General features: G+C 38.1%; 9 protein-coding genes across 10 annotated transcripts; 6 read left to right on the top strand and 3 right to left on the bottom strand.

The window, feature by feature from the left end:
* Positions 1-480: 480 nt before the first annotated feature.
* Positions 481-18362, bottom strand: polr2a (RNA polymerase II subunit A). Its single transcript, XM_052102969.1, has 28 exons — positions 18046-18362; positions 17081-17213; positions 16812-16948; positions 16528-16701; positions 15113-15394; positions 14851-15012; positions 14331-14551; positions 12362-12494; positions 12160-12284; positions 11816-12026; positions 11516-11725; positions 11249-11417; positions 11053-11147; positions 10732-10935; positions 10392-10614; positions 10057-10240; positions 8362-8533; positions 7752-7857; positions 6895-7100; positions 5968-6439; positions 5725-5825; positions 5276-5380; positions 4988-5170; positions 4692-4895; positions 4233-4419; positions 4034-4147; positions 3772-3921; positions 481-3646 (listed from the first exon to the last, which is right to left on the bottom strand). The coding sequence occupies exons 1-28, from the start codon at positions 18130-18132 to the stop codon at positions 2499-2501; spliced, it is 5898 nt and encodes a 1965-aa protein (XP_051958929.1). The 5' UTR covers positions 18133-18362; the 3' UTR covers positions 481-2498.
* Positions 18363-37182: 18820 nt separating this feature from the next.
* LOC127626838 (zinc finger and BTB domain-containing protein 38-like) lies at positions 37183-49918 on the top strand. Its single transcript, XM_052102917.1, has 2 exons — positions 37183-37369; positions 40932-49918. Exon 2 carries the CDS (start codon positions 41307-41309, stop codon positions 46038-46040), a length of 4734 nt encoding a protein of 1577 aa, XP_051958877.1. The 5' UTR covers positions 37183-37369; positions 40932-41306; the 3' UTR covers positions 46041-49918.
* A 1635-nt stretch (positions 49919-51553) lies between these two features.
* Positions 51554-63657, top strand: LOC127627091 (uncharacterized). Its single transcript, XM_052103333.1, has 5 exons — positions 51554-51660; positions 59470-59627; positions 59758-59911; positions 60900-61199; positions 63388-63657. The coding sequence occupies exons 2-5, from the start codon at positions 59595-59597 to the stop codon at positions 63528-63530; spliced, it is 630 nt and encodes a 209-aa protein (XP_051959293.1). The 5' UTR covers positions 51554-51660; positions 59470-59594; the 3' UTR covers positions 63531-63657.
* A 970-nt stretch (positions 63658-64627) lies between these two features.
* On the top strand, positions 64628-105937 carry LOC127626796 (neuralized-like protein 4). The gene is given in 30 exon segments (XM_052102845.1): positions 64628-64805; positions 77544-78051; positions 80110-80175; positions 80278-80696; positions 80794-80905; positions 81074-81162; positions 81316-81388; positions 81503-81776; positions 82780-82961; positions 83088-83173; positions 84504-84666; positions 84767-84977; positions 85081-85157; positions 85666-85744; positions 85857-86026; positions 86136-86264; positions 94628-94773; positions 94858-95076; positions 95428-95526; positions 95611-95763; positions 95853-96017; positions 96338-96373; positions 96375-96497; positions 97887-98066; positions 98523-98616; positions 98702-98809; positions 99164-99308; positions 99408-99520; positions 101374-101536; positions 101868-105937. Coding segments are annotated over 30 exon segments (4752 nt in total). The 5' UTR covers positions 64628-64640; the 3' UTR covers positions 102073-105937.
* Positions 105936-135998, bottom strand: hdlbpb (high density lipoprotein binding protein b). The gene is made up of 28 exons (XM_052102846.1): positions 135937-135998; positions 134791-134868; positions 134117-134215; positions 133127-133275; positions 131531-131746; positions 130335-130541; positions 129484-129699; positions 129183-129389; positions 128973-129080; positions 127456-127560; positions 127131-127209; positions 126627-126766; positions 124310-124414; positions 123082-123195; positions 122759-122845; positions 122407-122538; positions 118631-118849; positions 118121-118342; positions 117799-118017; positions 116062-116200; positions 115838-115953; positions 115654-115758; positions 114884-115018; positions 114537-114680; positions 114192-114371; positions 107560-107676; positions 107316-107465; positions 105936-106928 (listed from the first exon to the last, which is right to left on the bottom strand). Exons 3-28 carry the CDS (start codon positions 134190-134192, stop codon positions 106836-106838), a joined length of 3780 nt encoding a protein of 1259 aa, XP_051958806.1. The 5' UTR covers positions 134193-134215; positions 134791-134868; positions 135937-135998; the 3' UTR covers positions 105936-106835.
* A 4035-nt stretch (positions 135999-140033) lies between these two features.
* Positions 140034-166816, top strand: LOC127626994 (rho guanine nucleotide exchange factor 15-like). The gene is made up of 16 exons (XM_052103177.1): positions 140034-140343; positions 144705-145201; positions 151747-152535; positions 153707-153758; positions 153877-153935; positions 154336-154592; positions 157392-157552; positions 157974-158126; positions 158271-158400; positions 159099-159173; positions 160128-160220; positions 160304-160458; positions 160916-161080; positions 162186-162271; positions 164387-164491; positions 165473-166816. The coding sequence occupies exons 2-16, from the start codon at positions 144781-144783 to the stop codon at positions 165637-165639; spliced, it is 2868 nt and encodes a 955-aa protein (XP_051959137.1). The 5' UTR covers positions 140034-140343; positions 144705-144780; the 3' UTR covers positions 165640-166816.
* A 161-nt stretch (positions 166817-166977) lies between these two features.
* LOC127627168 (vesicle-fusing ATPase-like) lies at positions 166978-202754 on the top strand. Its single transcript, XM_052103435.1, has 22 exons — positions 166978-167062; positions 169656-169741; positions 169841-169940; positions 171108-171147; positions 172113-172279; positions 172429-172536; positions 172696-172771; positions 173731-173886; positions 186125-186324; positions 188002-188167; positions 188321-188395; positions 188894-189081; positions 191297-191392; positions 191898-192054; positions 192625-192758; positions 192884-192950; positions 195054-195133; positions 196331-196465; positions 197193-197306; positions 199335-199390; positions 199482-199556; positions 200774-202754. Exons 1-21 carry the CDS (start codon positions 167051-167053, stop codon positions 199510-199512), a joined length of 2244 nt encoding a protein of 747 aa, XP_051959395.1. The 5' UTR covers positions 166978-167050; the 3' UTR covers positions 199513-199556; positions 200774-202754.
* A 5930-nt stretch (positions 202755-208684) lies between these two features.
* Positions 208685-248361, bottom strand: LOC127626820 (proto-oncogene Wnt-3). The gene is made up of 4 exons (XM_052102883.1): positions 248095-248361; positions 219254-219495; positions 215024-215289; positions 208685-211225 (listed from the first exon to the last, which is right to left on the bottom strand). Exons 1-4 carry the CDS (start codon positions 248172-248174, stop codon positions 210746-210748), a joined length of 1068 nt encoding a protein of 355 aa, XP_051958843.1. The 5' UTR covers positions 248175-248361; the 3' UTR covers positions 208685-210745.
* LOC127626821 (ORM1-like protein 3) lies at positions 248076-265428 on the top strand. 2 transcript variants are annotated; one of them, XM_052102884.1, is made up of 5 exons: positions 248076-248177; positions 248826-248927; positions 258103-258287; positions 258725-258876; positions 259789-265428. In XM_052102884.1, exons 2-5 carry the CDS (start codon positions 248888-248890, stop codon positions 259922-259924), a joined length of 513 nt encoding a protein of 170 aa, XP_051958844.1. In that variant the 5' UTR covers positions 248076-248177; positions 248826-248887; the 3' UTR covers positions 259925-265428. The 2 variants fall into 2 exon arrangements, with proteins under 2 accessions (XP_051958844.1, XP_051958845.1); XM_052102885.1 differs by lacking the exons at positions 248076-248177; positions 248826-248927 and adding an exon at positions 257656-257912.
* Positions 265429-422617: the final 157189 nt, after the last annotated feature.

The following is a 422617-nucleotide window of genomic DNA, read 5'->3' as shown; positions in this document are numbered from 1 at the left end:
AATTCTACCAGTGCTGAAGAAGTAATCCAAAGTATTTAGAATACATTACTGACCTTGAGTAATCTAACAGAATACATTACAAATTACAGCATGTATTCTGTAATGAATACATTTAAAAAGTAACCCTCCCAACACTGATCTTTACATAGGTAAGTTTAGCAAGCAAATTAACCACACTTAAACAGTGTTAAATCACATATGGTTCACATCTTGTGGTTATACTTTTGAAACGGCCTGTATTTCAAAGTTTATGGATGGACTGGGTGGTTCCTTTTACTTCTATTTTAAGTGCTTACTGAATCTGTGATTTTTGCTAAATGAGGGACAAGTTGAAATTGTTTTGTGGCAACCATGATTATGCCAAAAATACTTTCGATTAACCTTAACTTGTATTGAACCAGGAATATTCTTTTATTTATCTAATCTCTACACACACCCACAACACATTTTTTTTTTTAAAGAATCAAACAGGTGTAATCAAACTTTTTATTTTTCCAAGTCAAAAAACAAAACAAACAAACAAAAACATAATCAAATTGATTTCTTTAGTGGCAATTTCTCTTAATTTATATTGTTTCTCGTGAAAGCCCACCTAGAATTTAATCGGTTGCAAGAAAAACCTCAACAATTATGCCCTCATTCTCTCTCTCACACTCACACACAGAGCCTGGGTACAGAGTATTAACAAAACTAGTTTGAAACATCCATGAAATTTAAGGCAAGCAAGGGCATTGAGGAGACGCTGTCCAAACCGCTCTCCCCAATGCAATCTATTAGGCCTTAAATCTAAAGTTCTTTTCAGGTCAACAAAAACTCCTGTCACTAAACCAGCTTGACAGAACATCAGGCTTTTGTTTTTTCATATTTAAATACAACTCAGAAATGTATCCAAATGCAGTGTCAAGTCAGTCTCTATCGCCCTCTATCGTTCAAACAAAACATGACGAAATAATAGAAATGGGTACCTTCTAACAGGTATAGAGAATCCTCTGCGTGATTAGACAAGTTTAGGATAACAAATGACCACAAGGTCTAAGGGCACAATGACACTAGATATGAAACTGTGCATATTCAAAAAGGAAACAAGTCAAACTGCTCCTTTTTACAAGCACTTAATTCAAAGAGCAAGGCTGACTCAGACAACTATGAAGCCAGCACAAGAAAATGGTGTAAAATAAATGTTTTTCAGTTTTAGTAATTCACACAAGATAACAGCAAATGTACTTAAATAACTGGGAATAAATGATACAAATATCAGAAAAACAATTACACTTGTTAATTAGAGATTAAAGGATTGAGTGCCAAGAGAGGGATATCTCAGGTAAGACTTGAACCTAGTAGGTTTAAATATGTTAATGGTGCAGCTTGTAAAGCAGTGCACCTAGTCCTCTCCTGCAAAGCCCACTCTTCGGATAAAATAAAATCTAGAAAGTTAACAAATACACATGTCCTCTGTGTGCTCAGAGGTACAAGATTGCTGGTTCTCATTTCATATTTTGTTTTTGAAGTTTGTGAAATGGTAAATTACTGGGTAGATGTTGGTGAAGGATACAAGGCTTGCCTCTTTTGGGGACAGGAAAACAGCTGATTAGAAAGATGATGCCTTAAAACGAAGCATCCATTCTCTCTATCATTTATTACTATAAAAGTGGGCAATGTCTACACAACACTTTTACCCATAACATGGTCTAGCATACATACAGACTACAGTATTACAAGACCTTTTTAATCGGGAAAAAAGTGAATCACTTCATGTTTAAAAATGCTACTTTCTAATAAATATCAGCCACCAATCAGTTTCTTTAAAAAATAGCATTTTTCATGAGTGAAGTCAAATTAGACAACATTAATATTTAAACAGTTCTCTATTCTGACCTCCACATGTGTGAGGGGGAAAAATAACGGGCAAACAAGCGCTTATTTACATTGAGAAAAAAGAAATTCTGTAAAATGTGAAAGGTCTGCTTCCCCTTTCTATTTAAGCTATAGAGATTTTTCAAGGTTTCATTTTGAAACTTCGTAAGATACAATCCACTGTTTTCTGTTTGAAGGTTTTTGGCAATACTTCGAGATAACAGATTTCTTTTACATCCAACACTGAATTTAAGAGAAGGGAGATAGAAATAACTGGATGGAAAGGGGGAGAACAAGTAATCTTTTCCCTCCAAAAACAGTCAATATATCCAGCAACTTTCCATCACTTTTGAGTTAAGGTTCAGTAATCTCCCCCTTCAACTTAGAACAAAAACAGTCTATACAAAGGCAGCCTTGTTTGGCTTATAGTTCAAGCCTGTGACAACAGATGCAACCATTGAAAATCAACCTCTTTAGTGAGGCTATTTAAGAAGTCCAAAAGAGAAAATAAAGATTTGACATGTGGGATCCACAGCCTTCTCTGTAAAATCACAGCAACCCCAGCGGAGTGGTTTTCCTTCTGTCTTTTTCCCAGGGTCAGTGTGCCAATAAGGGAAGTAGGACAAACTTCGGCACAATCATCTTTAGTTATTTTCTTCATCACTGTCGTCAGGGCTGATGGCTGGGCTGTAGGTCGGAGAAGTGGGGCTGTAGCCAGGAGAAGTGGGACTGTAGGTTGAGCCCTTAGGGCTAGTTGGAGAGTAGGTAGGAGATGTTGGTGAGTATTTTGGAGAAGTTGGAGAGTAGGTTGGGGAAGTGGGTGAATATTTTGGGCTGGTTGGGGTGTAGGTTGGAGAAGTTGGAGAGTAAGTAGGGGAAGTAGGGCTGTACTTGGGTGTAGTTGGGGAGTAGGTTGGAGAGGTGGGGCTGTATTTGGGTGAGGTGGGTGAATACTTTGGGGAAGTGGGTGAATATTTAGGTGACGTTGGGGTATATTCTGGAGAACTAGGACTGTATGAGGGAGAGGTGGGAGTGTATTTGGGAGAGGTAGGGGAGTATGATGGGGAACTTGGGCTGTAGGAGGGCGAACTTGGGGTGTAGGTGGGAGACTGTGGGGTGAAGCGTGGACTGGAAGGCGAGTAGGATGGTGAGGTGGGGGAGTACGAAGGAGACGTGGGGGAATAATTGGGGCTGGTTGGGGTATAATTTGGAGAGGTGGGGGAATAGGATGGCGAGGTAGGGCTGTAAGAAGGAGAGGTTGGGGAGTAACTGGGCGAGGTGGGTGTGTAGTTGGGTGAAGTGGGGCTGTAGCTTGGGGAGGTTGGAGAGTAGCTTGGGGAGGTTGGAGAGTAGCTGGGAGAAGTAGGGGAGTAGGACGGTGAGGTGGGGGAATAAGACGGAGAAGTGGGAGAATAAGACGGGGATGTTGGGCTATAGCTTGGTGAGGTTGGGCTGTAGCTGGGTGACGTGGGGCTGTAGCTGGGTGACGTTGGTGAGTAGGACGGTGAGGTCGGGGAGTAAGAAGGTGAAGTCGGAGAGTAAGAGGGTGAGGTTGGTGAGTAGCTTGGAGATGTTGGAGAATAGGATGGAGATGTGGGAGAGTAGGAGGGTGATGTGGGAGAGTAGGACGGAGATGTGGGGCTGTAGTTTGGGCTGGTGGGTGAGTAAGACGGCGACGTTGGAGAGTATGATGGCGAGGTTGGAGAGTAGCCAGGGCTCTGAGGGGTGTAGCCACCAGGAGAACGAGGCTCGTAGGCAGGAGAGGTTGGAGAATAGTTGGGAGACAAGGCTCCTGAAAAGACCGTAGGAAAAGATTCATTAGTGACCCATTTGATTTGCAACATACAAATGCAACTAGGCAAGCAATGTGCCTTGTTCTAAGAAAGAGAACCAGGCTTAAATGTACAGTGCAGTAACCTGGTGAGGGGATATAAGGGCTGGCTGGCCCAGGTGATCCAGGTGAACCAGGAGTAGGAGACCAGGCAGGAGAGTAGCCGGGCGAAAAGCCACTAGCATCAGACGCAGCGCTGGGAGAGAAGCCTGCAGCACCGGGTGTCATTCCACTTCCTGCATGGAAAAAGGAAAAAGTAAACAGTCTACAATAAAGCACAAAGATAATGCTCTGTAAATAAGGGTTACCCAAAAACTTTTGTAACTGATTTCCGAATGATTCACATACCAACACTGGGGGACCAAGCACCATATGCAGGAGTGGCTCCTGTGTTCCAGGGAGTCATTGCAGGAGACATACCACTCATGGGGCTGGGGGCGGAGCCAAAGAACATACCCGTGGCTAGGAAAGAAGTATTAAAGTTACATTATTTGGCCTAAATGTTAAGACTTAAAAGGTTTCAAAATAGGAACTGCATTTCACTTACGTCCTGCAACACTGATGCCAGGGATGTTGGTAGGAATCTCCATGCCATACTTGCACTTCTCCGCATCCAACAACAGGTCAAAGCAGCCAGTCCCTGCAGGAGCCAGCTGTCCCAGCATGATGTTCTCAGAAACTCCTTTCATTGGGTCACTTTCACCATGAGATGAGGCTTCCATCAACACATCCACCTGAAGAAAATAGAAGTTTGTGTTCAGTTGATAAAATATTAAGAATTTGTTACTTATTTGGTATTGTATGTCCAGCTTATGTATGGATTTTATGTAAGCTTATTTGCTTAATGGCCAAGAAATAGTTCAGAAAAGTATCTTACATTTAAAAAACCCTAAAGCTATTTCCAGGTTTAAAATAAAATGTTTAATCCCAGATTTCCAATATAACCTTTTGAACCCCACTGTATGTCATTCAAATGTTCGGAGTGAATAACTTTGAATGATCTCACCGTTTCTTCAAAGGAGCACTTCATGAGTGGTCCAGTGTCCTGTCTGTTGATGCCGTGACGAGTAATGGCCATCAGGTGACCCCTACAAGTCATTGTGTCACACAGCAAGGCAAGGTGGCGGTAGTTGACATAAGAACCATCAAAAGAGATGACATGGTTCAACTCTCTCTCCAGAGCCTTTCGCACAGCCTCAATACCAAGAACCTGCAAGTGAAGTTCACATTTCATAAATTTGGTCTTGAAAATGGTGGCAATGAAGTCCTCAAAGTGCAAACTATTGAATTGATAATTCTTACAGTGAAAATCTCCACAATGTCATTGGAGGTGGTCCTGACAGGGTCCACATCCTTTTCACTGAGGACCCTCATGAGGCTGACGCCATCAGTTTCCAGAATCCACTCCTGAAGGGCTTTAAACTCTCCATCTTCTGTAATGATGATTTTCTTCTTGTTGTCCGTCTGTGGAAGATGCATGTAGACCTAGGGAACAGAGAGTAGGAGAAATTAATCATTTGGTGTCTTCATTGAACAAGTTAGATTGCTATAGCAAGACAAATTTATATACACTGTTGAGGAGAAAAATACCTTGCTGATTTGCTCGATGCCTTGCAGGGTCATGTCTGTTAGCATGTTGGATTCAATGCAGCGCAGGAAGACATCATCATCCATCTTATCCACTACCTCCTCATCCTGGAGATGAGATTAGACAATTAGAATATAAGATTGAGCAATGAGGTTATTTCAGGTTTCCCAAACTTTTTACTAATGAATTTCCATGACCTTTCCATTCATTTGTGATTACAGGATAAGCATTTTTAAAGCTCATTTTGATTCAGACCGATTCCTTAATAAACCACTCGGGCCGATTGGTGTACATGTTAAATTAAATATTTTAGAGCACATAACTAGGAAAATGTATATTCACTGTAGATATTTCAATGACTTCTCCAGTCCTTTAAAATGATCTGATATTTCCAGGTTTTTCCCAAGATGGTCAAAACCATGCCAAATAATGAAGATCAAAGAAAACAAACCTCTTGGAACTTATTCTCATCGCTATTCATGATACGAATTCGCAGCACCAGTTTCTCAGCATTGTCATCATTGAAGATGCAGTTTAGGTCATCACCAAATCCTAGAAGAGAGAGACAGGGATTACTGTTTGACATACTTTATGTACCACTCCCAGAAAAGCCTGTTGTTCCATAATTTAAAACATTGTATAAACATTTGTGTCCTTGATACAATGTTAGATATTCTCAGTTATTTACACTCACCAGCATTGATCTTTTCTGCTATCTGTTCCATGGTCAGTTTACGGTCAGTCATGTGTTTGCGGTCAAGTTCAATACGCAGCAGCCAGGGTGAAATGCGGGTCACATCAAAGTCGGGCATCTCGTAGTACACGTTCACCCACTCCTGATCCTCAGTCACCACGGTGTTCTGCGGGTTGGGGTCGTAATAAATGGCCGTGTTGGCAGTGACCTTGCGCAGGGTTGTGTGCTCCAGCCGACAGAGGATATCTTTGGCCCTCTCTGCATCCCGGGCCGCCTGGCCGAGGAGGAAGACTGTCAGAGAGGGAGTCTTGGGTCGCTTGGAGATGTTGATAAGCTCTTTGAGACGAGGCACACCAAGTGTGACGTTTTTGGCAGACACACCGGCATAGTGGAAAGTGTTCAGGGTCATCTGAGTGGCAGGCTCTCCCAGAGACTGGGCAGCCAGAGCACCTACCATCTCACCAGGGTGAGCCTGAGGAAGAGACAAAGCAAAATTCAAGGCAGAGTCCTTCCTTGGCCAATAAGCACACAATGTAAAATGTAAATTGGAGACTATTCTTAAAGGGATAGTTCACCCAAAAATTAATTGTCATTTACCTCAGCTTCATGTTGTTCAAAACACATATGAACACAAAAGCTGTTGCTAGGCAGTATGTTTGTCTCAGTCACAATAAACTTATATTGCATCTTTTTACCATACAATGAAAGTGAATGGTTACAGAGGCTGTCATTTAGCCTAACATCTGTGTTACACTAAAAAGACATGGAACAAAAATGAGTAAATGATAATTCTCATCTTTGAATTTGAACTAACCTTTTAATAGCTTAAGCCAAATTTCTTTAATTGATTTACATCTCAACTGTACAATTACAATTGTAGTTTCTATATACAAGTGCACAAGTTGCACAGCAAGCATTAATACTTACAATGGACTGGTTAAATTTGGTCTCAATCTCTCCCAGCAGCCAATCAAAAGCCTCTGCGCTAAGACGGAACTCCTCAGTCATTCGCTTAGAGGAGAGGGTTGAACGCAGGTGGATATTGAAGAGCAGAGTGGCATTCTCCTGTGCCTGCCTGCTTAACTGATCATCTCCATTTACGATTACCAGCTTCTTACTCAACTCCTGAACTCCTACACAACACACAAAATCACAACATACATTGTAATAGAACCAATGCACATTGTTGCAGAATCCTACTGTAGCTTACTCCAATAACACTATAAATGTGTGTTGCCACAATCATGACAAGGCAGAGTAACCAAACTTGCATTAAGGGGAACAAATGCAGAAAACAACTCCTATGAACTATTAAGTAGGCTCAGAAAAACGGTGTATGTTATCAAATTCAACTATTTGATTTGAGCAATGTCTTCCATAGACACACATATAAAACTGGTCTTTATAATCAGCTTGCACAGGTCTGCCACAAGACAGTGTAAGCTAAAGGGATCAGTCATCAGCAGGCTTTATTTAGCTTGCAGAAGCAATGAGTCTTAACTTAGCTTGGAGACCTGCTCAAACTGAAAGCCTTAAGACGGTTAAAGCAGTGCAGTAGTTCCCATGACTCAGGAGAATGGGGATACATTATCAGGCAGAGGGTAAATGTAATGCTTTCCAGTTGACAAAATACTTGTTTGGGCTGCCTTAAAATCCACCTGATTAATGCAAACTACTTCAGTTTGTATAGCTCTTTTCAAAATATACAATTCCAATTGAGGATGACAAAGATGTACAGCTGAACGGTTAAAACATGCCCCACCCAATTAGTTTGCATTTCCCACCTTCCACTACTCGCGCTGGATTGAGGTCAGTTGGAGTCCGAGGATTGATGCGGAAAATCTTCTGAGCATTCCAAATCATTCTGGCGAGATTGCACGGCAGTACAACCTAAGAAAAACATGCCAGTTTCCATTAACATTGGCTCCAAGGACCTTCTTTAATGTTGTTGTGTGGACACTGTCCAGTTATACTCATGCATGTTTGACTATTGTATAAGGCTGTTCACAACCAAAAAACAAATACATACACCACCGGTCAAAAGTTTTGAAACACTTATTCTTTATTATAATTTTCACATTTTTGAATAATAGTTAAGTCATCAAAACTATGGAATAACAAATGGAAATATGGGAAATAGGTTTTAAATCAAAACAGTGTTATATTTTAACATCTTCAAAGTAGTCACCCTTTGCCTAGAATTCGCAGACATGTACTTGCTTGCTGTGTGGTACAATTATATTTTTGTCTACAAAACTCATTTCAAACATTTAAGTATAAGCCATCAGACCAAAAGATTTAAGATCATGAGAAACATTCCAGTCAATTGTTTCAAAAGTTTTGACTGGCACTGTATGATTCTTAAATGTAGGATAATAACACTGTGGCACAGACCTTGCTGTCTCCTGTGGGGAAAATGGCTCTCAGGATCTCTCGGTCATCCCTCATCTTCTCAAACTCTCGCTCCAGTGCACTCTGGACATGAGCATTAGTCAACACATCTTTCACCACATCCTCCTGTAGAGTGCGACGGAGAGCTCGTTCGTTGCTGTAGTCAAACTTGAATCTATGCGAATAAAGACAGATGTGGAAAGTTTAATTAATAATGTTAGCATGTAATCAGCTGTGTCTGCTCTTTGCTCAGACAAAAGATCACCTGAAAACCAACAGTAAATTGCAAAAGGACCAATCACACTTATATTATATCCTTTTTGTTTTGGGTAAAGCCTTTAAGGAGCTAATTATAAAAAGCACAGAATTTATGAAGTGTAATTTGTTTGCTAAAACACTCATCCCAACATAATATGCAATGAAAACCAAGCAGATTTATAGGCTGATTTCTGCCAAAAAGTAAATAATGTGGCGCTAACAAAACACTGCTCTGTTTGAACATCCCAACCAGCCGGACATTGTGTTTTCGACTTCAATTTCACTTTGCCTTACAGATCGGTGAGATTTGCCTGTTGGAGTCAGGGGAGGGAACTGTGGTCACTTTGCGCATCCAGTTGTGAGCTGAACCTACATCAGTAAATGGCAGACTGCGCAATGTTTGCTTGCTTGCTTTATTGCAGAAGTGGAGGTGATATACCGGTAAATGAAGATTTACTGACACTTGAATTTTACATAACCAGAAACACTGTTCATTTGAATAGGTAACCTGCTGCTTAATACAGTGCCTGTGTGTACAATAACTATTTTAATACCAATAAATGATTCAATCATTTTAAATTGTTTTTATGAATAAACAAGATTAAGAATATGAAATTACAATTTTACTGTAAAAACAAAAACACAGAATTAACATGAAATGCACATTATCATTGTCATCTGAGTTTCTGGCCAATTCCGAATAAGCTGTGTTGTTAGAGCTTGTGCAGCCACTTTGGGGCGACTGCACCTGCTGAGCCAGGCATGTCAAAAATGACACAGCAGCAGTGCATTTATTTAATACCAGTAAAGGAGTCAGTATTTTTTATAATTTTGAATTGTTTTATGAATAAAAATTATTACTATAATAAACAATAAACTGTTATACAACAGTTATAAGTACTGTTATAAGAACACAGATTTGTGAGTTTAGCAGAACTGAAGGTGTCAATAAACACCTTGGTAATGGCATACTACTATACTTACTATTACTGCAATAGATTGCCATTGCTGTAGTAGTAATAGTAGTATGCCACTGCGAGCTCAGCCCATGAAACACACAAACAAACAAAATTGCCATTGTTATCGGTAAGTCCAGCCAATCGTGAATAAGTCATCGGAGCTTGTGCACCCACCGCTCTGGAGCAACTGCACCGGCTGAGCCAGGCAGCCTGTCACAAATTGCTCTTGCGGTATTTTGATGTCATATGTCAGTGACACAATGGTGGTGGCATCTAAATTTAGACAACATTTCTAATAGACAGGTACCGATCAGTCTGCACAGCGCTGCATGAAGTCGCACACGTAATTTTTGCAATTCCATTTGGCAACACAAGTGGCCCAGAAATTACACACTTCAGCTTTAATTTGTAGTTGGCCTAAACTGTTATTAGCTATATATTACACTAAACCAGTATGAGCACAAAAAGCATCTAAACTCACTTCTTCTCAAAGGCTTTGTTGGAGGGCTTAAGGGTGGCCATGTTCTGAAACTCAACAGATTCTGCTGCCAGCCCATCCTCTCCGTACCTCAGCTGGACAACCTGGTTAATGGAATTTCTGACTGTAGCATCATACTTCACCATAACTGACTCCATAGACTTGATCAGACGACGCTGAATATAACCTAAAAGAGCCGGAAAGAAATCCATCAAAAAAAATGAACTACCGAAAACAAAACTGCTAAACGGAAGTACAGATCAATTTCACATGACATCTTACTGCGAGACCAGAAAGTGCCATTGTAGCCCCCATTAAATCCTCAATCCATTAATTACCTGTCTCAGCTGTTTTGACAGCTGTGTCAATCAGACCCTCTCTTCCTCCCATGGCATGAAAGAAGAACTCCGTTGGTGTCAGACCGGCAAGATAAGAGTTTTCCACAAAGCCTCTACTCTCTGGACCATAGTCATCTTTAATAAAGTGAGGGAGAGTGCGGTGCTTGAAACCAAAAGGGATTCGCTTACCCTCAACGTTTTGCTGCCCCACCACAGCAATAACCTAGAGGGGTGAAGATGAAAAACAAATTGAATAAACCGTGTGAAACATTCATTGCTTTATTATTGACGTGAACCTTTGCAACTCATTTACACTAATCATTTGAAAACACCATCTCACCTGTGAAATGTTAATTTTTGAACCTTTGGAACCAGCCACCACCATGGATTTGAAATTGTTATACTCGGACAGTGATTTCTGAGCAGAGGATCCAGTTTTGTCACGGGCATCGTTCAGAATGCGGTTGACCTGGTTCTCAAAGGTCTGTCTCAGAGTGTTACCTGGTGTAGGCTCCAACTCATTATTGTGAGCTTTCTCAATGACCTGTGAGAAGAGAATACATACAGTTGTATGCATAAGAGCTTGAAGACATAAAATCCAGATGTTCAGCAATAGTAAATAATGCTTCAATCACATGTTTCTGACAAAAAATTCTCTCACCTCTATCACATCCTGTTTGGCTTTCTTAATAGTGTTCTGAATGTCCTGATATGTCGCCTTATCAGCAATGGAGTCTCCAATACCAATAGAGTGACCTGAAGCACACATGGGGAAAAAATGTGAATAAAAATGAAATATCTGATATCCAGGTTAATTCAAAGCAGGTGTACAACTACAAAACTGATATGTATTCTACCCTCAATGAGCAGCCAGTTGTTGACGACAGTCTGGATGTTAGAATAGAAGAGTCGTGTGATGTCGTGGCCCATCTCAAGGTACGAGATATGGACCAGAGAGCCCGCTGAAGTTCCTAGAGACTTCTTACACAGAATCCCCATGATCAGTTCACCGTTTTCCACAATTACCTAGAAAAGGCATTCAATTACATTCACTTAAGACAACCAAACTTGCATTTATAATGTTCAGATTATAATGTTCCCATATTTGGGAACTACAATTGTACCTTGGTATCTCCAGGGGAGATGTGCTTATAAGGACCACTGTCCTCTTCATCAGGGTGGGTGCTGTGTGTGCGTATGGCATTAATGTGCCCAGGAATGATCAAGCTGAAGATCTGTTTTCCTGTCCAGAGAGGCCGAGGCTTCAAGATAGCCGGTTGGGGGACTTTACCATCCCATGTTGAGAGAAACATCAGGAGGTTCATCACCTCACCCTAAAGCAAAGCAAACCGTTAAGAGACAAACTCTTCATTAGCATTAATCTCATACATCTGTATGATTTTTACATTCATTTGTAAACACACCCTCTCTAAGAAGACATCTCTCTTGGTGAACTTGCGCACAGCTGTGAGTGTGTCCTGCACAATACCCATGACGGGTCTGTTGGACTGTGGTGTGACAATCATACGGGGCACCATGGCCAGCTCTTGGATCTCAGCACGTGTCTCCAGAGACTGTGGTAAGTGCAGGTTCATCTCATCGCCGTCAAAGTCAGCATTGTACGGCGTTGTAACACTAGAGGTTGAGGGAACATTTCTTTTAGAATACACTTGCCCTCCAAAGATGCTTCTATTGGAATGTTGCTAAATCTGATCAGCATAAACTACAAACACTGTGACAGATTAAGTCTAATGGAAAACCAGAATACCTTAGGTTGAGTCGAAATGTAGACCAAGGCAAGATTCGTACTCTATGGCCCATCATAGACATTTTGTGCAGTGTGGGCTGTCTGTTGAACACAACAATGTCCCCATCACACATGTGTCGTTCGACCTGGTAAGAGAGCACAAGGATATTAAATCACCATTCTCACATTAAACTGTTCATGGAGACGGATGCTCAAAACTTACTTTGTATCCAATCTGAAGGTGAAGGTCACTTGGTTTAGGGTGGAAACGCAGGTCAATTCTGTCGCCGTTGTCACGGATGATATATTTGGCTCCAGGGTACTGACTGTTACCTCTCCTCACAAGTTCTTGAAGTCTGGAAAATTAAAGGAGAAAATAGCTCAAAAAAATAACTCAGTTGAAGCTGAACTTGACAATGAATAAATTTACATGTACGACAAAATGCTGAAAGGATCAAATCTGTTCATTGTGTACGTGCATGTATATGTGTGTGTGTGTATATATATGCATGTGTATATAATATATATATATATATATATATATATTTTTTGTGTTGTCATAATATATATATATATATATATATATATATATATATATATATATATATATATATATATATATATATATTTATATATATAATATATATATAAATATATATATTATATATATATATTAGTGTTGTCAAAAATACCGGTACTCCGGTACCAAGTCGGTACTCAAACAAATATATTTTTACGATACCAGAATTTCTGAAGGTACCAGAGTACCAAGTGTACCCGGTACCCATGCAGAGTCGAGAACTTTCGAACGCTCGCAACAAGCAAAAGATGACGATAAGCAAAGTAGCTGCTGCTGCGGAGTCTCAACTGAATCTTGTCAAAAAGAAAAGTGGAATCAGCCAGGTTTGGAAATTCTTTGAATTTGAGGCTGATGAAAAGGGAAACATTATAGATCATCAAAAACCTATTTGTAAACGGTGCTTCGCAATTTTCTGCCGAAAGAAGGAAACACATCAAACTTAATAAAGCACCTGAAAAGACAGACACCCGGATTAATTCAAGCAAATACAGCAGGTGAGTTTAAAAGCATATTATCGTTTGCATTAGGGCTGAAACGATTAGTCGACATTATCAACGGCGAAAATAAAAAACACACGAGAATTTTTTTTGTTGTCGAATAGTCATTTGATCTCATTTAACGTAACATGAAATCACACTAAACTGTAATGAAGCACGAGAGCAGCAATTCACGCCTAATGGAGGAGAGGAAGAATTACACAGATCAGTCCAGATGCACTCTAAACTTTCACAGCTTCATCTTATGTAGATCCCAAAGTATTAGGGAATTATATATAAAAAAATATATATATATTTAAAAAAAGGAAATTCAGAAGCACTCTCGTTGTGGAATAAGCGGAGCCGGAGCTCTTTAAAGGAAACATCCTGGTGTTATATCTTAAATGCAGTTATATTGAATGCGTTATAGCTTTATTATAGTTCAAATAATACATAAGCAGATCATGTTAATAACTATAACTCTGCCTCGGGGATGCTCATTCCTCAAGCGTGGGAGCTTAATGTAGCTAGATTAGAACACGATGGCTCGTGACTTATTTAATCATAATACAAGTCACTGCATTTCTTATCGTGAAGCAAAATGGCAATATGCAGCTTTATTAATATGAGAGCACTTTGCATATTAGTTTGGAAATTGTTTTTTATTCATTCTATTGTATGCTTGTTTTTTGTTTTGTACTTGGTAAAAACTTTAAAAATGTACTTGCTAAAATTTCCAAAAGTTGAAGCAAATCTTATATAAGTGTTCAAAAATACATTATACAGTTTTGATATAATTCAAAAAAATATATTTAAATTAAAGTGTTACTCAATGGCATATTTTTGATCTTAGTTCTGCTGCTAATGTTTTGTTACCTTAGTTTAGTAACCGTTTTTTGTGTTTTGCTTTGGTACCGAAAATGGTATAGAGTATCGGGAAATTTCAATGGTATTGGTACCGACTATTGAAATTTTGGTACCGTGGCAACACTAATATATATCTCTATATATATATATATATATATATATAGATATATATAAAAATAATAATAAAAAAATGCATGTCAATATAATCGGTTATTATGTGCATAAATTAGGGCTGTACAATAAAGAGATCTAAATTCTCCAAATATTACCTGTCAATGTTAAAGGGTGTGACGATCTCAGGGAAGGTCATGTTTGCAGCAATGGAACGGGGAACTCCGACCTGGTCGATATGCAGGTTGGGGTCAGGTGTGATGACAGTTCGGGCAGAGAAGTCTACACGCTTCCCCATCAGATTACCTCTGACACGTCCTTCCTTACCCTTTAGCCTCTGCTTGATGGATTTTAGCGGACGACCAGACTTTTGCATTGCCTGAAACAAAAACACGAGTGAAACGTTTTCATTAAAATCAATAAGAATGTTTGAATTGTACACCATCTCTAGCAAACCAGAATTTTCTGAACATGTGATGATTCAATTAAAGTGGCCACATAGTGCATAAGCAAGCATTATGGCTGTCATAATCAGACAGTTCATTCTAAAGGATCTACAGGATTTACGTAGCGTTTATGAACTACCCTATAATGTTGAACACATACAAGTGGCTCAAAAACAAATATCTAGCAGTTGCATGGATTCTTATATTCTATAGAATAATGCATTGAGTATACCCTTGGCAGGCCTGGCAGTTCATTGTCAACCATGGTGGCCACATGAAACTGAAGCAGCTTGACATCCTCTGCTATAACGTGAGCTGCGGCTCCACTCTGCTCATTTCGCCGCAGCTGGTTATTGATCTTTACAATGTCAGCCAACTTGTGTGTCAAATCATCCTAGAGGGAATAGGAGTGTAGAACTGAAATACAAGAATTCTAACAGCCATGAGTACTAAGGCTCTACAACAGACTTAATTGTTTTATAAGAAATGCTAACCTGATTTCTAGCAGATCCTTGCATGACCACAGCAGGTCTCACAGCAAGTGGAGGCACAGGCAAAACTGTGACAATCATCCACTCAGGGCGGGCATATTTGGGGTCCATGCCAAGGATCACGTCCTCCTCGTCTGAAATGCGTTTGAAGATCTCATGCACGCGTTCAGGGCTGAGAAGAATCTTCTTCTCTTGGGAGTCTTCATTCACGTGTTTCCACTCAGCATACAGCTCCAGGCCAGAGCGACGGATACGTGGTTGGTACCTGCCACAGCCTCCGTGTCCCTTGATATGCAAAAATTCAAAATCAGTTAAAATAGTTTGGTAAACATCAACACAAACATTTGCAAAACTACTAGAACTCTGAATGCAAAGGAACGCTTCTAAAATTGCCTTTTGCAGGGCTCCAGACTAAAAAATTACTTGGTAGCCATTGTCTCCTTAACCGAAACATCAAGGAGACAAATGCAAAATCACATAATTACAGAGGTTTAATAAACAGTATATATAGTTAAGATATGCAAGTTTGCATTCCCCATTCATAATTTACACAAACATATGAGACACTTTTTTTTTTATTATTATTTATTACTACTCTTCAGAATCTACATAAGCAGATTTTTTTACATAAAGCATAGTATTCATACAGTAATCTGTTGTCTAATTGAGCGTCAATAAATGTCTGCACCTTGTGTAATAGTTGTGAACAAGTCCCTCAATTGTAAGTGTCAAAAGCTGGATGGATTATATTTAAATATATCATGAGGGACTTTTAATTATAAAGAAGTCCTAAATACACATGGGTCTCTAATTTTTAAATGTCTGTGCTTCCAGTTGTGAACACGCTGATTCTGACAAATTGCTAACCTCAGCTCAAACCCTCACTTCATTTTGGGTGATTCGTGAAAAAGCTCTGGTTCAAATGTGTCATTTGATCATGACTCTCTCGCTCTGTATTTGTTGTTGCATGTGGTGCAGCGAGATTGTCAGAAACAGAACAGGTGAAAAGCGGGACGAGAGAAACTGGTGCGTGCTCTACAGCTGTATTCAATAGCTCACAAGATGTGTCACGAAACCGCATATTAACGCACACAACCTGACTGTCACCAATGGCGACTAGATTTAAAAGTGTTGCAATTAGTTGTGGAGTGGTGGTGGCGTAGTGGCTAAAGCACAGGGCTGTTAATCAGAAGCTCACAGGTTCTAACCCCACAGCCACCACCATTGGGTCCTTGAGCAAGGCACTTAACTCCAGGTTGCTCCGGGGGGATTGTCCCTGTAATAATTGCACTGTAAGTCGCTTTGGATAAAAGCGTCTGCCAAATGCATAAATGTAAATGTAAATGTAGTTGTCGTCACATTTGCAACCATTTTAGCTGCAGTCTGGAGCCCTGCTTTGTGATGATACTCTTTAGCACCTTCTCTTTGGTGATATCTTCTTCAGTCTCCTGCTGCTCCACTCCAAATTTGTTGTCCATCTCCTCTCCACCCTCACAGATGTTTTTGCCTTTGCAGAGGTCATATACGTGGGTCAGACGCTTTCGCGGTTGCCCCTTCGACTTGATCAAGATGTCTTTGATTTTCGGATTGCTCTGGGTAAAAACAAATTTTTTGAAAAGATTTAAATGTATTTTAAGAGATACATTTCAAAGAAACTGGATCAGAATTGAGTTCATAAATGATATCAAAATCTACTACATACAGCATCCACAAGCAGCTTAGAACAGAAGAAACAGACACAGCGGAGGACCTTCATGATCTTTGTGATGAAGCCAACATGAAAGACCGGCTTAGCCAGCTCAATGTGACCAAAATGACCAGGGCATTCTGTCATGTTACCTAAATGACAAAAAAACAAATAAGTGAAATTTCAGACATTTTCTTGCATATCACATAAAAAAAGAGGAGCTCTGGGTGTTTAAATAAAAATAAATAAAAAAAACCCAGGATAAAATCAGTGTACGAACATACCTGCACATGTCTGGCATTTGCCGGATCTTTCAATTACCCCTTGCCGGGGGTCCATGAGACCACCCAGTTTAGGGCGTCCACCCTCTGTTGTCTCGGAGTACTTAATGCCCCCTTCAGTGACCGACATCCGTTTCTGAAAATGATAATACAATGGCATTAAAAATATTCAAAGCTAACAAAACGATAAAAAAATATTGGCAATATTAATATTTTAAAAATAAAGTTTAAGAAAAATGGGGGGCAACAAAAGCCATATGACACAGAAATGTTATTTAAACCTTTGTTACAAATATGAAAAAAATCTATTGGATGTTTATGGTTTCACAACAATGAGATTAAATTACATTGAGAAAACAAGTGCTTAATTCATCTTTTAACTTCATCCAGCAGATAAAAGATTCAAAGTTTTAGAAAGGTTGATGTTATGAAATGGCCACTTTTAATTGCTCTAAAAATGCTTCACAGGTCAACACAGAAAAATGATTCATGTTTATTGTAAGATTCTCCTATCTATACATTTAAGGAATTAATGCATTTTCCTTCTTTAATAAAACGAAAGCATGCTAATAAAGGTTCATACATTTTATTGCCAATAAGGGAAACATTGGGAACAATGTGGAAACTTGGACTAACTTTGGCTCTGCCATGTGCCTCCAAAAATTGTCAAAAAACAAAAAGTATTGAATGAATAATAAATACAACTAGTATACAAATTATAGGAGTTATAACTAGGCTTTGTTGGTAACTGTTAAATTCAGACTTGTGTAGTGTTTGTTCAACTTTCTAACACATGCTCTTGCTAAAGGAAGCATTTGCTAGCCGGCTATCCATGTTAGCTAAACACAGGCTCACAGAAGACACTGTTATTTTCCATATTTAATATGATTTTAACACGATGAGGACTTGAGTAAAACAGTAATACTCAGAAAATTAAGAGAATACCCCTTTCCAAGAGCAAAACCTACAAGTTCATCAGGGCTGAGGACGCCGAATTGCACTCTCTTGATGAGGCGCAATGGGCATGCGCTGTCGCTGGAAGGCGGTCCGTGCATCCTGTCTATTCAAAGAGACGCGTCCTCCCTCGGCACGCCGCTTTGTAAGAAGGAACACTTCTGAAACGCCACCAAGACTCTCCTGGCACCCAATGGTGACCGGAACTTGTCCGATGGCGGTTTCCCAGTGACCACCGTGTCTTGCTACACAATGTGCTTTTAAATTTGTGTTTGTATACTAGCTATTGCCGCTTCCAGCAGTCCCCTTCCCTCTCCCCGATCTAAACTCCAGTGCGCACTAAGCGCATCTGAGAAAGCGCTGCTCTCACACGTGTTTATATAGACGGTAAGCTTTGCTACAGGTTTACACAGTCTGCTTGGCAGGGGCTGAACAGTCAGAAGGCGGATTATAGATCGATGTTTCTGAGCGCTTATTGGCTACGGGACGGCAGTTCATGAATAATATATTTAAATTGATGCACAGCCAATTATGTTGCGCGCTGTTGAGACCTGCAAATCCCATACAGTTGGAGGCGGGACATAGCATATGGAGAGATTCAGTAGGTCTATATAATCCGAGGGAGGGTCTTAAAACGTTGTATGTATGAATATTTAATAATATTTAATCAAATTAAACATTATTCGTCAAATATCTAGTTAATATTCATAAGCAGAGAGCAATTGACCAATTGTAACAAAAGACCAGCGGTTGTAAAATAACATTCGTACTGCCCGCCTTCTTCACGAGCATTGCCGATTTTACCCGACTGGTATTTTTTCACCCTCTGAGCAAAAATAAAAAAAACCTGTGCTGCTCCGTCCGTCTCGCTCTGGATCAGCTAAGAGTCCTGGTAAAGAAGCTCGTGCGAGAGGCCTACACCTACCATCGAGGATTAACACATACAAATTTGTTTTAAATATATAATTTTATATAATTCAAATTATTAATATGATTTTCTTTTGTATGTTTGTTAGTATCTGTAGACTTGTTTATTATGATTTTTATTTATTTATTTGTGTTCTTCGGGAAAATGCAAGAATCCACGAGGTCGAGTAAAAACAATGGATGGACGACACGCGCTTTTTTCGGTATGCTCCATTGGAAAGTCCGCTGAAAACCTATGGCTACGGGCAATCCATTTTTTATGGCAAAGTCATTCCAAAAATATTGTAAATGTTTTAAAGGTGCTGTTTTTGCAACGATTGTGAGCATTGATATATTACAGTTTTGTTTTTAAAGAAACAAAATAAGGTTACGTTTTAGGCCATTTTGTTCAACAGAAAGTCTCTAGCTGGCGTTTTATTGCTACCATGTTTATGGAAACTGATAGCAAACGGATGGTTCTTAAATATTTTAATATAATGTATTGTAACCATCCTCGTTAATATATATATATATATATATAATCAAGTTTAGTAATTTAGTATGTTAGCTAGCGACCGTAGTGAGCTTACGCCAGCTTGTTAGCCGCCATTCTTTGTGAAATAGGAACGTTAAGTCCATTTCTTTTCAATATAGCATAAAACCGATTTGTGTATGTATGTGTAATATATATATATATATATATATATATATATATATATATATATATATATATATGATACATTACTGTAAAGAACCAACGTTTTTGTTTCCTAGTCGGTGGCCAACTACATTCAGGAGATAAACATTGGTTACATTGTTGCCACAAGACTGTAAAAGTATAATGCTGAACGTCGTGTAGTTCAGATCATAATATTTTAAACTTGATTTGGTCTCTGTTACATATGGAGGACCAACTCTACCATATTTAAAAATAAATGCTCAATAAATAAATAAGCATGGTATAGTTGGTCCTCCATAGATGTGGTTGTTTAACCGAGCATGTTATATCACGTCCATGTTAGCCAGTTAGCTTTGAGGCTGAATGGTTACACATGTAACCAAATAGCCCATTTGTAAAAAAAAAAAAAAAATGATAATAAAGGTTCTCTGAGTTTCGCTCAAAACTAATCTAATAAATACATTGGTTGTTTGTGTTATTTTATAGTCTTTCATAATGGTAATCTTAACAAAGCTAATCGGATAATGGAGCTTGTATTGAGCTTGCCGCCCGACTCCTGTATCAACTCCAAATCGTTTAATTTTATCCGGAACATTAGGACCTAAAATGCGTTTGGGGAATTGTCTTAAACGGTTGCTTTATTTTTTGATATATATACATTTGTCTGTGTCTTCAGTGTTTAAAACTAGTTGTTGTCCCATTTTACAGTCTACAACGTCATTGTTTTTAACAGTACGTGTTGGGTTAAGTCAGAATTAGTTTTTAACGTAAAGCAGATATATTCGAGCTTAGAAATAACAGCGTTTAGGTAGACATTTTGTGTTTTTAAGAAGATCATTTCGCATATGGCGGGTACAGTGGTGGTGAGATGAACAAAAATGGAGTCTGGGTAGTTTTTATACTTGGGCGGGTGTACAAGACAGAAGGGAAGCATTGTTGCGTAACTCCGGACTGAAGTGAAACGAGATCGAGCTAACACACTCTGTATATTCACAAAACTGTATAAACATTCATCTCCTCCTCAAATGAAACTGGGGACATGTAGTGATCAAATGAGAGTGAATTGAATTGTTTCTGGAGCGAAAAGTACTTGATTGATCCTTTTCTCAATCCAAAAATAAATTCGATCTCTGATGGTCGTTTACTCGATCATGTCTCGCATGCTGCTGTGATCTTTTCTCGCATGCTGATGTTTTTCGTGATTCTGAAATGCTGGGAGGAGAATGTGTTTAATCTCCTTTTACTGTCACAAAGTTCACTGTCTTTGCACCCATTCAAACTTAAGGGTCTGAATGGGTGCGCTTTATCTGACATGGCCAGTCTCCACAAAATCAAATAATTTAAAGGAATAGTTCACCCAAAAATGAAAATTCTCACATAATTTGCTCACTTTAATGCCATCCCACATTTGAATGACTTTCTTTCTACTTCTAAACACAAAGATTTTTAGAAGATTTTGGCTCTATGGGTCCTTTCAAAGCAAGTGAATGGTGACCAGACCTTTTGAAGCTCCTAAAATCACAATGACATCATAAACGTAATCCATACGACACAAGTGGTTTAATATACATTTTCTGAAGAACGTATATTGGTTACATTGTAGCCACAAGACGTAAGAAAGTCATACAGATCTGGGATGGCATTAAAGTGAGTAAATGAGAATTTTAATTTTTGGGTGAACTTTCAGCTGAGAGGGCACATGTATCTTGGATAGCTCAATGAAAGCTGTATGCCTTAAAAGTTAGTGTAAGTATGAGATTTATTCTTGGTCATAATTGTAACTGGTGGGAAAATAAAGTGTGATTTTGCTCACTTGCTCAATAGTACCAATAGAAAATTGCAAACTATAAAGTAACACTTTAATATTTCTTTTTACTATCAAGCAGTTGTGGGGGAAAATGGGATGACAAATTAAGAACAACTGCATATTTATGTTTACTTTGTAAAATACATACTGTTTTTAGACCCTTTAAATTTCAAGATCAATTTGTTCACTATTGCATCTGATGGGATTATATGGGTTAAATCAGTTCATTAGGATTCCATTTGGGATTTCATTTTTGAATGGACACACAGACATGCTTTCACTTCCAGTCGCATATTTAACTATTTAAATTAAGTGGGTGTTGTTTTGGGTAAAATGGAAAGAAGATATCATCTGCATTTATCTCATTTGCCAAAGTCGCAGGCTTTTGTTACTTGGCTACAATTATATCACAACCTGAACTAGAACTAGGCTTTTCAATGTTCATGTATCATTTCTTGCGTGTATCTAAATAAACATCTGTTTGGATTAAAAATATTTGTTTCACTGTTGTTTCTTAAGCCTACTTTTGAGGCCAGATTCCTAACAAGAAAAAAGGCTAATGTATAAGGTGAATACTACACTGAAATGAGAGAGGCATGTTTAAGTTACATAGTTCAAGGACACTTTGCCTAATATTTTGTCTGCTTACTTGAGCCGTGCTTTTCAAACAAGTCATCTGCCCCACCTTGTGGCAGGCAAGGTGAATTCAATTGCGCTGCTCACACACCTAGATTCCCCCTTCTGGAATGAAGTGGCCAGAGCACAAGTTCATTGGATCTGCAGAAAGTGAACTTCATAGTTAGAAGAAAACTTAAAATTGACTTATATCACGCATTTGTCTAGTGTTACCAACGTCATGGAAAACCTGGAATATCAGGGAATTGTAAACTTCTGATTTCTAGGCCTGGAAAAGTAATAGATTTGTTTTTTAGTAGTTATGCTTGCTCTAAATATTTTTGGCTAAAAATTTGTTAGAAAATGCCCTTTATAGAGTGCATATATATATGTGTGTGTGTGTATTTATATATATATATATATATAATTTTTTAATTTTTTTCAATTCTTGTCCAATAATCACAAGCGACCGGAAAGTTGTGTAAATTCTTTGGTCAAAATGTGTTGGAAACCCTTTTCTATTTACATTTATGCATCTGGCAGGCATTTTCATCCAAAACAATTTAGTGCATTTAAGGTATACCTCCTTTAAGTTTTGTGTTTTCCCTGGGGATCAAACCCATTACCAGTTTAGCTACAGGAACTGTGAATATAAGGGTTGAATATATTACAAAAGTTATTTACCTGACAAAAAGGCAACATTGCAAACCTGTTTTGCAGAATTTGTTAACACGCTAGACCAAAATATAATATTTGTGAAGACTGTTATCTTTTTAAAAAATCCACCTATGTGAATGAACTTTACTATACAAAGTTTAGCTATATTCATAGTCCAAGGCAGTTTTTTTTTTTTTTTTTTTGGTCTTTTGAAGGGCAATTTTGAAAAATGTTATATAGTTACTTCAGAAAATGTAAGTGCAGACATTTAGCACAAAATTAACAATTTCAATATACAGTAAATAAAAAAATAAACAGGGCAGAATTAAACAAAAGACATATGAAATTTTTTTTTGATTCCATTATATTAATTATTAGGGCTATTCTAGAAACTACAGTAAAAATATCATCCCATTTAGAATGATACCAAACATGAAAGTATTGTATCACAGTTTGCACTCTCCCACGTGTTAATACATGAACTACTCTGGTCAAAATCAGACATTATATCCAGTATTTCATGACATATGCCATGAGACAGTTAGTCACTTCTGGTAGTAATGGATTAAAACATATTCATGCAATTTCCCTTGATGGTAGCTAAAAGGAACTGTCAAAGTCAATAGTTATATGGAGGAAATGGCTGCAACATTGTTACAGTGACGTGTAAATGCAGAAGGGATGCTGAGAACCTCTTCAAGCTACAGATCAGAGAAGACACATGACCACTAGATGGAGGCTTTGAGCACTCTACAGACACAACTGATCATTTGTTACTTTGCAAGTTTGTCTGGATCTTTCTCTTCCAAGCGGAAGCCACAATCATGCTAAAAACAGGCTGTGCTTTGATCACAGTCTCAAGGAATTCCTGATGTTCCAGTGTAGTAATCACAAGGCTCCACATAGAGTTGTTTGGTAAAAGAAAATGTGCATATTCTTACCAAGGAAATGTAAAATGTTTAAGATGTTAAAGAAAGTTCTTAGGCTATATGCAAAATCGAATTAATCTAATCTAGTGTTTCACACACATTTAACTCAATAAAGCTGGTTGATTAAACAAATTGTCCCTCCTCTAAATATTATTGGGTGTCTGTCCATCCATCCATCTATTTACTCCTATCTCCTACTTCTTTTTTCTGTATTTTCACAGCATTTTGTGTTTTGATCTGACATGCTGCCTTTCTTTCTTGTCCCTTCTTTTTTGGATGGTCCCTCCCTCTCATGTTGATATTTCAAGAGAGTTCTCATTATAGAGGCATTATGGCAAAGAGAAGACCAACGTTGCCTATGATCCTTTGCAAAGTATGGTGTATTAATGAGGAATTGTGTATGATATAATTGTGAAAATTGTAGACATTGGACATCCTTACACTTGCATCATTCTTTGCTTTTGAGACAAGTGAAAACAAGAATACTTGTAATCAGCTAATAACTTGGCGCCCCCAACTACCTTCTCCTCTGAATAGCTCACATACTCAACAATGCATTTACATAAATCCCTCTCAATCACCTGCATCAGCATGCACACATACAAACAAACACATTACCCCACTCACTTTTGGTTTCCTGGTACAGCATGCTCAAGTGGAAGCCAGGAGATGAAGAAACAACTGAATTTAATTTAGCCCTTGTTTCCCTGGTTGTGTAAATATAACGGGTCGTTACAGCTCTTCATTTCTTAAAACTTGCTAGGTTCATTTCCTTCATCAATTATCAGGATGATTAAAGTGATGTATAACAACCAAATGGAAGAGTATGGACCACTGGAAAATTTCAGAAACATTTGATTTAAAGAGGAATCCAAACAATATTTTCTATAAGTATTATACAAAGTATTAGAATACGAACTTTAAGAACGGTCTTAATGTTGAGGAAGCTGAACATAAACTTGCACTGTATGCAGATGGTATGACAACACAACCACACTAGCTGCTAAATATGTCTCCGCTATTCATATAATAAGAAATGGTTTCATTTTGTGTGTTTTTGTTCTATGTAATATTAATTAGGATTAAAATGTTTTACCTTTCATTTGAGTTCATTTTGATTATTACCTTCACTTATTGTATATAAAAAAAAATAATAAAAACATTATATATAATGTATAGATGTCATTAGGAGGATTAAAGAAATAGTTCACCCAAAAATGAAAATTCTCTCATCATTTTCTCACCCTCATGTCATCCCAAATGTGCATGACTTTGTTTCTTTTGCTGAACACAAACAAAGCTTTTAAGAAGAATATTTCAGCTCTGTAGGCCCTAACAAGTGAATGGGTACCATAATGTTGAAGCTCAAAAAGCACATAAATACAGCATAAATGTAATCCATACAAATCCATACACCATACAAAGCCTCTGGGTGAGAAACTATGGATGCCCTGAACCACAAGGTGAAAAAAAATTCTCTAGGTATTTTTTTAGGTCAATGACTTCCTGAGCATATATTCTTTTGAGAAAATAAAGGAAGGAACTAAGACACCTAAAAAACTAATAGATAAAAGAAATAGATCAATATTTAACTCCTTTTTCACTATCAGTCTCCACTTCCATTTTCACATTCTTCTTTTGTTTTTTGGTGATTCACATTCTTCATGCATATCATACCACCTACTGCGCAGAATTTCATGAGCATTTCATCACAGATTTTGGTGTAAACATGCCTTTATCCATATATAAACTAAATATGATAAAGATACATAAAACAGAAGCAATGGAACTAGGGGACCAGTTTTTAAGATGGATTGAATAAAAGTAAAATATTTGTGATTTCAGTATGGCAGGATTTTTCATGGTAGGGAATATTACCACCTACCAAAATAGAATTAAAATCCAAGAGGTTTAAGATTTGCAATACGCTCTTTGGGAAATGTATTTGCGATGAACAGAGAGTTAAACATTATATTTTAAAACATTATTACTATGCAGCACCAATAAGCCAATATTGGTAGTTCAAATAAATGTATTAAGATATATCAATTTTTGAAGTACACAACAAAAGTCAATAAAATTTGTCAATTTAAAAAAAGGAAATCTGATCATTCTAATTGGGAGACATACAACAATATAACTGACTAAGTAAGTTATAAAGAAGTGTTCCATACTACACAATCTCCATTCTGTTAGGAATATGCTTGGAAAATAATTATTTTATAACACCAGGAATCATCCAAGTGTAATACATTTTCTTTAAGGTGTTGGAAAGTGTGGTGAGAATACAGCCAATTACACTCATATTTGTGTTCATGTGAACATTTAAAAGATATTTTGAACAGGAGATACACACATAATATACACATAAGAACAAAACTAACAGATTTAAGATCCTAAAACCACAAAATGTAAATTGGGTATATGTCCTGTAATCTGAAATATTGATGATAAAACAAAGGAATAGCACTTTTAGAAATAACAAGAAATTGGAGAAAACATGGTGCTTTTAAGTTAACTGACTGGTTGGATGTATGTAGAATTAAAAGTTTAAAAAATCATTTTCATTTTTACAATATTAAAAATCTTAACAAATGTCTGAATAAACGCATGCAATAGATTACAGCAGGGGAGACTGGAGCTATTTGTCACACAAGGAAGTTACTATATGGTAACTAAGATTTTGTGTCAAAAGTCAAATTACACAAATGTGTTTTCTCTAGCAGAGCTTTTGTATGTTGGTTTCAAACATCTTGTTCAAAACCCTCTTAAATTAGAATAATATTTGTGAATTTTATCCTCCAAACTAAAATTCCAATATCAAGATACTTTTGCTATAGGGGAGTCACTTGATGCCATGCGAGGATCGGATGTGTGAATGGCGAGCGCTTTGCTAGTTTTAACACTTTTAATTACATAAACCTGTGAGATTCGATACATTCTGTTCCATAACTGTTCCAGGAGGACAACATGTCAAAGAATTCAAAGTCCTCAGGCTCTGGAGACTTTAAAAGACACTTACATGCTCATGTTGACACCCCCAAACAGGCCCCGAGCCAGGGAGTCGATTTGGTCGGAGAGTTGCAGGAATTGCGGCGAGAGATGTAGAACATGTCAGCGATGCTGACAAAGGTCGTTGCTGACTTGGAGGATCTTGCTGTGATATGTCGATCGATCACTGCCATGGAGACTAAATTCTCTGAGGTGGTTACAACAGTGGGGGATTTCGAGAATTGGATTGATTATCTGGAGTCATCGAAAAGGAAATTATCTGCTAATCCGCTAGTGACCAAGGAGGATTTGGAGAGTGTCTGGGAGAAGATCTGTAGCCGGCAAAATAACGTCTGCATTTTTGGAATTTCTGAGGCTGATGAGGGTCAGGATATGGTGAAATTCCTGGATGGGCTCTTTCTGAATCTGCTTGACATAGGCCATAATCTGGAAATCGACCGAGCTCACAGGGCTCCTTCTCGGTGAGTTGTGGAGGGAGGAAGGCCCCAATCAATTCTGGGCAAATTTCTGATATCATTCAAAAAACATCTTGTGTTACATGAGACGAGGAGTAAAGGAAGGCTTTCTTGGAAAAATACAGCATTTTCTTGTTCCCAGGCATTGCAAATTTGACAAGAGAGAAACGCGATCGATTCAAGGAATGCAAGAAACTTTTACATCAATGGAAGATCCCTTTTGCACTGATATTCCTGGCCAAATGAAGAATAGAGGCTAAGGATGGCCGTAAAACATTCACATACCCACAGCAAGTGATGTCCTTCATAAAGTCAATGTAGTAAGTTATCTTGTGGTACTCATGTTGCAGCCGAATGGACCGACTCACTGAAAATTCACTTGACTCTTAGAGCAAACTGAGTGCCTTTTTGTTTTATTTTTGTGCTGGTTCTGCCTAGTGGCTGGAGTTTGTTTTGTGGAGTAACACTCCTTCGGAAGAATTTTGTGGATGAATCTGCACGCTCTTTGTGCTTATGCCTCCTATTGGCCGGAGTTTGTTTTGTGGAGTTTTTCTTGCAAGACATTGGAGTGATTAGGTCTTTGGTTGCACTCATGTTGCTGCTGAGTGGGCCGGCTCACTGAACATTTGTTGGACTGTTCGAGGAAACTGAGTGCCTTTCTTTTTGTGCTGGTTCTGCTTAACGGCTGGAGATTGTTTTGTGGAGCAACACACCTTCGGGACAGTTTTGTTGATTATTAGTTTTATAGATTATCTTTTGTTGAGTAATTCTGTCTCACAAAATTGTATAGAAAAAATTAATAGAAACACTAGACTTGAGCAATCTGATGGCAATCACAGGGGTTCTCCTATGTGAACATGGGCTGTTTGAGTTTAAAGGGATGTTTAAAGGGATGAGTTGGCACTGATGTGCACGGGGTTAATGTGCACATGTTTTCTTTTTCTGTTTGTTTGGTTCTGGGGGAAGTTCAGGCATTGATTGTTGTACTAATGATGAAATGTGGTCTTTATAATTTTGTTTTTGACACACAATTGATTTTTTCTTATATGTCAAAATGTCAAATGTTAATGTGACTGGATAGTCTCTCTCCACATGGAATGTGAATGGGTTGAGGCATGCCATAATAAGAAGGAAAGTTATGTCTCTTCTTAAGCGTAAGAAATATTATAAAGTTTTTCTTCATGAAACACATCTTTGCTGCAGGAAGCTGAACATTTTGGGAAGATATTGGGTGGACATGCTTTCTTTAGTACTGGCTCAAGTAAGAGCAGGGGAGTCATTACATTGATAAGTAAATATCTACAATTCAAATGTCTCAAACAGATTAAAGATAAATTAGGTAATTATTGTGTTGATGAAATTCAGGGGCAAAGTATTATTTTGGCTAATATTTACAGACCTAACATTGATGATCAAGGCTTTATTATAGATCTTGAAGGGATGTTGCAAGCTGCTGGACCCCACATGGTATAATATAGGGAGGAGACTTTAATCTTTTGATGGACTCAGTCCTTGATCACAAAATGTGATCAAATGTGAGCAAGCCCCCTAAAGCAACATTGACGCTTCACAGGATGTGTAAAAATCTTGGCCTTACAGCTATTTGGAGACTTTTGAACCCATCTGGTAGGGACTATAATTTGTTTTTCATCAGTCCATAAGATTTCATCTAGAATAGATTTTGTTTTTTATATCAAAGTCCCTCATTTCACCTGTTGTTGATTGCTCAATTGGAAACATTTTAGTCTCAGATCACATCCTGGTGTGTTTAGAGGTGTTGCCACATATGGAGAAAAGGGAAACATATAGTTGGCACTTTTATGTATCCCTTTTGCAATATCCTGAATTCCAACAAATGCTAAAAGCTGAAATAAATGTTTATATGGAGACCAACTGGTTCTCAGTATCCTCTGTGGGCGTGGCTTGGGAAGCACTTATGGCAGTTCTTAGGAGCCGGACCATAAAGTATGCCTCATTCACCAAAAAAGAACTCATGAAATTGATAGAGAATATTAAAAGTGCCAAGGCAGAGCTGAATCACTGAATGTCATCTAATGGCCTCAGAGAATTGACCCAATTGAAATACAGATATAATACAATTTTATCGCGAAAGGTGGAGTTTTGGCTATTCAGGGCAAGACAGTCATACTTTGAGTTGGGGGTCAAGGCAGGAAAACTACTGGCTAGATATATAAACAGAGAGAGTATTTTTCTACCATTCCCTCAAAGAAATCTGCTGGTGGTGATATGTTTAGCAACTGATGAGGATATTAGAAACTTTGTGGAACCATTAGAACTTCCTAAACTGATGGCTGAGCAAACTAATTATCTTGATTCTGAGATAAACTTGGAGGAGCTTGGCGAGGTAATTAAGGCCTTCCCTACAGGAAAGGCTCCGGGGCCAGATGTCTTTGCCGCTGAGTTTTTTAGATCTTATGCTACAGAATTGGCTCCACTTTTGCTAGAAGTTCATATGGTATCATTAAAAAATAGAAAGCTCCGGATCAGTTCTTAAAAATGACAAAATCCAAGCGAGTGAAAGAGTTACCGTCCAATTTCCCTGATCCAGCTAGATGTTAAATATTGTAAAAAATTGTGGCTAACCAATTAAGTAAAGTTATGACATCACTATTATACATATAGATCAGATAGGTTGGCTTTAATGATGTCGCCCTCAAAGACTGTTTCCATTTTTGATTGAGTGATCCAATCTCATCTTTTATGCCTGGCGGTCGCAGTCCCCTCAATCTGGCTCAATATATCGACCTCGCCCTACAGATCATTGGTTCCATGTTCAATGTGGTGGAGGCGGATGCCGAGACAGCGTCCCACGTCATGGATGCCGAGCCAGCATCCCATGTCATAGACAATGATCCAGCGTCCCACGTCATGGTCGACAAGCCAATGCCCACGCCTGCCACGGCTAACGAGCCAACAGCCACACCTGCCATGGCCAACATTGTCAATCTCATCTGTCCCAGGACCAGCGTTGTCAATCTCGTCCGTCCCAGAGCCTCCACTGCCAACTTCGGCCTCCCGGAGGAGGAGAAAGACTTTTGTTTCCAAGTCTCTTCCCATGTAAACGACCACAGAGGTCGTTTCCAATTCTCTGCCAATGTCCACGACCACAGAGGTCGTCTCCGAGTCTCTGTCCATGTACACGACCACGGAGCTCGTTACAGAGTCTCTGCCCATGTACACGACCATGTAGGTCGTTTCCAGTCTCTGCCCATGTACACGACCATCGAGGTTGTTTCCCAGTCTCTGCCTATGTTCACAATATGTCTGAGTATTTAAACCCTCGTGTTTTCCATTGAAGGTTATCAGGTATTGTTATTGTAACTTAGTTCAAGTCAAGTCAAGTCTCAATTTATGTCAATTCTAGTTTATATGTCAAGTCAAGTTCATGTTTATGTTCACGTGTATAGTTAGGGTGTTTGATTTGTACATCTGTAAATAAAACTGCACTTGGGTTCAGCTTCACGTCATCGTCTTCATCATTGCATTCAGCTACGTTACAGTAGCTCTAATGATAACATTTCATCAATATCAGGTGGTCAGTAGTGAATGATAAGACTCCGGTCGCTGCCATCTCACTTGACGCCGAAAAGGCGTTTGATATGATAGAATGGGATTATCTTTTTAAGATTTGTGTGACCTGTATGAAAATGGAGCTTTGAGATCCTTTGAAAATATAATACAGCGGATTGGGATTACCAGATCTCAATTCTTTAGGTATTTACAGATGCGCAATCTACTCTGTACCACCTTTGGGTGTTGTATGCAGCACCCTAAAGTGGCAGACACTCTTGCTGCTTTTAGAAAAGGTCATGAAGCTTCACCGTACTATTCCTGGCTAATTCAGAGTCTAGGGGATGGGGTTTTAACATCTCTTAAGAAGTTATACGAGAGAGACTTGAATTTAGTACTGGAAGATGGAGAATGGGGTAGGATTTAAAAAAATGTCAAGTCTATACCTAGGGATGCAAGGGTGCGCCTCAATCAATTTAAGATTCTGCATAGTTTTTATTGGACTCCCTCTAGATTGTATAGGCTTGGACTTAAAGACACACCTACTTGATGGTGATGCCAGTTGGAGGATGGGGACATAGCCCATATTTTTGGTGCTGTACTAAAATTCAAGAGTTTTGGTCGAGGGTTCAGATTTTATCTGAGGTCTTGAGCATTTATTTTGCTCATAAATGATAAAAGTTGATTCCATGTATTCTTGTGCTGTTTGTTTAAATATGAGTATGGAATCAATAAAAAATTGTTAATGACAAAAAAAACAGATACTTTTGCTATAACTTGTGTAAACAAGTGAACACAATAAAACCACACTGGAATATTCAGGAAAGGGTCAACAATATATTAAAGTGAGATTTTATCGGAAAGATGTATTTGAAATTACTCATTGAAACTAAATATTCAAATTCATGCAATGAACAGAATGTGATAGTTTTCTGTTTCTGTTTCATGTTGAAAAAAAAATCAGATTATTTAGCATCTTTGTCCTTACGGTTTTTGATAAATATGAATAAAAAAGTATATGATAATCTCATGTTAACATTGATTATTTGTACTTTTAATGCACTCACACTGACAAAATAACTGCCCAGAGTCAGAAGTTAACTTGACATTTAATTAATCTGCTCACTGCCATATTTGTTATCCAGTCTTCCCATTTCAGGCACACATGTGACAGCTCCCTTTTCCCCAAAACTCACCAGGAGTCTGTGTGTGGCTTACTCCAGATGTCTCTTTTGTTACCGTGGCGATTCAGCTGGCCACTGCCCTCTCATTAGTGTCTGCTTATCCATATGTCATGTTAAAGATGGCCTTTGATCAGCACTGAGCAGGGAAACATTTGAGAAATTATTTTCACAGTAGACAAAGATTATAGGCTATGGAATGACAAATACAATAATTTGTAATATGACAAAGCTTGTTTGCAGTGTTGAATGGTTGATGGTGAACACTTTGTGAAGTCCACCATTCACTGTCTGGACTACTTTTGAATTAACTCCAGCAAAAGATAAGTAAAAATGTGATCATAAGGGATAGTTCAAAAATTATCTTATCATTTACTCACCATCATGGTATTCCAGATGTTCATGACTTTCTTTCTTTGGCTGAACACAAACGAAGATTTTTAGAAGAATATCTCTGTAGGTCAACAAAATGCAGGTGAATGGCATTCAGACATTTGAAGGTCCAAAAAGCATATAAAGTATAAAAGCAATCAACAAGACTCCTGTGGTTTAATTCATATCTTCAGAAGTGATATGATAGGTGAGGATGAGAAACAGATAAATATTTAAGTCCTTTTTTACTAGAAATATCCACTTTAACTTTCACATTCTTCTTTTGTTTTTGGCAATTCATATTCTTTGTGCATAGTAAAAAAGTTCATTTTAATGGAAAGTAAAGTATCACGTTACTTTTGCATTATTTTTGCATTACTTTTTTCTCACATACACTTTCTCTTCTGCTATGCAATGCATTCTATACAAAAAAGCCATGCATTGCACACAAGAGACATTACAGGTCATGGTAGCTACTGTGCAACACATGTCAAAACACAGTAAAAAAACAGATATTTAGTAGTAGGTCTTCACATCATATTTATGATAAAGAATCAATAATATGATTATTCATGATTTGTTTTTACATCAACATGTCAGTCAATATGAATAATGAAGAATAACCACTGTCTTACCTTAAGCAGCAAAGTCCAACACTTGAACCTGCACCATATACTCTACCGGTCAAAAGTTTTGAAACACTTACTCATTCTTTATTATAATTTTTTTCACATTTTAGAATAATAGTCAAGTCATCAAAACTATGGAATAACATAAACGGAACTATGGGAATTATGTTGTGAGTAAACAAAATCCAAAATAATATTTTAGCATCTCCAAAGTAGTCACCCTTTGCCTAGAATTTGCAGACATGTACTCTTGACATTTTCTCAACCAACTTCTTGAGGTATCACCCTGGGATGATTTTTAAACAGTATTGAAGGAGTTCCCATCTATGATGGGCACTAATTGGCTGATTTTCTTTATTATTTGATCCAAGTCATCAATTTCAAAAACGTTTTATTTAATACAATTTTAATTTTATAATTAAATAAATTTATATGGTGGCACAATTATATTTTGTCTACAAAACTAATTTCAAACATTTAAGCATACACCTTCAGATCAAAAGATTTTTAAGATCATGAGAAACATTTCAGTCATGTGTTTCAAAACTTTTGACCGGTAGTGTATGTCATCATGTGCTGTGCCCATCAACAACATCAGAGTCAACTTAAGAAGTTTTTCAGAAGTCAGGATAAAATTCAGTGGGGAATGCCAGCCTAACATGTAAAAGTAATGTGCCTGATAATAAAATAATATTTTTCAAACGGGTTGTATCATGAATTAAACTACTTGTTTATTATAAAACAAAAATGTAGAATCTGTTTAGAAACTAAGACATTTTCTTTCACAATCGATGAACGTTGCTAAGCCACTGATCCAGAGTAGGATTTTCTCATCCTATTCTCCCAGTTACGGGTAGCTGTAACAAAGAGAATTTTGGCTGCATAAGTCAGTGAATTGAGCAAGTATTTAACCCTGTGTATCATGTTGTGGCTAGTGGAAGATAAGTCTTATAATCCCTCTGCCTATATGCATTTACTGATTTATTAATGCAGTGTGTATTAACACAGAATCAATCATGTTTCACTCAACCGAATTTTGACCTCATATTACTCTAAAACACACAATTTTCCCGGCTTGTATAACTAATACGCATGCATGTTAGTGAGAGAGTTGATTGACAGGTGATGCCTGTATCTAAAAGGTGATTGGCTCTTTTACCTGCAAGGCAGGACTTCCTTTCTACATCCATTGACTATTGGGTGCTAGAGCTTCTTGGTTGGGTGTTCCAATTTCTCCCATTCATTTAAATAGAAGTGACTCATCTCTGCTAAATAGTCTCTGGCCTCACACTCTATAAAACTACAATGCCAATCATGCACTACGTCTCCTTCCTGAAGTTTACACACTTTTACTCCTGATTTCTCGCAATACAGGAAAAGTAGAGGTGTACAAAAGCAATGTGTTACTTTATTTAAAAAGCAACTCCGATATTATGGTCTAAAATAAATATTACAAATAAACAAATATTGCATTACTCGTTACTTTAAAAGTAATCTGATTACATAACACACATTACTTGTAATGTGTAACCCCAACACAGTTCATGACATGTGAAATATTCATGGATGAAACCTTTTGCTCACTTTTGCGATCAGTTCCAAGTGTTTTTAAGTGCTCCATCCTTAAATAACAGTTCCTTTGCTAAGCTTGAATCATATTATGACTGGTTCACAACAAATCTGCACTGATTTGAGCTGAAAAAACACAATCCACGCTGATGTGAGACGAAAAACCACACATTCATAGTCCAAAGCACAATGAAGACGCACATACATCCAGTATCGTTGTCCACTGAAGCCGAGAATGCATCAACACATCCAAAGATGTCCATCTACTGCAAGTTTACATACAACAACAATTAAATATAGTGCAGATGGGCAAAAGAACGCCTCCAGGACGAGTGCTAAAAACAGCAAGAGGCAGCAGCTAAATGAAACCGAATGGCTTCTCCTTTTCAGAGTAGTAATTTCACAACACATCTTTTAAAAGTGGCTTAAGATATGTATCAAGTGGTCAAAGATGTCTGAGTAGTGCTTGTTTATATACAAAAATAATTAGTACAGATGGAGCCCCTCAAATGTTCAGGTACAGTGAGGCCTGTCCGTCCTGCTTCGGTGTCAAAACTGAGCCCCAGTGGGAGGGTCCAAGGGTAAGATGATGTAATGTAGGCGTTGATGTATTTTGCTGTAGAGGTGGTCACGAATTAATGTACCCCTAGTGACATTGTGTAGTCACAGAAGTAGAGAACGAGGCATATTTGCAGCTTGGTTTCAATAAATGGTTTTATTGCATTGGGGATTAAGTTTTGATTTCTGACATTTACAGTATTTTTTTTATAGTAGAAAGACCTCTTATATGTCAAAACATCAAAGAAAATTTGATTCCTCATAAAATGACCCCTTTAAAGGGTTAGTTCATCCAAAAATGAACATTTGTTCATCATTTACCCTCATGTCATTCCAAACCTGTATGACTTTCTTTAGTGAAATACAAAAAGCAGAACGTTAGCGAACGACAGCCTCAGTGACCATTCACTTTCATTGTATGGAAAAAAGATGCAATGAAAGTGAATGGGGACTGAGGCTGTCAGTCCCTATCATTCTGCCTTTCATGTTGCTTTAAATAATATGATGGTGAATAAATTATGACAGAATTTTCATTTTTTGGTGAACTATCACTTTAAATGTCACTTTAACTCCTAAATCCTATCTCAAAGGTATCTCAAGTCAAATAGATACTCCCAGGACTTCCTTTTCAACACCAATGAATAAAAAAAAACTACATATCTTGACAAATATGTTTTCAGGCATCATACTATTAATGGTAAAATATCTTACAGCTTAGCATTTTGGTGGTACTTTTGTGTTGCTTATTTCAATAATCCAAATTCCCAAACAGATCATAACTAAAAAGTATAGTCACTTTCAGGTGAATCTTTTTGAATGGGTTATATGAACAGATTTTAAGTTCAGAATAGATGACATGCCAAGCGAGTATGACTTGTCTTGTACTTAATTGGGGTAGTTGTATATCAAACACAAATACGCAGACCAAAATGTTTTTAATCAGGCTCACAAAAAGCAGCACACAGAAAAACAGATTCAGAGAAAAGTGTGAGAAAAATGACAAAGTTCCACCAAGTCGGCGAGATCATAAGAACAACACCCCATCCAAAACCGAGTTCCCATGGAGACAAGCGGGCTGGCATACAAAAGAAGAGAAAAAGAAGTAGTGCAACGAGAAAGGAAAAATAGAGAGAAGGGCCAAGGGGCACAGGGGAAAGGAACGTAGAATGTGGGGTATAATAAGCTGTTCAGTTGAAATTTAAGCAAAAAAAATGAAAAAAAAAGAAGAGTAAAGCAAGAGAAAACTGTCAGTATGAACTTCAACTTGAAAGTCTTCAAAAGCATAGGCAACCTGTTACACTCTAGTTTGCTAATTAGCATAATATTGTTTAGAGGTTCAAACCATAGTCCTTCCCACAGAATGCTCTAAAACGTTTTACCAGTTGAAATACAGGTGGTTTGTGCACCTTTATGGAGCTATATATAGATTACTGATTGACAGTGAGTTGAATCCAGCAAATGCCAGACGGATTGATTTGGCTAATCAAAGTGGAGCAAAGTTAACATTTGTTTAAGACTTAAAAGTTATATTTCTCTGCTATGTGAAATAGTGAAAAGGCCAAATTTATCATAGGGACAGTCTGACAAGTCTTTGGCTTCTCTCTTGGCCAAAAACGTCAAATGTTTATTCATCTGTTCCATCGCTTCTCGCCATAAACACTCTCATCTTCAGTAAGGGCAGTAAAAAGAGGAGAAAATGGAAACCAACGTGCATGTCTAAGCGCTTTCCTTTGATCTCTCTCTTGGCTACCTCACTTATTTAAAGAGTTCACCCAAGTATTGTTTGCCCGCCCTCTCTCTAACTCGTTATCTCTTTTCCCTCTGTGTCTCTATGCCCATGATTTTTTTCTGTTGGCATGGCTCCTGTTTGTTTTCAGCCATTTTGGGGACTGGCAGTGCTCGTAACAAACTGCTTAAATGGCGTCCTCTCTCTCGCTCATTCTCTCCCTCACTCTTACTCTCCCTCCCTTCCTTGCAATCATCAGGCTTGTATATAGACTATAGAGTGTGCATGATGTAGTGTGTGTCTCTTTGCAATGAACCCAAATTTGAAATTTGCAAAATTGGAATTCAAATGAACTTGAGAATGGAAAGGGGGTGTGAGTAGTGAGGGGGTACAAGGCTTGTGGAGTTTAAAAAAATATGCAAAAACAAGACCAGAATCATATGTCAGTGGCAAACTGATGTGTGAGCGAGAGGGAAGGAGAGAAAGGGAGAAGGAGGGGGAGAGTCAGAGTGCGAGAGAGCCATTCCTGCCCTCTGTCTCTACATAGCGTTGCCCGTGTGCACGAGCGCGTCTTTCACTGTGTTCTCTCTCTCTCTCGCTCACACACGCACACAGGAACAAGCAGACGAGGACACACAGACCAAGGGAGGGAGAGTGAGAAAGTGAGAGAGAGAACACATCGCAGCAGAGATGCAGCACAAGGTTTTCCGAGGTACGTTTCTTGTTGTGTGCTTGCCTAGCAGAGAATGGGAGCAAGGAGACTTTTTCTCTCATTTATCTCTCTCTGTCTTCTCCTCTTCCTGGTTTTGTGTTTCTGTAGCACACTCATATCATATCGATGTTGTTTTGGTTCTATGTAGACACCAGAAATGAGAGTGTATGCGTGTGTGGGTTTGTGTGTACGCTAATCAAGGCCTGTCTCCCTTATCCTTGGCTGTTGTGGCTGAACCACGCACTTCTTTTACAGGGTTGAGTAGTTGCTCATACGAAAAAGCCTCATACTTTCTAGAGATTCTCTTATTGTAATATCTATCCTGTTGCATTTAGCTACTTTACATTGTGGCAGGTTTACATCTGGTAAAATTATATCAATAATGAAGAACTTGGTTTTAAGAGGTATCGCAGTGTATTTTGTACAACAAGAGCCAAGAGTTGGTTTTTAAAAGAGCATCCACACATTTTTTGTTTATGTAAGGTGGAAACATTATTAGGATACTTATGAAACATTCACTTTTAATTTTTTACAAGTCGTTAAGAGTTCAGATTTACAATATCTTTTCCTGGGTAGACCATACAGCCCATACAAGGCCATAGGGTCAGAGGTCGTAAAAAGCAAAATCAGCCAAGAATGGTCTTATATATAAGTTAGTTGTTTATTTGCCATGATCAAATTAAATTTCCTGTCACTGCTGAAGGCATCAAGTCAGATAGCCTGGCATATTTTCTGTTCAATCTCGAGATGGATAACACATTTGAGCACAAAGTTTTTAGAATACTGTAGCAAGAGAGGCATCCATGGAAACATGGCACAGCGGATTGTGCTGGAGTCTTCCAAACTAAATGAGCTAGAAACTCCACAGCGATATGGAAGCACGTTCAGGCATGATCTTGAAAAGTAACTTCAGCCAGGTCACCAACGGAGCATTCGTACTCTCTTTGTGATTGCAATTTTCTTCCAGTTTTTGCTTTACTCAGAATATTGTGCTTGATCATATTACAGCAACAGGTTGTCGAGTTTAAACTCAGCGGACCATGTCAAGCACAGCGTGTAACACAGGGAGACTCGCTAGAGCGTGGCCCGTCATGCCAAATCACAGATATATCATATATTTCTCAGGGGATAGAAAGGAGAGAGGAAATAAGGAGATCTGGGCATGGAAGAGGGCTGGAAGCTACCACGATCCCAACCTCGAACCATCCGCATCATCTCCCAACAACAGCCCTCTCCTCCTTTTGCTCTTTTCCCCTCCCTTCATCTCTCCTCTGACTGGCTAACCATGTTTTTTGGCCAAGGGTTGTGCAGAGTTCAGTATCAAGCGATATTCTCCTTTTCACAGTCCGCCTCACCCTGAAGGGCCCATCATGGCCACACGAAAACAGGCGCCCCTCACACATTAACCTTTTCCTTAACCTTTTCATTCAGTTCAGGCCACGGTCTCTTTCAGTTGCACGGCTAAATGCAAAACTTTTAGCATGTTACCCAGCTTCCTCTGAGATTCTTCTCAGTTCCTAACACACAGGTGACTGCAGTATAAAACATGTGGTCTAATTTTGCATAACATTAGAGTATATATATCTAGATATCTAGAATAAAAGCTGGCATGTTTCATTTAATGATGCCAATGTGCTGCTCTTTTCAATTTCCTCCATCTCATGTACGATGTGTGAACTTGTTGACTTTACAAGGAGACTTGTCCTAATATTTTGCTATATTTTTGAGGGGTGCAGCGCCTTTAAAGTGATAGTTCACCCAAAAATCGTCATGCTTTTCCAAACCCATTTGAATTTTTTTCTTCTGTGGAACACAACAGGAGATGTTAGTCTGAATGTTGTGTTTCACAGAAGAAGATGGGTTTAAAACAACATGAAGATGAATAAATGATGACAGAATTATCCCTTTAATATTACAGCTCTAACTATTTCAGTTGGTCGCATGTTTGAGTAGAGAGGGCAGACAGAGGTGGAGGCAAAGGCCCTGTCACGCTTGGCCAGCCTCTAAAGACAGGGACATTTGATGAGAGGCAGTGTGTGCGTCATACACGAAGAGAAGAGGAGGGTGAGAGGGAGAGATAAATAGGGACAGACATACAGAGAAAATGAGGGGGTGACAGATGTGTTGTCCATTCACTATTGCGATTGCCATGTAAAAGTTTTATTATTCTCAAGCTTAGTTGTGATTTTATGCCATACTCATAGCTAAGTTTAACCATAACCAGGGAAGGTTTAAATACATATTTTAATAGCTGCTACTACATCACTAAAACACTTATTTCTGGTCCTCTCAAAGTTCTTGACCAGGTTAAACTGTCCTCTCATATACTTCCTGTCATCTAAATGTACCCTTATGTAACATCTATTATTATACATGTCTTCTGGTATACTTCCTTTGTACACTCTCAGCAGCTGCATTTGTGGTGTGCTTGCTAAAGCTAGCTGTCAAGCCGCTTGTTTACAGTCAAACCAGTTCATATGTGACTGCATGCCTGCAGATGTGTTTGCATGTTGAGGGGAGTGTGCGTGGACATGCAGCTTGTTGACTGCCAGTCTGTGTGTGTGTGTGTTTGTGGCTGTTCCTGTCTCCAGGCCTGGATCTCTCTTTCTTCCCCACCACTCTCTGTCTCTCTCCATTGCGCTCCATGTCTTTCCCTCACTCAGTCTCTCCCTCCTCCTCTCTTTCTCTCTCTGCAGTAACAGTGCTAACCTAGTTTCAGTGTGTTCAGGGCTGCTTGTGGAATTTTACAGAGGCCTGCCTGCCTGCCTGGCTAAAACACAGGCAGAAAACCATGACTGGGGTTTTTGCTGGTGTCACATCATTACTGCTAACTAAGACTGCTTTCTCTCTTTGGTAGACTCTAGGAAAATGGGTAGAGGGAAGGAGTTGATCATTAAGTAAGCAATTTAGCAGGATTCATGAACACAACACCATTGTGGTCTATTCATTCTCAGACTGCAAAAGATAAACTCCATCACAGAATGAATTATACTGAATTCAGTTTTAAAATGGTATACAGTAAAGATAATATATTATCTCTATATCACATGTATGTACATGATGCCAAAAATCTGCATCAGAAACACAAGATTCTTTATTTCAAAAGGCCATTTATATTTTGCTACCTTTTCAGTCAAGGCACATTTGTAGCACTTTGACATAAATAGCACTCTGTTAGGGGAAATTTTAATTAAATCTTAGCAGTGTTCAATTAGGTGAAGGGAATGCTGTGACTCATTGGGATTGATTGCTTAGATTCTTTCCACATTTTCATATTTTATCATGCCAAATACGGAAACTGAGATGATTGCAGCCAACCTTGTCTGACTAAGTTGCATGTGTATAATTACCATATTGCCTTGCTTATTTTGTGCTAGCTTGCATTTTATAGGCAGTAAGTCTGTTTTTAATCAAAGCCAGCTGATTTGCCAGCATGCAATATATACACTTTTCACTTCCTTTTCTTGTATATAATACTAATACTTACTCTCTTGATGTGTTTGTCTAAAGTACAATATTGCATATGAATATTTCATAAAAACTATTTTCTGTTCTGTTGCAGGATTAGGATCAGGATCATGGTGTTGTGAGAGGACGGCTCTCCACACCTGCACTGCAATCTTGGAGCTAAATGTATAGTGCCATGCAACCCTGTCCTGTTTTATAACAAGATAATCAAAGGTGCACAATGTCACATACATCTGAGAGACATCGTCTCTGATCTTCACCTCCATGAACTGCCGTCTTGGCCTGACACTCTTATTCTTCACCATCTTTCAATCATCAACTTCTGTGGTGAACGCATATATAGAACTGACACTCTTTTAACAATTTTCCTGGACCTTGCTAGATTACAGCTAGAACTCTGAATTAGCTATCTTTTTTTAGGCTAATTATAGCCTTGGAGAGCATCTCAAAGGATTTTTACAAGGATCCAATGAAACACAGGAATAAACAGATGAGAGGAGACAGGATGGGAGAGGGCACAGATGAGGTGGACAGTGCCAATACTACGAGGATATCTCTCAGTTTTCCCATCAGTGCTGGACTGCCTGGGTTTTCTGCACAGAAGCTCTGCTCCTCATCCCACCCCAGTTCTTCTTCAGATGTTCTCAGAGATGGCTCAGATGGCACAGCATGGGTGGGGGAATCATTCAAAGACAAACAGTTATCCAAAACACCACCAAAAACTGAACGCCTGCATTGCTCTTCCTCCTCCTCCTCCTCCTCCTTCCCTGTTGATCTAACTGCTCCAGTCAGTAAGAAATGCAAGTCCTCTCTGTCCTTTTCTGTTGATGGTAGGGGTTCTCAATACCCAACATCTCCCTTACAACACTCTAATAAAATAGACCATTCAAAAGAGACAGCTGGGGTTAGTCTCAATAATGGGTACAAAGAGCATTCAACAACAGAAACAGCACACATCCTTTTCAACCTCAGTGCAAGAGCCTACCAGGACCAGGGTATAAAGGACCCAGAGTGTTCGAAAGGCAAAAAACGGAAGGCAAACAGCCTCCATGTCGAACTGAGCCTCCCTCTCCCTAGCATCGACCCTCACTCCTCTTCCTCAACCCCTCCTCCTTCCCCCTCGTCTGTCTCTCTGACTTCCTCCCCCTTGACTCTCCCCACTCCATCTTTCCATGACTCCTTTAGGCCAGTGCCGAAGCCAGAACTACTGTGCGGGGTGTGCCACCGTCTGTTCAGCACTGCCTCGTCCCTCACTGTCCACATGCGTCTCCATCGGGGGGGACGAGTACTCAGCTGCCACCACTGTGGCAAAGCCTTCATCCATAATAAAAGACTGCAATCCCATGAGGCCACCTGCAGGCAAGGGCTGCCAGCTTTTTCAGTTCAACCCAAAGAAGAGCCCCTGGAGGCGGGTGAAGTGGAGGGGGAGAGAGCACATGAGGGTGCAGAGCCAGAACAGCTTGGACAAGGAACAAGGCCTGGCCGACCCTTAAAGAAAGTACAAGATGTTAATGGCCTTCGTGCTGAAACACTGACTTGTCCGGATGGCCTGGGGGAAGACGATCACTTTGTAAAAGTGGTGGATGGACACATAATTTACTTTTGCTCCGTGTGTGAGCGCTCTTACATGACTTTGTCCAGTCTAAAACGACACTCCAATGTGCATTCGTGGCACAGAAAGTACCCCTGTCACTACTGTGACAAAGTTTTTGCTCTAGCTGAGTATCGTACCAAACATGAGGTGTGGCACACTGGTGAAAGGCGCTACCAGTGCATATTTTGCTGGGAGGCGTTTCCTACCTACTACAACCTTAAAACACACCAAAAGGCTTTTCATGGAATCAATCCTGGCTTAATCTCAAGTGAGAAAACAGTCAATGGTGGCTACAAGCAGAAGGTAAATGCTCTTAAATTGTACCGCCTGCTGCCCATGCGCTCTCTAAAGCGACCTTATAAAACATACAGTCAGCCAATGGCTGATGGGCTACTCACTTCTGATTCATCAGTTACTCTGCCTTTATCTCTGGATGGCAGTCTCCAACCACCTCTGGACACAAAGAAATTGGAGTCTTTCCTTAAAGATCTTCAAACCCCAGACATCAACACTGAACAAGAAGGAATCCCTATGAGAGTGGGTGTAGAGCAGGGTAAAAAACTAGATGCTGCACAAACAGACATGGCAGTAGAAGCCAGAGAGACAGAAGGGTCAGATGTACTTTCAGGCAGTAACAATGGCAAAGACAAAACTCCAAAGAGCCCAGAAGGATCTGTCTCTTCAGTAATTGCATTTGCACACAGCAAACCCTCAGTCATCATGCACAGTACTGCAGTTTCTTCTGTCATTGTTCATAGAAATAAGATGCCCACTGAGGAGAGGAAAAAAAATCAAGAGAATCACCCAATGATAAAGACAGCTCAAAAACAGATAAAGAAACATAGCCAGAGGGATCACATCGACACATACAGGGAGTGGGACACTGGCAATTTAGATAAAGAGGTCTCAAAAATCAGGCAGCCAACAGAGAAACTTCACAAGGGACGAAAAGCTCACAGTAAAACCGAGTCAACTAGGGCAATATCCACAACAGTGGGATCAGAGGTCAAAGGCAGTGGTCCACTTTGTCAGATTACTGTGCGTATAGGGGAGGAGGCCATTGTAAAGCGGAGCATTTCTGAAACAGACCTAATGAGGGTCAAAAGCCCTACACTCTGCAAAGCTAAAAAGAGTAACCTTTTACTGAAGGACCAGAGAGAACAACGGCACACCCATCATCACCAGCATAAACACCACAACTTTAGCCAGGAAGGAAAGGAGGGGGAGCGCAAAAGGAAAAACCCAAAACTGAAAAGAAAGGTGAGGAAATACTTATTCCGCCAGGAGGTCAGGGAAGATAGAAAAGACCATGATGTGGAGGACAACCTGTGGAGGCCTTACTATTCTTACAAACCCAAGCGAAAGACCCTTCATATGCAGGGGGCTAAAGCCTGGAAGCGCAAAATGCACTACAAACAGTCCCTGAGGCCTATGAAAAGAGCTGAGAGGCTCGTGAAAAATTTGAACAAAGAAGTTGATGGGGAAGATGCAGATGAGAGAGTGGGAGGGAGAAAGGAAGTGAATAAAGAGCAGAGAGAAGTTAGCAATCTACAGAAAGGTCAAGTCAAACAAACCCCACAAACTTTTCCTGTCCCTTCAAGAACAAAAAAGGAGAAAGAAAATGGAACTGAAGGAAAGCCTGATCTTCCTCTTCCTTTATCTGTCCCTCAGACTACACTCAGTCCTCAATACACAGTCTCCTCTATTATCAAGCAACGATGGTCAGAAGGTCAGGCTTCTGAGTGTGGGACATGTGGCCGTTGGTTCTCAAGCCAGAGGAAGCGAGACAAGCATGAGCTGACACATTTATTTGAGTTTGTGTGCATGATTTGCAGAGCTCCTTTCCCCTCACAGTCCAAGCTAGAGGAACATCAAAGAACTCAGCATCCCAAAAACAAGCCTCTGTCTGTCCCTACTTTCCCAACTTCCCAGACACTGAGAAATGAGCTGGAAATGAAAGCTGATGAGAATGGTGTGAATGGACGATCCATAGAAAAAGGCAGCCCAGTTCACTTAGGAAGGAGGCCTCTGATCAGATATACATGTTCACAATGTGATAAGGTCTGCAAAACCTCTGCTGCACTCAACTGCCACCTCAAGCGACATGAGTTAGGCAGTTTAACAGAGCTTAAAATCACAGAGCAAAAGCAGGACACTCCAAGTTGCACACTTTCTGCAGCAGAGACTGCAAAAAGCAAAGATTTAGACACAAATAGTGAGCAAGTGCAGCCTGTATCTGTCATATATTATTCAAAACCAGACAGTAAAATCACTGACAACCAACTGGATGAGAAGATGGATGAACACCAAAGAGTCAGCAATTGTGAAAGCCCAAAATTGGCAACCAATGACAACGTCAACAGTTTACTTTGTACACAGTTCTCCCAAGTTACGCACAGCTCCACTTTAGAAAGTTTTAAGACCATACCTTCTAACCTCCCTAGCGTACTAGTAAAGAATGGTGCAGAGAGCCTAGACTACAGGACACCAGAGAAACTAAATTTAGACACACAAGATCAGCAGAAAAGGAGTGCCACACCAAGCGATAGGCAAATCCAAGTTTCTCAAATACTTACAGACACTCAATTTAGAAGAGAAACAACTCCATCTGGGCCCATATCATTAAAAACAGGCAGAGGTTGTTTGTTTAGCCAAGGGATAGGAACAGCCACACAGAGAGAAGGTGGCATTATTCTAAATGAAGATAACTGTGATTCACAAGATGCTCAGGATTTAAGAACCTTTCCTCATTCCCATCAAGCCCAAGATTTATCCATGCCTAAAATAAAGAAAAAGAGGGAGCTTGATCAACAGATTACACTTCCATCCAACATCTTAAAGGAACAATCCCGTTATGAGGATGTGTCATTTCTTGTGCCCAAAGAGGAGCCACTCAGTCCAGTACCATCTCCTACATGCTCTGTCATTCAAACCACTCCGAAAAGACCATCTCAAAGGTATTCAACATCACCTTGTCACTCCCCAGGACCCTTAGACCTACAGTTGCGGCCTCAGCTGGAGCAAAGCCAATCACACAGAGGAAGGCACAATACAGAAAAACAGGGTCTCATGCTGCCAGCGAATTCAGCTGGGGTGAGTGATCCTCCTTCTTCCCACACCATGCTCCATCCTCAGGTGACCATGGAAGAGACTGAATCAAAGGACCACACCTCTTTCACCCATAAAGAATATCACAGGGGCTCAGGCTACCCTGTTCAAGAGCTTACACTTCCCCTGATCATACCAGGAGGGTACTGCTCTGGAAAGAATCAGGAGGAGCAAATCCTGATGTCTTATCCTACTGGACCCCTACCTTTTCCTCCACTCGGGAAGATGTTACCCTACTCTGACTCAACTAAACTGCCCTTTTACCCAGACCCTTATCACCTACTCTATGGCCCACAGCTACTGCCATACCCCTATAACCTTGCTGCCCTTCCAATGGCTCTAAATATGATGGCAGACAAAGAACCCTTGCCCTTCATGCCTTTTTTCAATTACGCCGCCACTGCTGCTCCTTTAACAGGCACAGTACCCCATCCTTTAGTGGTGAATCCCAACCTATTCAACAGTGGTGGCAGCAGTAGCACAAAGCAGGACAACTCATAAGTGAATACACAATGGAAGCAAGGGAAAATATCTAAAACAGCTGAGTAGGCCTTTCAGGGTGTATATGGGTTTTTTTTTCTGTTTGTTAACTGAAAACTATTGCACAGCTCTTCTCTTTTGTAAAGCAGCAAAAGCATAGGCATACATACATAGGAATCACATATGGCAGAAAAATGGAGGGGTGTCTTGACACTAGGTGAGAAGGATGAAAGGGGGTGAAGAACAGAAAATATACAACACCCCCTTTAGGCACTCCCAAGATGCACCTCCAACACACCACTTATTTGCCACTTCTGTAGTGTTGTTAGAGCTTGACTATCCATCCTCCCAGAGTAATTTATATTAGGTATAACATGTGAACAATAACAGCTAACATGTTGTGTTTTGCTAAATTAGTTCTGTCTGCTTCTCATAATAAGGAAAGTATAACAATAATGATGACAATAATAGTTTTTTAATTATACAGCTTACAGAAATAAAAGGGGGCTTTTTATTGAAAGCAAAATGTCATGCCTGAAGAGGCTTAACATACTCAACACACAGGAAAGGATAATGCAGTAGCAGATGTGTGTATGTATGTGTGTGTAGTGTGTGAATGTGTACAGAGATAATGCATGGAAAATATGGGGTAGCTCATAGTGTCATATCTTGCAACATCGGTACTTCCATCATGTGTTTTCAGTATTTTGGCTTATGTATGCCTGCAGGTTTGTGTACGTGTATTTGTGGGGTGTGTTGGGGGTGTAGGCATGCACACTTTAAGTCATTTGTGCTGCATCCGCCTTGGCCAGTTCCATAGAAGTTATCACATCACATATAAACATAATTCCTGAACAAGCTGTAATAATCTTAATAGGTCAGTAAATAGAAAAATTAGATGAAGCTCTTCTTTTGTCAGTCATAGCATAGCATCTTGATGGAGTAGCTAAATGTCATATGGATTAAATATATTGTTATGTGATGTCTTCACTAACCAGAATCATCATGACCATGTCAAATGTGTATGATTTAGAATCCATATTTGACCATGTGTTAAATAGAGACAGAGTAGTTTGGTTTTTAGGATGTGGGTATATTAATCCTTTTTGATGATCACTTGTCAAACATTTATGAAATAGGTCTGTGTACTTTCAGTATTTCTCCCAACTGATTCATCTCTTTCAACAATATACAACACAGTACAAGTCAACTTCATGTTTAGTGGCCTTCTCCTCCCCACTGCCCCCTGGTGGCCACCAAAGACACTCCATTCACTTGACTGAATTTGAGTGAGAATGGTAGTAGAGTGAATATAAGTGCAGCTGGGCAGTGTGTTCGCATGAACAGAGCTTCCATTATCATAGAATCATACTCTTGTGAGAGACGTAATTGGTGAATGTTAGTTTAGGAACACATGATCTAAAGAGATCCATTACAAGCAAGCCACCATTTTTGTTGGTCAGCAGATTTGCTCTCCTTTTCCTCCACAGCAGAAAAAGAGAGGAAGAGGACGTCAGTTAGTCCTGACGCCCCTGAAGGGCCTGCACTATGGGACTTATAGCACTGGAGTGGCTTGATCACTCCCTTGTACTTCCTTTTTATTTTATATCTTTTGTTTTTCACATAATTTTTTTGATTTACATTTTACATATTTTTCCATTTTGGTAGTGAGACAAAGATTGTACTTGAAGATTCTCATTCAATTACCCATGAAAATGAATGTAATTTAGTCATGAGTATGAAAAATACACAGACAGTATGGTAGATAATTTCTATACGCTGACTTGAAAATCACATGTAATACTGATCCGCTATGAGGTATTCATATATATATATATATGAATACCTCATAGCGGTTCAGTTTATATTAACAGTAGTCTTAGGGACATGTCAAGAAAGTTGGTTTCAATATTACCACAGCGCATGAGAAACAATTGCTTCTTCAGTATCTTCTGGTGTTGTCTCCGAACTCTCAGTTTTTCCTTCATAAGAGGTTCTTAATTTAAATTTTCTACTGTTTTTCTTTTCCATTGAGGAAAACTTTGTAACCCCTTACTATATACATTTTAAATCTAAAACCAAAAAGTGAAGCACGTATGTTGCCTTATTTAACACCCCCCCCCCAAACATTGCAGAAGCTTTCTGACTACCACACCTCAATCTCCACCACTTTCTCATCCCTACACACGCTCCCCTTCTATTCTCAATATATTACCTTCTCCTTTTGAAGTGAGTGTGTCTGAAACTGTGCAATGAAGTGAAAACTGCAGCACTGTTCATTTCCTGAGGGTAAAAAAAATTTGATGAACGGTTGTGGATCATGTATACTGTAGGTAGCTTCACTCGGGTGTGGGTACAAGCCTTAAGTTAGCATTAAAACAGTTTGTGTGTGAGAGAGAAAGGATGTGTGGTGGTAAAGGAAAAGGAAACCAAGAACAAGGTCTATCTCCCTTAATTATTACCATCAAACTTTGATTTTGGACCTCTTATTTGCTGTCTTTATTCCCCCATAACTTATAAATAAAAATGTAACAGTGACACTATACAATAAGGTTGTATTTCTTAACATTAGTTAACACAATAGAACTAAACATGAACTAACAATGAACAATAATTTTACAGCATTAATTAATCTTGGTTAATGTTAATTTCTATATATAGTGATAGTTAATGCAATATGAACATGAACAAGCATGTGAATTATACTATGAATAATAACAGTATTTTGATAAATTCACATTAACCATGATTAATAAATGCTATAAAAACATTGTTCTTTGGTAGTCTATGATACCTTATGCATTAATTAATAAATAGAACATTATTGTAAAGTGTCACAACTTAATTGAGTCAACTGCCTGTATTTGTGATTGGTAAAAAAAAGTTAAATGTTAAATTTGTGTATGTAAGAATCAAAACTGTATTTGTGCAACAGGTTTACATAAAAGTCTGAGTAATTCAAATAATTAATAACTTTGACTTTGTAAATTGAATGTATTTTATTTATCATTTCTTTTTGTCTCCAGGGAGTATTTAAGCCTCTGCCCAAATATCGACTGGTAAATTCTGAATCAGTAACTGGTTTAAAAAGACTAAATCCATATTTCAACAGCATATGTTTACATTCAAGATGCCTTTGCATTTTTTAATTTAAATAAGCTAATAATAATATGCAGATAATCTGAACGCACCTTACAAAACAATTTGTAAAACCATTTTCTATATAAAAAAAAAACATTCTATACAAAGGTGGAACTTTGAGGAACATCATAATGTGTTATGTTCTCATGTTACAGTTCCGTCCATCAGCAGACATTCAGACACTCAAGGAGATTTCAGTGGATAGTATGCTTGAAAGAGGTCACTTATGACTGTGTGGGCTCCTCAGCCTTAAATTAAAAAAATTATAATTTTTCAATCAACTTCTGTATAGACTACTGAATATTTGCACACAACTATACAAAAAGAAGAAAAAACAGGCAGATCTGACCAGAACATTTGGTTATGAACACTATCTTAACAAAAAACAGCATCATCTTGTTCCACCCAAAACAAGAATCCTCTAGAAGTTTTCAATCAAAGTGGCTAAAGTCTACCAGCTAGATATGTTCTGCACTTGGTCACAGTTGTAGGCATGTGACTAAATTGTTTGGTATTTTGTGAACATTTAATCTTGTGCCATTGTTTTGTGGTCCACATTATTTTTGGGCAGTTTCAAAAATGTGAAATGTTTGAAAAGTTTATTTGTGTCTTGTTGACTTTGTGATCATTTACTACAGAGGTTTGTTGGCACACATTGCCAAATTAAGTCCATAAACTACAGTTAAATTCTTTGCTCCTGTTCTTTTTACTCCCTCTGTCCATGCTACAACCATACAAATAAAGTATTAACCTGATGACGTGCAAAGCATCTTTGAATTCATATTTAATTTGCAATTTAAAGCAGAATTATTATAGAAATGTTGTCATTCAATATCTATGTACCCACTGTGGGAAGCAGGGGGAATACGGGTAAAGTGGGACACTTCTTTAATAATTTGTTGTTTAAAAAATCAGTTCCATATGACCTAAAAACAACACCATTTCAGTAGATAAGACCTCCGTACACTATACAGAGGGGAGGGAAAAAATAATTATTGGTAACACTTTTCAAGAAGGTTGTATTAACAATAGTCAACTAGTTAACATGAACTAACAATAAAACTATACTTTTACAGCTTTTATTAATCTTGGCTAATGTTAATTTTAACAGCTTTACCTCTAGCTTTACCTAAAGCAGAATTTCTCTTCTTTTTAGCACTAAACATGGATTCATTTGCAAAGCCAAACTGTTAATCTTTTTTTCTCTTGTAGTTTAAAAACTACACTGGTGCTGATGTTTTAGCATTTATTGTAAAATAATAACAAAAGAAAATAAAATCATCTCTGCACCAGTAAATATACATCAAGGTTTCACTGTACTGGGCGAGCAAACATCAGTCAACTTTCAAAGTTAATCTGTTATGCAATCAGACAAACTGTTGATTCCAGTATTGGGACAGGTGAAGTTTTAGCTCAATTCAAGTAACTCACCCATTGAAGAATAAAAAACATACACTAACTTTGCTAGAAATTATATTGTAATAATACAATAGACTCCTGTGTTCTCTGCCTGTGTTGATACAGTGCTGCCTCACAATTTCATCACAAGGGATGATACATATTTTGCATTTCGCTGAGCCTTTTATTAGGTACTGAAGGAAAATTGTCCAAATATGCCCAGTGTTCCCTCATTTTCTCACTGGAAAATATTCTTACTGACCTGAGCAATTACTATAATTTGGCTATTATTTAGTCAACTATAAGTAATTTTTTTTTACAATATGTATGCAAGGTAATTTATGCCTGAAAATCATCATTAGTCATAATCAAAGGGTCCCTAGGTGATTTTTTTTGTGGAAGTCTGGAAGTTCACAAAGGTGTCCTATCAGAGTAACCACAAGTGTAGTTCATCACATTAACTATGGAAATGTTCCACTACATTTGACAACCAGAAAGTTGCTATTGTCTTCATTTTAAACAGTTTGTCTATTGTTTTATCATTTTAAACCTTACATACTACTTTTTATTAAATGTTTTGCTTAAAAGTGTGCTTATTTCTTTAAAATCATGCCACATGGTTCAACATTTTGTTATCTAATATGACATTCATTAAGTGCGGCTGTAGAGCCAAAATACAGTTTAAACTGTAAAGTGTTGTGATTGAGCACTAGTGAAATAAATCACCTTGCCTACAAAGACCTCCAATGCTCAGACACTCACACTCAAACAAACAAGCACAGGATCAATATTTTCCAGTTCTGTGATGTCGACTTCCTTGGTCTCCGGTCCTTTGAGGAGACCAGAAACTACAGCTAGGAGTTCACTTTACACACACACACACACACAGAGAGAGAGAGAGAGAGAGAGAGAGAGAGAGAGGGATAGCCTGACAGCAGTCAGCTAAACCAAAGCCATATAGCTTTAGTTTTACTGCTGTCTCTGTCTATCTATCTGACTCCATCCCCTCTTCCAGAGGATTAATTATCTAAAGGAAGTGGTTGTTGCGCTACTGTTAGGACTGTACCTGATCCTGCTGGGCAAAGGAGTGTCATGTTGTCAGGTAAGTCTATCTATCGGCTTTTAACAACTTCCAAACTTGCCAGCAAGGCTTTGTCAATTTATACTAAAGATAATCTTTCCCTTTCTATTTATTTTGCAATCAAATTATACTATATTTCTACTTTTTGAGATATATTTATGTCTTACTGAACCAGTATGAACATGTTAAATTAAGTAACCATGGAAATAATTAGGCCTATGCATTAATGGCATAAATCCAAATTCAACATTGCAAATTCTGTTACAGATTACAAAACAGAACGACCTTACCAGGTACATATTATGAGCTGACTGTCTTGCCTGGAGGCAACTGTAGTTGACAAAGTAGTTGCATGGTTGGCATATTCAACCCTAATTCCACACTTGCTCAGGGCAGAAATATTTACACTGATTGCTTGCCTGGGATATTACAGACGCTTTTTTTACCTTATAGCCTTTACTGAGAGTACATTTTAAACCCTAAAAAGTTGACTACTTGATTGATGAAACTTGTTCGCTCAACTGAATTCAGTAATGGCGTCTTACTTAACTTGGTGTTTATATAGAATGGACTTAACTATTTAAGTTAATGTAATTAGATATAAGTAGATTTAACTCAGATTTGCTATTTAAATGTTGTTTCAATTTAACAATTTTAATTGATTGGACTCAAATTTAGGTCATGCAATAACAGCTTAATAATAATGAAGATTAAAACTTATTCTAGGTCAATTATAAATAAACTTATTTCTCCACAGAATTGCATATGTGCCTGCACTTCAGTTGCACATCCACCAGAAGAGTTTAAGTGTTAACAGGGTCCAACATGACCAAAAGGGACACAGACAAAGTCTTTTAAGCAAGTCATTCCACTCGGCGGCCATCATTGGAACGGTCCCGGCAGCTGTAAACAAGTGCCATACAAGTACAGTTCCTATCTACTTGAATAGGGAAAGACCAAAATCTCCAAACAGTTCGTCAAGGTTACGATCAAAGAACATATTTCAAATCAGCAGTAAAATCTGCCGACACTGGAATTATAAATTGTGCTTCTTTACCTCAGATTACACTAAAAAATAAAATGTTCCTGGCTTGAATAATTAATGTGAATGTGTGTTCTGAAATTGGTTGACAGGCGATGGCTGTATCTAAAAGGTGATTGGCTCTTTTACCTGTAAAGTGGGACTTCTTTCCTAAATCAGGCATTCCAAGTTCTTCCATTCATTTTAATAAAAGTGACCCATCTCTGTTAAATAGTCTCTGACACAGATCACCCTAATGGTGACATCACACAAATTTCCAACAAAACAACATAACTATTACTACAAAAGAGCTTAAACCTCTTTGAATTCTTAATAACAACTATTTAAACACCCCAAATGTTCCCTTTCACCAAGGAAACTAAATTAAATAATTCAAACGCAAGGCATTGTGGGTATTCCCTGTAGCCTATATTTTGTACTCAATAGTTTTTAACACTTAAGTCTATAGATTTTTAAGAAAAAAAGCTCAATGAACTTACCCTGGCAGCCAAAAGTTTGGAATAAAGTACAGTCTTCTGTTTCAGAAGGAAATTGGTACATTGACTCACCAAAGTGGCATTCAACTGATCACAAAGTATAGTCAGGACATTACTGATGTAAAATCTATTTGCTTTAGCCCACTACACCACCACCACTCCAAATTGCTAATTTGGTACTGGAAAATCACTTGCCATTATATCAAACACAGCTGAAAGCTATTTGGTTCATTAAATGAAGCTTAACATTGTCTTTGTGTTTTATGTTGAGTTGCCACTGTATGCAACAGACTGTCATGTCTTAAGGTCAATATTAGGTCAAAAATGTCAAAAAGAAATGGCTTTCTCTAGAAACTTATCAGTTAAACATTGTTTTGAGTAATGAAGGCTATGCAATGTTTGAAATGGCCAAAAAACTGAAGATTTCATACGAAGGTGTACACTACAGTCTTCAAAGACAAAGGACAACTGGCTCTAACAAGGACAGAAAGAGATGTGGAAGGCCAGATGTACAACTAAACAGGATAGTACATCAGAGTCTCTAGTTTGAGAAATAGACGCCTCAGATGTCCTCAGCTGACAGCTTCATTAAATTCTACCTGCTCAACACCAATTTCATGTACAACAGTAAGAAGTCTAAGGGGTGCTGGCCTTATGGGAAGAATTGCAAAGAAAACGCCACATTTGAAACAGAAAAATAAAAGGTTAGAGTGGTCAAAGAAACACAGACATTGGATTACAGATAAGTGGAAAAGAGTGTTATGGATCTTAAACCCATTGAGCTTTTGTGGGATCAGCTAAACTGTAAGGTGCGTGAGAAGTGCCCGACAAGACAGCCACGTCTATGGCAAATGCTACAGGAAGTGTGGGGTGAAATGTCACCTGAGTATCTGGAAAAACTGACAGCTAAGGATCTGAAAAGCTGTTAATGCTGCACGTGGAGGATTTTTTGATGAGAACACTTTGAAGAAGTTTAAGAAGTTCTGAATTTTGTTTTCAAATAATAATAGTAATTTTTACTTTTATTAATGTCCTTACACTACATTGTGATCAGAATGCAATTTCTTTCAGTAAGAGCAAAATCTGGTAATTATTCCAAACGTTTGGCCAGCAGTGTAGATATTTGAGTTATGAGCCCAAAACTTGACATTTCAAGGAGTGTTTAATTAAGACAACTTGATTTAAATTTATTTAAATAATGACAACATTACGGTTTACAGTGTATGAGAGATATGTCTGAATGTAACCTGAGTATGCTCGGTTTATTTATGAAGTCAAAACTATTCTTTGATTTTTGGGATTACTGTGACAGATATCTGGCAAGGGAGTCATCAGTCTTGCTCACAGAGAGTCCTCATGGACTCCCCTAATGCAGACAAGTGCAAATCTCAGTGAAATCACAAGGTGTATCAAATGATGTCTCTATGCTTAGCTGCAGTAGTCGTATAGTGGTGTGCCTCATTTAAACATACAAAACATCATAGTGGTAATTATAACCTCAATTACCAACTGTATGTCATGGCAGTTGCATTACAAAAAAGTACTGTGGTGGTACTATGGTACAATGATGGCATCAAATGGTAATGCCAATGTACTTTGACATATGTACCATGGTATTTAGTGCCAGTGACAGAAATACATTTTTACATTAAGAGGTAATAATTTCCCATGGGATTATATTTTTCTAGATGCATTTTTATCTATATGAGGGCGTATTTTTTCTAACAATTTAAAACATAAACTGTCTCATCCGTTTATATAGATCACTTCACTAATTGCAAAATGTCTTACCTCACCTTCATAGCATCAGATCTTTCTTTAAGTTCTGGACCCTTGATCCAGAAGGGCCATCTTCTACGGAGACACCAAGGATGGAAAGGACTGGTTTGTGCTTTCGTTGCGTGATGGCATACCTGAAATGCAGATTGGGAAAGCAGACATTTTAGTCAGTGTAAAGGAAGGTTGAAAACTCAATGATGGGTCCTGGCACTTGGTAAATTGGTGTTTATATTTATATATTATGTATCTTTCTGTATATTCTGGTAATTTCTCTGAAATCTGATTGCAATGTAAAGCAACAACTGCCTTTCTGTTGTATGTATTCCAACTAAATATTTTGTTCTGCTATCCGGCATCAACATTGCATCAACATTACCTTTTTGAGATTAGCCAATTAAAGGTATGTTTAGACAAACTGGTTAATCCGAACGTCTGCTAGCTGCCTTGAGACATCACACAGGTCACATAAACTACAACACATAGAGACTGTATCACCTAGATATCTCATAGAGACTGTGTCTGTTCCACGAACTACGAAACACAATACCCTCACTAAATCATTTAGAAAAAATTTGATTAAGGTCAAACTTGAACAAAACAAACAAATTAAAAATGTACATCATATAAAAATAGGGCTACTAAACATTAGATCTCTTTCTACCAAAGCACTAATTGTCAATGAAATGATTACAGATCATAGATTGGATGCGCTCTGTTTGACTGAAACCTGGCTTAAACCGGATGAATATATTAGTTTAAATGAATCTACTCCCCAGGTTATTGTTATAAACATGAGCCTCGTCTGAAGGGTCGAGGAGGAGGTGTTGCTACAATTTACAGTGAAGTTTTTGGTGTTACTCAGAGGACAGGATATAAATGTAAGTCTTTTGAACTAATAATGCTTAAGGTGACACCGTCAAATACAAATATAAATAAAAATTCTCTGTCGTCCTTTACCCTTGCTACAGTGTATAGATCACCCGGGCCTTATTCAGATTTCCTTAGTGAATTTGCAAATTTTTTTATCAGATCTTGTATTACTGTAGATAGAGCCTTAATTGTTGGTGACTTCAACATTCACATAGATAATGAAAATGATACATTGGGATTAGCATTTATCGATATTCTCAACTCTCTTGGAGTCAGACAAAATGTAACAGGACCAACTCATCACCATAATCATAGGCTAGATTTAAATATTTCATATGGCGTTGATGTTGATAATATAGAAATTCTGCAGCAGAGCGATGACATCTCGGATCATTACCTCGTCTCTTGCATGCTGCAATCAGCTAATGTTACTCAGTCTACACCACGCTATCGTTCAGGTAGAACTATTCTTTCGACCACTAAAGATAGCTTCACTAATACTCTTCCAGATCTATCTCATATACTCAATAAACCCCAAAGCCCAGAAGAACTTGATGAAATAACAAAAAATTTAAATGCAGTCTTCTCTAGCACCCTTGATGTTGTCGCCCACTTCGATTAAAGAAAATTAAAGAAATAAGCCCTGCACCATGGTACAATGATCACACTCATGCTCTCAAGAGAGCAGCTCGGAAAATGGAGTGCATGTGGAAAAATACAAAATTAGAAGTATTTCAGGGTGCATGGAAGGATAGTGTCTGTAGCTACAAACACGCACTCAAAGCTGCCAGGTCAGCATATTTTAGTAAACTCATAGAAAATAACCACAACAATCCTAGATGTTTATTCAGTACTGTGGCTAAATTGGTTAGGAATAAAGCCTCAGCCGAACCAGATATTACGTCACAGCTCAAGAGTAATGACTTCATGAATTTCTTTACAGATAAAATTTAAATAATCAGAAATAAAATTGGAATTATGCAATCATAGCACCTCAGAAAACAGTGTCGAATAATTTCCCTCATGTGCAACTTCAATCCTTCGCTATCATAGGTCATGAAGAGCTAACAAAACTTATCGAAACATCAAAAGCCACAACTTGTTTGTTAGATCCTATACCAACTAAGCTCTTAAAAGAGGTATCTCCTGTAATATCAGAACCTCTTCTTAACATCATTAACTCCTCGCTATGCTGAGGACATGTCCCAAGAAACTTTAAAATGGCAATTATCAAACCGCTAATTAAGAAGCCACAACTTAATCCTGGAGAACTTGCTAATTATAGACCGATTTCAAATCTCCCGTTTATGTCAGAAATACTAGAAAAGGTAGTATCCTCCCAAATATGTTCATTTCTACAGAGAAATAGTATATATGAAGAATTTCAATCAGGATTTAAGCCTCATCACAGTACAGAGACTGCACTTATCAGAGTTACAAATGACTTGCTCTTATCATCTGATCGCGGCTGCATTTCTCTTCTAGTGCTTTTAGATCTTAGTGCTGCATTCAACACGATAGATCACGACATTCTCTTGAATAGGCTAGAGAATTATGTTGGAATTTGTGGAGTGGCATTAGCATGGTTTAGGTCATATTTAGCAGACCGCTACCACTTTGAGGAATTGTCAAACCAAACAAAAGTAAAATATGGAGTGCCACAGGGATCAGTTTTAGGGCCTCTGCTTTTCTCCATGTATATGCTTCCCCTGGGGGATATTATCAGGAATCGTGGAATAAGTTTCCACTGCTATGCTGACGATACACAACTTTATATTTCTTCAAAACCTGATGAGATTTCACAATTCTCAAAATTAGCAGAGTGTATTAATGAAATAAAAGATTGGATGGCCAGAAATTTCCTTCTACTCAATTCTGACAAAACAGAGGTTCTAATTATTGGACCAAAAAACTCTAAAAATAAGCCACTAAAATTATAATTTGACTCTAGATGGATGTACTGTTACATCATCTTCAACAGCGAAGAACTTAGGTGTTATATTTGATACCAATCTGTCCTTTGAAAATCAAATTACAAATGTTTGTAGAACAGCATTCTTCCACCTAAGAAATATTGCTAAATTAAGACATATGCTCTCGGTTGCTGATGCCGAAAAAATAATTAATGCGTTCATGACCTCAAGACTAGATTATTGTAATGCATTACTGGGAGGATGTCCAGCAAGATCAATAAATAAACTTCAATTGGTTCAAAATGCAGCAGCCAGAGTGCTGACGAGAACCAAGAGATCATATTAGCCCCATTTTATCATCGTTACATTGGCTACCTGTTAAATTCCGTATTGATTTTAAAATTATGTTAACTACGTACAAAGCTTTGAATGGTCTAGCTCTGCAGTACTTAAGTGATCTTCTAACACGCTATATTCCAACACGTTCATTAAGATCGCAAAATTCTGGCCTATTAATAGTTCCTAGAATATCAAAATCCACTAAAGGAGGAAGATCCTTTTCATATTTGGCTCCTAAACTATGGAATAGTCTCCCAAACACTGTTCGAGATGCAGACACACTCTCTCAGTTTAAGTCTAGACTAAAGACTCATCTATTTAGCCAGGCATACACCTAATTTATCCTCCAAACCACAATTGGGTCTGCCAGAACCAGAAACCAGAAACATTGAGCATGATCTCTAACTCTGCAATAAATTAAATGGCATCTACGCTTACATCTTTTTATTTGTTTCCCTGTCTCAACCTCGGAACTCCTATCCTGAGGTCACCAGAACCGGCTGGATCCAGCACCATTCCTGCTTCATGTTGGACTCCACTGCTACATGTCGCAGAATGATGATGACTAAATGCAGCCGGTGCCAGCCAAACATCACTTCAATCTATTATGACGGACTTCAGAGGATGAAATGATACCAACTCCAACCTGCATCACCTCGGTCTATTTATGGACTACAATCTTGAAATGAAATGCTTAGACTAACTATTGCCAACAAAAGCCTTCATCAGCCAATTAACAAGGACAATTGCATCTATGTGAACTTCTGCAATTAATCAAGATGGACTTCAAAGACTTTGGTTATTAATCTTACAGTTCAAACACAATCGATGTTTAATCACTGACCCTTAACACTTAGTTTAATAATTTTAAACCATGATTTTACCTATCCGCGACCCTGTACACAGGATAAGCGGTTGACGATGGATGGATGGATGGATGGATTTTACCTATACATAATTAATATTTACATTACATTCATAATGTTAGCCAGAGGGGAACTGGCCCCCACAGTGAGTCTGGTTTCTCCCTAGGTTATTTTTACTCCATTAATCAACATCTTATGGAGTTTTGTGTTCCTTGCCACAGTCACCTTCGGCTTGCTCACTGTGGTTATTAATACAATTATCATTTAATTATTTTTAAACACTACTAAAAATCGTATTTTATCTAAATTACACAATGATGATTAATCGACTTTATAGACATTACAGTTTTATCATCTGTTAATGCTGATATTCTGTAAAGCTGCTTTGAAACGATGTGTGTTGTGAAAGACGCTATACAAATAAAATTGACTTGACTTGACTTGTTTAGGACAATGATAATCCCATAATTATCCATCTGTTTAGTGAAACAAAAAATCTTTCTTCAAATCAATCTTTTGAGCTTTCTCTGTTTATTTTTGGACAGCTGGAATTGCGCAGTGAGGGCAAATTTGTGGTGTTAGAGATAAACAACAATGTAGAGCTTGAAGTCTTCATTCTGAGCTAGCAGAGGGGGAATTAACAGGAAAGATACGACTGGGTCTTGGCGGCATGTTGGTGGACAAACAGAAGCTCTTCCATCCAGTAAGACTAGCTATGGCCCTTTTCCAATAATATGTTTATTACTAATTATCACTGATAATCATAATTCAACAATAAGTGTTGAAAAGTGTTCTCTAATATCTCTCTTTGTTTTGATTTCCTTTGGTTTCAGCCAGAAATGGATGCTTGTATAAGGGGAGGACAGTGGCTAAATCTCAGCACCCTCTGGGATACAAACCCAACATGGGAACGCCGGCCATGCTTCTCCGAGATCAAGAGAGGCAGCTACTTTCCAGGAACTGGGATAGCTATATTTAAAACATCTGGTAAGTCAAAATAAAAAAAGGGCCTTAAACTTGAAAATGAGACCTGTGAGGGATAGACTTACAGTCTCTTTAATAGGCTGTGCAGTTGTTTAAATTAGTGTTGATCGTCCAGCTTATGAAACATTGAAAATACATCTTTCCAAAAAAAATGTAAATAAAAAAATCCACTGAGAGGTGGACAGCTTTCCATCCAACAGGAAATATTCAGTCCTGAGATCTTGTATCCTGCCCAAATACTAAAACATTCACATCTTCTGCTGCAGCAAATACCGTAACTCAGACAGGCTTTAGTTTTCCCTTTTGTTTCTTTTAATAATTTATGGACTGGAGATATCCTCAGACGCAGCTAAGAGAGAGAGAGTTTTAACATAAGCTTATCTATTACATTGCATGATCACATCCCATAAAACTTGTTTACTTCATTCTGATTGGTTTTAAGCCTATTACTAAGCAAAAAGCCTATTTCAGAAGCAGATAACGTAAGAGAACAGTTTCTGTCTGAGATAGTCATAAGCATTAAAATGTCAGTATACAAAACAGCTACAAAACCAGTCTTAGTTGATCCTAGACCCTCTATTCACAATCGGGCTGCACGATATATCAAATTTATCGAAATATCGCAAATGAACATATTGATTTTCAAAGTGACACAGATTATAGAGAATAGATTGGGCAAAATAATCTCGGTTAATTTGGGTGGTGGAGGATTCCGATGTAATGCGTGCTCCAATAACTTCTTCATAGGATAGTCATATTGCATTTTCCAAAAATTCATGGCATATCACATCTTTCCTCCATATCGTGCAGCCCTAATTCACAACTATATAATTTTCCAGTCATTCTTACTTCATCTCAAAAAAGACATTCTGTTTTTATAAACATTTCCTGAAAACATACACATTTTCCAAAATTTCTATCACACAGTCAACACAACAAATTTGTGGAAAGTGTTTAACATGCATGCCATTTCATGCATATCTCATGACAGATCTACCTGAACTTAAAACAGAGGAGGCCTGTATCAAAATTGAGATCTTTGGATCTTGGACGGGGACAACGCTGAGTTTCCAAAGCACAGGATTCCAGTATGTTTTGAGACGAGAGGCTCAGTTGGGCCTAAAAGAGGGATCGGAAACCGCTTCACTTCCCCATGAACCTGCTCCCTTTACTGTCAACATACTGAAACATGCCTTTGTGGTAAACAGCAAAGCAGGGCTTGAAACGGAAAGTCTGGATTTTTTCTCCATGTGGAAAAAGGGGATGCTACTGGCTCTTGGAGGAGTGCCAGGTAAATTTGCAAGGTGGAAATGAGCAAGAATTTCCATGCGCAAGTACTCCTCCATTCACCAATGTCCTTACTCTTACGTGAAATGTTAAATTCTCAAAAAAAACATTACATTTCATCCATCAAGTCAACTGTGCTATATCACAGGGAGAATCTTTTTTTTAAAGAATAGTTCACCAAAAAAGGAAATTTCTGTCATTTACTCACCCTCATGTTGTTCCAAACTTATTTGACTTATTTTCCTCTGTGGAACACAAACATTAGACAGTAAGACAGCATTACTTTCATTGCATCATTTGTCCATACAAGTGAAAGGTAACTAAGGGTGACATTCTGCAAAACATCTTTTGTATTTCATGGAAGTAAGAAAGTCATTTGAAACAACAGGAGGGTAATTAGATTATGACAAAATTCCCATTTTGGGTGAACTATCCATTTAAATGGGTCATGTCTTTTACTTGAGGCTCACTTACAGTGTAATGTGATTAAAACTAATTTAACAGTCAAAGTAGTTTTTCATGGCCTTTTTCCACCCCGTCTCTGGCCCTCGGTCTGAAATGCTTGGTTTCTGTGTAATTTACCTTTAAGACAGACCAATTGTTATGACTGGCTAATGGGGCTTTTCCACTGCACGGTACAACTCGACTCAACTCGACTCGGCTCGCTTTTTTGGGGTTTTCCAATGTGGATAGTACCTGGTACCTGATACTTTTTTAGTACCACCTCGGTCGAGGTTCCAAGCGAGCCAAGCCAATACTATATGTGACGTCAAAATCCTGCAGATCACTGATTGGTCAGGGAGAATCGTCACTATCAACGTCACTGGATTTCCGACACGCGACATCAACCCGCTAGTTTTAAAGTTAGAAACAGCGATAGCAGTATAATTTGTTCACGAGATCTTCGAATTGTGAAAAAAGAAATGGCTGTATGCAAAACCATGCCATGGTCAATAAATGAGGTGCAGACGGTCCACTTGTTAGCGATGAGTGAAAAGATAAAGTCTCTCGGGAAGTGTCTCAGCTGTTGGCCTCACACGCCTACCACCGGACCTACCAACAGTGTAGGGAAAAGTTGAAAACACTTAAAAGTGACTACAGAACAATCAAGGAAAAGTGGAAGTGGTTCAACCAAATGGACGCTATCTAAATCGGCGAGCAATAGGAAGGAGAGTGCCCTGGACTGGCATTGATCCACGATGGAGGATGGTATGTTTTGTTATGTTAACTTTATACTCTGCTTGAAAGCTTCACTTTATTAGTTGACCAGCTACTGGAAGCTTGCTTCTAAAACTACCAGGCCAATTTAACTGTTACACTTGTGTAAAATCACCATGCAACAACTGCTTTATGCAGCACAATGAGCTAGTAGCTAACAGCTAGCAGTCGTGTTATTGATTTGGTCAGTTTGTGTCGTGCTTAAGATTATGTCACGGTAGTAGAGGTGGCACAACTATGACGATCAGCTTATAATCCCACCCATGTTGAGGGGCACTAAACTGCAGTGGAAATAAAAGCTCAGAAAAGTAAAGCGAGCAGAGTTGAGGCGAGTCGAACTGTAACGTGCCGTTGGAAACACGTAACACCTTTGTAGAGCAGAAGATTGTTAAATATGGGTCGAAGGGCGTCCAGGAACATCAGTTTCGGCCAAAATACAGGATGTATAGTGTAATAATACGAGACAGTTGAGACATACAGCTGGTCTGATGCAAATGCAGAGATGCAGTTTTTTCACAACCAGGAACACAACAACGTCTGGAATCCTTACTTGACATCTTAATCTTTTTTTTTGCTTAAAAGCAAACTACAGAAACAATAGTACCACTTCCAGTTTTGAAGCACCTTTTGAAGCCGCTCTCTCTTTCATCGTGGCAATTATGTATGTTGTGGTGGCAGGGCTATTCATTGAACACCACATTGTGACATCACAATGTGTCCAATTTAAACACAAGTCATTTTTGGGATGTGGACACAATAAATTCTCTTTTTTTGGGCTGTAGAGGAAGTTTTGATTTCTGAAATGTACAGTATGTTGTTATAGTACAATGACCTCATATATGTCAAAATATCAAGGAAAATTGGGTTTCTCATGACATTACCCCTTTTAAAAAATCCTTCTACTTTCAATCTTTCAATTCACAGTACCTAACTCTTTTATTTTATATTATTATTTTTGTATTTATTTTTTTCAGATGAGAGAGAGGCCACAAAAGTATACATCACCTGTGAGGATGTTTGGAGAAAATACTTGTCCAAGTCCAGGTCATTGATCTTGATCAGGCATTGTACAAACACTCATCAGTGTAATCTCACAGCTGTCCTGCAGAAGCAATGAATGAACTCACTTAATAGAGATTCATGTTAATCACCAAAGCAAGCTAAAGTATAAGATTTTCTTTGTGGTGCACTCATCTGTAATATGTAGACCTATTTACACAGCTACTCAATGTTCAGTTGACCCATGTCCTCCAAAAATTTTCTGATGGGCTGTCATGTTGCATTTTTATCATCACATTTTGAACAATAAAAACATCTGAAATGAAACTTCTTGACTTTTTAATACTATATTAACAATGTAAGATACACATTTAACTGAACAATGTTTACAAAGATATCTGAAATTACCTTTATTTTTTCCAGTGTTCACAAAATGAATCAGTATCAATAAATTAAATCAAAAAGCATATAGAGTAAATGTACATTAAGCCAGATGTTGAAAATAATTCGTTTTAGTATACTAATGCCTCTAAGGATCAACCCATCACATGTAATCAGATAGCAAAGATAATTGTAATGACTGACAGGAGTGAATGTTGGCATTCAATAATGAAACAGGTCATAAAGGTCTTATGTATTGGCTAGATAAATAGGCTTGTCTGTAATCCACTGCCACCTAGAGGAATTTTAAACAAACATGGTACGATGACCACAAATTAAACCACAACTTGATTACTGTAGTGATTATATTAGCAGTACATTCATTATTTTACTGTTTAAATAATTCTCAAAATTAATGTGCACCAAGGCATTGACCAGTTCCCAAAATCAGTTAATGACAGTGTTGTTAAAGTAATCGAAACACAGATTTGCTTCGCAGTTTAATTCATTAGTAATTTAATTTGTGTTGTTAAATATGGCATTGAGCATTCAATTGCTGCACTTATTTAGATATCACTGACCTTCTGATCATTTATCGTGTATTTATCAGAACTTGCTATTTTGCTCTAGTCGAATTTAATTTATATAGACGTATTAATTAATCTGTTTATGATCTAAAATGATCTAAATGTTAATTATGTAATTTAAGTTTAGTGTACAGTACACTCAGTTATCAATACTGTTGTTGAAAGCAATGAGTTTAGCTTTGATCACGAATTGCCTACAAGCATCTCTCAACTGTCGCAAAACGACGCTTGGTGTCGTGCACCGCGCCGCCCGTGCGAAGATGGCGGCTGAGCTGCATCCGCGCAGCGGAAAACTGATCGGTTTATCAAACTCTAACCGAACCGCTCAACGAAATCAGCCGGTACAGGAATTCAATCACGGCCTGGTCCTCAGTCGGGAACCGCTGAGGGACAGCGAAGTTTTTACTGTCCGCATTGACAAGAAGGTAAACAATCATGTCCCACCAGTCCCCGTAGATAGACAGAGATAGACAGAGAGATAGAGAGAGAGAGATCTAGAGATAGAGATAGAGATAGAGAGGTAGGTGGGTGGGTGGGTGAGAGTCTGTGTCAGATCGGCAGCAGTGGTTCATCATTTGGGTGCGCGGGGTCTGTCAGATCTTATTCATAGGTCATGTGTGGGTGTATGGATGTTTCAGGATGTCTGTGTGCTGCTGGTTTGCAGTGGGACCTGTCATGGTTTGTCAGTGCTGTTGATGTTTGTAGACTGTGCTTCTTGACTATTGCTGGACTGTCATTGTGGTTTAAAGAGTCGAATCCCGTTTTGGTCCAAACGGTCTGGCATACACAGCTTATTTTTGCGAAATACTGCGATATATGCTCTACCTTCCCATGTAAACATGAACACACGGGTGGTTCTCTCGAAACCTGTCAATGATGTGCTAGCCATATTTAACCACCAATCAATACAAAAAACACAAAGCCTTTTAACGCTATTAATATGTTTACATTGTGCCATTACTTTTAGGACTCAAAAACATATTTTAAAATGTGCATAGCATGCCATACAAATAATGTCACAATTTAAAAATTTAAATTGGCCTTAAAAATATAATTTCCTTTGTTTTCTTTTGGTTTTTGAGCCAAATAACATAAGGACTTAAGGTAGACCGAAATATTGGGTTTACATATTAATTGATCCACATTTTTATCTTCACTACATTTGTATTATTTTGATTAGATAATCAAGTGTTCTACAAGCGAAGGCCTTTTTCCATGATCTAAGTTATCGTATCTGCAAATTTCACTATCGGTCGACCTCTGATTAGGACATTTTCTCAACAGGTTTTGTGATAATCACTCACAAAGTTTGTTGCGCAATAAGCTGGTCATATTTCAGCTTTGAAGTTACCTCCCTACTCAATTACGATTTTGTGGCAACTGAGGACATTTCTAGAGGTCGACCGATAGTGGATTTTGCAGGTACCGATATACAAGGTGGTGGAAAAGTCTGATAACCCATTAATCGGCCGATAGTGTTTAAATCAATTTTTTTTTTTTTTTTATAGAATGATTAAACATTTATAAGTCTTTCCTTACTATGTTGGGCACAGAAATTGAGGCTACAAATGTATAAAATATTAAAATCAGTTTTTAAAATGAAAATATGGTGCAAAACGCTGGACTTTTAACTATAAACAAGCTCGAAAAACACTGGGGACATGGCTCTGTTACAATGCTCTATATGTTAGTAATTACCAAATGAAGCTTTTTATTGCCTATATATTCAACAGATGACTAGTTTTGTATCAGTATATACTGTTTAAGTATAAATATATTTCACAAGATGAGGCTTATTAATGAGGAATTAAAAAAATACAAAATCAGCAACTATCGGACCGATGGAGATTTTTGCAGATAACTGATAGTTTCAAAAAGCAACTATCGGCACCGATTAATCAGTAAAACCGAGATATCGGTCTTCTTCTAGAATTCTCTTTATCTTTTTAATGTCTTGAAATATTCTGTCATGTTCATTTGTGCTGGATGTAGATGCTCACCACATACTACTCTGTAGGGCTGGGGCTTTAAATGTTACTTACCATAATGCTAATTTTCACATTGTCACATTTCAGTGTAAAAAAGGCATAAACAACACCTACCGGTTCGGAGTGGAACTTCAATAGATTACCCTTTGAAGGACTCTTTCTGAGCGATGAAGTAAAGCAATTATTGTTAATTTACACTTTACAAATTGATTCTGTATTCATTTTATCTGACTCCAATTTTATATTAATCTGACTCCAATTTAAGTTGATCTCTAATTTAGATTAAAGCTCTAATTACTTTCTGATTATTCTTTTAATATAACATTTTTAAGTTATTGATTACTCTAAATCCTCTTCTATTCATTGTCCTTTTGATCAGTAATTCAAACAGAGTCTTTAAATGGCTTTCTCCGACATGGCTATATCCAGGGTGGTTTCTCCTATATTAAAGCTCCAGTATAGTTCTGTTCTAATGAAATTATAACTTAAATTCTTTAAATAGCTTCCTCCTATATTAAAGCTCCAGTAATGATATAAATGATTAACTGAGTTTCTTTAAATGGCTTTCTCCTACCCAGCTATATCCAGGGTGTTTACATAATTTACAAAATCAACCAAAGCCAAATTCACATATAATCAAACAAACATTCCTAAAAATAAAAGACAAGTCAAAGAAATATACCTGACAATGGAAAAACTATATGCAATAGTAAGGCAATGGGAGATCTGGCTACAGACCTCCTATATTAAAACTACACACATCAATTGTGTAGGATAATCCGACTACAGATTTCCGGTAATGAAAAACTACGTGCAATGGCAAAGCATGGGAGATCTGGCTACAAACTCCATGAACAATCTGTCACACTTCATTAAATACCCAAGCCATAAACAAAGGGAATTTTGGAAGTCCTGGGGTCATACCTCATTAACATACAGGCAAGGAGAGGGACAGACCTTTGCAAAGACATTATAACTTTTTTACCATTAGTTTTATCAACATGGGAAAGATACTATTATACCAGCTGCACTGAGACTTTTTGAATGATACCAGACACGTATGATCAGAAAAACCCTTTAAATTAATGAACAGGATAAGTCATAACTTTATGTCTTTAAAGTGAGGGGTTGAGAGATAGCGAGAGCGAGCGAGCGAGCGTGAGTGAGTTTTACGAGAACAGGCCTAAATGGGCCTGAGGTGAGATAGAGGTCAGATGTGAGATTTGTCTCAGGTGGAGGTGCTCATCTGTGTAAGAGTTTTATGATGTTGGTTCTCACAGAGTTCTTTTGCTTTTACTACATCCTGGTGCCAGCCTTACATCAGTCTATGTTGTTGAGCAATATCAGTGTAAACTTTCCTCAAGAAACTCAAGATCTTCCCATAATGCATAAATAAATGTAAATAAATTAAATAATGCATAAGGAAATATCGAAAAGCATGCTGAACCTGCGAGCACTTATGTGGAGATAGCACTTACGACATGCACATCAAACACATATGCACATGTCAGATGAAAGTATATTAAGCACTTATGAAGCGCCAAACACAAGATGATTTTCATTGAATGGCCACTGAAATTTTTTTTAATGCCATAAAACTCTGTTCATGTTTCATTCCTAAAAGGTCATAAAGGTGAAAATAATGAGAGTGTCGGAACATCAGTCTTTATGAAAAACTTTTATTCAAAAGTGTTTTTATTTCATTAAATGTTTTATATTTTTTAATCCTATTTGTATTACTCATTATGTGAGTCAGGTAGGTAGTACGTATACATAGTAGGCTCGGCAGTGGGGGTGGGGGGGGGGGGTTGACGATGTAATCAGATATCACAATTGTTTTTATACAAATATCTTGAAAATATTTCTTGCATATTGCCCAGCTCTACTAATATGTTCATGTTAACCCTATAGGTAACATGTTGAAAACAGCAGATACAGGTCTGTAATATCACCTTACAAGTGACAGCACATAAGAATGAAATTACACAAAAATGGTTGTAGACCGCAAGCATGTGTTTTCTTCACTTATGTTTACATTTACATTTATGCATTTGGCAGACACTTTTATCCAAAGTGACTTACAGTGCAATTATTACAGGGACAATCCCCTGGGGCAACCTGGAGTTAATTGCCTTGCTCAAGGACACAATGGTGGTGGCTGTGGTGATTGAACCAGCAACCTTCTGATTAACAGTTATGTGCTTTAGCCCACTACACCACCACCACTCCAACATGTGGTAACTTATGTGTTGTTACTATTATGTTTCCGGAGTTACTGTCTGAGATCTGGAGTGTATCGGTTCACATATTTGAGACTGTCAGCGGCTCCCATGTAAGTTTTACCTTTCCCCTCTAACTTGGGATATCCTACCTTCATCCCACTTAAGGTATTTCATTAGGAGGCTGAGCAGCTTTTTAGTTCATGTAGCTAGCCTGTGCTGGGTATGGATTTTTCATTATGAGTGACCTTGCACTCTACTACTAAGATTGCATATGGCTGTACAGCAGGAAATCTCTCTTCCACATTTGGCTCTTTGTAGTGCATGGATGTCTTAAAGAAGCTGTGATTTTAATAGTAAATCTGATAAAGCCAGGAGTTGTTTGATTATATTTCCAGATTATTCAAGGGCCCAAGAATCAATCACTTTGAGTTAGGTCAGAGATATCATCTCGTCCTCACTCATTATTAACCTTGACAATGGCTTTGACCACCAGAAAAGGATGGTTTTGCATTCTTCTTGCACAATGAGACAGTCTTGAACCGAGTGTTTATAAATAAAATGTCCTCACAATTTCAGAACAAGGTTAAGTCTGACTGCAAACAAATTAGATGTAGATCTTTTGTCCCCTCTTGATCAGACATGTTTTATCGTGTATCTTAATCCATAATGGTGTGCAATACACCATTTTTGCAAGTCTTTATATTTGGCAAGTGCCTTACAAAACTGAAGTGATGCATGAAAATTTGTAATTGCTTACATATATTTGGCTAATATTTACTCACCTAATGCTGATGATCGGTGCTTCTTTTATAGATCTTGAAGGGATGTTGCAAGTTGCTGGAAACCCTCATGACATAATATTGAGAGGAGACTTTAATCTATTGATGGACTCAGTCCTTGATCATTGTGAAGCAAAAGTGTGTAAGCCCCCTAGAGCAACATTGACTCTTCACAGGGTGTTAAAATCTTGGTCTTGCAGATATTTGGTGACTTTTGAACCCATCTGGTAGGGACTATACATTCTTTTCATCAGTCCATAAGATTTATTTGTATTTTTATTTTTATGTCTAAGTCCCTCATTTCATCTGTTGTTTTATTCAGTTGGAAACATCTTAGGCTCAGATCATGCTCTGGTGAGTTTAGAGGTTTTGCCACATATGGCGAAAAATAAATCATACAGCTGGCGCTTTAATGTATCCCTTTTGCAAAATCCTGATTTCCAACAAATGATAAAGACTGAATCAATGTCTTTATGGAGACCAACTGGTCCTCAGTATCTTCTGTGGATGTGGCTTGGGACACACTTAAGGTGGTTCTTACGGGTCGGATCATACAGTATGCCTCATTCATAAAAAAATACAAAGCAAAAGAACTCGTGGAGTTAGAAGGGAATAATAAACGTGCCGAGGCTGAGCTAAAGCGCCGAATGTCGTCTGATGGCCTCAGAGAATTGACCCAATTGAGATACAGATATAATACTATTATGTTGCTGAAAGTTGAGTTTTGGTTATTCAAGGCAAGACAGTCATACTTGGACTCATGGGTCAAAGCAGGGAAGCTTTTGGATAGATATATAAAGCAGATAGAGTTTTTTCTACCATTCCCTCAGTGAAATCTGCTGGTGGGGAAATTTTTTCCTCTGCCATTGATATTAATAATGGCTTTAAAGTAGAGATGCACCGGTTGCAATTTTCTTGGCCGATTCCGATTTCCAATTTTTTTGTAAGTGTGACCTGCCGATACCAATTTTTTCCGATTCCGATTTTCTTTCTAAGAACTATAACTGACCGCATATACAAACAAAATCTACCTTTCTCCAATGCAACATTTTATTTTCATAATAAAATAAATTATTAAACATTACAATTTCCTCCAAACTGCACTAAGTTACAGGATCTTCTCTCACTTAAACAACTCTCAAAATAAAGTGCTCTGTGACTAGAAAGAGGTAGAAATAACAATTAACTGCAGATGAGTTGCTTTATATAACAGATGTCATTTTCCACTATTTTTATAAAATCCAAAAGGTCCATACCTTTTTCTCTTTATTACTCGTCTAACAAAACAATTCCAAAGATCTGAAAAACTGAAGTGTCCAATACGCTCAACTTACGTTAGATGTACAAATATCAGTTGTAAAACTGAGCACTGCTTCGGGAACGGCTTGTAACCATATCTGTCAACACTCCTGTTTTTCCCAGGATTCTCCCGTTTTGTTATTTCTCCCAAAAAAACTCCCGTAATTTGTATGACCCAAACCATCTTATATGAATAATCACATCAATATATTATTCCAAGGTGGTCCAGTTGCCAGATTATGAATGAAACGCATCCTACTCACACAATCGACACATCAAACACATTACAAATCATTTATGACCTCAATCTGGCAACCTACAACCCATTTGCGCTGTTGATATCTGCGAAGGTAGTAGACGCGGGATGTTAAATCAAGCATCACTGGTAGAGGGGAGGAGAAGAATCAGCTGGTGCTCCGGTGAAAAAAACGAAATATACATGTACATTTAACAACAGCTGGATGGAAGAATTTAATTTCATATCCCGAAGCCATATCGACAATGCTGCGTGTGTGACATGACACGAGATTAAACAACTCGGGCAACGCAACGTCGGAAAGTACCTCATACTCCGTATCGAGGAAATGTATCAGATTTCTGAACCCTCTGTCCTCAACTATGGAGAACAGCTGGTCATCCAGGGCCATGAATTCCATAATTTTCCTCGTAATTGCTTTGGTCTTTTCGCTGCTCATACCAAGGAAAGATAGGAGAGGCTGCTGACTTGTGACTGGCTCTGAGCCCTGGCTAGCTTTAGCCGCTTTCCCTTTTTAGCTTATTTTTTAAAATGGGCATTTTCAGCTGGGTGATGGTGTTTTAAATGTCTAATTAGGTTTGTTGATCCTAAAGTTATTGTGGTGGTTCCCCCACGGTTTACTTTAGCCTTACAATTATTACACATTTCGAACTTTATGTATTCTTCTCTCACAGTGAAGATCTTCCACGCCAATGACATGTTTACATGCGGCTGTGATGTTATTGCCTGCGCTGGCAACAAAACGGACCGGCTTGGAATCGGAAAGACGTAAGGCTGACCGGCCGGTTACCGGTCCGGCCGAGCATGCGGAAAATCGGCTAATTCCGGTCCCTGGCCGGTCGATCGGTGCATCTCTACTTTAAAGTGTTCTATCTTGATCTTTATAGTTAAACGTCTTCATCTACTGATGAAGATATTAGACACTTTGTGGAACCATTAAAACTCCCTAAATTGACGACTGATTCCGAGATAAATTTGAAGGAACTTGACATGGTAATTAAGGTCCTACAGGCAAGGCTCCAGGGCCGAATGGTTTTGCTGCTGAATTTTTTCGATCTTATGTTACGGAACTGGCTCCACTTTTGTTAGAAGTTTATATGGAATCATTAAAGAATGGAAAGCTTCCGCCAACCATGACACAAGCCCGGATCAGTCTAATTCTTAAAAAGGACAAAGATCCAAGCAAGTGTAAGAGTTACCATCCAATTTCCCTGATCCAGCTAGATGTAAAAATTTTGTAAAAAATTCTGGCTAACCGATTAAGTAAAGTTAAGATATCTCTTATACCATACAGATCATGTGGGGTTTATTCTGGGCTGCAGCTCTTCTGATAACATTAGGCGTTTCATCAATATCATGTGGTCAGTGGCGAGAATATGGACCGACTGAAACCTTTTATTTATTTGTTTTATGCACATTATTTGAAAATGAAATTCAAATTTTTTAAATATTTAAGGTAAAAATTCAGATTTAGTTTCTCTGCTCTATTGACAACCCTAGTGGTTTTTAATGTTGTGTCTGATTAGTGTATACTCTTTGTGCATGATTATTCACATGATGTTGAATAATACATTTTTGTTTTATTAGGACCATGTTTTAGATTCCTATTATTTCTTCATTCCTGTTTCCTGTGTTTACCTTTTCAGTTTCTTGACAGATTACCGGTCACTTATGTAACCAGATTAGAGAAATGACTTTATCACATTCTATGCCACCTGTCCCTCTCCTTAGCCTGCTTAACCCAGATACACATGGCCCCGTTCCACTGACAGCCTACATTCAATTCACAGAAAGACATTTAAGGAATGCAGTGATGATGCAAAATCTATAGACAACATTCTGGCCTGAATTTCACAGAACAGTTTGAGATAGTGATCTGTTTAAAGGAATGCTTTGTGTTTAATACAACTTAAAGGAATAGTTCACCCAAAAATAATAATTATCTTATGCCTTCTCAAACCCAGATGACTTGATATTTTGATGGAGATATGATGTGAATATATCAATACAATGCAAGTCAGTGGGGCCCAACACTTACAAGCTCCAAAAAGGACATAAAGTTAATCCATACGACTTGCGAGGAAGTGTAATTGAGCTTCAAATCATGATCGCGCTTAGGAGACTGCAGATGGCATGATTAATAGTGATAAAGCAGGTCTGTAACATTTTTGTTTAGGGACATAGTCAAAAGTTTAGGGGCTCAATCAGAGGTCAGTTTTTTAAAGACTTTTACATGTAACATTTTAAGAATGACTACAGAATTCAGAAACTAAAGATCATTGATACATGACAAAGTACACCTTTTCTGATAAACCCGAGTTATTTTTTAAGTAAACCTTACAATCTGCACCAAACAACATCAGTCCACTCCTGACTGATCACCTTTATGAGCATCTAATAACTAAAAATATATTGTTGACACTTTATACTTTCATTTGCCAGTAACAAACATTACAGTGTATCAGAGGTTGCGCTAGAAAAAATCTTTATCCATCATTTTGACTGGCTGTGTTGTAAAATTTCTATTTTTACCCGTTAGAGTCTATAACATTCAGAGGCATAGAATCCATTATAATGGCATATACATGACAGTGGATAGGCTTAAATTATATTTTTTTGTTTTACCTGTCAATCAGCCACCACGCTAAAACAATATTTTTATACTATTCCGGTTATGTGCGGCATTAAAAGGAACTAAACATCCAAATGGAAAATTTGAAAATGCACATACATACATAAAATGTCACAGATGAGAACCACACACATCTCCGAGGCTCTGATGTAGGTACTTGACAAAAATAACTGACAAGTTTGCTCTAAATGTCATGTTTGTGCTTAAAATAAAAATTTAAGTTAGCAGAAACAATGTGGCGCTTTTTTTGCACTTTCATTTTGATATCATACTTTGCTCTTTATTATAATAAAATAAAACACTAATCATGCTGAAACACACTAATGTAAGGATTGATGTAGGCAGACATGAATTCAGAGAAGCTGTTCTCGATAATCCGAACACAGTTGGTCAAAAGAGACGCACATTGCAGATGTTAATGGTGATGATGCCTCTAAATGCACATCTTAATACCACTCACGTGTTTCATGTCATGTGATTTCCTGTTTCCTCATGTGTTCCTAGTCATGTGATATCCTGTTTCCCTCCATGCTCGTGTGTCTTGTTTTCATTGGTTTATTGTCTTGTTAACTTGTTATCAGTTGTAGTTTGTAATTGGTTTAAGTTTATTAGTCTTGTTATCTTGTTTATAGTTCTGTCTGTTTATTGGTTGTCTTGTTACACTTGCCCATGTATTTGTACCCTCATGTTTGCCATGGTCCTTTGTCAGGTGTTGTGTTTATGTAACATTGTTTGGTTGTCAAGTCGAGTCAAGTTATGTCATGCCAAGTCAAGTCAAGTCTAGTTTAGTTCATGTTTATGTTTACGTTCATGGTTTTTGGATTTCACATTTATGTATTTAAATGCACTTGGGTTCTTTACATCATCATCGTCTTTGTCTGCCTGTCATTGTCTGCCAGCCAGCCAAGGTTACATGAACATTGATTAGACCAAAGGGGAATGCAAACTTCTCAACTATATATGGTTTATTAAACCATCTATTAATGGGTTATTAGCTGACTTCCTTTTCTTCTGCTTTCCATCTTGTTCCTGGACAACAATCTAAATCAAGGGTCTTCCTCAAGGTGTCCGTGACCCCAAGGGGGTCCACGGTTGTACCGCAGTGGGGCCGCAAATTATTATTTTATCCATCATTGGCATTTGCAATAATCAATCACTCGCACAAGAGCGACAGCGAGAGAGAGGAGTATGAAATTTAGTCTATCCATATGTTGAAGCTGCATGCCAAACCTTAAAGTGTGACTAAACCGCGCTAGTCAGCAGAAATGTGCAGCCAGGAAAAACCCTTCACCCTCTTTACAAATTTTTACTCAATGAACCGTAATTTTGAAATATATGTATAAAATCAATAACTCCATTTTAGGAACCTTATAAAAGTAGTTTTATTCTGCATGTCTGTTTTTCTTTCTTTCTGTCTGTTTGTCTGTCTATCTATTTATCTTTCTTTTTCTTTCTCTTTGGATGAGGGTTGGCACAGGGATTAACAAGGAAAATTAAAAATGTCACTGCAGGGGTTAAAGACAGCGATTAAAGACATTCACTTCCACCCCTGGAGTCGCAAGTTCGAATCCAGGACGTGCTGAGTGTCTCTAGTCAGGTCTCCCTAGCAAACAAATTGGCTTGGTTGCTAGGGTGAGAAGAGTCACATGGGGTAACCTCCTTGTGGTCGCTATAATGTGGTTCTCGCTCTCGTTGGGGCACATGGTGAGTTGTGTGTTGATACCGTGGAGAATAGCGTGAAGCCTCCACCCACGCTATGTCTCCGTGTTAACATGCTGAACAAGCCATGTGATAAGATACACGGATTGACTGTCTCAGATGCGGAGGCAACTGAGATTTGTCAGCCAAAGCTGGTCAGTTAGCTGGTTTCAGAGGGGGTTTGAACACTTTTTAGCTGGTCAGACTGGGAGACCAGCTAGCCTCCAAGCTTAACCCAGGTTTACCAGCTAAGACCACTCTGACCAGCTAAGATCAGCATGACCAGCCTGATGAGCTAAGACCAGCCTCACCAGCTAAAAAAAAAAAATGTCAAACCCCTTTTAAAACCAGCCTGACCAGCTACTGTATGACCAGGTTGGGCAACCAGCTAAAACCAACCAACCAGCTTATGCTGGTTTTAGCTGGCCTTTTCAGCAGGGCAGCATTTCATTATGATTTCAATAATTTTGCAGTGTAAACATCATGTAAACATCATGTCAGGGCTGCACAATTAATCGAAATAAAATCGAAACCGAGATATGACGTTGTGCAAATTAAATGGCAAAGAGCTGTGATTTAATGAAATAAATTGTCTGCTCCCATCAGTTTATTTGCGCTGCTCAGTCCAGTCTATATTAAGTTAGAACATTGTTACAGTGTTTTCATAGCGGTTCTGTGCTCCACAACTCCCTCTCATGCTTAGAGTAACAGAAATGCTCTGAGTTGGGTTCAGTTTGCTGGACGTCAAAAACAGGACATTTGGTCACCCTAGATAGCAGCATCTCAGTCTCCGCAAGGCACAGGTATCATAATAATAACGCAGAATGTAAGATGGGGTATAATTAAATAAAACATCTTTATTAAATGATTGCTGGGCATTAAAAGTAACACCTGTAGACTCCAGAAACATTTCTTCTTTCTCCAGCTTGTCGCCCTTATTACACTCCCGCGGAAACAAGTGAAAGCGGAACTAATATTACAAACATCCAACAAAATGAAAAGGAAAGAACATACATATAATAAATCAAATATTGAGTTACTATAATATAATTAAATATAATAAAATAATGAATAAAAATAATTAAATGAAATGGTGACAAACTAACCAACATTTTCACTTTAAATTGAATTACACCAATGGGTTATCAGTTCAACTTCCGATTGACATTAAGCCTCATTCTTTAGGACTATCTTATATACAGTAAATAATAGTTTGTATAAGCCTACTAGTTTTTAAGGCTTAGAATAAAGAGTAAAATTTATATTTTGTGTATACTGAATTATTCAATCAACCAACATTATTTTTGACAGCAAAAACTAGGCAACAACTATGGTTTTACCAACAGGGAAATGTAGTTAACAGTGACATTGAGCAGAAAACTTACATATAACCAGTTTTGACAGCTGCTGATAAAAAGTGAAATGATCAGCATTGATTGATGAGATGAAAAGAAAATTGGAGATCAGTATCGGATGTTAAAATCCTGATTGGAGCATCCCTAATATTTAAGTTAACTATGTTTTAAAAACTAATGATGATGATTACTGGGCTGAGATCCTGTCACAAAATGGACAAAACTGGTACACGGTGGATGGTAACATTTGGATATGAAGAAGACTTTGTTTCACTGTTTATATATTTATTTGTTTGTGGTTGAACTGAAAAAAGGTCTCAGTTTGGTTCTTTTTAAGAGGGCTCAAGTGTGAAAATCCCAGTAGACTTTTTGCAGTTGAACATGTGGAAAACATTACCATCATAATCGCAGTTCAAATCGCAATCGCAATATTTTCCAAAATAATCGCAATATGACTTTTTGTCCAAATCGTGCAGCCCTACTCCGAAGTCATTTTTTTTTACTCTGGCGCCCTGCTTAATGCAAAATAACTAACACACCACTTTTAAAAGTACTTTGCATATGAGGTTAGAAGCATTAGTGAGGTTTTATTCTAATGGTCGGCTACCATGTAAGTTCATGAGTTCAGGTGTTAGATCAGCTGTCACTCGCATCAGTGAGCCCAAATAATTTTCCACAATTGCATGCAATAATTTTCACTCGGAAATGCCCTGTAAAAAGCCCAGCGAAGGATTTGCAAGCCTTTGACTATATAGTGTATCACAAGCACATTCATTAACCACTGCACCAGGGTTCTGACATTTGAGACATTTTTTGATATTCTATACAGGGAGAAAACAATGAAAATACCATGATACTGATACTTCATCAGTTAGAGCTAACAACCTGTAAGACATGCCTTTTCTTACTCCCATTTTGGTTCCGTTGTTTCCAGGTGAACTCGTGGAGTGGTTCTATAGAGATTGGTGTGACTGCGCTGGACCCAGCCGGTTTGGAATTTCCCAGCAGTGCCACAGGTCTGAAGGGGGGCTCGTGGATCGTGTCTGGCTGCTCCGTGTTGAAGGATGGCCGTTCAGTCCTGGAGGAGTACGGTCGTGACCTGGACCAGTTGGGGGAAGGGGACCGTGTGGGCATCCAGCGGAATGGGATAGGGGAGCTGCATCTGTGGGTAAACGGGCAGGACTGCGGCATGGCAGCCAGTGGACTTCCGTCCCGATTGTGGGCCGTGGTTGACCTCTATGGGAAGTGTACCCAAGTGACTGTGGTGAGCTGTGAACCTCCACCTGAAATGGAAGGGGATGAAGAAGAGGAGGTGGGGGATGAGATTGTGTCTACGCCAGCAGTGTCCATTATGGCAGATCGTAACCACGATGATAGTGCTGGAGATTTAGTGTTGTCTGTAGCTGGTGCTACAACAGCTCTGATGAATGGATCAGTGGAAGGTAAAACTAGCACATATTATAGGTCTGTGTGATATAGCTAAAGTGCTGATATAGCTTTTTGAAGATATTCAATATCTATCTTGTAGTTCCTTTGAAATGGCAAAGGGGTGGTTACTTTTTTGGCAAATAAACATTTAGATACATGTCTTCATGCTCTCGTAAGTCAAAACACAAGGATCACAAAATTAGTCTAGCGACATGATCTTAAGGAAACTTAATTCATAAAATCGATTAAAATGTGAATTAAAATCATATAAATTTTATTAGACATGTGCATTTATAAAAAAAAAAAAAAAAGTGTAATCGATTACTTGAAATGTAGAATTAAAGTTAGTAAATCAAGGGTTTCACACACACATGAAATGTATGCCCTATTGGGGTTTTCACAAATGTCCCACTTATAGCGGTTTCAAAATAAGCTTACTTCAACAACCTTTGAACCAGTTTTTATATATATATATATATATGTGTGTGTAAAAAAAGAGCATTATGCATAAACAACATTTTGATTAAAAAATCACAAAAATAATCTGCACTTACACAAAGAAACATGCATTCTGAATCTTCTGAAGTATTGTGATCACTTTAAAATTATGAAATATATAAAATAATATATACTTTTTAGTACTCGCCGATACTGATAACTGTTAATTTTTTTCTGAAATTCATATCAAAAGTTTATTTCAATTTTAGCATCGAAATTGTGTCTAAATAAATTAATATTATTACAACTTTTAATCAAATGAAAATAGAACAATTCATTTTCAACATAATATTGTATTATTGTTTTGTACTTTTAACACAATCCTGCACAATCCAAAATAGTATTTTGTTTTTAAAATTGCTGCATAACAGAGCATCATAGGTGTGAAATATTGCTTTAATATTATACAATTACTATTGATTTATTATTATTATTATTATTATTACTATTGTTAGAAGTAGTTGTATTGCAACTACAACTATACAGTTGTAATTTATTTCTGTGGTACTTTTTTCTAATTACCACATTTTTCACCTCCAGAAAAGCCGGTTGCTTCATGATTCAAAGTAAATATTAAACTGAAAATGGCTGCTATTTAATTAAATAAATATGTAGTCTGTGTTGTAGGATGGCCAGAGACAAAGGCAAGACAAATGATGCATGAGAGCTTAATTGTTTTTACGGAGATGCATACAGCACAGCCGGGTCTATGTCAAAGACAACTTAGTGGTTGCAAGCACAGACTTTTATAGCCATGAGACACAACCTGCAGAACATAAGGAAACCTTACAGAGAACATTATAGAAACGTACAGACGACAGCATATCAGAAATATGTGATTAGCATAATAGCAGAATCAGAAATAGCAATTGCTTTTTACTTTATGAAAAACAAGCATAGGATTATTCATTGAAGGACACTTTGGGGCAACAACACAAAGACGTCAAGTTAGTATCAGTTCCAGCCTCCCTTCTGTCGGCCCAGGCTTGCCCAATTCAAGGGCACAGGTGGCCTCAACAGGAAATGTGTGTGCAGAACACTGCTTGCTGTATAATGTGTTTATTGTCCCATAATAGCCTGTATGAAGTAAATTAGTGCTCTGCTAGCAGTAATCTGCAGCAAACGCAAGTGTGAGCTAAGCACAACACCGGCTCCACACGTACAAGTACATGAGTGCGGTATCCCTACTGCTGAATGAGACTTTCTATGAGCAGCTGGATTAGCTAATTAGAGATCTATATGAGGACCTGCAACATTACTGACTGCAGACCTGCAGAAACCCCTTGATGACAAAATTGGAATATGTTGCATTGTTTTACAAGCTGACACAATCAGAGAATAAAAGCGCCCACCAAAGTGGTGTATGACACTGCAAAATTAACCAGCCAAATAGAAAATTTACCTGCATTTGGCTCAATGCAAGTGAATGGGAACCAAAATTAGAATGATTAGTCAATTACACATGCACATCCCTACTTTTACATGGGCAGGGTAAAAGATAGAGAGGCCTTGATGTGCATTTGTAAGAAAAATTGCCATCCCAACTTATGTTCACTGTCTTCTTTTTCCATTAGTGCCTGAGGTTTCAAGGACGCACAATCGGCCAGACAAATTTCCAAACAACTTTGAGCCTGATAGTGGTAATGTGACATTAAAATTAGCCTCAATCAGTACTAATGTGTTGCATTGTGATGCTTCATAAATTTTCACTGTATCTTTTGCTCTTCCTGTTTGCCTTGCAGTTTTGACTGAGCATCAGTTATTTGATGTGTTCAACAATGCCATTGTCTCTCTGTATCGGTCTGAGGATGAAGGTGGAGAGGACTTGGGGGTGGGAGGTGGGAGCTTGGACTCCTCGAGGGGCTGTACAGGAAGTAGTGGTGGAGGAAGAGGAACAGGAAGTGACAGTGGAATTGGAGCTGCAGGTGGAGGCAGTAGCAGCAATACCAGCCCAGCCGGGAACTCTGGTGGGGCAACGGGCCTTGGAGTGACCCCAGGCAGCATGATGACCAACGACGCACTGCTGTTCCACGAGAAGTGTGGCACGCTGATCAAACTAAGCAACAACAATAAGACAGGAGAGAGGAGAAGACCGCTGGATGAGTTTAATAACGGAGTTGTCATGACCAACCGCCCACTCAGGCATAATGAAATGTTTGAGGTGTGAGCCTTTTCTTTGTGAATGTGTTATAGAATTATGATATTTCATTGATCTTTATTACTGCATACAGTAACATTGTTGCTTTTGTCATTTTCAGATTCGCATTGACAAACTGGTTGATAAATGGTCTGGTTCCATTGAAATTGGAGTGACAACCCACAACCCAAATAATCTTGACTACCCTGCAACAATGACCAATTTACGCTCAGGTGCACTCTTTATTTTTCAGGTTTCTGTCATATATGTGCATCAGTAATAAAATATTGAACTACACTACATTGAATTTACTATGCACATAGAAGGTAAAATACACACTTATATTAGTGTGGAGGTGGCTGATCTCTCCAACAGCTCTCTGAAACAAACTTGTCTTTAAGGCACAATCATGATGAGCGGCTGTGGGATTTTAACCAATGGGAAGGGGACCCGTCGAGAATACTGTGAATTCAGCCTGGATGAACTCCAGGTAAGTTGGCCACTGGATCTGTGAGTCTTAACCATTTTCTCATGCCATCTAATACTCAAGGTGATGCCCTTTATTTATTTATATACAGCATGTCTGCATTGCTCTCCATGTTGTTGTCATCATTATCAAATGTCACTTGCTATTGGCTAACAGGAAGGAGATCATATTGGGCTGATGAGGAAAGCCAGTGGAGCTCTACACTTCTATATTAATGGAATTGATCAAGGTGAGAACTTTGCTGTATTGTCTGATCTGGTCTGTCTTTGCAGATTTGTTAAAATACGCTTGCCTGTGGCATTTGCCTGTACATTGTGAAATGATTATGGATGATATTTCATAGGTGTTGCAGCCAACCAGACACCGGGTGTAGTGTATGGAGTGGTGGATCTCTATGGCATGGCAGTGAAGGTCACCATCGTCCACAACCATAATCACAGTGACCGTTTACGGCGCAATAATGCCATCATGAGGGCACTTTCGCCTGATGTGGGCCGCCCTCGGCCTGCTCTCTCAATGACTCCCGAGCCAGATATCCTGGACCGTTTGCTCTTCCATTCAAACTGTGGGCAGAAAGCTGCAATCATCAGCGATGGCAGGACTGCTTTACGGCCTCAGTGAGTTCATTTTTTTATTAATTGTTTTTTCCTTTTTTTTTTCATCCCAATTTGGCATGCCTAATTCCCAATGTGCTCTAAGTCCTCATGGTGGCATAGTGACTCGCCTCAAGCCGGGTGGTAGAGGACGAATCTCAGTTGCCTCTGAGACAGTCAATCCACGCATCTTAGCACGTGGCTTGTTGAGCGCATTACCACGGAGACCTAGTGCGTGTGGAGGCTCATGCTATTCTCCACAGCATCCACGCACAACACACCACATGCCCCACCGAGATCGAGAACCACAATATAGCGACCATGAGGAGTTTAACCAAATGTGACTCTACCCACTGTTGCAACCGGCCAATTGGTTGCTTAGGAAGCCTGACTGGAGTCACTCAGCACGCCCTGAATTCAAACTTGCGAATCCAGGTGTGGTAGTCGGTGTCTTTACTTGCTGAGCTACCCAGGCCCCCCACATCAATGAGTTCATTAAATTCAGAAATTACATTGAATACATTACATTTAAATCCAGAAATTGTGTTGTTTTCTACAACAAGCAATTTCTTTGTCCAGACAATATGTGCAACTGCTTTGTAACATGACACGATACAGCCAATCAGAAGATATTTGATGCTTAATGTGCAGTAATGAGAAGCAGGTGTTTGGACCAATTCTCATTGGTCCAAACACCTGCTTCTCATTTTACAGTGTGTGGGGCTACCAAGTGCTACTCCACAAACATACAAATCAAGAAATTGACAAAAGGAAGAACAAAAATTCTGATTTACATAGCAGAGCTTTTTTCACTTGTCACTAGTGATTAGCATAATAGCAGAATCAGAAATAGCAATTGCTTTTTACTTTATGAAAAACAAGCATAGGATTATTAGAGTTAGAGTTCTATAGAGTTAGGAAACAGTGCAAGCTTCACTGTTTACATTTGCTGTCAAATAAAAATTTCTGTGTGAGAACCAAGGTAGATTATTGAATTGTTTTCCTCATTCTTTGTTCTTTTACAAAGTGCAACGGATGACTTTAACCATGGCGTTGTGCTTAGCAACCGTCCGTTGCACTCCAATGAGGTTTTCCAAGTGCGCATCGACAAGATGGTGGACAAATGGGCAGGCTCTATAGAAATTGGTGTCACAACTCACAACCCTGCCTACCTTCAGCTACCTTCAACCATGACCAACCTTCGCTCGGGTAAGATCTGCACTCTGCCACAGTTTGCAGTGCTTGATTCAAGGCTGTGTCACATGTAGCATCAAATGTGTAATGCATGAGTGTTTATAGATCTAAGGCTAATCTAAGGCACTGTTATCTCCACAGGAACCTGGATGATGACAGGAAATGGCGTTATGCACAATGGAACTACGATTCTTGATGAATATGGGCACAACTTGGACCGCCTCAAAGTGAGTTTCAAGCCCAGTTTACCTTTTAAACAAATTAATTTTCAGCTACTATCAATTGTTAGCGACGATTCTCTGTACCCAGCTCACTTCATAAAGGAATCAGTTATATATGCGCATATGCTATTTATCTTGATGTAGTTAGTAGCGACAATGTCTGTCAAGCGAAAAAAAAAAAGAAAAACATAAAGCATTATAAAAGTAGTCCATACAACATATATGCTATATTCCATGTCTTCTGAAGCTATATGATAGCTTAGTGTGAGGAACAAAAGTTATTCTTATTAGTTAAGTTGTTATTCACTGAAAATCTTTACCTCCATGACAGCTCTCAAATGTCATTCTCCATGAAACATTTTTGAACTGTCAACAGGGTTGAGAAACAAAATTCGAATTTTTTGCTAAAATGTTACAAAATTCAAATTATGTTCTATTCAAATATTATATTAGAATTTTAAAGATATTATTTCAGGTAAGAGGGGAATCTAAAAGACATTTTAAGGCATAGTCAAGACAACTGTCAAAGACCTCCACCTCTCGGGGCCGTTCATTCTGAATGTGACCATATTTTTGAGCCTTGCATCATGTCTCTTTTTTTCAGCGTCTCATGCAGTAACATTCAGATACATTTTTTCGACACTGTATCATTTTAAAAGGAAATTCAACCCTTTGCAGCGTGTCTCGTGACATCCACGTTCTGTTTTATTCGTTGCACTTTGCCTGTTTTAGCCCAAGAATGTAAGTCATCATCAGTGATTTGCACACATCCAAACATTTTAATGCTCATATTTGGCATTCGAATGTGAATTTTTATATTTAATCAGATGAATATTGAAATTTTAACATGTTTTATTTGACAGCCTTAATCCAGATTTTGTTAAAACACACATGAGAACCAATGATGTTTGGCGTCAATGACATTAAATCTGGAACAGCGCATTTTATAAATTTATTTTTTTAGGCAGATGTGAATAAGATTCCAGAGAATGAGAGACTTCGAATATATCACACAAGTTGGATGTAAATGCTTTTATTGATTTATTTATTTCTTTTTTGGAGCTTTACAGATTATGTGGTCAACAATCATGATATAGAAAAAAGTTCTTCAAAAATTCTTCTTTTTACATTTGATATAAGAAAGTCATATGGGTTTTGAAACAGGTTGAGAAAATGGTTGAGGTTGAGAAAATGATAACAGAGTAAAGTATCCCTTTAATTTCACATTTTAATGTTCCAGGGTAATTTGTGTTAATGACTGTTATCAACTAAGATCAGGTGTACTAGAGGATTTTTTAAACATGCGGCATGTGGCTCATTGTGTCCATGTCTACAGGCTGGAGATACAGTGGGAGTTGTCCGAAAGGAAGATGGGAGTTTGCACTTCTTTGTGAACGGAGTGGCTCAGGGCCCCGCAGCCTGGAATGTTCCGACCAGTGTGTATGCAGTGGTGGATCTGTATGGACAGGCTGCCCAGGCCACCATCATGGATGACATGGGTGAGAGAGATTATAAGTATGGAGTGCAAATTAATGGACTGTAGAGAAAGTTTAGTGGAGACCAGTGGTTGTTGAAGGTTTGGTTCTGTCTCTCTTTTAGCTGATCTCCCCCCCTTACCTGATGACAGTTCTGAGGGTCCTACTGCCATGTCTCCTGGCAGCCCATGTTCAGTCTCAGGAGGTACAGCTGCCAACGACCTGCGCTTTCATCAGCTGAATGGCACAAATGCAGTTATTACGAATGGTGGCCGAACAGCCTTTAGGCAAAACTGCCGCAGCGAATTTAATGATGCCATCGTTATTTCAAACAGGTTACTTTTGTTTTAGTAAGAACTCTTAGATGCTTTCTGATCATACTGGCTGATCTTGATAGAACAATCATCCATTACAGAATGTTCTTATGCTTGTATGCAGGTGCCTTCGAGAAGGAGAGCTCTTTGAAATTGTGATTCAGAAAATGGTTGATCGCTGGTCAGGCTCAATAGAAGCAGGTCAGCTGATAATGATGAAATATAAATGTTTATCAAATCTTAAGCTAATAATAATAAGCTAAATGAGTGACAATCTTACTTATTATACAAGGGGATTAAATGGCCCAAAAAGTCAGTTGCCCTCAAGTCCACACAGGTGTCCTTACAGAGTAACCACAAGTGTAGTTTTAAATGTAATATTAATCGTTTCAAATATAGACAGATTACACTAATGTTAGAGACCAGTAAGTGACCATACTTTTTATCTATTTTTTTTACAATTTAAAACCTAACAAACATCTTTTTGTTAAATGTTTAGCTTGAAAAGTGTGCTTACGCTATCTTTATTTAAAAGAAACTCTACTTTATATTTTTTTACTTATGCAATGACATTTATAAATTTTAATTGTGCCTTAAGTGTCCCAATAGTTTTTGGGTCCACTGTATATCATATGATTCCCTTCTTGCTGTAATACCAATAATACAACTAATAGATGTTTGTGTTGAGACTGTTTGTATTTTTGTACAGGAGTGACAGCCATCAGACCAGAAGATCTGGAGTTCCCCAATACGATGACTGACATTGACTATGACACATGGATGCTGAGGTGAGCTTTTGCTTAATGTAGTTTTGTGCTTCACCAATTATAGAGCATTAAACAGCCCCTTTTCATCGTCATGACTAATCGCCTTACGTCTCTCTTTCTCTCTCTTCTGTAGTGGTACAGCGATCATGCAGGATGGAAATACCATGAGGAATAACTACGGCTGTGACCTTGACTCTCTGATTACGGGCTCCAGGATTGGGATGATGCGTACACCATCTGGAGATCTTCATTACTTCATAAATGGGGTTGACCAGGGTGTAGCATGTACTGGGCTGCCATCAGGTATTGGTCCAGTTTATGCAACTTTATATTATTCCAGGACCTGTGAACTCTGTATAATCATCTGTCCTCCTCATCTCCTTTCCTGTACTTTTTTTTTTTTTTTTTTTAGAAGTGTATGCTGTGGTTGATCTTTATGGTCAGTGTGTGCAAGTGTCAATTACAAGTACTTCTGGCCCACTGGATAACAGTTTCTGTACCAGTAACATCACAGAGAAGAGCTTCCCCATACACTCTCCAGGTATTGCATGATCACAGGTAGTGCCTTCTGATAGATACATTCAAGTGCAATATTGAGGGTAGAGGTCGACCGATAGTGGATTTTGCAGATAACTAATTTGGTGGAAAAGGCAGATAACTGATTAATCAGCTGATTGTTTTTAAGATTACTTAGTCATTTCTTACTATCACGGGCACAGAAATTGAGGCTGCAAGAGTCCAAAAATCCCAAAAGTAGTTTAAGGTGCAACCAAATTTCAATTAAAAGTGGAACTTTTAACTATAAGCAAGCCAGAAATAAATGTTACAATTCAAATGTTTAGTTTTAAATTATATAGGCTTGACTTTGTTAAAATGCTCCATATGCAAGTATTTATCAATTTAAGGTTTTTATAGCCTATATATTCACCAGATGAAGAGTGTTGTATACACATAGTATACAGTTTCACCAGATGAGGTTTATTGTTAAGGAATAAAAAATTGAGGAATAATTAAGTACCAGAAACTATAGGCCCCTTTTTTTTTTTTTTTTTGCAATGATAGTGTCCATCTGGCTTTCTCTTATTTCCTCACCCACTGCATGAAAAGAGCTGTATCCAAACCAGTAGACTCCTGTATAAACTGCTGTATTTCTGACATTTCAGAAAATCTACTGGCCCAAATTTTAGCCTCAAATTCTATAGGCCCATAATCATCTGATTATATACCATTTTGGATGTATAGTGACTGACAATTCCTTCTGTGTTATGGCCGTTTGTTGCCATAAGTTATCCCCTTAAGTTGTCTTTCAGGAGACTTTTTCAAACCTGAGTCACATTTGCATGTCTCATGACCTATTGGTCTCAAACTGGATTGGCTGTCCTTAAACTTAACCTACTCTTAAATATTTACAACTATTGTGTCACTGCATACACTGGCTTTCATTTTATTGGTTACAATTTATTTAGCACATCTCTAAATCTTGACACCTAATGGGCCACAGCATGCATTGGCTTTAATTTTATTGGTTAAACTTAAAATGTACCCCACCCAATCACAAAAATCATTTATCTCATGCCTCTTATTACAGGCCTTTAATCAATGTTGACAACATAAATGCTGGGACAATAATTGGGTTAAAGATCTTTATTTAAAAGGAAAATGTGAAATATTCCAACTATAAAAATAATAAAATATGCAACCATCTGAAACGCATTGTGAGGCTTCAATAAGAGTTCAGTAAATTAACTGGCATCTGACTCTGTCACTTGTCATCACATGGAAGTGATTAGTTCCCAGTATAGTGTAGGTCTCTTCTGTAGGTCCTGGAACAGATCTTCTCAAAGCTGCTGGTTTTACAACCCACACGGGCCACACATATTGTATACAACACCATGTTCTTCATCAGACATGTCCACGGAATACACAATACTCCTGTGTATGTCTCTGTTGACCTGGTTTCCTGCAAAATATGACAGTCATTTAACCACTGAAAACCCAGAAAGAACTCCTAACAACATATGCATTAAAATATACATCAAATTTTGAATAGATTTTAAACCGATTCTTCTCTCTCTTTGACACAATCTTGATTGAGTCTCTCAGCTCTGCCTTTTCCAGGATGAAAGTAGAAAAAAAAAACCATATTCCTCATATACCACAAAATATATTGTTAGTAACAGAAGACTGAATAGGTAAACCAACATAAATATGGATATTAAAATATTGCAACAGTTTGAATGTTACTTTTTATAATCTCAGAAGACGTGTTGAGTCTGGGCATTTGGGAAAAATATTCTGTGGAAAAGAGGAACCATTATGTGAGAGATTATAATGCAGTTAAAATCAGATGAAGGTAAAACAGTATAGGTTTGCATCTGTCTTGCATGGTTAGTGCATTATTTTAATGAAGATTCTTCTTTGAATATTGCAGTCTGACAGTCTGTCTGTAGCATCTGGTGTGTTTGAAATGGTGTTTGTGTTGGTTGGGGGTGGGGTCAGTCATGAATAGTCAACAATGGGAAACTTGTTTCTCCAGTTAATATTTCTCAGACTTATTTTTAAAGTTTTTTCTGTGAAAAAGACTGAAAGCCTTCCCAGCTGAAATAACCAGCATTGCTGGTCACCAGCTTATGTTGTGTTTTGGGTGCTGGTCAGCCAGCATGGGATGTTAGTGTGCTGGTGTCTGCACCAGACTTCAAATCAAATAAAATCCCTTTATTGTCACTCAACCATATACACAAGTGCAACAGTGGGTGAAAGTCTTGGGTGCAGCTCCGAGCATCCTGGCAGTGATAAGACATATACCAAATTACATCAGAGCTGTCAGTAGGTATGGCTCTCATAGACCCAAAAGCTTACACTTAAACCCTTTCCTCCTCTCACTGACAAAGATGCAGCGACCTGAATTTCCTACACCAACATGGCAGTTATAAACCACAATGTGAACAAGTTTTGTGAGGTTCATGTGGTAACATCTACATTTTTTAATCTGTATAAATTTACCTGACAAATTATGTTACACTAATCTCAGCCGTCTCACACATAACACATAGTAGCCTGCTTTAAAAGACAGGGGCACAACTTAACACCTACCTTTGAGCATGTTGTAGAGTTTGAGCAAACTGCAGACACCTCCCTCCTCTCTCAATGAAGTTGATGCAACTGCCTGACTTTCCTACACCAATATAGCAGTTATATACCAGGAGCTGATTAAAGCTATTAAGAATAGAGTACCATATTTAACACATACTGTATCTATTGGCCTGCTTGATGGGCAAAATTAACCGATCTGTTTGGCTACCTCACAAATATAATGTAAAGTATAACTTAAGACTCAGGTGCCGACATAAACAGCACTTACAGTGTGTGTTTTAAAGAAGGACGTTATTATCCTTAGTTTTTTTTCTGCAATACATGTCATATAATCCTGCCAGCCATTCAAGAGATGCCAATGAATGAGGAACGATGCATGAGCATTCAAAGCAAGTTAAAAATGAATGGTGCCCCGCTGATAACAGCGGTGATGTCCGGTGCGTGCAAGGGTTGTTTTGGCTCACGTAGTTTGTCTGTGATTGGATGGATTGTCGCTCAATCAGCCCAAAGTAACAAATCACAGAGAATTCAGAAACATACTGTATGCAAAACCACCCTTTTGTTTTGGAATTGTTTCAATATCTTGAAATCTGTGTGCATAAAGTACGGGGTACATCATCACACTTTTTAAATAGTAAGGGAGTTGTGTCCCCTACAAACATAATGTGCTTAAGCTAACAACACACATACAGTTATATTCTTTCATGTCTTTATTGAACACATCCCACTAAACATTCACAGTGCTGTGGAAAAAGTAAGTGAACCCTTGGATTTAATAACTATTTGATCCTACTTTGGCAGCAATAACAACCAAGCATTTCCGGTAGCTGCGGATTAGACCTCCTTAACGTTCCGAAGGAGATTTGGACCATTTTCCCGTACAGAACTGCTTCAGCTCAGCCATATTCTTAGGATGTGTGGTGTGAACAGCTCTCTTGAATTCATTCCACAGCATTTCTATTGGGTTAAAGTCGGGGCTCTGAATGGGCCACTCCAAAAGATAGATTTTCTTTTTTTGAAGCCATTCTGTAGAGGATTTACTTCATCATTTATGGTCATTGTCCTTCTGCATCAACAACTTCTACTGAGCTTCAGCTGGTGCACAGCCACGCTGACATTATCCTGTAGGATTTCTTGATTAACTTTGGAATGCATTTTTCCCTCGATGATTGCAAATGGTCCAGGCCGTGAAGCAGCAAAGCAGCCCCAAATCATGATGCTCCCTCCACCGTACTTCACCGTTGGGATGATGTTTTCACATTGGTACGTGGTGCCCTTTTTATGCCATATAGTGCTGCGTGTTCTTCCCAAACAATTCAGCCTTAGTTTCAGCATTCCACAAAACATTTTCTGAGTAGCATTCTGGAGTGTCAAGTTGGTCTTTGGCAAACTTCAGGCATGCAGCAATGTTTTTGCCATGGACACATGCCTGTTTAACATTTTCCATATAGTAGACTTATGAACAGAGATGTTAACCAGTTCCAATGATTCCTTAAAGTCTTTAGCTGTCTTTGTAGGGTTCTTTTTTTTTTTTTTTTTACTTCATTGAGCATTCTGCTGTGTGCCTTTTGAGTCATCTTGGCTGGACGGCCACTTGTAGATTAGAGATTAGCCACAGTACTAAGTCTCCATTTATAGACAATTTATGTAACTGTGGACAGATGAATATCTAAGCTCTTCAAGATAAAGAGAGCCTTAAAAAGCTTTTCTGGTAACATGTAACCTTTTCTAGCTTTATGCAAAGCTAGAAAAAAATATCTTCTGAGATATCTTTTTTTGTGAGGCATGGTCCATGTCAGCAGATGCTTCTTGTGAATAGCAGGTGTCTCTGGTTACACATGTGACCTCAGTCCCTGAGATAAAGGAGTGAGACATTGCCGTAAGCACTATGGGGAAAGTGTCCTTACACAACCTTGTTGAAACCCTAATACAATCACTTCAGTCCTCTGATTGGCAATTGTGTCTGAACCCCACCCCTTTAGGTGTGCATTAGGCCTATTCCATGTCCTCTCTGACTTTGATGATGTCAGAATGGAGGCGCACAGGGGGAAACACATACTTGCATTTCACCGGCCATTTATGAGTCAGCGTGTCCACCGCCAGCGGGGTATGGGACATGGGGTACCAAAGGGGACAGTGAACATTCTCCACGGAGGTGAATAGGTCGACTTCCACTTTTCCAAATGTTTCTCAAATCCTCATCACTGTTTGAGGATGAAGTCGCCATTCCCCTGGTAATGCTCCTGGCGTGACAACAGATCCACTCCGAAATCCAGTTGGCGCAGGACATGTGTTGCACACAATGAGAGGAGATGATGCCCGCTCCATTGGAGGGGGCAATGTGTCATGCTCATTAATTGTGGTGATCAGAGTCCGCCTTGGTGATTTATGTATGCTACTACTGTTGTGTTTTCCAAACGAACCAGCACATTGTGATTCACAATCTCGGAATTAAAAGCTTTCAATGCAAGAAAGACAGCCACTAGTTCTATGCGATTGATGTGCCATGCCCGTTTCGCACCTGTCCAGGTGCTGAAATTTGGGGGTCTATCGCACACTGTGCCCCAACCTGTGTTGGATGCATCTGTGGTCACCACTTCTGAAAATCTGACCCAGCATAATACTCTGTTGGTAGAAGGCTGGTGCTGTCCAAGGTGCTAGAGCAGCCAGACAGTGTCGAGACAACATGATGCGCATGTGCCCGAGGCTGGAGAGGTCTCATTTGTAACAGAACTAATGCTGCCACCATAAAACCCAGAAATCTCTGAAATAACTTCAGCTGCAATGTATTACCCCATTTGAACTGAGACACACCGAAGAATGGTCTATGGGCTCGTTTGTGAGGTGCGCAAGTCGTGAGTCAAGATGAACCCCTAAAAAGGAGATTTTCTGGCTGGGGAAAGTGTGCTTTTCACCCAGTTGACATTCAGACCCAGATTTTTCAAATGGCAATGCAGAAATTCTCTGTGTACGCTCAGTAGTGCCTTTGGGCTTGTAATAACCAATCATCAAGGTTATTCAAAACATGCAAACTGTACATTTTCAATGGGGTGAGCACTGCATCGTTACATTTCGTGAACGTGCGGGGAGCCGGAGACAGACCGAAAGGAAGGGCTTTGAATTGATACGCAGCTCCCTCAAATGTGAATCTCAAAAAAACGCTTCTGACATGGTGAAATTGTTTTTTTTGGTATATGCGTGTCCTTTAGATCTATTGACGCAAACCAGCCCTGAGGATGGATGTGCGATAAGACCTGTTTCTGAGTTAACATTTTTAATAGCCACTTCGAGAGTGCGCAATTCAATCGTCTCAGATCTAGAATGGGCCGAAGCCCACCGTCTTTCATAGAAAATAACATCTGTAAACCCCACTATGTTTGTCGCAGTCTGGGACAGTCCTCGTTTTTGCAAGGAGACTGTGAATCACTGCGCGCAACACTGGCGCATCCTGTAGTCGGACCACAGATTGCAGAATGCCAGTGAAGCGGGATGGCCGGCGTACAAACTGAGTCATATAACCGTGCTCAATCGTATTTAGCACCCAGTCTGACATGCCAGTGAGGGCTCGCCACGCATTCGTGCAGTGGGACTGCTGGTTAATATATGCACTTGCTATAGGCCATGGTCCTCAACCATTTTTAGGCCAAGGACCCCTTGGTGGGTAGAGAGTCGGAGCCAGGACCCCCGTTACATATTGTATAAAATTAAGTTTTGTGTTTTATTCCTATAAAAACATGTATGGTCGGCTACGATATTATTGTATGTACATACTTCATGATGTTTACATTGCAAAGCCTTTTAAATAATCATTAAATGCTGACCTGCTGAAAAGACCAGCTAAAACCAGCATAAACTGGTTGGCTGGTTTTAGCTGATCGCCAAGCCTGGTCATAGCTGGTTTTATAGGGGCTTTGAACACTTTTTCTTTAGCTTGTCAGGCTGGTCTTAGCTGGTCAGGCTGGTCATACTGATCTTAGCTGGTCAGGCTGAGGCTAGTCAGGGTGGTTTTAGTTGGTCTGGCTGGTCTTAGCTGGTCAGGCCGGGGGACTAGCTAAGAACAGCCTGACCTACTAAAAATTGTTCAAACCCCCTCTGACCAGTTAACCGACCAGCTAAAACCAGCTAGCCAGCTTGGGTCTGCAACATTTTTGACCTGAAGTGACATTTTTAATTTTCCTTGTTAATCCCTGTGCCAGACCTCCTCCTAAAAGAAAGAAAAAGATAGACATACAAACAGACAAAAAAAAACAGACAGACCCTGCCCCATGCAGAATAAAGCAACTTTTTTGAGTCTTCATCTCATGTGAATGATCGATTTTATACATACTGTATACAGTATTTCAAAATGACCAGTGCGGATGTCAATCAACATGGCTTGAAATGGTGGGTAGGGTGGGATTTCCATCCGATAGCAGTATTATGGCAGAGGTGAGCTGCAACCGCCTGTTCTACATGAGGAATTTTTGAATAGCCTCTTTTATCGGCGTGGTCCACTTTTGTGACCTGAATTCATGAAGAGTAAGGTACACACCAGGTCTTTGTGATCTCCGCATGGACCTCAGGGAAGAATGGTGTACTCCTCCGTACCACAGTCTGTTGACGACGAGTCATTTCTGGAGGGGGCCACTCAAGACCGAGCTCTCAACTGCCCTTGCGAAGATGCAAAGAAGCTCCTTGTCCGTGGCATGTTCACCCTCACTGGGGAAAGATGTGGCAACATCCTCTGTGAACCACTCGCCCAAAGCTGCGATTGACACAGCATCTTCCTCATCATCAGAGCCGTCAAACGTAATGAGGCCGTACGCTCCAATAGAGGGCCGGAGCTCATCACGTGCATATTGCACAAGCGAGGATGATAGATCGGAAGTTCAGGAGGCTCGCAGGGCTTGCGCCGGCATGAGATCCTCCTCTAAGACTTCCAGTTCAACCTCACTGCCCCGCGGTGCCTCCTCATGTGGTCCCTTGGGACTTAACACAGAAGAGGTGGGTGGGAGGGCACGAGAGGTTGGACCTTCCCTCAGAATGAAGTTGATCCTAGAGCATAACATACAGAGGTTCATGCCATCACGGTTAAGGCAGTCTGTCTCCAGAGAGAGAGAGGATACAGTAACTCCAGCCAGAGTGCTGTGGGAAGTAGGTAGAAGTCTTCGCTGAAGCTCTGCATTGATGAACGACAAGAACCTGTTCACCAAGAGCGTCTTCGACGACGATGAAGAACACTTCACTGGAACACACAGGGTAGCGGAAAGCCTCTCTGTGCTGGTGCAGAGCACAGTCGATGATTCTTCCTGTCCGTGTCTCGCTGAGGAGTTCTGTCTGCTGTAAGTGTATATCGATGGCGAAACAGAAAGTGTTCCAAGACGGAATTGGCAGTCTTGAAGGAAGAAAATTCTGAAGAAAGGGTGACTGAGTACCCGCTTATTAGTTAAAACAGATTGTGTTATTTCATTATTGAAACTTAGATGAAGCTCAAACCAGATTTTAAGACATTATTTATACATAAATGCAGGTAATTCCAAAGGGGTCACATACATTTTCTTCCCACTGTATCTATGTGACATCACCGTTTTGAGTTCTGTAAGTTACTGTATGTTTTCATAGTACATCAAGCTATTTTATCTAAATAATTTGATTCCCTGATATGAAAATGTGAAAAAGCAATGTTAAATGAGTGTTTATAACTGTACAGTATGTTATATTTTAGGTTTATATTTAGGTTTATTATGACCTGAGATAGTAGTGAAATGACATCTAGAAGTTGGTCCACTTGTTCACTCTCCCCTCTCTTGCATTATCTTTGTCACCCTCTAGTGGCAGGGGTTGCTCATCGCCTGCACAGCAAACATGGGAAAAACGTGGTGTTATTAGGAGATGGTTGCCAAGCATTGAGGGTAGGAGGATATGCCCATGGAATTGTCTTCAGCGCAAAGGAGCTCAAGACGGACGAGGTGTTTGAGGTGAGATGCTTTTATTTTCCACTGAAAAACTCGACTTAGAAAATATCAGTTTCTTATTTGGACCTATAATTGATGTCCCTCTAGGTGAAGATTAACAAGGTGGATGAGAGATGGTCTGGATCGCTCCATGTGGGTTTGACCACCCTGCAGCCCTCTGACCTTCCATCCTGCCCACTCAGCGGCCTCTCGCCTTCCCTTACCCAGCTGAGGTCAAAGGTCACCTGGGTCCTTGCAGGCTCTGAGGTCAGACGGAATGGAGTTCTGCAGAGACAAAACTATGGCTGCTCTCTTGACCGCCTCACGGTGAGAGATTAAGAGAGTCTATACAAGAGCAATTTCACACTAATTTATTAAAAGTATAAGGACACCCACTTCTAATTACCGGATTAACAATTACTGCTAGACCAATTAGGGACAGGTGCATAAAATCAAGCATACAGCCATAGAATTTACTTAGACAAACATTTTCAGCAAAATAGGGTATACTTATGACTTGCACTGACACAAGACACCACCAGTTAAATCGGTTACTAAAATGGATTTGTTTTCAGTTGTCAATATACTTTTGGCCATGTAATGAAACTCATAAACATGTCCAATTAGAGCCTGCTCATAAACACCTCCTAACACTTCCCTTTCTCCATTGTAATGTAGGTGGGAAATCGTGTTGGTGTGAAGAGATGCAGCGACGATACCATGCACATCCTCATTGATGGAGAAGACATGGGACCTGCAGCCACTGCTGTGGCAAAGGTGCCCATAACTTGCTAAATCTGATTTCTAATTAGTGAGTGAATAGGTTTACAGCCCGCTCACCCACTTTACTGCATGTTTCAGAATGTGTATGCAGTTTTGGACCTGTATGGAAAAGTGACGACCGTGTCCATTGTCAGCTCAACACTATTGGAGGATGCAGAGAGTGTGAAAGCTCCCTCGCTCTCCTCCGACAGCTGCAGTGAGGGAGAGGAAGACAGCACACCTGTCAGGGAGGTGCGGACACAACTGCGTAACTTGAATCTGTTTGATGGGTTGTGTTTTCATGTGGAACTTAATTTGTTAATTTCTTGTTAAACTCTCAGTGTGAGAACGAGCCTTCTGTGGTCCCCACGGTCATGACGTTTTTGGAAAATCATGGGAAAAATATACAACTGTCTAATCAGAACCTTACTGCGGCCCGAGTGTCCAGCTACAACCAGGGATTACTGGTCACAGCACAAGCTTTGCCCCGCCAACAACTTTTACAGGTGTGTATTTGTATGTTAGGGAATGGGTTACGTTGTGCAGAAAACCCTAATATGGAATTGGTTTGGGAATGTTTTATGCTAATTACTGTGGGCATGCGCTCATTTACAATAACCTGGTTTAATCAACATTAGATCGAAGGTAAGCCCAACTTTTCTGTGCATATGCACTTGTTTTGAATCTGGCAACATTTGTCTGCGCACATAAGTAAGAACAGTTGTACGCAATTATTAGTGATTGAGACCCAGTATCTGAGTGTGTGTGCTTGTGAGTACTGGACAGTTTTGTTAGCTGCTGATCCACCTCTCTACCTTTACCTTAGTTTCAGATAGACCGTTTGAATCCATTGTGGACGTCCATCTCTGTCACTGGGTGTGATTGGTCATTCACCAGACCGCCTCAACTTCCCTTCTACAGCTTGCTGCCTTAAACGCTCAGTCTGGCTACTGCAACGAGACTCTGTTTTCCACAACTCACTGAAGGTGACTTCACTTTCCTTATACAATGATGATATGATCCGCAAACAAATAATACTCATCTATTAATGAATTACCTTTTTAAGGGAAGCACAGATGTTTCGGCTCTTGTGCCTTCCTCAGTGGAATTGGTTATTCTGTAAATAGATCTTCATCAGACAAAGTGAAGTGACCTAACCTAATTTTTCAAATTTCCATACAGCCCTTGTTTCTTATTTTTAGTCTATAAAAATAAAAAAAAACAAGAAAGCCCAGAAGGCTGTTTCAGTGTTTAATGAATTGTAATATATGTTTACTGTATACTGTCTGTGCTGAGGGTCTGTGTATATGACATTAAATTGTCTTGTAATGTTATGAATGTTGTGAATGTTGAATAAAAACATGAAAAAGATCTAGAAGACAAGCAATTAGCATAAATACATTAGATTGAATAAGACACGATAAAATATGTTTACCTAACTGTTGCTGGTTCATGTTTAAGACAGGAGTGTAACTGAACTATGCCCAGACCGCTGAGGCTGTTGCACGTGTCACTGAGTGTTGTAAAAAGGATAGTTCACTATCATTCCTCACAAATCATTTCCTCACCCTCATGCCATCCTAGATATGTATGACTGACTTTCTTCTGCAGAACACATTTTTAGAAGAATATATCAGATCTGTAGGTCCTGGCAATGCAAGTGAATGTTGGCCAGAACTTTGGAGGTCCAAAAAGCACAAAGGCAGCAAAAAGTTATTAAGAAGTGATATGATAGGTATGGGTGTGAAAAATATCAATATTTAAGTTTTTTTTTTTTTTTTTACTATAAATTCTCCTCCTTACCCAGTAGGTGGTGATATGCGAGAAGACTGTAAATCACCAAAAACAAAAGAAGAATGTGAAAGTTGAGATTTATTATAAAAAAAAGGACTTAAATATTGATCTGTTTCTCACCCACATCTATCAAATCACTTTTGAAGCTATGGATTTAACCACTGGCATCATATGGATTACTTTTATGCTGCCTTTATGTGCTTATTTTAGCTTCAAAGTTCTGGCTACCATTAACTTGCATTGTATGGAGCTACAGAGCTGAGATATTATACTGAAAATCTTCATTTGTTTTCAGCAGAAGAAATAAAGTCATACATATCTGGGACAGCATGAGGATGAGTAAATGATGAGAGAATTTTCATTTTTCGGTGAACCATCACTTTATACTCACCGATGAGTTTTGCACAAAGAGTGCTTGGATGTTTCATACTGCATTGTGATTTGTGATCAGAATCAGTCGGAGAGCCAGATAAAAGTGATTAGTGGGCTGAATTTGGCCTGTGGGGCACCAGTTGACACCCTGCATTACATTATTAGTTGTGTCTGTATGTAACCTCATTCTCTCTTTTTCCTTTCATCAGATTTGTGAGAATTATGGTCCTAACCTGGACACCTGTCCTGAAGGGACAATTTTGGGGCTTTTGGTAGACAGCAGTGGCTGTCTTCACCTCTATGTTAACGGCATGGATCAGGGTGTGGCAGCTCAGGACATCCCCAGTCCCTGTTACGCACTTATCGACCTCTATGGCCAGTGTGAACAAGTCAGTACTTGTATTTGTAATGTCCTGTAACCGTAAAATCAATACCTCTTGTAACTGTAATATCTGTGCTACACACAGTATAGTATATATATTGATTGTCGTACATAGGCTATATGATATATGTTAATGTATTGATGTAAATACAGATATAACCAGAATTTAAAGTTTTGTTTTAGATGATGTGTGTAATTATGAGTTCACTAGCCACTAATTTCCCTCATCTTCTATTGGTCGAACAAACAATTGTCTCGGCATTGGCTGAGCCAACATTGTTATGTCAGGCTGATCAGGATGCTCAAACATACAGAGCAATTTATTGATAGTGCCACAGACTGTTACAGATAGAGCCACATTGTTACAAACTTCGGGGGATATCTCACAATCGTCTCCATATAAGTAGTCCTAGGTTATATTTGCACAGGAAGTGAGGGACTCTTGTTGATGTTGTATTTGCAGGTGACTATAGTGGCGAACCATGTGCCAGTAGTTGGTGGGGAGAGAGAAGACATGCGTTGTCAAGGAGACATGGAGAAGGCTGATATGGTAGATGGTGAGTCAGATTTTGACCTCATGTCTTGCAGTGGCTTCTGTGTCCCTCTGTTTACACACTGATGTTTTATCTCTGTTTGTAACAGGTATTAAGGAGAGTGTGTGCTGGACTCCTCCTCCCGAGGTTAATCCCAATAAGACGTGCGAGTATCAGGCGCTATGCTCCAGATTTAAAGACCTGCTCACGCTGCCTGGTACACATGCATTACACTTTATACACATAACAAGAAACTTTTGGAAATCGTAGCCTTGTTTAAACAAAAAGATAATGAATTGTGTTGTAAACTGGATCGTTTATTAGTAAGGCTGTCAGTAGATAAAAATATTTAATCTCAATTAATTTCAATTTTTTTTGTGTGTGTGATTTAATAAATTAAATTATTTTCAAGATAACAAAATTTGTTTTCAATGGCTTGTTCTTAAAAGGTCATGAAACCCTAAAACACTGTTTTTGAGATGTTAACAGATACTGTATGTACCCTTTAAATTAGTACATTCGGTCCCCCAATCCTGAATATCTCTCACCATTTTCCCACCGTCTTTCTCAGATGGTTACTTCAATGAGGATGCAAAGTATAATCTGTGTTACTGTGAGTCCTGTCACAAATTACGGGGTGATGAGGCCTATTACAAGCGAGGAGAGCCTCCAAGAGACTACGCTCTGCCCTTCGGCTGGTGCCGGTTTGCACTGCAGTCAGTCACTTTTATATTTTAATTTATTAACCAAGCTCTGATGTTATGCACATTATTGATTATTATAAATAGAGAGTGTTTGCTTTGGTGTTTGAACAGGATCAAGACCCACTGCGAAGTTTCCAATGCCTTCAAGAAGTGGCATATTGCATACCATGGCTCTAGTGTCGGCTCCCTTAGACGCATCCTGGACCACAACCAACTCTTGTCAGGTTAGCAGAAACTCAGCTAAATGTTTCACCCTATATCCTTTGAAAATAAATGTGAAAGAGGTAGTTTGACCAAAAATTTTGATTTTGTTATAATTTACTCATAATATTTCTTATGAAATCCCATTTCAACATAATTATTAGATACTAAGTCATGATTATGAGATATGTCATAACTGAGCTAAAAAGTCTTTATGTTGAAATTTAAAAAAACGAATCATGAGATATAAAGTAATATTTATGAGATTAAAATTATGAGATAAATCATAATTATGAGATTAAAAATGTAAAGTAGTATGAAGTCATAATGATGAAATGCAAATCATAATTATTATATATCATAATTATACTTTTAGTATTTTTTATTTGATAATTGTATGATAAAAAGTCATAATTTTGAGATAAAAAGTCATAATTATGAGCTAAATAGTCATGTTCAAATGAAAAGTCATAATTATGAGATATAAAGTCATATTTATGAGTCATTATTTTGAGATAAAAAGTCATAATTTTGGAATTTATGAGATATAAAAGTACATTTTTTTAGATAAAGTCAAAATTATGAGATTAAAAAAATCTGAATTATGAGATTAAAATTAATAATTATGACTTGGTATCTCATAATGATGACTTTTTAGTTTTTATCTCAAAATAATTACTTGGTATCTCATCATTTTGATAGTTTTTTTTCAATATGGCAGAAATGGGCTTCCATATGTTCTAAACTAGAGACCAATCTAGCAATTTTCATAATCAACTAGTAATTTTTTTTGTTTGTTTGTTTTCTTTTTGTTCAACTAGTCTGTGTTAAGGATAAGACTGTTTAATTTGGTTTTGTTATGTTCACGTGACCCCGATCTGTCGCATTTCAGAGGGAAATACGGACACTAAGTGCAGCACTGGTGCTGCATGGTAACAAACGGATATTCAACATCATATTGCACAAAACTGTGAAAGGAAAGACTCCAATAAAGAAGGGGACACAACACATGTTTTTAGGGGATGTGTTAAAATCCAAGAATTTGGTTGAGGTTTCATAGCTTTATGTGTGAGGTATTGGACACTTAATTTTCATTTTGCCCCAGACTCTATACCCTGGGTGATGGGAGGGTTGTCAACATTGGGGATAGATGTTTAAAAAGTTGGGTCCCAGCCGGAGTTATGTTTGGCAGGAAAGTCATCCTCAGGGGATTGAAGTCGGCTGGGGCACCCTCGTTTAGGGAGTGGTGCGGAGAGATGGGTGAGGTGGCGGCATTTGAAGAGGTGATTTTTATAAGGCTGGGGAAATGGGATGTGTTTGTCAGGAAGTGGGGGGATTATGTAGCTTTTTTGGAGGGGGAGGGGTTTAATGTGAATAATTGATTCCGTATTTTATTTTGTGTTTGTGTTTTATGATTTGAATCAATAAAAAATTGTTAATAACATAAAAAAATAAAGACTCCAATAAAGAGTGCCACGAAACCGCTTACACTTGTCCTGAATGCAGAATGACACACAACATAAATGGTGCCTTTAGTGTAATCCTCGCTTCGTATTCAAAAGTGCAGAACTCCAAGATAATATTGCTGGTATACATCGAGTTCATGACATCAAGCAGTTTAAACCTTTTTCCCTGCATCTATTTATAATAGCAACGACTGTTATACACTATCATCTGTGGAAGGTGATGTTAGGCAAATGGTTAGCCTCAGTCACCATTACCTTTTAATGTATGGAAAAATCGAACATGTTTTCTTAATGGCAAAAGAAAAAAGCATATGCTCTGATAATGATAGTGGAATGCATGAACGCGTGAATTTGGTTGCGTGAGATTAAGAAAGATATGTACTGCTGAACTTTTCTGTTTTCCCCATCAGCGGAATCGTCATCCATTTTCTCTTCATCCCCACTAAAGACAGAGGGTCAAGGTAGCTACGGGGAGCCAGAGGAGAACAGCGCCCCAGAGCGTGAGATTCCATGTGTGCAGCTTTCTCCAACCATGCGCTACTCTGGTCTGGAGGTCTTTGCCCCCAAAGTGCAGTAAGTCCTAAAACAGTAGCGCTCTGAGAGAAAAGGTGGCTTTTTTCAGACAAGCAGCAAACATCAGTTTAGTTGTTTGTAATCTGAACAGTAAAAAAATAAAAACACTCAAAATCACATTTTTACTAAGCTGATGTGGTTTGGAATCTGATTGGTCAGACTGGATTTCAAGTAGGTGAGTAATCAAATTATGCTATTTATTAACAATCGGCCAATGTCAATAGCCCAGATAATTGCTTTTATTGGCCGATACCGATGTTTTGCCGATACATTGATGTATTTTCTCTGAAATGTCATTTTAATATGCCTTCTCTGCTCTTCCTTTCTTCAGATTCCGAGACCCACGTTCCCTGCGCTGTCACCAGGCCCAAGTGGGCTTCCAGGTGTGTGTGCGGCCGGGCTCTTACAAAGTGGGGCCAACATCACTGGGAATCAGCGAGCCCCTGGACCCTCGATTCAGCAATGCAGAGATTGAATGGATCACCAAGGAGAAAGGAGGCACACTTCTCTATGGCCTGCTCATACGGGTGGAGTAAAATAGACACTCAATCGATGATATCGGCATCATCTTCCTCACTCCTCCAATATCAACCAAATTTCTGCGCAGCCCCTCTCGGACTCTCAGGATGCCTGAGGCGTTGATGATTTAGCAATGGGTTACTTCCCATGCTCAATCATCTCTGCATGTTGTTTCAGACAAACTTTGGTTTTTCTTTTCTTTTTGAAGAAGGGTGACATTAATCCCCAGAGACAAAGACACTGCCTGCACTTTATGTTTTGGACACTGGTGGGTGATTTCTCATTAAATCCACTCAGCAGGCTCTCAATTCACTTTTACCCTCTCTGCTCTGTCTCTCTCTCTACATCTTTAAATATGTGTATCACCCCTGTGTTTTTGCTTCTGACAGAAATAAAACTGGACTGAAGGAACACAAGACCACCTATTTATAGCACAGCCTCGGAATTTATATTTGTTTGTTTTCTTAAGACTTACAATGGACAAATCAACCTCGAAAAAAGAGACCCGTTTCAAAGATAACACGAAATGACAATGTCAAGAAACCTGAAAACATCTCTTATCAGGAAGACACAACAGCGTGTTTGTTGTTTATTTCATCGCTGTATTTTACTCACATTTAATTCTCATAATAGCTGTGTATTTATAAAAAAAAATGGAAGGAATTTTAGGCAATATGCAAAATGTTGATTAAAAATGGCCACAAAAAGGCAAAATGTTATCGTATTGCAAGAAAACTAAAGGATTTCTAAAATGTTTGTGAATACACAGATATGAGTACTGTTTGTTTGAGCCTTTGTTAAGGTAGACACCATTTGAGAATGAAAGTGAGGCTGTGAGAGAAAAGATAAACTGTCTGTTCAATGGGTTGTAATGTTGAACACCTTTACATCGAACATTCAGCTGAGAAAACATTGAAAAAAAAAAAAAAATTTAACAGATTTTTATGACATTTGTTGTTAAACTTAACCTTAAAGGGATAGATCAACCAAACATTCGCTCATCATTTCCTCACCCTCATGCAATCCCAGATGTGTATGACTTTTTTCTTCTACTGAACATAAAGTTTTTAGAAGCATATATCATCTCCCAAAAGCAGCATGTGGGTGAGAAATGGATCAATATTTAAGTCCTTTTTTACTATAACTTCTCCTCCCTGCCCAGTAGGTGGCGATATGCAGGAAGAATGCAAATTGGCAAAAACAAAAGAAGTGTAGATTTATAGTAAAAAAGGACTTAAATGTTGATCTGTTTCTCCCCCACAACTATCTGATTTAACCACTGGAGTAATGTGGATTACTTTTATGCAGCCTTTATGTGCTTTTTGGATCTTCAAAGTTTTGGTGAACATTCACATGCATTGTGAGGACCAACAGAGCTGAAATATTCTTCTAAAAATCTACGTTTTGATTCTCCAGAAGAAAGAAAGTCATACACATCTGGCATGTCATGAGGATGAGTAAATAATGAGAGAATTTAATTTTTAGGTGAACTATCCATTTAATCTAACAAACTGATTTCGTTTCACTCTTAACCTTGATTTCATTCGAGTCAAATTAAATATGTAATCTACCTTGACTAAGGTCTATGTTGTGGGACTTTTAAGACATTTTTACCTCATCTGACCCATTGAGGACCATTACATGTGTATATTACTGCAACTTTAGCACATTCGGTTTAAGTGGACGTTTACACACAACCACATGATGATTTAGCCCCTCACCCAAAAGCACTCAGTAACAAGAGAGTTTATTAAGCTATATGTATGTTTGATCTGTGTCCACATTTGGCCAAAGGCGAGTCCCAGTAGTCCGCAACAGTCATGCACTTTCGCCCATTAATTTAGATGTGCCACCTGTGGAACTTTTTTCTTATGTCTCAATTGGTTCACTGCTTTAGATTTGGTTTACACACAGTTTATGTTCAGGTCTGTCTCTGTTCTGAAATAATGTGTGGTGTTAACTTAAACCAAACCTATTTGTTTTCTTACAAACTTTAGTGTAAGAACCAGGATGTTATTGTTGCTAAAATTAGTGGTGGCAGGTGAAAAAAAAAATGAATTGAAAGGTCTGTTTATGTTCTACATTCAACATCCTGTTTAAAAGGAAGTACTGTTTATTCAACTATTTTGTTGACGTGCCTCTGGTCTCATGAAGAACCGTAGGAATTGAAGATGTCTGATTGAATACCTGGCCCCGAGATTGGTGTTTAGACTGGGAATGTGATTTGTTATTAGATTGTTTACTCCATGCTAGACAAATTGCCATTTTTATGTATTCTCTCGTGACTAAGATTGCACAAATGTAAGCCCTCGCTGGAACGACAAAAATCAACACTCTTCTGACTATATCTAGACCCTTTTTCTATCTCTCTCCAAAGGCATATTACATTTAATAGGGATTTCTCTTTTTATTTTGGTTGCAAGATGACATACTTGAGTGTACATTTTACTTTAGCAATTCCGCTTTATTGCCAAGGGTGATGTGGTATGTAAATCAAAAAATGTGAAAACACAGGGTTCATGTTGGCCCATTGCTGCTTTTTCAGTCATTTGTATTATTTGTTAATGTTTGTTATTTTTTATGTCTGTGTGTTGTTGTACAGCCTGTTACATAACACTAACATTACCTTCCTTGTTTGTAAGAAAATACAAATCCCAAAAAAAGAGACAGTTATGCACAACATATGTAATCGGTGTCATTTATTAATACATGTCTGGGTGAATCCATAACATGTCCAGGTCACATTTTGGGGTCACATTTTTGAGAGAAAAAATTTATATTTTACATAAAGAAAATGAAGCCTGTTATTGCAGTGGAATCATCAATCGGAATGATTTCATTCTGATTAAAACAAAAAGTGTCCATGTAAACGCAGCTACTGTCATCAGAGCTCAGTAAAAATATCCTATGGCAATAACTTCTTAAGGCCGATAGTGTTTCTATCTTCGGTTGTTTGTTGATGGTTCTTCACTCAACATGTACACAAGCATATGTTCACTCCACATACAACGATTACATTTTAAAACACACAGACTCAACTAGGAAGAGAGGGAGTGACCCATACAAATCAAAAGACATCAAAATTTAAGTCAAACTGAGAACCACCAATTTGCACTAGCAATGCAGATTTTTTTTATATATAGTCTCTTTCCAGAGACTTTTACTTTGAAAGTTGAACATTCTTCCAACAAGTTAGACAACTGTTCCATTGTCTTTTGTTAAAAAAAAATTAAAAAAAATGAAAAACACAAAGTGTTTGGCATAATGCTATGTTTCTAGGGCTTTTCCTTAAAATATGTTGTATATTAGTATTTGAGTAAATTATGATATTCCAGAAAATTCTTTGTTCTGAAACCTGTTGTTTAAGACAGTGGTTCTCAAACTTTTGTACTCCAAGGCCCCCCATTGTTGGAGAAAATATTTGAAGGCCCCACATATAGGCTATTAGATATTTATATTATATCCATTATAAGATATTTCTTTAAAACTTGTGATTCTAGAACTGTGTATTGTTCATAAAAAGCAAGCTGTTCAAGGGAGTTAATACATTTCTAGCACTTTAAGTTGAATTATAATAATTATATAAAAATTATTATAATCTTTCATATTTTAAGAGATCTTGAGGCCCCGCTGGAAATGTGCTGAGGCCCACTATTGGGTCCCGCCCCCTGGTTGAGAACCACTGGTTTATGCCTTAAATAAATATTCCCAGTTTCAGGTCTGTCTTACACTTATACTGGTTTAATAAATAATTTTCTGCAGTTTTGAGGAGTTAAAGGTGAAGCGAGAAATACTTTACATATAAAAAGCAAATGAAATGACAAAACAAAAAAACAAAACCGAAATCGTACAAACAGACATTGAAACAAGTCATGAGAGGTGAAAAAGGTTTTTTATTTTTTAGAAAATGTTACCAACAATTTGAGAAAATTAGCTTCAGAAAAGGAGAAAGGTGAGTAGTTTGCATCCCTGACAGAACTTCAAAATGAGCTGTGACTAGACCACACAAACAAAACAACTTCCTGAAGCAAAAGAAACAAATCATACTGTAAAAATAGTATCTAAAGCATTTCTATGCTTTAGATGACACTATGGCTCATCCATTCAAAACCTTACTGTAGTTTGAATATTCAGTCACTGAGCAAAATAAATAAATAACACAGAAATATAAATACACTAATATATGCAGAAAAAATATATAAAACAAGATCAGTATTGATCAGCCTTCAGTATTGGAGGACTCCACAGGAAATCTCTAGTTGAGTGTTCAAAAAGTGCTTCTTTATCTGCGGCTGAATGCACATAAAACCATTTCTTTTACAGTACATAGTGAAAACTCAAGCACCCAACTCTGCGGCTGCAGACCGAGTGCATTCAAATGGATCACACACACATAAAAACCAGTTACAACCATCAAGGACTTAAAAAAAGAACTTGTACACAGTGAACTAGGGCTTCTCGAGCTGCAAGTAGTCCAAGAAATGTCTGACTCATTATTTAGTGCCTTGCCATTGGTTGTCTCCCTCGCCTTGAGCCTGACGAGTCACAAAACACCAGGTGGATAATGGCGCTAATGCTACTTGAGGATCCGTTTCAGTGATTTTCTTTAAATGAGACTGGCACAACAGGTTGACAGAGTTAATTCCTCAAAGGACACTAAACGTACCAGGAAACAGAGGAGAAAGATGAGCAAAACCATCAGGAATGTTCTTCTTCACAGGAGCCATTAAGAGAGCTGGTGAATTCTGGAGAAAGATCAAGTCAGAACGATTTCAATCATTTAGCACTTTTTGGGTCCCCAAGCAGATGCCTGTTTTGGTGCTATTCCAGATCCAAACATAGGGAACTCTTCAGAACTGCTCACGTCTGGTGCCTGGATACCATACAGAAGAGAAAAGCATGATTACTAGGACAGTAAGTGTAGTATGACATAAAATACATGTTGAAATGTCTTGCGGTGTGACAACCTATGCTACACCTAAAACTAATTTAAACAGAATTTTCTAATTATTTTACATGTAGCTTTTATGAATTTAGAGACTACATGGAATATTTGTATTTTTGAAAATCCATTTGTCACACAACAGGACCATCACAGGTTTAAAATGCAGCAAAATTAAACTGATTAAAAATGGTGAAAAACTTTTTTTTAAACCTATGTCTTAATGATAAAAAAAAATCTATAAAGTACATAGGCATGTGTAGTGTCAACAACCCATATGCAGTTAACTCCATTTGAAGTTATTTTTCTAAAGATGACCTTGTTCCCCTGAGCATTCCAAGGGGCATCCCGCACAACAAAGCCTTTAGCCAGGGCTTTGCTGTCCTCATCATTTCCTCCAGCCCCTATTGCCTTAGAAGGGGGCTTCATATAGGCTGCCATAGTCTCTGTCTCAGTCACAGTCAACATCTAAGAAAGAACAATAAATATTGTATGAATGAAACGGAAAACATAGTGACATTCCAGAAGAAACCAGAGCATTTGCAGTTTATTCTGCACTCACATATTCTTCTTCCAGGTTGAGCAGATGGTCAATGGCATCATCAACATTCTCTGGCAGTCCTGTGACAGTGACCTTGTTTGGGTCCTCAGAACCTGGAGGAGGAAACCGTATATCAACCTGGAATAAAAGAGATTATTAATGTTAAGACACCTCTGCAACCATATACAAGATCATGCAATTTATCTGATTCAAGCAATTTATTTAGATTTCATTAATGTAATTCAAATTTTAACCTGGTCATGTTTAAAGGGTAAGTTCACCCAAAAATATGCATTTTAATATAAGCATGGGTGAATGAGATTTTAGAGCTACAGCGAAGGGGATGATTTTTTAGCAAATGACTAAAAAGTATATATATTATTATTATTATTATTGTTATTATTATTGTTGTTGTTGTTTCACAGACATGTTATAGAACATAAAAATAAATACTTCTAATAAATACTAAAAACTTTTCAAGAATAAGGATGTTACTTTTAGCTTTCTTGTTGGAGGACATTTTCAGAAGTCCATTACAAAAAATTTGGATTGGGTTTGAATTTGGATATGCTATTTATACAAATAAAATGTACCACATTATCTAACTCCTTATTATCAGTTTCATAATCATGGAAAAGGATAACTGTGATAGAAAAAATTACCATCTGGTAAAACGTAAGATATAAAGAGGTTGAGATGCGAGACCAAAATTGATTGGAGTAAAATAATTTCCTCCTCTTCCAAACAAAAAGAGCAAATCAGGGAAATCTCACCATTACATTTACTCACAGGGGTAATAATGAGGAATCATTTTTAAATTAAATTCCCAAATATTGATATGAAATAAAAATGTGTTGGATACCGACCAAATCCTTTGAAAATTGACAGTAGGAAATAAAGTTAACCATTTCCAACAGGCTTTAGGAATATGACTATAATTAGCAGATATAACATTTGTTATTAAATGGTTAAATACATTTAAGACATGAATAGATGGTAGAATAATTTTCCAATTCATTTCACAGTAAAATTTGAAAGATTTTACTAAAAGAATCAAAGTGGGAGGAATACTTAAACTCCTTTCAATCAACCTTTACTCTACTTTTTCTTACAAAACTTTCATATGAATATATTTCCCAATTTTAATTTAACAACTATAAAATGAAAATAATCTTCTGATTAAACCAACCCGAGAAGAAAATAGATTTTTGACATGATAAACTATCTTGATTATTCCAGATAATATGAGGTGAAAATTTGTTTAAAGATCAGATTCCATGACTCAAGGGTTTGCTTGCGGAAATAACTTCTAAGGGAGGCTTGTACATTTAAAATCACATGAAAAGTAACAGATGCAGATTACCACATTTCTTAAAAATCATATTAGGAATCCAAAACCAAATTGAGTTTCCACTGATACATTTTTTAGGCCAATTAATTAAACAAATCTGATTTAGAGTATGACATTTTAAGGCATTTAGACCTCCTTCTAAATATGGCATAATAAGAGACTACCGATCAACGATTTCAACCTTGTTTTCCCAAATGAATTTAAAGAGAAGCGAATCAATTGCTTTACAAGTAATAGGGTCAACAAAGCGATACAGCAGGATAAACAAAACGAGAAATTCCTTCAGCCTTAGAGAGCAGAACTCTCCTGTAAATGGAAAGATCTTTCTGTAGCCACATTTTAAATATCTTTTTAAACCTCTAGTTTAGGATGAAATTTCAAAGTAATTCTTTCATCGATTTGTACAGACGCAAAGATATTTAACTGTACCTTTTACCTGAATTCCATTTATAGAGGGCACATTTCAATCATGAATGCAAATTATTTCACTATTTTTATTTAATTACAAGGCCAGACACATTAGAAAAATTATGGAACACATCTGAGATTGATCCCTTAAAAAAATTCAAGTGTCATCAGCTAATTGATTTATGAATACAGTTTTTTCATCAATTTGAATTCCCTCAATACCGGAGCAATGAACAACATATTAATGTTATAATTCTGCAGCCAATAAATATAAAAAGGGAGATATTGGCCATCCTTGTCTAATGCCTCTTTCAATACTAAAACGAGACCAAGTACCATTGGCAAGAGATACACAGCTATTTATGTAATTGTATAAGGTTTTATTTACACCAACAAAATTACTCCCAAATCCACATCTAATGCCCTAAAAATAAAATTATGTTCAACTGTCAAATGCTTTAAATAAATAAAAAAAAGAAAAAGAGCACCCCTATTTAACATCTAAGAATAATTGAACAAGTCTAAAATGAGGCGAATATTATTTGATATATGACGTTTTTTCATAAAACCGACTGCATTTCTGAAATGATTTCTTCTAAACACATTTTGATACCATTTGAGTATACACTTGCCAAAAGTTTGTAAACTATGTTTAAGAGGGATATAGGTCTCCAATTATCTAAATAATTGTTATTTTTATTAGGTTTTGGAATTAACACCATAAGACCTTGTTTCGTAGTAGGGCCATTTCTTACTGTTCAATACATTCCTTCAAAGCATCATGAAGTAAATCCTTTATATTTTCCCAAAAGACTCAAAAGGTAGACCATCAGGTCCAGGCAATTTGCTCCTAGGAGATTTGGCAACGATACAGTCCAACTCTTCCCATGTTACAGGTTGGTCACCAATTTCTTTACTATTATCACAGATTTGTGAAATTAATGGACGCTTAATTAAAAAAAATATATCGGCTTCTAAATTATCGAATGCTAAGAGTACAATTTTAATTTTTTTTAGGACAAATTGAGAGATCTGTTCTTACTACAGGAAGTAAGAACATCATCAATTTAAAGCTGTTGAATTTTACATTTTTGCCCCTGTTGCTTAACAAGGTTGAAAAAAAACGAGTATTAGTTTTTTTTTTGCCAAATTCAAGCCATTTAGCCTTAGATCTTACAAATGCTCCCTTTGCTTTCTCAAGATAAATAGAATTTAACTAATCTTGTAAAGAGAATATAGTTATATGGTCTTCCTCAGATCAAAAGATACATTTTCTTTGCTTTCTCTGAGGGGAGTTTTTGCTGAAAGATATCGAATATTTCCTACATTCAAATTTCAGAAGCTCCCATTTTGAAATATAGGATACACCTGTACTTGCTTTGATCTTATTAATTATATTCTTTATGCCTATATAATATGATTAATTAAGAAGCATGATAGGACATAAAAGGTGCCCTCAGTAAGATTTTAGCTGGCTCTTACACATCCCATCGTTCCCAGTAGTACTTGTGGTTTTGGACTCTATACCGAACCCCATGTCCTGGATACTGGAAGTTTGATTATTAAACGCTGCCATTTCACACCAAAGATGTTTGTTTATCTTCTGTTTAGTTACTTTAAGTGTGTGTTTTTCTCCATCTCATAAAACATACAATCACTATAATAGACATTCTTGGATTTAATCCAAACACATTTTCGCACATTGTTGTACACTGGACTGTGACAGTGCAGCCATGATTTGACCGCAAGCTCTCTGTCAGCTGTTGACCACCGTGTGCTCACACTTGCCATTTTATACTGTTTAGCCATGATCTGAGTCATTAGAGCTGCAGTTTCATGACTTCCTCTTGTTTGGACATTTTAACGTTTGGACTGTCTGTTGGATCACAATCCTGCTGATACTTTCACTATAGACTATCCTGTTGACCAAGTATATTGTGTTTGTTGTTATATTGTTTACATATACTTTTATGTTTGAGCATTGGCTGAAAGCGCTATATAGAGTAAACTTGTTAGAAGCTAGTTAGTGGTAGTAGTGCCGTGTTCCATTCAACTTGGAAAGTCAGATTTTCCAAATTACTACAAAAGTGTAATGGAATGGCACTTGGAGTTGGAATTCCAACTTGGAGCTTGTGCGGAAATTTCCGATTCCGATTTCGCTGAGATGCAGGTGCGTGACATCACACAAAAATGTCAGCACCCAGGAAGATATACAAAGTAAGTGATAAACATTCACTTTTATTTACTAATATCGATAGATGAGTTCAAGTTTCCACACTACATGATTTTAAAGCTTGTTTACAAATGCCTGCAGAAACAGGTGTATAAAACCTGGTAAATTAAACTCTCTTTTGACGATCGTACACCTGTAGCATAAATGCTAGCGCTGCAGCATTGTTTATCAGTTGGGATGCTAATAGACATCTCTGGTAACAGTTGAACCCCTTTTAAGCAAACCGGGGCATTGCAGTTTTGTTTCCTTAAACGTCATCTTCTGAATCTCGGGCAATGGAATGCATTTATGGTCGGAGATCAGAAAAATCAAGTAGGGATATCCCACATCCAGCTTGAATGGAACGCAGCATAACTCAAGTCAAAACAGCTGTTCAGGTTGTAGTCTAAAACTCGGAAGTCTAATTCACCATGGGTTCCCTTGTGATTTTCCTTTGGGTTTTTAATATGAATATCATAATAAGATTGAAATATGCTATTCATGCCATATTCTTTATGTTGGCTACACCTCCAAAACACATTGGAACAGTTAAGCTGAATAATTTTATTGCTATTTTGTACAAATCAATATCACATTGGCCTACTTATTAACATGACAAAACAAAACTGTTATTACATTTTTACTAAATTGTACACAGAAATCGAGCATCGCGACAACCTCTCCCATTACAATGACTGCTGTCACTCACTGCAGGTTTACACTTTTTTTGAGATCTGCATTTTGACGCAAGCTCAGTGACGCTCCACACAATGTTCTGCACTCTCATGAATGCTCTCATTAAAAACAAAGCTGTCTAATCAGCATAACAACTCAATTATTTACACCGTGTCTGTGCCTTGATTAGAACAGGAGCGTTTTAGTTTTGCCATGTTGCTCATTTGCAGTGTATTTAACATCTACATTCAAAGCAAGCGGCGCAATATGCAATGAATCCAAAATAATTACAAAGTGCTTTTCGTTCTTGTTCTACAGCTTCTTTTCAAGTGTCAGGTGATGTTTCTTCAGTATTAATTTTCGTGTGCTGCGCGAACAGAGCAAGAACATAAAGCAAGCATTTGGGCATTCAGATGGTTTAAAACTTGCACATTAGGATCAGTTGTCATTACAGATAGGACGGAGGACTAATCTAAGCGGCTCTGATTGGCCATTGCCATTTCATTGCTCAACGGACGTGTTAGTGAATGGTTAGAATACTCAACCGCAGTAAAAAAAACTTTGTAAATAGAAACATTGATGCAACAGGAGCAAACATAAATTGAACACTATAATTGTCAGTTTTCACGATTAGATAATTGTGGCAGCCGCAATCGTTATCGCGATTAGTTTCTCAATTAATTGTGCAGCCCTACCACAGACCTTATTTTACTAATAAGTTCAAAATCCCCATTATAAAAACCCATAGTAAAATCCCAAGGGAACCTATGGTGAATTACACTTCCGGGTTCACCTACAAATTGACATCATGGCTAGCATCAAGCTCTATTGTATGACCCAGTGTCATGTGCTTTCAACATGACAGAGCCCGTAAGGGTGCAACCCACTCCAAGTAACATTAAACAGCTTTTATTGGGTTTATGATATGACTGGAGTCTTCATCTCATGTAGGTGTACAACATTTTCAACATATTTCAAAAAATGCTTTTCAGTTCTTTGAGTAAAACTTTTTCAATACGCAAAAACATACTTAATTTACCTTTAAATGTCCATCTGTTCCTCACAAAACCCTACTGTAGGACTTCTTTTAAGGTGCTTTTTTCACTGTGTGCTTTGTTGTATGGGAAAGAACAGCATGAACAACCTGCTAAACTTCTTTTGTGTTTCATGGGAGAAAAAAGTTGGATGAAAAATGACGGTGAGTAAATTAAAGAATTAAAATTTTGGGGTGAACTAACACAAACATTACTACGTACCTACCAACCCTCATGTCATTTCAAACCCCTATGACTTCCTTTCTTCTGCGAAACACAAAAGGAGATATTTTAAAGAATGATGCAATCGATCGCTGATTTCATAAAATAGCAGTTAACGGCGACTCACTTTAAAGCTTAAAAAGCACCCAAGATATATTACAAAAAATAACCAAACATGGCAACACATAAAACCTTCTCATACTCAAACGTCATAACACAAAAAACAATGAGGTTTGATGTTATTGCTGTGTTGCCATATTTTATTAGGGCAGAGTATAAATACAGTAGGAGTTGATTCAGGCTAGGACCTAGAACGATTACATTAGGGGGAATTACATATAACGGAGGGGTGATGTGTGGGGGGGCACATGTGTATTCCAAATCCCACCCCAGCACCCTCTAGATCTGGCCATGAGTTTATCAATGATATGATTTGACAGTGAATAATGACTTCAATACAAAGTGATAGAATGGTTTCAGAAGACATGGAATATGATGCTAAATTTGCATGGTTATGACACTTTTGGTGCTTTGTGAATCGTAAAAGGGGAGTCACTATCAACTGCTGTTGTATGGAAATTTCTTTAATGTTTATTTTTGCATCCCACAGAAAAAATAAAGTCATAGGAGTTTGGAACAACATCGGTGTGAGTAAATAATGACAAATTTGTAATTTTTGGGTTAACTATTCCTTTAAACTGACTCAAAAATGTCTTCATTATGTCATTGCTAGTTTATACACTGCTCTTACTTTAAACTCCTCCATAAGTTTCCGGATGGCTTTGCCACGAGCTCCGATGATGCGAGCGTGGACCCGCCGGTCCAGCCGGATATCCTCACACACCATTTCCTGCAGCGCCGCAACCTGCTGTTCTATAGCTGCCCTGGCCTCGTTAGCATTCTTCTCATAACCCAAGATCACTATTACATCCTAGACAAAGACAGAAAAGTGTAAAGACAGACTGACAGGCAGAGAGACAGAAATGAGACAGCAAGTATGAAAGGTATGAGTGAAAGACTTCTAAAACAATGCATGAAGAACCTGTCTGGGTGAAAGAATGAGGACATCTCTCAAGCTTTCGAGACTCATACACACCTGCTGCTCATCACTCTTGTCTGGAAACTGTACATTGACATCGTAGTCTTTGCGTATTTGGGAGATGACAGCTCCTTTCCGGCCTATAATTTTGGGGTGGTATTTGGGGTCTACCAAGAGGGTCACCTTAAAGCTCCGTAATGCCTACAGACAGACAGACAGACAGGTTCATTAAATATTAAATCTGATTTAAAAAGAGTACATTTCAATAAGTAAATGTTTTTTTAATTATGATTATGTTGGTTGTACTTGAAAATGATGTTATGTTATTATGTAGTTTGTTCTATAGTTGCAATATTGTGTATGGCAGCGTATGTGTGTGTGTGCATGCTTTGCAGATGTTTTACTCGATCCTCCAGCTCTGCCTGCAGCTCCTTGACTCTCTCCAGCAGCCCCAGTCTGGCCCGCTCCACACTGGACACCTGGCCGGTGATTTTTATGATATCTGACTGTTGCTCAGGCTGAGGAACCCAAATATTCACCTAAAACGGTACAAGAGCCACGGTTTACCATATTCAACCATTCATTTACGCTATTTTACTTTTTCCCCCCACCAACTCTGTGCTATGCCCGATCCAGCCACTTCATTTTCTCTGTCCATCAAAAATAAAACAATAAGCTATTGTTTACAAACTTATTGTTGTGTGAACTGATTTCTATTGATATGGCTCATTTTAACTTTTTATAGATTTGTCAAAAACAGCTTGAAATATCAAAACGACACTGAATCTGACACTGAAATGACTTCGCATGTTAAAACATTTTTAAATCATAGACTCGGAAAAAAAAGACTAGTGGTGTGCTATGTTTATTTGTGGGCAGGTTATGTAGTAACAGTCAGTTATGTCATTGTTTGGCTCGGAAGTCAATGGAAAGTGGAACCATTCTGAAAGAGAATCGCAGATCTGCTTGCCAAGCACCAGCTCTGACCATTTTATTGGAAAAGAGGAATTTGTGATCAGATGGTTTATACTTTTCACTACAAGAATAAAATCCTTATCTATACTATATACGTAGACACTGCAATTGAAAGACACTTACAAAAAGGAAAACTCTTATTTTAGAGAATCCTTAGGTAAAATGTGAATTGTGCAATGACCCATACTGTATGACTTACCTCATAATCCTCCATCATTTTCCTTATTCCACTTCCTTTCTGTCCTATGATGTAACGGTGAAGGTCATAGGAAACTTCAACATCAATCATCACAGGAACCAATGCCTAGAGCATCACAGGAAGAGTGGGTGATAAAGAGAATGAAAACCAGTCGACAACAGGAAAAAGTGAGTGAATTCCTTACAAGCAAAGTTGCCCGTGCCAGCTCGCACTTTTCAGCCCGCCCCGTCACAGTGATGATATCGCACTTCCGAGGGATGAGGTCTGTATCGCCGTTCTCTTGATATGCTGATTCCTGAGCTACCAACCACAAATGCAACAAAAATACAGCTTATAAAACCCACTGACATCATCAGGGATTGGAATGAGGAAGTTGCTTAAATATGTTGAAGGTACAAGGAAAAAGACCTGCAGATTCATCTCTGTCAGGAAATTTGATCTGGACTTCATGCTCCCGTGCAATCTGTTGTATCCTGCAGCCTTTGGGTCCCATGACAGCTCTGTGGTACCGCTGGGGAATCACCACCTCCACACTCACCTGTGACTCCTAAGGACACACCAGCACATGAGTGTAATATGGGCTGTATTCTTTGAGATTCCATTCATAGGCAGTCCAAAACACATGCTATTCTTGGCAGAAAAGTAAATTGTCACTCTCAGACATACGATTGCTCAAATACTTGTGGTATCATTTGAAAGCTTAGAATCTGAACTTTTCAGAGATATTCATCACTTCTGCGTTTATGTTGCATAAGATAACAATATAAGGCCTGAAAACATTCACATCACAAATCAGCACCACCTAGAGGTCATGTGGTAGAAATATTAATATGAATATATTTTCTTTCAAATAGCTCCTAAATAGACAAATCATCAGGAATGCGAATGTACAGTTTATTTTGATATTTATTATTTGCCCTAACACAGTTCAAAAGAATCACAGTGAAATATGATTTCTGTAAGGCATCAAATACAAAGGTCTGTTATGCACTGTTCGCAGCTGCTATAACCCCTAAATATCTAAAAACTTTATATCTACTTTTACCTTAGATCGCTTTCTAAAAAATGAGCCACTTTCACTTGTCTGTGAGCTTTCTTGTGTGAATAATATAATGTTATATCTTAGATGTCAAGAACAAAATATGTGGTCCAGCAAGAAAAGAATGCTAAACAAATCATCGGAAATATACTGTATGTTATGGAATATTGATGATAAACTGTTATACATCATCAGGATCTCAGCTTTCTAATGATACTTATTGAGCTTCTTGTCCACTCAGAGGCCGAGATATTCAATGAAACAATGAGGGTGGTTCATGGCTGGGCAATAAAACGATTTCCGTTTAAACGATGTGAGTAGACATGAGGTGCTGCACAATTTAATGCCGTTCCAGAGCGCTTTTAGACCATAAAGTTTTTTTCTTTCTAAATTTAGCTATTAATCAGCATGTTCCGTTCCTTTAATAATAAACATATAGATTTCTGTTCTAATTTTGGGAAATTTTAACTAGATGTCATAATCTCTGGCATTGATGACAAGGAAAGACAATAAAATGACTAGTTTGTAGCCTAGTCTTTCTCCATAAAAATGGTCCATTCAGACTTTTACATTTTCTACATTTTCTCTCAAGGGATACACCTGAACACCCTTACAGCACCATACCTCAGTCACAAGGCTTTTATGCCCCCCATACTTGCTATCTGAATGTAATGAAATACAGAAATTATTTCAATGTAAAAAGTATATAATGTCATTATGCTTCAAAATGAACAGATGATCTTTTAACATTCATATCCAACTGCACTTGATTGATCAACTCAATATGGGAAAAATTGCAGGCAACAACCCAAAAATACTCCAGAATTAAAGAGGGTAAGCAATATCACACACCTAACCTTGTGCCTAAGGCCGATTCACAGCTGTGGTGATATTCAGTAAAACAGCACAAGTAACGCACAGAATTGTGGCTGTACCCAGAATCTAGAATGCTCTAAACACAGAGAAGGTAGTGATGCAAACAGTGAAACATTCCAGTGTTGTTACACTAAATATCAGCACTCTTGGAACACCACTTGTTCAGTCAGGAGGACTGGAACTAATTGTTGAATTAGAAATTTGAATCCAACAACAAATTTGAAACTCACCAGTTCATGAACGATCTCCTGAATGCATTTCTTAGCAGCATCCACACACTCTCTGGGCCCTTTGAGAGTGATGCTGTCACTGTGTGTGCATGCGCGAGGGAAGCTAACGGCCACACCGCCATACTCCTCCGCCAGTTCTCTCAGCACCTGCCCTCTCCGACAGACAAAGTGACGGTGATGCCGAGGGTCCACGACCATACTGTCCTCGATCACATCATCCTGAAAGAGAAATGAGAGATAGATAATGAAAGCAGGAAAGAGAAATTAAAAGAGTAATATTATCAGAATTAGAATTAAAGAATTAGATCAAAGCCAGGCTTACCAGATTTTTTATGAGGGTCTCCAGTTCTCTCTGGGCAAGCCGTACAGCCTCCTCTTTACCCAGAATGGTAATGTGCTCCTGTTCTGTCTCATCAGTCGAAGGGAATATGATCCGTGCTCCGGTTCGATCTCGCAAACGACGAATATTAGCTCCCCCTCGGCCTATCAGGAACTTGTGGTACTCAGCCTTGGCAGGAATTTCCACTGAGAAGTTGCTGACTTGCTGGTGGGAAAAAAGACAAATGTCTCACAAAGTGAATGACTAAAACCTTAATTCTAATCAGGTGATCATGAAAACTAGTCAATGGTGCTTGCTTTACAAAGAAAAAAAATCCCATAGACTTAGCATTGAAAAGAGATTAGAGGATCGTATCTCTGGATCAGAATATTATAGACACTCGGGGTAGACTCTTTTGACTCTTAAAGTTGTACCCATCCAAGTTATGATTATTATAATAATAATAATAATCTTTATTGCTTTTCCTCTACATAACGTCATACCACTAGTCACCTTCTCCTCTGCCAGCTGCAGCAGTTGTCTCCTAGCTCTCTCCACCTCTTCTGCAGGGCCTCGGATAGTGACTTTATCCAGTCCTGATCCCTCTGCAGGGAAGTGGATATGAACACCCCCACACTCCTCCATCACGGAGCGCACCAGACTGCCCTTGGAGCCAATCAGAGAGTTATGCAACTTGGCTGGGATGGAAACCTCAGCCTCCTTCAGGTTGGCCTGGGAAGATAGATCAAGTAAGCTTGAAAATACCCAGCACTCATTAACACTAGGGTTGGGTATGGATACAGATTTCCTGATTCTATTCGATTCCAATTCACAAGAACTCAATTCGATTCCGATTTTAATTCCATTCTATATAAATTAATATAGGTATATTTCAGTTATACTGTCACTTTGCTTACACATTAAATAAATGATCTCCCAGCTAATGCTGTTAATCATACAGGGGGCATTCTAACTAGGTACATTACGAAAATATTAAGTTGATCATTTTGGTCACATTCTGACTTTTTAAAAATGAACACATCCATGTATTCAATCAATACACAGTTGTGGCCAAAATGATTGGCACCCTTGTTAAATATTAGGAAAGAAGGCTGTGAAAAATGCATCCTTATTGTTTATCCTTTTAGTCTTTCATTCAAAATATTCACAAAAAATCTATCCTCAAATAGATATCAAACAATTTCAAACACAACACAAGTTTGATCAAAAACAAATATTTTTGTAAAATATATGTGTGACACTATTATTGGCACCCTTGTATTCAAAATTTGTGCAATGTCCCATTGCCAAGATAACAGCTCTGAGTCTTCTCGTATAATGCCTAATGAGGTTGGAGAACCTTGGCAAGTGATCTGAGACCATTCCTCCATACACAATCTCCTTAAAAAATCCTTAAAATTCAGAGGTCAATGCTGGTGTACTCTCCTCTTCAGTTCACCCTACAGGTTTTCAGGTCAGGGGACTGGGATGTCCATGGCAGAACCTTGATTTTGTGGTCAGTGAACTATTTTTGTGTTGATTTTTATGTGTGTTTTGGATCATTGTCCTGCTTGAAGATTTAACCAGGGCCCATTTTAAGCTTTCTGGCAGAGGCAATCAGTTTTATTTTTTATCTGTTGGTATTTGATAGAATCCATGATGCCATGTATCTGAAAAAGATGTCCAGGACCTCTGGCATAAAAACAGCCCCACAATATTAAAGATCCAACACCATATTTAACCGTGTGCATGAGGTACTTCTCCAAATGGCTACCTCTCAGTGTGCCCCAAACGCATCTCTGGCATTTACTGCCAAAAAGCTCTAATTTTGTTTCATCTGACCATAGAACCCTGTCCCATTTGAAGTTCCAGTAGTGCCTGGCAAACTGAAGACGCTTAAGTTTGTTGTTGGGTGAGAGCAGAGGCTTGAAACCCTCCCAAACAATTTGTGAGGTGATGTCTGATTGCAGATTTGGAGACTTCCTGACCCCAAGACCCAACTAATTTCTGCAATTCTCCAGCTGTGATACTTTGAGAATTTTTGGCCACTCGAACCATCCTCCTCATCATGCGTTGAGACAATATAGACACATCTCCTCTTTCAAGCCGATTTGTAACATCTCCAGTTGATTGGCATTTCTTAATTATTGCCATGAAATGGTGGAAATGGGTATTTTCTTAAAGCAACTTCCCATTTTGTGAAGCTCAACAACTTTTGATGTACATCATAACTTTATTCTTTGGTCTTACCCACTGTGCAAAGACTAAAACAATTTTGTCTGTGTGTTACCTCATATTTATACCCATGTGAAACAGGAAGTCATGGCTGAAAAATTTCATGTTCCTTGTCATCCAGGTGAACTAAAACAATTTAAATATGAATGGGAAAATACTTTAGATATATTTTACACATAAGAATTTCTAGGGGTGCCAATAATTGTGGCAAACATATTTATTTAATTATGAGCTTTTCCTCCCTTTCAATCAGTTTACTTCAATTAAGGGTTCGATTTTTGTGAATATTTTGAAGGAAAAATCAAAAGAATAAACGATAAATACATTTTTCACAGCCTTCTTTGCTCATATTTGTCACGGGGGCCAATATTTTAGGCAAATACTGTATAATATATTATATTTAATATATTGTTTTTGTTACATGTTTATTGTTTAAGTGTATAATTCATACTATTTACAATGTTCAAGTTCAAGTTCAAGTTCATTTTATTTATATAGCACATTTTATAACAGCCACTGACTGACCAAAGTGCTTTACAGAACTACAAAATTAAAAGACACCAACACCATGTGTAGTAGCACATCATAAAACAGTACAACAAGGTTAAGAACACCTTAAAACGGGAGACGTCCAAGCAGTCTCAGAGACTATCAGTAGTAGAAAATAAAAACAGAGAAAACAGTAACAGGGTTTAATACTAGTATCATACTCGAAGGAGAGAAATATAAAATAGACAGAAAAAAAATATATAAGTATAAATATATCTATAAAAACACCCATACACACACACATACACATACGTATATATATATATATATACATACACACACATACATACACACACATATATGTACACATATACACATACATATACACGTATATGCACCTTATTTGTAGGCCAAAGAGAACAAGTGCGTTTTTAAAAGTGACTTAAAAGAAATCACAGAAGGGGCTATCCGAATGTCCAAGGGCAAATTGTTCCACAACCGAGGCCCAACCACAGAAAAGGCTCGATCCCCTCTACGTTTAAGTCTGCATTGAGGGACTTGTAACAGATTTTTTTCACCTGATCTCAGACTTCTTGACGGCGTGTAAGGTTGAAGCAGTTCAGTTAGGTAGCTAGGCGCTTGGTTGCATAGAGCTTTGTACACAAATAACAGGATTTTAAACTCAGTTCTGAAACGAATGGGCAACCAGTGAAGAGACCTCAGAATTGGGGTGATGTGGTCACTTTTCCGACCATTTGTGAGGAATCTTGCAGCGGCATTTTGCACCAGTTGAAGACGAGCTGTTTGCATTTTCGAGATACCGCAGTAAAGTGAATTGCAGTAATCTACACGTGTGGTGATAAAAGCATGAACAGCCATCTCAAGAGTTTTGTGATTAAGAAAAGGTTTGACTTTTGACAACAGCTGCAGGTGATAAAAACTAGAGCTTATTACAGAAGAGATTTGCTTTTCAAAATTTAAAGACTCATCCAGACAAATGCCCAAGTTCCGCACACTTGCAGAACTAAATGCCGCTAGTCTGCCTAGGTCAAAGGTAACAGCCTGGGGATTACCAGTGGACCCGAAAACAATGATCTCTGTTTTGTTTTCATTTAAAAACAAAAATTATACAATGATTTGCAGAACACGTGCTATAACCTGAAATTCTGTAAATAGTGTCTGAACATGAGCGCATGTTAACAAGAAAGAAATGGATTGATCTCATCTGTGTCATCCATGATTAGAAATAAATGTTTATTTTTGTTTTTGATCAACATCTGACTGTAGAGAACAGAAAGGGTATTAAAAGAGACATTATTCAAAGACAAATGTGTCACGTGGATCTTGTCTTTGGACACACGGAACAACTTTTACTCTCAACACACTGTGAAAGGATCTCGCTACGGAATACTATTGTAGTGGAGGGTTGCAGCTGGAGTTAAAGATCATTCTTGGGATTTAAGAATCATTATAAAGATCGATCAAATGAATATCGTGATGAATCGGAAAATCTATATTTTTACCCACCCCTAAATACCAGTTCTCTAGTTTTCTGTTTCTCTCACCTGTTCTTTCTGGATAGCAAGGATTCGGTCTCGTGCAGAGTCACAGTTGCTCTTCTTGCCAGTGATCACAATCATCTCGGAGTTGCTGTTCTCAGTTGGGAGATCAATCTTTGTGTTGGTCTCCTCACGAATCTATACAAAATTAAACAGGAACAAAAATATCCCTCATTAACATTATCATCATAATCATAACAGAGATATGTTTAATACAAAAAAAGACATGCTAAGCTTGGAAAAATAAATGTGATGAAGGATCAATTAGACACAAAAACAAAACCAGATGTTTTTCCATTACAGTATGAAAAAGGTGATAATTAAAAATATGGGAAAGTGGCTAACTTCGAGTCCTTACCTTTTTGATGTTAGCACCTCCTTTGCCAATAATGTTTTTGTGGAACTGCTTGTGGATGGGTACGGATATTGAGAAGCTGCTCTCAACCTGATGAACACAATTAAACACAACAGCTCAATTTCATTTCAACAGTGAATACCTTTTAAACATTCTGTTTCCCAACAAATCACAAAAAAGTCCCTTGAGTAGAGATACAGGGAAAAGGGAAAAAAGCAAAGCTGTCTGAGCAGGTAATATCAGGTCTATTTGTTAAACAATCTGAACTTCTGAAAGCACAAGTTAATTATGTGAGCAGGAAGGAAACTGAAGGAAATCAGATGTACCAGCTCAGCAATGAGTTTCTGCAGAAACTTTGTACATTTTTCGACCTCGTTTTTGGGCCCCCGGAGCTGCACTATGTCGCTTTTCTGTTGCTGGTCTGGAAAGATGATAATGACCTGCAGAAATTAAACCAAAGATAACTGTATTGAAAATCACCTGTCATTTAATGCTAAACCAAATGTGTTGCTTCAATGAAAAACTGTAATATAAATTGATGCGTGCCATTTTATGCCCTGTGTTGACATACACTCACTGAGCACTTTATTAGGAACACCTGTAACATGAAATTATCTAATCAGCCAATCGTGTGGCAGTATAGCGATGCATTAAATCATGTAGATATGGGTCAGAAGCTTCAGTTAATGTTCACATCAACCATAAGAATGGGGAAAACAGGCTGGTTTCAGTATTTCTGTAACTGCAGATCTCCTGGGATTTTCACACACAACAGTCCTGGAGTTTACTCAGAATGGTGCCAAAAACAAAAAACATCCAGTGAGCAGCAGTTCTGCTGTTACACGGAAATTCCTTGTTAATGAGAGGTCAACAAAGAATGGCCAGACTGGTTCAAGCTGACAGAAAGGCTACAGTAACTCAGAAAAAAACACTCTGTACAATTGTAGTGGGCAGAATAGCATCTCAGAATGCACAACACGTCGAACCTTGAGTTCTACAACAGCAGAAGACCATGTTGGGCATTTTATTAGGACCATAGTATTACTAATAAAGTGCTCAGTGAGTGTATTTCCTATTACAAAAGGAACAGGCAATACCAGAATACATCGTGATCAGCTCAGTGGAAAAATATGCCAAAGATGGCGGACAAAGCATGATAAATTTTGATTATAAATATAATTATAATCGATTCAATACTGAAAAGTATCAATAAAATTGGTTTAATATGATATAAAACAGACTATTTTACCCAAAATGTGTGTGGGCTAAGCACATTTATGCTCATTAGATTATCACTTTTGTTCCTCTTGTATCACCTGTATTGAAATCAGTTGCGAGTCGAGTCTCCCGTGCGGTGCATGCAAGGAGCGTTTTTTGAATGACGCATGTAGATGCTACCTATGAAGAGTGTTCCAAATCGCTCTCTTATGAGACGATAAGAGGCCATTTTTAATAGCAAATAGGCATGGGTTACCAACCACACATATATCCTAAAAGACACACAAATTTATTCATTTCATAGGGTTTTTATAATGAAGAAGAAACCATGAGCACCTCAGGGAAACTGTCCCTAACCTCCTTGATCTTCTCTCCTTTTTGCCCAATGATGGCACGGTGGAACTTCTGTTCTATGATCAGGTCTTTCGTGCGTTCGTTTTCCTAGAGTGCCAAAGAGGCCAGTGGTGGAATTATGACAGAAGAGAGAACAGAAAGGTTTAAAAAATAAGATATTCAGTCACTCAATGGAAAAACACCTACATCTTATACTGACTGAGCACATTACCCTTTAAGCTCTGAGGGTGTTTTTAAAGATTTCTTGTTTCAGCGGCATACCCAAAATCTTTTTTTTATGTATTTTTAGATATTTTAAAATATTTGTATTTTTAATATTATATTCAACATTCTTTCAGATAAAATGTTTTTCCTCTGCAGTATAGCTACTAAAGAAAATGTACATTGTTTAAAAGTAGTTTTAGATATTTTAATGTGAACACAAGTCAATACAAATCATAAACGTATTTTGTTGCAGTGTATAATGAGGCGAAGACTACCCTCTCTCACCTTTCTGTTCACTTCAATCCATCTTTACATTTACATTTATGCATTTGGCAGACACTTTTATCCAAAGCGACTTACAGTGCGCTTATTACAGGGACAATCCCCCCCGGAGCAACCTGGAGTTAAGTGCCTTACTCAAGGACACAATGGTGGTGGCTGGGGGATCGAACAAGCGACCTTCTGAGTACCAGTTATGTGCTTTAGCCCACTACGCCACCGACACCACTCCATTATTCCTTTAATCTTTAACTCACAAAAAAACAAACTCTCTTGTATTAACAAAGCTGCAAATCTTCACAATAAGAAATGCACAGCAACATATATTTTGATTCAATAAGTCGCAAGCCATAAGACTATAATCTAGCTGCATTAATTGTGCGTGCTCGAGGGATGAGTATCACCGCAACAGAGTGTTCATCAGCTGGGTGCAGTTTCAATCTCTCCCCCTGAGATCGAGACATTCGCGCAACTCATAGACGAGGCGCTGACTGCACAGAGAAATGCCAGTTTCGGAGTTTAGTTATTTACATGATCTGTTTCCGTATTATTTGAACTTTAAAAAAGCTATAACGCATTAAATATAACTGCATTTAAGATGTAAAAAGTGGTGATTCCTTTAAAGAGCTCCAGGTCCACATATTCCACAACGAGAGTGCTTCTGTATTTACTTTTTTGGTATTTTTGTATAATTCCCTCATACTTTGCGATCTACATAACCTGAAGCTGTTTGGAAAGTTTTGAGTGCATCTGCACTGTGAGCGGTGTAATTCTTCATCATCATCATCGTTGCAGTTTAATGTGATCTCATGTTAAGTTAAAATGAGATCAAACGACTATTCCACAACTGAAATTTTTATTGACAATTTGTATTGGCGACATTTTCAATAACATCAACTAATCGTTTCAGCCCTAGTGACCATCACCTCTGGTTGCAGCGATCTGAATCCTAATACAATTGTTTTCACATTCCATGATGCTGAGCATTGTACTAGATAATTTCAGATGAAGTCAACTGATCCAGAAAAGATAACGTTTTTTTAGCCACATAGCACATTTTGTGCTGTGTGCACATTGTGCTACCTGTGGATTATTTAATGATCTCGACATCCGATTATGTTGTGTGTGGGCTCATTTGAAAGATAATAATCTCCTCTAAGTAGCAGTGTGTGATAATATATGTTCTGTTTATGTTTCTTTGGAATTATAAGTGAAAACGTAAACAGGTGTTTCTCATATGCCACATGTAACATGTATTTCAAATACATATAATTAGTTATTACTCGCTAGTAATACGACACAAGGCTAATTCAGAATTTTGATGTTTTTACCGATTACCATAATACGTGCAGTGCAATTATTAATACATTTTAAAAATGGAACACTTCTGATTTGTCTGCCAATTCCAAGCACTTGTTAAATTTTGATCATAATGCCTACACGCATTGTAAAGTACAGCTTCTAAGCTTTAAAACGATCCTTACTGTATTTTGTGTTGGTCAAGACTGTAGTAATTAATATTTAGATAAATAATTTTTTTAAACAGCACGCCCATCCGAGCTTAAAGGGTTAAACCAGTGGTTTCTCAACTGGTTGGTTGTATAGTATACAACCAGGATAAAATACATTTACGAAGTCCTAAAATGGAGAATACACTTCCGATATCTTTTGTTGTTGATGTCAAAGGCTATGCATCCAATCAAACTCTATGGTATTCAAATTCATCGGTCACTTGATAGATACTAGCCAAATTAGGCAGATGCCAACATGAACAGGTTGTGTGACATGCCCCAACAATTACGCAATTATGTCTCACCATACGCTGTGCCATGTCCATCAGTTCCTTGCGAGCGAGCTGTACTCCCTCACGATCACCCTCGATACGAACCATCCCACAGTGCTCAGAGTCCGGAGGAATCCTCACTGATACCTTATACTGCTCCTTTATTCGATTTACTGTGAAGAGCACCAAATAATTCATTTATCTACTCATTCTTTCACCTTCTCTGTTCATTGATCAAAACTTTGCCATTTCTAACAGAACAAATAAAAATCAAAGTTAAGGGTGTAACATAGTCATTCACTTTTCCCTGGTTCTTTGGTAAAAATGACACATGAAGAACAATATTTGAATAAAAAGGAAGTAACACTTTTGCAACTGTTGCATTTGACATTTCATGCAGCTTGTTGTAATCCATCAATCCAAAATTTGACTATTCAAATATTCCTTTTTTAGCTGCATCATGGGGCATATTTATTTCCTAAGTATCCAAACATAAACACAGTTCCAGATGCATTGCTTTAGTTCATTACAACTTACTGTTGGTCCCATTTTTGCCAATGAGATGTCTGTAAAAACGCTGGTCAATGTTAATCTCTGCATAGTCTATTCTTGCCATCTGAAGAGAGGAAAATTAAATACCTGAGGATTGCATCTAAACAGTATGTTTATATTCTTAAAATACAGTAAAACATGTAAACCAAACTGTATTGAAAATCTTACTGTTGTGTGGAATTATTTGTGGAATAAAATTCCCTTGCCTTTGAAACCAACTATATTTAGCATGTATTTCTAACCACATTTTACATTCATTTAAAAAATAATCATAAATTAAATGAAATGAGAGATATGAGGGTTCCCTGACCAGGTCTTTGATGATCTCCTGTATCTGAGCCTGAGCTTGTTCTACCTCCTCCGTAGGTCCCTCCAGACAGATGCGTTCCTCTCCATCGGTAAACTCTACATGCACCTATTGAGGACAAAGAGTCAAAGGACCATGGCATGTGCCAATTGTGTATTAAAAAGGTAATGTCACGCAGAATCAAATTGTCCTTGATATTTTGATATTCTACTGTAAATACATACTGTAAATTTCAGAAATCAAAACATAATCCACAATTAAATAAAAGCTTTTATTGAAACCAAGATGCAAAAATTCCTCATTCTCTAATTCCACGACTTCCCTACGTCACTAGGGGGCCCATTCATTTATGACTGCCTCTATAGCAACAACATCAACCTACTTTACATCATTGCACCCTTAGCCCCGCCCACTGCTGCTCCATTCGTACTCCGAGAGAGCAGGACAAACAGGCCTAGTGTGGCCTAACTATTCCTGAACACCGAAGGGGACCAATCAGGTCTATTTTAAAATATTTTGGTATATAATATGCACATCACGAACGTTTTTGACCATTGTCATGTACCTCGTGCCACTTTTATAAGACGTCAAGTTACAACTGTGAAAAGGAGACATTTCATTCAGCTGCTGTGCCTCTTGTTATTTTGAGCACAAATGTGTCCTGGACGCATTCTTGCACCCATCTGCGCTATTTTTAATCGTTAGTAAATGGACATCTTTGACCACTTTGGTGTGTTTCTGGCGATGTTCACTTCAGAGCACCATGATACTGTATGTGTGTGCATCTTGTTTTATCGTGTTTTAGACTATGAATATGTGTTTGTTTTTTTTCAGCTCATTATCAGTTTGGATTGCTTGTAAACTATCATAATATGATTCAAGCTTTGCAAAGGAACTGTTATTGAAGACCTGGTCGCAAAACCGTAAATAAACAATCTAATTCATGAATAGTTCAAATATCATCACTGTTTGATTGTTTATGGTTCTGCTTTGCAAGAGTGAAAAGTTTAATATATTTGGATGCAATGTGTTAGATGTGGGTTATGCGTAAACCCTGAAATTTTGCTTTATAATGTTGTGGAGCTCTGTTCATTCTCTTCTGACTGAGTTTCAAATATGGCTGTATTTGAGGAGCTGTTAGCCAATCATAAAAGAGGGCATTCAAGTTGAAGTTTTAAGGAGGAGCTTTAGCCAAAACTGAGTGTTTCAGACAGAAGGGCAGAGACAGGGTGGAAAATGATCACATATTACTAAATTATTTTGGTGCAAAAAAATTTACTAACATTATCAGAAAAAAAAAACCAAAAAGTTAATAACAATTACTAAAAGACCCTGTCTTTGAAGAGTTTTTAGAGTTATTGATTAATTTTGTGGCAAAAAAACAAGATTAATTCACATTAATTTTGTGATTTACATTTAAAATAATATTGGTTTAAGTTAACTATACTGTAAACACAAAAACTTACAATATAACATCATTCAACTTAAATGCCTTGATTTAAAATTTCACTTTTATCTACCTTAGGCAGATGCTGTGTAATGCGGCTGATGTTCTGTCCTTTCTTGCCAATGATGAATCGATGGAGCCAAGCTGGAGCAATCACCTCGACCACTATCACACTTTTAGCCTGCAAAATGCACAAGTGGCATTTGAACAGCTGTCTATGCATGGATTCTCAAGAAAATATTTGAATCGACCAAAATCTAATTTCAAAGATCTGTCTACTGACCTTGGCGTACACCTGCGTGAGGGCCGGGCCCAGTTTATCCGGCTCCCCTCTGAGAATTATGGTTTCGGAGGCAGAGTCCAGAGGAGGCATCTCTACAGACACCCCTGTGTTCTCCAGGATCTCCTGCAGGGTGTTGCCTTTCGGGCCAACTATGTACTTGTGTTGTGACTTCTTTACCTCGACCGAGATTGTGGTGGTTTTCCGCTTCTGGTTATGTTGAGTGGAACAATGACCAGAAAAGAGTATGTAATTGTGTGTTTGTGTGCACACAATACATTAGTCATTAAAACAACTAAATCACCTTCTCTTCATAGATGGCCCGGATGCGGGCAATCGCCATGGCAACTGATTCCTTCTCGCCGGTAATGACAATCTCATCCTTGGGCAGACTAGGTGGTGGAATGCTGATACGAGCTCCAGTCTCTTGACTTAGCTCTTGAATGAGTTGGTTATATGCACCAGCGATGAATGGATGAAAAGCTTTCTCAAGAGAAAAACGTTCCACTGCACGCTTATCCTGAGAAAGACAGTGAAGTTTTAAAATATTGAAAGCAGTGGTCGGACGTTACGAGTTTTTCAGTGGCTGATTCAGTTACCGATATCTAGAGAGCAGGATGGCCAATGACTGATATAAATGTAGATAAACATTATACAATTTAACAACAGCAAATCAGATGTACACAACATTTATAAACATTTATTTTATGCAATATTTAGCCTAACATTTAAAAGAAAAAACCTTTTAAAAAAAAAAGTGTTGAGCATGCTTTGAAATATATTTTGGTAGATTTTGGAACTGACAAAAGGGGATGTTAACACTTCTGTTTATTTGTCCAAGCAAACACGGTTATTGTCCATACCCGATAAATCGCAAAATGGCCAAATATAGGCCTATTAATTGGCCTGGCCAATATATCAATGTGGCAGGGCGGAGGGCGAGGCCGGGTCGTGATCCTACACACCGGTCCCGTATTAAGCTAATCATTAGCCTAAATATGGGACCGGTGTGTAGGATCACGACCAAGCCCCGCCCTGCCACATTCACTATATATATCACTATCATTAATCGAAAGATAAGAACCTTTCATTTGTGTGATTTATATATATATATATATATTAATCTCACCATGAGCTTGTTGCTTTACTGCCTACCTGCTCTGCGGAGATGACCAGGATTTCATGCCGAGCTTTCTCAATGCCCTCCTTGGTGCCAGTGATGCGAATGTTGGCATTGGGATCGTCAGAGCGGGGGATGGTGATCTTGGTGGCTGTTTTCAACTCCAGCTCTTGTAACTTCTCACCATTCTTTCCAATCACAAACCGATGATGTTCTTTTGGAATAAGCACAGTCGCCGAGGCCTAAACAGAGAAGTGCAGCATTCGAACGTAACTTTTACAGCAAAATAGGTTTAATAAGAGGAGCAGATTCACAGTAGGTTATTTAACACGGTCCTCACTCGTCTTCCACAATTGACATGTAAGCTCTTCAACGGGTGCAAGAATATCTTTCCAGAAGTTCAAAACTGATGCAATGATCCACACTCCAAGCTTTTTGTTGCTTCTTTTTTCATTCACATGGGGGAACAAATACAGATGTTCGACAATATCTATCCACCCATTTTCTTATATAGACCACATGTCATGACGTAATCACATAATTAGAAATGCCATTTTGTTACAAAATACATTCAATAACATTCAATAAGGTATGAGTAATATAGTTATATACACTGGTGGCAAAAAGTTTGGAATAATGTACAGATTTTGCTCTTATGGAAAGAAATCGGTCCTTTTGTTCACCAAAGTGACATTCAACTGATCACAAAGTAAAGTCAGGACATAACTGATGTAATGTACTGAGTATCATGACAAAGTGACAGCTAGAATGCAAAGCAGTCATTGCGGCACGTGGAGGATTTTTGATGAGAACTCCTTGTAGTAGTTTAAGAAGTTCTGAACAATTTTTTCAAATTGTAATTGTAATTTTTCATGTTATTAATGTCCTGCCTATACATTGTGTTCAATTGAATGCCACTTTGGTGAAAGTACCAATTTCTTTCCATAACAGCAACATCTGTACTGAGCCACTAGTGTACATATATACCAATCCCAACAAGATATCCGCATAGACATAGTAGATTTTTTTTATATAAGCATAAAGTATTCTCAAACATTTAATCAAAACCTTCAATGAAGGTGAGAATCATCAATAAAAGAAAGCTATCAACATTGAAGCATCAGGTATAAACCATCATAAATCTTAACTTTTATAAAATGCTAATTAATGTATATATCAGAAGATATCTATTATCAAATATTAATAAGAAGAGCAAGCAGCAAACAAGAACCTGAGTTTGCAGTCGCGCCACAATCTCCTTCCTGGCTTTCATGACCGAGTCTAATTTTCCAGTCACCATGATGGAGAGGCCTTGGTCTTTGGCCAGAGAGAGCTCAATGTGTGCCCCAGTCTTCTGCATGATGTCCAGGCACACCTTCGCCTCTTCACCCTCACCAAACTGACTGTTGTCTTTATAACGCCGCTCCTCAAGTGGGACATGGAATACCTGAAGGAAAAGAAGGATTAGTAGAGTCCTTGGAATGCCCAGTTCCTAATGTACTCCCAGTCCTCATGGTGGCGTATTGACTCAACTCAATAGACTAGAAGACATCACTAACATTGAGAGAATATGGTTGCCTGACAAGAAAACTTTTCTCTAGGTCTTTGGCGTTGCTAGACACTATGTATAGTAGGAGGGCTGCAACCCCACTAAATTTCAATTGCAATCAGCATGCAAATATGTGATTGCCCATTGTGAGCTCATGGAACAACACACAAGACTGCTTTGGTGGCTATTCCCCACCTGTAAAAACTGACTATAGCCAATAGCATTGAGCTGCGGGCTGTGAAGGAGCATATCACTGATTTGACACACTGAACGAATACACCCCTTCACTGAACCAGTTGTTTATTAGAACAAGCGAAGATAGTATCTGTTGACCAACTGAAGGAGAGGAAACAATTAGACTTGTTTCAGTTGTAAACAACTCTGCTTTATCAATGGTTAAATGACTCACTAAGAAAAAACACATAAAAGATGTTCATTTGTTGCCATCTACTGGTTAAAAGTGTGATTTACAAGACGCTGACTAACACCTGGAGTCACAAGTTTGAATCCAGGATGCGCTGAGTGACTCCAGTCAGGCTTCCTAAGCAACCAATTGACTTGTTGCTAGGGTGGGTAGTCATGTTGGGTTAACCTCCTCCTCCGCCACCCGGATTGAGTCGCGTCACTATGCCACCATGAGGACTGTGAGCAAATTGGAATTCCAAATTGGGGTGTAAAAAAAAAAAAAAAAAGTGATTTACAAAAATGGTCAATTAATGAATTATGGCAAAATTAACAAATCTGAACTAATCTGAACTGATTCAAAAGACTTGAGTCACTAACAAATGTCAGACAGAGAAACAGCCTATGGAGTTAATTCAAATAAACGTGACATTACTTGTAATAATAGGTTTTTGAGGTGTTTGATCTAACTTTAAACTATAGAAGTTGTGAAATGATTGATTCATGTTCTATCATTTTTGTTAATAATTGGAGAACAAAAAAAGGAATGATTAGGACAGATGAAACATGTTCCTAATAAATAGACAGTTACAAGAATATATGGTTTATGATATGCCTATTCTTCAAGTGGTTTTGGTAATTATTTATATAACTTAATAAGTGTTTATTTTAGAAAATGACTTTAGTCTAAATAGATATTAGCTGGCTATCTTGAATGATGTAAACAGAAACAAAACAGAGTTGAAAACATCAAATGTGCACATATTATTGTGTCATTGGGGTCGAGCCGAAGACTGAAATCCTAAAATCGCCCTTGCTCCAGGTCCTTAGCAGCTAAAATCATCCATGCTTATAGAGTATGATTATATATGTTACCTGAGTGATGACCGAGGCTTTGATGGGTTGGATTTTCCTCCAGGCACCTGCCGGTTCACCAGTCTTTTCCCCTGGTGCACCCTTGTCAGGTAAAGGGGGAAAGGCCTCCAGATAGGTGGGTATATATGCTTCATCCTCTGGCACATTACCTAACAACAGGCAAAAAGAAAAGGTGTAAAACATACACAAGAACTGTTCATTTAGAGTTCCCAAACCAAGACAAATCAATTTCCATACATTTTCCATGACTAATATATATGTTTTTATATTTTTCTTCCATAACTCGCCGAGTTACCCAGGCCCCCCATTTCTATAAAATTATTACAAATACTTGTAGAGTGGGGGCCTGAGTAGCTCAGCAAGTAAAGACGCTGCCTACCACCCCTGGATTCGAACTCACGACTGAGTGACTCCAGTCAGGTCTCCTAAGCGATCAAATTGGCCCGGTTGCTAGGGAGGGTAGAGTCACATGGGATAACCTTCTCGTGGTTGCTATCATGTCTCCACGGTAACATGCTCAACGTGCCATGTGATAAAATGCGCAGATTGACAGTCTCAGACACAGAAGCAACTGGGATTCATCCTCCGCCACCCGAGTCACTATGCCACCACGAGGACTTAGAGCACATTGGGAATTCCAAATTTTTTATAGAGATTTTACTCAAAATGAGCGGTTTCTAGTTGATAAAATATATTTTAGAGCGGAGCATAACTAGAAAGAATTCAAGTTCTAACATTGTATTAATTTCTGTGACTTCTTCATACACAATTTTCCATCACAACTTTAAAATTCCCTGATATTTCTAGGCTTTCCTTTGGACCCTGTTCATTTAAGTTTAATAATAACATTATAAACATCTTTTTGGTCATCATAAAGTTATGATGAAGAAGAAACTCAAACAGGGTCATCCAGAAAACAGAACAGCAGAAATACCAACTCTATATGCATTTTATGAAGCTAATGATACATTTTTGTCACAGTCGTCATACCAGTGATCTCAAGGTCCTTCAACCCACTGCGGTGCTCCGCAAAACTTTCCGGAGTCAACACTGCCACAGAGCTCATGTTTCAAGACCTGATCCAATATCCTGCAGTGACAAAGAGGAGGGGGGGAGAGGTGGATAGAAATACAGACAGAATACAGAAACAACATTAGCAAAGAATATTGGCAGTGTGTAGTATATTTGATCTTGCAAACCAATCTGACTAAAAAAATCATAGCAATAACACATTTTTTCTGTATTCTCTGTGGTTCCTAAAGCGCAGCAGGGCCCTGATACACACTGGCATCTCCCGGAGTCCAAACACTCCACCTGAGCTCACTACTTAAAGACCAAACACATGATTGCTGCAGCTGTGAACAAAAGCCTTGTGTGTATTGATTAGTGTCAAGAACCCGTGCAATTGGTTAGACGGAAGAGATAATGATTAGAAGAGTTGCTTCACATTCCCAAAAGACCGGAGTCACATTTTCAGGAAATATGGCTCAGAAAACTGTACATCACTGAAATGTACTATAGCTCATACACTGCTACATTATTTTTTAAATGAATTAACAATAAGTTTTATTCAATTCTGCAGTGCATGCAACTTTCTCATTAGCTATTTTTCCTTCCAAATATGCCTTAATATCACAACAACCTTTCCATGCCGCTTCTCCTACCTGCAAAGGGTCGAAAACCAGAGAGTCCGTCCAGGTGGATGCTACTGTAAGCTCTTCGGTTTCAGTCTGTGTTCAGAACTGTGTGGGTGAGGTTAACAAAGAGAGATTGTAATCAACCTTGTGATTACATACACAGCACAAAATTAAAAAAACAGCGTTTCACAGCAAGGCCCTCTGAGGTTGACCAGGGAGTGGGGCAAAGCCACAGTGGTCTGTCCTGTGGGAGGCAATAGTGAGATCTGGTGCCAAGGATAGACTCAACTTTACTCTCAGGCGATTATGCATCTAATTGGTGTGTAGGTGTTTTTTTCTTACTGGAGTGAAAGCAAAAATAAACACATGCATTATATTTACACATGGGATTGACACATTTTACACCTAACAATCAAACACTCATTGAGGCAGCAATTTAAGGATGTAGAAGAATATGATAGAGACATATTAGCCTCAGATTTGCCAATCATTAAGGCAACCACTCTAAGCCAGTGATGGCACCCCACTTCTGTTTATTCTATTGTGCAAGTTATAATCGCACAAGAGGGTAAATTAAGTATGTGTAGGGGAATAAAGGTTTTTTTCACATGTGATCATTCTTTGTCAGCTATGAAAAGAACCTATGCACGCCACTTGCAAATAAAATGCATGTCAGAAACAAAAACAACTAAAGATATAAAATATATCTTCTCTATATTACGATCTCTATCAGTTAGCAGTCTATATAAAATGTAAATATATCTGAAACGTGCTGCATGCATGCATGATCCATGCCATCTGCAAATTCAGCGCAGAACAGCAGGTTTGTGTAAACAAATACAGGAGCAGGTGACAGCATTACCTGACAGACTGATAACAGCGACGTTCTCATTTATAACAGTAATTAAACCTCGAATATCATGGTGATGATGCAGTTCATATAGTTGTAGTAAACTCTCATCTCTCTTGCAGCTCATACAGAATCTGTATGTTTTGAGCTGACCAGCTAATCTGCTACATGTAAAGCAGCTCGTTAGCTACGAAGCTAAATATATATATATATATAGAACAACCAGACATTAAAAAAAAAACGCAGTAACAGGATTAAGTATATTCTGTCAATAAAACGTTGCGATACATTGCATTTCTAAGGAAACGAAGAAAATCGCTCACCTTATCAAAAAGAAAAGCCTCGCCGCTGGAATGCTGACAGTAAACACTGCTGCTGGGAGTCGACTCTCCAACTGAATCGAATCTCTGATTCATCTTCTTATCTTTGATTCATGAATCAGTGTATCTGATTTAATACAATAGATTATTTTTACGTTTTTATTTTTATTTTAAGTATGCGTGTTCACTTTATGTGGTCATAGCGCTTAAATTGTTATTCATAAACCGATATTCTTGTTATTAAAACCATGCTTGAAAACAAAATAATTAAAATTAAGATTATTTCGTATAATGTTACAAAGGACAAAGTCCAGACAAAGTAATAATCTACTTAAAATATTTTTGTAGAACTTTTTTTTTTTCTTCACTTTTTGTTTTGAATTTATTTTGTACACATCTAATGCACGTAGGCTATAATGTAATATAAGCTGAAAAATGTTTAGCTTTGCTTCCACCACTACTCTTTCCATTTAATTGTGTTTTATAGGTTAACATATTGTGAAACAAAAAAACGTGGTATGCCCCATCTGTGGTATGAAAAGAAGGTATCTTTAGTATAACACTGCAGCTTTTTTGTATCCCCTCTTTTCGGTCTAGTTCAGAGGAAGAAATGAATGTCACTTGTGTAACAAAATAAGATTGTGGAGGAAAAGTGATACAAACGATACAATTTCAAAAGATGGTTTTGAGCATAACCTATTTTGGATGTGCAGGGTCTGTAACAGAGATCCGAGATAACAACCTCCGCGCTTTTGCCATATGAGAGAGAGCAACTGTAAACTAGGATCGTTTAGAAGGGATCCCTCGCTCGTCAACTTCTCGCGCATGCGCATTATGTTAAGATACTTTCTCCTGCGCCTTTTGCATCTAAGCGTATTAATGATGGAAAGCTTCAATAAATATTGATAATATAACATTATTATTATTATCATTATCATAGAGTGACTGTTTGCACTAAGTGTAAATACCTGCCTCATAGTGAGGATATTTGCACTGAAATAGTCTGATGGAAACAAAGAAATTAAAGACAAACTGCTCTTGTAGTGTCTCTGCAATAGCTTAGTTTGATCAGATGACCTGGGTTCTAATCCTCCTTTTGACCCAGTTTCCCCCATCCTGTTTCCTGTCTCATTTAATATTTTCTTTAATACTACTTATAACAATAAATCAAATAAATATAAAGGTTGATTTCCTAGCAGTGATAGGTTGGTGTATGTCTCTGGGACTCTAAATAAACACACAGTGATGCCCTGTAAGTATTTAATTAGGGGTGCAAATAGTATCTAAGACTGTGCAACATGTTGGTACTTTGTCTTTTTATTAATACATTTATAAAATGTATGAGATATACCATGTTTCGTGGATATAGTAATATTTTGACATAAATTCACGTTAAGACAAAAATTACTTTACATTTTAGATGCAAAGGTGCGGTAAAGTTAGTTTTATATTTGACATTCATTTGATATTCGCGACAATACTCATTAAACTCTCCCTGCCTATATAACATTTTCAAGCCAAACCAACTTAGACATGCATGAATGGGTTTTCTTTGTCTAGCACAAAGCTGAATTAAAAAAATATATATTTCTTTTCATATGCATTTTAATAACATTTTTAATCAATTAAACAATTTAACCATTTGATATTATGAAATCACAACAAATATGAAATGTTCTTAAAAATATCCCTTTCATGAGACAGGGCTTTATTTGTGGAATTTACATTCTATATGTTTTCAAATAAATATAGTAGTGAATGCTTGTAATAATTAAATTCCATTAAACTCAATGACCGTTTGAGCTAGAGACATGAAACCAACTGTAAAACACTCAGAATATTATTCTTTATATAACACAAGATTTGCTTTTGGGAGAAAATATTCAGTAATTTTTATACAGATTCAATTATCCATATAAATCTATTAAACTCAAAGACCGTTTGACCTAGAGACATGAAACTCGACGGAATTTGATTATTACAAACATTCACTACTATTTTTATTTGAAAACATATAGAATGTAAATTCCACAAATAAAGCCTTGTGTCATGAAAGTGATATTTTTAAGAACATTTCATATTTGTTGTGATTTTTTATAATATCAAATGGTTAAATTGTTTAAAGAGTTATTAAAATGTATTGGAAAAAAAAAAATCTCTTTTAAATTCAGCTGTGTGCTAGACAAAGAAAACCCATTCATGCATGTCTAAGTTGGTTTGGCTTGAAAATGTTATAGGCACGGAGAGTTTAATGAGTATTGTCGCGAATATCAAACGAATGTAAAATATAAAACTAACTTTACCACTATTTTAGCTTGTTATTGTGACTCAACTGACATTAATAGTCATTCATTAATTAAAAAGTGCTTGTTGAAAGAAACTAGCTGCTGTTTAAAGACATTTATCTCTTTTAGAACTGGAAAAAGAAAAGAAAAAAAAAATCTTGAGATTTTGTCTGCGTTCAGCAGCTCGCTCTCCTTTCCAATCAAATCACAAAGAAAGATGCAAACAAATGTGTCCCCACTCAAGATATGTCCACTGCAGTGCGGATGCAATCTTTGTTAAATAAAATATAAGTAGCATTTGAGTAGATTAGAATACAAGACTTCTGATACAATATGCAATTTTGTTACCACTTGAACACCCCCAGTCATACTCTTAATTAATTGAGTTGATAGATGTACTTCTCCAGTGACCAACAATATCACATGGCCGACAGTAGCAGACGTAGAGCTAAAGTTATCAAATGTATTATGTGAAATATTTATTTTAAAGCTTGAACAGATCATCAAAACGACTGTTAATCAAAACAGACAATTTAATCTTTTACGCGCGCTTCTCGTTACTGTGCGACTTAAAATTAACATGTAACAATCTTGCGAAATTGACGAGAGAGGGATCCCTTCTAAAAACGACAATAAACTAGAGTGTTACGACAGTAAGTCACCGTTTGAGGATACCATACAAATGAATGAGGAGAGCCGTAAACTGACACCTCTGTCGCAAAGTAGTCCGTATCATCTGATCATTTTTTATAGTAGGTTTTACCGTTTAATACCAAAACAGCAATTTTATCGTAGTAAACTCCACACATAGTTCATTCCAAAGGGATTTTAGTGTAAAATATGTTGAAGATTAGAGGACAGGCGGTCAATTCAGTAAGTGATCAGCTGTTTCCCCACTAAAGCAGTTGATTCAGCACACCTATGCGTCTCATCTCCTCGGATCTCTAATGGAAGGTTTGTAAATCATGTTTTTTTGCAAGCCCACTCCTTTCATACCTGTTTTTCAAAATAAAAGACTCCTTTTTATTTTCAGACACGAATATTAATGTAACCTTTATTATTTATTTTACCCTCCTATTGTCTTATGAATCTGCACCTTCCTTTTGTCCTTCGGGACATTTTTGACCGTTCTGAAAACCATTGAAAATGCATACATTATTGATTAGTGCACCGTGGCACTAAAGACCCACTTAACGAAAATATGTTTTATTGTGGTCCCAAAGTGTATAATAATAGGGGGGAATGTTATATATTGAATATTAATTGAGTAACGTAATTTGAAAAAAAGATTTTATTTGAATACATTTTTTTTAAAAAACATGGTAAACATTGGCCAATAATGTCTCAATTAACGATTATTTCAATAACCTTTGACATTTTATAATATCTAAACTATATTACAACAATTTGCCTGTAGAAAATCAACAGTGTAGATTTTAAAGTTACAATGTTAATACATACCTATTTCACACATGAATCTCTATTGCCTTTTTCCAGCGGTCAAAATGGACCCAATTTACACATCAATTGCAACAAATCCATTCCTTCCCTCTAATGTCCATCAGTTTTCACAACACACACACATACACACACACACACACACACACACACACACACACACACACACACACACACACACACACACACACACACACACACACACAATGACAGTCTGAGTCTCCGCTGGGTGGCAGGCAGCTAGAGGAAGATGAAGACAGCGATGAATGGGATGGGGGGAGGAGGAGGAGGAGGAGGAGGGTATTCTGTAATCACACTGCCCCTGTCCGGCTGTTCCACAGTACACGAGCTGGAAAACAAAGATCCGGAGATGCGCGTGTGGATTTACCGGAGAGAACAACAAAAGAAGAAAGACGAAAATAATGTCTGATCAAATCCTCACGAATATGAAGTTTGCTTCGGACTGGCGTCTATTGTTTTCATTTTAAACAAAAAATATTTCCATTAACATCTGTAAAACTGTTCATATATTGATCTGTTAACAGTGATAGTTCACAGATGAGTACGCGAGTGTCATTTTTAATTTTATTATGAGTAAGTTTGCTCTGGACACATTTCAGCAAATCACTTTTCTATATGGATTTTAAGGGCGAGCGAGACACATTCGGTGAGTAGTTTGGTGGAATATGCACATGGATTCACTTCACATTGACAGATATGGATTTTTAAAAGCACTCATTGTTTAGTTATTATTTACATATTATATTTATACCAATGGAATAAAACATTTAAATGGGGTTAATATAGGTTTGTGCTTAAAAATTGCCTTTAACACACATGCGCGCGCGCACACACACACACACACACACACACACACACACACACACTCCGTCAGTTGTGTCTAAATTAATTGACAGGTCCAGTGGTTATAGCATATTGAGTATGAGTACAGTAAATCAGTGTTTGGACAAAACACCATTGTTTATCATGTGAAGAACATTTAGAAATATTCACGTTATAGTGTTTATTATGTTATTTACCCAGGTATTTCCAGACACTTTTGTTACTGATTATAGAAAGTTCAGGTCTGGTGTTTGACAACACAACAGTTGGACAAGGTGCTTGCTACCAAAACCTGATTTAAGTGATTTGCACTGAATTGTATTTATTTATATATTTATTTTTACAAGTATTGGTAGTACTTACTACAATGAATAAATTAGTTCAGTTGAGAACTTGAAAGTATTAAGTAAATTCTAAATTTGTCCTCAATTCAAGCATGTTAAAATATATGTTCTAGCTTATAAGTAAAAATGATTTATGATTGTTTGTTATCTTTACAATGTGTCATCATGTACCAATCCTAAAGTACAAAACCATGTCATGTTTATTTGCCAGTTTGAATAAATTTCACAGATAAATAAAATAAGTAATGTTCCCAGCATGCACTGGGCTTGAATAATGAATTAACTTGCATGGTTTCACTTTTTGCAAGTTGATTTACACTGTTTTTATTGTTGATTTTGTTGTTACATTTAGTAACTTCTTGATTTGTGAAGTCTAAAGATCATTTTCTACTCAAAATAACCCATTCATTATAAAAAAAAAAAGAAAAGATCTGTTGATTGCTACCGTCATTGTGTTTTGTGCACCAACTGTTGAGATCTGCGTGCACAGCTCTGAATCTTGTTTTTTATCACCATTAAAGCAAGCTGATGTTGTTTAATAGACTGCGTAGAATGCATTAAGCTTACCCATGGAAGTCTTTCATGTGTCATGTGTTATATGACTAAGTACGTTAAAAAAGCATCAAAATGTTAGTACACTTTTAAAAATATGGCTTAATTCAGTGCTACATTGCTTTAGTAAAATGTGCAAACAGGATTGAGTAAAATGTACTTGAAACAGAGTATTGCAAGTAAACTATATTGAGAATTTCTTATTAAAGCCACAAAGAATTGTGTGTACCCTTTACCTAGGTCTTTATAAGTAAACCATGCCCCACATTTTTTAGTGCTTGTTCTAGCATTCCTGGTTATCACAACAATAATTTTGACAGTTCATTTTTTAAAATTGCTCGAATTTCTGTAGATTTTCGTTAAACTGTATGTTTATCAAGGTGCACAACTTCTACAATCACAACATACCAGTTGGGTTTAAAAATCTTGGAAGCAAAGCAAAAGTTCAACAGGAAAGGAGGATGTTTCATGTCACTCTTAAGAATGTTTATAGGTTGGAGGGAAAGTATCTTGTACACAATTTGTATATTTATATATATATATATATATATTTTTTTTTAAGAAAACATCTCAGTATGCCTTAGGGGCTGCACTGGTCACTGAGGTTTAAAATATCAGAGTGAAGTAAGAAATGTAGAAACATGATTACCCATCTAATGGTAACAATTCCAGCCACCCTATTTCAACCCATGGGAAAGCATTTCTTTCTTCCAAAATAAGCTCAGATTGTTTGATGTTGAGCCTAAGATGTTCAGGATATCGAAACAAAGCAAGGCTGCACACTGAAGAACTTGACAGACCTGCTGAGTCTGTCTGAGTGCTGAGTCAAGTGATGCCAAAGCTCAACCTGAGCTGTTGATACAGGAAGCCAACTCAGAAACAACACCCTTTCCCCTCCAATATCCTCCTTAGAATATGATTATGCCAAACCAAGAAATTTAAGCCCATTTTAAAGACTATTCAAGCTGTCATTGGTATTGTTTAGCATATTTGTTGCATAAAACATGAAATGATACACATATTCCTTTAATATTCATCTGTTCATCCATTCTTAAACCTATAATGCATTCCTAAGACATGCATGCAGACTTTTGGCATTCCAAGGGTCAATGTACATGGCACTAATTGTAAACATGGCATTCAGTCACTGTTACAGTGAGGCACTTTCAATGGAAGTGAATTTGGCCAATCCGTAAACATTAAAATACTTACTGTCTTTAAAGTAATTTTGTGCTTTTACAGTGCTTTAAAAATGACATACTGCACATTTCTGCCTTTAAACCCTTCAAAATTGGCCCCATTCACTTCCATTGTAAGTGCCTCACTGTAACTGTAACTTTGATTTTTTTTGTTTTTAAGAAAAGGAGGAAAGAGACTAATTTCATTCTGTTAATTTCCTTTATGAATATTCCTTTAAGGAAACCTGACTGATAAGAGCAAAGTACAGTGATGTCGAAACTGTACTGTGTAAGAGAATTCCTATGTTATGTCACATAATTCATTGCGCAGTGCAGAGATCACTATGTTGTTTTTATTTTTTATTTAATAAGTTAACAGAATATGATGTTTAAAGTTGTGAGGACTTTAAGTTGCAGGAGTTGCAATTATATATATTTTTATCAAGAAAGTGAAAATGAACACTGCAAAGAAATAATTTTCTTAATCTGTATTTTTGTCTCACTTTCCAAAAAATATATTTTAACATACTTCATTTATCTGAGAAGCAAAATTGCATGAGATATAAAGACTTGTTTTAAGAGAATGTATATTGAAGTAAGTTTATTGTTCTTACCCCATTGGCAAATCATTTTTTCTTGTTTTAACATAAATGTAACACAATTTAGAAAGGTTTGTAAAACTATTTGCCAATTGGGTATAGAAAAAGAAACTAAATTCAGAATTCTCTTAGAACAAATCTCAGGGCCTTATTTTAAGAGTGCTTGCATTAAGTTCAGTGTTCTGTCATAAGTGCAAAGTCAACAGGCTTGGCCATAAAGTTTTGGTATTTTCGTGCAAGCATATGCAAGTGGGTTTGGCGAAATTGCACAAGGTGCTAATGGGCTGGTTTATGTGCAGTGTAATTGGGGGTTTTATTGTACTATTATATTGTCTATTCCATGTCAAGCACCAGCTATATAAACAAAAACAGTATATTCATAAGAAGATGGTATTGTAAAATGGACTGTATGCAATGAATAAGAAGAATATAAATATGGACATTATTTTGTGCATTAAATGTGTCCTTGTTCAATGTTACTTGCTACCTTTATGCGCATGGAATATGTGTATGGATGTAGGCTCTGTTAAATGATAGAGAATTAGTATTAGAGATAGTAATACTAGAGAAAGTATTATTAATAATTTTAAATTCTCAAACAGGTACTCATACAGTCTTTTAAACCACAAAATAAGATAATTTTATACATCCAACTCATCACCAAAGTACCATGATAAAAAAAATGTACAGCTCTTAAATGCACAGTCAATACATCAAACGTGATCTTCCTCCGATGGGTGCTGAAAATGTTTATTTACATTAGAAGCGGTTGTCATTGGTCAAACAAACTTTTTAAACATAATATGTTTGTTTTATGTAACAAACAGCCAAAGTGCCACAAAAGTACCATGATAACAGTTCATAGTTTGTATATGCACAGCCATCATATAAATGCTATCTACCCTTGCACGCAGTCAGCTTATGTGCAAATGTGGTTTGCACATAAGCTGCAAAGCCTACCCCTACCCTTAAACCTAACCCTCACAGAAAACGTTCTTTTGCATTTTGCATTTTTACATTTTCAAAAAAGCATCATTTATTATTTATTATGTTTACTAAGCCATTTCCCTCATGGGAATCGCTGGCTGGTCTCCACAGTGTAGGTGATCTCTTTACTATCCTTGTGGGGACATTTGGTCCCCACAATGGAAGTTAAAACTGTACACACACACACAAAGTCTGAGACGTCAAACAGTGCATAGGCAAACCGGACTGCTGATGTTATTTGTTAATTTGTTTTTTATAGCTATATATAAACAAAATAAATGACAAATACAAATAAAACAAATATAGTACAGCAGAAATAACCTATTTGTTCACATGTTTACTATATTATACACATTCGTTTTATTTTTAATGATAAGAAATCACAAATTTAAATTCAATAAAATGTCAATTTAATACCGGCTATGCAGTGTGATGTGCAAAAATAACTCATTCCAGGGGGCACTGCAGGGGAAGGTAGACCCTACTCATGAAAAGGTTAATTGTCTTATTTGTTACTTTATGCAGGTTGAAGATTGAAGGCCCTCTGTGACCATTCTGCCTGGCCAGGTTGCATTAGTTAAAACATAAAAAAACAATCAAGATGTCTGCCCCAGAGACTCCACAGCTACCTCCAAAACCTGAGGTTAAACAGAGACCCCAGATTCCTTTAAAGCCCTCCAATAATGCCTCTGACACTACATCTGTGGACAGCACAGCCTCACAGAGCTCTGGGAATGTAAAAAATATTGTCAACAAGTTCAGCCTGCAAGAGGCAGAAAAGATTCCACATGGAGGTACACCAAAGATCATGGACCAGAGACGACAAAAACCTCCAACAGTAAAGCCAAGACGCAAAGTCAAGAGTTCTTCTATGACCAGTGCTAACAATGCACCTCCCCTTCCTCCAAAAACAAGGCAAAATCACACTGGACAGAAAGAAGAGGTGGAATACAAAGAGGCTTCTGCACAGAGTAGGCAAGAAGGAGGCTTTGCTGCTGCAATATGTGATGGAAGCCGATCAGGTACAAAGAGCATTATATGTTATATTGTTAGAAAGCTTACACTTTCCTTCTTACTATATTTTATAAAACTCAAATGTGTTTCATGCTCAAAATGACTCAAAACGATAGAGCAGATCACATATCCTCTGAACCTGTTCTTGGAGACCAGTTACATTTTTAAATACTGTAGTCAATGTAAGCTCTGCTGTGTTTGGTTAGAGTGAGTTTTCCACTCTAAGAAATAATACCCAGATAGAGAAAGAAAGAAACACAGGCATAAAAATACAAGAATAACCATGAAGAATAACAAGGTTCTTGCAGGCATTTATATTGATGGCAAACTTGCATTTTGATTATTTTACTCAGTTTTAATCTCATCTCCTCATTTGAGTGGGTGTTGTGAGGGTAAACTGTGTAACTCTGTTAGTGTTGGGAGTAATCTGCTAGAGATCGGAGAAATATGGCTTGGACTGCAAATTGCTAGTTTGACTTTCTACAATTTACCTTTGAACGTAGCATTGAATATGAGCTTTGTAACGTACATTAGAAATGTGAGCTATTTTTCTTACATTGTGTTTTTGTTAGTCAAGGCACTTTAAAGTATTTAATTTTGTGTTGTAAGTTTCTGTTGTATGTTGGGCCATAGCCTTGAGGTCATATTGTGCGGTAGTGTCACGGCCAGAGGTGACCTGAGTTGGAATCCCGGCTTGAGGTTCTTTTTCGATTTTTATTATATATATATCAAATTAAATATTTTTTTATTTGAGGTAAAATTATGAAAATAACATTGTTTTCAGCTATGTATCTTACTTGTTCCTGGAAGTTTTTGTTTAATTTAGATTTTAAGTGAAGTAGGGCTTCACCGATCGATCGGCCACCAATCTAAATCGGCTAGTCTTCATCTTAAATCTGTGATCGGCGATTGGCTGATCATGCCTAGAATCAGGGCCAATCTTTTTTTGCAGCATGCAAGGAATCACACATACTCTCCTACTCTAACGAATGAGTGCTATCTCAGCCCTTGATGCAAGGCAGTGTGGCCTCTGTTTGGTGAACTGTTGGCAGTTCTAAGTATTCATAAATTATTATAAATTATACAATTATTCAGATGATTATGCAGGTTTGTTTTTAAAAATGTGTAAGAATTACATGTGTATGATATTAAGTTACCCATTTTCTAGAGTCATTACGATAGTTAGTCTGACTTGTTGCACAGTGAGCAGGAAGATGATAAAGGGGCTGCTAATGGGTATAAATATGAATTAAACAACAAATAAACATGCTTATACAAATCTGAGTATATGCGATGTAATGTGAGTCGTGACAATCAGATGTTGTGTTGAGTGATAGAGACTGTTTGAGCGATCATGAGCACTTTCAGCTTCACTCCCTTCAATAAGCTCACTCCTGGTGTCAATAAAATATGTGCGCTCTCCAAGAGCTCTCAATATCTCATCAGTCACTCATCTCAGCGCTATTTTGTGAGGATCCCAATTTAAATAAGATTAATGTTGGTCACATTGCCGCTAATTACATCAATAACATTTTAAGCATAACGGCACCACATCTTCACGCATATGCTTAATAATAAGTCATTTGTGTTAGAGCAAAATGGCAAATACAGTAAACAAATCATAGATATGAATGATTTCACACTGCAGTTTAAGAGCTTGTAATGGATCTTATTTTCTTATTTTTGAACGTATCTCTGCTGTGTGTGATGCTCTCATGGTTTTGACTGCTTAGCACTATGTCATAATGACAACAGTACAATTCATAACTGTTTCAAAATGTTAGCAATTCACAATTATTGTAATTTTAATTTCATTTTGGTAACTTTATAAAAAGGTGCATTTGTTAGCATTAGTTAATGCATTAGGTATCATGAACAAACAATTAACAATATATTTTTGCTGCCTTTATTAATTGTAATGTTAGTTAATAAAAATACAATTGTTCATTGTTAGTTCATGTTAGTTCATAGTGCATTAATGTTAACTAATACAACTTTTCATTTGAAAAATGTAAAAGTATATGTTGTAACTAACATTCATTTCATTAGTTCATGTTAACTACAGTAATGTTTTAAATAATGTTAACAAATGAAACCTTTATTTAAAGTGATACCATAATTTTACTTTGTTGGGCGTAAGCATATAACTGCACAATATAATTAGCAAAAGTGTGGCAAAGTGTTAAAAAAATCGGTATCAGCCTCAAATTTCCTTATCGGTGCTCCACTAAAGGGAAGCATCATTTAGGCATAGAAAACATATAAGAGTTTATTGTCTTGTGGTTGTTGTTGGCCAGTCAGTGGGTAAGCAGTTTTATCATGGGATTAAAAAGTGCCTGTAGTCTGCTAAACAGAAAGACAGATGGGGCTTTGGAGAGGGGATAAAACAACCCCTCCCGGAGCCAATTACATTAAATTAAATATATTGAACTGAATTTAAACTGTTAGGTATTTGAGTACTAAATAATTGAGGAACTGTAGATTGAGGTGCATAATTAGGACTTTGACTGTAAACAGTCTTTCCTGACTCAATAAATTAGTAGAATGTTGCTAGACTGTAGATCAATATGGTACCTCATTCAAATTCCTCTTGTTGTTAATAAAACACTTAATAACCAGAACTGTGTGATCTGAGGCAGTACAGGTATATTGCAGCTAAAATGCAAATGGTCTTTATTGTTGTTTCTGTTTTACTGGTGTCATAAAAGCTGCTGTCCCAGCCTCAACTTGACATATGACTTCTCATACTTTCCACTAGTCTAGTTTCAAGACAGTCAGCTGATTAGTCTCTGTTCTGGTGAAATGGCAGAGGGGCTAAAACGGATGTTTAAAAAGATCAAGCAAAATGTATTTGAGGCAGTTGAAGAGATGCGAGTAAAAGAGGAGGATGAGATACTGACCCAGTGCAAAGGTTCAAACAGAGGTTGGCAGTACTGATAACACAGGCTATAAAACCGAGGTGGAGCAACACCTTAAACAATCAAAGAATAAGCAGGGAACTATGAAAGATATTAGTCAAAGATCTGTAAAAGGTGAGCAAGGATATGAAGTCTTAATGCAAAAAAGGAGCAATATGACAACATTCATGCTGATAGTAGGCATTGACATACAACCGAATACTGTTTTATTGTAGCCCATTTTAGTGTAAGCTTAATCATGTTTTAAAAGCCATAAATTATGTTTTTATGGACTGGACATAGAGCAGTGGATTTCAACTGGTTTTGCTTAAAGGGATAATTCTCCCAATAATGAAATTCCTCTCATTTGTGTAGAAACACAGACTTGAGCGGTCCAACGGCGGGGTTGTCACAGGGTCTTTTTCATCAATCCATAAAATTTGTTCTAGAATAGATTTTTTTAATATCTAAGTCCCTCATTTCATCTGTTGTTGATTGCTCAATTGGAAACATCTTCTGAGACAGATCTCGCCTTGTTGAGTTTAGAGGTGATGCCATATACGGAGAAAAAGAATCATATAGTTGGCTTTTTAATGTATCCCTTTTGCAAAATCCTGAATTCCAACAAATGTTAAAGGCTGAAATCAATATTTATATGGAGACCAACTGATCCTCAGTATCCTTTGTGGATGTGGCTTGGGAGGCACTTAAGGCAGTTCTTAGGAGCCGGACCATAAAGTATGCCTCATTCATAAAAAATGTAAAGCACAAGAACTCATGGAGTTGGAAGGGAATATTAAAAGTGCATGTCATCTTGGCATGTCATCTGATGAGCTCAGAGAATTTTAGGGAATATTAAAAGAGGCATGTCATCTGATGAGCTCAGAGAATTGACCGATTGAACTACAGATATAATACTATTTTGTCTTAAGATAATCTTGGAGGAGCTTTGCGAGCCAATTGGTCTAAATCCGAAGCTTTGGCTCTGACAGCATACTGCCCAGTAACAGCTTTTCAGCTGGGCACTTCCAGTGACCCAAAGAGGGCATTAAGTATTTGGGCATTTTATTCCCAGAAATGTATTTTGTGATTTAGTTAGAGATAATTTTGTCCCCTTAATAGAAAGGTTTTCGAGCGATGTGGGCAAGTGGGCTTCATTACATTTATCTATTATTGATAAGGTTAATGTTATTAAAATGAATTGTATTCCAAAATTCAACTACCTGCAACAGTATCTCCCTGTAGATATCCCTCTCTCTTATTTCAAGCAATTTGATAGCATAGCGAAATACTTCATTTTGAATGGTAAGCATCCCAGATTACATTTCAATAAATTACATAGGCCGATTGACAAGATTTTGTTTTATTATTATGCATTTGGTCTCAGACATTTGGCTCATTGGTCGCTCCCTGGTTTTGTATTGAACAGGAAGTTCTTGCCCATATTTTGCCATTGCAAAGCCTTTCTATTAAACTTACCAGATAAGTTAAATTACACCCTGTCATCTCCCATTTGCACTCGGTATGTGTTTAATTCTGACATTTATTTCAATGTTGCCTCAAGCATATGGCTGAACCCAAAATTATGTATTAAAACATTAAAAAAGTACATTTTAAATACATTTTCAAAAGTACAATGACAGAATGTCACATACACATCAGTGACCTACATAATCCGCTCAACTGCCTCTCTCGATAATCCTCTAAAAGCCAAATATGTGCTACACATTCCTGTCAAGCAAATCCCAGTTCTCCAAGACCTACTATAAGTCATCTCCTACAACTGCCACCACTTCACCCATCTCCTCATATTCTCGGAGTAGCATACACCCACTAAGGGCAGATGCTCTGGACGTGGTGACTACAGCTTTTGAAAAGGTCATGAGGCCTCAATATTAATGACCACCCAATCACTCAGAGATTCTAGGGGAAAATGAAACTTGAACTGTCCATCAAGTCACATCATAAGAGCTTTGAAATTGGCATTGGAGGCACTGTGGACTACGACCCCAAAAAAACATGTGTCCCCGTCTTCTGATTGGCATTGCCAGCAGGTGGGTGTGTCTTTAAGACCAAGCCTATACAATCTAGAGGGGGTCCAATAGAATCGATGTGATATCTTAAATTGCATCAGACACACCCTTACAGCTCTATATGTAGATTTTATGTTGTTTTTTTTAATCCTAGCCCACAATCCCTCCTCCAATACCAAGTTAAAATCTCCCATAATCTCTTGAGAGAAGTTGAAGCTCCATCCCCCAGACTCTGAATTAACAGGGAGTAATACACTGATGCCTCATGACCTTTTCCAAAAGCAGTAATCACCACTTCCAGAGTATCTGCCCCTTTAGTGGGGTGTATGCTACTCCCAAATATAGTACAGAGCAGGTGGTGCAGCTGTAGAAGTGACCTAAAGTAGTCTGGAGATCTGGGATTCGTTTGACAAGAATGTTTAACCATATTGGCTTTCAGAGGATATCGAGAGACACTCCAGCTATCATATAGGTCACTGAGTGTATTAACCTCTGTCACAATACACTCTGACCAGCAGAAAGGGGACTTTTTAAATTTGTATGTTCTAATTGTTTGTGACCACTTTAGTGTGTGTTTGTGTCAGGTAGGGGAATGTTTGGGGGGAGGGGCTTAATGTATATAATTGTATTTATACATTAAGTATAATGTTTGTTTATTTTATGAATGGAATCAATACAAATTGTTAATGACAATAAAATGTCCATAAAATCAAACAATGAAATTAATTATTACTATGTGAGTAATGATAATAGTGCATAGAGAAATTATTGACAAAACAAACTGTATTGGGCTGAGTAGGAAAACTGACTATTTTGTGAATGCATAAGAAACATCAGAAGTGAGATTTACCACCATATCATATGGAACAAACATTGTGCCAAATATTGTTTTAGTATTAGTGTTTTAGTTTAGTGTTGTCACCTTCACTGTGGGCATCTTTTATTATTGGTGTTTCAGGGAAGTTATATAAAGTCTACATGCAACTTACAAAGAGTTGCCTTTTTTGCTGCTGGTAAGTGTCACAAATAACATTATTTTCCCCCTTAAATTGATTACCATGGGCATTTTTACCTTTATGAGGGCATATTTTTAACCATATAAAAATACAAACCATGCTGTCCATTTTGGTCAAATACTTATCTAACAATAATGTTTGTAAAGTAAATTTTAAAATCAACTCTGATAGTTACTTGTCACTATGGTGTCTGCAGAGGCACTAAACCAATAACTATAGTCCTAAAATAGAATATAATGAAATATATCAAATGTATGATCATTTGTTAAATCATTTTAAATATAGTATTTTGAGCATTTGGGTTACTTTCTGTGGTTAATTTGTGCCCCTTGTGCTGATATTGTGTTTGTGTTGATACAACAGCATGTTGAAGTTACGTTTTGTGAGGGTTTGCTATTGCGCAAAGCTAATTTTATTAGTTTAATCTAAAAAACATTAGACACATTTCACTCTAAAACAAATTCTGACAAATAGGCATTTTTACAATATCTAATATTGGATTATGGTTCATAATGAGAGTGTATGGTTCATTATGGAAACTTGACTTGAACCGTGTCAGAATTACAAGAAAAACCTAACCGTATTCATAACTCATGTATTCTTCTAGCTCCTGATGGGAAAGAGGGTGGCAAACTGCGATCAGAACGGGATTCAAGCCCTCTCCCAGAGCCTCAGTGTGAGAAGAACTGCGGCTGTGTGTGTCACCTGCAGAGGCGTGGCATGAAGCTTGTATGGGTGCCAATAAGTGAAAAGGAGGAAGAGGATGGTGAGGATGAAGAGATGGGGTCGGATCTTGAGGTTGAGACCAGTGACATGGAGGATCAGATCGAAAGAGCCGCAGAGAGAGAAAGCGAAGCTGGAGAACTGGGAAAGTCAAGTATGGAGGTGGAATCTTTGAGTGAATCTTTATCTGAGGGTGAGAACAACACAGAGGAACCGGTAACTAATAAAGACAAGTTTCAAGAGACCCGCAACCTCATAGAGCAGCAACTGAGGAGGAAATCAGACCCTGGGCCTCAAACACTGATCGCCTCTGTTGTCCCGTTTCCCCAGACCCCTCCAAACGTCCCAAAAGCCCAGTCTATTGACGAACAAGAGGAATCCATATATGACATTAGCTTAGATTTGGTCACTTCACCGAGACCGCAAAAGGGGTTAGACACTGTTACAAGCAAGCACACCCCTCCAGCCATCCCTCCTCGAAAGCCTTTAGACAACAGGTGCTCCCCTCGCCTTGTTATGCCTCCACCTCTAGCAAGACCTGCTTCCCCTCTGCTGCCCCCTACCAAATGCAGCCCACCTTCCAGTCCTCGACAACAAAGAGCTCCACCAACACCACCATCCAAGACCTTTGAAAATGGCAGACGCCTCAGCAGTTATTCTCTGCAGTCTATAGGTGCATATGATGGTATTATAATGTTTAAAGTCAACATGAAATCAAAATTGACCCTTTTCACTTTCTTAATACCCATTCATGGTCTTTAAGGGTTTGTTGACTTAAAATGTAAAATTTTGTCATCATTTACCCACCTTCATGTTGTTCCAAATGTGTATTACTCTTCTTTCATGGAACAAGAAGAAACATTTTAAAGAATGTTGATGATGTTCTTTTTCCGCACAATAGAAGTGAATGTGGACTGAGGCCTTCAGTTCCTAACATTCTGCCTAACATCTCCTTTTGTGTTCTATTCACACATACTGTGATTAAATGAAGTCACTGTACTATCGCTGTAAGGGGGTGGATTACTGTCTACACTTTCGTTGGTAGACGCGCATTGTGTCGCTGCTCATTTGCACAGAGTTGAGCTCTGTCTCATTGTCGCCGGATATCGCCAACTCTCTTTGCAACTTGCTGCAAGTTGCTGTATGTGCGAATGCCCCTTTATTGTACACAATTCATTGGTGCATGCTATTCAAATCAAATAAAATCCCTTTATTGTCACTCAACCATATACACAAGTGCAACAGTGGGTGAAAGTCTTGGGTGCGGTTCAAAGCAACATAGCAGTATGACAATTACAATAAAGTCTGACACCTAATACACCTAATAATATACAGTATACACAAAATAAGGAGACCATATACAAAAAATATAATATATACAATATACAGTATACACAAAATAAGAAGATTTCCCACATGTAATCAGTGGAAATAATTATGAAGTGTAATTATTTCCAAGTAAATACTATTTCCAAGTATATTCCAAGTAAAATCAATATTTATCCTCTAATCAAAATGTTGTAACTTGCTATGCCTCTACAGTTACTTTTCTTTTTGGCTGCTCTTCCTTTTTTAACTTCCTGGCTCCATTCTGTTATGTAATGTGCACTTTTTACAATCCAATTAGTTCCCGATGGACAAAGTCAAGTCTCACCTTACATTTTTTCCTTGCTTAAAATCCTGCTTCAATTTGATATCAAACAGATTATGGTTAAATTAAAATGGGTTGCAAACTAAATTTCATGTTGAATTTAAATGAAATGTTTCAGATAGATATTGGTTGATTATTTCTGTACTGGTTTATCTAACATAATTGTTGGTCTCTTCTTCCCTACCATCAACAGATGAGAATGACAGTGCAGGAGCTAATGGAGAAATATGTGGAACCAAGGAGAAGTAAATATTTTGACACTTCTTCCACCCTTCCAACGTTTCTGGTTAAGCTTTCTAAGCTTTAATTCTACAGTCACAGAGCTGTCATACCTGTGTAACTCAATCTCTGTTTCATCCTCAGATCTCCACGTTTACCATGTCTGCAACAATATGCTGATTTGGAAGCCGGAATGGATGAAGGTATACATTTTCTGACCGAATAAATAACCAATTTGCACAGAAAACTTTGTAAAACAAACTTTATGCATACTAACTACTATAAGGGTGAATCCTTTGAAAACGGCAACATGTCCAGGTTAAATTTCATCTTAAAATGTAAAGAAAGTCCTTTCTTAGGACTATTGCGATTTTTTTGCATTGTAACATTGTGACCTGCATGGGTTCGTAACATTCTCCTAAATTATATTGTAGTTGTTCCAAGAAAAGGAATTAATTATGTTATTCATTCATTCATAAATTCATTCATGCATTTTGTTCTAATGCTGTCCTTTCCTAAATAGGAACAAGGTACAACATTGTCATCTTTTTGATATCACCACTATTGTCTCTCTCCCTTTCTCCCATATTTCGGACCTTGCAGACTTCTTGTATCAGTTTTACACAAAAACATATATATCTAAGGAGATCAGGAGGACAGTGTGTCGTAACATCAGTAAGACCAGCATAGACTTCCAGATGGAGCCATACCATACAGTCAGCTCAGAGAAAGGAGCTAAAGGTCCAAGATTCAGTCCCGTTCCAACTCTCAAGCAGAACAGTTTGTGGCGGGAGCAGCCAGCAGTGCGAGACAGTGGTGTCCTACAGACCCTTACACAAGAAGAGTGCAAGTACCAAGAGGTGAGCAGAAATTCTCCCAGAACAGAACCCATATTTGGTAAAAATACAAAAAATAATAACCTGTTGATACGCACCCCCTTTTTGAGCACAAACTATGAACATTTCATACCTGAACTTAAATGGTTGTATTTACTTGACCCTTTGCAGTATGGACACAGCTGTAGTATCTTTTGAAAGAAGATACGTTGGGCTTTCTTTCCCAAGTTCAGAATTAATATATGTTGTTATTTTTCAAAGTTAGAGAAGCTGAAGTTTATAGTAATGGAAATATTTTGTGCTGAACATGTTTTTATAATCTAAAAATACAATAATAAAAGTGCCAAGACAACACACAAATACAATGTTCTCAAAGCCAAAGAAGTTATGTTTCAAATTTCAAAAAATGAGGTTCCTGCAAGCTTTTTTCTCTGTAAAATCACTGCTGGTATACAGAGTAAAATTAAGGCTCCGCCTTTCAAGACGACACAAAATCTGACTGCACTGTATTGCACTGTTTTGTGCACTGCACAAAAAATATATTTTTACAAAAAGACTTTGGAGACAGGCTCATTTTGTTTACGGGAATGTAATATATAAGTTCATATACATTTTTACAACATGAATGCTGCTCAGATTGCATAGGTTGTTGAAGAACGATGATGAAAGATAATTCTATCAGGCAAGATCTCATGTAAACAATGGAGAATTGTTTGTCATCAGTTGTATCATTATTTCTCAGGTTTATCACTTTTAAGGACAAAAATTGCTATTGGATGTTTTTCAATGAACGCTTGCCATGGACAATAGACCCAAGTGTGGCAAACTGGATTAATCTGGCGATCGCGTTTTCATATCAAATGTATGAAGTCCTGTTTTGATATTGCATGTTTTCATTTGTACTCTGTATGGACTGCATGTTGCAGTCCTGGAAAAATGCATCTGCCCTGTGCTCACGCACCTCTTTGTATTTTTCTCCATTGATCCAGGCAGCAGTTAGCGCTGTTGATATTGATGTGTGCTATATGGTTTAGAGTGGTAGGCGAATGAACGTACCTTCTCTGTGCTCATGCCGCTTCACCAGAGCTGATAGCTGTTCTGGGTAGCGCTGTTTTGTTTCGCTTTTGGAGAGAGTAAAATGCACTTCAGGGGAAGGCTCATTAATATTCATGGTGAAAGAGCTAACTGATTGGTCAATTAAACATTCTATTTACCTTCCATGATGCATTTTAGAAATCAGCTTTTTGTCCCCACCCTTTTAGGCATTAAGCTGTCCGGTATAAAAATGGGCACGCAAACACCATTCATCAGAATTTTCTGACTGAGGGACGCTCGCACCTCAAAGAATTCTGAGTCTGTAGTGTGGCCAGCTCATACAATGTCTTGTTCCCTAAGCTGACGTGATGGGAAACAGAGTGTCATCACGCCACACTACATGACATAGCCTTCCAGAGAGGAAACATGACGCCGCAGTCCCACGGGATGAGGACTGACATGAGTATGCAAGTGAAAGACCCTCATGGTGGGCCTGGAGGAGAACACTCAGAATGGATATATGATCTATAGTCATATATTATTAATATCATGATATGCAGATATAGTCGCCACATAAACTTTGAGCCTTGCGTCCAATTGCTCTTGAAGAAATGTTTGAATTTCAGGTATGGAGCAGTTCACTGGATCTTTGCCTTGTGAAAAGCCCCAATTAGTGAACACATTCCATTTAAGTGAAAAAAGGCATTTTGTGGACTGTGCTCTAGCCGGTAAAATGGTGTTCATAACCGACTGCGCCAATTCTGGCTCGTCCGCTGTGCTCCGATCAAAGGCCACACGTGAAGGCCTCTCAGCCCTGGAAGGGGATGCAAAATCGTGCCTTGTGTGGCCATCCATCTTCCTCTTAAACACATTCCAGATGGATGGCAACAAGCCATCGAACAAAGCCGAGCTGCTTGAATTTTTGCACTAGGAGTGGCATAAAGTCACCCAACAGAAATGTGAAAGACTGGTAGAGATCATGCCAAGACGCATGAAAGCACTGATTGAAAATCAAAGTGATTCCACATAATATTGATTACTGAATTCTTCCTAAGTTAAAACATTAGTATTGTGTTGTTTGAAATGAAAAACGATACGATACAATACTAAAATAAAAAACACTGCATTGTTTTTTTTTTTTTTTTGACCAGTTGTATAATAAATAAATGCTCTAAATGACAAAAAATTTATTTGGGATTTGAGAGAAATTTTGTCATTACTTTTAAACATAAATGTGCATTTTATACAAACACATACCTATAATTAGTAATTCCAGAGAAACTGATATTTTGCAGTGGTCTCTTAGTTTTTACACACACACACACACACACACACACACACACACACACACACACACACACACACACACACACACACACACACACACACACACAGTATAATCTCAAATTATGGTTTAAAATCTATGGATTTATTTAAATATTATTTAAATATGTTTTAATAATTGTTATAAACAATATATATTTATTAATAAGACATATTTATAATCATTATTAATATTGTAACATGATTATAAATATTACTTATTTATTATTTGAATTGATTATATTAAAGTATTATTATTATTAAAGAAATGTTATTGTATTTCTATATGTCTATATTTCTATATTATACTATATGTACTTACAGGCTTTATTTTTTTATATTTATTTTTCTCTCAAATATTAAATGTAATACTAAGATTCTGTTGTTGCGATATAGATTAAATCGATAAAATATATACAAAAAAGATTGCATAAAAAATATGTGTTTGTTATTCTCTTTGTGCAGAGCATGTTCGAGGTGATTACATCAGAAATGTCGTACTTGCGCTCTCTGCGTGTGCTTACAGAGCATTTCATGAAGTCAAGTGACTTGAATGAAACTCTCATTAACAGAGACAAAAAAACCCTCTTCTCAAACATCCTGCGCATCCAAGAGGTCAGCGAGAGGTGAGTGTCAGTGTGGGTATGTGTGTGCCCACGGAAAGATAAAAAGATGATGTTTACAGTTTATAATTGCTGAAACAGTACTGCCTGAACCTCAGAAATTAGTTTATTTTATACATAGAGTCCCCATAGAGTAAATTTTAATATGAAAGAGTGTGTTATTGTACTGCCACTAAGAGCAGCTTGCCAAATGTAACAATTACAAGTCACTCATTAGAATTTTGCTGACAGAGCTGTATTTGCTGTTAATTACATCCGCCATTAGAAAAGAAAAGTTATAACAACCTAAAATTCCAGGAGAGGGACATATTTATCTTCATCAACTTGTAATTGTCTTAAGCACCGACAATGCAGTATAATGTATAAGACAAATCACAGCAGTCACAAACATCTATTTTTAAATACCTCTGATATATTTTCACAGATTTCTGAAGGACCTGCAGGACAGTCTAGATGAGAGCATTATCATCACAGACATCTGTGACTTGATCCACTATCATGCCCAACACCATTTCCCTGTATATATTGACTATGTTCGAAACCAGGTTTATCAGGAAAAGACCTACACCACTCTAATGTAAATAATATCTTACATCAATACAAATAAACAAAAGAGTTTTTCCACCATTGATTTTATGATATAATGTGCCTTTGTTGTACAGAGTGCAGCTTTATTTTGGTGTACTCTCTCACTCTTTCTTTTGCCTAATGTCTCTCACAGGCAAACTAACTCCCAGTTTGCCACTGTGATCACACGACTGCAGGAGTCACCCAAGTGTCAGCGACTGCCCTTCATGTCCTTCCTGTTGCTGCCCTTCCAGAGAATCACACGCATTAAAATGCTCATTGAGGTGGGTGAATTATATGTTTTAGGCAATCATAAATTACTAAGTTCAGGCATACATTTCTACATAATGCAAGCTTATAGATTCTTTGAACTTGTTATCTGTTAGCCAAGCAGCTCAGTCTCATGTGATATGTCAAGCCAGTTGGCTCACTTGATGTAAGCTGATAGGCCCATGTAATCATGTAGCCAATCAACTTTCTTAATCTAAAATGTTTATTTGCTCAGTTTGCAAGTAAGCCAATTTCACTGCAGTGCGCTGAAAGAGTTTTCTCTGAAACCCTCCACCTCCCCAGTTCTACGTGTCTAGATTTGCAATATAGGGATTGTATTCAACTCTAAATGTGCAGCAGCATGTCATATATGCTTGATGCAGCGTGTCTTGTGCTTGTCCAATTGTGCAGCAGCATGTTCACATGCTTAACTCAACATGTCTGTGTATGTTTTAGCAATAGCAAGTATCTGTACTTGGTCTGCAGCAGCAGCAGTGTAGCAGATCTAGACCAAGAACAATATCCTATTTATATGTCATACCCACATAAACATCCTAAATCTTTCTGAGAGTTGTTATGACTGAACTGTATTGTAATCTGATACACCACAATAACATATAAATGTTTGCAAGGCTGCATTGTAATTTAGCAGAGTCATTAAGGTAATATGAACAGAATCAAGATGAAGATGATTTGCTTCTTTTTTAAACAGAACATCTTGAAGAGAACGGCTATAGGTACAGATAAGGAACAAACATCATCTAAAGCTCTGGATACTGTGTCCAAGGTAAACATCCTATTGCCACTGTTATTTACGCACCCTGATTTTTCCTATCATAATTATGTCGCTCCTCAACCACTGTTCCATACTTGTATCAAACTAGAGCTCATTGTTTTCAAAATATCCCATTAGGGAGGAAGATAAAAGGTAAAGAGAAAATGATGGGAAAAGAGGGGGAAGGGTGTGGAAAACAAGGTTGCATAGAGGTCCGGTTACTGGAAATATGCATTTGGGTACAATTAAATTGATATGCCATGGTTTTGTTAAGGATTCAACGATACTAATAAATAGAATCAAAGGGATAGTTCACCCAAAAATTAAAATTCTCTCGTCATTTACTCACCCTCATGCCATCACAGATGTGTATGATTTCTTTCTTCTGCAGAACACAAATTAAGGTTTTTAGAAGAATATATCAGCTCTGTAGGTCCATTCAATACAAGTGAATGGTGACCAGAACTTTACAGCTCCAAATATCACATACAGTTGAAGTCAGAAGTTTACATACTTCTGTAAGTCTCAGTTACCATTCACTTTCATTGTATCTTTTTATTTGACATATAATGAAACTAAATGGTGACTGAGGCTGTCATTCTGCCTGTGTCCGTTCTGTTCCACAGAAAAAAAGAAATGAATACAGGTTTGAAATGACACAAGGGTGAGTAAATGATGGAAACATTTGTATTTTTTATATGTTCCTTTAAGATGTTTGTCTCTTTGTGATAATTCAGCCAAGAATATTTCATTGTTGCCATTTACAAAATTAAGAGATATAAGAATTTATATGAATATTATTATAAAATTATGTATATTATTATGTTCACATTTAAGTTGAATATGATTATTATTATGAGGAATATAAATGGTTATAAATGGAAATAATCTTTTGGTGTAGTTGGCTATTATTGAATCAAATGATTTCTTTAAATCTTAAACACCTTCTCATCCGCATACTCACAGATCATAGAAGAATGTAATACTCAGGTTGGAAAAATGAAACAGGTGGAAGAACTTATTCAGATTAATGGTATGCTGGAGTTTGACAAGCTAAAGGTAAGCAGATAAGTAGTTTGTATTAAATATATGGAATGTATTTTTTATACATGTTTTGACTCATCGTTGAATCTGTTCTTCAGGCAGTTCCAATTATCTCTCAAACACGATACTTGGAGAAACGTGGAGAGTTGCAGGAAATAAACAGAGGAGGAACATTCCTGAATCTCCGCCCCAGATTCACCCCTGTCTACCTCTTTCTCTTCAATGATCTTCTTGTCATTGCAAGCAAGAAAAGGTAGAAGGCTGAAAAACCTGTCTGTGTTTATAGTTTCACTCTTTTCTAACCTGTCTACAAAACTTTTAGGGTTAATTAGGGTAACACATTTTATAACATTTTACATATTCGTTTAGCAAACAATTTTATCCAATGCTACTTAAAAATGAGGAATATAAAATGAGCAATTCATCCTAAACTGACAGTAACATGAGAAGTGTCGCAATACAAAGTTTCAAATTTGCTCAGAAAAGTACAAGCCAGAACAGAGAGGAACAATTAGACACAGGGAAACAATAGTGAAAGAATAGTTTAAGAATGTGTTTTGGTCATCAACAATTGTGAGCTGTGTTGGGTGTAATCTGATTACAAGGGAAATTTGTTATGTAATCGAATTACTTTTTTAGTCAAAAAGTATAGTGTAATGCATTACATTTCAAATTGTTGTAATTTGTCACTTGTATTTGCTGTGCTGCAGTTCTGAGCGGTATGTAGTCCTAGATCATGCCCATCGCTCCCTGGTCCAGGTGCAGCCTTTGGGGGAGGACACATCTGTGCAAAGTCTGGAGAACTGCTTCTGTCTGACCCTGCTGGAGAATCACCAGGGACGCCAGATGGAGAGAGTTTTGAAAGCTCCCACACAGTACGTGGAATTATAAATAAGCCATATACTGTTCATTTTACTCATCCGTGATCTGTGATATGTTTTGAATTCATATGATCATAAGAAAATAATTTTAAGAAAAGAGTGTAAAGGTGGCGCACTCAAACTTACATTTAAATTTATAATAAAATATATTCAGGCACCCGACAGTTTTAGCCTGTTAAAAATAAATCATTTGCCAAGGACAGCTCTAACTAAACAAAAATCCACCTGCTACAAATGAGAATATATACATTTTAAACAGTTTGACTAATCATTATAGTAATCATAAGAGAATAAACAGAAACCAAAGAACTGTATTTTTGCATAAAAGTTTAATTAATTTTAAAGGGATAGTTCACCCAAAAATGAAAATTCTCTCATTATTTACTCACTTTCATGCCATCCCAGATGTGTGTGACTTTCTTTCTTCTGCTGAACACAAACAAAGGTTTTTAGAAGAATATTTTAGCTCTGTAGGTCCATACAATACAAGTGAATGGTGACCAGACCTTTGAGGTCCAAAAATCACTTAAAGGCAGCATAAAAGTAATCCATATGACTCCGGTGGTTTAATATATGTGTTCACTTTGCAATCACTTTGGGTGAGAAACAGATCAATATTTACCGGTAAGTCTTTTTTTTTTACTATAAATCTCCACTTTCACTTTCAGGATGTGAAAGAATGTGAATGTTAATGTGAAAGTGGAGATTTATAGTAGATTTAAATATTAATCTGTTTCTCACTCACACCTATCATGTCACTTCTGAAGACATAGATTATACCATTGGAGTCATGTGAGATTACTTTTATGCTGACTTTATGTGATATTTGGAACTTGAAAGGGCTGGTCACCATTCACTTGCATTGTATGAACCTACAGAGCTGAAATATTGTTCTAAAAAAATCTTAATTTGTGTTCAGCAATACAAAGAAAGTCATACACATCTGGGATGGCATGAGGGTGAGTAAATGATGAAATAATTTTCTGTTTCAGTAACTTATCCCTTTAAGTCTGTTAAGTCATGGAGGTGAAGTAATGGAGGAGTTAACCTATATAAAGCTGTTCTGCTGCATTTATGTTTTCTCTATATGCCCAATCAGATCTGACCTACATAGGTGGTTGGCAGTAATCCACAATCCTAACGACCCCAATAAAGATCAAGAGGAAGTCATATATGAGGACTGGGGTGAGTGTGGGTTTTATTTTGTGTCAGTCGATCAGGGATTTGCTTATGTGTGACATGTTTGTGCATGCCTGTAATTTTGCTCTCCAACATATTTTCTTCTCTCTTCAGATACATGCTTGAGATAAATTGCTTTCTAATTGTATATTTGTCATGCTTTTGTTTACAGCTTATAAAATCTCTTACTAGAGGAATGTGTTTTCTTCCATTCATGACTCACCCATGTGTATGTGTGGGTCAGTTGGTGTCCACAAGGAAAACGGCTTAGTAAATGCAACACCAATTCCGAAACAGTTGGGACAAAATGAAAAATGCTAATAAAACAAAAATGTGTGATCTGTAAATTATAATAACCCTTTGCTATAAAGAAAGCTCTACAACTACACATTATATGATGTTTTACCTTGCGAATTTCATTTTTTTTTTTTTTTATGTACAGTCATTTCATATCAGATGATTGTAGCACGCTCCAAGAAAGTTGAGACAGTCTAGTGTTTACCACTGTGAAACGTCACCATATCTTCTAATAACACTTATTAAGCATTTGGGCACTGAAGACAAGTTTGTTAAGTTAGATGGAGCCAGTGGAGGAGGAAGGGCCATCTTGCTGGACGGAGCCAGTGGAGGAGGAAGGGCCATCATGCTGGACGGAACCAGCAGAAGAGGAAGGGCTATAATGAACCAGTGAAGTAGAGGGGCTGGATGGAACCAGCCGATGTGGAAGAGCTCTCTGTGTGGGCACAACGGCAGGAACCAACTCCAGGTCTAATATCTTGGTGAGTTGGCTCTGGGACAGACAAGGCTTGCAATTCTGACTCTGGGACGGACGAGGCTTGCAGTGCTGGCTCTGGGTCAGATGAGGCTTGCAACGCTGGCTCTGGGACGGATGTGGCAGGTGTGGGCCTTGGCTCGTTGGCCGTGGCAGACGTGGGCGTTGGATCATTGGCCGTGGTAGACCTGGAGCAAGGGGCTGTGGAAGACTGTGGGGGGGTTCACTGTGGGAGGTGAATCAATGTCCTCATCCTCCTTACCCACAGTAAAATGTGAGCCACAAAGTTCCAGAGCCGCATCCACATAATCACACAGTGTCCAGTCAAGATCCGCCGGAGGCATCCGTGTCTTTAGTGCACTATTTAGACCAGCTCTGAAGAAAATCACCAGAGCACGGTCACCATAGTGCACTAAATGATCCAGGTCATCATAGTGCACTAAATTATCCAGTTAGAGAAAGGCAAACTAATGACAGAAGACAAAACTGTATCAAAATAAGAGTCATTATGAACATAACGGTGACTAACTGTGACACAGTACACGTCTTCATTCATGGTGTTCTCACAGATGTGTGAGTTACCAATGCCATGGGCACTGATACACCCCTGGCCACAGACACTGGCTTTTGCACCTGATACTAATAACAGCTTTGATGATCCTTTTCCTCTTTTCCTTGGATAACATGACGGCTGTGTTTTTCAAAATCTATTTGAAATGTGGACTGTTCCACTGTTCTACTTTCCATCTAAGATGAGACCGAACCCAGAGAAGTCAGCAGTGCATCTGGACAGTGTTGATGTAGGGCTTCTGCTTTGCAAAGTAAAGTCTTAACTTGCATCTGTGGATGCAGTGGTGAGTGGTGTTGACTAACAAAGGTTTACTAAAGTTATCCCAAAGCCCATGATCATGATATCCATTACAGATGAATGATGTCTGAGGGATCGGAGATCATGCATATTCAGAAGTGGTTTTAGTCTTGCCCTTTACGCACCGAGATTTGACCAGATTCCTTTAATCTTTTAACTATATTGTGTACTGTAGGGGTGAAATCCTTCCAATTTGTCTTTGGGGAATATTGTTTTCAAAGTGCTGGATTATTTGCTGAAGTATCCGTTTTTTTAGTTTTAGTTTTTATTAGCATTTTTCATACTGTCCCAACTTTTTCAGAATTGGGGTTGTATATTAAATAATGTCTTAATGAAAATGTGAAATGCAGAAAGGTCGTTATGAGGATTAGGTTTAGGCGATAGAAAATATACATATAATATGAAGTATAAAAACCATAATAGTCAATGCTAAGTCCACACCATGATGAAAAAAACTAATGTGTTTGTCTTTGTGTAACAGATTGTCCTCAAGTGCAATGTGTAGAACAGTATGTGGCAGTTCAGGCAGATGAGTTAAATCTGGAGCCTACAGAGATTGTCAATGTCACACGCAAAACCAATGAAGGTGAGGCATAGTATACATTTCATTCATCTGAAGCACATCTGACACATCCTTGTGCTGTGTTTGTTTATGCTAACACCTTTTGTGTTACCGGTCAAAAATGACCGGCCCACATATACCGGGATAGTGGGGGGCACTACCAGCAGAAAAAAAAGAAAGAATAATATTTATGTAATAAATAATTGCTTGTTCTAAACACAATAGGTGTCATTTTAAAGCTAAGGCAAAAACACAAAAAGATGAGACATTTTTGTTGTAAAGGTCTAAATTAGTTAAGTGGAATGAGCAAATTTGTTTCACTCAGAGGCCAAAATGTAGTGAGTATCAGTGCATGAAATTCCCACTGACACACTTAAATATAATAAACAGGAGTGTTTTTTGTCACGTACTTCTTGTAAATTTTAGCAGACTATCCCAATTCAAACGAGCCCAAACACAGCATAATATGATTTGTTGATCTTCAAATATTCTTCAAAGAGTGTACATGGAAATACGATGCACAAAAGGGTGCTCAACACATGTAGTGTTTGTGTGTGTGTGTGTGTGTGTGTGTGCGTGTGAGCGTGTATTTATCACTTTGTGGGGACCAAATGTCCCCATAAGGATAGTAAAACCTGAAAGTTTTGACCTTCTGGGGACATTTTGTCGGTCCCCATGAGGAAAACAGCTTATAAATCATACTAAATTATGTTTTTTGAAAATGTAAAAATGCAGAAAGTTTTCTGTGAGTTTTAGGTTTAGGGGTAGGGTTAGGTTTAGGGGATAGAATATAAAGTTTGTACAGTATAAAAACCTGTATAAAAATATGTCTATGGAAAGTCCCCATAAAACATGGAAACACAACATGAAAAAAACACACGTGTGTGTGAAATAAACTACAAAAAAATGTTAATCTGTCAGTTTTGACTGGAACACAATATTAAGGGTTAAATCTATTTCAACTCTCTTTCCTTTGTCCATATTTTCTCTGCTTGTCTCCTTTAGGATGGTATGAGGGGATCCGTCTGTCTGATGGACAGAAAGGCTGGTTTCCTGAAGCGAACGTACTGGAGATTACCAATGAGCATGTCCGACGGCGCAACCTCAGAGAGCGCTATCGGGTTAACCAAGCTGCCTGTGTTGGTACCAACAAGAGCCGGACTGTGCCATAAACTCGAAGCACAGCATCCCGGCAGATCAGTATTTCTTAAAATGGGAATAGTCTTTTAAATTGTGGACAGTTAATAAATACTGACGTTGTTTTGATGTATTTCACACATCCTTTTTAGGATCAGAAATACAATTATATTGACATTTTAAACAAAGAACAAGGGAAAGTGGTTTAACTATGTATAAAAAAAAAGTCACCTTGTCACTAAATCTCATTTAGGTGTGGTTTCAGTGTGCCTATTATGTTCCATTCTGTTGTTTTGTTAGGAATCCTATAATGGAATTTACATTGTTTCAGAAAAGAGTGTATGTTTGTGCGCATGCGTCTGAGACTGTGAGCACTTGTTTCATGAATGTTGAACTACAGAAATTCCAGTTAAGCAAATCAGATGAGTTAAATGGTGCCCGCTAGTCAAAATATTACATGCTCTGATCAAGATGACCAGACCATACATTATTAAACCTGCATGGTTAGTCTTGTTAATGGAGCATTGAATGTGTGCATTTAGCTTGTGTGTACTGTAAACACAAGTGCTGTTGTGGTACTTGTAAATGGGATATGTTTTTATTGTACAGTTAAACTTGAGTGTAGCTAACCCAGCCAGAAAATTGTCTGTATATAAAATGTTTACAGTGAGAGTTAAACAGCTAGGTTCATCAGTAAGTATGACCTACTCCAAATATACAGCACATGCTGTTGTGAGTCATATTAATAATTAGTTGACTTTTTAAAGAAATAAATACTCCACTGTGTGCAGACTTGCTCCATTAAAGCCACACCACTTGTTTTGTGGGACTTGGTGTGTTTGTGTTTGTATGTGTGGGTGTGGGAGTATAATTGTATATTAAACTCTTGGATTTTAAATTGTGAATACATTATACAGTAAGTAGTCTGGCTAGGAAAGAGGTCTGTTTTAGACTTTAAAGTAATACTTTTGGGAATAAACAACAATTTTAGGAGTTGTGGATTTATGCTCCGTGCATTTAGGTGCCTATTCATCTGGCGCCATCTAATGGACGAAATGCATCGACGCATTTATTGTACAGTATAATGTGCTTTATTTTATATTATTTAGAGTGGCTTAATGCCAATAATACTAATAATAAACCCCCCTCTCAGATGAAGCCAGTAAGATGCTCAGTGTATTCTTACAAAGAGCAATGGCAAAGAAAGCATAAAAGGTCAGTAGTTTATACAACTGAGTTGTATAAATATATAATTGGAAAAATGTCTTATCATAGGGGTTATTAAATACACATTAAGTCCAATAAATAAACTCCAAAGGAGAAAATAATATTTCGTGCTTTTATTTTGATTGTTCTTTACTTCCGGCTTGCTGCATATGTCGTTGCTTTGAGTGGCCGCTAGGTAAACTTTCGCTCTTGCAGCTGATCACCTGATAAACGCAAAAGATGGCTGGCCGGGTGAGTATTCTTTTATGATTAAAGTTGTTTTGGAGATGAACATAAATAACCCCTAATTTCGAGACAAGTATTCTTCTCAGCGTGCACATATGTGAGCTCCTTTTACACGCGTTGTGTTTCTCAAGGGTTTCTTCACACGTCATTCATACTCGGTACCGGAAGACGATTCCAACATCACATTATGACTTTTCACAGGATAAAAACTCAGTAAACATCGACAAGAAATTAACTGGGATATTTTAAGCCTCTAATGCGGAACCGAGAGCTTGAAAACTGACTTTGACGAAGCGGGTGTTAACATAACTTTGTTTGAATAAACATATGACATATGATTGAATAAATGAGTAAATGAAAGTTTATGATATGGCAGAGTGTACCTCAGGGACAAGAGGACTGTTCTTGCGGACAGCAAGGGGATTGATTGATTATCATTCAACTACTTGCATGCAAAAACTAATAGATGATGTCAGCGTTTACGTCAGCCGTTCTTTTGTATGTCAATTGGTCTGAAATTTACAAAGCCGTGAATGTATAGTGGTGGCCAAACATTAATTTCAAATTGTATACTAACAATGTATGCTAACAGTTTGAGTGTTGAATCCAACAAGTCGAATTGAAAACAAAGAACATAACACATTTCAGAATTGTTTAGTACCTAAAATGACCCCTTAGTTATCTATTATAGTGGATCAGTATCCCCAGGGCTATAGCAAGGAATACTGCTTTAGAATTATAACCAATACTGCACTGACATTTTTTTTTTTGATTTACGTACAAATGTATATGTAGCATTTTTTGCATCACACTTTTTAAAGGGATAGTTCACACAAAAATGTAAATTCCTTCATAAATTACTCGCCCTCATGCCATCTAAGATGTTTATTACTTTCTTTCCTCTGCAGAACACAAATTAAGATTTTTAAAAGAATATTTCAGCTTTGTAGGTCCATACAATAAAAGTGAATGGATATCAAAAAGTATATAAAGGCAGCATAAAAGTAATCCATATGACTCTAGTGGTTAAATCCATGTCTACAGAAGTTGTATAAGTGAACATCAGATCAGTATTTTAGTAAGTTGTTTTTTCTATAAACACCCACTTTCACTTTCTTCATCTTTTGTTTTTGGTGATTCACATTCTTCGTGCATATCGCCACCTACTGGGCAGGGAGGAAAATGTATTGTAAAAAAAGGACTTAAAAATGTATCTGTTCCTCACCCACACCTATCATATCCCATTTGAAGATATAGATTTAACCAGTGGAGTCATATGGATTACTTTATTGCTGCCTTTTTGAGCTTCAAAATGTTGGTCACCATTCACTTGCATTGTGAGGACCTAAAGAGCTGAAATATTCTTCTAAAAATCTTTGTTTGTGTTCTGCAGAAAGAAAGTCATACACATCTGGGATGAATAAATTATGAGAGAATTTAAATATTTGGGTAAACTATCCCTTTGAAGATATACAACTTATGGTAATTTTATGTCAGGATAACTAGATAACCTTTGTTGGATATACATAAATGTATTAGTTCATTAAAGTTTATTTACTTGATTTATTTGAGGTATATCATGCAAATAAGATCTAACAACTAATAGCACATTTGTTCAAAATAACATTAATAACAAATTTTATTGGCTCAGAAGAAAATAATGACTGAGATCAGTCATTAAACAATGGATTCTGAGTTTATGAGTAGTACTTATAACATACATTTTATTGATTTTTAAGCCAAAGAAGTTCAGGGAACTTATACTTTACCTTTATGTATCACTCTTAAGTTCACCGTATAATTAATATTTTGTGTTGTACACATTAATGTATGTTAAGTTAAGCTACAAATTATATAAAAATATACGTTACTGAGTAGAAGCTGTTTATTTTCTTACGTTATGGATGTTGAGTCAATGTTTTTTATTCAGTGTGTACAAACCATAGAAATAAAATAAGAGGGCGCAAACAAACAGTTGTATGTAGTGTATTACATAGCATAATGTGCATTACAGGATTACTGGTGTGTTTGAGGAGATTACACGAGATTCAGAATGTCTGGAATCCACCTCACACCATCGGTTATAATGCACTCCTGAGGTTTAATAAAGGCCTTTAGGAATCCTGTTAGATCACACAGCATTGCTGTTTGTTCTCTGTGATTTTTTTTTTAGTACTAGTTAACATGCTTTATATTAGAGATGGAGAGCTGTAAGTGTTTGAATGGCTGAATATTGGCAGAGGCTACAGTAAATGTAATGGGGGGAGTGATGCCTTTTTCAGTAAGTGACTGCCATGATGAAACTGGTAATTTTAGCAGAGAACTGGTAAGTGATGAAGTCTAGGCTGGATGCTTTCAGTAAATAGAGTAATCGAATAAACTGCTACAGTAAGCTGTTTTTCCTATGGAAAATAATAACACAGTTTACAAATATACAGGATTGAATTTACAAGACTGAAGTCTAGAGTGTATTTCTACATAACTCAGGGTTTATTATGAACACAAATTTCATAATAAACCCGACAGAAATTTCAGCTTCTGTAGTTTGGTACCTCTTAGCTCTTTATTTATCTGGTGCTGTATCTTCTTTCCTACAAAGTTAATGCAAGCAGCACGATGCCCGACAGATGAACTGTCTCTCACCAACTGTGCGGTTGCAAGTGAGAAAGACTTCAAATCTGGACAGTGAGTATTTGTTGTAGTGATTCAGAAAGAAGAGACGTGTAACTGTAAAAATAATCTCGAATTGCATGTAATCAGCTTTTCTGTTTCTCATCTCTCTAGGCATTTGACTATTAAAATCACGCCAACTCAGAAGTTTATTTTCACAGTGAGAACCCACCCAAGCGTGGTTCCTGGAACTATTGCATTCAGTTTACCTCAGGTACAACATTGTGTCGTTATTCCTCATAATACTTTCATAAAGTGCAATTTATTATTGAACCTTGACACGTGATATGCACTGAGTATATAATGTGCAAGCCCAGGGTTAGTTTAATTTTTTAATTTGTGCTTTTAATTGAGGTAATTTAGTTTTCAATAGTTTTTGTAGCCTTTTCTAATTTTAGTTTTTTTATTATATATATTTTTAAACTTTTAGAATTTTAAGGCTGCTAAAATATTGACTGATATAATTAAAATATTGAATTCAATTATACTGATATATGTTTAAATATGAAGTTATACTTCTCATTGCTATCTAGTGGTGTATTTATGTTTAATGAATTTGAGCTGTAAAGATTTCAAATTTCATAATACACAGAATATCTAAAATTGTTTATTTTTATTTCAGTAAGTTTTGGGAATCTTGAAAAAGTATTTTAGTTTCAGTTTTCCAGTTATGTTAGTTTTAAATTTTTATTTGTATTAACAAAACATTTTCATTTATCTTTTTTTTATGTTCGTTAACTTTAACAATATGCAAAATGCTATTCGTCTTCTGAAATGTTTTAACAAATCTGAAAAGATGAATTTGCATGGACTGGTCCATGTTTTGAGCTGTTTTGTTTGTACTATTGTGGTACAGCTTTCCAGCATGCTTCTATCTTAATATCTGTCACTTGCACTGTTTTTCCTGCTTTTCCTTCATCTGTTAACATGACATCAGCGAGACTTCTCAGGTACTACAGTAACTTTCTCACAGTGGTCTCATTTTCTGGCTAGATATGATGTTTTATAAATAAGACAAAAGAGATCGGTGCAAAGAAATGAAACACAAAACTAGAGAAACTATTAGCGACTCAAACTAAGTGCCTTTTTCATTAATGTGCTGATCAATAAGACCATCTATCAAGAGAAAGTTACACTAATGTATTTTTGTGGCTTTTAGCAATATATTCTTCCAAATAATTGCTTTATTTCATTGATAAATGTCTGAATGTATGCATTTCCTCAGCTAAGGGTATTGATGGTTTGACCTGTAACATGACAGAACCATGATGAATTATTCATATATATATATGGACATTCATATATATATATATATATATATATATATATTGGTCTAATTGCAACATATTAGTGACTCCTCGATATGCTCTCTGTGTCTTAGAGGAAATGGGCTGGACTTTCTCTAAACCAGGATGTGGAAGGTACACAACTATTTGAATTATTCAGTTGTTTTCATTATTTCAATTACTTGTGGCATTACAAGACATCCATACAAAAAACACTGAATTTGACTGTGGCTGGTTAGAGGGTGTTACCAGGAGGGATGGAAAGAACATAGAGGCTCAGAGATCTGATCGGCAATCATTATTCCTCAAGGAGTTCTTTTGACCAGCGGTTTAGGAATTTATGGAGCCCCTTAGAGGACAGGGCGAGAATTTGTTTTCTGAAATAGTTTTGCGTGCTCTCACAATAAGTTTTGCGTACCTTTGCAATAAATTTACCATGGTTTTACTATAGTTACCATACTTTAACCTTGATATCTGTAGTTAAACCATAGTAATAATTCAGGAAAATGAAAACGATGCTAATAAAAATTATATTTTGTGGTTATTATGGTTTTAGTAAAAGCCATAATAACCACAAGAACTATCTTGGTTAATCTATAATAAAATCATGTTTACTATATGGATACAGTATACTGTATTAAAACCATGGTTTCCACCAGAAAACAAAAAGAAGCCTATAACAGTCATGGTTACTACATTATTACTATATAAAAATAATTTCAGCCAAAACACAAGCTATTGCGAGGGAACGCAAAAAAATCGTATTCCTAGGGAATGCAAAAAATATTATTGCGAGGTAATGCAAACTATTTCAAGGGCAAAATGCAACGCAAAAGTTAATGTGAGGGAACCCAAACTATTGCGAGGGAATGCAAACTTTTGTGATGGAACGCAAAACTTATTGCGACTCCTTAGGAATTTAGATTAATTTGCTTTTCCAAGAATTTAATGTTAAGTCATTTGATTTTAAATCTGGATAGCATAGTTTGCTATCATTACCCTGAAAAATATGCAAATCAATAGAAAACGTTTCTCAAACAAAAACACTCAATAGTAACAGTTGTCTTATAGCCCCCATCTGCCTGTTTTCTTGCTTACAGTCAGTATCTACAACTTTGACCCATCAAGACAGTATGTCGGAACCATGACACTAGAGATTGACTTCCTGCAGAAGAAGAGTGTTGACAGCAACCCTTACGACTCTGATAAAATGGCCATTGAATTTATCCAGTTTTTCAACGCACAGGCTTTTAGCATGGGCCAGCAGGTAAGACATCAAAGAGATCACCCAAAGCCACAGTTCAGACTGAAGACTAGCTGCTTTAACATTTTGCCCATTTAAATCAAAATCTTTTTTTTAGCATTTGGATATTACAGGACAGTTTAGAAATACAGTCTGCATCATTTCTATGACAGTTTGTCTTCAGCTTCTGTGATAAGCTCTTTGGACTGGTAATAAAAGATATAGAGGCCATGGATCCCAGCATCCTCAGGGGTGAGCACAACTCCAGCAAAAAACAGAAGGTACTTCTTTACTGCGGTTGTATCATTAGGAAATGATACTTCCACTTACAGATCATCAATTTTTTTTCTCATTCCAGTAACACTAGTTGTTGTTTTACTGTTTTAATTTGATGCAAAAGTAAAAGAGCTTCAATTGTGTTCTCTGTTTCCATTTTTCAGATTGAGATTGGTCTGTTGCACGGCAACAGTCAGGTGATTTTTGAAAAAGCTGAGAGCTCATCTGTAAATTTGATTGGTTAGTGTTTACCTTGCAAACACACACCACCATTGTGGCCAAATTCCAATCGAATGTGATCATACCTACACCTTACTCACTTCAAAGGGCAGAGTTCTTGATGTGGGCACTCTGAAGGGAACGTGTCATTACTTTATGAATGTACTCTTCGCTAACAGTCTTTTGTTTGGAACAACAATTTGAGCAGTGTCCTCTTCCGCAGTGCCCTTCAAGGGCACAAAAATGCAGTTTGGAATTCACCCCATGTCTCACATGCATATATAACTCCTTATTAATAACAATTTTGTTAATGTGCTACTGATAGTCCAGTATGTGTCTTCAGAACACTCGTAAATACAATACATTCAGTATTTAGATAAGCTTGACAGAGAGGATAAAAATAAAGTTTGAGTCATTTTGTGGGACCTGTTCACTGTATAGTTCATTTTTCAAATGTTGTTTGGCTCTTTAAGGAAACAGAGGAATATATTCCTCTTTGACCAGTGTTTAATAACATGCGAAGTGTAGACTTTGAGATTGGAGTACCTTTTAAGGTGTTTTGTTCAAGGTTTCAGGGGCCCTCTATTTTATAGAGTCCCTGTTTGATTTCTTGTATTTAGAAAAAGTAATGCTGTTAACCTAAGGACTCATTGTGGATGTTACGCCTTTGGCAGCTGCTAATAATACATCATTAGGGTTTTTCTTAACTCTAGCGAACTGTCATGACTAACCACAACAGTAGATAGATGTTAGTGGGCTTAACTGTACCACAAGATGGCAGTCAGAGCACATGGCTAAAGAGAATGAGGGTTTTCTCCTCAGGAATATATCTCATATTGTCATGTCTACTCAACTTTTTTGTACTTCACATAGATTGACATAAAGTTTTACTTTGATGAGTGAAGAGTAAATATGATTTTTTTCCTTAATGTATTTAGTTTTCCTCAGCAACTTGTTCTTTCTTGTTCATTCTTCCCCAGGAAAAGCAAAGACCAAAAGTTCTCGCCAGTCCATTATCAACCCCGACTGGAACTTTGAACGCATGGGCATCGGAGGCCTGGACAAGGAGTTCTCGGACATCTTCCGCCGGGCCTTCGCCTCTCGAGTCTTTCCTCCAGATATAGTGGAGCAAATGGGTGAGTCGTGTTTGTCCCTTGCTCACAATTTTCTCTCTCTCTCTCTCTCTTTGACCCAGTTTACAACTGGTACTAGCATCCGTTTCGGATAATCCAATCACTAAATACAAGTGTAAGCAGGTTCCAAAATGCTTTGTTATTTGGATCACTCAAACCATATTCGGAGGTAGTCGAAAACTAATCCACATCACATTTTTAGTGGAAATACTAATCCATTCTGATACCTTCTGAACAACAGCAAAGGACCACCTAACCACCTGTCAGTCATATGATGGCACTTATGAAGTTTTAAAATTGGCAGGTTATGTACCTGTCCTTTTCTTTTTGTTTAAAAAAAAAAAAAGAAAAAGTTGAAATCAAAGTTACTGTGCAGCACTTACAATGGAAGTGAATGTGGCCAATTTATGAAGGGTTTAAATGTACAAATGTGAAGCTTATAAGATTATAAAAGCACTTACATTAATTATTCTTTTAAAACTCATGAATTATTTGAGCTGTAAAGTTGTTTAAATCCTAATTTTAACAGAAGTTTTAGGGTTTGTTGACTACATCGTAATGGCAAGAAGTTATACAATTTGCTGTAACTTTACAAAGAAAAGATTAGTAAGTGATTTTTTCACTCTAAAATCATGTTAACAAGCATATTGTTTATGTCTTGTGGCTATACTTTTAATATAGTGAATATGTTAACGTTTATTGATGGGCCCCATTTACTTCCATTGTAAGTGCCTCACTGTTACCCAGATTTATTTATTTTATTTATTTTTTTTAAGAAAAGGAGGGGCAAGTCAAAATTTATTTTGGTGCCATAGTATATGTAATATAAGAGCCTGATTAAAAATCTATAAGTAATCTGTGACATGTGCAGAAATTAAAAACACTAAAAAGTATTATATACTGTGCTGTGAAAACATATTTGTCCCCATCCTAATTTTTTCTGTTATTGTGTATATCTCATACTGTTTCAAATTGTTTAGAAATTTCAAAGGCAATCTGAGTAAGCACAAAATACAGTTTTTAAATGATAATGTTATTTATTGAAGCAAAGAAGTTGTCCAATACCAACTAGGCCAGTGTGAAAATGTATATGTCTTTAGTTACTAAATCACCAAATCCATGAAATTGCATTCATAATGGGGTTCAGCTGGACTAGACACACCCAGGCCTGATTACTGCCAGCCCTGTTCAATCAAATCAACACCTAAATAGAACTTTTTCAGCATCATGAAGTTGGCTAAAAGGTTTCACCCAGTAGCACACTATGCAAAGGCCAAAAGAAATGCCAGAAATGATGAGGAAAATGGTGAGTGGAGTATATCAGTTTGGAAAAGGTTACAAAGCTATTTCAAAGGCTCTGGGACTCCTAAGAACACAGTGAGAGCCATTATCTCCAAATAGAGGAAACTTGGCACAGTAGTGAATCTTCCCAGAAGTGACCGACCTTCCAAAATTCCTCCAAGAGCAGAGCAATGACACATCTAGGAAGTCACAAAAAAGCCAAGGAACTGCAGGCCTCTCTCAAATCAATAAAGGTCACTGTTAATGACACCACTATCAGAAAGACACTGGCCAAAAATGCCATCCAAGGAAGAGTGGCAAGGCGAAAACCACTTCTAAACCAGAAGAACATTAAAGCTTGTCTGAATTTTGCCAAAGCGCACCAGTGCTGGTTCGAGAGCAAGACACACGCAGCCGCACTGCACATTTGTTTATGTTGGTTTTAAGTTTACCATAAAATGTTATGTTCACTGTTTGGCCGGTTCCCGCAACCTCCTTGCCCGTCCGTTTATGTGTTACAGTACCTATGTAATATAATTACACTTTAATTACTTAGTTGCCTAATTGTTAATTTAATAAATTTTCACTGTAACATGAAAACTGTAATGTAAAATGTGACTGGAATAGAAAGCAAAAAGTGTATTGAATATTAGGTAATTGACTGCCAAGTTGACTGACTGCCAAATTCAACATAACATCCTTTTAAACTAAAAGGTGTGTAACAAAGAGGAGGCGGGAACTGGCTGAACAGTAAATAAAGTTTAATGGTAAACTTAAAACCAACATAAACTAACGTGCAGCGCAGCTGTGTGCGTCTCTCTCTCTCTCTCTCTCTCTCTCTCTCTCTCTCTCTCTCAAACTGGCGCATCCAGCCGCCCCTTATCTCACTCTCCTGCTGATCAGCTGATTCAGCACCAGTCATGCTCCATCATGGCCTGGCCACGCCCTCCTTCTCATCACAATGATCGACAATGGTGTTGGTAGTTGCACGGTGTGGGGATACTTTGCTGCTTCAGGTCCAGGGCGGCTTGAAATAATTGAGGGGAAACATGAATTCTGCTCTCTACCAGAAAATTCTAAAGGAGAATATCCAGTCATCAGTCCGTAAATTGAAGCTCAAGCACAACTAGATTATGCAGCAAGACAATGATCCAAAGCATAGGAGTTAGCTCACATCTGAATAACACAAAAGAAGCATGAAAAAAAAGAAAGATTTGGAGTGGCCTAGTCAAAGTCTTGAGTTGAACCTGATTGAAATGCTGTGGCAAGACCTTAAACAGGCAGTTCATGCTCAAACCCTCCAATGCGGCTGAACTAAAGCAGTTCTGCAAAGAGTGGGCCAAAATTCCACCACAGCATTGTGAAAGACTGATCTCCAGTTATTGGAAGTGTTTGGTTGCAGTTGTTGCTGATAAAGGTGGTGCAACCAGCTATTAAGTTTAAGGGGGCAGTTCGTTTTTCACATGGGTGATATAGGTGGGGTGATATAGGTTTTGGAAAACTTTTTTGCTTCAATAAAATAAATATATATTTGAAAACTGTAATTGTAGTTTTCTAGGGTTGCCTTTGTTTTATGTTATATCTCGTCTGAAGATCTAAAACAATTTACTATGAAAAATACACTAAAAATGAAGAATTCAGGATGGGGCAAATACTTTTTCATAGCACTGTCCATGTAGTAACACTTTGACATAGTAGGTTACTTGTGTAGTTACAAAATCAGAGATCCTCCCCTTGGAAATCCAATCACAAGTTTTTACAGAAAACGCATTTGAAGTTACTACCAGTATGTGTCTCGCCTGACCACTTGTGCTTGGATCATCTGTGATGGATCTTAATACCAGGTGTAAACTGGGCCTTTCTCTTTCTTTCACTCACCCTCTTTCAGTCACATCTACTGTGTGATGTTGCCACAAATGCATATATCTCTGTCTCTGGAAAGATATATATCTTTCCAACTCTCTCTTTCCACGGCATGGACTGTCTATTTTTGTCCAACCATATCCCCTCAGTTTAAGTGGCCAGTGAGGCAGAAGCACTGTGTGTTGTGGGCGACATGAATCACTGTATGCTGCAACTCCTGTATGAGAGAGAGTGAGAAAGAAGGCACAGCCAAAATAAAGAACACTGGCTAAAAGACTGGACTGACAGCTCTCAGACACTCCTAGTCCCTCATTCTAACCATAAATGAGAGAAAGTTCAAGTCTTTTAGAAAACGTCAACCCATGATGATTATGTTGTCATCTCTGTTTTCTTGCCATTGGCTTACATTCAAGCCAAGTTTGAATTATATTTGGTCAGACTGCAGTGTGATTGTTTTGTGATTTTAGACTGTTTATGATTCCTATGCACCCCCTAAGCAGTTCATTTTTTTAAAGATTCTATCCAACAAACAATTCCCATCAGACTTCTGCTGTGAAATTATTATGAAGTATAATAATTAGCAATTTGAAGCTGCTGTCTGCATTCTGTTCTCAGTCTTTAAACAATGTCTTTGTCTGCAACAGATAATTGACAAGAATTGATAATAGAAAACAGTTGACAACATGTAAACCATTATCTATTAGTTGATTCTGTGCACTGTGGCATGGAGAAAGACATTTAAAAATGGTGGCGACCACTGAGCATGATGCAGTATAAAAAAAAGTGTATGACCCAGCTGTCCAAATCATGGGAGCCCTTTAGATTAAGTGTTTTAAAGAAGGACATAAGCCTATAGTTTCATGTGGCCAGGTTTCCATGTGAAGTTGATATGTATTCCAATACTTTCCATCGTGCCATCACGTATCGCACCATCATGTAGCACAAGTAACAATATTTGGACCCACTTTATATAAGGTTTCTTTAACTAGTATGTAATTAAACATATGATACAATGGACTTATTATGTACATACATGTTGTTGCATTCTACTTACATTTAAAGTACCTGCATTTAATTACATCTGTAGTTACACTGGTTACCTTACCCCTAACCCTACCTCTAAACCTACCTGTACCTCAACCTCAGTAGCAGAAAATGTTAATCTTGTGAGATTTTTGCAGAACAAAATGTAGTTACAGAATAAGTACGTTGTATTGTATGTATTTTAATTAGGGCTGTCCCCGACCAAAGATTTTCTTATTCGACTAGTAGGCATTAAATTAAGCCATTAGTCAACTAGTCGCACGTTTATGCTATTAATTAAAATATACATTTTACAAGCGGATGCATGAAAGCAAGCTGAAGCGACACCGGGAAAGCGGTAATGATTCTGAATGTGTTGGAAAAACCAGCAAGGAGACTGTCTGAATGTTTTGTTAATTTATAGAGGGAAATGCACATTAGGGTTGTGCCGACAGACGATGATCTCGTGGATCGATGATGTTCAGAGAGATCACCAATAGCTGATGCTTTTGATGATGTCAAAACGATATTTGGCAAATTTTCCCATGTATTAAATTATTATTATTATTATTATTATTATTATTAGGCTATTATTATAAAATTAATATTACAAATAATTTCCCCCGTGACACACAGACACGTGCTTGAAGAAACACACTTTATTATATTTTTAAGAACAATGACATGTCTATGCATATGATACGGCGGCATGCAGTCTCCAGGAACATGCGGTTCTAAAAGGTTCTCACTCTTTGTTTCTGTCTTCCGATTCTTTTTTTGCAAGAACAGTATCGTCTATGAGTGCTGCAAATGATCTCAGACATCTCAGCTCAGGAGGTGTTTTAAGTTCCGTTCGCTTTATTTCCACAAAGCAGTTCATTGTGTCCCGCTCACACATTCACCTCGAACCATGATGTATATTCCTGTGATTATTATCATCATTATAATGATTATTTTTACATTTTATAATTGTTTTTATGTCTTCATTTATGTAAGGAATTTTCCACCTGTATGTTTAGGCGGATTCTTTCCTGACGGTAAATGAAAACGGGGTTACTTATATATATATATTAGGGATGTCCCGATCCGATACCTAGATCGGTATCGGCTTCGATATTGACGTTTTTAGACGGATCGGGTATCGGTCTGACGAGCCCGACCCAAATCCGATACTCTGTGTTAGTCATGTTCGTTACTGTCAAGCTTAAAAAATGACATAAAAGAACTGTTAAAACACCATTAAAGCGGTTCATATGACTCGTGCATTTTATTCAAAGCCACTTGAAGACATGCGATAGCTCTGTGAATTGCAATAGGCTGTGTTTAATAAGTAAATATATAAATGCACGCGCAGCTTCAGCCCGTTAGTGAATGGTGCTTCAGTTTACACACACACACACACACACACACACACACACACACACACACACACACACACACACACACACACACACACGCACAATATTTGAGCGCTACAAACGAACATCTCAGATGTAGATGCTCAGCAGTTCGGTTCACTTATAATATGGACTTAGAACGGCACTGGAGGTGCATTTAACCAGAATATAAATAAGAAGCGAATTAAACTGTGAATAAAAAGGGTGAGGGTTTAAAAGTTAAAGCTGTCATGGAGAGACTCACAGCAGAGATATGAACTCTGCAGGATTTATTGAGCAGAGGATTGAAACAGTGATGTAAACATTGTGAGTAAATCCAGTTAAGCAGAGTGGCAAACAGCAGGTAAGTAATATCCAGAAACAGTGTATAGACACGATGAAAGAGATAACTTACAACAATTATATGATACTTGCAGGCAATAATGAAGACACATGTTTGACATAGTATTTCTGAGACTCCAGAACTTTCTACTATCGATGAGAACAGGCACAGACTGTGAAAGAGTGAGAGAGAGAGAGAGAGAGAGAGAGAGAGAGAGTGTGTGCGCGCGCGCGCGCGAAAGCGGGGTATTTATGCAGTCATTGATTAGCCACTAATGATATGCAGGTGCGTGTAATCAGAACTCAGGGAGTGCCAGTATCCAGTATGCTAGTTAATAATAAAGTGTTTCTTAATAAGCTATACATTTATATTGAAATAATGTGTAGTTAAAGGTTTGTGTTTCTTTACATATTAAAGAGTACACCCAATTATTTCCACACAATAATGTAAAGATATTCTAAACTGATTATGCAATAAAACAACACTGGTATCGGATCGGGATCGGTATCGGCCAATACTGAGATTTCCGTTATCGGAATCGGATCGGAAGTGGAAAAAGTGGTATCGGGACATCCCTAATAAATATATATATATATATATATATATATATATATATACAATAGCTCTGGTCATGTGACTGTTTGCACCAATCATGACAAAAGTCTGCACTGTCATTTACAATTGACAACTGAATTGACAAAAACTCCTTTTAGACCCCAGTCACAATTGTGACTGTTGGGATTAAATGGGTTAATGACAGTGTAGATTACCTGCAGGGTTCCAGAAATGTATCCAACTTCTGCATTGGCTAGTGCAGTATCAAACAGAGACTGTGACAGAACCTTGTAGACAGTAGCAGGGTTTCCGTTTGGCGGTAATCAGTCACACCGCTCCCTATATACATATTACGCAGTCTGCGTAAGGCACCGACTCCCCAGAAACTCCACTGTTTCATTTGAATTTTTTGTTAAAATAAATAAGTTCTAAGTTTGAAATCAAGGTGTCTTTCTTTATTGTGTTGGCTTAACCCTAACCCTGCTTAATGAAAATTACCCCATAGTACCACCTAGTGTCCAACCAGCAGTAATACGGTGTTTGTTTTTTCTGCGACCAAAACTTTGTCGACCAAGACTCTTTTCATCGACTAACCTTTGGTCGACTATCAGGGGGCAGCCCTAATTTTAATGTTAGTACTCAATAAAGGCACCTATTATAAAGTGCGTCCAAATATTTTTTATAAGAACAGTAGCCTAAATGTAATAATATTACTGAGAAATATAGAGTCCCTTTTATGACGTCACTACAAGGAAAAAGTGGAAATCTGACTTCAGAACTGATTACATGTTCAGAAGAGGGAATGTGTGTGTTCATGCAGAACATTGTACCTCCAACCTGTTAACACTTAGTTTGTGGTTTTATTATTATTTTATACCGTTCTGCTGCTGTTTTCAAAGTGCAGCCAAAAACATTTTTAGTGGTGGTTGCCAAGGCAAGAATCACTGTTACTGTTGCTCATACTTGGGGTCAAGGGTTTGAACAAACCTCTAACCATAAGTACTTAACTTCAGTCTGTAACTCATTCTGCACCATTTGTACTACAGACATGAATGATACCTCAAATCATGTGGCTTGTTGTTGTTGAGAGGTGTGCTATTAATTTTCTAAGCATTTGAACTTCCTATTGCCTGGCGGATGTAAAATAAGTAAAAAATCTCCATAGACATACATTGAAGAAGAAACCCAAGCCATATGTAGGAAATTGGATATTGTAGAGACTTGGGGTGGCACTTTTAACTTGGGCCAGGAAGCAAGTACCTAGCAACCACATAGCAACGTGTGTAAAACCACTCAGAACATCTTGGTGGCTGCAAAGCGTTGCCCTGGCAAGCAACCACAACGCTTTTTCATAGCAGTGAGGCTGGCAGTAGCAACCACCACCCTCCCTCAGGCAAATGTAAAAATCTAGTTTTGTGCCATTATCCATTTACTAAGCAGTTGTCAAAATAGTTGCTAGCTGCAAGCCTTCTTTATTTTGATTTCCTGGAAGGATTGGTCAGTACAATTCAAAATGTGACGTTAAAGAGCACCTCTCATTTTATTTCATAAAATCACAACTCTAAAGGACCTTTTGTTCTAAATTGTCAGATGACTTAAAGGTGTTAAAAAAGTCTAACTCCTTAAGACATGAATCATAATTTTGCAATATATGTTAGAAATCACGACCGCTCACATTAAAATGAAGACTCCAGTCCTATCAGTAACCTTATAAAAGCATTTTTATTCTACATGGAGAGGGTCCGCACATGGGGGCTGCCATGTTAGAATCACATGACCAGCCGAATACTATTCGTTTAATCTCAGTAACCGTCCTGTTATTTGACACGTTCACTCATTGATTAAAGTAATCATGGCTGAATTACAACAATGGCATCTGAAACTGAAAACTATTGATTTTAAATGATGCTGTATCCAAGCTGCTAGGTGTCAGTGTAAGTCCAAGATGACACAAAGACAAAAGTTACCGAGTGCATCTTTAAAGCTGATGTGTGCAATTGCTTTGACATTTAAGATGGGGGAGTTTTCTGAAAACTGTTTGTAAACCGTGATTTATTTTTTAAATAATTTTGATGATGCTTAGAAATTACTAAATTCAGCCTCAATCATTTATGCAAACACACATAGCCTACAATAGAGTGCTGTGTTTGTGTGTGTAAGTGAGAGAGAGAGCGAGAGAGAGATGACCTTTGTGGGTGGTGATGGCTGCAGGAGTTGGCCTCTAGCTGAGGCAGCTGGCTGCTCTAATGAGATGGCGGGTCTTGATAGCACAAAGGTGAGTGCCTAATTGGGGTTCGTTTTGGAGCCCAGGTGCTGAATGAAGGTGTGTGTGTGTGTCTGAGTATGTTATTGTCAGACAGAGCTTGGGTGGGAGTTTACACCAATACACCCAGTTTCACCCAAAACTCACCACCTATAGGTCATTTTAGCCTGCCCAGCCACAGCCTCGTCTTTCTCCTCTATGAAGAGTCTGGACTCCTGCCCTCCCTCAACCTGAGTCTGTCATCAGGAGTAAATGGCCATACTGATTCCCATCTCAGGCCTCCTGGTTATCTGCAGCCTTCCCGCTCCCTCCAAAATGGAAGCCAACAGATGTTGTTAACCAAAAACAGGGCATTTGTCTGAGAAAAGACCCTTGCCTGATTCAAATGCCATTTCTCATCAAAAAAGGCCTGTGTGCTACATAGGGCTGGGTGATTAATTCAATTTTATTTTCAGTTACAATTTTGGCTTCCAAAGATTAGGAAAACAAGATAATCGAAATAAAGTGATTATAACCACATTCCTTTTCGCAATGAAACACTCTGGTGTTATATCTTTAAAGCATCCTTTATTAAAGTTCAGATAATAAGGAAGCAGGTTATGAAAATAAACTCCAAAACTGGCATTTCACTGTACGGTTAGTGTCACGTCTTTGAGTTGCATGGAGTGACCGGGGAAGGAATTTAATCTTCTCCTGGCTGATGCATACACTGGCGCGGGGATGCTCGTCACTCTGCCAGAAATGTCAGAGTCGGAGTTTGTAGTTATTTACATTACCTGCTTCCGAAATATTTGAACTTTAAAAAAAAGCTTAATATAGCATTTAAAATGTGTTAAAGTGTTTACTTTAAAGAGCTCTTACTCCACTTATTCCACAACGAGAGTGCTTCTGTATTTACTTATTTGGTATTTTTGTATAATTCCCTCATACTTTGCGATCTACATCACCTGAAGCTGTTTGAAAAGTTTAAAGTGCATCTGGACTGTGATATTGTCGATGATGTCGATAACTTGTAAGTATAAATGTAAGCTAATAGATTTGCTGCTGTCTAGTGTAGTGTGTCATAATAATCATAACAAGAAAACACTCACTTCTCTTGACTGGGTAACTTTAGTAGCTTTAAAAAGTATTAATGTATTCTAATCATATAGTAAATACCAGTAGTAGTTTTATGTTGCATTTCATTCTGAATGGATAATTAAATACTTGATACCGCTGTTAAAATCCTTTAAAGCTGTTAAAAAACCACTGGATTTTCTTAATTAGCATTTTTTGTCATCATTTTTTATTTATTTCTATTCTTTGCTGTTTTTTATTGTTATTTTATTACTGACTGTTTACAAGTCTTGAATAACTACTTAAGGACTTAAAACCATTCTTTCATAATTAACATATTAGTTATTATTTTTGTGGTTTTGAAGCTGGTATTGAGAATCATCAAATTTCACTACAGACTACTGGCATTTTGTATTGTGATAATGTATAGCCTTTATTGTACATGGCAGATCTTGCTGCAATAACATGATGACAAAGTAGATCTCATTCCATAGAAGTGTGAGGACCCTTGCTGTTAATGATGGCAATGGAGGCTTTTCTTTATTTGACCACAATACATAACACAACATATTTATCATATGACAATAGCCTCCTCCCCTACCCAGTGCAGTTTACATGTCAAGTTCAAGTAAATCCATTGTTAAAAAGAAAAGTCTTTTTAAAAAAGTTCAATAAATGAATGATGTTTCCAAAGCCAATGAGTAATCGTGTTAAATAATTGGGATCTCTGTATTGACCAAAATAATCGTGATTATGATTATAATCGAGGAGCACTACTGCTACTGTGAAAACAACATGACTACATGATTTGATTTTTCAAACTGTGTGTGTTACTTTTTGTGTGTGTGTGCTGATGCCAATGGTTATCAACTGTCTGACAACAGGGAACAATAATTCTGAAAGCAAATAATTAAACTAGCCGTATAATTGGACATAATTAAGATCTTTAAAATGGAGGAGAAAATTAATCTTATTTCTTTTGGTGTTAATGTTAAAAGGCTGAGCATCCAAATAAACTTTAAAACATTTTGGAGCAAATTTATCTGTAATTAGGTAGAAATAAGCCCTGCCTTAAAAGCATTTCTGACCAATCCTGTCCAAACAATTGTTGCCGTCCGGCATTTCTCTGACACACATTTGCTTTTTTTCTATAGAAATATGTCTTTGAGGAGTTTAACTGGAATTCTTTTTAGAAATTATCTCAAAAACAATTTAAAAACATTGTTGCCGGGTTACTTGCAATAGTGACTCGAGGTACATAGAGATGATACATGCAGTGTTTTTTTTTTAATCTTTAAATCTTGAGAAGAGCATGCTATGGATTAAACAATGTCAGTCCTTATTTCCAAATGAACATGCATAACATTAGCAAGGACAACTACGTTTGCTCCAAGATTAATTAAAGCTAATAACTTAACATTAGTTCAAGGGGGATCGTAAATAAATAGTTCACAGCATCATAGTGAATGTGTTATGAGCAGTTCTGTTCATTTAAACGAATGTTATTTAGTGTGTAATCTCCATCAAATGATGCTTTTCTCTTTTCAAGGGACTGTGATAATTGTTTGCCTCAATTCTGATGCACTGCCTCCACAGTTTTCAGTCAAATTACTGTTTAATTTAACAATTATTTTACAAAAACATCAGATAAATATGCTTTACAATGTAACTCTTCATTCCAGCCCACATAAGAATATTATCAATTCTGTTTATGGGAATATTTAGCCAAAAACCATGCCGTTTGAGGTACTCTCCCATTTATTGCTATGGGAAGTTCTGCAAAGCTTGTCAGCTCAAACAACGTTAATCAAGGGGGCGGAGCTTAGCAAAGGGTCACTTAGGCTAATGGCAACCATCTGTGTTTTTTTAATGGTAATGACAACTAGGCTGTGAGGGATATACTTGCATCTCTTCAATGGCACGAACAGTATAAAACTGTATAAACTCCTAGATCACATCTGATTTTCCACAACTCGTGTTGTATGGAGTTCTTTGTATACTGAATGTTCTTGGACAGATATTTTATCAATGTTTTGTCCATGGAACGATCCAAAAACACTTTAAACTGCAGTACAGCCCATTGAAGGGACTGTAAGTCGATCCCTCACAGCCTTGTTTTCATTCCCATTAAAAATAAAAAATGACGCTAACGTGAATAAGGTCCATAGACGGGCTGTGTGACAACCCTTCATTCTTGAAAACAATGAAACATAGTTTTAGCCGATGTAGTATAATAAATTAATAATACATTGCAATGTTTCCTTTTAAGCATGTTTTTGGTTGCATGAGAAACAAATTTGGTAATGTGTTTTTTTGCCACATGATGTCCAATGTATAGTGTAGTAGTGTTTCTGAAGCCAAATCAGTTGAGAACAACTGCCATATTTGCGATGACTTGGGAGGTCTCAAACACTAAGACAGTCTTGTGTTTATGCAGTAGATTTTGTCTCTTCACCCCACAAACCCCTTCTTTCACCGCAGGCTGTAAACATGTGAAGGGGATCTTGTTGTTTGGGCCGCCCGGCTGTGGTAAAACCCTGATGGCACGTCAGATTGGTAAAATGCTGAATGCCAGAGAACCCAAGGTGGTCAACGGGCCTGAGGTTCTCAACAAATATGTGGGCGAATCAGAGGCCAACATCAGAAAGCTGTTTGCTGATGCAGAAGATGAGCAGAAGCGGGTAAGAAAACAGAAAATGCAGTGGGGACAATAGTATGTTTCATACAAATTATTAAAAACAACACACTCAGAAAAACCTCCATTCTTTCACTTCACAAATCACTGTTCACTTAGAATGACCACACGGACGTTTTGAACACCCCTACATTCATCTGGCTCAGAGACTGAACCACCGATATTTGACACTCTGAAAAGAGAGTGCTTTGCCAACAGTCAAAATTTGATGGCAGGCAAACTTCGGTTTGAACGAAGGATGCTGTTTTTACACAAGCTTGTTCCCGATTTTGGGACCCTCCAGCAACTCCAAATTGTTGAAGTGTACTTACTGAATTACTGTAAACGGCCTTGTGTTTGCTTAGAAACATTATCAGACTTAGTTTTTACCCAAAAGGGTGTTGTGTCAAAAAGTGTTGGCAGTGAATGGCTGGCTCTGTATGATGTTGTTGTGCTGGTAGACTGTGTGACTACATGACATTGAGGAGCTCACTCGGCACCTCTTAATGAGAGCGCTCAGCTATCTCTAACCTCTCACCCTGACTCACGGGAAAGCCACGCACACTCATAGTGGCCTCCCATCTGTGCTAAATGTTACGGCCCAGGTCCTGACAGCCTCAGAGATGAAGAATTGTAAACCATTGTCACAATGTTCACTCAGCGTTTGTACGGTCACAGTCCATTCACTAGCCAGACATTAAACCATGGATGAGAACTGTATGGGATTTGTTTCTCCTTTCCTTTTCCCTGTTTTATTAAGAATTGAAGTAAGCCGTTATTTTGCAGACATTTTTATATAAAGTGACACAAATATACATTTATTTTAGGTAAGGATGTGCAAAACGACATTTTCCAAAACGACCAGTTGACTAATCAGCCTTATTCCAGGTTCAATGCAAGTTAGGCTCAATCAACAGCATTTGTGGCATAATTTTGATTACCACAAAAAATTACTTCGACTCGTCCCTCCTTTTCTTAAAAAATAGGTGCAGCAAAAATCAAGGTTACAATGAGGCACTTACAATGGAAGTGAATGGGGCCCATTTTTGAGGGTTTAAAATGTGAAGCTTATAGATTTTATATATAAGGTTTCGGTTCAACTGACCAGATTAGTTTTTAGGGGCTGTTTACAAAGGCCATGTTCTTGGGTTCCAAAACAGTTAGACCTAGCACATCAGAAAGAGTCTTGTATTTTAAAAGTTTGAGGATTTTTAACTTGACACAGCATTTAAAAAATGCAAACCTCATGCTGGAACACACAAAAAACAACACAATGGCAAAAGACATCTGTCTGAATGTGCTTGGCTGTGTTGACTGTTTTAAAAAAGAAGAAATTTAGAAACATATCTTTTCCCAAGACATTTTTACAGTGCAAACTGCCTATTACCAAAAGCACTGCACATTAAACGCCCCCGCAAAGTGAGAAAAAATATAGCTGGCCACAATAATTGACTAGGTGGTTGTTGGCCATTATGAACCATACCTAATTACTTTGACAATTCTTCTGGAACAACCTAGGGTTCAATGGTGTGCTCAAGGGCCCCTTTGTGGAATTTGAACCTACAACCTTTCAGTTAGCAGCTTAGATTTTTAAACATTGTGCCACACTGTTGTAAAACCTATTGGCAAATGTTTTGATGTCTTCTCTAGCATAATACTTCTTTCTCTTTTTTGGCTTTTTAAGTTGGGGGCCAACAGCGGTCTGCACATCATCATATTTGATGAGATTGATGCCATCTGTAAGCAACGTGGCAGCATGGCAGGCAGCACGGGGGTCCATGACACTGTGGTCAACCAGCTACTGTCCAAGATTGATGGTGTAGAGCAGCTCAACAACATCCTGGTTATTGGTGAGGAAATAATTTGAGATCTGACAAGTAGGACTATAAGGAATGACCCCGTCTTGCCTATACTGATTTTAAGTTACCCTCTAATTTTGTTGCATATTCAATATGTGCATTGATTTAGCTTTGCTCTCATTATTGAATCATCATCTATTTAAGGGATGACCAACAGGCCTGACTTGATTGATGAAGCCCTCTTGAGGCCTGGTAGAATGGAGGTCAAAATGGAGATTGGTGAGAACAAGCCATCATGGCTAATTTCTTCAAGGACCCCATGAAATCAAAAAAAGAGTTTTGTAGTGTATTAGACCACGTGCTAGCATTCATACCATCTATATGCTAGTTTACTCCTAAACATTGACAAAATTCACCTTTAGCACATATACACATTTAAATTGTATTTGTCTTCTAGAGAAACTAGAAACTAAATATAGAGAAACTAAAATATTGATGACCTGTTTTGCAGTACACAGATTTTTGTCCAAGCAAATTATTGTTAATGGATGTGATGTAACTGAAGTCTATTGGCTATTTAAAAAAAAAAAACTTTATTCTAGATATATCCTGCTTAAACTTTCTGTTTTAAAAGAATATGTGCCAACACAGGACAGAAAACTGTGCTGGTCAAATTATTTCATGGGGTGTTTAGCCACATTGGCACATGCTGTTTATCCTTTTCCACATTCCATTTTTTTCAGTTAATTAATAAGGTAAGAATTTGCTCTTCCCCAGGCCTGCCTGACGAAGTGGGCCGCCTTCAGATTCTGAGTATACACACAGCAAAGATGAGGCAGTCTAATATGCTGGCCAAAGATGTTGACATAAAGGAGCTTGCTGTCGAAACCAAGAACTACAGTGGAGCAGAGCTGGAGGGGCTTGTTCGGGCCGCCCAGTCGACTGCCATGAACCGCCACATCAAGGTCTAATCTCATCGTCTTATACACAATCAGAACTAAATATTATTGATTTAAACTAAACCAATACAGAGCTCCGTTTGGAACTCAAGTCAACAGACTAAAGTTTCAAAATTGGTTTGTTATACAAATAAAATTCAGTTAACATCAGGTTGCAGCATTATGTGGTGTTATGCATTTGAATACGGTTTGTGGTTTTTATGTGCATACAAGAAATGATTGTATGTGCAGAAAAGAAAGAACTCTTAAAACACACAGTTATGAACAGCTCTGGTGTGCGTGTGTGTGTGTTTGGGGACAAAACTGTTTTCGTATTAGGAATAGGGTTTGGGTGAGCCTGTTCAAATTAGTTTCCTGTTAAACAATATAAATCAATGGAACAGTGCTGTGAAAAAGTATTTGTGATTTCTTCTATTTTTCTATATTTTTCATACTAAATTGTTTTAGATCTTCAAACGAGATGTAACCTAAAATAAAGGCAACCCGAGAAAACCCAAAATACAGTTTTCAAATATATATATATATATATATATATATATATATATATATATATATATATATATATATATATTTATTGAAGCAAAAAAGTTATCCCAAAACCTATATCACCCATGTGAAAAACGAACTGCCCCTCAAACTTAATAGCTGGTTGTGCCACCTTTTGTAGCAACCAAATGCAACTGCAACCAAACACTTCTGATAACTGGAGATCAGTCTTTCACAACGCTGCGGTGGAATTTTGGCCCACTCTTTGCAGAACTGCTTTAGTTCAGCTGCATTAGAAGGTTTTCAAACATGAACTGCCTATGTAAGGTCCTGCCACAACATCTCAATCGGGTTCAAATCAGGACTTTGACTAGGCCACTCCAAATCTTTAATTTTGCTCCTTTTGAGCCATTCAGAGGTGGACTTACTCCTATGCTTTGGATCAATGTCTTGCTGCATAATCCAGCTTCAACTCACGGACTGATGACCGGATATTCTCCTTTAGGATTATCTGGTAGAGAGCAGAATTCATGTTTCCCCTAAATTATTGCATGTCGCCCTGGCCACACCATCACACTACCAACACCATGCTTGACCGAAGGAAGTATTTTCTTTTTGTGAAATTCTGTGTTTGATTTAAGCCAGATGTAATGGGACCCCTGTCTTCCAAACAGTTCCACTTTCGACTGGAATCAGTCCACGAAACATTCTCCCAAAATGTTTGAGGATCATCAAGGTGTGTTTTAGCAAAATTCAGATGAGCCTTAATGTTCTTCTGGGTTAGCAATGGTTTTCAGCCTCACCACTCTTCCATGGATGGCATTTTTGGCCAGAGTCTTTCTGATAATGGAGTCATTAACAGTGACCTTTACTGATGCGAGAGAGGCCTGCAGTTCCTTGAATGTTGTCCTTGGCTTTTTTGTGACTTCCTGGATGAGTCCAAATTTTGGAAGGTCGGCCACTTCTAGGAAGGTTCACTACTGTGCCAAGTTTCCTCCATGTTTGAGATAATGGCTCTCACGGTGTTCTTGGGAGTCCCAGAGCCTTTAAAATAGCTTTGTAACCCTTTCCAAACTGATATACTTCAGTCACCATTTTCCTCATCATTTCTGGAATTTCTTTCAACCTTGGGATATTGTGCTACTTTTAGCCAAATTCATGCTGCTGAAAAAGTTATATTTAGGTGTTGACTTGATTGAACAGGGCTGGCAGTAATCAGGCCTTGGTGTGTCTAGTCCAGCTGAACCCCATTATGAATGCAATTTCATGGATTTGGTTATTTTGTAACTAAGGGGGCAAATACTTTTTTGCACAGACCCAGTTGTTTTTGGATAACTTTTTTGCTTCAATAAACATTATTATAACATTATCGTTTAAAACTGTATTTTGTGTTTACTCTGATTGCCTTTGTTTTATGTTAGTTTTTGTTTGAATTTTTTTAAACAATTTAGTATGAGATATACACAAAAATAAAATAAATTAGGATTGGGGCAAACACTTTTTCACAGCATTGTATGTCCTCATTTAGATTGCTAGGAATATGTGTAAGTGATACAGCCTATTCACTTCTGTATGGTGTTGACACATAATGATGGGAGCTTAAACGGGTGTAATAGGTCTCTCTCTCACTCTCCCTTCACTTCTGCCTTCTCCATCTTGGCCTTCTTCTAGAGCTTTCTACTTGATTAAGTGTATGAGTTTGAGGATGAATCTTTGTGTGTTTTTGCTCTTGTAGGCCAGTGCACAGGTAGAAGTGGACACAGAAAAAGCTCAGACTCTGCAGGTCAGCAGGAGTGACTTCTTGGCCTCTCTGAATAATGACATTAAGCCTGTAAGTCCACTCTTTATTCTGACATTTACAGTTTTTCATAGTTTTACATTGATTTCAAATCCACTGATTAGACTGAAAAACATCTCATGTAGCCAGTGGTGACTATCGACAAGAAGTCTGATCCACATTGCAGTTTATTCGGACCGAGAACTGCCAACTGAAAGTGGCCATCTGACCGACATGTAAAAATTACTAACATATCCTTCCTTGTAAGCACTCATTTAAGCAGCTTGGTACCAGGACTTTGTCTTCTGACTGAGTCAAGAGCCTGTGCTCCCTGATTACTGAAATTCTAAGAAGACAAACAATCAGATTGGGGTTTGCAATTTTGGAATGCTCCTGCCAAATTTGTTTGCAACATGCATCAGATGTTCAATGCATGGCCATCTGGGACTGCCACTAGACAAAAAACAACTGTTATGTAGTGAAGCTATTATGTAGTATCTCTCTGCCTGCATTCTCCTGAATATTTTATGCAACCTTTGGTTTTCTTCTTTCTGTACAGGCCTTTGGTACCAATCAAGAGGATTACTGCAGTTACATCATGAACGGCATTGTCAAATGGAGCAATTTTGTGTCTGACATACTGGGAGATGGAGAACTTCTGGTGCAACAGACCAAGAACAGTGAACGCACACCACTAGTAACTGTGCTTTTGGAGGGCAAGTCTCACAAACATACACACATTTACATTTACATGTATTAATTTAGCAGGCATGTTTATCCAATGGGACTTGAGGAGGAGGAGGACGACAATAGAAGTGAGTCTCCTTCCTAAGGAGGCAGTAATAAGAGAAGTGCTCTAATACAAAGTTGCAAATTGTTTAGAGAATCATTAGTAGAGAAGAAGGTGAAAGACAGTGGTTTAGAATAATTTTTTTTGTTTTTGCATTAGTAGAATTGGATCAAGTGCTCATGAAAGAGATGCATCTTAAGATGTTTCTTGAACGTGGCTAGAGAATCAGATGTTTGGGTGGGATTTGGAAGGTCATTCCACCAGCGAGGAACAAATGAAGTGAATGTCTGGGAAAGGGATTTTGTGCCTCTAGTCTATATATAACAACAGCCTGGAGAAGGAGTTGTGTAGCATGCTCAGATAGGAAGGATCTGATCTTCTTATGTTATACAACACAAATCTGCTCGATCAGTCTGTTCAGAACGGAAAGAATAACGTTCCAACATAATGCTGTAATCTGATACGACTGAGAGTGTAAGACTCTCTGCTTCCACAGGGCCTCCTCACAGTGGGAAGACTGCACTGGCGGCCAAGATCGCAGAAGACTCCCAGTTCCCCTTCATCAAGATCTGCTCTCCAGACAAAATGATCGGCTTTGCAGAGAACGCCAAGTGTCAGGCCATCAAGAAGGTAGCAACCTTGTTGCCGAAGTAAAAAAGTTAACAGATCTGTGTGTGTTGAAACTTTCCATACGGGTTTAACAAATGTGATGTTTCAGTGGCTTAATAGTGAGTTTATGGTTTTCATCTTTGTAGATTTTTGAGGATGCCTACAAGTCCCAGCTTAGCTGTGTGGTGGTGGACGATATAGAGCGTCTGCTGGGTGAGTCTTTCATCATTACACAGAGAACAACACACTTCCTGTCAAATCCGCTAATACTGTAGAGCTGTTCAGGTTGTAGTAGGGCTGGGTGATATATAGAATATTTACGATATAATAACAATGATTTTACTGTGCTTTGCTTTTTATTTGGCCGACAAGTTTCATAAAGAGCACATCAGTAGACTAATTTCATGATCCTTCAGGCTGCACAATAAATCTAAATAAAATCAAAATAGCGATTGGGTGATACTCTGTTCTGTGCACGGGAGGGGGTTAAAGGGCTTGTGTTTTTAGCGCTTTTAGAGCAATTCAAGTACTGCAGGTTCAAGCATTCGTGCAATTTAAAACATTGGTAACCACTACAAGTTATTATACAAATCTTCAAAGGCAGCACAGTATAACAGAAGAGGAGATTACAGCTTTCACCAGATGCAGAAAATTGTAAACTACACATTGCACTTTCAGGGTAAAAATAAAAGCTCCAGGTGAAAGTGAAGTAAATAGGACATAAATAGATTACTTTTATATAAAACAAATCTAATCCTCAAAATAATGATGATGATTCAGTATTATATTATAATAATGAACTTGGTTGGGTCCCATTTTGTAAGATGCAATATTCAACTGGGTTCCAAAATAATAAGAGTAGTTTTTGCATATCTTGTTCATTCACAAAAAATGTTTTAGTCAAAATATAGGAAGGTAAATAATGTGTTTATTAAGGTACTATGTATCATTGGATTAAAAATATAAATTGCATACCAATGTAAATGATTAGATCTCATTCTCATGTTAATTTAGTAAAAAAAAAAAACTCTGGGGAAACATGCCTTGATTATTCTTAAATATATTTGTATTAAATGCCTATAAAATATTGAATCTACTTGGCTAAAATCACTTTTGAGCCATTTTAGAGCAAAGGTATATATTGATATACACTCACTGAGCGCTTTATTAGGAACATCTGTTCATCTACTTATTCATGCACTTATCTAATCAGCCAATCGTGTGGCAGCAATGCATAAAATCATGCAGATATGGTTCAGGATCTTCAGTTAATGTTCACATCAATCAGAATGTGGGAAAAATATGATCTCAGGGATTTTGACAGTGGCGTGATTGTTGGTGCCAGACGGGCTGGTTTGAGTATTTCTGTAACTGCTGATCTCCTGGGATTTTCATGGACAACAGTCTCTAGAGTTTACTCAGAATGGTGCCAAAAACAAAAAACATCCAGTGAGTGGCAGTTTTGTGGACACAAATGCCCTGTTGATGAGAGGTGTCAACGGAGAATGGCCAGACTTGTTCGAGTTGACAGAAAGGCTACATTAACTCTCTGATTATCACTCCGTACAATTGTGGTGAGCAGAATAGCATCTCAGAACATCAGAAAACCATGTCAGGAACTTGAATAGGGCCATAGTGTTCCTAATAAAGTGCTCAGTGAGTGTTTATATCGAATATCGTCAATAGGCTGAAAAATATAGAGATATCATTTTTGTAGCCATATCGCTCAGCCCTAGGTTGTAGTTGCATTTTTGATCCATGGGTTTCAAAATTGTTTGAAGAGACTTTTGTGCTTTGTTCTACAGGAAAAATTGCCTACAGTCATAACTTAATCATTCATGAAACCGTTGTGTGCTTTAATAGCACAAGTTGCTACACACAACATTTCGTCAAGCACTTAAACTTATCCGTTGTGATTTAGTTGTAAATTTAACCACCAACCTTTTTTGACATTAAACGAAAACTGCTATTCGAAAAACCTATTAGAAATTCCCAAGGAAACTGATGGTAAGCTAACCTTCATTTTTTTTACCTTTTAAATTGATGTCATGACTGAATAGGTCTGTAAGGTAACAAGACTTTGACAGTCTGCAGCTGTTATGTGCTACCTTTTCATTGATGATTTATAGGCATCTCGAGGTGCCTTTTCTCCTCTTGTCTGTGTTTTTTTCTCCCTCATTTATTTTAGCTGAAGTGTCAACACTATAAAGCCGAATTGTTGTTGGTCCTCATAATGAACACAACACCACTTACCCAAAACCCTGTCTATCCACTCTTCATTGTTTTAAATGGCTCTGATGTTTCTCCACTTCACAGATTTTGTTCCGATTGGTCCACGTTTTTCTAACCTGGTGCTGCAGGCTCTGCTGGTGTTATTGAAGAAACCTCCTCCTCGGGTGAGAACACATCCACACACACCAGACAGTAATACTGGAATTTACAGACAGGGGGTAGCACCTCCTTTTTACCAGACAATTCAATACTCAACCCGACTACTTGGGAGAAGCAACCTGCATACTTTATTTATAGACATATCAGAGTTTTTGTCTTATAGGCAATCTATTGTTATTTTATGCCTTTCATTTATAATTTATTAGAGGCTCTTGCAAAGGCAAGCATCACTATTATGATTGCTCGTACGTATGTAAAATCCATAACCCTAAATATTAAGTAAATAACATAACCCACAAATTTCTTCTGCAGGCATGATTGATAACTCAAATAATGGTTAGAATTATCAGACTTTTCATCTTACAGACTATAAAACTACTGAAAAATTCTTATAGACTTGCATTGAAGGAGACCAGAATATCATTGAGACATAAGTTTTGGCTTTATAACTTAGTAGCCAGGAAGCAACCACCCAGAACACCCTAGCACCCATCTAGCAACTTGCTAAAAACCTCTCAGAACATCTTAGGAACCACATAGCAACAGTGTTGAGCTATTATATTTGAGCAACACTTGAAATATGGGCTGTGCATTGCCTCCACAATATGTATATGTAATGAAGTGCATTTATGTTGTTGTAGTGTACGGGTCCCAAACAATTTACTGTTGTGAAGGTCTTGAGTTTCATGACTGGCAGTGAGTGTGTATGTCAGGCAGGAATAGGTGTTGTGCTTGTTTGTAAGGTGTTTTGAATAGCCGAGGGTCTGTTCCTCCAGATCAGGGCTGTATAGAGCAGCACTCAGCGGGGAGTCTGGTCTTGGGTGAATCGACAGAAAAGGTTTGTGAGAGAGCTGGGACCTGGCAGGCCTGCAGCCTGTGTGGCACCTCATCTGCATGCACTAGCCTATACTGGGCGCCACAGGGGGGCGACCCATAATCTCCCTCTGCTCGCTTGAGCCTCTGGGAATGCCCCACCTCCTTGCTCCACCTAGATAGACTCCATCACACTGCTGTACTAGCACAATTTCACAAGTTCTTACAGTGTGTAAAAAGTACATAGTGATGTCAGTACTATAGAAGTTTCTTCAGCAGTGATTATGCTCACCTGGTATCACAATGAGTTGTTTGCTCTTTATGGATGTAATACTCCCCAAATGTACATATTATAATACTGAGATAGATTATGTGTGTTTTTTTCAAAGGGTCGTAAGTTGCTGATTCTCGGCACAACTAGCAGGAAAGATGTTCTGCAGGAGATGGGCATGTTGGACTCTTTCAGCACTACAGTTCACATCCCCAACATCTCTAGAGGAGAACACCTCATGGAGGCCCTGGAGGTATATAAGGAGCCAGATCTAGAGACCCAGCAAGACAAAAAAAGAGATAGATGTACATTGGTTTGGTAACAGTGATTTTGCCAAGTAAGGGTCCATTCAGACCATATGTGCTCTTGCAGCTAGACACATTGCAACAAATATAACAGAATGCAGGTGTCTTATGATGTGCTTTTAAAATTTACATTCCATTTTACCAAACAATGCATGTCAGAAAGCATGATGCTTCTGCATGAGAAAAAAATGCTGGAAGCAGCGCAACTGTCACAGATGACCATCTAGCATGTGTTTACATTGAAAAACAACGGGAAAATAGCATGGACGGATACAAAAATGTGTTCATTTTGAAGGGCTCTTAAGATCTGTTCCTGAATCAACATCCTTGTTTGGCCCTGGAACAACATTCCTAATAACCAATCAGATTTCAGGGATAGAGAAAGGGGTAAGTTTAAAGTTAGGATTAGGGATAGGGTTAGGACAATGTTTCTTTGACAAGAATGTTTTTCCAGGACCTTTAAAATATCTTGATCCAGGAACACATCCTACTTGGCAAAATCACAGTGACTGGTTTGGTCTCCAGTGGCTGAGAAAGAGCGTTCTAGAAAAAAAACAATAGAGGAAACAAAAAGGAGTCTAAATTGCTTGCTTGTCCATGAGAATCCGATCATAGTTTTGATTGTCTCAAAATCATAACTAGTTGTCTTTATGTCTCTTCCATTGTGTTGTTTAGCTTCTCGGGGGCTTTCAGGACAAAGAACGAGCAACTCTCGCAAAAGAGGTGAAAGGAAAAACTGTGTGGCTGGGCATTAAGAAGCTTCAGATGCTCATTGAGATGTCACTGCAGGTGAGACACAGATAGAACACTTTACTCTGGGTGCTGTCTAGACGACTTGTCACAGCTCTCCTGCTAAATCATCTGTGGTTGGATTTCCTGTCAAATTCTATTATTTTATTGCATCATAATGAAAACAAGCCCCTCCAGATGTGCCTTCTCCAGAGTTCATCTTTCGACACACAAGTAAACAGCCCTGTAGTCCTCATCTGCACATACTTTGGCTCGTACTTCCTGCTTCTGGAGTTGATTGAAGAAAAATCCTAATATGAAGTTAGCTGAACAATAATGTTATTACATTTTAATTTAATGTATTATTCTTAGTAATGACAATATATACAGTATAGTATGAAAGGTGACCTGTTTAATTTCCCTATAGCACCAATAAACGAAATTGCACAAATTATTATTATTTTTTTTAAAACAGATTTTCTGAATACTCTCCCTGTCTGCTAATGCTTGGGAAAACTGAATAACGCTATTGGTTGTGCTATGTTGGACTGGCTGGGATACACAAAAAAAAAAGCAATGTTTTGATTGTTCCAAAGAGTCACACTATTGAACTTTTTTTTTCAAGGAGAGCAACACACCTATGTATTACTTGTAGTTGTCTCTCGATATTAAACTGCCTTACGAGAAGGTTTTTTAACATAAAAAAAATTAAACACTCGTATGTAAGTTCCAGACTACTAAAAATACTAAACTGTTTTCAAAAGGTTTCAAACGATTACCACTCTTTGTTCAAACAGGTAGTCCTGATCTAAACTCACCCAATTGACTAAGACAATGACAATTTAAATTCATTTTAGCATCAAGAGTTTTTGGCTCCATAGAAAATGCTCTTAGTTGTTAGGTTAATTTTAGGCCATATATCTCAATAGTACACCAAAGATTAGTGCTAGTCTTGTTTAATGAGAACTGTAGTCGTGTTTGTTAGTTGTTGTTTTGTTTTTTGTGGTGGCATAATTGGAGTTGCAGTCATGTTTGTGCTGGATGCTGTGTAATTGGTGTGGTATGCAGTAATGTGGCAGCGCTGAGTGCTTCCCCCCAGAGAGGAATGAGACTGAGTCTGCCGGGACATGCTGCACACAGCCGCGCTGCATTTTCCTCCCATTCCCTTTATTCTTTTAATAGTTTTCATTTCTCCAACTGCCCCAGGCAATTGAAAAGATAAGTTATTGCATACTCCATTAATTTTCCTCTCTGGTGTCTTCTCAGAGCTTTCCTCTAAAAGGCCAATTCTTAAGTCTTGTTCTAGTCTATAAAGGAACGTTAACTGCACAATTTAGGTCATGACCTACACCATGGCCATAGACAAACAAAAAAGTTTTCTTTAGTATTTTTTGTCTTGTTTTCCATTCAAAATGTATTGTTTATCTATACATCTTTAAAATAAGATTCATTTACTTAAGATGCAATATTGCATAAACTTGTTAATTTAGAATATATCTTGAATTATTTTTTTTTTCTTTTACAATTTAGTTTTTACTTTTGTTAGACCTTTACTTAAAATAAGAAAAAAATTTCCAGTGGGGTGAGAAAAAATAACTATTCAAGATACATTCTTTGAAAACACATCTTAATATCTTATGCAGTTTTACATCTCAAGTAAATTAATCTTGTTTTAATGATGTTTTAAATATATTTTTAAATATGTTTTTTTTTTTTTTTTTTTTTTTTTTACAAAGGTTAAGTGTGTTCTTATTAGTGTGCTTTAAGTGTATGAATACTTAGTAGTCTGTCAGTCTTCCTGTCCTGAGTGAACAGGTACTGTGACCTGCTGGATTTATCACTAGTCTTGTCACTTCCCCTTTCCGACATTTACTGCCACCCCTCCAAAGCTCCTCACAGACACACTCTGGGCCCCTCCGAGCCCTCCAGGCTTTACATAGTTGACAACTTTTTTGTCTTTTCAACATCTCACTACTTTCCAGAAGAGGGGACTCACAAGAAATGTGGGGATAACAAAAAAAATAATCTTTAATATTTCAAAATTTTTCACCTCTTCTCTGTGGGTATGTTTTATTTTTTTGTTTTCAGATGCCTCCTGAATACAGAGTTAACAAGTTCTTGGCACTACTGAGAGAAGAAGGAGCGTAAGTCCATTTCTCGGTTGGCCTAAAATAGATTTTTCCTCCTTTACCGCATTGATTTTTTATTTAACATTATGCTTATGTTGTTCTCCAGGTTTGGGTCTGAAAAACATGTGGCCATATAGTCTGGCAGTCCAGGAAAGTAGCCTGACAAACCAAGGCTATTATGGTAGGACTGCCATGTAGTCAACAAACCTCATTTCTGCACATTTGTGTGACTCAAGATTTTACACACAGTCTCTGCTCACAATGTTGATCAAATACTAAACACTTTAAGACAACATGAAACACCATTCCCAATGTATTTAACTATGATAAAGAGACATAGTTTCAGATTAAATTGAGTATTCAGTATGAAATATGGTAAAACTTGATTATTTAATTAATTGGGAATCAATTGCATTGTAAAAAAAAAAAAAAGTTATTATGTGCCTGCACAGAAAAAAGTCATTTTAGAAGTGAAGAGCATTTTATTTTTAAGTTTCAATTTAAGTTTTACACTTTGATGAAAAATTATGAAAAACTTTTTTTTTTAACTCTTGTTTGTTTGTGCTAACAACTTTTGTGTTCCTGGTCAAAAATGAATTCTGGTCAAATAAATCTCTCATATTGCATATATTATCACAAGACACTGCATTAGATCTTTTGTTAACTTCTTTTTTTTTAGTGATTATGACTTTTGAAACATTTAAAAAAATATATATATTTTTATTGATTGAAGGATTCATTGAACTGAGCTTATACAGAGTGGGGGCACTCCCTGAAGACAAAATTTTAATTATAATAATTATGTTATAATTTAATAACCCCTTGCTTGATCAAAACCAAATAGTTGTAATTTTAAAGCTTAGAATGTATTCTGATTTATACAAGCCCAAACACAACATAATTTGAGAAGTAGATCTTGAAATATTCCTCAAACAGTGTACATGGAAAGACGATGCACAAAGGGATGCTCAATGCACGTAGTGTGTGTGCGAGCGCGCACATGTCCAAGGACTTTGTGTGTGTGCAAACACATCCACATAAGTGCTCATCTAAAGGATTGGGATGCTCCTAAAACTAATATTTCTGTATTTATGAAAATGATCTAAAACAAGTTGTGTGTTCAGATGCCCTGTGTGAACAAATTAATGGAATTTAATTCCAACTGGATGAAACTACATTTTTCAGAAAGAAAATGAGGTGAATCGGTCAGTTTTGACAGGAACACTATATAAGGGTTCAAATAATGTGCATATATTGTGCACACAAATTTTATGAAAATAGGGTAAATTTTGTTTTCATGTTGTCTTTGTATCTTAATCTGCTTTTTCTTTCCTTTTATGTTTCAGTTTCACTGTTTAATCTGGTTTTCTGTTTCTTTTGTTGTTTCATACCTTTCAGATGAAGTTGTAAAGGTGTCAGGAAAACAATATGTGCACTTGAGTGACAGAGAGAGCCAGACTACAACATATATCTCTATCCCTCACTTTCTGAACCGTATAGTGTACTGCATGTTGTTTCCATGGCATCTACATGAAACTGCCTTTACCCTGTTCAACACCAGCATCTTGACACCTCAGTTTTGTATAGTGCCTCATTTTTGTGATTTTTGGACACGTGTATAAAATAGTACATGCATGTGTGTGAAGACCTATAAGGTGTTTATATATATATATATATATATATATATATATATATATATATATATATATATATATATATATATATATATATATATATATATATATAATGTGTCATATTTATATGTATGTAGTGAGATTAACTATTCCAATCAATGATGCCTTACTCCTTAAATCTTTCACATTGTCATTAATGCCATCTTTTGTATGTTTCAGTACAGACTTAAGCAATTCTGATTCTTTTTCTGACCAAAGCTTCCATGTCATGTTTGGCTTTTGTTTTGTGTTTTAATGAAAGGGAACTGTCTGCCCTTCTTAGGTCTTTCAGAAGTTTCCATGTCAGCAACATGGGAAAGGTTGTAGTCTAAGAGATGAACAGCCCCTCATCTTAGCCTAAAGTGAGAGGGACTCATTATTTTTTTCAGAGTCTAACAAATGGGGCAAGCTTTGAAATCAAAGTGGCATAAAGAATTGTGCACATAAAGTAAACCCCCTGACCTACCTCACCACTGCCAACAGTGCCAGGACAGTTCACATTGGCTTTTAATTCTCCTCTTCTTTATCTCTTGCTTACATATACTGTGTGTAGCCCCCTCTTTTTCTCTTTTTATGACCCTGTTATGACTATTACCATTAATGTGAAATTAATAGTAACCGAAGTGGAGTTTAGATGCAGATGTGTACATTACTGAACTTGGAAAGCGTCACACACACACAGTACTTGTAACATTTATTTTCTTTGTAAAAACATTTGAAGTATAGCATGCAATATTTGCTGTGCTTCATGGCATGGCTGTTTGGAATAAATTAATTCAATAATTTTTCTCATGAGAAATATGAATTATGTATTAAACTGATTAAAAATAGATTTTAAGATGGCAATAAAAGACTCAACTGTTATTTGTAATTATGTACATACAAAGAATCTGTAGCTGTGCTTTGAGACTTAAAAAGTTCCCAGGTAGAGAAGTTCCCATTTTTTTCTCCTTGCTTAAAGCAGATTAGCATTTAAACTACTTGCCTCCATTTCCACGACACTGTCCCTGTTTCCGAAATAGTGTACTGTCAGAGTATGTACTTTATTTGATGAAAGACGCACTTCTCGGTCAGAAAAATAGGAAATTTTTTGGGTATGCTAGCAAGTAGTATGAATAGATTCCGGACATAATTTGGCATTGTCTGAAACCAACGGTAGCCGTCTTGTTGCCTTGCAACAAAAAAGTGGTTGTGAAACCTGTCCAAAACTAGTTTCTGGAGATACCTTCATACGCAAACGCTGTCTGTTGAGTCATTTACTGATAGGGCAGCAAGGCAACAAGACAGCTACCTTTGGTTTTCGGAAGCAGCCAATATTTAAAAACTACAATACTAATTTATCTTTTGAATCAAAAGTGGGGAAAAAATACATTTATACACAAATTTGCTTGAGCCACCATTTTTTTTTTCTTCGACTCAATGCCATGGATCTATGCACAGGATTGTGGGATTTCATAGGTAGGGAAGGATACATCTATGCTGTCTTCAACAATTGACCAAATGAAGGTATCTCATTAGACAGGTAATGTCTCATTCACTATATCAGTATTACTGAATTATAATGACCTGCAAAAAAGTAATAAAGACAAAGAAAGCGCGAAGAAAACCGGCATGTTGTTTCCATGTTTGTTTTCCAATCAGGCGGTTATACCTTTTAAATCCGCATGTAAGTTTAAACTTTTGTTTGTCGGGTGATTGACAGATGAGAGGTGTTGCTTTGCTGCCATCTGGGATGCATCAGGATGACATTTTAAACCTCAAATAAAATATGTTTTTTGACTTCCGCTGTATGTGTTTTTTACAATTCAATCACAAAACATTTTACACCCCGTATACAACTATTTTAGCACTGACAATTGCGATTGGATCATCCAAAACGAGTCTTATTATCAGTTGTATACGGGGTCTAAAATGACTGCAGCCAGAGCTAGGGAATGCTGTAGAACGACTTCCGGCGGAAGTCACACCCACATTTGTTTCCACAGTAAGACCCCCAGGTAAACGATGGATATATCAGTGGTATTGACCCGTGACCCAAATATATGACGTAATAACAATGACCACCACAATAATCTGATTTTGTTAAATAAGCACCATTTAAGCAAAAGAAACAACTTCCTTGGGTATAGTTCAACCAAAAATGAAAATTCTCTGATCATTTACTCACCCTCATGCCATCCCAGATAACATCCCAATAATAGTTAAAAACATATAATTTCCATGTTTGGACGTTTTTCTGTTTGACAAGACAAACTTCTGGAGACATTTCAGCACCTTTGGACCGGACAGCTCCCGTAACGAAGCACTTAAAGGGATAGTTCACCCAAAAATGAAAATTCTGTCATCATTTACTCACCCTCATGCCATCCCAAAGTATATGACTGTCTTCTGCTGAACACAAACAAAGAATTTTTAAGAAAAATGAAAAAAATCAGTTCTATTGGTTCATACAATGCAAGTGAATGGTAGCCAGAACTTTGAAGGTCCAAAAAGCACATAAAATTAGCTTAAAATTAATCCATATGACTCCATTGGTTAAATCCATATATTCAGAAGTGATATGATAGATGTGGGTGAGAAACAGATCAATATTTAAGTAATTTTATACTATAAATCTCCACATTCACATTCTTCTTTTGTTTTTGTTGATTCCATTTTTTTCACCTACTGGGCAGGGAGGTGGCAGTATAAAAATTGTATGTTTATGAAGCAATGCAACAGCATCCTCCAAAAGCATCCTTCTGATGCAGGTGAACATTGACGCATCCTTAGACAAGCCTTATAATAAAAAATGATTGATGAATTAAATTGCAAAAGGGATTGCTGTGAACTGTAGGCCAGGCTTATGTTCAATAATATGGAAATAAACAATATATCGCATTCTAAAGCCATTTTTTGTATTGTATTTTTTAATGCTTCACTTGTGTGCCAAAACAATGTAATGCATTTTAATTATCTGTATCTATATATCTGTATTAATATACACTGGCAGCCAAAAGTTTGGAATAATGTACAGATTTTGCACTTATGGAAATAAATTGGAACTTTTATTCACCAAAGTGGCATCCAACTGATCACAATGTATAGTTCAGAAATTCTTAAACTACTTCAGAGTTCTCATCAAAACTTCCTCCACGGAGGGGGCCTGGATACCTCAGCAAGTAAAGACGCTTACTACCACCTCTGGAGTCACGAGTTTTAATCCAGGGTGTGCTGAGTGACTCCAGCCAGGTCTCCTAAACAACCTAATTGGCCAGGTTTCTAGGGAGGTAGATTCACTTGTACATGCACTGTATTTTATAGATAACTTATTAGCCGAACACATTACTGTTATACAATTCATATAAAAAAAAAAAACAATTATGTAAAGATATGTTTATAAGTTCATTTCAGAGCAAAAATAAATATTTATTAAAAAAAAAAATTATCCTCTATTTATTTTAGTACTGTGGCTTGACTCGACTTGACTTGAAACTAATCAGGACTCGAATTGACTTGACATGCTTAAGGTGAGTCGCTGACTTGACTTGCTTGATTTGTCTGCACTGCACTTGATACTTGACTCGAGACTTGATGGTTAAGACTTGAGACTTGCTTGTGACTTGAATATGTGTGACTGTTGAGTGGGTAGATTTCAATTAAGCTGTCAGCTGAAGAAATGTGAGGCATCTATTTCTCAAACTAGAGTCTCTGATGTACTTATCCTCTTGTTTAGTTGTACATCTGGCCTTCCACATCTCTTCTGTCCTTGTTAGAGCAGTTGAGCTTTGTCTTTGAAGACTGTAGTGTACACCTTTGTATGAAATCTTCAGGTTTTTTTTGGCAATTTCAAGCACCTTCATTCCTTAAAACAATGATTGACTGCTGAGTTTCTAGAGAAAGCCATTTTTCTTTTTTTTTTTTTTTTTTTTACATTTTTGACCTAATATTGACCTTAAGACATTCCAGTCTGTTGCATACTGTGGCAACTAAGATACAAACATTGACAATGTTAAGCTTCATTTAAGTGAGCTAAATAGTTTTCATCTGTGTTTAATATAATGGCAAGTCATTTTCTATTACCAAATTAGCAATTTAATATGATCACTCAAGGAAAAGGTGTTGGAGTGATGGCTGCTGGAAATGGGGCCTGTCTAGTTTTGATCAAAAATTACTTTTTTCAAATAGTGATGGTGCTGATTATACATCAGTAATGTCCTGACTATACTTTGTGATCAGTTGAATGCCACTTTGGTGAATTAAATTACCAATTTCCTTCCGAAACAGCAATGTACATTATTCCAAACATTTGGCTGTATACCAGTGTATATCTATATATTATTTATAATTATTTATATATAACTATTTATAATCATTTAATCATTATATATTGAATTATTCTTATTTGAGGGGATTTCTCAGCTAATATTACCATGTAATTAATTCGAGCTACTGACAGCCCATATATATATTATCATTATTTTTTATTTGAATTTTTATTTGAATTAACATTTCTCTTTGTACTGAAAGTCTTTTATAGAGCAATAATATTAATAAATAAATAATAAAAAGCATGTTACGACAACAAATCACCGTTTGCGGACACAAAAAATTTCTGGGTTGAGCCGTAAACTGACACCTACATGTCGCAAAATTATGCGTGAGTTCTCTAGCAATTTTATCGTAGTAATCTCCATACAAAATTCACTCTAAAAGGATTGTTTGGTGTAAATGAGTTGTTTCCTCGCAAAAGCATTTTTTTTCAGCGTTATGAAGCATCTCCTCAGGTCTCCTCGCCCCTGTACCGCTGAGTTATGCTTTGTTTTGCTAACCCTGAAGGCTCACCGTTGGTAGAGAGGTCCTGGTGCTGATGCGTTTTGAGGTGATGTGGCCGGCTATTTGTCACATTGCTTGACGTTCTTGCTCGTTGCGGATGTCAAAATGGGACCAGTCAGTTGCTTATAATAATTTTTTTCTGTTTGTGATTAAGTTAATTTTTGCTTGTCCAATGATGGATATAGGACTGAACACCATCAAGATGGATTAGTTCACCCAAAAATGAATATCAGTCATTGTTTACTCAACCCCGTGTTGTTATAGCCCCATATGACTTTCTTTCTTTTTCTTAACATAGAGGGAGTAATTGTGGAAATATTTTGTGCTCAGTGATGTCATACAATGGCAGGTTATGGTGACCACTTCTTCAAGCTTCAAAAGTATTTCAGAAGTCTAATAAATTAATCCATGAGACTCATGATTGTTAAGAAAGCATATTAAAGCATTTGGTGCAAAACAACCCGAAATCTAATGTATTATTTATTAAAAATGTCCAATGACCATTATTCTCTTAATGCGAGTTTTAGAGCTTTGAGAGTGAGATGGGCCGTTAAAGTGAAAACACATTTTTTCTAAATTTCTCCTTTTGTGTTAAGAAAAAGAAAGTAATGTAGGGTTCTAACAACACGTGTGAGTAAACAATGATAACATTTTCCTTTTTGGGTGAACTAATACCTTTTTATTTCCTCTTTTCTTTTCCTTACAGTATTACTAAGTTACCACAGACTTATTAAGAATAATTGTAGGGAACTTTTTTTTTTTTTGCCAGAAATTATGGTTACATGAACAAACTATTGCAATGATTTACAAAGATTACAAGTGATTTTATTCCAGTTCAAACTGGATGTTTTTAATTTAAGCAATATCACACAAGCAAAAAGGCTATTTGGCTGCAGGCATGAAGACGTAGACCTCTTAAAGGAGTATTCCGGGTTCAATACAAGTTAAGTTCAATCGACAGCATTTGTGCCATAGTATTGATCATCACAAAATGTAACTTGTCTTGTCCCTCCCTTACTTTAAAAAATAGCAAAAATCTGGGTTATAGCGAGGCACTTATAATGGATGTGAATGGGGCCAATCTGTAAACGTTAAAATACTCTTTGTTCCAAAAGTGTAGCCACAAATTATAAACAATGTGCAAGGTAACATCATTTTAGTCTGATAAAATCGCTTATTACACCGCGGCCTGGAATACACTATTCTGATTGCTCAATAACGCCATCTAGCATTCTTTTATTGCTATGTAACAAACCGCAGCTTCACATATCAGACCATTCATCCAGGTTTTTGCGAGCTGTCTCTCTTGCTTTGATCACTGTTTCGATCTCTTCAAGTTAGGTAATAAAATGTTTTCATGTCCATGTATTTGTTTATTTGGCAATTAGTCTTTTAATAGGCTGAATAATGAGGAGTAAAACAGTCATTCTCACCAAAACAAACCAACAACAGAACTCCGACGCAATCCAAAAAAAGTTGATTTCAGCTGTTCAGTGATTTCTTCCTTCTCAAATTATATAATTGCAAGGCAAATCAATATTTAATGTCCATTAGCTGTATAATAAGTGTCAGCCAGTTGTTATAGAAAAATAAACACTTTCAAGGTGATACAAGACCCCTCCAATCCGCATCGGGGTCCTGATCACCCTGTCGGGTTTTATTGGATGATAACAACAGTACATTATCCCTTACATACTAAACTTTTCAGTGTAAAGTTATAGCCAATTTTACAACAAACCCTAAAATGATGATATAAACAACTTCGAAGCTCAAATAATACATGCGTTTTAACAAAATAATTGATTTAAGTGCTTTTATAAAATTATAAGCTTCACATTTCTGCCTTTAAACCCTCCAAAAATTGGCCCCATTCACTTCCATTGTAAGTGCCTCACTGTAACCACGAGTATCGACTCTGACTACCACCGCTGGAGTCATGAGTTCGAATTCAGGGTGTGCTGAGTGACTCCAGCCAGGTCTCCTAAGCAACCATATTGGCCTGGTTGCTAGGGAGGGTAGAGTCACTTGGGGTAACCTCCTCGTGGTCGCTATTAGTGGTTCTCGATCTCAATGTGGGGCAGTGGTGGCTCAGTGGTGGCTCAGTGGTTGAGGCTCAGGGTTACTGACCAGAAGGTCGGGGGTTCAAGCCCCAGCACCACCAAGATGCCACTGTTGGGCCCTTGAGCAAGGCACTTAACTCCAGTTTGCTCCAGGGGGATTGTCCCTGTAATAACTGCACTGTAAGTCGCTTTGGATAAAAGCGTCTGCCAAATGCATAAATGTAAATGTAAATGCAATGTGGTGCGTGGTAAGTTGTGCGTGGATCGCGGAGATTAGCATGAGCCTCCACATGCTGGGAGTCTCTGCGGTGTCATGCACAATGAGCCAGATGATAAAATGTGCAGATTGACTCTCTCAGAAGTGGAGGCAACTGAGACTTGTCCTCCGCCACCCAGATTGAGGTGAGTAACCACCACGAGGACCTATTAAGTAATGGGAATTGGGCATTCCAAATTGGGAGAAAAGGGGATTCAAAAATACATAAATAAATAAAAAGGAAGCATAGGGAAATTAGTTTTGGTGGTAATCAACATTATGCCACAAATGCTGTCAATTGAGCTTAACTTGTACAGAACCAGGAATATTAATTTAAGTACATTTTTTAGGACACAACTTCAGAGATATCTGTCAGGTACTAGGGATATTTTATGGATGTCATTAAAAAAAAAATATCTCACAGCAGTTTTAATACTCAAACATAAATTCAGATGTGAGAGTTTTACACCTTCAAAACACCCACCTATCATCTAACTTAATTCCAGACTACTCAGGATATTTGTGGAATTTCTAAAGCTAGTGTTTGTACTAATGACTTACTTTGTCCTTTACTGGAGGTACTGAGAAACCATAGGTAAGACAACAAACCTACAGGATGATGTCAGCAATGGAATGAGTAGATATAGACATGGTGGTAAGATGCTTGTGATCAGGTTCATCGAACCCTTCATTTAGCTGCATGCCAATGTCACACAGCAGTATTTTGTTTATACAACTATGGAGAAAAATGGTTTGTTGTTAAAGGTGTAGTTATCTGTATTGTATATTAAAGGAGGCTCTATATACAGTATCATATTAGGCAATAGAGTAAGCAGGAGTCAATCTTAGATAAATAGGCAGAGGCTGCAAGTTCTTCAAATATATAATCTTAGTTCAGACTTACAGATATATACATTGTGTAATAAATAATATTTATAAAAACATAACATTTTCAGATTGTAAAATAAAAAGGGAATTATGAACTTTAAAAGGCTTTGTACAAAACTTTGGATATAGCGGAAAGAGAAATGGGAAAGAGAGCGTAGGTGTGGCCAATGAGAGAGGGCTCCTATGGGATTGGTGTTGATGTGAACCTAGTCTAACGTCTGCTTTCAGCTTTGTGTAGTTAAACTTAATTAATGGGAAGTGTATAGGACTGTCAGAACATGTTGTATGGAAACCTCTGCTAGTCTGTTGCTCCATTGAGAAGCCAGTCTTTCCTGCCACTTCCTCCATTTATCACACACTCACACTCAAGCCTGCCCTACATCAGTCCAAACAGCAGCGTGAGGCCATCCTCTCTCCTCCACCTCCTTGTTTATTTGCCCTTGCATTTCTTTCTTTAACTATACTCCTCTAGTTTACCTGTTCTCTTTCCTCTATGCAAATTTCTCCTGATCAGCGAAGTGTTGAAACGGAGCCTTCATAGTCATATATGAGGAGCTTTATGAAAAAGAATATGTTACAAATAATCATTGTAATCTCTAGAATTAGTATATTCATTAGTTATTTTGTAAGTGCAAAATATACTGGTTGGGTGCACATGAGCCCACTGTGTTTGTCATTGCATTCTGCTGTCATGCATTTCACCTCAGAAAACCCAGCCGTCATGCACTCATCCAGGATTGACTAATGGCTTTGTATCTACATGTTCTGCAACTACACACACAAAAAAAAAACTTAATTTCTTTTGAAAGGATAAGGAGTTGTACCCACAATGACTTTTCCCATTTTTACTGCACCGCCCACAGCTTTCTATGCTAATGTATCGATTACATCCCCCTGCCATATAAAGCAGTTAAACAGGAGTCTTTATGTAGCAAACAGCAATATGTTCATATGTTGAACATATATGGATTATAGGGAATGTGGTTTACACAATTGTAGCAGTGTTCAAAATGAGCAAGAGCAGTCTGGATGTGTTCACATGCAGGGGTTTGAAGCATGTTGGAGAGCCCATGTCTCCTCAGAGGATTCACATTTGTGCCTGTAGTACTGACCCATTGAAGATGTTGGAGAGTGCGGCAAGACTGGGAATCCTCAGGATAACATAGGGTAAGCACGGGCATTGCATTGGATTCAGTAGTATAGCAGGGCATATTAGAGACCCGATGTTCAGTAGTTAACCGGGAGATCCTCTCCCCCGTTCTTTCATGCATTCTTAGTGTCAATGTGTGTAGGAAAGCAGAGGTGGACAGATCCTGTTTCAGCCCCTAGGCAGTAGAGGGAGATGATCAGAGAGATAGTGTTTTAGATAAAGAAGTCTGAATGATAACAGCGAACAGTATCAAGGTTTGCCACAGCAAAAATGAGTGAGAGGAATGACAGTAGTAACGAAGGCGAACATGGTGGGCATCGCCGGGAAGCCTCTTTCGGGCCTTGAAAATAAAAAAGGGCACATTAGTAAAGAATTCTAGTAAGTGCCACTACTACAGTATGTGTATCATATTGATACATCATGTGAGTGTGTGTGTGTGTGTGTGTGGTCTGCATTTGCTCTCTTCTGACTTTCCATTCCTCTTTTCTTTAATGTCCACAATCCCTGTCCTCTTCCCACCTGCTGCCCTTATTTACACGTGTGCACATCGTAGACTCTCACACACTCCTGGCAGCTGACGTAGCAGCACCAGTGAAAGATGCAGTGGCATTTTTCCTTGCGTTTCTCTGTCCGTGTGTTATGGCCACGGCCACAGCACAGCAAGTCGCAGCCCTCGATGCCATGAGAGGACACGTTGCAGACACGGTCACGGGTGCCAAACGAGCCCGTTTCTGGATTCGGCTCACAGAAGTTAGGCGATACCTCATAGTAGACAAGGTCTCGCTCTGTGGGATGTTTGAAGAAGGCGTATTTTGCACGTAATGTCTCCACCCAGCCTCTGGACTCCCGGTGTTTCTCCACCATCATCTCAGAAGCGCTGTCGTACTTGTCTTTCAGGTAGTCTCCCAACAGCCTAAAGTCAGGCTGCGCCCACCAGCAAGTTTTCACTTCACAGCTGCCCGAAAGCCCATGGCACTTACAGCGCAGGTGCATGTTTTCCAGGATGGTCTGGAGAAGAGAAGACATAAAAAATTTATATTATTTAATTATAATTACCATTATACTAATACATTGCTTTTGTTGCACCCCAGAAGGCCTTTAAAGCGGACATGCACCAGCGTTCACACCAACTAGACGAACCAATCTTTATCATAACTCTGGTGTGCACAAAAAGTGCCTAGTGTAAAAGCATCCTTAAAATCAGAATTCACTTACAAGATCCCCATAACACATTGTCCAGAACATAATTCTGTTATGGTTTCTCTGCCCACTGTGAAATCTCTCTGTTACAAAATCCCACTGCTTACTTAACTGTACATTAACTGTACACTTGGAAGCCAGTGACGTTTTAGCAGTGTGTGGACTTTTCAGAAGGTCCCTTAAGCACCGTAGGCAGAATTCAGCGAGTATCGGATTTAAAAATAACTTTACCCCCTTATCTCCTCTTCAAACTTAGTGGGGACACTGGAGGCTTATTGACAGGGGGCAAAAGCCCCAAAGGGCCCCACCTGTGATTGTGAAACGTCACACAGCATTATCACGTTTAGTGTGGACAGACAAATTGCTTGTTGCTGCAATTTATCACATTTCATCTGGTTAGGACACAATGTAAGACTTGAACTACCTGGACTGTAATGTTTTCTTCATGCTCTCAGGCACAGTCCACAGGTGTTTTTCAGCTGCTGAGTATGTAGACAGGCCCTTGCAGTTCTCAGCTAATTCTTCTCTGAAGTCCTGCTTAATGGTGCATCACACTGGCTTTCTATACTTTTGCTTTGGTTTGTTTGCCTTAATTCCCTGGCTATATTTAGTGGGAGAATTCCCCAGCTGCAGGGGAAGGCAGGTGTTTGTGGGTCCCTTAGGGGCTTATCGAGGGTTGCTGACATCATGTCCCAAACTCTTCAGGCCCTGGGTGGGTCCCGCAGGCTACTCCAAAACAATGGAGTTTGAGAGGCAGGTGATGCAGCTGGGGTCCTGACAGGGCTGCCTGTATCATACCTGCTCCTGTGGTCCCTCTCGACTCCTGACGAGCACTGATCAAAGCTGCGGGCTGTTGCAGTGTGGTCTCGTCTATTGCCCCTTAAGCACCTTCATTGCGAAAAACTCCAACTCTGAGTCATGACAGCAGCAGTAATGGGCTAAACCCTGAACCCCAGTGTTATTCTTCCCTCCCTGCCTGCTTCAAACCACCAAATGTGTTTACACCTCTGTGAAGGAATTCAGTAGAGATGCAAGTTATGAAAGGCATGAAAGGCAGGTAATTACCTAGTATTTTCTAATGAAAAAAGTCAAAAGTCTTTAGGAAAAGGGATCAAGAGACATTTGACAGATCTGTGGTGCATTAACACCTTTTTGAACTGTGGGGTAAGACCCACCCAGGAGTGCCACAAGTACAGCTTTGTTCATTGTTAATTTATCAACAATGAACAAAGCTGGCATAAAGGAATAGTTCACACAAAAATTTAAATAATTTACCCTTCCTTATAAATTGTAAAAATATTAGGGTCATTGACAAATAAGGTTGTCGGAGATGATAAAAAGGAAAATAAAAATAATCTTTTAAAATCTAGTTTAAACACGTGTCAAGTTTGTAGAAACGTAATCTTGTGGTTTCACACATTTTTGAAAAACATTAAAGGGACATTTCACCCAAAAATTTATGTATTATTTATTCTCACTCGTGATGTTCTAAACCAATATGACTTTCTTCCATTTTCGGTACACAAAACGAGCAATTTGGGAAAAAAAAAAAATTATATTTCAGAAGTAAAATTCAGAAATCGAATAAATTATCCTGTGTGACTCATAACTTGTTCTGAAGGCATATACAATTAGGTTTGGTGAGAAACAGACTGAAATCTAATTTATTATTTAATGAAAATCTTGACTGTTGCCTGTGAGTGTTAATAAAAGTGCAGTTATGCTGCCCCCGCTCGCAAGATGAGGGGTTCATGCAAATATTTATTTTTATGAACTGGAGTTCTTAGAAATCGAACTGAGAGAGATTGAAGAACGCACATACACAAAGAAGCCACAGTCAGACATAGAGGAGACCACAGTTTTTGGATGTTTCGCTTACCGAAAGTGAACTGGAAGAATCGGAGAGAAAGGCAGAGGGAGCTGTAACTGTCACATCTTCTCTATTCTGAACAGGTGTATGTGTGACAAAACTCCAACTGTTGAGAGCCAGACCTCAACAAAACAGTCGGAAGGTGTGACACCCTCGGCCAAAATCAAGTTGTTTTTAACCCGGCGCGAAGACCCCAAACAAAAATAGAAATCAAGCAATCAAAAGAATATCCTGAAGCTTGTCATGGCTGGTTAGGACAAAAACTGATTAACATAGAATTTTTTTTTTTATTGCGTGTTGTGTCATGTCTAGGACAGGGTGTGAGTGTGGCTGCCTCAGCCTCCAAGATCAGTTTGTTTTCCAAGTATTCAAACAAATAAGACTGGGCATAGAAATGCATCTCGTCTTTGACTTGAAACTATTCAGACATGTTTTGTGAGTTCAGTTTTCTGTTTTGTGTGCTACTGTGTTGTGTTTTTTGTTTTATCTCTGTGGCAGTCCGATTGTAGAAAACAAGCAAGTTTTCGTTTGAACGGCCCATCTCATGAGCAAGGGCAGCGTAACTGGTGCTCTCGGGCACTCTCATGAACGCGCACAGGAAAGCAACGGTCGGTCAAGATTTTCTCTAAATAATAAATTCGATTTTAGTTTGTTTCTAACTAAAACTTATTAAATGCCTTCAGAAGAAGGCAAGAGTCACATGGAATACTTTATTAGACTTCTGAATTATAATTTTGTATCCTTTTAAAACTTGAAGCGGTGGTCACCATTCACGGCCTTTGTATGACATCAGTGAGCAGAATTGTTTTTTTTATTTTTTTACAGAAAAGAATGAAAAAGAAAGTCATATTTGTTTAGAACAACATGATGGTGAGTAAATAATGAATTAATTTTCATTTTTGGGTGAACTAATCCTTTAAGCATTTTCTACAGATAAATTGATTTAAGAAAATAAAAATATAACCATGAAAAAATATGATGTGGTTTAACAATCAAGTTAAACCTTGCACCTTGAATACATGATTGTGTATGCAACTTAATCATTAATTTTAAAAAGTTTTTAAACATATTTTTCAAGTTGAAATATATTCTTTATAAATGTCACACTATACATGTTTAAGTCAAGAATATCAAGACATTTTCTCAGGGTGACCTGAACATAATATGCTTTTTAATAAAAATGACAAAATATTGATATTTAATTATTTGACTAAATTATTTATTTTCAACTCATGTCATCAGTTAAGTCAATGTTATGTCGATGCCTATTGTTCTGTTCAAACAAACAGATTGCAGTTTTGTTTGGTTCCACTGAATCGATTTCACATTGAATATACTGTATGAAGTGTATTCTCTGCCCTTCTCTTTACACATTACATATTTAACCCTTTGACATAGTAAATAGCATTATATTATGTTTCAAAACTGTAAAGATAATATCCACTGGAACTGACCTTGGGGAGATATAAATATTCCAAAGTAAAGGAATACTTACATTAGTGTAGTTTGCGCCTGTGGTATTTCTCATTGCTGTTTACACAATTATCTATAATACTTATGATTCTAACTACAAGCTATACAGGATCACGCACATACAATATATAGAAGTACTCATTATCTTTATTAGTATCATCATTATTTCTGCTTTGGAATTAATTAAGACAATCATGCTTTATTGAAACATGAGTATATTAATTGCATGCCAATTAATAGTTTTCATATCCACATTCACTTACCATTCGTCCTGCTTCATTGTTGTGTCTGTTCATGGCAGACCGAGCATCTGGGCGGTTCTCGCGAGCGTCAGCAAACTCCCGAGACACCAGAACTCCAAACTCGGCATCCTCACTGCAGCCGCCCCATTTCCAGCCCTCTCCCGGCGGGCCTTTATGGTGGGAGTCACAGCCACACATTGTGGAGGTCCCCTCTGCACACGAACGGGTCACTGCAAACGACACTCCAGCTGACGCAATTGCATGAACAAATGCAGACTCTCGTGTGGCTAGAAAAGAAATGGTGAAAGAAAGGGAAACATTTGTGTGATGTTTTGTGCGAGCATTTCATCATGTTTATTTAACTGTTCCTAGCAACTGCTTGTGTTTTCCTTGTTCTGAGAGACAGATAAGAACAGATAAGTCTATCCTGAGGCTCTTCTACAAGGTTTGAAGGAAATCCATGCCTCTTTACCTATGGCCCTCCAAAAATAGGAGGACAGTTAACCATCTATCTGTGCTGTGTCTCAAGGGCATGGATCATTTTCTGTCATAGGTTCTGGAATAAAGATTGCTGTGAAGACAGCAATCTCTTTGACAGCACTGAGACGATTGTTGCTCATGTCAGTTGTGGCTAATGCAGGCTGAGGTTTCATTGACGCTGTGTCATCTCAAAGGTGTGCTGGTTTCTCTCTGGATAGTGTTTCAGGAGCTCTCTCTCTCCCCCTTCCGACTCCCACCCATCAGAGCCCTGCGGCCACGTGTGTGAAAGCCAGCAATAATTCTACGTGTTTGGTTTCTGAAGGCATGTGCTGAGCGATGGAGTTACGCCCACTTTGAATGCAACATCTTATTATGTAACCAGACACAATTGTTTCACAATCAAATCACACTTATTTTGGCTCACCAAGTTCTCTTGGTCTCTTCTCCATCCCACAGGAATAACTGCAGCTCAACCAACCCTTTCCAACCTCATCACACAAACATTTGTGTGGCTCTAAAGTCAGAAATTCTCTGAGTCAGACCCAGTTGATCAGGAAGGGCCATAGTGGTGTAAGATTATCCGAAGAAGAGCCCACACACATGGAATATGCTGGAAAATGCGTAATGTGAATTGCATTACAGTGTGTGCATTGTACCAGTCACATTATCTCATTGTTTACTTTGCTCTTGTGAATTTGTGACAGAAACACCGCAGCTATTCACAATGTTGTGTATAAACGGCATGATGGATGTCATGGTAAAGTGTTAAAAGTGAAGTCTCTAATTTCTGTGCCTTTAGCAGCACTAAATGGAATTGCAAAAATAATAACTGATTTCAAGCAGTTTTCCCAAACACTAACATTGTGCCAAGGTGCCGGAACATACGTCACCCCAATTTAATCCCTGGTATGCATGCCTTCTCCGAAAGACAGAGGTGATGTATCTAAACTCACAATTTTGTCATCCTTCCTTAAAATATTAAATGATGCATTGTGTCATGCAGGGGCGTAGATTCAAAACCACAAGTATAACCCCCCCCCCTTTATTTACACCATGACCACTGAAAACATAGGTAAATGCTTCACGCTGCAACCCCTTCAATGTTTAAAAATAAAACTACGCTCTCTGTATCATGTATAATTGTATAACTGCTCATGTCAACCTTCTAATGGCTCACTTAATAGATGTCTCTCCTTATTAAACTGAGATAGGAGAACATATTTTAACGTAAAGACTTCATATTTAATGCTGTAATAAACTCACTGATTCTTTTACAGGTCTTTGACAGTAGAGCAGCAGTGAGGGTGCTGTCATGTTCATGTTTGAGTTTTGCACTTGTTATCTTGAGCATAATCTTGGATTTAGGACGTTCTGGATATTTATTGCATTTTATCTTTTGTCATGAATTTGCAGACTCATCTCGCCACTGGTATTCTTGTTTTATTCTTGCAGGGAGCTCATGTCTACACACACACAAACAGTCCTTTTTAATAAAGGTTGTGTTTGGGCGCACACCTCTCTGGGTTCGCGGCCAGAAGGAGGCCCAGTTGGTTCTGGCAGGCCCAGTTGGGTTCATTACAACAGAGAACTGTGAGCTCTGGGCCCCAGGAGCTCTGGCCAAGGGCCAAGAAGAGTGCAGCTCCCGCTACCTGCTGGGTCCATGAATCCGCCTTTGTCTCTTTGTTGTCACACCGTATTACCCACACAAAAGGGCCCAGCACCCCGCACCCTATAGCCCAGTTCAGCGCTGCCCAGAGCTGGGGCTGGCATTCCCAAAAGGAGCAATCCCCCCCCGTGACACGCATACACAAAACACACATGCATCTCATACTAGCCACTATGCCAAAATATAACCTTCCTTTCCAAAGCTTTTAAGAAGCCCAGTCTGCGCACATCCTAACGAAGCCCCTCTCTCTCAAACGAATGGGCCAATCCAAATGCTTCTTCCTTAACTTTACCTCATACTGTCTGTCCCCCTCATCTTCTGCCCATCACAAAACCCCATTCTCCCTCCCTCTCCAGTTCCCCCTGCCTTCCACCTCTATTCCTCCATGATGGGGAAGGATGGGAGATTCCCTTTCAGCCTGCTTTCATGACACAGTCAAAAGGGCGTGTGAATGGGGCGTCCGTGGGAGCCGGGCAGTAAGAGGCACACAGGGATGGCTCATACTGGCCTTCATGCGCAGTAGGGGTCGAACTGAACCCTCTAGCCCTTTTCTATTGCTTGTAATCTAATTTGGTCTACCTTCTCTTTTGCTCTCTTTCTATCTCTCCCTCACTCAGTCCCTTTTCCTGCACAGGTCCTGCACTGCTACTAACTACTTCAGCATCTTAACCATCCAGAATGTATGTGATCTGGTGAGAGCGAAAGAGAGAATAGGAGAGATCCATTTAACATCCTTCCTCTCACAACTGAGTGCATCAGTTGAAGTGAATTTGTCCTTTGATGATGCCATGTTCTTGATTTGTTTGAAGTGTTAAGTGAAGTTATACTTTTCCTTCACACGTCAAGTGTATGTTTTTTCAGAGCCATTCACATTTATTGTATCAGCACATTTCTAGAGAACCCAACTAATGTAATCAATCATAGATTTAAGGCAATTGGTTCATGGAAATTTAAAAAGTTCCCATTCTACATTCTACTCTAACTCTTTTCTTAAGCATACAGTGGCCTTAAAAAGTATTTGGACACTTAAGCCACAGTTAAAATGGATGAAGTTCATTGCATTAGATAAAAAAATGTCAAACCAAGAGACATTTATTTTAAGTAGGATAGCACAAGATATATTTTACCACATATTTTAAAAAAACATATTTTACCACAAGATGTTTGTTAGGTTTAAAATATTCAAACAATTTATACTGTATAATGACCAAAATGAAGATTAAAAAAGTATTTAGACATTTTCTGGTTGTCAAATGTTTTAGAATGTGATGAACTATACCTGTGGTTACTCTTCTAGGACACCTGTGTGAACACATTACTGACTTCCTACACTCACTTAACACTATTAGTAATGCCTGTACCTGAAGATATGGGTCAGGAGCTTCATTTAATGTTCACATCAGCAAACAGAATGGGGAAAAATCTCAGTGATTTCAACCGTGATATGATTGTTGGTGCCAGATGGGCTGGTTTGAGTATTTCTGTAACTGCTGATCTCCTGGGATTTTCACGCACAACAGTCTCTAGAGTTTACTCTGAATGGTGCCAAAAACAATAAAATACATCCAGTGAGTGTCAGTTCTGTGGACGGGAACACCTTGTTGAGAGGTCATTAGAGAATGGCCAGACTTGTTCGAGCTGACAGAAAGGCTATGGTAACTCAGATAATCACTCTGTATAAGTGTAGTGTGCAGAATAGCATATCAGAATGCACAGCACGTTGAACCTTGAGGTGGATTGGCTACAACAGCGGAGGACCATGTCTGGCACTTTGTTAGGACCATAGTGTTCCTAATAAAGTGCTCAGTGAGTGTACATCACAATGTCCTTGGTACCAGTTGGTTAGAAGTAATTGCAAAACACAAAATATGCTAAGAAATTTGAAGCTGGTTCTGTAAAAAGTCTAGCATAATTTATTTGCAAATACCACTTTTCTTTTAGATATTAAGTGAGGCTTAAGCATCCAAATAATTTTTAGGGCCACTGCAATTTAATGGAATCGGCATCTTTTGTGTGCTTGATTTTTCACTATAATTGCAATTTAGGATGTATTTGTGCGGAATACAGCTTATCGTCTAATTCTAGTGTGTGGTGCTAAGCCATACCTTTATCAAGTACTGGACCAAATATGGCTAGATTGTCCTTGATAGTGGTGCAGTTCCATCTGCGGCCACGGAACTGGTGCTGACACTCCTGGATTCCCAGTTTGACTCCCTCTGCTACACTGGGCATGATCTCAATGTAATTGCGACAGAAGCGCAGCTGTTTGGGCACCAAGCCAGGAATGGAGCCACACAGGATGGGTTGGGATCCAAGGGATGAGTACTGCTGCCCAAGGGCCAGGGACCTGAAACATAAGCGGGGGAAGGAACAACTAGATTAGACCCACCTTACTCCACTCAACTCTATGGAACATTTCTTAGGCTTCCACTGGAGGACAGAGATATAATAATAATGACTAATTATGTGGCAAGTAAGGACTGGCATGGTGCACTGTACCCCTTTAACTCCCCAACTCAAATTCAAGAGGAGATTCTATCAAGGTTGATACCCTTGGCATAAATTTGGGCTGGGACTCAAATATGTTTGTTTGTCCAATGGAAGATGGGGTGAGTTTGGTAATCCTGTTTGAAATTCCGTTTTGCGACACTTTAGTACAAAGATAAATCCCAATTCCCCATGCCATTTTTAGTACAAATCTTATTTCGGTCATCCTACAATTTGACTGTTTAAAAGTGTGTGTATCAATGTGTGTGGTTGTGTGCTGTAACTGTGCAATAGCTGACAGCAGGCATTCCTAAGAGCTTTCCCTATGCTCCAAACTGTGAGCTGGCATCTGCCTTAACATGGTTTCATCAACACTTCATGGAAACAGGCCTAATCCTCTAGTTATGCCAGAAACTATTATTCTTTCACTCTGGTAATTAATTTGAATTGACTTCTTTTTCGGTCCAAAATAAAACAAGACGAAACCACACACACTATGTTCTATGTCCTTGTATTAACATGCTTACCGTTATGGTACAATGGCATATAAACAACTGCCCTCTGACTTAAAGATCTCATTGCTGTCACATATTTATTTAATTGAATTGTTTGTTAACATATGCAGAACACACACATTACAGTATGCACATGCACACATAAATCCTATTAGCATTTGGAAAACTTTCAGTTCTACTGCAGAGAAATCTGTCAGGATTTACATCCTCATTTTCTCACAGACAACGCTATACAACATATCATCAGAAACATCTGAACCCTGTGACTCATAAATACAAATGTCTATAGACCCTGTTTCCACCAGGTATTTAGATGTGTTCTGGGTGATCCGATCACATGTGGTCAGCTCTAAATGGTGTCTATAACATTTTGTGATTGGATCACAAAAACCACATATGAATGTGGTCAAAAACGAATGTGACCACATTGCATCTGAGGTGTGAACATGTAGTGATCTTAAAAAAGTAGGGCCCCATATGTTTGCATAATTAAGTAATTGGCTTTTATATTGTCATTGTACTAATATCAAAAGATATGATCTCAATAATATCATTATCTCCAAAAGTATTTATTTTGTAGTTAAAGTGTATCTTTTTTCTTATCATCAGGTTTACACTATTAATGTTTGTGTGTAAACCTGAAAAGAAGAATTTTCAATTAAATTCATATTTATTTGTGTAAAAAGCAGCGTTGCAGAATATGGCCTGTGAACCACCAGTGAGCAAGTCAAAGGTTCAAGAAATCGTATTTTAACGCAAACCTATCAAAAAACCTATAAATTACTATGGCTGTCAGTAGAAGAAAATAATCAAGATTAATGTCATGATTTCCAACTAGTCTTTAGAAAGCAGAATGAAACAACAATTGTGTTTGTTTGTACCGCAGAAGTGTACTGTGTTCCATGCCTTAGCGATGAGGTATGCTGCCTGACAGCCCTGGCATAGATGCTCTTTTCTGGGCCAAAGGTTTACGTGGTTCCTCCTTCGGGCCAATGGAGGATTACACCTATTAGAGATCAGCTGCTTTTGATGACCTCAGGCCCCCCGCAGGGTGCAACCCTATCACAGCACCAGTCTATCTGACATATGAGTGTACTAGTGCACCCCTCACACACAAAAGCCCAACCATTGAAGTCAGGAGAAAAAATTGCACCTCAGAGGCTTTTTCGTCTTTTCTTTTCTTCGCTCAATTCGCACTGTCTCTCCGTTTGATGTTGTGTGAAATTAACACAGAGCTGGGAATTGTTAACTGGCTGCCAGGTATCAGAGGTGTGAGAGGTGAGTCTTTGTATCAGAGGAGCCAGGAGTCTCAGGTGAGTCTCAAGTCGAGAGGAACATGTGCGTCTCATGGTGCTTTGATACTATAGAGCAGCATCAGGTGGAAGAGTTACAGCATCATCAACCATGTCAGTGAGTTGACGTCATAACACTTTGTTTGTTAATGCGAGCGACAGGGAGAGTGAGTTTGTTTGTATTCGTATGTTGGTGAAAGTGGAAGCTTTCAAACAGCCACACAGGTTTACATTTCATGTCGAGCCTTATGTTGGCTTTATTATATAGTAGTCTTTCTGCATAATGGTCTCTTGTTATTGAAAATGTTATTAATTGAAAATCTAAATTTGGCAACCAGAATGTACTTTATGAGATATAAAATGTGCAGTTCATTGAAGACAACTGGATTGAGGACAACTAATACATTTTAAATTAATTTACTTTAAAACTCAGCTACCTAGTATATTTCTCTAGTTTTCAGTTATTAAAGTGGTTTCACTGTTTAAGAAAGCAAAATACATAGCCTCTCATGGCTTATTGCTTTTATAAAATAGCAGCATTTACCCACCCTCATGTAGTTCCAAATCCGTATGACTTTCTTTCTTGCATGGAACACAACAGGGGACATTTTTAAGAATGTTGAAGTTGCACTTTTTTCAATACAATGAAAGTGATTGTGACTGGGGCTGCCAGTCCATAACATGCTGATTAACATCTCCTTTTTTGTTGCATGAAGGGCAGAAAGTCATACTGGATCAAAATGAGGGAGTAAATGATGACAGAATTAAAAATCACTTCTGCATTTATCGAGATATTACAATGGGATAAAAACATTCACTTTTATCCTTGTGGGACCCCTGCATCCACATGCGTGGATGTTGTATTTTGGCCTCGCTCATTTAATTTGACTGATCTCAGTTCAGATGACTCTTGGCTTTAAATAAAAGATTAAACTTTTAATGCATTGAGTCATGTGACAAAACAACATGGGGTTTCCAAGTTTCAGGCTGCAGATGATGTTTGAACCACTAAACATGTTTTGCAGGCATGGTACAGTGGTTATTAGTTAGATTCAGAATTTATAATAAATAATTTAATTGTAACATGGTTGGCAGTAGGGTTGTTCCGATACCAGAAGTTTGGCTTCGGTGCGATACCAGCCCTAGTACATATAATCAAATGGTGTTTCTTCAAATTGATACATACAGCTTTAATCAAATAAAATATTATATATATATATATATATATATATATATATATATATATATATATATATATATATATATACAGTTGAAGTAAGAAGTTTACATACACTTAGTTTGAAGTCATTAAAACAAATTTTCGAACCACTCCACAGATTTAATATTAGCAAACTATAGTTTTGGCAAGTTGTTTAGGACAACTACTTTGTGCATGACACGAGTAATTTATCCAACAATTGTTTACAGACAGATTTTTTCACTTTTAATGGACTATATAACAATTCCAGTGGGTCAGAAGATTACTTACAGTAAGTTAACTGTGCCTTTAAGCAGCTTGGAAAATTCCAGAAAAAGATGTCAAGCCTTTAGACAATTATACATTTAGCTACTTATAAGAGGTGTACTGAATTGGAGGTGAACCTGTGGATGTATTTCAAGGCCTACCTTCAAACTCAGTGCTTCTTTCCTTGACATCATGGGAAAATCATAAGAAATCAGCGAAGACCTCAGAAAAACTAAAATATCAAGTCTCCACAAGTCTGGTTCATCCTTGAGTAGCAATTTACAAATGCCTGAATGTATCATGTTCATCTGTACAAACAATAGTATGCAAGTATAAACACCATGGGTCCACACAGCCATCATACTGCTCAGGAAAGAGATGCATTCTGTCTCCTAGAGATTAACTTGATTTGATTAGATTAGATTAACTAATTGCGAAAAGTGCAAATCAGTCCCAGACAACAGAAAAGTACCTTGAAGATACAAGTATCTATATCCACAGTAAAACAAGTCCTATATCAACATAACCTGAAAGGCTGCTCAGTAAGGAGGAAGCCACTGCTCCAAAACCACCATAAAAAGACAGACTACAGTTTGCAAGAGCACATGGGGATAAAGATCTTACTTTTTGAAGAGATGTCCTCAGGTCTGATGAAACAAAAATCAAACTGTTTGGCCATAATGATCATCATTATGTTTGCAGGAAAAAGGGTGAGGCTTGCCAGCCGAAGAACTCTATCCCAACTCTATGTGGGGGTGATTTGCTGCAGGAGGGACTGGTGCAATTCACAAAAGAGATGGTATCATGAGGAAGGAAAATTATGTGGATATATTGAAGCAACATCTCAAGACATCAACCAAACAGTTAAAACTTGGTCGCAAATGGGACTTCCAAATGGACAATGACCCCATGCATAACTCCAATGTTGTGGCAAAAAAGTCAAGGTTTTGGAGTGGCCATCACAATGCCCTGACCTCAATCCGATAGAACATTTGTGGACAGAACTGAAAAAGCGTGTACGAGCAAGGAGGCCTACAAACCTGACTCAGTTACACCAGTTCTGTCTGGAGGAATGGGCCAAAAATCCAACAACTTATTGTGAGAAGCTTGTGGAAGGCTAACCAAAAAGTTTGACCCAAGTTAAACAATTTAAAAGCAATGCTACCAAATACTAACAATGTGTATGAAAACTTTTGACCCACTGGGAATGTGATGAAAGAAATATAAGCTGAATTAAATCATTCTCTCTACTATTATTTTGACATTTCGCATTGTTAAAATAAAGTAGTGATCCTAACTGATCTAAGACAGGGAATGATTTCTACGCTTAAATGTCAGGACTTGGGAAAGTTTAAATGTATTTGGCTAAGATGTATGTAAACTTCTGACTTCAACTGTATGTACATATGAGCTTCACAGTATTAATGAAAACATAATAAAAAAGAAAAATCTGAATACCTGTGGAACAAAGCTGCTATGGCTGAATCATAACATGCTCATAAAACATTTGCATTTGTGATATTGCTTACAGATAATAATAATAATTTTATTAAAACAGACATTTAATATTATATAATTTTTATTATGAGTATTGTTGCTATTGTCTTCAGTTTCACGCATCCAGTTGAATAGAGCTTTTATTTAAGCGTGACTTTTATTTTGACAGATTTCTGAGTTCTTCCTGTTTTTAACGGGTTAGTTATATCAAGCTTCCAATTAATGCTGGGATAATCCTGTCTCTCGAGCTGAAATCTCTAAACTGCACCAGAGGAGTTAATTTAAGTGTTAACAGCTATTTATACTCTAAACACACTGCATGAAAATTAAGCACCAGTAGTTTGTGTTGCATTTGGTTGAGTGTGTGAGCAAGCATGTATGCGCATGTGTTAGTGTATGAAGCATATGACAGAGCAGAGCGGCACCTCTTGTTCATTCTGTAGCACGCAGTGCATGTGACTGTATAATGTTTAAATAAATTGCTGTTTAATGATCACACTTTGCCATATTCAGAGGTTTTTTTATTTTGTTTTCAAATTGTCATTGATTTCATCTCACAAATGTCACATCTCATATAATTTTGCTAATGGCAGCATACTGTAATATGGTACCAAAATTAGCAACAAGATGATATCGTACCATTTAATTTTTTTTAAATTGTGATACTTCGTTAGTGCCAGTAATCCGTGCAACCCTAGTTGGCAGTGATTGGACAATGCTGGCCATTACTTATATCAGAATGGATTATGCTACTTTCTGATGGGTTAAATACTTCAGCACTGGCTATAATTTATTTGTTTAACAGTCCAAAGAGAGAACATTGAGATTTTGTTGCCAAAGTGTGTAGTGTATAGTTTTTCTTTTGTGCTTTTCCTAGTACACATTGTTCCAAAGCAGCTTTACGGAAGATCAGCTTTAATGTCTGTAACTTCTCAAAAACTTGAATAACTAACACCCCTGCAAACAATATGAACAATTTAATAACATTTTGAAAAAAACCTTGGAATTATTTAAAATTTCACTGATTAGTCCTGCTGTCCACATATGTGGAAATATTTTTTTAGGGAATCTATTTGCTATATAATTATTCTTTTTGGCATGTTTATAAGTGCTACTAAAATGCACTACTTGGAAAATGCACATAGCAGTCACGCTCAGCTCTCAGGAGGTTAAAAATTACCTTTATCTGTGAACATTGTACTTAAAGGAAGAGAAGTGATTATGAGCCCTTTTTACACAAACTGTAGATGATACTGTTCACAATAACATCACCAAAACAGCAGTGCTTTCATTGTTTTCCTACAATAAAGCCATATACTGTAGTTATAGTATGTCATTAATTTACTCTACGGCATATTGTTAGTTTGCATTATTATTTTCTAAGTGCCTGAATAAAACCCATGCCACTTTACATAGCAACTTACTGGAAGCAGAGCCTGTTTTTTGCTATGTTTGCTAAGTAAGTATGTGGCATAATTTATAATTATGCATCTGCTTGCAGTGTAACTGTCCATTAATCTCTCAACCATGTGGATGATTAGAGTGTTCGTGTGCATCTGTTGAGCTGAGCTGTGGGAAAGGGAATATGAATACAGCCTTTCTCTGCTTTCTCAGAGGCACTTTATCAGATATAGTTATGTCTGATTAAGTCAGTTACTAAACCGCATGGTGCGTTGATGTGGATCTGAGCATGCTTGCAATGCATGCATGCTTCAAGTCCCTCCTAATGTTCAGTATTTGATAGTGATATGCACCAGTGACTCTGAAGTGGATGAGAAGGGGATGTACTGCATTGCTCTGGCTGCGTGCGAACTACCAAACTCTCAAGGTAACGCCTCTCAATGTGGGGGGTGACGTGGCAGATGGGTTGTACACAATGAAATTAAATTGAGACCAAATGCTAAAGGATTGTGTCGCATTAGCTCATTTTAAATAAGTAAATTAAATGTGCAGTATGTAAAATTCAGAAACCCTTGTTATTAAAACACCTGTGGCTGTTAAGGAAACTGCAGCCAGCTACCTGTTGCTCGAGCTCAAGTACACTTTATAGGGTCGTGAGCGAGCGAGCATCGACCAAAACAATGACGTAACGTACAAAGAGACTGAACGTGATTCACCGGCATCATGCTAACAGATGAGGTAGTGTAATTAAAATTACACAGTTATGATTGTTTTACTACAAACTTTGAGACTGCATATTATATTTGACTCTCCAGTGCTGGAACAGGGCTAAAACAAAGTGTGGTTATAGGTCTGGCTATGCAAGGCTGTAGTTTGAAGTAATCACTTTTCTTTGCATGATACATTGCACAAATACGCATTGAAACATATACATTGCATTGACTCAGTGAAAGAAGGGTGTGGCGTGCACAACCGAGTGGGGAACACAAACACAGGTTGATGCGAATTGCTAATTTGTCTTTGGGAGTCTGCTACTGAAGCTTTAGGGTCTAGCAGGTGCTTGTCTGAGCAGGTTTAGGGCCACCTCTAGCCTTCAGGTATTCTTGCTCACTTTCCATACTGCTGGGTGGGTGGTGATGGCAGTGCTTTAAGACGAAAATAATGATGCACGCATAAATGGACCATTGCAAACCACAGATGCAAGGAATATGAAGAGGGAATTCCGCTCTACACAAAACAGTAAAATGTTAATTGGCCATTGGCTGAGGATTAAGCTACCTTTATTGCTCATTCTCCAACCAAAACATGTAACCAATATTTAATATCATACTCCAAATGTTTTTCTGCTCTCATGCATACATCAGTTCTTCCAAAAAGAGTTGACGATGCGGCACCTGTCCATGACCAAGCTGCTGAGTGTTCTGGTTTTGTCTAGAGGCAGAAGAAATAAGAATCTCTTTGAACTTGTGAGTTTCTGACATCCGACCCCTGGAGCTCTTGATGTCGATGCCTTATTAAAGCTGTGTTTGAGTTCATTACAAGGCCACAGCTTTGGCTTGCTACCCCAGGCCCCAGACAGGTCAGGGAAATTTCACGGCACATTCCTGGCCAGCGTCTGCACCTTTTGAGAACTGTTTGAGATGCACTATGAGTTTTTTTACACAATAGATCTATGACATCACCAGGTGGAGTAAATTAGCGTATTCTGGGACACTGAGTAATGTGGAATGGCTAAGCTCTGATCATAAGCAAGTATATGTTGTCATTACCATATTCTAGCATTTTTTGCTTTGAATTGATGGGGTGATAATCACAGTATATTGCAAATAAACAGCTCAAAGGGGAAAAGTTCTCCTACATTACCCTAATTTTGTCTACTGTCATTGTTCATAACCCTTAGCTTTGAAATCACCTAGTAACAAGGTAACAATCGTTTGCACAATTTAGATGTATCTGTCTGGATAATGCACTGTCCCGGCTCAAACTCAAAAAGAGTTTGCATGTTCACCCCGTGTATGTGTGGGTTTCCGCCAGGTGATCCGGTATCCACCACAAGTCCAATAACATGCAGGTTAAGTGAATTGGAGACTCTAAATTGCCATCTAGGTGTAAGTGAGAGTTCCCCAGCCACTGGGGTTGCGTCAGTATGGGCATTTGGCGTAAAACCTGTGCTAGGTCAAATATGCTGATCACAGATGGCCTGCTGTGGCGACCCCTAATGGGAGCAGCCGAAAGAAGAAGAAGTATCTGTCTGGATCACTTGACTCTCTCTTTAACATCAGTTACCAATCTCATAATGAACCCATGTTTCTCTGAGAAACTTTGGGACCTTTACTACTTTCTGACTTTTTCAACATGAGATTAAAGTTGGGTTATTGAAGTCTTCAAGTCGGCCAAACAGTGGTTGAAATCAACAGCTCTCTGAAATCTATGTGTTGTTAGGTAGAAATTTATGCCCTTCCCTTTACTTCATACTGAGACATATACCTGACATTTTAAGACAAGACGTGGGAGATGAGAGATTTTTGGAAAATTACGCACACCTTTTGTGTTAAATGTATGGAAAGCATCTTTGCCTTAGGCTGCAAAACCAAAGTGAGGCTTGGAGAGAAAGAGCGAGCAAAATGGGAGAGGAGAAGGATTAGAGAGAGAAGTATCCTGTCATAATCAATTCCTCTTTCAATCCCTCTCTCTCTCTCTCTCTCTCGTATTCACCCCAGGCTGAATTAAGGTTCATGCAAAGTATAATGGTGTTTTTTTACACAGGCTGCGCTGGTCAAGCGTCTGTTATTTATATTTGCTCAAACAGTTACTCATACAAACTTTTAAACCACAGAATATGTATATTTTATATACATACCTCCAACTCGTCACCAAAGTACCACAAAAAACCTTTACAGCTCTTATACGCACAGTCGATACATCAAATGCGATCTTCCTCTGATGCATATTACCATTTGTTTACATTAGCAGCAGTTGTCATTCATCAAACAGACAGCTACTCAAGCATATAATATGTTTATTTTATGTAACAAACAACCAAACTGTGACCAAAGTACCACGATAACAGTTCACAGCTTGCATATGCACAGCCATCATATCTAAATGCGATCTTCCCATGCACGGATCCACACCTACTGATGTTGGTTTTACTATACTATGTATTTTATAGCAGGCTAAATATATATTATATACCCCTACCCCTAAACATAACCCTCACAAAATCTGTGCACTTCATTAAATTTAAAGATAAACATAATTTATTTGCTTGTGAGGACCCGCTAAAAGGTCCTCACAAGTCGGTTTTCTCAAGGTTTACTATATTTGTGAGGACATTTTAAAAAATGTGGTCCTCACAAGTATAGCTAAACCTGCCCATGATGTCTGAGATGTCAAACAGTGCATAAGCAAACCAGACTGCTGATATTATTTGTTCATTTGTTTTGTTTTTACAGCTATTAAAACTAAATAAATAAAACTAAAACATTACAGTAGACATAACCCATTTGTTCACATGTTTACTATATTATATAAATATTTTGTATTTTTTATGAAAAGAAATAAAAAACAATTATAAAATAAAATAAATACTCATCTACACTGTGCTCCCTTCTACTGGCTGTACAGTGTCATGTGCACAAATAACTCACTCCAGGGGGCACTGCAGAGGAATTGAGACCCTACTTATGAAAAGGTTAAATTCAAGAATGCAACACAACATACAGCAAGTAATTACATTATTAATGAGGTCAAGCTTCCTTTGATTTGTATCCCATGTGGATCTTTAAAAATTTCTTTAGGTGAATATTTCAGTGTAAAGATTTTTGAGCAAGTCATAGTTGATTAATTTACAATTTCCTGCGGCAATCAACAATACCCCACACTGAAAAAAACGAAATGTGTTGATTTAACCTAATTCAATTGTGGACATTGGTTCCACACAAGGACAATGAGTTTCTTTGATATGAAATAAAAATTTAGGATTTACTCAAATAATATGTGTAGTGAAATCTAACTAAAATTTAATCTGTTCTTGAACCTTGCAGCTTGTTGCAAGCTAGCAACAAACATATTAGCAATAGCATGTTTTATATATATATATATATATATATATATATATATATATATATATATATATATATATATATATATATATATATATATATACAGCAATTATATATGCAATATATACAGCCTAGTTACTGCAATACATTTATGCAACAAATATTATTCACATAGTCCCAACACAGTTGGATTAAGTGAACATGGAAGATGGATTGTGCACAATAAAATTAAGTTGAGACTAAATGCTAAAGGATTGTGTCGCATTAGCTCATTTTAAATAAGTAAATTAAAGGTGCAGTATGTAATATTCAGAAACCCTTGTTATTAAAGACACCTGTGGCTGTTAAGGGAACTGCAGCCAGCTACCTGTTGCTTGTGCTCGCACACACAATCCATAGGGTCGTGAGCGAGGGAGCATCAACAAAATCAATGACGTAACGTACAAAGAGACTGAACGTGATTCAACGGCATCATGCTAACAGATGAGGTAGTGTAATTAAAATTACAGTTATGATTGTTTTACTACAAACTTTGAGACTGCATATTATATTTGACTCTCCAGTGCTGGGAAAGGGCAAAAACAAAGAGAGGATATAGGTCTGGTTATGCGAGACTGTAGTTTGAAGTAATCACTTTTCTTTGCATGATACATTGACTGCATTTATACATTAGCCTATGTCGGCGTTAGCTAGCAAGCCAGCTTTATCAATAGCTGTTAGCTAAATTTGGTGGATGATGACAGTAGCTGTTTATAAAATAGACTGTACATTATAAATATGTTGACACAATTCAGTATTGATGTGATTCCATCACAACTGTCATTTTGATATAACGATGCTCTAGTGTTTTATAATAATAGAATGTATATATTTGCTGTATAACAAAGTTACATTACACTAAAGTATGGGTATTTTTGCATTATCTTGAACATTGTCTAGCATTCATTTCATGTTTTATTGTAGTTCAGCTAAAATTACACAGATCAATCCTTATGACACTATATTTCACTTGCTTTGCAGTTATGTAAGCTTGCCTGTCCAATAAGAAGAATGCCAATTCAGGGTCAGTTTTGATCCCCAAAACCAAAGGAAGTTCCTACCAGGAATCAAATGCCCTGTCAATGTTCACTCTAGTTTTCGCTCGGCCACGGTCACATTCCCGCTTAGCCAGACCAGATAACATTTTTTTTTTTTTTTTTTGCCTTACTCAGAGTTTGTGTAGGAGTCGGAGGTTATGCTGGGAGCTGGACATTATTCCATCCTAAGATAACATTGCCTAGTGTTACAGACTGTTGTCACAGTTCAATCGCAGAAGAAAAGCACTCAGGCAAGGCTCTCAGGAGCATATAAACGTCACATCCTTTGGATTTTCCCGGCGATCCACTCCCTTCGCATGAAAATCAGTCTACAGGCTTTAATTGGCAACCTAGGAAGTCCGGGAAGGGCTCATTTGTTAAGTTGCATTACAAACCGTTCAGACATTGGCAAACAAATGTGAATATTACATGAAAATCTTTACATATTGCACCTTTATTATTAGCAAGCAGTAATAATCATGTTGAGTGAACACAATCCATTAGAAGTCTGAATCCATTTGAACATTTCATAGCACTGTAATCATATCACTTTGATTACTGTGTTGAAAAATCAAAAAAAATTGTATGATTTCAAGTGTACTGATTTAGTATTTTCAAAATAGCTGCTTTCCCTATTTTTCAGTGCATACAGTGTGTTTTTCCTTTTTGAGTTTTATTTAACATTATTTATGGAAAGTTTCAAATGAATTTTCAAAATATTATTGGATTTTTTTTTCAATGAGTTGTATCCATTTCAGTTTAATTGTATGTTTGTTTAATTTTGGTCAGTTTCCTTATTATGACTTGGGCTCCTTTTCCATAAGCTTTTTTAAGTGTCCTTAAGAAAAATTGAGAGACGGGTTGTTAGCCTGAGGATGGGGCTTTTCCTCATTCATTCTGTCAGAACAGGAACACAAGCTCCGTCAACAGTAAGGGATTTTTCCCGCCACAATTTTGTTTGGCAGTTCAACTGCTCTGGGCTTATCAGATAAAAATATGTCAGAAGCTTTTTCAAATGTTTAAACCTGTTTTCTCTCTCACTGTTCTTCCTCTTTTCCTAATGACACCCCATCTACATTGAAAGCCAGCAACACAATGCACAAAACTAGAACACCACTGTTAAAAACAGTGATGCACTGTACACAAATGCTTCTCAGAACATGCAAAGCGTCTGAAAATTTTCAGTGTTGACAGCTTCATTCTTTGTAATTGGATCTTTGATGGGAGTTGTGTTGTATCGGTAGCTGAGTAGATGGGGTGTACCATATGCCACTTCAGTTTTAGGGTGAACAGATTTTTGACATTTCAGCCATTTTTCTAACTATAACCTGATTTAACCACTGAATTATACTGCCCCAATCCTTCAAACACATGTCCTTTCTGAAAAATCCCCAACCGACCTCGAAAGAACTATATATTAGAATTCTAATTCATATCAATGGCAGCTGCTCAGCTGGCAAAGAAAAAATAAATATATATATATATATATATATATATATATATATATATATATATATATATATATATATATATATATAGTGTCTGAATACATAGCTACTTTTGTCCCCATAATGGTGTATTTACCGCATATACCAGCAGGGGCTAACTGGATAGGGCTAACTAGCCAATCCTCAAATGCTTAAGATGATGCACAGGCTTAGAACATTTCATGTTGTCTAGATTTCTGATTGGCATCCCTTTGAATTTTTTTGTGGGAGGTACCCACCCTTGCCTAAAATAATGATGGAAGTAACAGTAGTTCCAAAAGATTTAGTTTAACTAGTTACTTTGAAAGCTGATTTGCTGAAACATGTTCTAAAATGAAATTATTAACAAATCCAACTTGCAATGGCAAAGAAACAGCTTTCCTTCTCTACAATGTCATCATTGGCTCTGTACTTGTACTCTGCACAATGACAATAAAGTTTAATAGAATCTAAAGTGATATTGAGAACCACAAACGATACCAGAGATGTTAGATTGACATGCCTGGCACAACTGTCCGGAAGCTGTCTCTGACGTGTGGCTCTGCAGCTGCAATTTTCAAAAATTTCCAAAAAATCCCTACTGCAAGTAGATATGTCTCCAGGAGCTGCCGCCTGTCACTGTTCAACTACTGGAACTGTCAGAGAGCCAGAGAGGACTAATAACACTGACTCCATCGGATCTCCCTGCCTAAGCCAGCTGACATTTTTGATTAAAGCTGTGATGCATTCCCCAGCTCTCTAAAAACCCATTTGAGTCACTGAGATGGACACAGATTGGTAAGAGAAGTTTATGGTTTTGCCAAAAAGATTTTTCCAATTCCATCCAGCAGCCTGACCAGGGATTAGCAACAGGGCTTGACATTAACCTTTTGGCTCACCGACCAATGTGTTTCCAAAATCACTAGCCACTCAGCATTTTTACTAGCCAAAATCCCCTGCACCACAAAAACTGATATAGGTAATTGGGGACTATAACTGCATGCATTTGTTTGGACATACTTTATTTGAAAGAAAATTATATGAGTTTAGGAGGACACAAGCCTAATGATTTAAATCACCTCTTAGAATATCTGAAGGCAAAAATGGCCAACTGGAACAGGAGTAGGATAGAACAGGACAACTTTGTCAATAGCTCATTATTCATGGAAATCCAGATTTTAACCCCTTCATTCTTAATTGTACTTGCCTTCATGAATGTTTACTATTGTTCTTCCATTGTTTAAAAGTGCCATTTGTAATAATAAGGCGACAACCACAGGTAAGATCATGGATGGTTCCTCATTAATGTGGTTAGGTTAATGTCGTTTTTCATACAAATAAACTGTAGTATTTGTTATTAAAAAAAAAATAGCCTAAACACATTTAGAACAATTTTCACAGTTGTAATAAAAGTCTTATAGATCTGCCCTAATAGAGGTAATATTAATCTATAGCAGTAACCAATTAATGTGACTACAGTAAAAATTACTTTAGTAAGGATGATGATGTGTAATTTAAAAAGCCTCGTAATTGACACCATAGTGTCTCTTTAACTTGTCAGTGCTGTTTATAATGTCCTGGCTGTCAAGCAGTTTTAGAAGAAATATTAATGTTGCTTTAAAGTAGAACATTCTCTTTAGAGGTTTTGTGGTCCCTGCCACAAAATCGAGTGAAGCCTGATTGTCTCGCAAGTTGTTACAGCAAAAATGTTAAATGGTTAACAGTTAGTTACCTAATTTATTTATTTCTCCCCTTTTCTCCCCAATTTGGAATGCCCAAATCCCAATGCGCTCTAAGTCCCATGGTGGCGTAGTGACTCCAGGTGGCAGAGGACGAATCTCAGTTGCCTCCTCGTCTGAGACCGTCAATCCGTGCATCTTATCAAGTGGCTTGTTGAGCGTGTTACCGTGGAGACTACCATAGAGGCTTCACGCTATCCTCGCTATCCACGCACAACTCACAACGTGTCCCATTGAGAGTGGAAACCACATTATAGTGGCTCTGCCCTCTCTAGCATCTGGGCCAATTTGGTTGCTTAGGAAACCTGGCTGGAGTCACTCAGCCTTCGAACTCGCAACTCCAGTGGTGGTAGTCAGCATCTTTACTTACTGAGTTACCCAGCCCCCTAAGTGTAGTTACCTTAAAATATACAGTAAAAAATTCTAATAAATGTAATAAGACAATACATGTAATTTTATGGTAAAATAAAAAACAATTATGTAAAAAGTATAATTTTTGTATAATTAGGCCTACTGATTTCCAGCAGTAGGCCTAATTGCTTAAAGAAATGACTTGATGAGCACAGTTTTCTTTCCTGTGTTAATGTATTTCCTATTGAAAATGGAAATTGGGGTGGGACATATCGATGGGCTCATTCTTTCTTTTTTAAGTAACTAATGGCCTCACAACCACAAACCTTTGCTAGTTGATTTTGCAGGTCAGAGAAAGGTGGAATTAGGGGGAGGGACATTATCTTTTGGACCAAAATTTGGATATGTCTCTGAGTGAAAGATGAGTCATCAATATTTTTGGCCTGTTTGCCAGGAAGAGAAAGTCTGTAAATTGTAAATGCCTACATCTACTTAAAGTTAACCTCAAAGAAAACAGCTATCACTATTTAAAGTTTTCTGTGTGTGCGCGCGCGCGTGAGTGTGTGTAAAAGGATGAAATTTGAAATAACCTCAGGTGGTCTTGATGATCCATGGTTAAAAAGGCAACTCTCTACATGTATGTCAGTCAGAGTAAAGATTTGTTGGGATACTTAGTGCCACTCACATAGAACAAGTGTCCATCTCTGCTGATTTTATTATTGTTTCTTGTGTAAACACATGCTAGAAGGATGTCTTTAATGATTGTGTGATGTGTGTCACTGTTTTTTCATTCTGTCATTACTGCCACATTTATAGTTTTTAATGTTTTTGTTTCATTCTGTTGTGCTTAGTCTAACTCTTTTCAGCAGAACAGGTTTCCGAGTGAATGGCGCTTAGATTTATGGCTGACAAACATGGATTTGTAGCTTTACTTCCTCTTTTCTAATCTGATTTTGATTTAATTATTTAATGTGTTCAGAATAAGCACTTCCAGTAACATTATAACTTGCTTCTAAAAATGTGAAAACATCTCCATATGTTCTTGTAATCATTGACTACTCTGATACTGGGAGATTTTAAACCATTAATGTGCAACACAACTTTTGGTATTTTACTATTGATTTGCTACAAATATTGAAGCAGTACTTTTCCAAAGTAAGATTCCTCTGATCTGGCTATCTGATTCCACCCTCCTTTTCCTAAGTGGCCCCCATTATCCCTGAACATCCATGATCTTTTTCTATTGAATTGCATCTGGTGGATTTTCTTGCTGTATCATTAAAGCAGTGACACTGGCTGACATGCAGGGGGGTTTGGAATGAAGGGTGTATAATGACATTCCTCTCTCGCAGTGATGAGTCAAGTCTCATTGAAGCCAGCAGGACACTAGAGCAGGTCAGAATGCGTACTGGCCTCCCTGTGCTATCTCCTTCATGGCTTTTCCCTCCAAAAGAATCTTCTGAATGTATTTATTTCAGAATTAGAGTTTTATGTTATGTGTTTATGCGTTTAATCTGAAAGGGCTCTTTCCTGACAAGTCCTTAAATGCAAGCCATATAAGCTTTGCTTTGCTATGGCAGCTAAAAGAGCAGCTCAAATCTTAACCATATATATTGTTCTATTCAGCTTTTACACAATCATATGTTTAAAAGGAATTGCTGTCATCATTTACTCATCCTCATTTTATTCCCACCCCTATTAAATTATCTTTTCCCTTGGAACACCAAAGGAGATTTTAGCAGAATATCAGAGCTATATTCTTTCATACAATGAGAGTTGATGGTAACCAGTGACTGTCAAGCTCCAACAAGCACAAACTATAACACTATACAAGCATCAATAAAAGTGTAAAATATGACTTGTGTACTATATTCCAAGTCTTCTGAAACCATATGATATCTTTGTGTGTTACACAGACTGAAATTTAAGTCATTATTCACGGAAAGTCTTCACAGCTGTGATCACCAGGGTTGGGCTGGAATGTAATACATGTAATGTCGTTATATATTCAGAAAACAAAATAATTAAGTAACTTTATTCAGCACCAGTTATGTTTTCAATCACCTGTATTCTGAATACATTTACTTAACACTGTCCCTTTTTCTCCCCAATTTGGAATGCCCAATTCCCACTACTTAGTAGGTCCTTGTGGTGGCGAGGCTACTCACCTAAATCCGGGTGGTGGAGGACAAGTCTCTGTTGCCTCCACTTTTGAGACAGTCAATCCACACTTCTTATCACGTGGCTCGTGCATGACAACGTGGAGACTCCCAGCATGTGGAGGTTCATGCTATACTCTGCGATCCATGCACAAATTACCACTCTCCTCATTGAGAGCAATAACCACTAATCAAGACCATGAGGAGGTTGCCCCATGTGACTCTACCCTCCATAGGAACCGGGCCAATTTGGTTGCTTAGGAGACCTGGCTGGAGTCACTCTGCACACAATTCGAACTACTGACTCCAAGGGTGGTAGTCAGCATCAACACTTTATACAGTTGTGTTATAATACTTTTAGAATACGTGTCTCATAATGACAACAAAATAAGGCAGAAAGAAAAAAACTCTTGTCAATCAAGTTAGAAACTTTGTTACCGCCTCCTCCTTGCCCATCTCTTACCCATTACATTAAGGATCGGTTGTATCAAGTGACGCAGGACATTCAGACAAAGGAGGATACAAACCAATTGTTTGTACAGAACAGCCATTTGAAAATGCTATTCCAGACAGCTCATCATAATCCGATGGTGGGTCCCTTAGGGCAGGAAAAAACACTAAACCGTCTGATGGCCCTTTTCTATTTGCTGGGAATTCCCAGGGATGTTCACAGGTGGTGTGCGGCATGCCGTGAATGTCAGATGGTGAATCCGGCAGCCACCCCAAAAGTGCCATTGTGAGGAGCGAGGTCACCTTAGGAAGAATTGGCATGGACCTTGTCGCTTTGTATTGGTTACCCAATGCGATATCTGAAAGCAGTGCCTATGCGCAACATCTCAGTACAAAGTATTGTGAAGGCACTCTTTAGAATAATCTCCCAAGTGGGGATTCCAAAAGAAATCCTCACTGATCAGGGCACTATGTTTATGTCACGTACACTAAGCGAACTGTACACATTATTGGGGATTAAACTGATTCAGACCAGCGTTTACAACCCCCAAACTGACGGCTAAGTTGAACGGTTTAATCAGACACTAAAGAATATGATTTGTAAGTTTGTGCACTAAGATGCTCGAAATTGGGACAAGTGGCTCGAGCCCCTATTATTTGCAGTATGAGAGGACCCGCAAGCCTCCACGCGGTTCTCTCCATTTGAATTATTGTTTGGCCGTTGACCCTGCGGTATGCTTGACGTCCTATGCGAAAATTGGTAGGAGGGACCTTCAAACAGCCAAAACTAAATTCAGTAGGTCTGGACCTAAAAGCAAAACTCCACACACTGGGGCAATTAATTAGAATTTGCTCCAGGCTCAAGAAGAAGCTGTATAATAGGGGTACTTGGCTATGGGAATTTACTCTGGGAGATAAAGTCCTTGTATTGCTCCCCAAATCGAGCTTTAAATTACTTGCCAATGGCAAGGACCTTTTGAGGTCACACAGTGAGCTGGGGAATCCATTTTGAGGTTTAACGAATGGATAGAGGCAGAGCACGTCAGATTTACCACCTCAATCTCCTAAAACTGTGGAGAGAGGTGGTCCCCGTGACTTTGGCAATGGTGGTTCTGGAGAGGGAGGAGCTCAGGCTGGAGGTGAACTTAAAAGCGACTGATCGAGTCACCCCGGTCACTTGCGGAGACAACCTCTCACCATCACAAGTCATGGAAGATGCCAGGTAGCAAGGAGAATTCTCCGGCGTGTTCTTGCCTCTTCCTGGTTGTATGGATCTCATAGAGCACCATATCGAAATCCCATGGGTAGTGGTACGCAGTCATTCCTACTAGGGCTGGGGCGATTCATCGACGTCATCGATTACAGAAATACGTTGATTTGCATAACATGCGTTGGTGCGTCGCAATGGAATAATTAAAATGCATCACCCGGTTTAAGCATGGATTCCCAGAAGAACAAACTGCAGCTAAAAAAACTTGCCCATGTGATCTAAAGCATGGGAGTATTTTAGCCGGAGATCCAATGATGTGGTGCTGTGTAAGATATGCACATTGGAAATGGCTTATCACAGCCGTACAACCACCATGAACGAACACTTGAAGCGAAAGCATCCTGGATCGCTTGTCAAGATGGCAGCACCGTAAGTCCTGTTTACTTTTTGTCACCACCCAAACATGATATAGTATTTCTGTTAGTAGTAGTCACTAAAAATATATTTTCTAAATGTTTCCTCATCGCCCCCCATGTTAAAAGTAATTTCTGCACCGCTGCTAACGTAACTTTACACCATGCGTCATCTAATTTTGTTATTTGGTCGTTTTAGATTTTCTGTTTACTTAAACGGCCATGCAGCCCTCTACATTGCCAGTAAATCACTCCCATATGCGAGTAAATTTCGCACTATGCAACCAAAAACGTCTGTTATTATCCACTGGCAAGTAAAATTTAACATTTCACTCGCCAGTGGGCGTGGAGGAAAAAGCACTTGTGTCTCATTCACTTGAACTCCAAACATCTCAGTGAACCGCACCGCGGACGTCACAACAGCAACTCTCTTGAGAGTGTGTGAAGATGAACCACTTCTCAAGCGCTCTAATGAGCACGCAAAACTTCGTCGAAAATATAAACAAGGTATAAACGGATTCGTTTTGTGAACGCAAAGCGCTCCAGTTTCACTTTATGGCCATGAAATATCAAATATCCGTGGTCATTGTGGGTTTATTCATGCAGTGTTATAACATGCAGTGAGACAGAGGAGATGCCCTGCTCTATTTTGTGGAGATGATCAAATGCAAGAAACAGAATCTCAAAGTCTTCCTTCATGAGAAATAAGGGCTTGTGAGTTAATCAGAGAGCCTTAAAATAATGTGTGAAAGTGAAGAAATAATGTGTGACATATTTTACTATTGCATAATATAATATAATATAATATAATATAATATAATATAATATAATATAATATAATATAATATAATATAATATATATATAATAATCAAATCAAATCAAATCAAATCACTTTATTGTCACACTACCATGTACACAAGTGCAACAGTAGGTGAAATTCTTGTGTGCAGTTCCGAGCAACATAGCAGTCATGACAGTGACGAGACATATACCAATTTCAATAAACAACATACTTACACAACACAATTTACATATCAAATGTACACGTACTTACACAACACAATAATTATATACAATGTACAGTAAACAATACACACAATATACAATACACAATATACAATACAATAAGTAAGGAGTATATGAAATATATATATATATGAAGTAGTATATTGAGGAGAATATGTTGACAGTCCAGTGTGAGATTATAGATGAATAAAGTGCAGTGCTAATTATTGATCGTGATAGATCAAGTGTTCAACAGTCTGACTGCTTGGGGAAAGAAGCTGTCATGTAGTCGGCTGGTGCGGGTCTTGATGCTGCGATACCGCCTGCCTGATGGTAGCAGTGAGAACAGCCCATGACACGGGTGGCTGGAGTCTCTGATGATCCTCCGAGCTTTTTTCACACACCGCCTAGTGTATATGTCCTGGAAGGAGGGAAGCTCACCTCCGATGATGTTTCTGGCAGTTCGCACCTTTGCAGGGCTTTGCAGTTGTGGGCGGTGCTATTGCCGTACCAGGCGGTGATGCAGCCAGTCAGGATGCTCTCTACAGCACTGGTGTAGAACCGTGTGAGGATGTGTTGGTTCATTCCAAACTTCCTCAGCCACCTCAGGAAGAAGAGGCGCTGGTGAGCCTTCTTCACAACGGCCTCAGTGTGGACGGACCATGTGAGTTCTTCAGTGATGTGGACACCGAGGAACTTGAAACTGCTGACTCTCTCCACCGGTGCTCCATTAATGGTGATGGGGCTGTGTTCTCTGTCTTTCCTCCTGAAATCCACCACAAGCTCCTTGGTTTTACTGACGTTGAGGGAGAGGTTGTGCTCCTGACACCAGCGTGTCAGAGTGTGCACCTCCTCTCTGTAGGCTCTTTCATCATCGTCAGTGATCAGACCTACCACCGTCGTATCGTCAGCAAACTTAATGATGGCATTGGAGCTATGTGTTGCCACACAGTCATGTGTGTACAGTGAATACAGTAGGGGGCTGAGAACACAGCCCTGTGGGGCTCCAGTGTTGAGGGTCAGTGATGAGGAGATGTTGCTGCCCATTCTAACCACCTGACGTCTGCCTGACAGGAAGTCCAGGATCCAGCTGCACAGCGAGCTGTTTAAGCCCAGAGCCCAGAGTTTCATATCAAGCTTGAAGGGCACTATGGTGTTGAATGCTGAGCTGTAGTCAACAAACAGCATTCTCACATATGTATTCCTTTTTTCCAGATGGGAGAGAGCAGTGTGTAGTGTAGATGCAATTGCATCATCAGTGGAGCGGTTTGTGCGGTAGGCAAACTGCAATGGGTCCAAAGAGGGGGGCAGAACAGAGCAGATGTAATCTCTGATTAACCTCTCGAAGCATTTGCTGATGTTGGGGGTCAGAGCAACAGGACGCCAGTCATTTAAGCAAGTGATTGTGGCTTGCTTCGGTACAGGCACAATGGTTGATGTTTTGAAGCATGTGGGGACTACAGACAGGGAGAGGGACAGATTGAAAATGTCCGTAAAAACACCAGCCAGTTGATTCGTGCACGCTCTGTTGACGCGGCCCGGAATGCCGTCTGGACCCGCGGCTTTACGGATGTTCACCCGTCGGAAGGATCGGGTTACATCCACAACAGAGACGGAGAGTGAATCAACCTCTGTAGCGTCAGCCGCGAGTGCTCTCTCCGCAAGGGCGGTGGTGTTGTCCTCGAAACGAGCATAAAATGAATTAATATTTGATATTAGTCATTAGATTAATCGACAAATCAATTTTTTTTAAATAAAATAATCGTTTGGTGCAGCCCTAGTTCCTACCTATTACCTAAACATAAAAAAGAAGTGGTTCAGGAGGAATTAAAATCCATGCCAGATATCGGGTAATAGAAGAATCCCACAGTTACTGGGGTAGCCCAGTTTTGCTGGTTCCGAAGAATGACGCTTCGGTCTGGTTCTGTGTGAATTATAGAAAAGTGTCTAAATATGATGCATACCCAATGCCTCGGATTGATGAACTGCTCGATCGTTTATGCGCAGCTCGCATTTATTTGACACTGGATTTAACAAAGGGATATTGGCAGATCCCCTTAACTCCCATGTCCTGTGAAATGATGCCATTTTACACACCGTTCGGATTACACAAATTTGTGGGGCTTCCATTCGGTTTATTTGGGGCCCCGGCTACGTTTCAGCGGCTCATGTACCTGATCATCAGACTGCATGCTGCTTACGCTGCTGGCTCTCTGGGTGATATAATTATTTCCAGTAATGAATGGGAGCAGCACCTGCAGCATCTGAGGGCTGTCCTGAGGTGGTTGAGATGAGCGGGACTCATGGCAAACACAAAGAAATGTGCAATTGATAGGGTGGAAGTACGGTATCTGGGCTTCCACTTGGGTCATGGGCAATTGTGACCCCAAATTGATAAAACCTGCAGCCTGCCCAAGACCTAAGTCCAATAAGGAGGTGAGACAGTTCCTGGGGCTGGCTGGCTATTATCATAGGTTTGTGCCTAATCATTTGTACGTCACCAGTCCGCTGACTGATCTCACTAAAAAGGGGGCTCCAGATCCGGTCCAGTGGACGGAGCTGTGTCAGCAGCTGCACTTTGTGGTGGGCCGTTATTGCACTCTCCTGACTTCACTGTTGGTAGTGGTACTGTCGCAGATGGTCAAGGGGGAGGAGCATCCCATGCTGTACATTAGTCGTAAACTCTCACTGAGGGAGACTAGGTACAGCACAATAGAGAAGGAATGTTTGGCCATCATGTGGTCGGTCCTTACCCTCCGAAACTATCTGTTGGGGCGTGATTTCACCCTCTGTTTGGATCACACACTACTTCAGTGGCATGAAGGATGCCAACACGCAGATTACCCGTTGGTGTCTAGCTCTCCAGCCTTTTAAGTTTGAGGTGGTCCACAGGTCGGGGGGAGTAAGGGACAGGCCGGGGAGCTATCCGGCCTGTTGGATAGTGTCGGGCAATGGGAGTATGTGGTGATGTGGCCGTGGCCAAGCGATGTCTATGGATAGCGAGGCCGGGAGAAGAAGAACGGTAAGTATTGTCACCTGTGGGAATCACCTGTAACAGCTGGAAAAAAAGGCCAGTCAAAACCGCCGGAGGAGAGAGAGAGTAACGTACAAAGCTGATTTTGTGTGATTCTGATTGTGCTGAAAAGCCATTAGATCATGTGTTACACTGATAAAGTGTTGTAAATAAAAAGACTCACATTGGATTGTTTATCCGGCTCCCGCTTCCTTCTTAATAAATAGAGCAAGAGATCTGTCACAGTTAGTAATAAAAGAAGTAGAAAATACAAAGGATAAATAGGTCTAAATATGGAACCAAGCCTAGTTAAAATCATTAATATACAACATAGTTAGGTCACAGGACCTCACTATGCTGCAAACTGTATTTCTGCTAGAGGTACCCGGTTTTGTATTTCATATTTTTTTGGATCAAAATGTATAAATCTTCGTCAAATAATGCAAAAAAAAATAATTAAACATTCAAAATGCCATTCTGAACATTCACAAACAACCCTGCTTGGTAGGTACAATGTCACAGCTATAGGTGCTTTTGGGTCTTGGATGTACACACAGCATTTTTCTTGTTGGAAAATGGATGAGATATTGTAGCCTTCTGTTTGTCTTCTGCATTCTGCTGCACAATTAATCGAAAAAGAACAAAAAATCTAAATTGTGATATGACCTTTTGCAAAAGGCTGCGAATTTCAATTAATAAATAAATAGCTTGCACGCCCTGCTCACGTCAATGTTTATGTTTCCTTTTCTGTTTGGTCTGTATTGTGTTAGTGCATTATTACAGTTTGTTCACAGCAATTCTGTGCCCACAACCTCAACATTTCGTGCTCTGAGTTCAGTTCTGTCTGCTTATGTGCGCTGAACGTGTTATATTTAAAGCTCCAGATTCACTTTAATTTCCCTTTTGGCAGCTAATATACAAATAATATACAAATAAAATTTGAGAATTTGTGGACAAAGATGTTAAAACGAGCAGCACATTATACAGATGTTGTGAAATCTGCTACAACCAGAAAATCTTAAGGTGTTCATATAATTCCCGCCAAAATAAAAGCTTGATTATATTATAAAAAAAGCTCAATATATTACTATCGTATAATAATAATTATAATGATAATAAGAATAATAATTAAAATAATGATAAATATTACATTACAATGATATCATATTCATGTTGACTGGGTTCCAAAAACATTATATTGATGAATAGTGGGCAAAACCAGGTACACATGGCCAGGTGCAATGTGAATATGAAGAAAACATAAAAAATAATGTGTTTTTTTTATTTTTGTTTCACTGTTTTTGACTGTAGCGAAAAAGGTCTGTTTGGTTCATTTTAAGAGTAATCTTAAGTCTTTTTATTGGCAGAAGAGCATGAGCAAAACCAAACCGTATCACTTAGCTACGACAAAAAAAATATATATATTTTAGGATTTACACATTTTAATTTCATTACAAATTTACTTAAAATGAAATTGTCAGTCAGTCAGTCATTAATTTGATGGAATTTTTTTATGAAATTGAAATGAGTAGCTTAAAAATAAGCAAAACAATTTTTTTTGGTGTAGTTTGTGTGATATCACAGTTCAAAAGGCAATCGCAACATTTTTCTAAATAATCACAATATGATTTTTGTCCAAATCGTGCAGCCATAGTCGTCACCATTCACTTTTTCTGTTTGGAAAAGAGCAGCTTGGACATTGTTCTATAAATTTTACAGAACAAAGAAAATCATACAACGATGACAGAACTTTCCTTTTTGTGTTATTTATTCCTTTAAAAGTGTACACTCTCTGAGCACTTTATTAGCAAACACTAAGGTCCTAACAAATTGCCAGACGTGGTCTTCAGCTGTTGTCGCCCATCCTCCTCAAGGTTCAACATGTTGTGCATTCTGAGATGCTATTCTGCTCACTACAATTGTACAGAGTGGTAATCTGAGTTATCATAGCCATTCTGCCAGCTCCAACCAGTCGGGCCATTATCCATTGACCTCTCTCATCAACAAGGCATTTACATCAGCAGAACTGCGGCTTACTGTATGTTTTTTGCACCATGCTGAGTAAACTCTAGAGACTGTTGTGCATGAAAATCCCAGTGGATTACAGAAACACTCAAACCAACCCTTCTGGCACCAACATTCCTGCCACAGTCGACATTCATTTCTCCATTCTGATGGTTGATGTGAACATTAACTGAAGCTCCTGACCCGTATATGCTTGATTTTATGCATTGCAATGCTGCTACATTATTGGCTGATCATATAATTGCATGAATAAGTAGGTGTATAGGTGTTCTTAATAAAGTGTTAAGTGAGTTCATGTGGTGTTAAGCAGTATTAACAGTCTACTTCCACAGTTTTGACTGATACTTCAGTAAGGTTACAGATAATAAGAGCTACTGAAAAGGGAAGTGTTAATAGGGCAAGCCGTGACTTGATCATTCAGGGTCAGCCCTCTTCTAAACTGCTGTGTTGTAACCAAACTGAAGTCCTGATAGATAGCAGATGAACATCAGTGCAAACAGCCAGCTGGATCTGAATGGGTGGTAGCTTAGTGGTGCTGTTGTGGGAAGAAGCCACAAATACCTTGTTCCTTTCTGTCTGGTATTTGGATTGACTGCTGATTGTGTCTGAGCGTGCTCATCATCTGTAATTCACGTGAAATTGAACAAAGCTAGACAGGCTGATCGGTTTCAATAGATCCCCCTTCTTAGGGCTAAGCTTAATGAGTTCATCTTGAGAGGATAAAGACAGATATTAGTGGCCTGCTAAGCTGCTGAAAAAGATTAGGAAATAAATTGGTCTGATTATTGCAAGGCTGCTCATAGTCCATTCAGATTCTAGGAGATTTAACAGTGAGGATTCAATAGGAAACCATTTTTTCTCTTTTTCATTTTTTTCTAAGATATATATTTGATTTGACTGACTCTTGAAAATACAAAAGTCATACTGATTACAGGGTGCAGAACTCTCAGACTCACAAAATACTATGTTTATAACTTGTAAGATGTACATCTGAAAACAGAAAAGAACTCGCATATAATTTTATGACTACATACTGCGGTAGGCGCAAAATACATGAACAGATTTTGGAGGAGAAAGTACAATAAAATTGGTGAAATTGACATTTTAAACCTAATTGTTGTTAAAATTTGAACTAACCCCTACTTCAGATAAAACTACTGATCTTGCTACTGAAATGAAAGTATGTGTACATTTTGGTATATTTTAGCTTTTATTTATAACTTCAAGTTCATTTAGATGTTACCACATGAAGCACATTTTTTAGGTTATCTGACTAAATGTTTTTATAGTGCAGTAGATATATTATCTCTTGCTACACAGTAGAAATATAGTGTCAGGCAAAAATGTGGTAATATATAAATTAACAGTTTTCTTCCCTCAAAGTCAAAAATATGATTTCATATGACTGAATCAATCTGACTACATTAGGTTAAACCAACAAAAGTAATTCCTAAGGTTCCGATCAGATTTAAAAACCTTTCACAATTTTACAGTGTACAAACTATTTTCTATCAATCCATTTCAGTGAACACAAGTTTTCTTTTACCCCTTCACAGACTGAAGAATTGTTCAACTCACATCTGAAATATTTAGTTTGATTGAAATATTAAGCATCATCACTAAATCGACCTCAATACATTTGTTTGCACCAACAAAACTAGAAGAGTTAGAAACAGATTTATAAAGCAAAAATTACACATTAGGACTTTTTATGTCTCTTCTTCAGGTGAAGTCAAGAAATGGGATGACACCTGTCTCTCAGCCCATGTATGTATTTAATCTCTCACTCTGTCACTCACGCTGTCATTTTCTCTCACTCTGTTTCAAAGGTGTCACCAAATCAACAAGATTAATCATTGCCACTGGGTGAATCTTACACCACTGTCATAAAAACATCTTTAGAGAGAACAGCTACGGGTCAATATGACACAGAATCCTTTGCTCTTTGTCAGTGTTGTCTGATGGCACTGAATGTCACACTCTGGGTGTAAAGCCATGCAAATATTAATACTTTAGCCCTGTGGCCTTTGTGTGTGTAAATGTATGTGTGCGACTGCATGTTTGGCAGCCCTCGCTCCATAAACGAAACCAGAAGATGCTGGTGGTTTGGAACGAGAGTGCAGCGGGGACCACATGCTAACTGGGACTACTTAAGCACATTAGTTCTGACAAGTATTGTATCATAAGCCAGGGGGGGCTTTTGTCGTACGCCTACACAAATATTTTTGCGAAAAGACTCATGTTACAAGAGAACCCTGTGAGGTCAGTGGCATATTGAGGATGGGGTAATTAGTGGAACTATGACATATCAGCACCATTCTGAGGTAAATATGATCCCTTTGAATCTGTAGCGAAACCTACCGAACATAAGCAATTTAACAGTACTAGCATAATATTAAATCTGAATCATTTAAACAAATGAAAACTGACAATTATTTTTTAGTAATACTTGTTATCAAGCCCACTATGAAATTCTGCAAGTTTAAAATAGTTAATTACTTAATTAATTTATCTTAAAATGTAATTACGACACTCAACCTGTCAAGAGAAAATGACTAAAGAATTATGGTTTTAATAGGAAACATTTTGTGATATGAATTTTTTGATTGCAAATAAACAAAAAGAAAAGTAAGAGTATTAAATAATGTGTGGTATCTTTATGCAGCCCATTTCAGTATACTTTTTTATGCTGCAAAATAAGCTAGCCATTATTTGGTATATATTTGTCTTTTTAAAAATGTATGTTGAACACAGATTAATCTAGGCTATTTTACACAACTACACCATAAATGTTCTTAGCAATTTTAGGTTTATAGTGTAATGATGCTTAGGGTTAAACCCCAATGAATTTATTGAGACCCAAGCCAAGGGGCAACCACACTAATTCCCCAATTAACACTCATAACACGGTTGGAGTGCTGAGGCTATTAGAGAAGACAACAATATACCCCATCCAGCAGCTCGCTGGCTGACACTTAACCTAACCTTATCTCTGACAAACACTCTTACAGCATCTCTTACAGAACACCACTTTAAAAACAGCATTCGTGCCTCTTTTGAATTGAAAGATTTTCATATTTAAGATAAATGGAGCCGGGTGAAATACGACAGCGAGGAAAAGACAGGGTAGCCTTTTCCACATTTCCTTCTCCACTGGCTGAGGTTAAGATTCTTTGGATTGAGCAGAGAAGCTTTTTCCACGCAGTCAACTGAAAGTGTTCTGTATTAACTGCCCTCTGAAAAATGATCACTGACCACCATTCTCCCCAGTGCTACTGGAGAAAGTGATGCAGAAATTGGGGATCATTGCTACTCACCACCAGATGGGATAGCCTCCAAGCACCCGAGACCAGGACAACCACATGCACATGAGATATCCAACCAGGTACAAATCCATGAGGTATGTCTTGTGTGGCTGGAAATGTCTATTGATCAGATCATAGAATTCCTCGAGAGGGGCTGAAAATTAAGTCCCAGTAGGCAAGTCTTAAGAAAAAGATTGACGATTGATGATTGAGAGTAATTCGAATTTTAGGGGTCAAATGAAGATAAGCACAAAATTCTCCTGGGTTCTCTGCTTCTTTGAGTTGGGTAAGGAAAGTGTGTCTGTCTCCCAGTAGTTAGGGGAGTATGTGTCTCTTTCACACACTCACACACACGCTCCTACCCGTCCTCTGATTCCCTCCCTCTACTGTGGTTCTTCCCTAAGGTACATATCTTTTTCTCTCCCCACTTTTTCCCCCTTAGGATCATCAGGGCCAATATTAGAGAAAGAGTGAGGGAAAAAAAACGACAAGCAAGGTTTGGAGATGTCAGCTGGCAAGCCAATCAGAGAGCATGGCCTTAGGTTACAAAAAAAAAAAAAAGATTATTCCTGCCCTTCTGTCAATCATGCACCACCCCCTGGTAATGTAGCGAAAGAAAGAGACAGAGGGATAGAGAGAGAAAGGAGGGAGGGAGGGAATTAGAATGAAAGGGTGTCAGGATTGGAGTTTCACAGAGGAAGATTTGTCTTATTAAGATCTATATTGTCTCTATTAATGTCAAGGAAGCCCAGCTGTGGCAGACTGAATCGGACCTGCTGCTCGCCCGGTGTAGCCAGTTCCAGAGATGGCGTCAGGGAACGGACGGGGGCTTGCTTCATTTTTAAGTATGGCGTGCCGAACTAATTGTTCCGGATACATGTGCATGCGATGCTTACACTGACACACACACACACTGAGAAGTCTTGGAGAATTTTGATGGCAGCGTCCTCCCCTTGTGTAGATGGAACACAAAGGGAACACAGTAAAAAAGCCATAAAAGGTGGTGTGACAGGGCCAGGCATGCAGTGTTCTGTGCCCCAGTGGCCCAAAGGCAGCACATTTTACATAAACACTATTGTCATTCGGATGGGCTGAGGGCAGACGGTGCTGAGAAAGAGACGACACAAAAAGATGACAATGCATTGTACTTAAATGTAGCCTCTGTCTTTGATTGACCTCTGTCGCCGGGACTGACCAGTTTCATGTACAAAAACTGCCGACCTATGGGGACAAATACACTGAATTGCATTTTGAGCATACTCTAGAAAAGCAATTAAGTAATGTAATGTAGCACTCATTTTCTTTAATCACTGAGTAAATATGTACTGCCGTTGTTTTGAATTCAGCCAATGGGACAGTAATTAAATAATTTCCTGTTAAGTTACATTTAATAGTAAACAGTAACATTAAAGGAATATTCTGGGTTCAATACTAGTATAACTCAATCAACAGCATTTGTGGCATAATATTGATAACCACAAATACATTTGAAAAATCTAGGTTTCAGTGAGGCACTTACAATGGAAGTGAATGGGGGCCAATCCGTAAATGTTAAAATACTCACTGTTTCAAATGTATAGCCACAAGATGTAAACAATGTGTGTGTTAACATGATTTTAGTGTGATAAAATCACTTACTAAACTTTTATGTATAAAGTTAAGTCCAACTTTTTACAACTTTGTTGCCATGGTAACGTACCGAAATAAACCCTAAAACACCTATTAAAATTATGATTTAAATAACTTTATAACTCAAATAATACACATGTTTATAGAAAAATTCAGGCAAGCGCTTTAAAAAAATTATGAGCTTCACATTTCTGCATTTAAACCCTCCAGAAATCATCTCCATTAACTTCCATTGTAAGTGACTCACTGTAAAAAAGGGATATGTGGAAATAATATTTTGTGGTAATCATCATTATGCCACAAATGCTGTCGACTGACCTTAACTTGTAACTGTACAGTTCACTAACTGTAGACTGGTTTGGTTACTCATCCAATCAGAATTTCAAGTCTGAACTATCCATTTAAAAATGTGTGGTATTGTCCATCACTCTTGCTTGGCTGTGGTAGAATAAAACTCTCTTTTCTCATTCTAGCATTCAATGAAGCCTCTCTGTTTCACTCTATGTATCTATTTGTCTCTCACACAGAAAGATAAGGGAAATTAGTTTTACATCACATTAAGGGAGAGACACAGACAGTTATGACCATGGTCTAGAGGTCATATTCCCATTGCCCCCATTCTTTTGCCATTATTCTCCCACATCAAAAGGGCCACAGCAAAAGCTGGCTGTGGCTTTGCTTCAAGGCACTGGAGGTCATTCTGACATTCACAAAGTTATTCTTTATAGTTCTGTTCTACCTAACAGGAAACATTCCAAAAACTTTGGTTAGGAACACACATTGTTAAAATAGTGTTAATGGAACATCCTTATGATGTTATTACTTTACTGGGTAGTAACGGATTACTTATTTTTTAGATTACATGACTACATTCTGATTACATCCCCAATTAGCCAAAGGTAATAACTAGTGTGTAATTTACTAATTATGCTCCTAAATTGGGAAAGAATTGTCTGAGACAGCCTGAATAATGTGCGACAGGCCTAACAAGGTAGAACTACATACATTGAAGACAGTGTACTTTAGAAAATTTTGTTTCTTAATAAATGCACAAATGAACCTGTCCGTAATTAGACACCCTTTTGTAAAAACAAATGTTGCAAGCAAATAGAGGTGTTGGTCACATGTAACTTTGTTCTTTTGTACTATGCTAATGCATGTCAGCCCATGCTTCATGATGGCAAAAAAAACAATCAAACAAAATCAACAAAAAAACACCTGTCATAAGTGGCCACACTTCTCATGAATAACTATAAGGTCTCTAATCTCTAGAGACATTCATACATCACATCTAAAGACATTCTCTTATTATTGATTTCAAAGCTGGATAATACAAATTACAATAACTATTTATAAGTTCCAAAACAACAGCAATTATTTAAAAATTCAAAATACAAGCATGTTCTCTTTGTCTTCTTTGAGAACATTAATTTGTATGACTCTTTAAGCACCTTTTTTATCACTCAGCAACTGACATATAGCAAGTTTACTTTTGATTTTATGTTTACTAATGTATAATGAAAGAAGTTGTAATTGTTACTTAATACATTTAAAATTTATAATAAGATTTTCATCAAAATATACAATGGGTAATCCAAAAGTAATCAAATTAGATTTCCTAAAAAGTGTAACCTTTAAATTGTGTAATTTGTAATCAGTACTTAATTACATTTTAGAAGTAATCTACCCAGCACTGTGTAATAAGTATTTGATTAAGGTTCTTACAATTTTGGGAATTGTTTTTCTTAGAACAACATTTATACCCGATTTCTTAGCATATTTGTCTGAGAGAGAAAACTGATAAAGAAGTTGGCAAATTAAGTTAAAAGAAGTTTGCACATTTTTAGGAAGGTTATGCTAACATTTAAATAACATTTTAAGGTTCCCATTTCCTCAATTTAACATTTGGAACCTTTAGAGATAAACTCCTTTTCTGTGTTTGTTAAAGTTGGATGAAACTGATGCTACATCCTTGCAATAGATTTACACCAAACTGAACTAATTAGCTGGGCTTCCGGTAAACCTGTTGGATAGAGTGCAGGTTATTTAGTGTGTATGTGCTGTGCTCCCGACATCAGGAATAAAGATCTGCTTTCCATCAGCTGCATTGTGCCGAGATCAGCGGTTTGATTGGACTCTGCATTCTTGAGGAGTGACAGATGCAGATCTGTTCGCCAGGATTGGCTGGGAAAACATGATCGGAACGTAATTTACGAGTGGAAGCTAGGAATTGTTTGCGGTTGGCATCTCAACAATATTGAAACCACGTTTCCCAGGTCAAGGTTATAAGGCCGTGACATGATGAACTGGCTGGAAATGAGCCAATGATTAGAATCTCAATTCTAAGCTCCGGCATGCATTGCGACATTGTGATACTAGAACAAAAGCCATAGAGATGCTTGACATAGCTACAGCACAAACAAGGGATTTCTCTTCTCGCCTAGCTATTGTGCTCAAGTGCAGAAATGCCATTGTACTACGGAGGAAGTCTTGATACTCGTATCAATCGCACTTAATTAATTTACTGAAGTGGGCCCTAGAGCATAGAAATGAAGTGCACTAGCAGATCAATGGGAATAAAGAGACTGGCCCAGAGCTTTGACCTCTGGGTCAGGAGTCTCTCATCCTCCCTCATTAAGTCATGTTTGTGGACACTCCTGCTTTTTATTAGGGCCAGGCTAATACATCACCTTACACACCCACAAATTTGTCCCTATAATCTTGGAAATACATCCTTTTGGCTTCCTGTTGTTCCTGTTTTCATCTGATGTCTGAGGGATATAATTTAATGACCCCTATGTTGTTTTAAACCCATATGACTTTCTATCTTCAATGGAACACAACAAAATAAATTGTTCTATCTCAGTCACCATTCACTTTCATTGTATGGAAAAAGATGTAATGAAATTGAATGGTGACTGAGCTTGTCAGCCCCTAACATTATGCTGTCTTTTGTGTTCCACACAAAAAAGAAACTCATATGGGTTTGGAACAATAAGAGGGAGAGGAAATATTGACAGAATCTTAATTTTTAGGAGAACTGTCCCTTTAACTCTTCATTGGTCTTGCAGATTGCTTTGACCCATTTTTAAAATGGTTCTAAATGGGTCTGAAAGCTCCGTAAGGCCAAGGAATGGTTAATATATAGATGAATGGACGGAAGATAACTCAAGCTGTTGATGCACCTGCAAAGTTTTTGAAAGATGATACAAGCAGATCAATTAAACAGGATCACTTTGCAATACATCATATAAATTACAGCATTAACTTGTGTATGTGTGCATTAATCCGTGTGTGTTTGGTAGCAGCATGCACACAGAATGCAGAAACATACACAGAGGTCCCCTGTGGTGCAGGTTTCTAAGGCGACCCGAAAACGGTCGTAGTCAGGTCCAGCTCTTTCTCAGGCTTTCCTCTCTCTCAGCAGACCCCCACTATCCCTCACACACACTCACACTCAATCCGGACAGTGTGGCTGGACACAGGCAACCAATAAAACTTGGATTAGTAGAGCGTTCACACATAACACTAGAGCGAGAAAGTTTCTTAACACGCCCAAGCCCACCCTCTCCTCACACGTCTTTCCTCTCTTTCATTCTCTCCATCTCTCCTTCTTTTGTGTCTGTCCCTCTCCCCTCCTCTTCTTTGTGCCCTTTCTCTACAGAATTTCATTGTTTGTTATTACCATGTTAGAGATAAAGGAGGTCTGAGGAATTAGCTTGTTCTTACAGTTGCAGAGAAAATCCGCTTAATACCCAGAGCCCGCAACCCCCCAATTTTTTTAACCCCACAGCCTCTGCTCTCAGGATGGAACTGGAATGCGTGCATCTTTGTGTTTGCTATATTTAGAAGAGGAAAAATAATTTTGTTGGGTGCCAATTCCGTAGACAGTGTGCTTCATTGGCGGCTGAGAGTGAGCAGTCTGACCCATCTCCGGGCCCCCGTCGCAGCATCATGTCCTGGAAATGGGTGCATTTGTATAATATCACTGCTTTTATCCCTACTTTGTAAGCTGAGGACAAAGCCCAGACACTCCTCAAGCCCTCCCCGTGCATCTCCCCCCAAACAAACCTTTTTCATTAGAGCAGCAAACACTTTCCCCTTCAATAGCCCAATACTGCGCATCATCCTCGCCATTGGTGAGCTCAGCATCTCCACAGGACCCAGGCTCTTTAAAGCACCTCTCTTCTTTCATGAAACAGAGCTTGTTTAATTAAACCTCACTTAAGCCGGACAATAAGCTTTCGCGCAGGTCTGGGCTTGGCAGGGCTCTCCGTGGGCTCGCCCCAGTATTCATGGCAGTCGTAAAGCGAAAGCCTGGAGAGAGTGAGAGAGAGAGAGAGAGAGAGAGAGAGAGAGAGAGAGAGAGAGGCTATATGCCAGATACTTTGTTCACACAAGATGAAGAGTCAACAGCCACCCCCACACTATTTCTCTCCTAATAACAACCTTTAGAAAGGCTCCGTCTGAGCACAATACATCTCTACTCCCCTCCTCTCACTCTTACTCTCAATCACCCTCCAGCACAATGCCTAAAGCTCCACAGCCCCCCAGGACCCTCGGCCCCACAACAGATACTTCTTTTATCGAAATTCTTTGGTGTTCTAATCCTCAGCTTCCTCTATAGGACAATAATGGAGTGTCAGTACTTTAGCTTTTTCCAGTGTGGCTATTATTAGACCGGCTTGGGTCACAAGCCCTCTCTTCCTCCTCTCTCCAGATCGAAATTATTTTTGACTAAGGGTTATTGATCGTATTACATATTTCAGGTTACTGTTATCCTTGTACGTAGAGCAAAGCACATTGTCTGGCATGCATTCTTAAGCAAATATCAAATCAGACGTGAGACATGAAGACCATATTTATTTTCAGAGTGCAACAGTCCAAACCCTAGGCCTCAAACTAAGAGATGTGAGAGAGTTCTGAATGAACGGATTTGATAAAAAACTGGTAGTGGAAATAATGTCACTCTATAGACACTTTAAATATGACATTTGGGTGTATATGATTTGTCTGAGTTCGACAGTCTAGCAGATGTTGTTTCTGAAAAAGTCATGATTCGCTTCCGGAGGATTCAAATGAACCTCAGATTGTGATTTTCCTGTCCTTTTGGTTTAAATTAAGCAGTCTATCTTCTGACGGCTGGAAAGGATCTTTTTTTTATGTTTTCTACTTATTCAGATGTTGTTTAAACTAATCAAAGCCCATTTTGATGACCCCTTTTTAATTGTCCATATGCTGTACATTCCAAACTTTAATACATTTATATAAGATTTTCAGGGTCCATGTTTGCAGCCAATGACAAAGGTAAAAAAACAACAACAAAAAAACACAGTGCCATGCATGGGATGCCTTAAGGCTACAGTATCTCCAATGCAATAACATAAATGGTCCAGAACATGATTAATTACTGGTTCTGGTCACAAGTTACTCACTGTGATGGTGACTTATAGAAATAAAATCTGCTTTCTATATTGTATCATTGTGAGTTTAATAATAACATCGCTACAGTAACAGTAAAGAAGACATCAACATTGTGTTGATACTGACATCTTCTGGTTACTCTCAGATATGTCAACACTTTCAAATTGCAGTTTAAATTCTTTGGAGACTGGAAACAAACTTGTACTGTATGTTTTTATGGAAGCTTTAGCATTGGTAGTGTAAGGCAGAATTATGTTACATTAAGCGTTGAGACTGCTGTAGTCTTATAAAGCCTCCACATTTTTAAAGCTATATTTATTTGGGAAAGAGCAATCAGTAAGTATATTTTAAAGGAGGATAGATTTGGTTGGGTTTGGCTTAAAATATTTGAGGCATGCTGCTAGGGAATGTTCAGAATTCTAGTTAAAAACCTCTGGGGCAAATATGCAAATGTTTGTAAGAACATGAACAGTCAGCGAAACATTCGTCTGTGGTGCATTTCATATTAAAATCCCTTAGCTGTTGTCTTCTGTAAGACGAACAGTAGTAATTATGGAAGCTCTTTAAAATGAAATAAATTTGTGCGTCTATATACACTATGATTTTCAAGCTTATTGACTTCACATTGATGATAGAATAAAGTCATCAGAAACCTCAAGGCAGCATCTGTTAAAAATACTATAGAAGTTAAATTGTGAAGGCATCCAACATTAAAAGGCAATGCCATTTGAAGAGAATGGGCGCAATTTATTTCTAGGGCTTTTTCCTGTTTGTCATAATGGGAATTTTATCTAATCTGCAGTCAGTGATTTACTCTGCACAAAGTCGTCATTTAGAAGTGAATTAATATCACAAGCAATATGCCCCCAGGTGACAAAAAGACACGATGTTGCTGAGATTAAACATAAGCTTGTCTTTAAAGATAGCCTGCTTTCAACAGGCATGGATATTGCTGAAGGAAACACATCATGTTAGGAAACATAAATCTTCTGGCCTGAGGGTTGCATTGTTGAAGAATATCATAGTAGCATGTTCTGTGCTCCAAGATAAAATTCAACATATTTTAAAATATAGTAGCTACCCGCCAAGAGCATTGTAAGAGCAAGACCACAATGCTTTGAAGTTGTGTGCATTTGTTGCAGATTAATCATCAGTAAAGGCGCTTACACGTCATTCAGACATATGGCTCACGTTTCAGTTCCTACAGGGCAAAATTAGAGAGTTTACTGTGAAATTTCACAGTAAAGGAACATCTTTGGGCCTGAGATTAGATAACCTCATTTAGAAGCCTGTAATTGCCCTTACAACATTTGCTGGAGCCTTTTTAGCTTGACAGCCATTATGCAACGTGCAGGATGGAGTGGTGAAGTCACACTGAGACATTGCAGGACTACAGCAATAAAAAGCAGACTACAAGAATAAACATTGATATTGTCAAATACAGCAATTAAAATGTCAATCAAGTAGCTTTTAGGTTAAGTAGCTTTTAGGTTATGTACAACTCTAGTTTCCCCATAGAACACCATCTGTTTTTCATAATGAAAGTATTGACTGCTCTCCTGTTTTAGGTCGCTTTTATTTGGGTGTCTCCAGAGTGGTTTGCCTTGACCATAATGTTTGAATCATGTGTATCTGATGTGCAAAGTGAAACAAGACATAAATGACTCTGATGCAATTCACCTTGTGAAGATGGATGTGAACATTTTCGTTGTGATCCTATTTCTTTTCATTCTATTGGAGAATCTCAAATGTACTCTGATTTGATTTAAGTGTTTAGCAGTGGAATAATGCAATATATAATCTGCTTGAGGCTTAAAAAAATTATTAGATAATGTTCTACATGCATAATTAATGCAATGAAAGCTTCTACACATTAATAACATGATACAAATCTTCCACAGTTATGTGTGCCGTTAGCACCTATTTTTGTATTTATTTTTACAACATGCACAAATATAAAATCCAATAAAAAAAAATATGTATAGAAATAATATAAAGTCAGTGGTGTGAAAAATTATCAAATCTTTATAAAAACAATAAATAATAAAATACGTTTTCACTGCGTTCCTGCTTTTACAGAGTTCTATTGACATTAAGTAATTTTGCAATTTTGTACGAGACCATTTTTACTTATTTTTTGTGACCATTTCATCTTGTGAATAAATTGTCTTCCATATATAGTCCCAATTAATTGAGACTGACATAAACTGACATGTAAAATTTTTGTTGACATAATTATCTTGTTAGTTACAGCCACTGGAGTTTTCCTGTGATGTTTATGTCTAAACTTGTGTAATATTATTTTGAATAAACTACTATTCCCATAAATCCTAGTATCTTTCCGTGACGTCGAGGGAGGCGTAAGCCTGTAGAGCAAATTATCAACGCATCAAACGCTGATTGGCGTATATCCTTCATGTGACTCATGGCATCCAATCAGCAGCCAGCCCGATGAATACATTTCCATCTCTTTAAATGTTAGTTCTATAAATGATGACGTGCAAGTATGAAGTCTTGCCGTGTTGTCACCGTCTGTTTGCACAAGAGCAAAGTGGTTCAAAGCAAACATGATGAAATAAACATACGTGTCATGTTTAATGTGCGCAAAACCGCAGCGATAGTGAAGAGCTTGCTCAACAAATGAAGATTTCCTGAGGTATCGTTTGAGAAAAGAAACAACAACAAGAGACAAGCAATTATTTGGGGGCGACCGATTTACAGTTTATCTCGAAGTTTCTGAGTGATTTGTGAAGAAGTCTCCTTTATAGTATTTTACTGTAAGTAAAAGTGATCCGTCATTTAAACTAGTATTATTTTAAATCGTTTCAAAAGTTGGGTTACTTTTGTATGTTGATGGATTTTTTCGTTTTTTAATGACAAAAATAGACTTTTAAATATCACATTATGCTTAGCTAAATGTAATTTTGAACACATGTGCATTTCCATGCGTTTCTTTTTACTGTTCAGAAAGTGCGAGGATGAACGTGGGTACGGCGCACAGTGAGGTGAATCCAAACACCCGCGTGATGAGCAGCAGGGGCATATGGCTCACCTATGTACTTGGCATCGGACTCCTACACATCACATTACTCAGCATACCCTTCGTCAGCGTCCCGGTGGTTTGGACTCTTACCAACCTCATCCACAACATTGTAAGAGATCAATAGCATGTGCACACATGTACATAAGAGTGTCCAGCTTGTGATGTAAGGATGAGGCACTGCAGTGGAATTCTTTGGAATTTCATAATATAATTGTGGCACAGGTGCTTTCTTTAGAGCTTTTTAAGATGCAAAGGCTTAAAATAGTCACAATTGCAGTGTTTGACTATCCCCAGCTGCAAGAATTCTAAAATGGCATTTTCCTTGCTGAATTTTGACCTGTTTAATTGCTGGCTCCATGTTCTGTCATTTCAGCCAATGGTGGACTTACAGTGCCATCCTGTATTGCCTTTCTTAGTGTTCCTGTTCCCAAAAGAGATCAGCTCTTGGTGTTGTCCTAAGGGTTTAACAACATTTGCTGATAAAACGTTGAATAGAACATCACCTTTGGCATAATTAATCTCACTGTAACTTTCTTTCTGCTATAGTGTATGTATATCTTACTACACACGGTGAAAGGTACGCCATTTGAGACCCCGGACCAAGGCAAGGCCCGGCTACTGACCCACTGGGAACAGATGGACTACGGGGTCCAGTTCACCGCCTCCCGAAAGTTTCTTACCATCACCCCTATAATGCTGTAAGAGGTTTCCCCTTCACTCTGTGCAATTTTGAGATTCATTACACCATGCAAATTTGTTTCCGTGCTTGAACTGCGCACATGCATTGTGAATGCTTTCACAGCTTGCTCTGCATGACCATGAACAAGAGGCAGTGATGCTGACTTCCTGTGGTGTCTGCTGACAAGGAGAGCTGTATTTAGAAACAGTTAGTCAGTCAGTCAGTCAGTCAGTCAGATCATTTTCTCTAATCTGTCCTGAGTTCTTTTCTCCTAGGGTTAGGATCTATCTATTATATTGAGGGATCAGCAAGTTTAATTCACTTGAGTTTATTTGTACAGTGTTTTTCCACAATAGATATTGCATATTGTTCCAAAGCGGCTTTATAAAGAATGGTGCCAAAAACGACAGAGAAAAGAAATTCTCCCTAAATTGTGAAAGTAGGTGAGAAGGATACCTTGGGAGTAACAAAGATTGGGAATGCCCACCTCCTTGGGCTGGCACATATTATTATTAAATTTTTTTATAGAAAGCATACTATCAATCTTACATGCATAAATGCACAACGTCACCGTATTAATAATAATAATACTAACTAATCTGTTGTTTAATTATATAGTTTCTACTGCTGCTCTCTTTGGTAACTTGAAATGGGGCCTCACACACCTAATATTTTCTTTAACCTTTTTTTTTTTTCTGTCTGTAAAATTGTGATGCCTTATAACATTTTATTGACCATAAAAGCACTTTACTACCACTTTAAATCATATTTTTATTGGATTGATGAGCTGCATGATGTTGTAGCATGAAAGCACATCCTGTGTTCCTGTTGGATGCAATGTTGTACTGCGCTTGCTTGGGCAACATCTATTGGCTGTGCATCTCATGTTTCTTACTGATGTCTGACATGATCTCGTCCTTGTCCTCTACAGGTATTTCCTGACCAGTTTCTATACAAAGTATGACAGGGTGCACTTTGTCATCAACACCATTTCCCTGCTCACTGTGCTTATCCCCAAACTGCCTCAGTTCCACGGGGTCCGTCTCTTTGGAATTAATAAGTACTGATGAGGTCAGAGGACCACAAAGGCTCCCTTAACCTGCTTCATATCCTGTTGGCCATATGTCAACCCATTTTGATCTTTGGCACAAGAAGATCGGTTGTGTTCATGCTGTTGACGTTCAAAGCACTTCATGACTTATTCTGTAGGTATAAACGAAGTGGGACATTTAGGCCTTCATAGGAAACGCCGCTGCTTTGTGGTAGGAATGGCTGAATAATCTGCTGTGGTATCACTTGAAATCATGTTTTTTTAGTGTAACGCTTGGTAGACATACAAACACATTTGTAGAATCACCAGCAGAATGCTGCAGATGCTTCAGAGTGTCTTTGGAGATGTTAGGACCCCTGTTCTACTGTGTTGAAACAGACCGAGACATTGCAAAAGCAGTGTTGCTTATCAGCATGATGTAAGTAATTTGGTATGTTTGCATTCAGTCAAGTGGCAGAAAGGCTGCTTTGATGTCAGTGAATTTGATTGGTCAAAATTGTCCAGGACACAGTGTGAGGCTATACTGGACTGGTTCGTCCTCCCTTCATAACATTTTTAGGAACCAAGTCAGCGCGTCCTGAGGTACAGGTGTTTAGAGAGAGAGAAGAAAGGTACAGTGGCAAGTATGTGAACACTTTGGAATTACCTGCATTTCTGCATTAATTATCTGCTTAAAGGAATGACAAACAATTAACAGCACTTGTTCTTGTCAATACAGAATATATGATTTAAAAAATTCACAGTTTAGGGTTGAAAAAGTATGTGAACCTCTGGGCTAATGACTTCTAAAAAGCCAATTTGGAGGCATGTGTTATTTAAGAAGATGAGATTGTAGAGGTGCTTTGCTATATAAAAACAATATATCTCAAGAAGCATGTGAACCATGCCCTGATCAAAACAAATGTCAGAGGATCTTAGAAGAAATGTAGAGATGCATGAAGCTGGAAAAGGCTACAAAAGGGTTTCAAAAGATCTGGATGTTCACCAATCCACAGTACGACAAACTGCCAACAATTGGAGGAGATTTAGCACTGTTGCTACTTTCCCTAGGAGTGGGCACCCTGCAAAGATTTCCCCAAGAGCACATTGTGCAATGATGAAGAAAGTGAAAAAAGAACCAAAGGGTAAAAGCAAAAGCTCTGCAGAAATCTTTTAAACTTGCTCATTTATGTGCCCACGATAAGAAAAACACTGAATATGAATGGTGTTCATAGGAGGACAACACTGAGGAAACCAATGCTTTCCAAACAAAACATTTCTGCACATCTCAAGTTTGCGAAAGACTATGCTGATGCTCCACAAAGCTTCTGGGATAATGCTGTGTGGACAGATGAAACTAAAATTACATTTTTTGGCAAAAAACACAACACTATATTTTGAGGAAAAAGGGTGCTTCACACCAAAACCTCACAACAACTGTAAAGCTTGGTGGAGGAAGCATCATGCTTTGGGACTGCTTTGCTGCATTAGGACGTTGACAGCTTGAAATCATTGTGGGAATGATCATTTTGAAAGATTGTGTCAAGAGATTTGATAGAAAATGACAGCGTAGCAATCTGTCGTCTAAAAGAAGTTGGGTGATACAACAAGACAATGACCCAAAGCACACTAGCAAAACAACAGAATGGCTAAAAATGGTCCCAATTGTGGCATTACCTGAAGAGGGCTGTTCGTGCAAGAAATCGCCAACAAACCCATTTGTAGGGAGGAATGGTGTAAAATCCACCCTCAGTGTTGTACAAGGCTGATCAACAGCTACAGGAAATGTCTGGTGGAGGTTATTGCTGCTGGAGGAGGCTTTACCAGTTATTAAATACAAGGGTTCACATACTTTTTCCAGCCTGGACTGTGACTACTTAAACAACTATTTTAATAAGACATCAAAATTTATTATTTGTTTGTCATTACTTTAAACAGATTGTGTTTGTCTTTTATTATGCGAAGATCAGACTAAATGCAGATACTGTAATTCCAAAGGGTTCACATACTTCTACTTGCCACTGTACAGTGTTTCTTTAGAGGGTGGAAGAGTCTATTTTTAGGTAAGACTAATTGCTGTTTCACTTAATGTCCACTTAAAGTTAAATGGACTAGTTTGACTAGATTAATAGTTTGACGAACCTCACCATGTCTTCCTAAAACTTCCACCAACCCCCTATTTTATAGCTTTACCTCTGAAGTACAAAGGCAAAATACAGTAACTACACTGTCAAAATTAAGTTGTGACTGAAAGTGGGTCTCTTCATAGGATATGATCTGTCCTGTGACAGATTGGTTTGGCTCAACTATGCTCCGATTCAGAGAAAACTGAGTGTTTCAATGTTGGCATAGTTACTAACATTATGCCTTTTTGTAGGGCATATAGGGTATAGGCTTGTTTTTAGATTTTTTTTTTTTTTGACAACTAGAATTTTATATGTGATTTTTTAAAAAATATATTTTAAACCGATTATGCATATCTTTGTTGCATTGCTACAGTACACCTACAGTAGGAGGTTTTAACCAGAACCCTTGGTTTAATCTGTATGAATAAAACATCTAAGACCAGCTTTAGTTGATTAAAGGGAACACTGGTACAGGGAATATTGGACCAATTAGTCCGCTTTAATGCTCTAGATGCAGTCTAACTGTGTGAACTTCGTTACTTTTGAACTGTAATTGCCATCATTGGACTGTGGGTCCGCATGTCCCAGAGTGATTGTTCACAGCCTTGATGATTTTGCAGTGTGCTAAGGTACAGAATTATTCTGTGAATGATGAGGTGTTCAAGTGTTGTTCTATGTTTACTCGCATGCTGTTTTATTACGTCAGCGCTTTGGACTGATGTCATGACTCATGTCTGAATATGTAAATTAGGCATATTAAGTGGATCAACAGACCCTGTGATTGTGATCTGCATTTTGCAGGACAGCACTTATTTTTGGTAACCGAAAATGTATTGAAATTAAGTTTTTGTAGTATTCCGATATTGAATATTATAAGGTGTGTCTAACTCTAGTGTCATTTTACCTCATTCTTACGGTTCAAGATTCTGAAAATGTTGCTTTGAAAACAGCGTTCCTTGCCTTTTTGTAGTTTCACACAGTATTTCATTGTCTTATTCTTTGTAGCCATTTTATTTTAAATATGCAGTGCACGTTCTGATTACAATGTTTGTTTTATTGCTGCCTCTGATGGTTCGCATTACAGTCAGTAAAATTGTGAAACCTGTATCCTGCTTATGTGTAGCAACAATTTATCTTCAGTACAAACAGTTTATCCACTAGTTTTATTTTGTTTATAAATCATATCAATGCTTCTGTGTATATATTTTCATGCCAAATCATGTTTAATATCAATATGTTCAGTATTCGTAATAATATTACCATTACAATATTCAAAACCGTATTCACCCTTTCAGATTTAGCAGTATTTTAGACAAAAAATAAATAAAAATAATTATGCCTTTGAGGTGGCAAGTTGAATTAACAAGCATTTTTAAGTATACAAATTGATAAAATGACAACTTACCATGTTAAGTTGACTTTAACGTTTTAAGTTGTCAACTCAAAAGCACTCTCATGCTCCGATAACTTGATTGAATTAAAAAAAATTCCAGTAGAGAAATCATGAAAATGGTCCACCTAACTCAAAACACCCAAGTAATAAAGTCAATATGTTGGGATTTGTTTATTGCACTCATTTAATTTGGGTTAAAGCAACACAAGGGTTAACCATGTGGTTCTTGGTGATGATCAATTTTTGTAAGTGTGTTTTATTTTTTTCTTCTTGCAATTGAATGTCTGTTATCAACATTGTGACAGGACTGATTCCATTTCAAAATGACTGTATAGTTGATAGTTCATTCGTTTGTTTAGAGTTCGTCAGCAGGCCTTCAATTTTCATTATTTGCAGATGTTTTTGCACTTATTTGATTGGCTTCAGTTATAGGTAATGGGACTAGCCCTAAAATTTAACCTCCTCACTTTCTGTGTCTATGCATGTAAACAGGAATTTCGTCATTGTGTATGTCACAGAGTTTACACTGCTGCCAATGAGTCTGAGAACTGCTCTTCGTGTATGTTTAGTTTTTCATATGTATTGTGGGTTGGTAGGATGGTCATTTACATTAAAAGTTTGGATTTGACATACAATTTATCCTGAGCAACTAGTGTGCATTCAAAGTATACATTCTGTTAGTACATGCGATTCCTGGGATTCAAACCCACAACATTATTTTAGCTACATGAACCCTGATTTTGCTGTTCACATCAATGGCAGAGCCTTTCTTGTATAGCCAAGATATTAAAATATATTGTAGCATTTACTGGTGCAGCAGAGCTTTTCGGACAAACTGTTACATTACAGTCTCGCATCTCTACCCTGACAGTTTCCTCCTGTTTACATTCACAAAGTGATTATGATTGACTGCATCAGTGAGGCGACTCCCATAGCAATTCACTTGGTGCATAATGTCATGTTATGCAATACGCTTAAATACCAGTGAAAATCGTATCCTGCAACTAATGAAGTATGCTTATTAGTTAATGTAAAACATAGTGTAGTAATAAATTAATGAACGCAAAGCATACAGTACATGACATATTAAAATGACCTGGCTGAATCAAGACCTTCACCGACAAACAGATAGTCCCTCCCAAATTGAAAATTCTGCCATTATTTACTCCACCTCATGCTTTACAACCCATATTACTGACTTTGCTTCTTTGGAACACAAAAAGAAATGTCAGGATGTACATTTTGGGTGAACTACCTTTTAATGTTGATCTAGTGCATGTCTACAACATGGACCAAACCATATTTTAATGCAGAAAACTGGCCCTTTTAAAGTGATTTCTTGTAGTTGCACAAATGAGACTGTTTACTTGGATGACACCGATACTATACATAAAAAAAAAAAAGTCAAATTTGCCTGAATCCATAGAGCTGGGTCAAAGCATGATCTGGGAGGTGAGCACACCAGTATTGCAGCTTGTGCAACGTGAGCCAGGTCTGTGCTCTTGGGCTGTTACCCAAAGCTAGCAACTTTTTAAACATTGACTAGGTAAGAGTTGGTCACAATCAGCCAGAGTGAGGCCTCATGTGTTAGTCTTGGTTCTCCATTACTTGCTACAGCCTGTGTAAGCTGTCTATTGGCCTCCAAACACATTTTCCACACACCTCTACTCTGTGAGCAGATTCCAACCGTGAGGTGTGTCCTCATTTCTTACAGTGGCTTACCTAATCTTTGTAACTATTATAATTTTAACACTGCAAATTGTTCCTGGGATGTATTTTTGTATATTGTATCCCATAGTGTTGTCAATAGCAATACAATAACATTGGTTTGTACCTTTTGTAGGTATGGAAGGTTAGTGAGTGATATATAGTGCCCAAAAATGTAGTTTCTCTCATCATTTACTCACCCTCATGCCATCCCAGATATGTGACTTTCTTTTCTGATCACATTTTAGAAGAATTTAGATTTTTAGAAGAACATCTCAGCTCTCCAGAAGTGTGAAGGTCCAAAAAGCATATAAAGCAGCATAAAAGTAATCCACATGACTCCAGTGGTTTAATCCATATATTCAGATGCTATATGATTGGTGTGGATCAATATTTCAGGCCTTTTTTTTTTTACTATAAATTATTCTCTCTGGCCAGTAGGTGGCGATATGCACAAAGAATGTGAAGATTTATTGGAAAAAGGACTTCTATTGAGCTGTTTCCCCACACCTATCATATTGCTTTGAAAATATGGATTATACCACTGGAGCCGTTTGGATTACCTTTATGCTGCCTTTATGTGCTTTTTGGACTTTCAAAGTTCTGGTCACCATTCACCTGAATTGTATGGACCTACAGAGCTGAGATATTCTTCTAAAAATCTTTTATTTGTCTTCAGCAGATGAAAGAAATTCATACACTTCTGGGATGGGATGAGGATGAGTAGTGATCAGTCTTATTGCTATCTTTACATATTGACCGAGTTTGACCACAGTAAAAACTGAAATTAGGGTTTGAGAACATTTTATGAGCTGTCTGATTAAAAATATTTTAATTGTCTGCTTGTTTAATATTTATTTTTTATTTTTTAAATAAAAATTAACATTGAAAAAAAAAAAAAAGCTTGTTTCCTTTTCCCCCCTCTTTATTGTACTGACAAAAGCTGCAACAGTCACATGAAGACTATTTTAATGCCTGGGTTGGGCACTAGGTGTCAGCACTGCCACTGAAATAATCAGTTACATTTTATTGCATGCAAAAAGTGGCCTTGAGGACTAGTTCATTTTACTGAATGCTTCCTTTTTAATGTAGTTCTTGGTTGCCATCGAGACCACATGAAGAGCTGGGCAAACAAGTCTTTGATAATGTTTTCACAAACAGGTCATCCTTTTATTGGAGCCCTCATAAAAATGAAAAATAAATCAAATAAATGTCCTTGATTGTAGTCGAATTGATATTGGATCATGGGAACATGTACTGTTTTTGTTAACGTGATTAACAAAATTGTATGATCATACTGTCATGTAGTATGTAGTGGCACGTTTAGGCAGCAGGGGGTAGTATATGCTACAAATTGATGCTAATCCAAAGTGGCATTTGCCACCTAAAAATAGGATTGCCACTGGATAAAGGCTCTTTTATAAATTTTTTAGTTCAGATGGCATTTATCAGACTTAAGGTTTAATAGTTTAGTGTTCAATGTATTGTACATAACCGTGATTTGAATTTTCTCAGCTTGGTTTACTCTTAAATGTTTAGAAATGTGTCACAAATGTGATCTCTCATTTGAAAACTACACAAAGGCAGCTTTATCTTTTGCCTCCCACAACTTTCATTCAATCTTTTATTCTGTCCTCACATCCTCTAGTCTATATCCTTGACGGTCTTCTGGCTTTGTCTCTCTTCTCTCTCTCTGTCTGTAAGGTTCTGCCCATCTGTTCAATGAACTGGATGGGAACATGACTGAAATCTGCGCACTGGAAGAACATTGGAAACCCCCTGGGTTTTACATTTCTCTCAATTTCCTCTGCAATGCATTGACATTTGAAGTTCTTAAAGAAACGTGAGCTGGGAGGAGCTTACTTTGGAAGTATGCACATGGTTATTTAAAAGAAGTCCAAGATGTGAGGTATACAGATGTTCCATTGTGTGTTGTAGCTGTTTGTGCTTGTGTAAAAGGTTTTTGTTTTTTATTTACTAAAACTGAATCTGGTGTAGGGGGATTACGTTTACACAAATTTGAATAACCCAACAAATGATGACTATGTGAGTAGTGGGCCCCTGGAGGCCTGGAAACTGCAGTCATTATATCTTATTTACCATTACCTGGTAAACATAGAGTTGCCCCTGATTAGGTGCATTAAACATGAAAAATGGATCCCTCCAGGATCTGTATGATTCAGCACAGCTACTGCTCTGAAAAGAGGCCTAAATATGTATTTTGAGAGTAGGAAAGCACATACTGTTTGGATGGATTGGATGCCTGCTCAATATACGTAGAAAAGAGCTATAAAATGTCCCTGATATAAACCTATAAGCCTATAAACTAATTTGCAAGTCTAACAAAACATGTTTTATTGCTCTGTCTCATATATCTAACTCTCATACTTTCACAGTATTACCTAATTCAAATGTCATAATCCTATTTGATTTTCAAAAGCACAGCTGTTTCCACAATGTACGCTTTCATTCACAGTTCTGAAGTGACCACATTTGACTTGAGGCTAGCTACAGTGAAATCAGTTCAAAACATTGACAAAGATGAATTTGTTTAATATCTGAGGGATGTCATAGGCGTTGTCACAGACAAAAACCTTGAGGTTTAAACTGTTAATAACTCTATATTAAGAGACATTAATCATGTCATATTAGAGACATTTTTTTTTTGTAAAGAGCCAAATTTCTTTGTTTTACAGTACAACCAAGATGTACATTCAAAACAACTATTATAGCTTTTACCCACCCCACCCAAGTACTAGAGATCTGATCACCAGAGTGATAACCTTTCTGATAGAAAAGTCTTTAAGCACATGTTAGGGAAAAATTAGCATCCCATGCACGAGGGATTATCATCTCAAATGCTTAATCAGACAATTATCTTGCTGTTAAGACTCTAGGAAACAGCCACTCCCCATTAGAGCAGCTAAAGCACAATTCCACTTCAAATCTTCAGCACATTTACACACTTTTTGTTTGTCCATGTGGCAGGGGTGATATGGTTAATATTGTTTCATTAGATTTGATACATTTGTCTTCATAATTTTTTATATTTATGATTATCAAGTTATACGTTTTCTTGTTTGGTTAATATTGAAAGGATCTACAATAGAAAACAGTACTGGGGTGTTTTCATCCTTGTTTTGCCTCTTTCTTTTTTCCTGGGTGGAAGAGTTATGTGTGTTGAGCTCAAGTACACACTACTAATGCATTTATGTAATCATCAGCCAATCGTGTAGCAGCAGTACAATGCATACAATCATGCAGGTACGTGTCAGGAGCTTCAGTTAATGTTAACATCAACCATCAGAATGGGGGAAAAATATGATCTCAGTTATTTTGACTGTGGCATAATTGTTGGTGCCAGATGGGCTGGTTTGAGTAATTCTGTTACTGCTGATCTCCTGGGATTTTCACACACAACAGTATCTAGAGTTTACTCAGAATGGTTCCAAAAACAAAAGTGCATCCAGTGAGCAACAGTTCTGCAGACAGAAACGCTTTATTGATGACAGAAAGGCTACGATAACACAGATAACCACTCCATACTAAAGTATTGAGCAGAATAGCATCTCACATTAAACCTTGAGGAGGATGGGCTTCAACAGCAGAAGACCACATCGGGCGCTTTATTAGGACCAGAGTGTTCATAATAAAGTGAAAAGTGAGTGAATATTTTGTTGTTGTTGTGTTGTTTTTTTTTTTGGCAATAATGCTTTGTATTGTATGTTGCTTCTACTGAAATGTTTTTTATTCCATTGTACATTTTATGTCTATTTTGCCCTGCAGAGGTAGTGACTTAATAAATAAATAAATTGGATCTCTGTGACAAACTACTGTAGTTTGGCTCAATATGCTCAGTTTCAGTGAAAATGTGGCTGGGTAATCAAAGCATTTTGAAGACTTTATTGTCAGTGTCAGTAAGGCATGTGACGGTATAAAATTTTCACATCACGAAAATTGCTGAAGCTTTTTTCATGGTTTACGGTATTATCACTGTATTGAATTACATTACAAAAACGGGTTGAAAGATAAACAAACTTTGTTGTCCTATTAATAACAAGTTTAATGACATTTTCAATGCCAAACTAACCTTTTTAATTTACAGATAACAAAGAACTTTTAAAAGAATATAATAAAATAAAAATTATTGAACATTTAAATTACACAGTAAATAATAATAATAATAAATAAATAAAATATTTTACAGTAAAAAGACACAAACGTTACTGTGCAGCTAGCGGAGTTTTAGTTAACTATTCTTAGTTATGTTATCTCAGTTTTCAAAAATGTAAAAAAAACAAATCTCAATTTCAAATTTCTTTTGTTGAAAAAAGAAATAAAAAGAAATTTCTGTTGACTGCTTGTCATGACAACCAGTGCAAAAACACCACTGTAAATGTGATGAGTGGAGTTTTTTTGGAGAAAGCACTAGAAATAAGCAAACAAATAACATGTCCAAAAACTTTTTTTTTTTCTCCCAGCATACATATGTTAGGTTAAAATGCAAATGAAAGTTCAAGGGAAAGTGTGTATTTTAGGTGCTGTGTCAAGTCAGTATTTCTTCAAAGATTTAAAAGACCTTAATCACCTATCAACTTTTTTCTAGAAGTGCAAATAAACTTGTCTCAGTTAATATGAGGTTGTAGTAAACAACAAGTATAATAATAATATATTTGTGTATATATAACTATACAACATCATAAAATGTTGTTTAAAATGTTCAGACGAAGAAAGTTTCAAACAAATTTCATGTCAGTTACTCACATAACTATGTGTAAATGTTTATTTTTACAAGAAAATCAATGAAAACAAAGTTGGCCAGAATATGTACATATGTAAATATAACCAAATATAAATATATCCTTCCCCAGATTATTCTTGAGAAGTGAAAAGGCCTATGCTTTGGCAAGCATTGTTTCTGCTATCCTTTAAATAAAGACTCAAATAGCCACAAAGTAATATTTTTCATGACTTATTTTCTGCATTTTTATCAAGCGTGTGCATTATTCAGAAAGTTGCACTTCAGCTCCCAGTAATGCTTTGCGGTATGAATAACTTATGCAAATGACTATTTACTTCTCATAGCTTTACTGTTCTCCAATTTTATTTACGCTGCTGTTAGTGTATTTGTTGTAACTTGCAATTATGTGTCATTTTGGTATTTTCATTTATTCAGAGTTCATCTTTTACTTAAGAGAGGGAGAGAAGAGGGCTCGCCGCCCCCCCAACACACCGCCAAACGATCCCCAGCCAGCTGCACTGCCACCGTCAGCAACGCCTGGCAATGTCACTGAAGCCGTCCCTTTCGATCACCTGCTGACGAACTACTCCAGCATCACCAGATCGGGAATCTCCTCTGCGTCATGATCTTCAGCCAGTGGGGATGACTCCATGAAAGCACCTTAAAGTTTTAATTCCTCCTCCAAAATCCCAGGTTTTGGCACCAATGTGACACATCATGCACTCTCTTGTAAGGAGGAGGAAGCAGGAGCAGGGTGAACAATCCAAACGGAAGTCCTTTTTTTTCATTAACTTGTCTTTTCAGCCCAATAAATAAACACACACAGATTCACTTTCCAGCAGTTACTTTAACGGTTTGCTTTTCAGCAGTCCCATTAACACACATACAAACACACAGACCCTCTCTCTCTCTCTCTCTCTCTCTCTCTCTCTCTCTCTCTCTCTCTCTCTCTCTCGAGCTGCGGCTCCTCTTTATCTCTCTCCAGAATGATTGCTATAATTCTCCCCCAGCCGTCTATCCTTATCGCTCGGCCCTGCTTGCCACAATCGCCTTTACCTTTAAAGAGTTGATTAAAAGTTGATTATCACTCTGTAATGGGGTCCGAGTGGGCATGTTGGAGTCCAGGGCAGACGCCTATATCACCCTTCTGTTGTATAGCAAGTTTAAACCTATTAGATTTTTTCTGTATTTTGGAAAATAGCTTTATATTTAAAAAAACTTGCACTCTGTATTTAACGATATGAAGTAAATATTTAGCTTTTTACGTTTTTATTTTACTGTTGTACATTTACCATATACAGTTTATGTGGTAGCTGATGCCTTATGTCAGCGAGCCTATTTCAGTTTCGTTTTTTTTTTTTTTTTGCAACGTCAAAAGTATATATCAATGTAAAAAGGAAAGTGTCTTTTTTTGGTTAACTGGTCGCAATTTTTTAATAATCATTTTGCCTTTAATAGTTAATTTTAAGTACAACCAGTCCATGTAGTTTGATGTCATAACTTGCATGCATAATAGTTCTAAAAGAACTGGCAAAATGCTGTTTAAAATACTTTTTAGATGGAATATAACATTTCACACCGCAGGATGTCAAATTTCTGAAAATATTTCATGTCAACTACCCATACAATATGGCTTGTACTTAGTGCAATGTCTCTTCTCCACAAGGGTTCACAAGGTGATGGCCACTTTTTATTGTCTGTCTTTTGAAAAATGTACTCTTATGCACCCAGTGAAGTCATGGTAAAAGAAGGTCTCCTCCTTTCTTACAAAACACAACAGATACAAGCTCCCAGATATCTATACACATATGTAGACAGGCCATTAAATCACATGCTCATTCCATGTTCTTTTATGCTGCTCTCTTGAAAATCACCCAACAGGAACTGAGAGTAGTACTCTCCTTAAGAGAACACATTAACTTCACTTGTAATTAGATTGATTTTCAAAGCTTTTAGTGTTGGAATGAGAGGAGCGCCATGACAGACAAGAGGTTTCCAGTATTACGGCATGTCTCCATAAGCGTCTCACTTCTGCCAGTAGGTCTGATTGATTCCTGATTGAATCAGGTACAGAATATCCTTTGGGATCCAAGTCTGTAGGCCTACACCAATGTGTTTTGACATAGATTGTCCCTGAACCTGACGTAAAACTCATTAGATTTATCATCTTTGCCATTTGGCTATATTCAGATACTACTTTTGGATTTATTGCTAATTTGTCATGAAGTTGTTGCACCTGCATAAATATTGATCCTCATAGCACAAAAAAAAAAAACAAAAGGCAGTGGAAATTAAAAGTAGGCCACTATTTCTAAACCTTTTTATGATTAATTTTATGGGAATCAACATTGCTCTTTGCTTTGATATCGGTTGTGAAACACTGCTGTAAGGTGAACGTTGCCTGTGTTCTATGGCTTCAGAGGAAGAGTCTTTGGTGAGTCGTGTATATAAAAAAAAAGAGATTTATTAAATAGTTCTGGGGGATACAAACTCAGTGATCTCATCTATCTCCGCCAACCGGAAACCTGAAGATCACAGGGCTTTTTATTGGGGTTAACATGGCGCTTCTTATGCCCTTCATGCCTTGACATCGGAGCACATTAAAGAATTTCATTATTTAATCTCCAGGGTGGCATACAAAAAGGTGAAGTATGTAGGATTGAGACACATCAGATGAATCTAGAGTACTGATGAGTTATACAGGGCATTGCAGGAAGCTCAGGGGAATTAGCACATCATGCTCTTAATGTGCAACAGAATTATTCACTGTGTTTTTGCTCCATTTCTATGCACCACTGAATTCTGTCTGATTTCATGCTTAAACAGAATTACCCAGCAGCCTTTGCTGATGCTGAGCCAACTGAGAGCAACTCCATTCTCCTTTTGTTTTTACCTAATATAGAGCACAAAAGTAGGGCTTAAAAATTAATAAATCAATTAATTCTCTCCATAGAGAAATAGATTTTAACAATAACAGATATAAATCTTTCAAAACAGACCTTTCATGAGTCCCAAGGTTGCTGAGCGATGATAATTTATGCTTCTATAGAAGCCACAAGTGAGTGTTATTTCAGCTTAACAAAACAAATTCTAGATGAAGAACTACACTAACCATAATCCTGAAGAGAGACCCACCAATCAGAGAAGTCTTCATTGCCATGGAAACAAATAATTGGAAAAGAGATCAGCAGCAATTGCCCACTCCCTTTAAGTATGCTTATTGTGAATGATGTAACTGAGTCGGCCCCCCAACCAGAGCATGTGAGCTGAGTGGAGCGAGTTGTCGCTGCACTCAAATATTCACTCATGTGCGATCGCTCAACTCCAATGCTCAGGTTCAAAAGTTATCATCCATGAGCAAGAGCGATGTTGGAGCAGAACGGCTTGAAATGAGAAATAAATGAGACAGAATTTCTTTGTCACCATTCTTGTTTAATCTTTTTGCATCAGGTGCAAATAAAAATCCCACGTCATATTGGCACACAACCTAATTTGGCGCAAATAATAACTGCAAAAACAATAGGCTACCTTGTTTTAGGCTACTTAGTCTAATAGTCTTGTTCTCTTTGACCTATTTGGATGGGGTTATTTTATATGTGGATGTGGGGTAATGTAACAGCCTAATTACCTAAAATAAATTAGTAATTAATTTTAGGAATTTTTGCTGGCTGCGCTTTCCAGAGCCGGTAAAGATAATAGCATATTTTACCTATCAAACGCTCTGTAAAAATAACCCCTGTTATTCTTATTCCATGTGAATTGACATGTTGGTAAAAAGCCAATGAATCTGCACTGTCCAGCCTCTTTGTATACTTTGTTAATTTTATTTTATTTCTGTTGAGGGAATTGTAAAATCCTTTGATTAGAAGGCTAGTTGCTAGTTGTTTTCTAATGGCGGCTGTGGACCATAAGTACTAGTCCTGGGGAAAGGTACCTAAAATGGGCTTTAGTACCTGCAGTGGGAAAGAGCCTAATAAAGCTCATTTTGGTATCTTTGGAGTTCAGGGCTTTGGAAAGAGGGGGCGTGGCTAACCCAACGGCTCAGTCTTGTGGAAGTAGAATGGCTAAAATTGCTTACAGCACCTTTAAGACCCCAGTTTCACCAGTTATTAAGATGCGTCTCGGGTGAGCCAATCATATGTGGTCAGGTGAGACGCATCGCTGTTTACATCCGGTCACTTAAATGTGTCTCCTGTGACCACTTGTGTTCGGATTTGGAGGGGAGAGTCTCTGATTTCATGATGACATACATCAATCACTATATCAGTGGTTTACTTCATGATGATAAAGTAAGAAAAGACAAAGAAAGCACAGAAAAATAATGGTGCGCTGTTTCTTTAAGTCGACATCTTACACTAGAGGGGCACCAGTAACTCCACCAGCTGCCCTTCCTCATACATTATACATTAAGTTGCAGAACACAGACGATCGCCCCGAAGCATGTCAGATATTTTTTTTGCTTTACATCATATGCATTTAGATTTTTATTAAATTCGGAGCTAGTTGGATTGGTTCGTGATTTAGAATTTATTGAGGATTTTGTTTTAAATGTCTATGCAGAAAATTAAAATAGAAAATACTTCTGGAACTAAGGCCATCTTTTTTGCTGTTATTTGCTCTGATCAAGGTAATGTTGCAGTTCATATTTCGAGATTACCTGCAGTGGCTGAAGGTCTCTGGTTTTAGTTGTAGAGTCTGCTGATGGGATTTATGGACGTACTGTCATGTTAGTCACATAGGCCTACAGTAGTTATTCAAAATTCCAGACATGGTATTTGCTACAGATAGCACCTGTCATACAAAGCTCAGGGACAATGGCAGTGTTTGCAAAGGACTTGCAGATCATACATGCAGACAGCCGAGTATGAACACAAAACAGCCTGCTCCCAGTTACATGAACCTGTTTGAGGCCTTTCTCCTGTTCGATAAGAACTGAACCACATCAGACATGATGGCAGCATATTTGGTATCTCTTTATGTGCAACAATGGAATAGATAGCTAGATTGGTCCGTCACGTTTTGTTAAGCAGAAAAAATATTCTGTCTCTGCTTGCAGGTGACTAATACACTTCCATCCAGCTAGTTGCTCAATTTGTGCAAATTGTTGCTAATGCCTATTTTAAAATAGAAGGCCTAATGATCTGCTACAAGAGATGACTTTAGTTTATCAGACATAATTGCTCTGTTCCAAAATCTAGAGAGCTGCCTACGAAGCCAGCATTTTAAGGCATCATATGCATGTTACAGATGCAAAGCCTGTTCCAAAAGGAAGGCAACTTAAATACTGTACGGCAGCATCACATGTATTCTTTTTGGTGAAGGCAATGCCAAAATGCATTGCGACAAGCTCAGTGAAAAATAAATCCAAGATGAGACTTGAGAGATGCGTGTTGGGTAAGTTACTCAATAAAAGTAATTCACATACAGAATACTAATTATTTCTCTAAAATTGTAATCAGATGATTCAATGGAATAAGTAATACAATTGCTAATTACTTTCCTTTGAAGATACTTTTTAAAAACCCAAACTAATACTTTTCACAGTTTTTCTGCTCAACAAATTCAAAATAATGTCTATTTCCTCCTCGTCAATGATTATCACATGCAAGCTATACAGCCTTCACTTCGTTTTTGACTTAGTATAATTTTGGAGTCTTTTGTTCAGATTTCAGATTCAGTTATAAAGGGTAGGGCAACTGTGTGCTATGTGCTACTTAGTGGTGCTGTGCTGATGGCTTTGCATTAAGGAGTTCAATACCCGCTTCACAACTTAACAGCACCAGCCCTTAATCACAAGAGTGGGGTCACCCGTCTGTTCTCTATGCACGTATCACCCTGACAGTCGAAGCCAAGCTTGCATTTGCTGTCCCATTAGTGGTAATTTACAGGTACATGTCATAGGGCACGGAGGAGGTTGGATGGCTCAAATTAAGGGGTTTGTGGACAGGAGATATATGTGTGCACCTGTGCATGAATAGCAGACTTAAGGGGTTTCAGTTTTTTGGAGGGCACCTACCTCCATAGAGAGTGCTGTTCCCCCAAAATTGTTCCTCATCTCCAGACTCATTAACAGTCCTCTCTACATATAAGTGATGCCATTTGCATGGCAGAGTCCATCCTGACTTGGCAATGCCCCTCTGGGCGGCAGGCTCAGGTCTGAAATTTTAAAACCATGTGAGCAGTTTTCAAAGGGTGCTGTCTGATCGTAATGTTAAACTCTAAAGATAAATAAAGAACTGTGGAATTGAGTGGAACAGTTTTACAGTGAGCAAGAGATCTTAATGCTGTGTTTGGCATTATTAGGTTTAACCATTATTTAATGTCTATTCTGTTAATTCTGTCTCTCGGGAGGTTGTGGTGGAACAAGGCAGTTGCTGTGTTTCCAGAACAATATCTCTTATGCTAACAGCAGAATACAAAATCTAGTGTGAATTATTTCGGCAGAATAATTAGAGAAATTTGCAAAATGCACAAAGACTCATGTTCCTTGAATGGGGGTGACTTTTATTTTCGCATTTGTTGGGGGATTTCTGGAGACCACGTGTGAAGCAGCGCTACTGCACATACCTCCACTTAACGGCTGAGGAGTTGGGACAAACAAACCCTATTTCTCCTGTCTCCTTATTTTTTCCCTGTTTTAACATGCACAACAAAATCTATAAAACCCATAAATATACCTGAGATAAGAATACCTGCTCAACACCAGTTTCATGTATAACAGTAAAGAGAAAATTCAGGGGTGCAGGCCTTATGGGAAGAATTGCAAAGAAAACGCCACTTTTGAAACAGAAAAAAAAGGTTAGAGTGGGCAAAGAAACACAGACATTGGACAACAGATAATCAGAAAAGAGTGTTATGGATCTTAACCCCATTGAGGTTTTGTGGGATCAGCTAGACTATAAGGTGCGTGAGATGTGCCCGCAAGCCAGCCACATCTAAAGCAAGTGCTACAGGAAATGTGGGGTGAAATGTCACCCGAGTATCTGGACAAACTGACAGCTAGAATACCAAGGATCTGCAAAGCTGTCATTGCTGCACGTGAAGGATGTTTTGATGAGAACACTGAAGTAGTTTTAAATTGTAATAGTAATTTTTTACATTATGAATGTCCTGACTATACACTGTACATTGTGATCAGTTGAATGCCACTTTGGTGAATAAAAGTACCAATTTCTTTCAAATTAGCTCTAAACCTTCTGATAAAAGGTGTAATAATTTAAAGTGGTCATAGGGTAAATGTTTTTCTCTGAGAACCTATAAAGTTATAAAGTTTTTTTAGTTTGCACCAAATTTGCACTGACTTTTCTCCTGTCTCCTTATTTTTTCCTGTTTTTAACAGACTTCTTAAAGGGCGGTCACACAACACTTCACACGCCACTCACTCCCATTCAAACCCATCTGAGCATGGGACCGGAAACACAAGCTTACGCGAAGAAATATAATATGACGGAACTTGGTGAACTTGGCGAATCTGGATGACAAGAGAACGCGTGACCAATAGAAGGTCAAAAATTCACACATTGCCATCTTGAAATTCAAAGGATACATATTTCAAAGCTGAATGTTTTTATTGTCACTGGAAAGTGAGTGGATGGTATTTTATAAAATGTTGAATATGATATTATGTGTTAGGTAAATATTAAATGCTAACTAATTAGATGTCAACTTCAATATGTTATAGACATTTTAAATAAAAAGCATTGTGTTGTGTATGCACTCTTTTAGACATATCAAAAGGTTCTTCATGCAGTCTGTGTTTGGTATTCAGACAGACATGCCCTCCGGGCTCTGAGAAAGAGCTGTGCATGTTTCTGTGTGTGAATGACAGGTGGGATTGACATGGGCATGACAGATGACACATGGGTGCACAGTTTCCAGCACATTATGAACTTCTCTCCAAGGCTTTCACCAGAGTAATTTTTTAAGGTGAGTTCAGTGGAAATGCACATCACAAAGTCGACATGCAGGTCAGAAGACAGTAGTAAACATCACATCACATTGACAGCCCTCTGAAATCTATTTACGGCCTCTGTGTGCTTGTTTTTGGCTTTAAGTTGATCTAAATGTTGTAGGACAATGTAATACAACTGTGACAAAGTAATGGAGTGTGAATTTAAAGGTCAAATGTGTAAATTCTGTGCCATGAATGGAATTGCAAAAAATACTGATTGTTGCAAAACAGGTTACCCAAAAATTCCTACTGCCCCACTTGCTGTCTTCCATTGTCAACCATTATCTAAATATGGAATCCTAAGTCCTAGTTCTTGTGAATGACATACAATACTTTTTGTCATACAACATGATTTCAATTTAAACAAATGTAAACAAACAAGGCATGTTAACAGGTATTGGGACAGCAGAAATAATTTAAACATAAAATTAGATATACTTCACCTTTAAACTAAGCTGAAAAGTTTTTGATCTGACTTTGTCTCACACATGGGCTGTTTTTAGGCACCTCTTACCCAGAACTGTAAGAACATGCTGTCAATGTGTCAAATGAATACTGCAATAGGTACAAAGTCTTAATCTTTGCTCGCAGCTACAGGCAACTTTATTCGTAGAATGAAAATCAGAAATGTAATTTGCAATGCAGGTTATTTCTAATGTTCCATTGAATTGTCGGGTTATCAGCAGTATAGTGACCTCAAGATATTTGCATTTAACACTGATGTTTTCCTAACTGGCTGCATAGATAAGGTATGTCCTGGAGCACAGACTGTTATGCACACCATTGCCTTTCAAGCAACATTATGACTATAAGAAATACTTACATGTTTTAATCTATGAAAACCTACAGGATCTGTGACTCGTACTGTCTACCCTCCTCTCTCCCTCTTTCTTTCCATAACGTTCTGTCAGCTACAGTTGTAAACCCCAATATGAAAATTCTGTTCTCATTTGCTCATTATCACGTCAGCCTGTTTGACTTTCTTTCACAAAAGGAGTTATTTATAATTTAATTGATTAGAAAAAGATGCAATGTAAGTGAACGGTGACTGAAGTTGTCATTCTTCCTATCATCTACTTATATGTTTGATGGAAGAAAAAAAGTCATACAGCTTTGGAATAACATAAGCATGAGTAAATGGGAGAACTATTCCTTAAATACAAGTTTTCTATGCTCTATCTGCAGCTGCCTCCTCTACATATTGCTGTCTGTCCATATTGCTCTACAGCTAATATGCATTGGTGCCAAAACACTCCTCTCCTCCACCTCTTTCTCCATCCTTCGCTCATTTTTATTTATTGTCTTACATCCTGAGGACAAGGCGCTGTTCTCTGTTGTGTCCTTGCAGGTGGAGGGGGGAGGGTGTAGCCAAGAGGAATGCTGGTCTCCGTTATATCAGTCATGATTCATGTTTAATGCTTTAAATTATGGCTACCCCTCTCCCTCTTTTCCTCCTTTAGTCCTCCGTGTCTGACAGTGACATACAGGTGAAACTCGAAAAATTAGAATATCGTGCAAAAGTTCATTAATTTCAGTAATTCAACTTAAAAGGTGAAACTAATATATTATATAGACTCATTACAAGCAAAGTAAGATATTTCAAGCCTTTATTTGATATAATTTTGATGATTATGGCTTACAGCTTATGAAAACCCCAAATTCAGAATCTCAGAAAATTAGAATATTGTGAAAAGGTTCAGTATTGTAGGCTCAAAGTGTCACACTCTAATCAGCTAAACACCTGCAAAGGGTTCCTGAGCCTTTAAATGGTCTCTCAGTCTGGTTCAGTTGAATTCACAATCATGGGGAAGACTGCTGACCTGACAGTTGTGCAGAAAACCATCACTGACACCCTCCACAAGGAGGGAAAGCCTCAAAAGGTAATTGCAAAAGAAGTTGGATGTTCTCAAAGTGCTGTATCAAAGCACATTAATAGAAAGTTAAGTGGAAGGGAAAAGTGTGGAAGAAAAAGGTGCACAAGCAGCAGGGATGACCGTAGCCTGGAGAGGATTGTCAGGAAAAGGCCATTCAAATGTGTGGGGGAGCTTCACAAGGAGTGGACTGAGGCTGGAGTTACTGCATCAAGAGCCACCACACACAGACGGGTCCTGGACATGGGCTTCAAATGTCAAACGTCTTACCTGGGCTAAAGAAAAAAAGAACTGGTATGTTGGTCAGTGGTCCAAAGTCCTCTTTTCTGATGAGAGCAAATTTTGCATCTCATTTGGAAACCAAGGTCCCAGAGTCTGGAGGAAGAAGGAGAGGCACACAATCCAAGATGCTTGAAGTCCAGTGTGAAGTTTCCACAGTCTGTGTTGGTTTGGGGAGCCATGTCATCGGCTGGTGTTGGTCCACTGTGCTTTATTAAGTCCAGAGTCAACGCAGCCGTCTACCGGGACATTTTAGAGCACTTCATGCTTCCAACAGCAGACAAGCTTTATGGAGATGCTGACTTCATTTTCCAGCAGGACTTGGCACCTGCCCACACTGCCAAAAGTACCAAAACCTGGTTCAATGACCATGGTATTACTGTGCTTGATTGGCCAGCAAACTCGCCTGACCTGAACCCCATAGAGAATCTATGGGGCATTGCCAAGAGAAAAGTGAGAGACATGAGACCAAACAATGCAGAAGAGCTGAAGGCCGCTATTGAAGCATCTTGGTCTTCCATAACACCTCAGCAGTGCCACAGGATGATAGCATCCATGCCACGCCGCATTGAGGCAGTAATTAATGCAAAAGGGGCCCAAACCAAGTACTGAGTACATATGCATGATTATACTTTTCAGAGGGCCGACATTTCTGTATTTAAAATCCTTTTTTTTATTGATTTCATGTAATATTCTGATTTTCTGAGATTCTGAATTTGGGGTTTTCATAAGCTGTAAGCCATAATCATCAAAATTATATCAAATAAAGGCTTGAAATATCTTACTTTGCTTGTAATGAGTCTATATAATATATTAGTTTCACCTTTTAAGTTGAATTACTGAAATTAATGAACTTTTGCACGATATTCAAATTTTTCGAGTTTCACCAGTATAACAGCTCTGATAGGCTGAAGTTACTGGGCATGCTCAGAAGGCTGTGACAAAATTTGCTCTAAACCCTCTGATAAAAGGTGTAATAATTTAAAGTGATCATATGGTAAATGTTTTTCTCTGAGAACCACTTATAATGTTTGTAAAGTTTTTTTTTGCACTAAATTTGCATTTGCATTGCAAATTTGCACCTTTTTTTCAGTCCCTTAGAATTGAACAGGTTGTTTTTTTGTGGGTTTGTTGTCAGGTCCAATATAGTTTTAACTTGCCCATCCTTCAATTACAGCCCATTTAAGAAATCTCAAGCCCATCCAAGACATTCTCTTGGATAGGCTTGAGAATTATTTTGGCATTTGTGGACAGGCATTAGCTTGGTTTAGGTCCTATTTATCCAGCTGTATGGAGGGCCACATGGATCAGTCTTAGGACCTCTGCTTTTCTCCATATACAGTTGAAGTCAGAAGTTTACATTCACTCATTTAATATTAAATCTGTGGAGTGGTTAAAAAAATGAGTTTTAATGACTTCAACCTTTAAGTCATTCAAATTAATTTTTTTAACCACTCCACAGATTTAATATTAGCAAACTATTGTTTGGTCAAGTCATTTCGGACATCTACTTAGAGACAGATTGTTTCACTTTTAATTAATATAATCACAATTCCAGTGAGTCAGAAGTTTGCATACACTCAGTTAACTGTGCTTTTAAGCAGCTTTAGAAAATGATGTCAAGCCTTTAGACAATTAGCCAATTAGCTTCTGATAGGAGGTGTACTGAATTGGAGGTGTACCTGTGGATGTATTATAAGGCCTACATTCAAACTTAGTGCCGCTTTGCTTGACATCATGGGAAAAGCCAAATTAATCAGCCAATACCTCAGAAAAAAATTTCTCCACTGACCTCCACAAGTCCGGTTCATCTTTGGGAGCAATTTTCAAATGCCTGAAGGTGCCATGTTCATCTGTAAAAAACAATAGTATACAAGTATAAACACCATGACACCACACATCCATTTTACCACTCAGGAAGGAGATGTGTTCTGTCTTCTAGAGATGAACGTAGTTTGGTGCGAAAAATGTAAATCAATCCCAGAACAACAGCAAAGGATCTTGTGAAGATGCTGGAGGAAACAGGTAGACAATTATGTATATCCACAGTAAAACGAGTCCTATATAGAAGTAACCTGAAAGGCTGCACAGCAAGGAAGAAGCCACTGTTCCAAAACCACCATAAAATAGCCAGACTACAGTTTGAAAGTGCACAAGATCTTACTTTTTTGAGAAATTTCCTCTGGTCTGATTAAATAAAAATGTATCTTTTTGGCCACAATGATCATTATGTTTGGAGGAAAAAGGGTGAGGCTTGCAAGCTGAAGAACATTAACACAACCGTGAAGCATGGGGTGGCAGCATCATTTGTGGGGGTGCTTTGCTGCAGGAGGGACTGGTGCACTTCACAAGATGGCATCATGAGGAAGGAAAATTATGTTGTTATATTGAAGCAACATCTCAAGACATCAGCCATGAAGTTAAAGCTCGTTGAAAATGGGTCTTCCAAATGGACAATGGTACCAAAGTTGTGGCAAAATGACTTAAGGACAACAAAGTCAAGGTATTGGAGTGGCCATCACAAAGATAGAAAATTTGTGGTCAGAACTGAAAAAGCGTGTTGAGCAAGGAGGCCTACAAACCTGACTCGGTTACACCAGTTCTGTCTGGAGGAATGGGCCAAAATTACAGCAACTTTTTTGGAGAAGCTTGTGGAAGGATACCCAAAATGTTTGACCCAAGTTAAACAATTTAAAGGCAATGCTAACAGAAATACTAACAAAAATTGTATGTAAACTTTTGACCCACTGAGAATGTGATGAAAGAAATAAAAGATTAAATAAATAATTCTCTTTACTATTATTATGATATGTCACATTCTTAAAGTAGTGATCCTAACTGACTAACTACAGGGAGTTTTCTACAATTAAATGTTAGAAATTCTGAACAACTGAGTTTAAATATATTTGGCTATTGTGTATGAAAACTTCTGACTTAAACTTTATCCCTCAACTCATAGCTATACTGCATTAGTCAGGCTTGCCAGTAATGAAGAAACGATGTGTGTTGTGAAAAGAACTATACAATAAAAAAATACATTAAAAACAATTAGGACTTTACAAAATTATTTTATTAATTAAGCATAAAATTTGACAACCCACTAGTTGATAACTACTGTTTTAGTGGATAATATTAACTGATTAAAATGAAACTAAACTATATGAAAATAAAACTATTGAAAATAAGGATGTTCAGCTATAAATGTAACCTTAAATGCCCAACACTTACACAAGTAATGCACACATGTTATGCAAACAAACTGAAAAGATATATATTCAGAGACATGTTGGGGATGCGTTGAAATAACAGGAAATGGAGGCTGACCAGCGCAAGTATATTTTAAAGTTAATTATCCAAAGATCCATCACAGTGATTCTGGAATCAGATTGAAGGGGAGGAAGTCACTTTGGTGTTCACTTCATGTGGCTCTTTGAAGGCGTTTGCATTTCTTAACATGTTTTTGAAAAGTAGAACTCCTTTTTTAGATTACGTAGCTACTGTATAAAATATTAGCCCCTGAAGACAGAACCAAGAGCTTCTCAGGAAATTATTATTTCAGCATGCTAGAGAGGTGGAAAAAAAGAAGCTGTTTGTACCATGCTAGTACATATAGATGTTGATATTGTCCTCCAATTGCCATTAAGATGATTGCATTTATCTTTACACTTTCAGCTTCTGTCCTGACATGTTCTCCCTCTTCAGCTTGGAAGAAACTCCTCCAGCTTTTTCTTTGATGTTTGCTTTATGAATTAGCTTGAACCGCATATACCTCAGTAATCTGCTGCCCAACTGCGCTGCTGTCACTTTGCTCTCTCTCTCTCTCTCTCTCTCTCTCTCTCTCTCTCTCTCTCTCTCTCTCTCTCTCTCACATCCTTCATTTTATAAAATTAATCATTCCATCACAGTCTTGAATCTCCTCTCATTTTGGTCTCTGCCTGTTTTCATTAATGAAATGAATTCGAGATGACAAGCCACCGATGGGATGAAGACCCTCCCCACTCTACTCCCACTGTTTCATTTAATTGAATGCCCTATCTCTGCTCTTACTCTGAATGCCATTCACAAACCAGGCTGCATTCTTACCTCAGGTAAACTGCAAACAATGTGTCTTGCAGCATCCCTCCTTCCCTGGTGGGGGTACTATAGAGGTTGTAACTCTACAGTCATGATGGACTGACTTTCGCTTTAAGACATTAGGCAGGTAAAAGTGCAGATTACTGCAGCTCTGGTGCATGATTGATCTGATTGTGATGCTCCTCTCTAGCATGGCTTTATGAGTAACTCTATCCCCTGAGCTATTAGCTGAGATGGTTATTTTGATTCAGAGGACAAGCAGATAGATGTATGCATGTAACCCTGCTTTGTCAGGGTTATGCATCAGGCATTACGGGCAAATTCAGCACAGAAAATCCCTGAGTCTTAGGGTGTGTTCACACTTGGCAGGTTTGATTTGATTAAAACTAACTCTGGTGCGATTGCTCTGTTAGTGCATTTGAACAAATGTGAATGCTGTCACCCGAACCTTGTTACGTACTAAAAAAGCGAACCGAGACTGCCTGAAAAGTTGGTCTCGGACCGCTTCCAAACTAACTCTGGTATGGTTCGATTGATATATGAACGCAACATGGACCAAAGACATCTAAACGGACCAAAACAGGAAGTAATTTGCCAAATACTGACCTCAAGCATACCTGGTTCTTCTCAGGAGCTATGTTTCCCATAACAGTTCGGTACTGGCTTCGGAACCGCCCGTCAGCAGTCCTTGCAGCATATCTTCATTTGTGTGTGTACAACGGTGGAATGCCTGCCATAGTTTTGACTCCTTTACACATTTTATTAACTCTTCGTTTGTTCTCAGCTGGTAAACCATATATAGACCACCATATATACATCCAACAAATGCATTTTGCCAGCACTGTTTTTGGATGTTCGGTAAGTTCCATAAAAAAATATACATCATAAAAGCTGTCCATCATGACTTTTCCCTGATGCCTTTGGTTTTGTATCGTTAGGTTCGGTGTTAAAAATGCCAGTGTGAACACTAAACGAACCAGGACTAAATGTATCATTTTCATTTTTGGTCCGGACCAAGAGAACCGAACTACAAGTGTGAACACCCTTATTCAATAAACACCAGTAGTATGTGTGTGTACTGATACATTTGGCATATAGTAGTAATTAGATTACCATTTTTAGTGTAGTTTACAAAATAGCATGCTGTGCTTTTCTGGCAAAATGCTGTACCAGAATTGCTCCAAAATGGCCCAATGCTGACCTAGGCCATCCAGGACCCCTGCTAAATATTTCACACATGACGCACACTTACACTATTTCCTGGCCTAAACAGCTTTAAATCATACACATCCAGGTTATTTTCCAAGAGGACCCACATAGGCTTGTTTTATACACAGACAGGAGTTTGTTTTTAATTGTGCTGTTGGATCAACGGTGTCTCAGCGTGACCTGAGGGAAGAGCTGATAGCCTTACTCTGTTTTGACCTTACCCCAGCTTCCTTTATTGTGCACTGGTTGCCTAGAGAGTGGGAATGCATCACATGCTTTTTTCTTATTGCGCGAGGCCGCAGCTGTGCAGGGGGTGTGATAGATTCACTGCCACAAAACATTTGAAGAAAAGTGTCAGAGAAATGTTACATGTTTGCGTCTCCATACTACTTACCAAGTTTCCATGCAAATGTTTTATCTTTACATATACACTACCGGTCAAAAGTTTTGAAACTCTTATTTATTATAATATATATGTATTTTTTCACATTTTAGAATAATAGTTAGTCGTCAAAACTATGGTGTAACATAAATGGAACTATGGGAATCATGTTGTGACTAAACAAAATCCAAAATAAATCAAAACTGTGTTATATTTTTGCATTTTCAAAGTAGTCACCCTTTGCCTTTGAATTTGTAGACATGTACTCTTGATGTTTTCTCAACCAACTTCTTGAGGTGTCACCCTGGGATGATTTTTAAACAGTATTGAAGGAGTTCCCATCTATGTTGGGCACTTATTGGCTGCTTTTGTTTATTATTTGATCCAAGTCATCAATTTCAAAAACATTTATTTTATTACATTTTAGTTTTGTAATGAAATGAAATAATATATATATTAATATAGTGGCACAGTTATATTTTTGTCTACTAAACTAATTTCAAATGTTTAAGTATACACCTTCAGATCAAAAGATTTTTAAGATCATGAGAAACATTTCAGTCAAGTGTTTCAAAACTTTTGACCGGTAGTTTATTTCTGGCTTATGAGCTACTAGAACAAGCATACATTTAATTAGTCACATTTGTGTAAAAGTGATTCTTCAGTAAGGGGTGTTTTTGACTAATCACATGTATCAGAATAGAGATCTAATTATGGCCTTGACCAACCTTCAAGTATGTTGTCATAATGTGTGATGGAGGTTTTCTGTTTTTTTTTTTTTGTGATAGTAATGATATTTAAAATGTTTTAAAGAAAAAATTTAAGTTATCTTAAACTTGCTAACATAACTAGCCAACAAGTTAGCTAACAGTCTGTTAACTCAGATTTTATACAAAAATATAAGGAATGACAACAGTAATGACAACAGTATTGGGAATTATTTGTTATTAAAAAAAAAAATACAAATTGTAAAAATACGAAAAAGTATTTATTAGTTCGAAAAAGTGCAAACTACAATTCCCCTTATTTTAACACTTTATATAAAGATTTTGTCAAGGTGAAGTGATGAAATGAATAAAAAATGAGGGTGGAGGACAAGCCAAAATAAGAGAAATCTAGCAAATTCAACATTTAAACACTTTAAAAATTAGGAAAAAATTATTTAACACACACAATAAAAACGATTATTATCTATCCTTTAAACCTACAATGATTGTTTTATTTTTTATTTGAAATCATCCTGCGGGACAAAAAGAATTTTCCTAACTGAAGATTTACCTGTATATAAATGTTCTTTTCGAGATATGTTATACTACCTGTGTTTACACAAAACATTTGGGGCTCTATTTTCGTAAGCGTGCAAAGTGCAGTGCTACACGCTATGACTGTGTGCAATGTCTTATCAAATTTTCATGAGTGCTAATTTCGTGCAAGCGTAAGTGGCCGTGGGTGGGAGTGTTTGTGCTATCTGTGGGTGTATGCGTGCAAACTGTGGGAGTATTGTCTTTTAATGAAGTGGCGCAAAGCTTCATTTGCTATATACCTGAGAATTAGGTTATTGTACCAAGACATTTCATAGGGATTTCTGTTTTCTTTGCAAAGTCTAAACTCAGTTCCTACATTTGAGGTTTGGAGATTCCACCAGCAGGTGTTAATTAAGTTCATGTCCAAACTTTTCACTGTTGTAGCTGTTTTATAAAACACATGTTTCTGAGATTTGTGTTAAACTATCAATAGGTCATGTTTTATTTTAAATTATTATTATTTTGTTTATATTCACAATTATAATATAATTTATATTGGTATTTTTCCAGTTGTTGTCATAGAGTAATTTTTAAGTCACTGCAAAAGTGATGAGTGGAAGAGTAAATGTTTGTATTTGGTATGATTTTTTTTTTTTTACCTCATCATTATTTTGATATTTTCATTTAGTTTTGAAGTGTAATTTGAACTTAGAAATATTTTTGGTGTAATTGTTTTGTTTCAATAAATGAATAAAAATTTTCTAAATCGAATGGTAGAAGTGAAGTGCGTTCCAATACAAACACTGTTAATACTAGCCATTAATTGTGTGTCAGTAGATGAAAATTATTAATAATACTTACATTCTCTAAATGTAACATAGCATAAATCCAAATCCTAATGAGAGCCACATTTTCCATGCATATAAAAGGAGTGTGTCACTGTCAGAAATATGCATGACATTCATGGACACAGTTAATGCACAAAAGAGCGTAAGTCCAAGTACACTACCAACTTCTTATAAATGTGCTATTTTTGTTTATATCACTGATTCTTGACAGGGAATGGACTGTATATAGGACACAGATGGTGCCAGAGAAGAACCTCAGTATTAAGTTGCACTTGACCCAGCCCATTAGCACCTACACTTAGCACATACTTGCAAGAAAATATCAGAACTTCTTTGCCATGCCCACCAGCTTGGCATGTATGACTTTTGGCATAGCACTGCGCTTAGTGCTAGCACTCTTAAAATAGGTCTCTTGGTTGTTGTTGAAACCACATATCATAAAATGTCAGTTTCATTGCCATGCTTGGAATCCATTCATACCAATATCACAGTGAACAAACAGAAATAATAACTGCAGTAGTGGATAATAAGGTGCCAATCAGCTAGTTATTAGTGTTCCAGATCTCCTGATATTCAGGCTGTGTGTAACTATCCCAAAGCAGGTAATCAACCTACTAATGAGAACTGCTATCTTCTCTCTCGATGAAAAGATGAAAAGGAGGAAGTAATGTATGCATGCACAGTGTATGATAACCTCAGTATTAAGTTGCACTTGAGAAAGTTTTATTTCAGAGAAAGTTTTATTTCATGAGGTATGGGGTGGGGGGACATGTGTTTTTGATTTAATGGGATGAGAGAGAGGGAGAATGGAAGAGGGAGAGACTTGATGTCTGTCTTTGATTTAAGCTAATGGTCTTTAAGCTCGGGATATCTCAGCCTTGATCTTGGAGAGGATTCAAACTACATTTAGGATGATGGTGGATTACCATGATGTGGAGAGTCAGTGGCATATGTTTATTGTACGGTGCTTATTGCACACGTTTGTTACGTAGTGATAAATGATGGTGTAATGCAAGTGAGCTGGCTGGAGGACAGGGGAGTTTGTAAGGCTGGTCATTTTTAGACAGTTTAAGTATAAAAAGCTTAGGAATCTGCTTGAAAAATGAACTAAAAGTCGAAGATCCTACAATGCGAGACGTTGGGCTAATTTGACCTTGAAGCAGATCCAAACTTGAATTGTAGATGACAATCACATTTTAGGCACCAACAAATGTATGTTCTGTTTTTGATTCTCAATTCTCAAACTCTTCTTTCTGCTCCACCCTCCCTTTTTCAGTAGCTGTATTGGGGGTGCTTTCATTGCCCTGGCAGGGCAGGGGTTTGGCCTAATCGCAGCCCCCTTGTTCTCCAAATGCCTCCCTGCAGACCTCTGCTTAGACTTATAGCTTTACGCCACACTGTCTTACTGATTTGCTGCACTTGAAATTGTTTCATGAAGGAGAACTGAACACACTAAACACTTTCCTCCAACTCCCCCTCCCCTGCAAACCAGTCACTGTGAAATGTCAGTAATGTCGTCTTTAATAAAAACAAATGGATAATGTTTTATTAAAGCCCATAAGCATTCTGATGAAGGAAATGTGACTTTATGACATCCAGATGAGGTTCAGTATGTATGAATGAGTCCAAGTTTGCTGTATTACGCTTATTAATAGTGTTGTTTATGTAAAGTGCCGATGAAAGTGGGGGTGGTACTGTGCACACAAGCACATCTATTAATGCAACCCCACAGTGACCTTGTGCCTGCCACATGCAGATATTTCCAGGAAAACACATTTAATTTTATCAGCTTAAACCTGTAGAAAAACGCCATCCATCAGACTTAGAGAAATTACAGCGAATTATAGTCTCTTAAAAGGCCTGGTTTGTAGACTCCTCCAAAAGCATTTAGTCACTACTTGATCACTACATATATAATATTTAAGGGAAGCTGTCCAATTTCAATGCTGTTTGTAACCTTAAATAGCCTGGCAGCATAAAGAGTGTTTGCTATACTCTAGAGCAGTGTTTCTCAAAGAATAAGTTGCAAACAAAAATTGGGTTGCAGGTGTGTTCGGATTGGGTCGTGAACAACAGGAAAAGAACAATACATGGTTCTACATTCATTGTAAAATGTTCAGCTGTCGCCCAGGTGAAATTGCAGGCTGCCGATGCAAATTTAATTGTAATCTCATGCTCGCACCAATGATCTGCTTTGCTGTAATCTACTGTATTTATGTCAGCTGGGCTTCCCTCAATATTGCGGCGCAGATCACATAACAGATGCAACTAATTTGAATTCTACTGAGAATTTTCTAGTTTAATGCGCTTAGTCAAACCTCTCAAACAGCTAGAAAGTACCGACATTATAAACAGTACTGACGAGGAAAAGAAGACACTGCTATGCCCCAAAATAAAGCAACATGTTTGACAACAACAAAAATTATGTTTCTTTATACATTGCCTTAGACTTGAAAACCACGAACAAAACTATGCAAGATAAAATAAATGTGAAAGAAAGAAAGGCTACATTACATACATGTGATGTTTTTTACTTTTTTGGGTTGCCACTTGATGTCCAATATAAAATCTAGTTCCACTATTTTTTTCAAACTCTCTCTTTATCCTTTTTGTGATTGGATTTTTGCTCTAACAAGTCTTCTGATTAATGGATATGAGGATGCTAAATTTTCCATTTGAATTTAGTTTTAGAAACAATCTGATATGTTGATTATTTAAACCAATCAGATAGACTAAAAAAAGAAAGAGATATACACATTCAGAATATACAGCGATGAAAAAGAATAGCTCTTAGTCACTGATAATTAACTCTCAATGACGTTATACACTATAATTTCACTAAATAAATATAGTTTTTGGCCTCATATTAACAAAGTTCTTGAAACGTTCTATGATGATCTGTTTATGTTTTCTTGGCCCTAAAATTAGAATGTTGTTGACACCTAATGAGATTATGCCCTGTGAATGTGGGCACTGTGCCCAGTCTAAAGCATGTGTCAAGTAACACACACACACACACACACACACACACACACACACACACACACACACACACACACACACACACTGCATTTACTGCATAATTTGGCCACCTGCTGTCACTTGATATGGTGGCAGTCTGATCTCCTCTACTCAGCGAACATGACATCCTGTTTGTGTATTTCCTTTCTAGTGGATTTGATAGGGTAAATCCAGACCAGGTACAGTCACAACTCCTCACATGGATGGATGATGTTATAATGATTATTACCACAAAAAAGTCCATATTAGTCAAGTCCAAATCTTTAAACAATTGCGTCTCAGTCCAAAAGGGGATGTGTCGGACTCAAGGCCGAGTCCATAACAGGCCGTGTTCAACAAAAAAGTGAAAGCTGTGTTAGTCATTACAACCAGATTTATTACTATTTTGAATTAAATAAATGTTATGTGTTTAATACATTTAATAAATTGTCATTTAAATCATGTAATAATGCCCATAACGGAATATAAATACAGAAAAGATCAGATACCCTTAAAAACAATTTATATACTACAGTACTACACCACACTTTTCAGTCTTCCTGCTGTGTCCAGGTGTAGCATACTTCCCTAAAGTCAAGATCAATCTCACCTTGGGCTGATGTTTTCTTCTTTTCACATTCGATTTAGTATGAATAATAGGTGAATAGAGACTTCTCCCGCACTTGTGTTCTGACTTTTTTGCCATTGAAACACAATTGCAGACTGAGTTGTACAATTTCCATAGTCTATTTCATCCGTCATATTAGTTTAAATATCCCTAATACGTAGTAAATTTGATTTTGTCTCGATATAGTCAACATTTTCAGTTAGAAATGACTTAACGTGGTAAGCATGAGTGTGATAAAACGTGTTCTATTTAATAATTTTCTCAGGTCTGAAAAAGAAGACATGTATGGGGAAAAGAGGATGTATGGTCACCCTATGTTACATAATTTTTTTGTTTGCTTGTTTTTCATTGCATCACAAATGTTATGTGCCAAGTCCCAAGTCCGAAAGGCTCGAGTCCGAGTCAAGTCAGAGTAAAAATGCATCAACTAATAACAAAACAGAAATGAATGCAGTCTGCATGCAGCTGTTTTAGCCCCTGAAGTCGTAGACGTAGCCAGAGTTGTTTAACTGAGTTTAAGCAAACACACACACACATACGCATGTGCACAGGCACACTCATCAGTCAACCAATATGCTTGAATGTTACTACAGCGACTACTCTATATCATCAACTACTGAGGTGGCTGGCATGACGGTTATGTATCCAATGTAATAGAAACTAAACAAGGCAGTTTCACACAACACGGGACCAGACAACTGGTAAAATTATTTCTAAAGCAGACAGCAACTCTAAACAGATAAACATCCCCTATTTAGTATTGATTGACTATTTTCAAAGCATTGACGAGCTGCTTAAAATAAATTATTTTACAGCATTTGTCCACCGTTCACAACATTCAACCATGCACAATTTTTATTTTATTTTTTAAACCACCAGGTAACTAATGAACGTCTTTTTTTTAGCCTATATCTCTGACACTTTTGAAAGACAATTCTGTTAAATTTATGACTCAAAATTATTATTCTCCTTGTTTTTGCAGTTGAAGCGCTCAATTAAATTTTCTTTGGTTGGTATTTAAGATTTCATACTGATTGCAGACCAACGCTCAAACAAATATCAATTATAATTATTATTTTTATCTTCTGCGGCAGCAGCTGCGAGACACATGGATGCATCAAGGTTTTAGGTACACGAGCAGCTTGCAGAACTGTCCTTCATTTTGCTGTTTCCTGCAAATTAACTAGAAAATCATGTCTGTGACAACATGGCCCTAATATTATCAGTGGGCTTTTCCAGTGTTTTTGGATGTAGATTTTGCAAATTCGCATCAAGTGCAAATTACTACTGTGTTGGCTCATTTGAATGTACTGTATTTTCACAAATCAGTCAGCTGAAAGAGAAAAAAGTATAGACTATTATTTCATAGATAGGGATAATTTTAAATAAAACTAAATTAAACTGAATTGACAAATTGAAAATGAAGTAAAAATAAAAACTAAATTAAAATATGAAACATAATAACCTTGGTCATAATGACTTATGCAGCTTTCACTTTCTTTAATCTATGTTTGAGTGTAGGGGAAAAGAAACAAATAATTGAAATGTCAACAGAAAGCAATAAGAATTGTGTTGAAGTTCAGTTTTGTCTTCATACACCTAAAGCATATGCTTTCATTCTGAAACCATATGTTAAGCAGGATAATAATCATAAAATGTTTATATGAAATGCAACAGAGGTGTTTTTGTTACATGTATATTGACAAACTATTTTCCTTAGTTGGGAAGGTTAAAATAAGCTTAAAATATTGACTATGAGTTTACGGTTACAATTTTAATTCTGATTCTTGAACCGATTAATTCTGACTCAGACACAACTCAGACTCGGCCTGTTATGGACACGGTCTTGAGTCCGACACATCCCCTTTTAGACTCCGACTCAATTTGGACTTAATAGTTTAAAGACTCGGACTCGAGTCTGAACTCAAGTACCCCAAAACTAGTAAATTGTGTATAAAAATGTGATAATTAAATAATTGTATTTATAACCCCAGTGAGCAAGCCGAAGGTGACTGTGGCGAGGAATACAAAACTGCATAAGGTTAATGGAGAAAAATAACCTTGGAAGAAACACCCTCTGGCTAACAGCATGAATATAATGACAATATTAGTTATTTATGTGCAGTGCATTTCATGGTTTTAAATGGGTAAATTAAGTAAGCATTAAGGTCCATTGTTTAAAAAAAAAGAAGATAATTTTTTTATGAACTGTAAGATTAATGACTAATGCCTTTTTGATGCATTGTCCTTTGTTAGTTGGCTAATGAAGGCTTTTGTTGGCAATTAACGATAGTCAAGAGTCAATCCATCAATAGACAGGTGATGCAGGCCGAGATCAATGAGGTGCATCACAGTTCAACCGGCAGGCCATTTCGGTGAGGTTCTGTGGGGTCCATCCTAAGTCTAAGGTTCAGGCAGTGGCATATGAAATATCTGATGTCCTACAGTTGGAGTTTGCATCAGTTCATCCTCTGAAGTCCATCATATAAGACTGAAGTGACATCTTTCTAGCACTGGCTGCTTTTAGTCATCATCATTCAGACACATAGCAGTGGAGTCTGACACCAAGTTGGAATGGAGCTGGAAAAATTTACGTTTAAAATGTCAGGCATAGAGGTATCATTTAAAAGCTTAGAATCTGAACTTTCCATAGATAACCATCTGTTAAGCAACCATTTTTTTAATGTGTCAATTTATGCTTTTTATGACACCTTGATTGAGCTTCTAGTCCACTCAGAGGCCGAAATAGTCTATGAAACAATGTGGGTGGTGCATGAACTGAAAATTAGATTGAATGTCTATGGACAAGCACGTCTGTGAGTGCTTAAATGCGTTAGAGCGCCACCAACATTTCAGATCTGCATTTTGTTATTATTTCTAGTACTTGCTGCCCTCTAGTGGAATAAAACAAGCCTTTTTGTTGGGTGATGGTGTGAACAGAAAAAGAATGACATGCTTACAATATCAGGATAAAAAAATGTAGACCAGTTTTTGGCAATTAGTCTACAGTATGTGTAAATGGTGAGCTTCTAAATGTAAGTGTGAAAATTGCAGGCGACAGCCTAAAAATGCAATGCAAAGCATAATCCAATATTACAGCTTTGTTCTTGGCGATGTAACACTGGTTGACCAAAGTCTGGTAAATGCTGTAACGGCTGTAATTATCATTTCATGTTAACATGTATAATGTGTTTGTCTTGTGGCTATACTTTTGAAACAGTGTGGATTAAAAAAATTATAATTGTTTTAATTTTTTTTTTGTGGTTTTCAACATTATGCCAAGAATGCTGTCGATTGAGTTTAACTTGTATTGAATCTGCAACATTGCTTATAGTCTGGGTAATCTAGGTCATATTTATTTATTTATTTATTTATTGTTTTACCTTGCATGGTTTCTTTTCAAGGATAAAGGCATGTCTGTAACCTGTCCATGTTGGCATCTGCCTCTTTGGCAAGCTGCTACCAAGTTACAGATGAATTTGCACCATAATACTGCTTTAGAGTACCTTGGTACTGATTAGTAGCGGATTGCAACTGTTCATAGGACAGCCTTCTCTGGTTTTGCAATCTGTAGATTAAATAAGTATACCAAGAGCCAGAATCACACTTAATAATGACTTTCATATTGAAACAATTGATTTCAAACACAAATGGTAGCATAAAATGTTGATACATGTTAATTTAGAAGAGATGTTTGAGTTAATGTTTTGATTGCATCTATAAATTATTTACACAGATCAAAAGACCATGTTCAGTGATATGGGGTCATGTTCGGTACTGTTTGAAAAATTGGGTATTAGTATCGTCGCCTTTACATAGATAGTCAAATAAAAACCAGCAGATATTAAAGGACTTCTCTAGTAGGCAGCCCACTCATGCAGTGCTAGATCCAAAAAAGTAACAAAATAAATAAGAATAAGAATAATCCAATATGTTGTGTTATTTTGGTAAGACTGTGAGTGTTGGCCTAGTTCTGTCTTAGTTCACTCCCTTTTCTCCATATGGTAAATGGTTCACACTCCACTGTATATTGCTGCTTTTCATGGTCTGGCACAGGTGGAACTTTTCCAAACATAATCAGTGCAGCAAAATCAGCAAGTTTCCTGCCTTAATTGGTTTAGGCACGCAAGAAATCCATTTGTGTAGCATAGTCATGCAATTACACTATGTTTAACATGTTGAAAATTAAAATCAACACAAAAATGTCAGTTTATGCCACTGGCTCAAATTAGATAAAAAGTACAGTGCCAGATGATGGACACTGCTCAACATAGTGCTCAGTTCCTGGTTCTGTCTTAAGCATAGCAATCCCCCAAATCATAGATTAGGAATTTTGCAATAAAAGCTAAATCTTGCAGGTTGAGCCATGCTAAAAATGGTCAAAATGGTCCCTGGAGCCAGAAGTGAACTCTGTGGCATTTTCCTCATGTCTGATTTCCCTGTTCTTGGCACTTGTACAGTATCAGGATGAAGGCAAATGCAAAATCAAAACTTATCGGAAACATTTGATTTCACAGGAAAATGCAAATGTTATTGATGAGTTAATTTTTCACAGTTTGATTTTAAAGAGTGGTTTGAGTTCATGTTTTGTCTGCATATGTAAATAATTTGCACAAAGCAAGAGACCATATTATGTTTGTTATATAATACTACCGTAATACTCCAACTATTGCTGAAGTATTTCCTGTGCATACTGTGCACAGGATGTGAATTCGCTGAATGCATAGAATACCTACTACATTGGCCAAAATGTGCATTAAATGGAGCACAACGCATGGAAAACTGTAATGCGCAATGCGCCTGACACGACCTTCCATTTTCAAGTAATGAATGAACTTGATATAATCGGTGTTGTGTAAGTTACTTAAATAGCAATCCACTGAAAATTATTAATTATTTCTCTAAAATTGTAATTGGATTACTTTGGTAATTACTTCATGGAAATAGTAATCTCATTACTTATTGCTTTTAAGTTACTATCTAAACATTTTCTGCTCAACAAATTCAAAATAATGTCTATATTTCTATTTCATTGTTACACAAGTCATACATTAAGTGCCTCACATTTCTCCTTCACAATGACTCGTTACGGGGCCATAATTCATGCATTCCTTATTAGAAATAAGCATAAACCTATAATGTATTTAAAAGTAGTTAAATTAATTAAAAGTCATTAACTGTAATCTGATTACAAAATTTTAAAATGTAATGCATTACACTACTTTTTGACTAAAAAGTTATTAGAATACAGTAACTAATTACTTTGTAATTGGATTACACTCAACACTGGATATAATATCAACTTTAACATCTCCACCTTGACTTGTTATTTGACTGGACTAGAATGATGAATGCCACTGTAAATAAACGCCCAATGTGAAAAGTTAATTTGACAAATGCAGTGAGGTCATGTAATATAAATGTAGCATGCTACTGTTTGAAATGCTTATCTGTTTTACTTTTTATTTCTTTTATTATAGGGAGTATACACTGTATAGTGCACAGTACTCAGGAAGTAGTACGGTAATATACCATTCCAAACATAGCTTTTGTCTGATGCGATGATGTGTCTGTCACACTTCATTCTTTCAGTTGTTTTTTATATATTTTTTTAACCGAGACATAAATATCGCAGCTAATATTTGGTGGATAACTGGTCTGTTCTTCAGTAGCAGTTATTTATCATCATAAAGCACTGTGTTTGATTTGTTCTGCGCCATGTCTGACATTGAATTGTTGTGTCTTCATTTCATATGACATCCCTCTCTTCTGCTGCTGTCTCTGCTTAACTGAATGAATATTTAATATGCTTCTGATCTCTCCGCACATACACACAAGCACACAGACTTTGACTTTCTAACTCCTGTGTTCACATGGCATATTTAGGCCTGCATTTACAATCCTGTGATTTTGCTACTGCCAGTCTCAAACAAGTTGTCATGCTTCCTATTTTTTCCCCTCCAACAATGTGATAAACAGAGTCTCTACACCTTCTTTAATGAGGTGTTACACTCACCTGTCTGTTTGTACAACAGATCTCAGAAAGATTTATCACCTAATCTGAACTCGGAAGTGTTCCACGATTTCACTGTTTTAAATTTCCAGCCTTCTGTTTTTTCAATTGCATCAGCGTATATTCTTAGTGGGTAATGTAATTTTTAAGGTATTACATTTGTAAAAATTGTCAAAAAACATGCTGATACTGCACATGACAGTTTTTTTTATAGACAGTGCCTCATCTGGGTGTGTAGATGATATGAAGCAATGGTCCGAGGATAGTTACGTTGATATTAATTATTCTGAGTTATGACGGCCAACAAGTTGAGCCCGAAATAAATGTTTACACCAAGTAACACTTCAGTGGTTTTTGTTCTCCTCTGGATCGCTCATTTTGGCAGTTTTCACTTGGCGTCTCGAGACTAGAAATAGCTTTAAACGGCTTTAAATGGACAACTTCAGGATTAAGGCTCATTCTGAGAGACACAACAGACTGATTTATTACAGAACTCAAGTGCTTACCTTTTAACAGAGTTTCCACATTGGATACATACTTTTTATAATGGAGGAGGACATCACTATTTCTATAGTGAATGACTCTTGCGGACCGGCTACCACGAAATAGAGAGGAATACCCCCTCTTGGGCATCTACTTTCCACTGTTAAAGCTGACAGCATCTCTGATTGGGTGTGGCAACAGTTGATTGCACACGCTCTCTCTCTCTCTCTCTCTCTCACACACACACACACACACACACACACACACACACACACACACACACACACATATCCAGCAGTCTATCCTTGTTTATCCAATAACTTGTTAGAAACAGCACAAGCCGTGATACGATTTCAGAAGTGAACTTTTTGAATTACCAATGGAGGCTTGGACGCATCATTTGTTTTGAACCAGCAACAGCAGATTCTGATTCGTCGCGTAAGAAAGTAGTTCCATGCACAAATGCGTTTTTATGACCATACTCGGTTTTTCCTATTTTCCTCCAACTCCGATAATGGCCGACTGCGGATGGTGGTGCGACAGAGAGAGAGAGAGAGCATTTATGGGCAGCTGTCCGTCATATGTGTGTGTTTGTGTCTTTTCGTTTAAGTTCTTAATTAAATATAATTTATACTGTCAAGCCAGTTCTCGCCTCCTCCTTTCCATTATTCCTTTTACAGATAGTTATATATAAAAGATTAGCCTTGGGTAAAATAAAACCTCAGAAATGAGCCAAATGCAGCACTAAAGTGATGTTCTAATGTTGTTTTAATCTGGCACAAGTATTTGTCACCAGAGTGACGTTTCCTTATTATAGTCTTATGGATGAAGACACAGCAACTTGAGACATCCTTCTGCAAAGAAATTATTTTATAAAATGTCAGAGGGATTTCCTTTAAGTTGGATGTCTTTATTGAGAGGATCTAAACCAATATTTGAACACAAAAAGAGGATGTAGGGTGGCTTTGACACACAATGAGAAAGGGGCTTACTAAATAGCAGGATGGAATAATGTTGAAATGGCATATGGATTTTTGGCATCCTGCAACAATCACTTCCTCTTCTGCTCACCTTTCCTTACTAGTACATACGCATGCAACAGGAAACCGCTGGACTGGTCATTTCTCTCTACATCATCGACAGAAAAACATTTTCATCAGACGTGATAACCAGTTTACCCCTGACACAAACATTCACCTGCCCTCTCTCTCAACTTCTGATGACCTACTGCCACACTGCAAAAATAAATACTTTTCTTAATGGGCATGTCTGTCTTGTTTTCCATTAAAAATACTGTATCTAAAAATATCAAAATATTCTTTACAAGATAAATGTACAAAAACAAAAAGCAAAAGCAAAATAGTACTGTACATTTTGAGAGAATATACTCTTTATCTTACCCCATTGGCAAATTTGAATTTTATTTTTTATTTTTTTCTAGTTTCAAGCATAAATATTACTAAAGTTATGTGAGGTTTGTGCTTAAAACAAGTAAAAACTATTTTATGGGGTAAGATATATTTAAAAATACTGTATATTTTTTAACTTTTTTCTTAGATTTTTTTCTCTTCAAGTAAATGTGTTTTTCTTTAAGGATGTTTGAATATTTTTTTAATGGACAACAAGACAATAATATAGATGCAAGCGGCAATTATTGGGGTCCAAGTAGTCTGAAATGAATAATACTACCAAAATTGCCAAATTTGTTCAGGGGCAAAGTAAAAGTAATTGATTCTTAGTGTACAAAATGTCGGACATCTTTCATCAGTCATTCACAGTTCAGTTATGTGTGAATCAGAATAACTACCTAGAATGAGTTTGAAGAATGTGTTTTTCAATAAATATACAGTAACAGAAGCTTTTTCAGTCAAAATTTGAATATGCTTCTGATCTCTCCTCACATACACACAAGCACACAGACTTTGACTTTCTAACTCCTGTTTTCACATGGCATATTTAGGTCTGCATTTACAATCCTGTGATTTTGCTACTGCCAGTCTCAAACAAGTTGTCATGCTTCCTATTTTTTCCCCTCCAACAATGTCTCTACAGAGTCTCATCTTCTTTAATGAGGTGTTACACTCACCTGTCTGTTTGTACAACAGATCTCAGAAAGGTTTATCACCTAATCTTAACACGGAAGTGTTCCACGATTTGACTGTTTTAAATTTCCAGCCTTCTGTGTTTTCAATTGCATCAGTGTATATTATAGGGGCAATTGAATGTTTTTGTTATTACCATAAAAGTATATTTGTTTATTATAGTGCCACCTTGTGGCCGATTGTCACAAAATTTGGTGAACAGACTAATTTTGACAATCTGTATGCGAATGCCAAATTTCATAATGATCACCTGTTCACAACACAAGTTATTAGCTGCTGACATTTGTTTGACGTCTGGCAGACATTTAGGTTGATTTGTCCTTCAGTATTTTAAGGATATGTTAACACTTGACCCAAATAAGTTTTAGGTCAAATTTCAACTTCCTCGATCAAATTGTTTTAGTTTTTTGGGTCTTTTTGGAGTTTCGTTAAGTTTGAACTTTGCATTCAAATGATATACACGATAAGTGAATTTGGGCCAAGGGCAAACAATTGATCATCTAAATTTGACAAACCAACATTATTTTCATAACATTTTGTCATTAGGGTATCTAGTTGATGCATGCTAAATTTTGTGCGAATCAGACCAACAGTCTTTGGGAAGTTTTTCGGAAAATTCAAATTAAAAAATCTTGACACTTGGATCCCTAAACACTTAATAATAAAATGTTTTTTTTTTTTTGCAGTGCATTGATAGGCCTTCACAAATACTCCTCCATCATTTAATATCATTAATTATTAATAATTTTAAGATCAGTCAACATCCATAAGGCCAACATCTAGCAATGATTCCAACAGACATCTATTGTATTCTCTTCAAAATATTCCCTGGCAAATTCAAGAAATTTCTATGCAAAGGTGTTGCAAGGTTCGTTTTTGTTTAGTGTAAACTAAAAAGGACCAGACTCTGCAGGAGCTAAGAGGAAAGGTTTACAAACACAAAGACATTTTGTTTGGCACTCTACATGATAAATTAGCTCTCACGTCTGCCTCGCATACCTCTGATAGCACTGTTTCCCTCCTTTTCTCCACTTCTTTGTTTTTTCAGGCCTGCATATAATAACATACATTTAGCAGGCAGAGTGAGGCCAGCGACTGAGCTGTGTGGAGGAGCTGTGAGGCTGGAGCTTTTTCTTGGCTCAGGGATGTAATAGAGTTGGGCTAAGGGCCCAGTTAATCACGTTGAATCACCGTTCTTTTGTAAGGGTTAGGGGTAAAAACATTCCTATATAATGAATATAGAGAATGAACCTCTATAAACGTACACCTGTTACCAAACATACGAAAGTAATGTGCATTGCAAGGCAACCATAAACAGCCTAATTAAAATAATTAACTATATATCTGGAAGAAGAACTGTTCCTAGTGCTGTTGCTGTCTTTGCTGGTTATCTCTGAGGTTTCTTTTTAACATCCTATGCTATTTCCTCTGTTTCTGTGTAGATACTATATTATTGCACATTAATGCAAGAGAACTGAGGTATCATAGCCTTTCCAATTGGTTTTGTGAAAGTTTGTGCATATGTTATTAAGCATATGTTGAGGAGCAGAGCTTTAAACCTGTTGCATCATGAACATTCAGTCCATCTGTGACGAGGAGAAGGATGCATGGCCAGCACTGAATCAGATGAACACTGGGAGAGCGAGGTAAAGGGGGGCCAGAGACGCCAGTTCGGGAGAGAGAGAGTGATGCACGTGGCCGCACTGCATGTGTGTGTGTTTGTTTATTTTTTTTATTTATGTTGAATTTGATATTACATTTTTATGTTGACTGTTCAGCCGGTTCCCGGCTCCTCCTTGCCCATCCTTTACCTGTTACACCATCCCTCTGCTAACAATTAACATATCTGTCAAAATCAAAGGATGGAAGGGGGGCTAACGGCTGCAACCTTCATACATACCGCACCAAAGTAATATTTACAGTACACTGAGCTTTTGAAATTTCTTAGTTCAGTAAGATTTTCAAGTGTCACCTGTTTATTGTCTTTGAAAAGAATCTATGTTAGCTCATGCTAGTTATTAGACCAACAGAGCACACTGCAAAATTGTTTCTTCAGGAAATAAAGTTTGTTTCAGTGGTCTTCTGAGTCACTGAAGCCAGAATGCAGCAAGGTGGAAACTGGAGTAGGCGGATCGTGCAATTTAATTTGTAGAAACATTTCAGACAAGCACGTTACTTCCAAATATAATTCCTCTGCTGATTGATGTTCTGTATCTATTTGAAATGACTTTGACTGGTGACTCTCAGGTGAGAGAGGGAGAAAAAGAGAGAGAAGGACATAAAGACACAAGTCTGAGAGAGAAAAAGGGAGAAAGAAAGTTTCAAAAACAACTTTGATCTTTTGAGTTGAAGAGATGTCACTTGGATGACCTCGTTTCGGGAGAAGGAGTAAAGCATAGGGGAATCAGAATGTGCAGTGTGCTTATTCTTGGTTTCAAAGGAAAGCTTGTGTGGGTGATTTTGGCCTTTTGCAAGGCTTATGAGCATATTCATAAACACCAAGTGTGGAGCCATGCAGACACATGTACACACACACTCATTTTCTGAATGTGAATGCATGTGTGTAGATACTCTGTGTGATATGCATACATTTACACATTTGACAATTCTCTTCCATCTGTTTGCATTGGACCATGTTCCATCTAAAATAACATTCACATCACAGAGTGAGTATAATGTAAATCTGCACCTAATAAATGCAAAAGGTTTAAAGAGTAATCCTCAATCTCAGCTCTTCTTCTCTGCCATGTTTATATTTGTGTGGCCCTCTCCATCTCCTCTACTCTTGCATTGTGTAATCTCGTCTCCTCTCTAATCTCGTCTCTTCTCTTGTCTGGTCTTGTCTCGTTTCATCTCATTTAATCTACATTCGTCTCATCATGTCTTGCTTCTTCTCTTCTTCTTTCCATCTCCTCTAATTTCATCTCATCTTATCCCCTCTACTCTCATCTCCTGTTGTCTTGTATTCTCTCCTATCCTCTCATTTGATCTCAACATCTCTTGTCATGACTCTTCTCTTCTCATCGCCTCTCATCTTGTCACCTCTTGTCTCCTCTCGTCTTGTCTTAGCTGTTCTTTTCTTGTCTCCTCTCCTTTTGTCTCGTCTCCATTTGTCAAGTCAAGTCAATTTTATTTGTATAGCGCAGAAGATCAGACATTAACAGACGATAAAACCGTAATGTCTATAATGTTGATGAATCATTATTGTGTAAATTATGATTCTTTTGTCTTCTCCTCTTTTTTCTTGTCTCACCTCCTCTTCTTTCATTTTTTCTCATCACCTCATCTCACCTGCTCTTCTCATGTCTTGTCTCCACTTGTTTTATCTTGTCTTGTCTCATCTCACCTGTCATTTTGTCTCAGTGCCTCTTATCTCGACCGGGTCTCCTTTATTCTTGTCTCCACTCCTCTTCACTCTCATCATTTATCATCTCTTCTCTACTCCTCTTGTCTTCTCACCTCTTGTTTGGTATCATCACCTCTCAAATCCTCTCCTCTTCTCATCTCTTGTCTCATCTCCTCTCGTCTTGTCTTACCTAGTTTATTTTCCTTTAGTTTTGTCCCACCACCTCTCTTCACGTCTCATCTCTTCTCCTCTCATAGCCTTTCAGCTTGTCACCTCTCATCTCCTCTCCTCTTGTCTTTTCTGCTCTTGTCTTTTCTCCTCTTTTCATGTCTCCTCTCCATTCATCTTGTCTTGTCTCCTTGTCTCCTCACCTATTGTTCCCCTTCTGTCGCTCTCTCCACGTTGTGTCAGAGAAGCGACACTAGGGGTCTCTCTTGAGCGCCGATATTCACCTCTGGACTATGAAAAAAGGCCAATGAGAGTTGGCAACCAGTATTTGCATGTCCCGCCCCAGGACATACGGGTATTTAAGCGGCGCAAATACAGGAGTTCATTCAGAAAATTTCTTCGGAGCCGATGGTCGTGTCTGCAACTGTTGCGTGTACACACCGAGTTCCTGTTATCCCTCTGCTGCATGCTGTTGGATTCTACGGCGCACAACAGCGGCTTTCTCCTGTTTGCACGGCTGTGCATTCCTGCCCCTGGGCGCATCGACAGTGCAGATTTAAAAACTGTCACGAGTTTTTTCCCTAAAAGAGTGATTTTATTTAAAAGAGTAATTTCCTCTAAAAGAGCAAAACACAGCGGCGTTGAACGTCCTTTTAAGGACGCGTCTTTATAAAGATGCCCTTCTGCCCCTGTGTTGTTCCTGGAAGCGGTAGAGTGCTCTCCGCTTCCGACGGCCACAGGCGCTGTCTCGTGTGTCTGGGTAGCGATCACACCGAGGCTGCGTTTGTGGATGGTTCATGACCATGACAACGTTGCGGTCGCGGCTTGCTTACAACCGTGAGCAAGCCACTCCAGCCGCCCCCCGTGTCGCTCCTTCTTCCCACGGGATTGAGGACGATGCGGCTAGCGATGGAGGCGATTTGTGGATGGCAGCGGGTGCAGCTCCCGCCGGGTACGCCCCCCTCGGACCACCCGCGCCCCGAAACGCTCGTTGATTCCCGTCCGTGCTCGAGGTAGTGGTGACTCGCCTCACAGCCAGTCGGCCGACCCTCTTGCGATGGAAGCCGATGAGCTCGCCGCGGCATCGGAGGGCGGGTTATCTGATGCTGAGGACTCCCCTGGGCTGCCGCTTTCGGGCCTGCACGCCCAGGCTGAGGCCGACGCACAGATGACGGACATGCTTTCCCGGGCAGCCGACAGCATGGGCTTGAATTGGAACCCTCCATCCTCCCCACAACCATCACGGCTCGACGACTGGTTCCTGGGGTCTGGGCGCCTCTCACAGCCTCGCCCCCCCTGGTCCCGTTTTTCCCGGAAGTGCATGACGAGCTGACGTCTTCGTGGAGAGCACCCCTCTCCACTCGTCACATCGCCACAGGCTCGTCCGCCCTCGCCACCCTCGATGGCGGAGCGCGCCATGGGTACAAGGCAATTCCCCAGGTGGATAGGGCAGTTGCGATCCATCTATGCCCCGGTACCCCTACCACCTGGCGAGGTCGCCCCGTACTCCCTTCCCGGACCTGTAGAGCAACCTCCTCGCTGACAGCGAAGGCCTACAGCGCCACCGGACGCGCCGCTTCTGCCCTGCATGCCATAGCTCTCCTGCAGGTCCACCAAGCCAAGGCACTACGCGACATGCACGGGGGTGGCCCTGATCCCGACATGCTGCAGGAACTGCGCTCAGCGACCGACCTCACCCTGAGAGCGACGAAGGTCACAGCGCAAGCGCTCGGGCAGGCGATGGCCACGCTAGTGGTCCAGGAACGTCAACTGTGGCTGAACATGGTCATGCGTGAAGCTGACAAGACTCGCTTCCTCAACGCCCCTGTCTCCCAGTTCGGCCTCCATGGTGAAGAAGCAGACGGAGGCCATCTCTCACATCATGCCTCGCCGCAAGCCTGCCGCCACGACCCATGCCCCGTCTGCTCGCTGAGAAGGCAAGCCCCTGCTCCGCCTCAACCCGGGCCCAGCTCTCAGCCCCAGCGTTGAGCAAACCACGGGAAGCGCACGCCCCCTGTCTCACGGACCCCCTCGAGGACCCGGAAGGCTCCCAGGCGCTCCTGAGACAACGCACCCAGAGCCCAAGACGTTAGCTCCGGAGGTGGTAAGACCGCTCCGTCCCCCGGTGGAGGGCCGGGAGGAGAATCCTTTGTTTTTTCATTTGCCGCACCCCCTAACACGGGCTGCGGTACCCAAATTATCAATAAAAGAGCTATTTCCTTTGTCTCTGGGGCACATGGCCCGCAAATGCTGTTCTCACGGCACTCTGCTTCAGGCCTCAACAGTCCCGGCTTCATGGACGCGGTGTCCCCGCCTTCAGCGCCACGACTGTTCCCCGGCCGGCCGGTTCAGACGAGTTCAGGTACGTCCAAAAAACACGTCCCCTTGGTGCCCCTAGCAAGGAGTTTAGAGGCGTGGCTTTCATTGCCCAACCCGTCACGCTGGCTGCACCGGACCATTCGACTCGGTTACGCAATTCAGTTTGCCAGGTCTCCGCCCCCCTTCGCGGGCGTACATTTTTCCGCAGTACACGGCCAACATGCCCTCTCCCTGCGCGAAGAAATCGCCTCCCTCTTATTAAAGGACGCGATAGAGCCTGTCCCTCCAACCGAAACGAAGAAGGGTTTCTACAGCCCTTACTTCGTTGTACCCAAGAAAGGCGGCACGTCTCAATTCGCCCTCGACACTGCCCCTTCCTAAGGTTCATGTTCGACAGCCAGACGTATCAGTACAAAGTCCTCCCCTTCGGCCTGTCTCTGTCCCCTCACATCTTCACGAAAGTACGCATACTCAATTACCTCAACGACTGGCTCATACTGGCCCACTTCCGAGAGTTACTATGCGCACACAGAGACCAGGTGCTCAGCCACCTCAGCCGTTTGGGGTTTCAGGTCAACTGGGAAAAGAGCAAGCTCTGCCCGGTCCAGAGCATCTCTTTTCTCGGTCTGGAGTTAGACTCAGTCCCAATGACAGCACGTCTCTCCAACAAGCGTGCTCAGTCAGTGCTGAAATGCCTCGCTTCCTTCAAGCCAGGCGCCGTGGTCCCGCTAAAACGTTTTCAACAGCTCCTGGGGCATATGGCATCCTCCGCGGCGGCCGCGCCGCTGGGGTTGATGCATATGAGACCACTTCAGCACTGGCTCCGGGCTCGAGTCCCGAGACGAGCATGGCGCCGCGGCACTCACAACATAAAAGTTACCTCTGCCTGCCGCCAAACCTTCAAACCCTGGACAGACCTCTGCTTCCTAAGGGCAGGAGTACCCTTGCAGCAGGTGTCCCGACGCGTTCTGGTCACAACCGACGCCTCCAAATTGGGTTGGGGTGCCGTATGCAACGGGCACGCAGCCGCAGGCCGGTGGAACCGAGGCCCGCTGCGCTGGCACATCAACTGCCTAGAGCTGCTGGCTGTTTTTCTGGCCCTGCAGAAGTTTCTTCCGTTAATTCGGAACAAACACGTCCTAGTCAGGACAGACAGCACCACGGTCGTAGCCTACATAAACCGACAAGGCAGAGTACGCTCCCTCCACATGTCACAGCTCGCCCGTCGTCTCCTCCTTTGGAGTCAGCAGCGACTGGAGTCACTGCACGCCACTCACATCCCCGGCAACCTCAATGTGATAGCGGACGCGCTGTCAAGACAAAGCTTGCCTGGTGGAGAGTGGAGGCTCCACCCCCAGTCAGTCCAGCTGATTTGGGATCGGTTCGGCAAGGCTCAGGTAGACCTGTTTGCCTCCCAAGAAACCTCCCACTGCCCGCTCTGGTATGCCCGGACAGAGGCTCCCCTCGGGGCAGACGCGTTGGCACACAGCTGGCCTGCGGAGATGCGCAAGTACACATTCCCCCCAGTGAGCCTTCTTGCACAGGTGGTATGCAAGGTCAGGGAGGATGAGGAGCAAGTCATTCTGGTAGCCCCTTACTGGCCTACCCGGACTTGGTTTTCGGACCTCACGCTCCTCACGACAGCCCCCCCCGGCGAATTCCCCTGAGGAAGGACCTTCTTTCTCAGGGACGGGGCACGCTCTGGCACCCGCACCCAGACCTCTGGAAACTCCACATCTGGCCCTTGGACGGGATGCGGAACATCTAGCCGGCCTACCACCGACCGTCATAGATACAATCAATCAAGCCAGAGCCCCCTCTACCAGGCATCTCTACGCTCTAAAGTGGCGTCTGTTCAGCGGACTGGTGTTCTTCCGAGCGAAGACCCGCAGAAGTGCGCAGTTAGGTCAGTGCTCGTGTTTCTTCAGGAGAGGCTGGAGAGGAGGCTGTCCCCCTCCACCCTCAAGGTGTATGTCGCCACTATCGCGGCCCACCATGACACGATAGACGGCAAGTCTCACGATAGATGGCCTAACCTGTTCCCCTCCTCGGAACTCTCGGTCATCCTTAAGGGACTCCAGAGACCCCCTTTCGAGACGCTTGACTCAGCTGGACTCAGGGCCCTCTCTCTCAAGACTGCCCTGCTGATCGCGCTCGCTTCAATCAAGAGGGTTGGGGACCTGCATGCGTTCTCTGTTAGCGACGCTTATATTTCGTGATCCTAAGACCGCGACCGGGCTATGTGCCCAAGGTTCCTACCACGCCCTTCAGGGATCAGGTAGTGAACTTGCAAGCGCTGCCCCGGGAGGAGGCAGACCCAGCCCTTTCACTGCTGTGTCCAGTACGTGCTTTACGTATTTATCTGGACCGCACACAGAGCACCAGACGCGCTGAGCAGCTCTTCGTCTGCTTTGGGGGACAGCAGAAAGGGAAAGCTGTCTCCAAGCAGAGACTCGCCCACTGGGTTGTCGACGCCATTTCCCTGGCTTATCACACCCAGGCCTCCTTCGGACTCCCCCTGTGTGTAACACCACGGTTCTGTCCCCTCTGGCGAGCTGACTCCCGTATTTCCCTTAGGCAGTCATGGCTGCCTCGGCTGCCGTGCTGTATGTTCCCCCCTCTATGAGGCTGGATCCACCACCGCACCGACTTTTCCACATAGGCCCTAAGCAGGCCTCTGATGGTTTTGCCACTTAAACTTGCCTCCCCTCTCGGGTAGGCGTGGCCTCCGCAGGGTCTTCTCCGCCCTGGATAAGGGCTAAGACCTCCTTCCCTCAATGCGTGTAAGGGCCCCGGCCTTAGTTGCTCTATGTGAGAAACAGAGAGAAAAGAGGCCCGGCCAGGCTTGGCCCATTCCCAGGTTGGCGGCCAGCACCTTGTTCCCCTCCAGGATAACGATAAAGAATCCTGATGGCTTGAATGGGGCATTGGGGAAGGGTACGTGCAGCCTGATACAGTTGGTCGTCCTGCACGTAAGAATACCTGCTCGCTCCTGTATCAGCAGTTTACGTACACGGCTCAGCGCATGGCACTTTTATAAGTGGACCCCTAGTGTCGCTTCTCTGACACAACGTGGAGAGAGCGACAGAAGGGGAATGTCTAGGTTACGTATGTAACCTCCGTTCCCTGATGGAGGGAACGAGACGTTGTGTCTCCCCTGCCACGTCGCTGAGCCGAGCCACTGTTGTGGCCAGACCATTTCCGGCTCCTCAGATAAATCCTGAATGAACTCCCGTATTTGCGCCGCTTAAATACCCGTATGTCCGGGGGCGGGACATGCAAATACTGTATATATCGGCGCTCAAGTGAGACCCCTAGTGTCGCTTCTCTGACACAACGTCTCATTCCCTCCATCAGGGAACGGAGGTTACATACCTAACCTAGACGTTTTATCTCATCTCGTCTCATCTCCTCTCCTCTCGTTTTGTCTTATTGCCTCATCTCGCCTGCTCTCCTTATGTGTTTTCTCCTCTTGTCTCATCTTATCTTGTCTCTACCCCTTTCATCTCATTTTGTCTCACACAACATTTATCTCGCCTGCACTGCTCATGTCTTCTCTTTTCTCATCTTGTCTTGTTTTGTCTCAATGTGTCTCATATCCTCTTTTTTTGCCTCTCATCTGGTCTCATCTTGTCTTTTCTTGTCTTCTCTCCTCTCATCTCCTCATGTCTAGTCTCCTTTTGTTTTATTTTGTTTTGTATCCTCTCATCATGTCTCATGGCCTCTCGCCTGCTCTCCTCATGTCTTGTCTCATTCACTCTTCTCTTGTGTCCTCTCCTCTTGTCTCCTCATCTCATCTCCTCTCCTCTAGTCTCCTATTGTCTTGTCTCTTTTCTAGTCTCCTCTCCTTTCATCTTGTCTCCTCTCCTTTCATCTTGTCTTGTTTCCTCATCTCCTCTCCTCTTGTTTTATCTTGTCTCATTTCGTTTTGTTTCATCGCCTCATCTCGCCCGCTCTCCTCATGTCTTGCCTCCTCTTGTCTCATCTTTTCTTGTTTTGTCTCATTGTATCTCATCTACTCTCCTCTTGTTTTGTCTCATCCCCTCTCATCTAGTCTCCTCATGTCTTTACCTCTTCTCTTGTCTCCTCTCATCTCATTTCCTTTTCTCTCTACTAGTTTCCTCTGGTCTTCACTCCTTTCCTTTAGTTTTGTGTCATCACCTCTTTTCACGTCTCATCTCCTCTCATTACCTAATTCTCATTAAGTCTCCTCTCCTCTAGTTTTGTCTTATTACCTCTAGTCATGTCTCATGTCTCTTATCTCCTCTCTTGTTTGGTCTCATTGCCTCTCATCTCATCACCTCTTGTCTCCTCTCTTCTTTTGTCTTATCTCCTCTTGTCTTGTCCTTTCCTTTAGTTTGTGTAATCAATTTGTGTAATGTCTAATCTCATCTACTCTTCTCTCATCTCTTCTCTTCTCTCATTTTGTTTCATCACCTCTCATCATGTCTCATCCCTTCTCCTGTCATCTCCTCACGTCTTGATTGGTCTCATCATCTCTTCTTGTCTCATCTTGTCTCCTCTCATTTAATCTCATCTCCTCTCCTCTCTTCTCTTCTCGTCTAGTCTCCCTTACTCTTATCTCGCCTCCTTTCCTCATTTCTCGTCTCCTCTCCTCCCCTCCCTTCTCATCTTGTCTCTTCTCATCTGGTCTTCTCTCATCTCTTGTCTTCTCATCTTTCTCATCATCTTTTGTCTCATCTCCTTTCTTCTCATTTTGTCTCATAGTGTCTCGTCATGTCTCATTTTTTCTCCTCTCATCTCCTCTGCTCTTGTTTGTTTTCATCATCTCTTTATTTGTTACCTCTCATCTCCTCTTCTCATCTCATCTCCTCTCCTCTTTTTTCTACCCCTCTCATCTCATATTCTTTCCTATTGTCTTGCCTCATTTCCATTTGTTATATATCCTCTCCACTTGTCTCCTCTGTGTTGGCTTCTCTCGTCTCCTTTCCTCTAGTTTTGTCTCATCACCTCTTGTCTTTTCACATCTCTTTTCCCATCTCTTCCCATCTTCCCATCACCTCTTGTCAGTTCCTCTCATCTCCTCTGCTCTCATCTTGACTTATCGTGTCTCCTCGCCTTTAGTTTTTTCTCTCATTACCTCTCATCACCCTCAAGAGATGTGTATCTACACATACAATGGAGTTTTCCCTACTTCTGGACAAAGAGAGACCACGTTTTTCTAACCTCACCATTTGGCCACGGTAGAGTAAGATTAACTTAGCTTTGTTTCAGTCTAGTAGTATACTTATTACAACCAGTTCATTCATTTTCACTGCAAGACAACAGTGAATTTATTTAGAAAACGGAAGGTGACCATCTTCCCTTCTCCCTTGTTTTCTATCAACGTTGACTATCTCCTGCATTTCTCTCTATCACCGGACCAAGAAATAAAGCAGAGACATGTCTTTTCGCTGACGAGCGGAAGACAAAGGACCAACTCCAGATCGTTTTCTCCTGACCGCTCAACTCAACAGGAATTCAAATGGACAACCCTGCTGAAATCACACAGGCTTGATATCTGGGCAGATTTAGTTTAGAAACTGTGACTTTTCTTGTAAAACTAAATCGTATATTTGATGCTAAATGTTTGCTGTTTTGATTTGTGAGATCGTAAATTATGGGTGAAATGGTGTTTATTGAGTGATCTGAACTAGCAATTCAGTCTTGCTGTTGCCAGTGGTTATCCTCAGTTAAATTGCATGCACCCCTGTTTGTTCGCTCTCTCTTTCTCACTGAAATTCACAGAGTGAGCAGCACCGCGGTTTATGTCCGACTCAGGCTGGTGTTTCAAATTTTCCTGCATGTTTCGTTCAGTTTTTTTGTGTGCCTGCTCATTTCCACCCCCACGTGGTATTAGCTCCGTCATCTGGACCTGATCCAGTCATCTTTCTTTCCCTCCACATTCAAATAATGGTTGGCTCTGCCCTTTTTTATCTAATCCTCCATTTTGAATTTAGTTTCCATTTTAAATCTCATTCGCGATTTTGAACCAAGTTCTCCATGTGGACCGATCCTCCAATTTGAAACTAGTTCTCCATTTTTTTTCATTGTTACCATATCTAGACACACCCCCACATACACACATACATACACTAGCATATAGCTCCACTATTTAGTTAGGATTTCCATGTTATGTTTTTGTGTTATATTCATACAGTATTGGCGGTGTTCATTGATGTTCGATTATAAAAAATCTTGTTATATTATAATAAGAAGTACTCCTAGTTGTTTGTTTGAATATTGTGTTGAAGTCAGCCTCTGCCACGTCAAGAACTCCCATATTACTTCAGTGTATTGTTATTTTGTTGTTGTTAGAAGCCAGCTGTAACCAGATTACTGTTGGATTCGTATGGCAATAATTTGACTAGTTCATCCCCTTCTTGAGTATTTTGATTTATAATCAAAATACTCAAATTTCAGGGTAGATTTTTATGAGACTCGATCAGTAACTTACTATCATATTTCTCTTGTTAAAGAGTGGTGCCCCGAGGATAGAATTTAATGAGTTCATTTATATTTAATTTAATTAATATTTAATAAATATTAAATATTTCTGATCGTAAAACTGATCTAAACAACCAGTAGCACCATACACTATGTCTCATCTTCTCTCATTTATTGTCCTCTCATTTGACTTCCTCTTTTTTGTCCTTGCCTCTCCTTTCATCCTGATCTTTTTTCACTCTTTGCCTCCTCTCTTCCCCTCTGATTCTTCTACTCTGGATTTCTGCAGCCTGCAGTGTTGTAGAATTGTTGGAGCAGAGGTCTGTAGCTTAAACAGGAATAAATGTCAGGTCTATCTAAGATGACTGACATGTACTGAAAGCTCATCTCACACATGCTGTAGAGCTCTCTCAATGCAGATTTATCTGACCTCTCGTGCAATAGTTTGTGTGACCTTCTTGTAAGAGTCATGTGTCTTCATTCTAGGAAAATAACAGCTTTTTCATGCAAGTGGTTTTGACAGGAACGATTGTTCTGTATGTGGTACTCGAAGTTTTCACACACACATGCAGTTCACCTGTTGGAAAGCTAATTTCAGAAGTAATGGCCCCTTATAGAGTCCCGCACACTTAATGATTCTTTCAAGTCTGTTTATTCCAAGAATGATCACAGCTCTCACAACACAAATTGATTCTTTGTATGAGAAAACAATCAAGGGCAACTTGAACCACAGATGAAAGATGTTCCCATCATCTAAAGCAACAATGTTAGGTTTTGTGTATAATGATTTAATCTTCATGTCCATCACACAACAGCAGTACTTGAAACCACCAAACATTGTTTGACATGTATCTACCATAAACCCTTTCTTCCTTTCTTAGCAAAGGAATCTTATCACATTGTGGTTTGTGATGGCAGTACACCCAAAACCAGAGAGTGATGCAAATGTTAGCTGTATCAAAGTGGAAACCGTGAGAGCTCAGCAATTGAGAACCTTCAATTTTTTAAACTCTTAGCTTTCATGTTGTGAATGAAGAGTTAGATACTTAGGAGCGACTGCCCAGCACCCATAGAGGCCAACGATCCTTAGCTCACATGTCAGGGACTGCAGTATAACAACTAGCGGAAAGATGCACTTGCTGCAAAAACGCCGCGATTGCGACTTTCCAGAGACCCAAGACCAAAAAGGAGGCAAGACAGTTCCTGGGTCTGGCTAGCTATTACTGAAGGTATGTGCCTAATTATTCAGATGTTATCGACACACTGACTGATCTCACTAGAAAGGGCGCTCCAGACCCGGTCCAGTGGATGGAGCTGTGCCAACAAGCATTCACGCAGGTAAAAGACGCACTTTGTGGTGGGCCGCTTCTGCATTCCCCTGACTTCTCTCTCCCTTTTGTTTTGCATACAGACGAGTCAGACAGGGGGCTAGGTGTTGTACGGTCCCAGGTGGTGGAGGGGGAGGAGCACCCAGTGCTGTACATTAGTCGGAAGCTCTCTATGAGATAGACTAAGTACAGCACCATAGAGAAGGAGGGCTTGGCCATCAAGTGGGCGGTCCTCACCCTCCGCTAATATTTGTTGGGACAGGCATTCACCCTCTGTCTGGACCAAGCCCCACTCCAGTGGCTCCACTGCATGAAGGATACCAATGCCCAGATCACCCGTTGGTATCTGAAACCCCAGCTGTTTAAGTTCGAGGTGGTCCACAGGCCAGGGCGCAGATGGCTGTTGCGGACTTCCTCTCCAGGTGGGGCTGGGGGGGACAGTCCGGATGGTTCCTCGGCCTGTTGTGTTGGGTAGTGGGGGTATGTGGAGGTGAGGGCGTGGTCGAGTGTCCGTCTCTGAAGAGAGTAAGGGTTAAGGGTGGCTGGTAATTGCATGTTTCGGTGTTTGCAGTGAGAGATGGGGGAGATAAATAGGGCCAGACCTCAGAGTGTGGAGAGAGATGGAGACAGACACCGGAAGCTGTTTGTGTGTTTTCTGCTGTCATGTAGGCTACACCGTTGTGCTTAATGCAACTGTTTTTGTTTTGTGTTGATTAAACAGTGATATTCCTGAGTTGGAAATGCCATTTCCCTCTTTCTCATTTCATTGAACCATTACACATGAGAATTCAGTTCAAGTTCATTCTATGAATGCTGCATTACTCATAATATCCATTTTGAATCTGTCATTCTCTAGAAACCCTAGTGTTTTGTGCAACTGTGCTGTGATTTCCACTCAATATGTTTATGCAAACAATTTTTCATTGTCAGGTGCACAGCTGGACCGAAATATATAATGAACATTAATGGTGCATTCTCCATAAAGGCATTTTCCCTTATGCACTGAGATCCTTTTGGAAATTTCATCTTCTTTCAGGTTCTAATGATGGAAAGCATGAACATGGATTATGATCTCTACCGCCAACGTCTCCAACAAACACCTTTTCACACTAGGTGTATTTTGCAAAGCACCTAGCTGTGACCTGTGAGGATCACTGATTTTGATTCTAGCAGTGCTACTCTTCATGCTGTCAGGACAGCCTGCAATCAGCATATCGTCGCAGCGATCCACCAGCATTTGCGTTTTGATGCATTATTACAATAATTGCTGTTTTGTGAATACTGTGGTTATTTTGACATTGGCATGACAAGCTGTCCATGAGGAGGCAGGATTAATCTCCCACGCACTCCTCTCTGCTCCTCAACCCTATTTTCCATTTTCAACTCTCTTGCTCTAACTCTCTTTTTTCATGTGTGACATTTCCTTGAATCTCTAGCTGCATGTTTCTGCCTCCACACTGACATTGCCTCCCTCAGGTGTCTTTGTGCTCGTCTGCAGACATGAGCAACATCTGCACGTGGGCTCTTCCTCTCTCTACCTCCCTTCCTCTCTGTTTCTTCATCTCAAGTTTTACCTCTTCTTTCCTCTGTTTTTATACTTGTTCCCTGCTCCCCCTTCTCATACAGTATATAGACAATTTTTTTGTCCTCTTTGACCTCAAATTTGAAATTATTTTAAGGGGAAGCTTTTCTATACTTCCACATTTTTATCTCATCACAGATGTGATGTATTGAGCAAAATATTCATTGATACTTTAGGAGAGTTCCTATATTATCTGAACTTCATATATCCAGCAAACTGAATATGTTCTGTGAAGTCTTGTACATATGTATGTATTTGATTTTTGAGCTGAATATAACCAGCAAGGTTAAAAAGCAGTGTCAATATACAAATTCTGCTCACTATTGCATAGACAATGTATCTTTAGTACAAATAGCATATTACTTCTAATTACCGTATAATCAAGTTCTTATTTGCTGTTATTTACACTTGTGTAAATATGACTTATGTAATTACACCTGCAACTTGTCACGAATGTGGAAAGGAGAAGGCAGACAGGGAATTCGGATCCAAAAGCGGTTTAATAGATAAACAATAGGATGAACACAAAACACTGGAACAAATAAAAGGGTCCACAATGGGAAAAGTAAACTCAACACAAACTCACACACGGGTGAACACGAGTTGACAAACATCCATGAACAGCAGGGTAATCCTCGAACGAACACGAAAAGAGATAGCACACACTGACAAAGGCATGAACATGAAACGGTAATGATCGACAACGGAGCGAGGAAACGACGGGGTTTAAGTAGACAGACACAGTGATAACAAAATAAGCGACAGGTGCGGACAATAACGCTGTGACAGCGGTGATGAGGAGTGAGGAAGAAGGGAAGTGTAGTTTTAACAGAGACAGTGAAACACAGGCGGACAACAAGGAAGAAATGACAGGGAGTGTGTTAGGAGAAACAGAAACCACGAGACGGATAACAAGGAAGAGAGTGACATGGAACGTGACTGGCGAGGGTGAAACAGAAAACACGGGACGGACCACATGGAAACGTGACATGAATGTGAATAGAGAAACAGAGGACACAGTGAGGACAACAGGGGATCGTGACAGAATCCCCCCTCAAAAGGACCAGATTCCAGCCGGTCTTACGAAACAGAAAAGGAAAAATAGCAGGGATAAACAAATGTTCAAGGAGAGAGGGGCTAGAAAAGGGGAAAAACAGACAGACCAAAGGGGGCACAAGGGACACGGAGACAGACCAAGGGGGCACAAGGGACACGGAGACAGACCAAGGGGGCACAAGGGACACGGAGACAGACCACGTGGGGCACAAGGGGAAATTAGGCAGTCCAAGGAGGCAAAAGGGGCACACAGGCAGTCCAGGGGGCAACAAGGGACAGACAAGAGGTCCAGGGGGGCACAATGGGCAGGCAGGAAGTCCAGGGAGGCCGAGAGGGCAGGTAAGCAGTCTCTGGGGGTGTGTACAGGGAACCGGGTCAGGTGGCCCGGGGAATGTCCACCGGGTAGGGACAGGTTTAGGAGGCCTGGGAGGTGGCCACAGGACAGAGGCCGGTTTAGATGGCCTGGGGGCTGGCCACTTGGCAAGGACCGGTTCAGGGGACCTGGGAGGTGGCCACAGGACATGGACAGTTCGAGGAGGCCTGGGAGGCGGCCACAAGACAGGGACAGGTCCAGGGGGCCTGGGAGGTGGCCATCGGATAGGGACAGGTCCAGGGGGCCTGGGAGGCGGCCTCAGGACAGGGACAGGTCCAGGAGGCCTGGGAGGCGGCCTCAGGACAGGGACAGTTCCCGGAGGCAAAGCTGCGAGGGGCTCTGGAGATGAAGCTGAGGGAGGCTCTGACGGCTCAGGAGGCGGAGCTGAGGGAGGCTCTTGAGGCTCAGGAGGCTGAGCTGAGGGAGGCTCTTGAGGCTCAGGAGGCTGAGCTGAGGGAGGCTCTGGGGCCTCAGGAGGCGGAGCTGAGGGAGGCTCTTGAGGCTCAGGAGGCGGAGCCGAGGGAGGCGGAACCATGGACACCTCTGGAGGCTCAGGGGGCAGAGCCGTGGGAGGCTCAGGAGGCAGAGCCGAGGGAGGCTCAGGAGGCTGAGCCGTGGGAGGCTCAGGAGACGGAGCCGAGGAAGGTGGCGCCGTAGGAGGCTCTAGAGGCGAAGCTCTGGAAGGCTCGGGAGGCGGAACCATGGACACCTCTGGAGGATCAGGGGGCAGAGCCGTGGGAGGCTCAAGAGGCAGAGCCGTGGGAGGCTCAGGAGGTGGAGCCGAGGGAGGCTCAGGAGGCAGAGCCGAGGAAGGTGGCGCCGTAGGGGCCTTTAGGGACGGAGCCATAGGAGGCTCAGGAGTCTCTGGGAGCAGAGCTGGGGGAGGCTCGAGAGGTGGAGCCGTAGGTTGCTCGAGAGGCAGAGCCCTAGAAAGCTCTAGAGTCACTGGGAGCAGAGCCGTAGGAGGCTCGGGAGGCGGAGCCGTAGGAGGCTCGAGAGGTGGAGCCGTAGGATGTTCGAGAGGCGGAGCCCTAGAAAGCTCTGGAGTCTCTGGGTGCAGAGTCGTAGGAGGCTCTGGAGGTGGAGACGTAGGAGGCTCGGGGAGAAGGGCCGTGGAAGACTCGAGAGGCTCTGGAGGCAGAGCTCTGGAAGGCTCGAGAGGCTTGAGAGGCGGAGCCCTGGAAGGCTCGAGAGGCGGAGCCCTGGAAGGCTCGAGAGGCTTGAGGGGCGGAGCCCTAGAAGACTCGAGTGACTTGAGGGGCGGAGCTCTGGGAGGCTCGGGAGGAGGAGCCCTGGGAGGCTTGAGAGGAGGAGCCCTGGGAGGCTCGAGAGACTTGAGAGGCGGAGTCCTGGAAGACTCGGGAGGCAGAGCTCTGGGAAGCTCGAGAGGAGCCCTGGAAGACTCGGTAGGCGGAGCTCTGGAAAGCTCGGTAGGCGGAGCTCTGGAAAGCTCGGGAGGCGGAGCTCTGGAAAGCTCGGGAGGTGGAGCTCTGGAAAGCTCGGGAGGTGGAGCTCTGGAAAGCTCGGGAGGCGTTGGTGCTTGGACGGTCATGGCTACAGACGCTGGCTCAGGGACGGTCGAGGCTACAGACGCTGGCTCAGGGACGGTCGAGGCTACAGGCGCGGGCTCAGGGACGGTCGAGGCTACAGGCGCTGGCTCAGGGACGGTCGAGGCTACAGGCGCTGGCTCAGGGACGGTCGAGGCTACAGGTGCTGGCTCAGGGACAGTCAAGGCTACAGGCGCTGGCTCAGGGACGGTCGAGGCTACAGGCACTGGCTCAGGGACGGTCGAGGCTACAGGCACTGGCTCACTGACGTCTGAGGCTACAGGCATGGGCTGGTTGACCGTGGTATGCGCAAGCTTGGGTTCGCTGGACGCTGGGGGCCGAGCCACGGGGGGTTCTGGGGACGGAGCTGCGGTAGACGGAGGCTGGAGAGTAGAGACCCTTCCTTTTCTCCTCTTCCTCCGGGCGGATGAGGCTGACAACGCTGGAATGCTGTTCGTGGTTGGCGTGGCCTCAGGCTCGCTGACCGTGGCTGGAGTGGGCACAGGCTCACTGACCGTGGCTGGCGTGGGCTCAGGCTCGCTCACCGTGACAGACGTGGGCACTGGCTCGCAGGCCGGGGCAGGCGTGGGCACCGGCTCGCAGACCGGGGCAGGCGTGGGCACCGGCTCGCAGACCGGGGCAGGCGTGGGCACCGGCTCGCAGACCGGGGCAGGTGTGGGCTCTGGCTCGCAGACCGGGGCAGGCGTAGAGAGCCCAGAGGTGGGAGCCGGGATCGAGAGAGGAGGTTCCCCGGCAGCGAATTCCTCCACGAAGAGACTCACATATTCCTGCCAGGTGTAATCTCCAATCTCCGGCAAAACACAACACCGGTGTGTAGGTACCCCAATCCTGTAGACGGTCTTCAGGAGGTTGTCATCCCAACCGGTGTAGCCGGCCATGCAGGAGAAAAAATGGGAGAACTCACGGATGTTTAGCTCCATATGCGTCAGTCCCACGAAGAAAGCCGCTGGATCCATTGTGGTCGATCGTTCTGTCACGAATGTGGAAAGGAGAAGGCAGACAGGGAATTCGGATCCAAAAGCGGTTTAATAGATAAACAATAGGATGAACACAAAACACTGGAACAAATAAAAGGGTCCACAATGGGAAAAGTAAACTCAACACATACTCACACACGGGTGAACACGAGTTGACAAACATCCATGAACAGCAGGGTAATCCTCGAACGAACACGAAAAGAGATAGCACACACTGACAAAGGCATGAACATGGCATGAACATGGAAACGTGACATGAACGTGACTAGAGAAACAGGGGATCGTGACACAACTATTTTGTGCAAATAGTATCTGGGTCAATGACGTGACGCTCACTTTTTTGTTAAGTCATTCAAAAATATATTAATATTTTATTTAATATATATAATATTAATTATATAATATATATATATATAATATTAATATAATAATATTTTACATTTCTGAGTTCAAAGTAATTTTGGTATTTTTTTTTCTAAGGTTTAAAGTTGTAATTGTCACATGACATGTGGGAACAAATCTAATGAAAATGTCTCAAAAGCAGAAATACTTGAAAAAAATAAATGTTGGTTTGAGTTGTGCAGAATAATCTTTTATTGTTATTTCCTAAAAAATAAGCAGTGAAACAATTTTATTTTAAACGTTTGTCCACAAAATCAACGTAATTTAGTGTAACCAAAATGTAGGTTGCCATTTTGTTGGGGGAACTTCTGACATTTTAAGACCCTGTGACTTTTATATTTGTAAACACTATTTTTTTTATCTTGAAAAATTCTGTTAGAAATGTGTAACTAATTATTAAGGTGTGTTGTTTCTCATGTATTCAAGAGATGCAAGAAAGGTAATACCTTTTACACCACATGTCATGTTTAAAGTCTTTAAAGTTTGTATTTTTTTCTGTTTTGTTTCTGTCTAAAAAAAGTTTTTAAAAAATACATGAAACCAATATGGACACAAAAATGTAATTTCTACAAACCTGACAAAAAAATAAATTGTTAAAATATTTCTAATTTTTAGTATTTAGGACAACCTTATTTGGCAGTAATGACTCCTCTATTAATATTTTCTTTACGCTCAGTATAAATAGCATCTTCCATTCTAAGTTTAAAACTTGTAAAACTTTTGTTTTACTGCAATGGTTGATTTGACAGGTGAGTCCTTCACTGTTGTCTGGAAGGCATCAGGACAGATTCACATTTAGATTATCATTGCAATGTTTTGCGGTAACGAGGTAAAGAGGGTAAGGAATGGGGAATGTGAAGACCGAAAAAAATGGTAATGGAAGCATAAGTGAGGGCAAAAAATCAAAGACGATGAGAGTAGGTGACAGAGGTTTAGAAAGATTTGAGCAAGATGCTGGTAACTACTTGAATGGGAGATAGTGGGTATGAGAGAAATATTTAAAAAAAGAGGGGGATGGGGGGCATTTGCACCCATGAAAGAGCAGACAACCCTCATCATTATTTCAGCTCTGGATCAAAGCTGTAAAAAGCATGCCACTTTGGGTGAGTGGAATGCTGTAGAGTAAACGTTTGTTTTCTGTAAGTGTGGGCTCGAGAACACTGTAAATGTGTCAGAGAAAGTCTGAAACGAGAGGTGTGACCTTCCACCATTACTTGCTGCTTATGAAGAGCCTCCTCAGACATCCTGACATCTGCCCTACACACTTGTATATAAACAAATGTCATTCATCATGGACACAGATGTAAACATGAAGATGGAGAGAGAGGCTTTAACTTAAAGTAATGAATTTACAAACCACACTGTCACTTGCTGCCATACAATCACAGTTGAATATTGCACAGAGACCTTCGATATTTGAGACAGATACTCAAAGACATACACTACTTGGCCAAAAAATAAATAGACACCAAAACACCACACCCATCTGTGCTTGCTGAGCATATGATGTCAAAACCATTGGTATTATTAGGGAGTTTACCCTCCCTAAAAGCCTCCACTATCCCGGGAAGATTTTCCATTTGTTCCCACTCAGACACAAAAGCATCTGCGAGGTAGGGCAATGGGGACTGGCTCACAGAGTTCGATTTCAATTGGTTCAATTGGAGTCTTCCACACCAGACTCCATAAACTAAAGACTCATTTCTTTATGGGCATTTTTTTTATGGGGCACTGCCATGCTTGAACATAAGGGGAGGCAACAGAGGGCCCTCCCCAACTGCATAGTTAGAAGCACATAAATCTCTGTTATTGTTTGTAACATCGTATTAAGATTTGTCTTTAGTGAAATTAAGATCCCATTCCCTAGCCAATCCATGGCTAATTAATTGGCCTAACCATAAATTAGAAAGGGGTCTCCACATACAGTACTTTTGGCCATGTAGTTTAATTTGTTGGTTGGTTGATTCCAAGAGGTATTTTGATGTGTTCAGTTTAATTTAGTCTATATGCGACAAAACTTATTAGTTATTCTCTTTGTTTACTGCCTGATAGGCTCCTCTGTGATAAGGAGCTCCATACGCTCATGTCTTTAATTATCCTGTGGACTTCCTCTTTTGAAATTGTGATACTGAAAGTCATTGTTGATTCTTCTTTGGAAGCTGTACTGACAGTGTAGTATCGTCCCAAATGGAACACTAGCGGTTCTTCATTGAAGCATTTGCTGTTTTTTCAGCTGAAAGAAGTGACGTTTTAGACACGCAATCGTTTGCCTTTAGCACATTAGCCAAACTGATATCTCAAATAATGTTCATATTCACCCAGCGTGAGGTGATGGTAAAGCATTCAACTCACAGTTATAAGGTGCTGTCTTCACAAACGTTCCGCTAGTTGCCACATTCACCATTATTTACAATTGTTTTGTCAGGCCAGCATCACGGCCAGGTAACTCCACCCCTTATGTACGCCAAGCCATGAGCACTGAGTATGTGAATTGTCCAACATTCTACACTCCGTTTCTCGGTTGAAGAAGTACATCATCCGGGTACTTGTAATTCACTTCTTTTGTATTTTCAATGTAAAAATACTAACGATACTTACACCATAAAATGGCATAGAACAGTGCAGAAGTGTTTAATTTGGGCACTTCTATTATCAATGATGTTTGTCAGTGGCCAACACACAGGGCTGGATGAGATATTTGTTTATCGTACAAGTGCTTATTTGTTCACAGCTTAATTAGCGAATGGCAGGAGGTAATGCCATGCTATGCTGTGGCATACTAATTACTGCTAAACACAGTGAACCCAACACCCTGGACAGAGGAAGCGTCACAGTGTGGCACTAAGCCTAAACCATTCCAGTCTCTCTTTCTCTCTCTCGCTTGTCTTCTCCTGCACTTTCTCCTGCCTCCATTCATTCAGCGCAAGCTCGATGGGGATTTTCACCTCGTCTAACGCACCACAGAGCACTGGAAATCTGCATATGCAGTTGAGTGATCCCATAGTAATGAGATTTGAGGGACATCAAAGTGTTGTGCCTTTGAGGAAGGAAAATAGATCAGAAAAATAGGTTTGAAATGCAAATCCCTTACAGAGATAAACACAAGTTATCTACCTCGAGAACACAATATGAAATGAGTGAAAACGTTGACGACACCGCAAGAAATTCATGTCATGACTTTCATGAATGAGCCTATGCAAAGAATATCAGTTTGTTCATTGAATCCTGATATCAGAGAAGAAGAAACAGAGTGGGAGAGAGGAGGAGAGAGAGAGAGATGAGCAGCAAAATTAGTTGTGAAATGGTAGAAAATGGGTCAGAGAACAAGCTGTGAGATGTCGATCACTGGAGGAAATTAGGTTTTGCTACCTAGTCTCAGAATGAATGTTACTATAAACATTTTTGCAAACCAAGTTTTAAGCACCACTTTCTACGTTTTGCTGCAGTTTCCTGGTAAAATTAACTGTACATTTTTTAACTGTACATTCACTTTCACACAAATCATGGGATGTTTATGACTTTATAAACACTTATTTACTACTAATCAAACCCTGTTTGAAAATGTGATTATTATATCAAAACAATTTTACTCTAACACATAATTTGAAAAAGATACTGTTGCAGCGGGGGTGTGGTCAAGTGGCCGTCCAGAGAGAGGGAAGCGGTAAGGGCACTTACACCTGAGCTAAATTATGTCTAACACCTGTCTCTAATTCCAGTGAGCATGGGGAGAGCGGACAAAAGACCCACGCCACCAGTACTTGGGGAGAGAGAGTCTGGGGCCCGACTTGATTACGATAAATTGAAGCGGTGTTATACGATCTATATACAATAAAATATTTACCTTGAGAGGAGCAATTCGCTTCGTGTCCTCCTTAGCTCCTTGAACTCGTTACAGATACATTTTAACAGTTGTATTACAGACTCACCTACTTTTTTTTGGACTTTGGACTTTGGACCAAGTCTTGAGCCCAGCCAAGGACGCTAGAAATGAAAGTGAACAAAAGTGCCATTGAAGCAACACGAAATGATATGGTTGCTTCCGTAAATGTACTTTTAATGTTGAATTTGCTTTTAAAAGGCTGTCGTTTAGTTTTAGGTGTTGGATTAGGGTAAGGATGTTTGTTTTGTTCATCTTTATCTTTTTAAACACTGTAAGGGGATTAATGAGCAAGGAGGAGGCGAGAACCGGCTTGACAATATAAATAATATTTGAATGAAAAACTTAAACAAAAGACACAAACATCAGCACACGACGGTTGCCGTAAACGTTCTCTCTCTTTCGCACCACCGTCCGCAGTCGGCCTTTATCCCTCTCGGTGGATTAATTAGCCTGATAAGGGACCGGGTGTGTAGAATCACAACCCATCCCTGCCTTCTGCCCTGTCACAAACAATATTGGTTAGGTTTAGATTTAAGTTTTAGGTTAGGGGGTATGTTTTAATCATTAAAACATTCATCTAATATTCACCTTAAAAACCTTGTCTGATTACAACACAATTTTATTCACTTTAAGTGCCCCCTGCTCAACATCAAAGCATGCAATTTTGGTTTGCAAAAATGTTGCGTTGTCACGTAAATTTCATGAGATCAGGCTGCACATTTGACATAGCGCTATTACCGCTAGATGAAAGCAGATGGTAAAATACATTTTATTCAAAGAGATGTTTTTATATATTTTCTATCAATCGTGGGAGCAGTAATTCATTAAATAACGAATAATCAAATTATGGTCAAGGGTGCTATAACCTGGCACATATTTAGATGCGCAGTGTAGTTAAGCGCACTTTCGGCATGTTAAAGCAATGATTCAGGTGTGAGGGCCATAGAAGTGTAGTGACGCTGTACACTACTGGCAGAATGTGGCAGAATATATAGCACTCTGAACCATTCTTAATGAGTTCCCCCTCTCATTCTATTAAATACATATCCTAAGGCCATTTTCTAAAATAATTAATTTTTCAATGGTATAAATACTGCTACTATTTTACATAAATTGCAAATACATTAAATATTTTGGCAAATTCACACAAATTCTGAATTTTACACAATGTGTTTATGCAGAATGCACTAACATTAAAAAAAACATCACAATCTCATCACAAGCACAGTTAACTCTCAATTCTCACCATGTGAACACTAATAAGCAAAATTTATAATTTACCAGTCAGATCCTCGTGATTAATAAAAAGAACCATAGATGAGTTCCTTGATCCTAATAATGCAGAAAGTGCATATCTTTTGGAGGAAATGAGGGAAAAGTCATTGTGTTTCCATACTCTTCCAATCCATACTCTTATTCAGAACATAAATTAAACTTACATGTGCACACATTCACCTAATTTCATAAATTTTTACATTAAATACATTTTTTTCTGTGTTGTTATTTTTCGGCATGGACACGGCAGCTGTGTGCCAGGAAGGTGTGATTAGAAATGGACCTGAGCCTGCGGTGGTGGGGAATGAATGTGATTAAGCAGGCAGAGTGATTTATTGATAGGATGAGTTGCTCAAATAGCCTGTTAGGTAGACAGCAGTACAGAAATAGGAAAACTTGTTTTTCTAATCCACAGCTTTTGGGGAGCATAAACACCTTATGAATAGAATTCAATGTGTATGTTTTGCTTTTGAAATTTTTAATATAACAAACGAGTCATATTGACCACTTTTATAAAACTTTTGTGGTGTTTTTTGTCATTTTGGGGCTTTATAGCTCCATTCCTCAGTCACTTTCTTTTTACGTAAAAGAGTGGCCAATATATTCGTCTAAAATTCACCTTTTGTGTTCCACAGAAGAAACAATTAATATGGATTTGGAGCTACATGATGGGGAATAAATAATGACATAATTTCTGTTTTGTATAAACTATGCCTTTAAAGACACTTTTAAATGTAGAAAACAATACTGTGGGCAAATAACAGAATCATACTTACTGTATGTCATATGTAACTGAAATGGAAATTTAGAAACATATGTGTTGTATTAAGAACAGTAATCCATACCCTGATCCATAAGCTGGAAAGAATGGGTAACAGAGCGCTTTGTTATCTACTGCAGACTTGTGGATTGATTTGTTTTAGGGGAATGAAGAAACATCCAGCTGGAGGGGAGCCAAAGCGTAATGCTCAGGATTGAAATCACAGGGTCACTTCTGCACCGTCATCCCTCCCAACCTCCCCTCCATGGCCCAGCATCATTTAGTCCCAGATCTCAGTGTATGGTGGAGGGATGACTGGGATAACCTTCAAGTGACAACCTATTGTAAGGAAAGCATGGCTCAGTTTCAGTTTTCAGCCCTTTATGAGACAAGTACTAAATGAGCCTTTGAGGAAGGGGATATGGACGCATTACGGTAATGCATTTTTCCTTTGGTTTTTTCTTTTCAAGAAAAGTTCAGAGAGACGCTTGCAGTGAAGGACAGTTCTAGTTTCCAGGCTATAGAGGAAAGAAAAACAGAGCCACACAAAGAGTATGGAAAAAAGCAAGACCTCAGGACCTTGACCAAGGCATTACTTTAAGCATACAGTATGTTTATTATTATTTTTTTTTTCTCAATAGCTTAAACACATAAATACATTATTAGCCAAATATCCAAAACCATAATGCCATTTCTAAAAAAGAGAGTCATTTCTCAAAACTATAAACACTACTCCTGGGTTTCACCAGACTGATCTCACAGTAAAATCTGAAAGAGTATGTTGACTTTTATGTAGCTAAATCGAACTGTGCTAACCAAAACTTGAAACACTGCCCCCAGTGGCCAAAGCAGTAAGTGTTGTTGGCCGTTTGGGATGCATGAGCTCCTTTTTCCAGGTAAAATGTACACAGAGGTGCAGCAAAAGTGAGTTGTACAGCGAGTTGTTTTCACCTGAACAGACTATAATACATTAAAGAGGAATTCATATTTCATAATTGGATCCCTCAGCACAAACACAAACCCCAAATCTAAGCCTAATCATCAGTGGAGTAAAAAGGTTTTGTTAGAGGGTAAAATGTAACCTCCAAATAATGCCCATCACTGATTATGCAAATGTGACAACTTGCTGGTTTCAACGTGGGTTCCAAATGCAGATCTCCCATGCTGCTGATGCAACACACTTACGGTCACACCACAAGGAAAGGTAAACTTATTTGAATTGACACAGAAAGACTATTGGGAGATGACGCTTAATGTATCTGATCCTAGGATACTGGAACTCTCGAAAACAACATGCCGACTTCCTGTCTGATCATGTTGGTTTCACAGAAGTTGCAAATCTGTTACTCCTTCATACTGTTGTGTTAGCTTTGACAGATAGCACTAGCTAGCTAACTTCTCTAAATATCCCTAAAAGATAATATAGAATAAAATTAGCCTTGAGGTTCAAAGCTAGCTAGGTTTGGTACACTATTGCTAATTTAAAACTAGTTATAATCATTAAATGAAAGTACAACACAAAGCCCAGTAGCGGGTCCTGGCATCACGGGATGTTTATGACTTTATAAACACTTATTTACTACTAATCAAACCCTGTTTGAAAATGTGATTATTATATCAAAACAATTTTACTCTAACACATAATTTGAAAAACGATACTGTGGCAGCGGGGGTGTGGTCAAGTGGCTGTCCGGAGAGAGGGAAGCGGTAAGGGCACTTACACCTGAGCTAAATTATGTCTAACACCTGTCCCTAATTCCAGTGAGCATGGGGAGAGCGGACCTTGATATATATATATATATATATATATATATATATATATATATATATATATATATATATATATATATATATATATATAGTTAGTTCATTTCTATATTCATTGTTGAGCTATTTTTATTTATCATCATTTACTCACTCTCATGCATTCCAGATACATGGGCTTCTTTCTTTTGCAGAATACAAATTAATATTTTTAGAAGAATATTTCAGCTCTCTGCATCCATAAAATGCATGTGAATGTTTACCAAATCTTGGAAGCTCAAAAAAGCACATAAATGCAACATAAAAGTAATCCATAAAACACCAGTGGTTAAATCTATATCTTCAGAAGCGACATGATAGATATGGGTGAGAAACAGATAGATATTTAAGTCCCTTTTTACTCTAAATCTCAACTTATACTTTCAGATATGAAAGTGAAACTGAACAGGCATAAAATGTGACTTTCAGATGTAAAAGTGGAGATTTAGAGTATAAAAAGGACTTAAATATTGATCTGTTTCTTATGTTGTTGTTGTTGATATTAAGGGGGGCACCACGTCGGATCTCGCCAAGGGCACCAAGTAAGCCAGAACCTCCGCTTAGGAATATTCTTAGCTATACTATTATTATAATAATATACGTATGAGTTAATAACATATCTGTAATTAAATGTTCACTGCAAAGTTGTAAGTTACTAGGAGATGTCTCTGGTGACAGTCGAATACCTGCTACACTAATGGGAACATTGCGGATTTGTTTCCTTACATGTCGTCTTTGGAGCATCTGGCATTGGAATGCTTTTTGGTCAGAGATTTGGTTTATAACAATAAAAAGTTATATTTGGGTGAATTAGAAAGCAGAACCTCTAGAAACTAGATGCAAAATGTAACCACTAGACCAATCTGTCAAATTCTTGATTAAATTGCTGATCTATGTGTTCATCTACTGACTAACAAAATCCCAAGACTGATTGTGGCAGATGTAAAGAGATTAAATTACCATATTATGTATGTGTTTATCTGAGTGATTGAATCGGTAATTAAGAGTGACTATTTATCAAAAGAATATTTATATAAAATAATATTTTTTTGAGCATAAAATAATTAATTTGAGATTTGCAGCACTGCCACCCAAAGTACCGTTTTCTTAGAGTTTATTTTTATTTAGAACTAAATTTGTGTTAATGTTTCCTTTCAAATGGCTTATTCAAGTTGATAGGCCTACAAGATTTTATTAGCAGTATCATTGTGTATGCATGCACTCTCCATCCATGGGTACGCTTAACAAAATAAAACAATTTGGCTTGCATAATGTGGTGAAGTTTATTCCAGATTGCTAGTTTTTTGACAAGGTAAAAAAACATTTCAAATTTGTTGATATGTTTAATGGACTATGTCTTAGTACTTTGGCAAATCAGTAGCAAAATGGTTATTATATGTGGTTCCTGTGGAAATGCAGTTGTATTGCAAATTCATGGATCAATATAATTTGATTGTGACTCCAATTAATGAACTAGAACTTTTTGCAATGAAGCTTGGTACCTAAATCCATAAACGCATGGGTGCTTGCTTTGGTGTTGCCACCCCTCATAGTCTGCATGCCACCCCCTTGCTGTTATGTATGACCTTGTCTTGTTTTACCGTTGCCCCTTTGTTTTCCATTTTTGTCCCTTTTGTTATTCCATAGTTTTCACTTTTGTCCCTTTTGTAGCTCCACAGTCTTCTTGTTAGCGTTCGTGTGTGTGTGTGTGTGTGTGTGTGTGTGTGTGTGTGTGTGTGTGTGTGTGTGTTGTTTTTTTTTTCGGTGTTGTGTTTATTTTCCCTATTGAGGGTTTTCCTTTGTGTTTGTAATAATAAAGTAAGCTGCACTTAGATCCGCTCTCCTCGTCTGCCTTCGCTGTCTGCATTCGTAACACTTGCCACCACATGAAAGCAAGCGAGGGAGCACGCCTTTTCTCTCTCTATGTTTCTCGTATAGATTGAAAGCGGCTGGGGCCATTTAACGCTATAACACGCATCGGGGAAGGCATTCTTTTCCAACTCCTATTCTTTCAGGGGGAAAAGACACCATGGAGACCACCACCTGCCCAGGTTGGGGGAGGTTAAATGTGGAGAATACGTCACATGTGTTTTTAGGCCACATGTGGAAGTGGCACGGTGGTAGATCCTACCTACTGAGGGAAGAGTTACTACAAACACAGTGACCAGGGGGCAGAGGGGACTGCCCAAGGGAGACGCGGGTCCGCCAAGAGGGGGACCGTACTGTGGAAAATACACACAGGGGGATTAATCCATGATGGCCAAACCCTGTGAAGCACCTATTCCAATACAAAGTTGTTAGTACCCGTAGTGGGTCTGGTCAGGAATTCCTCTGCTGAATTTGTGGACCAGAGGACTATTGATAATATAGTTTTGAGTTTGTCTTAAAGGTTTTAGGTTTGTTCAATTGAGTTTGTAGTTTTGTTATTTGTGGTTATAATTTTGTGAATTGCATTATGCTTTTCAGAAATTGTGTCTTAGCAATTGAGAAATACTGTATTATCCTAAAGTATAACCTTACTTAAAGCCATTACCTCCTGGGAAGATCATCTACAAACGCAAATCTGGCTTAAGTTTCTCAGTGCATATTAAGAACATCTGTAGGTGTCTGGCCTTTCTTCACTTCACAGCACTGCACTTACAGAAAGTTCCCTTATAGATCATGAGCATAATATCATTCCCTATCCAGAGATGCAGCTTCTCCTGTACAAATGACAACAATATGTTTTTCAAGGTCATTGGTTAGATTCCCAGGGAACACACCTTGAATGCACTGCATTTAGATGTACTTTCTGCCTAATGCACAAATGTAAATGTATTTTTTATGTTTTCAGATTTGTGTGCTTTTAATTTGTTTTTGCAGGGAGCCCTGTTGTTTTCCCTCTTTGTCCTCTCCTCTCTTAAGTCCCTTGTTTTATTGATTGATTGGCTTAGAATGGCTAAGAGTAAATCAATCAGGGCCTTAATAAAATTTGGAGGGCTGCCCAGAAAGGACGTTTAAATGTTTTTCCGAGACTATGTAAGAGCTAACAGCAACATGTACTCTTCTGGACCTTTTTAAATCTTTCTTGGGCTATTACTATGCCTCTGGGGCATTTTTAGATCTTGTGTCACATAGTGGTATATTTGGCACCCTTTACTGTTGTGGAGAATTTCCAAATCTTCTTCGAGGTGCACTAGTATGATACATTTTAATGTGGTTTGCAAGTTGCAACTCCAGCAGCACTCAACTTAGCTCATGTCTAGCCAATGCTAGGTTACACTTTGTGCACACAAAGTAAATTATTCTAGGAAGGAATGCTTGTAAATTAGTGAGAGTGTTTGAGGTCTTTAATTGAGAGAGACAGGTAAAATATCTGCACTCTGAGGCCTTGCATGCATGTGCAAACGTGTACACTCAAATAAATGTGCTTAGACAGACATTAATGCCCAGATAAGAAAGAGCACATGTTCTGCTGATAACATGATAGATAAAGCCTGTAACTGTTTAAATCATCAGAGGCAGCAGCCTCAAGATAGATGCATGGCCACTTATCTCCTGCTGAAAAGTTTCTTGTTATTGCAAAACAATTAAGCTAGATGACCCTCTTGTTGCTCAGGGCACAAAACCATACTGTTTCTCACTGACCAAGGAGAACTGGGAATAGGAAACATGTTTTGAGAAGATCAAAGAAATATCTTCCAGAATGCTCACTTCCAGACTTGTCTGATGTATTCTCAACCTCAAACTCAATGGACTAGAAACCATTTTCCCTCAAGTCTGACACTGGCCACGCAATTACTCTGGGTGCCCACAAATGTGAAATATGGACACCTAAGAACTGGCATTGAGCATAGATAGACTGCCAGCAGTTACAAACCTAGATCGTCATGTTGGCCTCAGGGAAAATATGCATACTTTTAGGTGTGTACAGAATTATGAAGGGGTACACTTGAAGAAAAACCCATGCTGCACCCGAATTCCTGTGCTGTACCGAATGTACTGAATGTACAGAACTTGCTTCTAAACCATTGTAAAAGTACATTATATAGGTATGCAGGTGTGCAGTATACACTCATTGAGCACCACTATGGTCCTAATAAATTGCCATATGTGGTCTTCTGCTGTTGTTGTGCATCCGCCTCAAGGTTCGATGTGTTGTGCATTCAGAGATGCTATTCTGCTCACTATAATTGTACAGAGTGGTAATTTGAGTTACTTGAGCCTTTCTGTCAGCTCAAACCAAATATGTTATAGTTTTAACTGTTCATGAGATGGATAGCCTGAGGGCAAAAACTGTTCCTGTGCCTGACGGCTCTGGTGCTCAGTGCTCTGTAGCACCTGCCAGAGGGTCCAGTGTAATTTGAGTGGTGGTGGTGTAGTGGTCTAAGCACCATAACTGGTAATCTGGTAATCAGAAGGATGCTGGTTCGAGCCCCACAGCCACCACCATTGTGTCCTTGAGCAAGGCACTTAACTCCAGGTTTCTCCGGGTGGATTGTCCCTGTAATAAGGGCTCTGTAAGTCGCTTTGGATAAAAGCGTCTGCCAAATGCATAAATGTAAATGTAAATGTAATTTTTCCAGCTCTTTTCCTCACTCTGGAAGTGTACAGTTCTTGAAGGAAGGGCAGGGAGCAACCAGTAATCCACTCAGCAGTCCGAACAGAAAGCTGGAGATCCACTGACAGATAGACGTGGGAACAGAGAGCTGGTGTAATTTAGTCCAGTGAATATTTCTAGCTGGGATGATGGTGTTGAAAGCCAAACTAAAGTTCACAGAAAGGATCTTTGCATATGTCCCTGGTCTGTCCAGATGTTACAGGATATGATGCAATCCCACATTGACTGCATCATCCACAGACCTGTTTGCTCGTTAAGCAAATTGAAGGGGATTTAGAAAGGGTCCATTGATGTCCTTCAGTTGGGCCAACATCAGTCTCTCAAATGACTTCATGACCACAGACTTGGGTCTGCGATGGGTCTGTAGTCATTTAGTCCTGTGATTTTGTGTTTCTTTGGGGACAGGAATGATGGTGGAGTGTTTAAAGTAGCAGGGAACTTTACACTGCTCCAGTCATCTGTTGAAGATCTGTGTGAAGATGGGGGTCAGCTAGTCAGCACAGGATTTTAGACAAGTGGTTGAAACACCATCCGGGCCCTGTGCTTTCCTTCTCTTTTGTTTCAGGAAGACACTGCACACATCCTCTTCACAGGTCTTCCCAGTGCAGATTGAGTAGCAGGAGGGGGGAGGAGGGGGGTTGCAGGACATATTGATGTTTGTGTGAATTGAAGGTCAGAGTGTATGTTAGGTGTGAGACTGGGCATTTCAAATCTACATTAAAACACATTGAAGTTGTCAGCCAGTTGTTGGTTCCCTACAGTGTTGGGGGATGGTGTTTTGAAGTTAATAAAGTCTTTCAGGACTCTCCACACTGATACAGGTTCATTAGCTGAAAACTTGTTTTTAAGCTTATCAGAATAGCTTCTCTTAGCCACTCTGATTTCCTTATTCAGTGTGTTCAAGGCCTGATTGGTTAAGATTGTATCCCCACTTCTGAAGCATACTCTTTGGCCTGACGGAGCTGCCTGAGTTTTGCTGTAAACCATGGTTTGTCATTGTTGTATATTAAATAAGTCCTAGTAGGAATGCACATATCCTCACAGAAACTGATATATGATGTCACAGTATCTGTGTATTGTGGTGTCTGCAGCCTAAAATACACTCCAATCAGTGCAGTCAAAGCAGGCTTTGACAATATTAGACTTAATTATGGCTCATCTTATCTGATGAGTGCATAGATGTAATAAAATTAGCCTCGGGACCATGAATCACATGTTTCAGGCCAAACCTGTGGCACATTTATGGTCTGCAAGAACAATAAAATTTGCATAGTTAAAAATGAAGCTGACGCTCATTGCCTGTTATCCGATTAGTGGAAATGAATGGTTGAATGAGATGTGTATTCGTGACTATGCTCAGGAATGCATGATCGCTAGCACCGCAGCTAAAGAGAGATTAATATTAGATTAAAGGGAGTCAATGGAATAAATGTAAACCTTGTTATTTATAATCTAACCTTACAGTGTACTATCTAGTACAGCTGTTCCATGGCACATGCTGATTGTCAGTACACAAGCTTTAATACAAAGGGTTTTCTAAAGGACACTGCATACTGTGGATGATCCACATGACGTTGCCATTACACCACAGTTAACATATCTAAGCAAAACTGCTTAACAAGTCAACCCTCATGCTCTGTTGAAATTCATTTAATTTATTTTAGAGTTGATAATAGGAATTTAAAAAATGAATGTTTGTATTTCCCTTCAAATTCTTTTCAAATGCTCCACTGACCTACTCAAAACCCAGTATACAGATGTTATTAACCTGTTAAGCTGCAACCCCACTTTTGAAAAATCCCCAGAAATGGCATACCCAAACTGAAACAGATACAGTTCATAAACCATTTCTTCTAAAAGCACAAGTATGATCCCATTTGAAAGCTGACACCTGGCAGTTTATTGTAAATGTAGAATTAATTATTGTCATAATGAAAAAAAATAGTTATAAATAGCTTCAAAGTTTTGTCAAGTTATTAGAAATTTATTTTTATGAAATATTTTCATGAAAATAAAATTGAAGTTGGCATTGCAGCAATCTAGAAATGCACTGCAGCTAAAGCCACATGTCTGACCATGTTATATTTAAAATCTGAAGATGACAAGTCTAAAACTCTGTATTTAGTTAAATGTTTTTCAAGATCATGTCATACGACTTTATTTTGATTAGACTCTAAAATGCAAACTGATGTTTATTGTCATGTTCTAAGCATCTATTCAGTCTATTGTCTCTGTTTATTTATGTGGTGTAAACGATCTCCGTTCAGTCTCTGTCTCCCCTGCACACATTCACACCTCTCCAGCCTGGTTATGGCTCTAAATATGCTTTTCTTTTGTCTGCATTATAATTACTAACGACTGGCTATTCACACTGTTTCAATCCCTAATCTCTTTTCGGGAAAGTTCTCAAAGTTCTCACCTTACATTTTAAACTATATAAAATGACCTTCTTGAAAAAAGAAACATTTCAGCAAGCAGTCCTATTTAAAAATATTCATAAAAATAACAGCTAGGTAGCAGGTGCACCAAGCTAGCTATCATATTAGCTTAGCACACCATCAATACACGACAATTTATGAGATTAAAACCATGTTTGTGCTCTAAAACTTACTTTATAGCACAAGTCGAGTGTTTTAAATAACCTTTTGTGCTCTGATTTGGCTTCAGATAAAAAAATCAGACAGAAAATATATTATTTTATAGTATTCTGCACAATGATAAAGTCTATATCGATTAGCATTACATTATCAATATAATCTATTATTATGAAAATACCTGACATGGCTCGAAGAACACAGATAAATCAAATATCATTGCAATCATGTTTATTGTCTTCAAAACATCTTTATCTGCAGTTACAGCGATCTCTGATAGCTTTGTTGTGTCAGGGTCTTCCTGGAATGTCAAATGATTATGGCACTTCTTCTTGTGTTCCATATATGGAATATTATACTGTGCACAGAGCGCCGGCGCCCTCAGGCTGCCAGTATGGATTGATAACAGAATACATCAGAGTCTCCAGCGCTCATAATGATTACATCGACGCATTTGGGTATATATTCAATAAATATGATTCCTGTCTATATAAATCTGATGTAAACCTATGAGAATCTATCAATATTTCTCCAAATCTGCACATTTTTGAGCTAAAAGCCCTGAGGGACGTTGTTTTGTCAAGCGCTGTCATGACGATCTCGCAGGAGTTTTTTTATGAATGAGAGCGGCTGACGCTCATAATTCATATTAAAGACAATGACTAATTTTTTGATTACATAACTCCAGACACAAATTAAGACATAACTGTCACTATAAGTTTCTCAGAATACAATAGTGGTCAAATACTGAACCTTGAGTCTTATATCTTTTTAATGATGTATAGTTTGTCAAGGTAATAACATTAAATCTGATAGTAACTTTGAACTATTTAAAAAAAAAAACACTTCAGAGCGCCAGCGCTCTGGCAACGGTTAACAGGTTAAAGCATTATCCCTTTGTTTTACCACACATTAGGCTCTTTTTTTTCTTTTAGAAAGGTGGTTGTTATAGTCACATTGTTTCTGTTTGGAGTTCATTTGATCCCAGTAAAAACACTTGAACTGTAGTAGGACTGTATTTCCACAGTTTACACCAATTGGATATTGCATTTGAAAATTATTGTATTCTCTGAGCATCCAAATATAAATAATGAAAACCCCAAACAGAACATGAGGGTTACATTTAATTTATCTTAGGTTTAGTTCATCTTCTTTATTTCACCTTTATAAAATGCTTAAAACAAGAAAAAAAGCCATTTGTCAATTGAGTAAGAAAAATAAACTTTATTCATCAAGATATATTCTCTTAAAAAAACAATTTGTAATATGTTATGCAATTTTGCTCTCGAGAAAATTATCTTGTTTTAAGGATGTTTAGATATTTATTCTGAAAAACAAGACAAAAATTCTGATTACGAAAATTACATTTTCCATTGCAAAGAACAGGCGACACCAGCTTTATTTTTAGCTTCAATAAATTATTCACAGCCAGACTAGAAAACAATGTGAGAGCATGCATTTATTTAGCACAATTCACCAATAGCTATTTACTCTTCAAATCCCAATATGATTTCTTCTTTGAATGGGGATGAATGCTGCATTTGTAGATATGAGAATTTTTCAAACTGGGAGAGGTCAGAGTTTATTGAACCCTGAGGTGGATACTAACATAAACAAAATCTCAACACTCAAAACATTCATTTCAACATCTTCTTATGTCCAGAGAATATTCAATTTTTGGTTCATAGGATGCTTTCTGAGTGAGATATAAAATGTTAAGTCTTTTATTAAACCTGGTGTTGATTCTTTATATAGAATCAGAGAACTGCAAACTGTTTACTCTGTTTCGTTCAAAGGTCTCTGATCTTTTACAATATTACATGAGGTGAAATGCAGATCTGAGCTGGTCTGAATTGTTTAGTTTATTATAAATGATAAAATCAGGAGGGTGAGAGAAGGTTGCAAGGTCTCATCTGGACAAGCCCCACCAATAATATGATTACATCAAATCAGTTCCAGCTATCAACCAAGGGACATAAACATCCCATATAAAGGCTACATAGAGATGTGATAAGGTTTAAGACAACAAACATCACAGAGTGTCTTCTGAGCTTCACTATGCCAGAATTCAGAGGTAGGTGCTTTATCTAATGTCAGTAAAAACACTGCCTCAACTCTCTTTTTGACCTTTTGAACAATTTATTTCCATGGTCAGCTATTAAGATAAGCTATATGCAATACATAATGGGAAAATACAAAAGTAATTTAACTGAGGACTCTCTATTTAATGGAAAAAGTGATTTAAAATGTATCTATAACATTAGTGTCTAACATTAAACAGAATTAGTTCCAAATCCAATAGAATTGTGTTACAGTAATAATGTCAGATATGTCAAAGGATGAGAATTTTGTTTTTCTTCGAGTCTTTTTGGGCACGGCAGACAGTTTTGTTTACACAAAGCTGTACTAAAATGTATGAACCAGCCTCAAAATATACACATGTGGTTAAATAAACACAATTCTTGTTTTTGTGTCCCCAGCACACACGCCTATATAGTAAAGGGATAGCTCAACCAAACATGATAATTCTGTCATCATCTACTCACCCTTATGTTGTTGCATTTTTTTTCTCTTCCATGGAGCACAATAAGGGATGTTTAGCAGATGTTGAGTTGGTGATGACAGCATTTAGATTTTTGTGTGAACTATCCCCTTAATTAGCAGTTACCAATTAGAATCCAGGATTATCAGTTTTATCTAAGGGGGTATTTACACTTGGTCACTTCATGCGTTTTTACTGATTATATTGATTGGATTGCTAAATTTACAGTTGGCCACTCAAGCAAAAATGCCATTTAGAAATCGCCCAGCATATCTTTCAGTCTGGATAAAAATCAGCATTAGCTGAACACTTGAAATGATATTTTTGCTTTAGACAGACATTTGGTGTGAAGCTAACGGATAATTGTGGACAACGCATCTTTCTATTGACCTGTTTCAGTGACATCACTTTTTCCCCCGCAGCCACCATATCAGCTGGAGAAAGTAATGGTGATCAATGTAAAAACACAAGTAAAACAATGTGGCATGGGGGGCGTGGTCATGTGACAGTCTGCGGGAGAGGGAGAGTGGTAAGGATTGTCACCTGGGTTATGATGACTCTAACACCTGTCTCTAAATATAGTGATGGCGGAGGGAGACCTGAAAAGGCACGCTCCCCGCTCTGATGCTCTGGCGTGCCTTTTCAGGTCTCCCTCTGCTATCACTATAATTAGAGACAGGTGTTAGAGTCATCATAACCCAGGTGACTATCCTTACCGCTCTCCCTCTTCCACAGACCGACACATGACCACGCCCCCCATACCACAAACAATATCTAGAAAAACATAAATTGATCCATGCCAAGTCACAGTAAAGGTGTATACAGGTGTTTAGTCAGTGCAAATATTGCCAAATTTGACTTTTGTGGACATTATGATATATTATTTATTTTCCGCCATACGCCGGCATGTATGATGGGTGACCGTTAGGTGCACACACCTCTCGGCACATCACCATAGACATCTCTCATTCAAAAGTTGCACTTTTCATGTCGTTTTCTGCTCTGATTTGGACACAATATTACAAAATGTCTGTGATGATCTCATCTGGATGAATGTAAGAGCTGCTTTTAACTCATGAAGAAGAACAAACAGAAAGCAACAATGGCATATTAGTGAAAATGACACATTTGTTTACACTGTAGTCTGGTGGCATGAACAATGTCTGTTCTTTTAATTTTATGATGTGTTGTTTATTGATTAACTTTAGTATTTACACATTAAATATGTAGAACCTTATACTGATATTTATAGTGCTTTTTATTTATTACAATGTGTTACAATTATGACATACCTTTATACAGTCTGGCTGTTATGAGTAACATCATCCTATTCGTAGCCTTTGTGTGTTTCCAGTTTAATTGTATCTGAATCAATGATGTTGTAAATATAATTGACATGTGTACAGATAACTGACATGACTGAATAAATGAGCAAAGACCTACAAGTGTTTTATCTGTGCCCTCCCCATTCATCGCTGCTTGACTTTGGTGAAATGAAGCCATGTCACTTAAAAGATAAAACTTTATTGAAAGAAAAATGTCATTTTGGCTATGGCAAGTAAAGAGCAGTATCACTTTATCAGGATTTATAAATAGAAACAAAGACTTTTGTCGCATCCCACAGTGCCGCACATTGAAAGTATATGGAATTTTGGGCACAAACATTTACATTTTATTGTCCCTTATTACAGGGACAATCCCCCCAGAGCAACCTGGATTTAAGTGCCTTGCTCAAGGACACAATGGTGGTGGCTGTGGGGATCAAACCAGTGACATTCTGATTACCAGATTACCAGTTATGTGCTTTAGACCACTACACCACCACCACTCCACTCCACTCCACAAACATGGTGACGCAACAGGTCAATATCTTAGAGAGATACTTTTTAAGCGATTACAAACTGGTCCATATATGGACAGCAGCTGCAGCTTGGTTCTGCAATTATTCAAAAGGAGCTAGTCAGAGCACTCATGTATTATCAGATTTTTACCCTATTGCATGCATCCTGGGCTTTAATCCTTATTCATTTCCATACTTCTGAATAAATAAAGCAGAAGATTACAGGAGCACAAGACATTGTTAGCTGATGCATCACCAACACTGCACAACTTTGTTAAGGTTTGCATTTGTGCAGGGGTGTTGTGATATTAACAGCCAATAAATGGATTTGTTTAATACCAATGTAACAGAACATTAAAGATGAACAAATCTTCTCCTATTTCTTCATTTTGCTCAAAAATGCATTAAATAACACTGAATTTCAACATTTGTTCACCCCATCCAGTCCCATGCAAAGCATGTTGGGAAATGGAAATCTCCTGCCCAGTTTCATCAATGCTACAAAAAGTATGTATGTAGTCCCAACCCAAATGGATTAAGTAAACTTACATTTTAGAATATAACGCAATGAAATCAAGTTGTGACTAAATGTTCTAGAATTATGTTGCTTGAACAACCTGCAAAAATAATTTTTTTGAGAGGGTCAGAATAACAACATTTTTGTGGTTGATACCAATATCTGTAAAATGTCATGATTCTTGATTAGCACAGCAAAACAAATGTGCTATTGAACACACTCCTTTATTTAAAAAGTTTAAAATTATATATTAATACCAACCTCTGAGTCACAGGTTCAGGTCCCATGGAAACCAGGAAGTTATCGTGTTCACATAAACAATGGTTTGCATGATTCAGAGTTTGCATTTTTGTTCTAAGATTACATTTTTTACTCCACTGTCATTTAGGTTTAGGGTTGATGTTTAATTTAGGAGGTAAAGTTAATAAAATATGCATTCTTGCTGACTTAATTACTTAATGTACAACTAAAAATACAACTCACTTTTCATGAAAACAGCTATTTTTTTTTGTTTTTTTTTGGTCTCATCCATTTGAAAGCAGATTTACTAGTTTCAGAGCTTTGGTTTTAAAGCTGTAATTGGATTGTTCATTGCACCGAGCTATTATGTAATTTTTTTTAACTGATTTGAAATTCAAATGACACAAAGTAAACAGCAGAAAAAAATCTACATTTTGTATTCTTGCTCAAGGCAAAAGGGTAATCTACTTGAGTTGTATTTTAAAAGGTTTCACACACCTCACAGACATCCACAGAACAGCACTGCACTCACAAGACATATTAAAGATCTGTTTGGGAAATTGTTCCTGTAGTGAGTTCAAAATATTTTGAACATCAATTAAGATGATGACCTGCTGACAGAAACATTACATTGTGCTTGATGCTTTGATTTTACACAGTCTTGTTTAATTGTTAAGGATCCACAAAATACCAGAAAGTATTTCATCTTATGTTGACACTTTATAATGTTATCAATGGACTTGCACCCCACTGAGATCAGAGGGATTTCATATGTTATTCTCATGGGTGTCAGGAAGAGTTGAATATTGGATGAGATGTTGTAAGCAGCTTGAATTATAAGATGTGGCCCTTGTCCAGAAAATATTTCAAGCAGAAATGTATTGATTTGACACTGGATTTGCAGGAACTGTAAATGTAAACGTAGTTCTAGCAGGAGACTTGCAACTGTACATTATCACGGCATTATCTAGTTAGCTCCTAGCATATCATCAGCCATTGCTTTAAAAGCCTGTTCTCAGTTTACCTCTTTGCTGTTTCAATGTGCAAAGACGGCAACCTCCACCTCCCCACCACCACAAGTCAAGTATCATCCAGCATGGGGTTAGGCTCCTTGCCCCCGGCATCCGATCTCCGGCAGGATTTGACGGTCCTCATCGGACCGCCAGATGGGGCTTACGCCAAAAGAGAAAAAATATTCTGTGGTTCTAAATGATTTCATCAAATAAATGTCATGTCAACTTAACCAAGCCTGCGAGTCTGTCTGATTGAACAAAAGTTCAGCATATTGTAAGTCTAAGTAGCTTTGCTTATTAGCCTCAACAACTGTTTTAAAAAATCCCAGTCTATTTTTTTCTCAATCATTTGTGTACATTATTGCAGGATTCTATATTAGAAATTGTGTCTGGGGCTTTTGATCAACCAAGTCACTTGCAGACAAGTTTAAGGAACAAGTGTGGATTGTAAATGTAATGGAAAGTTTCACACCTTCTGAGCAAAAGATTGTTATCAGCAAGTAATCTTCTGTCTGAGTGTGCTGCCTCGTTCCTCTGCTTAGTTCTTTTTAGGACTGATGAAACAAACGAACGAAACAAAGACAATCAAATGTCAGCATCAAAATAGGAAATGACAGGTTCTTATGTTATTTATGCAGGGACATGCACAGCTTTACTATGGGCAAAGATGAGTCTTTAATTTGGATGCAGCAAGAGTGAGCAATTATTTTCAGTATCTGAGTTGTTGCTCTTGCAGTGTGTTTCATGCTTAATGTCTGCTGCAGCCCTGAAGACATGCTGTTTGCTTACGCTTTATTTGCTGCAGGGGCTTTTCTTGCTGATGAATATTCATTAGTCCATTTGTCCTTGAAGTATTGGCTCAAATGTCTCATTCTTTAATTAAGCAATAAGGCATGAGAGGCCATGCAATATTATTAAAAGGTTAGACACGAGGCGAAGCAGAGTGCCTGGAACCCATTCAGCCATGACTATATTCATAATATGGCACAGCCTCGAGTGCCTTATTGCTTTTATAAAACAGTCACCACATAATAAAAAAAATGAGGACACAAATGTTCATTAAAAAAAAATATTTTGTAAGTAAAATCATTAGATGCATCCTTTCGGAAGAAGATATATTCCCTGACGGTAAACAGTAAACAGAACTTTGCTAGCAAAAAGAATAATTGTCAGCTACGGGTGCTGTGGAGTGATACAAATGGAAGTCGCGTGAAGAGGTCAGAGCTGTGCTTTATCATGAATAAAACATGGCTGTTGACCAATCAGCATCCAGGACAGGAACTATCCATTTTATAAAACGTTTTAGGAGTTTGATCAGTCCTCCATAACAGCATGCAATTCAATTAAAAATTAAATTAAGAATATCCGTACATGTAAAAACCTGACAAGGTATTAAGGATGTGCCATCTTATTAATTTACTGTGTGATTTAACTAAACACCAGTGCAAGAAACAGGTTGATGTTTTGTGTGTTTCCCAAGGTGTTATTGTTATGCTTATTGTCATTTCCCGGAAAGGTCTGAAATATATCTCAAAACTTTAGAAAAGTATACTTGACATATCAAAATCTAGGCTGACTGTTGAAAATGTCATTGCTAGCGTTCGTTATACTTGCAGAATGTTAATAAAGGAAATCAATCAATCAATCAATCAATCAATCAATCAATCAATCAATCAATCAATCAAGTGTATAAGGAATTAATTTTAATAAGGAAAATGTAGACAATATTACCAAACATTTTGGGCAAATTAGCTTCAGAAAAGGTGACTGAAATATGAGTAGTTTGAATCCCTGAAGAATATTAATCCATCCATTTTACATCAATAACACTACAGTATGTTACTGAAAAAGGCATTGTTTACATTTGCTGAAAATGCCTATAATAGATCTAAAGGACTGAAATGTATATCAATATCATATTGTTATTGAGTAGCTTAATGAATATGTTTGCGGGAAATATCTAAAATGAATTTAAAACATATATTTAATATATTTATTTAAAATATGTATAATTATATTTTTTATATTTATACTTATTTAATATACAATCAGTCAGTAAGTCAGTTGGTGAGTCAGTCACTCAGTCAACTAGTGCCTGCATTATCCATAATTCCAAACAGAATGTAATTCAATTCTACATCTAGACTACGTCTACAAGAATATTTCCATCAGTTTCACATCATTAACACTTACTAAAAAGCACATTGTTTACATTTTCTAGGAATTACAAAATTAGACCTAAAACACTTACATTTATATCAATATCGCGTTTTTATAAAGAAGCTTAATGTATACATTTGTGTGAAATATCTTAAATATATATTTAAAAATACAATTATATTATATATATATATATATATATATATATATATATATATATATATATATATATATATATATATATAATAAATCAATCAATCAATCAATCTGTGAAATAAAAATAATTACATTCATGATTAATTGAAAGTAAAATTGTTAAAAATAAAATATCTCGTACCAGTGCTTAATTCACGATTAATCTTATAACTCTGGATTTATGCAAATGTATTCTGAAGTGTTAAAACAGAAGTGTTTTATAACTGTTGTTGCGCATCGGTGAGAATTCTTCTTCATTGGGATAAAAGATGCTGGAGTTGACAGAGGCGGAGAGCGCGCTGTCATTCGCATACAATGACAGCAGTTTCAGCAGCAGTCTGGTGTTTCCCGTCCTTTGCCACGGAAACAGAGAGTCAAGTGCAGACATCTATGTATTTTACAATGTTAGTCCTGTAGAGAGCGGTAGATGGTTTTATTAAATTGTTTTATACATACACCGTACTGTACATGAGAGTGGGACTGTGGAGGGAGGAGCGATCGTAGTATTCTCTTGATTTCAAATCCCTGTCGTGGCAGCACGAGCACGACAGAGTACTTTTTCTACCCCTTACCTCACACCGAAGGGGTGAAAATACCAAGCACCGAGAGTCTATTCCATTTCCTAAAGAGCAAAAGGAGGACTTTAAGAGGAGGAAACATTAGTTTGAAGGCACACTGCGGAGGGAGGTGTCGGCTTGCTGTGTACATTTGCACTGTATACACGAACCGCCTGGACGTTTCCACTTATGTGCAACTCGCAGGGTCCCCCCGATCTCGCGCAATACCCGCCAAACATTCTCCGGTGAGTCATGTCTTTCATTTACAGCGCTTGCGCTTGTTACATTTGTTCGTGTTATTTTGCTGTACGAAGCTAACTCCAGTGTGTGCGCTAGCTGCATGCTTTGACAGATCAACAGCCTGAATGCAAAAATTATCAATTCCCGTAGCACCACACTGTTAGACACTACAGGTACCTCGTGGGTTTAATGCACGTGGGCTTTTGAATTTTAGTACTGCTGACATTGCACAGGTCGCCGGCACGAGAGTGTCTTGCTGTGCATAGGGCCTAGTTAGTAGCATGCGCATACAGTACTAACCCCTTGGTACATTGTAGACCCGTATCTGTTGTTACAGTATGTGACACACACACACACACACACACACACACACGCTCACACTAGGTTCAGTTGAAGTGCTTGTTACTACACTATCAGCTCATAACATTTGCAAAGAAGATGCAGTGCCGACAGGTTTATATATATATATATATATATATATATATATATATATATATATATATATATATATATATATATGTATATATATATCATACACTTAAGTTTAAGTCATTAAAACATTTTGGAGTTTTAACCACTCCACATGTATTATATTAGCAAACTATAGTTTTGGCAAGTCGTTTAGGACATCTACTTTGTGCTTGACACAATTAATTTTTTCCAACAATTGTTTACAGACAGATCATTTCACTTTTAATTGATTATATCACAATTCCAGTGGGTCAGAAGTTTACATACAGTAAGTTAACTGTGCCTTTAAGCAGCTTGGAAAATTCCAGAAAATGATCTCAAGCCTTCAGACATTGACATTGTCTGAACTTGAGATCATTTTCTGGAATTTTCCAAGCTGCTTAAAGGCACAAAAAAAAAGTAAATAGGAGGTTACCTGTGGATGTATTTAAAGGCCTACCTTCAAGCTCAGTGCTTCTTTGCTTGACATCATGGGAAAATCTAAAGAAATCAGTGAAGACCTCAGAAAAAAACTCGTGGACCTCCACAAGTCTGGTTCATCCTTGAGAGCAATTTACAAATGCCCAAATGTATCATGTTCATCTGTACAAACAATAGTATGCAAGTATAAACACCATGGGACCACACAGCCATCATACCGCTCAGGAAGGAGATGCATTCTGTCTCCTAGAGATGAGTGTAGTTTGGTGTGAAAAGTGTAAATCAATCCCAGAACAACAGCAAAGGACCTTGTGAAGATGCTGGAGGAAACAGGTAGACAATTAAGTATATCCACATTAAAACAAGTCCTATATCAACATAACCTGAAAGGCTGCTCAGCAAGGAAAAGCCACTGCACCAAAACCACCATAAAAAAGCCAGACTACAGTTTGCAAGTGCACGTGGGGGTAAAGATCTTACTTTTTGGAGAGATGTTCTCTGGACTAATGAAACAAAAAATGTACTGTTTTGCCATAATTATCATCATAATGTTTGGAGGAAAAAGGGTGAGGCTTGCAAGCCCAAGAACACCATCAAAACTGTGAAGCATGGGGGTGGGAGCAACATGTTGTGGGGGTTGTTTGCTGCAGGAGGTACTGATGCACTTCACAAAATAGATGGCATCATGAGGAAGGAAAATTATGTGGATGCATTGAAGCAACATTTCGAGAAATGTTGTTAAATCAGCCGGGAAGTTAAAGCTCGGTCACAAATTGGTCTTCCAATTGGGTAATGACCCCAAGTATACCTCCAATGTTGTGGCAAAATGGCTTAAGGACAACAAAGTCAAGGTATTGGAGTGGCCATCACAAAGCCCTGACCTCAATCTGAAAAAGCATGTGCGAGCAAGGAGGCCTACAAACCTGACTCAGTTACACCAGTTCTTTCTGGAGGAATGGGCCAAAAATCCAGCAACACATTTTGAGAAGCTTGTGTAAGGTTAACCAAAATGTTTGACCCAAGTTAAACAATTTGACGGCAATGCTACCAAATACTAACAAGTGTATGTAAACTTCTGACCCACTGGGAAATAAATAAAAGCTGAAATAAATGATTCTATCTACTATTATTCTGACATTTCACATTCTTAAAATAAAGTAGTGATCCTAACTGACCTAAGACAGGGGATGTTTTCTACACTTAAATGTGCGGAATTGTGAATTTAAATGTATTTGGCTAAGGTGTATTTAAACTTCTGACTTCAACTGTACCTGACATGACAAGTCATTTAATAATTACACATTCAATATGACATATGGATTGAATAGGCTACATGGAATTTGTATAAATTAAAAAAGCTTAAATTGTGGTAAAATAGTGAAAAACAAAATATAAATAGATTTCACAACTTAAGTTAAGTGTCGATAATGTCGACTAATCGTTTCAGCCCTATCTAGCTAAGATTATTAAATTCCCTGTGTAATAAATGACAGTGTGCTGTCATTCGCTTTTTTACAGTGTTCATGTAAGACTGTTCTTCTTTTTTTGTCAGTTGTCTCAAGTAAACACATCCAGCCAGTGTTGAGTTGTAAATGATAGGAAAAGATGACAGTAGCTTGGCTTGTTCTGCCTGGGCTTGATGAGTTTTTGATGGGGGAAGTGACCTTCCCTGGCCCCTCTCCAAGTAACTTGCCATACTAGGCTCCTTGCTATATAGGACAACATAGCCAAACGCATAGTGAAAATGTAGCCTCAAGTTGGAAAATAGCTGAAGTTCTTATTCGCATATTAAAATGTAAATGGTCTTGAGGTTTGTCAATCTAACAGTGATGGGTTTGCAATATGAAAATGGTTAGCTTGTGGCCACCTCTATAAACCAGTCATTTGGAAATTCTTGAATGGATAATAATCATTTACGTCATATACCTAAGGCCCTTTTTACTTTGTATTGTGTATCTTTGCCACTTCACACCCAACTAATAATAGTTAACATGTCTTATGCATCAGTTGGCTGCTTTTTACTATTTGATGCTATCAAAACACACATTAGTTGTCTCAGATGAAAACTGTGTATGTGTGTAAAAATATGAAAATCTTAACTGGACCAACTTGAGCACCTACTACTTAGCATTGCCATTTGATTTTGCTCAGAATGCATGAGTTAAAAGGCTGAACTATAGTTTATCAGCGTTCTGATTGCATTTCTATCTAAAACACACAAACTAGACACAGCTGATAATCCTCTATGTAAAACATGTTATCTTGCAAGATTTAGTTTTTCTTTAAGATGATTATAATTTGCTTTAAAATTGCCCCGTTACTATTATCGGCTTTGTTAATATGTCTGTAATAGCACACTTAATTTTTTTGTAAACAACAACATAAATCAAAACACAACCCTCCCCAACCAAAAAAAAAAAAAACATATGAGAGACAGCATTCATTGCACACAATACCTTATGGCATAAAACAGATACAGACCTTTTCTTACAGTAGCTTGAGAAATCATATTAATGTGTCAATTTCCTTGTTCAAGAATTTGTGATACATTACGGGGAAGGCTACAAAGGAAGGGGCACCACAAACGCTCAAAATTGGGCTCATTCCCTTTGATAGTGGCCTTGAGATGTTCAAAAGGAAGAATTTAAAAAAAACCTCATTGTACCAATTATCCTCTGTTGGAGGTTTTTCTTTGACCCACACATTAAGTATACACTTACGAGCTAAAAAAGAATAATTTGCTTGCCAGCTTGACCTGGAGAAAAGCCTCATTCATAATGAGCGGAATTAGAAGTGAAGAAAATTTACTTATGCCCAAAAAATTATTGACACCCCACCAAACCCATAAAGTGCTTTGAAGGAGGGGATTATTGCATATTTCTGAGCCAATTGACTTCTTTTCTGAGGTCATCGCTGACTGTAAAGGGGAGGGACTAACAAGCCACAAGTCTATTCCTTTTTTAGGATCTTTATGCAATAAGTCCACAACAATTCTCATATGACAAGCCCAATCAGGCAGTGCTAGGCCACCTTTATTTAATGGAAGTTCCCATTCTAATTCTCACTTTATTTTATGCCATATGAACCTACTAAAATATCTTTCTAGATCAGTAACAATCTTCTTAGTAATATATAATGGAATCATCTTTAAAGGATACAGCAGTCAAGGAGTACATTCATTTTGATCAAATTTATTCTGCCTATCCAAGAAATTGGAAGATGTCATTCTTCACTGTTTTCAGGACTGGTGAAAAATTAAGGGTGGCCAGCTTTTTCAAATGAGGGGAGAAATTTACACCTAGGTAGCCAAAGCCCTTAGGAAACCGCTTAAAGGGAAACATTGGACAAGGGGCTAAGTCAATCCAGTTCCCAAGTGGAGTTGCCTCCGATTTACTAAAATGAATCGTGTAGCCTGAAAAACAGTTACAAATATTTATCATTATTTTTTATTTATGTAGTGTTGTCACGGTACCAAAATTTCAGTTGTCGGTACCAATACCAGTGAAATTTCACGTTACTCGATACCATTTTCGGTACCAAAGCAAAAACAGGTTACTAAACGACACTCTTTTATTAACAAAGTCTACAAAACATTAGCAGCAGAACTAAGAACAAAAATATGCCATTGAGCATCACTTTAATTTAAATATATTATTTTTTAATTATAACAAAACTGAACAATGTATGCTTAAAGTATTTTTGAACACTTACATAAGATTTGCTTCAACTTTTGCAACTTTTAATTAAAATTTTTACCAAGTACTAAAAAACAAAACCTAAATAAACAAGCAAACAAAAGAATGAATAAAAAACAATTTCCAAACTAATGTGCAAAGTGCTCTCTTATTAATAAAGCTTCATATTGCCAATTTTCTTCATGATAAGAAATGCATATGGACATATATATATAGATATTCTGATTAAATAAGTTCTTATCTAGCTGCATTAAGCGTGTGCGCTCGAGAGATGAGCGTCCCCGAGGCAGAGTCTCTCTCAGCCGGGTGCAGTTTCAATCTCTCCCCCTTAGATCGGGACATTCGCGCAACTTATAGAAGAGGCACCGACCACACAGAGAAATGAGTTTATAGTTATTAACATGATCTGCTTCTGTATTATTTGAACTTTAATAAAGCTATAACACATTAAAATAACTGCATTTAAGATGTAACGCCGGGATGTTTCCTTTAAAGAGCTCCGCCTCCGCTTATTCCACAACGGTATATGCTTCTGAATGTACTTTTTTAATCATTCCCTAATACTTTGGGATCTACTTAACATGAAGCTGTGAAAGTTTAGAGTGCATCTGGACTGATCTGTGTAATTCTTCCTCCATCAGGTGTGAACTGCAGTGCTGCTCTCACGCGTCATCGTTACAGTTTATTGTGATTTCATGTTACGTTAAATGAGATCAAACGACTATTCAACAACGATCAATTTTGTATTTTCGTCGATGTTGATAATGTCGACCAATCGTTTCAGCCCTAATGCAAACGATAATATGCTTTTAAACTCACCTGCTTTAGTTGCTTGAATAAATCCGGGTGTCTGTCTTTCAGGTGCTTTATTAAGTTTGATGTGTTTCCTCCTTTCCTCAGAAAATTGCGACTGCACCGTTTACTAGGGATGCACCGAAATAAAAATTCTGGGCCGAAACCGAAAATCCAGGATGCACTTGGCCTAAAACCGAAATTTTTACCTATTTAAAAAAAAAAAAATTTATACAAAAAAATGGTTTGTATAATTGTATTAATTTTATACTTTTTCATGAATTTCATGAATTTAATGAATCTGAATTGAAAAACTACAAACCAATAAAATAATCACTCCTTTATTGAAAGTAACACACCAAAATTGGACAAAAAATATATTAAAAGTATATTAAATATTATTCTTCTTTCAGTTCTGTAAAAATCTAATTTTACAGATTTTATTAACAATTATCCAAATAATGTAAAGTTTTAGAAAACTATTATATGAAAAACAACAGTCAAGTAATGAACTTAGCTAACATCTTTCAAAAAGTTTAAATATGCAACAGTCATTTTTATTAAAACAACAGGCAGAACACAGAATGGCAGAGGGCCTCTATTCCACTGATCTATATATAACTATAATATATAATTATATATATATATAGATCAGTGCTCTGTTCTGTTGATGTAAACGTATGTACACTTTAAGTGAAAATTATTTTGCAAAACAGCGGTGCAAAACAGCAGTAATTGAACTAAATCCAACCTCAACTGTAAACGACAGATGTATCCTCGAGTGAAGAACAAGTGTAATGTAATTGCTATACACATCATATTGGACCGCTTTCTATTTAAGTACAAGTGAAAGGTTTCTCTTCAAGAACAAAAGTTACTAAACGTTCTGACAGTCTCTCCTGTCAGAAAGCTCATCAAGAACATGAGATGCTGCACTGAACAGTTTCTCACTCTCTGTGCTGGTGCTTGGGCAGATAAATACCTGTGCGCAATCTGCGCAAGAAAAGGAAAGCGGTCTTTGTTTATGCGACCGTAGTCAAGGGGATTGTCGCTTCTGGCGTAGTTCCGCTAGATACGCCTCAAGTTGTGGTGTAGCTGCGCTAGTTGTGACACTTTCCTGTAGAATCTCTTGCTGTACTCTGTGTATATATATATATATATATATATATATATATATATATATATATATATATATATATCTTGAAATTTCTGCTGAACAAACACTGCAGATCGCAAATTTGATGTCCTTATCAGAAACTTTGAAGAATTTCCACACCGCTGACATGATCGGCCTTGGTTTGGTAGCGCTGTGATAAGGGCTAGATCGATCCAGAGTGAAATCTGAGCACTGAGGGGAGGGGCGGGGCGACGAGGTATTTTCGGCTCATATTTTCGGCCTTTTTTTTCTTTCGTCCAAAAACCGAAAGTGCCATTTTCGGCCGAAAATTTTCGGCGGCCGAAATTTCGGTGCATCCCTACGGTTTACAAATAGGTTTTTGCTGATACATGACGTTTCCTTAACCTATGAATTTCCAAACCTGGCTTTTTCCACTTTTCTTTTGGACAAGATTCAGTTGAGACTCTGCAGCAGCTTTGCGTGTCGTCATCTTTTGCTTGTTGTGAGCGTTTGAATCTTCCCGACTCTGCATGGGTAACGGGTAGACCCGGTACTCGGACCTCTGGTATGGTAAATAATTTTTTGTTTGAGTACCGAATTGTACCGGAGTACCGGTATTTTTGACAACACTAGCCTGCTGTATATGTGTTCCTTCAGCACGTTGAGTCCACTGCCACATGCCTGGTGTGTGTGTGTGTGTGTGTGTGTCTCCCCAAGTGTTCGCTCCTGTGGGGAAAGCTGTGATGCTCCGTATTGTTGTTGCTGTGATGATTCAGGAAACATTCTATTCAACTCGGAGAGTCGGAATTTCCACTTTTCAACTGGGGAAAGTGAGAAGGAATGACAGTTTATCTAACTTGGAAACTCGTGCAGAAATCTTCAACTCCCATTTCGTTGAGACGCAGGTGTATGATACGTCACGCAAACACTTCAGCATTCAGGCCAGGGAGGGTTACTGTCAGTGACAAACATTCACTTTTTTAAATATAATATTCATTAGTGAGTCAAAGTTCTTACATTAAATGATAATAAAACGTGTTTAGCAAATGTTTTGAGAGACGGGTGTTCAAAACATGGTTAATCACACTCTTTTGTCTATTGTAATAATATCATTGCAGCATTGTATATCAGTTTGGTTGCTATGAGACGTGTCTGACAATCAAAGTACCCCTAAAAACCACTACATAATTGTGGAGGTGAGGGCATGGTCGAGCGTTCGTCTGGAAGAGAGTAAACGGTAAGGGTTCTCACCTGAGATTAATTGTTGGTAATTGCTTCTTTCTGTGTTCGCAGTGAGAGACGGGGGAAATAAAAGGCTGAGTCCTCAAAGTGTGTGAGAGAGAGAGAGCCCAGCTGACAAGCTGTTTGTGTTTTGGCCGTTGCTGTTATACTGAACGCTGTTTTAATTCCCCCTTTTGGATTTATTATTTTTTGCATTGTTTTTCTTTTTCACAGTTAAGTGAGTGTGTGTTCTGATTAAAAGACAAAGTTTGAGTTTGAAAATCATCGTCTCCCGCTTCCTCATTCCTATCTATTACAGTAAAAATAAGTTCCCTCTTTGACACGTTTGTGTTTAGTTGTCAGGTAATCGTCACTGAATTTCGAATTTAGGGAAAATCACGATGCATGACACATCTGAGTACTTGAGTACTCATGCCCATCCCTACTTTATAGAGTGAGGAAGAAAGACATCCCAATTCAAAAGAGTGTGTGAACATATTAAGAAGCTGATCCATTATCATATCCTTGCATTTCTTATCAAATTCTGGCAAGAAGCCATCAGGCCCTGGAGCCTTTCCTCTTTTAAATGACATAACGGTCCCCATAATCTCCTGTTTGGAATTCTCCTTACATAGTATCTCCCTGTCCTCCTCATTGTTTTATTAATAGCCTTAGTTGTGACTTGCAAAACGTAATTTGAATCTTTAAGTGCTGCAATATCATTAGTGTTTGGTCTCTGTTTCACAAGCCTTGCTAGAAGATGCCCTGGCCTATTTCCAGATTCATAAAGCCATTGTCTTGCATAAAATAAAGCAGATTCCGCCCTCTGAGTTATCAATTGATATAATACCGTACTGGTGGCTATCAACTCTCTATAGAGCCCTTTACTGGGTGTAGATTTGAATTTTCTGTCAAAATCCTCAATTTGGATCGCAGATTCAGCTCTACATGCAAAGTTGTGTGTTTATTAGCCATTTCATAAGAAACTTTAGAGCCCCTAAGGAATGCCTTCCCTGTGTCCCAGAGGAGAGATGTATTCATATCTTCATTGTAGTTTGTCTCTAAGAAAATGTCCACTGGATCTCCAAATACTGCAAAAATACTTGGCTGTTTAAAAGTGAAGCATTCAGCCGCCATGATTTAAATGCTGCATCTCTATATATTAGGGATAGTCTGACATAGTAATCAACCCTATATGGCACAACCTGATTCTGTCTATAACAAGTATGGATGTTAAAAAATAATAAATTATTAAAAATGTCTGATAATGCAAAGTAAAAAAATGCATAGTCCTTCTCCATTGGTTGTCTTACTCTCCATGCATCAAATAAATTGAGATCAGTATATAGCTGCTGAAGGTTCCAATTCTGGATTCAATACACAAAGTCAACACCCAGGATAAGAAAGGGTTTGCATGCTTTGATACCTCACTGAGCAATTTAGAAAAAGAAAACCAATCCCGCGTCTATTTTTAGCCTTCACGTGGTGCGCAATATTTGAGTGCAACTCAGATGCTCAATAGTTCGGTTCCCTTATAATATGCATTTAGAATGGCACCGGAGGTGCATTTGACCAGAATTAAACTAATGTGAACTTGCCTACAAACAGACACATACAATGACAGGACTTCTGAGTCCTTTTAAACTCCAGATACAAGTTGAAAAATATTTGAAAAAAAAAAAAATGACTAATTTCTTTTCTACTGAAGACTTGAAGACTGGAATTACTGTTAATTTGGCTGCTACTTTATCCAGTATACTAGTTATTAATAAAGTTTTTCTTAATAAGCAATACATTTATATTGAAATAATGTGTAGTTAAAGGTTTGTGTTTCTATTGTGTGGAAATTAGTTCCACACAATAATGTAAAGATATTCTAAACTTATTATGCAATAAAACAACACTATCGGATCAGGATTGATATTGGCCGATACTGAGATTTCCGGTATCAGAATCAGATCGAAGAGAAAAGTGGTATCGGTGCGTCCCTACTTTAAATGTTGTTTTTTCATTCAGTATCAATTTTAAAAACTATCCGCGATTAATCGGATATCGGCTTGTCTTCCCAACTTAGTTATCGGTATTGGCAAAGTCCTATATCGGTTAACTATACTGTTAAATCAAACTGTTTGGCCATAATGACCATCGTTATGTGAGAGATCCTGTTAAATGTTCTCTCGGCGACCCCTTTAACAGCAGACAGAACTCAGACCTTGATGCAAATTTTGTGTTGTTTGAAAATCACCGCACAGGACCATTGTTATTGTGATGCAGAGGACGGTTTGCTCCGCAAATCTTCAGTTGTTCATTATCCAGATCAAGAAACCGTGGTAACCAGGACTCAAAAAACTCCACCGGATGCTGGCCCTCCATACCCTCCGGTTAGTTGGTGATAATGATAGTGTCACATCTACTCAGATTCTCCAAGTCGTCAAGCTTCTCTGCCAACTCTTCAGTCTTCCTTACGTACGCGGCCAGCTTGGAGTCCATAGAATTGAGCTTATCTTCCGTGTCAGACATGTGAGTTGGCGTCAAGAGCCACTGCTGTCTTGGACTTTTGAGGCGATGGCATCAAGTGTCTCTGAATTTGTCTTCCATCGCAGGGCTAATATTTACTGTGACCCTGTAAATAATCTGCTCTGTGTCAGAGTTATCCATGCGGTAATCACTATCTTCATCCATGGATGTAGTGGGCTTTGATTTGCCCTTCCTTCCGTTCACAGGTTTCTCTGCCATCTTTATAAGATTTCTGATTTGTTATAAGTCACTCATCACATTAAATCACCAAATATCACAAAGTAAATAAAATTTTTTTTTCTTGAAATTAAATTAAGGCAGTGGTGAGCGGGAGAGCAAAAAGTTTGCTCCTCTCAGCTTGACAACATCACGTAACCCCCAGAGCAGACTTTATAAAGGTTTTACAAGCATCCTTTTCAGAATACAGCAAACTTTCATATGCCAAGTACACATTGCAAAGTCTGTAGAGTGACAAACTCTTTTAAATGGGGGAGTAGACCTTAAGTTATCCCATTTTGTGCATGTATGAACACAGGAGTTACTCTAAAAGACAGTGTCAAATTTGCAAAATAGTCAAGACACTTCAGTTCTATCTCTTTGCTTACAAACTTTGTTCCTGTGGAACATGACAGAATTTATCACTACTCTGAATAATTGCACATGAATTGCACATATAGCTTTATTTATTTATTTTATTTTAAAGAAAAATTGAATAGAAAAAGTATAGGTAGCTCAGCGTGTAAAAACGCTGACTACCAGCCCTCCAGTTCGCGAGTTCGTATCCCAGGGTGTGCTGAGTGACTCCAGCCAGGTCTCCTAAGCAACGAAATTGGCCCGGTTGCTAGGGAGGGTAGAGTCACATGGGGTAACCTCCTTGCATGAATCTCCACACGCGCTGTGTCTCTGCCGTAACCCGCTCAACAAGCCACATGATAAGATGGGTAGGGTGATTGTCTCTGTTGCAGAGGCAACTGAGATTCGTCCTCCGCCACACTGATTGAGGTGAGTCACTACGCCATAACAAGGACTAAGAGTGCATTGGGAATTCCAAATTGGGGAGAAAAAAATTATTAAGACTTGTATATATAATATATATTTTTATTTATCTTTGTCTGTTATTCGATTGTTCATAAGAGAATGTGGTTTCCTTGTCAATGAGGGTCAGGGACTTCATCTTAGATCTGGCCTCCCCTTTTCCCCCAATTTGGAATATCCAATTCCCAAAGTTCTCTGAGCCTTGTGGTGGCGTAGTGACTCGCCTCAATGTGGGTGGCGGAGGACGAATCTCAGTTGCCTCCGCATCTGAGACCATCAATCCACGCATCATATCACGTGGCTTTTTGAGCGCGTTACCGTGGAGATGTTGGGCCTGTGGAGGCTTCATACTATTCACTGCGGCATCCACGTGCCCCACCGGGAGTGAGAACCACATTATAGTGACCACGGTGAGCATACCCCATGTGACTGTACCCTCCCTAGCAACCGTGCTGAGCTACCCAGCCCCCTCCTCACAAACATTCAGCTCCTCGCCTTTCAAACACCTGTCTTACAAACACAAACCCAAAGGGCAGCAGGTTTGCACAACGAAAGACAACGTATAAAATAACCTTTATTAGAACAGAGTCTTGAGAGGCCACACTTCACAATTATTAACAGCCCTAAATCTCAGACTGGATCTTAATCTGGGCTCAGTGGCTTTTACCATGTTGCTCTCTTGGCTCTGAATTTGCTGGTTTATTTTTACCCCAGAAAGGGCACAAAGAACATGTATAACATAGAGAGAATACCACAAGATTTAATGAATTCAAGATAGAATGTGGAGATGACTCCAGTCACCTATGAGTTTTGGTCAAAAGGAATAACTTGCTAGTTTTTTGTTTATCAGATCGCAGTTCAAATCCCAATCCCAATGTACCTTTTTTTTTTTTTTTTTTTTTTAAATGCCAATATACATTTTTGTTCAAATTGTGCAGCCCTAACATGGATTTAACCACTGGAGTCTAATGGATTACTACCTTAATGCTGCATTTATGTCCTTTTTTGAGCTTGAAAGTTTGATCACCATTCACTTGCATTGTATGGACAAACAGACATTTCTCCATTCAAATATATTTTTGTTCCGTAGTAGAAAGAAAGTCATACAAGTATGAGATGACATAATGGTGAGTAAATTATAGAGAGAATTATAATTTTTGGATGAGGTTTTTCACATTATAATGTGTTAGAAGAGTATCACTATATTACAGATACAAATGGCTACTTATAGCCTTATTCCTCCCACTGTTTTTACTGTAGGTAGCCTGGTTTTAAATTTTGTATGTTAGGTAAGATAACTTTTTGTGGAATTTTTGTGTTCTATTAGCTGAAAAAAATTGACCAGAATATCCCTGATTAACCACAATACATTTTAGTATGATATTATATATCACCTTGTATTCTTCTACATGGAAGATGCTTACTCTGTTTCTGAAAACTGCAAATCAGATAAATTGATCATAACTTATGTATGATTTAACAGCAGAAAAATGCGTATACCTCCCCATTTTGAGTAATTTTAGGTAATGTATAACTTCTCTAGATAGTGTACACTAAATGGACGATAGCTGAGTTGGCAGAAAATCAAAGCCCTTGAGTAATGTACGTTTTTTAGGTAATGTATTACATATCTGCATCTGTGTACACTATTACTGTAAACTGATTTTTATGCTTGTTGCAAAGCAAAATATTTACCTTGGGTAAATATTATGCATTATACCTAAATCATTTTGGTTATAATTTATGTTTTTATATTACAATCATAATTAAGTAAGATATTTTTAGCAGATGGCGTTGGCATACCAAAATATCTTAAAGGTCTGGGTCATTCAAATAATGTTGATTTTAATTTGAGTATGAAGTTGGTTACTTTGATGAAGAAATCCAGCTTTTTAGCAGGTCTTTTTATATAAATGTTCACACTTGAGGAATTGAGCTGGACTGATTCCAGGAGCTGTGGGTTTTGCAGTGATGTTGTGCTCCGCCTTTTCATCATTTTCTTTTTATTACCTCTTTGATATTCAGAACATAATTTACACCAGAGGCCTATTTAAACCTTATTGTTCGAACTCAAAAAGGAGTTGTTGTTATTTATAATAATGCTTTAATAGCGGCTTATAATATTCCATTAGAATCATTGGTAACACTTTACAATAAGGTTTTATGTGTAAGATTAGTAAATGTCTTAGATATCATGAACTAACAATTAACAATATTCTTTGAAAGCATTAATTAATCTTGGTTCATGTTAATTTATGAATATAGCATTTTATTATGTTTATTTCACGTTAGTTCATAATGCATTAACTAATGTTAACATATACATCTTTTAATAAAAATATTGTAGCATATGTTCTAATTAACGTTCTAAGGTGAGAACTGGCTTGACATTAAATAATATTTGAATAACAAACTGAACAAAAAGGACACAACACAGGTGTCGGTAGCTGCCCGTAACACTCTCTCTAACGCACTGCTGTCTCCAGTCGGCCTTATCCCCCTTGAAGCTTAATCAGCCATATTAAGGTGCGTACACACTGCCAGCGACATCGCGCGCGACAGCGACTCAATACCATTCATTTTCAATGCGAGCACAGGGACTTCCGGCGACACGAGCTGTCGCGACCGTTGGCGCTAGATGTGGGCGTGTCCAGCGACGCGACAAAGTTGAGAAAAGTTTAACTTTGGAGCGACTAACGGAAGCGACAGCCAATAGGAGAGACGACGGGAGAGCTCACGTGATCCTTCTCTCTCTCTCTCTCTCTCAGCTCCTGCAGTAACGGAAAGATGGATGAAAGGCTAATTCTTGCTGTTAGAAATTTTCCAGTGCTCTATGATATGTCTCTTCCCACGTACAAGGACATTTTTAAGAAAAATACTGCGTGGAAAGGTGTATCTGAGATCGCGGGGATTTTATGGACCCAGACAGAACGGCATTTGCATTTTCGCCGCAGATAAACAGCCGCTCTGGCAAACAGCACGCCTGGTTTCTCATTCATCTTTGATATAAAGCATTTTATGTACTGATTCCATTTATATTTAGTCTTTTCCCTCCAAAATGTTTGTTTTTAGTGGCAAGAAAAGAGATTCGCTGTCAACAGCAATGGAATGACATCCGTGAATGTCATTTATAAACGTTACTAGGCAACCAGTAGTGGGAACACCCACTAGCGACTTCACCACCAGCCACTGGCGACCTGCAGCGATAAAGTCGCTGGCAGTGTGTACGCACCTTTAGGGTGCTGAATCACGAGAGGAAAAGAAAATAATATTTATCACCGGTTCTCTGATACGCCATAGCTTGGTCCTCGGTCACTCCTCGACCCTTTAGTGGATGACAACTACGCCTCACCTGGTGGATCGGAAGCAGTCCTCCAGGCCCCTGGCGGATGGAATGCCCCGCCATGTTTTCGGTGGATGGAAGGGGCCTCCCCCGCCCCTGGCAGCAGTTCTCCCGCTCTAGGCGGTCGGCCAGGAGCCCCTCCCCACTCGCGGCCGTTGGTGTCAGAACCCGCCGCGTTTCATCGGCTGGTAGGGGTCCCCTAGGAGCCTCTCCTCCTCTCACGGTTCCTCCGCTCTCAGGCAGCCGGGCTCCTCAGTCCCCTGGCGGAGGGCCACGGCTGCTCCATTGGGGTGGATTATAGTGGCGAGGACTCTATTTGGCGCATCCCTCCTCCTTCCCGGGTTTTCAGCACCAGTGCAACACAGTTCAGTGGAATGGAAGAGGTGAGAACCGGCTTGAAAATAAATAATATTTTAATAACAAACTGAACCAAAAGGACACACACACAGGTGTCGGGCAGCTACCAGTAACTCTCTCTCTAACGAACTGCAGTCTCCGGTTGGCATTATCCCTCTCGGGCTTAATCAGCCTTATAAGGGGCCAGGTGTGCGGAATCACGACCCGGCCCCACCCTCCGCACTGCCACATAGGGGTTTTAGGGGAGGGACATTCTCATTCTAGATAGCATTTGATTGGACATAAAAATCTGTATTTTTTGTCTGCTTTCCCAGAAGAGAGACTTTTAAATGCATATATCTGATAAACATTTATTTTGTTAACTGTTATGAGTACACTAGCATATAGATGGCTTCAAATAATAATAAAAAAAGACATGGACGAAAAGCCCCAAAACTACCATTTCTATTTCATGGGGACTTTAATTGTGGAATTTCGGCTTTCTAATAGTTCTCTGCACTGAATGGGATGGAATGGTTGAATGGTCTTCCACATGAAGTGCTTAATAATTGAGTCAAAAAATGTAAGTGTTGGTTATCTTTGGGAGATTTATCTGAAAAAGGTGGAGCTTATTTTGAAATTGCTCACATGAGTCACTCACACACACTTTTATGATGCTACTAATTTGACTGAGCAGAGTTCCCCCATATGTCAAAACAAACCCCTTTTAAAGGCACTTTAAACAATAATAAAAAAAATATTTTGGCTCATTACAGAGCAAAACATTTTGTGCCAGCTACTTGATTTAACTAGAGTTTACACTACATGGCTACAACATATTCTCTCTGTTATATGCTTTGGAGCCAGTTATTACACCAAATTCTGAAGTCAACAGTTTTAAAATCAAATCCCAAGCAGCCTCCAACAGGGGGCAAAGGATTGACCTTGATATCTTACCAGGCCTGCTGAAAATGTTTGATATTTTGTGAGAAAAGAAAGGAGGGTTGAGAACAGAGGTGAGATTCCATAATGAAGACTGCTAGAAATCACAGTGTTCACATCACAGATTGTGGTAGAGCATTAAGGGGCCCTCATAGAGGAAACCGGAAACTCAACATCACAACTGCTTTGTTTGTTGATGTTGCAGCTTTATTGCTACCTAGTCCCTTGAACACCTTTTTTTTTTTTTTTATAAAAAATGATGTGTATAGGGAGAAAAGTATTGTGTATGTATTGTGCTGGCTTTTATATGAATTGTATAGAATATCGATATTTCTTAGTTTCACTTTATTTTACCTCATGATACTCTATTGACATTTTAACGGCAAGAATGAATATCTTTCAATCTTTTTTTTTTTTTGTAAAAAGATTGAGCACTACTTAGAGCTAGTGTGTTCGTTTTACGAAACGTTCTGTATTGTTAGGCGTATGCCCTGTCAAGTATTTCTATTCGACTTACTACAAATACTACTACTATCCAACTACTACAAAGCAAATAATACTGCAAAAGAGCTAAAACCTCTATGAATTGTTAATAACAACTATTTAAATGCCTCCGTCAGTTCCGTTTAACCGAGGAAACATAACTGAATTACGGGTATTCCCCATAGCCTAAATTTTGTACTCAATTGTTTGAGTTATTAACACTTAGAAGCTTGAGTCTATGGGTTTTTAAGATAAATTAGTTCAAGCATTTGATATTTCACACAAAGTTTAATTAAGAAAACTTGATTTTACCAGTAATGACAACATTAGGGTTTACGGTCTATAGGCGAATTTTGAGGTGATTGTTTGTTCCGCGACTACTTTTAGTCCTCAAAATATCATATAATGTGCGAGTAAGGGCAGCTGGGGGTGTTTCTAGTGACCCTTTAGGATAAGATAGGCCCCCTAGGGAGTTAACTGTGAAATATGTGTATTGGGAGTAGTAGTATTGATGTGCAATGAAGTAAATCAGGAAGTTGGGCACTTGTTGCACACAGCACCAAAGTCACAAGATGAAATGAGAAAAAGTATTAGCCTATAGTTTTGATCGCAATACACTATACAAATATAATCTAAGTATCATAATATCATATCCAGAAATGCATATAATATTGAATCCCTGCTGGTCCCTGCCGAATCCCACCCCTAGATATTGTTGGATTTAATGATGCTGTAGGTTACTGTGATGAGGAGGAGGGTGTGGCCGGGCCATGATGGAGCAATGTGGGCACTGAATCAGCTGTTCAGCAGGAGACCGAGATAAGAGGCAGCTAGAGATGCCAGTTCGAGAGAGAGAGCGAGAGAGACGCATGTGGCCGCATTGCATGTGTGTTTATGTCCTTATGTTTTATGTTGATTTAAAAGGCACCTATTATGGCAAATAAAAATGTTCCTAATATTGTTTTGGGAGTCCCCAACAACAGTTTTACATGCATTCAATGACAAAAAACACTTTTGTTGTCTTATAATATGCATTTATGTTTACCTGATTTGCTCACCGACTCCCAAATGATTCGTTCAACGACTCATTTTTCCAAACCCCTCCTTTGCGTGACGCTAATCTGCGGTGATTGGTATACTCTGTGCAGAGATTGTTGGAAACGGAACGCCCATCACAGCTTTGTAGTAAAAAAATCAAAATCAGAGAAGGAATTTGAGTTGATTTATGTTAGCGATCATAGCCCAAAGTTCGGTGGTAAACACCCAATCAGTTATTGTTTGCGTTAGCCCAACGCATAAACATATTGGTAAAGCACTGCATTACTACAAGTTATTGCTCTATTCTTTATGACAACTCCAATAACATCGACAAACATTTCACATATTTCAAAAAAATTGACATTGGAGACCTAGAAGCTGCGCTGAGCGTAACTTACACAACACACACAAATACTTATTAAGCTTGCAAAAAACACATAAAAGCAACAATTATTAATAATACTTACAGGTTGTGATTCGGAGGAGGAAGCTGATCCACATGAACTTGGTACTGAACCTTCCTTCAGTATCAACCGGCACTTGAAAGCATTCATGTTCGTAAAGCAATCGTCATTAAAATGACACGAACACAGCACAAGGTCCGTGCTATACTTGTGTGGTATAGTTGTAAATATAAACTCTAGCCACTGATTCTTCACATGCTCGTCCCTGGGCAGTGAAAAAAAGGTCGCTTTTGATATGCACTTCAGAACACAGCGTCTTGTTGTCGACATGATGTTTTAAAGTTTTCCCTGGTGTCCGCGCGCGCAATGAGTGGGCGCGGCCAATTTGATAACTCTTTGTCACAACGAAAAGGAAAATGACTCGTTGGAAAAACGATTCATTACATTGACTCAGAGTCGACTCCTACTTTTGAGAGACAATAACATTTTTTACGGTGAACTTTCATATATAAAACTTTACAGGATGTTTTTGTTCACTTAAATCTATGTTACACACTACATGAAAGGTAATTTTCAAAATTCCATAGGTGCCCTTAAGTTCATTTATATAATTAAAGTTTATGTTTATTGTTCAGCCGGTTCCTGCCTGCCCTTTTCCCGTCCTTACTTGTTACAGATACAACCTTTCTTTTCTACTTTCAGCAAATTTCATCTCGGCAACACTGCCGATGGTCAAGCCAAATTTCCTTTAACAGGTACTGTAGGAAAAAAGGGTTCTTATGGATCAGAAGCTTGTTAGGGAGAGTTCTCTGCCCGCTTTTTCAAAGTGAACTGTGATCACCACTATTGTGTAAAGAAAATGTCATGTACTCTTCATTTCTAACTTTAGTTGCCTTAAACCTGATTAACTAGTTTTGGAGTTTCCTAGAGCGTTTATTGTCCCCCTCCTATGTCAAATAACCAAATATGTCAGCAACTGCCTGTGCTATACATTAGACTTGGCAGGTCGGCAGGATTATTTTTTAAAGGCTTTCAAAAGCACGTCATGCATCATTTACAGCTATATATTTAGTTCAGTGAATCAATGGAAAATTGCAGGATACATTTCTGCCTTTAGTGTGTGATACAGGGTGAATTACAGAAAAGGTAACAATTGCTTTTATTAACAATTGGTTAATCATACTTGAGAAACAGAGTAATATAGCGAGTGATGGGGATTATTGAGTAGCACACTTGAAAAGATTAAATTAGAACTATGCATCAACGAACGCACGCACACACACACACACACAAACGCACGCACGCACAGACCTTTTTCCGTTTTCCATGATTCCACCTGGCTGAGGTATGTGGTGGCCTGTCACGCACTGTGACCAACTGCCATTGACCCAGTTTAAGCTGAAACCTGTAATTAATAAGACAAGAGGAGCCATAGATTGTATCATGAACAATGTTTATGTAAAGCCTTTCTGTAATAATTGCCTGGAGCTTTAGGTTATTGCCTTCTTGTGGTTATCAGACCAGAACTATTTCACCTCAAAAGACATCAAATCAGAAGATGTGCTGTGCCAAAAATTGTGGTCTCATCAAAGCTCCGCTATCAGTTGATGTTGAGAACTGTACTCATGAGTTGTTGTGGAAAATATGTAAATAAGAATGTAAAAAAGAGCATATTGCCATGCCATAATGGCCTGATAGCACACAAGGTTATGGTCATCCATTTTTGTCAGTCACAGGTTCCTTACACAATTTTAGAACACACAACTTTTGCAGCAGGCAACTTGGTATGCATGCCTGAATGGACCAAAGGCTGCCTCGCCTGACATTAACAAGTGGTAAATGTAAAGGGGAAAAACAGGTCATGCCTTTGAGAAGCAATACTTTATCTGAAAATGAAGAAGGTGTCAAACACTAGCTGCCTCGCACTCTGGCTGCTGCTCAGAGTGGAGTCGGGAGAGGTATTTTACTTGGCATGCAGGCTGGGCCCCATTTTGGCTTTCACCCCAGCAGATCAATCTCCACATCGGGTGAGATCGTTTTTTTTTTTCTTCTCTTTTTGTGTGAAAGTTCTCTATACTGCTTTTTAATTTTGTCTCGAGGCTATTCAATCAATCAATGACACGGCAAATTAAAATTTTAACAAAAAGGTGGACATTACTGTGGAAGAGAAATAGACTTGTGTAATCATATAAACAGTAGGTCTTGGCAATAAATAGAATATTTTCAATATGATCTGAATATAGTGAATATTGAAGTGAATTGATCCCTTCCTGTCACACAACTTGTGTTTTATGAAAGTTTTAAGACCGATATGTTTAAATTGTGCCTCTGATTTAACATTTAGTACCTAAAATGGTGTTAGAGTTGGTAAGTTCAATACATTTCTGTGAATCAGTTTTAACTCTCCATTTCAGAGAACTGATTCATTTGTGTCATCACTCAAAAATGTTCACTGTAATTTCCTCATGGCATTTTTGAATTTTCATTTAATAAATTAGTGTTGTAAGTCAAGTAAAATATTTAATTGCGATAAATCGCATGTTGTTCCCTTCTAGTTAATTGTGATTAATTGCAGAAGTCCCATCTGGGTTTGTTTTGTAAGAGGTTGTGGTGTGTATGTCAGTGTAATGTCACAAAGGTTCGACCAATTCAAACCAGTGTTATGAACTCACTTATAGCTGAATTTTTTTTTAGAATCTGTCAAAATTGCGTTAAAACAAATGAACGTGTTAAACATTTTTAATTAGTCTCATGTTTTTACACATTAATTTAGTGAGCTCTAAAATATTTTATAAAAAATATATGTAGATGTTTTAAGCAATTTATGAGCTTATACATAAATAATGAGATGTATCAAGTACTCAAAAACCTGGAATATATTGACATTTTTAATCTTTATGTACTACAGTACGACTTTGCCTATTTTTTATTCACCAAAAGCCTTTCTCTGCACACCAAAAATCTTAAAATATTTTACAATTGTACAATACAATGTTCAGTGGTTGGTTTTGGGGCTTTGCAGTTGTGTTATTCTGGTGAGGGAGGGATGTGCTAGTATAGAGAACACAACAGTACAACAGTCATAAAGCTGCTGCCAGTTTATGTGCTCATCTATCAATAAGACATTACAGGATGGCCATCTGTGTCAACTTCCAAACAGAACACATTTTTATGCACATTTGTGTGCAGCCAGTGAATCTGCTTATTACTGAAATATAGTATGTTTGAATCTCTCAGAAAAAAAGTTTCTTTTAACCACCTGTAGGTAGTTTTTCTTTTTTGTTTTGAGAATTTAACACACTGTATACAGTCTCATCACAAGTTAATGTGAATTTTAAATAGTTTGTTAATAGGCTGTTAATCAATTACAGTTTTAAATTGAATTAATTACATATGCTGATTAATTAATCAAATTGATTGCAATTAATCGCATCAATAAATATTTGCTGAGAGGACCTCAAATAACAATAATTCAATATATAATAATTAAATAATTTTAGCTATATTTAAATAATTATGAAATATAATATATAATAAATATAATTATTCAGATAATTAAAATGCATTACATTATTGTGTTAGACAATTAAAGAATTGATAAGACAATACAAAAAGTGCCTAAGAGGTCTTTTTTAAAGACACGTCAATGTACACATGCGTTTTTAGGTCACTGTGTCAAGATCAAATTGTGAAGCTTTGAAAAACACAACTCGAGATCCCTGCGTTCGGAATTGTGCTCAGTCAAGCGGTTTTTGAACGCAACAACACGTCCTCATCATGTTCTGTCGCTAGTGACAAGCAAGCGTGAGTGTGGTTTGTTGTCTGACTGTACAGCTGCACATTGCCTATACAGCGGGAGTTTCGCTTACTGCCCCCTGATGGAAACAGGTGCTTTAAGCTTACATTGCTCTGATTGTAGAAATGTTCCATATTACGGTCCGGGGACATGAATAATTGTGTACATTTTTTAACATGTTATTTTTTATATAATTATGCACACTAAATTAACGCATAATTCGACAGCCCTTATCTTGAATTAACCATTTAAAACATGCAAAAAACGATTTGATCTCAATAGGTGTTTCAGAAATGTCTTAGTCTTTAGGGTCACAGGTCTCCAAATTTCTGTTCATCAGGAATTTAATTTAGGGATGGGTAACCATTGTCAACCAGTGGTTTATTAGGTAGGTTGACTACTAGTTTATTTAGATTTGTTTTTGGTACATTATTTATATTTCATTATGTGGGTGATTCTCAAGAAAGGTGTTAAAAAAATGTGCTGGTCCTATTTGACTCAAAAATCAAAAGAAACAAACAAAAAGATATATTTTGCATATAGAAAATTAAGCCAATTTTTAAGGCCATTAAGTTTTTTTTTTTAACATTGCAACAATGTTTTCATGCCAGTTACACATTTTATTACCCAATTCTCATTACAGCAATGCAATGCAAAAAAGATTATAATTATAATATTATAACCCTTAAGAAAAAATTATTTGCACATCCCAAATTTAAGCTATTTTTCTATCCTTTATCTCATTCTTTCCCTTGTTCTGGCAGAGAATAGAAAGCCTTGACTTGCTAACCCCTTGATCCCAATAAAGACTGATTCAACTGACTCTAAACAAAATCTTATGAAATAATGATTTTTTTCCATAGACTGTGTGCTCTACATTCACTGGCTGCTCTTCACACTTAAGACCACACAGTTCCAGGGGAATAGGCTGCATATGGACCTTCTCCTGTTGCCTCTTAGCATAATGCAGTGGTGGCTGAGAAGTTTAAGCCGTTTTGGTCAGACTGCTGTGTAAATCTGGGCTCAGTTTAGAGTAAAGACTTGGATGGCTTTTATCATGCATTTTGAGCCTCTTTTTTTTACTGACCGATATCTGCAGAAGCATTTAATTTATCCCTTGCTGGACACAGTGTAGAGAGCTTAGTTGGGATTAACATGGGAATCAGATGCATGGCTATACACCAGTGGGCAGTCCAATGGTCCGTGGGCGGATCATTACGGGAAGGCGAATACGATGAGTTTCAGCAGATCTGTGACATGCAACACAGTCTGAATTGAGGTGCAGTCACAGCCAAACCTATGTATGCAGATTGATTGCAAGTGTTAAATGAAAATTAGGTTTTATCTGTTGCATACTGAATGGGGAGGATTGTGAAATTGAAACAGAATAAATGTTATGTGTAAAAGCTGTTTCAGAAATTAGTATTTGTTTTACTTGCTGGTCGTAATCAGTGCGTGCATTCATACTGAAATAAGCTACATGCATTTTTTTGTCTCCAGCACATTGCTTTCAAGTCAAATACATTTTATATGTAAAGTGCTTTTCACAGTAATATATTGATCAGCCACAACAGTAAAACCACCTGCCTAATATTGTGTAGGTCCCCCTTGTGCTACCAAAACAGCGCCAACCCGCATCTCAGAATGGCATTCTGAGATGATAATCTTCTCACCACAATTGTACAGAGCGATTATCTGAGTTAGCGTAGACTTTGTCAGTTCGAACCAGTCTGGCTATTCTCTGTTGACCTTTCTCATTGGCAAGACATTTCCATCCACAGAACTGCTCCTCACTGGATATTTTTAGTTTTTTGCACCATTCTGAGTAGGGGTTTCTCAGATCTTAGTTGATCAGTGATCCGTATGGACCCCGCCCCACGGCTCGGCACGAGGATGATGTGAAAGTGGCAGAGGAGGTCTTCCAGGTGCTCAAACCCCTCAAAACAGTTACAAACCTCTTGAGCACTGAAACTACACCATCTGTGTCCATGATCCTACCTCTGAAAACAAGGATTCTACAATCCATGGCTCCAAGTGAGGAAGACAGTGTTCTTTAAGTAATAAATGGGAAGCAAAGTTATGTTTGTATAACCCCCCCTCCCCCCCTTTTTTTTGCTGATCTGAAAATGTATCCGATCTGTGATTCAAAAACCGTAATATTATTGGTAGTGCGTGAAAATCCCAGGAGATCAGCAGTTACAGAAATACTCAAACAGCCGTCTGGCACCAACAATCATGCCACGGTCCAAATCACTGAGATCACATTTTTCCCCATTCTGATGGTTTATGTGAACATTAACTGAACTCCTAACCCTTATCTGCATGATTTTATACACTGCACTGCTGCCACACAACTGGCTGATTAGATAATCACATGGACGATTGTTGGTGCCAGATGGGCTATTTTGAGTTTTTCTGTAACTGCTGATCTCCTGTGATTTTCACACTTTAGTCTCTAGAATTGACTCTGAATGGTGCCAAAATAAAAAAAACATCCAGTGAGGGGCAGTTCTGTGGATGGAAAAACCTTGTTGATGAGAAAGGTCAACAGAGAATGGCCAGACTAATAATTTAATAATTATATATTGAACACAATATTAGGCAGGTGGTTTTAATGTTGTGGCTGATCGGTGTATTTTTATGACTTTTCTTCTGTGGAACACTAAAGGAGATGTTAGAGATGTTTACTGTTGATGAAGAGTCTAGAAAATCCTTGGGAGGAACCAGACATAGCTGGGGAGCCCATCCTCTCTGGCAAGAGTAGAGTGAGCACTTCTGGCAAAGCGTTATCATCCGTTTTGGATTGTGTTATTGTGTCTGTTTTGAATATAATTCTCATCCATATAGCTTATGTGGTGTCAACACAGGAGAAAGTTTATTATTTATATGGCAAGGGTATTGGATAGAGTGTAGTAGAGCTTGTGCCAGACATCAAGTGACTAATGTGTTCGAGCCTTTTGCTTTTTTAATGGAAACTGCACTGTAGTGCTTTGCGGTAAGAAAAAGACATGAGGTTCCAATAATGGTGTGTTTTGTCAGTGTGGGGGGATCCAGAAGTGCCCTGCATAGTTTAACTTGATACACCGCCATCCCTTCTCAACTGACAGTAATTGAGAGTTCCCTCCTTCACCTTGCCACATACAGTAGGTAATTAAGAACTAAATGCAAAGATGTGTTGCATCCCCCTATGCTCTTAACTGTCTACTTCTGACATTGCTTTTCCTCTCGCCTTTTTATGCCACTTACTTTGGGACCATTGAAATGCAAATGTCCTTAACAATACCGCAGATCTTTAGAGTCAGTCACTATACACATTATTGGCTCACTGTATATTGACACCACACCACAGTATGCGCTCTCAGAGATATACAGTAACACTTGATATTCAGTGACAAGATCAAAAAGTGAAAGTTCACAAGATATTGTTTCTGCTTCAGGCTTCAGTTTCAGTTTTGCCCTTAGTCATACAGGTGGTCTGCCCTAATGTTATTCGTCTCTCATCCATGCATGTGGCGTCTGTCATCCAGCCTCTGGATGACAGACGATGACCTTTTCTGCCTTCCAGATGAGAACATCAGCAGGTTTAAATGCCATCAGATTTGTTCTCCTGAAATTGTAACCTTTCTTAATGGAAACTGACGAAATCTGCTGGAAATGTGCAAGGGACAATATATCTATTCACATAAATTTACATGAAAAGTACATGTAAAAACCTTTAGCATCTCCTCATGTACTCAAAGCACAGTACTTTTAGCTCGTTGAATAGTGCATAGTGGTAGCAACACCATGGTCATGGGGGCAATTCCCAAGGTGTCATGGTTTGATAAAATATATACTGTATGTTCAAAGCACTGCAAGTTGCTTTGGATAAAAGTGTCTCACAAATACAGTTGAAGTCAGAAGTTTACATACACAGTCATTAAAATTCATTGAAACTAATTTTTAAACCTCTCCACAGATTTCATAATAGCAAACTATAATTTTAGGGCATCTACTTTGTGTATGACACAAGTAAATTTTCCAACAATTGTTTACAGACAGATCATTTCACTTTTAATTGATTATTCCAGTGGTTCAGAAGTTTACATACACTAAGTTAACTTTGCCTTTAAGCAGCTTGGAAAATTCCAGAAAATGTTGTCAAGCCTTTAGCCAATTAGCTTCTGATAGGAGGTGTATTGAATTGGAGGTGTACCTGTGGATGTATTTTAAGGCCTACCTTCAAACTTAGTGCCTCTTTGCTTGACATCATGGGAAAATAAAAAAATCACGAATTTTCAGGAATTGTGAAAAACTGAGTTTAAGTATATTTAGCTAATGTGTATGTAAACTTCTGATTTCAAGGTTTGAACAGTCATAAAATACATGGTTATGTCAGAGAATTTGAAAATTATGATTTTCAGGCCTGGAAAAGTAATGCAAATGTAAAAGAAATATTTAAAAAATATGGAAATGTATTTTATTAATGTTTTACAAATTGTACAATATAGCTCTCTTGCTCTACAATAGTCAAAATATTGCTCTCTGTGAGTGCAATCGCTATACAGTTTTTACAATTCTTATGTAGTAATCATGAGTAACTGGACAACTGTAAATGTGTGGACACCCTGTGAATGTGAATTGTTAAAATAGTTAACAACTATAACTAATCATTGTGCTAAACAGTGGATATGGATATCAGTAACTGAGACCCTGGACCCAGATGCAAGAAATTCCTTAAGTTGTAATTGTTTGGCATTGTAATTAAGGGTTTGCCTAACTTACAGGGTTTCTTGCTACTGGACCCTGAGCTGTTAATGTCAGTTTACAGATTATATATTGTAGATTTTACAGTATGTGACCAATATTAACTCATTTTTACATTACTGGCCCAGTGGGGGAGCCATTAACTATAAATGTAATTCAAACATTGTTTATAGACCACACCTCGGGTCATTCTGATCTGAAAAGGTTTACAGTAATGTCAAAGCCAATATAAACATGAAAACCTCTTAAGCATGGTAAAATTGCTTCTACATAAATTTGTTTCACATCCTATGTGAAGAACAAAAATGAAATCACCTTTATGAAGGATTAAATTATCGCTGAGATTAAATTTCCCCTATATTTTTACCTAAAACCTTTTAACCTAAAAGTCCATGGACATGTAACACATCAACTGCCCTTATGTTTATATAAGGTATGTATTTATGAGTTCTCAGTTGTTTTGTACAGACATGATTTGAGCAAGGGCCTGTAACAAAGCATTCTTTAATTACTTTAGGTCCTTTTAGGAGGCATGACTTTAGGTGTAACCTCAGTTAGCCACAGGATTATGTCTGTAAGCCTTTTAGAGGTAAGCTGGTCACATGAAACCTGTGATTGGTCAACTTTGACCCAATGACTTGCCTCACTCTCTTGTCAACATGGCTACTGAGTGCTAAAATCTGTTCCAAGAAGAAATCCTCCTAATGGATGTCTGTGGTGGATTCTGCCTGTTTTGAAATCAGACTAACCTCAGATTTTATAGGGTTTCTTCACTCTAAGGTGTCTTCTCCAAGACAGGTACCTGCATATTATCATAGGGATAGATGAGCATTTGTCTTATCATCCTATTAAATGTAGGTCATAGAGAGAAATATAGCAATGGTGAGATTATATGTTGATATTTGTTAGGGCAAACGTTTTTAATTTACATTCATTGTGGGGTTGATTTTTTAAGATTGATTATTGGATTGGATTTAGGCTACTTTCTGAGGTACTTTTTTTGTAAATGTACAGAAATGTACTACTCAAAGTAGTATTTTTTAGGTTGAGGAGCAATTATGTATTTCAATTTAAATCTAAAATAAAATATTAAGTTTGCTCACTGCCTTTAGTTGTGTATTATTTTAACATTATCACACTGGAAGTCGGCATGTTGTTCCAGTACCCTAGGATCAAACCAAATATGCCTACTCACTGACAAGTGGCATCACCTGTCAGATATCTTTGCATTGGCTCCAGTGTGCCAAAAGCGTGTTGTGTCAGACCTGGGTTCAGGTCCCGCATTAAAACCTGGAAGTAATTGCTTTCGCATTATCAGTGACTAGTGTGATTCGGGGGTTGCATTTTTCCCTCTAACATTACATTTTCACTTAACTGAAGTTAAGGTTTTAGGTTTGGGTTGGGGGTACAGTTCATAAAATATGCATTCCTCTTCACTGTAATGCAGCCTGTACAGCTGAAAAAAACCTTGCTTTACAACTTGCTTTTGGAACTCTTCAGGGACATAACACACATAAAATGGAGCTCAAACTTGCCCATACACACAACAACACTAACCACTTTGGCCATAGTCGGCAGTGTTCATAATTTCGGTAAGCACAGAATGGTGTAGCTAAAGAAAAGTCAACCTTTTGTTTACGATTTAACTGTGAGATGAGTCTGATTATTTCCCAGTTGCAGCTGCCACAGTTGAAACAATGAAGCATATTTAGCTGTGATATCAGTAGTATGTGTACTTATGAACACAGATATCCATCAAGTATGAGCTAGTTTTAGTTACAAAAGTAGATAAGCCCAGTTTGTGGGGTTAATTGTGCACCAAAGAGTTAGTATTAGCTACTGCAACAGGTGGGAAGTAACTTTTATTTAGTACAGTTTGGTCGCTGTCCAGCATCAGATAGAAACCCTGCAGCTCTATGCATAAACATAACCAGCAACAGGCAGCACAACTTCAGCAGATAAAAACTCCCTCTGGCCATCTCATCAGTTGAGGCTTGTTAAAGAAAGTGGGCTGTGGTTTCTCAAACTTTGAGAAAAGTAAGTGTTGTCTCACAAAAAGGGAGTTCGAACAACCCCAAGAGTTTTTTGAAAAATTATTATTTCTATTGATCAGTGAGTGTAAACAGAGGATGTGGGCCTGAGTTTAGAGCATGTGTCTTTGACTATATTTTATTTGTTTTATTTTTGGAAATATTTGACCGTTTTTCAGAACTTTGGAAGCTGAATATTAGGAACACTGTGGTCATAAATAAGTGCCCGACGTGGTCTTCTGCTGTTGTTCTGCCTCAAAGTTCAATGTGTTGTGCATTCTGAGATGCTATTCTGCTCACTTCAATTGTACAATGGGGTTATCGGAGACTTTCTGTCAGCTCGAACCAGTCTGACCATTCTCCATTGACCTCTTTCATCAACAAGGTGTTTTCATTGGCAGAACTGGTGCTCATTGGATGTTTTTTGTTTTTGGCACCATTCTGAGTAAACTCTAGAGACCCAGGAGATCAGCAGTTACAGAAATACTCAAACCAGTCATCTGGTACCAAAAATCATGCCACTCTCAAAATAACGGAGATCACATTTTTTCCCCATTCTGATGATGTTGATATGAACATCATCAGAATGTGTCTGAATTATTTTATGCATTGCATTGCTGCCACACGATTGGTTAATTAGATAATCGCATGAAAATGTAGATGAACAGGTCTTCCTTATAAAGTGGTCACTGAGTGTATATATTCATGATGGTTTTGTTGTTTAAATAAGTTGATTTTGAAATACTTTGCACACCCCCAGTTTTTATTGGTGCATATACATTTTATAATAAAATGTTTATATCATTTTTCCTTGTGTTCATAAAGTTATAAAAAGTGGAAAACATGCCTTTTTTACTGCATTTTAGCTCTTACATTAAACATTTTGTATTACTTGGCAGCAATGGTTGTATGGTTGAAATGATGGCTCCTCTGATTGAAAATCATTTTTCAGAGAAAATGCATAAATATCAAATTATATATACTAAAGATTAAAAGGCTAAACATTTTGAGACTCTTTAGCTATATCACTCAGTCCTGATCACTTCAGTTTTTCAGAACTTGTGAGTCTGAACAGAAGTGTGTGTTCTTTGAATCACTGAAGTCAGCAGTGAGGTTGCCAAATGCTACACAATACTTCTATGGATTGTGATCAGCTTCACTGTGCTGGAAGAGTGGGCTGTTGGCTGCATTTCTATCTGCTGTGAAGTGTCCTCATAATTCCACCATTCATTCAGTATCACCTGGATCCTTTAACACAATGTGAGAACTTAATTTCACATAATGGGCATTTAGGCACTCACTTTGAAATTGTTTTATTTCATGAAGGCCAGATGTAGAACTTTCTGACATTTAAAACATTCTCAATTAAATGTTTAAAGCTTCAAATGCACACAGCACTTTGTGCCACTGTCATTTAATTTTTTAGTTCTCAAAATTTAATGAGAGCTTCTTCAGAAGAACTCATTTCCTGATTAGAGGGCTCATTAGTAGCAGTGTGAGAGGAATCAATGAACAGGGAACATGGAACATGAGTGCTGGGTGACAAAGGGGAGGTGGGCTAGAAAAGCTTCACTCCATTTGATTAGGAAATTACAGTTATATTCAAGATGCACTGATGTCACTGTTTAATGGCAGTAGATGGAAATGGAGATGGAGGAACAGCAGAATTGTCATGTGTCTAATTAGAATGTTTGTAGGCTCCCCAAATCAGGTATTTATTGCAGCTGAAGTATATATCACACTGTTGTGGTTTTTTGAATGGATTAGGGATCTGTTGAGGAACCGCTTAAGCAATATGTTTTCATACCTTTAAATTTCTCTCTATTTCTTTTAATTTGTATTGTGATTATGTGTGTCAGCATTGGAGTTAGCTCAGTTTGGTTCACTGAGAATCACAAAAGTGTGATACATTTTCTGGTGTGGATTGTGATGGATTTTGATAACTGAATTTTAGAACGCTTTGTATTTTTAATTTAACCAGGGCTGACTTACTTAGATGCTTATACACTCACCTAAAGGATTATTAGGAACACCATACTAATACTGTGTTTGACCCCCTTTCGCCTTCAGAACTGCCTTAATTCTACGTGGCATTGATTCAACAAGGTGCTGAAAGCATTCTTTAGAAATGTTGGCCCATATTGATAGGATAGCATCTTGCAGTTGATGGAGATTTATGGGATGCACATCCAGGGCACGAAGCTCCCGTTCCACCACATCCCAAAGATGCTCTATTGGGTTGAGATCTGGTGACTGTGGGGGCCATTTTAGTACAGTGAACTCATTGTCATGTTCAAGAAACCAATTTGAAATGATTCAAGCTTTGTGACATGGTGCATTATCCTGCTGGAAGTAGCCATCAGAGGATGGGTACATGGTGGCCATAAAGGGATGGACATGGTCAGAAACAATGCTCAGGTAGGCCGTGGCATTTAAACGATGCCCAATTGGCACTAAGGGGCCTAAAGTGTGCCAAGAATACATCCCCCACACCATTACACCACCACCACCAGCCTGCACAGTGGTAACAAGGCATGATGGATCCATGTTCTCATTCTGTTTACGCCAAATTCTGACTCTACCATCTGAATGTCTCAACAGAAATCGAGACTCATCAGACCAGGCAACATTTTTCCAGTCTTCAACTGTCCAATTTTGGTGAGCTCTTGCAAATTGTAGCCTCTTTTTCCTATTTGTAGTGGAGATGAGTGGTACCCGGTGGGGTCTTCTGCTGTTGTAGCCCATCCGCCTCAAGGTTGTGCGTGTTGTGGCTTCACAAATGCTTTGCTGCATACCTCGGTTGTAACGAGTGGTTATTTCAGGCAAAGTTGCTCTTCTATCAGCTTGAATCAGTCGGCCCATTCTCCTCTGACCTCTAGCATCAACAAGGCATTTTCGCCCACAGGATTGCCGCATACTGGATGTTTTTCCCTTTTCACACCATTCTTTGTAAACCCTAGAAATGGTTGTGCGTGAAAATCCCAGTAACTGAGCAGATTGTGAAATACTCAGACCGGCCCGTCTGGCACCAACAACCATGCCACGCTCAAAATTGCTTAAATCACCTTTCTTTCCCATTCTGACATTCAGTTTGGAGTTCAGGTGATTGTCTTGACCAGGACCACACCCCTAAATGCATTGAAGCAACTGCCATGTGATTGGTTGGTTAGATAATTGCATTAATGAGAAATTGAACAGGTGTTCCTAATAATTCTTTAGGTGAGTGTATATGAAGAGTGATAATTATTTTAAATTATATGTTTCATATCATGTTTTGTTTAATGTACTGTCCAAAAGATTTGCATACTTAAAAGTTAAATGCATTTGAAAACAAGCCAATATCAGTCAAAATTGTTGTCTGTGTTAATTTTCGCATTCTACTTGGGAACAGCTTAATAATACAGTAGGTTTGTCTGACCTCCAGTGCTGTTTGCGCTTTGTAAGAATCCAGTAAAAGAAATAACCTGTGTATTATTCAGCCAAATGCATTTGAGTGTGATGGGTTGGACAATGATAAAGAAATGGCATTGATTTCTTTTTCATTGTTGTGCTGTCCTCAGTTCACAAGATGTGCTGTTAGCATTCATATTCAATGACACCCATTATGTTGTGTTTTGTGCCTTTATAATTAATTAAAATACTCTAGATTGCAATGGAATTATGTTATAGCAGGTATGGTTATCAGTTTTATGTTGTCCTATAATGACAGTATACAGTTTAATTATGTTGTGATGAACATTCCTTCTTGCTCTCATGCTCTGGATGTTGCATGCTTGTGGAGCGGAACACCTGCCACGATGATGTTGTCATGGCGAGAACTCCTGTGGTGCTTTCCAGGCATTCTGTCCTTTTCCGCTGGGGAGATGTTTATATTTCCGAATCTAAAGGAAGTCGTTCACATATAGTGACACCTCCTGGAGCATCCTGAGCTTTGCATCAGGGTGCAAGGAATGGCGTCTGTCAATTTTGGCAAGAGGAAACCGCATTTAATGTATGTAGCTAATGAGAATCACTGAAATTCTCACATTTATTTTGAGACATAATACATATTTGTCATTTTCCTTTTTTTGTATGGTGATGATTAAATTTTATGAACTCTCATTATTTGGGGTAAAAGGTAGTGGTTGACCAATATGGGTTTTTTAATGGCCGATGCCAATATCCAGAGAGCAGGGTGGCCGATAGGCCGATACATCACACAATTTAATATAGTAAATAACATAAAAATAAAATTGCAAAAAAAAAAAAAAAATAATTATACTCTTATTTAGCACTTTATTTACTCAATTTCACACAAAACTTTACCTTTGTAAAAAATAATATTAAAAAAATATATTTTATTTTAAATGGTAGAGAGCAGTTTCTTCAGATTTCTGTTTAGTCATCAAATTTTTTTTATTTATTTGCACATGAAGAAATTGTTAATATATTAGAAAGATGTAATATAGTTAATAAAGTAGTCTAGCAACCCTGGATGGCATGTCCACATTAGCAATCGCATTTTCTAAAAAAAATTCTGAATCAAACCAACTGTACATACAGTGCACAGTGAATAAGACTTTTACTTACAGCACACGTGAAGCACTTTTACTTTTTTATATTGCACTCACATGCTCGTGCGGATCCAGCATCTTCTCCTGACAATTTAAAAGGCCTGGATCACCTGCTTGGATTGTCACTAAGTGTCCGTCATGATTTGTGAATCAGAGGAACTTTTGATCCTGATCCTGATCCTGAAGTTTTGATTCTGGCTGATAGGATACATGCTTCAGAGGAAGATATTAGCACTCTCTGGCAGGGTGGAGGGCGGGGCCGGGTCGTGATTCTACACACCCGGTCCCTTATCAGGCTAATCAAGCCTCCGAGAGGGATAAAGGCCAACTGCGGAGGATGGTGCGGGAGAGAGAGAACGTTTACGGATATGTCCGTCATGTGTGTGTTTGTCTTTTTTTTAAGTTCATCATTAAAACTATTCATTATATTGCCAAGCTGGTTCTCGCCTCCTCCTTTCCATCGAACTACGTTACACGCTCGTTGGGAAGAAAATGCTTGATTTTTGTAAGATTTGTGAATTACATCTGTTTAAACAAGATATCTGTATATTTCCAAATGGTATATAATATAATTTGTATTTATATTTGCCTTTTATCATTAGAAAAGAAAGTAAAAGTGACAGGAAACTGCTGAGGTGCGGCTGATAGAATACGTGCTATAGAGGTAATTAAATGAGCGCTTCACAGGATGCTGGATCAGCTCAAGTTTTGTAAGGTTTGTTTATTTCATTTGTTTAAACGAGATTTGGGCATATTTGCAGACAGTCTATGATATAAGTTTTATTGATATTTGCTTTTTTATCATTAGACAATACAGTTAAAATTTACAGGGAACTGTTGAGGAGAGAGAGGGAGAATGAAACAGGTGAGCACCGTAACATTGTGAGCTCAAACGCGTCTGCTGCGGCTCTGACATGTGGACCGTTTAAATGACACTGTGTTGCACACTGTGTCTATTATTGTAGTAACATGATGGCACTTAACAACAAAATGAACTATGACTGGTCGTTTACATGTCTCAGTTGCTTCACATGCTAGTAGGAGATTTTTGGCGCCCTCAAGAAACAAATGAGCTTAATAGTAAAATGTATCAACCGATAATTAAAAAAACTAATTTTATATTGGTCAACCACTAGTAAAAAGCTCCCCTGTTGCAGGGGCTAAAGGCCCCCATAAAGCGCATTGATTTTCTAAGTGGGGCGAATAGATTTGTTATGAAAAATATTCAAAGTGGGCTCATATTGACTTGACCCCAGGTAACCGATTGGTCGGCGCCAATGTAGGTATCACATCCATCCTCGAAAATGGGTTGTTGAGTCCCTGACCCCAAGTGTGAGGTAAAATGCTCTCACGCCACCTTTTAAAAATAAAATAAAAACAAAACATTTTCAAAACAACCTTTTGTTATTATTATTTTTCACACAAATTATGTCACAATCTTGATACACTTTGTGACCAGGAAAAAAGACACATTTTTCTTGAGGTGTGCCTTAATCCCCATTGTACCCTACAGTAAAAATTCTGTTAAAAAATGCATTTCACTATATAAATGATAGAAAGAGTGATATTAAATAATTTTGAATTTTTTTTTTTCTACTTTTTGCACCAGTTTAGCAATGATGGTAATAAACAGCAATGTTTAACTACATGGAATAATTCAGGAACTAACTAGATGCCTGAAATTGAAGTCAAGTCATTTTTATTTGTATAGTGCTTTTCACACATCATCTTAAAGCAGCTTTAAAGAAAATCATGCATTAACAGAAAATGAAACAGTAATATCTGTAAAGTCTTACAGTGATCATTGTGTAGTTTGATTAAATATGATTGTAAATTATGTATCAAAATAAATGATTAAATAATAATTGTATTTATAACCCCAGTGAGCAAGCTGAAGGCGATTGTGGCAAGGAATACAAAACTCCATAAGATGTTGGTTAATGGAGAAATTTTAATTTGGGAGAAACCAGACTCACTGTGGAGGCCAGCATGAATATAATGCCAATATTAGTTATTTATGTGCAGTGCAAGTAATGGTTTATAATGAGTAAACTAAATAAGTGTTAAGGGCCACCGTTTAAACAAAGATTTTGTATGAACTGTCAAATGAATGACTAATGTTTTTGACATAAATTCTGGATTAACTGCAGTTCTCATAGATGCAATTGTGCTTTGTTAGTTGGCTGATGAAAGCTTTTGTTGGCAATTAATTGATAGTCTATGTATTCCATTTTAACAGTGTAGTCCATCATTCGACCGAGGTGATGCAGGCAGAGATCAGTGAAGTGCATCTCAGTTCAACTTGCAGGTCATTTCGGTGAGGTTCGGTGGAGTCCAGACTAAGTCCAAGGTTCAGGCAGTGGCATATGAAGGACTGAAGTGATGTCTGGCTGGCACCAGCTGAATTTAGTTTTCATCACTCAGAGACACGTAGCAGTGGAGTTCGACGGAGCTAGATCTGGCCGGCTCTGGTAACCTAGGAATCTGTATCCCGAGTTTGAGACAGGGAAACAAATAGAATAATATTAGTGTAGATGCCATAACATTTTTTGCAGAGTTATATAGATCATGATAAATGTTTCTCGTTCCGGCAGACCTAACTAAAGCAGCCTATCGATATTCTAATGCCATCAACATTCTTAGTTACATTTTTCTCACATTAATATTCTTTGGAAAAAGCACAATACATTTTTTCTCGAGTTGAGGGGGATGCGAGGGGATGCCATCCCCCTTGTTGCAAGAAATACCAAATAACATACCCTCTGTAAAACCACCATCCCCCCTTTCAATCCACTTTAGATCAATTGTGTCATGTATTACATAGAATTAATCATACAAGTAAAATATTTAAATCTCTACGTTTCATTTATAACAGACTTTAAATATTGGCAATTAGCCGACCAGAATTAGATTTCGACATGTTTGGGGTTGCCAGATTTCAAGAGGTGAAATCCCCCAATCAGATATTTACACTTACACAGTTTGGAAATATTCTGCCAGTGTGACACTTTAGTTGTGCAGCCTGGCAACCATGAGCACGCAAGCTTTCTATCCAACGCAAAAGGCACCGGTTTTCTGAAAACACTGGCAAAGAGTTATGTTGGAGTTTAGCTGACTTGTCCTTCTCAGTGTTCACAAGAAACGTATGCCACTGAAGGCAATACAAGTTTTCAAAAGTTTTGCAGATTTACAGAAATAACAATGAGAACAGTTAGAGGAAATCTTTTGTTTTTCTTTAAAAAGAAGAGAACAGAAGGTAAGCTATTGCTATGACAAATGTTCAGTTACAACATGAACATGTTTTTAATTCAAAAATGTTCAGGGTTTCGCCCATAAAACACTTTTGTGTGTAGAACATCTTTTTGCACCACTGTTTAAGCATCCTTCATATAAACAGCCCAAATTTCCCTTATAGTTTGGTTATTGGAGTAGAAACAAATCCATGTGTCTGTTTCTTTCATGATCATAACATTTTATTCACAAAATGAATCATAAAATACAATAACAGAGGGTAGCAGGTGTATATTATGGCCATGTTTAATGGTCAATGACACGATGCTCATTTTTGTACTCCAGATCTATTAAACTAAAATTCACACTAAATATTTATTGAATACACCTCTTGAGCATGTTTTCAATTTTGAATTCAGTCATATTGATATTTCTTTTGTAAAATTTTAAAGTAAAATATGTCATGTGGTGTCCAGAAACAGAAAAAAGGCTCATTAAAAGCTGAAATTCTTGAAATGATAAATGTTAGCATGACTACTGCAGAATAATCTTTTATTGGTATCTCTTTAAACAAATAAGCAGTGAAACAATTGTTTAAAAAAAATTATACATTTTTAAAAATACTTTTGTCCACAAAATCAGTCATGTGACGTAACCAACATTGTATTTTTTGTTTATGTTGACCATAAAACCATAAAACAGTGTGGACACCTTGAGACTCTCAAGACAGCGAGACGTATTAAAAAAAAAAGATATATCTTGTTTTATTTTTTTATGAAAAGGCACATTTTGTTCTGGTCATGTGGTGTAACCCTGAGAAAATGTAGTGATATTATTGACAAAGAAATTAATATGTGTATATATATATATATATATATATATATATATATATATATATATATATATATATATATATATATATATATATATATATATATATATTAAATTAAAGATTAAGTTGTTTTATCCTCATGAATTCAAGTTGCAAATAAATTATTACATTACCTTTTACTCTATGGTTAGACCACATGACATTTTTTAAAATTGAAAAAGCTGTAAAGGTTTTTTCCAAAATATATGAGACCAGATTGAACACAAAGATTACATTTCTAAGAACTTGACGTACGTGTTTTAATGTAAACTAGATTTTTCATAAAGATTTCTTATAATTCCTCAGACAACCTTTTTTTTCAACCCCTTAGCTTCAGCAACGGTATACTAAATAACGATATACAAAACAATTTGAGTCAAAATACTATTGTTGTCTCACTCATGTTTTTCTAGGACTCTTATTTTGATACGGTTTTTGTCCTCTGTCTTCAGTTCCCCCGGCACTACATCTCCCATGATGCACTGCCTTCATCACTGCCATCTGTTCCCCATCTTCCTCACCTGTTCTCCGTTCCCTCATCAGCACCTTTTTGGATAAATACCCTCCAGTTTTGTTATTTCTTTGTCAGTTCTTGAATTGTTTCATTGTAATGTTTAGCAGTATTATGTGTGTTTTCCTTGAATTTCTCCTTGTGTGATTGATGTTCCACTCCTACAATTATAAGTCTGAAAGATTTCTCCTGCATCTCCTCTCCACTAACCCAAAGTTACAATTGTATTGTGACCCGGATATTGATATAATATTGTATCATTTATGTGACTTAAGCTTGATTCAAACTCAAGTTGCCCACTGTGTTTGAGCATGTGCACTGCCAGCCAGGCTGTATCTGTTCTGACGTGTAATTTTTAATAGCAAAAATATATTAAGGATTCATTAAAACACAACAGCAGGCAGACTTGCTGAGTAAGACATACATTTGTAGTAAATTGAGTTCTCAGTTCCCATATTTTTCCCTCTCAGACTTTTTTGCTGACTGCATTGGAAGAATTCCATTTAATTTAAAAAGTTCTAATGGATTTTTCAAATCATGAGACTAAAACATGACAGTATACTGTGTCTGGACTTATATTAGGGAAAGGGGCTGAGCTTTGTTGTTTGTAGTTGAGCGTTGATGACAGCTGTTGCACAGTTTGAAACAGTGATATTTACACCCTGCTGAAACCCTGCCAGAGATTGATCAAGAACAACCTGTTCTCCTTATTCAACAGATATTCTTTAAGTGTTTTTTCTCTACCAGTCAGCAGGCTACATTCTTCCAGGCTTTCTAAATTGGCAATAGGGATGTCACCATACCAAAATTTCAGTGGTTAGCGATTACAGCAAACCTAAAAGCTATTAAATAAATTAATGCTATGCAACCTTTAAGTAAACATTGCAGTGATTACAAATTTTAACAGGCAGTAATAAAATAAAGAACAAAGTAATACTTCTATTACAATAGAACAAAGGTATAAATATCTAACAATCGTGTCCTTGTGTGATCCTGCATCCACATGCTTAGACGTTGTATTTTGCCTTCTCTATATGCTACGCAAAACGTAATTTAATTTAAACTGACTGATCTCAGTTCAGGAGACTCTGGGCTGTCAGTAAAGGGTTAAAATCTTGCAACACAGAGTCATGTGACAAAACAACATGATCACAGCGAAGTTAGTCTTTGGGGGTTATGCCAACACAACTACATCTGGTAAGAAATCTAATTATATTTTACACTGAAACCTCTTTGAGCCAAAAGATTAGTGTCTCTAGTTTCATCCTATATTTTTAAGATTTGAACGATTTAGTGCGAAACGCCACTCTGCTAAACACAATTTACACTAATGTGTACAATAGCACAATATTTTCAATAGAAATCCTGTATTTCCAGTGCATTTTTACATTGAGAAAAAAAAAAACTAGCTTTCAGAGTTGTTATATGGAGTTATAATAAAAATAAGCTGCATTTTGAACTGTCCTGAGACCAGTGTAGACAGACCACATACTGGAGGTTAAGTAATTCACTAAACAGTGAGCAAGGGAGCATCCTAAAGCTCTCCTATGAAGCCAAGTGAATTAAAATTTCTATCAAAAGTTCAGTTTCAGGCTGCAGATGATGTTTGAACCACTCAACATGTTTGGCACACATGGGACAATAGTATTCAGTACATACATTCAGAATGTATTATTTATATGTTTATTTCGACTTTCTATAGCTTGGTATTGTTAAACATTTCACAACTTGGTCCTGCTGTCCACATATGTGAACATCCATTTTTAGGGAAACTATTTGTTCTAGAATTTGTTTGTGCATGTTTATTTGGTGCTACTAGTTACAAAGTGAAAAGGAAAATGCACACAGCAGTCACGCTCCGGTCTCAGGAGGGTATAAAGTATTCAATAAATTTTCAGAATTAAAAAAAATACAATTATATGAATTAAATTAAATTGTAAAAAATCAAAACTACTTGAAGCTGCCGTATGTCATTGTTTCCGATGTTAAGATACTTTCTCCTATCCTATCTTAATATGTAACTAAGTAAGCCATTAGTATGTTGAGTTCCCCTAAAAAGTGTCAACAATGTTACTCTGTAATGTCATGTCTAATTAAAAGAACTTCAACTTTTAAAAATGTACCTTGAGGCACCTGGATTCTGTTCCATTCTTTGTCTGAATGGTCCCTAACAATGTGAATTGTCTGTGTTGTTGTTCAAACTCTATTCTTTTTATTGGTACATGCTGCAAGTAATGCATGTGGTGAAGGCAGAAAATGATTTGATCGTGCATATTCAGACTATATTCACTCTTCATCATGGTGACAACACTCGCTTGCAAAGTTGATTTGGTACTACTGAGACTGCAGTAAGACTATTAAAGGTATTATTTTAGTATTGATTTGGCACCGAAATATAGGTACTTGTGAAATCCCTACTGTGTGTGGACTGTGAAAAAGAACGACATTTGAATGGAAATACTCAGAGGTGCTCCCTCAGAAAACATGGTATAGGCATTGTGAGGAGTGTTGCCTCTAATTTTGCTCCATTACCACATAGCTTTAATATATACATCTTGAATAAACTGACTTATGTATCCTAGAAATGGTAACATTTAAAATAGATGGCCAATCATTGTTTTATTAGAGCTTGACGTTGTTCTCTCATTTACAAGCCAAACATCTGAGCTGTGTATTTAGTCATATAAATGGCCACTATTGGCCACTATTGACTTCTTTGTCCTTTGCATTATTTTAAGGTGTTTCCATGGATTTGTCAAGTTCAAGAAAGGGATTAAGTTTAGAACTACTTTTCTTGGCCAAAGTCTAACAGAGCCCTGCCAGTAACAATGTATGGTCTCTTTTCTTTAAATGCACTTCGTTGACTTTAATAAGTAATATTTTGTTGCCCCCCATATGTGTGCATCTCTGTAGGCTGGATGTATTGGTCTAGCCACTCACTGAATGTAGAGATTTTGACCTCACTCATTCATCATGGGCTTATGTTTGTTTTGCTGTCTTATATGTTCTTTGAATGCATTTAGCTCCTTTTCTCCATTATTATGAAAGAAGTTATTGTAAAAAAAATAAGGGAATTGAGAAAGACACAAAAGAAATAAAAAGGTTTGATGCAGTTTTGCATTTAATTGCATGATTTAAGCAGTATCACAATAGCTACACTTAGCTAACTTCAATACATGTTACACTCTATCATCATTTGTGGCATAATGTGGAGAAATAATTTAGTTGTCTAAATTAAGTTTTCTGTATCGTCTATTTTTAGTTGGGAATACTTTTCTCTGGATAAACTAATGGGTATTTGTACTGTAATGATAACATTTACAACCATGACACCCCCCCAAAACAACCTAACACGGTTCATAGATCAGAGTGACTAGAGATGGCTAAAAAACATTAGTTTGTGAGCGAAACAAATGTGCTTGTTGTATTTTACGAGACTTAACATGTTGACTCTTGACTATTCAATCTGTAAGATGTTACCTATTCCCAACTTGTTGTGTTCATAAGTTTTACGTGGAACTGTCATATAAGAGCGCTGCAACATGCGTCTTTGAATGAGACGTGCATAAGCACACAAACATAACTGTACTTGTAGTCTGGCTACTACCATAAATATTATGCCATGTATACAGAGATTAGGGTTTTTTGTTGTTTAATGTTCTTTAAACACTGTTTTTCACCTTATTTTGGTTTAATGCATTATCACAGCTGTTAGAAGTTTATTATTCTCTCTCTGTGTGTGAGCCATCTTTATTACCGTAAACACATATAGGTAATCTAGAAGTGTATTTTTATTTATTTCTCATTCACATCAGAATTCATCTATAATGCACATTTCTGGTTCATGTTACAACTGCCAAACCTTAAATAGCAGCAAGTCCAAATTCCAAGCTTTTAAATGACATATTTTTCCAATGAGAATATTTAAATGAATTAACTAGCAATTCCAGGTTAAAGGGTTCAAAATGAAAACTTTTTTAAAATATTGATTATCGGTATCAGCCACAATGAGCTGTGAATTATCGGTTATAATTATCGGCCCAGAAATGACATATCGGTGCATTCCTAGTACTAGGGTATATAGCAACAAACCATTCCTACCCTCCATTTCTATTTTCAGCACTCTTTCTTTGTCTTTGATTTGTTACAGGCAACTGCTATTACAATTGAACGACCAGGAAGCCACAAGAAATGCTAATGTACTTTTTGCTAATGTACCATATTGTCTGCTTAGGCAAGCCAAGGTTAGCCAGCTGTGAAGTGTGCCAAGTGTGCGTATAAACACACACACTCACACGCACACACACAACACATGCAAACCTCCAGCAGCAAGCTATGAAGATTTCTGCTGATTTAATGACTCTGTCCTGCTCCCCTTCCTGTCACCCTTTCTTTCTCTAATTCATCATAACCACATCCCTCTAGCCTCAGACACCTGTTCTCTCTTCTCATATTCCCTTTATCTCTGTCTTTTATCCTTTTCCTGTAGCAGCTTCTATACCATACTCTTTCTACCACATCTCTCTCAGCACAATAAACTTAATGTCCGATAAATTCATACATTTTCGCATACTTTTTGTAATCAAGCCCAGTCACACAACAGCTATTTGTAATGGACCAAAAATACGTAGCAAACAAGACCTAAAAATCTAACTTGTATTGCACATACTTTGACTACTACTAAAAGTAAATTATATGCAGTGTTGGGTAAGTTACTATAAAAAAGGTAACTGTACTAATTAAAAGATTACTGTACTAATTACACTGTCTGAAAAGTAATTGCATTACTTATTCATAATTACTTTCTAAAACCCTTATCAACCTTGATCAGATGAAAAATACAAGGATAGACATGAAATTGCTCTATTAATCTATGAATTATTTCAAATAAATCATATAAAATCAAAAAAATTCTTCATGAACTGGCCAAAGGGGTCTGCATTTAATTAGAAAACATAATTTTTTACATAAGACATTAAATTGCGATTTTAAATTCACTGTTGATTTATATAGATTTGTTCTATAGTCTATACAGTATTTAACACAATTACATCAGAAGTAATTGTAATTAAATTATTGAAAAATTAAGAGTTACTTTACTTTTTCAATGAAATAGTAATTTAATTACAGTAATTAATTACTTAGTAATGCATCACACCCAACACTGATTATATGACATAGCATGGTCTCATGAGTTCTACCAACAATCCTTTGTCAAAAGGTTAAAATTTTCATTAAAAATTAAAGATGCCTGTAAGCGATTTCAACTGTTTTGCTAACTTCCTCTCAACTGTCAGACTAGAAAAATTTAAATCCATGATTGCCATTATTTGCTCACGCTCATATAGTTCCAAACCTGTTTGGCTTTATTTATGTGGAATACTAAAGCAGATGTTGTAATGCATATTGTAGGCCCTCTTTGTAACTATTTAGGACTGTGGAGTTAGGATTGGAGTGTTCACCATTCTGAATATGCAAACTTGTGTCAAACTGTCAGCCAAGAGAAGTACTATTACATTCTTGTTAGAATAGTGTTAAAGTTCTTGTAAGAGGCTGATACACGACTGCTGAAGCAGATCCTTGAGCATGGCCTACCCATGCAGAGAGAGAGAGAGAGAGATGGTAGGGTTTTTTTGTGGATAGTGTTGTCATATTATCTTTGATTCTTTGTAAATATGAGGAATGTAAAATAGGGACTTGAAGATGATCCTTTTAAAAGAATGCATGACAGAACAGTGAATGGCTTTTTGGAAACTTTAGCTGCTTTTCCACCATCAGGCTGAAGGGCTGTGTGATATGGAGGAAAAATGTTATTGTGATAATGTTATATGTGATAAGTTGTTGGATAATGCGATATGCAATATGATAATCCTGTGATGACATCATCGTAACGCATGGAACATCGGAACCACACTGCCCCAATAAAAGTATTTTGGAATTAAAAAAGGTCTGTCTATCCCAGAGATCACAAACATAGTTGTCTTTCGACAACAGCATATAGAGCTGAAACCCATCCTTTTATGTATACACAGATCCACAGCAGTCAGTAAACAAGCCAAGTTTGAGTTTGTATATTGGCGTCTGATCTCGTTATTATATGCACACTCACAACGCTGATTGGAAGCACAGGACAGCACCACTTACAGCAATATATCCACAAATGTGACATGCTTAGTTATTTGAGTCCGATGTAGATTTTGTAGAAACATGATTTTAATCTCAACTTTCAAAGTATGTCACTTTTAGCATGAAACACAAACTATAAAGGTTTTTCTGATGGTCTTTAATGCTTTGTTTGACAGATAGCGGTAGATGCCCATTCAAATGGAGCGGGACACAACGCTTTTGCTCTCAGGCTTACAGCACTTAAAAAAACATGAACATCAGAGGGTATGTTGAAAGATACCATATAGTCTTTGCGCTTATGCACACTGCACGCACACAAGTTACAATCGCACGGCCAGTCTATTCTCAGCTATCTGCATCACTGTGAACATTGCTTTTTAAAGTATTAAAATCATTCCGTTTTTGCAAGCCCTTTCGATATTTATATTGCGATATGTACATTTGCGATATTTCGATAAATTGAATATATCATGCCCTTCAGCCCTTCTGAACAGTTACTGTTGTTGAATTGTGCTCTTCTATAATGATCCAGGCTTGTTTGGCATGGTAATGGTTTCTTTTTTCATTGTGGTGCTGTAAAATCAGGATTAGAATGGACTGACTGAGCAAGTGACCAATCGTGAGTCACCACATCAGTAAAGTCATTTGACCAGAATGGTTCTCTGAGTACGGTTAGTTAACCATCATGAGAAATCCGATCCAGGATTGGTTTGTAATTGTACCATACAGATCCACGCTCAAGTGGTAATTGTTACTCACTGTGCTTGGGACCGTTCAGTCCGATGGGGAAAAGGGCTATTTTCCCTCAAACTTAGAAATGTATGAATTGCATTAGATTGAAAATATCAAACCAAGTAGTTGCAAACAAATGATTCCAGACCTTTTCCCAGAACTTACTCCTGGCCATTTTTGTTTTAATTACTTTGAACCAATTGGTGTCAAGTTGATTTTTTTGTGAATGTATGAAGTCAGTTCCACTCAACTTCACACAGGTGTCCTAGCAGAGAAACCATAGTTCTATTTCATCACATTAACTGTGAACATCTTCTACTAATGTCTGACGACCAGAAAGTTTCCAAATATTTTTTGTCTTAATTTTGAGCAACATAGCTATTGTTATATAATCTGAAACCTAACAAACTTTTTGTTGAGAAATTTAGCTTGTTTTGCTTGAAAAGAGTGGCTGTGCTATATTTATTTAAAATAAATGCTGCTTGATTTGATAATTTGTTACATAATGCAAAGACATTCATACATTTTTAAGTGTGGCTTAAGGGTCTAAATGCATTTTGAGTCAACTGTATTTTTGTCTGAATGTACGCTACATATTCTTTTCTGGAGTGAGTCGGACTCTTGGCTGACATCCAGGTCCTGTTTAACTGCTTTGTAATCCATTTTATTGTATTCTTTCTTTCTTTCTTTCTTTCTTTCTTTCTTATTCTTGAAGAGACTGTGAGTCCATTTGACTCCTTTTACATAATGTACTCCCAGTGTTCCAGTGTGGAATTTAGTGAGTTCCAGCCTCTGTTCCACCCACTTCGAAAACACACATACTTCCTCAGTCATACATACACAAACTCATGCATATACAGTGTATATAATGTACTTACAAGTGTGTATATACATACATATACTGTATAAACAGTACATGCATACACTGATTTCTTCCACTCGATTTTTCTTTTATTTCTGTGCTCTGTCTAAAAGGTTTCTTTTTTTTTTTGCTCACTCACTCTCAGTCTTCCCTTTGGGAATGTTGGCTTGTGCTCAAATACTCTAAATCAACCACAGCTTGTCTCTGCTCCCTGGGCCCCACTGCTTTCAGGCGGTCACCCCACATGTGGATGTAGATTCAGTCTGTGAGGTGGAGGACCAGAATAGAGCTGACCAGCAACCTCCGCTGACTCACAAAGCAACCTGCCCTGAGCTCCCCTAGAACTGCAGCGTAACCTTTCCCCCATTTACTATATCTGTGACATCTTTAAACAGCCTCAGGCAAAGAAAAGCCTTTCTCTTTTGATATTAGTACTATTTAGACCTATTTTTCACCTCATAATGGAAGAAATCTATATACAGGGTTCTCACGGTCATGGAAAACATTGACATATCAGGGAATCTTAAATAGGGATGGATATCGTTTGGGTTTTTTACAATACCAGTGCCAAATCGATACTTTTAAAACAGTACCGGTGCCTAAACGGTGCCTGAACCGATACTTAAAAAAGTAAAAAAAAAGAGCCACAAAAGGTTAGATTTAAAGAACTGCTTTTTTATTGAAAAAAAAAAAAAAATTATTCTTTAAATTGAACAATGAATTAAAAGTTTTAAGTATACTTAAATATAAAAATATAAGTAAATACAAAACACAACAAATTTACATAACAAATTCTCAATAAAACCTATGCCACCTAACCCAACTACAATAATTTAACAGTAAATAATAGTTACAGGACTAATAATAGCAAAGTAGTATGTATTCTTGGTATGCTACAACCCAGCTTCAGATTTCAGCAATTCTTTTGCAGAAATATGACCATATTTGCCTTCTCTGGCAAAATACGACACCTCTCCCGACTTATTGTCATAATCAATGGTCTCCACATTGCTAGGGTAGGTCTGACTGGGGCCGGGGACGCCCACACTGCCAGCTGATGTCCGCAAGCTGTCAAACATGGTGCATCCCTCTGCTTTGAAGTTTATCCCATATGTCCTCAAATGTTTCATTAGGTTTGACATGTTTCTCCCTTTACACGCAATTGTTGTAAAACATTTGTTGCACGTCACTGTGTCGGAATCCTTTCTTGTGAAATACAGCCACTCTTTAGAACAGTTAGCTTTAGGCATTTTAATTTAAGCACATTTAATATAGCTAGCTAAGTATACCTGCTGCCATCAGAGCAAGTGTAATTGCTGCATTGACCCGCTCCTCGGATGGTCTAATTTGTTTTTGGTTGTGCTTTTAAGTCGGAATGTGAAAACAACATGGACACTAACATTACTACAATGATGTGTTGGATTTGTGTTATCAGAGCTTTATATTACGAAGTGATTTTGTCCCAAAGTTGTTACTGCACCAGTACATTACCTGAAACCACTAAATATTGCTTATTGCACTATATACTTATCAGGGTTACTGCTAATAAATAACTTTTCTAATTAATCTTTGTCAATCTATAGGACAGCAACTAACCGTTATAACCTAATACCATATTACAAATTACATGTTAGCAAAAAATGTATATGCGATATTTGTGTAGAATAATGATTTTGCCCCATTAATCAAAAGTTTCTTACCATCAACCAATCACTGTTGTCTGCCATGTTCTTCGACTTTCCGTGTTGTTGTTCTGACTTGCATTCACATGAAGTTTCTCAGTCGGTAAATACATTTGCTGATTATTCTGAAACCACATGAATGCAGTATAATTTAACTAGCAATCATGTGCGGTGATGATGCTTCTTACGTCCGTTTCGGAGCACCAGAGGGTGAATATTTCAATCGACAGCTCAGGCATTTAAGTTTCACCGAAATCTGTGTTCTGATTTGGTCCGGTACATACCGGTCATATAGGTACGGGTTTCGGTACCCAACCCTAATCTTAAAATTTCATTTTTTCAGATAAGTTATGGAAGTTTAAGTGATAGTTAACCCAAATATCTCAATTCATTCATCGTTAAAGTCCAAGTTGTCCCAAACTCCTAGGATTTTCTGCCTTCTGTGGAACACACAAGGAGATGTTAGGCAGAATGTTCAGTCTCAGTTAACATTCAATGTCTTTGTATGGAAAGAATATGCAATAAAAGTGAAAAACGACTGAGACTGTCTGTCCCTTTCTTTAGGGGTCAAGCACCAAAGGTGCTGTTGCACTTATTGTTTTCGTTAGTATTATTAATATTATTATTATTATTATTATTATTCCCCAATGGGAGTCTATGGCAGCCCATAGAACTGCACGTAGGAAAATTATGCAATTTGGCTCACTGATAGGGGTGGTCATGAATAGCCTCCATACCAAATATGGGGTCTGTAGAACACACTCTATAGTGGTTTTTATTGTTTTATTGTTTTGAACCATTTGGCCTAGGGATGCACTACTTTTTCTATTCTGATTCCGATATCGGAAATCTCAATATCGGCCAATCCCGATCCGATACCAGTGTTATTTTTTTGCATAGTCAGTTTAGAATATCTTTATATTATTGTGTGGAACTAATTGGGTGTGCTCTTTAATATGTAATGAAACACAAACCACTAACTATCAGGGATGCACCGAAATTTTCGGCCGAAAATGGCACTTTCAGTTGTTGGCCGAAAGAGAAAAAAGGACGAAAATATGAGCCGAAAATACCTCCTCGCCCCGCCCCTCAGTGCTCAGATTTCACTCTGGATCGATCTAGCCCTTATCACGGCGCTACACAACAAAGGCCGATCATGTCAGTGGTGTGGAAATTCTTCAAAGCTTCTGATAAGGACATCAAATTTGACGACAGGTTTGATACACCACCTAAAAACACGACATCCAATTAAATATACAGAGTACAGCAAGAGATTCTACAGGAAAGCACCCCGATCCACAGCAGTGCCACAACAAGCGCAGCTACACCACAACTTGAGACGTATATAGCTGAACTACCCATTGCCAGAAACGACAATCCCCTTGACTGTTGGTGCATGAACAAAGACCGCTTCCTTTTGCTTGCGCGGATTGCGCACAGGTATTTATCTGCCTCAAGCAGCAGCACAGAGAGTGAGAGACTGTTCAGTGCAGCATCTCATGTTCTTGATGAGCTTTCTGACAGGAGAGACTGTCAGAAAGTTTAGCAACTTTTGTTCTTGAAGAGAAACCTTTCACTTGTACTTAAATTGAAAGCGGTCCAATTTGATGTGTATAGCAATTACATAAAAATTTGTGTAGCCCTGCAACACTTGCTCTTCACTTGAGGCTGCATCTGTTTACAGTTTGAGGTTGGATTTAGATCTGTTACTGCTGTCATGCACTGTTGTTTTGCACAATAATTTTCACTTAAAGTGGACATACGTTTACATAAACAGAATAGAGGCCTTCTGCCATTCTGTGTTTTGCCTGTTGTTTTAATTAAAATGACTGTTGCATATTTAAACTTTTTGAAACATGCTAGCCTTTTGAAAGATGTTAGCTAAGTTCATTACTTGACTGTTGTTTTGCATATTAGAGTTTTCTAAAACTTTACATTATTTGGATAATTGTTAATAAAATCTGTAAAATGTTATTGTTACAGAACTAAATGAAGAATAATATTTAATATTATTTTAATATATTTTCTGTCCAATTTTGGTGTGTTACTTTCAATAAAGGTGTGATTATTTTATTAGTTTGTAGTTTTTCAATTCAGATTCATTAAATGATTGAAAAAGTATAATATTAATACAATTATACACAAAACAAATAGATAAAAAAAAGTCAGTTTTCGGTTTTCGGTTTTCGGCCAAGTACATCCTGGAGCAGCAAAATTAACAGTAATTCCAGTATAAGTCATCATTAGAAAAGAGTTTTTTTTTTTTTTTTGCTAAATCTTTTCAACATGCATCTGGACTTTACAATACATCCTACTGTATATATTTTTTTATACACATTATATACTTTTTTTCAATTTTTTTTTTATTGTATGTGTGTTCTGTATTAAGTGTATGTGTATTCTACATTATGTGTAGTGTTAACTATACATTGTATACTATTATTGTGTTGTGTAATTATGTGTATATTTGATTTGTAAATTGTGTTGTGTAAATATGTTGTTTATTGTAAATTGGTGTCATGTCTCGTCACTGTCATTACTGCTATGTTGCTCAGAATTGCACACAAGACTTTCACCCACGGTTGCACTTGTGCATATGGTTGTGTGACAATAAAGTGATTTGATTTTTATTTGATTTGGACTTAAAAGGATTCAGATCTCTTTTTTGTTCAATTTAGTTGTAAGATATAAGCTCACTTTTCATTCACACTGTTATTTTTTGGAACCCATTCAACATAAATATTATTATTGCTTAAATATAATGCTATTATTATTATTATTAAAGCTATATTTTAAACTTTAAGACATTATGCAGAATGTAAGGAACTAACAGCCTCATTCACCATTTACTTAAATGGAATGGAAAAAAGATACAAAGATAATGAATGGAGACTGAAACTGTCAGTCAGCTTTACATTTCCATTTGTGTTTCCTGATTACAATTTAAATTGTTTTGGGTATACTACTGTATCCATTTAATAAAATCTTAGGAAGTCATAGAAAAGTAATGGAAATGTAATATTGAATATTTAATTTAATGGTTAATATACAATACATTTTTCTACTTGTGGTCTGCTATAAAAATTGTGTTGGCTAAATTGCTCTTTGTAGAGTAAACATCTGATTTGTGAGGATATCATTCTTTTGATTCAGTTCTTTTCAGTATGTAGATTAACTTGGTTCACAAATCGGTATTCATTTGAATGATGAATTGAAATTTATTGGAAAAGTCAAGGGTATGTATTGGTAAAAAAGAATGGAAACCCTGTCTATATCTCTTCCTGCCTTTTTATGACTCTTGTTTTTTTTATTTTGCCTCTACATGAGGGCACTTTGCTCTCAACTAAACATAGATTGGGCACAATATATAAAGGAATGTGATAGTGAATGTTTGTCAGATGCCTCGCCTCTGGGCTTCTTGTGTCCTTTCCAACCACATCCAGACACAAACACACTCTTACTGTCTCTCTAACTTCAAGTGTGAGAGCGGATAGAGAAAAGGCAAACCCATGTGGAAAAATTTGTTATACAGATGTCATCTGTGGAGGTCTCGTTTTCTGCGTTTAGCTCCTCCTCTTCCCCGTGGCCTTTCTGTTCCTCTCCTTTAATCCTCTACCTCTCCATGACCTTTCCCCATCTGATGATCTGCCTCTTTTCCATCTTTTTTGCCTGCTCTCTCTTTCTTATTCATTGCTGGTCTTTGCGTTGCTATTTGGACTAATAGCACAGACTACTTTGGTTTGAATGTGCTGAAACGCTTTGTTTATTCAGGCGCTCTTTGAAATATCCAGCACTTTAATATTTCTCCATATTGCAGAGGTAAACTGATGTGATGTATCTTCTGGCCATGAAGGCAATGGTTTTCCACCGAATGCCCCTCAATCCAAGGAACCTGTATGCAACCCTTAACATTCCTTTTTGTTAGCCAATTTTATAGGCTAAAGAAAATGTACAGGCATAACTTTTCACTGGCTGTTTATACCTCACTCTAACTCAGGAACGATGCTGTTTCCAGCAATAAATAATTTATATTAAATTAAAATAACTTTAAATGTGGAAATGCTTTGCGACCAATGAGATTTTACTGTGGGCGGGGCTACATAGTGTGACAAATAGAAACCAAGCAACTGACAAAATGTCCTTTCGCTTGTCACGATTAATACTGATTGGGACAAAAATGCTGATTTACTTGGAAGCTTTCAACACTTGTCGCTTTATCATGCCACAAATTGTGTGATCACAGTTTTAAATGGTCAAGGCTAGCTATGACTTCCTTAGTCCAGCATGCAACTATGTAGTTGGCACCATGTGATAGCTTAGCTTTTAATTGTCTTGTGTAGTTTAACACTAGCCAAGCATATCATACCACCCTGGGGCAGCTGCACATTTGAAATAATACATTAACATGGGCTAATGGACACTCGCCCACACTCTAGTGAAAGCCCATATTCTTCTTTTGTCCATTGTTTTGGGTTGGGTTCTCAGCTTGTGGCAGACATGTTTTTAAGTAGGGAAACTTGTGAATGACTGAATTTCAAATACAGCTGTTCCAAAGCTTTTCTTTGAAAGCACCATCAATACATGCTCAAGTTATACTATTCTTCATTGTACTGACACCTCATGTTGCCATGAAGTGTATGACTGTGCTTAAACTAGGTACATTCTTTAAATCCTCAAATTACATTTTGTATACTGTTTATTTTACTTTTTGAACATCATGGCAAGAAGAAAGGCAAGGGAGGCCCACATACTGTATATCCTGCACCCATGGGAAATACATTGTCTGGGCTTTACACATGGTTTTTATGACCTCAAGTACATTTTCCACATAAGGATCAAAAGTAATTGATTGAAGCGTCGCCCAATCTAAAGGGCCAGGTTGGTTACATGTGTACATGTTGAGGGTTGAAGAGGAGGTCACCAAACTCCTTTGAAGATTGGGCATCAGTCAGACTTATATTCCCACCAATGCATAAGTATTCATACAGCTTTTTGTAATGTTTGATGTTGGACCACAGAATCCTTATCTTTGTCCAAACCTTTACTACCTTACATATATATATTTTTAGCAGATTCTTTACAATCTGACATTCAGGAATGTACCAGATGAATCTTTGATATAATGCTCTTAATAAATTGTTGCTTTGGAATATGGAACAATATTATACAGATAGATATTAAACCTCACCCAAAGATTACGATTCTGTGATTGTTTACTCAGCCCCATGTAGTTTCAAACCTGTAAGACTTTCTTCAGTTCAACAATAAATTATAAATTGTGTATTATCTGCTCTTTTCCATAGTTTTCCATATTCCAAGTGTTCTGACAGCTGACTGCATGAGACGATTATCAGACTATAATAACATAAGAGTGAAGGGTGTAAATCGCAAGTTTCATCATGATACGATCTTATATTGATTCTCTTAGTCAGCGATTCGATGTTTGCCGATACTTCAAAGTCTGCCGAGATGCAAGTAGATTTGATTCAGGGGTCTGCGATCGATATTACTATATTATGTGCTATATTTTACACGATCAGTTACAATTATTACCTCACAAATGCAACCAAAATATAATTGTAATATTTTATTGAACTCTCTAAAAAGTTAAAATCCAGTATGCACATTGGGACATCCACAGCATAAAAGATACTTTAATATACTGAAAATATTTGCAAAAAATATACAGAAAATAATTAAGATAAATAATAAAAACAATTAAGTAAAATACATATGATCATAAATCGTTTGATGACAGCTCATTTTCTTGTGGAATGAGGTAAACACTACAGTGACAATGTCATCTCTACAGTCAAGCAAGTCTTTCAATCCAAAATACTTACAAACCCTCAACAAGAGACTACGTGCTATCTGTGGGTTTTTTCTTGGCTACAACTTGCACAGTTGCATTGAAAAATTCTGCTACATTTTACTGTGATAAATATTTGTAAGAGTGCTGATGTGTGTATGTAAAAAGTCTCATAATTGATGTTGGTGCTGGGTAGGTGTTTTCTCTTTCCCTCATCAGTGCTGTTCAGAATATCGTGGCTGTTTAGCCATTTGAATCGGTTGAATTGCTCCATAGCGCTTTATAATAGAAAATTCTCATGTAGAATTCAAATGTGTTGTAGGCACCACAATACTGAGGGAAGCCCAATTTAATAACTATGCTTTATCCTGTAACCGGAGCTCGCAGCCCTGTTGATTCGCAAGCACGGATAGAGCACAGCGCAACTTCAGGCTTCAATCACTTTGCGCACATCTATGTCCCACATGAGATGCATATTTAGCACTTCTAAAGCAAGTGAATATCATAAGGTTTCTGGATCGCCTGACAGAAATGCATACGGATGTGGCTTGCAAGAGAATAAAGGTGCATCTTAAAAAAAACAAATCTGTGTTTACACGTTGAATCAATGACATCGTATCGTTGGTGATTTGATCAATGCATCGATCCAGATTGATGGACCGTTACACCCTTAATAAGAGTCGTTTGGACTACATTTATAGTTTTTCCATCCTTTTGGAAGCTTGAAAGGTTGTATCCCAATTCAAAGACCATGGAATACATTCTTCAAAAGGCAGAATGTTATGCACTGACATCATTAGTGTCTATTCACTTTTCTTAGACCCAGTCTACAAGTAGACCTCTAGACCGGCAATGCCAATATTAGATCATTCCATATCCTGCTGACTATGGCGAAAATTTTAGATCATCCTGAATGTTAAATCAAACATCAAAAAAGCCAGAAAAGTTATTTCTAGTCTCCCACTAGACCTCTCTTTCCATAAGAAGTTATCCAAATATCAGAGTTTTATCTGATATCTAAAACCCAGTCAACATCAACAACCTGTTATGTTAATGCAGGGAGAATATAGAGAAGTCAGGAGACAAAGTAATGGTAAAAATGAGCATAGTTTATTGAATAATGTTAATTTGGTCTGTCTCAATGCTCACTTGACCAACACAAGTTCAAGAAGTGTTATTATACCAAGCAAAGACGATGGAAATGTACTGCTTCACAAAATTGTCCTGTGACGTTGAAGACCTTGAGATGGAGACAACTCTTTTGCTCTAACTTGTGTAGACAAAACAGCACAAAACATAAAATTAAATGGAAATAATAGCCACTTTCTCACATTCAACCTGGTAAATTGCAGTAAAGTTTCCATCCTTTTTCAGTTTTCCTACCATTAAGACCATCATTACCAAAATGTATTTAAACTCTGAAATGTAGTTAGTTATTTTATCGGTCCAAAGATTTCTTCATCCGCTCTGATGAAGAGAAGTGCTTTTAGTCTGAAATAGACTACAACATTTCTAAAATATTAATATAATCTCAAAATACTAGAAATCACACCCTATTTTCAAACAGGTAGTGTTCAGTCATGACCTCTAAACTGAAAATTGAAGTTAATTTTCTGGAAAAGGTTGTATGTTTGAAAGTGACTAATAATGCATATCAAAAGCAAGAAACAATACAGTATAAAAAGAAAAGTATTAAGTAAAAATTAGTATTTACATTGAAATAAAGAAATGAGTAAATAAACTGTATAGGTAATATGAAAGAATGAAAGAAAAAACAAGTACAACACAATGTATAGTATGTTTGCTGTCTTGGAGCTGCACACACTCAGGTTGCTTTAAAAACTCATTTTAGATCATTAGATCAATCACTTTTATTGCGTCATAACAGATTTATTTTTGCTGCAAGGAAGAAACTCATTAGGGTTTGGAATTACATGAGGGTGAGTAAATGAGGACAATTTTTACTTTTGTGTTAACAATTCCTTTAAGCTTTTATTCTGATGATAGTATGTTTATTCTGATGATAGTATGTGTGTACTGTGTGATACTGATCTGATCACATCAACAAGCAGAATATTGTGAAATAATCGGTCATTGCTATATTCTTAGTGACCCAATGTATATTTGAAGACACGTATTTAGAATTTATGCAGTTTATCATAAATCTCTGTTATTTCAAACGGTGCTGTTTTTATTTTTGACCTGGCTTTTGTGCTCTCTCAGCACCCTGTGAAGCATTGCATCAGTCTCCCTCTCCAGCACAAATGCACTTCAGATGGATTTGCTTTGATGTGATGAATTCATATCACCATCAATTGGTCACTGCTATTTTTTACTTACCATCATGCTTTTTTATGCTTGCTAGGTTGGGTGTAGGTAATTTGATAGTCCGTCCTACAGTGCCACTGCAAGCTTTAATTTCATATTTTAAATGGCATTAGGAAAAATATATATTTTTGGAGAAGGATTAGGGTCAGGTATTATTATGTACATTTTTATTGTCGACTAAAATGTCTATATTTGGCAACTGGCAGGAAAATGTTTACATTTCACCAGTAATTGTGTAGTATAGTGGTGGAAGACTGCGTTTTGAGACTAAAAGTTGTTCCGTGTAATGCCTGTACAAAGACTAGATCCACGTGACCATTTGTCATTGAATTATGTCTTTAATACCCTTGTAACCCTGAAATTTTAGTGGTTCTGTTCTGTTTCTGTTTTATTCTGTATTAAAGATAAAGTAGCTAATTGTTGATTAAATACTACATTAAAGAATTAATTCCAATTGTTTACCTTTTTATTTTAGAACCCTGCTGCTCTAATTGGTGCCTATAGCCAGATAGTTACACCCTTTACCAGCAAGTGCAAACCACTATTCACAGCCTCATTGATAGTGCCAAGAAGGTATGATGCAACATCCAAAGAAGCAGCTGTTATAAAAACAGCAGTGGAAAGATTCAGATTTAAGCAGCTGCTAAAGACACTCAGCCACTAGCAATATGAGCTGCTGAGCAGAACATTTTTCATGAACACAGAAATGCTAAAAGTGTACACAGTAACTAGAGAGACAATAGAAGCAGAACTTGAAGGGACTGGAGATGACACCTATACAACAGCATTCTGGACCTATGCCAATGCAGTCCTATGAAGCTGCAACTACTTTGTTAAAAACAAGGAATCGGCAGATGCAGCCATGGTGCCTGGGTGATGCATAAATTACGGTAATAGTAACCAAACAGTAGAGAGCCTGAGGGAGGCCTTTAATGAGACATTGGGAGAGGAGTGGGATCTCAATATACATCACATGGCATGAATTACGATTGATGACGCCTCAAATTACACAAAAGCCTTCTCTAATTCTAACTGGGCTACTTGCTGTAGGCATAATCTTGACTTTGCAATTCAAAAGGGCCACAGTTTTGAGTGTGTAGGTAAACGTTTTGCTTCAGCATAGAACATCTGGCCCTGCTTTTTCAGTATCCTCCAAGCTGTCAAGACAGCTGAAGTCAAAATTGTCTCATCTTGGTCTATCACTGTAAACAGTTGTTACTTGATCAACATTAGGAGTAGAGTTAGACCAATATATCGGTTGTGCTTATATATTGTGCTGAAATATATCAGTGCTGAAAGTTGCTTTATGGAACTATCGGTTATTAACAAAAATCTCCGCTGATAGTTGCTAATAGTTTTTTTTTTTCATGTTCCTCTGTGGCTGTGCTGTTTTAATTAGATAATCAACTAATCTAAATTGAAGCGAGGGCATGCAAAGTAAAATGTGTGTATATGAAAACGTGACCTGGCAGCAAATACATTGTGTCTCCAACTTCATATCCCATGAATTCCTAATTAAACCTACTACCTCATCTGTTGAAATGTATCTGTAAAACTCTTCATCTGTTGAATATATAGGCTATAAAATGCTTAATTTGGTTAATACTTATATACAGTATATAGAGCATTGTAATGAAGCCAAGTCTATGTCATTTCAAAATGAGAGCCCCATGTGTGTTTCATGCTTGTTTACAGTTAAAAGTCCCACATTATGCACCAAATCTTCATTGTTTGGCTTCACCAGATCACAATCTCAGCATTTTTGGTTTGCTTGCATGTATTAATCCATTACCATGGCAAGTGCTATGAAATCTGTCCTGGCTCAAATATCCAGTCTGTATATGACTGATCTGGCCTCTTACACTTTGTTTGGAGTAATCTAATTTGTAAATGGCTGAAAAGAGAGGTGGTCAATCCTTTTCATCATACCAACTCACCGATGTCATTCTGCTGTGCAACACACATACTCAATAATTTTGTTTGGGAGTACTTTCAATCGTGACCTATCACTGCTTTCTCTGGAGCCGCTTTTCCTGTTGCCTCATCTGATGAAAACATTTGAGGATCTGGCATACCCTTTTGTTGAGGAAATCTGACTTAGTAGTGTTGACAGGTTCTTTAATCTGGTGCCAACCCTCTCCACAGTTGTTGTGGTTCTTCAGCGTGGGAGTAAGAGTGTTGACTTCAGAGATGGGCAGGGATTATTGTTCTTCCGCTCTATAATCAAGGCGGTTAGGATCTCTGAGACAATTCAGCCAGTACTGTCTCAGGCAGAGCCGATGAGTGTTTGTTATTTAATGACAAATTAATCACAGTATTTAATGACTACATTAATTAGGAACAATTCAGATCATGTCCATGCACTTTCACACTGAAGGAATCTCCCGGTCTTTTAGCTACACTCCTGTTAGGTTTCATGAGTCCTGGTTTGTCTGTGGTTCGATAACAGGACTAGGTTGAAAGCCTTTTACCTTACCCCTTGTGTCTAGATTTATTGCCAGACAATCTGGCTTTTGTATGTGACATTTAGTGTCTGAGACTCAGCTATCATTCTATATAGGCGGTATCTATTTCTCAAGATGGCAGCTGGTCTGGTTCATTCGAGGACAGGTCAGGTAATTATTACCTTGAGAATCTTGCAGATCAACAGTTTCATTAATGATTCTTAAGAAAATTCTTATTAGATTTTCTGAACTCAGATGCCTGTTACCAAGTGATGAATTAATGTAATATTTTATCAAAACTGTTGACTTGTTAGTAATTTCTTAAGCATTTTTCATGAATTGCACTTAGGACCATTCTTGCGAAATTCTTATAATTCATCCTAAGAACTTTCTTATTTTTATTTTCTTAAGAAAATTGTTGTGAATCTGGCCTAGCTCATAAGAGTCAGTTGTATTGTTATACTGGTTGCGCTATATGCTATGTGCTGCTGTTTAAGGAGCGGTGTTTCAGTGCTGCTGAATGGTAGCGCAGGAAACACTGTTAGAGTATTTTAGTACATTGTTCCATGAAGAATGGACGGTCGAGAACCGTTAACGGAACTGAAAGTCATGAAAATAATTTGGTTGTGGTATAATTTTTTTTAATTGATCAAAACCCCCCAGCCATTGGTTTTGAATAAGAAGTGGTTCTCAGTTCCCAACCCTACTAAAGGTTGCCCAAAATCCCTCTTAAACCAACAAACAGACATGCCAAGACCTGGATGGATGTTAAATGGTCAGCCACTGTGGTGTACAGCATGCTTAAAGTTTAGGGCTTGCTCAGCTCACCTATCATATATGGTGAGTTCAGAGAGCTCCAGCGAGTTATTGGCTCAGGGGACCTGTAAAGCAACACTTTTACCGTCTTATGACCCACATAACTGCTCTCATGTGTTAGCTTTTCGTTGCTCCCTCACCATCTTTTTTTGAACCTCTCTTTGTTTTTTTTCATTGCACATCTCAGTGAAGTGGCTTTAACCTCTTGCTTAAAAACAAAGAACTTCTTGTTCCATAAAGACCCTCACTGTTTTCCTCTCGTATATTCATTGGTGTGGATTATGCTCAGGACAATGACTCCTCACTGGAGTGTCATGGCCCACAAGCTGCCACTCTGTGTTACTGGGGCAGCAAACAGCTCCCCCTTTTTTATTTTTATTTCATTCTCACTTTCTCTTTTCCTGACTCGTTCTGAGGGAAGGATACATATTATTATGCCATGCCTGCTTCATGGGGACATAAATCATGTTGCAAATGAACCGTTTCTGGAACTAAGCCTTTTATAGGACACACAAAGAGAAAATACATCTTTGAAATTGCGACAGCTTTGCAGAAGACAGCGTTTCTTTCTATAGGTTAAGAGAGACCTGCCCCAGGCTGGAAAATCCTCTGAATTACTGTCACCGAATGATAATGAGGTGAGAACAGAGTTTAGGTGCAGTCACACTAGATATGAGCATGCAAAAGTACTGTACCTCGGACTCTACAGCGAAAATCGCCAACAGGATATGATGTCACGCTCTAGGACTTCTGTTTTTAATAGATAATGAATTACACAAAGCAACTGTTAATACATTCACAAGCATGATATACTATATACTCCATTTTCCAGTAGAGCCCAACCGATATGGGATTTTTGAGACCGATGCCGGAAATTTCTCCGATTACCAATGTGGTGGCCAATATAGTTAATTTTTGAGCTGGAATGAAAACAGACCATTTCTTTCTGGATTGTTCACCGATTTTGCACCGATTTTGCACCGATATGATTATGCAAAGGTACTCAGAAGGCTGCTTTCTTCAACAAATATTTTTAACAAAGATTATTTGACATTATTATTATACATGGTCAACAAATTCTAGAAAATAAAGAATAAATACAAATACAATAAATAGTTAAATAAACATCAGTATTAATGTTTAGTATCAGTCAAATGCTGACTATTTTAGTACTGCCAGTTGATTATTGGCAGGTTGTAAAACAAGAAGAATTTACAGCTGCTGAGACGAGATAAACCGTGGCAGCGGTGTTACACTGTATTCTGCTATACAAGTTCAGGAGAAACTTTCAACGGTGGAAAACCAGACTTTTAAATATTACCGGTATGTTTTATAAATGCAATGACTGGAATTGTTCAGTTGAAGGGGGTACCAAACTGTGAATCCTTAACAAAACAGTTTTGTGAATACATGTTTATACATTAGCTTCCACTCAGCTGACAAGCAATGAAAGTAGCTACGTGGTTTGCTAGTTAGCTATAAGCTCGTTGTCACGGAGAGTAAAAGATGGACAAGCATTACGTCTCATCAACTAGGTAACAGCGTAGTGTGAAATTAACACTCAACAGACACAATCCACCACTGCCCATTTTTTTTTTTTTACAAGCAGTTTCCTTAAACTCTTTGTAAATCTGCTATTGATCGAATAGACAGTTAGTCTGTTCAGCCAGACTCATGCCATTGGTTGAGTCAATGTTGTTGTGTCATCCTTGATGGGCCACTCAAACAAACAGAGCAATTTTTATAGCACTATGTAGGCAATGTTTCCACTGATTTATTTTGTTTTGTTTTTTGTTTTGGAGGATATCAACCTATGAATGGCTTACTCTAGTTGTCTCTGCAGATTAAGCTTGGACAGAAGATATTTTAACATTGAAAAAATTACACACTTCAGCTTTAAAATGTGTATTCTTTGTATTGAGCCAAGAGGTCAATCTGGGGTGCAACAAACCAGCTCAAACATCCCACATTTTTGTCTCTCTGTTTCTCTGTCACTTACTCTCTCACATTCTTTCACACTTCTCTCTGGCTCTACACTGAGTGTCAGTGTACTGCATGTGACTGAGCTGTCACATGCAGCAGCAGAGAGCAAGCACACAGACAAATACATAGTGTGATGTACTGTCACACACACTTTTATAGACAAATTTGTGGAGGTGCAAGGAGCCTGCCAGGACTGTCAGATGATGGTGTATGCATTGTCAAGGGGCAGTTGAGTGTCATGACTAGATGTGTAGGTGTGTTTTGAGGGGTTTGGACTGTACGTTTTGGAAGGAATAGGTTGTCACGGGAATACATTTGTGCTTTTTCTCTCTGTCTTTAGTCATTATCTTTTCACTATGCTCACTTTGTAATGTTTCTATCTGCGTATAGAATGGAATGCTCTCTTGGAGGGCTTGATGAGAACTTTGTAAGTAAGGAGTGGGAGAATGTATTAGTGGTTGACCGATACATCGCAGAGGCCAATAATTCGGCTGATATTCAGACTTTTTTAATGATCGCATCGGCCGATACATTTTCCCTTTTGGACGATTTGTTTCTTGAGGGTACCGAGAATCACCTGCTTGTATGTGAAGTGACAGAGACATGTAAACGACCAGTCACAGTTAATTTGGTTGTTATGTGCCATCATGTTACTACAATAATAGACACAGTGCAACACAGTGTCATTTAAACGGTCCACATATCAGAGCCGCAGCAGACGCGTTTGAGCTCAAAATGTTAAAGTGCTCACCTGTTTCAGTCTCCCTCTCTCTCCTCAACAGTTCCCTGTAACTTTTAACTGTCTTGTCTAATGATAAAAAAGCAAATATCAGTAAAACTAATATCATATACCTTCTGCAAATATGCAAATATCTCATTTAAACAGATGTAATAACCCAGCCTCACACAACTTCAGCAGATCAGGCATCCTGTGGATAGATCATATATTTTTCTTTGGCTCACGTATTCTAAGTCTCTCCACAACAGTTACCTGTCAACTTTAACATTCTTTTCTAATGTTAAAAGACAAATATCAATAAAAAAATCTAATAACTTCCTCTGAAGCACGTATTCCATCAGCCAGAATCAAAAACTTCAAAAGTTCCTCTGATTCACAAATCATGACGGTCAGTCCATGCAATCCAAGTAAGCGATCCAGGCCATTTATACTTTGCATTGTATCAGCTGACCACCCTGCTCTCTGGATATTGGCATCGACCATTAAAAACACCATATTGGTCAAACGTAAGGTACCATCTGGTATCAAAAAAGTCCAATTGAACAATTTCCTAGCCACATTGCAGGATTGTAGTAAATAATTTTTGAAGACGAGAAGTTGTTAGACGCTACCAGCTATCAAGGATATTGTCAGCAGTTTGGCTCCAATACCCTAATGACAAAAAACAAAGAAAAAAATCTTAAGGCATCCTAACCTGCTTTTCTGGTCTTAACTGGTCTCTCAACCTAGCAATGCTGCTCTGGTTCATTAATTATAGAAAGGCCAACCAGCTTAACTGCTGAACACCTGGCCAAGCTGGTCAACCAGTAAGCTGGTTTAGCTGGTCTAACTGTCTGGCCATGCTGGTGTTTAGCTGGTTAAGCTGGTCGGCTAATCAGTCGTCCAGCTATCAAAACTCTTTTTAAGTTTTGCCAGGCTTAGAGACCAGCTAGACTAACCGAAGACCAGTATGGCTAACTTGGGAAACCATCTTAAACCAGCTAAGATAATTTAGTCACATCCATTTATTTAAGATTTGTGCCACAACAGTGAATATGCTGCAGAGTAAGTAGGATCTATAAGATGTCAGATTGTGTCGCATTGTATTGAGTGTCACTCTTATGCAGCATATGCCAAAGTAGATGTGAGAGTAAAAGCGTAAGGTGTGAAGAGTCTAAAAGGACAGTCTACATGTGCCCCCTGTCATTTTCTAACCCTGATGTTTAAATAGTGGGATCTGAATGCCAGCCAGCACCAAGCACAGTCCTCATGACTGAACCTACACATTGCATTTGCACAAACAAACATTCTGTAGTGTCATGCTCATATTGTCATGCACATATATGTCTCTGTTTTCCAGAGAACAGTCAATAGAAACTCTGGTTGTCCAAGGGAATCCTGTGCACGTGTGTATTGGCATGTGTGAGTTTATGGAGGCCCTAAGAATTGAAAATTAAATCAATGATTGCATTGTGTCAATAGCACTGTGGCTTGGTGAGTGGTGTGGAGCTGAACAGCCTTTAGTTTTGTATTGCTACTACATAACCGTAAACCCATACGAAGGTGAACTGTGGCAGAAAAAATGTCATTTAGTATAGGGCAAACCCATGTGGGGCTGGGCAATTTAACTACAAAAGTTTTATCATTGTCGGCACTTAACACTTAAAATTATTATAATATTAAAAACACCTCTGTCTTAATGCTATCATACTCACGGCACAAGAGAGGGTCCCAAAACAAATGATGAGTATTTAATAGTCATAATCATTGCAGTCACAATGTTGCTTAATTTTATATCTGCATCAAATTAATTGCAAATATATTTAGAATATTATGCATATTTCCAGGCCCTAAACCCAAGTTAAAATTAGACGGATTTACACCAGTGGCTACAGGCCCCCAATGAATTGTAATTTGCTTTAATGACTGTTGTAAATGTATAACAGTGTGGCAACCTTCATCTCTGGGTCTTTCCCTCCTGTAGGCTTTGATTTCTTTTTTCCCTTCTTTTCACGTTCACTCTGCCAGTTCCTTTTATTGACTCCGTGCCCCATCACACTAATCCCTCTATAGATTTTGGCTTGTCTGTTCCACCTCTCGCTTTTTCTCTTGTTTGAAGCTGCAATGTTCCACTTCAGACAGTGGCTCTGTGATGGTCACATGACATGATTTGCCCTCGTTTGTGGATACGGATGTGTGAATGAGCATGGATTTGTATTGGGTGCTGTGATGGTCTGCTTCCCATAGGCGAGTCATGGAAGCATATACCCTCTAATATGGTTGCCGGGTTAATGCACTGTCAGGGTCACAGCAATGGAAATGACTGACCCCCCCGCCTCTCAGCCAGGATCATCTACTGATCTCGCTCTCTCTGTTTATATCAGTATGAATTGGGTTGTTTGCAGCAGTGTTTGTCCTCATCACAGTGTTGAGAAGATGATTAGGCTTGACACAGCAGGTTGTGTGAAGGGTGTGAGAAAGGCGAGTCACTCAAGTGGCTGTGGGCATCCTAGATTACAGAGGTTAAAATGTCTGGACAGGGAGGACAGACTTTGAGCATCCCCTGGTAGTGAAGACCCTCATCAAATATTAACACAACATCCAATATAGATGCTGCACCTCTCTCACGAACACGCATCCAAGGCACCATTTAACATGCATTTCATATCTGGATAGTATCTGGAAATGTCTTTAACTGGATTGCATTTACACCTTGCAGTCAAATGCATCTCCACTCTGATCAGATCAAAGTAACCTGCGCAAAATGAAAAACGTTACTTACATATTACATTAGAGCCTGTGGTAACTGAAAATTAGCTGTTTTTAGCCATTTTTAAAGCACTGATGGATAATAAAAACGCTTTCTATCACTTTAACAGTCAGGGTTTTTCATTCATTGAAAATTTTTGCCGTCCGACAAAGCTACATTTTGGGTCGCCGAAGCAAATCTTCTCTATTCATCTCGGGTTCGCCTCTTTGTAAGTGTTAAGTATGCTTCTCTTCTGAAATGCGTGAGTGAAGTCTGGTTTCATGTGTGACGCGAGCATGTGTTTTGAGGAGAAAGACAAGATATTCCAAGTGTAACACACAATATTGTTCATTATTCGGGTGACAAGATTGCATGATGGCAGTGTTGTTGTATTCTTCACATTGCAATGGCAGAATTAACAGAAAAAGGCATTAACACACAACACAGCACTTTAACAACCGATGACTGTAGCGCAGCCCCATCTCATAATTAATTACTCATGTAGTTGTATCCAGATAATGAAAACGCATGTGCATTTACACCTTTTTTGAATGTGGTCAGAATCTGTTCCTGACCACCTCTGAATGTGGTTTCAGTGATCTGATCACTGTATACTCACAGTGCATCTTGGGAGCATTTACACCTGTAATTTTATGTGGTCAAGGGCTATCCGATAGCGTTTCGATCACCGGAAACGCATTTTAATGCAAGGTGTAAATGGGGGATAAACTTAGTGTCCCAGTGTTTCTTTCATTAGGCCAGCAGAGACAGTTACAACTCATTACAGGTTCTTGGCTTGGGTCTGCATTAGGACTGGGTATTGCCATTTACGCCCTTGAGCGTAACATTATATCCGGTCCATTGCGGTGTCTGAAATAATTTTGCATGCTCAAAGCCTAGTGTGACTGCAGCTTAAAAGTTTCTGCTTATTTCGATCACTTGCTTCTTCATTATTTGAACTGTAGGAAATTATATGAATGCTCACATAAATAAAAAATATTTATCTGAAGTATCAATGAGAAAAAAAATTGCGATTGATATACCTACAGGATTGTGTCGGCAAACCACTAGTCTCTATGATTATTTTTCACTACAGCTCAGGTTCAAACACAATTTAAACGCTTGTTCTCTACTAACAAGGGCATATTTAGAACAGTCACTGTAACTGGATTAATTAGCAGCTTTTTCTTTCACCAGCTTTGTTTGTTTTACAGCCAGTTGAAAAAGCCAAACCGGGATTTACTATTTAAAACAGCCAGACAGTTTTGTTGTCAATAACCCTTTAATGTTGAATGACCTTGCCAAGGGCTGCCTGAATGGCTAGGGAAGGGTTGTGGGTCGGGTACTTCCAACCAGCAGATGATATTTTATTTAGACTCTCTACTAGTTTTTGTTTATTTTACTTTAGCTCTTTTTACATATTGTAGTTCTTGATCTTGTGCCAGCACAGTGGAGTATCAAGAACATTGTCCAAGCACACAAACTCCAAATGCTCTCTTCCTGTCCTTCTCTTCCTCTGTGTCTCTCACTCTCTCACTCACTACTATACAGGGAATTTTCTATCTTGGTAAATTACCAAATATTATTTGTATTATTTTTTTATTTTTATATACAAAGTCTATGTATTACATTAATAAATATGGTCTTAAAATTGCATATATTTAACTGGTTGTGTATACAGTATATATTTTGTAACATGTTTGTTGTTTAAACATGCATTTTAAGGCCTACCTTTAGACTACGTACCTCTTTGCTTGACATCATGGAAAAATCAAAAGAAATCAGCAAAATGGCTTAGTACAACAAAGTCAAGGTATGGGAGAGGTCATCAGAAAGGCCCTGACCTCAATCCAATTTGAGGGCAGAATTGAAAAAGTGTGTGCGAGCAAGGCCTACACAACTGACTCGATTACACCAGTTCTGTCTGGAGGAATGGGCCAAAATTCCAGGTACTTATATTGAGAAGCTTGTGGAAGGTTACCCAAATTGGTTGACCCAAGTTAAACAATTTAAAGGCAATGCTACCAAATACTCAATGTAAACTTCTGACCCACTGGGAATGTGAGCTGAAATAAATCATTCTCTACAATTATTATGACATTTAATATTCTTAAAATAAAGTATTGGTCCAAACTGACCCAAGATGGAATGTTTTCTATGATTAAATGTCAGGAATTGTGAAAAACTGAGTTTAAATGTATTTGGCCAGTGTGTATGTAAATTTCTGACTTCAACTGTACATGCCTGTGGCAGGGCGAGGGCGGGGCCGGGTCGTGATCACACACACCCGGTCCCTTATCAGGCTAATCGAGCCTCCAAGAGGGATAAAGGTCGAGGGATGATGGTGCGGGAGAGAGAGATAGTTTACGGACATGTCAGTCATGTGTGTGTTTGTCTTTTGTTTGAGTTTGAAATTAAACTATTATTTGTATCGTCAAGCCGGTTCTCGCCTCCTCCTTTCCATTGACTGCTTTACAATGCCAAATTTGTACTATTTGCATTTACATTGATACATTTATATTGTATCGCCTAGAATAAAAAGGGCGATCTTTGGATTTTAAGAATCGACATTGGGATCGCTCAAATGAAGATCGTGATTAAGCATAAAATCAATAATGTTGCCAGGCCCTAGTGCCAAATACGTTAGATTGTCCCAATTTGCAGAGTCAACAGACTTTAAACAAAAAAAGTTGGCAATAGGAATGTAAAATGTACATATTTAACTGGTTCAAAGTAAGCTACATTTGGTAAACAATTATGGGAAATGAAAGATTTAGATGTTTCATTACAAGTTGTTTTTAAATAAAAGCAATTATCCACTTAACATGTTTGATTTAATTTGAAGTGCTCTAGATGTGGCTTTGTAAACTGAGCTTTTTGTTTTTGTAATCAGGCACACAATGTTAATTCATATACAGGTTTAGATTTATCGTCAAATATATCTGCTATTGGCCTCCAAATAAAATGAATTATCGGTTATCTGTACTGTCTAAAATGTCCATATCAGTGCATCCCTAGTATTGATACAGTATCGGGAGAAAATGTAATACAGTACCACGATTATAATATTTAGACACAGCCCTAATTTATACACACACACATATACAGTACATGTAAAAGTGTATATTTTGTTAAATAATCTGTTTACAATCATTTTAACCATATTTAAGCCTTTTAAAAATGTATGGTGAAATAAGTACATTTTAATGTGATCTTTATTGTAATTGTGATCTGCCAGGTCGAGTTTACCTCCGTGGGTGTTGGGAAAATGAACATTTACAGTGACAGCAAAACATCTCACCATCATTTACATGTAGTATAGGGGTGGAGTAAACTTACACCATCAAATATTACTGAAAAATACTTTTGTGTCCCCACTCATATCGAGTCAGTAGCTTCAATACATACAAACTCCAGAAGAGTGAAGCGCTTAAAATGGGCGGGGCTGAATAAGGTGAATACAGTAGCTTGATTATTGCTGCCCATGTAAACATACTCAGTTACACACAAAAGGCCTTTCTCCCATTCCCCGTACAAGAGCACTACAAGCCACTGGACCAAATTGCTGCTCGCTGGATGACCGGTCATAAATTAGACTTTTGACAAGCCCTGCTGTATTGTCTTCTCCCGCCCAACTCTAACCCTGAGCTAACCTACCCACAGCCTAGAGCTGCCCAGCTGTGGCTTGCTACTCAACGTGGCCTTGTTTCTTCCTTCCACACAAACATGCTTTCTCTCTGTGTTTTGCTATCTCACTCATTCTCTGGCCTCCTCTTTGATTGCTGCTCATTATGCATTTGTTCCCGGTCTAAATAGTTTTTTGACTGAGATTTAACGTATGCCCTTGTCATGACACCCTGACGAAGTTTTTATACGCAATATAAAAATGCACACTCAAAGCCAGAAAAAAAGGTGTTTACAGTGTATAAACTTGACTTTAATGCAATGAAACACATTGTAGGGGAAAACGGGCACCATAAGGATGGTACTTTGCTACCAGGTCGATAGTAAAGAGAAAAAAAGAAAGAAATTGTAACAATACCATTCTTTCTGCAGAGAAAAGACGTAAATAGGTTACCACATGCTGTCTGACTGGTGGTAGCATTCAAGCGCTTACATGCCTATTTGCAGGCATGAACTGATAAAATGCTTGTCTTGGTGAGGTATTAATGTAAGTACAGTTGTTTGTCTTAAGTGGATATAAACAAGTTTGTATCAAAATATTGGATCTGTGCATACAGCATAGTAGTTTTTGCTGTGGTATTGAAATTGGTATAGATTATTGCTAAATTTCACTGACATCAACATCGAAAATTTTGGTAATTACAATAAAACTCAATATGTTTATCTTCTACACATTATCAAATAAACAACCAGTCAGTAATTACTGATTTAAGTCTTACAAGTAGACTTGGCGAAATGAATGACTTCAGTATGTTTTTGATTCAGCAAAAGAACCAGAAGTAATTCTTTCGGAAGTTAGCATTGTATGTTTCAAGCTGTAGATTCAAGAGTAATTTGTTTGGAAATCTGACTAGACTGGGTGAGCTGTACATTTCATGCTGTAGTTTCAGAAGTGGCGTTGCAGCGCAGCTGAATAGATATTCAGGAAACACTGACAGCATTTTAGTGCATTGTTTCATCCGCATAGGAGACTGTTCATTTCAGAACTAGAACATAACCAAATTAATGAAGATAATTTGTTTACAGTAATAAAAAAAAAAATGGAACAGGTTCTAAATAAGTACTGGTTCTCGAGTCCCAAACCTGCCCTAATACACCTAATACATATATGTATGTGTGCAGGGCTGTTGTAAGGGCGGTCCAACCAGTGCTGCCCTGCGGCAATCCCAATATTTTGCCCTGTACATTCAAGATTGTATTTGTGGCATTATGGGAGTGTTATTCACTTATTTATGGCAGCATTAAGGGATTAGTAGCTTGCTGGTGTCGGGGTGGAAAGGATCAATATGAAGTGGAATGTACCGTAGATGGAGGGGTGGGCAGACAAGTATATAGGGGGAAATGCAGCAGGATAGATCAACCCATACATGACGTCCCTTTCAGCTTGTATTGCCCTGCTCTCCAGACTGATGTGAACCATCTAGATAACAGCATCTTTCACAAGCAACATTGCACTAATTTATCCCTAACCCCCCTTCTAGCATTAATCATTAAACTGTCATCAGTGTTATGCAATCAGAGCATATGTATAGATTATATATCTTAATCAAAATGGCCTCAAAACAGATGCTGGATTACAGCTTCTTTCAGGCACAAGGTGTGCAGACATGCTCAGGAGCTTTTTTCAGTTCTTTCAGTTACTTCAGGTGACTCATTACTTAGAGCCCCATTAGACTTCAGACAGTTTGTGTGTATTGATTGATCGGATTGTTATCCGATTGGATATGCACATTCCATTTGCCCTTAGATGCATAAATGTATTACAGCAAAACGGATATAAATGCTATCTACTATTCCCATGCAATATGTAAATATGACAGAATTTACTACCACGATGATGCAAATGTGAAATTTGGTTGTCCTTGATTTTCTGTAACAACTGTCAGTATGTATGAGATGTCTTCTGTTGAATGCTCTCTTTGCCCCAGATGTCAGTGTATACATTTCACAGATGCTCCATCTGTGTGTCTTTGTCATGTGTGAATCGCACGGCTCATATCTCCATATCATTTAAATTTATTTACATTTACATTTAGTCATTTAGCAGATGTGTTTTATCCAAAGTGACAAATGAGAAAAAGTATTTCATATATCATATCATATTATATAATATCATATAACATATCATATCATATCATATCATATCAATGATAAAAGTTAAAATGCATGCGAACATGTGTAAATACCATCCCCTTCTAACTTTCATCATGCACTCCTTCGGATCCAACCTCCAGACCAAACAAACCACAGATTATTATTATAATTTATTTATTTAATTTTTTTGAGTTTTGAAAAAGCCATCTATGAGATGTGTGCTGGTGTCCCTGAGGAGCATCAGTGTTTGTGTTTGAATGATTTGGAGATTGGGATGCACCCAAAAAGAAAGCAAAGCCGAAGAACAAATGAAGCCTTTCATTCTTTCTTTCTTTCTTTCTTTCTTTCTTTCTTTCTTTCTTTCTTTCTTTCTTTCTTTCTTTCTTTCCTTTCCTTGTCTCACTTACAACTCTCTCTGGAGGTAGCACATTAGTTATGTTCCCATTGGATAGGCTTCTGACGAGTCTCCCATTAAGTGGTGGCCCAATAATTTACATTACAAATCTGGAAAGACTCTCAAAGTGCATTATTAATCAAACAATATTTGTGGAATATCCACATCAGCTTATTAGGGAACAAACGTTGGGTTTTCCTTATCTTGAGCTCTTATTTTGTATGCAAATGTATTTTGTATTTATTTGGGATATAGTTTTCAATGGTTTCAAAGGGAAATAGCATAGCATAAACCCTGAAAGCAATCTTAATACATCAACAAGCTTCCAAAGTCTTTGAAGAAGAACTGACATCTAAAGTTTTCTGAGATAAATCTGCATTTGGTTCTCTCCGTTCAGACAGTTTTGACATAACTTGCACTTCCTTCACACAGAACACTGACAGACAATTGTACATTGTGTTCTAAAGGTTAAACTCGGTCTTGAACTCTTGTTCCCAGAGTCCTTGTGGTTCAGACATTGCTGCATACATCTGTTGCATGCCTGTATCTCACCTCACACCAATCCTTATCCATGGTGTGCTGCTCCACGATACAAACCCAAACTGAGACTGGTCAAGACTCTCACTTGCATTATCTGGAAACACTGTCCTTAGGTCCTCTGTCTGGCATTTCAGACCCTGTACCAAGTGTGGGAATCAGCGTTTACCTGGGGATACAATATTTTATCCATATCTATGTTACAATATTATAATATTGCTTTTATTTGTATATTTTTTTTTTTTTCATATTTTGCAATCATTTACTCACTTGTATCTCATTAATTTTCATTGGAATTTGGTGCTTTGTGCAGCTAGTGCTGAACTTCCTGCTTCATTGTAGAGCCATAAAATCAAGCAGAGACACTTCAGTATTATTTAAAAAACAAAATATGACGGAATAGCATACTTGGGCTTCAATGTGTTTATCATTTCACGAAAACCCTTGCAGTCTAATCACACTACATTTGAATTCAGAAGTTTACATATACCTAAGCCAAATACATTTAAACTCAGTTTTTCACAATTCCTGATATTTAGGAGTAGAAAACTTTCCCTGTCTCAGGTCAGTTAGGATCACTACTTTATTTTAAGAATGTAAAATGTCAGAATATTAGTAGAGAGAATTATTTATTTCAGCATTTATTTATTTCATCACATTCCCAGTGGGTCAGAAGTTCACATACACATTGTTAGTATTTGGTAGCATTGCCTTTAAATTGTTTGTACTTGGGTCAAAACATTTTGGGTATCCTTCCACAAGCTTCTCACAACAAGTTACTGAAATGTTGGCACATTCCTTCAGACAGAACTGGTGTAACTGAGTCAGGTTTGTAGGCCTCCTTGCTCGCACATGCTTTTTCAGTTCTGACCACAAATTTTCTATCAGATTGAGGTCAGGGCTTTTTTGATGGTTCCAGTTCCTTGACTTTGTTGTCCTTAAGCCATTTTGCAAAACTTTGTAGGTATGCTTGGGGTCAGTGTCCATTTGGAAGACACATTTGCGACCAAGCTTTAACTTCCTGGCTGATGTGTTGAGATTTTGCCATGATGCCATCTAATTTGTTTAGTGCACCAGTCCCCCACCCCTGTGCTTCACAGTTGGGATGGTGTTCTTCGGCTTGCAAGCTTCACCCTTTTTCCTCCAAACATAACAATGGTCATTATGGTCAAAGAGTTTGATTTGACAGTTTTATCAGATCAGAAGGCATTTCAACAAAAAGTAAGATCTTTACCCCCACGTGCACTTGCAAACTGTAGTCTGGCTTTTTTATGGTCGTTTGTCAAGTTGCTTCTTCCTTGCTGAGCAGCCTTTCAGGTTATGTTGATATAGGACTTAATTTTCTGTGGATATAGATACTACCTGTTTCCTCCAGCATCTTCACAAAGTCTTTTGCTGTTTGATTAATTTGCAATTTTCGCACCAAACTTTGTTCATATCTAGGAGACAGAATGCGTCTCCTCCCTGAGCGGTATGATGGCTGTGTGGCCCCATGGTGTTTATAATTGCGTACTATTGTTTGTACAGATGAACATGATACATTCAGGCACTTGGAAATTGCTCCCAAGGATGAACCAGACTTGTGGAGGTCCAAAATGTACTTTCTGAGCTCTTGGCTGATTTCTTATGATTTTCCCATGATGTCAAGCAAAGAGGCACAGAGTTTGAAGGTAGACCTAAAAATGCATCCACAGGTTCACCTCCAATTCAGTACACCTCCTATCAGAAGCTAATTGGCTAATTGTCTAAAGGCTTGACATAATTTTCTGGAATTTTGCAAGCTACTTACAGGCACAGTTATCTCAGTGTATGTAAACTTCTGACTCACTGGAATTGTGATATAGTCAATTAAAAGTGAAACAATCAGTCTGTAAACAATTTATGGAAAAACTACTTGTGTCATGCACTAAGTAGATGTCCTAAACGACTTGCCAGAACCAGTTTGCTAATATTAAATCTGTGGAGTAGTTAAAAAAAATGAGTTTTAATAACTTCAACCTAAGTGTTTGTAAACTTCTGACTTCAACTGAACACTTTGCATTCTATTTGCTCCTATTCAAACGCATCACATTTGGGAGACTGGAAAGGCAAGTTCATGCATAAAAATAAACCCGTTTTACTCTAGACGAGTAGAAGTTTGGTGAACTTTGACCTGCTCTGTCTCTGATGAGAAGACACCTGACAAATAGAAGATTGTAAAGTCTAGAGAAAATCAAAGCCTAGTGTGTGTGCCCTTTAACTGTACAGATAATCTCTGCAGACATCCTTACAAATCAAAAAGTTATAGAATAACACCCACTGAGCACTTTATTAGGAACACTTTGGTCCTAATAAAGTGCTAGATGTGGTCTTCTGCTGTCTTTGCCCATCTGCCTCAAGGTTTGATGTGTTGTGCATTCTGAGATGCTATTCTGCTCACTATAATTGTACAGAGTGGTTATCTGAGTTACTGTAGCCTTTCTGTCAGCTCAAACCAGTCTGTTGACTTCTCTCATCAACAAGGCATTTCTGTCCACAGAACTGCCACTTACCGGATGTTTTGTTTTGTTTTTGGCACCAGTCTGAGGAAAATGTAGACTGTTGTACATGAAATCCCAGGAGATCAGCAGTTACAGAAATACTCAAACCAGCCTGTCTGGTACCAACAATCATGCCACGGTTGAAATCACGGAGATCATATTTTTCCCCATTCTGATGGTTGATGTGAACATTAACTGAAGATCCTGACCTGTATCAGAGTTTATGCATTGTACTGCTGCCACACAATTGGCTAATAAGATAATCTCATGAATATGTAGATGAACAGGTCTTCCTTATAAAGTGCTCAGTGAGTGTAGATTCTTAGAGATAACTTAGTCAAATAGAAATAATTGAGTGTTTATTGACATACAGGTGAAACTCGAAAAATTAGAATATCGTGCAAAAAGTTCATTAATTTCAGTAATTCAAATAAAAGGTGAAACTAATATATTATATAGACTCATTACAAGCAAAGTAAGATATTTCAAGCCTTTATTTGATATAATTTTGATGATTATGGCTTACAGCTTATGAAAACCCCAAATTCAGAATCTCAGAAAATTAGAATATTACATGAAGTCAATAAAAAAAAAAGGATTTTAAATACAGAAATGTCGGCCCTCTGAAAATTATAATCATGCATATGTACTCAGTACTTGGTTTGGGCCCCTTTTGCATTAATTACTGCCTCAATGCGGCGTGGCATGGATGCTATCAGCCTGTGGCACTGCTGAGGTGTTATGGAAGACCAAGATGCTTCAATAGCGGCCTTCAGCTCTTCTGCATTGTTTGGTCTCATGTCTCTCATCTTTCTCTTGGCAATGCCCCATAGATTCTCTATGGGGTTCAGGTCAAGCGAGTTTGCTGGCCAATCAAGCACAGTAATACCATGGTCATTGAACCAGGTTTTGGTACTTTTGGCAGTGTGGGCAGGTGCCAAGTCCTGCTGGAAAATGAAGTCAGCATCTCCATAAAGCTTGTCTGCTGAAGGAAGCATGAAGTGCTCTAAAATGTCCGGTAGGCGGCTGCGTTGACTCTGGACTTAATAAAGCACAGTGGACCAACACCAGCCGATGACATGGCTCCCCAAACCAACACAGACTGTGGAAACTTCACACTGGACTTCAAGCATCTTGGATTGTGTGCCTCTCCATTCTTCCTCCAGACTCTGGGACCTTGGTTTCCAAATGAGATGCAAAATTTGCTCTCATCAGAAAAGAGGACTTTGGACCACTGAGCAACAGACCAGTTCTTTTTTTCTTTAGCCCAGGTAAGATGTTTGACATTTGAAGCCCATGTCCAGGACCCGTCTGTGTGTGGTGGCTCTTGATGCAGTAACTCCAGCCTCAGTCCACTCCTTGTGAAGCTCCCCCACACATTTGAATGGCCTTTTCCTGACAATCCTCTCCAGGCTACGGTCATCCCTGCTGCTTGTGCACCTTTTTCTTCCACACTTTTCCCTTCCACTTAACTTTCTATTAATGTGCTTTGATACAGCACTTTGAGAACATCCAACTTCTTTTGCAATTACCTTTTGAGGCTTTCCCTCCATGTGGAGGGTGTCAATGATGGTTTTCTGCACAACTGTCAGGTCAGCAGTCTTCCCCATGATTGTGAATTCAACTGAACCAGACTGAGAGACCATTCAAAGGCTCAGGAACCCTTTGCAGGTGTTTAGCTGATTAGAGTGTGACACTTTGAGCCTACAATACTGAACTTTTTCACAATATTCTAATTTTCTGAGATTCTGAATTTGGGGTTTTCATAAGCTGTAAGCCATAATCATCAAAATTATATCAAATAAAGGCTTGAAATATCTTACTTTGGTTGTAATGAGTCTATATAATATATTAGTTTCACCTTTTATGTTGAATTACTGAAATTAATGAACTTTTGCACGATATTCTAATTTTTCGAGTTTCACCTGTAATGTGTGTAGTATGTTCCATATTTGTACATCTTTTCTCTGAGTGGTGCTCATCTCTTTTTTCCTAAAAATATTAACATGAGAATTTTTTAATTGTATTTTTTATGTGCTACCAGTCTGACTTGAGCCAGTGACTGCTTGTATATACTGGTTTGCTCGACTTGGCCCAAGAGTTTTTAACAATTCTCATTTAATGTTTGAGAGAAAAAAAAAAGGGTCAGTAAATGTCTGACATGAGTAAACCAAAACCTGCCTCTGATTGAAGATTGAAATCATGCCCAGAACTGTGTGCTTTTGTTTTTTTTTTTTGTTAAATGGATTAGTTCAGAGGGGTGTGTGTGAAAAGTTTGTTAAACATGGAGGCTTGACGGCATGCCTCACTGCATTTTGAAGTGAGAATCAAAATTTAAAAAAAGTTGCCAAATCACTTGGAAAGGGACAAACAGACTCATTTTATATGGGGCATTTTACAACTCCAGACTGTAAATGCATGCATCATTCAAACGCTATAGTCTGATTGGCTGCTTGGTAGGAAATGTCTGGTTCTTTTGTCTCAATGTGTGTGTTTATGTGAAAGCTACTAAGTGTGGTAGAGTATCTGCAGGATTCAGGAAGTGTGCTACCTATGAAGTCATCCTGCACATTTATTATAAAGCTTGGTACATTCATGGTAAAAATAAGGTAGTTCATATGATCAGCTCATATTAGAGAAGAGGTTGGGAAGGTTACGTCTCATGACTGCAGTTAAAGTGGGTAGTTTTGGTAGATGACCCTCAGAGGACATACTTGGGTGACATTTTACTAGCTGGTCTCAAGGGCATTTTTAATCACATTTTAGATATTTCGCATATTTTCTTGCAGTTCACTGTCCTGCATTGTGACATTAAAAGTAAAAATATTCTTTAACACATTACAATAAGGTTCAATTTGTTAACATTAGATAACAACATTAGTTAACATGAAAAATACTTTTACAGCATTTATGAATCTTGTTTAATGTTATTTTCAACATATAGTAATAATTTATTTTAAATCAAAAGTTGTATATGTTAGCTAACATTAGATAAAGCACTATGAACTAACAATGAACAATTGTATTTTTATTAACTAGCATTAACAAAGATGAATAAATGCTGTAAAAATATATCATACATCATATTCATTGTTAGTTCATGATACCTAATACATTAACTAATGTTAATGAATTTAACCTTATTGTAAAGTGTAACCAAATATGCAATGTAGTCTCAAGTAATTTGAGTTCACAAAAACGGCATATAATAATGCAAGAATATATATTTTTAATAGTTTATGATAAAGTATAGTATGTCACTCTTTTAAATTTCATGACAACGACACAAATAAAACTACAGTAGATTGTAGCACTACAACTTGTTGAATTTTCCATACAACGGCTTCATGTCCCGGCGCTACAGTATATCAAACATGTTGGTACATTTACGCCAACATCACAGAAACAGCTGCAGCAAAGTTGTATTTAAGATCCAGCTTCTCCCAGACAACACTGTGCAAGACTCTCTTAAGTAACAAAAACAATCTTATTCAAAAATCTGACAATGTAAGAAACACGCAATTACATACCACTTATAACTCTTTGCTTTTGACGTTGAAATGTAAACGGGTATGAGCACAACACTTGTGAACATGTTATATGCCAGTAATAAGTGAAACGGGAAGAGGCCAAAAACATTATTCATCACTAAATAACTTTTGAAAGAAGGTTTTTCCTTACTATAGTCACTTTAGCTTGTTTACAAGGGTCTTTTAGACAACAAGGCATGATTTTCTATAAAGTTGCTTTGAAACTATGTTTATTGTAAAAAGGGTAAAATAAATGACAAATGAAAAAGTTTTTCTCATCACAATTAAACAAAATAAATGCAGTGCTTATTGTTTAAGATACTTTATTATAGAGCTCTGCTTTTTGTTGCCAAAGTCAGACATTTATGAATCCTTGAATGAATTTGATTTAAACATTTGCAGGCCCCGTTTAATTATTTTTTTTTAATCGTATTGTATCGTGAGGCTTTGCATCATATTGTTTCGAATGTTTAATTTGTGTATCGTTACATGCCTAATTTTATAGTTTGTTTTTAACCCTTTCGCACGTACAATCAAACCGCTGGGATTCCACTAGGATCTTTATTCATGCTGCTGTTTACCAACAAAAGAGGGACTGCAGTTGTTGTCATAATGAACCAGCTGCTCAATATCACAATATCTTTATTTTTATATGTTACAAACATTCAAACAATCACAAAATAAAAGTTTAAATCTGTTACTGTCAGAGCGCTCTGTTTTGATGCAGCGTTGCAGCCATGTTTTCTGACTTCAAACAAAGAATATACAAACTAATCAGTCCAATCGAGCCTTCTGCATTCCATCCGTCACTCATTCTAACCACTTCCATTTCCGGGAAAGTGGAAGGGCTTTTAGAAACATCTATGCTTGTTAATACGAACTCCGAATCAAATGTTGCATTGTATGTAAAAAATATAGTGGCACACATAGCCGGCAAGCGCTTTCGCATCTTATCAATCATAAGCAGTCATTATAAACATCTAAACACCACATTATATGTTTTATAGTATATATCAACAATCATGCCATGCTCCAAATCACTGAGATCACATTTTTTTTCCCATTCTGATGGTTGATGTGAACATTATCTGAAACTCCTGGCCCGAATCTGCATGACAGCACTGCTGCTACACGATTGGATGATTAGATAATCACATGGATGTTTGTTAGTGCCAGACGGGCTGGCATGAGTATTTCTGTAACGGCTGATGTCCTGGGATTTTCACGCACAACAGTCTCTAGAATACAGTTCTGCTAATGGAAATGCCTTGTTGATGAGAGGGGTCAACGGAGAATGGCCAGACTGGTTTGAACTGACAAAGTCTACAGTAACTCAGATAATCGCTCTGTAAAACTGCGGTGAGAAGAATAGCATCTCAAAATGCTATTCTGAGATCCGGGTTGGCATTGTTTTGGTGGCACGAGGGGGACCTACACAATATTAGGCAGGTGGTTTTAATGTTGTGGCTAATTGGTGTATATATACTGTATATCATTTATATACACACACATACATAGATTATTAATAATTAATAATATAAAATATTATTATAATGCTGCTCTCCTAAAACTTACAGATTTCCTCTGCTTTTAGAGCCTTGATCTAATCTTGTTTGTATTAAATAAAACTGCTCAGATCAAATTCCAGCATTTGTTAATAATAATAATAAAAAATGTATATAGCAACTGTTCACTTAATAATCCAAGAAAACGCATCGATTTAAAAGTATTTTTCCTTTCAAAGTTCTCTGGTTGTACCATAGTGCATTGATGGAATCACAAAGTAATACCCAGGGATTAAATAGAGATATTGGAGGTGGGGGGATCCCTAAAATCATCTGGCAATTCTGGTGCATTTGGGGAGAAGTATGTTATTTTTGATCAAGCCATGCTAACACGAGACTGAATGTGTGAAATGTATCAAACAAAAACTGGTCCGGAGCATACAAGAAATGGAATAGATTATCATAAATAAAAATAAATACATAAAAAAAATGTTAAAAAAGATTTCAATCAAATGTGCCGGAAAGACATTCTGAACCGTTATGGTCCAATTTAACCTATGATAATATTATGATACTTAATTATTATAATATTGGTACAATATCCATATACTATTGTATTCACATGGCTTCTCAAGTTAATTAATTATGAAACATGATCAATAACAATGGCATTACCATGGTAAGTTCTATTGTAGGGTTAAATAGTGACTGAATTACAAACAAATTTAAACAAAACAGACAGAAGCTATATTGCAAAATAATTTGACCAACCAAAATTCACATATATACTTTTGAAAAGATAAACACTAGTATGCACAAGTATGCACTAG

The sequence above is a fragment of the Xyrauchen texanus genome, chromosome 33 (genome assembly GCF_025860055.1).
Source record: "Xyrauchen texanus isolate HMW12.3.18 chromosome 33, RBS_HiC_50CHRs, whole genome shotgun sequence".
Taxonomy (NCBI): domain Eukaryota; kingdom Metazoa; phylum Chordata; class Actinopteri; order Cypriniformes; family Catostomidae; genus Xyrauchen; species Xyrauchen texanus.
The sequence above is the reverse complement of the archived record's forward strand: the minus strand, read 5'-3'. Positions and strand labels throughout refer to the sequence as shown.

Coding starts and splice junctions, on each gene's coding strand:
- LOC127626994 (XM_052103177.1), top strand. CDS start 144,781: ATGTCTGCCCCAGAGACTCCACAGCTACCTCCAAAACCTGAGGTTAAA. Junction 153,759..153,876: donor ATATGTGGAACCAAGGAGAA/GTAAATATTTTG, acceptor TTTCATCCTCAG/ATCTCCACGTTTACCATGTC. Junction 158,401..159,098: donor GCATTAAAATGCTCATTGAG/GTGGGTGAATTA, acceptor TTTTTTAAACAG/AACATCTTGAAGAGAACGGC.
- polr2a (XM_052102969.1), bottom strand. CDS start 18,132: ATGCACGGACCGCCTTCCAGCGACAGCGCATGCCCATTGCGCCTCATC. Junction 8,534..10,056: donor AACAAAGCCTTTGAGAAGAA/GTGAGTTTAGAT, acceptor TTATTCGCATAG/ATTCAAGTTTGACTACAGCA. Junction 4,420..4,691: donor AGTGCTCCTTTGAAGAAACG/GTGAGATCATTC, acceptor TATTTTCTTCAG/GTGGATGTGTTGATGGAAGC.
- LOC127626820 (XM_052102883.1), bottom strand. CDS start 248,174: ATGGATTTGTACCTGGTTGGATATCTCATGTGCATGTGGTTGTCCTGG. Junction 219,496..248,094: donor GGAGGCTATCCCATCTGGTG/GTGAGTAGCAAT, acceptor CTTATGTTTCAG/GTCCCTGGCCCTTGGGCAGC. Junction 215,290..219,253: donor TGGTCCAGTACTTGATAAAG/GTATGGCTTAGC, acceptor TTTCTTTTCTAG/CCACACGAGAGTCTGCATTT.
- LOC127627091 (XM_052103333.1), top strand. CDS start 59,595: ATGTTGGTGGACAAACAGAAGCTCTTCCATCCA. Junction 59,628..59,757: donor AACAGAAGCTCTTCCATCCA/GTAAGACTAGCT, acceptor CTTTGGTTTCAG/CCAGAAATGGATGCTTGTAT. Junction 59,912..60,899: donor AGCTATATTTAAAACATCTG/GTAAGTCAAAAT, acceptor ATCTCATGACAG/ATCTACCTGAACTTAAAACA.
- hdlbpb (XM_052102846.1), bottom strand. CDS start 134,192: ATGAGCTCTGTGGCAGTGTTGACTCCGGAAAGTTTTGCGGAGCACCGC. Junction 114,372..114,536: donor ACAAGAGTGATGAGCAGCAG/GTGTGTATGAGT, acceptor GTCTTTGTCTAG/GATGTAATAGTGATCTTGGG. Junction 106,929..107,315: donor GGAATGCTCAGGGGAACAAG/GTCATCTTTAGA, acceptor TATGGTATCCAG/GCACCAGACGTGAGCAGTTC.
- LOC127626838 (XM_052102917.1), top strand. CDS start 41,307: ATGAAACACAGGAATAAACAGATGAGAGGAGACAGGATGGGAGAGGGC.
- LOC127626821 (XM_052102884.1), top strand. CDS start 248,888: ATGGCGTCAGGGAACGGACGGGGGCTTGCTTCATTTTTAA. Junction 258,288..258,724: donor CCAACCTCATCCACAACATT/GTAAGAGATCAA, acceptor TTTCTGCTATAG/TGTATGTATATCTTACTACA. Junction 258,877..259,788: donor ACCATCACCCCTATAATGCT/GTAAGAGGTTTC, acceptor TGTCCTCTACAG/GTATTTCCTGACCAGTTTCT.
- LOC127627168 (XM_052103435.1), top strand. Junction 173,887..186,124: donor AGATATAGTGGAGCAAATGG/GTGAGTCGTGTT, acceptor CTTTCACCGCAG/GCTGTAAACATGTGAAGGGG. Junction 197,307..199,334: donor TCATTGAGATGTCACTGCAG/GTGAGACACAGA, acceptor TTTTGTTTTCAG/ATGCCTCCTGAATACAGAGT.